This window comes from Scyliorhinus torazame, chromosome 12 (assembly GCF_047496885.1).
Source record: "Scyliorhinus torazame isolate Kashiwa2021f chromosome 12, sScyTor2.1, whole genome shotgun sequence".
NCBI lineage: Eukaryota > Metazoa > Chordata > Chondrichthyes > Carcharhiniformes > Scyliorhinidae > Scyliorhinus > Scyliorhinus torazame.
Window position 1 is genome coordinate 204,294,926 of NC_092718.1, and position 463,301 is coordinate 204,758,226.

At 47.2% G+C, this 463,301-nt stretch overlaps 2 protein-coding genes across 5 annotated transcripts; one reads left to right on the plus strand and one right to left on the minus strand.

Annotated features, from left to right (window-relative positions):
- Positions 1-434: 434 nt before the first annotated feature.
- akap10 (A kinase (PRKA) anchor protein 10) lies at positions 435-111,360 on the minus strand. 4 transcript variants are annotated; one of them, XM_072469740.1, is made up of 16 exons: positions 111,178-111,359; positions 85,683-85,733; positions 62,610-62,795; positions 52,577-53,146; positions 49,556-49,654; positions 47,572-47,656; positions 38,990-39,113; positions 21,508-21,644; positions 20,782-20,926; positions 19,635-19,811; positions 17,565-17,674; positions 15,506-15,588; positions 14,775-14,827; positions 9,393-9,485; positions 9,270-9,306; positions 435-1,176 (listed from the first exon to the last, which is right to left on the minus strand). In XM_072469740.1, exons 1-15 carry the CDS (start codon positions 111,197-111,199, stop codon positions 9,292-9,294), a joined length of 1,950 nt encoding a protein of 649 aa, XP_072325841.1. In that variant the 5' UTR covers positions 111,200-111,359; the 3' UTR covers positions 435-1,176; positions 9,270-9,291. The 4 variants fall into 4 exon arrangements, 3 of the variants coding, with proteins under 3 accessions (XP_072325841.1, XP_072325843.1, XP_072325842.1); XM_072469742.1 differs by lacking the exon at positions 85,683-85,733 and having other exon boundaries at positions 111,178-111,360; XM_072469741.1 differs by lacking the exon at positions 9,270-9,306.
- Positions 111,361-133,464: 22,104 nt separating this feature from the next.
- Positions 133,465-447,225, plus strand: LOC140386897 (LHFPL tetraspan subfamily member 7 protein). The gene is made up of 3 exons (XM_072469743.1): positions 133,465-134,308; positions 289,277-289,415; positions 445,226-447,225. Exons 1-3 carry the CDS (start codon positions 133,997-133,999, stop codon positions 445,450-445,452), a joined length of 678 nt encoding a protein of 225 aa, XP_072325844.1. The 5' UTR covers positions 133,465-133,996; the 3' UTR covers positions 445,453-447,225.
- The last annotated feature ends 16,076 nt before the right edge of the window (positions 447,226-463,301 follow it).

Below are 463,301 nucleotides of genomic sequence, written 5' to 3' on the forward strand. Positions count from 1 at the left end.
GAGCTGTGAAGCAATTGTGCTATCCACAATGCTACCGTGGTCTATTTGAGTCCAGTTGCTATGGATCTCCGCTAAAACTTTTGACAGGTTGATAGAAATGATTACAACAATAACACTGAAATTGAGTGTGAGCGAGAGGGCGAATGAGATTGAGTGTGCATACAAGAATACACACGTGAAACAGGAGTAGATTTTTGTAAAATAATGTAGCACAATTAAAATAAATGGTGGGAAATAAGTGGAGATCATTAGCTCTGGGTTTATAATTATTACGACCGATAAGAAAATGTGTTATTTCACTATAAGCTCTTACAATTTAGGAGTCAATTTCACACAATACGTTCACCACCAATTTCACTGAAATTGTAGTGACCACACTGATTAAAATCTCTGCCCTCCCATGTATTCAAAAATAAGAGAAAAACAAACACAAGTCACACCAGCCTCAATAATATATGTATTTTAAATCAAACACAATTAAATAGGTATGATTTTAGATTAAGTACATGAATACTTATGCATCCGAAAACATAGAAATGGTACATAGTACCAAAAACCTACACACAGCCTGTTTGCTTGTTTCTGTGATAATACTCAATCTCAATACAATTAGGTAGCATCTGAGTAAATGTCTCCATTTATCAGATATCAGCTAGAAACGAGTGATTTTCCAAAACGTTTACCCCAAAAAAAATCATAGATTTCCCCCCCTCCCCTACTTTGCCGATTTTTTGAACGAAAATCTTGAAGGTATCACCTAAGGGCTGACAATAAAACAGACTGCAATAAACCAATGGAGTGTCATTTAGAACACAGCAAAGCTCTATTATAATAGTCACTTCAAATGTTCTCAAACCATACACCCAGAACTCAGATTTAAAGGGCGCTTTGTAATCCTTTGATTTGCGCCTCGATGCAGCAACTTCATGAGAAAAAAACCTTCATAGAGTATCCTGACTGGTATTAAAGTTGTTGAAACGTGTGCGCGACTGGAGGCTGGCAATCCTGGAATGCATAGTTTTCTTCATACAAACAACGGAGTAATATCAGACTGTGTAAAGTACAGTGTGGTTTCATGGCTGTGTTAACAGAAAGGAGGAAGCCTCTGCTCGACGTGAAGTGAAGCTGCTTGGACAGGAGGGTACGGGAACCAGTTCTTCTTCCTTTTAGTCATAGCTAGAATTAGGACAAAGAAAACACACACAACAATCAACCTGAGGGTTTCAAACAGCTAAGTTGCCCTCTGAGAACAAGGAAAAATGTTTGATATCAGGTGCTTTCACAACAGCCACACATCTAGTCCACCCGAGTCTTAACCCTCTAACAGTCAGTGTAGCCAACTTTCACTGCAAGCCAATTAAACTGATAAAGGACAGATTACAACAAACCAATGGACTTAGAATCAGCAAACCTGTATTATATAGCCAATTTCAAAGTTTTCAAATACACCCAGAACAAAAGAGATTACTTTCTTAAACCATCTTCTCGCCCTTCCTCCTTTTCTTTGTCCATCAGCCTGCAAAGTGCTCCAAGACATGTCTCGCTCGGGAAGCAAGCAGTTGTTACTCTATGCACTATGTGGTGCAGGTATTATTAAATCAAAACCATTCCATATTTTGAGTCCTATCTATATCTCTAGCCCTCCCTAAATGTGATGTAATGCACTCAAGGCCCTTCACCACAATCGTTGCTGTTAGACCCACTGTTTCAGTCACCTGATACAACATACAAGCCCAACAATGTTTTGAGATGGTTGCGGTAAATAACAACTCAGCACTGCAACAAAAAAAAACAAACAAAAAAAAAATCACATTTACACCCGGTCTTAGGGCTGCATCATGAAATTTGCACTCGAGGGAACTCTCATGACTGCTCGAGCTTCACTCTTCCAGTTTAAGAAGTCACATGAAATCCTCGAGATCTAGTGCAGCCCATTGAACTCCCGCTGTTCCTGTTTGCATAGCTGTTAGAAAAGCAGGTGTTGTATTTAATAGCTGAAGTGCGGTATTAAAACAACAGCTGCATGAAGAATCTTAACTTGCTATGATCAGCAATCACTGAAAGAGAGATTAAGAATTGCCTTGCTTGCCCGTTTCTGCTTCTCTCATTTCACTCTCATTAAATGAAGCTATAACAGAAGATACATCCTTTATTTATTGACTTGTCTATGTTTAAAACAAAACCACAAGCTATACAACATAACTGAGTGTCATAATATCAAATTTAGCTGGAGTAGGTTCTTCAGCCCCTCGAACATTGCCCATCCAAAATGGAATGACTAAAAGCACAGTTTAAAATAGAGTGAGAATAAATCACACCCTTCAAAATACCTTTTTCTGTTTGTTCGCAGAAGAAACTTAATTAATATAATACATAAAAGTTACAGTCAGTATAGACACATTGTACTAGAGCAACAGCTTAATTCAGTCTGACAAAGAGTGTCACTTCTGACGTATGAAATGATTAATGCACTAAATCATGCCAAAAATTATATAGGAGTGGGAAAAATTGGTCTATTGAGATATCCGATACATATTCAACTATTCATAAACCTAAAGAAAGTATTTTCTAGGCTGCTTGAGATATTGAGATCATTGGTCTTACATATTAATCATTCACTTCTCTATAAAATGCTGGCCAATAATTCTATGAGTAGGTCCTATAAAACAAAACACCCTAGCAATAAAATACATTAAGGGGATATGGGTGACTGAAAGCAGCTGCTGTACAAATGCTTCTCTCTCAGCCTAATCTTCTATTTCCCTCTATCTGAATGGAGGTGAAATGAAAATGATGCTCTAGTCCCATTCAGATTTCCTCCCTCAACTATTTTCTTTCCAGTACAGGTATCCCTTGGATAAAGTGAATTGTATTGGCATGTTTTTGTTTTAGCGCGGCTTGTGAAGTGACCTTCTCCAAAATAGCACGGTCTGAATATTAAATGTTGCCCCTTTAAAGGACTATACTGGTGAGGTAATAATGGGGAACACAGATATGGCGGAGGCACTGAACCAATATTTTGCCTCTGTCTTCACGGTAGAAGATAATTTTAAAAATTCAAAAACCACAGATAATGCTGAGGAATCTGGTGCAATAAACATCACTAGGGAGATGGTATTAAATAAACTAATGGGATTAAAGGCAGGTAAGTCTCCAGGTCCTGATGAGCTGCACCCAAGGGGATTAAGGGAGGTAGCAGCAGAGCTAGTGGATGCACTGGTTTGATTTTTCAGAATTTCCTGGATTCTGGAAGGGTCCAGGTGAATTGGAAACATGCCCCTGTTCAAAAAGGGAGCAAGGCAAAAAGTAGGAAACTATCGACTGGTTAGCTTAACTGGTGGGGAAATTGCTGGAATCAATCATTAAGGGGGAGGCGAGTGAACATTTGGAAAGACAAGGACACAATCCATCATTGTCAGCATGGCTTTATGAAGGGTAAGTCATGCTTGACAAACTTGCTTGAGTTCTTGGAGGACATAACCAGCAAAGTGGATAATGGGGAACCTGTAGATGTGGTATATCTAGATTCCAGAAGGCATTTGACGAGGTGCCGCATAAAAGACTGATCCAGAAGGTGAGATCGCAGGGGATTGGGGGTACTAGTTGGATTGAGGATTGGCTGACTGACAGGAAGAAGGTAGTTGGGATAAATGGGTTCTTCTCTAGCTGGCGAACTGCAACTAATGGGGTGCCACGGGGTCAGCTCTCGGACCTCAACTGTTCACAATCTATATAAATGATCTGCAAGCAGGGACAGAGTGTAACATAGTAAAATTTGCAGATTATACTAAAATAGGTGGGAAAGCAGGCAGTGAAGAGGGGATAAAGATTTTACAGACAGACATCGATAGGCTAGGAGATGGGCTAAAATTTGGGAGATTGTATTTAGTGTAGATAAGTGTGAGGTTATCCATTTTTGCTGAAAAAATAGAAAGGCAAATTATCAAAATGAAAAGCAGTGTGTCTTTGGTCATGAGTCGCAGTAAGTCGGTACGCAGGTACAGCGAGTAATTAAAGAGGCAAATGGAATGTTGCCGTTTATTGCAAAACAACTGGAGTATAAAAGTAGAGGAGTGTTGTTGCAATTGTATAGGGTGTTGGGGAGACCACATCTAGAGTATTGTGTCCAGTTTTGATCTCTTTACTTGAGGAAGGATGTGATGGCATTGGAGGCAGTTCAGAGGAGATTCACCAGATTGATTCCGGGATGAATGGGTTGACGTATGAGGAGGGATTAAAAGATTTTAGTTTAGGGCAGCACGGTGGCCCAGTGGTTAGCACTGCTGCCTACGGCGCTGAGGACCCGGGTTCGATCCCGGCCCCGGGTCACTGTCTGTGTGGAGTTTGCACTTTCTCCCCGTGTCTGCGTGGGTTTCACCCCCACAACCCAAAGATGTGCAGAGTAGACGGATTGACCACACTAAATTGCCCCTTAATTGGAAAAAAAATAATTGGGTATTCTAAATTTATAAAAAATTTAAAAAAGATTTTAGTTTACACTCGCTGGAGTTTAGAAGGATGAGAGGGGATCTGATCGTTGGAACAATATACTAAAATGGGCTGATAAAGTAAACGTTATCCAAATGTTCCCCCTTGTATGGCAATCTAGTATGAGAGGTCACAGATATAGGTCGAGAGGCGGTAGATTTTAAACTGGGATGAGGAGAAACTACTTCTCGTAGAGGGTGATGAATTTGTGGAACTCGCTGCCCCATAGTCCGATGGAGTCGGAGTCATTAAATGTTTCAAGAAGATAGAATATTTCTGATTTTTAAAAACGGGTTAAAGGGATATGGGCAACAGGTAGGGAGGTGTATCTGAGACCAGGAAGAGATCAGCTATGATCTAATTGAATGGTGGAGCAGGCTAGAAGGACTGGATTGTCAACTTCTGCTCCTAATTCCTATGTTCTCATTTTTGTTTTCACGCAGCTACTGAACATGCTCAGCCTGTTTTAAAAGCAAACACTTTCTTCCTGTTCACTGCCTCTCTCCCCAACCCTCCTGCTCGCCATCTTCCCTTCCAAGACTTATCTTTCCATATCTGCGGACAGACTATCCACCAATTTCCACTGACTCCCACAGCCATCTTCACTGAACTTCATTTCACCCTGCTTCCCTGCTGGGACTCTATTCCATTCTCCCAGTTCCTCCATCTGTTCTGATGATGCCACCTTCTAAAACCACACTACCTACATGTCACAGAACTATAATATCACAGGAGGGTGGCATTTGGTCTAGTGTCCCTGCGCTTGGTCTTGAAAGAAGCAATTAACCTAGTTTCACTCCCCCACCTTCTCCCTGCAGCCCTGCACATTCTTCCTTTCCAAATAATAACATTTCCTCCTCAATGCCTTCATCACACTCTCGGGCCGTGCATTCCAGATCCTAACCACTTGCTGCGTGAAAAAGATTTTCTCATGTTGCCTTTGCTACCTTGAATTTGTGCCTCTTGGTCTTGATCCTTCCCACCAATGGGAACAGTTTTCGCCCCCCTCATCACTCTGTCCAGACATCTCATGATTTTGAATCGCTCTATCAAATCTCCTCTCAACCTTCTCTTCTTGAAAAAAAAGCAATCTCAATTTCTCCAATCTTCCACATCTCCAGCCTAACTATGAATGCTCCAGTTAAAGTCAAACTATTTTCTTTACAAATATAACATTCCTTACATGCTTTTGTAGTCTCTGTCCCTATTAAGAAAACCTAGAATGCTTTTTGTTTTATTAATTGCTCTTTCAACCTATCCCATCACCTTCAATGATTAATGCACATGTACACCCATGTCCCTCACTCCTGCGTACCCTTGAGAATTGCACTCATTATTTCCTGTTGCTTTTCTTTCAACCAAAATGAATCATTTTACAACTTCTCTACATTAAACTTTATCTACCATTTGTCTGCCCTTTGCACCAACATGTCTTTGTTCATTTGAAGTTCTACTAACCTCCTCAAAGTTCACAATACTTCCCAAGTTTTGTACCATCTGCAAATTTTGAAACTGTGCTCTGTACACCAAGGTTTGGGACATCAAAGACATTTATATCAAGAAGAGCAGGAATTCTAACACCAACCTTGATGGACTCAACTGTAAACCTTCCTCCAGTCCAAAAAACATCCATTAACCACCACTACTGTTTCCGGTCACACGGCCAATTTTGTTTTCTTCCCTTCCTCTAAACTGGGGTTTCCCCTTAAATGTGGTTGACCAGACTCTTAACTCTGTTCATTCCATTTCCCACACTTCTGCTCTCATCCCACTCACAGATACATGATAGGGTTCCTCATCTTCCATCCCACAAGTTTCCAAATTCGACAGATCTTCCTCTGCCATTTCCACCACTTTCGAATGATGCTGCCACCAGCACATTTTCCCCATGCCTCCATTTTCATCCCTGCACTAGGACTACTCCCTCTGGGACACCCTGGTCCATTCCTCAAACCACCCCCAACATCCCCTCCCCATCCCATGCAAACGCAGAAGATGCAACACCGTTTGCCTCCACCGTTTCCACAGTCCTGGGCCCCAAAGGACCCAAATGGTCTTCCCAGGTAAAGAAGCGACTTACTTGGACTACTCTCAATTTGGCGTAGTGTATCCACTGCTAACCATGCAGTCACTCCTACACTGAGGAGATTGGTTGACTGTTTTGCGGAACATCTCCATTTGGTTCACAAGCATAACACTGATTTTACAATTGCCTGTCATCAGTCTCCCGCACCGTTCCAGTGACGTTCATTGGAAGTTCTATCAAAAGCCTCTTTCAAATAGGCACTTCATAGCTTTCCAGACACAACATTGAGTTCAACAATTTCAGATCACCTCTTCCCCCATTTTTCAGATGGTAGCTGTTGATGATTCAGCCATTCTCATTTAACTCTCTTCTGGACCCATACTTTGTTTTATTTATGTCATTACCTGCCTTCCTCCTTCTGCCCATTGTCATGAGAATGTCGCTTTAGGAAATGTTTGGCTGCTCATGTTACTGCCTTGATGTCAGAGTGTGGGTGGAGCAGAGCTCTGGCTCTGCTTTTTAGTTTCACTTTGAGAAAAGCTTGGGTGTGTCGGTATCTTTTTGGTTTCGTTTTCAGTGTTGGAGCTGAAGCCAGACACAGCAGCTGTACTGCTGTTCTCTCTGCCATGAAAAGACAGTCTCTTGATCATTTGGTACATTCAGAATTATAAATGTTCTGAGTAGGGGCTGTTTAGCACAGGGCTAAATCGCTGGCTTTGAAAGCAGACCAAGGCAGGCCAGCAGCACGGTTTGATTCCCGTACCAGCCTCCCCGAACAGGCGCCGGAATGTGGCGACTAGGGGCTTTTTACAGTAACTTCATTGAAGCCTACTCGTGACAATAAGCGATTTTCATTTCATTTCATTGTGACTTTAACCTGATGTGCTTCTGTTAAAGGTTATGTTTTTTGTAAGTCTTCTGGATGTTAAAAGGACAGCGTACGCATTACTTAGTGTTGTATTCGTTTGGGGTTGTATTTGAATTAATAGTTGCTAAGATGTTCACTGTTTGTTTTAAAAAGGTTAACTTGAGTTAATAGAATAAACATTGTTTTGCTTTTTAAAAATACTTTTCCATTTCTGCTGTACCACACCTGTAGAGTGGGCCTTGTGCTCCCCATACCACAATCTATTAAATGTTGTGGGTCAGGTGAGCTCCATGATACACTTTGGGGTTCTCTAAGCCCTGGCCCATAACACCATTCATACTCTCCTGCCTTCCACCCCATCAAAGACCTTCCTTTTTGCTCTTCTGTCCTCCTCTCTCTAAACGTGTTCCAAACCTGTCATGTCATTAACTTTTCCAGTTCTGACTGAAGGTTATCGATCTGAAACATTTACTGTTTCTCTCTCAATAGACGGAGCCTCACCTGCTGAATAGTTCAAGAGTTTTCAGTTTTTATTCCAGATTTTCAGTATCTGCCGTATTTTACTTTTGTATTAGAGGATATCAAGGGTAGCGTTTGATTAAAGGAAGAGGCTTGTAAGAAGAGTAATAAACCTGAAGTGTGGGAGAGTTTCCAAAATCAGCAAAGGATGACTAAACAAGTGAAAGAGGGAGAAAATAGATAAGAGTAAACAAGCAAGAAATATAAAGCAGATTGTAGGAGCTTCTACAAGTACGTAAATATGGTAAATGCAATTCACCTCCCCCCCCCCCCCACACACACACACACACACATACTACAGGCTTCAAGATAGGATCAGAGGATTTATAAGGATTGGGCAGGAAAGTGCAGTTGAGCTTGAAGGTTAGCCATGATCCTAATGAATGGTACAGCAGGTTCGAGGGGCCATAGTATGCTCTCCTGCTCCTACTTCTTAGTTATTGAATCTCTCCTGCCTGCCACCAATTCCCCTCTTCTTTTTCCCTGCCTCGCTACTCATTTCTTTGTTTTTGTAGGAGCAGAGAAGACAGAGGTGTACACGATTATGAGGGGCATGGACAGTGTAGGTAGGGAACAGCTGTTCCCATTAGTTGAAGGATCAGTCACAAAGGGAGACATGTTCAAGGGGCGGAAGGTTTTTTTTGGGGGGGGGATGAGAGGAATTTTTGTTTTCTCAGGGGGTAGTGACGGTCTGCAGTGCACAGCCTGGGTGGGTGGTAGAGGCGGGTTGCCTCACATCCTTTAGAAAGTACCTGGATGAGCACTTGGCACATCATAACATTCAAGGCCATGGGCCAAGTGTTGGTAAATGGGATTAGGTAGTTTGGTCAGGTGTTTTCATGCGGTGGTGCAGACTTGATGGGTCGAATGGGCCTCTTCTGCGCTGTGTGAGTCTGATTTAAAACTTTGTTACATTACTAACATTTTCTAGTTCTGATGAAAGGTCAGCGAGCTGAATCGCTGGGGAGCAGGTGAACGTGCGACAGAGGGCATGTGCAATGCAGAGGGGGAGCACGAAAGCAAGAAAAAGGAATATGGGAGATACTGAGAAAGCACAAGGTGAGAGAGATAAAATCAAAATACTGCAGATGCTGGTATCAGAAGTAAAAACATAAAATGTTGGAAAAACTCAGCAGGTCTGGCAATATCTGTGGAGAGAGAAAATAGAATAAATGTTTCAAGTCCGTATGACCCTTCTTCAGAGCTAAAAGGTCGAGAGAGAAGTGACCTGCCAATGGGGAAATGTGAAGTACTTTGTTAAAGAACCAGTCCACCATTGCCAGGTAGCTTTCATTACATTAAAAATTCATCAACTATTTAATGTTTCAATTTTCTTATGCTCTTGACAGATGAAAAATAAGCACTTACCTGAGGCACACAAATGTTTCCTTTACATTCTGGTCCACTGTGAATAACACAACATGTTATTTCAGGAGTTCTTAGTAGTAATAGTGTTAAAGATGTAGTGTTTCAACAGCACCAGATCATTACCTTTGTGGATTTCACGAGTGGCTCACTTTGTGCTTGTTGTATGACGTCATTGACAATCATCTTGGCAATTTTCCATGCCATCTCTTCCTGGGCCTAAAACAGAAACAACTTCACAGTCCTGAATGGTTGTATGAATAGATGAGTAGAAAAACTCTTATTGTATAGGATAACCCAATTATTTCTCTAGTTTTTTCCCTCCTATCTAACACTCCCTGTGACATAGTCCTCGTGCTCACGGCACGGGAGCACAGTGGTTAGCACTGTTGCTTCACAGCTCCAGGGTCCCAGTTTCTATTCCCGGCTTGGGTCACTGTCTGTGCGGAGTTTGCACGTTCTCCCCGTGTCTGCGTGGGTTTCCTCCTGGTGCTACGGTTTCCTCCCACAGTCCAAAGATGTGCAGGTTAGATGGATTGGCAATGCTAAATTGCCCTTAAGTGTCCAAAAAGGTTAGGTGGGGTTGCTGGTTTGTGGGGATGGGGTGGAGATGTGGGCTTAAGTAGGGTGCTCTTTACTAGAGTCAGTGCAGACCCGATGGGTTGAATGGCCTCCTTCTGCACTGTAAATTCTATGGTTCTATGATCTGGATCTGAAACACTGGAATCAGCTGATGTTGCTGTCCCCTGTATGATCAAATTTGATTTAAAAAAAAAAAAAATCAGCATTGGACATTTATGGAAAATAGTTTTTTGGCTTTTGATCCACAGTTGGGGAGAAAAAGAAAGAAGCGACTGGACATGATTTGTAAACAGAAACTCAGAATCCAAAACAAAAATAACATTGCATTTAGGTCATGCCTTTCATTTCTAATGCCCCATAGGCACCTCAGGCATGAGAGAGGAGGGCATTGGCAAGCAGATAAAGGGAAACATTGCGGGGCGGGGGCGCAAGTACAAAACACAGAATGGAGAGGACAGAGCCCTGATATTAAATATGAACATTAGACGGAGATCAATGGTCTGTGCTGTTGTGTGTTAATCGTGGATGTAAATAAATATGGTACTAGTTATTTCGGACATGGTTCATAAAAGTACAGGAAATACCAATCACATTCGAAAACAATCTCAGTTTTCTCCAGCTGGAGACTGGGATTAATTAAATTTGTATTGCAAGAGGACACAAATGAAAAAAAAACTACGTATTTGTTGATCCCGACCGAACTCATTGAAAAACAAAGAGGTTGCAGTAAGGGCAATAGAATTTATAGAATTTCTACAGTGGAGAGGGAGCCATTCGGCCCTTTGGGTCTGTACTGATCCTCGGAAAGAGCACTCTACCCAGGTTTACTCCCCGCCCTATCCACATAAACTCACCTAACCTGTACATCCCTGCTCAGTGAGGGGCAATTTTTAACATGGCCAATGCATCTAACCTGCACAAATTTGGACTGGGAAACAGGAGCAACCGGAGGAAACTCACACAGACACAGGGAGAAAGTACAAACTCCACACAGTCACCCAAGGCCGGAATTGAACCCGGGTCCCTGACGCTGTGATCGGCAGTGCTAACCACTGTGCCACGATCATGCTGGCCTGAATTCTCAAGCTGTTGGGATTCCTTCATCCTGCCAGCATAGTGCCCCTGCCGGCCGCATGGGGTGGTTGCAATGGCGAACGCCATTGGCAAGCAGCGAGAGCATAGAATCCCGCCACCAGTGAACGCTGCGCGGCCTAGAAACACGTGGCTGAGGAACCGGAGAATCCCGCCCACTGGTTTGCTTGTCATCTTCGGTAGGTTAATGGGTTAGCTTATCTGACCACGCAGTCCAGTGCTGCAGCATGTAACATAGAAAATAGAAGCAGGAGGACGCCATTGTTGTGATCATGGCTGATCCTCAAGTTCAATACCCTGATCTCGCCTGTAGTGATATCCTGGTTATATTGTAATTCATCGAATGACCACTAAGAGGCTCATTAGTAGATAAGTGAATGTTAAAGTCAGATGACCTCAGACTGACTGGGGAGCTGGGAGAGACAAAGTGGCTTGTGCATGTTCATACTGTTATTCATCTATTGTTTTGTACATATTTGATCCGCAGTTAAGTGTTAATAAATCATAGCTTTAGCTACAAGTGTTCTTGTAATATAAATCAGGCCATCCGGCAAGAACACATCATACTAGGACTGAATGGTATTAAACATCGAGAAAAATCTGTCACATTGTTGAGTGAAGCCTGCCACAGGGTCCATAGAGATTTGAAGATTTTGCGGACTGCAAGAATGAACTATATCGAGTCGTTGAAGCCACTAATGAGTCTCGGATTTCATGGTAATGTGGACAGCAACTGGCGGTGTTTAAACAACAACTTAATCTGTTTCTTACTGCAGTAAATTTAGTGGATCAATAAGATTTGGGTACGGTAGCGATGCTCCTAACAGCAGCAGGGCCCAAAGCAATTGTTGTGTTTAATACGTTTAAATTTGCAATATGTATGGAGTTCTACAATATACTCAGTATCATTAATGGAGTTGTACTTCGTTTGAACTCTATAGTTATACTTCAATCTCTTTGCAAGGATGTACTTAAGAGGATACATGGAGGACATCTCGGGATTGAAAAGTGTAAACGGAGAGCTCGTGACTCTGTTTACTGGCCAGGTATAAACCAGGATATTGACAGGATGGTCAGTTGTTGTGACTCTTGCTAGACGCATTGTTGCAAGCAAACAAGAGAACCTATAAAAATATCTGATTTGCCTAAGCCACCATGGCAGGCACCATGGCAGGAAGTAGCTATGGATCTCTTTCACCTATAAGGGAAAGATTATTTAATTATCATAGACTATTTTTCAAACTATCTCAAAATGGCTCTACTGTAAAACATAACGGTGGGCAGTGTATTACTGTATACCACCCAAATTTTTGCTAGGCACAGAATTCCTCAAGCAGTCATCAGTGACAATGGTCCTTGTTTCAGCTGTAAAGAGTGGCAACAATTCGCAGTCACATATGATTTCAATCACGTCACGTCAAGTTTGTTGTATCCTCAAGCCAATGACAAAACCAAAAGAGGTGTGCATATTGTCAAGCAATTGTTGAAGAAGGCAATGGACAGCCAATCTGGTCCCTATCTCGCACTATTAAGTTACAGAGTGTCACCATTGTCACATGGTAGATCGCCAGCAGAGTTACTCATGAATAGAAGGTTGCGTATCACACTTGCAGGAAATGCAAAACATTAAAGCAAAGCAAAAGCAGTTCTATGAGAGTGTCTAGAACTTTACCACCTCTGAGTAGAGATGACATTGTAAGAATAGAAGATTCGGGCAATTGATTGAGAAAAGCCCGTGTACTTGAAGAAGTAGCACCTCGTTCCTACAATGTACAGACAGAGGAAGGGTTGGTTTTAAGAAGAAATCGGCGCGTGCTCTTGAAAACCAGAGAAGACTTTCACAACAACGTGATGGATGACGAATCTACGTCAGAATCAACGTCAGCTGCAGTGTCGGATAGTTAAGCAGTTCCTCAGCATGAGAATGTCATGGAGAACATTGAATCTATAAGTTCTGAGCAGCAAGGTCAAACTTTGAGAAGATGAACCAGAGTCAGAAGTAAACCTGATCGACTCAATTTGTAGATTTGGTCTATTTGTACATACTATGGTTGCTGTTCTCGTATATATTATTTGTTAACCAATTGTCATGTGAGGGTACCTTTAAGACATGGATGTTTAATTAATGTACCTTTAAGAAAACAGTGATGTCAGAGAGTGGGTGAGGCTGAGCTCAGGTCAGCCATTTTGAGGTTTCAGTTTGGTTTTGCAGTTTGAAAAGTGCCTGGCTGGTTTTGCTGAGAGCAGCTGAAAAGTGCCTGGCTGGTTTTGCTGAGAGCAGTTTAAAAGTAGAAAGCCAGTTTGAAACAGCAGCTTGAGAAGTTCTGGTTTGCTGTGATCTGCTTGAAGGGAGAAAGCCAGGTTTGAGAAAGCAGCTTGGGCGTGCCTGTGTGTGTCCAGAGAGCTGCAGGAAGAAATCAAGGTGCTGGAGCTGAAGTCAACCAAGCTAATATATCTCTGCCATTCTACAGAAAATATATATATCCTTTAACCTGATGTGATACTGTTTAAAGGTGTTAAGTCGCTTGGAAGTTTGAAGGAACAGTTTAAGGAGTTATTTACTGTTGCAATATTTTCTGAGTTATCTTTGAAGTAAGGGGTGTTAAGAGATCCAATGTTTATTTAAGATGTTAAGTTGAGTTCATGGAATAAACAGTGTTTTGTGTTTAAAATCCCACGTGTCCATAATTGTAATCCCACACCTAGGGAAAAAGCCGCGTGCTCGGAAAAGCAACAAATCCATTAAAGGGAGAGGTTGGTTGAACTCCATGATACATTTTGGGGTTCTGAATACGCCTCGCCCATAACACAATTAAAAACATTTTAAAGAAACAAATTAATACTGTTAGACTCACAGGCTAATGATATCACATGTAAATATATTGACGATAATGTATTAATTTATTCCTTCAGAGGAAAGGGGATGTAGTGATATCATGGTTGTGTTGTAATTCACCGAGTGACCACTAGGAGTCTCATTGGTATATAAGTGAATGTAGAGTCAGGTGACCTCAGACTGACGAGGGAGCTGGGGGAGAGATAATGGCTTGTGCATGTTCATACTGTTATTCATCTGTTGTTTTGTATATATTTGACCCACAATTAATGTTAATAAATAGTTTATAGATTTAGCCACACATGCCCTTGTAATATAAATCAGGCCATCTGACAAGAACACAACACTGTCTTCCCCTCATACCCCTTGATCTCTTTAGCCCCAAGAGGTATATCTAATTCTTTCTTGAAATTACACATTTTGGCCTCAACTACTGTTTAAATGAATTCCACAGATTCACCGCTCTCTGGGTGAAGAAATTTCTCCTCATCTCAGTCCTAAAAGGTTTGCCCGTTATCCTCAAACTATGACCCCTAGTTCTGGACACCCCCACCATAGGGAACATTCTTTCTGAATCTACCCTGCTATTTTTGATTCCAAATCTGCACTCATGGAGTTGGGAAATTTTTCCCTATTTTTAAAATGGACAAGATGATCAGGGAAGAGTAAAAATGTCCTGTATTAGTATAATTATCTTACTGTCAATGAAAATCATTTGGTGTTTTATCACATGCTCCGGTGAGAGGATAAGTTGTTGACTGCTGCTGGATCTGTGTATAATGATTTACACTGTGCGAGAGGTGAAGAAGAGGCTGCAAGTTTAAAATTAGCCACTGGATCTGCAGAAAGTAATAATCGCGTGGCACTTTACCATCATCATCTTAAGCAGCCCAACAGAGCTGAGAATTACTCCGCAAATTCACAAGTTACTGATGTTGCAGAGTCGTGAATGGCCCATGTAAAACAATTTTATTTTAAATAGCAGTCTCAAAATTTACCTCGTCTGTGCTCCCCTGTACCCACTTCTTCATGGCTTGTGAAAACATGGAACCTGTTTGATATAATATAAAAATAGGTTTACAAATGTAATGTTGAGTACGACTGGAGCAAAACCCTTACTTTTTATAGATTCCAGAAAGACATCACAACCCTCAGTTTGCCACCTGTTAAGTTGACAGTCGGCATTTTAAGACAATATGATGTTTTTGTTTTCCATTTAGCACAGTTGCTGCTGCTGGTGACTGTTACACAGATTGCTAATTGCAATGATCCAGTGGGTGAGCCATTAATCCCCACCAGCTCTATCAAGCGGAAGCAACAATTTGAGGGAAAGCACTGGGAGAAGGAGGAGGAAATAAAAAAAAGAGGCCATCTTGGCTGCCTTTAGGGGCTGTGATAATTAACAAAGCTCACTTCTCCACATTTTGCTGTCTCCATTTGTTCATTTCTCTCAGTTCGTCTTGCACAAACATAGAGCATGTTAGTTGTCAGGCCTTGCGGTTTGTGAATTGCTACACAGAGCATGTTGCTAGACTGCAAATATTCACAAAGATTCCTTAAATCAGATCTGAAGAATACCATAATAACTTACATTTATATGGTGCCTTTAATGTAGTGAAACGTCCCAAGGCATGTCACTGGAGTGTAATTCAGACAAAAACGGACACCGAGTCAATGACTGAAAAATAGCTCGAACATTTCTCAAATAAAAACTCGGGCGAACATTTACCTTTTGATTTTTTCACATCCGGCTCTGGTTCAGACTCTCTTATAAACTGGCCAAGCTCATTTATCTTCCCAAATGTCATTCTCCTACCAAATAAATCAAGAGGAATTCTGACACAATTGACACAAACTTGCTAATAGAATCAAAGAAACCCTACAGTGCAGGAGGCCATTTGGCCCATCAAGTCTGCACCGACCCTTCGAATTAGCTCTCTGCCCATTGACTAGTGTCCATCTGGCCCTATCCCCATAATCCCATAAACTAACCTGCACATCCCTGGACATTGAGGGGCAATTTAGCATGGCCAATCCACTTTATCTGCACATATCTGGTCGGTGGGAGGAAACCGCAGCAATAATACAATGTAAAGAGTGACCCATCCTGAAGAGGTTCAGGACCGGCCAAGGCCTCTGCTTAGCCAACCTCCATAGTTGGGGTATTAGTGGCAATCCCTTATGTGCCTGTGGGAGAGGGCAAACTATGCACAACATCATGGAAGTGTCCATAGACACACTGGAGGTCTATCCGCACTCAACACAGCAGGAGAAACTTAGGCTTAGCGACTTTGCATTCGCTAAATAAATAAACTTCATTTTTTCATTATTTAGAGAAAAGTCTGGATGACGCACAGTGCTCTACTAGAACGGGGAGTCCCTGAAAGATAATGAGTCAACCTTAGTGAAAACTAAGGACTGAATAGACAAGAGAAACACATGACCTTTGGTGTAGCCAATGGTAAAATTAAAGGTCACCCTAGTTAATAGGTGTTCCAAACCATATGATGAGCAGTTAAAATTGATTAAACTGCTTATGGTTTTTTAGGTATAAGTGTATCCATCAACATTCAGATAATAATAATATAATAATCGTTTATCGTCACAAGTAGGCTTCAATGAAGTTACTGTGTAAAGCCTCTAGTCGCCACATTCCGGCGCCTGTTCGGGGAGGGCGGCACGGGAATTGAACCCGCACTGCTGGCCTTGTTCTGTATTACAAGCTAGCTGTTTAGCCCACTGTCCTAAACCAACCCCAAGTGTTAGTTTATATTTAAAGCTATCTACTGTTTGTTACAGTTCTAAGGTGTGTCTGAAGGAGCCCAAGAACTTTACGGTTTGCAACATCCAGCACCAAGATCCACTTTATCATGAGCTTGAAGCACGAGTTACTATAAACAAATAAAATTTTAAAACATTCTGTCACGGGCTGTGGGCCTCGCTGGATAGGCCAGCATATATGCCTAATTGCCCTGGAGAATGTGGTGGTGAACTGCCGTCTAAATCACGGCGGGCCATGTGTTGTAGGAACATCCACAATGTTGTTAGGAGCAGAGTTCCAGGTTTTTTTTAACTGGCAACAGTGAAGTTCCAAGTCAGTATAATGTGCAATTTGGAGGGGAACTTAAGTGATGATGTTCTCTGCTGCTGCTCTTGGCCCTCAAGAAGCTAGGGGGCACAGGTTTGGGAGGTTCTGCCAAGGGAGCCTTGTTGAGTGGAATGACTTTGAGGATTATAGTGTTGGTTTTATCACAGTCTGAATAATTGGGCGATAAGTTGAGTTCAAAACTATTTTTTCAAATTAAGAGGAACTTTTTGAAAAAACGCAAGACTGTACAGCCAGCCTTGACATAACATTCGGAATGGTTTTAAAAAAGACCTGTCGGTTTAAGTATTCTTTTCACCCATATCTTCTTTGGTCATCTGTTACAAAGACAGCTGCTATGATAGAATAGACCAGAAAAGATCTACTGGTTCATCAAGTCTGTTCCACACAAATGGGATGCCTTGTGTATAACAATACAGACACTCCCCCTACTACCTGCTCCATGTAATCTCCTGGGAGGCGAAGGGGGGAAAAAAACAAGTCTATTAGGGAAATATGACCTGGAAAATTCCTCTGCATGATCGAAGTGATCAAAACTCGTCCATGCAACAATTCTGGCCTCACTGTACCCAACAGCTTTTTTACTATGCTCTATTTTGAACTTTACAAGTATTCAGCGACAAGAAGACGAGAGAACACAAGTTGCTTAGCTTAAGCATTTCCAGCACTTGTTGTGACTCACCCCGCAAAAGTCCTGTGATATAAAGATTCTGGTTCTAGGCTTGCAGCATCAACTACTATTGCTTCGTCAAAGTTTTTCAGGATTTTCACTGTAGCCTTTCTGATGCCATGCTATTTTTAAAAAAAAAGAGATTAACTTCAATGTTGACTCAAAAACAAAGTTAAACTGCTTGACATTTATACTCTGGTCGAGGAGACTCAAGGGAAATCATACAATTGTAGGATGATTACACAAGGGGCAATTCAGCCCATCGCGCTTGTGCTGGTTCTCTGCAAGGACAATTTAGCGAGTCCCATTCTTCTGTCCTTATCTATAACCCTTCTGGTAGTCATCCTATTCCCTTTCGAAAGCCACAATCAAATTTGCTTTCAATAGTTTTTCAGGCAGCACATTCCAGATTGCAACACCAGTGTTTCTTTATGCTGCATTTGGTTCTGTTGCTATTGGCGCCCTGTGACTCTCAACCTCTCCACCAATGGGATCAGTTTCTCTCGATCTATTCAAGATTTTGGGCACCTCTCTCAAATTTCCTCTCGCCCTTCTCCAAGAAGAACAAACCCATTAGTTCCAATCTGCCCTTGGAACTGAAGTCCCTCATCCCTAGAACCATTCTCACAATGTTTTGCTGCCCCCTCATAGATCCCTTCACATCCTGAAGTGTGGTTCCTTTAATTAAACATAATATTCCAGCTGAGGCTGAACCAGTATTTTTTAAAGGCTCGCCATAACCTCCTTGCTTTTGTACTCTTATGCTTCTATTTATAAAACTCAGGATCCTGCACGTTTTATCCCGCTTTTTCAACCTGCCTTGCCACCTTCAAACCATTGTGCACGTACACCCTGTCCCGACACCCGCTTTAGAACTATACCCTTTTATTTTTTATTGTCTCTCCTCATTCTTCCTACCAAAAGGCGTCCTTATGCACTTGTCTACATTAATCAGTCACATATCATCTAATAATAATCATTATTCTTGTCACAAGTAGGCTTACATTAACACTGCAATGAAGTTACTGTGAAAATCCCCTAGTCACCACTTTCCGGCACCTGTTTGGGTACGCAGAGAGAGAAATCAGAATGTCCAAATTACCCAACAAGCACGTCTCTCGGTACTTGTGAGAGGAAACCGGAGCCCCCGGAGGAAACCCACGCAGACACGAGGAGAATGTGCAGGCTCCGCACAGACAGTGTCCCAAGCTGGGAATCGAACCTGAGACTCTGGCGCTGTAAAGCAACAGAGCTAACCACTGTCCCATGTCTGCCTATTCCACCAGCCAATGTGTGCCTCCTTGAAGTTTAACACTATCAAGTTCACTATACTTCCAAGATTTGTGTCATCTACAATTACTTTTCAGCAGATAGTAAATGTTTAAAGTTGTACAAGGAACATAAAACTGCATGTGAGGTATAAATCCTATTTGACCAGTATCCAGTTAATTCACAATGTTTTCTGCTTTACTCCTATTTATTCATCCTCAGCTGTTCCCCAACATTTACCGGTTGGGCTTAATGCCCTGTTTCTGTGCTGTAAGTAGTATATAATCCATCCAGTTACAGTAGGATAGCTCCATGTAGAACTCCGCCATTGAGATATTAAGCCTAATTCTCAACCACTGACAATTTTCTCAGAATGATATTTCAGTTCTCAGAGCTATCGGATTGCCTCTTGCTTAATAACATTCATTTTGTTGAATTCTAGAGCACAGCTTCCCTCTTCAATCAACATCACCAATATAGATTAAACGGCCTTTAATGTCATTTGCTTGTCATGCGAGCTGGTGCACAAATTGGGCTTTGTATTTGGCTTTGCAACAGTTAGTACTTTTCAGAGGTAATTTATAAGATGCAAAGCACTTTGAGATATCCTGAAGACATGATAAAAAGCTACATAAATGAACGTTTTTTTAAAAATTTAAGATATTTAAAGTTGGTCTTTTCTTTGTGCTCACAAGCAAGCTGAAACCTTCACTCTAGTACATTCTAAAGTATGGACTGTATTGCGTTTTACCAATTGAAGTACAAAATCAAATATACATTAATAATGTTCTGAAGACGAAAGGTTTTCTGTACCTGTGCCATGCTAGCATCAGAACTGCCAATGCTGGGTTCATGTTCATGAGGGCTATTTGGTCCTTGGCCAAGAAAGGGAGAATAGGCTCCTGTAAATTCATCATTTCGCACTGAATGGATGAGATCATTCAAGTATTTGTAGTACAAATTACTAGACAAGAAACCAGGTAAATAAACCTGAAAGGTACAAAAGGACAGGCTATTCATAATTAGGATGAAGAAAATAATCTTCACATTGATCAATATTTATAATTTTCAAGCACTGTTTTACGGGTTTTCTCTGTTCTGCAAATCAGCCAGCAGGTTCATCACATTTGTGCTTTACTCCGATCTGCCCCACCATTGTGGAGCGTGCTACTTATAACTATTTTCTGCTTCTAGCTTGTTAGGTGTCCAACCGCTGTCAAACTCTGGTGCGCTGAACAGCTCAAGAGGCCAATTGTACCAGCACAAGATTAAAGTTTTTAACACATTCACTCAGAATGTGGGAATCACCAGCATTTATTGTCCATCACTAATTGCTCTCGAGAAGGTAGACAGCCAATCACCTTCTTGACATGAATGGTTTGATGGGATATTTTTGAGTCAACTGCCCTGCTGAGAGTTTTGAATCACACAAGGGTCAGGCAGGGCGAGGACAGCAGACGCTTTCTCTCTTGAAAGATTAGTCAATCAGATGGTTTTGATGACAATTTGGAAGTTTCATGGTCACCGTTACTGACATTAATCAAATAATTTACTTTAAATTCCCGGCTGCAGTGGTGGGATTGGAACTTGGGTCTCCCAGCCAATGGTCCGGATCTCTAGATTACTGATGTGGTAACATAACCGCGTTGCTACAGTATCCGATGAAGTGCAACAACCTCTGTTGCTATCTGAGAAAGACCTTGCATATAGTTGGGATCTCCATTTATCTTGCAAACACAAATTAAATATTTAACAAGGAAAACTGAAGTATGCAGGAAGCACAAACAAAATACATGTCCATGGTTTTTCCTCAGAAAATATTTTCAAAATACTCCCCATAAAGTGCAAACAGGGTCTACTACGCATGTCAAATAATATTGCAATCATGTAGGTTATCTTTCAATTTGAAATGTGGATTTAAATCAGTAAATGTTTAAGAGGGTTAACAAAGCAAACTCACTTTTTCCATTGTCGTCCAGGCTTGCCTTAATGGAGTGGCGAAACAATCAGGGAGTGGTCCTCCTTCTCTGCAGATATTTGACTCTATTTCTAATCGGACAAAATCATCAAATCCTAAAGAGTGCGTAGCTTGCAAAGAAAAGAACCTATGAATAAAAACACAGCAATTAAACAAGTGGTACTACAGGTCTGTCTTGTACTTCAACTCAATGTAACTCAATGTAATTGTTAAATTGTAACAATGTCGACGAACCAGCCAGTCCAAAATTCAACCATGTGAACACGACAGAAACACTGTAGGATGGAGGTACTGAGGAATATTTGCTCAGGTGAGATCACATTGACTTCAAAATGTTAACAAAAAGCTTAGCTACTAATTCGATGGCTAGCTCAAGTGCAGGTTTTATAATACAACAAGTTCGGCATTTATTGATATGAGACTTGAAGGCAAAAAAGGGATAGTCAAAACTGGAATTGAAACATCCTGATCATTAAAAACATTTCCCCCACCTTCACCTTGTTAATAGAATACCACAATGGCAACAGCACAATGTTTCCTTTTACTATATTAGAAGTCACACATTTCATGCATACCCATCTCTTAGCATTATATTTGAAGCTATTGCCTGAGCTCAAGGACCTCAACCTAAAAAACTAAATTATAATATACGCTTTTCAATGTCATGGCTTACACGCCAAATTTGCTTATTTGTTTTCTTACACTTACTTATCATACAAGATCATGGCATCATTCTGTGCTTCTTGACCATCGTACTGCCCGCTTTTAGCAGCCAGTTGAGTTTGGAAGTTGTCTGCAGCCAACCAAAACTGCAGGATATTTACAGCTTCTTCTTTCTCCATATACTAAAAGAAAATGAGGAATAAGTATTAAATGCACACCAAACCAAACCCTACATTAGATGTTCACAAATCAAATGATTACCTGACATGTGGTTTTTATTAAGTGGACAAAAGCAGCCATTTTTGTGCAAAGCAAAATCCACAATAGCAGATGGATCGTCCAAATCAATTTTAGTTGGTCTTGACCAAGTAACATTAGCTCGGAAAATGGTGGAACTGCCTTCAAAGAACAAAGAAAAGTACAGCACAGGAACAGGCCCTTTGGCCCTCCAAGCCTGTGCCGACCATGCTGCCCGTCTGAACTAAAATCTTCTACACTTCCGGGGTCCGTATCCCTCTATTCCCATCCTATTCATGTATTTGTCAAGATGCCCCTAAAACGTCACTATCGTCCCAGCTTCCACCACCTCCTCCGGCAGAGAGTTCCAGGCACCCACTACCCTCTGTGTAAAAAAACTTACCTCGTACATCTCCTCTAAACCTTGCACCTTAAACCTATGCCCCCTAGTAATTGACCCCTCTATCCTGGGGAAAAGCCTCTCACTATCCACTCTGTCTATGCCCCTGATAATCTTGTAGACCTCTATCAGGTCGCCCCTCAACCGCCTTCGTTCCAGTGAGAACAACCCAAGTTTATTTAACCTCTCCTCATAGCTAATGCCCTCCATACCAGGCAACTTCCTGGTAAATCTCTTCTGCACATTTTAAATAGTATCATGGGAATTTGTATGTTCACATCAATTGGCAGATTTGGTTTATCACCTCTTTCAAAGGTGGCGCTTTCAACGATTCAGAACTTCCTTGGCACTCTAATGGTTTTTTCCTAAGTGAGACGCCCAACTCCTATAATGTGGTTTGCAACCCACACACAACCTTTGGACACGTGCGTTGATACGCGACCAAGACACCACAAATAAACTTGCACAAAACGTTCAATTTATTTTCAAATCTTCACACAGATAATGGGAAATGTTAACTGGTTATTCTTCACCACCTAAAAGGTACTAGTAAAATCTGCAGAAAACCCCACACCAGCAGCAGCCTACACTTCTATCTATATGTGCTACAGAAAGTATACACAAGTTACTATTTAAACATACTGATTTATGGGGTGCAGTTTAAAAATAAACTTTTTACTCAACTTTTACACTTTTGGATCTGTTTGATTCCCTTTGGAAAACGATGCATTAAATGCGGAGAAAGTAGCACAAAATAGTCTGTGGAATCTGCGTGAAATTTTGTTCAAAACTACCATAGCACCAGTAGAGATATGGAGTTATTATCTCACCAGTGAAAGTACCATTGTTTAACCATTTAACTCAACCATCAGAATAATAATAATCTTTATTATTGTCACAAGTAGGCTTACATTAACACTGTAATGAAGTTACTGTGAAAAACCCCTAGTCGCCACATTCCGGCACCTGTTCGGGAGGGAGAATTCAGAATGTCCAATTCACCTAACAAGCACATCTTTCGGGACTTTTGGGAGGAAACCGGAACACCCGGAGGAAACCCATGCAGACACGGGGAGAACGTGCAGACTCCGCACAGACAGTGACCCAAGCCGGAATTGAACCCGGGTCCCTGGCGCTGTGAAGCAACAGTGCTACCCACTGTACTACCGTGCCGCCCTTTCATCTTAAGAATAATTAACAATAAATTTATTTTAAAAAATAAGGGATGAGGATTTCTTCTCTTTGAACATTTACTGTTCCACAATTCCCACACACTTCTCCTCCAGCCATGCTCCCATGACGTACCCCAAGTCTGTGGCCTTGCCTCAGTCCTGATGACGAGCTATTCCTAACATCCCCAAGTCAACTTAAAACACCCTTTTCTTTCCTCCCCACCTTCCAAAGCCCATGACTTTTCCGGTCAGCTTTTGCCAGATTTCCCTTCATAATATAGTCTTAAGTTTCAGTTTGTCCTCTCATTTGGGGAATGATGTGGAGATGCCAGAGTTGGACTGTGGTGAACACAGTAAGAAGTCTCACAACACCAGGTTAACCTATTGGACTTTAACCTGGTGTTGTAAGACGTCTTACTGTGCTCATTTGTGGAGGCAGACAATCGCCTATGAGAAGACCACTGCTGCAAGGTGGCCTGAGTCTTTGGGAAGATTGCTTGCCTGTCCTCTTTAAGCTATTATGTAAAAAGTTTCACAATTTTATTTTCATTTCATGGAATATTTACTGATTTTAACTAATGACTGTATGATTGATTATATGTTACATTGGAGGTGAAGCCAAAGACAAATTTCCACTTTTGCATGGACAATAAAGTTCTAGTCTACTCTACTTTTCTGTCTGGAAATTTGGAGTTAATCAAGAGTTTCAGTGATTGCTATGAAAGAGTGATTATTCGCAATAGTTGAAATGACTTTCGCTGCTAAGTTGTGACCTGCATCACACCAAGATGATACCAGGGTAAGGCTGCCAATATTCCAAATGGTCTTGGAGTCTCCAGGAATTGGAGATTAATCTGCTGGACACTGCTGCAAGCATCCCAGGAGAAACAGTACAGGTGCATTAACATAAGTAAGTGTTTATTTTAATTTCCTTTGAATACTTTCACTGATGAGTTATTTTAAAATGGAAATAGTTGGGGGAACATAGAAACAAGGACCAGGAGCAATAGGGAAAATGCTAGTCTATTATAAAAGATGTAATAACAGGCAATTTAGTAAACATCAACACGATTGGACAAAGTCAACATGGATTTATCATGTTTGACAAGCCTACTGGAGTTTTTTGAGGGTGTAACAAGTAGAACAGATAATGATGATCCAGTGGATGTGGCGTATTTGGTTTATCAGAAAGCTTTTGATAAAGTCCTACAGGACGGCACGGTGACACAGTGGTTAGCACTGCTGCCTCATAGCAGCAGGGGCCCAGGTTCGATTCCAACCTTGGGTGATTGTCTGTGTGGAGTTTGCACTTTGTCTCTGGGCCTGCATGGGTTTCCTCCAGTTTCCTCCTACAGTGCAAAGATGTGCAGGTTAGGTGGATTGGCTATGCTAAATTGCCCCTTGTCCAGGCACGGTAGCACAGTGGAGGGAGGGACAGTAGCACAGTGCAGGGAGGCACGGTAGCATAGTGGTTAGTACAGTTGCTTCACAGCTTGATCCAAGGTTTGATTCCCGGCTTGGGTCACTGTCTGAGTGGTGTCTGCATGTTCTCCCCGTGCATGCGTGGGTTTCCTCCGGGTGCTCCGGTTTCCTCCTACAGTGCAAAGATGTGCAGGTTAGGTGGATTGGCCATGCTAAATTGCCCTTAGGTTAGGTGGGGTTACGGGGATAGGGTGGAAGTGTGGGCTTAAGTGGGGTGCTCTTTCCAAGAGCTGGTGCAGACTCGATGGGCTGAGTGGCCTCCTTCTGCACTGTAAATTCTATGATTAGGTGGGGTTACAGGTTTGCGGTAAGTGGGTCTACGTTTTTCAGAGGGCAGGTGCAGACTTGATGGCCCAAATGGCCTCCTGCACTGTCGGGATTCTATGTTTAGAGATTTGTGTGCAAAATTAAAGCACATGGGATTGGGAGTAATATACTGGCATGGATTGAGAATTGGTTAACAGGCAGATAGGAATAAATGGGTCTTTTTCGAAGAGGCAGGCAGTGACTCGTGGGGTCCTGCAGGGATCATGCCTGGGCCCCAGCTATTCACAGTATGCATCAATGATTTGGATGAGGGAGCCAAAAGTAATATTTCCAAGTTTGCTGACAACACAAAACTTGATGGGAGTGTGAGTGTTGAGGAGGATGTTAAGAGGCTTCAAAGTGATTCAGACAAGTTGAGTGAGTGGAGAAATACATGGCAAACGCAATACAACGTGAATAAATATAAAGTTATCCACTTCGCAGAGAGAAACATAATGGCAGCATTATTTAAATGATGGATTGGGAAATCTTGATGTACAAAGGGACCAGGATGCCCGAGTACACCAGTAACTGAAAGCAAGCATGTAGGTCTAGCAAGCAGTTAGGAATGCAAGTGGTATGTTGGCCTTCATTGCAAGAGAATGTGAGTACAGGAGCAAGAATGGCTTACTGCAGCTGTACAGGGCCTTGGTGAGACCACACCTGGTGTATTATGTTCACTTTTAGTCTCCTCGTCAAAGAAAGAATATACTTGCCATAGAGGGAGTGCAGTGAAGCTTCACCATACTGATTCCTGGTATGGCAGGACTGTCATACGAGGGAAGATTGGGTTAAATGGGCCTGTATTCATGGGGATTTAGAAGAATGAGAGGTGATCTAATGGAAACGTATAACATTCTGACAGGACTGGGCAGGCAGGATGCAGGCATGTTGTTTTCTCGGGTCACAGTCTCAGGATACGGGATAGGCCACTTAGGACTGAGATGAAGAGAACCTTCTTCACTCAGAGGGTGGTGAACCTATGGAATTCTTTACCCATAGAAGACTGGAAACCAAGTCACTGAATATATTTAACAAGGAAATAGATAGATTTCTAGACACTAAGCTGTCAAGGGGCTTGGGAGTGCATGGGATTATGGCGTTGAGATAGAGGATCAGCCATGATCATATTGAGTGGCAGAGCAGGTTCGAAGGGCCGAATTACCTACTTCCTGCGACTAATTTGTTCCATATGTAGGCCATTCAGCCCTTCGAGCCTGTTCCACCATTTAATAAGATCCTGGCTGATCTTCTATCCGCCATACCCCCACGCTCTCTTCGAATCTGCACTCTGCTACTCCCAATAACCTATCACCCCATACTAGCAAGCATCTATTGACCTCTGCCTTAGAAATACTCAAAGGCTCTACTTCCAAAACATTTTCAGGAAGAAAGTTCCAAAACCTCCCGACCCTCTGAATGAAAACATTTTGGCTCCATCTCCATTTTAAGTATGTGATCCTTTATTTTTAAACAGTGACCTGTAGTTCTAGATTTTCTGACAAGAGAAAACACCTTCTCCATACCCACCCGTCAAGACCCCTCAGGATCTTATCAAGTCGCCTCTTACACTTCTAAACTCCAGATACAAGCCGAGTCTGTCTAATCTTTCCTCATTATGCAATCCGCCCATTCCAAGTATTAGTTTGGTAAACCTACTCCGGACTTGTTCCAACACATTTACATCCTTTCTTAAATAAGGTGAATAATACTGTACACAGTGCTTCAAATGTGGTCTCACTCGTGCCCTGCACAACAGAAGCATAATCTCACTACTTTTTGTTTCACTATTTTTATTCTCCATTTTCACATTTTCTTCAGAATTTACACCTCACCAACAAACAGTAAACGGTAACGAATACAATGTCAACCCCCTTATTAACAACGATCCCAACCTCCCACCAACCCCCAAACAACTGCCCACCAGACAATATAAGCATCAAATAAAACAAACCCTCCCAAGGTGGAAAAAGAAAGGGGAAAAAAAGGAATCAGGAATCGCCTATGGTCACCATTGACATATACAGTCCACCCCTCCCAAACCCCCCCTAATATTCAACGCCATCCAATCCCCGAAAGAGTACCATGAATGACACCCACCACCCCCCGCCCCCACCACCACCCTCCCAGACTCCTCCCCTCCACTTTCTCTTGTCAACTCCTCCCCCCAACCTCGGTTCCTTCCCCCAACTTTTCACCCCGGCTACACTCACCGAAACCTGTTCTGCCAGGCTCCGATGGCCGCAGCCCCTCCCCCCACCTCACTCCTGTTCACTGGCCGGCTTAAGCCGGCCAGTGTGGAGGACCCCGCCCGGGTCTCCTTCCCCCTTGCCCGGTCCCAGGAAAACCAAGAACCCCAGCATACACACCCAAGCCCCAAAGAACCATCATTGCAAATGAAAGTCCCAACTCTTCCCTTGTCCAAAAATATACATCGTTGACTCATTTAGTACACACACCAACACACAGTGAAAAAATAAAGTTACATGAGGCTACATCGGTACACGACCATTTCTCAATTCTGCAACAGTCCTTCAGCCTTCGCAAACTCCTCCGTCGCTTCCGCCGTCCCAAAATAAAAGTCCTTGGATTTGTAGGTCACTCTCAACTTAGCTGGATATACTATGCCGCACTGCACCTTGCTGATATACAGTGCCTTCTTCACCCAGCTGAAGGCAGCCCGCCTCTTCACCAGCTCCATTGTAAAGTTCTGGTATATGCGTATACCAGCTCCAGTCCACTGCACCACCCGCTTCTGCTTTGCCCAGCACAAGACCTTCTCCTTCACGCTGTACCTACGGAAACACACAGTTACAACACTTGGCGGCTCACTCGCCTTTGGTATAGGCCTCCACGACCGATATCAAGAGGGATCGTCCCCTTCCCCCAATAGCTTCGCCAACATCGTGGCAAAATACTCCGTCGGCCTCAGGCCTTCCACCTCTTCGGGCAGACCCACGATCCTCAGATTCTGCCGCCTGGATCTGTTTTCCAGGTCTTCCGTTTTGGCTCGCAGACCCTTGTTGGTCTCTATCACCCTCTGCAACTCCTTCCCCATCGAGGTGAGTTGGTCACTGTGCTGCGATAATGCCTCTTCCATTTCCTTCAGTGTCTCACCTTGCTGCCGCACCTCTGCCGCTGCGCTCGATACCGTCGCCCTCACCGGATCAATCGCCTCGGCCACCAGCACTTTCAATACCGCCCCCATCTCCTTCTTCATCCCTTCCATGTGTTTTGTGAACTGTTTTTCAAGTTCCACAGCCATCAGCTTGGTCATTTCTTCTGCCGTGAGCAACGCGGCCTCACCCTGGTGCTCCAGCCTCCGCTTTCCTTACAGTTCCTGCCCATAATCTAGCTTCTTTTGTATCAATTCCCCTTGCACTAAATGATATGGGGATGGAGTTGTGGACAACTTGTTTGACTGGGCAGAGTGGTTGAGGTAGGGGGCTGAATTGTTGAAATTCCCAGGAATGTAGCCACAGTTGGAATCACCATACACACACACAAACACTCAAACAGCCACTACTTCCAAAATAACATGAGAACTCCTAGGAGACGCAAAAAATAAAAACCTGTAAATACAAAAACATTTTCTCAAAACAAGGAAGAACCTTAATCACAGGGATTCAAATAAAAACTCTGCAGGTCCTCGCAGGAACTGAAAAGAATGAGGTAGTAAAGTTGCATATTGATTGCCACATGTTCTCAAATAAATCTCAACATTTGTATTAAAAAATTATTCTCAAGTAATGCAGTAGCATCAAGCAGTTCACGTACATAACAATGTCGGAATGAGAAACAGCCACTTCAATCAATTCATTCTCCAGGTCCTGAGCCAGTTTTTATATTTTCTTTCCCAAACCAAACATACTGCTTACAAATTCAAGAAATGATTCAATTCCTGATGAGTATTTTGACGCATTATTTGCTGCAATAGATTATACCACTATTCTTGACTGCTCCATTGTTAAATTATCAGACTGCTTATTGGACCGATAACTAGTACTGGAAATTTTCTCTATTTAAGTATTGAGAAGACTGAAGCCATCACTCTCAGTCCCCTCTCCAAGCTCCCGACTCCATTCCTCTCCCTGGCAACTGTCTGAGACTAAACAGTCCGTTCATGGATCTTGGTGTTATATTTGACTCCAAGATGAGCTTCCAGTCACACATCCACACCACCCTGAAAACCACCTACTTCAACCTCCTTAATATCGCTCAACTTCGCCCAACCTCAGCTCATCTACTACTCATTTATGCCTTGTTACCTCTAGACTTGACTATTCCAACGCACTCCTGGCTGACTTCCCACATTCTATCTTCTTTAAACTTGAGGGCTTCCAAACCTGTGCTGCCTGTGTCCTGACTCGCATCTAGTCCCATTCATGTATCACCCCTGTGCTCGCTGACCTATATTGATTTTTGCTTGAGTTCATTATAATCTTTATTGTCACAAGTTGGCTTACACCTCAACACCTTTATTGTAAAATTCTCATCCTTGTTTCCTATAATGATTGTAATCTTTATTATTGTCACAAGTAGGCATACATTAACACTGCAATGAAGTTACTGTGAAAAGCCCCTAGTTGCCACATTCTGGCGCCTGTTCAGGTACACTGAGGGAGAATTCAGAATGTCCAATTCACCTAACAAGCCCGTCTTTGGGACTTGAGAGAGGAAACCGGAGCACCCGGAGGAAACCCACGCAGACACGGGGAGAATGTGCAGATTCCACACACCGGGACCTGAGCAGGAATCAAACCCGGGCCTGTGGCGCTGTGAAGCAACAGTGCTAACCACTGCGCTACCGTGCCGCCCATCATCTCTATCTCTGTAATCTCCCCCAGCCCCACAAGATATCTGTTCTCATCTAACGCTGGCCTCTTGAGCATCCCAGATTTTAATCATTTCAACACTTGTAGCCGTGCCTTCAGTTGCCGAGGCCCCAAGCTCTGGAATTCCCTTTCTGTGTCTCTCTGCCTCACTTTCCTCCAAGACATTTTAAACTTAGCTCCTTGGACAAGCTTTTGGTTATTGATCTAATGTCTCCTTATTTGGCTTGGCATCATATTTTGTTTTATATTGCTCTTGCAAAGCGCACCTCGAGACGTATTGTGTTATTTAGCTGTTGTTATGAAATCCATTTCATGGAATGGCTGATGGGTTAGTTTTATTACTTCTCATACCAATCCAAAGTAGTTTCAGGCTTCAACATAAAAGTGATCTTTTAACTCAGAAGTTGGGCTACGTTCTGACAAAGGCACAAGTTACCCACTAGGAGGCCATCCCACATTGCTGAGTTTGCATCACACACAATCAAACAAGCTGGATCCAAGGCCACATTTTTTATTTAAGAAGTGGCCACATCCACCAGAAGCTTTTTAATGTTATAAGACAGCACTCTGTTTTCTTAAGAGTGCAACTCTTATGTCCGTCCAAGCAATAACACAAAGAGTTCCTTTGTAGATGTCCTTGGTGTGGCCTGGTAGGATGTGCAGCTGGCTGTGTTACTCTAGTTTGCTGAATACGCATTCAAATCTACAAATACCTGTTTGAAACTAGTATTTTCAATATAAACTACACTTAGAATAACAACATTAATTCAATGTTCATTGAGTGACAACTTCAATTATTCCAGTTTCTGAGTCAGAAAACTGTGGCTTCTAGCCAGATTCCAGGAACTCAGCACAAAACTAAGGCCAACATTTCAACGTATTCCTAAAGAGTGTTGAATTTGGACTTCCGGTGGCAGCAATGAATGAGTGAGCCGCACATTCGGGGGCTCTCACTCCGCCGGGATTTGAGGACCTGGTTCCCCGGTTTTGCGGGACTGCGGAGCACTGGAAAGACGGCCACGGAGGTGCTGAGGAACGGACAGAGCTGCATGGAACCGCAGGAGAGCAGAAGGCAACGAAAACGGGAGAGGAAAGGACAAAGGCAAGATGCAGGGGAAGCTGACCCGGGAGCAAAGATGGCGGACATACGGACCTGGCAATCCAGCAGGCGCTGGAAAACATGCTGCAGGTGATAAAGAGCAGTTTTGAGTCGTTGAAGCGGGATAACTTGGACCCACTTCAGAAGGCAGTGGATCAGCTGAACCAGAGACTGGATGCCCAGGACGAAAAAGTTAAGGAGCTGGGGGAGGCAGTGGAGGAGCAGGCGGACACGCAGACGATTGCTGCGCTAGAAGTCGACGGGTTTAAGAGAGACAGAGAAGACTGCCGGACAGAGTAGAGGAGCTGGAAAATAGAGCCCGGAGACAAAATCTGAGGATCATCGGCCTCCCGGAGGGGGCGGAGGGAGCTGATGCCACAGCGTTCGTGGCGGACCTGTTGATGCAGCTGATGGGGGCTGAAGCCTGTCCGCGACCGCCGGAGCTGGAGGGGGCACACAGAGTACAGGCGAGACAGGTGCGTCCGGGGGGGTGGGGCCCACCGTCCGATGGTGATTAGGTTCCACTGGTTTGTGGAGAAGGAGCGGGTGCTGTAGTGGGCAAAGAGCGCTAAGAGCAGCACGTGGAATAAGTGTCCTTCGCATTTACCAGACCTAAGCCAGGAGGTGGCCAGGCGGCAAGCAGCCTTAAACAAGTCAAGGAGGTGTTGTTCAAAAAGCACGTGAAGTTTGGTCTGCTCTTCCCAGCCGGTCTTTGGGTTACGCATCAGGGCCAATACCACTACTTCTCAGAGCCCGAAGAAGCGATGGACTTTGTGAGGGATCAGGGGCTGGTCTCGAAAAAAGGACCCACGGACGCAAGCTAGGGTCCGAGAGTTACTGGTTGAAGGGACGCCTACTGTGCCTGGACTGTAGGTCAACTGTTCATTGCTTTAAAGGTGCCTTGTGGTGTATTTTTTGTGGGCAGTTTTTGCCCCCTTTCAAATGGTCTTTCTCCTTTTTTCTGTTGGTTTTTTTTCTCTCCCCTTTTTTTTTATTTTCTTCTGTTGTGGTGGGTACCTTTTGTTGGGCTCTCTGAGTGCGCTGGAGCCTGTATTGTAACAAAAGGGTGGCCGGTCAGCAATGGGGATCAAAGATGCTGGTTGGGGGCTTTTATTTCATTTAGGTCTCTGGTTTTTATGTTTGTTTCGGATGGGGGATATATATATATTTTTTTGGTGCTCAGAAAGGGATGTGGGTTAACACTGATCTGTGTACACAGCTGGAACTGTATTGTGCCTGGAGCAGCCTCGCGTTGCTGTTTGATGTTTACATCTTGTTTGATCTTTCCCATCTTAGTGAGACTGCTCCAGTGGGTCGGAGTGGGGGATGGTGTGCTGGGGAGTGGGGTCGGGGAAACAATGGAAGTGAGACAAGGGGGCGCCGGAGCGATGAGTCACCGGGCTAGCAGATTGGCTAGTCAAGGGAGTCAGGTGGGGGAGGGGGAATACAACCAGTGAATAGCAGGGGTGGAGTTATCGGGGGTGATGCTGGTGGGGGGGGGTTATTTTGCTGACGTGGGGGGAGATCTGAAGTAGGTAATGGAAAGGAGGTCGGGGTTGGAGGCCGCCAAGAGGCGAGCCAGGAATGGCACGGCGCATGGGCCGGGGGCGGGCTGACCCCGGTGGAGGGGGGGGGGGGGGGGGGGGGGGGTTGGGCCCCCCCAACCAGGCTGATCACCTGGAATGTCAGGGGACTAAATGGGCCAGTTAAAAGGGCACGTGTGTTCGCGCATTTGCGGGCTCTAAAGGCGGACGTAATTATGTTGCAGGAGGCACATCTAAAAGTGTCTGACCAGACTAGGCTAAGGAAGGGCTGGATCAGCCAGGTCTTCCACTCGGACTTGGATTCTAAGTCCAGGGGGGTAGCAATAATGATCAATAAGCGGGTTCAATTTGAGGCGGAGGGCGTAGTCGCAGACGGCGGGGACAGATTCCTTATGGTAAGGGGCAAGCTGGAGGGGAGAAGAGTGGTGCTGGTGAACATATATGCGCCGAACTGGGATGACGTTGACTTTATCGAAAGAGTGCTGGGGAAGATCCCGGACCTAGACTCACGTAAGTTGATAATGGGGGGGACGGGACTTTAATACGGTCCTTGACCCGGGGCTGGACCGGTCATGTCCGAGAACGGGCAGACTCCCAGCAATGGCAAGGGAGCTGAAAGGGTTCATGGCACAAATGGGGGCTGTGGACCCATGGAGAGCCAGACAGCCGACGGGAAGGGGCTACTCACTTTATTCGCATGTTCATAAAGTATAAGAACATAAGAACTAGGAACAGGAGTAGGCCATCTGGCCCCTCGAGCCTGCTCCGCCATTCAATGAGATCATGGCTGATCTTTGTGGACTCAGCTCCACTCTCCACTCTCCGGCCCGTACACCATATCCCCGAATCCCTTTATTCTTTAGAAAGATATCTATCTTTTTCTTAAAAACGTTTAAGGAAGGAGCCTCAACTGCTTCACTGGGCAAGGAATTCCAGAGATTCACAACCCTTTGGGTGAAGAAGTTCCTCCTAAACTCGGTCCTAAATCTACTTCCCCTTATTTTGAGGCTATGCCCCCTAGTTTTGCTTTCCCCGACCAGTGGAAACAACCTGCCCGCATCTATCCTATCTATTCCCTTCATAATTTTATATGTTTCAATAAGATCCCTCCGCATCCTTCTAAACTCCAATGAGTACAGTCCCAGTCTACTCAACCTCTCGTCATAACCTAATCCCCTCAACTCTGGGATCAACCTAGTGAATCTCCTCTGCACTCCCTCCAGTGCCAATATGTCCTTTCTCAGGTAAGGAGACCAAAACTGAACACAATACTCCAGATGTGGCCTCACCAACACCTTACACAATTGCAGCATAACCTCCCTAGTCTTGAACTCCATCCCTCTAGCAATGAAAGACAAAACTCGATTAGCCTTCTTAATCACCTGTTGCACCTGCACACCAACTTTTTGCAACTCGTGCACCAGCACACCCAGGTCCCTCTGCACAGCAGCATGTTTTAACATCTTACCGTTTAAATAATAATCCATTCTGCTGTTATTCCTCCCAAAATGGATAGCCTCACACTTGGCAACATTGAATTCCATCTGCCAGACCCTAGCCCATTCACCTAACCTAACCAAATCCTTCTGCAGACTTCCGGTATCCTCTGCACTTTTTGCTTTACCACTCATCTTAGTGTCGTCTGCAAACTTTGCCACATTGCACTTGGTCCCCAACTCCAAATCATCGATGTAAATTGTGAACAACTGCGGGCCCAACACTGATCCTTGAGGGACTAGTTACAGGTTGCCAACCAGAGAAACACCCATTTATCCCCACTCGCTGCTTTCTGTTAGTTAACCAATCCTCTACCCATGCTACCACTTTACCCTCAATGCCATGCATCTTTAGTTTATGCAGCAACCTTTTGTGTGGCACCTTGTCAAAAGCTTTCTGGACATCCAGATATACCACAACCATTGGCTCCCCATTATCTACTGCACTGGTAACGTCCTCAAAAAATTCTACCAAATTAGTCAGACACGACCTCCCCTTTATGAACCCATGCTGTGTCTGCCCAATGGGACAATTTCCCTCCAGGTGCCCCGCTATTTCCTCCTCAATGATAGATTCCAGCATTTTCCCTACAACCGAATTTAAGCTTACCGGCCTATAATTACCCGCTTTCTGCCGACCTCCTTTTTTAAACAGTGGTGTCACGTTTGCTAATTTCCAATCCTCTGGGACCTCCCCGGAGTCTAGTGAATTTTGATAAATTATCACTAGTGCGTTTACAATTTCCCTAGCCATCTCTTTTAACACTCTGGGATGCATCCCATCAGGGCCAGGAGACTTGTCTACCTTTAGCCCCATTAGCTTGCCCAATACTGTCTCCTTAGTGATTACAATCATCTCAAGGTCCTGACCTATCATATCTTTATTTCCATCAGTCACTGGCATGTTATTTGTGTCTTCCACTGTGAAGACTGACCCAAAAAACCTGTTCAGCTCCTCAGCCATTTCCCCGTCTCCTATTATTAAATCTCCACTCTCATCTTCCAAAGGACCAATATTTACCTTAGCCACTCTTTTTTGTCTTATATATTTGTAGAAGCTTTTACTATCTGCTTTTATGTTCTGAGCAAGTTTACTTTCATAGTCTACCTTACTCTTCTTTATAGCTTTTTTAGTAGCTTTCTGTTGTCCCCTAAAGACTTCCCAGTCCTCTAGTCTCCCACTAATTTTTGCCACTTTGTATGTTTCTAGGATTGTATATTCTAGGATTGATTTTTTTTATCGTGAGCAGGGACTGTGTAGGGGAGGTAAAGAATACGGAATACTCGGCAATCACTATCTCGGACCATGCCCCGCACTGGGTGGACCTGTAGGTCGGGGGGGCGAATTACCAACGCCCGCAATGGAGGTTAGACGTAGAACTGTTGTCGGAGGAGGGGATATGTGAGAGACTTCGGAAGTGTATGCAAAATTACTTGCAGGTGAACGATAAGGGGGAGGTTTCAGCAGCGACCCTGTGGGAGGCGCTGAAGGCAGTAGTGAGGGGGGAGCTGATCTCAATTCGGGCTCACAGGGTCAGGACGGACAGAGCAGAAATGGACAGATTGGTTAGGGACATTCACCGGAAAAGACGAGGAGCATGCGGGGTCCCCGGGGGAGGACCTACTCAGGGAGAGACGGAGATTGCAGGCGGAACTGGGGGTGCTATCCACGAGTAGGGCCGTGGAACAACTTAGGAAGGCGAGGGGAGTGGTGTACGAAAGCCATGGGAAGAAAGCCAGTAGATTGCTAGCACAGCAACTCAGGAAGAGGGAGGCGGCCAGGGAAATAAGTAGAGTGGTTGATGGGGAGGGGAGCAGAGTGGAGGACCCGGCAGGACTGAATAAGGTATTTCGGGACTTCTATAGTAAGCTGTACACTTCAGAACCCCCGGAAGAGCTGGAGGAGATGAAAAGGTTCCTGGATGGACTAACCTTCCCAAAAGTAGGCAGGGGACGAGTGGACGGGCTGGGGCCCCAATTAGAGCGGAGGAGATATTGGGGGGCCTAAAGGCCATGCAGTCGGGGAAAGCCCCGGGGCCAGATGGATACCCAGTAGAGTTTTACAATAAGTTCTCGGAGATAGTGGGACCGGTCCTGACAAAGGTTTTTAAATGAGGCAAGGGACAGAGGGACCCTGCCACCGACGATGTCGCAAGCCACCATCTCGCTGATACTGAAGCGGGACAAGGACCCGGAATCCTGCGGGTCATACAGGCCAATCTCCCTGATCAATGTAGATGCCAAGCTCCTGGCCAAGGTCCTGGTGATTAGAATTGAAGACTGCGTACCGGAGGTGATTGGGGACGATCAGACAGGGTTTGTGAAAGGCAGGCAGCTGACAGCTAACTTGAGAAGATTGCTTAATGTGATCATGATGCCCCCGAGGGGCAAGGAAGTGGAGGTAGTGGTGGCAATGGACGCTGAGAAGGCCTTCGACCGGGTGGAGTGGGCTATTTGTGGAAGGTGCTTGGACGGTTTAGGTTCAGGGAGGGACTGATTAATTGGGTCAGACTATTGTACCAGGCCCCAAAAGCTAGCGTTAGGTCTGTATAAACACCATTCATAGGAACTGCCTACTCTACATTAGCAGTTTCTCAAAAAATTCAACTAAGTTAGTTAGACATGACTTAACCGTTGCTAATCCAAAACTGGCCCTAGTCAATTCATTTTTGTCTAAATTCTCAGTCACTCTGTCTCCATTAACTGATTCTGATACCTTCCCCACATCAGATGGTCTTGAATGAAGCAATTTCCTCTTGTTAAACCATAGGAGTGCCTTCCATCCCCTCTTCCTTGCCATGGTCACAGATTGAACCAGATTCTTCACAAGCTGGGTGTTTTATGTCTTGCTTCTGACCCAATTTCCTCTCGGCTTACTTCCACCTGTGTAAGATTGTCCACTTCTGTTCTCATTTTCCCATGAAGCTAGATTTGTGCCCTCAACTAGTCTAAAAAAGTCCTCTTACAACACCAGGTTAAAGTCCAACAGGTTTGTTTCGAATCACTAGCTTTCGGAGCTGCAAAATCACTAGCTCCGGAAGCCAGTGATTCGAAACAAACTTGTTGGACTTTAACCTGGTGTTGTAAGACTTCTTACTGTGCTCACCCCAGTCCAACGCTGATATCTTCACATTATAAAATAGTCGTGACCTGTCTTCAATTCTCCAGCACTTCAGCTCATGTGAAACTCTGTTGCTTAAGTGAGTCCTCACTTAAAAGTTGTAGTCGCGTTCCTGAAAAGTGCAACTTTAAATGAAATGACTTTAAACGAATCAGCTTTTCACATTAAAACCGAAGTAAAAACTGTAGTCAAGGTTTGTAGGATCTCTCATCAGAAAAAAATTAAAACATTATACCCTATAAGTTGAAATACTTTTATTGCTAAATTCCTATATTGGTAAATAAATAACTTTTTTAAATTAAATAAATTTAAAAATATAAAAGAAACCTGGTAACTTTCTACTTATTTCCCACTCGCTGCTGATCCTGCTTCATGAACTTCACATTCGCCATTATAATATAATAATCGCTTATTGTCACAAGTAGGCTTCAATGAAGTTACTGTGAAAAGCCGGGAAGACTGATACGGGAATTGAACCCGCACTGCTGGACTTGTTCTGCATTACAAGCCAGCTTTTTAGCCCCATCCACTTCCTGAACATGTGCTTGTGGCCTCTGCCATCCTGAAACCACCAATCACTGCCGGCCCTCAGGCTAGCGGCTTAAACAGCTTCCAGCATCCTCCACACTCGCCCATCCTCATGCTTCCTCGCTGCTTTCCTCTCCTGAACGCTCACTGTGAGAGAAGGCATTGAGCGGCGAGAGACAGACTGAGCAACTTCGACTTGCAGGGAGTTGAAGCTGCTCCTCCTACCTCTGGCCACTCATCTCCAGAGCCCCTGCTCACAGCAAGTGGTCAGAAGAGGGAAGCGGCGAGGAGGAGGAGTGGCGAGGAGGAGGACTGGCAAGAGGATGGGTTGGAGAGTGGCAGAGGCTGTGAGCCTGGGAGTTAGCAGTGAGACAAAGGATCAGGGAGCAGCAAAGGCTACTCCAAAATGGCACCAATTGGGTCATGCGGCATTTGGTCAGGGCAGCGCAAAATGACTTTAAGACAAAATTCCCAATGCTAAATGGGCGATGTTGAAGTGACACACCATTAATCTAGGATTTAAGTGTATCCCATTCCATTCACCAGTCAGAACTCCACTCGCTAACCTCAATTTCTGGTTTCCCAAACTCAAAATTTCAAATGTTCAGCCTTGTGTTAAAATCCTTCCATGACCTTGCCAGTTAGCATAACGACTGCACCCCACCCTGGCCAAACTCGAGTCCAGCATCTCCTCAACCCCATGCTCTACTACTGCTGGTAGCTGTACTTTTTTGCTTTGGACCCATGTTGTCAAATTCCCTCCATCCACCCACCCCGCTGGCCTTCCAACTCCATCCCGATACACTTCTTAAACACAACTTACATTGGATATCAGCTCTCTATATTTCACAAATTTCTGAAGTGAGTTACAATGAATTATTATACAAAATATTTGGTGGTTGTAGTGTTCAAATATTCTGCGTTTGATCGGGGAGTCTATTGACTACTGATTCTCGCTGTGCTGGAATGGTTAAGCCTGCATATATAATCAGGGAAAAGTAAACCACCTGTAGAAAGAGTTGGAAGACAGAGCTGGGACATGGAGTAGACGTCTTAAAACAATGAACATAAAATCTGTTGCACACACAGAAATTAGTGTCATCTCTACACAGATCGGAGATATAAAATATACAATAGCAGCATTACAAATATTTAGAGAGTGCCCATCACAAAATTCTTGAAGAATAACAATTTAATTTACGACAAACAAATTCTGCTTGTCTGCTGGTTCTTGAACATCCACCCAGAGATTTACATACGAGACCAGCCAATGAGTTCAAGACAGTGCTCACTAGGTTGCATCTTACCTCCGAGAAATAGAAAAGCGCAGACTCATTGAAAAGAATATCAGCCAGGTAAACAATGCCACTAGTCAACACTTCAATTTGATATTTACAAAAATGATGACTCCGTAAAAATTCTGTAAAGTGCCTGTTGGAGAATGAAAAAAAAGTCAGCACTCATCTTATACGTGGACGAAGAATAGCTGAAATCTTAAAAGCTCTTTCCTGAATAAAAATTGGACTAATGCATTTTTGTTTTTACAAAAGAAAATTGTGTGCTTTTAAAAATGTAAATTCCAAAATAAAACTATAATAAAGCTTCCATAACAGAATATATCAAAGATATCAATCTTTTAAAGTTAATCATCTTAATATTGCTTCTTTTAAAAAGTTACTCCTTTTAATAATGCAGTTTCCTTGGAGACTAAAAGGCACAAAGGCTGTATAAAATAAATTGCTCTTTTCTTCTACTATGGCTCAGTAATGGATGCCCCATTACTGTTTACAACATCCCCATTGTGACCTTATAATAAATCTGTTTGCAGTGTTACGGCTTTATCAGATGCCTTGCACTATAAACAGCCAAAAGGTTTGGTAGAGCAGTTACAGCATAATGAACTGTATCAGTATAGGCCATCTCTGGGAGAGAGAGAGAGAGAGAGAGAGAGAGAGTGAGAGAGACTGCTTCAACCTGAGCATACATTTCACAGTGAAAATTACAACAGACATTTCCAACACTAGCAAATGCTGGACTAGCACTGTGTCTTCACAGTGCCAGGTTCCCAGGTTTGATTCCCGGCTTGGGTCACTGTCTGTGAGGAGCCTGCACATTCTCCCAGTGTCTGCGTGGGTTTCCTCAGAGTGCTCCGGTTCCCTCCCAGTCCAAAGACGTGCTGTTAGGTAATTTGGACATTCTGAATTCTATTAGTGTGGCGACTAAGGGATTTTCACAGTAACTTCATTGCAGTGTTAGTGTAAGCCTACTTGTGACAATGATGAAGATTATTATAATGATAAAATAAAAATGCTGTCAATTTGAAATAAACAGAAGTGGGTTAATCTGCGCTGAATCCTCTGCAGATCAAGTGTGCCTTTCTACATCTTCAAATGTGTCATGCAAATTACAAGCCCCAAGAAATGGTCCATGAACTGCTGAAGTCACAGATGACAGCAAAGCAACTAAATTTTCCACGCCCATTGTAGCATGCACAGTGTGGGACATGCACGTTCAAGTGATATTTCAAATCAAGAAATGGTTTACAATCCCCAAACCCTTAAGAGTATTAGAGTATTTATACGACTTCCAGCAGCGTGGCCCACTCTGGTCATTTCTTCTCCCAGTCTTGCTAGGGCAAAACCTTGTAATGTCCTTAAATCGCTGCAGGGTTTCTTCTCTTTGACCCATGGACAAGCCTTTCCAGCATTCTGTCTTGTAGCTAACACAGAAAACAGCCTTTTCCTTCTGCAGGCTGCAGCAACTGCTGTTCTGTCTTTTTCTCCCTCTGCTCCTTGTTCAAAGTCTCAGAGTAAGAAAGTTCACACCAGCAAGATGATCTGCTTCTGCCTTTGTTTCCAGGTGTTAAACCCAATATGTGCTTTTCAATAACATTTTACCTGTGCCCCCAGTTCCCATGATAATCAAACTACACAGGCTCAGATCAGATCACACAGGCAGCACGGTGGCGCAGTGGTTGGCACTGCTGCCTCACAGTGCTGAGGACCCAGGTACTGTCCGTGTGGAATTTACACATTCTCCCAGTGTTTGTGTGGGTCTCAACCCCACAACTAAAGATATGCAGGCTAGGTGGATTGGCCAGGCTAAATTGCCCCTTAATTGGAAAAAAAAGAATTGGGTACTCTAAATTTATTTATTTATTTATTTATTTTTTAAAATCAGATCACAAAACTAACTTTTCATTAATCCATTTTACCTTGCACTAAAGACACAGTCCAAAACATAATTACCTTACAAAACCTCAGAGTTGTAATATTGATAAATAAACAGTGCATTTTTATTCTTTAGGTGCTTGTGTATAGATTAGTTCACCTAATGTAGGAACAATTTAGATGCAGATTGTGTATAGCTTATTTTGAGGCAGTAAAGAGAGAAACTGTATGAAAATCATGAGTGAACTGGAATAGCAGACATTGTGAGAAACAATACACAGTTTACAGAGATATAATACACATTTTGCCAAATCCTTAGGTGCAGCAGATAGGAGGAGGAAAAATGATGGATTTTTCAAAATGTCTCTTCTTAGCAATTAAGGCACTAGTTTGTACAACAAAAGGATTTATTGCACTTCTGAAAAATAAACTATGAAACAGAAAAGGAAATCAGTCCTATTGACCTTGTTCCTTTCTGACATTACCACGTGAGGGAAGGAGAATGAAGATGAAAAGTTACACAAGGACAAGGAGCAGTCAAAATAACATATAGGGCACAATTTACCGGCCGCTTCCTACCGGAATTGCCGGTAGATCAAGCGAGAGGCCCGTTCTGGAATTCCCGATAGTCGTTATGCCTTGTGAGACCTAACAGGACCTCGAAAGACGTCGTGATCTGGCTGGGATCCAGACTTGCAAAGAAGCACCCAAGATCTACCGGCCTTGCCGTGGAGACCCCAGCCAGGTGCCATTTAGCACTGGTCCCCACAAATAGTGACCAAGTGAAATGGCACTTTGGTGGTTTGGGGTGGGGGGGTGTTGGGGGGGGGGGAGAAGAGAGAAGAGGAGGAGGGAGATCTCCAAGGAGATTGGAGGACCCCATATGGTAGGCATCTGGGCAGGGTGACACCCTGACATTGATGCCACCCGGGAGCCTTGGGCCTGCCAGTGTGGCACCGTGGTTCCTTACTTGAGAAAGGACGTACTGGCACCGGAGGGTGTGCAGAGGAGATTCACTAGGTTAATCCCAGAGCTGAAGGGGTTGGATTACGAGGAGAGGTTGAGTTGACTGGGACTGTACTCGTTGGAATTTAGAAGGATGAGGGGGGATCTTATAGAAACATATAAAATTATAAAGGGAATAGATAGGACAGATGCGGGCAGGTTGTTTCCACTGCTGGGTGAAAACAGAACTAGGGGGCATAGCCTCAAAATAAGGGGAAGTAGATTTAGGTCTGAGTTTAGGAGGAAGTTCTTCACCCAAAGGGTTGTGAATCTATGGAATTCCTTGCCCAGTGAAGCAGTTGAGGCTCCTTCATTAAATGTTTTTAAGATAAAGATAGATAGTTTTTTGAAGAATAAAGGGATTAAGGGTTATGGTGTTCGGACCAGAAAATGGAGCTGAGTCCACAAAAGATCAGCCATGATCTCATTGAATGGCAGAGCAGGCTCGAGGGGCCAGATGGCCTACTCCTGCTCCTAGTTCTTATGTTCTACCATCACCCAGGTGCCAGCCTGGCACTGCCAGGATGCCCATGTGGCACTGCCAGGAAGGCAGGCTGCAGTACCAAACTGCCCAGATGGCATTTTGTCCGTGCCGGGGAGTGCCCTGCCCGTATGAGGTGGGGTGCGGGGTGCTCGAGGACCCCCCAACAGAGGAGTTGGGACGATCCGGGGGTCACATTGGGGGGCCGAGAGATCGGGACGCCATTTAAAAATGGCGCCCTGATTTCTTCCTGCAGTAGCGAGTGAAGCTCCTCAGTGAAGGAAATGTGACTGAGTGCAGTCTTGGCCGAGGGTTCCCTGTCGAAGCCCAAAAAACAGAGCCGTTAGAAAACGGGGTTGTTCCCGGCGCTAAAGACCCCTCTAATCCTGCCCAGGACAGACCCTGTTTTTGTCTTTGTTAGATCACACCCATCAGCTTTCATTAATTTTAATTCGGCAACGGCGTATAGTAACTTAGTCCTGGTCTTATACGAAGATTAACAAACATGATGCATTTTGATGACTTAACATTACTTCCACTGCATTTTTTGAATAGCCTAAATACTAGATCTTAATTCTTAAATTGTGACCCAGCAGCAGTCAGAATGCCCAAATTTTAGTTTCATGTTTAACCACAAGATGGCAATACATCATCAGTCATAATTTCCGCAAGTCTCATCAAGGAGTTCTTTTCACTTTTTATCTGTGTCTGAGCGAATAAACAGCACGTGGGCACCAGGGAGCATCAATCCAGCTGAAATTATGCTGCCACTTTAGTAATTCTACCATTACAGATGAAAATATAAACCTCCATGCACTTGGGACAACATGCTTACTGAGGCAAAGGTAGACTGAAAAGGAGTAACGTATTTTGATTTACACAAGAGTGCAAAGAAAACACTTCTGCAGATAATTGCTTTTCTCCAATTCTCTGGCAGATTTTCCCAAACATGTTGCAGAGAGCAGATTATTGATAAGCCCAATAAGGTGCATTGATGTGAAGTGTTCTGGTTGTTACATCAACTTGGAGTTATTCAGTAAGTGCACCTTGAATTTGGAATTGGGATTCCACGAAAGACTGCAGCAGTTATATTTACTCGAAGAGAGAGTTTCCATTGTTCCTTAGATTTAGCTTGGCCGCAACTTCGGATTTACATCATCATGCAAACCAAAAATCTTTTGCACTGGCATTAATGTGTCATACAGTCTAAATGATGGCTAAAGTCTCCCATTACAAAGCTAGCCCTAGCGACGGTTGTCCCCCAATTCAAGGATGGTCTCTGCTCGGTCGCAAGTTTCTGCCATGGGATTTAGACGTGACTAACAGGCTGATTCTCAACCTGCAGATCATTGAGCACACGGGACGGGATGTCCCATGAGGTAGTGGGTTCCGGAGTGCAAGATTTAACTTTCTTTTCGGTCCTTTGCTGCTGCTGCTTTCCTGCATCATTGAAATGTTGTGACTCAAAGTGTGTTGCAGCTTGATGGACAGGTTGCTGCCATTCTGAATGATTGGTAGCAAGCTCCTCCAGGTGATTAACGTCAATGCTGCCGAGTTTCAATGTGAGATTCAGAAGGTCTTTGAGGCGCTTTCTTTGTCCTTCCCGGGATGTTGGCCAATTGAGAGTTGAGAAAACAGGACCTGGCAGGGAAGATGGTATTTTCAACCAGCCACAGGGTGCAGCCCAAACAACACCTCGACCATTACTCCATAGTAGTAGCTAATACTCTCCCAGTTATGCCCAGTTTTTAAAAATATTTTATTAATTCATTGGATGTGGGCGTCGCTGGCTGGAACCTCATTTATTGCTTTTCCAGAGAGCGTTTAAGAATCAACCACAGAGTCACATATAGGTCAGACCGGGTGAGGATGGCAGATTTCCTCCCTAAAAGAGGGACCAGATGCGTTTTTACGACAATCGACAATGGTTTCATTAGACTTTTAATTCCAGCCATTTTACTGAACTCAAATTTCACTATCTGACGTGGCGGGATTCAAACCCTGGTCCCTGTAGCATAATAATAATCTTTATTGCCACAAGTAGGCTTAGATTAACACTACAATGAAGTTACTATGAAAAGCTCCTAATCGCCACATTCTGGCGCCTGTTCGGGTGCACAGAGGGAGAATTCAGATGTCCAATTCACCTAACAGTACGTCTTTCGGGACTTGTGGGAGGAAACCGGAGCACCCGGAGGAAACCCACGCAGACACGGGGAGGAGGTGCAGACTCCGGCACAGACAGTGACCAAGCCGGGAATCGAACCAGGGACCCTGGCGCTGTGAAGCAACAGTGTTAAGCGCTGTGCTACCATGCCGCTCACATTACACTGTATTCCTGGATTACTAGGCCAGTGACAATACCACTATGTCATTGTCATCGTGTTAGAATCTACAGGTGAACCAACAGTGAAAGGAGAGCTGCAGCAAGCAATCTAATGGATAAAAAAAACAGCAAAGACTGCAGCTCCGACAGTATTCGAGCTGAGGTCTTCAAAGTTGGCAGACCCTTGCTCACATTAAGACTAAGGCAGCCACATGCATCTTGATAGTTCATTAGTATTTACAATACAACCCATTATCATCTGCAGAGTTTTGTTTGACAGAAGAAAAATGCATCAGCAAACTTACTATTAAGATATTCTAGGATATAGTATGACACATTTTACTTTGTTTAACTTTAGCATCAGCTGCTGGTCACATGATAGCACTCTAGCCTAGGTCAGTAAGCTGTGGGCTCCAACGTCCCACTCCAGAGACTTTTAAAAATATATATATATTTTATTCAAATTTTTTGGCCAAACAAAACAATACAAAGGTTTTCCTTTTTACAACAGTAAAACAGTATAAATAACAGTGGCCGTTTTTAACAAATAAATAAATAATATATAAACTAAATGGCAACTGCCCTATCAAAAATAATAACTCTCCAAAAATAAAATCAAACAATCCAATATACATAGCCTAATACAAATATTTATACAAAAACACCCGAGGACCCGCCCAGGCACTCTTTCTCCCCCCCCCCCCCCCGGGTTGCTGCTGTTACCTTCCCATTTCCTTTATCGTTCTGCGAGGTAGTCAATGAACGGTTGCCACCGCCTGGTGAACCCTTGAGCCGAACCCCTTAGTGCAAACTTTATCCGTTCTAGTTTTATAAACCCTGCCATGTCATTTATCCAGGTCTCCTCGCCCGGGGGTTTGGCTTCCTTCCACATTAGCAATATCCTTCGCCGGGCTACTCGGGACGCAAAGGCCAAGACATCAGCCTCTTTCGCCTCCTGCACTCCCGGCTCTTCTGCAACCCCGAATATAGCCAACCCCCAGCTTGGCTCGACCCGGACCCCCACCACCTTCGAAAGCACCTTTGCCACCCCCACCCAGAACCCCTGTAGTGCCGGACATGACCAAAACATGTGGGTGTGGTTTGCTGGGCTTCTCGAGCATCTCCCACACCTATCCTCTACCCCGAAAAGTTTACTGAGCCGTGCTCCGGTCATATGCGCCCTGTGTAAAACCTTGAATTGTATCAGGCTTAGCCTGGCGCACGAGGACAACGAGTTTACCCTACGTAGGGCATCAGCCCACAGCCCCTCCTCAATCTCTTCGCCCAGCTCTTCTTCCCATTTCTCCTTCAGCTCCACTCCAGAGACTTGAGCACTAAATCTAGGCTGACACTCAGTGCAGTGAGGGAGTGCTGAACTGTCAACGGACTCGCCATCTTCCGGATGAGACCTTTAGGCATACATAAAAGATCCCATGGTACGATTTCAAAGAGCAGCAGAATCATTATCCCCGGTGTCCCGGCCAACATTTATCTCTCAATCAACATCACCAAAACAGATTACCTGTTCTGTGAGACTTTGCTGCGCACAAATTGGCTCCCATGTTTACTACATTGCAACAGTTAGCACACTTCAAAAGTGCTTAATTGGCTGTAAAGCATTTTGGTATGTCCGGAGATCATGAACAGTCACTTCCTAATTATTTATTGAAACATGCAGCTGTTCTAAAGTGTGTTCATTATAACCAGACAAGTAAGCCAGAGGTCTGGCGTGTAAATTAATTCAATAAGACTGCTAGTTTGTGGGCTAGCTCCAGAAATGACCATGAAAGATACTGGATTGTCAGAAAATTCTAAACAGTTCCTCCATGTCCTCAGGAAGTGCTATCCCCAGCAGGCCAGATATATTGTAAAGAAAAGTTCCTAAATTTAGCGCATTAACCACAAATCTATTATTGGAAGAAGTAGCACAAATGTTGCTGGCAGAGGGGGAAGAGATTGCAGGCTTCACGGAGAACTGAATCAGCAGAAATTCCTCTGCCTCCTTTCCCTAGTCACGACTCTCGGAAAAATAATAACTTTCTGTCATTCATGACAGTCTGTCAATTGCTTCTAACAATGAACTAGACCTCACCGTACCGTGGGGATAAAGGAACGGAGACAATATTAGATTTGAGAATACACAGCACTGTAGGTTTTAAAAATTGCGCTTATGTTTACAACGAGTTTAAACATGTTTAACTGAGGTTTGTTTAGGCTTCAATTTCAGAGTTTCCGCTCAATAAAATTGAACAAAGATTGTCATCATTGCAGTTTTTGTTTTAACACGTGTGGACCATTGTGACAAATACTGCAACCTAGTCAGTCAGCTGTTTTAGGATAAAAAAACTAACCAAATTAATTTACAGTGTGTAAACTGTGCTAGAAATGTAATTTGCCTAACTGCGTTATCAAGAACGTCTAGTGCACATTTTTGCTAAGTAGTTAGAACATAGGGTAAATGAACCTTGCAATGTTTCCTAAGGTGTCAGTGGACACTGATCTGGGTCGTAGCTCTGATTCAATTAATTATTTTTTGTTTACGGTTATTTGGTACGACAGTAGTGCACTTAGACAGGTACCACTGAGCTACCAGAGTTCTTCATTCCAGCTCGTTATCGGTACAATGGATGTTGCAGCATGATATGGTGCCCCATTACTAAATAAACAATATCTTATCCAGAAATTACCAGTGAAAACAGTGGCTTTTTGCACCTTTTCTAAAACCACCCGTTTACCATGTATCCAATTTAGACAAAATTAATCTACACCATATAGGTTCCGATATCTCAAATTAAATACAGGCTCTTCAGCCCTAACACTTGCCAAAATGCCCGCACTTCGATATTCACCTCAAATTGGATAAACCCTCAGTACTTTGAACGAATGAGTTCCCTCGTAATTACTTACTCTTTTTCCATCGTAACATATACTACAGCTTGTGCTGAGACAAAACAATTGGGATCCGCTTGTCCATCCTCTCCACATATCTTAGCTGCATAAAAAAAAAGCACTTATATTTATCCAAGGATTACAGTACTGCACAATGATACACTACACGGATACATTTTTAAAATTCTGCAACTAGAATTAGTGCATATAAACACTTTCAAGCATGGACGTTTGCTAAAGGAGAGTAATTTTAAGATTTCTTAGGCTCTGGGTCTGAATTGCAAGACAGCACAGCAAGTAAAAATGAAAGCGAAACACGCGTCATTTTAATCTCCGTTGACAGCTTCGGTGAGCTTTGTATATGAGCTTCAATTAACACTCTGCCACCCAGTATCTTTTGCAAACTCAACACATGAAATTTTGTATCGGCACTCTTTAAAAATGACAGTGCACCTTTCTGAGCTGCATCAACTAACTAGTCAGTTAACAGGTAGCAAAGTTCATAATTCAGATGTAAGCAAAAGGGGCTATTTTACCAATGTGGCAAACTGTTCAGTTTAGCAGCAAGATCAAAGTTAAAACCTTTTGAAGAATTTCAGTTCTGCATATGGGTGAGGGGAGAAGGGGAATAAGGAAATTTCGTCCAGCAAAATGGTCAATAACAGGAGGCACTGTATAGAGCAATTAGTAGAAGGGAGTTAGGGAGACATTTTTTCAGCCAGAGGGTGGTGAAGGCCTGGAACTCAGTCTGAAAGGAGAAATATACTCCATTGCAATTAAAAAAATACTTGGATATGCACTTGTAGTTCCATAACCTCCAAGACTACAGTCAAAGAACATGGGGTTAGGTTGGATGGCTCTTTTTCCAGGAGGCACAGATAACATAAACTAACTGGCCTCCTTCTGTGCCATACATTTCGGGATTATATGATTTCTATATTACACCAAAGAACCAGCAGAACTTGGAGACAGAGAGCAAGTCTACACTCGGCATAGGTGAGATTTTACGCAAGAAAAAAATACATACCTCAGTGAAAATCGTTCAATAAAGGAAGATACATATACACACAATATCCCTCACCCTAAACCTCCATCCCCATCCTTTAGATGCTGATCTTGTTAGTTGCTGATCCTTCAGCTACTGGCTTTTCGCGGTGGCATTTTCTCCCTTTGTTTGTTGCTTCTCCACCCAACCAGCCCTCCCCAAACCCATTTTCTAAAAACCCATCTCTTCAACCAAGACTGTGAGGATGTTCAAGAGTGTGCTTCTCATTCACTCCATGTTACCCCAATTCAGAGCAACTGGTTACAAGTTGCCAGAAGATGAGCATTTTGTGCAACACCCACTCTGATGAAATAAGAATGAAAGTCCATTCCTGGGGCATTTTGATGCGGAACAAACTGAAGCAGCTTGCCCCAATCATGTCACTGATTGACTTCACGAAAAGGGGGGAGTTAAACAGCAACTGCTTATTCTCACTAAAGTACCGCCAACCATAAATTCTAACGCATGCAACAGTAGTACAGGAGAACTGAATGATGCAGGTATGGTACAAGTAACTCCCCTTTTAAGATTATTGGGTAAATAGACAAAGAGAGACTGTCACCAAAATGACATCCAGCAGTTTAGTACCACCTATCCAATGAGCTATTTCTATCGAGCACCAGCATATCTCCAGGAAACACCTGGATTGGATTCACCTCATCTGTGAAGTCCTCCAGAATACCCAACACTCAATAACTATGTTCACATGCGGTATGGTCACAACGGTGAAATACTGAAAGGCTATCAATCCACATGGAATAATGGCCCAGGAAGTTCTGAATGCCATTTGAAAGAAGAATGATCATAGTAGGAAAGCTAACGGTATGTAAAATATAGTTTATTATCACACTTCTATTTGCTTAACTAGCATTATAGATTAAATCCCCTTTACATTTGAAGGCCAGCTAATCCCACACCACCTCCCCATTCGAAAGAGCAATTCAGTCTGTTACTTACCTACTATGTCATTTCTCATTGCTTCTATAATTGAAATTGGTCTGGAAGCATCTGGTGAAATGTATTTAGTAAATATATTAACTGCATCACGTTCTATACCTGCAAAAGGGAAAACAATCATGAATTTAACGGTTCATAGTAAAACCCTTGGGTGCATTACAAATGCATTGCAACATTTCCCCCCCCCCTCTCCCCAACAAGCCTGTTAATTATGGTGATTGAAATTTTATTATAATTTGAAGAAAATGGAAAACCTATTGATCAGCAAGTTCTTTTTATTAAATGCCACACCATGGAAAATTAATTTTGTACCGTGGGTCATAAGTGCGCACCAGTTGCTATGCATCTTGTGTGAACTGAATCTCATTAGTAGTACTATGCAATCGCTGCAGAAACAGCAACTTAGTACACTAGGCACAAGAGCACTTACTGCCAAATGTTCAGCATACTTCCCAAAATAAACTGCCAGAACAAATTATTTTAAAGGAAATGTTGTAAAAGCTATGATTGAAGTTTATTGCTGAGGGTGTGGAATCTGCTGTTATGGACACATTTTTCTTTCTCTATTCTCAAAGTAATTTTATATTATTTGGACCTGGCTGTCTTGTTGTAAAATCAGAAGATGTGTATTGAACATTAATTGTGGCACAGTGTTTATGTGAAAAAATGAACGTTGCTAGATTCAATAGGCTTTTTTAAAAAGTCCTTTTTCCGGGTACTCCCGTTAACCAGCAAACTGGGGGTGAAGGGAATGCAACGCATTTGTACAAATTGAGAGATTTAAAGTTTAGCTTCATGTGAGATCGGAGGTTTGCAAGTGATAACGCACAACATACCTTACACTACGGCTTAGGTAATAATTTAATATGCTTCATATATCAATGTATAAAGCAATTCCCCCATTCCTCCAAATCTGTCTCTGACAAGATCATGGTGATAGGTATCAAAATCTGTGCAGGAAATGGAAGAGTGTTTTATTGATCCTATTTTGTGTTTGGAGAATTTAAGAATATAAATATGAAGTCTCTTAACTATTGTGCTTTATTAACTGAGGGCACAGCAAACCTGCCTTGGGTCATTCCCTTAAGCAAGTCCCTCTCAGAATCCAAAACACAAATAAACGCTGTTGTAGACGAGCACATAGCATTCTATTAGCAAATACTTTTTGCAGGGGAGGGGTGAAAATTGAGGGGCAGAGGGAGGAAAAGGAGAGGATGCATAGAGTTTGAACACTCCCGGAATTCGCATAAGTTTGAAAATTGGAGAGTCCTGAAATTTGCTATAACAAAAGTCTGTGGTCTTCCAGTAAAATCTGCAGTAATTTTAAAAGACACCAAATGAAATTGAATTACTGCATGCACAAAGCTGAGCATGTATTTAAAACAGGAGCTTACATCGTTTTGAAGAATTGAAGTTAAAAATAATTACATTTTCAGAGGGATAACATTAGGAAGAAAAATTTACCTTTATTCAACAAGTACAGAAAGGGATTGAAATATTGAGTATATACTTCCAACTTGTCAAATTCTGCTTTCTCAATGGGTTCAACATTAATGATCAGGTTCCCTACATATCCAAACACTGAATTCTTCAAGTGCAGAACATGCCGACTGTCAGAATATAAGTACTTGCTCAACTTAGGGGTTTCTGCCTGAAGATTGTACTGAATTTATTGAATAATTTGAAGTTATGATCACAATATCTATGCCACGAGTTATAACTTTTGCACTGGAACTTTGACTTTTAAATTCTAATTTTACCAAATGCTTATGTTGGAGGCTGGGGGGGGGCAGGACGTTGGTCAGCAAGAGTTTACCTGGCACAACAACAAATAAAGTAGAGAACAGAACACAAAAAAAAAAAATCACAATATCTGTATTTGTAAGAGTACCATTTGATATTGCTAAATTGTCTAAATCGTATCACTGAACAAATTACTTCCAAATTAAGTGACTTATAGAAAAGGTAAATGTATCAGCTTCTCAATACCAGCAACTTAGTTATCAGCTGATCAATTTTCAGTGGTGCTGTGGTGCTGGCTGAGGAAGAAACTCTGGTAAATCATTATAAAAACTCCAAGCTCTTCCGATAGTCTTGACAGAGTGAGGAATGTTGTATTCCAGAGAACTTATTGCTCTTCTTCAAACAGCGTCGTAGGATCAACTGACCAGGGACATTGGACAATGGTTTAATTACTCATCCAAAGGACAGGACCGCCAACGGCACAGCACTCTCATTGCTGCAGGGGAGTGCCAATTCAGGATTATGGGTATGAATTCTGGCAACAAGACTGAACCCCACCTCCTGACAAAATGGTGATGCTGACAACTTGTTCATACAGCGTGATACCAGAATTATACTTCATTCTTTGTAAAGTAATCTGGATAGTTTGAACTGGAGCAAGCCATTGCATACAGATTGTTACAAAAATACATTCACCACTTTGTATTTGCTCCATAAGGAAGCTTAAATCATGGGAGCCTCAAACTCAAGCCCATTTTAAGAGTTCTTCATTCGAAATCAACAGGATCGCATCTTACTCAAATGACAAAATGGGGGGTTAATTTCAAAATATTCATTTTACTTTGCAAAGGAGAAAATTGTAGACAACGTGATGTGTGCCACTGGCACTAAATTATCAGTAGGTTCTTTCACATTGAAATGCAGATCCCTGCCCCTGTAGAAGACCAACATTTCACCCCCAAAAAGAGCATTCCTAAAAATTAAGATGGTTTTCTTTCTCATTACCAACCTAGCAGAGACCAGGAATGGAAATTGGGATGCCAGTTTTGTCTGCTCAGTTACTTGTGGATCAACTCATTAAACCATTGGGGGAGGGCATTTTACTTTGAATGTTAATCATTCTTTGTCCATATTCCAGTTAATTATATCCAGCCAGCAATGATTTAGGGAGCCCCTCAATGCCAACAACATAGTAATTTCTAATATTACAGAAAGAACACATCACAGAAGAGGAAATGGTGATTATCTTTGAAGAAAAATTATAGAAACCAGGCTTACTTTTCATCAGTTTGCCTGATAAGCCTTTCAGCCCTGTTTGGTGTTCATGTCCTTTCAATACAGGTTTTAGAGATTCTTGACTGGCGGCCTCTGTATGAATAGTTACTGTTCTTGATGGCCCGACAAGCAATGGATTTAGATCACTGCCATCCTGATTTAATGAGTGGTTCGGAGACCTTTTATTTCGCCCAACGCAGTCCAGGCCCATGGGGTCTGGGACATTAAGTTTGTCCCCGCTAGAAACCAGATTGTCCTTCGCCTCCAGGTCAGAAGACAAACTGGAGTCACACGATACCGGCGCATCAACATCACAATGTCTGTTTGCAGGGGAAGCAGGTTCCGCTAGAGAGCTGTGTTTTACTGTGTTCAGGCTGTGGGCTCTGATGCGAGACCAGCTTGTGGAGCGGAAACTTTCTGCTTCCAACCAGAATTTAACTAAATGTCCAACTCCTTGCATCTCCATGAACTGGATGATGTACGGGAGAGCAGTGCTGTCCTGCAGGACTTGTTCAAGAGTCTTTGAGAGTCTGGAGTTAGTCTCTTCAGCTTTATAATTCAGGCAGGAATGACCTGTTCAAAAACAAAAACATGAAAAATAGGATGGATTCTTTTTATTCAGTACAATGGCATATTTGCACCAAGAAACCAGAGCACACCACAGGAGGAAAATATATCTACTTCAACATGTACGTTGAGTTATAATTTTATTAATAGTCAATATTGTTCCAAACCTGTTGAAAAATAACACGCTTACCTATCTCTGAAATGGTTCTAATCAATTGTTAGCTATGGTACAGCTGACACTATCCAGGGTGGAATTAACCAATTATACATATATTAGAGGTAAAGCCAACTTTTTTTTAATGCAGTACTTATAGGATGCTCCTGTTAGCATTATGCTATTGTATCATGCACTGGTAGGATATGCTGTATACCTGCCGCATTGCAGATTACCAAACTCAGCTGAACCCTTGGGAAAAGTGCAAAAATGCAGGTTGCACATGTCCCAAAGCACCAAATGTGGCGAATCCATTTACAACCCATGATGTCATTTTTTTTAAATTGTAGGCCCAGACAGCAACTTTCATCCAGTAATTTTTCAATGTCTGACCTTCCACGGGCCTCACTGCATACTTCACTGCAAACAGCTGTCTACCTGCACCTCCCATTGTAAAAGGTACACATACATCAGCTATGCAAACAGCTGCTTGTAACGAAGCATAAAGTGTGTCTTTTAGAAATGCAGAGAATGCGACACAAATGGAGGAAAAATGCTGCCAGTTAACTCTAAATGTACTGTTACAAGGTACTTGAGCATTCACAAGTTATACACAATGTCAGATATAACTGGGTAAAGGTATGAAATGACACATTTGCTTGGCCCGCCATGAAACTCCCTCCAAATATGCAGAAATTGGAATGCCGTGAATTTCAACTGAATTGTGTCAGCTTCTGAGGAAATTAGATACACACATCAGAAATCTCCAAAATTGCTCTGGAATTCCCAAGGGCAATAAGAACAAAAAAACCTCGGAGATATCAATTTAACATTAGAATATACATTATTCAGCATGTCCATCCTGTAGTCATTTCCGTGATTCCATAAAGTTAGACCCGCCATGATCTGCGACATAATTCAAAATGTATTAAATATTATTTCGAGAAGGGAGTCATAAGAATATTTGATACTGCATTTAAGAGGTAATATAAATAAAAATCTAGCCAAAGAAATCTGCATTTTGAATTCTACTAGCTTCTTCATATATAACCCATTTGCACTTTTGGATTAAATTTTGTTCATTGTCAGTGCATAACATACCTTGCTGCTGATGCTGATGTTGTATAACTAGAGAAAATTACATGCAATTTTCCAAATATTACTGTACAAAAACTTCTTCTGGTTGTGGAGCCTTCTGCACTACTTTCGATAAATAAATTACTGGAATTACTTAAAATAATTTCTACAGCTACCTGGCAGGGAAGACAGAATATCTGCTCCCTTATTGCCTGTAATCTGTATGTTTATTATATTTTGTGCAACTGTTTGTTGGTTTTTATGTTTTTCACTTACTTTACTGGGGGATTTCGACAAAGGTTTTGGCATTTTGCTCTTGGGTGTTGGAAGATCTTCAGTGGTTATTTGTTCCGCTCGATGGGACTCCAGGACCCAACATCAGGAATTTAAAGAGGTGATGGCTGCAATCTGTCAAACCCTAAATCAGAGGGTAGGCGGAGGTGAAAGACAGTAAAGGTACACCCATTGACCCTGCCTTCTTCATTTAGAGAATCCTTCTCGATTCCCATGGATTTGAAGCTGAAGATGTCTACTGTCTGCAGGTCTTCCCCAGCACTGGATACTTGATGATGTGACCTTTAACGTACGTTGCTACCTGCATGAAATTCTAGAAGGTGTTCGAGGAGAAGAGAGATCTGCCTCAGCTGAGAATCTTCAAAGCAGAGCCCCACTTTACTGTCACAACGGGACCTTGTGGAGACTGTGCACCTCTACAACCCCCATGGTTCCAGTCATCGATACGCTTACCTACCTTGCCAGGACGTCGACGCGGTTGGGAATTGCACAGAGGTCAAAAACACCTTTGGGATCTGGACCAGCAACAGCAGGTCAAGGTGACAAGACAAATGGTGATGCAGCAATCCTCCACCCTTCTTCTCTATCGGGGAAAGTCGTGGCTACCTTATCTACACTGGGCAGCCCAAAGCTTGTCGCTCTGGCAGAAAATCTGATCATGTGGCGGCCAGCTGCAGTGTCGCCATCTGCAGAAATTGCAAGCAGAAAAGGCATCAGACAAAGGACTGCAAGCAGACTACGTATTGCAATCTGTGTGGTAGAAAAGGCCATCTCTACAAGACCTGCCCCAAATGTTTCCTCACTTATGCACAGGCAGTGAAAGCCAAGGAGGAGCAAGCAGAAGGAAAGGCCGTTGTGACTACCGCCCAAGGAGACTTGCAAACTTCCACCCATAGAAATCTCCAGGAGCCATGACGACGGCGAGAATGAGTAAGTTCTTTGGGGTGGAGGACAGGTGCGCGAGATGTGCAGGGAGTCCGGCGAACCATGCCCATATGTTTTGGGCATGCCCAGCGCTTAAAGAATTCTGGCAGGGCTTTGCGAGGGCTATGTCCAGGATTTTGGGCACACGGGTGAAGGCGAGTCCAACAATAGCGATCTTTGGGGTGTCAGAGGATCCGGGAGCGCAGGAAGCGAAAGAGGCCGAGTTGTTGGCCTTTGTTTCCCTGGTAGCCCGGAGACGGTCTTGTTAATGTGGGGGGACTTGAAACCCTCGAGTGTGGAGACCTGGGTTAGCAATATGGCGGTGTTCCTCAGCCTGGAGCGAATAAAGTTCGCCTTGAGAGGGTCCTCCTGGCGGTGGCAACCTTTCCTTGACTTTCCAGGGAAGCAGTAAAGTGTCAACAGCAGCAGCATCATGGGGGGGCGGGGGGGCACTCAGGTGGGGGAAATTGTTGATATGATGTGTATTTTTGTTTTGTATAAAGACAACACCCACCTTGTTTTTGTTCAATAATTTTCATTTATTTTTGTTATGTAAAAGCGTTGGTTGGAGAAAGCTTTAATAAAAACATCTTTAAAAAAAAGAAATCTCCATGAGCAGAATGGGACAAAGGAGGACACAGAGGGAGACAAGGAGAAGGGGAAAGAGTGAGACACTTCTTCAACAGAGAACAATCCAAGGCTTGCTCCTTGCATGCGCCTCCCCTCCCCCCACCCCCTCATGGGGGAAGCATGCCTTGCTTCAAAACAGCGAGCAGTTGGCCATCATTTAGCAGTTCTCACTGCTGCTGGCAGCGTCCAGGCCCGTCATTCTGGGCGGTGACTTCAACGGCATCATCGATGCGGCTGGGCAATCCAGCAAGGGCAACACGGTGGCACAGTGGTTAGCATGGCAACCTCACAGCGCCAGGGACCTGGGTTTGATTCCCACCTTGGGTGACTGTCTGTGTGGGATTTACACTGTGCGGAGTTTGCACTTTCTCCCTGGATCTGCTTGGGTTTCCTCCGGGTGCTCCTGTTTCCTCCCACAGTCCCAAGATGTGCAGGTTAGGTGGGTTGGACATGTTAAATTGTCCCTTCAGATGAGGTTACAGGGCAGGGGTTTGGGCCTAGGTAGGGTGGCCTTTCAAATGGTCGGTGCAGACTCGATGGGCCAAATGGCCTCTTTCGGTACTGTGGGGATTCTATGATTCTAAGGCCGACAGCAAACTGGATGCCATATCCAGAATCCTGAAGGAAAGGCAAAAGATGCCAAGCTCTACGACGTCTTCAGCAACTCTGCTGTTTAGGCGCAGCATAGGTATATCTGGTTGCGATAAGACAGATGTGTCCTTTGCAGGATTGCCTTCCTGTTTATGTCCTCAGCATTCACGGTTAGCTCCACTGATGTCAAGAACCCCGGTGCTCTTCTCTGACCACTGCCTCCCACTGGCTGACTGTCACAAGAGGACCAGAGGGTTGGTAAGGGGACATGGATGCTGAATGTGAAACTGTGGACCCCAGAGATCATGTAGGAGCTCAAAAGGGATTACAAAAATTTGGAGAACCATGAAACCGCTCGGAGACCCTGGCACACGGGTGGGAAGCAATTAGAGAGAACAGCAAGAGGTTTTTCATCCTCATAGGTGTACAGAAGACAAGAGGGAGATGAGGGAAATGTCCCAACTCCAGAAAAAATGTAAAATCTGCTCTCGCTGCAGTCGATGGAGGTCAATGTCAAGGAAAGTCTCTGGAAGGTGAAGAACGAGCAAACCTCGCGCTTCACCTCAGAGGCCACCTAGATCATCTTCCAGTCCAGAATCCACTCTGTGGAGCAGGATGATTTGTGCTTGCGTTTCTTCTTCTAAAAGGTGCACAGATGGAGCTCTGAAATCAGCAGCCTGAAGGGAGAAGATGGCTCAGTAAAGCCATCGCAATCTGACATCTTGAGGATCAGCAAATCCTTTTATGCCGGATTGTTTGACATGATGCCCATAAACAGCACAGCCTCCAGGTATAGTAACCATGTTTGTAAGATTAAACACAATTACTCTGTGTGTGTGTGTGTGTGTGTGTGTGTGTGGGGGGGGGGGTTAGTTGGATCTCTTCACCGGGCTGCCAGGATCAAATCTGAAACCAAACTGGAACCTCAGGACTCTGAAAAGCATTCCAGTGGAATAATATCCAATCACCACCTATTACCGGGCAGAGCACAGCCCTCTGGGCCCAATCATTGGCCACCAGCCAATCAATCAAACCAAGTCCCAACCCATCTCTCTGTCACTGATGCTGGCCAGTCTGCAATCTCCAGTTTAAATTAGCACAGCCTTCCGGATTCTTTCCACTTGAATTAATGATACAGGCTTCTTGCCTTAAAGTGAGATGTCCATTAATCATCCATGGATCAAAAATGTAATGGCAAAAATAAAAGAAAGGGAATATAAGGGAATAAACAGGGAACAAACAGGAAGGACCCTTACACAACATCAAAATGCAGCTTGGCTGGTGGCAAGATCCTTCCGACGTGCCCGGAGTCTCTCCCTGTCCACAAGTTGCCCTCCAGGTGATGTGGTAGGGAAGAGATCGCTGTCCACCTCCGGGTGGAATATGTCTTCACAAAGAAGGTCCAGAGAGAGATGGTGGTTTTTGTGGAGGTTCATCCCGAGCAGCTCTGTGACGCAGGACTCTGTGCTCTACGGGCTGTTCCCAGGGATGCACACCGAGACAAACATCAGCTTCTACTGGAGGATAATCAACTGGGTGAAAGACGCTCTTTGGTCTGCTCAAAATATGGTGGTTGTCCAGTGCAAAGACTTGGCCCTGACCTAGTGTTGCAAATTCCAAAGCCCAGAACTACAGGTTGAGGGATGCGCTAAAACTTGGGGTAGCTGCCACAGAAGCGCAATGGGGAAAGGTTGCTGTCTAAGACATTTCAACCACAGTGCATCAAATGGCTAGAAATTGTATAGAACCTCTCAGGCCATATGACTCACATTAATGTATACAGTGAATATTACATGCATCATGTATCAAAAATCGGCCGTAAATTGGATAGTGTACAGGATAGCTGTAATCTCCAAAATGATATAGATGGGTTGGTGGAGTGGGCAGGAAAGTGGCAGATGAGTTCATCTCTGCTAAGTGTGAGGTAAATGCATTTAGCGAGGCTCAAACAGTAAAAGGAAATACACAATAAATTGGAATATACTGAAAGAGGTAGATGAAGTGAGAGATCTTGACATACAAGAGCACAAGTCCCTTAAGGTAGCAGTACCGGTAGATAAGGTTGTAAAGAAGGCATATGGAATGCTCTCCTTCATTGGCAGAGGTATAGAATACAAAAGTCAGGATATAATGATGGAACTGTATAAGACACTAGTGAAGCCACAACTGGAGTGTTGTGTGCAGTTCTGGTCACATTACTGGAAGGATGTAATTGCTCTGGAGAGGGTGCAGAGGAGATTTACAAGAATGTTGCCAGGGCTGGAGAATTGTAGCTTCGAGCAGAGATTGGACGGGTTGGAGTTGTTTTCCTTGGAACAGAGAAGGTTGAGGGGTGACATGATTGAGGCATACAAAATTGTGAGGGGTAGAGATAGAGGAGTCAAGAGGAACCTGTTTCCCTTGGGAGAGAGTTCAAAAACTAGGGGTCACGGATTCAAGCTAGGTGGCAGAAGGATTGGAGGGGACATGAGGGGGAACCTTTTTACACAGAGGGTGGTGGGGGTCTGGAATTTGTTGCCCGAGTTGGTGGTGGGGTAAAATATTTTTAGAAGTACCTGGACCTGTACCTTAAGTGCTGTGAGCGGCAGGGCTATGGGCCATGTGCAGCACAATGGGATTAGAAAGGGAACCTGGGTGTCTTTGGGTCAACATGGACAAGATGGGCTGAATGGCCTCTTCTGTGCTGTATCATTTCTGTGGTTCATTCACAATTGTATTGAGCAGCATGATCCATGTGGACAACTGAAAAGCCATTGCACTTGGGGCAGCACGATCGCACAGTGGGTTAGCACTGCTGCCTCATGGCGCCGAGGTCTCAGGTTCGATCCCAACTCGGGGTCACTGTCCGTGTGGAGTTTGCACATTCTCCCCGTGATTGCGTGGGTTTCACCCCCACAACCCAAAAGATGTGCAGGGTAGGTGGATTGGCCACTCTAAATTGCCCCTTAATTGGAAAAAAATAACTGGGTTCCCTAAATTTAAAAAATTTTTTTTAAAACCATTGCACTTTTTGTAATGACCATTTAAAAATGCCTGCAACGTTCTTTTGATTGTACTGAAGCACCTCAGACCGCAACATGGTCTATGCAGAAAACTTGAATATTATTGCTCTCCGATGACCATTTTAAAATGTTTGTAAAGTTCTTTCAGATATTTTACAAATAAATCATTTTTTTTGCAAAATAAATCTGCTACAGCATGTTATGCCTCTGGATTTAGAGCCACAGGTCTCATCTTTCTCAAAAATGTTTCATTCAATATTAATATTTCTCACATGGCTTACACCCTACACAATTCTTGAACTAAATTTACTGCAGAATTTCCAGCAGCACACATGGAAACCAAACCAGTGATTTCTAGAAATTAACACAGCTGCAAAGTATAAAATTGTTAAATCATTTTTAAAATGGGCTGCATATGAAATTAGAAAGTCAGATAATTGTTTATCAAGCAGCTCAAATTTGCATTTTGCCACGTGACCCAAACAACTTCCATGATCTTCAAAAGACCTGCTTCAAGCTTGAATCGACTCGAGTAGCAAATCCTATTTCAGCAATTCGATTATGTGCACGCACTGTAACACACTGACCCCCCCAAAAAACGTACTTGATTCTCTATTTCTCCCCAATTCCATTTCCAAACATTCAATGTTAAGGTTATACAAAGATGGCTGCACATTTTCAAAAGCTGAAATGTCGCAGAAACCACCAACATTAACAATGAAAGTGTCTCGATCAGTTTTTCCGTAGCCTGAAATAAATTCAGCTGCGGCAGACGAAAGCCAAAAAGATGCTCAACCAATCTTTGCTCTAAATCTCATACTCTACTGCTCTGGGCTAAAACATGGTACTGGGCGAGTAGTTAGCTGAAAAAAAAGATACACAACAGGTCTGAATGGGTTACTCTCTTATTTTTAATAAGAGAAAAAATACATGATGTATCATTACAGAGGCAGGAGTGATCCTTGGACTCTGCTTGTTTATAGTCTACATTCAATAGCCTGTATGTTGAAACTAAAATGTAATATTTTCAAATATGCTGACAACATTAAATTAGAACAACTGCAAAGACAGAGATTGCAATTAAAAAAGATTCTGATTGCCTATGTAAATGCAATACTGACCACAAACAAGCTCATCCAGACCATGGTCTGCGTAGCATCACCATCACTCTGTTCTTCCATTTTCCACCCTCGATTGTCACGCCATCCTATTTTTTTCCCCTTGGTCACCCACATTTCCAGAAATATTCCACCACTTCGGCGAACCACCCCTCAACTCCCATTCACCTGGTCCTTTGAAGCAAAACCCCAAATGGGCACACAAACCATCGTTTACAAGGTCAAGCTGAAATCCTGGACTCCAATACACCAACTGCAGAACATTGGCTCTGTGAAAATTCCACAACCTACTTCAAATAATAAGCACAAGCTCTTCCCATCAAGTTACATAACATCTAAAATAAGTTCCACTATTCCAACCGAGTGCTGATCTTGTCAAATATCACAGAAAACATTGCTGCTTTCAAAGGAACTTCACGGTCACCACTGGTCTTTTGTAGGAGCTAAAATGAAGCAATAAAGGCAGTTCTGAGCTGGAGGTTACCACTGATAATAAATGAAAACTGCCCCTAACTAGGACCAAGTCGTTAGAGGGGTATTCCAGGTTCAACTCCGTAATGTTGAGAGAATATAGTAGGATCACTGGCATTGTGTGTTGACTGTAAAGTCATTGTAACCCCCAAAAATCTGCTTACTGCTGTGTATAGGTTTACAAAATCTTAATCTCGGATTCATAGGCATTAAAAAAGAACGGTTACTTAAACACCAATTGCATTACCAATCAAAATTTGAGAAGAGGCCATGGAAGGACATTTAGGACAGGCATCCAAAAACTTGGTAAAAGGAGTGTTTTAAAGGAAGAGAGGAAGGTAGGGTGGTGGTGAGGTTCACTGATACAACTCCAGAATTTCAGGCATAGGCTTCTGAAAGCACAGCCGCCAGACATCATCTTTCAGTGCACAGAACAACGGTAGCACCGCAAACTGATCCAGCCAATACTCACTGCAAACTCAGAAGTGCTACTGAAAATTTACTACAAGTTCTGAAGACAAACACAAGGAGGAAACAACTTTAACTTGAGGTCTGTGATAATAGTTTGTGGACGTTTAGACACATACCAAACTGGATATGAACGCTAACCAGACATTTATTGGAAGTCTTCCCACTTAATGTTGTACAATAGAAATCCAATAGGCTGGAAGGCAGCCGCACACAATAGTAATTTCACATTGATAAAGTCAAGGTGGCAACTTGGAAATGTGCTAAGATTATAATGGGATAGTAGCGGTGCAGTCACCCAACTCAGATCCAGAAGATCTATGAATACAAAAATGACATTAACTCTTATTTCAAAAGAGTTTGAAATGCTTTCAAACACTGATGGGATTTCGCTCATTCTACATTGTTACTTTAATATTTAATCCTCATTCCTCATCATCCTCAGTTGAACAAATATAAAAATCAAATTTATAATTTAATTCCATGGCAACAGAAGAATGTCTATCTTTCTACTATGGACTCCCAATTGCCAAACCATTTTATCGCAGGTTTTTAAACATTTACAGTGTTGGGGCTATCACTTATTACAGCTTTAGCAACTATAACACTCAATGATACAATAATAGAACAGACACTTCAGACGATCACGTGCAGCCTTTCTAGCCTTATCTAAGGATGTCCATTGTTGATTATTATTGCCCTGTACATCAAGGGTTCAAATTAACAAATTATAACTTTACCCAAGTCTCCAAAATGAGCAGCTTCCATAAGAATCGGCTGTTGGCTGAGAACTGCAGTTCTGCCACGTGCAAAGGAGTCCATGTTGGCAGAGATGGCATTGATTGCCACATTGCTCGGTCCTGCAGCTTCCAGGAGTGCATTGTTCCTGCTTGGTGATGGGGTTGCAACAGGACTTGTGGCTGGGACTGCAAAAAAAAGAGAAAACATTCAGAGAATTACCTTGGAGGAAGCCCAACCGAACAACCTGAATGATAATTGGAATTTATTATTTGTAAAATTATGGCATCCATTTAAAATATAACTACCGATGGACAGGCAGCACTGGGTCTAAACACTAGGCCTTGAAAATTTTTATACTTGATTTTTTTTTTTTAAATATAATTTTTTTAAAATAAATTTAGAGTACCCAATTATTTTTCCTCCAATTCAGAGCCAATTTAGCGTGGCCAATCCACCTAACCTGCACATCTTTGGGTTGTGGGGGTGACACCCAGGCAGACATAGGGAGAATGTGCAAATTCCACATGGACAGTGACCCAGAGCTGGGATTCAAACCCGGGTTCTCAGTGCCGCAGTCCCAGTGCAAACCACTGAGCCACATGACGTCCCAAATTCTTATACTTATTGAGCAGAGAGGGCGAAGGCTCTTTTCTAAGATAATATCAAAGATTTTAAATAGAGTGCATTTGGGAAGTCTTTGCCCAATCCCTGAGAGCTAAGTCCCCCAGCATAAGTCTTTCATTAACACATATGAATCTAAAATATTAAGCGTTCATCATATTTCCAGGAGGAAAAAACACTGAGCAAAATATCAAAGGAGGCTTGACATACTGACCAAAATCTTTAAAACCCACCATCGGTTTAATACCTCATTGCATGATCATGTACGTAATTGTCAATGAACTAAAATGAGCATTTTTAGCCTAATTGCATCTATTTTAACTTGATTGCATGGTCACATAAATATTCCTTAATTATGTATGAAGGACACTTAAACTTAAGTCAGCAACATGTACTCTCCCCATTAGGAGATGGTATCTGCACTTCACTAAGGAACAGCCACAGTGAGAGCGTAAGTTTACCAACACTTAATTATTTTGCAAGTTGTTTTTAAATTTTAAAACGTCAAAACCTATAGGCAACAATAATAAAACCCCCACTGTGCACTGCACAAAGTTGTCGAACACCACCATAATTTAATCCATATTTATTTTAGTCCAAATGAGAAAATGCAAGTTGGGAAAAATGAATCTAGTCTAATCCTCCATTACACTTTTTCCTAATAAATGCTGAAAAAAACTTAAATAATCAGTTTATTTTATACTATTAAGTTAATGAAAATATTGCACCTTGTGTACACAGGGATAAATCATTTTGCTATCTATGTTGGCCACTTCAACAACAATCCTGCTACTGAACTAAAAAGGAGATAGTCATCACCAAAAGTAACAAATTACACAAATTACACAAAAAAACACATCTATCATAAGGACACTGAAAACAAATTGTTATGGACTAGGATAATTCAGACAACGGGAGAATAGCTTCACTAATGCAAGCTCCGAGAAGAAGGGAGAACCCACGGTCACATAATACAGTTCAGTCTTCACCATCAGTACACAGGAACTGACCATTGCCAATGTGCATGTGTGAAGCCTTGTTGAATGCCAAGATCTGCGTCATTCAGTAGAACAAGTTCTTTATGTATTTTTAATGTCATCAGAGTGTTCCAGTGAACAATGCCTTCATTTTGTGTAATGTTAGTAATTACCCTTATAACTCCTACAACAGAACAAAATGCTAAAACAAATGAAAAATTATTCCATTGAGATAGAATGCTATTTTAAATGATTGTGCATAGGCTGCCTTAGACCAATTATTGAAAGAAATAGAGATATTAATACTGGAATTAAATTGCTACAGATGTACACATTTAAAGTTGTTTTTTTTTAAATTAAAAAGAGCTCAATGATAAATGAAGAAATTATTTAGGTTTTGGTATAACATAATTTTAGGTGTGGTCAGAAGTGCTAGAAATGGAGTACAGAAGTAAAGATTTCAGAGTGCTTGAATATTAGAAAACCATCGAAATCACAGAACCTCCATTTACGAAAACTTCCCGAGGCCCAAATTCAATCACCATATTAATATTAGCAGTAGTTTCCACGAGCTCTATTGTCTCATGAAGTTCACATTTACAAAAGCATAGCTGACATTAACTGAGCCTGCATGAGACCCTTACTGCTTCCCCCTTCCACTCCAAAGTCCCCAATTTTCATCTAATTTTTTCAAACTCTGCCCTGTCCTCTTTATTACGGTCCTATTTCTATGGTGGCTTTAGAATAGAAAAATGTCAACGCTGTTCACTGAGGCAAAAAGAAAGGAACATTGAAGCTGAGACGGGGAGCAATTTGGAAGAATGAGCAAAATCTTGATACAGACAATGGGCTTTATAAAGGATCTTGAAGGAGAGGGACGAAAGAGAAAATGCTGGAAAATCTCAGCGGGTCTGGAAGCATCGAACAGAGAGGCCAAAGCATGAAATTGCAGATTGTGGAGCCACGGCAGTTGAATTTCTTTGTGTTCTGATTTAGAATTCATCCAATGATGCAGCAGCCTTTCCAAACCTCTAAGCCCACAAAATCTTTTAAAAGGACAGATGTAAAAGTAATAAATACAAACAGCTTGAATGCAGGTAAACATACCAAGACACTAAAAACTTTTAATAAACCAGTAAGATTGAGATGGACTGGATTCACATCAGTTGCTAGGTTTCAAATTCCTGATGGCCTAGATTTTCCCCCAACTTCCTTCTCAGGCACCTCTGTGCTTTTCTAGTTATCGCCTATGACGCATCACCCCACAACTGGTCAGCGTGCATTCAGCAACCAAGGAGCTGAGTTCTAGAATTCCCTTACTGAACGTTGCTGCCTTTCTCTTGTTTAAGACGCTCCTTGAGTAAATTTTTGGTCACTTGACCCAGTATCTCTCGATCAGTGGTTCTGTGTCAGATTTTGTTTGGTAATCTCTCCTGTGGAGCATCTTGGGATGTACTATATTGGGTTGAATCATCATCGGATTGCCACTTCATTCATTATTACTTACCTTAAACTGAAGTTCCATATCTCTTGCCCAAAGGTCCAGCCTGGGTCTGATGTGACATGTGGAGCATACTTGCTCCCGAGTCCTTCAATGCAGTGTAGGATCACTGGGAGAAACAAAGCCATGCCCCCTTTTAACAACACTAGCTGACATATCCCAGTAGAGGATAGGAGAAGTCGGGGGTTGGGGAGGTAGTCGGGGATGTGGAGGTGGTAGTTCAGGGTTCCAGAGGGGGTTTGGGAGTCAGTACTACAGTTACCCAGGAGTTAGAACTAGTTTTAACCCTTCTAAGTTTTCATGGGTATCTATTCTGCTAAGTGAGTCAGAATCATCTGAAGTCTCCAACTTCAACTCAGTTTTGAAGAGTTCATAGAATTATTTTACAGTGCAGGAGGCCATTCAGCCTATCGAGTTTGCACCGGCCCTTTGAAAGAGCACCCTACTTAAGCCCTCGCCTCCACCCTATCCCCGTGACCCAGTAACCCCCACCTGACCTTTTGGACACTAAGTGGCAATTTAGCATGGCCAATCCACTTAACCTGCACATCTTAAAGGCAATTGTCCTATGGAAATGGAAACTTTGTGGCAATTGACATGCAGTCCTTCCATGGGGTCCCGAGGACATCTTCATGGATACCTTCGGGGTACAAATCTCCAGAGAATGGAAGATCATCAAAGGCACTATATAAACATAGTGGGATACAGGTTGAAATCCATTCGACAAAAGCAGATCAGAATCACAGAAAATATAGTGTGGAAGTGGCAATTCGGCCCATCGAGTTTGCACCGACACCTGACCTACCTACCTAATCCCATTTGCCAGCAATTGGCGTGCCAAGTGCTCATCCAGGTACTTTTTAAAGGATATGATCCAACCCATCTCTATCACCCTCCCAGGCAGTGCATTCCAGACCGTCTCCACCCTCGGCTAAAAAGGTTTTTCCTCACATACCCTTCTAAACCTGCTGTCCCTTAACCTTGAACTCGTGCCACCTCGTGACTGATCCTTCAACTAAGGGGAACAGCTGCTCCCAATCCACCCTGTACATGCCCCTCATAATCTCATGCACCTCTATCAGGTCACCCCTTAGTCTAAAACAACCCAAGTCTATCCAACCTCTCTTCATAACTTAAAATGTTCCATCCCAGGCAACATCTGCTAAATCTCCTCTGCACCCCCTCTAGTGCAATCATATCCTTCCTGTAATGTGACGACTAGAATTGCATACAGTATTCCATCTGTGCCCTCACCAAAGTTGTTTGCAACTCCAACATGGCCTCCCTGCTTTTGTAATCCATGCCTCGATTGATAAAGGCTAGTGTCCCATATGCCTTTTTCACCACCCTATTAACCTGTCCTCCTGTCTTCAGTGATCTATGGACAAACACTCCAAGGTCCCTTTGTTCCTTGGAACTTCCGAATGTCATGTCGTTCATTGAACACTTCCTTGTCAAGTTTCTCCTTCCAAAGAGCATCACCTCACACTTTTCAAGGTTAAATTCCATCTGCCACTTTTCTGCCCATTTGACCTATCCATCTATAATCTTCCTCTAATCAAAGGTAGGCAACCTCACTGTTAACCACCCGGTCAATCTTTGTGTCACCTGCAAACTTACTGATCCTCCCCTCATAGTCATCTATGTTGTTTATATCAATGACAAATAATAGGGGACCCAGCACAGATCCCTGTGGTATACCACTGGGCACTGGCTTCCAGTCACTAAAGCAGCCGTCTGTCATCACCCTCTGTCTCCTGCAGCTAAACCAGTTTTGAATCCACCTAATCAAATTACTGTAAGCATCCTCATGTTTAAACCTTCCTTTCCCTGCTTAAATCTTGCTTTCCTATGTAATCCCTTTTATGTTCTATTATGCTGGCTGCTACAATGCTGCAGAGTGTACTTTTAAACTGAACTAACCCAGTCTAATGTGTTATTTGGACTGGTCCAAGGACTCCCCCTGGTACAGTGCACTATTTGGCATGGTCCAGTGATGTCACATTTTGATGGACTTGGCCAATCAACTCGTTTGGAATCCCTGGACTTGTGTGGCTTTCGATTTTGATTAGTAGAGTGCTTCAGAAGTTTCTGGAAGAAGAAGGCAGACTCAATTTTGAGTTCATACCCGTTTTGACTCAGGAGAGCGGGGGACACAGGTTTGGTGAGGTCTGATGATTAAAACTCTCACCAGTCAGCCTATGAAAGTTTAATTTCTGATTAAAAGTCTGCAAGCAGTCTCTCTCTCTGTAGGTCGCCTGTGAAAGCATAACCCCTGTTCGAAAGGCTGAGGAAAGCCCAGGTTGATATCTCTCCTGAGATCTCTAAAGGTCTTGAAGAAAAGACCCTTTTTCTCCATCTCTCCACTACAGTTAGTTCTGACTTGCTGAAAGAGCAGGCCAGCAGTCGAGAGGCGGCGTGAACGGAAAATTATCTTTTAAATTCTCAGGCAGAGAATTCTAATATTATCTCAGTGAGACTGAGACCAGTCTGGTGAAGGTCAGTCAAGCAAAAGTGACATCCCAGAGGAAATTCTGCAGCCTGAGGGTTCTCGTTGAAGGCACAAACCAGAAGGTCCGATCCAACCGGTGGGTTTCAAGACATCGTGTCCTGAGAAGATAGCCGACTACAGAGACTACAACATCAGCAGCGAAGATACTCATCTCTCATTCCCATTTAAATCCGTTATTTTTATCCTTCCCTTCCCCACTGTGCGTCTGTCTTGCGCGTGTGCTTGTGGGTAGAGGGTAGGGCAGTAAAGGAGGGAATAATTAGATTAGCAGACTGTTGTTCTATTATCGCTTTTATATATTTATCCCTTTTCTGGTTATAAATAAAGTTATAAAGTTTTACTTACAAATCTGCTGCCTGTAAGTCATTGAAGCAGTCAAGGGTGAAAGATCTCAGAAAATATATGAATTATTGGTTATTGCACTTAGGTTGGGACTCCAGGGCCTGTGGAGCTGGAATTGACCACACACAGCCCAGGGTGTCGTAACATTACCATGTATCCCATGTGCATTTGCCTTTTTTATAAGTCTCCCATGTGGTACCTTGTCAAAGGCTTTGCTGAAATCCATGTAAACTACATCAACTGCATTTCCCTCCTAATGTAAGCCTACTTGTGACAATAATAAAGATTATCTACACACCGAGTCACCTTCTCAAAAACAAATCCAATTTGTTCGGCATGACCTCCCTCTGACAAAGCCATGCTGACTATCCCTGATCAAACCTTGCCTCTCCAAGTGGAGATAGATTCTCTCTTTCAAAATTTTATCCAATAATTTCCCCATCTCTGTCGTCTTCTTAATCTCCCAAGATATCTGTCTTCCTCTAATTCATGCTTCTTCAGGAGCCTAGATTTGATAGCTTCACCAGTGGCAGTCATAACTTTCCCTGCCAAAACTCTAAACTCGGAAATTCCCTCTCTTAAAACCTGTCCATCTCACTACCTCTTTTTCTTCCTTTATTATAGAATGGTTGAGTCCAGGAGGTGACTATTCTGCCCACCTGGTCAATACTGGCTCTCTGCAAGAGCCACTCACTAGTGCCACTCCCCTACCTTTCCCCCATAGCCCTGAAAATGTTTCTTTTTCAGATAACAATTACGATGCACTTTATTTGAGCAAACATCTTAGGCTGTTTTACTATGTTTTTACAATTTGTTAAGTAAATATGTGTTCTTGCTGTTGTGTGGTTGTGGGCCAACATACTGGGAGAAATTGGGGGCCTCAATAAGGGACCAATGTTCAAAATGGAAGTGTCACATTGATGCATTAGACAGTGAATAAATGGGCTGAAAATGTTCTTATGCTATATGTGACACCTCCTGATGCTGGGTGTATTCTCCAATTACTAAGCATATCTTTAAAGCAGCACACCTGCTATTTTAGTTGCTACATCTTGTCATGACACATTTTGTTTTGCTTTATAGAATCACAGGATTGTTGAGGCGCAGAAGGCAGCCATTTGGTCCACTGCGTCTGCACCAGCTCTCTGAATGAACAACACACCTAGTACCATTCTCCCGCCTTCTCCTCATAACCTGCACATTCTTCCTTTTCAGACAATTTAATTCCCTTCTGAACGCTTGAATTATATTTGCCTCCACCGCATTCTCGGGCAGTGCATTCAACATGGAAAGTATCTTCTCATATCACTTTTGCTTCTTTTTTAACAAACATTTTATGGTGACATTTATGGTTTTATAACAACATAAGATGCAAATACAAATGTAAATATAATTTGGTACGTAACCCGTCCCAACCATACCCCGCCAACATATCTTATACACACAATTCCCCAGTCCCTCCATCTCGTCTCGCTGATCCCGCCTAAACTAAACTAAACAAACTCCTGCTAACAGTTTTGTTTTCCCGAAGAAGTCGATTAACGGCTGCCACCTCCAAACGAACACTAACATTGATCTCCTTAGGGGGAAACTTAATTTACTCAAGCCTGAGAAACCCAGCCATGTCGCTAACCCATACCCCCAATTTCGGGGGCTCAGAGTCCCTCCACGCTAATAAGATCCATCGCCGGGCTTCCAAGGAGGCAAAGGCCAAAACATCAGCCTCTCTCGCCCCCTGGACTCCAGGTTCTTCCGACACTCCAAAAATCACCACCTCTGGACTCGGCGCCACCCTCGTTTTTAGCACCGTGGACATGACTCTGGCAATCCCAGCGCTTGACATCAGCTGTACGTGCAGGGACTTGGCCTGCTCACTGCTACACTGCACACAGCCTCATTTCCTTCTCATTTAAGGCAGTAGCTGCCGACATCATCAATATAAATGCTGGTAGACCCATTACGAACACTAATAACACTTACTGCTAATAAACCCCATCAATGCCTACTATATCTTACTGGTACCTAATAAACCTTACCAAGATGAATAAACATTACTAATACTCATCATTCGCTCGGACTGAGCTTTCGCCTTCCCTCTACATTCTTTGTAGCCTGGCTGGTCTCGCTGTTTCGCTAGCTCGGACTGAGCTCTTGCCTTCCCTCTCCACACATTTTGCAGCCTAGCTGTTCGCACTGTTTCTTGACACTCGGACTGACCTCTTGCCTTCTCGCTCTATGGGCAACATGGTGCACAGTGGTTAGCACTGCTGTCTCACAGCGCCAGAGACCCGGGTTCCATTCTCACTCCAGGTGACTGTGTGGAGTTTGCATGCTCTCAGTGTCTGCATGGGTTTCCTCCAGGTGCACTGGTTTCCTCCCACAGTCCAGTCCAAAGACATGGCAGGTTAAGTGGATTGGCCATGCTACATTACCCGTTAGCGTCCAATGGTTAAGTGGGGCTATGGGGATAGGGCAGGGGAGTGGGCCTAGGTAGGGTGCACTCGATGGGCTGATTGGCCTCCTTCTGCACTGCACATGCTCGTTACAGTCCAATTGTTCTCGCTGTTTCTCGCCACTCGGACTGAACTCTTGCATTCCCTCTCCACCCTCTTTGTAGCCCAGCTGCTCAGGTTGTTCCTCGCTTTAGGAGGGAGCACAGAATGGGAGTGTATGGAGTTTGCACATTCTCCTCGCGTCTACTTGGGTTTCCTCCAGGTGCTCCGGTTTTCTCCCCAGTCCAAAGATGTGCAGGTTAGGTTAACTGACCATGCTAAATTTCCCCTTAAAGTGTTCAAAGATGTGGTTAGGTTGGGTTTCAGAGTTGCGGGGATAGGACGGGGGAGTTGGCCTCGGTGGGGTGCTCTTTCGGAGGGTTGTTGCAGACTCGATGGGTTGAATGGCCTCCTTCTGCACTGTAGGGATTCTACAAAGAGGCATTGTTATTCCAAACGTAAAATATTGAATGCTGGAAATTTAAAGTAAAAATATAAAATGTTGGAAATACTCAGCAGGTCAGCCAGCATTTGTGGAGGGAAGGGTTAGCGTTCCAGCACTGTGACCTTAATTCCACCTCATCACCAGACTAAGTGTGCAGATGCTTTGTTCACAGGTCATCAGTAATGATGTCTTGAACCTAGCTAGAAAGTGTTGAGTGATGGATGCAAATTTTTATTCCTCTCCTCAATTCTCTTCTCCCACCTGCAAGGAAGCACTTCACCTTCATTCAGTAATTACCAGAGTACCTGAAAAACTGCATTAGGATCCTGGTGCACTGCAAATCTAAGAAAACGAAAAAGCCCGCGCAAGGAAGGCAAGGACAGAAACAGGGAAATAGCCAGCAAAGTAATTGCCAGGTGCAAGGACATAGATGTGCAGGTTAGGTGGATTGGCCATGCAAAATTGTCCCTTAGTGTCCAAAAAGTTAGGTACGGTAACTGGGTTAGGGTGGAGGCGGGGGCTTAAGTAGGATGCTCTTTCCAAGGGCCGGTGCAGACTTGATGGGCCGAATGACCTCTTTGTGCACTGTAAGGATTCTATGATTCTAAAGGCTCTGAGCAAACTCACTTATATAAAGCTGACGGCTGCTGATCCTTCGTAATATATTCAAAATGAGCTCCATACCTTCAACGATTACAAATAGCAACAATCTTTCCAAATTCCCACATAACAGGATCCATTTAACCACATTATCAAAACATATGGTTACCAACAAATCTAGAATGTTCCAGGTAGAATGTTTAATTCCCATTCAATCCAACACAGTTGGAAAGGTACAGATTTAGAGAAAAGCCTGCTGTTTAAACAGGTATTGTAATTGCTTAATTAAAGGGAGCAGATTATGTTTTATCATGCTCACAGCACCTACAGATTATGTCTGCCACAGACAGGAAATGTTGACAGCGTTTGACTGCAATTGACTCGGTTTAAATTTATCCTGCTGCAGCCAGGTTAGTGAAGAATGGGCCCAACATCACATCTTGTTGAAATGTTTTATCTATGTGTTTAAATCCAACTGTTCCTTGTAAAACAATGCGAGCTTCTGAAATTTACAGCAGGGAATACTGCAATATGGGTTCTATTCTGCAGTTTGGAAAAGCAACACCATTTCACCAACTTGGACAAAGTGCCTAATTTTCTTCTGAATAGAAATTTACACCAATAATCCCATCTTCATTGTTCAATTTAATAGTTATCAGAATAAATGCTGCAAGATGCAATAATGGCATAAGCTGAAAGTCACTAAACAGCAAGGTGGACCGGCATTTTAAATTGACAGTTTTATATCATTCCATGTTTTCCAAATGCACTGAGTCAAAATAATTTCCCTTGAAATCATAAAATTGACCAACATGACTAACCCCATCAACAACCGAGGTTTAAATCCATTTGGTTTGAACCATTAAACTGAAAGGTTTGCACTATACCATCTAAAGCAATTTATTTTCATGATGTGCCAATTCCAGTCTGTCAAACATCACTTCATCGCATTGAATGATGGGTCAAACCAAATCATTTTTTAAAAAACACTTGCATCTAGGTGTCCCCAAAACACTTTACAGTCAACAAAATACTTCTGAAATGTAGTCACTGTTGTAATTTGGGCAACACGACATTCAATTTACACACATCAAGGCCCTTCTGCCTTATGTATTGATTGAAATAGAACTGCGGACGTTGATACAGAGATCTCTCGTTCTCCTCTTCGAATTGTATAATACGTACCTCTCAGAGGACAGAGCCCCCTTTTAATATCTCAGCCTAAGAACGGCAACTCCAACTGTGCAGCATCCCCACAGTATTCTGCTGAAGAGCTAGTCCACATTACATACTCGAGTCTTTACAGTGGAACTTGAACTTTATGACCTTCTGATTTAAAAGCAAGAGTGCTATCATGAGCTAAGACTGCCACTTCTGAAAGGAACAGGAATCAACATTTATGGGGAAATAACTTTGGCTTCAGATAAAACAAGACATTAAAATACATTTTCAACATTTTTGAAAATAAATTTAGAGTACCCAATTCTTTTTTCCAATTAAGGGGCAATTTAACACGGCCAATCCACCTACGCTGCACATCTTTGGGTTGTGGGGGCGAGACCCACACAAACACGGGGAGAATGTGAAAACTCCACACGGATTTTCAACATTTTAAATATTTTTGAGGAATATTGAGAACATTTTGATCATTTGTATCTTTAGCAGTGTGGGGTGTTGAAGTTCTCACTAACTAAATATATCTCTTCTGCTACCTTATTTATTACTTCATCATCTCACATTGACATAGAGCAGTTTCACTTCATCAATACAAATGGTGCTGTATTGTTGAAGCGCCTGAAGTGAATTTGAAAGCAAGAGGCAGGAGTCAACCACAAAAGCGTGTTGCACCATTTCTGCTTCGCCCCTGCTAAACTACAATTCAGATCAGTGCGAAGCAAGTTTTTTAAATTACCAGCGGTAAATTTTCTTGTTTTCAAACCACTCTAATGGGGCCAGAGAACTGCTAATATTGCACCACTGTTTAAAAAGGGAGGAAGACAAACTAACCTCGATGGTAGGAAAAGTATTGGAAAAAATTCTGAGACCTAGTATAAATTGTCACTTCGAGACGCATGGAATAGTCAAGAAAAGCCAGCATGGAATTAAGGGCAAGTCACCTCTGACTAACTTGATTACATTTTTACAGGAAGCAAAAAGGAGGGCCAATGAGGGCAACACATTTGATGCAGTCTACATGGCTTTTAGCAAGGCTTTTGACAAAGTTCACATGGTAGTCTGGTCAGTAAATTGACAGCTCACGGAATCCAAAGGGAAATGGCATGACAAAATTAGTTCAGTGACAAGAATCAAAGGTTTATGATCAACAGATGTTTTTCTAACCGGAAAGTGAGCCCCAGATACTTATAGTCAATGATTTAGACTTAAAACATGAGGCACAATTTAAAAGTTTGCAGACGATAGGAAAATTGGCTATTTGGCTGATAGTGGGGAAGACAGCTGTAGACTGAAGGAAGGTAATAATAGATTAGTCAGGTGGGCAGAAAAATGGTGAATGAAATTCAATCTAGAGAAGTATGAGGTTATGTACTTGGGAAAGACAAACAAGGCAAGGAAATTCATGGTAAGCAATAGGATTCCATAAAGTGTGGAGGAATAGAGGGATCCTGTAGTATATGTCTATAGATCCCTGGTTGTACCAGGGCAAGTAGATAAAGTGGTTAAGAAGGCAGCTTTATTGACCGAGACCTAGAGGGAATGTGCAGGAATCACCAGAATACAGAGTTTAAGCGTGGTCACATTACAGGAAGGATGTGATTCCACTGGAGAAGATACAGAATAGATTCAGAAGGGCGTTGGTGGAAATTGAGAATTTTAGCCATGAGGAAAGATAGGGAAGGCCAGGTTTGTTTCTTTTGGAATAGAGGAAATTAAGGGGTGATTTAATTGAGGTGTATAAGATTTTTAGTGGTCTAGATAGAGTGGATAGAAAGGACTCAGTCCCATTACCAGAGAGGTCAACAATCAGGAGGCAGATTTAAAGTACTCTGTGGAAGAAATATCAGAAAATTATAGACTCCCTGGAATCCCTACAGTACTGGAGGAGGCCATTCGGCCCATCAAGTGTGCACCGACACTCCTTAAGAGCATCCCACATAGGCCCAAGCACCCACCTATCCCCATAACCCCACCTAATATTTTAGACGCCAAGGGATAATTTAGTATGGCCAATCCACATAACCTCAACATCTTTGGACTGTGGGAAGAAACCGGAGCTCCCGAAGGAAACCCATGCAGACACAGGAAGAACGCGCAAACTCCACACAGACAGTCGCCTAATTGAACTCAGGTCTCTGGTGCTGTGAGCTAGCGGGGAGCAGAGGATGATTACTTTCATCCAGAGATGGTGGAATGGCTGATCAGGAGAGAAACCCTCATCTGTTGACACTTGGGGGCATTTTTTAAAATATTCTTTCAGGGGATGTAGGAGTTGCTGGCAAGGCCAGCATTTTTTACCAGCTCCCAATTGCCCTTGAACCGAGTGGCTTGCTCGGTCATTTCAGAGGGCAGTTACGAGACAATCACATTGCTGTGGGTCTGGAGTCACGTGTAGGCCAGGTGAGGATGACAAATCTCCTTCTCTAAAGGACATTAGTAAAGCAGATGGATTTTCTGCAACAATCAAGGTTATGGTCACCAAATGAGAATAGCTTCCAATTCCAGATTTTTTTATTATTAATTAAACTTAAATTCCATCAGCTGCCATGGTAGCAAGCATTAGCATGGGCCTCTGGATTACTCATCCAATGACATTACCACCATGCCACTGTATCTCCGACAATATCAAAGTCTGAAATGAAGCATCCACCTGCTGAAGCAGACATAAAAGATCTCTTCTGGTGTCCCAGCCACCATTTAACCCTTAACTCACACAATCCAGATATAATAGCTCATTGTTGCTTGTGGGATCTAATTGTATGCAAATTGGCTTTGCATATGTCACAATACTGTAGGATTATTCAATGTGGAGAAGCTAGAGGAAAGTTTCACTGAACTCAATATGCTTTCACTTCACATGTGCTTTTTGCCTGTGTCAGAAAGTTACAAATTTCAAAAACCTGGATATAGATGAAGTTCTAAGAAAAAAAATCATCAACCGCAACTCACTTTTCTTTCTTCACAGATGCTGCCTGGCCTGCTTTTGTAGCGTTTTCGGTTTCTATTTCATTTATCTCATAATAATAATATTTATCGTCACAAGTAGGCTTACATTAACACTGCAATGAAGTTACTGTGAAAAGTCCCTATTCGCCACATTCCAGCACCTGTTTGGGTGCACGGAGGGGGAATTCAGAATGTCTAAATTACCTCACAACGCGTCTTTTGGGACTTGTGAGAGGAAACTGGCACATCCGGAGGAAACCGGCGAAGAAGAGCGTGCGGACTCCGCACAGACAGTGACCCTAGCCGGGAATCGAACCTGCGACCCTAGCGCTGTGCTATCGTGCCACCCCCTCATTGCCATTTATGGGACTTAACTAAGTGGAAATTGTCTGATCTTCAAAAGTAATGTATTAGCTGTGCTTCAAGGTTCCCTGGTTATATGGTAGTTGCTGTAGAAATGGAAGATCTTTCTTTAAATTTATCGCTTCAAACTGTTTCATCAGTATCACCACCAGTGTAGGAACTGTAATCAGAAGCACATCAGCCCTATGTTATGCATCTGAAAATACCCTCTTCCTGATCCAACAAGCTCCGAGGACAAAACCTTTATATGTCGTGCTCAGCCCAGGTGACTTTCGCAGTGCAAGTAGACAAGTCTAATAGTTTCACCTGTCCTTAGCATAGTGGAAGGAGATGGCTACAATACGGCTGCATAAAAATGCCCCTCTTCATCACTGCACTTCACTGAAATTCCTAGTGATAACACTGCATAAATGATACCGCTCAGTGACTGGCAGTCGTACAACAGAAGGGCGAGAACAATTTATCAAGCCAACAACACCTGAGAATCTAGTTCAGAGTGTCCGGGATTCTATTTTAAGACCGCTAATGTGAGAGAAAATGCTCTTGCTCTACATTTTCAAAAATCTTTTGATGTTAAGATAAAATCTTTTCTCTCAAAGCAATGAATCATAAATGTCACCAAAGCAATAAAATTAAGTCAAATCAAATTTGGAATGAAGAATCATGCTCCAAAGAGTTCCATTATTGCCTTTTCATTCACTTTGTCAAACTGCATTGAAAGCTTTGAAGACACTGAATAATTTGTCAAACAATAGAATCATTGTTTCAAATATTTATAAAAGGTTCCATTTCAAGTCACACACGTGTAATTATGTCAAGATGTTTAGATAGTCAAATGCATGTGCTAAGTATGGACTATTTTAGATCGGATGAGGTTACCCATGAAGATCCCGCCTTCTCAACCTTGCCCCTTACCCGAGGTGTGGTGATCCTCAGGTTAAATCACCACCAGTCAGCTCTCCCCCTCAAAGGGGAAAAGTAACCTTTGGCCATTTGGGGCTATGGCGACTTCACTTACTTACTTATTTTAGACATTTGAACAACTAAAGAATTTAGAACTCCTACCCTATAAAATGTTGATAGGAGTTGGTTGGGGAAATTGTTAAAAAAATAAGCACCATGAGAACAGATGCGAACACTAGCAAATCTCAATGCAAACAGAACTTATTTATTTGTGGATTGCAGACTACACTCGGTTCAAACATTTTAAGCATTAGTCTCTGTGCTATGACTAAAACTGTGAATGTAAATTTTAGAACCGCTTTCAGAGGCTAAAGCTGAAGCAGGTCAATGAATTAGGACAACGCCATGGAAACATTTGAAGGATAAGAATGTTGAATTGATTCATGGAGGCACAGGAAGCCAACTGGTTTGGACCATGGTAATGAAAGTGCAGGTAAGCAATGCCATTCCGCACAATTTACAATTTATGAAGGCTGGACATAGCGGAACCAGTTCAGAAAGCATTTCAAATATAAAAGGCTTATAATAAAGTCCTAAAATTGAGTTTCTGCAAGAGAGTACAGTCTGAAATGAACAATGTTGGGGCAGCAAGTTGGCACAGTGGTTAGCACTGCTGCCTCACGGCGCCGAGGTCCCAGTTCTGGGTCACTGTCCGTGTGGAGTTTGCACATTCTCCCAGTGTTTGCGTGGATTTCACCCCCACAACCCAAAAAGATGCGCAGGGTGGATTGGCCATGCTAAATTGCCCCTTAATTGGAAAAAGAATAATTGGGTACTCTAAATTTAAAAAAAAAAATGAGCAATGTTACAAAGCATAGAAGTTAGGAATCTTAGTGATCAGAACAGATTTAGAGAAACCAAGCTCAATATCGAATATAATGCAGAGGTGCTTTACTACTGGAAGGAAACAGGGATAGCAGGCAGGAATGGCTGATGCACTGAAGGGTAGAAAAACCAAGAAAATATAAAAATCAACCATAGATATTGTTTCTTATCCCATGTCTAGATTCTGTCACTGAGCAGATGCACATGGAAAATAACAAGGAGAGGACTAAGAACGTCGGGGACATCAGATATGACTGTACAGTCTGAGGATATATGGCTATCTATTGGGACAGCTATGATTGGAATCAGGAGAGAAAGCAGAATTGCAAAGGTCAGGCAATGAAAAAGGTTCCAACAGGCTACAATGACCAGTGGAATTCAAGACCCAGTTCAAGGACAACAAAATCACAGTCAAATAGAAGATGGCATTTATAACTTTGAGAAGAGTAGATTCAAAGAATGGTGGGAGAGTTGTTTGTGACATAAGAATAGCTGAAAAAGAGAGAGAAAGAAGACAAAGTATATCAGGACATAGTCACTGGGTGACACAAACTTGTTTTTTTAAAATCTTGTACATCACAGGAGGACTTTAGTAAGTTGGTGCTTCTTGTATAATAAGAACAGAAATACTAATGTTGGAAATGCACTTGCACTTTTGCTAATATAGAATAATCACTGCAATAAAAAATTGAATTGTGACGCTTATGATAGTGTCATGCAACTTTTAAAAAAATCTTTTCTTTAACTTTTTTCTAATTAAGGGGTAATTTTAGCGTGGCCAATCCACCTACCCTGCACAACTTTGGGTTGTGGGGATGAGACCCACGCAGACACGGGGAGAATGTGCAAACTCCACACGGACAGTGATCCAGGGCCGGGATCGAACCCAGGTCCTCAGCACTGTGAGGCAGCAGTGCTAACCACTGCGCCACCGTGCCGCCCAATAGTGCCATGCGAATTAAAAGTATTTTTTTCTGTTATTGGCCTCGAATAATGCTAAGTTACAATTCAAATAATAATATCACAGAACAAACGCCTATGCTAATTATGTTTTTACAAATCCTCCAGATGCACATGCAGCAAATTAGTGGATCCTTTTTCGCTACGCTTTTAAGAAATCAATTGAAAGAAGTAAAATGGAAGACAGAAATAGGTAGTAAAGCCTAAAAACTTCTTGGTAATGTTGAATTTAAAAATGCTAAACCTGCCAAGGTTGCAGTTGATTGCCTCTTCGCCTTCCCTCCCCAGCCCCCTCATCAACTCCACAGCTACGGAACAACATCTGTTCTTCTTCGGAATGGACTGAACTACACTCCAATGGGTTTGGTTTTTGTTGTAGGCTTGTCAATCCAGACACCTGTCATCAAGTTCTGAAGCATTTCCGAAGCCAGAAGAGGCTCAAGGGGCTGAGTGGTCACCTGTCTCCCTCAGCTCATATCCCGTCACAAAGAGCTAAATATTATTTAGCTGACAGAACATTACATAGAATTCTAAATTATAAAATAAAAATCAAATATTTGTAAACAATTTAGTCATGAATTTCCAAGATAGAGGATGTTCAATCATGAAGACGTAGACCGTAATAAAAAAACTGGGACTTTCATGCGTATAAGGAATTTAAGGAAAACAACTTAAAAGTGGCAGTGGCTTAAATTCTCACCTCCTGGCAGTTCCAATACACAATAATTTTCTACTGCTGTCTGGATCAAGCACAATCTGTACATTTCACTGAGCTTCATTGACTTGTATCTAGAGAATCAAATATCTTCACCCTTACCTTTATGTTCCTCTATTGCCTTGACAATCTTCAACTACATGTCCTTGGTTACACCGTATGCTCCTCCAAAACTGACCTACTTCTCCTAACCTATTCTGTCATAGTGTTAAGATCCCTCATAAATTATCTACTCTCCAGGGAATCTCCAGTATTGATAGCAATGTTCCATTAAGTATCGTTCAGTAAACAAGTAAATGGTTAAAATTAATAATTACCTAATTTTTTATGACCTCTTAATTGCTGCTTTAGCAGACACACAATTTGGATAATTTAACCCAAGTTCTTTAATAATATTACTGCAACAAATATATAACTCAAGCTTTTAAAATCCTTTCTGTAACGGATCTAAAATACAGTATATATACATATATCAATTTCTTGCATTCATCACAATTGGCATCCAACCATTCAGCTACTATGCTCCAGCCTGGAAAAAAATAAACTCCTAGCTCTCTTTTTTGACAGTTGTTTGCTTTTTCCTCTTTCAGTCTGCTGCTTGGTCGCCACTAGATACCCATTCGGGAAGTGAAATTATCCACTTTGAAGAAAGCAAATTATTTTTAAAAGGCGAGTAACTTGTAAATGTTGATAGTTAGAGGGATGGGGGGGGGGGGGGGGCTTTGTATACAAATTACAAAGTTAACGTTGAGGCAACAAAGAAGGCAAATGGTACGTTAGCCTTTATTGTAACCGGAGGTTAGAGTACAGTAGGAAGAAAGTCTTTCTGCAACTGGCTTTGGCAAGACCACAACTGGAATACGGCGTACAGTTTTAGTCTCCTTAACCATGGAAGGTTATCAGCAAACAACAACAGCCTCCCTTACCGCTCCAACGGTCCAGCCAGCACTGTCCACTCATACAGTCCCCAGTATCTGGGTTTTTTTTCACCCTGCGAGCTGGTCACCCTGCTAGTCAACATTTGATGTAGCCCTCTAAAGCGAGGACACAAAGACAATCAGAGATACGAGGCTAAGGCAGCAGGTGGAGCTGATGTAGAAGTTTAGCTATGACATTAGCAGAATGGGGCTGATGGGATGCACTGCCTACTCCTGCTCTGTATCTTCAATGCTAGTGAATAATGCAAACAAATATTTTCCCTGTTCTCCATTAATTCTCGATCCCCTTTATCTCTCACCCCTCTATCCCCAAATTTTAGTGCCACTGATTCAAACAATGTTGCACATTGACAGTCCAAAGCTAAAGATAATTTATATAAAAGACATCCATAACCTACACAAGAAGCAGGAAGGTAAGATATTACATTCTACACAGAAAAAATAATTTTTCTAAACAATCTTAACAATCCCCACACAAGCTTCTCCTGCATCAGATGGGCCATCTAATTGAAATCTGGATGTCCCTGGGAGCAATTATACTCCAGTTGACTCCAAAGAAATCTCCATCATGTTTGCATCCAAAATATATTCAAAAAATAACAAATTACGGCCGAAGAATTTTAACTTGCATCAGCAACGATTAGACTAGTTGACATTAGGATGCACCTATTTATGTTACGTCTGCATAGGGAGTACACTTGATGGTCTTAAAAATAAAGGCCCAAGTAAAAAAACTCCACTGCCAATCCTCAAACTGCAATGAAAAGACCAGTTCCTACAACGCAACATTTTAACTACAAGACTCCTGCCAAATATCCCCAGTATTTTGGTTTTATATGTAGAAGTGGCATGAACACCAAATACACATTTACAAGAGTTTACTTAAAACTAGGGTGCCACATATCTTTATATTTGATAATGTTAGTCCCATCTAAATTCCAGTTAAGACACAAACAGTTATCATTCAACACCATTGGTACATGCATGAAGTATCTGCTAGAACAGGATGTCACATGCTGGAAGATAAGGATTTAAGCAGGTTAGAGGTCCGGCTTTCATTAAATTCCCTCCCACAGAGTTTATCCAACGTCCTGACTATCCTAGTTGCAACTACGTAGTTTGTTCACCTTGTGTTACAAGCACTTGGTTTATGGCTCAATTTACTGCAGGTGCCTGTACTCTCGCCCACCCACTTCAATCCTGGCTGTCACGTAGGATGACAGCTCTCTTAATTCAGTCTCAGACTGGATGTTGCAGAATTCAAGGTTGGTGGGTTCGAATTCGGAGCAACTAGGTTGATTCTTATCAAAGACCACCCAGAGGGATGCCACTGTTGTCTGTCACATTCAGACACTGCGATCGGTTTATTATTCAAATGTTTTACCCAGATGTCCTTATTTGCAGGATGAATAAAGTGAAAGCAGATACCACAGCAATGTTTAAGAGGCATCTTGACAAATACATGAATATGATGGGAATGGAGATACGGACCCTGGAAGTGCAGGTTTTATTTTAGACAGACATCATGATCGGCGCAGGCTTGGAGGACCTGTTCCTGTGCTGTATTCTTCTTTGTTCTTCTTCTACTTTGAGCATGAGGTTGAGCAGATGGTAATTCTCCAAGTCTTCCAGTCAGGCATATTCCTATCCTCCTGATACACAGGACCCTACCCGGTGACAAGATATTCCTATCCTCCTGATACACAGGACCCTACCAGGTGATAGATAAAGCAAACCCATCCTTTTACCGGGTGCTGATAGATTCCAGGAAAGCTGGATGGTACCATGTGAATGAAATGGAAGCATTTGGTTGGCAAAACAACTATCATCAGTACCATATAAAACCAGAGGGAATTGAGACAGTGGCCCCTGACCCCCAACCCCGGAGTCCAGGCCCTAACCCCTTGCTGCCAGTTACACCCTCACAGACCTCAAGACGCAAAACTCCGTCTAATGTCACGGAGAAAAAGGAAACGAGTCGTGATCAAGCCACGTAAACCCGAGGGCACCTGCCGCAGACACAGGGATCCACAGAAGCACCAGGTACGGCGCTCAGATAGGGAGGCAGTGGAAAAGCAGGTCCCAGGTAACCAGAACCCGCCCACTTAAAATCATCACCCCAGAAAGAATGCAGGGACTTTGCTGACCCCAATTGCAAATAAAAGAATTGTTTTGTATTTAACTTTAGGTCCTGTGACATCTCCTTCTTTCTTTAATTTCATGGAAGATGGCCTCCACTGCCTCTTCTGCTCAAAACTCATGCCGGTAAAAACAGCAGCAGACTCTAGTTCTGCTCAATAATTAAACTGTACTGGGGAGCGTCAAGGTCCGATAAGATTGGTATCAATTATCAGCACGTTATTACAGTACAGTATGATGTAGAGGTGCCAGCGTTGGACTTAGGGTGGGCACAATAAGAAGCCTTACAACATCAGGTTAAAGTCCAACAGGTTTATTTGGAGCGCAGCTCCTTCATCAGGTGATGAAGGAGATGCGCTCCGAAAGCAGGTGATTCCAAATAAATCTGTTGAACTTTAACCTGGTGTTCCAGTACGGTATGGTGGTCACAGTCATCATCGTACCACCTCCCCTTGGACCCCCTTACCTTGATCATACAAAACGTAGTTTCCTCTACGCTCTTCCAAACCTTCGCTTCGCCACTTCTTCTCGTCATGATCTTTTGTCATCTCTTCCTGTCTACATCTTCAGTTTGTGTAACTCTGCCCTGTGGCAAAAGCCACAACTCATCACGCCAGGAAAGCCACCAATTAAGCATGGATTCCTAAACCACCCCAATTTGGAGCAGACCACTACCACAACTCCTAGGCACACCTCCATCCTGATCATTTAAGAACTAGTCTCCCACTAAGTTGGCAAGTCTTGGCTATGATTTTCGCCATCTCGGACGAATCTTCGATTCACCATATCTTCCCGTCCATATCATCGTATCTTCTCATCTGCACGTCTTCCGCTTTTGCAACTCTGCCTTGTGGCGAAGGCCGCGACTCATCAATACAGGAAAGCAACCCACTTAAACACAGATGTCTAGACATCCCTGCCTTGTGGTGTTAGCTGCAAAACCCATTGTCCTCTTGACACAGATACCTGGCCACCTCAAATTTGGGGGCAAAAATGTAATAAAAGGGGTCAGTAAGAGCGTGAGCCAGCATCTGGCGGGAGGAAAAATGGAAGGAATCAGATATTGGGGAATAGTAACAAATGCTACCCTGATCTCTTTTCAGAACGCATAATGCACCCATGGTATGCTGCTTGGGATTCTTCGCCCTGGAATGGACACGAGGACACAGATCCACAGAAGGACCCGCAACAGGAAGATCAAATTAACATACCCTGGAGAAGGAACTAATGTGGCACCTGGATGTGGAAACAGTGATCCAGCGCCACGACCAAACAACATATTAAGGACTCTCGCCTCCAAAAGTTTTTTTTTGTATTTATCTGTATTTTCTGCAGTTTATTTTGTACATAAGCAGTTTAATCTTGTATTTTATTTATGATGTCTATGAAATGTATATTTGTTAGGTTAGGGATTAGGATTTGTTTTGTAAGATTCTGAAACTTGTCTGTCCAGGAACTTGCCTAGAGTTGTGATGCGAGTCAGTGGCACTCACTGGATCAAGAGAAGGGACTGTGATAAAATGGCCAACGGCCTGAATTTTAGGCCCGGCATACAATTGGACACTTTAAATTAAGAATTGGACATTTTAAATTAAAACCACAGTCAGAACCACAGACTGAAAGAAAAAAATGAAAATCGCTTATTGTCACAAGTAGGCTTCAATGAAGTTACTGTGAAAAGCCCCTAGTCGCCACATTCCGGCGCCTGTTCGGGGAGGCTGCTACGGGAATTAAACCGTGCTGCTGGCTTGCCTTGCTCTGCTTTAAAAGCCAGCGATTTAGCCCAGTGAGCTAAACCAGCCCCTTAACTGATGTGAATACACTGGACAGAGACAGACAGCAGGGGCAAGCCTGGGCTTGTCCTGTACACAGGATATTGGAAGATAATCGACCCCATTCAAATGGATCAATTGTTGTGGATTTCCCAGATGAAGCCAGGCTTTCTGGCACCTATCACCTTACAAGGGATAAGGTTAAATGCAGACAATGTACCAGAGGATGGACCTCTGGAAGGAGTTCCCGGTATCCTGCAGAGTTGCAATCGGCTACTCCATTGTGTGTTGCGACTCCTGCCTAGTGACCTCATTGGCTGATGGCCAGAAGAAATTTCTAGAAGGGCGAGAAGGAGGGGGATAAGGAGGAGGCAGCCAGAGTCCCTCACCAGTGAAGACTCTACACAGAGGCAGCGGAGAAGACTCAACGGCGGGCGGATCAAAGGACAGAAGGAAGCAGCATGTAAGACCAACCTTCACAGATGAATGCCCTGAGATGACCGGGACTCAAAGATTGGACCATAGCTCGATCCAGTTCATCGGCATGGGTAGTATTAAGAATCTTAGGCATACTCTAGTCAGGATAATTTGGGGGATAACTGTTTTATTCTGATTGTGTCTGTCCTTTGTTCACCTCGCAAATAAGGGCAGCTGGGTAAAACCTTTGAATAATAAAACTGGTTTTACAGACAACTTTACAGTAAACTTAGCATTGCTTGAGTTCTCATCAATGTCTGTGCGTTCCAACATGCGTTGGATTTAATTTAATCTTTTTTTGAAATTACCTTTATTGTTTTGTGGCTCTGGGAGTTTCTCTTTTTCTCCTTTGGCTTTACCTGTACAAAACACAAACATACTAATTAATTGAGTACTCTAGTCAGTAGTTTTAGTGTATCTTCAGTTATTGGCATCTACAGTTATCGTCACAGAAGTTTACATGTGTATGCATGCATTCCTCGATTAAATTAACAATCTGGGATTTAACAACTATTCTTCAAATAATCGTACATTTGGTACCTTAGGGAATGATCCTACAATAATCTACTGCACCAGTGAAGGAAAAGATCTTTTAAAATTTGAGAACCCAATCTAATATTGGCTTATTTGCACTGGGCAAAATGTTACCTGTTGTTTTAATATGAGAAAAGGTTAATAATTTCCACATCTGACAGATGTTTTTCCCTGAGGCACACATGCAAATGGAGAACGCTCACTCAAATTTGCTAACGTGACTGAAACAGGTCCAATGGTGCGGATAGAAGTTAACCTACATTAAAGGAGAATGACCAAAAAGACTTGCATGCAGCATATTTCTGGCATCGATATCAATTCATAGACCCACTACAGTGCAGGAGGCGGCCATTCAGCTTATCGAGTTTGCACCAACCCTCCGAAAGAATACTCTACCTAGGCCAACTCCCCAGCCCACCCCGCACTATCCCCATACCTTAACCTGCACACCCCTGGACACTATGGGGAAATTTAGCATGCCAATCTACCGAACCTGCTCATCCTTGGAATTTTTTGTTTTTAGTCTGCGCATTTAAATCAGAATGTCATAGCTGGGCACAAAGTTGCTTCCTCTAATGGTGGGTGATGGACAGCACAGAAAGATTTCAAGGGAGAAAATACAAGGAAAATAAAGTTGCAGGAATGGCAATGGAAACGAGCATTCTATAGAAAGGAAAGTGGACAAACAGTCCACTGCTGAGCAACAATATCCATTTTCAATATCTATGATGATCGGAATAGGTTCTATGCTTAACAGATGGAAGTGAGTTAGCCAGTTGAACCACACCAGTTGCTGAATGCATTATGCCAAATATTTGAACTCAGTCATGCAGCTTTGAATCTTGAACAACAGGAAACTAGAACGTTGGGGTGCTGAAGAGGGGTGGAGATAGAAAGATGGGAAAATATTAACATGTCTCTTCATGGGCAGCAAGAGAACAGATAGTTGCTTTACAAAGAGCTCCTTACCCACATATATAGTAGATGCATGACACAGAATGGTAGCAAGAAAACAAATGGAGGTGTCAAAAAAAATGCAATCTTAATGTTAGGGTTCAAATCACTCTCAAGACAACTGTATTTGGATTTTTTTTCCTGCTTAGGATGTTTTATGAGTCCATCATTTAGATGATAGCAGGGGCCATTACTTTTTCGTACTGTACAGCTGGTTTCCTAGTAAATTGCTGGTGGGCAGAAAAAACAAATTCAATATTGATCACTGAATGCAATCAGTCATGTTTATTACTTTTGTTACCACTTCACCAACAGCATCCAAGTCCAGCACATTGACCCACCATGCTCAGGTACAACTCTAAAACAAGTGCTAAAAGACAAATGCACTATAATTTACAACAGCTCCAGTAATGTTCCTTTAAAAAAAAAAAAGCTTCAAGGTTTCATCAAACCTGAATTGCACATTCGTAATTAATTAATCGTTTTGCTGCATGTAACTAGAAATTCACACTGGTTACGCAACTCAACAAATCAGTCAGCATGTGCGCAGAGTATAAAATTCAGGGAGTTGAAAAAGAGCAAAGCTACACACCAGCTGTTTGCAGATTTAAATGAGAAAATAGAGTGATGGAATGGCAGAGTTGAAGATGATAGTTGGGTGTGACTCGTTGTGTGCGTCATGCCTCCCACATAAGAGGTATTTCAAAAGAAATACATGCTGTACTAATCTTACTGGCCCTGATTTTGCCGTAAGAATTGCAGTGAGGTTATCAACGCTCATTGCTATTGAAGTGTAAATCGGACAGCAATTTCCAGTGACCATACATACAGGGTTAAATGTGGACATTGAAAATTCTGAAGTCATGTTTGATTCAAAATGTTCTGTTCACTCTCCACAAAGGCTGCCAGACCTACTGAGTGTTTCCAGCAAGCACTGTTTTTATTTCAGATTTTCACCACCCACAGTATTTTGCTTTCATTTTATATCTGAAAGAAGTTCCTGTTTCCATTTTGCTAGGCTAGAGCACTTTTTTTTTTTTTTAAACTGAGCACGTGCATTTGTTATAAACTTGGCGTTTCTGCATCTAGTTACTATCTCAAGTCCAAGCTCTGCACGTTTGAGAAAGGGAAAGAAACCAATTTGTTGTAAAAATCACGGCTTTTACATAATTGTAATGTTCTGTCCACATAATCATCTGCACATAATTACACAATTCCACATCTGTAACATTCATAATCATACAATCATAATATGTTACATCTTGTGGTGAATGTCAAAACCATAAAATACGATCTGACTGGTAATCCGAAGCTTAAACTTGAGCTGTCAGACCAGTTTCACAGATGAGGCAGATTCAGTCATTTGATGGATTATATAAAAAAATGTCAACAATGTAACAATTTTTTCAAGTCAACATAAATATTCAAAGTTAAGTGGTGTTTTTCGTGGGGCGCAAAAAATTCTATTTACCTTTACATCCGTCAAAATCAAAACAAAAGACTTCCGGGTGCGGCGGTGACCAGCTGAGTCGCACGTTTCAGCACCTCCCGTTGGAACGGACTTTTGGGCTCTTTTTCGGAGCCCCAACGGCAATTTTTGACGGCTAAAACCATTGTGCGGTGAAATAGAAGGGAATCCCCCCGGATATATATGGAGAAAGAAGAGAGTAGTGGCTGGATTGCAGAGGATCCTCAGGAGCAGCGGCAAGGAAGGGAAGCACGAAGCAAGATGGCGGCGGAAGGAGACCGTTCGGTGTGGGGCCCGGAACAGCAAGAGTTCCTGCGGCGCTGTGTGGAGGAGCTGAAGAAGGAGGTGTTGGCCCCGATGCTACAGGCGATTGAAGGGCTAAAGGAGGCACAGAAGACCCAGGAGTTGGAGCTTCGTGATGTGAAGGCAAAGGCTGCTGAGAATGAGGATGAAATACAGGGCCTGGTGGTGAAGACAGAGACGCACGAGGCACTGCATAAAAGGTGTAGAGAGAGGCTTGAAGCCCTGGAGAATAACTCGAGGAGGAAGAACTTAAGAGTTTTGGGTCTTCCTGAAGGTGCAGAGGGGGCGGACGTCGGGGCATATGTGAGCACATTGCTTCACTCGTTAATGGGACCGGAGGCCCCGACGGGCCCCTTGGAAGTGGAGGGAGCATATAGAGTCCTTGCGCGAAGACCAAAGGCAGGAGAAATACCTCGAGCCATAGTGGTGAGGTTTCACCGCTATAAGGACAGGGAGATGGTCCTGAGATGGGCGAAAAAGACACGGAGCTGCAGCTGGGAGAATGCGGTGATCCGCGTGTACCAGGATTGGAGTGCGGAGGTGGCGAGAAGGAGGGCGAGTTTCAATCGGGCCAAGGCGGTGCTACATAGAAAGAAAGTTAAATTTGAAATGCTGCAGCCAGCGAGACTGTGGGTTACACACCAAGGGAAACATCACTACTTCGAGACGGCAGAAGAGGCGTGGACATTTATTGTAGAGGAGAAGTTGGACTAGATTGGAGAGAGAAAGAGATTCTGTAATAAAGTAGTGGGGGGATTGTATGGGACGGGGAAGGGGGGGGGGAAATTTTATCTATTCCCCTCGTTGGGGGAGGGTATGGTGAACTGTGGGCGCCGGTGGGGAAGGAGAGGGGGAAGGAGAGAGGGAGCTGCGCCATTAGGGGAGGGGCCAAGTGGGAAACGCGGGCTTGGTTCCCGCATTATGGTAATTGCGGCGGGAAAGGGAGCGCAGGAAGGAGGGGGCCTTACACAATGGGGGGGCCAAGGATAAACGGGGGAAGCCGAGGTCAGCCAGAGTTTGCTGACTTCTGGGAGTAACATGGGGGGAGCAATTACGCTAGAAAGGATCTAGCGGGGGGGGGGGGGGGGGGTGTTTAACTGGGTTGCTGCTGCTAAGGGAAAGGGGGAGCTGTTATGGGGTGGGGTGGTCGGGACGGGAGGACACCGTCGGGGGGACAAACGGGAGTGTGGGAACTGGGTGAGGAGCTGGTCTAAAAAAGGGGATGGCTAGTCGACATGGGGGGGGGGGGGAAGAGAGGGGGGGGGGGGGGCCGGTTGATCACGTGGAATGTGAGCGGGCTGAATGGGCCGATTAAGAGGGCAAGGATACTCGCGCACCTAAACAAATTAAAGGCAGATGTGGTCATGCTACAGGAGACGCATCTGAAACTGGCGGATCAGGTCAGATTACGTAAAGGATGGGTGGGACAGGTATTTCATTCGGGCTTGGATGCGAAAAATAGAGGGGTGGCTATATTAGTGGGGAAACGGGTAGTGTTTGAGGCGAGGACCATAGTAGCCACAGTGGGGGTAGATACGTGATGGTGAGTGGCAGATTACAAGGGGAAGCGGTGGTTCTGGTGAACATATATGCCCCAAACTGGGATGATGCAAACTTCATGAAGCGTATGCTGGGGCGTATCCCGGACCTGGAGGCGGGTAAGTTGGTAATGGGGGGAGATTTCAACATGGTGCAGGATCCAGGGCTGGACCGGTCCACGTCTAGGACCGGGAGGAGGCCGGCAGCGGCCAAGGTGCTTAAGGACTTCATGGAGCAGATGGGAGGAGTAGACCCCTGGAGATTCACTAGGCCCAAGAGTAGGGAGTTTTCCTTCTTCTCCCATGTCCACAAGGTGTATTCTCGGATAGACTTCTTTGTCCTGGGAAGGGCACTGATCCCGAAGGTGACAGGGACGGAGTATTCGGCCATAGCCATCTCGGACCATGCCCCAGATTGGGTAGATCTGGTAGTAGGAGAGGAAAAGGAACGGCACCCACTCTGGAGATTAGATACGGGACTGTTGGCGGATGAGGGGGTATGTGTAAGGGTGAGGGGATGTATCGAAAGGTACCTGGAGATTAACGATGATGGAGAGGTTCAGGTGGGAGTGGTCTGGGAGGCACTGAAGGCGGTGGTCAGAGGGGAACTGATTTCCATAAAGGCCCATATGGGGAAACAAGAGAGTAAAGAGAGGGAGCGATTGTTGAGAGAAATTTTGAGGGTGGATAGGCAATATGCAGAGGCTCCGGATGAGGGACTGTACAGGGAAAGACGAAGGTTGCATACGGAATTTGACTTGCTGACCACGGGCAGGGCAGAGGCACAATGGAGGAAGGCACAGGGAGTACAGTATGAGTACGGAGAGAAGGCGAGCCGGTTACTGACCCAACAATTGAGGAAGAGAGGGGCGGCGAGGGAGATAGGTGGGGTGAGGGACGAGGAGGGTGAGATGGAACGGGGAGCAGAGAGGGTGAACGGGGTGTTTAAGGCATTTTATGAGAGGCTGTATAAGGCTCAACCCCCGGAAGGGAAGGAGGGAATGATGCACTTCCTGGATCAGCTGGAATTCCCGAAGGTGGAGGAGCAGGAGAGGACAGGATTGGGAGCACAGATTGAGGTGGAGGAGGTGGTAAAAGGGATTGGGAGCATGCAGGCAGGGAAGGCCCTGGGACCAGATGGGTTCCCGGTGGAATTTTATAGGAAATACATGGACATACTAGCCCCGCTTCTGACGAGAACCTTTAACGAGGCCAGGGAAGGGGGGACGGTGCTCCCGACGATGTCGGAGGCGACGATATTGTTGCTCCTGAAGAGGGACAAAGACCCGCTGCAGTGCGGCCTATCTCCCTTCTGAATGTGGATGCCAAGCTCTTGGCCAAGGTGATGGTGACGAGGATTATGTTCCAGGGGTGGTTCACGAGGATCAAACCGGGTTTGTTAAGGGGAGACAGTTGAACACTAATATACGGAGGCTGTTAGGTGTGATGATGATGTCCCCGCCGGAGGGAGAGGCGGAGATAGTGGTGGCGATGGACGCTGAGAAAGTATTTGATAGAGTGGAGTGGGATTACCTGTGGGAAGTGTTGAGGAGATTTGGATTTGGAGAGGGGTTTATTGGGTGGGTTCAGCTTTTATATAGGGTCCCGGTGGCAAGTGTGATCACAAACAGGCAGAGATCTGACTACTTCCGTCTATATAGAGGGACAAGACGGGTGTCCCCTGTCCCCGATACTGTTTGCATTGGCAATTGAGCCACTGGCCATAGCGCTGAGGGGCTCTAGGAAGTGGAGGGGAGTACTTAGGGGAGGAGAAGAGCACTGGGTGTCACTATACGCGGATGACTTGTTGTTGTATGTCGCGGACCCAGTGGAGGGGATGCCCGAGATAATGCAGACACTCAGGGAGTTTGGGGAATTTTCGGGATATAAACTGAATATGGGGAAGAGTGAGCTGTTTGTGATGCACCCTGGGGAACAAAGCAGGGGAATAGATGATTTGCCGCTGAGGAGAGTAACAAGGGATTTTCGGTACCTAGGGATCCAGATAGCCAGGAACTGGGGAACCTTGCATAAGCTTAATTTAGGAAGATTGGTGGAGCAGATGGAAGAGGATTTTAAGAGATGGGACATGGTGCCCCTGTCACTGGCGGGCAGGGTGCAGGCGGTCAAAATGGAGGTCCTTCCGCGATTTATTTTTGTGTTCCAGTGCCTTCCTGTGATGATTACCAAGGCTTTTTTCAAAAAAGTGGATAAGAGTGTTATGAGCTTTGTGTGGGCTGGGACGACCCCAAGAGTGAAGAGGGGGTTTCTGCGGCGTAGCAAGGATAGGGGGGGGACTGGCACTGCCGAGCTTAAGTGACAATTATTGGGCCGCCAATATGTCAATGGTATGCAAGTGGATGGGGGAAGGGGAGGGAGCGGCGTGGAAAAGACTAGAGATGGCGTCCTGTAGGGGAACCTGCCTGCAAGCATTAGCGACGGCGCCTTTACCGTTCTCCCCGAAAATGTACACCACAAGTTCAGTGGTGGTGGCAACACTGAAAATTTGGGGGCAGTGGAGACAACATAAGGGAGTGATGGGTGCCTCAGTGTGGTCCCCAATAAGGAACAACCATAGGTTCGTCCCAGGAAGGATAGATGGGGGATTTAAATCTTGGCAGCGAGCAGGAATTGCGAAATTGAAGGACTTGTTCTTAGACGGGACGTTCGCGAGTCTGGGAGCACTGACAGAAAAATATGGGTTGCCACCTGGGAATGCATTTCGCTATATGCAAGTGAGGGCATTTGTGAGGCAACAGGTGAGGGAATTTCCGCAGCTCCCTGCGCAAGAGATCCAGGACAGAGTGATTTCGGGGGCATGGGTGGGTGATGGTAGGGTGTCAGATATATATAGGGAAATGAGAGATATGGGGGAGACGATGGTAGAGGAGCTGAAGGGAAAATGGGAGGAGGAGCTGGGGGAAGAGATTGAGGAGGGGCTGTGGGCAGATGCCCTAAGTAGGGTAAACTCTTTGTCCTCGTGTGCCAGGCTCAGCCTGATACAATTCAAGGTTCTACACAGGGTGCATAGATTTTTTGGAGTGGAGGATAGGTGCGGGAGATGCGCGGGAAGCCCGGCGAACCACACCCACATGTTTTGGTCATGTCCGGTATTGCATGGGTTCTGGGTGGGTGTGGCTAAAGTGATTTCAAAGGTGGTGGGGGTCCGGGTCGAACCAGGCTGGGGGTTGGCTGTATTTGGGGTTGCAGGTGAGCCGGGAGTGCAGGAGGCGAGAGAGGCCGATGTTTTGGCCTTTGCGTCCCTAGTAGCCCGGCGAAGGATTCTACTTATGTGGAAAGAAGCTAAACCCCCGGGCGTGGAGGCCTGGATAAACGACATGGCAGGGTTCATAAAATTGGAGCGGATAAAGTACGCACTAAGGGGTTCGGCTCAAGGGTTCACCAGGCGGTGGCAACCGTTCCTTGGCTACCTCGCAGAACGATAAGGGAAATGGAGAAGGTAGCAGCAGCAACCCCGGGGGGGGGGGGGGGGGGGAGCCCATGCGGGGTTTCCTATAGTTGTTTGTATATTAGTTATTTATACTGGCGTGTGGGACTTTATCGTCTTGGAGAGTTATTATTTTGTTGATGGCAGTTGCCGTTTAGTTAATATATTATTTATTTGTTTAAAAAAAACGGTCATTATTATTTATATTGTTTTAAAGTTGTAAAAAGGGGAAAATCCTGTACTGTTCTTGTTTGACCGAAAAAAAAATTTGAATAAAATATATTTTTTTTTTAAAAATCGAAACAAAAATATTCCCCCAAAAAATTACCAGTACATTGCTTTCCAAAATGAAATTCAGGAATTTATTTTCTGGTCTAGTAACTCGTAGCTGTAGGGCTCATGGATCTCCTCCTTATGCTCACCAGACATTGCCTACAGTCAAAGTACGATATTACCACAGGAAGAAAAGAAAGCAAAGAAGCAAGAGAATATTTAAATGCATTCAGTTTTCCCCAACCATCACTTCAAGAGCATCAGTAGCAGATTGGTTGGACGGTTGGTTGGTGATGCGGGACGATGCCAACAGCGCGGGTTCAATTCCCGCACTGGCTGTGGTTATTCACGAACCAACCTTTGCCTGAGGTGTGGTGATCCTCAGGTTAAATCACCACAGGTCAGCTCTCCAAGGGGAGAGCAGCCTCTGATCCTCTGGGACTGTGGTGACACTTACATCTATTTATTTTTAAAATACCAGCACAGACCATTTGGGCCAAATGGCATGTTTCTGTAGTGTAGATTACGTGTAATTCGGTGAGAAAAACGGTTTCAGTATGTACTGCAAAACACTGCTGTAACTTTAATTTCGCCCTTTCCATCATACATGCTAAATCGCTGTTAAATTTCCAGTTGAGAAACATCACTGCCTGTTTGTTTTGGTTCTTTATCCAGGTGCTATCAGGGGAACTGACTGACTGGCTCAGTGGATTTGAATAGTTCTTTTTTATGTGTCATTATTTGGCACAAACCACCAGTCTTATTAAAACCCATTTGCTTTATTGCCCTGTGCTAATCGCAGCCCTGATTTTGGTGGCAGTACAATAAACAAATGCAGCATTGCTGTCGCCAAAACACCAAGCTCTACCTAAAGAAATGGGTTTCACTGGTTTCTTCGGAGTCAACGGCATGAATCGCAAAAGGTCTGACACAATCAAGCAGATGCACATAATTGGCTCAGTACCTCCCGTTTCTGCCTCATTAAACACAAATCAATCCAATGGAAAAAAAAAAACACCAGATGAACAAATATCTGGGTTGTGATGCCATCGGATTAATGGTTGTCAGATCATCAACGGGTGCTGTCAATGGCGAGGAGATCATGCATCTGCTGTGAATGCACTCCTTAAAAGTTAAAAGCACCTCTACATTTATTCAGGGGGCGTAGCTGAAAACACCCATTACACGGCAACATCTCCTGTTGCAATGAGCAGATAAACTCGCTGCTCAAAAGACACTGTTCTTAAAGGGGGCAATGTCACCACATGGATAGGTTGTGGCTGGCAGTGTTCCTGGAACAAGGAGAAAGAATGTGTTCCAAATAGTGCTGGTCTCTGCCAAAAATGTTCCACTGCAGATGGAGATAAATGTTGCATCATAAATTTTGTGAGGCTCCCGTGCCCCCAACCACCTCAGTCTAAAATTATTTTATCAAGTTTCACAATTAGCAACACGGTGGTGGTCATGTCATCAAAGGGGAGGTGGTGGCACAGTGGTATTATCGCTAGACGAGTAATCCAGTGACCCAGGATTATCCCCTGAGGGCCTGGGTTCAAATCCCACCATGGTGGAATTTAAATTCAATAAAAAATCCAAAAAGTCACTCACCATCCTGATTTGGAAATATGTAACCATTATTTCACTGTTGCTGGGTCAGAAACCTGGAACTCCCTCCCTAATAGCACTGTGGGTGTACTTACACCACATGGACTGCAGCGGTTCAAGAAGGCGGCTCACCGCCACCTTAGCAAGGGCAACTAGGGATGGGCAATAAATGCTGGCCCAGTCAGGGAGGCCCACATCCCGTAAATGAATTTTTAAAATCCCATTATCACCAAGTCCCCATGCTACAAAGCATGCTACTTTAGCCACCATTAAATAATGCTGCATTTCACTTGAGGCAGAATGTTCACAACTACTTCCTCTTACTTTCACTACAGTGCGATGCAAAGCAGTCAGTCAACAAGTAAACGGAAGTTAGTGTCGGGAGGGAGTGAAAGGAATGGTGTTTTTGTTTCACATTTTGTCCATTTGATGATGAAAGTCAAGGGTTAGACATTAACTGCCAAATGAAGGGCAATCATTGCAATTTGATGAACAAGGAGCAGGAAGGAGTAGGCCATTCAGCCCCTCAAGCCTGCACTGCCATTTAATAAGATCATGGCTGATTGGATTGTAACCTCAAATTTTCATCCCCCCCCCCCGATAACCTCTCGTCCCCTTGCTTACCAAGAATCTATCCACCTCTGTCTTAAAAATATTCAGGACTCTGCTTCCACCTTTCTGGGAGAAACGTTCAAAGACTCACGACTCTCAGAGAAAATATTTCACCTAACCTCCGTTTTTAAATAGGTGACCCCTTATTTTTAAACAGTGACCCCTAGTTCTAAATTCCCCCACGAAAGGAAAAACCTTTCCACATCCACCCTCTCAAGATCTCTCAGGGTCTTCCAAGGTTTCAATCAAGTCAACTCTCACTCTTCTAAACGCCAGCAGATACAAGCCCAGCCCGTCCAGCCGTTCCTCACAAGACAACCCGCCCATTCCAGGTAATAATCTGGTAAACCTTCTCTGAATTGCTTCCAACGCATTCCAGCTCATTTACATCCATCCTTAAATAAGGTGACCAAAACTCCAGATATGGTCTCACTCGTGTTCTGTAAAACTGAAGCATAACCTCCTTCAGAGCACCCAGGACATTTTTTCCAATTAAGGGCCAATTTAACGTGGCTAATCCACCTAGCCTGCACATTTTTGGGTTGTGGGGGTGAAACCCACGCAAACACGGGGAGAATGTGCAAACTCCACACGGACAGTGACCCAGAGCCGGGTTGAAACCTGGGACCTCGGTGCCAAGAGGCAGCAATGCTAACCATTGTTAACCACTGTGCCACCGTGCTGCCCTATAATCTCCTTCATTCCCCTCACAGTAAACGATAACATTCTATTACCGTTCCTAATTACTAGCTCTACGTGTATACTATCCTTTTGCGGTTCACGCACGAGAGCACCAAGGTCCCTCTGCAATGCAAGCCTCAATTTTACTTCTTAACGGTTCCAAAGGTTGAGAGGGTGGATGTGGAAAGGTTTTTCTTTTTGTGGGAGAATCTAGAACTAGGGAATCACTGTTTAATAATAAGGGGTCACCTTTTTAAAAACGGAGGTGGTGGCGTAATGCTATTGTCACTGGACGAGTAAACCAGAGACCCAAAGTAATGCTCTGGGACCCAGGTTCAAATCACGCCACTGCAGATGGTGAAATTTGAATTAATTACAAATGGAATTAAAAGTCTAATGATGACCGTAAAACCAGTGTTGGTTGTCGTAAAAACCCATCTGGCTCACTAATATCTTTTTGGGAAGGAAATCAGCCATCCTTATGGTCTGGCCTACATGTGACTCCAGCCCCACAGCAATGTGGTTGACTCTTAAAGAAAATTGCTCATCAGAAGTAGGCTTCAATGAAGTTACTGTGAAAAGCCCCGAGTCGCCACATTCTGGCGCCTGTTCGGGGAGGCTGGTACGGGAATCGAACCGTGCTGCTGGCCTGCCTTGGATGCTTTAGAAGCCAGCTATTTAGCCCAGTGTGCTAAACCAGCCCCAGTGTGCTAACTGCCCCCTCAAGGGCAATTAGGGATGGACAATAAATGCTGGCACAGTCCGCGACGCCCACGCCCCACAAACAAAAAAAAACTTAACATCTCCAAACTCTAACACAATATATTTGAGGAACTTATAAAGGAAATTTACAAGCCAGGCTGAGCAGCGCACAATATCGGTTCTGAAGCATACAGCAACCACACGATAGTCCCAAAGACAATATACATGTGCCTAACCAACAAGATTCAAAAAGGAAGCTGTTATTGTTGCCTTTTTGCACTTCCGTTGGGTTATTGTAGTGTTTTGCACAATCATGACTAATCCAGTGGTCGAGAATCTCAACTCTGCACTATATTAAGACTGCACCTTTTCCACAAAATAACTCCACCCAACCTTGGATGTCTCAACCGGGATCGTCCTGCTGAAACTGCAAACAAACCTGGTGAGAAAGTCACAAGAGGCAAACCAAATCCTTGATGCCCATGGTGGAATATACCCCCATTCTACCTCACTGCCACTTTTCACTGCTGAATTTTCTTTTTACTTCCTGCCATTGTCTCACTTCCTTTTTTAAAAAAAACCTTGCAACAATAGGTTTGCAACAGCCACACTGAGCATTATCTATGCAGATTATCAATGTAAATTCTGCCACCCTCCACAACTGTGTGCAATGGGGTTCAATTTACAACCGATGCGTGCATATTCAAATTGTTGTAAATACACCAACTCAAACACATCAAAATCACATTTTAGCAAACTATGAAGGCATGAATACAAGAGGTTCATCAGTAGTACTTCTATTTTCTTGTAAACACCACAGCACAAACTGATGTGTTGATTCAACAATGGCCTGCCACAACCTTTTACATACAAATACTGCATTCTTTCAAAAATAGGCCTGTTGGGAAAAATTCCAAATGGATCACCGCAATAAATTTGAACTCATTTGTTCGTACGGAAACTTTATACCATTAAGTACACTGCGCTCAAAATATCTATTTTTTATTCACTCGTGGGTGGCAGGCATCATTGGCAAGGACAGCATTTATTGTCCATCCCCAAATGACCTTGAACCATTGCAGTCTGTGAGATGAGGGGACGCCTACAGTGCTGTTAGATGGAGAGCTCATAGAATCGTTATAGCAGTGGTTGGCACTGCTGCTCACGGCACAGAGGACCCGGGTTTGATCCCGTATGGAGTTTACATATTTTCCCTGTGTCTGCGTGGGTCTCACCTCCACAACCCAAAGATGTGCAGGGTAGGCGAATCGGCCATGCGAAATTGCCCCTTAATTGGAAAAAAGTTATTTTAAATAAGAATAGCTGTAGCACAGGAGACCATTTGGTCCATTGTGCCCCGCGCCAGCTCTCTGCAAGAGCATCTCAGCTGGTGCCATTTCCTTGCCTTTTCCCTGCAAACATTTCCTCTTCAGATCATTACCAATTCTCTTCATGAGGCCTCGATTAAATCTGCCTACACTACATTCCCCGACGGAGCATTCCAGATCCTAAATGCTGTGTAAAAAAGGTTTTCTTCAAGTCACCATTGCTTCTTTTTCCAATCATTTTAAATTGGTGTCCTTTGGTCTCAATCCTTCCGCCAACGCAACAATTTCTTACTGTCCACGCCACTCATGATTTTGTACACCTCCATCAAATCGCCTCTTAATCTTTTCCTCTCCAAGGAGAGCAGTCGCGGCTTCTCCACTTTATCCAGTTCCAGGATTTTAGCTCAGCAGTGATAGGAAATAGCAATACATTTCCAAGTCAGGATGATGTGGAACACGGGAGAGTAATTTGATGATGGTGGTGTTCTCGTGTACTTTCTGCCCCTGTCCTTCTAGAGGGTAGAGAGTTTGGGAGGCCTTGTCAAAAAAGCCTTGGGAATTGCTGCAGTGCATCTCGTAAATTTCTCTACAAGACACGACAGGCACAGTGCACCAGTAGTGGATGGAATGGGTGTTTAAGCTGGTGGGTGGGGTGCCAAATTAGGCAAACTGAAGTGGAGTATTCCATCACAATCCTGATCTATGGCCTGATGATAGACAGATTTTTGAGGTTCCTCACTGCAGAATTCCCAGTGTCAACTGCTTCTGCAGCCCACAGTATGTGTAAGGTTGGTCCGGTTAAGCCTCTGATTACTTGCAGCTTACAAAATCAAAAGATTCAGACTGCTACCCTACAGCTTTGCGTACTCTTTGAGAACAGGAAGCTAAATTCTAACCCATGCTGAACCTCATTTCATTGCCCCACATTAACGTTTTTATGAGAGCAAAAATCACTCATTATTTTTAAATGTTGCATATAAAGCTATCTCTATGAAAGAGTAATGCCATATATTATCATAAAGGGAAAAAATTCAGATGATAAAAAGAGATATGAAGGAAGAAACGTTATTCTGATGAAACACATTAAGAAATTATTTGTATTTTATAAGCTAAGTCAGTTTTATCGTACAAAATGCGGATTCTGGGGAAAAAAATATTTGGGTTCAAGTGGAAGGTCATGAACCTGAAAGGTTAACTCTGTATCTCTCCATAGATGCTGCCTAGTCTGAGTGTTGTCCAGCTTTTTTGTTCAGTATTGATGCGTGCATAGATCATTCTATTCAAATCATGCTCTGTTCTTTTCTTTTCCATTGCTACTGTTATTAAGTTTGTTCTAATACCTCATTTGTCTCAGCTATTCCAACTCCTCCTCAAGTCTCTGAATACAAAGGTTTATTACCTTCCAAACTCTGCAACAGTCTGTTCGACCTCTCCCAAGATGTTTCTATGGGAATTTAGATGAGCCATAGAATAATAGAATCAAGAATCATGAATCAATACAGTGCACAAGGAGGCCATTTTGCCCACCGAGTCTGCACCGATCCGCTGAATGAGTGCCCTACCTCGGCCTATTCCTCCTACCCTTACCTCACAACCCCACATCACCTGCACATCTCTGGACACAAAGGGACAATCCACCCAAGAGTCCACATCTTTGGACTCTGCTCAATAATTTCTCTATCTGACCTTACAAATGGCTCGTCTACTTGAGCATCATTTGAACATTTCAGTCAATTCTCTCATAGCATTTGACCTCAAGTGTTTCTGAGGTACATTCAGATGCAGCTCTCTCCACCTTATCTTCCCAGTGACATTTGTTTAAGTAGCCTTTAATGCCCCTCGTCTTATTTCCGTTCATATTTGATGACAACAATTACTTCTGGTGTAAATTGAAGCTACAAATGTAACTACCTCCTATAATGCAGCACCCTATGCGCCCCCCCCCCCCCCCCCCCACCCGCCCCCACCACCACCACCACCCTGTATCTTCTGTATTTAAGATGATCTGCACGGGAGCTTTGGGTTTATTCCAAATTTTGTTCACCTGAGGAAGTAGGGAAAACATTTTCCACAGGTTTTCTTCTCTTTTCTCTGGTTTCTTGCCTCTTTCAGGAGATTGCATGGCTAGGGAGAGAGGAGGGTGTGGTGGGAGGGGGGTAGGTAGTGATCTTTATTCTTTCATGGAATGTGGGCATCGCTAGCAAGGCTATCCCTTGAACTGAGTGGCAGTTAAGAATGAACCACATTGCTGGGGGTCTGGAGTCACCTGGCCAGACCAGGTAAGGACTTCCTTCCCTAAAGGACATTAGTGAACTAGATGGGCTTTTGCAACAATCAACAGTGGTCTCACGGTCATCATTTGACTCTTAATTCCAGCTTTTTAAAAAATTGAACTTCACTATTTGCCGCGCTGGGAACCAACCTGGGTGTCTGGAGCAGTACTCTGGATTGTTCGTCCAGAATGCCACTACACCATTACCTATCCCGTCTAGTTATAGAGTAATTAGAATATAGAGTATGAAGCAGGTTTGATAAACCAGCTAGTATTTCCCTATAATTTCTGGATATTTATACTGATTAAAGAATACTCTCGGCATTATTCAGTTTATCCACAGATTCTCCATTTCCTTACTTTTATTTCCACTCACATTATGGTTACTTTCCTTCAAGCATCCTCGTGCAACAGACTCAACAATTTATGTCATTAATAGTACTCCTGACTCAACCAATCGGGGAGCATATCAAGTAATATACAAAATGGAATAAATCAGGTTCCGCTGCTTTCTTGGAATACTCTGCAGCACAGTTGGATATGTGGCTGTCTGAATCAAAAATTACTCGGTGGGATTCTCCCTGCCCCGCGCCGGGCCGGAGAAAACCCGCGAATGGGCCACGCCGCCCCGAGATTCTCCGCAGTGCGGAGAATCGGCGCCATTGGCGCCAGCGTGGTTAGCGCGGCGCCGGTCGCTCTACGCGGCCAGCCTGCCGATTCTCCGGCCCGGATGGGTCAAGTGGCCGTAGGAAAAGAGCAGAGTCCCACCAGCTCCGTTCTAACCTGCTCTGGGCCAGCGGGACCTCGTCGTGTAAGGTTCGAGTGGCGGCCTGTGGGGTGGATGGGGTCCTGGCCCCGTGGGGGGGGGGGGGGCCTCCGATATGGCCTGGCCCGCGAACGGGACCCACCAATCGGCGGGCCGGCCTCTGTGGCTGGGGGCCTCCTTTCCTACGCGCTGGCCACTGTAACCCTGCGCCATGTTGCGTCAGGGCCAGTGGGTTGAAGGAGGCCACTCATGTTGGCGCCGGCGCCACTGCGCATGTCCTTGTTGGCGCCGGCGCAACTGCGCATGCGCGGCACCCAGTTCGCGCCGGGATCTGCAGCTGGAGCGGCGCGAACCGCTCCAACGCCGTGCTAGCCCCCTGTAGGGACCAAAATTAGACGTGGGAGCGGCCCATTCACGCTGTCATAAAACGCGACAGCGTTTGCGACGGTGTGGACACTCTGCCGCGCGATTGGAGAATCCCACCCACTGTATCTGGAGCTTGAAGATTCAATTGCAAAGTACGCAGTATTCATGCTTGGTTTCCCATGAAAGGGAGAGGGTCTACCTCACTAATAACTACAGCAACATGGCCCCTTCTGCACTGACACCTTACTTATCAAACACTTCAGCATAAATCTAGGGTCTGGATTCTTCAGCATTACAATTGAGGTTGAAAGAGAACCTTATTAAAGAAGTTATTCATTATAATAGGAAATGTACTTTTAGGAACACTATTACAATAATAGGACAAGGGAACAGAGGTCGAAAACCGATCAGTTATGTTGGGAAGCCGTTCTTCAAAGAGTGATAACACCTGGAATGGTCTTATAGGTCAGCTGGCAGAGACCAAAATTCTGGAATTATTCACAGGACAGTTATATGCTGTGAGGGGATCAGTAACAGCAGGTTGTAACACAATCTGTGGTCCCCAAACCAGATGCTGCACCAATTGATTTGTCCTTATTTGCACTATGGCAGATGTAAAAATATTTGCAAATGACAGTGTAATGGCATTCATGTTATGAAGCCATGGAACCTTAAAAACAAAGGTTTTCTGTTAATTTTAATAGTAACTTCATTATGACACATTTGGGGTTTCTGGTCTATTTATTTACATTAATCCGAGTAGGTATTGTTCAGCTCTTCACTACCACGCAAACTCCCAACACCCTCCCGCCCCCCAAAAACTTTTCCCTCAAAGCAGTAGAACTCTAACTAGGTCAATCAGATTTTCCATGTAAACAGCTTAATCCCCACGCAGTGTTGCAATTCATCAAATCGAATATATTATGACACAATGCTAAGATGCAGCTTTGTGCCCACGATTGTACACAAAGCAAATCCCAGGTTTGTCTTCAAGTATGAACGGGAGACCGACAACTTTTCCCAAAAGGATGAAACTCAAGAGAGGAAAGAAAAAAAGAACTGTAAGCCAATCACATGGCACTTTCCAAACCTCATGACAGCAAGATCGAAAGCATACTGGTGAAGACTTGAGAGTGGGTAGTTCATGTACCTCAGAGGTAAACCGAGGGGGGAAATTTGGAAATGAGAAAATAGCTCAAGGTAACCGCTCCAAGATCCGGCATCATTGAAGATAGGCACAAAAATTGTGCTTTTCTACTCAGATTATCCACTTGTCACAGCATTGATGTGATAGACTTAGCTCCAAGGTCATTGTGTATTAAATTTGTGAAGCAACTGCCTTGAGCGGTTTAACTTCATACTTTTATGCATCAGATGTAAAAATATGCTGCAGTCTGTGATGATGATGTCAATGTCCTTAGTTCCAAGAGCAAAAGAGACGTCAAGAACACAAAAAGACCTACTGCTACTGAAGATGAATTTCCCCAAAGTATCTTCCTCAATTGGCCGAAGATTTTGTCTAACTTCCCTCAAGAGGTTCTATGACAGAGGGACGGGTGGATGGTGCAAGCAGCCTGCATTATGACCGGATGGGATGGACCATTTGGTCTTTCTCCACTTCATACATTCTTATGCAGGAGAGATCCACAGATTTTTATAACACAAATTAAAATTATGCAAACATACTCGCTGTCTACCGAGCTATCCAGTAAGTCCTATTCCTTAATCCTTGACTCATACCCTGTTAAAATATTAATCTACTTTTTTCAAAGCTGCTGTGGATCCTGCTTCCAGCACAATTTCTGGCAGGGCATGGCAAAACCTGAAACCTTCTTGTGCTAAAAATAATCAGTACATGCCTCTTTAAAGATACTAAATTGTTGTCCACAAGTTACCAATTCATTGACCAATGGAAATCGTTTTTCCCAATTTTATCTCCTCGCCCATTAACAATTTCCTTCCAATGAAACGAGCCTCAGTTTCTCTAGCCTTTCCTCAGAACTAACGCTTCTCATCCTGTATCATCTTTGGGAATCACTGCTGCACCTCTATTGCACGGACATTATTCTCAGTACACTGCTCAACACAAACCCCTAATTCAGATATTAGTTTCCACGGGAACTCTCAATTTCTAATTTTACTTTCAAAGCCAATTTTTACCTGGTCCCATTCTCCACCCTGGATTCCTGGGTTTCACTAGGAAGTCTTTCACCTGGGAATTTTCCAACAGTTCCAAAAAACTACAGAACATAGAATCCTATTTATATGTCAAAGTCTTCAAAAACGTTGAAGGAGCTTATCTAGCAGGTTCTTCCCCTTCAGGTTATGTTATTGCTGTACAAGCACTATTCCAGCCTACTCCTTGGATTAGCCTTTGTGACGTGGTGATAAGGTAAATGGGCTTGTTGTGGCCTTTTGTCATCTTTTTATTTTACAACACACGTCCAACTTCACTTGTGCCCGAAAGGTGCCTCTGTGTCAATAACCCGAACTCTCAAAATGTCCAGATATCACCCATGGGATTTGTTAGTCAAGTCCACTAAATCGCTCTCTTCACACAGACCTCCAAGACCTCATGGGTATCGAATATACAGTTGTACGAAATTTGAATAGCAAGTTAGTGTAATTCTGTACGTCAAATGCTTCTAGGAAGCATTCACTAAATATTTAACAATTTTACCGCCAGCCTCTGCAATTCTACTTCAGAATTCTAATTTTCTTACTCACTACTCCTTTAGAATCATAGAATTTACAGTGCAGAAGGAGGCCGTTCGGCCCATCGAGTCTGCACCAGCCCTTACAAAGAGCACCCTACTGAAGCCCATGTATCTACCCTATCCCCATAACCCAGTAGCCCCCACTTAACATTTTTCGGACACGAAGGGCAATTTAGCATGGCCAATCCACCTAACCCGCACATCTTTGGACTATGGGAGGAAACCGGAGCACCCGGAGGAAACCCACGCAGACACAGGGAGAATGTGCAGACTCCGCACAGACAGTGACCCAGCCGGGAATCGAACCTGGGACCCTGGAGCTGTGAAGCAACTGTGCTAACCACTATGCTACCGTGCTGCCCTCTTAGACAATAGGAAATAGCAGGCATAAGCCATTCAGCCCCTCGAGTCTTCTGCATCACTGAAATACAATCACGGCTGATTGACCTCAACTTTACCTCCCACACTTTCCCTTAATATACAAATCTCTGACTTGAACACATTCAAATGTCTAAGCATCCACAGCCTTCTGGTTTAGAGAATGCCAAAGATCCACACCCTTTTTGTGAAGAAATTTCTCTTCATTCAGTGCTAAATGGACAACACTTTATTCTGAAGTTGTGACCCCCTCGGTGTAGAGTCCCCAGCCATGTGAAACAACCTCCCAGCGTCTACCCTATCAGGCATTCCAAGATTCTTATGATTCTAGGAGATTCCCCCACTCATTCTTCAAAATTATAGAGAATATAGTGCTTAGTCGACTCAATCTCTCATCAAAATTCCCTTAACTCAAGAATCAGACAATGTGAATAAAAATATAGACTAAATACAGATGGCTCATTTTTATTTTAATAGTTACTGAGGTGATGGTGGAGGGATGCATATCACTGTTTAAGTAGAAACTTGTAAAAGACCTGTTCAGCAACAGCAAAGGTGTTTTTTATTTTTACTACCTTCTGGTAAGAAATAGCACGTACCCTACAAATTGCTTGTGTACAATTTTGTTTTCTCACATTTCACCCTTGATAAATATTCCAAGTAATACGAGTTTTCAGCTCTTTCTAACTTACTTGGTGACTTTTATACTGGGGGTCCAGAAATGTCCATAAAGAAAGTATTACTGCAGAAGTAGTTGGTGTTATTGAAAGATTATGCTTAAATATTTATAACTATTCATTAGATCTTTCCCTCTGAACCCAGGGCATGCCAGTCTCCATCCTCAGTTTTCCTGGGCACTTTGGAATTCTGAAGTAAAACTGAGAAAATGCAGCCAGTGTAGCCATTTAGAATACATCCTGTTTTTAGTTTTATTTATTAGCATAACGTGGAGGTCTGAAAGTCTAAAATGAACAATTTGAATTGCCAAGTGAAGCATCCAGGAGCAGTGGAGTCACACTGGAAGGACACTTTCGCTTCAACATCTTTCATTTGCAATTGTTTCGGCAATTCCAACAGCCCTCCCACTCTCTTTTCCTTGTAATCCTTGCACCATTTCTTTACCTCTTTTATTCTTACTTAATTGCCATCCATCTTGAAGACTGCTCATTTAATTTACATGTCAAATCATTCAAGATAAATACACTTTCCTTGTACCAATTATGGCAGACAACCAGTAAAAAAACTAAATATACACACCTAGCATTCACATCAAACATGAAGCAGTCACAGAATTTGATGAATAACATTCCTTCTCACCAGAAATGTATGCAGTCACAAAAGTAATTCAAAAGAGGTTAGGTAAACATGTTTGCTGGCCAGGATATTACAAGCGTTCACAAATTAACTCTTTGTTCTCCCACCTCTGCTCCATCCCCAAAAGGTACCCATCATACTCCACAGTTTAATCAACTATACAGAAGTTAACATAATGCAGCAATTTTCTGGAAAAGTGAGGATTACATTTGCAGCTGTGAGAATGGGTCAGTAAGCAACAGACTTCAACATCCTTCAAGGTTCAGCTGACAGGAGGTGCAACTTGGGCAGGGAGAGACTATTTTTACATGCTTTTGACAGTGCTGATGTTACTGTGAAGCTGACCAGACATCTCCAGCAATAAAAATATTCACAAACCTTTATTTCTGGCGACTACAATGTTGCTTGCTTAAACAGACCTTCAAAATTATTAATGAAAATCGCTTATTGTCACAAGTAGGCTTCAAATGAAGTTACTGTGAAAAGCCCCTAGTCACCACATTCTGGAGCATGTTCGGGGAGGCTGGTATGGGAATGTGCATAGATGCAGAACATATCGTATCTAAAGCACGAGGTGGAGGCACTAAAGTTACAAAATACAACTTGTGTGGTTTTTTTTTTTTAAGAGAATACAGGTATGTACACTGAACCATTACAAACTTTTAAATAGATTGTTTTTGTGTATGAATATACAGTAAATCTTCTACCCAAGGTGTGTATGCTGCTTCAAGAAAATTGCAATGGGCAGTCCATATGAATGCCAAGAGTCAGATCCCAGTTTGGAAAGATGTTGTGGGAAGCTTAGATGGCAAGCAACAATTACTTGCATATGTATAGCAATTTTAATGTGGTAGAATATCTTCAGCAGATTGTCAGCAAACAAAATCTGACATTGAGCCACTAAAAAAAATTTGAACAGGTGACCAAATGCTGGGTCAAAGGGCTAGGTTATTAGGAGCACCTTAAAGGAGGAAAGAAAGAGGGAGAGGTTCTGTGTGGGTGGCAGTGGAAGAATTCCAGAGCCTAGGGATTAAGCAGCTGACTGCCAGTGGTGGTGCGATCAAATCAGAAGTGCACAGCGATCTTGGAGGGTTGTACCACTGGAAGTGAAAGAGATAGGGACGGGTAAGGCCACTGAGGGAATTGAAAACAAAGTTGAGAATTTTAAAATTGAGCCTCTGTCCGACCAGGAGCAAACCTAACTCAGGGAGCACAAGGGTAACGGGTGAATGGGACTCTGTGAGTTAGGATACGGACAGCAAAACTTTAGATGAGCTCAAATTTGCATCGGGTGAAAGATGAAAGGTTGGCTTGGAGAACAATGGGATATCCAAGTCTAGAGGCAACAAAGGCATGGATGATGGTTTTCAGCAGTGGGAGCAATGCAAGATAGGGAAGTAAGCACTCAAGGTGAAGGAGCAGACATGTGGTCAGAAGCTCATCTTAGGGTTACGTACATGGTTGTGAACAAAGAACTTGTATTAATTAAATGTTCTCCGGTTGCAGTACTTTTCATGTCTGGTTGTCTGGCATTGTAATGTAAGGACGTTTGGTAGTCTAGTTGTGTACAGCAAGATCCCATAACAAGAATGGTAAAAGATGTTAGATGTGTTTTAAATAGAGTTGGGTTGGCCAGAACATTGAAAGAAAGCTCCTGTTACAACATCTAAATTAGCAATCGGCCCCTCGGGCCTGCTCTGCCATTTAACAAGATCACAGCTGATTTGATTGTGGCCTCAACTTCACATTCTGCCAACCCCCGATAACCTGTGACTCCCTTGTTGGTGAAGAATCTATTTACCTCTGCCTTCAAAATATTCAATGACACTGCGTCCGCTGCTCTCCAGGAAAGAGTGTTCCAAAACTTCATGACCCTTTGGGAGAAGAAAAATGCCTACTCATCGCCATCTTTAATGGGAGACCCCTTATTTTTAAACGGTGTCCCCTGGTTCCAGTCTCTCCCACAAGTGGGTTAGCACGGTGTCACAATGGTTAGCAATACTGCCTCACAGTGCCAGGGATCCGGGTTTGATTCCATACTTGGGTGACGGTCGATGTGGAGTTTGCACGTTCTCCTCGTATCTGTGTGGGTTTCCTCTGGGTGCTCCAGTTTCCTCCCACAGTCCAAAGATGTGCAGGTTAGGTGAGGATAGGGTGGGGAGTGGGCCTAGGTAGGGTCCTCTTTCAGAGGGCGGGTGCAGATTTGATGGGCCAAATGGCTTCCTTCTGCACTGTAGGGATTCTATGGTAACATCCTTTTAGTATGCACCCTGTCAAGTCCTCTCAGGATCTTGTATGTTTCAATAAGATCACCTCTCTAAACTCCAATAGATACAGGCCAGCCTGTCCCTCTTAATTTAACCCCCGCAGCTGATGCATCAGTCGAGTGAATCTTCTGTGAACCGCTTCTAACATATTAATATCCTTTCTTAAATAAGGAGACAAAAACTGCACACTATTCAATTTTAAGGATGGATATAAACGTGTAAATACTCTTCCTGGAGTCATGTACAGGATTGTTTACACCTGCCTGAGGAAGCAGCCAGAGCATTGGTTAAATATCTAATCCAAAGGTTGGAGCACCTGCTCGCTCTGTCACTGATGTGTTAACTTCAATTGTGTATTCAAGTCAGTGGAGTGGCTTGAACCATGATCTTCTGAAATACCATGATGTGGAGATGCCGGCGTTGGACTGGGGTGAGCACAGTATGAAGTCTTACAACACCAGGTTAAAGTCCAACAGGTTTGTTTCGATGTCACTAGCTTTCGGAGCGCTGCTCCTTCCTCAGGTGAATGAAGAGGTATGTTCCAGAAACACATATATAGACAAATTCAAAGATGCCAAACAATGCTCGGAATGCGACCATATATGTGTTTCTGGAACATACCTCTTCATTCACCTGAGGAAGGAGCAGCGCTCCGAAAGCAAGTGACATCGAAACAAACCTGTTGGACTTTAACCTGGTGTTGTAAGACTTCGTACTCTTCTGAAATACGGTTGAGAAAGCTCCCACTGAGCCAAGACTGATCCTTTAGGTAGGAAAATAAACAAGATGATAGTGTAAACTTGCATTTATTTCATCTTTCATAAATAGGCCAAAAGGCCTCTCATAAAATTAAGTAATTCTGAAGTCCATGGACTCATCTGAATGAAAGAGTGGTATGTGACAGCTGCAGGAATTGGCAGAGGACAGAATTGTACTCACAAAGTCTTGGGGCACCTAGGGCTTTCCCAAGTGGCTATCCAAAATAGGGTATATTAGCATTTATTGTTGCAATGTAGCTGTCCCTGGAGCAAAATTATAATAAAGGATTAAGGTTGACTGAAGTATGAGTTATATCAGTTCATTTGACCAAGCTCTACCAAGCAACCTGACAAGGAGCGAACAGATACTGTTAATCACTCAAAAACACAAAAAGCCACAAATTTTACATCTCATTTATATGTTGTACAGGCCAGGCGGTAAATATGCTGCAGCAGTCAACTCATGCTAAATGTTTGTACATTTCAATATTAAAGTTGGATAGAAATGCATTAGAGAGGGTGCAACAACACAAAAGAGGCATGAGAATCGCTCCAGGAATGAGGGACTTCATTTCCATGGATAAATTGAAGAAGCTGGGACTGATAGAGGTATTCAAAATCATGAGGAGTCTGGACAGAGTAGATAAGGAAAAATTGTTCCCATTGGTCAAAGCAATTTACGGCAATTGGCAAAAGAAGCAATGGCCACAGGAAGAAAAACTTTTTCACGCCGTGATTGGGATTTGGAATACACTGCCCAAGAATGTGTCGGGGGCAGGCAGGTTCAATCAAGCCATTCAGCAGAGAATTGGACTATCATCTGTCAAGGAAGAGCGTGCAGGGGAGAAGGCAGGAGGAGAGTGGCGCTAGGCGAATTTCTCCCTCACAGGGCCAGCACAGACGACAGTGGCGAAATGGCCTCCTTCTGTGCTGTAACCATTCTGGCGATGCCGAATTGGCTCAACAGAATTTGAATCAGTCAGTCAGCTCCACGCATTTTGCCTCCCTCCCTCCCTCATTTTAGAAGCAACACAACGTCAAGGTGACACAGTCCCACAACAACATTCGTGCAGTTGTGATTTTGGCTGCAAATAAACCAGCCGCCTGCAGTTCACAACAACACTGCCGCTTTTCAAAACACAGCAGAGAGGCTGAAAGTTTTTTTTTTGCTGTACCCCTGTGCTGTGGCTTCCTTCCAAAACTCGCGTCGAATTTAAAATGCCTCTGCCTAAACTGCTGGATTCGTTGCATTAAAATGGGAGCAAGGACATTTGTTGTTGTCTCTGTAAGAAACCACTCGAGTGCACAGAACACCAACAAGGAGCAATAACTGGAATGAGTGTGGAAAACAGTCCATGAAGCTGCAGGTTGTTGCCCACACTGCTAGGGAGGGAGGGAAGGAAGGAGGGAGTCGCCTCCAAGGCAGCAGTCAGCTCTGGGAGGCCTACCCCCAGCAGCAGGGCCTGATCTTGCCGCCTCCCTCACGCCAAGCCCGCTTCCCCTCCCTCCTCCTCCTTACCTTTACGCTTAAAAAATGACATGTTCGGGGACTGTGCGGGAATCGTGACGCTGCTCGCTCAGTGCATGGCCGGCGGCTCGGAGCTCGCTTCATTCATTACACCAGAGGGGAAAAGGGAGCTGTCAAACCGGCACTTCCTCCTCCTCATCGTCCCCCGTCCGCGGCCATCCCCCCTCACCGAGAGCCGCCGAACGCGAGCGGAGGGAGCCGAGCGCCGCCGAACGCAGCCCGATGGGAGCGGAGGGAGCCGAGCGCCGCCGAACGCAGCCCGATGGGAGCCGAGCGCCGCCGAACGCAGCCCGATGGAAGCGGAGGGAGCCGAGCGCCGCCGAACGGAGCAAACGGCGCAGCCTCGGAACACGGGCCGTGGAGAACCCAGAAGGACAAGGGGCCCTGGACCCTGCATAACCGCAATCGCACACTCCAGCAACCTTTTCACAAGTCAACTATATAAAACCTGAAATCAATATTTCACAACTTACATTTCTTTAAGCCACTTAAGAAACATTTACCGTTCAACGTGGAAGGAATTGGATGGGGGATGGGATGGGGGGGGGCTTGGAGAGCGAAGTTGATATACATTATCCATGGTCCGGGGTGCCCGTCACTAACTTTACCAACATTTTATGCCAGAGGTTTTATGCTTTTAATATAGGTGGTCATAAATGGAAATATGTGTGAATATTATCAAAGCATACTGAAATCATTAATTTAAATAAAATATGTATTTATATTACAGTATTTAATTTTAGGACTGGTTGCATTCCCCTGCCTGGAGGGAAAAACATTATTAAGAAGTCAGGGTTTGGTGTCCCACCACAAGCAGTCACTTCATATATTGATGTTTTAAAGTCTCAGGAATTGCAAGAATTACAGTTACTTGAGGAAGTTATAATTTGAGGTGAAATTTAAATAGACTGAACCAAATCCTGGAGGCATTAATGTAGTGATAATCACAGTTTATTAAAGTTACTGGAGTGGGACTTAAACCATCTCCATCTCCTTCCCAGTGTGTTTATATACTAGTACTTTCAGTTAATCTGAATAAACATCTATTTAGCCCTACTCTTTAATCTTGAACCATCACCATTGAAGAACAAATAATGCAATGTTATTGTCATGCCCAGTAAAGGCATGTCATAATCTCATAATCATCATTTATGGACACATGTATGGAAATTTTTGAAACTCTATTTTTTTAATGTACACTGGTGAACTGTTAAGATGGCTGCCAAGAGGGGGGGTCAGGTGATCTTTGCCTATTCAACACAGACGATCAAGCTTTTGGAAAGTTCTGAATTGATTAACCATGTGGGGGACATCCCCCTGAAATGTAGAATTCACACTTGCCATTGTTGAGAGCTTATCCAAACACAGAGTTAATGGACTCCTTGAAATTCCAGGTTGCCGTTCAACAAGGATCAGCTGACAAGACGAGTTCTCCACCAGCTAAGTGTGAAAGTCATTCCGGGTTGACAGTTGTTACTGATCATGTGACTGAAACTGTCTTCTAATATTATTATTCCAATATTCAGAAGGGACTCGGCAGACTGCAGAATAACACTGACAATGGTTGCAAAGACAGGCTGTCATCTTTACCTTTTAAGAATCAGTCTGAAACCACACTCTGAAACTAGCTGCAGTTTATCAAGCAAAGCATTTAACCTGTCCCAGTTTCAAAGTTCACGTGAGAACCATCTCCTAGATATTCGATGACAAAAACTTCACAACCTTCACTTTAACTGTAAATCATTGAATACTTTAAAGAAACAACAGGACTTTCAAGTGGAAGGCCATGAATTGTAAATTAGAGACTGAGTTAATTAATACCCGAGGAGCCACCTCTCCTCCAATGCCAACTTTGATGTGGAGATCAAACTTTGTATGCAACCACGAGCGCTTCCTTTGGACAAGAGTCTTTGATGACCATGACATCTCATGTATAAGGCAGTCACCCTCCCAACTCTTCTGCATGACTCAGAAACCTGAACGACATACAGACACCACCTCAAGGCTCTGGAAAGGTAGCATTAATGCTGTCTGAGATGGATTCTCTGCATCAGCTGGAAACTGATGTTTGTATGCCTGGCCCTGAAGGAGCCAAGAGCACTAGCATTGTGGCCATGATCATCTGACACCAACTATGCTGGGCTGGCTCTGTGCTTAGGATGTCAGATTCCTGACTGCTAAAGCAAATCTTCTTCGCCCAGCTCAAGGAAGGCTTCTGAACAAGAGGAGGACAAAGGATGGGCGTCAAAGACATCCTGAAGGTCGACCTCAAGAAATGCCACATGGATGTTAATGCCTGGGAGACCTTTGCTCAGAAGAGACCTAGCTGGAGGAACCTCCTGATGAAAAGGACACAATTGTTCAAATACACCTGATGGCAAGAGGCCCAGTAAAGGAATACCAGTGATCTAGGATCCAAGGACTGATCCCACCACCCAGAAATACCTGCCAAGAGTGCGGTCGAAGATGTAGCTCATCAGCCATGCAAGGACCCATAGAACCCATGACGAGTAACAGTTTCTTAGGTGGACGATCATACTCATTCGCGAGTGATCGCTGAAAACGAAGAAGTCAAAGACTTTTATCAAATCTTTATATATGTGTGTGTGCATGTGTGAGATGATGTTTGTCATGGTGCATTAATTCAGAATAAGAGTATGAGAATAAATAATCTTTATTTTATTTTAAGGTTCACAGGTTTAGCTGGGCTGGTTTAGCACAAGGCTAAATCGCTGGCTTTGAAAGCAGACCAAAGCAAGCCAGCAGCACAATTCAATTCCCGTACCAGCCTCCCCGAAAAGGCGCCGGAATGTGGTGACTAGGGGCTTTTCACAGTAACTTCATTTGGAGCCTACTTGTGACAATAAGTGATTTTCATTTTTTCGATTTTCATTTCTCAAAAGTTTTCTTTTAATTATTTAATTGGAGATTTCCGGTTGCGGAGGACTTTAGGGCTCTTTTTAGGGCCCCCAGCGGCATTTGTTTGACGGTTCCCAGTGAGGGAAGGTGATAGTAACATTTCCCCGGCACTGTATGGATTGGACCAGGAGTGGAGCGGTGAAAAAAGTAGTTTTGGAGCAGCGAAAAGTGCGAGGGAGGAAAATCAAGATGGCGGCGGGTGGAGACCAGGCAGCATGGGCGCAGTGGTCGCAGGAACAGCAGGAGTTTCTCCAGCGCTGCTTCACGGAATTGAAGGCAGAACTGTTGGAGCCGATGAAGGCTTCGATAGTCAAGCTGCTCGAGACCCAGAAAGCCCAAGGGGCGGCGATCCGGGAGGTGCGGCAAAATGCCTCGGAGAACGAGGTCAAGATCTTGGGCCTGGCGGTGAAGGTAGAGGCGCACGAGGCGATGCATAAGAAATGGCAGGAAAAGTTTGAGGACATGGAGAACTGGTCGAGGAGGAAGAACCTGCGGATTCTGGGTCTCCCGGAGGGAGTGGAGGGGTCGGATGTTGAAGCATACGTGGTCACGATGTTGAACACGTTGATGGGCACAGGGGCCTTTCCGGGGCCCCTGGAGCTGGAGGGGGCCCACCGAGTCCTGGCGAGGAGGCCCAAGCCCAACGAGCCGCCGCGGGTGGTGCTGGTGCGGTTGCACCACGTCATGGACAGGGAGTGTGTCCTAAGGTGGGCAAAGAAGGAGTGGAGCAGCAGGTGGGAGATTGCAGAGGTCCGAATATACCAGGACTGGAACGCGGAGGTGGCCAAGAAGAGGGCAGGGTACAATCGGGCTAAGCCGGCTCTGCATCGGAAGGGGGTGAAAGTTGGAATGTTGTAGCCGGCACGACTGTGGATCACTTTCAATGACCGCCACCACTACTTCGAGATGCCGGAGGAGGCGTGGACCTTTATCCAGGCCGAAAAGTTGGACTTGGATTGAGGGTCGGTTGCGAGGGGATTGATGTGATTGTTGTGTTTTGGGGGGGGGGGGGGGGGGGGATGTTCTATTCTGTTTGGTACCGTTTGCATTTTGGGTGCTGGGTGGGGTAGGGTGAAATGGTTCGTAGTGGGGGTTTGGTGAGAGTGTGGGCGTCGGTGGTTGGAGGAGGGGGCCCCATTGGGGGAGAGGGGAGAGGAGAAGAGAGGAGAGGAGAGGAGAGGCCCGAGGTGGGGGAGCTGGGATCAGGCCGCGAAAGGGAGCTGCGCCTGAGGGGGCTGGGCTGGCTTGGTGGAAAGCACAGGTTTTTCCTCCCGCGCTAGGGAAGGAAGGAAGGGGGCGGGGTCAGGGGGGAGGGGTGGTGCTGGAGAGGAGCGCCCGTTGATGTACAGGGAGGGGGGGGGGAGATTCTCACACTCGGGGGGTCGATGGAGTGGCGGGAGCGGCCAGGGTCAGCAGGAGTCAGCTGACTTACAGGAGTGCTATGGGGGAGCAACGCAGCTAGAGGGGGACCTAGCTGGGGGGGGGGGGGGGGGGGGGGGGGGGTGGAGCCCCCTGATCCGGCTGATAACTTGGAATGTGAGATGGCTTTGAGGGAGTCCAGGAACTGGAGGGGGCTGGTGCGGGAGGGGGAGGAACACCGCGTATCGCTGTATGCAGACGACCTGTTACTGTATGTGGCGGACCCGGTGGGGGGGATACCGGAGGTGATGCGGATCCTTAGGGAGTTTGGAGACTTTCCCGGGTATAAGCTCAACATGGGGAAGAGTGAGCTATTCGTGATACACCCAGGGGACCAGGAAAGGGGGATAGACGAGCTTCCACCGAGGGCGGAAGGGAGTTTTCGGTACCTAGGGATCCAGGTGGCCAGGAGCTGGGGAGCGCTACACAAGCTCAACTTGACGAGGCTGGTGGAGCAGATGGAGGAGGAGTTTAAAAGGTGGGATATGCTGCCACTCTCCCTGGCGGGTAGGGTACAGTCGGTGAAGATAACGGTGCTCCCAAGGTTCCTTTTTATATTCCAGTGCCTCCCCATCCTGATCCCTAAGGCCTTTTTTAAGCGGGTCAGCAGGAGCTTCATAGGGTTTGTATGGGCGAAAAAGACCCCAAGGGTGAGAAGGGTGTTTCTGGAACGGAGTAGGGACAGAGGAGGGATAGCGTTGCCTAATCTGTGTGGGTACTACTGGGCTGCCAATGTGGCGATGATACGCAAGTGGAGGGGGAGGGGGCGGCGTGGAAGAGGCTGGAGATGGCGTCCTGTGTGGGCACGAGCCTGAGAGCGCTGGTGACGGCATCACTGCCGCTCCCGCCGACAAGGTACACCATGAGTCCAGTGGTGGTAGCGACCCTCAAATTTTGGGGGCAGTGGAGACGCAACAGGGGGGAGGCAGAGGCTTCGGTGTGGTCCCCGATCCGAGAGAACCATCGGTTTGTCCCGGGGAGAATGGATGGGGGGGTTCCTGAGCTGGCACAGGACAGGTATTAGAAGGATAGGGGACCTGTTTATAGATGGGATGTTTGTGAGGAAAAATTCCGGCTCCCCCCTGGAAATGCCTTCAAGTACATGCAGGTAAGGGCGTTTGTAAGACGGCAGGTGAGGGAATTTCCGCTGCTGCCAGCACGTAGGATCCAGGATAGAGTGCTCTCGGGGGTGTGGGTTGGAGAAGGCAAGGTCTCGGCGATAGAACATAGAACATAGAAAAATACAGCACAGAACAGGCCTTTCGGCCCACGATGTTGTGCCGAACCTTTGTCCTACTTTAATCATAGATTATCATAGAATTTACAGTGCAGAAGGAGGCCATTCGGCCCATTGAGTCCGCACCAGCTCTTGGAAAGAGCACCCTACCCAAGGTCAACACCTCCACCCAACACTAAGGGCAATTTTGGACACTAAGGGCAATTTATCATGGTCAATCCACCTAACCCGCACATCTTTGGACTGTGGGAGGAAAACGGAGCACCCGGAGGAAACCCACGCACACACGGGGAGCATGTGCAGACTCATCACAGACAGTGACCCAAGCCGGAATCGAACCTGGGACCCTGGAGCTGTGAAGCAATTGTGCTATCCACAATGCTACCATGCTGCCCTTAAGAACAAATTAATCTACACTATATCATTCTACCGTAATCCATGTACCTATCCAATAGCTGCTTGAAGGTCCCTAATGTTTCCGACTCAACTACTTCCACAGGCAGTGCATTCCATGCCCCCACTACTCTCTGGGTAAAGAACCTACCTCTGACATCCCCCCTATATCTTCCACCATTCACCGGAAAATTTATGTCCCCTTGTAATGGTTTGTTCCATCCGGGGAAAAGGTCTCTGACTGTCTACTCTATCTATTCCCCTGATCACCTTATAAATCTCTATCAAGTCTCCCCTCATCCTTCTCCATTCTAATGAGAAAAGGCCTAGCACCCTCAACCTACGTAAGACCTACTCTCCATTCCAGGCAACATCCTGGTAAATCTCCTTTGCACCTTTTCCAAAGCTTCCACATCCTTCCTAAAATGAGGCGACCAGAACTGTACACAGTACTCCAAATGTGGCCTTACCAAAGTTTTGTACAGCTGCATCATCACCTCACGGCTCTTAAATGCAATTCCTCTGTTAATGAACGCGAGCACACCATAGGCCTTCTTCACAGCTCTATCCACTTGAGTGGCAACTTTCAAAGATGTATGAACATAGACCCCAAGATCTCTCTGGTCCTCCACATTGCCAAGAACTCTACCGTTAACCCTGTATTCCGCATTCATATTTGTCCTTCCAAAATGGACTACCTCACACTTTTCAGGGTTAAACACCATCTGCCACTTCTCAGCCCAGCTCTGCATCCTATCTATGTCTCTTTGCAGCCGACAACAGCCCTCCTCACTATCCACAACTCCACCAATCTTCGTATCGTCTGCAAATATACTAACCCATCCTTAAACTCCCTCATCCAAGTCATTAATGAAAATCACAAACAGCAGAGGACCCAGAACTGATCCCTGCGGTATGCCACTGGTAACTGGGATCCAGGCTGAATATTTGCCATCCACCAGCACTCTCTGACTTCTATCGGTTAGCCAGTTCGTTATCCAACTGGCCAAATTTCCCACTGTCCTCTGCCTCCTTACTTTCTGCATAAGCCTACCATGGGGAATCTTATCAAACGCCTTACTAAAATCCATGTACACTACATCTACTGCTTTACCTTCATCCACATGCTTGGTCACCTCCTCAAAGAATTCAATGAGACTTGTAAGGCAAGACCTACCCCTCACAAATCCGTGCTGACTATTCCTAATCAAGCAGTGTCTTTCCAGATGCTCAGAAATCGTATCCTTCAGTACCCTTTCCATTACTTTGCCTACCACCGAAGTAAGACTAACTGGCCTGTAATTCCCAGGGTTATCCCTAGTCCATTTTTTGAACAGGGGCACAACATTCGCCACTCTCCAATCCCCTGGTACCATCCCTGTTGACAGTGAGGACAAAAAGATCATTGCCAACAGCTCTGCAATTTCATCTCTTGCTTCCCATAGAATCCTTGGATATATCCCGTCAGGCCCGGGGGATTTGTCTATCCTCAAGTTTTTCAAAATGCCCAACACATCTTCCTTCCTAGCAAGTATTTCCTCAAGCTTACCAATCTGTTTCACACTGTCCTCTCCAACGATATGGCCCCTCTCATTTGTAAATACAGAAGAAAAGTACTCATTCAAGACCTCTCCTATCTCTTCAGACTCAATACACAATCTCCCGCTACTGTCCTTGATCGGACCTACCCTCGCTCTAGTCATTGTCATATTTCTCACATATGTGTAAAAGGCCTTGGGGTTTTCCTTGATCCTACCCGCCAAAGATTGTTCATGCCCTCTCTTCGCTCTCCTAATCCCTTTCTTCAGTTCCCTCCTGGCTATCTTGTATCCCTCCAGCACCCTGTCTGAACCTTGTTTCCTCAGCCTTACATAAGTCTCCTTTTTCCTCTTAACAAGACATTCAACCTCTCTTGTCAACCATGGTTCCCTCACTCGACCATCTCTTCCCTGCCTGACAGGGACATACATATCAAGGACACGTAGTACCTGTTCCTTGAACAAGTTCCACATTTCACTTGTGTCCTTCCCTGACAGCCTATGTTCCCAACATATGCACTTCAATTCTTGTCTGACAACATCGTATTTACCCTTCCCCCAATTGTAAAACTTGCCCTGTTGCACGCACCTATCCCTCTCCATTACGAAAGTGAAAGTCACAGAATTGTGGTCACTATCTCCAAAATGCTCCCCCACTAACAAATCTATCACTTGCCCTGGTTCATTACCAAGTACCAAATCCAATATTGCCTCCCCTCTGGTCGGACAATCTACATACTGTGTTAGAAAAGCTTCCTGGACACACTGCACAAACACCACCCCATCCAAACTATTTGATCGAAAGAGTTTCCACTCAATGTTTGGGAAGTTAAAGTCACCCATGGCTACTACCCTGTGACTTCTGCACCTTTCCAAAATCTGTTTCCCAATCTGTTCCTCCACATCTCTGCTACTATTGGGGGGCCTATAGAAAACTCCTAACAAGGTGACTGCTCCTTTCCTATTTCTGACTTCAACCCATACTACCTCAGTAGGCAGATACTCCTCGAACTGCCTTTCTGCAGCTGTTATACTATCTCTAATTAACAATGCCACCCCCCCCCCCCACCTCTTTTACCACCCTCCCTGATCTTATTGAAACATCTATAACCAGGGACCTCCAACAACCATTTCTGCCCCGCTTCTATCCACGTTTCCATGATGGCCACCACATCGTAGTCCCAAGTACCGATCCATGCCTTAAGTTCACCCACCTTATTCCTGATGCTTCTTGTGTTGAAGTATACACACTTCAACCCATCTCCGTGCCTGCAAGTACTCTCCTTTGTCAGTGTTCCCTTCCCCACTGCCTCACGACACGCTTTGGCGTCCTGAATATCGGCTAGCTTAGTTGCTGGACTACAAATCCGGTTCCCATTCCCCTGCCAAATTCGTTTAAACCCTCCCGAAGAGTACTAGAAAACCTCCCTCCCAGGATATTGGTGCCCCTCTGGTTCAGATGCAACCTGTCCTGCTTGTACAGGTCCCACCTTCCCCAGAATGCGCTCCAATTATCCAAATAACTGAAGCCCTCCCTCCTACACCATTCCTGCAGCCACGTGTTCAGCTGCACTCTCTCCCTATTCCTAGCCTCGCTATCACGTGGCACCGGCAACAAACCAGAGATGACAACTCTGTCTGTCCTGTCTATGTTCTATGTTCTATGTCTTTTAACTTCCAGCCTAACTCCCTAAACTCGTTTATTACCTCCACACCCCTTTTCCTACCTATGTCATTGGTACCAATGTGCACCACGACTTCTGACTGCTCACCCTCCCTCTTAAGGATCCTGAAGATACGATCCGAGACATCCCTGGCCCTGGCACCCGGGAGGCAACATACATTCCGGGAGTCTCGCTCGCGACCACAGAATCTCCTATCTATTCCCCTAACCATTGAATCTCCTATTACCATTACTTTTCTGTTCTCCCCCCTTCCCTTCTGAGCCCCAGAGCCAGACTCAGTGCCAGAGACCTGGCCGCTAGGGCCTTGCCCTAGTAGGTCATCCCCCCCAACAGCATCCAAAACGATATACTTGTTTTGAAGGGGAACAGCCACGAGGGATCCCTGCACTGTCTGCCTGTTTGTTTTCTTTCCCCTGACTGTAACCCAGCTACTCTTGTCCTGTACCCTGGGTGTGGTTACCTCCCTGTAACTCTTCTCTTCTGCCTCCCGGATGATCCGGAGTTCATCCAGCTTCAGCTCCAGTTCCCTAACATGGTCTTTGAGGAGCTGGAGTTGGGTGCACTTCCCGCAGGTATTTACTACTGTTTATTATCGTTTAATGGGGGGCTTGTATATTGGGGAAATACGTGACATAGCTATAAGATGTTTATTTATGTGTTCTTTGTTTTTTCTTATTTCTGTAAGGGGGGGGTTGTTGAAAATATGTAAAAAATTTGAATAAAATTAAATTAAAAAAAATATTTAATTGGAATATGCACTCCAAGGCTAAGAAAACAAAATATAGAAAACATACGGATTACAGGTAGTAAGGGAGCAGATATGCAGTCTAGAACATTGCCTATAAAGTAGTTAATACATTTAATGTTTTTGTGGCTTTTAACATACCAATTAATCAGATATTTCAATTAGGGGACTTCCGGGTGCGGCGATGACCAGCTGAGTCGCACGTTTCGGCAGCTCCCGGTGAAACGGACTTTTGGGCTCTTGATAGGAGCCCCAACGGCAATTTTGACGGCTAAAAACACTGTGCGGTAAACCAGAAGGGAATCCCCCCTGGACACGGATGAAAAAAGGAGGAGAAAGTGGCCGGATTGCAGTGGATCCTTTAGAACAGCGGCAAGGAAGGCAAGCAAAAACCAAGATGGCGTCGGAAGGTGGCAGTTTAACATGGGGCCCTGAACAACAAGAGTTCTTGAAATGCTGTGTGGAAGAGCTCAAAAAGGAAATGAAGAAAGAGCTGTTGGCCCCGATATTACAGGCGATTGAAGGGCTAAAGGAGGAACAAAAAACCCAGGAGCGGGAGCTTCGGGTCGTGAAGGCAAAGGCAGCCGAGAATGAGGACGACATACAGGGCCTGGTGGTGAAGACGGAGACGCATGAGGCACATCAGAAACGATGTGTGGAAAGGTTGGAGGCACTGGAGAACAACGTAAGGAGGAACAACCTGAGGATTCTTGGTCTTCCTGAAGGTGTGAAGGGAGCGGACGTCGGGGCATATGTGAGCACGATGCTGCACTCGTTAATGGGAGCGGAGGCCCCAGCGGGTCCGTTGGAGGTGGAGGGAGCATACCGAGTGATGGCGCGAGGGCCGAGAGCAGGAGAAATTCCCAGAGCCATAGTGGTGAGATTCCTCCGTTTTAAGGATAGAGAAATGGTCCTTAGATGGGCAAAGAAAACTCGGAGCAGTAAATGGGAGAACGCGGTGATCCGCGTTTATCAAGACTGGAGTGCGGAGGTGGCGAGAAGGAGGGCGAGCTTTAATCGGGCCAAGGCGGTGCTTCATAAAAAGAAGATAAAATTTGGAATGCTGTAACCGGCAAGACTGTGGGTCACATATCGAGGGAGGCACCACTACTTTGAGACGGCGGATGAAGCGTGGACTTTTATTGTGGAGGAAAAACTGGAATGAGTGGGTTATTAAAAAGAACGTTTGAACAAAGTGGTGGGGCGAATGTGGGGGGCAAAGAGGGGGGTTAAAAAGGGGGGAAAGTGGAGTTTTATGTACTAATCCTGCGATGTGGTAACTTTTCTCTCTCCCACAGGTGGTGATGGGGGGAGGAGGGGAGGTGGAGGAGATGGGGCGTTGGCCATTGGGGGCGGGGCCAAGGGAGAAGCGCGGGCTTGGTTCCCGCGCTATGATAATCATGGCAGGAATAGAGAAGCAGGAAGGAGGGGGCGTTGCACGGTGCGAGCCGAGGTCACGGGGGGAAGCCAAGGTCGGCCAGAGTTTGCTGACTTCTGGGAGCAACATGGGGGGAGTAATTACGCTAGCGGGGGATCTAGCGGGGCGGGTGGGAGGGGGGAATTACTGGGTTGCTGCTGCTGGGGAGAGGGGGGAGCTGATATGGGAGGGGATGGGCGGGGGGGCACCGCCTGGGGGAGATACAGCTGCGTGGGAACCGGGTGAGGAGCTGGAAAAAGGTGATGGCTAATCGACAAGGGGGGGGGTAGGAAGCCCCCCAACCCGGCTGATCACGTGGAACGTGAGAGGGCTGAACGGGCCGATAAAGAGGGCACGGGTACTCGCACACCTTAAGAAACTTAAGGCAGATGTGGTTATGTTACAGGAAACGCACCTGAAACTGATAGACCAGGTTAGGCTACGCAAAGGATGGGTGGGGCAGGTGTTCCATTCGGGGCTAGATGCGAAAAACAGGGGGGTGGCTATATTAGTGGGGAAGCGGGTAATGTTCGAGGCAAAGACTTTAGTGGCGGATAACGGGGGCAGATACGTGATGGTGAGTGGCAAACTACAGGGGGAGACGGTGGTTTTGGTAAACGTATATGCCCCGAACTGGGATGATGCCAATTTTATGAGGCGGATGCTAGGACGCATTCCGGACCTAGAGATGGGAAAGCTGATAATGGGGGGAGATTTTAATACGGTGTTGGAACCAGGGCTGGATAGGTCGAAGTCCAGGACTGGAAGGAGGCCGGCAGCAGCCAAGGTACTTAAAGATTTTATGGAGCAGATGGGAGGTGTAGACCCGTGGAGAGTTAGCAGACCTAGGAGTAAGGAGTTCTCGTTTTTCTCCTATGTCCATAAAGTCTACTCGCGAATAGACTTTTTTGTGCTGGGAAGGGCGTTGATCCCGAAGGTGAGGGGAACGGAGTATACGGCTATAGCCATTTCGGATCACGCTCCACACTGGGTAGACTTGGAGATAGGGGAGGAAACAGGAGGGCGCCCACCCTGGAGAATGGACATGGGACTAATGGCAGATGAGGGGGTGTGTCTAAGGGTGAGGGGGTGCATTGAAAAGTATTTGGAACTCAATGATAATGGGGAGGTCCAGGTGGGAGTGGTCTGGGAGGCGTTGAAGGCGGTGGTTAGAGGGGAGCTGATATCAATAAGGGCACATAAAGGGAAGCAGGAGAGTAAGGAACGGGAGCGGTTGCTGCAAGAACTTTTGAGGGTGGACAGACAATATGCGGAAGTACCGGAGGAGGGACTGTACAGGGGCCCTTGACTTGCTGACTACGGGCACTGCAGAGGCACAATGGAGGAAGGCACAGGGTGTACAGTACGAATATGGGGAGAAGGCGAGCAGGTTGCTGGCACACCAATTGAGGAAAAGGGGAGCAGCGAGGGAAATAGGGGGAGTGAGGGATGAGGAAGGAGAGATGGAGCGGGGAGCGGAGAGAGTGAATGGAGTGTTCAAGACATTTTATAAAAAATTATATGAAGCTCAACCCCCGGATGGGAGGGAGAGAATGATGGGCTTCTTGGATCGGCTGGAATTTCCCAAGGTGGAAGAGCAGGAAAGGGTGGGACTGGGAGCACAGATCGAGGTAGAAGAAGTGGTGAAAGGAATTAGGAGCATGCAGGTGGGAAAGGCCCCGGGACCGGATGGATTCCCAGTCGAATTCTATAGAAAATATGTGGACTTGCTCGCCCCGGTATTGACGAGGACCTTTAATGAGGCAAAGGAAAGGGGACAACTGCCCCCGACTATGTCTGAAGCAACGATATCGCTTCTCTTAAAGAAGGAAAAGGACCCGCTACAATGCGGGTCCTATAGACCTATTTCCCTCCTAAATGTAGATGCCAAGATCCTGGCCAAGGTAATGGCAATGAGAATAGAGGAATGTGTCCCGGGGGTGGTCCACGAGGACCAAACTGGGTTTGTGAAGGGGAGACAGCTGAACACGAATATACGGAGGTTGTTAGGGGTAATGATGATGGCCCCACCAGAGGGGGAAACGGAGATAGTAGTGGCAATGGATGCCGAGAAAGCATTTGATAGAGTGGAGTGGGATTATTTGTGGGAGGTGTTGAGGAGATTTGGTTTTGGAGAGGGGTATGTTAGATGGGTGCAGCTGTTGTATAGGGCCCCAATGGCGAGCGTGGTCACGAATGGACGGGGATCTGCATATTTTCGGCTCCATAGAGGGACAAGGCAGGGATGCCCTCTGTCCCCATTATTGTTTGCACTGGCGATTGAGCCCCTGGCGATAGCGTTGAGGGGTTCCAAGAAGTGGAGGGGAGTACTTAGAGGAGGAGAAGAACACCGGGTATCTTTGTATGCGGACGATTTGCTACTGTACGTGGCAGACCCGGCGGAGGGGATGCCAGAAATAATGCGGATACTTGGGGAGTTTGGGGATTTTTCAGGGTATAAATTGAACATGGGGAAAAGTGAGTTGTTTGTGGTGCATCCAGGGGAGCAGAGTAGAGAAATAGAGGACCTACCGTTGAGGAAGGTAACAAGGGACTTTCGTTACCTGGGGATCCAGATAGCCAAGAATTGGGGCACATTGCATAGGTTAAATTTAACGCGGTTGGTGGAACAAATGGAGGAGGATTTCAAGAGATGGGATATGGTATCCCTGTCACTGGCAGGGAGGGTGCAGGCGGTTAAGATGGTGGTCCTCCCGAGATTCCTCTTTGTGTTTCAGTGCCTCCCGGTGGTGATCACGAAGGCTTTTTTTAAAAGGACTGAAAAGAGCATCATGGGTTTTGTGTGGGCCGGGAAGACCCCGAGAGTGAGGAAGGGATTCTTACAGCGTAGCAGGGATAGGGGGGGCTGGCACTACCGAGCCTAAGTGAGTATTATTGGGCCGCTAATATTTCAATGGTGAGTAAGTGGATGGGAGAGGAGGAGGGAGCGGCGTGGAAGAGATTAGAGAGGGTGTCCTGTAGGGGGACTAGCCTACAGGCTATGGTGACAGCCCCATTGCCGTTCTCACCGAGGAACTACACCACAAGCCCGGTGGTGGTGGCTACACTGAAGATTTGGGGACAGTGGAGACGGCATAGGGGAAAGACTGGAGCCTTGGGGGGGTCCCCGATAAGAAACAACCATAGGTTTGCCCCGGGGGGAATGGATGGGGGATATGGAATGTGGCAAAGAGCAGGAATAACGCAACTGAAAGATCTGTTTGTGGATGGGAAGTTCGCGAGTCTGGGAGCGCTGACCGAGAAATATGGGTTGCCCCAAGGGAATGCATTCAGGTATATGCAACTGAGGGCTTTTGCGAGGCAACAGGTGAGGGAATTCCCGCAGCTCCCGACACAAGAGGTGCAGGACAGAGTGATCTCAAAGACATGGGTGGGGGATGGTAAGGTGTCAGATATATATAGGGAAATGAGGGACGAAGGGGAGACTATGGTAGATGAACTAAAAGGGAAATGGGAAGAAGAGCTGGGGGAGGAGATCGAGGAGGGGCTGTGGGCAGATGCCCTAAGCAGGGTAAACTCGTCGTCCTCGTGTGCCAGGCTAAGCCTGATTCAGTTTAAGGTATTACACAGGGCGCATATGACTGGAGCACGGCTCAGTAAATTTTTTGGGGTGGAGGATAGGTGTGCGAGGTGCTCGAGAAGCCCAGCGAATCATACCCATATGTTTTGGTCATGCCCGGCACTACAGGGGTTTTGGATGGGGGTGACAAAGGTGCTTTCAAAAGTAGTGGGGGTCCGGGTCGAACCAAGCTGGGGGTTGGCTATATTTGGGGTTGCACAAGAGCCGGGAGTGCAGGAGGCGAGAGAGGCCGATGTTTTGGCCTTTGCGTCCCTAGTAGCCCGGTGCAGGATATTGCTAATGTGGAAAGAAGCCAAGCCCCCGGGGGTGGAGACCTGGATAAATGACATGGCGGGGTTTATAAAGCTAGAGCGGATTAAGTTCGTCCTAAGGGGGTCGGCTCAAGGGTTCACCAGGCGGTGGCAACCGTTCGTCGAATACCTTGCAGAAAGATAGATGGAATGGAAAAAAGAAGGCAGCAGCAGCAGACCAGGATCTGGGGGGGACGGGGGGGGGGGGGGGGGGGGGGAACCAGAAGGACTCTCAGGGTTGTTAATATATACTGTATAATATGTATAGGTCGTTGCTACAGATAATTATATATTGGACTGTTAATTTATATTTTTGGAGAGTGTTACTTGTGATAAGGCAGTTGCCAATTAGGGTTAGTTTTCATTTTTGTTATTTATTATTTATTCATTTTTTGTTTATAAAATAGGTCATTGCTATTTGTGTTGTTATAATATTGTGTAAAGGATGCACAATGTACTGTGTTGGTTGACCAAAAATTTTCAATAAAGTATTTATATTAAAAAAAAGATATTTCAATTAGGACTCCTTAAATTGTCTTCCAGATATTTTGAAGCATTTTGTATTTACCAATAAGTTTTAGCTTCATTGATTGTGAAAGTTATATTCTTTCTGAAATACAATTATCTTGTAAAATTATATGATTATATATTGTCATCTTTGCTTTAAAGATGCATTCAAAAATGAATTCCGAATAAAAATGTGTAAATTTCAAAATCACTAATGCCATAAAACAAATCTTCTGAAACCCACACTTCTGGATGCCACAACTCCGGATTCCTCACATTTCTTGTACTCGTTTCAGACTATTCCCAAATTTAAAGTAAAAGAAACGGAGAAAATTCTGGAAAGACTAGCGGGCATTATATATTTAATGACTTTTTGCATAAGAATGTTTTAAAGTGTACAGTTTCAGCACTTTACCAAGTAAGTACACTTCTGCCACCCTTACCTGTCTAGCATTCGTGCTATAGCCAAGTCTCGAACAGTTTTAGATGATCGTGTCTGTGTGAAAATGGTGCAGGATTACTTTAATATCAGTAGCACTGTGGATAGCACAATTGCTTCACAGCTCCAGGGTGCCAGGTTCAATTCCGGCTTGGGTCACTGTCTGTGCGGAGTCTGCACATCCTCCCCGTGTGTGCGTGGGTTTCCTCCGGGTGCTCCGGTTTCCTCCCACAGTCCAAAGATGTGCAGGTAGGTGGATTGGCCATGATAAATTGCCCTTAGTGTCCAAAATTGCCCTTAGTGTTGGGTGGGGTTACTGGGTTATGGGGATAGGATAGAGGTGTTGACCTTGGGTAGGGTGCTCTTTCCAAGAGCCGGTGCAGACTCGATGGGCTGAATGGCCTCCTTCTGCACTGTAAGTTCTATGATAATCTATGATGTCTTTTTAAAAGGTGGCATTTCTGCTGACAAACAATTGTTGATAAAACTTAATTCCTGACACATGGAGATTTTATACCCCGAAGAGCATTGAATAGGATGGGAATAGAGGGATAAGGACCCCGGAAATGTAGAAGATTTTAGTTTAGACGGGCAGCATGGTCGGCGCAGACTTGGAGGGCCGAAGGGCCTGTTCCTTTGCTACTTTTCTTTGTTCTTGAATGATTATTAAACTGCAGCACCAACACTTATCAGCATAAAACACATTTCTGGTTTTGGTGACATGCCTCCTTGTTGTCATCTCTGCTCAGCGCTGCCCTCTATTGGAGTAGCAGAAATCACTGGAGGAGATTCTCACATTATTAGTTAGGGCTGGATCCAACTTAGATAGATCCCTGTCACTATCCTGCAATCGCTTCAGCCTATCTCTAATCTCTTATATGGTGTAAATGCACTGATTTATCATGCTTTAATATCATGTTTTTACTTAAAATATTAAATAAGGGAATAAACTGTCGTAGAGTCTGCTACAGTTGGAGGTATTTTGACAAATTCAAGAAGTTACTATTAACTATTCACTTTTCTGCAAATTAAATTGCCTATGACATGTTAAATCACCCAAATGGAATCCCAATTTCTATTATTCTTACTAACCAGACACTAGGCTCTTGGCATCATTAGTTACCATGTTGTAGTACCGCTATTAGAACAGCACTAAGCAAAATGAAACTGTTGCAAAACAGGACACAGCCCCTCTATCCTTGAAAAATATTGTTCCTTGCAGTTGGTTCATAGAATGGACACTACCCTTTGGGAAATCCAAACATTCCTTCAATAAGTGAGTGTGTGGCTTTGTGAACCTCCCTGTTTCAGCAGGAGATTGCGGATGACCCCAGTGGCATATGCAGAGACCATCCATGTATCTCCCTGAAACAGTAGGAGTAAAACAGATTGATGAGGACTGAATAAGGTATGCAAAGCTCCTGAAGAGTTAGCACATGATCGGGTGCTGATCTCTTCATATTCAATGCAAAAAAACATTTCCCGTTCATGGAGAAAAAATGCTTTAACTTTGTGGGAAAACCTAATGTGTGTCATGATAAACACCAAGAACCCTTAGACACCGGGGGAAACAGTAGAGTTTCTTAAATGATCACTTAATATTCCTAACATTTAGAGGGATAAAATTGTAAACCTATTAGGATGGATCTGGGTGGAGTTGAAAGTACTTGACTGTGAGATACTTGCTTTGTTATCTCTTGGAGATGGGAAGAGGCCTTGTGGCTTAGAAATTCCGGTTGAATGATCATCACAGCCAGAAAATCCAGAGGGGGTGCCTGAGATTATTTCAATGGACATATCTTTGCTGAATCAGAGACAATATGGACAGTGATATTCAACTAATACTTTAAAAATGGGTTCTTTACTGGTCAGATTTATTAACATAGACAATGCTTATTCTTTTAGGCTTCACTTTCAATCTTATGCACCCCTTTACAGCTGCTGCCAGTAAACGCTCCACTGATACAAGGAACGCCATATGCAGATGCAGCAATAAGCCCCTGCTTAGCCTCTTTTATGTTGCAAGTGCTGAGCATTTTTTGTTAAGTTCTACAGAGTGGCCAAATCAGTTCATTTTAGCCCATCTGTCTCTTAATTAACATTTCAGGCATTAGTTAGTAAATGGTACCATGATTAATTAACTGTGGAAAAAGTGAGTCCATTCTAAAAATTAATGTCAAAAAGCATCATTCCACTATAAGCTGCGGTCCATATTTTAATTGGAGGATGTTACTGCAACAGCATGGGTGATACGCTATTTGTAGTTGATTCATCATTTTAAAAAATAATAGATACTTGGGGGATGATGGAAGATGTTCAAAGGGGTTGAGTTCATAACATAACTCCAATAGCAAAACTTTTTGCGTTTTATAATAATCAACTAAATCGAAAATGGATCTTACAGCTTTTACTATGGAGCTTATTACGTATGTACTCTGGAGTGATTGTAAAGTTACCATCTCAATGCTGATACATCATCTTTGAGACATGAAAGAATAATAAATGCAACCGCACTATTGTGTTTATCAAGTGATAATGGATAGTTGACTAATTACAAAAGATACAAACCAGTCGATATGTTATAGCTGTGAAGAGCAGATTGTTGGCTTTGGAAGGCAATCACAAATCGAGGCATGCTGCCTTCTTAAATTGACCTTCATTTTGACAAAGTGAAAGATAGCTCATCATCATCATTATCATGTATTGTTAACACTGCAAGTAATCGGATGAGCAAACTGGCGACATGGAGCCATTCTGGCTCTAAGTCAAACTTCTGTTACTTCTAGAAGCTAAACATAGGATTGTTGCTTTGGGTTTGAGCCAGAAAATATTAAACCTGGATCAACATCCCCCTTTGGGCGGGAGCTGATGCCTACTAAACATCCTTGTGCCAACAATCTTGACAACCCCACCAGACCTCCTCACACCGCCTCCTTGTTTCTTTCCGAGTCGAACAAGCAGCACAGCTACCGAACATCAATCAAATTTTCCATTCGGATGCAGACAGGCTGAGCGAATATCGAGAGGCGTCCTTAAGTTCTGAAGATGGAAGAAAAAGATAAAAGAAAACGGAACTGAAGGATTTTGAAGATGAGGCTCACAATGTTGCCTCTGCTCCACCCCAGCTCCATTAAAAGAAATGGTGACTGAGGAAGTCATCAATTGCCGGAGAGGAGCAGGGAGAAGAGAGTCTTCCTGACGATGCCGTGGAGTCTCCCGGTGAGAATGGTGGCTTTAAGCGGAGGTACAACGTTCACTTCAGACGAAAGGCTGCCTCTGTCTTTATCAGGTGTCCTTTCCTGGAAATCCATCTCTGAGTTATCACATTGTCAGCAATGCAAACAATCTCACCCAAGTGCCCCTTCCCCTTACTCGAAGAGGGGATACACTTGGACAGGATTGAATTGAAGGAGTTTGGTACTCGATCGGACAGCTCTCTTAATGACCCAGTACAGACCTGATTGGCCGAACGGCCTCCTTCTGTTTCTGTCCGATTCTATGAATTTCGAAACCTAGGCAGATGCTGAGTCAGTCTCACCATTAATATCGCCAGTTTGGTGCGGACAGCGCCTGTAACAAATCGTCTTTTCTGTATCTTGCCAAACGGGGCATTCATGGGAAGTCTTCCCTCTTATGTTTAAACTGAGGAAATGTAGACTTTTTTTCCACAGTCGAACAATGTAAATATGGATACTGGCTCTAAACGTTGGTCTTATTTTGTTATCGTGAATAGAGGCTTCAGTGCTAAACGTGCATGGTGGCTTGCCAGTTTTTGCTTTCAAAGACATACAGTCCTTCGAACCCATGCTTGAGTTTTGTATGACTGGCCATCTCAGTCGGATGGTTGTGGGCTCAAGTCCCATTCCAGAGACTTGAGCACAAATATATAGGCTAACACTTCAGTTCAGTATGAAGCCACTGCATTGTCTTGGGTGCTGTCTTTTGGATGACATCAGAGATCCCATCTGACCCTCCAGGCGGATGTAAAAGATTCAATGGCACTTTTCTGAAGGGGAGTTCTCCTTCTTCCAACATCACTGATAACAGATTATCTGATTGTTATCACATTGCTATTTTGTGGGATTCTGCTGTTTGCAAATAGGTCATTGCATTTTCTACTCTACAACAGTGACTGCAGTTCAAAATGTTTCATTCATTGTAAAGTGTTTTGGATGTCTTAAGATTGTGAAAGGTGCTAAGAAATGCAAGTCTTTTCCTTATGCTACTGCTCTAACTCATCTCAGATTACGAAGTCTTACAACACCAGGTTAAAGTCCAACAGGTTTGTTTCGATGTCACTAGCTTTCGGAGCGCTGCTCCTTCCTCAGGTGAATGAAGAGGTATGTTCCAGAAACACATATCGTCTCCATCAAGGACGGTCACCTCAGCACTTCGCTTTACCGCAAACCCACGGATAACCTCACGATGCTCCACTTCTCCAGCTTCCACCCTAAACACATTAAAGAAGCCATCCCCTATGGACAAGCGCTCCGTATACACAGGATTTGCTCAGACGAGGAGGAGCGTAACAGACATCTACAGACGTTGAAAGATGCCCTCGTACGAACGGGATATGGCACTCGACTCATCGATTGACAGTTCCAATGCGCCACAGCGAAAAACCGGACCGACCTCCTCAGAAGACAAACATGGGACACAACCGACAGAATACCCTTCGTCGTCCAGTACTTCCCCGGAGCAGAGAAACTACGTCTTCTTCTTCACAGCCTTCAACACGTCATTGATGACGATGAACATCTTGCCAAGGTCATCCCCACACCCCCACTACTTGCCTTCAAACAACCGCGCAACCTCAAACGAACCATTGTTTGCAGCAAACTACCCAGTCTTCAGAACAGTGACCACGACACCACACAACCCTGCCATGGCAATCTCTGCAAGACGTGCCCGATCATCGACATGGATACCACTATTACACGTGAGAACACCACCCACCAGGTACGCGGTACATACTCGTGCGACTCGGCCAACGTTGTCTACCTAATACGCTGCAGGAAGGGATGTCCCGAAGCGTGGTACATTGGCGAGACCATGCAGACGCTGCGACAACGAATGAACGGACATCGCGCAACAATCACCAGGCAGGAATGTTCCCTTCCAGTCGGGGAACACTTCAGCAGTCAAGGGCATTCAGCCTCTGATCTCCGGGTAAGCGTTCTCCAAGGCGGCCTTCAGGACCCGCGACAACGCAGAATCGCCGAGCAGAAACTTATAGCCAAGTTCTGCACACATGAGTGCGGCCTCAACCGGGACCTGGGATTCATGTCGCATTACATTCATCCCCCACCATCTGGCCTGCAAAATCCTACCAACTGTCCTGGCTTGGTACAATTCACACCTCTTTAACCTGGGGTTACCCCATCTCTGGATCTGTAAAGATTTAATCACCTGCTAATGCTCGCATTCCTAGCATTGTTTGGCATCTTTGAATTTGTCTATATATGTGTTTCTGGAACAGACCTCTTCATTCACCTGAGGAAGGAGCAGTGCTCCGAAAGCTAGTGACATCGAAACAAACCTGTTGGACTTTAACCTGGTGTTGTAAGACTTCGTACCATTGTCATAAACACCTATCTGGTTCAGTGATCCCCTTTAGGGAAGGAAACCTGTCCGCCTTACCTCCTTGTGACTCCAGGGATGAGCAATAAATGCTGGCCTAGCACATCCCACAAACAAATTTAAAAAAATAATCACAGGCCATTCAGCCCATCATCTCGGTGCCAGCTGTTTAGCAAATCTCTTTTTTTTAAAAAGATAATGATCCTGTTTTTTTAACGTCTTATTCATCTCAGCTGTCCCTCGCAGTGGCGGGTCCCACATTCTAACCGCTCTGGGTGAAGACAAGTCTTTATTGGATTTTGTGTTTTGTTTCAGTGGCACCGGCGCGATGGGCCGAAGGGCCTCTCTTTTCTTGCGCTTGATCCAGTTTCGGTCCCACAAACGGAACCATCTGTAACCTGGCAAACTGCTACATGCGTGTTGAAGATGTCAGTCCACCCCCCCCCCCCCCCCCCCCGCAGCCTTCAATGTACTTATCTTGTGGAGACAATTTGCTGTCTCCTCCGCTGGCGTCCTTCCCTTTTTCCCTCCAGCAGCGCGTCTCCACCCATCCCACTCCCATTCCTGGAGTCGTTCTCACCGAGCAGGCACCTGTCTGCGCCTAGCGGCATTGAGCAAGCAATGCACACACAAAACACAGAGAGCGAGAGAGAGAGGAGGAAGCGCCAACCAATCTGTGACAAGTGAAAATCTCCCTTCCTCTGGAAAGAGACTGGAGAGAGAGCGAGAGAGGGAGGCAGAGGCAACACGCTGTTAACTGCCAGTAATCCCCCTTTCCAGACTCTATTCGGGGTGTGCGAGTCCGGATTTAACCCACAGGGGCTGAACAAAACGAGAATTGTTTCTATTTAAACACTATCTGTAGGTGGTGAGAGATCCAAGTGGCTGATGTCAGATTCTTGGATGAACTGATCTCACTCCGGACTTTTTTTTGTTGGATGTGAAGATTTTATAAAGGAACGGAGGGGGAGGGTTTTTAGGAAAAAATATATAAAGGAGCCCCCCCCCCTCCCCCCTCCCACATCTCAGTTGTCTTCCAGATGCATTCGTTGTTGGATCGGAAGAAGAAAGAAGCGGGTGCGGAGCTGGGCTTCGTGGACATGCCAGCGGACAGTCTCCTGCCCCAAGCCCAGAGGATGTGGACGTGTGTGGGCTGCCTGTGGGTGCTGCTCTCCTCCTGCCTGGTAGCTGTCTGCAGCTTCAGCTTCATCTCGCCCGCCTGGATCGTCAAGGAGAAGAGCAAAGACTCGGTCAGCTTCGGGCTCCTCTGGCACTGCTCCGAAACCGTCTACAACTGTTACACTTTCGGCGGCCTGGGCAGCTTCGCTGACATCCCCTCCGGCTCCTGGCAGGTAACTCACTCACTCAGCTCTTTATTTATCCGCTTGATCTCTCTTGTTTATTTATTTATTGTTATTGTTGCGCTCTCTTGTTTTTTTGTGTGTTATTGTTGCTCTCTCTCCGCTTTTAAATGTTTTGACTGAGACAGCGGAAAGGAGGGAAGGGAGAGGACAAAGTTGCATTGTACAAGTTGTAACAAATGTGTCCCTTGGTTTGGGGGAGAATCTTTGCCGCCTTGTGGCAAATGTAAACCTTGAAAAAGAGAGACAAATATATGCATGGCTTTAAGATTTAAACGGGTAACCTAGATGCTTAGTTCAATCATTTCTAATAGAAACCAAGAGTAAATAATTAAACGGAGGGGAGGTAAAAACCCCGAATGGTTTGATTCGTTTGAATCTAGTTTTCCCATTTTGTTTCCTCTCTTTAAGAAATGACAATTCAGTGTCGGGTTTATGAATGATTGATGTCAACTCTGTGATCGGGAGAGCATAAAGGAGGGCAAAATTAGCTCCAGCGGTTAATCAAAAAGTCCAGTTCCTCTCGACAATATGCAATGCTAGTCCTCACTCCCCTATCTCCGTGTATCTTCCAGCTGTGGATTCGCAAGATTAAAAAGTGGCGGTGGGATTCCTGTTATTATTATTTGGATTGAGACTCTGCTGCCCAATATCTTCCCCCGGCGATTAATCTGCGCCGACTGTAAAGTTACCCGCTGTTTGTTTTTTTTGTTCAGAGAGCCTTGAAGTTATCAGACGGTTTGCAGCAGCCAATGTATCAGTGACATCATGTATCAGTTTATGTATCAGTAATGTGCAGCAGTTTCACCCTGTGCTTGGATTTATAAATCTGGAAGGTGTCTCTGTGTTTACAGGTCAACGCCTTGAATGAGAATTGTCACTGTTCCGGCAGGTGGTTTTTTGGGGGTGGGGACTACCTTGCAAAGACAGTAGAGCAGTTTAGGTTGAACTCTTTCTTATATGCGCCAGATTTCCCGGACAACCTTTAGACAATTAGAATTAAATGGGCCTCATCAGCTTGACAGCTCTTTTGCATTGAATGTACCCGCGCTGTAGCTCAATCTCCACCAGCAGGAGACGCAGTCTTTCACTCTGATCTATTCACCAACCACACGACCGTCTGCAGCTTTCCTGTTTACTGTTTACATCTCCAGCTCAATTGAATAGCCAGTTTGAACAGTCGACGAATAACTTTATTTTTTAAAATCGAATTTACCCTAACCATCCAGGAATATTTCTATCAGGCATTGTTTCGCAAGAGCATTTGCATGAAATAGGGGCTGGTTTAGCACAGTGGGCTAAATAGCTGGCTTGTAATGCAGAACAATGCCAGCAGCGCAGGTTCAATTCCTGTACTGGCCTCCCCGAACAGGCGCTGGAATGTGGCAACTAGGGGCTTTTCACAGTACCTTCATTGAAGCCTACTTGTGACAATAAGTGATTGTTATTATAATTGAATCTTGACTGTAAGTCTTGGAGGGGAGGGGGGTGGTTTAAGAAATTTTGCCCAGTGGTTAAAATTATATCCCATCACAATTTCGATAAATCGGAGGAGAAAAATAGTTAATATATTCAATGCCACAAGACCTACAGGGCATTCATTTCCAAATCCCTTATGAACCAAATAAGAAGGCAGACAACACTTAAAGGAGGAACCGTCTTCATCGAGAAAACACTGGGCAAACTTTACAGGACAATTATTGTGTGGAAACGCACATCACACCGCGTGTAGGTTTGAAAATGATGCCCAGTTCTTCTGGGTCATCGGTCAACATTTTTTTCAGGAAGATTACAGTTCCTTCAACCCCCCCTCCCCTCCCAAAATAAAAAAACGTGACTAGACTTCTAACGTCTGCTGCCTATGCTAAATCAACGTTGGCAGGAGATTAATCACAGCTTGTAGGCTGACTATTAGAAATGGGGTGATTTAGAAGAATTTTGCACAGGTTCGTGTATTTAAAGGTGACACGTGGATCAGGAGTGATATAGAGTGGATTTGAATGAGATTTTGTTTTAGTGCATTGGATTTTCTGCATTTTGATCAGTTTGATTCTTATCAGGGAATGACAGAGTTTGTTAGAATGGCAGGTATAAATTATCCATATAATCTGGTTATATGTTCAGCCATTAAACTAACCCTTTGGAGGATTCTTTGGACTTAAATGCAACTGAAATACAGTAAATACCACATGAGGTGGTGCAATAGGGTGGCTTTGGGATAATTATCATGCTCTCTTCACTTCGACATAGACTATAGAGACTATAGAGTAAATAAGAAAATATAGTATGCTGGCAGCGCTAGATGTCACAGTCAGCCTAAATATCATTGGAATAGAAAACAAATTGGCCTTGGCTTTCAGCTTCTGGTCACAGTGACTTATTCTGGAAGTATAGAGGTGTCAATGTCAGATGGGTACAAGAATGGGCTTGGCCGTGATAGTCTCCATTGTGGATTAGCTAGCCAACCATCTGCATCTAGGCTGGCATCTGGCAAATGTAACCCAGTGGGTGGCACAATGGCACCGTGTTTAGCACTGCTGCCTCACAGTGCCAGGGACCCGGGTTCAATTCCGGATTTGGGTGACTGTGGAGTTAGCACGTTCTCCCAGTGTCTGTGTAGGTTTCCTCCGGGTGCTCCGGTTTCCTCCCACAGTCCAAAGATGTGCAAGTTAGGTGGATTGGCCATGCTAAATTGCCCCTTAGTGACCAGGGATGTACAAGTTACGTTACGGGGATAGGGCAGGGGAGTGGGCCTAGGTGGGGAGCTCTTTCTGCGGGTCGGTGCAGACTCGATGAGCTGAATGACCTCCTTCTGTACTGTAGGAATTCTACGGTTGTTAAGTGTCAAGGAAGTGATATCCATAAAGTGACTTAAGGAAAAAAAGAGATAAGGAGGGGGGTGGGGGGGGGGGAGATATCTGCATTTTAAAGATTTCTGATGCAATATTCCTTTGTACTGCATAAACAGTAGCACATGATATTTAGTTATTTGGTCGCGCAGATCGGGAGTATTGCTGAAAAAAGAATTTGTCGAAGCTTTTCATCTTGCACTCATCAGATCAATAACAAGAATACCAATGTCAGGGGAATCAAAATCCTTTTACTGAATAAGAGGGTGCTGATTGGTTGGCAAGTGGACTCTCGTATTTGCAGGACAAAAAGCTTTAACAAAATGTCTTATTTCAGTGGTAAACAAGACATTTTCTAACATAGAAAGGAGGCCATTCGGCCCATCGAGTCTGCACCGGCTCTTGGAAAGAGCACCCTACCCAAGGTCAACACCTCCACCCTATCCCCATAACCCAGTAACCCCACCCAACACTAAGGGCAATTTTGGACACCAAGGGCAATTTTATCATGGCCAATCCACCTAACCTGCACATCTTTGGACTGTGGGAGGAAACCGGAGCACCCGGAGGAAACCCACGCACACACAGGGAGAATGTGCAGACTCCGCACAGACAGTGACCCAAGCCGGAATCGAACCTGGGACCCTGGAGCTGTGAAGCAATTGTGCTATCCACAATGCTACCGTGCTGCCCTCATGCAGTACACAACTGGCATTTTACATTAAATGATTCAACTTCAAACATGATAGAAGATTAATTGTTTGAAGTAAGCTTTGTTGGGTTTGATATAATGGTGTGGAGATGCCGGCGTTGGACTGGGGTGGGCACAGTAAGAAGTCTTACAACACCAGTTTAAAGTCCAACAGGTTTATTTGGGATCACTAGATTTTGGAGAATAGCTCCTTCATCAGGTGAGTGAAGAGGTAGGTTACACAAACACAGAGACAAAACCAATGATGCAAGATGATAATTATCTGCAAAGACTTGCATTCAAAGTAAGTCTTCACAGGTTCAGATGGTGAAGAGGCGTGAATTGTATCAAGCCAGGACAGTTGGTAGGATTTCGCAAGCCCAGGCCAGACAGTGGGGGGTCAAATGTCGTGAGACATGAATCCAAGGTCCCTGTTGAGGCTGTGCCCATGCATGTGTGCGTGCATTGATATAATGGTGCATGGCTCATTCACATTTGCTTTGTTATTTTTAAATATCGTCCATTCTTGCTCCCCTTTCCTCTGATGCTGAATACCACAAGTGTTTTCATAAGTGAACATGCTAAATTGAAAGTTAATCATCTGCTGTGTAACCCTATCCCTCTGGCAGTGGAGCTGAACACTTTCACTTTCCAAATAGATAGGGAGGAATCAAATGGGAGTGTTGCCACGATGGAAATTTCAGAATTACCTGACTCCTCCTTTAGATTTCCAACTGTCCTATTGTTATAACCCCCATGAGGGCCATGGGGAAATAATTATTGATATCACTATGGGACTCATGGAATATGAGCTCCCTAGGTGGGAGGTGGGGGGAGGCCAACCACCTGGGGCTCATTAAGGCAGGAGATAAAAGCAGGCCCAACTCAGGGCCTGATCAGATCTTTCCTCCCAGTGAGGTTTGCACTGGGAGTGAGATGCTGTGCCAAGCATGTAATTGTAAATATGTAAATTAACCTTTGTCACCAAAATCTTCCTTATGAATTATTATACCTATGTTTTATTTCCAAGTGCATTGTCCAATGGGCCTTTAGCATGGCATATTATACATTAGCCCATGTGTTAGCGCATTGAGGTTTATTTTTTGTTTTCCTAATAGGAGGCCTCACACACACAAGTGCAGAGAACTCTAGCTTCTAATAAGGAATTGTGTGTACTTGAAGCACCTTTTCAAATTCTCAGGGAGCGGAATCTTCCCAGCACCCTGGAGTCAGGCTTGAAGGCAGGACCTAGAGCAAAATGAGGAAATAGTGTGGCGTTTCAGTTCCTGCCACGAGGCGATTTTTCTGAAGGTGGGTCAACAATGGCAGTGATTACCCCACCAGCAGCATCAGGGAGGCAACACGACTCTTTGAGACTGAAAGTTCGCAGTTACGACCCAAACCAGTTCTGTACGGAGTGGGTCCCCCTCCATATCAATGGTTTTCTCTCTCTCCCCCGCAGTGGATCCTGTGCAGCAGGAGGTCAGATTGGATCTCTTAACACTGGAATCCCTCTGCCATCCCAAGTTAAACAGGGCCCCTGGAGATGGGCTACTTAATTGGCCATTGTGTCTGTTGTTCAGTCCTTTTAGACAGTCGCAGACGACTTGCTTCCACGCTAAAAATGAGTTCCCAGTGACTGAATAGCTCAATGGGCGACCTACAGACTCTGCCGCAGGTGGAGCAGACGGTGGTTAGAGGAGAGGGTGGATGGGGTTCCGGGTTGCCGCGCGCTCTTTTAGCTGTCGACGCTTGGCTTCAGCGATGAAAGCCTGGAGTTCAGCTCCTTCCCGGCTGCTTTTCCTCCACTTTGAGCGGTCTGAGGCCAGGGATGCATGTGGGGATGGTTCACTTTATTAAGGAAGCGTTGAGGATGTCCTTGAAGAGTTTCCTTTGCCCTCGTAGAGCTCACTTGCCATGCCAAAGCTCCGAATAGAGCACTTGTTTCAGGAAACTTGTGTCAGGCCTGTGCTAGATGTTTCCAGTCCAACAGAGCTGATCGAACGTGGTTAATACTTTGATGTCGGGGATGTTGGCCTGAGTGAGAACACTGACACGTGCGCCTATCCTGGCAATGGATTTGCAGGATCTTGCAGAGGCAGCGCTGGTGGTATTTCTCCAGGATATTGAGGTTCCTACTGCACATAGTCCATGTCCCTGAGCCATATAGAAGGGCAGGTACCACTACTGCTCTGTGGGTCATGAGCTTGGTGCAGAGTGTGAGGTCCTGGTCTTCAAACACTCTCTTCCTCAGGCAACTGAAGACTGCGTTAACACACTAAAGGCAGTGTTGAACCTTGTTGTCGATGTTTGCCCTTGTTGACAGAAGGCTCCCAAGGTATGGAATGTGGCCTAGACTGTCCAAGGCCTTATCGTGGATGGGGGGGGGGGGGGGGGGGGGGGGCAGTGCTGTGGTGGAGACTGGCTGGTGGAGAATCTTTGCCTTACAGATTATCATAGAATTTACAGTGCAGAAGGAGGCCATTCGGCCCAGCGAGTCTGCACCGGCTCTTGGTAAGAGCACCCTACCCAAGGTCAACACCGCCACCCTATCCCCATAACCCAGTAACCCCACCCAACACGAAGGGCAATTCTGGACACTAAGGGCAATTCATCATGGCCAATCCACCTAACCTGCACATCTTTGGACTGTGGGAGGAAACCGGAGCACCCGGAGGAAACCCACGCACACACGGGGAGGATGTGCAGACTCCGCACAGACAGTGACCCAAGCCGGAATCGTGTTTTGTGTAAGGCTGATGCTCTTGTACGCCCCAGTGAAGGTATTGATGATGACTTGGAGCTTGGCGCAGACACAAGCATCACGTGCATCCTGTAGTTCAATGACAGAGGATGTTTGTTCTGTAGTTTAGCTCCACTCCAGCGGGGAAACTTGTTGAGGGGGAGATGGACCATTGCAGCAAGAGAATCGAGAAGAGTGTTAGTGCTATGACGCAGCCTTGCATACCCCCAGTCCGAACGTGAATTGGGTTTGTGGTAGATCCGTTGGTCAGGTTCATGACTTGTATGTCACCATGGAGCAGGTGGAGGATGATGACAAACCTTTGGAGGCAGCCAGACGGTTGACAGTGTCAAATGTCTTTGTGAGGTCAAAGCAGGCCATGTACAAGAGTTGGTGCTTTTCCCTGTTTCTCATGTAGATGCCGCACGGTGAAGATCATGTTCGTCGTTCCCCTTAGTGAGCGGGATCTGTATTGTGACTCTGAGACGGACTCTTCAGTGACAGGGAGAAGACAATTAAGACAGATTCTTGGAGTGACCTTCCCTGTGGCTGACAGCAAGGAAATTCCTCTGGAGTTACTGCAGTCGAACGTGTCACCGTTTTTGTCGATGGTCAGTTATGACACCTCTAACATTTCCTGGCACGTTACCCTCCTTCCAGATAAGGGAAATTTGGTCACGTATTTGCGTCATGCACAGGTGGAAAGAGGACCTAGAGGTGGTAACCACCACCTCAAAAGAATGAGAGAGAAGCAACAGGATCATCAACAGTGAGTGAGAAGCAATGGGACTATTCATAGCGAGAGGGCAGCAATGAGGCCATTAACAGTGAAAGGCCAGTGGCAGTCTCATGAGGGCGGCACTGCACTTTATGAAGTGCAGGGAGTGAGGTCCTGTGGGGAGGGAAGAAGGACAATAGGAGCATCTATGCTTGTAAGCATTAGGCCCATACAGCCTGACCTCCAGTCACTGGACCAAGGCCTCGCTCTGCCAGCCGGTGTGGTATCTGGTGTGCAACCGCAACCCCACATTGAAAGAACTCAGGCACAGGCATCTTCCACCTCTTAAAATGAAGCTCGGGACCTGGAACGTCATGACCTTCACGGACATCCCCAACTGTGACAGGCTGAATCTGCAGTGCTATCTTTGTCCAGGAGGTCAGACATTTCAACAGTGACATGACCGCCCTAAACGAGACCCAGTGGGCAGGGGAAGGCCAGCTGAAGGAACAAATGGCGGTTACACCTTCTCCTGGAAAAATAAAACAGAAGAGAATCACCACCAGGGTTGGCTTCACCATTAAAATGAACTCGTTGGTCATCTCAGAGACTCCCCTTCTGAGATAAGTGAACACCTCTTCGGTCCCTCCAGCCCAGAACCAGTGCGCTACAGTCCCAGCTCGTACGCCCCAACACTGGAAGCTACAGATGATTCCAAAGAGAAACTTTACTCCAGCCTCAAATAATCTTTGGCTCAGTTTACAATGGGTGACAAGCTGATCCTCCGAGGCAATTTCAGTGTCAGAGTGGGAAAGGGCACAGACCTCTTTGGTGGCAGAGAGGGGGCGGGAAATCCAACACCAACAGTACCCTGCTCCTGACAAAATGCTTAGAGCACGGCCTTGTCATAACAACCAACACCTTGTTCCGTCAGAGAGACAAGTACAAAGCCTCATGACAACACCCTCGCTCCAAGCATTGGCATCTGCCTGACTTCGCCAGCATCCAAGCGAGGGACCGCTAAGACGCGTGTATCACCCATGCCATGACAAGAGCCGATGGCTGCTGGACGGGCCACCGTCCAATCCGCTCGATGATCAACATCAATGTAGCCCCAAGGCAGCGATGGCAACAGAAACAATGCCGCAGGAAATCAATTAGAGGCACTCAAAGATCCTGAAAAGGGAGCCTTACTCAGCCAGCATCTCACTGCCAACGTGGCGACTCCCAGTGACCCGGAGACAGTGTCCACAGTGCCTGGTCTGCTCTCAAGGTCTCCATAATCAACACCAGTGCAGATTGTGCTTGGTCACTCAACAGGGAAATTCCAGGACTGGTTAGATGTGAACGACCAGGAGATCCAGGAGCTGACAAGCCACAAACGCAAGGCTTTTCTGAATCCGAACTGGAGAGCAAGAAAGCAGCTCTACAGACGGCTGAAAGGCGAGGTCCAGCAAAAAGAACCCTGATTTGAAAATGGTGGGGTGGAGGAAGCACAGGAGATCCAGTAGTCAACCGATAACCATGATGCACAAGGTTTCTTTAGCACAGCCAATACCACCTACAGCCCCAGCCCACTGGAGAGGTGATCATCAAGAACAGAGAGAGGCAGTCAGCGCCCACTGGAAGGAGCACTTCGAAAGACCTCCTTAACAGAGACTGGGCCGTGCGGCATGCTAACCGCCACCATCTCAGCACAACCCCAACCTGGCACGAGGTCAGAAAGGCCATCAGACAGCTAAAGAACAACAAGGCATCAGAAGCAATGGAATCCCCGCCAAAGCTCCAACCCATGGCGGGGAAGCACTATTGTCGCGAACACATGGCCTCATTTTCCTTATCTGTGCAACTGACCAGGGAAAATTCTGCCCAAAATGAGCCACAATGAATTTGATATGTCACATGGACAAACGTAGTGGATAATTTGCATATAGCAGTGCCAATAATCAGTAATGACCAATTATATAGCTTTGCTATCATGGTGGAGTGTTGGATAGGACACTAGCAGAGCTGCTGTTCTCTTTAAAATATTACCGTGAGACATGCTACCGATGGATCTTTTAAAATCCACAGGCAAATGGGCCCTTACTTCCGGTTTCTCATTTGAAAGATGGCACTGAATTGCCAGACTAGATTCTGGGCTCACATTGTGGAGCCTGAATCTTTGATCCCTCGACTTAACGGTGAGAGTGCTTCCATTAAGACGAGCTGACAAATGGAATCCATCCAGAAGGGTGAGTTGACACCTTTATTTTGAAGTAGTTGATCTCGTGTACAGGCAGTCGCTAAGAACTAAGATGTCACGGAAAGAGATGAGAGGCTTACCTCCCCGGCAGGAATATTCTTGGATGCCCTTTTCTAATCCTCTGGATACTTACATGTGGGCTGGTCTCAAGGCAGTATGAGAAGAGTGCCTTAACAGCAGGGATTTCACAGCTTGATTGGTTCATTTAGTAACTGAGAGGCATCTCAGTCAGCAACTTCCTGATTTCCATGTCTAATTGTGCATGTGCAAATGTTGGAAGTTACAGTCCGATTACTCCTCAATAATAGTGAGTTCTGGCAGCTTCATTGTTATGCTTAATGCAAAACTAGGGCCTTTGTTTTTACTGAATTGAATTGCTGTCCAAGATCTCGGAGCTATAGTTTATTGAAACAAAATTGCCACCAGGAAATTTGCCTTTCATTGTTCTCCGCGCCAGATGCTGGGAGATTTGTCAGAACATGAGAATAACCTTTTGTGCATTCAATACAAAAACAGCATACAACAGGATAAGTGTGTACTGGTAAACTGTCACCAGGCAAGGACCTAACCACACTGCAGTTTGTAAATATTGTTGTAGCATCTAAAGAGCACCAGTGATACTTGTTCAAATAGAAATTCAGTCTTGAAGAGGTGGATTTGATTAATTAATTGCTGGAAAGACCCAGCTAAACAAAGAAAGTGCTGACAACATTGAAAGCACATCCAAAATGGCAAAGGTACATGCCTGTCAGCTGCTATGCTTTGCAGTAAATTCTTAATTGTAATGATGTGCACTGTCTTTTAATCCATATGTCAAACCATCCATCAAGGAAACCATTGCCTGAGTAGTTGATTGACCTTGTAAGATCTCTCAAACCACAAGTTCTGTCCAAAGTACCACTGCTCCTTATAAATTAAGAACTTACACAGTTATGCCTTAGAACCAGTGAAATGTATGTGCACACTTCAAATGGACCTACACCAGTCCCCATTATCATTTTAACCAAAATAACTATTCTGAAAAAAAAAAAAGTTGGGTATTAGGGGCAGCACGGTAGCATAGCGGTTAGCGCAATTGCTTCACAGCTCCAGGGTCCCAGGTTCGATTCCCGGCTGGGTCACTGTCTGTGCGGAGTCTGCACATTCTCCCCGTGTGTGCGTGGGTTTCCTCCGGGTGCTCCGGTTTCCTCCCACAGTCCAAAGATGTGCAGGTTAGGTGGATTGGCCATGCTAAATTGCCCTTAGTGTCCAAAATTGCCCTTAGCGTTGGTTGAGTGGGGTTACTGGGTTATGGGGATAGGGTGGTGTGGGATTGGGTAGGGTGCTCTTTCCAAGAGCCGGTGCAGACTCAATGGGCCGAATGGCCTCCTTCTGCACTGTAAATTCTATGAAATTTATGTGAATGAGGTATTTTTCATTGTTAAACAATATTCCCAAACGTTTTATTAACAAAACTGGTTTCATTGAGCTGGTACTACCAGTTCGATAATGCTTTCTTGTGTCTGATGTCAGTGCTCCTGCCTGACGCTACCAGTGATATTTTGTTCTGTCTTTCACTGGCACTGTCAGATGACTTACTTAAATCTAATACTGCCGGTCCTGGGATACTTCCATCTGACAGATGCTAGATTATTTGTTCATTGACCCAAATCTTCTGGTCTCACTATGACAGGGGTTTCCAGCTTGGAAAAACCACAAGAACCGAGGTTTCTGCTTGGAGGATTTTGCTCTGATAGAATTTAAGACAAGATTCTGGCTGGATTACCGCATAATGGAGGGTCCATTATAGCATATTCCTGGAGAGTGATGGGGTAGGAGTGGAAAACTGCAGTTGCCCATTACACTGTACCGGATTAATGTCTACTACCAGTCAGTAATTGGCCTCTCAACCGGAAGAAGATGCATGATGGGAAGGGGTTATTGAAGGTCAGTGGATGATTTTAAAAAATAGAGACAGGATTGTAAGACCTGAGCCTACATCAATACATTTCTGATGTGGAACATCCAATGTTTTTCGACAGGGGCGACGGTGGTGTCATTGCTGGACTAGTAATCCAGAGGCTCAGGCAAATGCTCTGTGGACATGGATTCAAATCTCACCACGGCTCCTGGTGTAATTTAAATTTGATTAATAAATCTGGAATTGACAACTAATCTCAGTAATGGTGAAAATGAAACTAACACGGATTGTCCTAAAAACCCATCTGGTTCACCAAACGCCTTCCTTTAGGGAAGGAAACCCTTATCGGGCCTGGCCTACACGCGACTCCAGACGCGCAGCAATGTGGTTGACTCTTAACTGCTCTCTGAGATGACCCAGCAAGACACTCAAAGGGCAATTAGGGATGGGCAACAACTGCTGGACTAAGACACTCACATCCCACAAAAGAATAAAAATAACACGAGGGAAGAGAGAGAAGATTGTAGACATTATATTGGTCAAAATATAATACTGGCCTTGACAGATCCTAAATGTCTTTAATCTTGTCACAAAGAACAATAAACATACTTGAATTTTTAAAAGTGTGATAAGAGAATTAAGATGCACGCAGAAAACCAGAACTCTACAGCTTAACATAAAAGGCGCTGCCATTTTACCACACAGACAAAGGATAATATATAGTAAAGAATATTGTCTTACTGTACAAGTGGCTCTGTAACACAGACACAGAAGATATTGGCTCAGTCTACTTCTCACTTGAATTGAGACAGAAGTTGCGCAGTTTATGCAACTTATTTCCATCCATTAAGGATCAAGATAAATCCAAGGTGGATGTTAGGGGTGGGGTTTGGGGAACACATTGATGACAGGACAGCAGCGTTAGTCACACAGGTGCTGCGAACCCGTTGTACAATTTAGAAGTGTGTGATGTTTTTAATACATACAGTGAATAGATCAGTTGCTATTCATTGATCGCCACCACAAGATGCAACTCATTGGTATGCTCTTGAATGGAAGTCTTGCGGCGCAGTGGGTAGTGTCCCTGCCTCGGAGACAGAAAATCTGGGTTCAGGTCCCAGGCCAGGACTGGAGTTGTGTTCATAACACAGCCAAACAGGTGGAGTAGCGACCTGCAAACCCTTCCACAATGGCAGGTAGTAAAAGTGGGACAGTTTCCCTATCAGTCAGAACCATGTGGTAACTGCAGTGCAACAACCTCCCCACATTAAAAGACTCAACATGGAAGCTCTTGATCAAAATGGCTGTTGGTCCAGTGGAGGGTACCCATGCCCTTCTCTGGGAAGGAGAAATCAGGCACAATTCTCCTTTTCATTCACTGTGTAATGACTCATGCCAATACACATGCTACAGATGGATAATGTCCCAGAAACCAACAGCCTCGCCTAGGAGACCTCGCCATGGCACTGTTCAGCACTGGCCCAGATAAACATAGACCAGACGTAACAGCACCTGGGGAGGTATCCCAGACCATTGGAAACCCCTGGGCGGTCAGGCTCTGGGCAAGGTGATACCCTCACATTCACACTGACACCCGGGAACCTTGGAACTGCCAGCCTAGCACATTGGCAGTCCCAGCCAGGCACCCTGGCAATGCTACTCTGGCACTTCCAGGCTACCTTGGTGGAACTGCCAGGCTGATGGGCACTGCTAAGGGGTCAATATGGCAGTGCCTGGGTGCCAGGTTGCCCATGCCAGGGGTCAGGCCTGGGGATGCCTGTCCCTTAAGAGGCGGGGTGAGGGGTGCTCAAGGACCCTAAAGAGGTAAGTCGGGTGCAATGGGGAGAGGGGGGGGGTTGGGAGGCTGCGATGGAATGGCTGAGGGGGGTTGAAAGATCGGGGCGGTATTTAGACATGGCATCCCGATCCGCGAATACTCTTCCTGCACTGGCGAGTTGAGCTCATTAGAGCAGAAAATGAAGGTAAGTGTGTGGCCTCGCGGGGCAAAAGCAGCAAATTACCGTTAAATAGTGGTCAATCAGCAGCGAGAAACACCCTGCTAAACACGGCCAAAATGAGACTCTATTTTTGTCCCGTTAAATCGCACCCAATGTTGATTAGGTGCGGAATTTGTACAAGAGAAAGTGTGATGACGCTGCTCTTTTCTTAGTAGGAGTACATAGTGCAGAAGGAGGCCATTCGGCCCAACGAGTCTGCACCAACCCACGTAAGACCTCACTTCCACCCTATCCCCGTAACCCAATAACCCCTTCTATCCTTTTTTTGGTCACTAAGGGCAATTTATCATGGCCAATCCACCCAACCTGCACGTCTTTGGACTGTGGGAGGAAACCGGAGGAAACCCACGCAGACACGGGGAGAAGGTGCAGACTCCGCACAAACAGTGACCCAGCGGGGAATCGAACCTGGGACCCTGGCGCTGTAAAGCCACAGTGCTATCCACGCAGGTTAGAAGGGAAACCCTGAAGTCATGTCTGTCACTCAGTGCTCGATCACAGGCTGCACAGTGGACTATTTCATATTCTATATTTTGGATCTATGCAGAGATGACACTAGTTTCTATGTATGTAATAGGTTTAGTTTACAGTGCTTTCAAATGTCTACTCCATGCTTCAGCTCCAGTTTCCAGCTCTTTTGACAGTGGACTGGATTCTCCGGTCCCCCAGCTGCATATCTCTGGACTGCGCGCCGTTTGCTGGTGATGGGATCCTATCTGCCCGCCGCTTGTCAGTGGGCTTTCCCCATTGAAGCCACCCCACGCCACCAGGAAACCCGCAATCAGGGGTGCGCTGCCAGTGGGTAAAGAGATTCCCAACACTTTTCCCTGACTCCACACCCAGGTTTAAACAATTTATGCACGGTGAGCACCAATAGCAAACAGACTCATAATCAAACACAGAACTGAACGCTGTATGGAGCCTGAAAAAATAATTTTATAAAACGTTGAGTACTGTGATCAATAAGGAGATTTTTAAAAATAAAATTTTTAAAAATAATTTTTAAACAAGGGGTGGCACACTGGTTAGCACCGCTGCCTCACAGTTCCAGGGTCCCGGGTTCAATTCCAGCCTCGGGTGACTATGTGGATTTCTCCCCTTGTCTGCGTAGATTTCCTCCGGGTGCTCCGGTTTCCCCCCATAGTCCAAAGATGTGCAGGTTAGGTGGATTGGCTATGCTAAAATTTCCCCTTAAGTGTCCAAAAAGGTTAGGCAGGATTTCTGTGTTATTGGGATAGGGTGGAGGCATGGGCTTAAGTAGGATGCTCTTTCCAAGGGCCGGTGCAGACTCGATGGGCCGAATGTCCTTCTGAACTGTAAATTCTATGATTCTAATTCTTTTTGAATTCTGTTAACTTCTATCTTCACCCAGTGTGCATGTTCCAATCTTTAATATGCTCAATGCAAATTTTTTTAAAGGTTATTTTATTTTAGTGTTTTTCCTTTCCTGATTGTGCGTCTGTGAAAATCCTTTAATAGGATTGGTTGCTTGGGTATCCCGATGACATTACTGCAACTCCAGCCTGGGAACACCAGTAAAAAAAAGCTGCAATAACTGGATGGTGAGAGGTGTAATCTGGTGGCATTGATGGATGTTAGAGAACCCTGGGCATTATTTGAAGGGCAGGGAGGTGCCATGATCAACATTCCTCTCTCAAACCACAACTACAAAAAACAGAGAAGAAAAGGAAAACTTGCATTTTTAGCCACACTTTAAGACCCCAGGATGTCGCAAAGCACTTACAGCCATTGCTTACTTTTAGGAGTATGATAAAGCCAGGGGAGTCCAACGAGCTTCTTAAAAGTCCTTTATTTCAACAACAGCATCATACATACACAGGGCCCGGTTCCCTTTCACCGGGTCCTCATTCCTGTTTAGCTGGCTCTACAGCTGCCTGCCTTTTATGCTAGTGCTAGGTTAACTCAGTCCAATTGAACACAGGGAACAATCATCCCCAGGTGGATGATCCTGTGCAGGTTATTACACCCCTCCCCCCCCCAAAGCCCCAAACCCCTCACAAGGACGGCCATTTAGGAGGAGTGGATAGGAGAGGACCAAATGGGTACAAACCCCACAGTGACCAGACAACAAACCTAAAAATTAAAAAAAAATTGGTTCGGATAAGGCTCCACCGAAAGGGGAAGCAGGACGAGCAGGCGTGTATTCCACCAAGCATTACGTCCGGCCCAACACCCTCACCAGTTACACAGGGGGCGAAGCTGCCAACAGCCAAACCCGGGGACAGCGCATGCCACAGCATCGGACCGATCAACCCAAGGCCCAATCGGCATGGCATGCCTTCCAGCCACAGAGGGAACAGGGGTGGGGGGGAACATCAGACAACGTCCACCTCAACATCCCTTTAATTTTTAATATTGGGCACTCTAAATTCTACCCCCAAAAAATAAAACACCTACCAAAATGCCCAGAGAGCTGTCGCCCCAACATTCTTACAGTACAGGCAAATAAACACACAGCGCAAATAAAAAAAAAAGCAGGGTTCCGTGCCAGCTTCCACAGGACCAGAAGTCACATATGAAATGTCCAGTCAACTCCACACCAGAGTCTTCAGGCACAAAGTCATACAATGACTGTCAGGTCGCAGGCAAAACATCACTGTTGCAAATCCCACAGTCCAAGCTGCCGCAGAACAATCTTCCAAACACAACGCTGCACTCACGACCAGAATGACGTTCCAAAACGGCGGCGGCAACTCGAGAACGGACCCCCCCGGTGGACCACTCTGCCAGCATCAGGAAACAACAGCAGACTGAGATGGACGAAACGCTACGCGACCCACACCAGAATGATACCGCATCTGGTACTGCCGGACACGTCAGACTCCAGATCACTCCCAGCGGACACACTTCACAAGCCGGCAGCACAAGCCGGCAGAAAAAAAAACTCAACCCGGCTCTCACCTTCCATAACGTTAGAGGCTCTAAAAAAAAAAACCACAGAAACAAACGCGGTACCGTAGTCCACTCTTTTAAAAAAATAATTCCCAGGAGGTAGCTCAGCCAAACAAGCAGCACGCCGACAGCTCCAATTCATCATTGACGCCAATGTGATAAAGCCAGGGGAGTCCAACGAGCTTCTTAAAAGTCCTTTATTTCAACAACAACAACAGCATCATCATCATACATACACAGGGCCCAGTTCCCTTTCACCAGGTCCTCATTCCTGCTTAGCTGGCTCTACAGCTGCCTGCCTTTTATGCTAGTGCTGGGTTAACTCAGTCCAATTGAACACAGGGAACAATCATCCCCAGGTGGATGAGTCCTGTGCAGGTTATTACAATGAGCATAGAATTGTACAAATTAGGAGCAAGAGTAGGCCAGTCAGCCTCTTGAGACTGCTCTGCCGTTTGATAAGATCATGTCTGATCTGACTGTGGCCTCTCCCTTCCTGTCTACCCAATACACGCTTTGACTCCTTTGACAATGAAAGATGTAGGCACCTCAGCCTTAGAAATATTCAATAACCCTTCTTGCAAGCTCTCTGGGGATGCGAATTCCGCACAATATTTATTTTCCTAATTTCCATCTTAGATGGGAGCCACTTATTTTTAAAACGTGTGCTGTCGTTCTGATCTTTCCCACAAAGGGAAGCATTCCTTTCAGCATCCACCCTGTCACCTCCCCTCAGGATCATATATGTTTCAGTAAGATCAACCCTCATTCTTCTGAACTCCAAAGGATACAGGCCCAACCTGTCCAACCTTTGCTCATAAAATAGCCCTTTAATCCCAGGAACCACTCGAACGAACCTGCTCTGCACTGCTTCCAGTGCAGTTATATTCTTTCTTAAAGGAGGATGCCAAAACTGTACACAGTACTCTGGATGTCGTTGCATCAACGCCCAATACGACTGTAGCAGAACTTCCCTACTTGTATGTTCAATTCCCCTTGCAATAAACAACAACAGTCCATTTGCCTTCCTAATCACTTGCTGTACCTGCATACTAACGTTTTGTGGGATGTGGACATTGCTGGCTGAGCAACCGGAGGAGGTGGTGGAAGCTGGGACGATAGTGACATTTAAGGGGCATCTTGACAAATACATGAATAGGATGGGAATAGAGCGATACGGACCCAGGAAGTGTAGAAGATTGTAGTTTAGTCGGGCAGCATGGTCGGCACGGGTTTGGAGGGCCGAAGGGCCTGTTCCTGTGCTGTACTTTTCTTTGTTCTTTGTTATTGCCCATTCCTTAATTGCTCTCGAACTGAGTGGCTTGCTCGGGCTGTTTCCGAGGGCATTTAAGGGTCAACCACATTGCTGTGGGTGTGGAGTCATATGTAGTCCGGACCAGGTGAGGATGGTAGATTTCCTAAGGGACATTAGTGAACTGACAATGGTTTCATGAGCATCATTAGACTTTTATTTCCAGATTTTTACTAAATCCCGGATTTCACCATCTGCCATGGTAGGATTTGAACCTAGGTGCCAAGAACATTAGACTGGGTCTCTGGATGAGTAGTCCAGTGACAATACCACTATGCCACTGCATCGCCGATTTGTGGGCAAACAAAAGCTGACCAGAAACCTGCTGAATTTTGGTCAATAAAAAAAACATCTCGCTCACTGAAGTCCTTTGGCATAGGAAATGTGCCCCTTCACCCAGGCTGACCTTCATGGGACTCCAAACCTACCTTTCAACATTGACTCTTAATGCCCTTGGGATAGCTGGGAATGGGAAAGAAATTGTGCACTGTAAGTGTTGTCCGTCTTCAAAGCATTTTTAAAATGTGACCTTTAGTTTTGCATTTTGTACATGTGTGAATTGTACCACTGTTTTTTAACTAAAACATTACTGTGATTCTTTCCCCCTCCCTAGAGCACTGGTTCCCTTAGATGCTGCCACATGTATACCTTAATATCATGTAATATCAACAGAGCTTTTAAAGGTCGACATACACGGTTTTCCATTAACTGAGAATATGTTCCCAGCTGGGCTTTGCTTTCTTTCAGAGTAGATATATCAATTTATTGTCAGTTAAATGCTGAATTATGCACACTTTGTACAATGGCCTTGAATCTATGAGGAACTAGGTTGAGATTTTAAAAGATACATTTTGCTTAAGACCGTCTTCACAGAGAGGAGCCAATCTTCCCCATTGGTCTGACCTGCATTGAAAGGCACACCTGAGAGATGGCAGGAGATGTTTCAAGTCATTGCAGCACTCCCCCTACGCCCAGATAAAGCAGTTCACCCTCAATTAAAGAAAAACCTCTCTGCATTCAACATTTTCTTCTTGATGGCGGGATTGTGTGTGTGTGTGTTAGGGCGGGGTGGGGGTGGGGGTTGCTGGGGCGCAGATTTCCAGTGTAATTGCTTCACATTGAGGAACTAAGACCTGACTCAGCAAAGACATTTACGAAACAACCAAAGCTTGTGGATGACACAGGGAAACTACAGAGGGATATAGACAGGTTAGGTGAGTGGGCAAAAACTTGGCAGATAGATTATAATGTAGGAAAATGTGAAGTTAGGCACTTTGGTAGGAAGAATAAAGGAGCTGAATATTATTTAAATGGAGAAAGACTGCAGCACAGAGTGGATTTGGGGGTCCTCATGCATACATCACAAAAAGCTAGCATGCGAGTTCAGCAGGTGATTGGGAAAGCAAATGGAATCTTCGCCTTTATTTCAAACAGAATGGAATATAAAAATAGGAAAGTCTTGCCAAAACAATTCAAGGCACTAGTTATACCACACCTGCAGTACTGTGAACAGTTTTGGTTCCCATATCTAAGGAACGATATACTGGCATTGGAGGAAGTACAGACAGCGAAGGTTCACTAGGTCGATCCCGGATATGGAGGGATTTTCTTATGAGGAGAGGTTGCGTTTTTTGGGTCTGTGCTCATTGGAGTTTAGAAGAATGAGAGGTGACCTTATTGAGACATATAAGGTTCTCAGGGGGCTTGACAGGAGAGTCTAGGATCAGAGGGCATAATCTCAGAGTAAAGAGGTCACCCATTTAAGATCGAGATAAGGGCAAATTTCTTCTCCCAGTGGGTAGTGAATCTGTGGAATTCCATCACAAAGAACTGTAGAGACTGGGTCGTTATGTATGATCAAGGCTGACATAGATAGATAATTAATCAGTAAGGGAATCAAGGGTAATGGGGATGAGGTCGGAACGTGAATTATATCAGATCAGCCATAATCTCATTGAATGGTGGAGCAGACTCGATGGGCCGAATGGCCTATTTCTGCTCCTATGTCTTATGGTCTTATTAAAAGAAAGAACTTGTATCTCTATGCCACTTTTCATGACCTCAGGACATCTCAGAGGAGCTCAAAGCCAATCAAGTACTTTGAAGAAATTTTAGTTGTAACGTAGGGAAATGCAGCAGTAATGTTCTGCTCTGCAAGGTCCCGCAAACAACAATGCCATATATCACCAGATAATCGGTGCTAATGATGTTGATGAAGGACTAAATATTGGCCTGACCACGGGGAGAAAACTCTCGTGCAATAGTTTCATGAGATGTTTTTTTCTACATCAGTTTCTCTAAATATGAACTGACCAACATTTAGAGAGTAAAACTGAAAATTAGGAAAGCAAAGTGACTTTTCCAAAACTGAATGATCTCTGAAACAGCACAGTAGACGATATTAGGCCTCAGGCTTCATTTGCCCCAGGCACCAAGCAGGTGCCGGTAGCTACCCAGAAAAGCATGTTTGAATTTGGGGTTTGTGCGGTGGCTGTCATCGGCCCGTAGTTTGAAAGGGGAGCTGGGTTGATGACTGCCCCAAAGTCAGTACAGTATTTTTTAAAAACTTACTTTTTGGCAAAGGCCTGCACCTTTAATCCTTGTCGGCGAGGCTGTATATAGGCCCTGAACTGGCTGCTTTCTGATCAGAGTTGACTTGCTAACCAATCAGTATCCTTTCCTCCTGCATTACAAATTGTTGTAATCATTTGAAATTTGGCATTCTTGCATTTATCCTGATGAGGGCTGGGCAAAAGGCTTCGGCAGCATGTCTCTCCTATTGCAGCAACATAACATAAAACATTCCTTGCATGGGCAACTGCACTGCCTGGAGTCATGAAAGTATCCAAAAAGGATTACAGCGGTCCTGAGGGCACCAATGTTTGAAAATCATGGTCAGAGAGGCAACATTATACAAAGGGAAGAAGTCTGGGGTTTGGAGTGCTTCATGATGGGTGAGGTGGGGGCACATAGTTCTTGCTAATATAGTTACAGAGAAATGTTCCACTCATACCCCACTCCCAGCACCTCATCCCAAACAATTCTTCTGATACAGATACATTTTTTAAAACAACAACGGCTTGCGTTTATATAGCAGCCAAGGCGCTTCATGGTCGTGATTATCAAACCAGACACTGAGGCTCACGTGGAGATATTGGTGACTAAAAGGTGTGTTTTCAGGAGCAATTTGAAGCGAGGTAGAGAGATTTGGGAGTGGGAATTCTAGAGGTTAGTAGATGCCGGCACAATGCTGCAGCAATTAAAATGGTCCATGGTACCAGGCAGAAATGGGCATAGCTAAAATTCTTCGGCCGTTGGGATTCCCTGTTCCCGGTGGCCGCGCAGCCCCGCCTCTGGGTTTCCCGGCGGGCATGGGGTGGCTTCAATGGGAAATCCCAATGACAAGCGACGGGGAGTGGAGAAGTCTGTGTGGCTGGGAGACCGGAGAATCCAGCCCGGGAGGTCCGTTTTGGTTGACAAAGAACAAAGAAAAGTACACCACAGGAACAGGCCCTTCGGCCCGCCAAGCTTGTGCCGATCATGATGCCCTAACCACAAATAAACCTTCTGCCCTTCCTCGTTGCGTACCCCTCTATTTCCTCCCTATTCATGTACCCATCCAGACGCCTCTTAAATGTTGCTAATGTGCCGGCTTCCTCCACATCGTCTGGCAACGAATTCCAGGCACCCACCACTCTGTGTGAAAAACGTACCCCGCACATCTCTCTTAAACCTTTCCCCTCTCACCTTAAATCTGTGCCCCCTTGGAATTGACACTTCCACCCTTGGAAACGCCTCTGACTATCCACCCTGTCTGTGCCTCTCATAATTTTGTAGACCTCTTTCAGGTCTCCCCTCAGCCTCTGTCTTTCCAGTGAAAACAATCCTAGTATAATTCAATCTCTCCTCATAGCCAACACCCTCGAGATCAGGCAACATCCTGCTGAACTTTCTTTGCACGCTCTCCAAAGCTTCCACGTGCTTCTGATAATGTGGTGACCAGAATTGCATGCAATACTCCAAATGCGGCCTAACCAAGGTTTTATACAACTGCAACAATTTCCCAACTCTTGTGCTTAATTACCCCCAGCTGATGAAGGCAAGCATGCCACATGTCTTCTTAATCACGAGGGAACTGTGGACTTGTGCGCCCAGATCCCTCTGTATGTTAATGTTCCTAAGGGTTGTGATAATCACCACTGTTGTACACATTAGAAGATGTGTGGTAAGACCCTGTACTACAGGTACGGGGGTAGTCTCTGCCTGCTGGCTCCGCCCAGTAGGCGGAGTATAAATATGTGTGCTCCCTATACAGCAACCATTTCGCCAGCTGCTGTAGGAGGCCACACATCTTAGGGTAATAAAGCCTCAGTTGTGACTTCCGGGGATGGCGGGCGGGAGGCGGCCGCACAATGGAGAGCCCCCGCTCGGGAACGGCAATTTCGGGGCTTTATGCCCAGTCCCAGGGTCCGCGGAGGCGGCAGAAGAAGGGAGAAGGCACGGAGGAGGCACTGAGAAGACACAGGAGGAAAAAAAGAACAAAGAAAAATGTCGAGGGTGAGCAGAAAAATGGCCGAAAAAAAACCAGCTGGAGGCCCGTCGGGGAGTGGAAAGGTCACCAGGAAAAATGGAGGCTGGAGCACCAGGGAAGGCCGCACTGCTTACGGCTGAAGAAATAACCAAGGCGATGGCTGCGGAATTTGAAAAGCAGTTGGCGCAGATTGCGAAATGCATGGAGACGGTGAGGAAGGAGATGAGGGAGGCTTTGAGTGTGCTGGTGGAGGAGGCGGTTTCCCCGGTGAGGACTGAGGTGGCGAGCGCAGTGGCGGAGGTGCGAGAGCAAGGGGAGGCGCTGAATTCCGCAGGGATTTAGATGTTTCAGGCGGGATAGAGGGGGATGTAAAAGGGGAGGCGGACTTGCGCTACTGGTTCGGGAGAATATCACAGCTGTACTGCGGGAGGACACCTCAGAGGGCAGTGAAGCTATATGGGTAGAGATCAGGAATAAGAAGGGTGCAGTCACAATGTTGGGGGTTTACTACAGGCCTCCCAACAGCCAGCGGTAGATAGAGGAGCAGATAGGTAGACAGATTTTGGAAAAGAGTAAAAACAACAGGGTTGTGGTGATGGGAGACTTCAACTTCCCCAATATTGACTGGGACTCACTTAGTGCCAGGGGCTTAGACGGGGCGGAGTTTGTAAGGAGCATCCAGGAGGGCTTCTTAAAACAATATGTAGACAGTCCAACTAGGGAAGGGGCGGTACTGGACCTGGTATTGGGGAATGAGCCCGGCCAGGTGGTAGATGTTTCAGTAGGGGAGCATTTCGGTAACAGTGACCACAATTCAGTAAGTTTTAAAGTACTGGTGGACAAGGACAAGAGTGGTCCTAGGATGAATGTGCTAAATTGGGGGAAGGCTAATTATAACAATATTAGGCGGGAACTGAAGAACATAGATTGGGGGCGGATGTTTGAGGGCAAATCAACATCTGACATGTGGGAGGCATTCAATTGTCAGTTGAAAGGAATTCAGGACAGGCATGTTCCTGTGAGGAAGAAGGATAAATACGGCAATTTTCGGGAACCTTGGATAACGAGAGATATTGTAGGCCTCGTCAAAAAGAAAAAGGAGGCATTTGTCAGGGCTAAAAGGCTGGGAACAGACGAAGCCTGCGTGGAATATAAGGAAAGTAGGAAGGAACTTAAGCAAGGAGTCAGGAGGGCTAGAAGGGGTCACGAAAAGTCATTGGCAAATAGGGTTAAGGAAAATCCCAAGGCTTTTTACACGTACATAAAAAGCAAGAGGGTAGCCAGGGAAAGGGTTGGCCCACTGAAGGATAGGCAAGGGAATCTATGTGTGGAACCAGAGGAAATGGGCGAGGTACTAAATGAATACTTTGCATCAGTATTCACCAAAGAGAAGAAATTGGTAGATGTTGAGTCTGGAGAAGGGTGTGTAGATAGCCTGGGTCACATTGAGATCCAAAAAGACAAGGTGTTGGGTGTCTTAAAAAATATTAAGGTAGATAAGTCCCCAGGGCCTGATGACATAGAACATAGAACAATACAGCGCAGTACAGGCCCTTCGGCCCACGATGTTGCACCGAAACAAAAGCCATCTAACCTACACTATGCCATTATCATCCATATGTTTATCTAATAAACTTTTAAATGCCCTCAATGTTGGCGAGTTCACTACTGTAGCAGGTAGGGCATTCCACGGCCTCACTACTCTTTGCGTAAAGAACCTACCTCTGACCTCTGTCCTATATCTATTACCCCTCAGTTTAAAGTTATGTCCCCTCGTGCCAGCCATATCCATCCGCGGGAGAAGGCTCTCACTGTCCACCCTATCCAACCCCCTGATCATTTTGTATGCCTCTATTAAGTCTCCTCTTAACCTTCTTCTCTCCAACGAAAACAACCTCAAGTCCATCAGCCTTTCCTCATAAGATTTTCCCTCCATACCAGGCAACATCCTGGTAAATCTCCTCTGCACCCGCTCCAAAGCCTCCACGTCCTTCCTATAATGCGGTGACCAGAACTGTACGCAATACTCCAAATGCGGCCGTACCAGAGTTCTGTACAGCTGCAACATGACCTCCCGACTCCGGAACTCAATCCCTCTACCAATAAAGGCCAACACTCCATAGGCCTTCTTCACAACCCTATCAACCTGGGTGGCAACTTTCAGGGATCTATGTACATGGACACCTAGATCCCTCTGCTCATCCACACTTTCAAGAACTTTACCATTAGCCAAATATTCCGCATTCCTGTTATTCCTTCCAAAGTGAATCACCTCACACTTCTCTACATTAAACTCCATTTGCCACCTCTCAGCCCAGCTCTGCAGCTTATCTATATCCCTCTGTAACCTGCTACATCCTTCCACACTATCGACAACACCACCGACTTTAATATCGTCTGCAAATTTACTCACCCACCCTTCTGCGCCTTCCTCTAGGTCATTGATAAAAATGACAAACAGCAACGGCCCCAGAACAGATCCTTGTGGTACTCCACTTGTGACTGTACTCCATTCTGAACATTTCCCATCAACCACCACCCTCTGTCTTCTTTCAGCTAGCCAATTTCTGATCCACATCTCTAAATCACCCTCAATCCCCAGCCTCCGTATTTTTTGCAATAGCCTACCGTGGGGAAACTTATCAAATGCTTTGCTGAAATCCATATACACCACATCAACTGCTCTACCCTCGTCTACCTGTTCAGTCACCTTCTCAAAGAACTCAATAAGGTTTGTGAGGCATGACCTACCCTTCACAAAGCCATGCTGACTATCCCTGATCATATTATTCCTATCTAGATGATTATAAATCTTGTCTCTTATAATCCCCTCCAAGACTTTACCCACTACAGACGTGAGGCTCACCGGTCTATAGTTGCCGGGGTTGTCTCTGCTCCCCTTTTTGAACAAAGGGACCACATTTGCTGTCCTCCAGTCCTCTGGCACTATTCCTGCAGCCAATGATGACATAAAAATCAAAGCCAAAGGTCCAGCAATCTCTTCCCTGGCCTCCCAGAGAATCCTAGGATAAATCCCATCAGGTCCCGGGGACTTATCTATTTTCAGCCTGTCCAGAATTGCCAACACCTCTTCCCTACGTACCTCAATGCCATCTATTCTGTTAGCCTGGGGCTCAGCATTCTCCTCCACAACATTCTCTTTTTCCTGAGTGAATACTGACGAAAAATATTCATTTAGTATCTCGCCTATCTCTTCAGACTCCACACACAATTTCCCATCCTTGTCCTTGACTGGTCCTACTCTTTCCCTAGTCATTCGCTTATTCCTGACATACCTATAGAAAGCTTTTGGGTTTTCCTTGATCCTTCCTGCCAAATACTTCTCATGTCCCCTCCTTGCTCGTCTTAGCTCTCTCTTTAGATCCTTCCTCGCTACCTTGTAACTATCCATCGCCCCAACCGAAACTTCACACTTCATCTTCACATAGGCCTCCTTCTTCCTCTTAACAAGAGATTCCACTTCCTTGGTAAACCACGGTTCCCTCGCTCGACGCCTTCCTCCCTGTCTGACCGGTACATACTTATCAAGAACACGCAGTAGCTGATCCTTGAACAAGCCCCACTTATCCAGTGTGCCCAACACTTGCAGCCTACTTCTCCACCTTATCCCCCCCAAGTCACGTCTAATGGCATCATAATTGCCCTTCCCCCAGCTATAACTCTTGCCCTGCGGTGTATACTTATCCCTTTCCATCATTAACGTAAATGTCACCGAATTGTGGTCACTGTCCCCAAAGTGCTCTTCTACCTCCAAATCCAACACCTGGCCTGGTTCATTACCCAAAACCAAATCCAACGTGGCCTCGCCTCTTGTTGGCCTGTCAACATATTGTTTCAGGAAACCCTCCTGCACACACTGTACAAAAAAAACGACCCATCTATTGTACTCGAACTATATATTTTCCAGTCAATATTTGGAAAGTTAAAGTCTCCCATAATAACTACCCTGTTACTTTCGCTCATATCCAGAATCATCTTCGCCATCCTTTCCTCTACATCCCTAGAACTATTAGGAGGCCTATAAAAAACTCCCAACAGGGTGACCTCTCCTTTCCTGTTTCTAACTTCAGCCCATACTACCTCGGAAGAAGAGTCCCCATCTAGCATCCTCTCCGCCACCGTAATACTGCTCTTGACTAGCAGCGCCACACCTCCCCCTCTTTTGCCTCCTTCTCTGAGCTTACTAAAACACCTAAACCCCGGAACCTGCAACATCCATTCCTGTCCCTGCTCTATCCATGTCTCCGAAATGGCCACAACATCGAAGTCCCAGGTATCAACCCATGCTGCCAGTTCCCCTACCTTGTTTCGTATACTCCTGGCATTGAAGTAGACACACTTCAAACCACCTACCTGAACACTGGCCCCCTCCTGCGACGTCAAATCTGTGCTCCTGACCTCTATACTCTCATTCTCACTTACCCTAAAACTACAATCCAGGTTCCCATGCCCCTGCTGCATTAGTTTAAACCCCCCCCAAAGAGCACTAACAAATCTCCCCCCCAGGATATTTGTGCCCCTCAGGTTCAGATGTAGACCATCCTGTCTGTAGAGGTCCCACCTTCCCCAGAAAGAGCCCCAGTTATCCAAAAATCTGAATCCCTCCCGCCTGCACCATCCCTGTAGCCACGTGTCTACCCCAGATCTACCCCAGAATACTGAAGGAGGCTGGAGAGGAAATTGCTGAGGCCTTGACAGAAATCTTTGGATCCTCACTGTCTTCAGGGGATGTCCCGGAGGACTGGAGAATAGCCAATGTTGTTCCTCTGTTTAAGAAGGGTAGCAAGGATAATCCAGGGAACTACAGGCCGGTGAGCCTTACTTCAGTGGTAGGGAAATTACTGGAGAGAATTCTTCGAGACAGGATCTACTCCCATTTGGAAGCAAATGGACGTATTAGTGAGAGGCACCATGGTTTTGTGAAGGGGAGGTCGTGTCTCACTAACTTGATAGAGTTTTTCGAGGAGGTCACTAAGATGATTGATGCAGGTAGGGCAGTGGATGTTGTCTCTTTGGACTTCAGTAAGGCCTTTGACAAGGTCCCTCATGGTAGACTAGTACAAAAGGTGAAGTCACACGGGATCAGGGGTGAGCTGGCAAGGTGGATACCACCTTGGTATCCGGCCCGGCTCCACCCCCCCTCCCCCGTCGCACCCAGCAGCAACCCCCCCAGGACCACCGTCCTCCCCCTGCCCATGCCCGAGGATTAAGAGGATTTTGGCACGCTTCCGGAGTCACCGAGGACCAGACCAACACCGGAATCGCCACCACCACTGCGTTGCTCCCAACGCCACATCAAGGCCCCGGACCGGCTAAATCTATAACTGGTTCGGGATTATCAAACCACCTTGTACTGGACTTCAGAAAGAAATTTTTTTTTCTCGCTTCTGTATATAGTTCTCCACCACCCCTGCCGGACTCAATTTTAACAGGGGGTGAATGTGGTAATCACCACTGTTGTACATATTAGAAGATGTGTGGTAAGACCCTGTACTACAGGTACGGGGGTAGTCCCTGCCTGCTGGCTCCGCCCAGTAGCCGGAGTATCAATATGTGTGCTCCCTCTACAGCAGCCATTTCGCCAGCTGCTGTAGGAGGCCACACATCTTAGAGTAATAAAGCCTCAGTTGTATTCAACTCTTGTCTCTGTGCAATTGATCGTGCGTCAAGGGTTCTGCTAATTACAGTATAATTCACACCTAGATATGATCCTCCATGGACACAATGGCATCCATGAAGTGACCGGCTGAATGGCTGGCACTGTGCTTCCTTGCAGGAGACAACAGAACAGAAGACAAATTGGGTGCTATTGGGCATTATTTCTGTTTTCTAAGTGCTATAAAAATGTCATAATTTTCAAGAGTAGGACAGGATCTCCATTTTAAGTGTGAAATTTTTATGACTCTGAATGTCGGAGAGGCACTGTCTGGCTACGAAATCCAGTGATTAGAAAGTGTCTGCTATGACTTGACTGGGAGCAAGTGTCTTGTCTGCTGTTAAATTTTCATGAGACCCGTTAAATTCCATCACTGGCCGCATTGATGTGCTAATTCTTTATTCTTTTCAAAGACTTTCTGGCCCGTTTCCACAAGCCCCTTTGATAAAACGAAGTCATTAGCAACCATGTTTTCTTGGCTTGAGATGGTGCAGCCGGCAAAACGCACTTGACAGCTCTGATTGATGGTACGTTGTGTCATTTTCTGTACTAATGAAGTCTTTTGTATTTGGTTGATTTCATCGCCTTTATTTGTTTTATTTAGTCGTCAGTTTTGTAATTTGAAAGAGCAAAATAGATTTGCCAGTCGAAAAGAAGGGATAATGAGAGGTTTATAAATGTAACGCACACATTTTTGCCATTCCAGGCCCTCTATTTCGTTTTGCTCCGCACTTGCTCATTCTCCCCCTCCACATCTTTTGCCCCATTCACGTCAGGCCCTTTTCCTCTAAGTAGCAATGTGAGTCACTTTTAATATCTCTCCAACTGCATTAATCAGCCCAATCATAGAAGGAGGCCATTCGGCCCATTGAGTCTGCACCGACCCTCTGAAAGAGCACCCTGAGGCCCACTCCCCCGCCCTATCCCTGTAACCTCACCTAACCTTTTGGACACTAAATGACAATTTTAGCTTGGCCAATCCACTTAACCTGCACATCTTTGGACTGTGGGAGGAAACTGGAGCACCCGGAGGAAACCCACGCAGCCGCGGGGAGAATGTAGAAACTCCGGATTTGAACTCGGGTCCCTGGGGCTGTGAGGCAGCAGTGCTAACGACTGTGCCGCCCAACAGCAGCATGTGCTTCCCCAAAGCCGTATTTTCATTCCCTGCTGCAGGGCAGAGTGTAAGCTTTTGCAATAGCTTCCACTGTAATCAGGAAAGCAGTTACTGTAAATGCGCAATACATTTGCTGAGGACAAGGAAACTGCCTCCATTGTTCGCCTCCACTTGTCACCACTCCTGTTGTGAAAGTGCAGGCTCTTGCTAAGATACACTGCCCTCAACGTTTCACATGGCAGACAGTAAGCATCAGCTAGCTGGTCGACCACAAGAGGCAGCACAACAATGTATTTTCCCCCAATGGCCAGCTGGACGAAGCAGTCAGGAGCAGGGGTCTTGCAAAGCGTTTTCCCCCATCCTGTCTCAGGGGCAACTGGAACTATGTTCAGCTCACTTATCAAAGAACAAGTATCGAACTTGGGGTCTTAAGGGTCGGTAGGGCTCGATCGCCTGTACCACATTTCAAGAAGTGGGTGACTGGGAGGGATTCCTTTCCAAATTATATTATAGATACATAACAGGGCCAACCATTCTATGTGTCAGTGTGAGTTAGGCTTATTTATTCCTTACAAATCTGGGGGAAAAAAGCTTATTTGGTTTTTGTAAAATAAGGCACTGCGGCAGACATCCTACCTTGTATTATGATCATTTAGAAAATGGATACTGTGGTGATGTGCATATGCACAGTAATGTATATAGTAATCTATACGACCTCCGACCAGAAGATGGCGATAGAGATCGACCATGTGACTCCAGTTATCCGGCAGTTGGTAGTAAGTCATACTGGAGGACAGTCGGATTAGAAGTAGCTCCAGGAGAATTCAATTTTCCGTTACCGTTTGTATTATAGTTCATTAGCTATCTTTCCACGTGTTCATCTAGTAAATAAACTATCTTACTAGTCAAAGAACTAGATGTTGTGTGCATCTTCACCACGGCCACATCACAGAACATAACAGATACTGTAGCAGCATTAAAGTGCAGGTGGCAGCCAACCAGGACTGAGGATATCACTCCTACCCTTGATACAGTAGTCAACTCAAGTCCAACTCTAGAGACCCCTGCACAGAAGCAACAGTGACCCTCCAGTGCCATATTGAGGGAATGCTGCACAGTGAGAGATACTGGTCTTTCAGATGAGGTGCTAAACCCGCTTAGGGTTATGCCTCCTCAGGGGTTAACATAGGAACATAAGAAATGGGAGCAGGACAAAACCACTTACCCATCCAGCCTGCTTCACCATTCAGTATGGTCTTGGCTGATCTTGTATTTCAACTCCACTAACCCATCAACTTTTGGTTCCCCTAGAGGCCAAAAATCTGTCATCTCAGCTTTAAATGTTCTGAATGCTGAAGCATCCACTACCCACTTGGGGTAGAGAATTCCAGAGATTCACAATCCTTTGAGTGAATCTCAGTCCTAAACGATCAGCCCCTTATCCAGAAACTGTGCCCCTTTGTTCTAAATTCTCCAGACAGGAGAAAAAATGGGCAGGAGTCTCCAACCCCTCCACCGGGTCGGAGAATTGCCGGGGGGGGGGGGGGGGGGGGGGGGTGAATCCCGTCCCGCCGGCTGCCGATTTCTCTGGCGTCGGGGTTATGGCGGGGGTGGGAATTGCGCCTCGGCAGTTGGCGGCCGCTAGCAGCGGCCCCCCCCCCGGCGATTCTCTGGCCCGCGATGGGCTGAGTGGCCGCCTGCTTTCGGCGGGTCCCGCCGGCGTAAATCACAACAGGTCCTTACCGGAGGGACCTGGCTCCACGGACGGCCTGCAGAGTCCTCGGGTGGGTGTGGAGGGATCTGGCCCCGGGGGGTGCCCCCACGATGGCCTGGCCCGCGATTGGGGCCCACCGATCTGTGGGTGGGCCTGTGCCGTGGGGGCACTCTTTCCCTCCGCACTGGCCGCTGTCAACCTCCGCCATGGCCGATGCGGAGAAGAACTCAAAGAGGGTGGAGAATGTTAACAGGTGCTTCCTGGCAGTAAAAGACCTTGGTGATGTGTTGGGTGTTCTGGATCACATACAGGTCACCAACACTTGAAATAGTGCAACACTATTTTATTGAATCATTAACTGTTTAAACATACTTAGACTGTGGGTTAGTACGATACTAGATTTAACTAAAGACCTCTGCCTTGTCCTAACCAGTCGATGCACTCAGCACATGGTGAATGTCTGTGCTGCAGGCTGTGAGCTCTGTCCTCCTAGCTAGCTGCAACTCGAATGAGCGGGAACTCTGATGCTCCCTGTCTTTATAGTGCGTGTGCTCTCACTGGTGATTGGCTGCGGTGTTGTATATATTGATTGGTCCCACTGTGTGCGTCTGCACCATGATATACTGGTGTATATTATGACACTTGATACTTCCAGAAAGATATTCTTCAGCGGAGCAAGGGGATGAAGAATGTAATACAGCCATTGCTAAACCGCATTGGTCAAAGAAAACATGTGTGGGGCTCTGGGGAAAGAGCAGGGGTGGGGACTAATCAGATAGCCCTTTCAAAGAGATGGTACAGGTGTGATGGACTGAATGGGCTTCTGTCCTCTTCGATCCTATGATTTACTATTATTCTAAGTTGTCTTGTCTGATGGAGGAGTTCATGAGACAGCACTGGTTATGCCAGCCATAAAAGTAACAAGTGGAGAGGAGTAGCTTGCGTTATATTGATGATGAAGTCAGTATTCAATCTTCCACCACATGAGAAAGCTACAACAGGCATACATTTCCTGTATAAATGGCTGTGGGCTGCTGTATGATACATGTGGCGCTGTCAGCTTTTACACAGTGTTCACTATAATCGGAGGAGAAGTAGAGCAAAAATAAATTGTATCGCATTTATATAACATGTCCCGATCGGACTGGTTTACAAAACATTTTGTGCGTGAGATGGTGATAATGGTAACCTGGAAAGACTGCAGGCAAATGAGTACAAATTATGTGCAGGGAAGAACCCATCTAATGATGTGAATTCGGTGACATTACAGAAGAAAGTAGTCGCAACTGGCTTAAAGCCTCCCCCCCCCCTTGCTGTGCAGAGCCAGTGGCAGTGCAAGAGAATATCGAATCCGAGAGATTTATTCGAAATCAATATAACTATAGTTCTGGTTGATTACATAAAGTAATCCCTGGAAACAGGAGACACTCTCGGCTCTGCCATTGTTGAATGAAATAAGATAGAGTTGCCTTCATATTGCCAATTCCGCTATTCTCCAGGGGGGCTTTATGTCTAATGTCTCATTTGTTTTGTAAAAAAGAGAAAAGTATCAGAGAGCCTTTTGTTAGAATGATGTTGTGACAGGATTCTTTCGCCATTACAGTTCAGCATGCGCCATTAAAATAAAAACGCTTCTTGGGGGTTTGGGTGACACTGACAGTGCCACATTTTATCGCCCACCCTCGTTGCGACGAGAAGATTGTGGTGGCCTTTGAACTGCTGCAGCCCTTGTGGGAATAGCGACGGTGTTACAATTGAGTGGCTTGCTAGGCCACTGCAAGGGCATTAATAGTCGGCTAGTGGTTCACTTCCCTGAGGGATAATCATGAACTGGATGGGTTTTTCCGACGATCCAACAGCTTCCATAGTCATTTTCTCAGGTGATAATTTGTAAATTACCTGATTTATTCAATTCAATTCACAGCTTGCTATTGAATTTGAACTCTGGGCCAGTGGGCTATTACCGTGGTACCTTGCAACACTGTCACTAAGAGGTAAGTGTGATCAGATCAGCTTCGGTCTCCACTCTGATAAACGTATCCCTGGGGATAGGGGGGGCAGTTAGATTAAATAGCTGGGCCAACACGGTGGCGCAGTGGTTAGCATTGCTGCCTCACGGTGCCGAGGTCCCAGGTTCGATTCTGGGTCACAGTCCGTGTGGAGTTTGCACATTCTCCCCTTGTTTGCGTGGGTTTCGCCACCACAACCCAAAGATGTGCAGGATAGGTGGATTGGCCACGCTAAATTGCCACTTAATTGGAAAAAATGTATTGGGTACTCTAAATCTTTTAAAAAAACTTTTTAAAAATAGGTTAGATAGCTAGCATGCGATTCAGAATAACGCCAAAAGCGCAGATTCAATTCCTCTTTTGGACGAGGCAAACATGGGACCTACCAAAGAGTGGAAAGAATGGCAAACCATCACTGCCAAAAACTGTCAAGAAAGAGACTCAGGGTGAGGCATCAGTTGACACTGAGCAAAGGACGAGTCTTTGGGCAGAGCACATTTAAAAAAAATGTTTTTATTGAAGTTTTTGCATTTTATACACCGCACAGACAGTGACCCATAGAACATAGAACATTACAGCGCAGTACAGGCCCTTCAGCCCTCGATGTTGCGCCGACCTGTGAAACCACTCTAAAGCCCATCTACACTATTCCCTTATCGTCCATATGTCTATCCAATGACCATTTGAATGCCCTTAGTGTTGGCGAGTCCACTACTGTTGCAGGCAGGGCATTCCATACCCTTACTACTATCTGAGTAAAGAACCTACCTCTGACATCTGTCCTTTATCTATCTCCCCTCAATTTAAAGCTATGTCCCCTCGTGCTAGACATCACCATCCGAGGAAAAAGGCTCTCACTGTCCACCCTATCCAATCCTCTGATCACCTTGTATGCCCCAATTAAGTCACCTCTTAACCTTCTTCTCTCTAATGAAAACAACCTCAAGTCCCTCAGCCTTTCCTCATAAGATCTTCCCTCCATACCAGGCAACATTCTGGTAAATCTCCTCTGCATCCTTTCCAATGCTTCCACATCCTTCCTATAATGCGGCCACCAGAATTGCACGCAATACTCCAAATGCGGCCGCACCAGAATTTTGTACAGCTGCAACATGACCTCATGGCTCCGAAACTCAATCCCTCTACCAATAAAAGCTAACACACGTACGCCTTCTTAACAACCCTCTCAACCTGGGTGGCAACGTTCAGGGATCTATGTACATGGACACCAAGATCTCTCTGCTCATCCACACTGCCAAGAATCTTACCATTAGCCCAGTACGCTGTCTTCCTGTTATTCCTTCCAAAATGAATCACCTCACACTTTTCTTTTTTTTTTTAAAATAATATTTTATTGAAAATTTTTGGTCAACCAACACAGTACATTGTGCATCCTTTACACAACATTATAACAATACAGATAATAATGACCTTTTTTATTTAAACAAGAACAAAAGAAAACAACTACAAATAAATAAATATTAAATAACAAAAATAAAAACTAGCCCTAATTGGCAACTGCCTTGTCTCAGGCCACCCCCCCCCCCCACCCCAAGTCCTGGGCTGCTGCTGCTGCCTTCTTTTTTCCCCCATCTATCTTTCCGCAAGATATTCGACGAACGGTTGCCACCGCCTGGTAAACCCTTGAGCCGACCCCCTTAGGACGAACTTAATCCGCTCTAACTTTATGAACCCCGCCATATCATTTATCCAGGTCTCCACCCCCGGGGGCTTGGCTTCTTTCCACATTAGCAATATCCTGCGCCGGGCTACTAGGGACGCAAAGGCCAAAACATCGGCCTCTCTCGCCTCCTGCACTCCCGGCTCTTGTGCAACCCCAAATATAGCCAACCCCCAGCTTGGTTCGACCCGGACTCCTACTACTTTCGAAAGCACCTTTGTCACCCCCATCCAAAACCCCTGTAGTGCCGGGCATGACCAAAACATATGGGTATGATTCGCTGGGCTTCTCGAGCACCTCGCACACCTATCCTCCACCCCGAAAAATTTACTGAGCCGTGTTCCAGTCATATGTGCCCTGTGTAATACCTTAAACTGAATCAGGCTTAGCCTGGCGCACGAGGACGACGAGTTTACCCTGTTTAGGGCATCTGCCCACATCCCCTCCTCGATCTCCTCCCCTAGCTCTTCTTCCCATTTCCCTTTTAGTTCGTCCACCATAGTCTCCCCTTCATCCCTCATTTCCCTATATATATCCGACACCTTACCGTCCCCCACCCATTTCTTCGAGATGACTCTGTCCTGCACCTCTTGTGTCGGGAGCTGCGGGAATTCCCTCACCTGTTGCCTCGCAAAAGCCCTCAATTGCATGTACCTGAATGCATTCCCTTGGGGCAACCCATATTTCTCAGTCAGCGCTCCCAGACTCGCGAACTTCCCATCCACAAATAGATCTTTCAATTGCGTTATACCTGCTCTTTGCCACATTCCATATCCCCCATCCATTCCCCCCAGGGCAAACCTATGGTTGTTTCTTATCGGGGACCCCCCCAATGCTCCGGTCTTTCCCCTATGTCGTCTCCACTGTCCCCAAATCTTCAGTGTAGCTACCACCACCGGACTCGTGGTATAGTTCCTTGGTGAGAACGGCAATGGGGCTGTCACCATAGCCTGCAGGCTGGTCCCCCTACAGGACGCCCTCTCTAATCTCTTCCACGCCGCTCCTTCCTCCTCTCCCATCCACTTACTCACCATTGAAATATTAGCGGCCCAATAATACTCACTTAGGCTCGGTAGTGCCAGCCCCCCCCTATCCCTACTACGCTGTAAGAATCCCTTCCTCACTCTCGGAGTCTTCCCGGCCCAAACAAAACCCATGATACTCTTTTCTATCCTTTTGAAAAAAGCCTTCGTGATCACCACCGGGAGGCACTGAAACACAAAGAAGAATCTCGGGAGGACCACCATCTTAACCGCCTGCACCCTCCCTGCCATTGACAATGCTACCATATCCCATCTCTTGGAATCTTCCTCCATCTGTTCCACCAACCGCGTCAAATTTAGCCTGTGCAATGTGCCCCAATTCTTAGCTATCTGGATCCCCAGGTAACGAAAGTCTCTTGTTACCTTCCTCAACGGTAGGTCTTCTATTTCTCTACTCTGCTCCCCTGGATGCACCACAAACAGCTCACTCTTCCCCATGTTCAATTTATACCCTGAAAAATCCCCAAACTCCCCAAGTATCCGCATTATTCCTGGCATCCCCTCCGCTGGATCCGCCACATATAGTAGCAGATCATCCGCATATAAAGATACCCGGTGTTCTTCTCCTCCCCTAAGTATTCCCCTCCATCTCTTGGAACCTCTCAGCGCTATCGCCAGAGGCTCAATCGCCAGTGCAAACAGTAATGGGGACAGAGGACATCCCTGCCTTGTCCCTCTATGGAGCCGAAAATATGCCGATCCCCGTCCATTCGTGACCACACTCGCCACTGGGGCCCTATACAACAGCTGCACCCATCTAACATACCCCTCTCCAAACCCAAATCTCCTCAACACCTCCCACAGATAATCCCATTCCACTCTATCAAATGCTTTCTCGGCATCCATCGCCACTACTATCTCCGTTTCACCCTCTGGTGGGGCCATCATCATTACCCCTAACAGCCTCCGTATATTCGTGTTCAGCTGTCTCCCCTTCACAAACCCAGTTTGGTCCTCATGAACCACCCCCGGGACACATTCCTCTATTCTCATTGCCATTACCTTGGCCAGGACCTTGGCATCCACATTGAGGAGGGAAATTGGTCTGTAGGACCCGCATTGTAGCGGATCCTTTTCCTTCTTTAAGAGAAGCGATATCGTTGCTTCTGACATAGTCGGGGGCAGTTGTCCCCTTTCCTTTGCCTCGTTAAAGGTCCTCGTCAGTAGCGGGGCGAGCAAGTCCAAATATTTTCTGTAAAATTCAACTGGGAATCCGTCCGGTCCCGGGGCCTTTCCCGTCTGCATGTTCCTAATTCCTTTCACCACTTCTTCTACCATGATCTGTGCTCCCAGTCCCACCCTTTCCTGCTCTTCCACCTTGGGAATTTCCAGCCGATCCAAAAAATCCATCATTCTCTCCCTCCCATCCGGGGGTTGAGCTTCATACAATTTTTTATAAAATGTCTTGAACACTTTGTTCACTCTCTCTGCTCCCCGCTCCGTCTCTCCTTCCTCGTCCCTCACCCCCCCTATTTCCCTCGCTGCTCCCCTTTTCCTCAATTGGTGTGCCAGCAATCTGCTCGCCTTCTCTCCATATTCATACTGTACACCCTGCGCCTTCCTCCATTGTGCCTCTGCAGTGCCTGTAGTCAGCAAGTCAAATTCCACATGCAGCCTTTGCCTTTCCCTGTACAGTCCCTCCTCCGGTGCTTCCGCATATTGTCTATCCACCCTCAAAAGTTCTTGCAGCAACCGCTCCCGTTCCTTACTCTCCTGCTTCCCTTTATGTGTCCTTATTGATATCAGCTCCCCCCTAACCACCGCCTTCAACGCCTCCCAGACCACTCCCACCTGAACCTCCCCATTGTCATTGAGTTCCAAGTACTTTTCAATGCATCCCCTCACCCTTAGGCACACCCCCTCATCCGCCATTAGTCCCATGTCCATTCTCCAGGGTGGGCGCCCTCTTGTTTCCTCCCCTATCTCCAAGTCTACCCAGTGTGGGGCATGATCCGAAATGGCTATAGCCGTATATTCCGTTCCCCTCACCCTCGGGATCAATGCCCTACCCAACACAAAAAAGTCTATGCGTGAATAGACTTTATGGACATAGGAGAAAAACGAGAACTCCTTACTCCTAGGTCTACTGAATCTCCACGGGTCCACCCCTCCCATCTGCTCCATAAAATCCTTAAGCACCTTGGCTGCTGCCGGCCTCCTACCAGTCCTGGACTTCGACCTATCCAGCCTTGGTTCCAACACCGTGTTAAAGTCTCCCCCCATTATCAGCTTTCCGGTCTCTAGGTCTGGGATGCGTCCTAGCATTCGCCTCATAAAGTTGGCATCGTCCCAGTTCGGGGCATACACGTTTACCAAAACCACCATCTCTCCCTGTAATTTGCCACTCACCATCACGTATCTGCCCCCGTTATCCGCCACTATAGTCTTCACCTCGAACATTACCCGCTTCCCCACTAATATAGCCACCCCCCTGTTTTTCGCATCCAGCCCCGAATGGAACACCTGCCCCACCCATCCTTTGCGCAACCTAACCTGGTCTATCAGTTTCAGGTGCGTTTCCTGTAGCATAACCACATCTGCTTTAAGTTTCTTAAGGTGTGCGAGTACTCGTGCCCTCTTTATCGGCCCGTTAAGCCCCCTCACGTTCCACGTGATCAGCCGAGTTGGGGGGCTTCCCACCCACCCCCCCCTTGCCGGTTAGCCATCATCTTTTTCCAGCTTCTCACCCAGTTCCCACGCAGCTGTATCTCTCCCAGACAGTGCCCATCCTTTCCCGTACCCACTCCCCCCTTTCCCCAGCAGCAGCAACCCAGTAATTCCCCCCTCCCCCCCCCCCCCCCTGATAGACCCCCCGCTAGCGTAATTACTCCCCCCATGTTGCTCCCAGAAGTCAGCAAACTCTGGCTGACCTCGGCTTCCCCCCGTGATCACGGCTCGCACCGTGCGACGCCACCTCCTTCCTGCTTCTCTATTCCCGCCATAATTATCATAGCGCGGGAACCAAGCCCGCGCCTCTCCCTCGGCCCCGCCTCCCATGGCCAACGCCCCATCTCCTCTCCCTCCCCACCTCCCCCCATCACCACCTGTGGGAGAAAGAAAAATTACCATACCGCAGGATTAAAACATAAAACCCCTCTTCGCCCCCCCCATTCGCCCCACCACTTTGTCCAAACGTTCATTTTCATAATCCAATCATTCCAATTTTTCTTCTACAATAAAAGTCCACGCTTCATCCGCCGTTTCAAAGTAGTGGTGCCTCCCTCGATATGTGACCCACAGTCTTGCCGGTTGCAGCATTCCAAATTTTATCTTCTTTTTGTGAAGTACCGCTTTGGCCCGATTAAAGCTCGCCCTCCTTCTCGCCACCTCCGCACTCCAATCTTGATAAACGCGGATCACCGCGTTCTCCCATTTACTACACCGAGTTTTCTTCGCCCATCTAAGGACCATTTCTCTATCCTTAAAACGGAGGAATCTCACCACTATGGCTCTGGGAGTTTCTCCTGTTCTCGGTCCTCGCACCATAACTCGGTATGCTCCCTCCACCTCCAACGGACCCGTCGGGGCCTCCGCTCCCATTAACGAGTGCAGCATCGTGCTCACATATGCCCCGACGTCCGCCCCCTCCACACCTTCAGGAAGGCCAAGAATCCTCAAGTTGTTCCTCCTTGCGTTGTTTTCCAGTGCCTCCAACCTCTCCACAGATCGTTTCTGGTGTGCCTCCTGTATCTCCGACTTCACCACCAGGCCCTGTATATCGTTCTCATTCTCTGCTGCTTTCGCCTTCACGACCCGAAGCTCCTGCTCCTGGGTCTTTTGTTCCTCTTTCAGCCCTTCAATCGCCTGTAATATCGGGGCCAACAACTCTTTCTTCATTTCCTTTTTTATCTCCTCCACGCAGCGTTTCAAGAACTCTTGTTGTTCAGGGCCCCATATGAAACTGCCACCTTCCGACGCCATCTTGGTTTCTGCTTGCCTTCCTTGCCGTTGTTCCAAAGGATCCGCTGCAATCCGGCCACTTTCCTCTCCTTTTTCCATCCGTGTCCAGGGGGAACACCCTTCTGGTTTACCGCACGGTGTTTTTAGCCGTTAAAATTGCCGTTGGGGCTCCTATCAAGAGCCCAAAAGTCCGTTCCACCGGGAGCTGCCGAAACGTGCGACTCAGCTGGTCATCGCCGCACCCGGAAGTCCCACCTCACACTTTTCTGCATTAAACTCCATTTGCCACCTCTCAGCCCAGCGCTGCAGCTTATCTATGTCCCTCTGTAACTTGTAACATCCTTCCGCACTGTCCACAACTCCACCGACTTTAGTGTCATCTGCAAATCCATCCTTCTACGCCCTCCTCCAGGTCATTTATAAAAATGACAAACAGCAGTGGCCCCAAAACAGATCCTTCTGGTACACCACTAGTAACAGGACTCCAGTCTGAACATTTCCCATCAACCACCACCCTTTGTCTTCTTCCAGCTAGCCAATTTCTGATCCAAACTGCTAAATCACCCTGAATCCCATGCCTCCGTATTTTCTGCAGTAGCCTACCGTGGGGAACCTTATCAAACGCTTTACTGAAATTCATATACACCACATCAACTGCTTTACCCTCATCCACCTGTTTGGTCACCTTCTCAAAGAACTCAATAAGGTTTGTGAGGCACGACCTACCCTTCACAAAACCGTGTTGACTATCGCTAATCAAATTATTCCTTTCCAGATGATTATACATCCTATCTCTTATAAACCTTTCCAAGATTTTGCCTACAACATAAGTAAGGCTCCGTGGTCTATAGTTACCGGGGTTGTCTCTACTCCCCTTCTAGAACAAGGGGACAACATTTGCTATCCTCCAGTCTTCTGACACTATTCCTGTAGACAAAGATGACTTAAAAATCAAAGCCAAAGGCTCAGCAATCTCCTCCCTAGCTTCCCAGAGAATCCTAGGATAAATCCCACCCGGCCCAGGGGACTTATCTATTTTCACACTTTCCAGAATTGCTAACATCTCCTCCTTACGAACCTCAAGCCCTTCTAGTCTAGTAGTCTGAATCTCAGTATTCTCCTCAACAACATTGTCTTTTTCCTGTGTGAATACTGACAAAAAATATTCATTTAGCACCTCTCCTATCTCCTCGGACTCCACGCACAACTTCCCACTACTGGCCTTGACTGGCCCTACTCTTACCCGAGTCATTCGTTTATTCCTGACATATCTATAGAAAGCTTTAGGGTTATCCTTGATCCTACCTGCCAAAGACTTCTCATGTGCCCTCCTGGCTCTTCTTAGCTCTCTCTTTAGGTTCTTCCTAGCTAACTTGTAACTCTCGAGCGCCCTAACTGAACCTTCATGTCTCATCTTTACATAAGCCTCCTTCTTCCTCTTGACAAGTGTTTCGACTGCTTTAGTAAACCACAGTTCCTTTGCTCGACCACTTTGTCCCTGCCTGACAGGTACATACTTATCAAGGACACGCAGTAGCTGTTCCTTGAACAAGCCCCACATTTCCATTGTGCCTATCCCCTGCAGTTTTCCTCTCCATTCGATGCATCCTAAGTCTTGCCTCATTGCATCATAATTGCCTTTCCCCCAGATATATCTCTTGCCCTGCGGTATATACCTATCCCTTTCCATCACAAAAGTAAACTTAATCGAATTGTGGTCACTATCACCAAAGTGTTCACTTACCTCCAAATCTAACACTTGTCCTGGTTCATTACCCAGTACCAAATCCAATATGGCCTCGCCTCTCATTGGCCTATCTACATACTGTGTCAGGAAACCCTCCTGCACACATTGGACTAAAACAGACCCATCTAAAGTACTCGAACTATAGCGTTTCCAGTCAATATTTGGAAAGTTAAAGTCCCCCATGACAACTACCCTGTTGCTTTCGCTCCTATCCAGAATCATCTTTGCAATCCTTTCCTCTACATCTCTGGAACTTTTCGGAGGCCTATAGAAAACCCCTAACAGGGTGACCTCTCCTTTCCTGTTTCTAACCTCAGCCCATACTACCTCAGTAGACGAGTCCTCATCAAACGTCCTTTCTGCCACCGTAATACTGTCCTTGACTAACAATGCCACCTCTCCCCCTCTTTTAGCACCTTCCCTGAGCTTACTGAAATATCTAAACCCCGGCACCTGCAACAACCATTCCTGTTCCTGCTCTATCCATGTCTCCGAAATGCCCACAACATCGAAGTCCCAGGTACCAACCCATGCCGCAAGTTCACCCACCTTATTCCGGATGCTCCTGGCATTGAAGAAGACACACTTTAAACCACATTCCTGCCTGCCGGTACACTCCTGCAACTTTGAAACCTTACTCATGACCTCACTACTCTCAACCTCCAGTATACTGGAGCTCAATTCAGGTTCCCAAGCCCCTGCTGAACTAGTTTAAACCCTCCTGAAGAGCATTAGCAAATTTCCCCCCCAGGATATTGGTACCCCTCTGGTCCAGGTGTAGACCATCCCGTTTGTAGAGGTCCCACCGACCCCAGAATGAACCCCAATTATCCAGAAATCTCGAACCCTCCCTCCTGCACCATCCCTGTAGCCACGTGTTCAACTCCTCTCTCTCCCTATTCCTCGTCTCGCTATCACGTGGCATGGGTAACAACCCAGAGATAATAACTCTGTTTGTCCTAGATCTAAGTTTCCACCCTAGCTCCCTGAATTCCTGCCTTAATTCCCTATCCCTTTTCCTACCTATGTCATTGGTACCTATGTGGACCATGACTTGGGGCTGCTCCCCCTCCCCCTTAAGGATCCCAAAAACATGATCCGAGACATCATGCACCCTTGCACCTGGGAGGCAACACACCAACCGTGAGTCTCTCTCGTTCTCACAGAATCTCCTATCTATCCCCCTAACTATGGAGTCTCCAATGACAAATGCTCTACTCCTCTCCCCCCTTCCCTTCTGAGCAACAGGGACAGACTTTGTGCCAGAGACCTGTACCCCATGGCTTACCCCTGGTAAGTCCCGCCCCCCCCAACAGTATCCAAAGAGGTATACTTGTTACTAAGGGGTACGACCACAGGGGATCCCTGTACTGACTGCTTCCTCCCAGCCCCTCTCACCGTCACCCATCTATCTTTATTCTTCGGAGTAACTACATCCCTGAAGCTTCTATCTATGACTACCTCTGCCTCCCGAATGATCCGAAGTTCATCCAGCTCCAGCTCCCTAACGCGGTTTCTGAGGAGCTGGAGATGGGTGCACTTCCCACAGGTGAAATCAGCAGGGACACTGACGGCGTCCCTCACCTCAAACATTCTGCAGGAGGAACAAGCCAGGAATAGAACCTGGGACCCTGGCGCTGTGAAGCAACAGTGCTAAACACTGTGCTACCGCGCCGCCCTAAGAGCAAGAGACATAAATCATGTGCAGCAAAGTATCCAGTGTCATCTTTCCATCCTTATCATTCCCTTCCAGAGCGCATTGAGCCTGGTGTTCAGATTCAGAATTGGTCAGAGTAACAGCTGACTCGGCCCGTGCACACACTGCTGGGTGGGCCAGGAACCAGAGGACACAGATTATAGGCAAAGGATGGAAAATGAAATGAGAAGGTACACTTTTATGCAACTAGTAGTTATCATCTGAAATGCAATATTTAGAAGGGCAATGGGAGCAGATTCAGCAGCAGCTTTCCTCCGGGTGCTCCGGTTTTCCTCCCACGATCCAAAGATGTGCAGGTTAGTGGATTGGCCATGCTAAATTGACCCTTAGTGTCCAAAGGTTAGGTGGGTTTACGGGGTTAGGATGGGGAAGTGGACCCCGATAGGGTGCTCTTTCAGAGGGCCGGTGTAGACTCGATGGGCCGAATGGCCTCCTCCTGCACTGTAGGGATTCTATGATTGTTGCAGAGCTAAAGGGGAAGGACACAGAGCGAGATAAATTTCTCAAAGAGGTTGTACAGACATGATAGGCTGAATGTGCTGAAACTTTCTATGGCTTACAAAGAAAGGGGTATTACAAAGCTACTCTACATAACACTGCTCCCCCAATCATTCCTTCAATTATTTTCTATCCCTGACACTGTTCCTGTTCTGAGGGCGTTAAACCAGCCACTAAGAAGTAACAGTGATCAGAATAGCTATTGATTGATATTTTCTCTCAGACACTGAACTCTCAGCTCCTACACCATTGCCATTATTACTGAACAGCTGTAACTCAGGGTTGCCAACATTGATTGGATAGATTGTGGACAGAATGGTCTGCAAACTGCAATATAGAAGGGAAGGAAGAAGGAAAACCTGGTGAGAATCAACATCACGCGGTTGCTTTACTCTGGTTTTCAGCAAAGTGCTTTCACACTGCTGCCTGTTTGCCTCTCATTCAGGAGAACCTTCATGTGTTGTTCTCTCCCTTCTACTTTTGGCACCTGGAGCCAAGCCTGTGTTGCCACACGGGCTCCGCTGTACTGAGTGCATTGATTTTGCAGAATGAGGATTGACAGCACCTTGTCAGCCAATGCGATGTATGTGGAACAGGACTCATTGCAAACTGAGTCAATGTAACCTGAGCCTCTATGCACGACAGCAAACAGAACTACTTCCTAAAACTACAGCAAAGCTTCCCAATAAAGTTGGGGTAATTTCTCCAGAAACATGTAGCGCGTGCAGGATAGTTACCTACTACAAATTAATGATAATAATAATATTTATTGTTGTCACAAGTAGGCTTACATTAACACTGCAATGAAGTTACTGTGAAAAGCCCCTAGTCGTCACATTCCGGCGCCTGTTCAGGTGCACGGAGGGAGAATTCAGAGGGCACGATTTTCCCAGCCCCGCGCTGGGCCGGAGAATCGCCGCAACCGTGCCACGCCGCTCCAACGCCGGCGCGCGGTTCTCCGAGGTGCGGAGAATCGGCGCCGCCGCGTTTGGCGTGGTGCTGGTCGCGGGCCGCTGATTCTCCGGCCCGGATGGGCCTAGTGGCCGCGCAAAAAACGGCAGAGTCCAGCCGGCGCCATTCACCCCTGGTCGCTGCCGGTGGGAACTCTGCGCGAAGGGTCGGGGGGCAGCCTGTGGGGCGGGGAAAGCGCTCCTTCACCGGGGGGCGGGGGGCTCCGATGGGATCTGGCCTGCGATCGGGGCCCACCGATCGGCGGGCCGGCCTCTCCCCGCCCCGCGCCTACTTTGTTGCGTGGTCGGCCCCTGAATCCCTACGCCATGTTGCGTTGGGTCTGGCACGCTGAAGAAGTCCCCCGCGCATGCGCGGGTTGGCGCGGCGCCCATTTGGCAGAGGGAAGGGAGGCTGGAGCGGCGTGAACCGCTCCAGTGCCGTGCTGGCCCCCTGTGGGGGTCAGAATCGCTACTGTACGACGGCGCGAACACTTAGTCTCCATTTCAGAGAATCGCACCCGGAATGTCCAATTCACCTGACAAGCACGACTTTCGAGAGGAAACCGGAGGACCCGGAGGAAACCCACGCAGACATGGGGAAAACGTGCAGACTCCACACAGACAGTGATCCAAGTGGAACTCGGACCTGGGACCCTAGCACTGTGAAGCAACAGTGTTAACCACTGTGCTACTGTAAAATCAATCCCAGTCAGTTACACAGATCTGGTCTGGAGGTCTGATTGCCAGGGAACATTACCCAATCAGCTCCTCTCTGGTCGGGACTATTGGTGTCACTTTATGCAGCTATCATGTTAAACGGTTTTATATTGGGTGCCAGCTGTGCTACTCAGCAGAATTTTCCGCTCTGGGACTAAGGCCGTGATTTTCGCTGTGAGTGCAACGACGGCACGGGCACAAAATATCTTTTTTCACAATAAATTTAGAGCATCCAATTGTTTTTTTCCAATTGAAGGGCAATGTAGCGTGGCCAAATCACCTACCCTGCGCATCTTTGGGTTGTGGGGGTGAGACCCGAGCAGACACTGGGAGAATGTGCAAACTCCACACGGACCGTGACCCGGGGCCGGGTTCGATCCCGGGTCCTCGGCACCGTGCGGCAGCACTGTGTTAGTCTAGGGGACACAAAATAGCTTGAGAGTCAGAAAGCAAGAATCTTGCTGGTGTAATCTCGTTTTCTGATTTTCCCCGCTCCTTGCCGACGATGTAATGAGGTACCCACGCAGAAAGATTGGGAACATCATTTTAATAAAGTAACATCTCATCAAAGGGCTTTCCAGCGATGTTGTCCCCACACATTAGAAATTACTCATTACAGCAGATTTTCCAAAATGTGGACCATGAAAAGGGAACCCACGGGGGCATGCAGTTAAATCTAGCACCCGCCCCCCCGCCGGTAAGAGCGACACAGCTGGACAGTACCATAGTACTGCCGTCTGGAGAGGCAGTGCCAATGTGGGGGCCCCTCTGAGGAGCCCCATTTATGGGGAGGTTCCCCTTATCTGTGGTAGTTGGGGCAGGGTCCCTTTTATCTGTGGGGGGATTCCTCTTGTGCGTGATGGGGGAGGGGTCTCTGTGTGCCTCAGCTGGTACAAAAACACCTGAACAATTCTGCCCTAATTCCCTTGCCGGGGGCGAGAAATCGGAGGGTTTCCCGACACAAGAGTGTAATGGGTGAACCCACTGAATCGTGCGATGTTCACCTAATTAGTTATACAGCCGCGAGGTTCACATTGAATCTCGTTCGAGGTTGGGCAGCAAGTCGGCCAACCGACCGTCATGCCTGGGCGTTACATTTAAAACTTTGTGTGTTCCAACCTGCTCTCTTCCTTTGTGTGTGTGTGCGTTTTGCTGCCAGCGCCCGGCCAGTGTGGACAGCAAAGGGAGTGCCTAGTGGCAGGGAAGCGGAAACAATCTCTTGCACCCGTTGCACACCACGTTTACAGATGGAGAAGCAGAACGAGCAAGGCTGTGGGAGCAGGAGGAGGTGCGTGTACCAGAGCAGCTCCAGCAGGAGAAGATCATGGTGCGTCTGCACAAGTACATACTGCCCAACTGCTAAATTTACTGACGCAGAACATGGGCCAAAGAACGTCTCAGATAGAGACACGACGTATGGCATAATTACAGGTTATCCTGTACATTACAGGCGGTTGGTCACCATGAGCTGTACATTACCATGGCTGTGTATCTGTCCCACAACGGCTTCTGCTGTTATTATTGTAACCTACATGTCTTTCCCATGTGACCTGCTGCAAATTCAAAGTCCTTTTCCAAATAAGGTGGTGCGTTAGAGCAGTAAACGTCCTGAGAGTTTCAGACAGCCAAGGTCCATCTGTTCGGGATGATGAGCCATCACAGCACAATGGAAGGTGGATGTGAGCCATTTCATATTCATATAAAACCCATTGAGGTTTGATGTCTCTATTGCCCATGGTGAAGCAGAAAGACAAGTCGACTGATACGTTATGCTCCTTTCTGTTGACAGTCCATCCTTGACAAAGAGATGTGTGATTGTCCATGTTTTAACTAAGCATTTGCTTGGGTTTCGGGGACGGCCTGGAGCCGAATTCCACCAGGGCACGCGTTCTGCTACAGCCATCGAGTCCAGATGACTCTTTGTCAAAGCCAAGGTCTATCTGTTCGGACTCAAAACGTTAGCTCTTTTATCACCCTACAGATGCTGCCAGACCTGCTGAGATTTTCCAGCATTTTCGTTTTGGTTTCAGATTCCAGCATCCGCAGTAATTTGCTTTTATTTAAGGAGTACACCTTTCATTGAAGGATAAGCAAGTGTTTTAATAAGAGTGGAAAAACAGAAAGAAAAGGCGTTGGGAGAAAGAACAAATAATCTGAGCACAGTAAGGTGCAAATGGATATATAAAAAAGTAAACAAAAGGGAAGATGGAAGGCAAGTAATGTTAGAATCAGGCTAGATGATTGAATGTGATTGTGCTGGAATGCAAAAATCGAAATGGACAGAAAAATAAACAGAAGCTTTTTCTAATAATGTATAGTTACAGGGGTTAATGATCAGTTTGTATGTGGAGAGGCAAGAAAATGTGGACATTTTAGGTTAATTTTGATTTTTTTGCAACCTGCATTGAAGAGTGAAGCTGTCGAATTGTACAAGGCAGACTACAGTCTGGTTCAGCGATCTTCAGGAATCTTCTTCATGGCACATAAATATTAAACGCCAATCGACAGCCCTCTGGGGAGGGGAGCAATTATTGCAACACCTTGGAACTGCTCACGTTGTTGCCAATGGCAATGGCTCCTTTCGGATTTGTGTCAATCAATCAATACCCCCACAGTATTCTGCAAGAGCCCAGTCCTCCCATAGAAACTCGTGTATGAATAGACTAACAATCGAGCTCAGCTAATGGCTTAATGACTTTATCCAGACTGCCATACAATCCTGGAAAGCTCCAGGCTCAATTCCTGATCTGTACTCATTTAGTTAACCTCGTGCGTGCTAATACCAAGGGATGTAATTATTCTCAGTGCCTGTGGAAACAGAGAGGGCAAAATCAGCCCAGGTTTGTCTGAAGGGTACCCAGCAACCCACTGTGGAAGTGCGCATGTGTTGGAGGGTCAGATTTGTCCACAATGTCTTTCATTGTTGAATAGTGTTGACCATTGCAAATGATAAATGCTCATTTTGGGGGGAACTCGTGAAACTGCATTTCAGCAAGGCGAAAATTGGCAAGAGGAGTTTTTATGTTGGGGGAATGAATTATAGAAATAATAACAATATTACTGTTGAAAATGTCTTCAGGAATCGGTATCAAATGCATTGCCTCCTTTTCTCAGGAGGTGCGCGGTAGACCTGCCATAGAATCCATATGGTACAGAAGGAGGCCATTTGGCCCATTGAATCTGCTCCAACTCTCCAAAAAGCACCCTAGCTAGGCCCACTCCCCACCCTATCCCGTAACCGGGTAACCCCACCTAACATGCAAATCTTTGGACACTAAGGGGCAATTTATTGCGCATTCCGCCTAACCTGCACATCTTTGGTCTGTGGGAAGAAACTGGAGCACCCGGAAACCTACAACTAGGGGACGAAAGCCACAAATAGTAGTTGACAGTGTCCCTTTAAGGTCCATTCTCATCAGTGTCACATTTGTTTGATAACGCTCATGTGAAGAATATTGGCATGTTTTACTACACAAACACAAGTTGTTGAAATGGGGGCTGAATTATATGTGGCCCCCTGTTCCAATAATCCCTTCAGTCCTATTTCGCCTGAAGGGCTACACTTGTGGCAGGATCTGCGGGTCCTGCCTGTCCAGCGGGATTTACCGGCTCCGGAGAAGTCATTGGACTTTTGGCTGGCTCACCATGACTGGGTCAGGAAATCCTGACCTTGGGCCTGATTTTAGACAACTCCACAAATGATCGGTTGGTGTAAATTAGAAATTGTTCCACTCTCTTCCATCATGTTTCTTTCATCAGACTCTGCACTTTAATCTTCAAAGTATAAAGACGTAGGGAAAAAAAAGAGAAAGATTGTTGATCATTTTCTACTGTTTTTCCTGGTCATCAAACAACCTCATCCCCTACCATTCCCAAGGCCAGGAATGATGGATTTACAAGCAACTGCCAATCTACATAAACTTCCTTCAAATGAAATGAAAATCGCTTATTGTCACAAGTAGGCTTCAAATGAAGTTACTGTGAAAAGCCCCTAGTCGCCACATTCCGGCGCCTGTTCGGGGAGGCTGTTACGGGACAATTAGTGTCTCATACCTTAGTCGCTGCCAAATTTGACCATCCCTTTGAGAGTACCCGAGTATTAGCCTTCGAAGGATAGGGAATGTTAATGACAGCTACATTATACCAATTAAACATTATCACCATACTCGAGACACCTTTAGGCATTACCTAATCTTGAGCAGTAACATAAGAGATCAGCTAGTTTTAATTTAAAAGATGGTTGTTGTTCACCATCTCCCTTCTCCCAATTTCCCTCCCTATTTTAAAATCATTTTAACTTTACTTTGCCTTCCCCTAACATGAATGTTCTGTAGTATGTGGCAGTAATTTTAAATACATACAGGCAGTGTGCCGACTAAAGCTGCAACGAAGAAGTCATAAAAGGTGAGGTAATGATTGATTTTAACCATTTTCTTGTTTACAGAGAGATGGCTAAGTACATAGAACATAGAACATACAGTGCAGAAGGAGGCCATTCGGCCCATCGAGTCTGCACCAACTCACTTAAGCCCTCACTTCCACCCTATCCCCGTAACCCAAAAACCCCTCCTCACCTTTTTGGTCACTACAGGCAATTTAGCATGGCCAATCCACCTAACCTGCACGTCTTTGGACTGTGGGAGGAAACCGGAGCACCCGGAGGAAACCCACGCAGACACGGGGAGAACGTGCAGACTCCGCACAGACAGTGACCCAGCGGGGAATCGAACCTGGGACCCTGGCGCTGTGACGCCACAGTGCTATCCACTTGTGTGACCGTGCTGCCCTAAGGGAACATTGGTTTGATTGCTGGAGATTCCCTGGAGAGTAGGGGTGCAATTCAACGGACTCAATGCAGCGCTGAGAAACACCTCGCTATCCAAAGGCACTCTGGCATTCTTTTGGCCTTGGGGAGTTCCCTCCCGCCGAGGCCGCACTTAGAGGGCTCCTCACAGAACGGGGTGCCATTTTGTCTTTTCCCTCCCCCCTTTCAGACCCCAAAGCTCTTTTGTCCCCCATGTCCCCCCAACCTTCGGGATGACCCCCGGAATCCCTGCTCACCCCTCCTCTACCTGGCAATGCCCCATTGAGCCAGACCACTGGTAATGCCAACCAGGATAGCACTTCTAGGGCCCTGGGCTGGCATGGGTAGGGTGCCAGGCTGGAAATGCCAAGGTGCCCAGGTGCACTGCCCTGTTCCCAACCATCCAGGGGTCTCCAATGGCCTGGGAAACACCCCCAAGTGGCATCACAACAGGTTCATATTTGTGTGGACCAGTTAAACGGCACGTGGCAAGGTCCCCCAGCTGCGACCGGTAAGCCACGGGTGCCGGGTGCAGCGAGATTCAAATTGCGCCAGCCAGAGCGGGTCGAGTGACTCGCATGCGGTTTTGCATCTGACGTGAAGCACGGTTTGTACACGATACACCCAGTGCACCAGGATCAGCGTTGGGTGCAACGGGGTCACTGAATCGCGCCCTAGATAACTTTTTTAAAAATAAATTTAAAGTACCCAATTATTTTTTTCCAATTAAGGGGCAATTTAGCATCCAATTAAGGGGCAATCCACCACCCTGCACATCTTTGGGTCCTGAGGGTGAGACCCAGGCAAACACGGGGAGAATGTGCAAACTCCACAAAGATTTAGATAACTAATTAGGGATTATATTTAGTCCTAACTAAGCAGGGCATGTGACATTTTAGTGGGATACAGATCATGTAATTAATGGGAGGAGCCAGGTCTGTCTGTAGTTGGCAGTTTGGCCAAATGTTAGTAAGTTGAGCAGAAGAGTCTGACAAGACAGAAGGATTTTCAGGTAGTTCCTGAAAGGGTCTCGCTCATCCAAGATCTACACTGATAAGCAGGTAATCCTAGTTTCTAACTTTATTTATGGGTGGATATTGAACTATATTGGGTTGCTTTGTTGGAATAGATGTAGTGATAGGTGTAGATAGTGGGTTAAAGCTTTTCCTTTTATTTGAGAATCGTTCAACTATTAGTTGTACAACTATTTCTTTGATGTTAACATTGTTAATTCTGTGTTTAATTTAAAGCTGGTTTTAGGTGATGTCAGAGTCACCATTCCTGAGGTGAAGTATCCTTTCTCACTGTCTTACAAATTGAATGAGTTGTTTGGTGTTCTTGCCCGGTACTCTAACAAACATTGGGGTCTGGTCCGGTATCCTAACAGCATGTCCTTTTCTGGTCTTTTTCTTTCTTTCTTGAAACGATTTAAAAGATTTTTGCTTCGCTTATTTTTGGTGCATCCCAAATCCCGCCATCCATTTTGAAGATGGGAAGAACTTTGGAGGAATTACCCGGTGATCGGATGAGGCCATTGTTTCTGCCGAGCAAGTGTCAGGCTCTAAAGATTGATTTAGTCGCATTACTGATCATGTCAATCCTTAATCTGTTCCGAGGCACCAAACAGGAAAGCACATACTGCTGTAACGTAGAAATATCTCATTTGCACTGTGACCGCAAGGCGATAGCTCTTCCATAGCATGCCGTAGGTTAAAGATTATCTTCTTGACTCTGAAGTATCATTGTCATCCATATAACCTGCACCATTATTCAGTGTTAGGCTGTAGCCACTGGTGATGTCTTCATATTACCTATCTATCTCTGAACTGTTTTATTGTGCAGTCTAGTTTATGAGCCTCACTTGCCATTCTTAATCGCATCAGGTTAATTTTTCCTGGTGAACGTGAGCTCATCACTGCAGCAAAAGAACTTTACATGCATAGCATCAAACATTTCTAGATCAGATATCTGTATTCATTTACGGGATGTGGGCGTCGCTGGTTAGGCCAGCATTTATTGGCCAACCCTAGTTGTCCTTCAGAAGGTGGTGATGAGCTGCTTTCTTGAACTGCTACACTCCTTGAGGTGTAGGTACACCCACAGTGCTATTAGGATGCCAGGATTTTAACCCAGTGACAGTGAAGGAACAGCGATATCTTTCCAAGTCAGGGTGGTGACTGACTTGGAGGGGGACCTCCAGCTGGTGGGATTCCCATGTATCTGATGCCCTTGTCTTTCTAGATGGTAGTGGTCATGGGTTTGGAAGGTGCTGCCTAAGGAACCTTGGTGAGGTCCTGCAATGCATCTTGTAAATGGTACACACGGCTGCCATTGATCATCGGTGGTGGAGGGAGTGAATGTTAGTGGAAGGAGTAGCAATCAAGCGGGCTGCTTTGTCCTGGATGGTGTCGAGATCTGTGAGTGTTGTTGGAGCTGCACCAATCCAGGCAAGTGGAGAGATTCCATTCCACTCCTGACTTGTGCCTTGTAGATGGTGGACAGGCTTTGAGGAGTCAGGAGGTGAGCTACTTGCTGCAGAATCCCTAGTCTTTGACCAGCTCTGGTAGCCACAGTATTTATAAGGCTAGACCAGTTCAGTTTCTGGTCAATGCTAACCCCCAAGATGTTGATAGCATGAACTGGATGCAGATCCGGATGCCCTAAAGTCAGTTGTGTCCGGATTGAAGTTCAGGGGACCGGCCCCCTCCCCCCAAACCCCCACCTGAAGTTCAGGCAATGCAAGTCCTATTTCTCTCTGCTTGTACTGTTTGCTCATTGCTTTTTCCTGTTTCAATTTGTGGGTCAGGATAGGCCTGTTAGCTATTACTTCATCAGCAGACATATCCTAAATTAGCACACCGAGATCTATTAACTTCACTAACTTGAGATGTATGCAAATATACTGTGGCCCCAAAAGCACTGGGTACTTACGCAGCTTACAAGGGCAAATAACTTGGACATCCTGCCCCGCATTAGCTTCATAAAATTGTTCCAACACCACAGTCAGAATATCCCTGCTGACATTTCTCTCTTCCAATATTTAATATCCTCATTTGCCTTCCGAGCACATTTGATGAATTAATGCCAATTAGTACATAATTCATAGGACACCTGCTGTGGGCTCATGTCTGCTGAGTGCTGGATTAGAGATGCTCGAACCCCTTTCACTTGAGATTCTTTGCCTGTGACACTCCGAGGTGACCTTTATCTTGTCTATCTGGACTGGATGCATGCACAGTACCCGGAGGTGAAAGGACAGTGTTCCAACACAGCACACTGGGTCACACTTTCCCCAGAGCTACGATTTCAATTTGGTCTGTGATTGGAACTGTCGCGCAGAGGGCCATTTCCTGCTTTGTTATTAATGATTCCAGGCACATGTTTTACGGCCATTGTTCTTTTACATATACCAAAGGAAGCACATATCCAGATACTGATGAGACAGACTAAGCACCACACTACTGCACAGAAAGGCGGAAAGTGCCACATTTAGCATCGGAGAGTTCTTCGAACAAGAATAAAAATAAAACAATGGCTCTTACGGCCACGGTTGTGATACAATTCTGTCTTAAGTTGGCTTGTAAGATTATAATCTAAAATTTAATAAATGTTAAAGTACTGCCCGACAAAGATCTCATTGCCCTATAATTGCTTGTATGAAAACTGGCATTAATCCCTCTAGGATTGTGACACCATTTTTCATGCAGAATAATAATAAAGCATGTGCTATTAGCAAGCTTTGCTTATTCAGTGTGTATTTATTCAGTGTGTGTTAAATGTGTAGTGGCTCTGTGAGCTTTGCTTTTAAGATTTAAGTCATTTGGCCAAGTATAAAGAAAACCCATCAAAAGGATTATTCAAATAATTAAAGGACTATATGGATGGAGAGGAATCACTTAGGCTAAATCATTCTTTCCCAGAATCTTAGAACTGGGGAACTTTAACTCCATTCTTCCCAAAGTCTCATGCTGTTCAATACCAAACTTGGCATCATGCACCCACTTTCCATTTACTTTGCCTTCTCTCCTACCTTATTAGTCATAGTAGTGTCCTGTATTATAGCTCTTGGTACTCAAACAGGGTTTCCATAATAAAAATACAAAGGATTAATAACAGGAATGCCTATGACCATTTCAATCCCTATGTGTGGAAAATATCGTAGCCTGTGACACCCTTTGTGCAATTTATCTGCAGCAACTTATCCACCTGCCCCTAGAATTTGGTCACTGCCTGTGCAGAGTCTGCATGCTCTCCCCGTGTCTGTGTGGGTTTCCTCCGGGTGCTCCGGTTTCCTCCCACAGTCCAAAGATGTGCGGGTTAGGTGGATTGGTCACGCTAAATCGCCCCTTCGTGTCCAAAAGGTTAGATGGGGTTGCTGGGTTACGGGTCTAGGGTGGGGGTGTGGGTTTAGGTAGGATGCTCTTTTCAAGGGCTGGTGCAGACTCGATGGCCCGAATGGCCTCTTTCTGCACTGTAAATTCTATGAAGTCTATGAAATAACCCTCCTTCACTGTAACCTGTGCCGGTTCATACCATGTGTTCAGCACCCCTTGGGGAGCTAATTCTAAACCACCAGTGCAGACACAATGGGCCGAATGGCCTCCTTCTGCACTGTAAATTCTATGTTCTATGTTCTAACCTTTCCAAACATCTGGGGCGAAATTCTCCAGTATCGGCGCGATGTCCGCCGACCGGCGCCAAAAACGGCGCAAATCAGTCGGGCATCGCGCCGCCCCAAAGGTGCGGAATCCTCCGCATCTTGGGGGGCCGAGCCCCAACCTTGAGGGGCTAGGCCCGCGCCGGACTAATTTCCGCCCCGCCAGCTGGTGGAAGTGCCCCACCAGCTGGCGCGGAAATTACATTGCTGGGCGGCGCATGCGCGGGAGCGTTAGCGGCCGCTCACGGCATCTCCGCGCATGCGCTGTGGAGGGAGTCTCTTCCGCCTCCGCCATGGTGGAGACCGTGGCGAAGGCGGAAGGAAAAGAGTGCCCCCACGGCACAGGCCCGCCCGCAGATCGGTGGGCCCCGATCGTGGGCCAGGCCACCGTGGGGGCACCCCCCGGGGCCAGATCGCCCCGCGCCCCCCCCAGGACCCCGGAGCCCGCCCGCGCCGCCTTGTCCCGCCGGTAAGGTAGGCGGTTTAATCCATGCCGGCGGGACAGGCATTCTAGCAGCGGGACTTCGGCCCATCCGGGCCGGAAAATCGCGTGGGGGGGCCCCGCCAACCAGCACGGCGCGATTCCCACCCCCGCCGAATATCCGGTGCCGGAGAATTCGGCAACCGGCGGGGGCGGGATTCACGCCAGCCCCCGGCGATTCTCCGACCCGGCGGGAGTTCGGTGAATCTCGCCCCTTTTTCTAAATTTGATGGCGCGTTCTCTTGTTGTCGAAATTGTGCACATGTTAAACATACTGGGCCAATCTTAATGTTTGCCCGCGATATCAGATCACCTGCCTATTATAAGCCTGTTCGACAGTTATGTATAATAGGGCAGTTTGTCCAATATCACAATTCTACTACCACCACTGAGTGTTTAAATTGCCCCGATCAAAATTTATTTCACCAATACCCTGTACAATCGTAAATACTTGAATAAGACCAGACTTGTGCCTTCACCTCCCCATTGTTAATATTCCTAACCCCTGCAGCCTGATGGCTGGGATTGAGTTATGAGGTAATATTTAACTGAAGCAGGAGTGTGAGGTTGAACGGTAGCCTTCCACACACTGCCAAGGGACTGTTCACTTTGTCATGCTGTCCGGGGTGTGTTGAGAAAATAAATGAATAAATAAATGAAGAGCATTCATTTCTGCTTTATTCTTGCTGGGAATATGGCGCTGAACAAAAGCGGTGGAGGGAGAGGGTCATTGGAAAAAGTAGTAAGATGATAGTGAGGGAGGATATAAAAGCAGGGAGCTTTTTAATATCGTAGTTTGGCCACAACTTGAGTATTGATTGCAGTTCTGGTCAACTAATTACGGAAAGGATGCAAGTACACCAGAGAGGGTGTAGAGGAGATTTATGAGGATGTTGCCAGGATTGAAAAATCACAGCTCTGAGGAAAGATTGGATGGACTGGGGCCGTTCTCCTTGGAACGGAGGAGGCTGAGGGTAGATTTGGTTCAGATGTGCGAGGACGTGAGCGTCCTGGGAAAAAAATGAACGGGAGGGACCAAATTCCCTGAGCAGCGAGGTGTGGTAGTCTGTGCAGAGGTATTACGGTACCTGGTAATGCTGGAACACCATTGGTAGATATTGTATGCTTCCTATTGGTCAAGCTGTATGGTAGCTCCGCCCTGCTAGGTGGGGTATAAGAGCCTGTGCCGCCCCAGCAGCCTTCATTCTGTACCTGAGCTGCTGGGGGAAACTTCTAGCTTATTAAAGCCTTCAGTGGACTACAACCTCGCTTTAGTGGTCATTGATCGTGCATCAAGAGGTCAGTAACTCGGAAGCATAGTTTTAAAGCGACTTAGAGGATTTGGAGAAGAGATGAGGGAAGGTCTTTTCAAACAGTCTGGCGTCACTGCCTGAAAAGGTCATAGAGACAGAAACCCTCAGTTCATTTAAAAGGTGTCTGGGTGACTGTTGCGGGGGTGGGGGGTTGATTGGGGGGGGGGGGGGGAGTGGGATTTTGTACTGGGTTTATTTTATTTTTTGTTGTAATGTTTTGTAAATGTTAAAACTTGAATAAAAATATTTTTGAAAGAGAAAGGTGTCTGGGTATGTACCTGAAGTGCCGTCACCTGCAGGGCCTGTGGACCACATGCTGGAAAATAGGATCAGGCTGGGTGGTGCATTTCTTCAACCAATGGACAGGGTGGCTCCATTCTGTTAATTTCTCTACATTTTCTAAGCGTCTGAAAATGATGAAAGTGCAGGGATATTGGGAGAGGGCAGGGGAGAGGCAGTACATGAGTTGCTCCTTGGCAGAGCCAACATGGACACGATGGGATGAATGGCCTTCTCCCGTGCTGTAACGATTCCACGATTTTAAATGTGCATGGGAGCTCTTACGTCAAAGTTATAGAATTACCAGCAGTATTAAGGAGTGACAGCGGTACATGACTTTCAGAAGGGGAGATGAGGAGGGAAAATCTGGAGGAAAAGTGGAAGAATTTGAAACCTTATCAAATTAAAACACAATTATTACTGAGTGACACGCAGATTCACAGCAGAAAGAGGCATTCACTCGATCAAGCTCACTCCTCTCAAGCTTATTTTATCAATGACCTCCCCACCTCCATTAATCTGATCTATTCTCCTATTCCTGATCTCACTAGCATGTGGCTCTGAGGGTAATCCTGAGATTGCTACCTTTGAGATCCTGCCTTTTAATTTATTACCCAGCTCCCTATATGTCTTTCAGGGCTTCATCCCGCTTCTAACCCACATTGTTGGTACCAATTTGAACCACAATCTCTGGTTGTTTATCCTCCCCCTTCAAAATGTCCTGTAGCCGCTCAGTGCCATCCTTAATCCTGGCACCAGGGAGGCAACATACCGTCCTGTTGTCACGTGGCCGTCTGTCTGTTCCTCTTACAGTAGAACCCCCTGTCACTATTGCTCTCCCGCTCTTTCTCTCCCCACCAGCCATGTAGCTGAGCTACTCATGGTGCCGTGGACCCGGATCTTGCTGCATTCCCCCAGGAAACCACCTCCGCCATCAGTATCCAAAACAGGAAACCTGTGGAGAGGGAGATGAACCCAAGGGACTCCTGCACTTCCTGCCTAGTGCTTTTCCCTTGTCAGTCGCTGACCCATTCTCTTTCTACCTGCACCTGTTCCCTATGGAGAACTCAGCAACTTATCTCTGGGGAGCTAGGGCCTTTCCTGAATGCCAGCCAAGCGAGTGGGGCTCTGATAGTGCACGGCAATGCCTTTCAGTATAAACGTCACAGAATCACAGAATTGTTAAAACGCAGGAGGAGGCCATTCGGCCCATCGTGTCTACACCGGCTCTCCGAATGAGCTTTATAACTTAGTGCCATTCTCCTGCGTTTTCCCCATAACCCCACACCTTGCCTCTATTCAATTAATCATCTCCACCCTCTTAAATGCCTCGACTGAACCTGCCTCCACCACACTACCAGGCAGTGCGTTCCAGACCCCAATCACTTGCTGTGTGAGGTTTCTTCTCACATCACATTGGTTTGGCAAATCACTTTCAATCTGTGTGTGTGTGCCCTCTTGTTCCTGATCCTTTTACAAGCAGAAACAGTTGCTCTCTATCTACTCTGCCCAGCCCCCTGATGATTTTCAACACCTCTATCAAATCGCCTCTTCACATTCCCCTCTCCAAGGCCCTATTTGTTGGTGGCCCTCGTCTTCTCTGCCTCCCACTTTTGATTGATTCTTTTCCTCGCTTTCATTTCCGCCTTCCCCAATGTATTCCCAGGAGAACGCTCCCAACTTCTCTGATCAGACTTCATTCAGTCTGCCGTCAATGACAATAAGCGATTTTCATTTCATTTCATTTCCTTCAATGAAAACGCAGCGTGTTAATATTTTGTGCTGAACTGCAGCCTGTTACGCCATTCAACTCCCCTCCGTCTGTCACACTATTTCAAGTTCTGATTGTTCTTTCTGTAAAAAAATACCATCTGTTGACAATTTCTAAAACCCCACCCTCCTTTCAAAATAAAATCTTCCGCGCAAGTGTTGACTTTGCCAGTCTCGAACTCTCCCACGGGATTTCATGAGGTTCGAATCACAGTGATTCGCATAATCTGCACTGTGCTCAGCTGACTGGAAAATAGTTGCACCTACACCCGTTGTATTGGGAATTCAAACATTGGGTAATACGAACACTGTTGCATACCATCATTTTTGACTCAAACGTGTTATCTTCCAGTAATCCACCCACCCGGTTTTCATATGGACGCCGATATTTCTGTAGTATGCCCGAAGTTTCTACTGGGTTCATAGAATAAGATGGCATTGAAGAAGGCCATGTGGCCCATCCTGACTGTGCTAGCTCTTCCAGTGACCTATCCAGTTAGTCCCATCGACTAGCTCCCTCCCCATAACCCGGCGGATTTTACTGATTTAAGTGATTATCTAATTCTCTGTGGGAAGTTATTATTGAATCTGCTTCCACTATACCACTTCAGGAAGTACATTCCAGAGTTAAGCGTGTTGATGCCAATGCTGTAAAATGGAACGTGTTCTTACGAATATGAACTGATGGAGCACGAGGAGGACACAGCGCAAAGTTGCTTTGATAATAAAATGCTCAGGATACTGTCTCCTAACAACTGAAGGCAATTTTCTGGTGGCCTAAAAGTCTCAGTAAGTGAAGACATTGAGTGTGTGCAGGAGAACTGTGCTACTTGTCCTTTCCATCTTGGTATCCGAATAATGTTCGAACTCAAACAATATACGGACGAGATTGACTTAAGTTTGCCAAATCAATTAATTTCCAGAATGCTAGTTGATCAGCTAAGAACTCAGTTGATCTATTTACCTTACCACCCCACCCTCACCCACCCCCGCCAATGCCAACCCTTCCCCCCAAAGAATCCATAGAATGCTTACAGTGCAGAAGGAGGCCAATCAGCCCGTCAAGTCTGCACCGACCCTCTGAAAGAGCACCCTACCACGGCCCATTCCTCCGCTCTACCCCGTATCCGCACCTAACCACATCTCTGGACCCCTCAGGCGAATGATAAAAACCAGCATCAAAGGAGCACAGGTAAATTTAATTCAGCAAACCTCTGTAGCACCATCCATGGGAGCCATAAAATAAAAACCCATCAGTGAGGGACGTGCCATTGGGAAGCTTATATTTCTTGTCCGTTAATGAAAGAGGTGATAAACAATGACTAGCATTGTATCCTTGGTATATCAAAGACAGTTACAGTGAGGTATATACCATGAGAGGAGAGTTAATGTTTCCATTAAAAAAGGAGCCATAAAGAATGGCTTGTCTTGCATCCTTGGTCCATTTGAAATTGCTATTGTGAGGAGATTGCCATGCAGAGGGAGTTTTATATGGTTTCTCTATTAATTAAAAAGCAATAAATTATGTATTAATAAGCCTGGTGTATCAGAGACCGCTACAGCGGGGGGTGATGCAAATACGTTTTACACCATTTCACTGTTAATTAAGGATTTGTAAATAATTTGTTCTTATATTCTTGGCATATAAGAAGCTGATACTGTGATTGACAATGCTGCAGCAAAGGGGTTTATACGATCTCTCTATTAATTAAAGAGTAATCATTGATAACTGGTGTTTGAATGGTGGGCCTCAATATTTCATAGAATCATAGAATTTACAGTGCAGAAGGAGGCCATTCGGCCCATCGAGTCTGCACCGGCCCTTGGAAAGAGCCCCCTACTTAAGCCCACGCCTCCACCCTATCTCTGTAACCCAATAACCCCACCTAACCTTTTTGGTCACTCAGAGCAATTTAGCACGGCCAGTCCACCTAAACCGCACATCTTTGGACTGTGGGAGGAAACCGGAGCACCCGGAGGAAACCCACACTCAGACACGGGGAGAACATGCAAACTCCACACAGTCACCCGAGGCCAGAATTGATTTGAAGAGGGAGAAAAAGGGAGAACTGTGTCGAACTACGTTTTGCATGCATTAACTTTCTTTTCTCATCCTTCTGCTGACGATGTTGTCTGGCCGAAACAATAACACGGTGAGTTCAACTGCAACTATAAAAACCTTCGCTTGAATAGTGATTGAATGACTTAAACACAAAAGGCGGGATTTACCCAGCAACCCGTTTCGGGGTTGCAGGATGTTGTGGTCCTGCCGTTGTCAACGGGGTTTCCTGTTGAATGCACCCCCTTCCGTTGGGAAACCCCATGGCGGGGGAGTGGGGTGCTGTCGGAGGGACGAGTAGTTCCCACCGGCGTGTACGACCGGGAGATCTAGCCTAAAAATCTAGGCTGACGCCCCCGGCGCAGTACCGAGGGAGTACTCCTCTGTTGGAGGTGGGACCTTTGGGCTGCGTTGTTAAACCGAGGCCCCATTTGCTTTCTCAGGTGGACATAAAAGATCATAAGGCAGCGGAGAACCCGAGCGAGGGAGTTCCCCCTAGTCACCTGACCAATATTTATCTCTCAATAAACATCGCCTAAAAATAAAAACTGGCTGGTGATGGTCACATTTCTGTTTGTGGGAGCTTGCTGTGTACATGTTGATGTTTCCTACATTACAACAGTGACTGCATTTCAGAAGGACTTCCTCGGCCGTAGATTATCGGGCTGTCCTGAGCACATGCGATACAACTGCAAGTTTTTTGCACTTCCTTTCTTGGTTGTCACCGCCTGTTTGTATCTCTCCTCTGTTCTCTCTATCCCACTTCATTCCCCCTTCCTCCTCACACTAGTTCCTCTTCTAAATACCCATGTATTACTATTGGTATAATATATGGTATAATATATTTGGGGCAGCACGGTAGCACAAGTGGCTAGCACTGTGGCTTCACAGCGCCAGGGTCCCAGGTTTGATTCCCCACTGGGTCACTGTCTGTGTGGAGTCTGCACATTCTCCCCCCGTGTCTGCGTGGGTTTCCTCCGGGTGCTCCAGTTTCCTCCCACAGTCCAAAGATGTGCAGGTTAGGTCGATTGGCCACCCTAAATTGCCCTTAGTGTCCAAAAAAGGTTAGGAGGGGTAATTGGGTTACGGGGATAGAGTGGAAGTGAGGGCTTAAGTGGGTCAATGCAGCCTCGATGGGCTGAATGGCCTCCTAGTGCACTGTATGTTCTATGTTCTGGTCACAAGCAGAAGCTGCACTTTTATTGCTGACTTAATTGCTTTCTGGGTTGCACATCAACAGCAAGCATTTTTGTAGCACCTTTAATGTAAAGAGATATCCCAGGGCTGTTCACAGAGTGATGTCACAAAATGGATGCCATTGCTGAAAGGGAATGGTTGTGACGATGTCAAAAATTGATTCAAGAGATAGGTTGTGAGGGAGTATTTAAAGAATGAGACAGAAGTGGAGAGGTAGAAAAGTTTTTGGAGGGTTGTTCAGGCAGTAGGGTTTAGCCAGGATTGGGATAATTGTGTCACGCAAACGTGGAGCTGGGTGCCAGAGGTGAGGTGCTGCAGGCGGATTTCATTCATGACTGCCCAGGGTTGTTCTGTTGCTGTGAGAAGATCAGAAGCTGGATGGATTTAATGAGGAAATTCAGCACACGATAGACACAGAGCTGGGGGAGAATATTGGGCGCGATTCTCCACTCCCGCGCCGGTTGGGAGAATCGCCTGGGCCGCCAAAATTTCCACGGTCGCCGGTCCGACGCCCTCCCGCGATTCTCCCAAGCGGCGGGAACGGCGCGGTCACGTTTTGCGGGCCGGAGAATTTCCGGAGACACCGAAAATGGCGATTCTCCGGCACCCCCGCTATTCTGAGGCCCGGATGGGCCGAGCGGCCAGACCAAAACGGCGGGTTCCCCTCGGCGGCGTCCACACCTGGTCGCTGCAGTCGTGAGCGGTGCATGAACGCTGGGGGGGGGGACGGCCTGCGGGGGGGCGAGGGGGGATCCTGCACCGGGCTTTACCTGAAATGTGGGGTGGCTCGCGCGATCGGTGCCCACCGATCGTCGGGCCGTCCTCTCTGAAGAAGGACCTCCTTCCTTCCGCGGCCCGGCAAGATCCGTCCCCCATCTTCTTGCGGGGCGGACTTAGAGAGGACGGCAACCACGCATGCGCAGGTTGGTGCCCGTTATCCGGCGCCGGCTGCATCATCTAGGCGGCGCCGCTTTTACGCGGGCGACAAGGCCTGGCGCGTGTAGATGACGCGGCCTCGATCCTGGCCCATTGTCAGGGCCTGAATCGGTCGGGATCGGGGCCATTCCGTGCCGTCATGAACCTCGATGGCTTTCACGACGGCGCGGCCACTTCGGCGTGGGAGTGGAGAATCGCGCCCGTTATCTTTGACAACCTTAAATAGGTGAGGCACATCAATTGTACAAAGACTCAGGTTGGACACAACTGTGGCTTTATTGCAGTAAGATGTGTGGCCTCCCACAGCAGCTGGTGAAATGGCTGCTGAATGGAGGACACGCATATTTATACTCCCCCTACTGGGCGGTGCCAGCAGGCAGGGGCTACCGGCGAACCTGTAGTACAGGTCCTACCTTACATCACCTAATACAGGTGCAACAGTTGTTTACCACAATAGGAAAGGGGAGGTCGGAGATCGATGAGTCAAATAGGATAGATGAACTAACGGTGATTATTTTGAGTAGTGAGGAGAGAGAGAAAGGAAGCAAGTTAGTGGGTAAGGAAAGAGTGCCATTAACTATATCAGCTCACACAGAGATCAGAAAAGGGAGTTCAGTGGTCAGGGATTGACTGGGAAGCGAAGGAGCACAAGACAGGCCTCGTGGATAGGATGGGTTTGAGAGGGTGGGGGTCAGGGTGCAAGTGGGTGATGATTGAGGACGGAGGGTAGGAGAAAGGAGAAGAAACAGTGAAGGCAGCTGCAAAGATGGCCTTAATGGTTCGAACTGAAGAAATTCATGAACGCATGTTGTTGTCATGGACAGTGGGAGCATCGTGCTGTCCTCGCCCTTGCCGATGATCACGGGCTGGTGAGAAATTTTAGTTTAAGAGAGCAAAGCATGGAAATGCTTGCCATCATGCCAGATCTGACAATTGATACAGCCAGTTGTGTGGCAGGTACTCTAGAGTTTGTGCCCCTCTAACCGCAGGTAACAAAGACACAGAATCTACTGGGTGGGCGCGTGCCCGACCCGGAAGTCCATTAAATAGCGCACAATGACGTTGGATGTGCGTCCCGACATCGCTGCATACTCCCACGATATTTCACCTAGGCAGCCGCAGGCGCGGATCGGGTGGTAACAATTAAAGATGTGGCGACGGAGATTTCAACCCCAATTGACCCATATTTTACGTTACCCGTACGGTTTCACGGGCGGGCGGCCCAACTGGAATTGATCTTTGTAAGTTGAAGTATGGGATAAACAGCCGCTGCTGGCAACAATGGCTGAGGCGTTAAGAGGGCTGAGGTGAGGTGAGGTGGTGTTCTGCAGTGTGGAAAGAGTGGTTTATGCATCAGAGTGCGGAGCTCCAGTGAGGTTTCCGTTGGCTGGCTCTGGAGGTCTGGGTCCCTCTGCCACGCCTTGTGCACGGGTGATGGGTATTATATACTCGCCAGGAAGCACCTCCGCTTCTGAGGATGAGAGGGAACAAAGGTTGAGGAGGCGAGGTGGTCGCAGGCACCCCCCTCGGGCAGAGGTCCACGACACAGGATGATCAGCGCCACCAAAGAGGGTATGAAGACTACCCCGAAGAGGGCGCCATTACCCAGCTGCCATGGTGTACAGGCAGCGGTCCAACTACCATGACATGGCCGAGGCCCAATGCTACAGAAGGCTCCTTCTATCAAGGGACGTGGTCACGATCATCTGCCAGGTGATTGGGCCGGAAATAGCCTCCAATTCTGTGGGGGACACACCCAATGCTCTGAAGGTCACGGTGGCACCAAGTATTTATGCCTCCAGATCCTTCCAGGGTGCTGTGGGAGATCTATGCGGAGCGTCACCAACAGCGCACAGCTGTTTCAAGCTGGTCACTGACGTACTGTTGAGGGCTGTGAGCAGATTCACCCATTTCAGGACAGACCAGGTCAGCCAGGCTGTATGCACGAGAGTCATGGTGGAAAAGACCGTTGGTCTGCTGAAGGTAAGGAGATAGTGTGGAGGCGTGGGCTTAAGTAAGGTGCTCTTTCCAAGGGCCGGTGCAGACTCGATGGGTCGAATGGCCTCCTTCTGCACTGTAAATTCTATGATTCTATGAAATATTGAGGCCCACCATCCTAACACCAGATTTCACTGATTACTCTTTAATTAATAGAGGGATCGTATAAACCCCTTTGCCTGCCTCACTCCCATCGGGCCTAGCCCGCCAGTTCGGCTGCGATTCGTGCTGGCTGCAGCCAGCTTAATATCACGAGTTTCAATTGGGTTTGGGCGGGAACGGGATTCGCGGCCGCTTCCTGTTCCAAGGGTGAAATTCCACCCATAAAACTGGAAAGAAGAATGACATGGGAAGGGGAGTGAGACTGAAAAAGAACAGAAGGGGCTAAAGTTATATGGGAGAGGTGCTAGGGGAGCTGACATGTCCATTGAAATCAGCAGGAATGAGGAATTATTCATTGCAAAGAATGAGAGAAGAGAGAAGGGCGGATTCCTGGCTTCGATCTGTGCTGAGTCTGCACATTCTCCCCATGTTTGCGTGGGTTTCCTCCGGGTGCTCCGGTTTCCTCCCACAGTCCACAGATGTGCAGTTCAGATGGATTTGCCATGGTAAATTGCCCTTCAGTGTCCAAAAAGGTCAGGTGGGGTTACGGGGATAGGGTGAATGTGTGGGCTTAGGTGGTGCTCTTTCCAAGACTTGAGGGGCTGAATGGCCTCCTTCTGCACTGTAAATTCTATGTAAAGATACTTGGAAGAGTAAATACCACTCACCAAAGAGATGGATACTGGCAGCCTTTCACTCCATGATGGATACCCACGTTGTGGCATTACTCAACCACTCCAAGAGCACAGGACTGGGAAAATCCACAAATACAAATAATCATCACAAACATCTTTATTAGTGTCACAAGTCGGCTTACATTAACACTGCAATGAGGTTACTGTGAAAATCCCCTAGTCGCCACATTCCAACGCCTGTTCGGGTACACTGAGGGAGAATGCAGAATGTCCAATTCACCTAACAAGCTCGTCTTTCGGGACTTGTGGGAGGAAACCGGAGCGCCCGGAGGAAGCCCATGCAGGCACGGGGAGAACGTGCAGACTCCGCACAGACAGTGACCCAAGCCGGGAATCGTACCCGAGTCCCTCGCACTGTGAAGCAACAGTGCTAACCACTGTGCTACCGTGCCGTACCGGGTACAAATGTACATTAGCAGACCTATCATCCGGCACCACACCTGTATCCAGTGAGGATTGGAAAATGATAGCCAGACCCTCTGTTATTTCCTCCCTGGCTTCTGAACAGCCTGGGGTACATTTCATCCGAAAGTTGCTTGTACAGCACCAGAAGCGAGAGGGATGGACAATTATTTTACAACTGTGCTCCATTTTATGGAGCAAAGTAAAATGGTTGATAATCTGGCATAAATAATTTATCAATAATTTAAAACTTGAAATAAATTATTCATTTTGTGCTAAAATGCCACCATCAATTCCCAAAAGATTAACATTGCAAGCATAATTTGAGAGTCTTGGTAACCGCAGATGGAAAGTCCAGTGTTGTACACTGATACTGTTCCAGAGGCTCAGAGTGTAAGACCGATGCGCATATTGGTTGCAAACAGCAAAGGGATGGAATCTGTTCAAAAAGTTTAATCATTTTCTCCTGCAATTTCTTGTTTACTCCACCTGTACATTCACGCACATACATAACGCGGCTTTTAAAATATTTCTCAAAGTCACACCCTGAAAGGTGAAAATGGGATGTCGGTGTGTTGAACGGTGCACCGACGTAATTGTGTGAGAGCTGAGCTGCTAATTTAAAGGCTGTAACAGGATTGTTCGTGTAAGAAAATATTATGAATGAGAGCATCAGGAGAGATTGCGGGGATGATTTTGAGCCTCCGCTCTCCGTCCATGGGAAACTCGGCGCAGGCTCAATATCCGGAGAGAATCAATAAACGTGATTCCCTCTGGCAAGATTTGCTTTTGGATTGCGATAGAGCAGCAGCAGAGACAGAGTAGTACCGCTGCAGGCGGCCGGGACCAACGCCACGTTGAGGAGGGGGATCCTGGGCTGTCAGCTGTACAGGGAGCCACACCACAGAGGGAACAGCCCCATTTGAGACCGTATTGGCCAAGGTCTTTCCGACGGGGTCTTCCTATCTACAGATGTCAGAGCCACAGTGCCAGGAGAAGACAGTGCCTTTCCTAGGGGATGGTGGACAACCTTTGCCATGTCCTGCGAGAGCTGGCACCACATGGGATGGGATGATACCCACTACCTGTGGCCCATAAAGTATCGCCACTGTAAACTCCTGTGCAAGTAGCTCGTTTCAGGGCAGCACGGGTGATCTGTGCGGCATCGCCCAGTCACACAAAAGCATTAGGGAGGTGACAAATGCCCTTTATGTGAGGGCCCACATGTATGTTAACTTGGACCGAGACCAGGAGAGCCAAGACGCCAGGGCCATGGGCTTCGGCCCAAGTGCAGGGTTTGATCGACTGTACACATGCAGCCCTGCGGTCGCCATGGCATCATGCGGTGCCATTTATGTATCACAAGGGATTCCATTCCATCAACCTGCACATTGTGACCACACGATGCAAGTGTGCGCCCGTTTCCCGGGGATCGTCCATGATGGTTACATCTAGGTCGCTCGCTGATCCCAGATGTCTTTGAGGGAGAACAGCGCCTGGAGGGATGTCTCCTCGGGGACAGAGGGGTACCCACTCTGGGGGTGGCTGATGACATTAGTGCGGAGGCCACAAATTGAGGTGGAGACATGCTACAACGAGGCCTATGCGCCAACACAGGTGCTGGTCGAGCTGGTGATAGGTCAGCTGAAGATGCGGTTTCGGGGCATGGACCGGACGGGGGTTGCCCTCCAATACAGCCCCCAGAGGGGTCCCCGTATAACTGTGGCCTGCTGCACTCTCCACAACCTGGTGCTGCAAAGGGGAGAACAGCTGGACCAGGAGGAGATGGAGGAGTGCCACATCTCCTCAGATGGCGAGGAAGTCAAGGAGGGCGGCGAGGAGCAACCCGAAGAGGTGGAGGAAGGATCTCGGGCCATGGCCAGGGCTCAATTAGGTCATCAGGCTGGGGATGACCTAGGTTTGGGTATGAGCAGGACTAGGGGTGAGAATATCTCCAACCTTGGGGGCTGCTATATTAGCATTAGTGTAGTGCCAGATACCATGGGCAGGGCTCTAAAGCCATTCGCCGGACTCTGCAGGAGAGTGATTATGAATTGCATTGAGCACAGAGCGATGCTCCTTTCAATCTCAGCAACATGCCTGAACCCTGCCTGACAGAGAGATGAACACGTCCTGCTTATCATAGGGTTCAGAGACACAGGACTCTCGCCTGCTATGGCCCCCCTTGAGGTCAGGGGTCCTAGTCATACCGAGTGCCGGATCCCGGGGACATCCCTGTCTCCACCTGCTGTGGATCATTAACTGTGAGGTACTCACCAGTGAGTGACCCAGAAACCTGCCGACTAGGTAATCCCAGCAAGGTGAGAGTATCTGCGCTCGTGAAGGGTGAGGATGACAGATAGTTATGTCCAAGAAATCTTCCTCAGAGCTGCTGGGGTGCAAGGATGGTCTGGACTGCTTGCCTGATTTTCCTACAAGGGAAGAGAGATGCCATTAGTACATCGCGGGGGATAAATGATGCGACATGTTTACTCACATGAGGCTTGAGGAATGACTATATGTCCTTAGGGTCATCACTTTGGCTCACTGCCCCCCTTTGCCATTCACACAGATGCGGTCCTGCCCCTCCTCGGCCTGCTCAAGGGATCTTTTCTCATGTGGGGTCAGGTTCCGGAGGTGAAGAATGCTGGAGATTCCCTGAAGAGTAGATAATTTATGTGGGGTTGTATTTATTCCTAGCTAAGCAGGTCATGTGACATCTTAGTGGGATACAGATGATGTAATTAATGGGAGGAACCAGGTCTGTCTGTAGTTTTGTAGTTTGCCATAGGACTGGAGTCTGACAAGGCAGAATGATTTTTAAGTTGAACAGCAGTTTTGCCAAGTGCTGCTTGGTTGAGCAGACGTTTACTGGTTTTGCTCCTGAAAGGGTCTCTCTCTCCAAAGGTTTCTACACAGCTGAGCAAGTAATCTGTTTGTTAACTTTATTTCTGAGCAACATTCAAACTGTATTGGGTTGCTTAATTGGAGTTAGTAGCAGGTATAGATAGTACGTTCAAGTTTTGTGTTTAAGAACTGTTTAACTGATAATTGTAAAGCGATTTCTTTGTTGTTAATGCAATTAATTCTGTGTTTAAATGAACGTTTGTTTGAACATAAAGGATGCCTATTGGTCAGAGTCATCACTCCTGGGGTGAAGTATCCTTTCCTCACAGTTTTATAAATTAGAAAAAAATGTTTGTGGGTTTCGTCCACTTTCCTAACAAATGCTGGTGTCTGGTCCGATATCCAAACAAAATGAAGAAACTTTTCCCCTTAGTAGAGGGGGTCAATAACCAGGGGGCATAGACTTAATATTGGGGCAGGAGATTGAGAGGGGGTTCGAGGAAAAACGTTTTCACCCAGAGGGTGGTGGGAACCTGGGGCGGGGTTCACCGCAATCGGCGCGATGTCCGCCGACCGGCGCCAAAAACGGCGCGAATCAGTCCGGCATTGCGCCGCCCCAAAGGTTCTCCGCATCTTGAGGGGCCGAGCCCTCACCTTGAGGGGCTAGGCCCGCACCGGACTGATTTCCGCCCCGCCAGCTGGCAGGAAAGGCCTTTGGTGCCCCGCCAGATGGCGCGGAAATGACTTTGCCATGCGGCGCATGCGCGGGAGCGTCAGCGGCCGCTCACAGCATCCCCGCGCATGCGCAGTGGAGGTGGTCTCTTCCACCTCCGCCATAGTGGAGACCATGGCGAAGGCGGAAGGAAAAGAGTGCCCCCACGGCACAGGCCCGCCCGCGGATCGGTGGGCCCCAATCGCGGGCCAGGCCACCGTGGCGGCATCCCCCGGGACCAGATCGCCCCGCGCCCCCGCCAGGACCCCGGAGCCAGCCCGCGCCGCCTTGTCCCGCCGGTAAGAGAGGTGGTTTGATTTTCGCCGGCGGGACAGGCATTCCAGCAGCGGGACTTCGGCCCATTGCGGGCCGGAGAATCGCCGGGGGGGGGGGGCCCGCCAACCGGCGCGGCGCGATTCCCACCCCCGCCGAATATCCGGTGCCAGAGAATTCGGCAACCGGCAGGGGCGGGATTCACGCCAGCCCCCAGCGATTCTCCGACCCGTCGGGGGGTCGGAGAATCCCGCCCCTGGAACTCGCTGCCTGAAAGTTTGGTAGAGACCCTCACAACATTTAAGAAGCATTTATAGATGAGCACCCAGCTATACAAGGCTACAGACCACGTGCTGGAAAAAGGGATTAGAATAGATAGGTGCTTGAGGCCAGTCCGGGCATGGTGGCTGAAGAGCCTCTTTCTATGCTGTTAAGCTCTATGACTCTCAGAGAAGGCATTGGCAAACCACTGCAGTACTTTGCCAAGCAGAACCATGGAATGGAAATACAGTGCAATGCAAATACAGGGTTGCCAACTCCCTCTTAGGTCTTGGAACCTGAAGGAGGAGGAAATACTACTCAATATGATAGAAAGAAGCATGAAGATTCATTTCAAACAGATATGTGGTTCATATGCACCAACTAGTTTTTTATTTAGTTGGAAACCAAATGCATATCTGATTATGAAAAATATTGGACACGATAGTGATGAAATTGAGCTAGATAATGAAATACTCAACACAATGTTGCAGTTCTATAGAAATACTATCTGCGGAATAAAACATGCCAGGAATGAATAAACCGATGTGTCATTCAGAATCTGGAGTACTTGGTTGATAAGCTTTTGGAGTGATGGAGAAGCAGCATTTCAGACTGATTATTGGTCTCCTGTGACAGATTCAATAAATTAGAATCCATAACAGTAGAAATCGTATTTGGCCTGTTCTGAACAATAGATTCTATGGACCAAAAAGCTTGTTTTATTCTGTGCTTTCTTACATGGTTAGCATGCACATTTAATTTTGGCAATAATATGAAACATGCATGTTTTTGCTCTTCCTTTCCAATTAAAACACTTTTAAAAAATAAATTTAGAGTACCCAATTCATTTTTTCCAATTAAGGGGCAATTTAGCCTGGCCAATCCACCTACCCTGCCCATCTTTGGGTTGTGGGGGTGAACCCCATGCAAACACGGGGAGAATGTGCAAACTCCATATGGACAGAGGGTTGTGGGTTGAAACCCATGCAAACATGGGGAGAATGTGCAAACTCCACACGGACAGTGACCCGGGGCCGGGATTTGAACCCAGGTCCTTGGCGCCGTGTGGCAGCAATGCTAACCATTGCGCCACTGTGCTGTCCTACCAATTCAAACACTTTTAAACACCTTTGTTTTGTCACCATCTCTGGATCTTTGATTTCTCTTTTGTGGCTCAGATGCTGAATAAAGCGCCCTGTTTTAAATTGACTTATAGCCAATCAAGGTTCCTTTATGGATTGCCTGGCATTGACCAAGCTTTGCTTGGAGATCAAGGACAGCCTTTTTAAAGGAGTTGGAGTTAATTTGTCCCATCTCTACTGTTGGGTAAACGTTGGCTCCACAATTTCCTCATTAATGTCTCCAAGGGTTTTCAATGATTGCAATGAAGCTTATTTACAATTCCCGGTTCAATCGGCAATGTTACCCTGGCCAGAAGTTTGGACTATGTCAACTGCAAGAAGGAAGAATTCTTCTGTGCGAGAACAAAGAACAAAGAAAAGTACAGCACAGGAACAGGCCCTTCGGCCCTCCAAGCCCGTGCCGACCATGCTGCCCGTCTAAACTACAATCTTCTACACTTCCTGGATCCGTATCCCTCTATTCCCATCCTATTCAGGTATTTGTCAAGATGCCCCTTAAATTGCTGTTGCTCTGATTTTATTTTTACACAAAACTCTTTGGGGGAAATGTCACATTTTAAGCTGTTTTCTTTCTAACACCTGCCCTCTGTGGCACCATGGTCACACTTCGCAGGATAGGCTCAGGTGAAGAAGGCCCTTCAATCCTATTGAAGTCGTCCTTTGAGAATGCCTATCTTCCCATTCCAAAATCCAGCCGTCCATTTAAAAAAAATGTATTTTCATCCAAACTGAAACCAATCATACTCTCAGAGAACATCCACATATACCATGTTTGTATATTACCCCCTACACCTCTGGCCCGGTGGCAAACAATTCCGTAAACATGGATAAGAACGGATACCACCTTTGCGCAGAAATTCATCCTCCGACACCCTTAGGGCAAACTTAATCTTCTCCAAGCTCAGAAATTCCTGTACGTCCTCCATCCATGACGCCGCCCTTGGTGGTGCTGCCGATTGGCAATTCAACAGCATCCCACGTCGGGCAATAAAGAAGGCGAAGGCCACCACATCGGCCCCTTTTTCCCACTGCGGCTCCGGCATTTCCGACGCCCCAAATATTGCTGCCCGGGGTACAATGTTATCCCAAACCCCAGTATCTCCTATAAAACCTTAACCCCCCCCCCTGAAAACCCCTCCAATTTAACAAACCCCCAGAACATATGGGCGTGGCAAAATCCAAAAGTCCTGAGTGCCTTTTAGTTGTAGAAATGTAAGGATCAAAGGGGCCCGAGAGCAATTAGGTTTGAGCAGAAGTCAATTTGAAGCTTCTTTAAGAAACGGGGAATGACATCACCTGTGACACAAAGAATAAAGTTTTGCAAGTATATTTAAAACTCAACATCGCCCGAACAAAGAACAATTGAAGTTCTTGCTGCGGCAGAATATTTCCAATACTGGTGGCAATGATTTCTGTATTGCTGAAAAAAGAGACGCGTCGAAGCTTTTGTCATCCACTCAACAGAGCACTGTGGAAGAAAACCAATGAAATGGGGGAACAACAGTTTATACTGTATGAGAAGAGAGTGCTGATTGGTTGCCAGGTGGCAATCAGCCATGATTGAATGGTGGAGTGGACTCGATGGGCCGAATGGCCTTACTTCCACTCCTATGTCTTATGGTCTTATGGACTTTGATTGATAGAGGCATTCTGACTGTTTCAGAAATCAAGCATGTCTCAAAACGCTCTGTGAAGAACAATGATTTGTAATTAGTGGGAGGAACCAGGGAGGCGGCGACGTAGTGGCATTGTCTCTGGACTCGGAAACCAGAGACCCAGGTTCAAATGCAGATGGCGAAATTTGAATTCAATGAAAAATCTGGAATTTAAAACATCTCGTGATGACCATGAAATCGTTGTTGATTGTCGGAAAAATCCATTTAGTTCACTGGTGGGAAGGAAATCTGCCATCCTTACCTGGTCTGGCCTCTATGTGACTCCAGACCCACAGCACTGTGATTGACTCTTAACTACCCCTCAAGGGCAATTAGGGATGGGCAATAAATGCTGGCACAGCCTGCGGCGCCCCATTAACAAATTTTAAAAAAATCCAATTTGTAAATATCTAAGATGAAATTCAGGACGTGCAATGAATTTTCTGTAACTGTAGAAAATGGAGCTTGACCCTAATATTAACCACTTAATGCTACATAGGTCTCTCACACTTTAAATTTAGTAAAGGAAGGTATTTATAATATGGCTTATGGCCCCTCTCAGAAACAACCAGAAACACTTGCTTTAGCTGTACATAACATTAAACCACAGGCATAAATTGGATGATGGGCAGTTTCTCTGTTTTTGATATTTACGGGTGAAGATTATTCCCTTGTCTTCCAGTAATGCAGTGGGCTCTTCCGCAGCTATCTAAGCCATGAGGCAAATAGGTGATACCATGGTTTGTCATCTCATTTGAAGAATGGAACCTCCAACAGTGCAGGACACCACCCCCCCCCCCCCCCCCCCCCCCCAGGTCTGAGGGTTAGCTTCGATTACACTATATGGGATTGTACAGCTCAGAAACAAGCCATTCAGCCCATCTGACGTGTGCCTGTGTTACGGTTCAACATGAGACATCCTACTTCATCTAACCCTATCTGTACTTCCCCTAAAAGGCAATTATGCGGTCAGTATTGGAATGGAATCTGAATTCACAATCATTTAAGTTAATATCACAGAGTCCCAACCTTGACCATTGAGATAAATATGGAATTCAACAAAAATAGAAACAGATCTATTCATTTATGATTTTAAGAAAAATAATAGGATCTTATTATTCCCATTATGATTGTAGTGTCAATAATTGGGCATGGTCTTCAAACTGTTAATGTTAGTATCTGATTCACAGAGGTAGAGTTTTGTACGTGCAGACTTGGGACAAGCCGGCTGGATGTAGGGTATAAAAACAAATAAACAATCTTAATTTTAATTGTTTGTATGGGTTGTGACTCTTATCAGCTCTAAACTTCAAATAAAAATCACTTGGTTTATTTTAAACCTGAGCAATTCCAGAACTGTTTCAGTATATTTTTGGTGCTTTTCTATTTCCTCCCTGCTTCTGAGATAACTTCAGGATTTTAATCTGTGAGGTTTTCATAGAATCCCTCCTGTGCAGAAGGAGGCCATTCGGCCCATTGAGTCTGCACCGGCCCTCTGAAAGAGTACCCTACCTCGGCCCACTCTGCCATCCTATCCCCGCAACCCCACCCAGCCTGCGTATCTTTGGACACTAAGGGGCAGTTTATCATGGCCAATCCACCTAACCTGCTCCTCTGTGGACTGTGGGAAGTAACTGGAGCACCCAGAGGAAACTCACGTCGACAAGGGGAGAACATGCAGACTCCGCACAGACAGTCACCATGGCTGGAATTGAACCCGGGCGCTGTGAAGTAGTGTAGAAGTCAACTATTTCCTAACACACCTAATAGGTAAAAGATAGCTATTTAGGATAAATATTAATCCCCAGTTTTACCCATTTTAAATTAAGGATTCAACACTCTCATAACCTCAGGTCATCTCAAAACATACAGCTTACAAAACAGCATAACACGGCATAATTCACTTTACTACACAAAAGAACCTGATACATGCAAAGGCAGTAGAGATTAAAACAAACACTTTAACTGAACTAATGAATACATTTTTCAAGACAGTGTCCAAGGACAGGGCAGGATCTATAGCAACAGCATGGCAACGACAAAGTAACATGAAGGCTCTATTGTTATAACAGCAAAGTCAGCAAAAGGCCAGCTTGAACTGGTCTTGATAACAGCACAATATCGCATTCTTTAACATACACAAGTATGCAGACACGAAACAATTAGAACTAATGTTGCATATTAAAGATGGACGGCTTGCCGTCAAATCAGATGTGTTTGAGTCTAACCCAAACCAATTAGTGCTGACCACTGTGCCACCTTGCTGCCCATAGTGTAGCTCATGTGTGTATTATTCACTGCCTTAAACTTTCAACAGTCGTTCATTCAGCCAGGAGACACTAGCTCTTTGAGAGCAAGCAAGCTGAAAGCCATCCTCAGACTGATATCATATACATCTGGAAACAGGGGTTTGGGAGAGGCAGTGTCATAGCGATATTGTCACTGGGCTAATGATCCAGAGACCCAGGCTGGTGGACTGGGGGCCTGGTTCTAATCCGGATGGAACAAAGACGGAATTTGTTGACCATGACAACTATTATCGATTGTCGTAAAAATACACCAAGTTCACTAATGCCCCTTTAGGGAAAGAAATCTGCCATCCTTACCTGGTCTGGCCGACATGTAACTCCAGATCCAGTCTATCAAGCCATTCAGGTGTATCAAAAAGAAAACACTACAAAGTTAATAAAGGCTGCCCTAGCCAGTGAGGCCCAATAATTTAAAAAAACAGCTCAAGCAGCATTGGCAGAGAGTGAAACAGGGTTAATATTTGTTGAAATGTTAACCTTATATTCTACCTCCGCAGACCATCAGCTATGGCTCAGTTGTCAGCCATGGCTCAGTTAGTAGCACTCTTGCCTCTGTGCTGTTAGGTTCCAGGTTCAAGTCCCAGGCCAGGGATGAAATGCAAAAAAAATCAAGGCTGGCGTGCCAGTACCACAGTGAGGGAGTGCTACACAGTCAGCCGTGCTGCCTTCTAGATGAGATGTTTAACCGAGGCCCCATCTGTCTGCATGGGTGAATATTAAAGACTCGGTAGCACTGTTTCAAAGAAAAATAGGAGAGGTATCTCCCGTGTCCTGATCAATATTTACCTCTCAATCAACATCACACTACTGTTTGTGGGGTCTTGCTGTGTGCAATTTTATTGCCCTGTTTCGTACCTTACAACAGTGACCACTCTTAAAGCTACTTAATTGAATGTAATGAGATCTCTGTTGGTTGTGAAAAGCAAATGTGAGCCTTCCGTTCACAGATACTGCCTGACCTCGAGGGTTTCTGACATTTTATGTTTTATTTCAGATTTCTGGCATGCACAGTAATTTTCTTTTGTCATGTGTACATGTATACTTGTTCCGTTTGTGGAATATATTCACAACAAACCAGCAGGAGCATAAAGATCTAAATCCTCCGAAGAATATGTTCAAACAGCACAAATTAGGGTTTGACTGCAATTGCCAATCTAATTCCAATTAGTGTCAATCTGTGGGTGTTTTGAACGGCAGATTTGGAACCGGGTTAGAATCCTGCAACTGATTTTTAATTACGATCTCCAGTCACAGGGGGGAAGGCAATGGTTCCAGTTATTTTCAGTCAGGCCCCCAAGAGGTCAAAGGACCATGTTCTGATCTACTGCATATCCAGGACTTCGCGCCGCCCTTATTTATCTGCTGCCACTACTCATTTCAGTCTACAAGGCTTATGGGGTCTCGGTCTAGTGGTAGTGACAGGAGTCCTCTGAGATTATGGTGCATGTATGTAATTATTGCAGAGCAGAAATATACACCGACTCCCCCACTCGATTACTGATCAACATGACTACTCTTAAGGTAAAACCTTACGGATGTCAGTCAGCTCTGCTTCTCCCCTTCTGTTCTGAATCGATTTCCCACTCCAGAGAGACTGTCTAAACAGGAAAAGGTAGGAAACTGCGCCCTCTGCTCCCTTTTTAAAACAGGACAGGTTGGAAGTGCAAGGAATGGCAGCTCAAGTGCTGGCAGCACTTGCCATGTATGGTGAACAAGGAGGCACCAAAGTTGAAACATATTTGCATCTAATTCTTTTAATTTGAGGACTGATGTTAAAATGCAGAGGTATAAGTGCTGGGACATGGGGCGAGAAGAATCGCCGGGGGCTGGCGTGAATCCCGCCCCCGCCGGTTGCCGAATTCTCCAGCACCAGATATTCGGTGGGGGCGGGAATCGCGGCAGTGCCGGTTGGCGGCCTCCCCCCCGCGATTCTCCGGTCCGGATGGGCCGAAGTCCCGCTGCTAAAATGCCTGTCCCGCTGGCGTAGATTAAACCACCTACCTTACCGGCGGGACAAGGCGGCGCAGGCGGGCTCTGGGGTCCTGGGGGGGGCGCGGGGCAATCTGGCCCCAGGGGCTGCCCCCACGGTGGCCTGGCCCGCGATCGGGGTCCACCGATCCGTGGGCGGGCCTGTGCCGTGGGGGCACTCTTTTCCTTCCGCCTTCGCCACGGTCTCCACCATGGCGGAGGCGGAAGAGACTCCCTCCACTGCGCATGCGCGGGAATGCCGTCAGCGGCTGCTAACGCCCCCGCGCATGCGCCGCCCGGAGATGTCATTTCCGCGCCAGCTGGCGGGGCACCAAAGGCCGTTTCCGCCAGCTGGCGGGGTGGAAATTCGTCCGGCGCGGGCCTAGCCCCTCAAGGTTGGGGCTCGGCCCCCCAAGATGCGGAGCATTCCGCACCTTTGGGGCGGCGCGATGCCCGACTGATTTGCACCGTTTTGGGCGCCAGTCGGCGGACATCGCGCCGATACCGGAGAATTTTGCCCATGATCCTCGTTCCTGAGACTAAGGGCGGGATTCTCCCATGCTGCGCCTTGCGGGAGAATCGACGTCCGCGCCATTTATTCCTGCGGTGCCGGTCCGATGCCGGCAGGCGATTCTCCGAGGAGCGGAGAATCGGCGCCATTTGCGCTGGCGCATTTGGCGCGGCGCCGGTCGTGGGCCGCCGATTCTCCGGCATTGATGAGCCGAGCGACTGCGCGGAAACGGCAGAGTCCCGCTGCCGCCGTTCACACCCGCTCGCAGCTGGCGGGAACTCTGCGAGTAGGGTCGGGAGGCGGCCTGTGGGGCGGGGAAAAGCGCTCCTTCGCCGGGGGGGGGGGGCCTCCAATGGGGTCTGGCCCGCGAGCGGGGCTCTCCGATGGGCAGGCCGGCCTCTCCAGCCCCAGCCCTATTTTAATACGCGACCGGCCCCTGAACCCCCTACGCCATGTTGCGTCGGGGCTGGTGCGTTGAGGAGGTCCCCCACGCATTCGCGGGTTTGTGCGGCGCCACTGCGCATGCGCGGGTTGTCGCGGTGCCCAGTTGACGCCTAGAAGGGAGGCTGGAGCGGCATGATCCGCTCCAACGCCGCGCTGGTCCCCTGTGGGGGCCAGAATCGGTCGTGCCCGCGCCCGTTTCGCGCCGTCGAAGGGCCTCCGCCGGCCGGCGCGAGTTGGCGCATGCGCAGGGGGTTTCTTCTCCGCGCTGGCCATCGCGGATCTTTACAGAGGCCGGCGCAGCGGGAAAGAGTGCCCCCACGGCACAGGCCCGCCCGCAGATCGGTGGGCCCTGATCGCGGGCCAGGCCACCGTGGGGCCACCCCCCCCTCCCCCTCCCCCCGGGGCCAGATCCCCCCGCGTTCCCCCGATGACTCTGCAGGCCGCCCGTAGAGCCAGGTCACGCCGGTACGGACCTGATTTGATTTACACCGGCGGGACTAACCGCAAACGGGCGGCCGCTCGGCCCATCGCGGGCCGGAGAATCGCCGGTGGGGGTCACTGCCAGCGGCCACCGACCGGCGCGGCGCAATTCACACCCCCGCCAAAACCCTGGTGCCAGAGAATTCAGCAGCCAGCGGCGGGGCAGGATTCATGCCGCCACCGGCCGATTCTCCGACCCGGGCCAATAGTTTTTTTAATACATAGATGATTAAGCATTTTCTAGAACTCATTATGAAACATTTGGCGCGTGTTAAATGTATTTAATCTTATTCATGGGGTCATGGTTAGTGGATAAGCCCGATTTCAATCTTGCGGCCCACTGACATAATAACCTTTATTATTGTCACAAGTAAGCTTACATTAACATTGCAATGAAGTTACTGTGAAAATCCTCTATTCGCCACTCTACGGTGCTTATTCGGATACACAGAGGGAGAATTCAGAATGTCCAAATTATCAAACATCAGGGGCGGGATTCTCCCTTCTGGGGACTAAGTCCCACGACTGCCGCAAAATGGGCGAGAATCACTCTGGACTTTTTCCTAGAAAGTCCGGGGTAATTCTCCGTTTTCAAGGGGTCTAGCAGGGCCCCGGCGTGCGTCCCGCAGCTCCTGCTGCCGGCGGGGTCCTGCAGTTAGGCCCGTGCGGCCGCGCATGCGCACGGCAGCCGGCTGCGGGTCCGCTCACTCGCGTGGGAGTCGACCGTGGGTCTGCGCATGCGCTGGCCCCCGCGCAACATAGCAGAACCGTCCAGGGGCCTGGCGCGGAGGAACATAGGCCCACACCAGATCGCGGGCCTGGCCACTGTGGAGGCCCCTCCCCAGAATCGGATACACCCCCGCCCTCCAACCAGGACAGCCCCCGCAGCCAGAATGCCAGGGTCCCACCAGGTGGGACCACATGTGAACTACGCTGGCGGGACTCAGCGGAACTGGACGGACACTTGGCCCATTGAGCACGGAGAATCGCCACGGGCGGTGCTTTCAACGGCCACCGACCGGCGCCGCATCGGGCGTGCGCGCCTTGCGGGTCTGCGGAGAATCACGGAAACTCCGTCGCGCCGGATTTCCGGCGTGAACGGCTATTCTCCGCCCCGCACCGGGCACGATTGCGACGCGGAGGTTCAGAGAATCCTGCTCCACGTCTTTCGGGAATAGTGGGAGGAAACCGGAGCACCCGGAGGAAACCCACGCAGACACGCGGAGAACGTGCAGACGCCGCACAGACAGTGATCCAAGCTGGGGATGGAACCTGGGACCCTGGTGCTGTGAAGCAACAGTGCTAACCACTGTGCTACCTGTTTGCCATCACTGATCTATCCTGCCTCTGTCTCAGCTGTTCCATGTGACAAAGTATTCCATGCATCAAAAAATCCCCTCTGAGTGAAGAAATCTGTCCTCACTCGCTTGCTCACCCTTAGTGGCAACTTTAACTTGATGACCACTTGTCACTGACTCTCCAAGCAGAGAATTATTTCCCTCCTATTTCCAAACCTCTTGTAATTTTAGAACATCTGTTCTCGTGTTCGAGTATATCCAAGCTGTAAATGATTTAAATCATCTTGTGTAGATCCTCTTATGACTCAAGAGTCCGATGAGGGGTCAGTACGGATGGCCACAGAACTGGCAGTTCATAGTGCCACTTTTGGGGCTTGGGCAGACTTCTCTTGTTCCCTCTGCGCTGACGGAAATAGTCCCAGTATCACGATCGTAATACTTTGACTATTTCCATTACAGCAGAGGGCAAGAGGACAGAACAGTTCTGTGGGTATTTGTAATGTGGATGCATGCAATGTTTAACTTGCAATAGATGTTTAAATACATGTTAAATTCATCCTTGGCATACAGAAGACTTGTTTTTATATAGCATCTTTCACAACCTGCTCCTGAGTGCATTACAGCCAATGGAGTTCTTCTGTAGCGTAGCCACGAATGGAGGAAATGTGGGCAGAGGAAGATCCCAAAATAGCAACATTGGATAACCAGGTTATCTATTTTGTGTGATGTTGATTAAAATATAAATAGTGGCCATGACGCCGGGACTAACTCCCCTGCTCTTCTTCAAAAAGTAGGGGCAGGGGATTTTTACATCCACCTTAAAGAGAAAACAGGGCCTCGATTTAACATCCCATCCAAAAAGCAGCACATCCAAACGTGCAGTACACCCTCCGTTTTGCAATGTTTCGTCAGCCTTGATTCAGGTGCTCAACGTTCTGGAGTGGGACTTGAACCCACAATCTTCCGACTCTGAGGCAAGTATGCTTACCCACTGAGCCACATTTGACAGGACTGTAGTCTGTTGTCTACATAATCAGAAAATCCAAGCTGCTGATACTGGCGCCAGTCTTGATGAATCTACACACTTTCTGGCTTTAATAATAATATAATAGTAATCTTTATTGTCACAAACAGGCTCACATTAACACTGCAACGAAGTTACTGTGAAAAGCCCCTAGTCGCCACATTCCGCTTCATGTCCTTTCTTCATGAAACATCCAGGAGTGTGTATCACACTCACCCTGGCCGAGCCAGTGCTGCGCATAATTTTATTACTGCATTTTTACTGTTGGTCACTGTCTTCTCTTTATAAAACCAAGGCTACAAAGAGATGAATTCAGGCCATCCCTGTACAGTAGCTCAATATTGGAGTCACTGCTGCTCCCATAATATTCCTGCCTGCTGCTAGGATAAAATAGTGCTAGCTTTTTAATACATTGTTGGGGCCAGGATAACGCGGAAATGTTGACAGCACGATGAGCACAACAGCGCATACATTTAGCGCAAAGAGCACTTTGCAAGGTCGCGATGCACAAACCCTAATCCAAACCAAACCTGAATTTGGCCGACTGGAGGGGGATATATATTATTTAACTTGAGGTGACGAGCAAATTCTTGAACTTTCTTGTAAATAATGCATTGCCCCTAATGGTCCCTGAAGGGACCTGGAAGCATGTTTTACATTATTTCTGTCCTGGCTCATGGCTACAAACATCCCTTGCCGTCTCGAGTGATTGTTTTTGAAGGACGTTGCCTCAGGTTGCTGTGTGTGAGTGCTTTTACAGCTCAGAGATTGACTGTTTTCGAGCAGAGTGGAGGCTAACTATAATCAGGTCAATTGGCAAGTGGGAGCTGAAGAGTTCTCTTTTCTGGAGTGCTCCCATTACCTCATAATGGAGACCAAATGTTTATGCCAGGCACGAGCTCATCTGTACACTGTCGCAGCGACAAGGCTAAGATGATCTAATGGTCCTGTGGATAAACCAACTGTTTCAGGTGGAGCTGCAATCATTTGCTGTATGAGCAAACCCTAAGAATCTGAATATAAGATGGAAGGAACTCGCGCCTCAAGGACAATTAAAAAAATAATTCATTCACGGGATGTGGGCGTCGCTGTGCAGGCACATCCGTGATGCCCATCCGTCATTACCCTTAAGCTGAGTGGCTTGCTCGGCCAGTTCAGAAGGCATTTAAGAGGAACCACATTTCATAGAATTTACAATGCAGAAGGAGGCCATTCGGCCCATCGAGTCTCTACTTAAGCCCATACCTCCAGCCCAACCCTGTAACCCAGTAACCCCACCTAACCTTTCTTTTGGATACTACGGACAATTTATCATGGCCAATCCACCTAACCTGCACATCTTTGGACTGTGGCAGGAAACCGGAGTGCCCGGAGGAAACCCACGCAGACACGGGGAGAACGTGCAGACTCCGCACAGACAGTGACCCAAGACAGGAATCGAACCTGGGACCCTGGAGCAACCATGCTACATTGCTGTGGATCTGGAGTCACATGTAGGCCAGGCGAGATTGACAGGTTTCCCTAAAGGACATTATTAGTGAACCAGGTGGGTTTTTATGACAATCACCAATGGTTCCATCACTAGACTTTTAATTCCAGATTTGTATTGATTTCAGATTTCACCATCTGCTGTGGTGCTATTTGAGCATTACTCTGGGTCGCTGGATTACCAGCTGAGTGACAATACCACTACGCTACCACCTCCCCTGATGAGAATGGTTATTTCTTTTCCTCTCACATTGATCAGTGAGAACCATAAACAACCCACAAGCAGGTTGATTCCAAGGGTAACTGCAATTAGCTGAGATGTAGAGTGACCCCTCTCTCTCCTTCCTCCCTACCACTACAGAGAGTCATGGACACAGCCCAGTCCATCACACCAATCCGCCTCGCATCCATTGAATCTATCTACACCTCCCGCTGCCTTGGGAATGCAGGCAGCATAATCAAAGACCCCTCCCACCCGGGTTATTCTCTCTTCCAACATCTCCCATCGGGCGGAAGATACAAAGTCTGAAAACGCACACTGACAGATTCAAAAACTGTTACCAGACTCCTGAATGACCTTTTCACGGACCTGAACTGATCTTTCCAAGCATCTTCTCTACTGTGTAGCACTACACTCTGTCTGCTTCACCCGATGTCAGTGCATTTATATTGTGTATTTATCGGATGTCCTAAGTTTTTCATGTATGGAACGATCTGCCTGGACTGTGCACAGAACAACACTTTTCACTGTAACTCGGTACACGTGACAAGTCTAAATCTAAAAAGATCTATTTGCTTCGCTATTTAAAAAGTCTCTGTTTGCCCTGTCTGTGACAAATAATTCCCTCTTTCTCAGGTGGCAGGGCAAAGTCTGCTGGAGAACTGTCCTGTCACCAGGCAACCTGACTTACAACAATTCACATGACACTGAGCCACCCCCAAGGAATACTGGTGATTGGCTCGGTTTTCCTCTGAGTTGTCATTCTCGATGACAAGACAATTGAGCAGAGGTCAGTCACATCTCTTGTAGTCCAAGGCCATGAGAGCAGGTCAGAGGCTGGGGATTCTATGGAGAGTGCCTCGCCGGCTGACTCCCCAAAGCCTGCCCACTACCTTTAAGGCCACAAGTCAGGAGTGGGACAGAATGATCATCTCTAGCCTGGATGAGTGCAAACCAATCATACGCAAGAAGCTTAACAACATATACCCATACCGTATATGTTGTGTTGCCCTATTATGTATTTTCTTTTATTCCCTTTTCTTCCCATGTACTTAATGATCTGTTGAGCTGCTCGCAGAAAAATACTTTTCACTGTACCTCGGTACACGTGACAATAAACAAATCCAATCCAATCCAACATCGCAGCCACAGCAGCCCGCTTGATTGGCACATCGTCCAGCACCTTAAACATTTACTCCCTCCACCACCGATGGCAGCAGTGTGTACCATCTACAGGATGCACTGTCGCAACTTATCAAGCCCCCTTCGACAACATCTTTCAAACCCAAGACCTCTATCACTTAGGGCAAGGGCAGCAGATGGATGAGAACATCACCACCTGCCAGTTCCCCTCCAGGTAACACCATCCCGACTTGGAACCCTTTCTTCCTTCACTGCTACTGGGTCGAAATCCTGGAATTGGCTTCCTAACAGAACAGTGGGTATATTTACAGCACATGGATAGCAGCGGTTCGTCACCACTTTCCCAGGGAAAGTAAGGGATGGGCATTAAATGCTGGCCACCCAGTCAATGATGCTCCACAATCCAAGAATGATTTTTAAAAAAAAAGCCATGACCGACCCTGCACCAGACGCCGAAAGACTAATCTCGGGAGCAATTTGTTTGCCCCCTTAACCTGAACAACCTGCGTAGCTTGAGGAAGGAAAGGGTCCTGGGAATGCCACAGAAGGAATCGGCAGCGCAGAGTCAAGCTGGGCAATGGGGTGAATGTGAATCTTCCCTGGGGATTTATCCGGTCTTCACTAAAAGGTCACGTTCAATACACAAAGCTTAGTTTGGAAATAGCCATTGTGTGTTATGCCAGGACTCAGGCAAGTCCAACTAGTGTGTTTCCTACTTCATTGTTTCGGCACTTTGGTGGAAACACAGGAAGAACAAAGAAAATCCATTAAGGAAGTACAGGAAAACCGGTGTGAAGCCACAGGAAATGCCTGCCTGATATGTGTGAACACTCACATCTTATTGTATTGAGATATAAGCCTCCAATAGCAGCAGCAGGCTGTGTTGTCTGTGCCTATCAGTAACATTAGTGGTTATTCAGTAAGTTTATAGGGGAATAAACAGTGAGGTTTTTGGATTATATTTTATGGATTAATAGGGATGACCATTTTAGCCAATGGAATGATGTTTTCAATGCATTTTTCACTGTTGCAAACCTTAATGCTTCCAACATTAATAAAAGCACAGTAAACTTATTAAATAAGGGAGGTCAGCTCTCCGGTTTGTTTGTGCGTAAAGACACTTCCCAATATAAACAATACAAGCCAGAGGTCACAGCCTCAAATTCCTATCCATGCTAATCCAATTTGGGACAACAGTTGACAGGAGGACGTTGTCACGATGATGGATCAACATCCGGAATTACGTACAGATGTACTAAACTTTTAAATAAGACATGGGTTTTTAAAAATGAACAAAAATGCCAACGATGGCTGAGAATCCAGTGACTATTAATTAGCTCAGTGTGGCTTATACAAAGACCTGAGGGGACAATAGAGTGGTACGCCCTTTTCTAGACAAAGACATATCAAAGGAAGAAGCAACTGAGTGTAATCTCCTTTGGAGATAATGGATTATTATCATGACAGAAATTGTATCCTGTAATTATGTCCCAGGCCTAGTTGTGGATTCTCCCCTTCCAGGAATACACAGGAGCTGGGATAAAAAGCCAGCTACAAATGTAGTCAGGGTGAGGTAATGCTGGGTGTGTAGTGTATGACACAGAAATGAGGAAAGACTGACCCCTGCTCCCCACCATATTTGGCAGATATATTAAGAGTCTCACCTTCTCTCTCTGATCTCTGTAAGTGGGTCAAGTCAGCAAAGCCACAATCAAAAAGAAAGAGGAACAACTCCTCTCAGCTAAACTGCAGAACACTGGAATCTTGAAAGCAGCTATTCAACTGCCGAAATCAGTGCTACTGGAATCACTAATCCAAAACGGTCACATTGTTTCATCACCTACTCCTCATGGACAAGTCAAAGACTGATGCGTATATATTTTTAAAACTTTGATTTTTGACTCCGCCCTCATTTCTAATCTGTGTGAACGTATTGTGTGTTTTATTATATTTTTCTCACATTTTACTAAGTAATAGACTCATTCTTTCCTCAAGCAAAGAAAGTCTGGTTAAATTGGCTCCTTTTAAAATATAAATACATTTGGACTGTGTATAGGTACCCGCGAGGGAGGAGATCCTTTTTAGGTTACTCTTGTTGCGACCAAATGAGGAGATGGAATAAAGAAAGGGAGCCAGTTCATCCCTCCTCACCCGGTGTCGTAACAAAAATTGGGGATATCGCCCGGGGACCGGTTGTAACGGGTGTGTAAAATCTGCCAAGTTGGCAGCACGGTTCCGCAGTGGGTTAGCCCTGTTGCCTCACGGCGCCGAGGTCCCAGGTTCGATCCCGGCTCTGGGTCGCTGGCCGTGTGGAGTTTGCACATTCTCCCCGTGTTTGCGTGGGTTTCGCCCCCACAACCCAAAGATGTGCAGGGTATGTGAATTGGCCACGCTAAATTGGCCCTTAATTGGACAAAATGAATTGGGTACTCTAAAAATTTTTTTAAAAATAATGCTTTTTTAAAAAAATCTGCCCAGTTTCCCACTGCCTGTCACTGTTCCAGTAACCTTTGGAATGTCTGGCTGTCAGGTGGAATTCTGCTATGACACACTCCATTAAATAACTACTGGAGCCTATTGCCCACACTCACACATTGGCCACGTGGGTACAGTACTGGAGAGTTCCTATTCCCCGGGGTTCAGAGGCCAGACCTCCAGGAGACGATTGAGGAGGAAAGCAGCACAATTTTGCATGATTATGGAGATTGAATCTGCATTTCGGTGCGACATAAAAAGATTTAGGACTCAAAGGAATTGAACTCGGTGCCAGGCACAACCAATGTTATAACTGCTAGTGAGCTAACGGCTGCAGAAACAGCATGGTCTGATGCCTTTCAATACCGTACTTTAAGGAACCCTCCCAGGGACTGTGTAACTGGCTTCCTGCTGCTCAGGATTGATAAGGAGCCTTTCCTTGTGTCGTTTGCACTGTCTGTTTGACGGGACAGAATCTAAGCTCAGGCTAAAAAGAAAAATAGTATTCACTTTTCCAGCTTAAAGCGCCCAATTAATACGAATCAGCACAACGAGTTGTAAAGGGGATAGGAATTGTTTGTTTTTTCTGTATCTGAATGCTTCTAGACAACCTTTTTTATCCTTATATTAGACTGTAAAATATGAAACTACAGTAGTGGATTTATGTGTTGCTGTTTATACGCTGATGGCACAAATGTTTAACAAAAGAATTGTATAATAATCTCCGGCTTGGGTCACTGTCTGTGCGGAGTCTGCACATCCTCCCCGTGTGTGCGTGGGTTTCCTCCGGGTGCTCCAAAATTGCCCTTAGTGGTGGGTGGGGTTACTGGGTTATGGGGATAGGGTGGAGGTGTTGACCTTGGGTAGCGTGCTCTTTCCAAGAGCCGGTGCAGACTCGATGGGCCGAATGGCCTCCTTCTGCACTGTAAATTCTATGATAATCTCTTTCTGTGGATTAGTCTCATATGTTTAAACTTGCCCATCCCATTTTATAAGCATATTATACAAAACAGAATCTATTAGTAACACTAGCTTGTTACAGAGATATTTGTTGAAGAAAATATGTAAATCAGGTTAACCTTTCTCGTAAGTTTACATTTCTGCATTTTCTTTTTTTTAAAGGATTTTTTTTTTCATCCTCGCTGTGAAAGCCCACTCAAACCTAATGGGGCATTCGTTTAAACAGCATTGGAGCTGGAATTCCTGCGTATCCCCTCTGAAAACATCCTGAGTAAAAATAGTTGTTTGAGCCACACCCTGTGCCTATATAAGCGTAAGAGAAAGAGAGCCTCGGTGTTAAAAATAACAGTAAGCAAGTAATGAAACAGCTGCAGAAAGACGAAGCGGAATATCAGTGCAGCCAGTTTGATAGCAGAGTGGAGAAGTGATTTCCCCTGATCACCTCCCACACAATTTCCGCAGTGGGATTTAAGAGCAGCAGGGAAGAAAGCTGCTTTAGGCAGGAGCTGCGTCTTTTGGGAACGGCACATCTCAGGGAAGTGCTCCAAAAAAAAAAGAAACTGGGTAGTAAAAGTGTGTTTTCTTTTACTCGGCAAACCTTGTGGGAACTTGGGTATGTGAGGAATCTCATTTGCTTTGGAACGCCCTCAGTTCAGCAGTTGTTGCTCTGGGAGCCCGGTGGCTGGGGTGTCGTGAGTGCAAATACAGCTGTTGTTCTGCGATTGTGCAGTGGAAATCTCCAGGAGGGAAAGCTCGCACATCCCTTCAGCTGGCTTCCTGTGCTGTTTGGTGTTTGCAGTAACTGCACTGCTCAACTGATAGCTCACTCGCCGTCAACCTCACCCCCACCCACCCACTCGGAAAATATCAATGAGATTAGATAAAGTCAACAAGGATTTACGAAAGGGAAATCATGTTTGACAAACCTGCGGGATTTGTTTTGAGGATGTAACTGGTAAAATAGATCAGGTTGAACCAGTGCATGTGGTGTTTCTGCGTTTTCCGAAATCTTTTGCTGAAGCGCCACATGAGAGGTCGGTGTGCAAAATTACAGCACACAGGATTGAGGGTAATATATTGGCATGGATTGGGAATTGGTTAGCAGACAAGAAACAGAGTGGCAGGCAGGGATACCGCAGGGACCAGTGATTGAACACCAGCTTTTCACAATGTACATCAATGATTTGGATGAGGGAATCAAATGTAATATTTCCAAGTTTGTTGATGACATTAAACTTGGTAGAAACGTCAGTGTGAGGAGGATGTTAAGAGGCTTCAAGGTTGATTTAGACAGGTTGAGAGAGTGGGCAAATACATGGCAGATGCAGTATTACGTGGATACGGGGTTGGTTTAGCACAGAGGGCTAAACAGCTGGTTTATAATGCAGAACAAGGCCAGCAGCTTGGGTTCAATTCCCGCACCGGCCTCCCCGAACAGGTGCCACAATGTGGCAACTAGCGGCTTTTCACAGTAACTTCATTGAAGCCTGCTTGTGACAATAAGCGATTATTGTTATTATTATTAAAGTGAAGTTATCCACTTCGGACGGAGAAACAGAATGGCAGTGTTATTTAAATGGAGTTTAATTTGGATAAATGTGAAGTGATACATTTTAATATAGATGCATTTTGGTAGATCAAATCAGGGCATGACCTACTCAGTTAATGGTAGGGAGTTGGGAAGAGTTACAGAACAGAGAGATCTAGGGGTACAGGATCATAGCTCCTTCAGAACAGGCTGGATCCCATCTCTCAATTTTAGAAGCTATCATTTAAAATAAGCAGCTCCATGCCAGTCTTGAAATTGCGGATGACGAAATGTCACATGGAGGCCTAAAAAGGTAACAAACCACAGGCGTGGGGGCCATTGAGTGACCAGCCGAGAACAGATTGATTTCCCTTTTGGATGCGGGGCTGATGAAAGAGCCCCTGTAAATTTAAACCTGTGGTTGCCTCTTTAGGGAACTACTTTTCACCATTCTCCGTTACTATAACATGAAAGATGGTGTTGCCACTCTTACAGGATCAAATGCAATAAATACAATGCTGCGCTTTCTTTCTGAATCAAAATAGTTGCGCCTTTAAGAAGTGAATCTCCCAGTTTCTGAGAGGGGGTGGCACTCGGTACTTTACCCTCTGCCTAGCATTCATTGTGTCACAAATTGTGACTCAGGGAGGCTCACATGCCCATGTTTTGGTCCTGCAGTAAGTTTCCACTCACATCGACAGATAGGCTAGTTAAGGGGCTGGTTTAGCACAGTGGGCTAAATAGCTGGCTTGCAACGCAGAACAATGCCAGCAGCACGGGTTCAATTCCCACACCGGCTTCCCCGAACAGGCACCGGAATGTGGCGACTAGGGGCTTTTCACAGTAGCTTCATTGAAGCCTACTTGTGACGATAAGCGATTGTTATTATTAAGTCTGGAAAAGGCTGAAATAAAACAGAGGCACATCAGAAAAGGGTTTCTAAAGTATGGGATCACTGTGCAGCTGACATAAAACTGCATTTGAGCTGATCGCTTCTTTTGCCATCACAGACCGCATTCCGTTTGAGATTTACTTAAGGTCGGTCTCTTCTGAATGCCAGTTCCCCTTCCCCCTGGACTTTACACAGAGGGCTACCCTGAGGCAGATCATGCACCAGGATTTATTTGAATTGCTTTGATGCCAGCATTCAGCGTTCGCTATCTGATGAAGCGAACAGAAGATAAACGCCAGGGCTTCAAGCAGCTCGCTGCGCATCCCCAGCTTTGCATAATACCACCTAAAGGATAAAAAGGTTCCTTAAAAAAGAAAATGTTCAAACAAATGAAAACGGGAGAGGCAAAACAAGACGATAACTTGAACCTGGCTTGTGATCTGGCATGCACAGCCTGAGAGAGGGTGGCGGAAGAATATTCATCAGCAAAAAGATACAGAGGCACTGGAGAGAGAAACAGAAGATTCGCAAGCATGGTTCCAGAAATGTGAGGGTATTGATATCAGGACAGGGTTGACAGGCTGGGTCCCTGCTGGGGCGGAGGGGCTGCCATAACAGAGGTATTTAAAATTGTGAAAGGTTTTGATTGAGTGGATGTTTACTCTTGTGGGGAAGAGCGAAACTCAAGGCCACCCAGATACAATAGTCACCAAGGAATCCAGTAGGCAATTCTGAAGAAACCTCTAGTGGCTTTGATGTGTAGTGTTCAACAAAGAACATCAAGCTATGTTGATTAACAAAGCTAATTAATTAACACTACTTATAACTAGATTCGAACATCTTCCTAAGTACAAAGGTTGCTAAATAAACTATGCTATAACTCTATCTACAGATCTCCTGAACACACACCTACTCTCTATCACGCCTAAACACCTAGATTCGAACATCTTCCTAAGTACAAAGGTTGCTAAATAAACTATGCTATAACTCTATCTACAGATCTCCTGAACACACACCTACTCTCTATCACGCCTAAACACCTTCTCCCAGAATCAAGGGTGTCACATGATCTACGTGACTGCTCTTGATCACCAATCTAGTGGTTAGATGCATTTACATAAAATTGTTAACCCTTCATTGACTATACAATATCCATATTGTCACACCAGAGAGTGGTGAGAATGTAGAAACTGTTTACCAAGTGGGGTGGTTACAGCGGAGAGCAAGGATGCACTTGAGGCGAGCGTGGGGAAAGCGCAAAGAGTGCGGTGAATTGGATAACTCCACCAAAGAGCCAGCACAGGCAATGATGGGCTGAATGGCCTTGTTTTGTACTGTTTGATGCCGTGATTATATGCGATTGCAACCCCAACCAGTCCTGCCTCCCATTTAAGCCTCATTGCAACACGCCGTCCTCTGCCAGCCCTGCTGCCTTTCCAAGTCTCTGTGCTCGACCAGTTCTGGTCTCTCGGGCATCTGCTCCATCTCTGCGGTGCCGGTGGCCGTGCCTTCAGTAGCTGAGGCTCTTAGCTCTGGAATTCTCTCCTTATACCCTTCCATCTCTCTGGTGCTCCTCTCCCCTTAAGGATGCACCTTAAAACCTACCCTTTTGACAAGATGTTGGCCATCTGCCTTACTGTCTCTTTATGTGTGAACGGCATCAGTTCTGTTTAATAACGCTCACACCTTGGTGTATTTTACAACATTCCCGGTGCTTTATAAATACAGGCTGTTGTTGATGATGGCTGATGGCACTAGAGGCAATTTTACCTTCTTGGCCAAGACGATTATGTTTCTATTTTGGATGGAATCCTGTTCTGGTCCGGCAGGAATTCTGCCTTCTTGTTGTTGCAGTGACTTTTGAAGGCATCTGCTCAGCACTGCTGTGTCACTCGAGGTTGCATGATTAGAGCAGACTCGATTCAATTTAGCTGTTGCTGAGTGCACGATGAATAATGCAGCATTCAAAGTGCTCTTCTCTATCTTACTTCCACGAGGCCAACAACCTATCCTCTCTACCTTTCCAGGTTATTGCTTTTGTGATATGAAAAGACTTTGAGTGTAGGACTTTGTGAGGTGGCACAAACCGTCTGCAGAAACATTGGCCAAATAGTCAAGGGCTGGGGCTGTTCACACACGCAACACGAACACACACACACACACACACTATACTAGCCTTGTGGAGTCCATGGACCACATATATGTAAGTTATCTCAGGCTACACTCCATTTAGCTTTCTGAAAAATCTGTTACTTTCTTTTTGGTTGTTCTTCAGCCCCACACTCCAGGGCTGGATTCTCCGACCATGTGGCTAAGTCCTCAGGATCCATCTGGTCTTATGACCAGAAAGTTGGCGCCGATCCACCGATGCCCCGCCCGGTGGGGGGCTAGCAGCCGCGCCACGTAAAGCCCCAGGCTATACCTGCGGACCCAGCCTGACAAAATCTGCCACCCCCCACCAGTCCCCCCAGCCCCCACCGAAGCACGCCCTGCCAACGAACGCCCCCCCCCCCGCCCCCGACTGTGGCGACGCTGGACACAGTCCGCAGCCACCATGCGAGGTCCCCGAAGGTTGTGAGGATACATGTCCCTCATTGTTGGGGACTAGGCCCATCGGGGGCGGAGTATCGGGGGAGGGCCTCAGGTGAGGTCCTGAGGCCCTGCCGAGGGCGTGCGGCGTACTCCTCGACAATGCTGGTTTTGAGGGGGCGGAGCATCGGAATAACGGCGCCGCCCCCGATTCCAGCGTAAAAGTGGATTCTCCAGCCGATCACCGAACGCGATTTCAGCGTCGGCAGCGGAGAATCCAGCCACTGATCTTTGAGCACCTGGTGTGGAGTGGTGTCGGGAGGGATATGGACGTCCTCATGGGCCTGCTCCAGGGCCTAGCCACATTGGCTGTTAATAGGTCCAGGCAGCAGGTGGATGAGGGTGTCTGCCCCCCTTCCGCCGCTATGTTCGCTGTCGGGTGTTCCTGCAAAGTCTGGCGGCACCATCGAGGCCTTCCATGCCCAGTTGGCATCACAATGACTGGGGTGCATTATCGACCCTTTCAATGACATTCTGCTTTGATGTTTTAACTTCCTTTGAGATCCTGTTTACTTTGATACTGCATCCCTTCAAACAACAGGATTTTTACTTCATCCCACAGTTCGTTGATTTAGTTTATTTGGTTAACGAAAAGTAGTGCACACTATACTACTGCCCAATCACGATACCAGCATCCACACAAAGTAACAGTGCCATGATATCTCTCAGGTTGGTGGGGGAGTTGGGGGGGGTGGGCAGTGGGAGAGATCGGGAGAGGCTTATCTAGCTTATAATAATAATAATCTTTAGTGTCACAAGTAGGCTTACACTGCAGTGAAGTTACTATCTAGCTTTGTAAGAGGCATACGGATCGTTGGTCCCTGCAGTTGCACATTTGGTCTTTCTCTGGCTGCAGGAGGGCTGTACTTCGGAAGCTCAGCATTATTAGTACAGTATTGTCTGATAGAATTACTAACTTGTGACAGCTGTAGCTACGGGGATGGCATTTTAGCTACATGCATTAATTTTAGTGGGGAATGCCGGACGCATAGTACAGGTAAATAAACCTCACGTGCGTACGCTTACATAACAAACATCCAGCACCAATCAGTAGCCAAGGAAGTAAATCGCTCACAAGAACCAATAAATGCTTCCACACTCTGCTTTTCATCTCACCATTTTACCAACAAACACACAAAAAAGGTGATAGCATGCACGCATAAATCGTGTGAGTAGGAGTACTTAAGAACTCAAGCCCAGCTTTTATTCGCTAATACATGACCCTGGTGAGACCACATTTGGAATATTGTGTGCAGTTCTGGTCACCTCATTATAGGAAGGATGTGGAAGCATTGGAAAGGGTGCAAAGGAGATGTACCAGGATGCTGCCTGGTTTGCAGGATAGGTCTTATGAGGAAAGGTTGAGGGAGCTTGGGCTTTTCTCTTTGGAGCGGAGGAGGATGAGAGGCGACTTAATAGAGGTTTAGAAGGTAATGAGGGGATAGATAGAGTGGACGTTCAGAGACTATTTCCTCGGGTGGATGTAGCTGTTACAAGGGGGCATAACTATAAGATTCAGGGTGGGAGATATAGAAGGGATATCCGAGGTAGGTTCTTTACTCAGAGAGTGGTTAGGGTGTGGAATGGGCTGCCTGCTGTGATAGTGGAGTCGGACACTTTAGGAACTTTCAAGCGGTTATTCATAGGCTTCATATTATCATAGAATTTACAGTGCAGAAGGAGGCCATTCGGCCCATCGAGTCTGCACCGGCTCCTGGAAAGAGCACCCTACCCAAGGTCAACACCTCCACCCTATCCCCATAACCCAGTAACCCCACTCAACACTAAGGGCAATTTTGGACACTAAGGGCAATTTATCATGGCCAATCCACCTAACCTGCACATCTTTGGACTGTGGGAGGAAACCGGAGCACCCGGAGGAAACCCACGCACACACGGGGAGGATGTGCAGACTCCGCACAGACAGTGACCCAAGCCAAAATCGAACCTGGGACCCTGGAGCTGTGAAGCAATTGTGCTATCCACAATGCTACTGTGCTGCCCCTGTTATTGGATAGGCACATGGAGCACACCAGAATGACAGGGAGTGGGATAGCTTGATCTTGGTTTCGGACAAAGCTCGGCACAACATCGAGGGCCGAAAGGCCTGTTCTGTGCTGTACTGTTCTATGTTCTAATCAAAAATCCAATGAGCCTTATCTGTATTTCCAATTAGCCACTTGCAACTTGTGACTAAAGTTTGGGACAGTGCTGTACTTGTACAATATAAAAGACAGCTATGAATTGCTGAGGGCTAGCTCATGAATGTTGAAATCCCTTTAAAAACGCTCGACTTAAAAATCCCAAGATAGAAAGCCCTTAAGAGTTGCACAATTAACATAATTATAATGGATAGAACTTTTATCATCAACCGCATATTTTAAATGGGCATGATCCTTAATACTGCGGGATCAAAGAGACCTCCGCATACTCATTTACCGCGGAATATTAAGTTTTTAAATTGACAGAGCTTTAGTTGGGATTCTGAGATTAAGGTCTATCAAGTCACTTTCAGCTACCTTATCAAAAAATCATACACCACAGAAGGAGATCATTTGGCCCACATCGTCTGTGCTGGATTTTTCAAAGAACTATCTGATTAGTCCCACTCCCCTGTCCTTACCATTGTCCTGCATTAACAAAATGGTTATTTATCTACTTAATTATCTATCTGTTCTTCCTGCGACCTCACTGAGCTTGGTGCGACTCAAACTCCCTTTTAAAAGTTACTGTCGAGTTTGCATCTGCCAACCTTTAAGGCAATGCACTCCCAGGTCACCATGAAAAAAATCTCCCCCTCCAGCTCCCTCCGGTTATGGCCAAGCCAAACCAACAACTGACGCCTCTGATGAACAGTCACAAGCTAAAACGTTAACTCTGTTGCTCTCTCCACAGATGCTGCCGGACCTGCTGAGTATTCCCAGCATTTATCATTTTCTTTTCTGGATTTCCAGCATCTGCACGGTCGCACAGTGGTTAGCACTGTTGCTTCACAGCGCCTGAGATCCGGGTTCGAATCCCGGCTTGGGTCACTGTCTGTGCGGAGTCTGCACGTTCTCCCCGTGTCTGCGTGGGTTTCCTCCGGGTGCTCCCGTTTCCTCCCACAAGTCCCGAAAGACGTGTTTCTTCGGTGAATTGGACATTCTGAATTCTCCCTCAGTGTACCCGAACAGGCACCGGAATGTGGTGACTAGGGGCTTTTCACAGTAACTTCATTGCAGTGTTAATGTAAGACTACTTTTGACACTACTAATAAAGATTATTATTTTGCTTTTGAACCAAAATTTACATTTGAATCGCACCTCTGATCTAATAAAACCCTAAGCAGTTTCGCAGGAGCATTATAAAACAAAATGTCACACGCATGCATGGGCTAGGTTCTCCGTTCCCCCAGCTGCGTGATTCCTGGCGGCACACCGTTCGCTGGGATATCCCGTCGAAGCCACCTGTTATGGGTCCGGGTTTACAGAACCCCAAAGTGTTTCATGGAGTTCAACCGACCCACAACTTTTAATAGATTGTAGTGTGGGAAGCACATGGCGTACTCTCCAGGTGTGATACAGCAATTATGGACAAATGGTTTTTAAAACAAAGCAATGTTTATTCTATGAACTCAAGTTAACCTTTTAAAACAAACATTGAATATCTTAACACCTATTACTTCAAAGAGAACCCCAAAAGACTACAACCCAAAATAATCCTTCAAACGGTTCCTTTAAACATCCAAAAGACTTCAAACCTTCAAAAATAATAACACATTAGGTTACATTCAATATATTTATACTCTTTGGATTGCAGACATCAACAGACCAGCTCTGAGTTTCTTCCTGCAGCTCTCAGCAAGCAAAACGCACAGACACTCCCAGCTGCCTTCTCAGACTGAAACCAAAAAGCAGAAGTGAGCTCATCTCCCCCCACCCTCCGACATCACTTCAGTAATATGATCAGCTCCATTTCTTAAAGGTACATTGCTTAAATATCCATTTCTTAAAGGTACTCTCACATGACACACCCCACGCCACCGGGAAACCCGGAGGGAGGGTGCGCTGCTCTCGGGAAACAGGGAATCCCAACGGCCAGAGAATTACGGCCCACAACTTAAAAAGCAGCTACGATGAGGGATATCTCCCAGAGTACAGAGTAAATTTTTGAATCCAGTATGGAGCTTTGCCCAACGGGAGTGCATGCTGGGCGTTTGTGCCTTGAGGCTCCTCAACGCGTACAACTGTTCATCCATAAGACCGGAGGTCGTGCACGCTGCCCTCCATCTTGAATTCCATCTTCCATTTTGGATTTCATCACCCAAGTTCTATGCTAATAACATCAGATTGTAAGAGTGGATTCCAAGAAAAACACTGCGTACTTGTGGGGAGAAAAGCTCTCATTTGAATCTGACCTGCTGGAAGACGTGATTGACAAAGTACACGGCCCAAATTTCAGGGTAAAAACCCATTGCCACTGTAACAAGAGGCCACACCAAATTCAGCCCAGCAGGTAAAGCTAAATTGTCTCCTGACATTTTAACAAATATTGGTTTGACATTTTAATGAAGGTACTCATTAGCAGCGATTAAGATGCAAACGTTTCACAGCTGATGCATCACTGCTGCCACTGGCATTGCTGCGGAAATGAGGAAAGTTTAAATAATTTGATGCTTCCGACCTGAAAAAGAAAACAGTGAGCTAGGCTCCGGTGGATTTTGGAAAGACGTGTCTGAGGGTGGGCTGCCTGTTCTTTCTGCCGCAGGCAGAAGCTGAGACAACAAGATGGTTTTTCAGCCTTGTATGATGGTTTGGACTTGGCGGGTTGAAACCACTGCCTAGAAGAGGCCGGATTTGGGCAGGCATGCAGCAGACAATAAATGTGGATCCTTTTACTAAACTGCATCTACAGAACAATGGTGTCCACACTTACAAGGAAAGCAATTTGTTGGATGTAAAGGGCTTTGAGATACCTTGTGGTTGCAATAAAGCGCTGTCTACATAAAGTACTTGATGTGGAGTGGGTAAAAATGTGAAGTGGAAACATTTGTGGAGCTATGGGAAAAGAGCCGGGAGGGGGGGTCTAATTGGATAGCTCTTTGAAAAGAGAACACAAGTATGGTGGGCCGAATGGCCTCCGGTGCTATATCATTCAAAGATTCTATCATTACATTTTTTCTTTGTTTGCCACATGTTTAGCATCTGAGGCAGGGGCAGTTGTCTGAAATACTCGCGGCCTTTACCAATACAAGAACACAAGGGACGGGATTCTGCAATAATGGGGCTATGACTCCCACGCCGGCGTGAAAACCGGCACCAACCACTCCGGCGTCAACGGCCCCCGAAAGTGAGGGATTCTCCACTTCCCCCCGCACACCTACCTGCCAGGTCCCACCGTGTGTGAGATGAGTAATTCACGCCGGCAGGACTGGGCAAAACTTTACGGCCACTCGGCCCATTGGGGCCCGGAGGATTGCCGGGGGCGGCGGGGGGCTGTCAACATCCCCCAACCGGCGTGGCGGGAATCCCGCCGGTCCCCGAAAAACGAGGCCGGAGAATAGGGAAGCCGGCGGCGGGGTGGGATTCGCGCCTCCCCCCGGGGATTCTCCGACCCAACACAGAGTCGGAGAATCCCGGCCAAGAAGTAGGAGCATCTGGCCCAATGAGCCTACTCCGCTATTCAACACCATTATGGCTGACCTTGACGTTCAATCCCACTTCCCTGCCCATTCCAAATCTTTAGACAAACAATCTGTCTGTCCCAGTCTCAAAGCGACGATGGAACATCCACAAACCTCTGGGGTAGAGAGTTCCAAAGATTCACAACCCTTTTAGGGCATCGATTTCAGCAGATGGTAAAGAAGGCAAATGTATGCTGGCCTTCATAGCGAGGATTCGAGTACAGGAGCAGGGATGTCTTGCTGCAATTATACAGGGCCTTGGTGAGGCCACACCCAGAATATTGTGTGCAGTTTTGGTCTCCTTATCTGAGGAAGGATGCTCTTGTTCTATAGGGCGTTCAACGCAGGTTTACCAGCCTGATTCCTGGGATGGCGGGACTGACATTTGAGGGGCGATTGAGTTGATTAGGATTGTATTCGCTGGAGTTCAGAAGAATGAGGGGGGAATCTCATAGAAACTTGTAAAACTCTAACAGGACTAGAACAGGGTGGATGTCGGAAGGATGTTCCTGGTAGTGGGTGTGTCCAGAACAAGGGGTCGCAGTCTGAGGATACAGGGTAGACCATTTAGGACAGAGATGAGGAGACATTTCTTCACCCAGAGAATGGTGAGCCTGTGGAATCCGTTACCACAGGAAGATGTTGCGGCCAAAACATGTTTTCAAGAAGCAGTTAGATATAACACTTGGTGTGAAGAGGATCGAAGGATATTGGGGGGAAGGCGGGATCAGGCTATTGAATTGGATGATCAGTCATGATCATAATGAAAGGTGGAGCAGCCTGGAAGGGCTGAATGGTCTCCCCTGCTCCTATTTTGTATGTCTCTATATTACCCACCGAGGAGTCTGTGCGTCCAGGAAAAGATTTGGAGTAGGGGGGCAATGCTGGGGCAGTGTTTGGAGACAGGAAATGATTCCCAGATAAAACAATGAAAAGGCAATCGGATTAAATCGTGCAGATGCTGAAGAGCAAGACACAGGGGCTGGGGACGCAGATGCACATTGTTTCCCTGTTTTTTTAACTTTAATTCTCTGTAGCTTTGTTTTAATGAAACAAAACAGATTGTCTCGGTTTTCATAAACTGCGACCAAAGGGGCTGGAAATAAATCCGGTAATTAAATCAAAGCTAATCAGTTTTCCCTTTCCAGGAGCTGCCGTGTAGGATTTGGATTCTCCCGCGACCCGGCAGGCTTTCTCCTGTCAGCCTGTCTAACTCCAAATCGCATTGCTGGGTAACTGGGACTCTAATTAGCTGCCAACACTGACACCTTGCCACGGGCGGCCATTATCTATCAAATCACCATGTCAGATTTTATCAAGTCGCAGGTCAGATGCCTCAGAAACTGGTTTGCGCCCAGGGCAAACAAGATATGGCTTAATAAGCCGGAGCTGGAATCCTCCTCAGGAAACCTTGCTCCCTCAGCTGCCTTAATGTTGCACTCCGTGTTCATGTGGAGGGCGTCAGTGGCCGCAGTTACCGGCCTGGTATTAAGTGCAATTTGGAGGCTGCTCATGAACGCACAAGTCTCCCCTTTTCTTGCTCAGTCCCCAACCGATATCTAACATCATCTTAGTAAGAAGTCTTACAACACCAGGTTAAAGTCCAACAGGTTTGTTTCAAATCACTAGCTTTCGGAGCACTGCTCCTTTCTCAGGTGAATGAAGAGGTAGGTTCCAGAAACATATATATAGACAAAGTCAAAGATGCACGACAGTACTTTGAATGCGAGCATTTGCAGGTAATTAAGTCTTTACAGATCCAGAGAGAGGATCCCCTTAATTCCCTTTAATGTAGAGTTACAGGAATAGGGCGGGGGTGGGGGGTGGGGGGGGGGGGGGGGGGGGCCTAGTTTGAGTGCTCTTTCAGGGGGTCGGTGCAGACTTGAAGGGCTGAATGGCCTCCCTCTCTCTGGATCGAATTACCTGCAAATGTTCGCATTCAAAGTATCGTCTTGCATCTTTGACTGTGTCCATATATATGACGCAAATAGGTTTTACTGTGTTAAAGGGACTATATAAGTGTAACTTGTTCTATCCCCTCCCTCCATCCACCGTTCCAAGTAATGAGCCAGGCTGACTCCTCTTCCAACTGCCCGCCCTTTTCCTTATGATGTCATAAACTAACCTCCAACACATGCCCATCGCCCTCCCACATTCCTTCACACCGCCCAAAGATGTGCGGGTTAGGCGGATTGGTCATGCCCTTAGTGGTTAGATGGGATTACTGGGTTACAGGGATAGGGTGGAGGTGTGGGCTTAGGTAGCCCTTTCCAAGGGCCGGTGCAGATTCGATGGGCCAAATAGCCTCCTTCTGCACTGTAAATTCTATAATTCTTCACAGGACTAACGATTGAACAGAATTTGAGACAAGGAGAAATTAGGACAGGTGAGCCAAAGACTTGGTCGAAGAGGTAGGCTTTAAGGATTGTCTTAAAATGAGGAGCGGGAGGCCGAGAGTACAAGAGGTTCTTTGAGGTAATTCCAGAGCTTACAGACTGGGCAGGCCCCAGCAAAGGGTTGGCGTTGATCAGGCAGGTTTGCAGGTGATCAGACCACTTCCACGCCCTCCTCTCTGCCAACATTTGCTGCCAACGATCACGTCTGACGACGGTAACTTATATTTGTCCGTGTGTGCTCAGAGCTTGCCTCTGCAAACACAAGCAGATGCTCACTTCCAGCGCACACATGCCGCTGTGGAGCAGCTCATTTGTTTGTTTTATGCATGAAGGGTTTTATCAGCTTCATTTTAAAATGATTAATTATCTTCTACGGGAAATGACAATCGCTTTTACTACTCAGGACAGAAGATCAAGGTTATAGCCGTGAGCACCACAGCCAGCACATTGGTAAACTTATTTCCCAATCTCTCAGGGCCCAATCTGAGATCGTTTCGATGATGTGAGTTCAGACCTAATGGGATTGCAGTTTGAGGATCTTTAACAGCTGGTGATTATCAACTCATCAGAATGTTTTGAATTGAAATTTGGTGTACGGGCGGAGTTCGGGCACCCACTATTATGTCTCTGTCGTTCTTGTATTCTGGAAGCTGCACTGGAATCTGCCCTTCGCTACTTAAAGCTATTTTTTTCCCCAAGTGTCAACTCAACTTGCTTGATATGTGCGGCACGGTGGTTAGCACTGCTGCTTCACACCGGCAGGGGTAGGTTTTTTTTAGAATTTACTGCGCAGAAGGAGGGCATTCGGCCCATCGAGCTTGCACCGGCCCTTGGAAAGAGCACCCCACCCAATCCCACACCTCCCCCCTATCCCCAAAACCCAGTGACCCCACCCAACCTTTTTGGACACTTAGGGCAATTTAGCATGGCCAATCCACCTAAGCTGCACGTCTTTGGACTGTGGGAGGAAACCGGAGCACCCGGAGGAAACCCACGCAGACACGGGGAGGACGTGCAGACTCCGCACACACAGTGACCCAAGCCGGGAATCGAACCTGGGACCCTAGTGCTGTGAAGCAACAGTGCTAACCACTCTGTTACCGCGCCGCCCACCCACTCTGTTACTGTACCGCCCAAGGTTCAATTCTGGCCTTGGGTAACTGCCTGTGTGGTGTTTGCACGTTCTCCCCGTGTCTGCGTGGGTTTCCTCCGGGTGCTCCGGTTTCCTCCCACAGTCCAAAGATGTGTGAGTTGGGTGGATTGGCCGTGCAAAATTCCCTTTAATGTAGGGTTACAGGAATAGGGCGGGGGGGTGGGCCTAGGTTGAGTGCTCTTTCAGAGGGTGGGTGCAGGCTCGATGGGCTGAATGGCCTCCTTCTGCACTGTATGATCTCTCTGGATCGCACTCTCACCCCCCTGTCCTATATTGAAGCCCCACGACAGAACTTGAGTGCATAACCCAGGCTGGCACCTCAAAACAGCACAGAGGGAGCGCCGTTTTATTGGAAGAGCAATCTGTTGTGTGAGATGTTGAGTCAAAGATTTGCCTGCCAGTTCAGGTGGCACTACTAGCAGAAGAAGTGCTTTCTCCTGGTATCCTGGCCAACATTCAGCCATCGACCAATACCGTCAAATTAACAGCCCATTCACTTTTGCTGCTGTTTGTGGAACCTTACCCTCCTCAAATGGTTTATTGTCCACATCCTAGTGACCACTATATGTCAAACGCAGTTACTTTATTGTGAAGCACGTTAAGGAGCCCTGAGGATTTTAAGAAAATGCTGAAGTTATGACCCAGTAAAGATCTTTAAAATTCTGAAGAGTGTCAATGGGGTAGACATAGGCCTGAATTTTACACCCTCTCTCCCCCACCAGCGGATTTTTAGGCTGGCGAAGGGGCTTGAAATTGCAGGGATAGTATTCTCCGCAGGTTTTCTCCAACCCTGACCGCACAGCGATTTTACACCCGGACGGGCAGGGCTCCAATTGAGGCCCGTAAGTGGCCAATTAATGGTCACCTAAAGGCCACTTCCCTGCCAGCCTCAATTTGTAAGCTTGCAGAAACATTAAACCTTCTTGGGGAAAGGCTGGAAAGAATCAAAGCTGGATCACGGGCGGGAAGGGGTGGTGGCAGTGGGGAAGCGGCAGTAGGGGCTCTTCCATCAAAAGCCCTCCGGCTCTGGCACTTGGCTCAGGCAAGTTGGTGTAGTTCCTTTTCTGTCCATTGTAGCACCACAGTGCCCCCCCCCCCCCCCCCCCCCCACCCACCCATCCCCGCCCCCCCGTCACCATCTGCAAAATTCAAGCCAGAGAATGTTTCCGTTTGCAGGGGAATCCAAAACTAGGGGTCATAGAGAAGGAAGTCGCTAATAATTCCAGGGAGGATATTCAGGAGGAAGTTCTTTACGCGGAGAGTGGAACTCGCTACCAGAAGGAAAGGTTGGAGTGAGGAGCACAAATGCATTTAAGAGGAAGCTGGATGAGCATATAACAGACAAAAGAATAGGTTCCGCTGGAAAAAGATAAATTTCTGTCCCTGTACACACTAAACTTGTGCATTTCCTTCTAGCAAGTAAAAATTGATGTGAAGTATCTTCCATTGGTGATTGAGTCAAGGCATTGCATGAATCCTTGCATTTATACAGCACCTTCTCACTTCAAAACTCTCAAAGTGCTTCATGTATTGAATCAAGCCTGAAGTGCAGTGATTGATAGATTAACAAATGTGGCAGCCAAACTGGAGTTGCTTCTGTGCTTGTGTTCTTGGCATTTTAAAGGTTCTGACAGAAATTTGACTTTGCCCATGACATGTGTGAAACCGATGAATGGATCTCTCAATCCGTGCAGCCTGAGGCCTGAACCACATTCGGCTGGGGCCTTTGTTTGAAATGGTGTGGACGGCCAAGGGGCTGCAGCCCACTGGTTGGTTAGGTTGGGAGATCGGCCGACTGTGGGGAGGGGGTGTTCCTGATTTATTTGAGGAGGGGGGGGGGATGTCACAGATTTGGGGGTGGGCCAGCTTGAACTGGATGTCAGCAGGCCGAAGTGGGCCCGAGCAGCATTGCCCTCTGAGCAAAGGAGTGCTTCTGTCCCACCAAACACATGCCAACGGGAAAAATCTGTGAGGCGTTCCTGTGTGGAGTTTTGGTCCCCTTACCTCAGAAAGGACATTATTGCCGTAGAGGGAGCGCATCAAAGGTTCAGCAGACTTGTTCCGGAGATGGCGGGACTATCTCATGAAGAGAGATTGGACAAACTGGGTCTATATTCTCCAGAGTTTGGAAGAATGAGAGGTTGAAACCCACAAAATACTGAAAGGGATAGACAAGGTAGTTGCTGGTAAGGGGCGGGATTCTCCCGCAATCGGCGGGGCGGGCTGTACCGGCGCCAAAGAGTGGCGTGAACCACTCCGGCGTTGGGCCACCCGGGAGGTGCGGAATCCTCCGCACGTCCGGGGGCTAAGCCGGCGCTGGAGTGGTTGCCGCCGCACCAACCGGCACCGAAGGGCCTCCGCCGGCCGGCGCGAGTTGGCGCATGCGCAGGAGCGCCAGCATGTTTCATGCGCATGCGCAGGGGGTTTCTTCTCCGCGCCGGCCATCGCGGAGCTTTACAGAGGCCGGCGCGGCAGGAAAGAGTGCCCCCACGGCACAGGCCCGCCCGCAGATCGGCGGGCCCCGATCGCGGGCCAGGTCACCGTGGGGGCCCCCCCGGGGCCGGATCCTCCCGCAGGGCGCCCTCCAAGCCAGGTCCCGCAGGTATGGACCATGTCTAATCCATGCTGGCGGGACTGGCCGAAAACGGACAGCCGCTCGGCCCATCGGGGCCCGGAGAATGGCCGGGATGGGGGGCACCGCCTCCGACCGGCGCCCGCAATCCCCGCCCCCGCCCAAAAACCGGCGCCGGAGAATCTGGCAGTCGGAGCGGCGGGGTGGGATTCACCCCGCCCCCTGGCGATTCTCCGACCCGGCGGGGGCTCAGAGAAGCCCGCCCAAGATGTTTCCCTTGGTTGAGGAGTCTAGAACCGGGGTGGGGGGGGCACAATGTCAAAATAAGGGGGAAGCCACTTCGGACCGAGATGAGGAGAAATTTATTTCCACAGAGGGTTGCGTATCTTTGAAATTCTCTACCCAGAGGGCTGTGGAAACTCAGTCACTGAGTATGTTTGAAGCAGAGATTGAGACATTTCTGATTAACAATAACAAAAGTGTTATGAGGATAGTGTGGGTAAAAGGCTTCACAGTGTCCGATTCACCACAATGGCACTGAATGACGGAGCAGGCTCGAAGGGCTGAATGGCTTACTCTGTTCCTATGTTCCTAGATCCAAAAATAATGGACAGGAAAAGACTACCTGATCAATCAAACCAGCTGCACACAGTCAGAAATGTAAATGATTTGCACCAAGCTGAGAACAGATCCTCGCTCAGGGGAAGAAATGAAACGAAACATATTTTTGTTACATATTTGCGGGGAAAATCACCATGAGATAGCGTCACTCACTTAGTAGATCATTATACAACAGCAATGCAAAGATTTGGGTCTATGTTGTCATCTCCACATTCACAATCCGGAGGTTGACAGATGCCATGTGAGAGACACAGAAAGCTGAAGAAATAGTAAACGTTGACAATTTATTGCAGAAAGCACCCAATTCCCCCCGAGAGTCAGTTCCTTACAAACACAAGAAACTTTATGCTCTTGAGTCAAGGTTGGTCTTGGCTCAGGGTCTTATAAAGTGTCGACATAAATAGCCAGTATGTAAACTTTTACAGGGCGCTCTATTCAATCATTGTTCAGCAGCCGAAGAAGATTAACAGAAACACGTAGAAACAAGTTTTTACGCCAAAGCGATTAGTTTTGCAAAGTGTGTTGCTGACTGAAAGTGACATTAACCAGTGAAGAATTTAATTATATTTGCTAAACTGAGCACTTGAATTGGAGTAATGAGGGCAATGGGTAAGTCCTGGATCAGGATTTTGTTTCAGACAATTAAACACCACCATTTATATCAAAACTATAATATAGAGGAACGTGTCAAATCAGAAAGAAATCAAAGGAGCTGAACTAAAAGAGGAAATCTTAAATAGGATGATGCAAAATATTGCTCAAAGAGATGGCGTTGGATGTGAATCGCAAAGGAGGAGATGGAGGTTGAGGGAGGCAATTCCAGAGGTTGGAGTTCAGGAAACTGAAAGCAACTACCAAGGGCGGTGCAAAAGGAAGGGGGTCTGTGGCACAGAGGTTGGAATCAAAGTGGAAATGTTCCTTGGGAAGGGTGTGGAAAAGAGGAGAGGATGTGCAGGGCTGGAAGAGATTACAGAGATAAGTAAGGGACCAGAGCAAGACAATGGAGGCATTGAAACTCAAGGATGAGAATCAAGGCAGAAGGGAAATAGAGAGGCCTTTTGCAAAGTTTACCCAGGAACTTCCAGGTTTTTCCAGGTATCTGCTGCTCTTGTCCTTCTAGATGGTAGCGGTTGTTTGATAGGTGTTTGGTGTTTGGCGGGCTGCTTAGTCCTGGATGGTGTTGAACGTCTTGAGTTTTATTGGGGCTGCACTCATCCAGGCAAGTGGAGAGTATTCCATTACACTCCTGACTTGTGCCTTGTCGATGGCTGTGGGGAGTCAGGAAGTGAGTTACTGTCCACAAGACTCTTAGCCTCAGATCCGCTCTTGTAGCCACAGTATTACTATGGCTAGTCCCGTTCAATTTCAGGTCAATGGTAACCCCCAGGATGTTGATAGTGGGGTTTCGGTGATGATAATGCCATTGAATGTCAAGGGGTGATGGTTAGATTCTCTCTTGTTGGAGATGGGTCATTGCCTGGCACTTGTGTGGCATGAATGTTAGTTGCCACTTGTCAGCCCAAGCCTAGATATTGTCCAGGTCTTGCTACATTTGGACATGGACTGCTTCAGTGTCTGAGTGACGAATGTTGTTGAACATTGTGCAATCTGATTCCCATTGACTCCAGTTTTGTTAGGGTTCCTTGATGTCACCCTCAGTAAAATGCTGATTTGAAGATCTTATACCATTTACTACACCATTGTAAACTACACCATTACACACTACAAAGTTACACTATTCTATACTACACCACATTGCACCATATATACTTCACCGCTATATACTGTGCCATTTATATTCTACACAGTTTTATATTGCACCATTATATACTACACCAGTACATATACAATGTACTATACAACATTAAATGATTTTCTACACTATTATATGACATCAGTCCACCTCCTTCCTGCATTTTCACCATGCTGAAATCACAATTCATTGCATGGTCAGCGATCTCAAACCCAGTTTAGAACCGGGCTTCAGCAGTAGAGCAGCTAACTTCTCATAGAATCATAGAATCCCGACAGAACAGAAAGAGGCCATTCGGCCCATTAAGTTGCACCGACCCTTTGAAACACCACCCTACCCAGGCCCTATCCCCCGCCCTGTAACCTCATTCTAAGGGGCAATTTAGCATGTCCAATTCACCTAACCTGCACATCTTTGGACTGTGTGAGGAAACCGGAGCACCCGGAGGAAACCCACGCAGACACGGGGAGAACGTGCAGACTTCACACAGTCACCCGAGGTGGGAATCGAACCCAGGTCCCTGGCGCTGTGAGGCAGCAGTGCTAACCACTGTGCCGCTTCAGTCTTCTCTTCCTCCAACAATCTACAGACTTCTGAAGCAGTTTGCTGCCCTCTTATAAAAGCCAAATACTGCGGATGCTGGAAATCTGAAATCAAAACAGAAAATGATGGGAAAACTCAACAGGCCTGTGGGCGTCTGTGGAGAGAGAAACAGAGCTAACGTTTCGAGTCCTTATGAATCTTCCACAGAACTGGTATTGTAGGATACCATTACCAGTTACTGGTCCCGCAGTTCTCGATAAGAGCCTCTCTCCACAGATACTGCCAGAGCGACTGAGTTTATCCAGCATTTTCTGTTTTTTTATCGCTGTGCTCTTCTTTCTACTCATGCATCCAGTTGGCCTCATCTGCTGCTCTTTAGGGGCAGCACGGTCGCATAGTGGTTAGCACATGGCGTCACAGTGCCAGGGTCCCAGGTTCGATTCCCTGCTGGGTCACTGTCTCTGCGGAGTCTGCACATTCTCCCCGTGTCTGCATGTGTTTCCTCCGGGTGTTCCGGTTTCCTCCCACAGTCCAAAGAAGTTCAGGTGAGGTGGATTGGCTATGCTAAATTGCCCTTAGTGTCCAAGAATGTTAGGAGGGGTTATTGGTTTAGGGGGATAGGTGGAAGTGAGGGCTTAAGTCAGGTCAGTGCCGAATGGCCTCCTTCTGCACTGTACGTTCTATGTTTCCAACTTTTGTGAAATCCTGCACTGTGGTGAGCCTTGGTATGTTTATCTAGGTTTATGATGTTACCATCTGAAGCCCTGCTGCATTACAACCTTTTCACATCCCCAGCCATCTGGTCTGCTGTGTGAAAACAATGATACTGTTGTACATATTCATCTTATTCTCAGCGTTAGTATTATGACTCCTCCAGAACCTGTCAATCTTTTTTTTTTTTACAAAATCCTGCTGCTTGCTGTTGAATTTTGCAGCAAATTTTGTTTAAAGCTGTCAAGGAATCACCTGAATACATGAACGTATCTGTCTCTGCGATCTACCCAGCACCAGGATTTATGCGTAGGCCTTTGACGGACAGATCAACGATTAAGTGAATAATGTAGATGTCAATGCTCTTTCAGTGAAACCCTCACTTTTTTGGTCCACATTTCCCATTTCTGCTACATTGACACTCGTGGTAACAACTAGTCAAGTTTTGCATTACACTCTGCATGTATTCATCAGGAGGTGGCACTTCTGGTAACAAAGTCTTTTCAAGACAGGCTGTGATTATCTGAATGTTTTTTTTAAATGTTTTTATTCTCCATTTTCACATTTTCCTTCAAATTTTACACCCCACCCACAAACAGTAAACGGTAACAAATACAAAATCAATCCCCTTAACAATACCAACGGTCCCATCCTCCCACCAGCCCAAACAACGGCCCACCTGTCAATATATGCATCCAATAAAACAAACCCTCCCACGGTGGCAACAAAAAAACAAAGGAGAAAAAGAAAAAGGAGTCCATGGTCACCATTGACCTAAAGAATCCACTCCCCCTACCCCCCCCCCCCTTCACTCAACGCCCTCCAACCTCTTAGAGAGTACCGTACATGATACCCAAGAGTTGTACCCCCCCCAGTCTCCAACTCCTCCCGTCCACTGCCTCTTGTAAAACTCCTCCTCCCAACCTCGGTTCCTTCCCCCCAACTTTCCACCCCGGCTAGACCACTCGGACCCTGTTCTGCCAGGCTCCGATGGGCGCAGCCCCTCCCCCACCTCACTCCCGTTCACTGGCCGGCTTAAACCGGCCAGCGTGGAGGCCCCCACCCGGGTCCCTTTCTCCCTTGCCCGCCGCTGGGAAAGCCCAGAAATCCCCTTTTAGCACACAAATCCCGCATATCCACCTACACCCCAAAGAGCCCTCATTTCGAGTGAAAGTCCCATCAGTTCCCTTGTCCAAGTATATACAACATTGGCTCCTTTAGCCCATACACCCGCACGCAGTGAAACAAAAGAGAAGAAAATACAGTCATGAGGTTACATCGGCACATGGCCATTTCTCAATTTCTCAGTTCTGCCACAGTCCTTCTGCCTTCGCAAACTTCTCCGCTGCTTCCGCCGTTCCAAAATAAAAGTCCCTGAGCTTGTAAGTCACCCTCAGCTTCGCTGGATATACAATGCCGCACTGCACCTTGCTAATGTACAGTGCCCTCTTCACCCGGTTGAAGGCAGCCCGCCTCCTCGCCAGCTCCACCGTAAAGTCCTGGTATACACGTATACCAGCTCCAGCCCACTGCACCACCCGCTTCTGGTTGGCCCAGCTCAGGACCTTCTCCTTCACACTGTACCTACGGAAGCACAGAGTCACTACCTTTGGCGGCTCACTCGCCATTGGTACAGGCCTCCACGACCGATGAGCCCGATCCAGTCATTATCGGGAGGGATCCTCCTCCTCCCCCAATAGTTTTGCCAGCATTGCGGCAAAATACTCAGTCGGCTTCGGTCCTTCAACTCCTTCGGGCAGCCCCACAATCCTTAAATTCTGTCACGTGGATCTGTTTTCCAGGTCTTCCATTTTTCCTCCCAGATCCTTGTTAATGTCCATCACCTTCCGCATCTCCTTCCCCATCGAGGCAAGTTGATCACCGTGCTGCAATAACGTCTCCTCCACTTCCTTCAGCGCCTCCCCTTGCTCTCGCACCTCCGCCACTGCGCTCGCCACCGCCTTCGTCACCGGGGAAATCGCCTCCTCCACCAGCACACTCAAAACCTCTCTCATCTCCTTCCTCACCGTCTCCATGTATCTTGTAAACTGCCTTTCGAATTCCGCAGCCATCACCTTAGTTATTTCTTCAGCCGTAAGCAATGCGGCCTCTCCTGGTGCTCCAGCCTCCATTTTCCTTGGTGACCCCACGGTGACCTTTCCACTCCCCGACGGACCTTCAGCTGTTTTCCTTACGGACGTTCTTTTGCTCACCCTCGACATTTTTCTTCACTGTGCCTTCACTCTGCCACCTCTGTGCCTTCTCACTGCTTTTGCCGCCTCTGTGGACCCTGGGACCGGGCTCAAAGCCCCGAAAATGCCGTTCCCGAACGGGAGCCCTCCATTGTGCGGCCGCCTCCCGCCCGCCGTCACCACTGATTATCTGAATGTTGATGGCACAACACTAAACCTTGCCGTGCTGTGGAGGGATCCAGAATAACTATTCCTGGAAATGTCCATTTATTATTTCAACTTTTCCAAGCAGTTTCTTGTGGAGTGATAGCCAGGTATTGAAACAAATTTGGTCATCCTTGTTTTCAAATCCATAATGGCCCTCCTTATATATTTGTTTCCTTTTGTTCGCGGGATGTGAGCATTGTTGATAATTATCGCCCTTCCCTAATTGGCAACGGGGCAATGAGCCTCCTTCTTGAACAGCTGCCGTCCGTGTGGTGTAGGAACACCCACAATGATTTTGGGAAGGGAGTTCCTGAATTTTGACCAGCGACAGTGAAGGAACGGTAATATAGGGTGCAATGCAGCGGTCTCGTCACGCCCGACTTGGTGTTGGGACAAGACCATTGAATCTCGCGAGAGGCTCGAAATTCACGATGCTCGAAATGTTGAATCTCTCAAGGTGTCACAATCTGGATCTCATCCAGTTCAGCAGACAAACATGGACCAGTCACAACAGCAACTGGGGAGTCCGGAGACCGCCTTTAAAAATGGTGCCCCGATCTGTAAGTAGACTGGGAGCAAAGACTTCATGGTGAAGCAGTTGAGGAACAGTGGAGAACCTTCCGAGCGATCTTTCACAGTGTTCAGAAAAGGTTCATACCGACAAAAAAGAAAGATGGTAGAAAAGGGAAAAATCGACCGTGGATATCTAAGGAGGTGAGGGAGAGTATCAAATTGAAGGAAAAAACATACAAAGTGGCAAATATTAGTGGGAGACTAGAGGACTGAGAAGTCTTTAGGGGACAACAGAAAGCTACTAAAAAAGCTATAAAGAAGAGTGAGGTAGACTATGAAAGTAAACTGGCTCAGAACATAAAAGCAGATAGTAAAAGCTTCTACAAATATATAAGACAAAAAAGAGTGGCTAAGGTAAATATTGGTCCTTTGGAAGATGAGAAGGGAGATTTAATAATAGGAGACGGGGAAATGGCTGAGGAGCTGAACAGGTTTTTTGGGTCAGTCTTCACAGTGGAAGACACAAATAACATGCCAGTGACTGATGGAAATAAAGATATGATAGGTGAGGACCTTGAGATGATTGTAATCACTAAGGAGGCAGTATTGGGCAAAATAATGGGGCTAAAGGTAGACAAGCCTCCTGGCCCTGATGGGATGCATCCCAGAGTGTTTAAAGAGATGGCTAGGGAAATTGTAAACGCACTAGTGATAATTTAGCAAAATTCACTAGACTCTGGGGTGGTCCCAGAGGATTGGAAAGTAGCAAACGTGACACCACTGTTTAAAAAAGGAGGTCGGCAGAAAGCGGGTAATTATAGGCCGGTAAGCTTAACTTCGGTTGTAGGGAAAATGCTGGAATCTATCTTTAAGGAGGAAATAGTGGGGCACCTGGAGGGAAATTGTCCCATTGGGCAGACGCAGCATGGGTTCATAAAGGGTAGGTCGTGTCTGACTAATTTGGTAGAATTTTTTGAGGACGTTACCAGTGCAGTAGATAACGGGGAGCCAATGGATGTGGTATATCTGGATTTCCAGAAAGCTTTTGACAAGGTGCCACACAAAAGGTTGCTGCATAAACTAAAGATGCATGGCATTGAGGGTAAAGTGGTAGCATGGGTAGAGGATTGGTTAACTAACAGAAAGCAGAGAGTGGGGATAAATGGGTGTTTCTCTGGTTGGCAACCTGTAACTAGTGGGGTCCCTCAAGGATCAGTGTTGGGCCCGCAGTTGTTCACAATTTACATAGATGATTTGGAGTTGGGGACCAAGTGCAATGTGTCAAAGTTTGCAGACGACACTAAGATGAGTGGTAAAGCTAAAAGTGCAGAGGATACCGGAAGTCTGCAGAAGGATTTGGATAGGTTAGGTGAATGGGCTAGGGTCTGGCAGATGGAGTTCAATGTTGCCAAGTGTGAGGCTATCCATTTTGGGAGGAATAACAGCAGAATGGATTATTATTTAAACGGTAAGATGTTAAAACATGCTGCTGTGCAGAGGGACCTGGGTGTGCCAGTGCATGAGTCGCAAAAAGTTGGTGTTCAGGTGCAACAGGTGATTAAGAAGGCTAATCGAGTTTTGTCTTTCATTGCTAGAGGGATGGAGTTCAAGACTAGGGAGGTTATGCTGCAATTGTATAGGGTGTTGGTGAGGCCACATCTGGAGTATTGTGTTCAGTTTTGGTCTCCTTACCTGAGAAAGGACATATTGGCACTAGAGAGAGTGCAGAGGAAATTCACTAGGTTGATCCCAGAGTTGAGGGGATTAGATTATGACGAGAGGTTGAGTAGACTGGGACTGTACTCATTGGAGTTTAGAAGGATGCGGGGGGATCTTATTGAAACATATAAAATTATGAAGGGAATAGATAGGATAGATGCGGGCAGGTTGTTTCCACTGGTCGGGGAAAGCAAAACTAGGGGGCATTGCCTCAAAATAAGGGGAAGTAGATTTAGGACCGAGTTTAGGAGGAACTTCTTCACCCAAAGGGTTGTGAATCTCTGGAATTCCTTGCCCAATGAAGCAGTTGAGGCTCCTTCTTTAAACGTTTTTAAGAAAAAGATAGATACCTTTCTAAAGAATAAAGGGATTCGGGGATATGGTGTACGGGCCGCAGAGTGGAGCTGAGTCAACAAAGATCAGCCATGATCTCATTAAATGGCGGAGCAGGCTCGAGGGGCCAGGTGGCCTACTCCTGTTCCTAGTTCTTATGTTCCTGCATTGGTGAGCTGAGCTCGTCAGTGCAGGAAAATGACTTAAAGAGTGGCCTCAGGAGGGCCTTTCCCGGCGAGCGGACGTTAACTCAAGTCCGCTAAATCGAGGCCATGGTGCCAAGTCGGGAGTGTGAGTAGCTCGGAGGGGAAGCTTGCAGTTGGTGCTATTCCCTTGCACTTGCTGTCTTTTTAGATGTCTTGAGAAAACCGTATCTTCAAGAATTGTATTTTCTTTAAAAATTCGGAAGGACATTGCATTGGTTGGACATTTGGATTTTTTTTAAAATTAAGGGTCCTAAGTCCACCTTTAGACTGGGAGCAAACATGCCTTACTGGAAATCACCTGATGGAAATGAGCTTCAAGTTTTAAACTTGTTCCTTTTTGAATTCATTTGAGACAGAACTGATAAAGTACAAAAAGCTGCCTAGGTCGCATACTCTTTGCCTTGCCTGAAATAGAATAGTTATCAGTATCCAGCTGAGAATCCTCATCTGAGTGAAACTTGTCTGTCTTTGGAAAGACAAGCAGCTGAAAAGAGAAGGATTGACCTGGCGATAATCTCCGCCACGCCGATCCCCCAATGGGGAGAACCTCCAGGCCTCTTCTGGGGCTAGCGATGTGTCTGCAAACTCCAGATTAACAACGTCAAATCCCGGCAAACCTTATCCATTTTTATCAATTTTTTTTCTTCAACCACCCCTCTCGACAGTGACCCAATCTTTTTGTCATTTGTGTGTGCCCGGGTCTTTGAAGAGGAATAAGTGGTTACGCTTCCAGATTACAATGTTGCATTAACCAGCTCTCGCAGCTTGTTTTAAAAAACAAGTTTTGTTTTATAATAAATGAATCATTCTGAATTTATTGAAAGAAACCTGGTTTAAGGCTCTTTTATTCTGGGTCTAACAGTAGTGAAGGTAAACGAGTGGCCAATTTGGTGAGTAAATTAAACATTTACACTAATGTTGTGACCTATTGGAGTAGTGGGGCTAGATCAACTGCCCTCCCATCCTGGTGGTAAAGGTTGCAGGTTCTGGAGGTGCTGTGGAAGAGGCCTTGGTGAGTTGCTACAGTACATCTTGTAAATGATACAGCCTATAGCCACAGCAGCCCCAGTGTGCTTATTAGAGCAGTGAATGGGGAGGTAATCAAATGGCTTGCTTCGTCCAGGATGGTATCGAGCTTCTTGTATGTCGTTGAGTGTGAAAGGGAAGTAGTTAGATTCTCTTTTACTGGAGATGATCATTGCCTGCCATTTGTATAGCAAGAATATTCCTCGCCATTTATCAACCTGAATTATGTCCAGCTTTTGTGTGCAGCCATGGAACGCTTCATCGTGTGAGGAGACATGATGGAAACGAAAACTGTGCAAATATCAGTGAACATCCCCACTGTTGACCTTATGATGGTGGAAGGGCCTTGCAGTGATGTCCTGGGACTGAGACGATTGACCTCACAACAACCACACCGTTCTACACTCCCCAATGAACTAGGGTTGATTCCCCGACATGATGGTTGAGTGAGGGATCCTCCAAGTCCATGGGGTTACAGATGGTGGCGAACTACCATTTCTGTTGCTGCCGACGGCCCACAGTGTCTCATGGATGCCCGGCTTTGAGCCAATTTTGTAACTTCCTCCTTAAAGCCCTCCCTGATATCTGCACACCTCCAACTCTAGCGTTTTGTACTTCCCAGATTTGCTCCACTCCTTCATTGATGGCCGTGCTCTGTAATTCCGTCCCTAATCCTTCTTTTCTCTCAATGCCTCTCTGTCCGCCTTAAAACCAACCTCTGTGATCAGGTTTTGGTCACCTACCCGAATATGTTGTTAGATTTTGCTCGATAGCATTCCTTGGCTATATTAAGAATGTTATAATAACTCGAGTTACTTTATGCACATGTCTCTTCCGGACCGACCCCCCCCCCCCCCCCCCCGCACCACAGTGCATGCCAAGAGCTGCTGTGGATGTTGTTTTTGGAAATATAAACTCACTTTTCAGTGCACAGCATAAATATATATTTTGTAATTCAACTGAGTGGATGACACAGCTGGTCAACAGGATGTGTTTGTGGCTCGCTGCTCCCCCCGCTCCCCCCCCCCCCCCCCCCCCCCCCCCCCGCAGCCTGCTGCCACATTTGGCATTTGTGATCTGAGCACGTCAATGGGAGAGAACGAGGATTGACTCTGTGGAGATCAGAATGTAGGGTTTGTGCAGGTGAGAGGGACAAGCGGGGCAAGGCATTCCATCGTAGAGAAAAATTCAATCCTCTCAGGTAATCAAAAAAGATTGCCAGGAACTCATAAAGAGCTGTCGTCAACATTTGAGGTTTCAGGGCTCCCATATGTCCTGTAAAGTGACATCTTTAATTTATCTGCCGGCCCGGTTTGCTACCTCACTGTGAAGCAAAACTGGCGTTGTGCTATAAACTATAATCCCTCACGCCATCTGGTGCCACATCATGCAGCGAGAGATAATTGGATAAAACAGTATTTACGACAGTCTAAATAAATAACCTTGGAACATCTTGTGATCAGTCATGTTCCTCAGAATGTCTTTAAGAGAGTAGGCCACATCGTACAGTCTCTTGCGTTACCGTTGCATATTTTGGCAGGGGTTTGGACATGTCTGGGAATCTCAATTTACACCAATAAAATCCATGGATGGGCCATAGAGTCATAGTCATACAGTACAGACGAGGCCATTCGGCCCATTGAGTCTGCACCAACAAAACTACACTATTCTTACTTTACAGCACTTGGCCCATAGCCTCGAATATTATGACATTTTGAGTGCTCATCCAGGTACTTTTAAAAGCTTGTGAGGTTTCCTGCCCCTACTACGCTCCCAGGCAGGGCATTCCCACCTCCACACCCTCCCAGGCAGCGCATTCCATACTCCCACCACCAAATATTTCTCAAATCCCCTCGAAACCTCCTGCCCCTCACCTCAAAATGGTGCCCCCTCGTTATTGACCCTTAAGCTAAGGGGAACATCTGCTTCCTATCCACCCTGTCCATCTCCTCACAATCTTATACACCTCCATCAGATCCCCACCCAGCCTTATAAAACAACCCGAGACCATCCAGCCTCTCTTCATAGCTCAACTGCTCCACCCCAGTGAATCGCCTCTGCACCCTCCTTCCTATAATGAGGTGATCGGAACTCCAGCTGTGACCTAAACAAAGCTTTGTACAGCTCCAACATAACCTCCCTGCTCTTTTAATCTATGCCACGACTGATAAAGGCAAATGTCCTGGATGCTTCATAACTACCTGATTAACCTGTCTTCAGGGATCTGTGGACAAGCACACCAAGATCCTTCTGTTTCTCTGAGCTTCCTAGTGTCCTGCCATTCATTGAGTGCTCCCTGGTCTTGTTACTCCTGCCAAAGTGCATCACCTCACTATTTTCAGGGTTAAGTTCTGCCACTGATCTGCCCATCTGACCAGCCTATCTATAATCTCTCTGCACCTTAAGACCTCCTTCATCACTATTTTTTTTTTTTAAATATGTTTTATTGAAATTTTTTCCCCAAACAACAATTTTTCCCCTCTTACAAAGCAAACGCAACAATAACAATACAGAAATTTTTAACAATACACAAGTAACAAAACCCCTTTATCTTTGACCTAAACTAAACTAACCCCCCCCCCCCTGGGTTGCTGCTGCTGGTCATCTGTCTTCCCTCTAACGTTCCCCTAGGTAGTCAAGAAATGGCTGCCACCGCCTGGTGAACCCTTGAGCCGATCCTCTCAGGGCAAACTTTATCTGCTCCAGTTTAATGAACCCCGCCATATCATTTACCCAGGCCTCCAGTCCGGGGGGTTTCGCCTCCTTCCACATGAGTAGGATCCTGCGCCGGGCTACTAGGGACGCAAAGGCCACAACGTCGGCCTCTTTCGCCTCCTGCACTCCCGGCTCTTCCGCAACTCCAAATAGAGCTAACCCCCAGCCTGGTTTGACCCGGGCCTTCACCACCCGCGAAATCACTCCCGTCACTCCCTTCCAATACCCTTCCAGTGCCGGGCACGCCCAAAACATATGTGCGTGGTTTGCCGGGCTCCCGCCACACCTCCCACATTTGCCCTCCACTCCAAAGAACCTGCTCAATCTTGCTCCCGTTATGTGTGCTCTATGTAGCACCTTAAATTGAATCAGGCTAAGCCTGGCGCATGAGGAAGAGGAATTTACCCTGCTTAGGGCATCAGCCCACATACCCTCCTCTATCTCCTCCCCTAGTTCTTCTTCCCACTTTCCTTTTAGTTCGCCCACCGACTCCTCCCCCTCTTCCCTCATCTCTCGGTAAATCTCTGACACCTTGCCCTCTCCGACCCACACCCCTGAAAGCACCCTGTCCTGTATCCCCTGTGTCGGGAGCAACGGAAATTCCCTCACCTGTTGTCTAGTAAACGCCCTCACCTGCATATATCTCAAGAAATTTCCCCGGGGCAACTTATACTTTTCCTCCAATGCTCCCAAGCTCGCAAAAGTCCCATCTATAAATAAATCTCCCACCCTCCTAATTCCCAACTGGTACCAGCTCTGAAATCCTCCATCCATTCTTCCTGGGGCGAACCTATGGTTGTTCCTGATTGGGGACCCCACCAGGGCTCCCCGCACCCCTCTCTGTCGCCTCCACTGTCCCCAGATATTCAATGTTGCCGCCACCACCGGGTTTGTGGTAAACTTTTTAGGTGAGATCGGTAGCGGCGCCGTCACCAGCGCCTCTAAACTCGTCCCTTTACAGGACTTTCTCTCCAGTCTTTCCCACGCCGCTCCCTCACCCTCCATCATCCATTTACGTATCATTGCCACATTGGCGGCCCAATAGTAATCGCCCAAGTTCGGTAGTGCCAATCCTCCTCTGTCCCTACTACGCTGAAGGAACCCCCTCCTTACTCTCGGAACCCTCCCTGCCCACACGAAGCTCTCCTTCATCACTATTAACCACCCTGCCAATCTTTGTGTCATCCGCGAATTTATCAGCCCCACCAACATTCTCATCAATATTGTTTATGTATATCACGAGCATTAAGAGACCTTGCAGTGATCCCTGTAGTACGCCAATGGACACCGGCCTCCAGTCACACCAAGTGCCTCCTACCACCACCCCCTGTCTCCTACCATTAAGCCAGCATGTTTCAGATTTCCCCGGATAGTGTGCAGACTTCCGCAGGGGCAAAAGAAAATCTGAGAACAATGTTCCGGGAAGAACTCTGGAAATTTAACAGTGTCAACCCACTTAATGTATTCATTAAAATACCAGCATAATCATCTCATGCAGATGTAATAGGCCTGCCCTCCCCTGGAATATTGGCCACTTGAGAGTTGAGAAAACAGGACCAGGCAGAGGAGGAGATGGTATTCAGCTGACCAGACACAGTGTCCAATCCATCACAGTTGATTTTGCAGAAGCTTTTGCCTGAATGCTTGTGGAGCTTGGTGTTTGTTCGACTATCGTCCCATTGAGTCTGGAGACATTGCTGATGGGATTTCTCTGGTGCTCTGATGTGTCGCTGATACAGGAGTGTGATGGCAGCAACCGCTCTGTACACTGGGACCTTTGTTGCCTGGCGGAGGTCTTTGTTGTCAAACGCTCATTGCCATACTTTGTAAAAGGGAGGTAGAGAAGCCGCAGCTGACCCGGAGTTGCACCGCCTCTTCAAAGATGGCCTCTTGAGAGAGGTGGCTGTCTGCCAAGGAATGGGAAGTGTTCAAAATATTCCAGATGTAATAATTTATTTTAAACTGAAAATGAAGCCGCTAAATCCGCACACTAAACAAACGTCCCAGCCCAGGCCAATCGGGAACTGTCGGTCCGGGTCTGGGAGCGGCATTTAAAGGTCCCACCAATGAGCCGCAGCAGGGCGGGCCTTCTCCCACTCATCACAGGAACTGGTATTCCATGAAGCCCATGGGGCTTCCCCCCCTCACCCCCGTGGTCCTGCTGAGGGTTATAATGCCAGAGTCTTCCTTCAACACATATGGGATATTTGCTGACCAGGCGTGGGGTTACAATATGAATCTTAGAGTCATTGCATCACGTGGGGCGGGACTCTCCAGTCACCGACGTCGAAATCGCGGTCAGCCGGAGAATCTTTGTTTGCGCCAAAATTGGGAGCGGCGCTGCCTTTGCAATGCTCCGCCCCCTCGAAAGCGGCATACCCACAGAGGATGTCGCACGCCGTGGGGACGGCCTCACGACGTCACCTGAGGCCCTCCCCTGATGCTCCACCTCCCATGGGCTGAGTTACCGACGGCGTCAACGCTTATCCTTGTTATTCTCGTGAACCCGGCCCGGCGGCTGCGGACTTAGTCCGGCGCCACCACAGTTGGGGTTGGGGGAGTGGAGCCGTTCCTTGGGCAGGCTTTGGCGGGGGCTGGGGGCACCGGTGGGGGGTGTTCTGGGGGGGGAGAGGCTGATTACTGGGGGCAGTTTTTGGCAGGCTGGGTCCGCCCGCTGCCGGCGCCACGTTACACGGCGTGGCCGCTACAGGTCGCCACTGTGTGCATGCGCAGCCACAGACCCGGCAATTCTCCGGCCGCATCGGCAGCTGGGCAATTCTCCAGCCGTATCGGGCTTTACGTTGCATGTCTGCTAGCCCCCCACCAGGCAGAGGATCGGGGCAGCTTTTGCGCCATTTCTTCAGGCGTAAAACGCCACTGTTCCCACGCGGGCGTCAGCACTTGGTCGTCAAATCGGAGAACCCAGCCCAGAGATTTTACAACACGGAAAGAGGCCCTTCGGCCCATCGTGTTCACATCGGCCATCAGGCACCTACTTATTCTAGTTCCATTTGCCAGCAATTCGCCTGTAGTCTTGTATGCTATGGCATTTCAAGTCTTCATCCAAATACTTAAATGTTGTGGGGGTTCCAGAGTCCCACCACCCTCTGCGTGGAAACGTTTTTCCTCACTTCTCCTATATAGCTGAAACTCCAGCCCAGACAATCTCCTCTGCATCCTCAGTAGTGCAATCACATCCTTTCTATAGTGTGGTGACCAGAACTTCACACAGTACTCCAGCGTTTTATACAGCTCCATCGTAACCTCCCTGCTCATAACCTCGATGCCTTAGTTAATGAAGACAAGTATCCCATATGTCTTCTTAACTACCTACCTACCTGTCCTGCTGTCTTCAGGGATCTATAGACATGAACATGAAGGTGCCTCTGGTCCCCTGTACTTCCTCGGGCCCTACCATTCATTGTATGTTCCCTTGCCTTGTTAGTCCTCTGAAAATGCATTACCTCAGGCTTTTCAGGTTTAAATTCCATTTGCCACTGTTCTGCCCATCTAACCAGTCTGCTCTATCATCCTGCAATCTAATGCTTTCCTTCTAAATTACCACACCACCAATTTTTGTGTCGTCTGCAAACTTACTGATCGTACCTCCTGCATTCACGTCCAGATCATTAATGTACACTGCAGACCTTTGGCAACATTCAAGGACAGGCTGATTTCTTGTCTGCAGAATCGAAGGGATCGAGAGTGGCTTGCAACAGGGTGGGCAACGGCAATCACCCCCAAGCGGGCAATCATCCTCAAACGGTATAACATAGGAACATAGGACCTGGGGCAGGATGAGGCCATTCAGCTCTTAGAACCTGCTGCGCCACTCAATAAGGTCATGACTAATCTGATTGTGGTCGCAACTCCTCTTTCCTGTCTGTTCCCCCATAACCCTAACTCCCTTGTCCATTAAAAACCTGCCTAACGCGGCCTCAAATATATTCAAGGACTCAGCCTTCACTGCTCTCGGGATAAGAGAATTCCACAGACTAACAACCGATCCATCATCTTTCAGAAATGGTGCCAACTCAGAATACATGTTGACACTGGGGAGAATTCCTCTGTTGTTCTCTAAAACAAGGCCTGTAGGTAATGCATGAAATAAAGTGAAAACATTGTAATAACTGCAACAACGTTTTTGTTTTATTTATTCGTTATTTCTATGTCTGTTTGTTGGGGTCAGTTTAATTTTGGCACCAAGGCGACTGTATCGCGCTACCACATCTGAGGAACATCTCAAAGTGTGTCAGGCACAATAAATTACAGTGCAATGTCTGTTGCCATGGCGGCAAGGGAGACAGTCATTTTGGACACAAGACCCCATAAGTCGCAATGAGATGAATGAGGGAAGTATTTTGGGATTACTCTTTAAATAGGTTACATAAGACATTTAACGTACGGTAGAACGGTATGGTCACCACCAGCGAGGGACGGGAGCATGGCGCCCGAATCGGCGCCGGGCGCGGACCTCGATTTTTGGTCGAACGCCCGATTCTCTGCCCGATCACGGTTCACGGTTGCGGGTCACGGGGTGGAGAATTTTGCCCACTGTGTTTGATGAGTTGTTTTGCATCTCTTACCACCTCTGTGTCTGGTTGTTATTGAGGAGAACAAGGAGTTAAGCAGGCAGAATGCAAGCATGGGGAATGTAACTGTTTGGAGCTGGGGTCACTGTGTTTGGTTATGTAAGACAGCAAAGCCCAAACAACAAATGCAAAAAATAATCCGCAGACTTACAAAAGAGACCTCTCATATACCAAATAGGGCAAGACACGACAATCCATTCCCCAACTCCTTCTCTCCCACACCATCCTCCTTCTCCTCCCACACTCCCTGAGTGTCTTCCTAGTATAAAAACTGTAATTAAATCTCATGAACCCTGTAGTGGCTCGAGACATAGACTGGAGGCTTCCAGTAGTCAATATTGGGATTTTTTAAAATAAATGTTTTTTTATGTTTATTTACCGTTATGTACACAGGATAAGAAACATATATATATATATATATACACATATATAGAAGAGAAGGGCACACCCAAGCATACTAAAGAAAAGAAAATAATAAATAGTTAAAAAAAAGAAATACAATAAAAAATAAAATAGGATAACTGGTGCGGTATTGTGCACCAGCTCAACAGGAGCAACTCTGTACAACTGGCAAAATTATTTACAACACATAAGTAGGCGACTGTTTGCGGGAGGGAGGGAGGCGAGGGTGGGGGGTGGGGGAGTGGTGGTGGAGACCGGGGAGGTAAATATACATTCGGGTGCCGGAGAGACAATTACAGTGGGCAATACTCGAATGGGTTTGGTGTTTTTGTCGCTTCTCCCGGATGGATCTCGCTGCCGTCTCGCGCTCACCGCCGCTTCTGCCGTTCCTCCCGTCTTTCGTCTTCATTCTCCTCGTTCCCTACTCCTGCAGATGCCATGTTCGTTATTGTATCCCGTGCCTTCCTTCCGGCTCTCATTTCCCTGCCTCCCCCCCCCCCCCCCCGCCACCTCCCTGGTTCTCCTCTCTTGTTGCCTGTCTCTTCCCTCTCCCCTCCCCTCCCCTCCTCCCCTGGTTCGCCTTTCTTTCCTCGTAGGTTTAGTGGTCCCCCCCCCCTTCCCGGTCTATCGCTCCCTTTCATGCTTTGGCTACTTTCCCCTGATTCTTGGCTACCTGGCTATTTTTCCTCTTGTTCGTTGGCCACAAACAGGTCCCGGAACAATTGGGTGAATGGCTCCCACGTTCTGTGGAAGCCGTTGTCTGATCCTCGGATGGCGAATTTGATTTTCTCCATTTGGAGAGATTCTGAGAGGTCGGACAGCCAGTCTGCAGCTTTGGGTGGTGCTGCTGACCACCAGCCGAACAGGATTCTACGGCGGGCGATCAGGGAGGCAAAGGCAAGGGCGTCCGCCCTCCTACCCAGGAATAGATCTGGCTGGTCCGACACCCCGAAGACCGCCACTTTCGGGCATGGCTCCACCCTCATCCCCACCACTTTGGACATTGCCTCGAAGAAGGCTGTCCAGTACCCCGCAAGTCTGGGGCAAGACCAGAACATGTGGGCGTGGTTGTCCGGGTCTCCTTGGCACCGCTCACATCTATCCTCCGCCTCCAGGAAGAACCTACTCATACGGGTTCTTGTTAAGTGGGCTCTATGTACCACTTTTAGTTGCGTCAGGCTGAGCCTTGCGTACATGGAGTTGACCCTATGCAGTGCTTCACTCCAGAGACCCCACCCTATTTCGATCCCCAGGTCCTCCTCCCATTTCTTTCTTGTTGCGTCCAGTACAGTGTCGGCCCTTTCTACCAGTCGGTCATACATGTCACTACAGTTTCCTTTGTCTAGTATGCTTGCGTCCAGTAGTTCTTCCAGTAGTGTCTGTCGGGGCGGTTGTGGGTACGTCCTTGTCTCCTTTCGTAGGAAGTTTTTGAGCTGCAGATACCTTAGCTTGTTCCCCCTGGCTAACTGGAATTTCTGTCAGTTCGTCCAGTGTTGCGATCCTGCCGTCCGTGTCTAGGTCCCTGACTGTCAGTGTCCCTCCGTCCTGCCCCCACCTTTTGAAGGTGGCATCAGTCAGCGCTGGTGTGAACCTATGGTTGTTGCAGATGGGAGCTTTGTCCGACATTTTGTTCAGGCCAAATTGCTGCCGTAGTTGGTTCCAGGATTGGAGGGTGGCTATCACCACCGGGCTGCTGGAGTGTTTTTTGGGTGGGGATGGGAGTGCTGCCGTGGTGGGGGCCCTATGCAGGAGGCCTCTTCCGCGCGCACCCACTCGGCTTCTAATATTGGGGTTTATTGACGAAAGGCTGTTAAGTAACAGGCGCAGAGTACAATGGGTGCGATTTAGTGGCCTTGTCGCGCCCGACTTGGTGACGCGACGAGGGCGTTGAACATCGCGAAAGACCTCGCGTGAGATTCGTGATGCTGAAAACACCTTGTGAGTTTTAATACGATCTCGCAAGACATCGCGATCTGGGTCTTGCCCACATTGGGCGAGATACAAATTAACATATTTAAGTGAGCCATTGGACTTATTTAAATATGTCTGTACCGTATTCTGCCAGGGCCCGGGAACTAACGGCAACGCCTGGGGGACCTCGCCACGGTGCCATTTAGCACTGGTTTCCACAAATGTGGACCAGGCGTAATGGCACCTGGGGGGGTGTTAGGAGGGGGGTCTCCCAGGCCATCAGAGACCCCTGGATGGTCAGGTTCTGGGCATGGTTGAACCCTGGCACTTCTGATGGCACCTGGGCTCTTCATCACTGCCAGTCTGGCATCTTGGGACTGCCACCCAGGCACCTGGGCAAGTAAAATTTTGCCCAGTGCATTCATTCCCAATTCCTAACACCAGCAAGAAAAAGGCCTAACTGCTTTCGCCTGAGCTGAAGTCCCCAACAGCAACATCCTGGGAGTCAGCCTTGACCAAAAGGTTAACAGGATCGGTTACATCAACAATGTGACCATGGCGAAGGTCAGAGAATCGCTACTTTCCATCAGTGGCTCATCATCTAACCCCTGAATACCTATCCGTTGTCTATTAGTCACAAGTCAGATGACAGGATGAAATAGTCACCACTTGCTTGAATGGGAGTCGCCATAAAAATGCTCAAGAACCTTCACACCATCCAGGACAGAGCAACCTACTTGCGTGCCATTCCTGTCACTGGTCTCAGTATCCAACCATGCACCGTCAGCGCATTTCGGCCGCATGTGCGCTTCAGCCAAGTGAAATGGCGACTTACATCAACACCGCCTCCGAGCTCTATGAACTCTACAACTGAGAAAGAGCCGGAATAGCAAGACCTTGGGGACACCAGCAGCTCCGAGTAACTCTCTAAACATTGTCCTGACCTAGACAAATATCGCTACCGTCGTTGGGTCCGAACTTTGCAATTTGCTACCTGACAACAATCTTGGCCACAGAATCACCGAAAGAACTGAAGCCGCACAAGGAGAGTCTCAAACACCTTCTAAAGGCAACTCCAGACTGACAACCTGGGAGCAAATAACAAATTCTATTGACTTTGTGACACAAAGAGAGTGACAGGCATCCTGCGTTGCCCAATTGGCAACAAGATTATTTGTGTGTGTTCAGACAGTATGACTTCATAATAATAATAATAATAATCTTTATTAGTGTCACAGGTAGGCTTACATGAGCACTGCAATGAAGTTACTGTGAAAATCTGGCAAGGTTGTTGAAGTTGAGTTGATTAGATTCTCATAAAAATGAAGCCATGGCCACTCTTAACGACTCGTTTCCACGCAATACAGTTAGTTAGCTTTTTCAAACTGATGATCATTCTCAGAGTTCTTTCCATTCTCGGTCCCCTCCATACCCACTGTTTTGTCTTCATCTCATTTCCACCGACATGGCAGCACAATGGTTAGCACTGTTGCTTCACAGCGCCAGGGTCCCGGCTTCGATTCCTGCTTGGGTCACTGTCTGTGCGGAACCTGCACGTTCTCCCCGTGTCTGCGTGGGTTTCCTCCGGGTGCTCCGGTTTCCTCCCACAAGTCCCGAAAGACGTGCTTGTTAGGTGAATTGGAATTTCTGAATTCTCCCTCTGTGTACCTGAACAGGCACCGGAATGTGGCGACTAGGGTATTTTCACAGTAACTTCATTGCAGTGTTCATGTAAGCCTACTTGTGACAATAAAGATGATTATTATTATAAAAAGATAATAATCAAAGGTTATCCACCCAGGAATAGATCTGGCTGGTCCGATACCCTGAAGACCGCCACTTTCGGGCATGGCTCCACCCTCATCCCCACCACTTTGGACTTTGCTTCGAAGAAGGCTGTCCAGTACCCCGCAAGTCTGGGGCAAGACCAGAACATGTGGGCGTGGTTGTCCGGGTCTCCTTGGCACCGCTCACATCTATCCTCCACCTCCAGGAAGAACCTACTCATACAGGTTCTTGTTAAGTGGGCTCTATGTACCACTTTTAGTTGCGTCAAGCTGAGCCTTGCGTACATGGAGTTGACCCTATGCAGTGCTTCACTCCAGAGACCCCACCCTATTTCGATCCCCAGGTCCTCCTCCCATTTCTTTCTTGTTGCGTCCAGTACAGTGTCGGCCCTTTCTACCAGTCGGTCATACATGTCACTACAGTTTCCTTTGTCTAGTATGCTTGCGTCCAGTAGTTCTTCCAGTAGTGTCTGTCGTGGCGGTTGTGGGTACGTCCTTGTCTCCTTTCGTAGGAAGTTTTTGAGCTGCAGATACCTTAGCTTGTTCCCCCTGGCTAACTGGAATTTCTGTCAGTTCGTCCAGTGTTGCGATCCTGCCGTCCGTGTCTAGGTCCCTGACTGTCAGTGTCCCTCCGTCCTGCCCCCACCTTTTGAAGGTGGCATCAGTCAGCGCTGGTGTGAACCTATGGTTGTTGCAGATGGGAGCTTTGTCCGACATTTTGTTCAGGCCAAATTGCTGCCGTAGTTGGTTCCAGGATTGGAGGGTGGCTATCACCACCGGGCTGCTGGAGTGTTTTTTGGGTGGGGATGGGAGTGCTGCCGTGGTGGGGGCCCTATGCAGGAGGCCTCTTCCGCGCGCACCCACTCGGCTTCTAATATTGGGGTTTATTGACGAAAGGCTGTTAAGTAACAGGCGCAGAGTACAATGGGTGCGATTTAGTGGCCTTGTCGCGCCCGACTTGGTGACGCGACGAGGGCGTTGAACATCGCGAAAGACCTCGCGTGAGATTCGTGATGCTGAAAACACCTTGTGAGTTTTAATACGATCTCGCAAGACATCGCGATCTGGGTCTTGCCCACATTGGGCGAGATACAAATTAACATATTTAAGTGAGCCATTGGACTTATTTAAATATGTCTGTACCGTATTCTGCCAGGGCCCGGGAACTAACGGCAACGCCTGGGGGACCTCGCCACGGTGCCATTTAGCACTGGTTTCCACAAATGTGGACCAGGCGTAATGGCACCTGGGGGGGTGTTAGGAGGGGGGTCTCCCAGGCCATCAGAGACCCCTGGATGGTCAGGTTCTGGGCATGGTTGAACCCTGGCACTTCCGATGGCACCTGGGCTCTTCGTCACTGCCAGTCTGGCATCTTGGGACTGCCACCCAGGCACCTGGGCAAGTAAAATTTTGCCCAGTGCATTCATTCCCAATTCCTAACACCAGCAAGAAAAAGGCCTAACTGCTTTCGCCTGAGCTGAAGTCCCCAACAGCAACATCCTGGGAGTCAGCCTTGACCAAAAGGTTAACAGGATCGGTTACATCAACAATGTGACCATGGCGAAGGTCAGAGAATCGCTACTTTCCATCAGTGGCTCATCATCTAACCCCTGAATACCTATCCGTTGTCTATTAGTCACAAGTCAGATGACAGGATGAAATAGTCACCACTTGCTTGAATGGGAGTCGCCATAAAAATGCTCAAGAACCTTCACACCATCCAGGACAGAGCAACCTACTTGCGTGCCATTCCTGTCACTGGTCTCAGTATCCAACCATGCACCGTCAGCGCATTTCGGCCGCATGTGCGCTTCAGCCAAGTGAAATGGCGACTTACATCAACACCGCCTCCGAGCTCTATGAACTCTACAACTGAGAAAGAGCCGGAATAGCAAGACCTTGGGGACACCAGCAGCTCCGAGTAACTCTCTAAACATTGTCCTGACCTAGACAAATATCGCTACCGTCGTTGGGTCCGAACTTTGCAATTTGCTACCTGACAACAATCTTGGCCACAGAATCACCGAAAGAACTGAAGCTGCACAAGGAGAGTCTCAAACACCTTCTAAAGGCAACTCCAGACTGACAACCTGGGAGCAAATAACAAATTCTATTGACTTTGTGACACAAAGAGAGTGACAGGCATCCTGCGTTGCCCAATTGGCAACAAGATTATTTGTGTGTGTTCAGACAGTATGACTTCATAATAATAATAATAATCTTTATTAGTGTCACAGGTAGGCTTACATGAGCACTGCAATGAAGTTACTGTGAAAATCTGGCAAGGTTGTTGAAGTTGAGTTGATTAGATTCTCATAAAAATGAAGCCATGGCCACTCTTAACGACTCGTTTCCACGCAATACAGTTAGTTAGCTTTTTCAAACTGATGATCATTCTCAGAGTTCTTTCCATTCTCGGTCCCCTCCATACCCACTGTTTTGTCTTCATCTCATTTCCACCGACATGGCAGCACAATGGTTAGCACTGTTGCTTCACAGCGCCAGGGTCCCGGCTTCGATTCCTGCTTGGGTCACTGTCTGTGCGGAATCTGCACGTTCTCCCCGTGTCTGCGTGGGTTTCCTCCGGGTGCTCCGGTTTCCTCCCACAAGTCCCGAAAGACGTGCTTGTTAGGTGAATTGGAATTTCTGAATTCTCCCTCTGTGTACCTGAACAGGCACCGGAATGTGGCGACTAGGGTATTTTCACAGTAACTTCATTGCAGTGTTCATGTAAGCCTACTTGTGACAATAAAGATGATTATTATTATAAAAAGATAATAAACAAAGGTTATCCACCTAGAAACAGCCTCCAGGCCCCACACTGCGATAGTGACCAAGTCAAACTCCTGTGCAGTGAAAAAGAAAATGTACAAAATAAGATTCAACAGTGCTGAAATATTCATTCAGAAAGTTATTTCACCTTTAGGTAATTCGTGAAAGTCTCAATTAAACATTGATGGGGGGAAAAAAACTACAATTTTCCACCACTTTACTCGAGCTTGGTCATTTACAATGTGGCACTTGAAATAAATTAACCCCAAATGTGTCCACTAATTTACAAAAAATGTAATATTGCTCAGCTTGCCGAAGCTATCGCTCAAAACAACCGCCATGCTGACAGGCGTAATGTTATTAATCACCTTTGTCTGTACTTTGGAACATTTCAAATGATAATTTCATCTCTGATCTGCCATTTTGATGTATTATTTACTCGAAAGGCGTGAGGAAATTATTCTTCCCTTCAAGCCATCTCCTGATTGAGCAGTTTCCCAAGGGACACCAAGTTCTATTTAATTGAAGGTTGGTGGTCACAGTATTAAAGTCGTCACTGTCTTCGATCCAGCTCCTACTACTAAACGTGTCTTTCAGACACTGGCATGAGACCCTTTAAAACACCAGGAGGTACAACAGCTTCCTACGTTATTCAAATACAGCCTCTGGTGTGATATTTAAAACGGCGCTATTTGGAGACTTCTCTCATTGAATCTCTCATTTTTTTCTCCCCTGCTCATTCACTTAGCCCCAATTAATCTTGTGTATAACATGTTATTGGACCTTGCATCTCGAGTGCATGACAATGAGTGCTGCCAGTGGGGAATGTGGCTGCAGCTCTGTGCATTTTAATATCAGTCATTCGCCTCCTGCCATCGATCTTCACACAGGCCCAAGCAGCGGCTGCAAACTGAGAACTGGGAGCCAGCTGGTGGTTAAGTGTCTCTGCGGAATTATTAACCAGTATTTCATCTATTTATCCCTTAACGATAAACGACGGAACAACGCCAATTGTATCCCTCTTTCACTGGGCTAAATCGCTGGCTTTTAAAGCAGACCAAGCAGGCCAGCAGCACGGTTCAATTCCCGTACCAGCCTCCCCGAACAGGTGCCGGAATGTGGCGACTAGGGGCTTTTCACAGTAACTTCATTGAAGCCTACTTGTGACAATAAGCGATTTTCATTTCATTTCATTTCTCCGCTCACAAGTGCGTTGAGCCCCTCAGATCCAACGGCCCACCCTGATCGTTCTCGGTGCCACCCAGTGCAGGAGGAGACCATTCAGCCTCTCATGCTTGTGCAAGCTCTTTGAACGAGGTATCCAAGGCCACTGCTCTTTCCCCAGAGACGGAAATGCCTCCTATTTAAAAATATATATTTTTATTGAAGCACTTGCAAACTTTTTATAACAATAACATAAACATCAACATGGTAAACTAGACATTTCCCACCCAACCCCTTCTGTACATCCCATAACCATATTGCACCTACCCGCACCCCCCTCCTCCTTTCAGAATGCTGCTTCTGCTGACATTTTAATTTTCCCCGAGAAAGTCGACGAACGGCTATAAATGCCTCAATTTTTAAGTGTATATCTAATCCCCATTTCAAAGTTCCTATTAAGTCGGCTTTCACTCCCTGGAAAAGCGGGATAGATCACAACAACTCGCTGCCTTGTAACTGATTGTCATACCCCCGCCCTGTTTCTTTTTCTAATTCTCTAAAAGCAGCTTGGGTAGAGTTTCGACAAAGCTACAGGATGATTGGAGTTTCCACTCAAGCCCGTTCGCAGAATGACAATCGTATAGTCCAAGAACGGTACAGATGGTCAGTGCAATCAAACGTTATTTCTTCCCCCCCCCGCCCCCTTGAATTACGAAGCACTGCTTGGTGTATGTTAGGGATGGTGAGAGGTTTTACTGATACAACTGAAAAAAAGAAGCATTTTCAATAAATGTCTTGTCCAACACCTGGTGACTAACCTGATTTTTCTTCAACTGAAAATGGTTTTTGAAAATGCAATTCTGAGCCATTTATGACCTTTATGTATGTACATCAAACCAATGTCTCCCTAAATAAAAGAAAATGAAGGCTTGCATTTATAGAGCCCTTTTCACAACGACTGGTCGTCTCAAAATGCTTTATAGTGAATGAAGTACTTTTGAGATGTACTCACTGTTGAAACGCAGCAGCCAATTTGTGCACAGCAAGCTCCCACAATATGACAATGATTAGATAGCAGACACAGGGGAACACCATGGGTTCCCCTCCAAGCCACTCACCATCCTGACTTGGAAATATATCGTCGTTCCTTCACTGTTGCTGGGTCATTATCCTGGAACTCTCTTCCCAACAGCACAGTGGGTGTACCTACACCACATGGAATGTGAGCAGTTCGAGAAGGCGCCTCACCACCACAATAGTCAAGTAATTAAAGATGCGCAATTAAGGTTGGCCGAGCCAGCAACCCCCACATCCCTTAAATTCATTTTTCTTTTGAATCTGCTTTTTAATGATGGTGATCGATGGCTAAATGTTGACCAGGGCACGAGGGATAATCATAGAATAGAATCATAGAATTCCTACAGAGGAACCCCACGCAGACACGGGGAGAACGTGCAAACTCCACACAGACAGTCAGCCCAGGTCGGAATGGAACCCGGGACCCTGGATCTGTGAGGCAGCAGTGCTAACCACTGCTCCACCATGCTGCCCCTAATTGACAATGGTTTCATGATCATCATTAGACAGGGCAGCACGGTGGCGCAGTGGTTAGCACTGCTGCCTCACGGTGCCGATGTTCCAGGTTCGATCGCGGCTCTGGGTCACTGCCCGTGTGGAGTTTGCACATTCTCCTCGTGTTTGCGTGGGTTTCACCCTCACAACCCAAAGATGTGCAGGGTAGGTGGATTGGCCACACTAAATTGCCCCTTCATTGGAAAAAATGAATTGGGTACTCTAAATTTGTAAAAAATAATAATAAAATGATCATCATTAGACTTTTAATTCCAGATTTCCGGCGGGAAAACACGCCAGCGTGAAACGCGTTCGGAACAACATGGCGTGCAGATGTTGGAACTCGCCCGGGACTGCTTCCGGAGTTCACGATGGAGGCCGCCGGCAACCCTGGACCCTGTAACACCATAGCAGTGGGTGGAGGGAGCATCTGCAGGTGGAGCTTCCAGATTCGGTGTCTTGGCCGTGGTCCATCTTCCAGCCTCAGAATCAACCTTTGTTCTCAGGCGGTCAAACCTTTTCCTTCCATCGTGATGTAGGGCGCCTTTTCAAAATGGCACCCGAACACAAAGTCCAAAGATGTGCAGATTAGGTGGAATGACCATGCTAAATTGCCCCTTAGTGTCCAGAGATGTGCAGGTTAGATGGGGTTGCGGGGATAGGGCAGGTGAGTGGGGACTGGGTGAAGTGCTTTTTCAGAGGGTCAGTGCAGACTTTATGGGCCGAAAGGCCTCCTTCAGCATTGTAGGATGTTATGATTCTATTCTATGAATACGTGCCGGCACGTCCAGGCCTGACCCCGTCAGAGTACAGCGTGAAACACCCAGGTGCATAATCAATGAAGTCAGTGCCGGATGATGTGACATGTTTTCTTGCCAGCCTCGGCAGTGGGAAACATTCCACGTTCCCGCCTCTCCTCTGCCTCGGCGCTTAGTCTCAAAATGGGAGAATTCCACCCATCAAGGTTATCGAAAGAAGCAAAAATCGGCCCAGCTGCTGGTTGAACAATTGCACACCTTGGTTGCTGTGTGGGCAGAGTTCTAAATCCTTGAAGGAAAAGAGCTGGAATTCTAGCCGAGGAAAACCAGAAACAGAAGATCAGAACCAGGAAGGACACATAAACATATTACTTTCAGGAAAGTGCCATTAATAAATAATTTTTCCCCTCCAGCAAATGCCTATGATAATTATCATAGAATTTACAGCGCAGAAGGAGGACATTCGGCCCATCGAGTCTGCACCGGCTCTTGGAAAGAGCACCCTACCCAAGGTCAACACCTCCACCCTATCCCCCAACCCAGTAACCCCACCCAATACTAAGGGCAATTTTGGACACTAAGGGCAATTTATCATGGCTAATCCACCTAACCTGCACATCTTTGGACTGTGGGAGGAAACCAGAGCACCCGGAGGAAACCCACGCACACACGAGGAGGATGTGCAGACTCCGCACAGACAGTGACCCAAGCCGGGAATCGAACCTGGGACCCTGGAGCTGTGAAGCAATCGTGCTATCCACAATGCTACCGTGCTGCCCATTAATTGCAGTTTGTAATCTTCCCCATCATGCGGCCAAGTAAGCCCAGGTCTCAAATAAAATATTATTTGATTTGTCTGTGCAATAGTAACAAAGATGCACATTTCTTGATTCTTGACTTTAAATGCCTTAGGAAGCAAAAAAAAAGAATCCCCGTGTGCATTAACCCATTTTCTGAGAGGTGAACACACATTCCAAAAAATGAGTAAGTAGGTATGTTCCTCGTTTGTCCACACTTTCCACAAACCTGGTTAAAATGAGAAAAAGGCATGAATTTCAGGATCAAATTTCTTGAAAGTGAATGAGAGTCGTAGAGTTTTGCAGCATGGAACGAGGCCGTTTGGCCCACCATTCCATGCCAGCTATCAAGCACCAATTTGCTCAAATTCAATGTTCCAGCACTTGGCCCGTTGCCTTGTATATAATGCCAAGTGCTCATCCAAATACTTCTTAAATATTGTCCAGCTGGGTGGGGGGGGGGGGGGGGAAAGGAAGGGTAATAATAATAATAAGGTGGGGTATTATTTGTTTTAAACATATTTCTCCAGGCGGAAGATTGAACAGGAGTAGGATTGCTTTTAATGATATGTCCCCAGGGTGGCATTTTTAATCATTTATATTTCTTGAGGCTTAGCTGCCTTTGTTCTCACTATCTCTGAAAGCCTGGGTCTGCATGGTCCTTAGATAACATCCCACAGTGCCTCACCATGCGCACCCTCAATGTACTATCATTTTAAAATTAATATTTAGAACATAGAATTCTTAGAGTGCAGAAGTACGGCAATTGGCCCATCGGGTTTGCACCGACCCTCTGAAAGAGCACCCTATCAAGGCCCACTCCCCCACCCTATCCCCAGGACCCCACCTAACGTGCATAACTTTGCACTCTAAGTGGCAACTTAGCGTGGCCAATCCACCTAACTTGCACTTCTTTGGACTGTGGAAGGAAACCAGAGAACCCGGAGGAAGCCCACGCAGATACAGGGAGACCATGCAAACTCCAGACAGACACCCAGTGCCGGAATTGAACCCGGCTCCCTGGGGCTGTGAGGCATCAGCGCTAACCACTGCCAACGTGCCGCCCACATGCTAGCTGTGTAAGTAGTAGCGCAGCTCATAGCTATTGTGGGCCTGCATGCGTTTCTGACGCTTACTGTGGTGGATTAGAATCCAAATTGATCCCAATGAACAATAATAATAATAATAATAATGCGGGCAGCACGGTGGCGCAGTGGTTAGCACTGCTGCCTCACGGCGCCGAGGTTCCAGGTTCGATCCCGGCTCTGGGTCACTGTCCGTGTGGAGTTTGCACATTCTCCCCGTGTTTGCGTGGGTTTCGTCCCCACAACCCAAAGATGTGCAGGGTAGGTGGATTGGCCACACTAAATTGCCCCGTAATTGGAAAAAATGAATTGGGTACACTAAATTTATTTTTTTTAAATAGAAGAAAAAAAGTAATAACAGGAAATGCTGGAAAAACTCAGCAAGTCTGGCAGCATCTGTAGAGAAAGAAATAGAGATAATGGGTGGAATTTTAAAAAATAAATAGAAATAATAATAATGGGCAGCACGGTAGGACAGTGGTTAGCACTGTGTCTTCACGGCGCCAGGGTCCCAGGATCGATTCCCGGCTGGGTCACTGTCTGTGCGGAGTCTGCACGTTCTCCAATCTTTGTGGGTTTCCTCCGGGTGCTCCGGTTTCCTCCCACAAGTCCCGAAAGACGTGCTGTTAGGTAATTTGGACATTCTGAATTCTCCCTCTGTGTACCCGAACAGGCGCCGGAATGTGGCGACTAGGGATTTTCACAGTAACTTCATTGCAATATAAGCCTACTTGTGACAATAAAGATTATTATTATATAAACAGAATCATTTCAGCCGCTGAAGCAATCCGCCTGTGCACGTACACCTGGGCAGAGGTAAGAGGGGAGGTCATTTGGATGAACCCAAAGTTAGAAAGAACGGGCAAGGCGTTTCGTTACTTGAAAGCTGCCACCCACATTCAGTTTGGTTCCCTGTTGGCAGGGGCCTGGCATCGAGCTTCATAATAAGCTTTTAAAACAAAACGTTAGACTTTATTACCAGGTGACAGCTGTAGCGAGCTAAGCAATTAGAAATGTCAGTGGGTATTCCCTTACTTTGATTTACATCCTATCCATTTCTGTCTCTTGTACTGTGTCAAGTCTGTAATCTGCCCTCCGGCTCAATCCCATTGTAAACAATTACCAGTTTAGCTGGGATACTTCACACCAATATAGCTGATAAATAGTGCCACCCTTCACGCAGGGGTGAGCCATAATAGGTTATGGATTGACGAGATTCTTCAAGGGATGATTACTGGCTGCATCTGTTTTGTTTCCTGCTCATTGCTGTGGACCTCGGAGTATAGTTTCAAACTAACTTAACAGTCAGCAGTTGAGTGCATTCGGCACTTCAATTCATTCAACTCGTGGGAGTGTGACAAAATGGACAGATCTAAGTATGGAGCTGGTGAAGGATCTGCAGGGTGAGATCAAACTAAACTGTTCGGATGTAAAAGTTGAAAGTTGACTGAGGTTTTCATAAGAAGGTGTGGAAACAGGAGAAAGTCTTGTCAAACAAGCCCATTCTCCCCTCTCTCCGCACCACCAACACCCCCCCCCCCCCCAACCACCCCCCCCCCCCCCCCCCAACCCAACCACTGTATCCCTCAATATTTCCTCTCTGTGAGCATGTGTCCCTTCAACCCATTTGTATTATCTCTTTCGACGGACTTGACTGGTAACTTCTACCTGTGGGTAAGAAGCCTCTTTGTCCTAACCTCCTTACTGTTAAACAGGAGGGCGAACGATTCTCCTGTACTTGATGTCGTCACTTACCTGCATGTTCATGACAAAATTCACCATCCCATTTTCCGTCATTTCTTGCTATGATCCTGATTTCAGGCACGATTATGGAGGATATTCACCCCACCCAAAATGTTCCATACCAGGGCAGTACTTCCATCAACAAGGCACAATGTATTATCGCAATATACTACAGTGTCTATCATGAGAATTAAACTGCGACGTTACTTTTATTTGCAAGTGTTATGTTCCTTCTCCAGCCAATGGTGTAAATAAAGCTCATTGCATTCTTCATTCATGTGACAAGCCTGATATTATTGTAACTGCCACCTCGCCCCCATGTGCTGGAACGAGACACTCAAGGTGCTCAGGGGAGATACAATGCCTTACTGTGCGCACTATTTAAAACTTTATCCAATTATCTTTAACCAAGCACATATTTTGGAGACCTCGTTGGAAAAAGGGATAGAAAACTAAATTAAAATAAGACCATAAGACCATCAGACATAGGAGCAGAATTAGGCCACTCGGCCCATCGAGTCTGCCCCGTCATTCAATCATGGCTGATATTTTTCTCATCCCCATTCTCCTGCCTTCTCCCCATAACCCCTGATCCCCTTATTAATCAAGAACCTATCTATCTCTGTTTGAAAGACACTCAGTGATTTGGCCTCCACAGCCTCCTGCGGCAAAGAGTTCCACAGATTCATCGCCCTCTGGCTGAAGAAATTCCTCCTCATCTCTGTTTTAAAGGACCGTCCCTTTAGTCTGAGATTGGGTACTCTGGTTCTAGTTTTTTTCTACAAGTGGAAACATCCTCTCCATGTCCACTCTATCCAGGCCTCGTAGAATCCTGTAAGTTTCAATAAGATCCCCCCTTATCCTTCTAAACTCCAATGCGTACAGAACCAGAGTCCTCAACAGTTCCTCATACGACAAGCTCTTCATTCCAGGGATCATTCTTGTGAACCTCCTCTGGACCCTTTCCAAGGCCAGCACATCCTTCCTTAGATACGGGGCCCAAAACTGCTCACAATACTCCAAATGGGGTCTGACCAGAGCCTTATACAGCCTCAGAAGTACAGCCTGCTCTTGTATTCTAGCCCTCTCGACATGAATGCTAACCTTGCATTTGCTTTCCTAACTGCTGACTGAACCTGCACGTTAACCTTAAGAGAATCGTGAACAAGGACTCCCAAGTCCCTTTGTGCTTCTGATTTCCTAAGCATCTTCCCATTTAGAAAATAGTCTATGCCTCCATTTCTCCTTCCAAAGTGCATACCTCACACATTTCCACACTATTCCATCTACCACTTCTTTATCCATTCTCCAATCTGTCCAAGTCCTTCTGAAGCCCACCTGCTTCCTCAATACTACCTGCCCCTCCATAGATCTTTGTATCATCTGCAAACTTCGCAACCGTGCCTTCAGTTCCTTCTTCCAGATCATTAATGTATATTGTGAAAAGTTGTGGTTCCAGCACCGACCCCTGAGGTACACCACTAGTCACCGGCTGCCATCCTGAAAAAGACCCCTTTATCCCCACTCTGCCTTCTGCCAGTCAGCCAATCCTCTATCCATGCCAGGATCTTACCCTGAACACCATGGGCTCTTAACTTATTTAACAGTCTCCTATGCAGCACCTTGTCAAAGGCCTTCCGGAAATCTAAATAAATCACGTCCACTGGTTCTCCTTTGTCTAACTTCCTTGTTACTTCCTCAAAGAACTCAAACAGATTTGTCAGACATAACCTCCCCTTGACGAAGCCGCAGTGACTCAACCCTGTTTTATCATGCACTTCCAAGTACTCCGCGATCTCATCTTTAATAATGGACTCTAAAATCTTACCAATGACCGAAGTCAGGCTAACCGGCCTATAATTTCCCATCTTCTGCCTTCCCCCTTCTTAAACAGTGGCGTGACATTAGCCACTTTCCAGTGCTCTGGGACCTTTCCTGCCTCCAGTGATTCCTGAAAGATCATCACCAATGCGTCCACAATCTCCTCAGCTATCTCTTTTAGAACCCTGGGGTCTAGTCCGTCTGGTCCAGGTGATTTACCTGTCCCTCTCCCTCCTCACTGTTCAACGTTCCAAACACTCTTTCCAAGTGAAGCAGCAATTTATTTGTGCTTCTTTTCATAGAATTTACAGTGCAGAAGGAGGGCATTTGGCCCATCGAGTCTGCACCAGCTCTTTGAAAGAGCACCCTACCCAAGACAGTCAGCTCTCTCCCTCAAAGGGGAAAGCAGACTATGGTGACTTTATTTTTCTAGCGGCAGTGACCACTTCAAAAGTGCGTCATTAGCTGTTAAAGTGCTTTGGTACTCCTGGGGTTGCACATGGTGCTATATAAATTGAAGTTATTTCTTCATGGTGTCATGGTATGAGGTATGGAAATCTCATGCTTGCATACTGGGGGATATTCACCTGTGTCTGGACTTGAAGGAGTTGCTTGTGAAAACGAGACCAGTCAGGTCATGGTCTGGAGGCTGAAATTAAACTGGGAATTCAAGGGTGTTAGTGAATGCAAGGAAAACTTTAGGATTTTCTGGTATTTAATCTGTGTGGTTGCACATCCCCCTTAAGGGGCACGCCCTCATGGTCCACGTGACCGGCTGGGGGTCCTATCGTGTGGGAGGTGTGGTGATATGCCTGTGCATAGTTCTGTACATAGTTAGCAATGCAACCTCCAACCAGCTGGTGGCGTCAGACATCTATCACGTGACTTGAGATACCCGCCGGTTGGTAGTAAGACGTATTAGAGGATGGTTGCACTTTGAGTAGCTCCAGGAGAATTCACTGAATTTATTTAGTAGCCATTGTCTGTATCATAGTCTGTTAGTTATCCTTCCACTTGTTTGTTCATAAATCATCTTTCTAGTGAAACAACAAGATGTTCTGTGTACATTATTACAACGGTTACATCACAGGACACAACAGGAGAGAGTGAACCCTGACCGATGGGGGGAAAACACGGGGCCCTGGGAGCAGCGTCTGGGGCAGAGTGGAGCCTAGAGCCAGAGAGTGAAGACCCATTACGCAGACTTGTGTGTACTGTTTACCACCGCTTGTTACCAATAAATCCTTGTTCCGTCATATTGGAAGCCTCCCTGGTATTGCCCACAGCCACCACTACTACCTGGTATGCCGATGATTCGTGTCAATGTCTGGCGATCGAGGGGGCGCGAAAATATGGTTCATTTGCGGAGCACAGATCTGGATATTATTCAACAGAGAGCTGATTAAACCAGCAAGATCAGCCTGCGATCAGAGAATGTAAACATTGATTCCCCTGCAGAGCTAGCAGTCCAATGTGAATCCCCTGCCTGAATGAAGCAGGTTAACTTCACACAGACTGCTGCCTAAAATTGATCCTTCCACCTGTGAACAGAACCCAGTTACAATCTAAAGCTGAGCCACAGTATCAGAAGATCTCAAGTTCAATCCCTGGTCTATGCTGATATTATTGTTTCCAGCCAATGTCGCTGTTGAATATTGCAATTGGCTGCCGGGCTGGGAGAGGGGAAATCAGGCAGCTTCCCCGCGACATTGTCCACTCAGTGACTCCTATTTGGGAGGTCGGGGTTGGGGATGAGTGGCGGGGTGGTGGGAGGACCGACTATAGCTTGGGTTTGATACTCACTCTTTAGTGTTCCGGTGCTTTCCTTTTCCAACTCACAAATGGTGACTTAACACAAGGACTAGAGGGGACACGCAGAAGAGTCAGCAGCTGCAGGAGCGGGGGTGGGCCGGGGGGGGTTGGTTGGAATCTGCCGCCTACTGCCTAAAAGTGTGGTGGGCGTAGATTGAATCACGGCTTTCAAAGAGGAATCATAATTGGCGAAAATACTTGCAGGGTGACAGGGGAAAGGCAGTGGGATGAGCTGAGTTGCTCTTGTTGAGAGCTTGCACAGACATGAAGGACTGAATGGCCTCTTTCTGTGCTAGGAACAGAGAAATGTAAGACTTAGCATAGAATTTACAGTGCAGGAGGAGGCCATTCAGCCCATCGAGTCTGCACCGGCCCTTGGAAAGAGCACTCTACCTAAGCCCACGCTTCCACCCTCTCCCCGTAATCCAGTAACCCCACCTAACCTTTTGAATACTAAGGGGAAATTTAGCATGGCCTATCCACCTAACCTGCACATCTTTGGACTGTGGGAGGAAACCGGAGCACCCGGAGGAAACTCACGCAGACACGGGGAGAAAGTGCAAACTCCGCACAGACAGTGACCCGAGGCCGGAATCGAACCCGGGACCCTAGAGTAGGAGCAGGAGTTGACCGTTTGGCATTTCGGGCCTGCTCTGCCATTTGGTAAGATCGTGGCTGATCTGGCTGTGGTCTCGAGGCCACTTTCCTGCCTGCCCTTCCCCCATAACCCTTGACCCCCTTCGTCTGTCAAAAATCTGTCTAACTCGGCCTTGAATAAATTCAACGACCCAGCCTCCACCTCTTTCTGGGAAAGAGAATTCTGCAGATTAACGACCCTCTGAGAGAAAGCAATTCGACCCACCTTCGTCTTAAAAGGGAACCCTCGTATTTTTAAATTGAGGCCCCTGGTTCTCGTCTCCCCACAAGAGGAAATATTCTCCCTGTATCCACCCTATCAGGATCTTCCATGTTTCAATAAGATCTCCTTTCAATCTTCTGACCTCCAGTGGGTATAGGCCTAACCTATTCAACCTTCCTTCTTAATCCCAGGAAGAAGTTGAGTGAATCTTCTCTGAACTACTTCTATTGCAACTATACCCCTTTTCAAATAGGAGACCAAAACTGCACACAGTACTCCAGATGTGGTCTCACCACAGCTGTACAGCTGCAGTAAAACATCCCTAATTTTATATTCTATTCCCCTTGTAATAAATGATAAAATTCCACTTGCCTTCCTAATCACTCACTGTACCTGCAGACTAAGCTTTTGTCACTCATGAACCAGGCCACCCAGATCCCTCTGTACCTCCGAGTTCAGAAATCTCTCTCCATTTAAAGAGTAGACTGCTTTTCTAATCTTCCTGCCAAAGTGGGCAAGTTATTGTAACCATTCTATGAAATTGGGCGACCCTTGAAATAAAAGCACTCACTGTGAAGTCAGGGCTGAGGTGTGTATCGCACAATATGGCACTGCAATTGTTACTGGCTCAGCTCACGTTCCAATATTGTATCCACACTGCTCACGAGCTGGTTAGAAAACATCGCTCTGGTCATAACATATAAATAGATCTGCACAGATTCATTATAATCTGTACAGGGATTCCACAAGACATTGGCAATTGTTGTTTCACAGCCTGCTCAGGCTGTCAAAATCTATTGGAAATTTAATTTGGACAAGACATAAATGTTGCTGTTGATACAGTGCACTCTATCCCACAGACTGTTTCTGCTTTATGTCAAATTATAATCAGCGGCAGACTCCTTCTTAGGAACAGAAGACTGAAGGGAGTGGAGTTGGAGGTGCTGTACTCACAAGGCACGGGGTTACGTCTATACAGAATTATGGAAACATAAAGGACAAAAATAAGACCATCCAGCCCCTCACGTGGCTCTTTGAGGGAACTATTCAATTAGTCTCACTCCCCCACTCTTTATTCGTAGACCTGTGCTTTTGTTTTTGTTTTATCCAACTCTATTGAATCTCCTTCCACCACCCTTTCCGGCAGTGTGTAAAATCAATACTCAATTTCCCTTACCCAGCATGTGTCAGCCTTGGCTGGGTTTGGTAGCATTGTTGCTCCTGAGTCACAAGTTTCAGGGTTCAAGTCCCACTCCAGGGCATGAGCACAAAAAGAAATCGAGGCTGGCGTCCCAGGGCAGAGCTGAGGGAGTGCTGTATTGTCGAAGGGCCCATTTTTCAGATACCATGGTAGATAGAGGCCCTTGTGCTCTTGGGTTGGGACAAAAGATCCAAAGACACAAATCTTTTTTAAATAAAAAATAAATAAATTTAGAGTACCCAATTCATTTTTTATTTCCAATTAAGGGGCAATTAAGGTGGCCAATCCACCTACCCTGCACATCTTTGGGTTGTGGGGGCAAAACCCACGCAAACACGGGGAGAATGTGCAAACTCCACACGGACAGTGACCCAGAGCCGGGGTCGAACCTGTGACCTCGGCGCCGTGAGGCATCAGGGCTAACCCACTCCGCCACCGTGCTGCCCCACAAAGACACAAAGACGACCAGGGGAGTTATTGTTGGTGCCCTGGCCAATATTTATCCCTCAGTCCACATCACAAAAAACAAGATTTCTGAGCGTTATCAAGCTCTGTGGGAGCTTGCTGTGTGCAAATTGGCTGCCACACTTCGCAAGATTGCAGCAGTGTCTACACTTCAAAAATACTTGATTGATTGTAAAGTGCTTTGAGATGTCCAGTAGCCACGAGAAGCGCTATTTGAACGCAAGTCCTTCTTTCTATTCCATGGTTCTTCTGCCAGTAATCTTAAACCTGTCTCCTCTGGTGACTGATTCCCCAGCCAGGTGCCAGAGATCCCCTTAAGCTGATACTGGAATTAATGACATGACGGGACAGGAGATATTTAAAACACAGAGACTGCTACGTATGTGTGGGCAGCTCCTTCGAGATCAGCGGCAAGTGCTGTCATTTAGCTGTAGACCGGCATAACCTGGGAGGGTTGATTTAATATCTTTGGATTCCTCTACCAGGTCCCTAAAGAGGCACTATTGAACCAGATGTTTTTTTAAACAGTTGTTAAGAGTGGTCATGGTCACCTTTACCGAGGCTAGCTTTCTCTCCAACGGTAGGATTTGAACCCATGTCCCCAATCGCCCTGGATTATTAATCCAGTGACACTGCCACAAGACCACCATCTCCCTCACAATGTGAGCCTATTTTAAAATGTGCTGGTTCCACGTGGATAAAGAAAGCACCTTGCATCAGAGTGGGAAAAACATATGTATATTCCCAAGCACTTTTGAACCAATGGATTTTTGAACCAATGGCTGGTTTAGCACAGTGGGCTGAACAGCTGGCTTGTAATGCAGAACAATGCCAGCAGCGCAGGTTCAATTCCCGTACCGGCCTCCCAGAACAGGCGTCGGAATGTGGCGACTAGGGGCTTTTCACAGTAACTTCATTGAAGCCTACTTGTGACAATAAATGATTATTATTTCTTTTGGAGGTGCAGTTACTGGTGTTATATTGCACTCAGGAAGGTTCCATGCATAGCAAGGTCCCACAAACAATAAATGAATGATAATCTGTTGGTGGTTTTGGCTGTTGGCCAGGGCACTAGCTGATCTTCATCAAATCTTCATATGAAAGGCCTTAATTTAACCTGTCATTCAAAAGACAGCAGATCGAACATTGAGGCTCTCCCTCAGCACTGCAATGGAGTGTTAGTCCGCAGACCATGGGCTCATGTCCAAATTGGGATCTGAACCCTCAGCAACAACTTGCATGATAGCACTTTAGCGTGGTAAAACATGGCAAGGCAATGTAATCAGACAGAAATCCACACTGAGTCACAGAACGAGACATCGGGACAGGCAAACAAATGTTTGGTCAAAGATGGGCGGGAATCTCCATGCAGCCAGACTCTGTTTTCTGGCGCAGCACGCCCCCGCCGGCAGCGGGATTCTCCGTCCCAGCCGCCGACCAATGGGGTTTCCCATTGTGGCCCCACCCATGCCGTCGGGAAATCCGCGGGCGTGAGTGCGCTGCCGGCGAAGCGGAGGATCCTGCTGATGGAGAATCCCACCCGTGGGTTTTAAGCAAGATCTTAAAGGAGGAGTGAACATTTTGACTCAGAGTTAAATGCGTTCACAACCGAGCTAAAATCTCACTTTCCTCCTTCACATCTGGTATTGTCTGTTTTTATTCCGGATTACCAACACTGCCAGTTGTTCTTCCTTATCTCAATTGAATTACTGCCTTCTACCTCACTGCCAACTATCCATTAAGCTGCATGTAATTAACCGTGTGCTGAGGTAACTCATTCCTTCACGAACTAGCCTGACAGCTTCATTAGGAACAATAGTGTTTGAACAAGGCACCTTCTTTTCAATGGCTGTATGTTTAGCCACACTTTGATTACAACAGATCTGAGCAGCAGAGTTGAATCAAAGCCAAAACCACAGCCTCCGTTTGTGTTCAGGTGTATCCCCTTTCGCCTCGCTTCAGACCTTGAGCCTAATTGACTGAAGTTTCGTGCTGCCATCCTGTCCGGGATTGTCTTGGGTTTGAGCAGCTGGAACCGAAGGTGAATCTCTGGAAGCCGCCTGCGAGCAAACCCAGGGGGAAGGCACAGTGGACATTCAACAAAATTGTTTTTCAAACTTTCTTTGAACACTTTGGATTTATTAGTCATAAAAATAATGAATATGGAGGGGGAAAAAACTGTTTTGTTAACAGTTCAAATTGGGTAACAATTAAGGTAGTTTGCCAGGAGAGTGGACCAATTGTGGGAATCTTTGGATAGGATGGTTTGAGGGGGGGGGGGGGGGAGTCATGTGATGTAACCTTCAAGCAAGCATCCAACCCAAAATAGCTGAGATACCGTGGATAGCAGGGTAGCATTGTGGTTAGCACAATTGCTTCACAGCTCCAGGGTCCCAGGTTCGATTCCGGCTTGGATCACTGTCTGTGCGGAGTCTGCACATTCTCCCCGTTTGTGCGTGGGTTTCCTCCGGGTGCTCCGCTTTCCTCCCACAGTCCAAAGATGTGCAGATTAGGTGGATTGGCCATGCTAATAGTGTGGGACTTGGAGCTGAACTTATAGTTGGCGGTATACCTACTGTCCTTGACCATCTGAGCTGCAGAGGTCAAAGGTTTAGAAGGCGCTGATGAAGAAGGTTAATCAAGTTGCTGCAGTGCATCTTGTGCAGATGTTGAAGCCACGGCAAGTTTGTGGTGCAGAGAGCAAGCGTTTAACGTGGTGAGTGGGGTGCCAGTGGCACAGCCTGCTTTGTCCTAGACCTAGATGGTGATAAGCAGAGGTTCAGATGAGTTCAGCTGTGCAGAGGAGGTATGGAGAGCCACCAGCCGGAAGAGCATTAGAGTGGTCTCGTCTAGAGCTAACCAAGGAATGGATAAGGGTTTCTCCTCAGTGTCCCAGTTTGCTTAGTGTGATCTCAATTTGCAGTTCATGTTTACCTTTGGATCAGAGGCAAAATCCAGATGAGTCCTGAATGGCTTGCGTATTGTGCCTGCACAGACTAACTTTATCTCATCTGTTAGTCCTGATCGATACCTTACTAATTGCCCTTGAATTCTACATTGATAAATGGGCCAATTCTACACTTAGGCAGCATTTGTCACACACACATGGCGGACTTTATATTGAATAAAAGATTAATCTGTGTAAAGCTGCATGAAGGTTCCATAAAGATGCCAATTACCAGCATAGATCTCCTTTGAGAATGAGACATTTTCAGCGAATGTGCTGGGTCCACATTTGTGCTGGAAATATCTGCAGTGAGCAGTAAGTACCAGGTAAATGAGGAGGGCAAATGTCTTCCTTGAACCAGCAACAAGGGACATTGCCCTTTCAACCCAAAGGTACATAGGAACAGGAGGAGGCCATTCAGCCCTTAAGCCTGTTCCTCCACTACTCAATTAGATCATGGTTGATATTCAGTTTAACCTCTTATACTAGTCCTACATCCCTTGATACCTTTGGATAACAAAAGTCTATTCAGTATAGCATGAGTGACCCACGCCATCGGGACTTCAGGCCATCGGGACTTCAGCCCATCGGGGGTGAAGCGTTGGGGGTGAAGCGTTGGGGGAGGGCCTCAGGTGACATCCTGAGGCCGTCCATACGGCATGCGCCGTACTCTGCGAGTATGCCGTTTTGGAAGGATCGGAGCTTCGCTAAAGTGGCGCCGCTCCCGATTTCACCGCCAACGGGGATTCTCCAGCCAATCGCCGAACGCGATTTCAGTATCGGAGACCAGAGAATCCGGCCCTATGTGTCCTCGTTCTACACTCTCCAAAGAACAGAAATTCTCCCAATCAACTGTTCCTCTTAATACCTTGAAAACCTCATTCAAATCAGCCTTCCAAATTCCAGGGGCTTGTTTAATCTCTCCTTGTAGCTTCACCCTTGGAGCCCAATTGTCATTCTAGTAAATCTATGCTGCCTTCCTTCGAAAACCATAGACACCATAGAATGCCCACAGTGCAGAAGGAGGCCATTCAGCCCATCGTGTCTGCACCGATCATCTGAAAGAGTACCCTACCTAGGCCCACTCCACCGCCCTATCACCATAACCCCACCTAACCTGCACATCTTGGGACTGTGGAAGGAAACCAGAGCACCCGGAGGAAACCCACGGAGACATGGGGAGAATGTGCAAACTCTGCACGGTGATCCAAGGCTAGAATCAATCCCGGGTCTCATGCGCTGTGAGGTAGCAGTGCTATTCCATACCCTTCCTAGGTTACGGTGCCCAGAAATGCTTATGGTATTCCAGGTGGGATTTAACTTGGGCTTTATATAGCCGAAGCACCCACTGCACCATCAACAAGAATACATTATTCCCAATGCACCATTATTATACAGCGACTCGCAATGTAAACATACAGTGGATTACAACAGAGGCCGATACATGTCCCCATTCTCTCTTACGGCCAGGCAGACAATGAATGGACGTCGTGAGGCACGTGGAGCCTGATTAAAATCACAAGCATTATGTGGTGAATGTATTCACCATAATGCATGCATGATACCATAACCTATGACCTATGACCTGGAAGTGGTGATATAAAGTGCTTCCAGGTGCTGTCATGTAACCCTGGTATGGCTCCGCCTCTGGCTCCGCCCACACCAGGGCATATATAGGCCGGCCTCTTGTGGGCAGCAATCATCTGTACTACTGACTCTGGCTAGGCAAGTTCATGACTAATAAAGCCTTATGTTCACTCGCTCTTGCTGCCTCTCTGTGGATTGAAGGTACATCACATTAATGGCCAGTGATCCTAATTTGATTGGCAAGAATCAGACACACACCCATCATTGAATTGCACAAACCCATACTAGATCGGCAGGGATCAGAAAGAATTATGGGCAGCACGGTAGCATTGTGGATAACACAATTGCTTCACAGCTCCAGGGTCCCAGGTTCGATTCCGGCATTGGGTCACTGTCTGTGCGGAGTCTGCACATCCTCCCCGTGTGTGCGTGGGTTTCCTCTGGGTTCTCCGGTTTCCTCCATCAGTCCAAAGATGTGCAGGTTAGGTGGATTGGCTATGCTAAAATTGCCCTTGTGTCCAAAATTGCCCTTAAGTGTTGGGTGGGGTTACTGAGTTATGGGGATAGGGTGGAGGTGTGGACCTTGGGTAGGGTGCTCTTTCCAAGAGCCGGTGCAGACTTGATGGGCCGAATGGCCTTCTTCTGCACTGTAAATTCTATGATAAATTCTATGAGTACAACACACTGGGGGTTCCTATATCTCCTGGACTGCAGCAGTTCAAGATGGTGTGTGGTGAATGTAAGAATATATTGTATCATGTGTCTGTGGAAGTAATGTTATTAGAAGAACTTAAGTTAAGGTATCCATGTCTGCAAAAGCTGTGATTAAGGGTTTAACAGCTCGACAGGCTGTGATGTCACTCATGGGCGGGACTGGGTCAGTTTTTAATTTTGTTTCTCATTTTGCCCTCTGCCTGTTTTTAGTTTAATTTTTAGAGATCTGCCCTGGTTTTGGAACAAAAACGAGGTGTGTATCTCAGACTGACTTCTGAAAGCATCTCTCCCAAGGACTTTGTGAATAAATCTGCAGGCCGTTGATTGCTAACTGTATTAATAAGCGGCATTTGACCTGTGTGTGTGGATTTTGCTTGGTTGAAATGTTAGGAGTAGATGGGAAAGTCTCACAGACCTTTCTTTTTTTTCATTAAAACTGTTTAACTGTTAATTGAATAGCTATTTTTCCTGAGATGTTAATGGGGCTAATGCTGTGTTAAAATAAAGGGCGTGAGCTTATTACACTCCCGGGATTCCCGGCAGCCATTACACCTAGTGAGTTGTCACAATCTGGGTCCTGCCCATTGTGTCTTGCAAGGCTAGGTGTGTTTAAGAATCTACTTAGCCGTACTCGCACCGGATCTAACGGCCATCCGGCATCTATCGACCTGGCTGAGGCGACCCCAGCAGGGCCATTCAGTACTGGTTCCCACACACAGGGACCAGGCGGTACGGTACCTGGATCTCCCAGGTGATCAGAGGCCGCAGGTGGTCAGCCCCTATGTAGGGTGGCATCCTAGCACAGCTGGTGCCACCAAGCACCTTGGCACTGCCAGCCTGGCACCCTGGCCTGGCATTGCCTGGGTTCCCAGATGGCATTATCAAGCTGGAATGGGCATTGCCAGGGTGCCAGGCTGGCATTTTGCCCACACCAGTATCGGGCCCGAGGGTGCCCTGCCCTTGTGAGGTCGGGTGCTCAGCTGCTATCACCCTCTTCTCCAGGTCTGGTGGCTGCGTATTTAAATCCTATAACAGGCTTGAAGATCATAATCACGGTTGGTTGTCCAGTGCGATCTGACCGATGTTTGCCCGTCCTGAAGAGAGGATGGCACCGTCAGAGTTGCTGTCCTGCAGACGAATTGCTGAATCAAGGCCCTATCCGCCCGTAAGATGGATTTGAAGTTCAAGCAGGAAGCGCACCTTGTTTCCTAGCCAACTAATGACATGAAACAAAAATGATTTAATGTTTTCAACTGTTGGTTCAATATCACTAGTTAGTGCAGAACACAAGAAAGTAATAAGAGCAGGAATAGCCATTGCAATCTCTCAAGCCTACTTTTCCACTCAATAAAAACACAACTGATCTTCCACACAACTCTACTTTCCCGCCCAAAACCCATCCCTTGATTCCTTGATCCTCGTAAGTCAGTCCACATGATTTTGAATCCTCAACCACTGAGATCCATAGATCTTTAGGTAGAAAACTTCATAGATTCATAATCCTCTGGAGTGAAGAAACTTCTCTTCGTCTCAGTATTGCATAGCCGATGTCTTATCCCAGTACAATGATCCCTGGTTCTAGGCCCTCCAGCCGGAGGAAACAGCCTCTTCGCATTTGTCCTGTCAAGGAATTTCCATGAGTCCATTTTTCATTCTTCGAAACTCCACAGGGCACAGGCCCATTCTTCTGAACCTGTCCTCAGCATTTTTATTCCAAGATGGCTACCGCATTTTGCCCACATGACATCAGTCACTGCCGTTCTCAAGTAATTTATTGCGCTATTGAGTGTTCCATTTCCATGTAAGTGCACATCATTTTGTAAAACAAGGGAGGCAGGTATTATGATAGATTTGGCCCTTTTTATTTGCTCTGAGGAGCTGGGTGGGACTGGCGAAGTCTTATTTTTGTGAGGGCCACGAAGAACCCAGCACGAGATTGTAAAATCAAACAGAGAGTAACTTTATTTACAACAATATGTACACAGGGCCAGTAGCTCACTGCTGGTTCCCTCTCCAGCCGGTACCATACTGGCCAGCTCTATTCAGCTGCACTGCTAATGATTGCCCCCCCACCATTGGGGGAGCTCATATTCCTCAAGTAACATGGGGTAACCAATTGTCCCCAGCCAATAGGATCCGGTCAGACTGTACGAACAGCCAGTTATCATGCAAACGTAATGTGGCGCCAACAGAAGTCTTCTCGACCTGGGAGGCTGGGCAGGATGCCGCGGATTTGTACACGGCTCCCTTGGCTTCGGGCAGCACCTGCCGTGTGATTCTGCTCTGACCTGAACATTCCAGTGAAGTGGCTGCCCACCAAACTATCTATCGTTCTCCATCCCTGCTGCTTCTTGTTCGGGCAAACACAAAATATGAACAGGCAATGGAATAGCTCTTACCTCTCGCGAATAATTAACTCGCGCTGCTTTCTGTGGACAAGGTGAGGGGAAAGTTCCCCTCTTTCCGTGGTGCAGTGTTTTCTTTTTTTTGGAGGAGTCAACTTTGCAGCTGATATCCTCTCCGTCCCTGCCCAGTCCCTGGAGCTATTAGTATTCAAGTAACATTGATAATAACAAACGTATTACATGCATGAGGAGGTTGCACCATTGATGCACGTGTCATTAAGCTACTTTTGACGAGTTTCAGTGGCTGGCTTATGAGCAAAACTCACCTTCTGCTGAAATATGCCTGACAGCTGCTTAATTAAAATGTACTCGGGTGGAAAAGCTGTTTGGCACAGACTAGGGAGCAGGGCCCGTGACCAGGCTTGGCAGTGCCAATCTTCTATTGGAAAGCCTAACTTTAAAAGAATTGTGAAATAAAAGAAGGGCTGGTGAATTAGCGATAGACAGGCTGTGCACTTGCACACTGCCTCACCTCGAGATGAGTCAGGTACCATGGGTGAGCTGAAGGTGTGTGGCTGTCCGTGGACAGAGCTCTTCCTCAGATTCTCTGGTCAGCAGAGAAGATTTGATTATTTTTTTCCTGGCTCAGCAGGCTTGCTGCGGCCCCACGTTCTAATCAGCAAACTAGGTAATCATACTCCCCAGTTGGATAGCGGTCAGCAGAGGGAACCCTGGGTGATTATTGCTTTGCCAACCCATTGGGTACCGATGGTGTCTCAGCAGCTGTGCTGGCTTAGACCAGCTGGACACTGGAGGGTGAAGCTGGGACATTTGGTTTGTACACCTGAACTTTCCATGCATCTGCTGGCAGGAACTCCTATCAGTCATACAGGTGTGGCCCAGTCTCTGACTGGTTTTCTATTCTATTTCAGCCTATCCCTGGATTCTGCCAACATAGGGGCAGGTGCAACTTGTGGCAATTGGAATATGGTAGCAGCAATCGTTTTCTATTTTGTCACCAATTTTCTGCCATCCCCTCCTGATAGGGAAGGGTGAGGGGCAGGTGCAGTGGAATAGCGGAATGGTGACCCCCTGGTACTGTCGAATTGCATTATGTGAAAGCCCAGGTAGAGAGTGCCGTTGCCTATTTGGTTAATGCCCACATTAGCACAACACACGCCCAGGAAATAATAAGAATCTTTATTGTCACAAGTTGGCTTACATTAATACTGCAATGAAGTTACTGTGAAAAGCCCCTAGTCACCACATTCCGACACATGTTCGGGTACACTGAGGGAGATTTCAGAATGTCCAAACAAACGAACAGCACGTCTTTCGTGGGAGGAAATTGGAGCACCCGGAGGAAACCCACGCAGACACAGGGAGAAGTGCAGACTCCACACAGACAGTGACACAAGCCAGGAATCGAACCTGGGACCATGGAGCTGTGAAGTAATAATGCTACCCACTGTGCTACCGTGTATTGTACACAGGTGCACTGTCCTCACAAGATATTGTACACAGGTGCACTATCCTCACCAGGAATTGTACACAGACGCACTATTCTCATCAGGTATGGTACACAGACGCACTATCCTCACCAGGTATTGTACACAGGTGCGCAATCCTCACCAGGTACTGTACACAGACGCACTATCCTCACCTGGTATTGTACACAGATGCAATATCCTCACCAGGTATTGTACACAGGCACACTATCCTCGCCAGATATTATACACAGATGCACTATCCTCACCAGGTATTGTACACAAACGCACTATCCCCACCAGGTATTATACACAGGCGCTCTATCCTCGCCAGATATTATACACAGGCACAATATCCTCACCAGCTATTGTACACTGGCACACTATCCTCACCAGGTATTATACACAGGCGCAATATCCTCACCAGCTATTGTACACAGGCACACTATCCTCACCAGGTATTGTACACAAACGCACTATCCTTGTCAGATATTATACACACGCGCAATATCCTCTTCGGGTGCTTTACACAGGTGCGCTATCCTCACCTGGTATTGTACACAGGCACACTATCCTCACCAGGTATTGTACACAAACGCACTATCCTTGTCAGATATTATACACACGCGCAATATCCTCATCGGGTGCTTTACACAGGTGCGCTATCCTCACCTGGTATTGTACACAGACGCACTATCCTCACCAGGTGCTGTATACAGATGCACTATCCTCATCAGGTATTGTACACAGGCGCAATATCCTCACCAGCTATTGTACACTGGCACACTATCCTCATCAGGTATTATACACAGGCGCAATATCCTCACCAGCTATTGTACACAGGCACACTATCCTCACCAGGTATTGTACACAGGCGCAATATCCTCACCAGCTATTGTACACAGGCACAATATCCTCACCAGGTATTGTACGCAGCGCTCTATCCTCTCCAGGTATTGTACACAGGCGCACTATCCTCATCTGGCATTGTGCACAGGCACACTGTCCTCGCCAGATATTATACACAGACGCACTATCCTCATCAGGTATTGTACACAAACGCACTATCCTTGTCAGATATTATACACATGCGCAATATCCTCATTAGGTGCTTTACACAGGCACATTATCCTCACCAGGTATTGTACACAGGTGCGCTATCCTCACCAGTGTTGTACACAGACACACTATCTTCATCAGATATTGTACACAGACGCACTATCCTCATCAGGTGTTGTACACAGGTGCGCTATCTTCACCAGGTATTGTACACAGATGCACTATCCTCACCAGATATTATACACAGGCACACGATCCTTATCAGGTGTTGTACCAGACGCACTATCCTCACCAGGTATTATACACAGGCACACTATCCACATCAGGTATTGTACACAGGCACAGTATCCTCACCAGGTATTGTACGCAGCGCTCTATCCTCTCCAGGTATTGTACACAGGCGCACTATCCTCATCTGGCATTGTGCACCGTCACACTGTCCTCGCCAGAAATTATACACAGACGCACTATCCTCATCAGGTATTGTACACAAACGCACTATCCTTGTCAGATATTATACACACGCGCAATATCCTCATTAGGTGCTTTATACAGGTGCGCTATCCTCACCTGGTATTGTACACAGATGCACTATCCTCACCAGATATTGTACACAAATGCACTATCCTCACCAGGTATTATACACAGGCACACTATCCACAACAGGTATTGTACACAGGCACAATATCCTCACCAGATATTGTACGCAGCGCTCTATCCTCGGCAGATATTATACACAGGTGCAATATCCTAACCAGGTATTGTACACAGGTGCGCTGTCCTCACCAGGTATTTTACACGGGCACACTATCCTCACCAGGTATTTTACACAGACGCACTATCCTCACCAGGTATTGTACACAGATGCTCTATCTTCACCAGGTATTTACACAGACGCACTATCTGCAGCAGGTATTTACACAGACGCAGTATCCTCATCAGGTATTGTACACAGGCGCACTATCCTCACCAGTGTTGTACACAGATGCTCTATCTTCACCAGGTATTTACACAGACGCACTATCTGCAGCAGGTATTTACACAGACGCAGTATCCTCATCAGGTATTGTACACAGGCGCACTATCCTCACCAGTGTTGTACACAGATGCACTATCTTCACCAAGTATTGTACACAGACGCACTATCTTCACCAGGTATTGTACACAGACGCAGTATCCTCATCAGGTATTGTACACAGACGCAGTATCCTCATCAGGTATTGTACACAGGCGCACTATCCTCACCAGGTGTTGTACACAGACGCACTATCTTCACCAGGTGTTGTACACAGATGCACTATCCTCATCAGGTATTGTACACTGGCACACTATCCTCATCAGGTATTGTACACAGGTGCACTACTCTCACCAGGTATTGTACACAGGGAAGTACAGACCAGTGAGTCTCACGCCAGTGGCAGAGAAACTATTGGCGATAATTCTGAAGGAGAGAATCTATCTCCACTTGGAAAGGCAAGGTTTGATCAGGGATAGTCAGCATGGCTTTGCCAGATGGAGGTCATGCCTAACAAATTTGATTGCATTTTCTGAGCATGTGTAGATGAGGGTAGTGCAGTTGATATAGTTTACATGGATTTCTGCAAAGCCTTTGTCAAAGTCCCATATGGGAGACTTATAAAGAAGGCAAATACACGTGGGATACAGGATAACTTGATAAGGTGGATTCAAAACTGGCTTAGCTGCAGGAGACAGAGGGTGATGACAGACGGCTGCTTTAGTGACTGGAAGCCAGTGCCCAGTGGTATACCACAGGGATCTGTGCTGGGTCCCCTATTATTTGTCTTGATATAAATGACTTGGATAACCATGTGTGGGGCAGAATCAGTCGGTTTGTGTAAGACACAAAGATTGGCTGGGTGGCTGACAGTGAGGTCGAGTATCTTGGGTTACAGGAAGATGTAGACGGGATGGTCAAATAGGCAGAAAAGTGGCAAATGGTATTTAACCCTGAAAAGTGTGAAGTGAAACACTGGAGTGAGTAATGTGACAAGGCAGTGTTCAGTGAATGGCCTGACACTGGGAAGTTCCGAGGGACAAAGGGACCTTGACATATTTGTCCGTAGATCTCTGAAGGGCAGGTTAATAGGTTGGTGAAAAAGGCATATGGGACACTTGCATTTATCAATCGAGGCATAGATTACAAAAGTAGGGAGGTCATGATGGAGCTGTATCGACCAATGATGAGGCCACAGCTGGATGGAGTATTGTACGCAATTCTGGTCTCCAGGATAACCGAGATCAGGATATAAGGCTGCCTGTAATGTAAATCAGACTGTTTCGTAATATACGTGAGAACATCCTGTGATATGAGACACGGCTGTAATGTAAACGAGACAACATAATACACACAAGTCCATCCTGTAACACAGATAAGAATAGATTGCAATGCAAACTATTCTGGCCTGTAACATAACCAAAGTTGGATTGTGATATAGATAAGTTAGGGCTGCAGTATGAGTGAGGTTGGCCTAGAAGCTAATTGCACTTGGGCTGTAATATTAATGCGACAGTGCCGCTGTTGTCAGCAGAGAATTATCCATGGAGGTGGTTTTCCGGGGCTCCGACAAGAGATAAAACAGTCCATTAAAGATAGGTTACCGCTAACAACGTGTTGGTCACCATCTTTTACCATTGACAGCGTGTAGGCCACATATGCAGGCCAGTGATCCAGGGTTCACCTAGTTTCCCTTTGCAGACCTTCTTCCAACATTGGGGAGCCTTTGTAGCCAAACACCTGTGATCCTGCCTTCATTTCAGCTTGAAGCACATACGGTTTCCAGTCAACAGTCATGAGATAGCATCCTAAGGGCGGAATCCATTGGCCTCTCTATGGCAGTGTGTGGAGGCAGGGAGGGTATTATCAGGCAGGAGGGCAGCAAGTAAGCATTCTGCCCACTGTCCCACCACCAACCTGAAAAACCTGAGGCAGGAGAAGGCCCGTGGTCAACCTTCCCGTTCCACCACCAATCGATGCGCTTAAGTGGACAATTGATAACCACTTAAGGCCTCATGCCACCCAGTGGCGGGTGGGCCTGTTGCCACTCGGGCAGTACAAGTAAACCTGTGCGGGCTACTTTTCATCTCTCAGAAAAGACCCTCCTCCATCAAAGGCACTCAATGCCTGATCGAGGGGCCTTGCCAACTAAGAACCATCACCATGTCCTTGTTGTCCACTGTCCATGAAACCTCTTAAACCCCTACCCCATGACCCTAATTCCCCCTTCCACCATTACTTACCTGGGTCCGGGGACCTCCAGTTAGAGTCTTTCCTTGTGTAGCCAGTGTCTCCCCTGACCCCGCCCCACCCCACCCCACCGGCATCCCCATCCCAGGGAAAGACCCGCTGCTGACCTCTCCACTCCCTGATTGGCTCATGCTTTGGCAGGCCTTCCCTTAACGAGATAACACAGATCTCCGTACAGCTGGCAAGTGAAGCTCCCATTGCCTCTACAAGGTTCCACCCCTGGATTGGGGACACAGGCTCAATTCACCTCTGGTGCAGTGAAAATATGATCAGGTTTGGTACATCACCTGAGACCAGTAGTGACCATGTACATGCTGCCCTGTGTCATTTGTACATTAATTGTGCATTTAACTGGGTGCACAAACTGGAGATTTACTTGTGCTTGGGAACAGACTGAAACTATCGTGGTCGCATTAGGAGATCTAAGCTTGTAATATGTATCTCTGCAAATAAATGATCTTATGGGAGTGGGTAGAGATTAGGCTCCTATTTCTCCTTCATTGTTAGAGAATAGAATAAACTCTACGTGAGGTATATTAAGCCCTGCGTAATAGGGGATCTATCCTTTTGTGTGCACACATTGTTTAAATACAACGCAGCATCTAAATTTGCTTGATCTGTTAACTATTCCAGTCACAAAAGAGACCGGTACAATTCAATGCAATTATGAATTCCATGCTCTTCTTCACATGTGGGCTATATGTCTGTTTAAGACTGCAGAGGAAGTAGGACAGGAATAAGCCCATTAATCACGCCTGCTGAAAGAGTTGTATCTCCAAATGTGTGCGCGTGGTGAGAACCAGGACCTAGCAGCAAGAGGTCCGCTGGCTAATTGAAAGTTTGAGCTGAGAAGTGGGAATGAAACCTTTGTCCATCTGTTGATGTTTCAGACGAGTGCTGTTCTGTGCTCCGGAGGCTGCGTTCTGCTGGCTGCCAGCGCCCTGTTGGCTATTGTTACTGTCTTCCTGCCAAGTGGACTGTGTGAGAAGAGGATCTGCACACTGGCTGGCTACATGCAAACAACTGCGGGTGAGTGATCCGACTCCTGCACCTCTCTCTCTCCCCCCCCTCTCTCTCTCTGTTACAAAGTCCAGCAGTCTGTCACAGTGATGTCGATACCAGGGAAGCACTGTGTGGGACTTACAAATTGGTAATTGAACAGACAGGGGTATGGAATAGGATATGTGAGGTTAATTGCAAATTGTGCGATGTCCCACCTGCAGTTTGCATTAAGATTCAGGTGAAATAAACCAATCCATGTGATATTAATTGACATCCCGTGTAGATTTGTCAGAAAGATCTGTAAGCACAGTGGATAAAAACACACAGACGGCACACATTTCCTGATAGGCATACCAGGCAGGAAAGGTTCCTCACTGGCAATCACATTCAAAATTGACCCTATTGTGTTCGAAGTTAGTAGATTGGTTTTTCATCAATTATCTGCCTCCTTCTCCCCCATCCTCTGAGCATTCATTTTTTTTTGCTGGAATATAATTCCATGGGAGCTCAACTAAGGGGTAGACCTTAGATTTTACAATTACAAGGGGGCACAAGTTCAAGGTGAGGGGGGGATAGGTTCAGTGGAGATGTGCGGGGGAAGTTTTTTACACAGAGGGTGGTGCTGGCCTGGAATGCACTGGCAAGTGAGGTGGTTGAGGCAGATACGTTAGCGACCTTTAAGACTTATCTGGATAGGCACATGAACGGATGGGGTATAGGAGGATACAGGCGGTTGGTCTAGATAGGCCACGTGATCGGTGCAGGCTTGGAGGGCCGAAGGGCCTGTTCCTGTGCTGTATCGTTCGTTGTTTGACCCATGTTTCAATAATAATGCCAGGAAGCTGCTTGAGTCTGAGACTGATTGTAACCTCCTTGCTACTGCCAAGCCAGCACACATTGTAGATTAAACCTGGGATCCTCCTTGTCAATATTACTCAATTATAAAAATGAACAACAACAACTTACACTTATATATAGCGCCTTTTGTGTTGCAAAGTGCCCCAAGGGGGCTTAACATGAGCATTATCAATAAAAACCTTCTTAAAGACCGAGTCACAGAATGAGACATCACGACAGCTGACTAAAGGGTTGGTTAAAGAGGTAGAGGTTTCAGGAGCAACTGAAAGGAGTGGATACGTTTAGGGAGGGAATTCTGTTGTGCGCAGCCTTGGCTAAAAGCGTGGGCACCAATGGCGGACTGATTGGAATCACAGGTCAGGGAGAGGCCAAAGTTGGAGATGCGTAGATATCTTGGTGGGTTGTAGGAGACTGCAGACAAGAGCGAGCGAGCGAGCGATGAGGCCCATGGAAGGATTTGAAAAACAAGAATGAGGATTTTAAATTTGAGGCATTGTCAGACCAGGAGCTGAGCTAAGTCAGCGAGCACAGATGTGATAGGTGAAGGGGACGCACTGGGTAAACAGCAAAACCTTGAACAATAATATGATTGGGTGGGTGGGGGAAGGTTGTGCCATGATGGTTGGAGACAAGTTTCCATTTGTAACACCGCTACGTGGTCACAGTTTCAACCCCATAATCCAGATCAAAGAACAAAGAAAAGTACAGCACAGGAACAGGCCCTTCGGCCCTCCAAGCCTGCGCTGACCATGCTGTCCGTCTAAACTAAAATCGTCTACACTTCCAGGGTCCGTATCCCTCTATTCCCATCCTATTCATGTATTTGTCAAGATGCCCCTTAAATATTACTATTGTCCCTGCTTCCACCACCTCCTCCGGCAGCAAGCGCCAGGCACCCACTACCCTCTGTGTAAAAAACTTGCCTCGTACATCTCCTCTAAACCTTGCCCCTCGCACCTTAAACGTATGCCCCCGAGTAATTGACCCCTCTAACCTGGGAAAAAGTCTCTGGGTATCCACCCTGCCTATGCCCCTCATACATTTGTAGACCTCTGTCAGGTCGCCCCTCAACCTCCTTCGTTCCAGTGAGAACAAACCAAGTTTGTTCATCTCAGCCCAATGCTCTTCCTAACTGCGCTAAAAAGTGACTGTGGTGGAGGCCAGAATCTTCCGTCAGTTGATCAGAGAGGTGATGAATGATGTACGGAAGGCAATGGAAAGAAAGAGCGTTAAAATAATATCATTGCAAAGGTTTGGGCTGTCGGTGAAGTTCTCAGTGGATATTTATGGAAGGGATATGGGCAAAAATGAGCAAGTTCCAAATTGAGTGTGAATGACAAAGTAGGGTTGATAGAACCCAGAAAGATTTTCTAATTTAATGCTTCATGTTTTGATCAACAAGCTTAGCAGGCAGATGGGGGTGCGTAACAATCAGTGCCTCACAGGGAGGGTAAGCTCTTTAGTCTCACTCTGCTAAACTCCTACCTCGGGTGCATCAAACAGGAGGCTGCGGTCTTTGATCAGTGAAGCAGAAGAGCCAGAATGGATCAGTTTCTGGCAGCTGGCTTCAAGGGACAATTGGGGATTATCAGGCAGAATTCTCCCAACTGGGACTAAGTTCCCATGGGCGTGGCATGAATGTGGACTGTTTGCCACTGTGGATGCCAGTGGGGAACCACGCCGTATCTTCTGGCCCCAAACGCATTAATTATGGACCCGGGGGTTTTGCGCCATATTCCATTGCAGGGCGGGCTTGATGGCATGCGTTCCCCCATTATACCTGGGTGCCATATTGAAAAGGCATTCAACATCACTGGCCCACCATTGTAGGAAGAAGGTGGACCTCTTGAAAAAGATGGATCTCCAGGAACACTCTTAAGGCTGGAATATGGACCTGCTCGTGCCACTGTTTCTGGAAGATCCACACCTGCAGATGAACCTCCCCACCCACTGCTGTGGTATTCCAGTGTCTGCGGTTGCTGGCGGCCTCCATCCTGAACTCTGGGGCAGCGCCAGAAATTGTTCAAGTAAGTTCCGACCTCTGTAAGCCACGTCGGACCCGCACGTTTTCCCGCTGGCCCCGTGAAGAATCGGGAATGTGGGTGGGGAAGATTCCGTGCAGCCCGACATCTACATCCCTTTAGTGGGATACAAACAGTTTTACACCAGCCTCCAGTGGGTCTCCAGATCCGTCATGGTGGGCACCAGTGGAAGATCCCATGGGAAATTCACACAGGCATGAAACCAATTTTTGGGTTCCCACTGAATTCGTCGCCCCCTCCCCCCTCACCTGCCATTCTTTGTTATGGGTAGGCACATCAACAACAGATTAAAAAGCTTACATCTACAACACTTTGGACCTGTAAGATCCTTCTACTTTCTTCACAAATTCCATATCCAGTTTTTCGATTAGAAATTTTTCCACGTTCCCATTTATCATGGAAATTGCCTATGTAAACCTGTCACGTGGTAATGACAGTAGTGACACTATAACATCAAGGTTTTGCATCACTCGGTGTCTCATCAGTACTACAGAATAACTCCAGTGCTCTGGCCAGCTCTACTTCTCTACTCCCCAAAGTGACATAAATGTTGCTCTTTAACCATAAATAATATTGCAGAAGGACATGATGTAAAAATAAGGACAGAATGTGCGACTTCAAAGTGGAGACTAAATTATATCTGTAAGATTCAGTTTCATTGTTCCCTCCTCTTTGAACCTATTCCATGTAAGGACTACACCTGAATCTTGTCTCCTTATTTGCAATGCCACATGGAGGTGATTTAGTTCTTACAGATGTTGTCCGTTTGCTATTTACAGTTTCACGACAGCAATCAGCAGGGGAAATCTTCACAGATGTATTTGCGATAGATTAAATTGTGACTGTACTTTCTTCAGGCTCTGTGTGGGTCTGATCACACTTGCGAGTTAAGCCAGCTGGCCCATCTCTTACTTGGAAGGATCTGCTCAGCCCACACAACTGCTTCAGGACGGGAGAAAATCTCCCCCTCAAGACTGCCACCCACTGCGGAATCAAAATCCACATGTTCCAATGGTAGCAAGAAAATACAACCGCTCAAAGTCCTGCTGTTTTTTGAACAATATTTTCCCGTTCACTAAGGGGTTGTGGGGCTAACGAAATCGTCCAGAGATTGTCGTGGGTGCAAGTTTATTTTTTCACAACCCCTGGAACTCCGTGACCGCCTTGCGTTGGTCGGGTGGTGGCGACACGGTTGGAGATCTGTTGCTCTTCGTCCTTTGTCGACCTCACCACCTGCAAATTAGCCGAATGGACAACCTGGGGGTGGCGACCTGGTATCCTGACACATGCCACCCTGCTCGGCAGACTTCACTTTCAAGAAGGAGAGCTGACTGCAAGTGGACCTTTACATCATCCATCAAAGAACCACTCCCAGATCTTTCTTTCCCTCACACTTGGCAGGGAGGAGCAGTGCGGGAAAGTCAGGGTCGGATGTTTATCATGATAAGCGTCCCTGTGTATGCGCAGTGCGCCGAGACTGAGAAAATCACTTAGTGGATTTGATCTGCTTAATGGCCAGTTGGGGGTTTAACTGCAATGTGGCCAAATCTGATTGGGGCCCATACGCTTTTTAATTCAGTCTCTAAGCTAAGCTTTGAATTCCATTCTTACAAACCCTGCACAAAGTTAGCTAATTTATATTGAATTTAAATTAGAAAGCAGTTTCCTAAAGCACTTGTGTGGGCTGAAAATCAAGAATCCTTGACACAGCTGTGCTCAAATCGCAAATTCAAAGAGTGGGGAGACCTTTCGGTGATAAAACTTGCTGTGTGTTCCGCACAAACTTAGTTTCAAAAGAAAGATAGCCATGTCTTACAGGGGTATGCAATCCCCACTGACATCTAAGTGGCTAAAGTATGGTCACTGACCCTTCTAGAATAGGCAGGTCTGAAGCCCCACTCTTGGCCTGGGTTGAGTTAAGGGTGAGGCGCGAAGATCAAGGCCATAGACTGTTGAATGAAAGGACTAGCTGATCTAACCTCTACCGCTGTTGCCCTCACTTTCCACCAACCCACGGTAGTGGCTAAGGTGGGGAAAACACTGGGCCCTGAATTTTTCGGAAGTGCAGGCATAAGAACATTAAAAACTCAGAGCAGGATTAGGTAATTCAGCCCCCGAGCCCGCTCCACCGTTCAAAACGATTATGGCCTCTCGCCTCTCAGCCTCAACTCCAGTGTCCTGCCCATTCTCCATAACCCTTCAACCCATTACTAACTAAAAAACTGTCAATCTCCTCTTTAAATTTACTCAACCACCTTACTCTTGGGGTAGTGAATTCCACAGATTCACGACCCTTTGAGAGAAGTAATTTCTCCTCATCTCTGCTTTAAATCTGCCACCCCATATCCTAAAACTATGCCCTCTCATTCTAGATTGCCCCACAAGAGGAAACATCCGTTCTACGGCTACTTTGTCAATGCCTTTTATCTTATATACCTCAATTAGATCTCCTCTCATTCTTCTAAACCCGAGAGTATAGGCCTAAACTGGCCAGTCTCTCTTCATAGAACAAAACCCTCGGGGGCGATTCTCCCAAATGGAGCCCAAGTGTTCGCGCCGTCGTGAACGCCGTCGTGTTTCACGATGGCGCGAACCGGGCCCGACTATGACCTATTCTGTCCCCCACAGGGGGCCAGCACGGCGCTGGAGCGGTTCACGCCGCTCCAGCCTCCTTTCCCGGCGCCAAATGGGCGCCACGCCAACCCGCGCATGCACAGTTGGGTCATGCCAACCTGCGCATGCGCGGGGGACTTCTTCAGCACGCCGGCCCCGACTCAACGTGGCGTTGGTGTTCAGGGGCCGGCTGCGCAGGGAGGTAGGCCCGGGGGGGGGGGGGGGGGGGGGGGGAGAGGCCGGCCCACCGATCGGTGGGCCCCGATCACGGGCCAGACCCCATCGGAGGCCCCACCCCCCACCCGCCCCCCCGGTGAAGGAGCCCCCCCTCACAGCCCGCCCCCCTGATTGTTCGCGCAGAGTTCCTGCTGGCAGTGACCAGGGGTGAACGGCGCCGGCGGGACTCTTGTCGTATCCGCACCGGCGCCGCACCAAACCCGCCGGCGCAAATGGCGCCGATTCTCCGCACCTCGGAAAATCGCGCGCCGGCGTCGGGGACCGGTTGCGGCGACTTGCGGCCCGGCGCGGGGCTCGGAGAATCGCCCCCCTCATCTCTGGGATCAATCCAGTGACCCACCTCTGAAATGCCTGGAGGTGGATGCGAAACGCGTTCCCGGTTGCGGTCGACCCTGGAGAGTAATTTCACGCTCGCTGGCCAATTAACCACCGCCCAGCGTGGAACAGGCTCTGTGAAAGGCTGAGTGCTGCCAGGGAAGGGCAGGGAGAGTGCAGACTGGAGTTTCCACTGTGCTCCCTCAGGGGTTCAGCCTCAGTGGTGTTGTCACAGGGAGTGGCTGACCCGTGAAAAATAAATACCGATGTCAGAACTATGCCGCCAGTATCTGGGCAGCAGCTTCATACACAGACCCCAGTCTCCCCAGACACATTTGTTCATTTTATTTCAGCCCTGACAATTCATCCTGCTCTGGATCCAGGCTGCAGCTAAACCGTAAAGGCCACCTGACCAATCAGCTCGCCCGCCACTCGTGAAAGTAGACGGGCCTCTCACTGGGTTAAGGTGCCTGTTTGATTGTCGGCGGGCATGCTCCCCACTGTAATCTGCGCCTGTTGACTGAAATAATGGCTGTAACTCTCCGTTGCGAGTCCGTCCCGTTACCTCTGCGAGCGGGATCGGGGGGGGGGGGGGGGGGGGGGATTCGGGGCTCAGCCAAATCTTCCATTCACTGCAGCGGGTCTGGAGAAACCGGCTGCTGTGAACGGACAGAGAATTCCGCCCCCGGGAGTGTGGAGGACACACTCCCGATGTCTGCTCCTGTGGTTCCACACGCTTCAGGGTTGGGGGCATGCCCGCCTGATCAACGTAAAATTCTGGCCTGGGTACAAATCATATTGATGCCAACACAGTGCTCCGCGACTGTCACTCAGAAACGTGGTACAGACAGGGGCTGGTTCAGCACACTGGGCTAAATCGCTGGCTTTTAAAGCAGACCAAGGCAGGCCAGCAGCACGGTTCAATTCCCGTACCAGCCTCCCTGAACAGGCGCCGGAATGTGGTGACTAGGGGCTTTTCACAGTAACTTCATTTGAAGCCTACTGGTGACAACAAGCAATTTTCATTTCATTTTCATTTCATTTCATTCGGTGTTCTGAGACCAGGGAAAGGGAGGGGGGGGGGAGTTTCAGCCAGGGCCCATGTTCCCGATTGCCCTCCGGTGTGCCCTGCTGGTCTATGAGATGTGCTGTGGTCAACAATCTCTGACAGGCTAACACACGAGAAAGGAACTGTGTCGGGGATGTGATCAACAAATAGGCATACTGTATCTCAGCATACTCTTGGCCCGTAGTCCCTTGTATTCAGTGCCGCATTTTAAATGATTAAATGATAGGGGAGACAAATTTGACCGGGGAAGGAAATTCAGAACAAATCCGAGCTGGACCGTTTTTAAGAATTAAATCAGGAAGAATTTTTCCGCACAGAGGGTAAGTGAACATCTGGAATTCTCCCCGCCACGGTGGCACAGTAGTTAGCATTGCTACCTCACAGCACAAGGGACCCGCCTTCAGTTCCAGTCTTGGTAGACTGTCTGTGTGGAACTTATGGCCACAATCCTACAGCCAAGCTGCACTGGAAAAGCAGCTCGCCGCGGCACACAGGGGCCGTTGAAAGCCGGAAGACCCCGCTCCCGGGGGCACCCTGGCTCGCAATGCCTCCCGAGATTCAATGCAACCTTCCCCACAAATCAGGACCAGACGGAACAGCACTTGTGGGGGTCTCCAAGGGGATCCGAGGCCCCTAGCTGCCCTTTGGGGTGCCACCTGGGTACCCTGGCAGGGCTAGCCTGGCACCTTGGCAGTGCCAATTGGGTGTCACCCTGCCTCCTCCCACTTTAAGCAACCTGAGCAACTTATTAAGGAATGACCACTCAGTAACTCCACCCAATTATGAAGAACTGTAAATAAACCCTCAACACCTGCACTAAATGGCCAACTTGCAACACAGCGTGTATTCTGTAATTCTATATCACCTATCAGTATCTGAGTGTGCGCTTGTCGATGTCGCTGCATCTGAATAATAATTACAGTGAAATTCATCAGCAGATGAAAAAAGGTCTGTTTTCTGCTCTGTTCCTGTGGGCAGTTCAGGGGGTGCACCAATAGCTTCCATACCCTGTCCTAATCTTGCTCTGACCTAGATCTCTCTGCTCATCGACCCCCTATATTAGGGTGGCCGAGATTAGGAATTCAACCCAGGGCAGGGGGGAAACTTGCATCAACACTCTGTGCCAGTGCGTGCTGACTCACTGCTACCGCTTGATCTTTTTTCATCATTAAAGATTAGTTCTCAAAATAGGCATTGCCACTTATGCTCTGGCAAGACTTGAGAAAATTCCCCCTCACTGGGCTGACTAACTGTTTGTTTTCAGCTCACAGTCTGAACAATAGCCGCACGATAAAATAAAACAAATCTAATAACAGGAGTCACTTTAATAGTGAAACATTTATATAACCTGTGTTGGAATGCATTCTTTTTTCCCCTTATCCTTTTAACTTCTGTTATAACCCGCGCGAGACCTAATGCGGTTGGAGCAATCAGTCTCCCATGAGTCTTGCTGAATACGAGCTCCCCTATGAGGGGGCGGGGAGCCCGAGTTCATTCATGGTTAAGGTCAGTATAAAGTTGGCTGCATCTCCGGGGAGAGGGTGCCTCAATGGCCAGGCAGTCCCACAGAGCCAGTAACTGAGGTTAAGGGAAAGCTAGAGGCCAGCAAGCAGGCCCCAGCGGTTGTGGATGTGGAGCACCGCCATGCTGTTGTCACAAGGATGACTGTTCCTGCCGGGGGTGGGGCCCTTTATGAGCTATGGACTCCATAACAGTGGAGCACCCCTCCTGGAAGCCGCTATGAGGGTGCTACGTTTCACCCAGCCGGTTTCTCCTTGCAGTGGCAGGCCCTCCTAATGCGGGAAAAGTGCCTGTAGAGGCAGGCAATGCCCCTTCATTGCCCACTGAAGCGCCACAGTAGTTAGCTCTGCTGCCTCACCGTGCCAGGGACTCGGGTTCAATTCCAGCCTTGGGTCACTATCTGTGTGGACTTTGCACGTTCTCTCCGTGTCTGCGTGAGTTTCCTCCGGGTGCTCCGGTTTCCTCCCATAGTCCAAAGATGTGCAGGTTAGATGGATTGGCCATGCTAAATTGCCCCTTAGTATTCAAAAAGGTTAGGTGGGGTTGCTGAGTAACAAGGATAGAGTGGGGCCTGACCCTAGGTAGAGTGTTCTTTTAGAGGGTCGGTGCAGATTCGATGGGCTGAATGGCCTCCTTCTGCACTGTACATAGAACATAGAATTTACAGTGCAGAAGGAGGCCATTTGGCCCATTGAGTCTGCACCGACCCTTGGAAAGAGCACCCCACTTAAGCCCACACTTCCACCCTATCCCGTAACCCAGTAACCTCTCCTAACCTTTATAGACACTAAGGGCAATTTAGCATGGCCAATCCACCTAACCTGCACATCTTTGGACTGTGGGAGGAAACTGGAGCACCCGGAGGAAACCCACGCACACACGGGGAGAACGTGCAGACTCCACACAAACAGTGACACAAGCCGGGAATCGAACCTGCGACCCTGGAGCTGTGAAGCAACAGTGCTAACCACTGTGCTACCGTGCCGCCCTAGGGATTCTACGATTAATTGGCTGTCGGGAAGTGGCCAACCTGCCACTCGTCCCGCCACCCACAATGCAGCATGGCAGCCGGAAGACATTAGGTACCCCTCCCAATGCCCCAACACCCCAACATGTTGCCCGCCTTCCCTCCTCTCAGCCTATCACCAATGGGCCAAGAAAACTCAGCTCAGAGAGCTGAATGAATGAGTTTTTCGGTTAGCTTTGGGTTTGGCCAAAGCTGTGTTTCATATAATGAATACGTAAGAGGCATGGTAGCACAGTTACTGAGTTCCGGTGATGGGGTGGGGGGGGGTGGGTTTAGGTAGGGTGCTCTTTCCAAGGGCCAGTGCAGACTCGATGGACCAAATTCCCTCCTTCTGCACTGGAAATTCTATGATCTATGAATAAGGGAGTTCACTCAAACACTTGATCATCTGGACCCAAAGGAACAGATTATAACCTTAACTTCGTCTGGCAAGGGTTTCATTTAGACAGAAAATTACATTTATTTTGATAATCTCAAGCTCCGTCCCCTGATATTTATGGTAGTGCTAATCAGACACAAAACTGGCATTGCAGAATGGCCGATCATTACAGAAATTTCCCGATCTAGAAAACTCGGCAGTGTCAATCTTATTGGGCGGGCAATCTTATTTTTTATTCATGTGTCGGATGCGGGCATCGCTGGCTGGGCCAGCACAGACTGCCCATCCCTAATTGCCCTTCAACAGGATGTCTGGCTGGGCCATTTCAGAGGCCATTCAAGAGTCAATCACATTGTTGGAGTCACATGAGGGCCAGACCAAGCAAGGGTGGCAGATTTCCTTACCAAAAAGGGCATTCATGAACCAGATGGGCCTTCATGGCATTTAGACATTTTAATTTCAGGCTTTTTATTGAATTCAAATTCCACCATCTGCAGTGGTGTATTGAATATAAAAATTGGCAAGTCATGTTGTAGCTGTATAGAACCTCAGTTAGGCCACACTTGGAGTATAGTGTTCAATTCTGGTCGCCACACTACCAGAAGGATGTGGAGGCTTTAGAGAGGGTGCAGAAGAGATTTATCAGAATGTTGCCTGGTTTTGGAGGCCATTAGCTATGAGGAGCGGTTGAATAAACTCGGTTTGTTCTCACTGGAACGAAGGAGGTTGAGGGGCGACCTGATAGAGGTCTACAAAATTATGAGGGGCGTAGACAGGGTGGATAGTCAGAGGCTTTTCCCCAGAGTAGAGAGGTCAATTACTAGGGGGCATAGGTTTAAGGAGCGAGGGGCAAGGTTTAGAGGAGATGTACGAGCAAGTTGTTTACACAGAGGATAGTGGGTGCCTGGAACTCGCTGCCGGAGGAGGTGGTGGAAGCAGGGACGATAGTGACATTTAAGGGGCATCTTGACAAATACATGAATAGGATGGGAATAGAGGGATACGGACCCAGGAAGTGTAGAAGATTTTAGTTTAGACGGGCAGCATGGTCAGCGTAGGCTTGGACGGCCGAAGGGCCTGTTCCTGTGCTGTACTTTTCTTTGTTCTTTGTTTGATGGGTGGGAGGTGAACCCGGGTCCCCATCACTGGGTTACTAGCCCAGTGACAACATTATTGTTACGCCTTGGCGACATGTTACAAATCTGCCGCACTTACTTTGACAGCTTGCAGTGAATTGTACGAGCTGTGGCATCGCGAGTACACCATTAGGTTCTTGAAAGCTCCTAAACTCACGGTGAACTTAGTAACAGGACAATCTTATTGTCGTGCTGATTATTGGGACATTCCGCAGATGGCGTGCAACACGGGCCCATTGTGACATGAAAATGTATCTTGATTGCCTCATTATTGAAGGAATTTCCATCAGACAAGATCATAAATTCTGCCCCAAATGTGCAGGATTCATTTGGGCACTGCCACTTCAGAATTTCTGGTTTAGGTGAATGAAATTTCCGTTGACTGCGCAGAAGCTTTCATTCCGAAATCTTGTGCAGTGTCGGCTGAAGGGGTGAATGACTCCTCTCTCAACTGCGAGAATGGTAAGTAAAGATTCATCAACGGTTCTCAATGGGATATGTTCACAACGCACCAACTGCCTATAATTTAGCATTGACTAGGACTTGATTAGCAATCTCAGTTAAAGAAGCCGGGCGGTGTCAGGAAAGATAATCTCACACTGGTGCAGAAGTGGCTGGTCTCCGGAAGGTGAGCTTCAGGTGGATTTAGATGGGCAGAGTTTTCTGACCGTTCCCGCTGGAGGGATCTTGCAATCCCGCCAACTGAGACCACCCCCCACCCCTCCCCACCCCCGGCAGCGGAGGATGCGAACAACAGGAAGCCACATTGACAGGGGCGGGACTGGAAACTCCTCCCGCTGTCCAGTTCCGGGCTACCTCTGTCACCGCAAAACACGCCGGTGGGGGGGGGAGGGGGTTTGGGGGATGTTGGAAAATCCCACCGTGCCATGTAGAACAACTGTTCCTTGTACAAAGCCTGACTGGGAAGTATTTAGTGGTGACCCCAGGTGATGGAAATAAGAAGTACCCCGGGCAGGATTCTCCTTTAGCCGGCACTGAAATCAGGAACAGCGATCAGGCAGAGAATAGCTCCCGATGCCGAAATCGCGTCAGGAGCCGGATTGACGGTGAATCGCGATGCTCCGCCTCTTCAAAAACGGCGGCAATGCAGCGCACGCCGCGCGTAGTTGCAACACTGTTTGCATTAGTGGGACGACCCGCAATTCTCCGCCTCCGATGGGCCGAGTTCCCGACGGCGCGGTCCACGTGTGTCCTCACCAATTGTGAGCCTGGCGTGGTGGTTGCTGAGAGAGGGTATAAGCACGGTGCCCAGCACCGCCATACTCCGCCGACAGCTGTGCCGCTGGCCGGGGGTCTTCTGCCAGAGCCAGGGGGGGGGTAGTGTGGGGCGGCCAGGAGGTGGGCTGTGGGATCGGGGTGGACGGGTACGCAACACCATCACCGCAGCCCTGGGTGCCCTCTGGCCCCAGCCGACCCATGAGCTGTATGGGCTCTCCAGCACAACCTGTCCCATCTTTGCGGCCCGATCAGTGTGTGTGTGTGTGGGGGTGTGGGGGGGGGGGGGGGTGTATTTAAGCGCGGTTGCAGCTTGTCAGCCCTCTGAGTGTCCATCACAGACCGGGCGATTCCCGCCCCCCTTTTTCATGTGTTCCGATAGTGTTCCAACCTGCGCCGTGCTAGCCCCTCACCGAACATCAGATCGTTTTTAGAACATCCACGTCTTTCGGTAGTTCTTCAGCATTTCAAATCCAGCTTCCGCTCGGCCTGCGAGAGCAGTCAGGTGGTCAGGAACGATTCAAACGCAATGTAATTGTCAGCACAGAAGGTGTTCAACTCAACACTTAGTTTTTTGCGCAGTCACATTCCTGACCCCACGCCTTTTGAAACCACTGCTCCGTGTCTCAGGGTAAGATTCCTGGCGGGAATGGTGCCACATCAAAGACCCACCTCAGCTCAATAAAAACAGGCGACGGGTCGGGCTCGCTGTGTGGGCGGCCGCCCTGCCGCTTTGTCACAACACCAGGTGGTGCAAGGATTTCACCGGCTCCGTGTTTCCTCGGGGTGTTTGGAATTCCAGTTTCTCAGCAGGGGCGGGGGGGGAACTGACCTGTTAGGAGTGGAGTGCGAACGTGTCGTCTGCCAACCTCTGGCTTGGGAATACTCCACGCCAACCAAAATTACTCAAACAAGGAGTAATCCGGTCAGAAAGAAAGGGACAATGCTTTTCATCCAGGAAGCTTGAAGTCACTTACAGCCAATTAATTATTTCTGAAGTGTAGTCTCTGTTGCAAAGGTTGGGAAAATCAGGAGCTAATTTGCACACAGGGAGCTCCCACGGGAAACAGGATAATGACCAAGTGATCTGTTTCTAGTGATCTTGATTGAGAAATAAATGTTGATACCAGGACAAACACCTCTGCCCTTTTTCAAAATCAGGGCTGTGGGACTTATTTATGCCTCCCTGAGATGCAAAACAGGGCTTTCACAATCTCTTATCCGAAGGACGGCATCTGCAAATACAGCAGTGCTCTCTCAGTACTTGTACTGGAGTGTTGGCTCAGATTTTGTGCTCTATCCTGTGGATTATCTATCATAGTAATTCAGTGGGGGTGAGCAAGGCTAATAGGTGTGCATATTAAGAAGAGGCAGGAGCGAGGACTCTAGACTTCAATTTCCCCTTCCAGCAGTGTCCTCACATAAGGATGCATTAATTTAGCTTGAGGAGAGCTGAGCGCATTGTCATCACCGGTCCAACAGAATTCGACACAAGGCCACTCTGAGACTGTGCCAACATCAGTGCCTTGTCCTAGGCTCTCATCTATAACGGGGCCTACTTACAGCAGCCCCCAAACCAATCAGACTAATCCTCCCTCCATCTGCCGCTCCCCTCCTGGAAATTGTGTGCAGGCGATCATATATAATATGAATTCCCACTGGCGGTTCAGTTTGAGATAGGAGAAGGCTTTGAACTGAATATTTCATGTGAATTTAAGTCTGCCTGTGCCGTGGGCAGTCACCAGCTTGGCTTGTCAGAGAGAAAACGACGATAAATCTTTGGTTTGGCTATAATTCCTCAAAATCTCAACTGTTCTTTTGATCTGCCTTTAGCTGCTGGGGGGGAAATTTGAGCTGCCTTTTTCAAAATCTCCGAAGGGAACTCCATTGGTGATAGTAACGTGGAGGTCAGGTTTCCAGGTCAGGTAACTTGTAACAACACACAGTATCCTTGCTGTTAAAATAAAATAGACAGGAACAAATAAACAAACATAGAGAGAGAGAGATTCACACAAAGCAAGACAGACAAAACCCAAGGAACTGGAGTGTGTGGTATGTTTAAGCATCAGGGCCCACACAAATGCTTAGCATATCACCATTAAATCTAGGATCATAGGAACAGGAGCAGGCCATTTGGCCCGTCAAACCTGATCCGCCATGTAAAAGGATCATAGAATCATAGAATTTACAGTGCAGAAGGAGGCCATTCGGCCCATCGAGTCTGCACCGGCCCTTGGAAAGAGCACCCGACCTAAACCCACACCTCCACCCCATCCCCGTAACCCAGCAACCCCACCCAACCTTTTTGGGCACAAAGGACAATTTAGAATGGCCAATCCATCTAACCTGCACATTTTTGGACTGTGGGGGGAAAACGGAGCACCCGGTGGAAACCCACGCAGACACGGGGAGAAAGTGCAAACTCCGCACAGACAGTGACCCAAGGCAGGAATCGAACCTGGGACCCTGGAGCTGTGAAGCAACTGGTAGTTCTAGACCTGAATCTATAAACCCACCTTTACCTCATATCCCTCGCTTGATTTAGATGACATAGATTTATCAACCACAGTTTTGAAATAAAATCAATTGTCTTTGTGATTTCCTAAACACTCCTGAAGGATTTGGCTCCAGCCTTTATCTGTGCCCCTTCTTCTTAAACTCCCGGCCAGCAGAAATAGGTTTTCTCTACCTATCCTATGTAGTCAAACCAAGTTTACAAAGTGAGCAGTTGATAAAACTGACTCAAAATGCTGTGTGGGTCGGCTAGATTTCGGATAAACAGTTGCCGGGTTCCAGGGGTTGTGTCGAACATACCCGGATCAGGCTTCCTTATCACAACCAAGCATGACAAAAATCAGTATACTTCAGGCCACAGAAAGGATATGGGGCGGAATTCTCCAACCCCCCCCCGCCGGGTCGGAGAATCGCCGGCGGGCCGTGCGAATCGCGCGGCGCCGCCTCGATGCCGGAACGCGATTCTCCGCAGAGTGGAGAATCGGTGCCACTGGGGCCGGCGCGGTGCCGGTCGGGGTATGCGCCGACTCTCCGGCACAGGCCGGCGAACCAATTCTCCGGGCCGAGCGGCCGTCAACAAAAAGCCGAGTCCCGCCAGCGCCGTCCTAACATCCTCTGAGCCGGCGGGACCTCGCCGTTGAAGGGGCTGGGGGCGGCTTGTGGGGGGGGGTGGTTCCGACCCCGGGGGGGGTGGGGGGGGGGGGGCCTCCATAGTGGCCCGGCCCGCGATCGGGGCCCACCGATCAGCGGGCCGGCCTCTCTGCCCCCCCGGCCTCCTTTCCTCCACGCCGACCCCTGTAGCCCTGCGCCATTTGGCGTCGGGGCCGGCGCGGGGAAGAAGGCCACTGCGCATGCGCTAGTTGGCGCCGGCCCAGCTGCGCATGCGCAGACCCCGCGGCGCCGGGTTCAGGCCGGGATCGGCAGCTGGAGCAGCGTGGGCCTCTCCAACGCCGTGCTACCCCACTGTGGGCCGCAGAATGGGGTCCCGGAATGGGCACCGACGCCGGAGTAAAACACTCCCGTTTTTACACCGGCGGCGGCACTTAACTGCCCAATGGGAGAATCCTGCCCATGGTTCGTCTTAAAGTCTTGAGAAGTTCAACCCCATAACCCTTCTAGATTCCAGGGATTGTGTAATTTCTCCTCATAATTTAACCCTGAGTCCAGGCATCAACCTGGTAAGTAAGTCTATGCTGCTCTCCCTCCAAGGGCAGTATATCCTTCCTAAAGTGCACTGCCTGGAACTGCTCACAGGGCTCCAGGTGTAGACTAACCAAGGCTTTCTATAACTGAAACGTGACTTCTAATCCCTTGCATTCAAAATCCTGCCACGCAAAAGTGTTATTTTGTTTCGAGTTGTGGTTAAAACCCCGAGTAGTAAAAACAAGTGAACAGAGGGATTTTGCATAGGTGGTAAGGAATATGGGACAGAGGAGTATTCATGTGGCACTTTGAATCTTTTCCGCCATTCGATAGGATCATGGCTGGTCTGATTGTGATTTCAACTCCACTTTCTGGTCTGCTCCTCGTAACACTTGACTCCCTTGTCTGTCAAAAATCTGTCTAACTTCAGCCGTGGATACATTCAAGGGGAAGAGAACTCCGCGGACTAATGACCCTTGGAGTGATAAAAAATTTCCTCAACTCCATCTTATTCTTAAATGGTGTCCCCTAGTTCTAGTCTCCCCCACAAGAGGAAACATCCTCCCGTATCCACCCTGTGAAGCCACGTCAGGATCTTAAATGTTTCATTAAGATCATCAGTAATTCTTCAAAGCTCCAATGGGCTTGGCCCAACCCGGTCAACCTTTCTTCATAAATAAGCCCTTCACCCCAGCACGGGGCTGCACAGTAGCACAGTGGTTAGCATAGTTGCTTCATAGCTCCAGGGTCCCAGGTTCGATTCCCGGCTTGGGTCACTGTCTGTGCGGAGTCTGCACGTTCTCCCCGTGTCTGCGTGGGTTTCCTCCGGGCGCTCCGGTTTCCCCCACAGTCCAAAGATGTGCAGGTTAGCTGGATTGGCCATGTTAAATTGCCCTTAGTGTCCGAAAAGGTTGGGTGGGGCTACTGGGTTACGGGGATAGGTTGGAAATGTGGGCTTCAAGTAGGGTGCTCTTTCCAAGGGCCGATGCAGACTCGATGGGCCCAATGGCACCTTCTGCACTGTAAATTCTATGATCCCAGGAATCATAGAATTTACAGTGCAGAAGGAGGCCATTCTGCCCATCGAGTCTGCACCGGCTCTTGGAAAGAGCACCCTACCCAAGGTCAACACCTCCACCCCATCCCCATAACCCAATAACCCCACCCAACACTAAGGGCAATTTTGGACACTAAGGGCAATTTACCATGGCCAATCCACCTAACCTGCACATCTTTGGACTGTGGGAGGAAACCGGAGCACCCGGAGAAAACCCACGCACACACGGGGAGGATGTGCAGACTCCGCACAGACAGTGATCCAAGCCAGAATTGAACCTGGGACCCTGGAGCTGTGAAGCAATTGTGCTATCCACAATGCTACCGTGCTGCCCCAAAATAAATTTAGAGTACCCAATTCATTTTTTCTAATTAAGGGCAATTTAGTGTGGCCAATCCACCTACCCTGCACATCTTTGGGTTGTCAGGGTGAAACCCACGCAAACATGGGGAGAATGTGCAAACTCCACACGGAGAGGGTCCCAGAGCTGGAATCGAACCTGGGACCTCGGCGCCGTGAGGCAGCAATGATACCACTGTGCCACCGTGCTGCCCGAATGATCGATGAAGGAAAAAATTTGAAGGAATAGTTTCTGCAACTCAAATTGCATCTTTGGAGCATGAATGACTGTCATTGTGAGACAAACTATGTAAATGCGATGATTGCATGACCTTTAATAAAACACAGAATTAGATTAATCTGACAGACGTGATGGAGGAGCTATTTGCTTTAAAGACATGTTGAAGAAATTTCAAAAAAATATTTAATTATTCTTTCTTTAAAAGAAACTTACGCTCTCAAGGAATGTTCATTTGACAGGCTTCACCTTGTTGATATAATATGGCAACATTTTAAGATTCAGGCAAAGAAAATTAGAGAACAGATTAAGTCATTGGTGAGTTAATCATTTTCTGTCATCTTCATATAAATAGGACTAATGAAGCACTTCCATCACTCACGACAGCCATTCCTGGGCAGTCTCCGAGTGAGAGCAGTGACTGATTGCCGCGTGTGATTTGTTGGGATGAGGCATTCTAGAACCTTCTTGGACTTAACAACGGAAAGAAAAAGAAAGCGAGAAAGGGAAAGCCAGATAAATAGAAAGAGAAAAATGAAGAGAGAGAAAGACAAGCAACAGAAAGAGAAAGACAAAGAGAGAGAAATAGAAAGAGGAACAGAGACAAAAGGAAAAAAACAATAAGAGAGAGATAGGAAGTAAATTCAAGAGACAAAAAGGTGAAAGACAGAAAGAGAAAAAGAGAGAGAAACAAAAAGAGAGAAAGAAAGTAAGGCCTGAATTTTTGCTGGTCGCAAAGGGTCTCTGGCTTAGCCAAAATGGCACTGGAGCCCCGATTCAGGAAGTCCCAACCCCAATCCTGGCATCCACCATTTTCTCCAGCGGGGAACGTGGTGGACTGTAGTTTGTACATCAATGGTTTACAGAGACAGACAGCTGCATATTGAAAAGATACAATTTTCATTAGTGGGATGTCCAAAACATGACTCGTGGACTTTAGACATTTAAGGAAGAGGCCCAAAGCTGCAGAGTTATTTGGAGAGGCATCCTTTTGGATAGGTCCAGGTACCCCCTTGGGTAAGCTACGGTGACATTTTGGAAAGGCAGGATGCCCGTTGAGATTTTTAAGAGTAGACATGAATGAGAAAGATAGATAGGTTCTGTGCAACTATCAAGCTTTTGAGGAATTAAAACCTGCTGCCCGTTAAAAACAGCCTGCAGTTACCAAAACAAATCAGTTATTGCAATTTCACTCTCTCGGCTAATATAAGTCTGAAGGTTATCATTATAGAGTTAGTGCTACACGACTGATTCCACAGCGTATCTATCAAGGTGGGATGACTTTCAATTTACAGTTTGATTGACAGATCTGTAACTAAAGTCTTTGATGAGGGTCGATGAAATACAAATGTTTATTTTTTAAGAAGGGATTAAGTATTTGAATGAAATGTTTGCTATTATAGTGGATTAAGTAATTGAAGGAATTTAAATGTATTGAATGGGTTTTTACCAATGAGACTATTTATTTTGAATAGTGAAGCCATCAATAGATATTTAGAACTTTATTGGGACCCCACCCTAGGCCCACACCCCTGCAACCTGTAACCCCACCTAACTCTTGGACACAAAGGGATAATTTAACGTGGCCAATCCACCCAACCCGCATATCCTCGGACTGTGGGAGGAAACCGGAGCACCCGGAGAAAACCCACGCTGGCACAGGGAGAACATGCAAACTCCACACAGACAGTCACGCAAGGCCAGATTCGAACCCGGGTCCCTGGCGCAGTGAGGCAGCAGTGCTAACCACTGATATACTGTGCCATCTACCAATTAAACGCAGTATTCTAACCAAATGGTGTCACAAAGGTATAGGTTATTGATCCCAGAAACCAAAAGAAACATTTAAATCTCTGTTCTTATTAATTCATTCTGAATTCTCCCTCTGTGTACCCGAACAGACGCCGGAATGTGGCGCCTAGGGGCTTTTCACAGTAATTTCAATGCAGTGTTAATGTAAGCCAACTTGTGACAATAAAGATTATTATTATTACATATGTTTAACATAGTTAATAGTAAAAGATCGTGGTGCTTTGATTTAAGAATTATGCAGCAATAAGGTAGTTACCCTGGAAGCAGTTCTGACTGAAGACACACAGAATCAAAACCAAACTAGCACATGAGAAATACAGGCACTAATGGGCCTGAGGTGCCTGAGCTTTGAGCACCAGATTACCAGGGTTTGGTGGCTGCAGGTTGTACTCCTCGTTCTAACCCACTGTAACACTCACTGCCCTATAACAATAACCATCAGCCTAGGGAGAGAAAGTAATCCTGCCATTAATTTCCATGAAAAATACACAGTGAGTGTGAAAATAAAATGAATATCCCAGTTTTCATTAATCTTATGACCAGGAGGAATTTTAGCCCTGGACAGGGGCTCATCTCTGCGATCATACTCAAATAAGGGCGGCAGAGTGATTAGCACTATTGCCTCACAGCGCCAGGGACCCGGGTTCGATTCTGGCCTTGTCCGTGTTGAATTTGCGTGTTCTCCTCGTGTCTGTGTGGGTTTCCTCCGGGTGCTCCGCTTTCCCCCCACAGTCAAAGATGTGCAGGTTAGGTGGATTGGCCATGATAAAATTGCCCCTTAGTTTCTAAAGAGGTGCAGATTAGGTGGGGTTGCGGGGATAGGGTGAGGGAGTGGACCTAGTGGGGGTGCTCTTTCAGAGGGTCGGTGCAGACCCGATGGGCTGAATGGCTTCCTGCGGCACTGTAGGGATTCTATGAAATGGCAGCGGATAATGAGGTGACATCAGGTGGTGCTCCTTTATTTCCCCCTGCTTTCTTTTCTGGTGCTGTAAGTATGGTCTGGGGCTTTGCAGTGAGTACTGGTAGGCTCCTGCCTTGGTAGCAAGAATCACAGCATCAACCTTGATCCTCGACCCAGGAAAATAGATTGGTTTTGAGGGGCCCTCCAACCCTTCCAATTCCAGCCTTTTCCCACATTTTCATTTAGCGTTCAGCTGCCTAGCTCTTCGGCTCTAGCATTTACTCTGTAGTGCTCTCCCCCTCTTTACCTGTCTCTCCTCCTTCAGGATGACTTTTAAAACCTACCACTTTGACCAAATAATCCTAATATATCCTTAAATGGCCCAGTGTCAAATTTTGTTGGGTCATACTCCTGTGAAATGTCTTGAAATGTTCCACTGCATTAATGTTGTCGTATAAATGCAATTTGTTGTTGCTTTCCAGCCCCTGACAGTAAACTGTCGAGCATTCCAACAAACCCCAGGAAGTGCATTTTCATCTAATTGCATTTATTGCAGCGACGCTGCCCGGATCTATCCATGTGTATGATTCATAAATATATTTTAATTAAATGGCTTTTAATGGTAGGCAGCTCAAAGTAAGCAGGTTAATTTGATTCTCCTGCTAAATGGATCCTTATGCAATGAGAGTTTTCAAAACAGTTCACCTTAATCTTGGGTAGTGCTCAGCTGAATGTGCCTCAGCTATTCTCGTTGAGGCATTTCTACTCGAGCCAAGAACCAGATATTACGATGAACGTACATCCCATAAACAGGTCATTCAACCCAATGGGTCTATGCCAGTGTTTATGGTTCACACAACCCTCCTCTCACTCCTCTTTGCTAACCCCTATCAGCATATCCTTCTATTTCTTTCTCCATCATGTGTTTATCTAACTTCCCGTTAAATGCATTGATGCTATTCCCCTCAACTACTTAAGGTAGAAAATTCCACATTCTATCCACTCTCTGGGAGCTTCTCCTGAATTTCCAATTGGATTTATTAGTGGCCATTTTCTTTTTATCGTTCTTAGTTTTGTTCTCCCCTTTTCATAATATATAGAACCTCTAATCAGGACAACTCTCATAGACTAGAGAAAGCCAGTTTCAATCAATATAGTTGATTTAGTCCATCCACTTCCTTTCTCTAGGCATTGACTGGCTCTGTTCTATATTTCCACAGGCATCAAAGTCCCTTAATTACCTCAATCAAGTGGCTAAGGTGTGAGGCTGGTGGCTGTCACTGGACTTATGGTCCATGAGGGAGGCCCACAGCCAAGCCTGATCTTGTACTCATGACGGGTCATTGCCGCTGTGACGGAACACAAACATTAGGCGGGATTCTCCAAAAATGGGGCTATGTCCCCCACGCCGAAGGGAAAACCGGCGCCAACCACTCCGGTGTCAACAGCCCCCGAAAGTGAGGAATTCTCCAATTTCTCGGGGGCTAGGTTGACGCCGGAGTGGTTGGCGCCCCTCCATCCGGCGGCAAAAGGCCGGCGCGAGTTTGCGCATGCGCGGAACGGCCGGCATGATCTCGCACATGCGCGGACCGGCCGGCGTATTTCCGCGCTTGCTGCGGGGGTTCCCTTCTCCGTGCTGGCCCCCGGGCAATATGGCAGAGCCCTACAGGGGCCCGGCGCGGAGGAAAGAAGGCCTCCCACAGAACCAGCCCGCAGATTGGTAGGCCCCAATCGCGGGCCAGGCCACCGTGCCCCCCCCCCTCCCCAGGATTGCCCCCGCACATTTACCTGCCAGATCCCGCCGTGCATGAGGTGAGTAATTCACGCCGGCGGGACTGGGGAAAACTTTACGGCCACTCGGCCCATTGGGGCCCGGAGAATCGCCGGTGATGCCGCTGTCAATGGCCCCCGACCGGCATGGCGGGAATCCCGCCGGCCCCTGAAAAACGCGCCAGAGAATAGGGCAGCCGGCAGCGGGGCGGGATTCGCGTCTCCCCCTAGGGATACTCCGACCCGGTGCAGGGTTGGAGACTCCCGGCCCATGGATCGAATCCTGATCAGATGGCTCAGCCCCACCGGGGCAGCAGCAAATCAACCAGCTGATGCGCTCAAATCTTCCACAAGAGTTTGTTTTCAAAACCTAATTCAGAAGGAAGAATGCAGATTCTCTTTTTTAGGAGATACTGGGCAGATTCTCCATTCCCCAATGTATTGTATCACAAACATGTATCAAAGCAGGTTACAGCAAATAAACACCCCGGGAAACATACTTCCCAACAATCAACTATACAGTCTGCACAGATTTTTCCCCTTTTCCGCTCTCCCCCATCCGCCCCCCCCCCCCCCCCCCACCCCCCCCCCCCCCCCCCACGACGAACTGCTTCTCAAACAGGGACACGGACTTCCCCCACCTTTTCTGAAACCGCTCTGTTGAGCCCCTTAACTCATATCTTATCTTCTCCAACCGCAGAATGTCGTACAGGTCACCCAACCAAGCTGCTACCCCCGTTGGCGATGCCGACTACCAGTCCAGTAAAATTTGCCACTGTGCAATCAGAGAGGCGAAGGCCACGTCATCGGCCTTCCTCCTCTCCATGAGCTCCGGTTTCTCTGAAACCCCAAATATCTCCACCTCGGGTCCACCTCATCCCCCACTATCCTGGCTAAGACACTCCCACCCAGAATCTTTCCAATTTTCACAACCCCAGAACATGTGCACGTGATTCGCTGGCCCCCGCCCACACCTCTCACACTCATCTGCTACCCCCTGAAAGAACCCACTCATTCCCGCCCGGGTCATATGCACCCTGTGCACCACCTTAAACTGTATCAGGCTCATCCTTGCACGAGAGGAGGTCCCGTTTACCCTACGTAGTGCCTCATTCCATACTCCCCAATTGATCTCCATTCCCAACTCCGCTTCCTATTTCTCCTTGATCTTCACCACCTGCCCGCCTGCCTGCTCCCCCAGCCACTTATATATATCCCCAATTCTTCCCTCCCCTTCCACATCCGGAAGCAGCAGTCATTTCAACAGAGTGTATCCTGGCAACCTAGGGAACCCCTTGCCAATGGAATTTCCCATTGAAACCACTCCGCACCACCCGGGAAACCCTTGGACGGGGATGCGCTGCCAGAGGGAAAAGTGAATCCCGACGAATTGACAATTCCGGCTACTATCTCAAATCCTGACAAGAAGGAGATACCTTAATGGAAGCTGAATCTCAAGCAATATTGGGGGACACAGGCTGGTGCTTTTCTCAGGAACACCTTGGGCATTTTCCCTTTCTGACAAAGCGAGCTCCTGATCAGTAAGTAAGTGCCGAACGGATGTTTTCAATTCTTTCATGGGATGTGAGTTTTGCTGGCAGGGTCCGTCAGACACATCATCAGCTGACTCTGAGGGAGAGGGTGAGGGTAAGGGATCGGAAAATTATAAAATAGCAAACCGCACCATAACTGAACGTTAACAATTCTGGGAAGTAAATGAAAACCTTACAGGAAACTCCGAGTCACTCATTCATAGAATTTACAATGCAGTAGGAGGCCATTCGGTCCATCAAGTTTGCGCCGGCCCTTGGAAAGAGCACGCTACTGAAGCCCACGCTATTCCCGTAATCCAGTAACCCCGCCTAACCATTTGGACACTAAGGGACAATTTAGCATGGCCAATTCACCTAACCTGCACCTCTTTGGACTGTGGGAGGAAACCGGAGCACCCGGAGGAAACCCACGCAGACACGGGGAGAACGTGTCCACACAGACAGTGACCCAAGGCCGGAATTGAACCGTGCCTCTAGTGCCATGAGGCAGAGTGTGCTGCTCGGGACTTCCATTGAGGCTTCCTGAAGAGGACATTTTTGCCACAATATCCATTCACTGCACTGAGTAACCAAACCTTGGATAAAAACACCACAAGACTACAATAGGATTATGAATGGCTATGGTTGTCCGTCACCATTAATAAACCTTTCTTGCTGGTTGATTTGCCTGTAATGACAGTGAACAAATTTGACATAATCACAAAAGATTCCAGGAGAGGTCAGGCTCTTGCACCAAACAGAGCATGGTTATGTCTGTAAATTCTTCCAGAAGTGGATTAGGTATTTGCTTGAGTAATAAAAAAGCATAGGGCTGAATCTTCTCCGAAATTGGCAAAGGCCAATAGAGGACCGGGAAAGCGGCATTGAAAGGCTTTCTCCAACATAAACTTAGGGAAAAAAAGCAAAGGTTGGGCCCCACGATGTATCGCTGGTGGGACGGCCTCTCTTTCGCCTGCGCTGCCAGCAACCTAGCCCCATCAGGAACAGGGCGCCATTTCTACAAGCTGCCCCAGCACTACGGAGTTCACCCTGGAAACTCCCCCATCCCCCAAGACACACCACCTACACTGCCCCCAGGTACTGGGCATTGCTTTGAGCAATGCGCTCACGTGACCTCTGGGAAGAGTGGCGTCACGTATTTACATCAACATGAAACGCGATTTGGCTGTTCTCACAAGATATTCCGCTGCCGTTATCGAACCCACCCGACATGATGGGGGGGGGGGGGTGGAAATCCTGGCTATAGGGTGCAGGCAGGACAATAGTATGAGGTGAGATGTTGCTTAAATCATAAAACTCAATGGGTCAAAATATACTCATTATACTATTGTGATCCCAGGTGAAATTCCAAGCTCACAAAGTAGGACACCAGTTCCTGGTGCATTGAGTAAAAGGCTGAGGTGAGTTGTAGAATGTGGCACTTGAGGCGGCACGGTAGCACAGTGGTTAGCACTGTTGCTTCACAGCACCAGGGACCCGGGCACCTGCCAGCGGAGAGCTGCCTCTCCTGCTGGGAAACACGTCACGGCAGGGGGGTGACCAGAAAACCCCTCCCCTTATTTCTATGTTCCTTCAATATCGTGGCATCTAAAACTCAAGCATTACACATGAGTCACTCAATAATAGGCAGGATAGTGGTAATGTTACTTAACTAGTAATTCAGAGATCTGGACGAATGATGCCAAGGCATGAGGTCAAATCCCACAAATTTAAATGCAACTACAGAAACGGAAGTTGGAATTAAAATGCTGCTATCGGTAACGGTGTCCATGAAACTTCCGGATTCTCCGAAGTAATTCGCTAATGTACTTTAGGGAAGGAAATGTGCCGCCCTTACCCAGTCTGGCCACAGAAATGTGGTTGATTCTTAACTGCTCTTTGAGATGTCCTGGAAAGCCATTAACTTGTAATTGGCTCACCGCCCCACCTTCTCAAGGCCAATTATGGATGGGCAACAAATGCTGACTTTACCAGACTCGCCCGCACCCTGCCAGTGAAGACTGCGATGACTTCCCAATGTAGCTCCTTATTCTCCCAGTTTGAGAGCGGGCTGTGGTGATATGCGTCACTGTAAATACACACGGGGTTAATGTAAATACACTACGACTAAGTAAACACTAGAGGGAGCACCAGAGGCGTCATGTCATGCAGACATACAGCTAATGAACACATAGAATAGGACACGACCAATGGGCAGTCAAGACATCCAGAGGTGACATTACCACAAGGGGGCATTACACAACCCATATATGAGGACAGGGCACACATGCTCTGTCTCTTTCCACAGGCGACACTTAGAGAGTAGGACAGGGGCATATCAGAAGCATCACACCCACCACGTGGCTTAGAGCAGACTGGTTAGTTAGACTGAGTTACTGTAGCAAGATTAGCAGGAGAGTCGAACTCATAGAGAACTGTGCTGATGGTTCAATAAATCACATTGAACTGACTTCAAAGTCTGGAGTATCGTTTGGTCAAAGCTGCATCGAGTTGCAGCCTGTGTTATCCCAGAGTACATAACACAACAGGGGCTCCGCCCAATCCACCTTGGCTTTTCACCTGGCTTTCCTCACCGTAAGTATGAACGCTAACAATGGCAGCGAACCAGCACCAGTGCATTGCGCACTGGAATTTGCGATTCATGCCACGCCCCATTCGTGCTGCGCTTGGAAAGAACTCGAACTCCTCAGCATCGGGGATGTTGCAGATGCAAATCCCACCGTATATTTGAAAATGCAGCAAATGTATCCATTCTAACTCCAATTTGTGCCAGCGTCGAGGAGCCAGCAGGCAATCAGGACGAAGTGAGGCAGGCAACTGTCAAACATTGCCTGTTTAGCAACAAGAGGGAATAACTACTGCACGTACAGTTAAGTGGACTCAAGCCCCCAGCTGCTCCCGATCCCTCGGACCATTCCAGCAGCTGGCAGCATTTGTGTGTTGTGTGGTTAAAAGGCAGGTGTGGGAAATGGAAATCCGAGCCATTCATAGAATTCCCTGCAGCTACAGGAGCTTACATCTGATTAAAACATGCTCACAAAGACATTGGGGCGAAAACTGTCAGCAACGGGTGTAATTCAGGACCTGTGGCTCTTTTTAAAGATCTGGAAACTCCATTTTTCTCTGGTGCCCAGAGCATCACATCAGAGCAGGAGCTGGTTTAGCTCAGTGGGTTAAACAGCTGGCTTGTAATGCAGTTCAATTCCCGTACCAGGTGCCGGAATGTGGCGACGAGGGGCTTTTCACAGTAACTTCATTGAAGCCTACTTGTGACAATAAGCTATTATTAATTTTATTTTCAACCGTCTCCCCTCTTGCCTGTGCAGAGACACCATGATCAACTATTAACCAGCTAATGAAAATACGTAAGATGACTACCATGGTGCCTTGTGTACTGCCCTAGATAGCTGCTGATGAAGGAAAAGTGTTGGGCATGGAAAGATGTTCTATTTTTCACCCAGTGTTACAATCAAGTGGTCCCTGGATTGCATAATATTAGATCCATGGTAAAGCTGAGTCTAGCAATGACCTTTAGCCCCACCATTGTGGCCTGGTGGCAAATGATCAGTTTGTTACCAATTTTATTTCGATAATAATAATAATCTTTATTAGTGTCGCAAGTAGGCTTACATTAACACTGCAATGAAGTTACTGTGAAAATCCCCTAGTCACCACATTCCGGCGCCTGTTCGGGTACACGGAGGGAGAATTCAGAATGTCCAATTCACCTAACAAGCACCTCTTTTGGGACTGGTGGGAAGAAACGTGAGCACCCGGAGGAAACCCACGCAGACACGGGGAGAACATGCAGACAGTGACCCAGCCGGGAAGCGAACCCGGGTCCCTGGCGCTGTGAAACAACAGTGCTAACTACTGTGTTACCACGTCGACCTCCTTGAACCTGGAGTAATTGACCTCAAAAAGATGGTGTCCTGAAATTGCCTTGAGTGGCAAATAGCTTTGAAAGTTGTTTTTTCAACTGAATGTCTGACTGGACCACTTCAGGAGTCAGTAAGAGTCAGTCGTATATTTAGGCTAGACCAGCCAGGTGTGGCAATTTTCTTTCTTGAACCAAGATTCTCCACCATGGCGGAGGCGGAAGAGACTCTCCCCACTGCGCATGCGCGGGAAACTGTCGGCGGTCGCTGACGCTCACGCCCATGCGCCGCATTTCCGCGCCAGCTGGCGGGGCAACAAACGCCATTTCCGCCAGCTGGCGGGGCGGAAATCCCTCCGGCGTCGGCCTAGCCCCTCAATGTTGGGGCTAGGCCGCCAAAGATGCGGAGCATTCCGCACCTTTGGGCCAGCGCGATGCCCGTCTGATTGGCGCCGTTTTTGGCGCCAGTCGGCGGACATCGCGCCGTTGGTGGAGAATTTCGCCCCTAATTCCAGATTTATTTTGAATTCAAATTTCACCAACTTCTGTGGGTGGGTTTGAACCTGGGTCCTCGGGGCGTTACTCTGGCTGTCTGGATTACTATACCAGTGACAATACCACTGCACCACCACCTCCCCTGATGTGTGTACCTCTTATTCTCTAATAGAGACGAAAACAAGCGACCCGTTCATAAATCTTTTACAATGGCTGCAATACCAGCAGTGACATAGTGCGCAGGAGAGCAGTGTCATGGTCCACTCCAGATTTTGCATCTATCACTGGCACTGACCCATCCAAGAGTTCCAATAAAGGGCTGAAGCATCAGGGAAGGCAATGCCTGCCAGAGGGCACGCAGTTAGACTTCTTCAGGAATAAACATGAACAGTTCTGAACTAATATTCACTTGGAATATTCCTGAAAAAAAAAGAGACGTGCTGTCAAAGCTTTTCATCTTGCACTCATCAAGCCAGATGCACGAATTCCAAGTTTCAAAGGGAGAACAATTTAGACTGCATAAGAAAGGGGCAGGCGGACTCTGCTTAGTTGAAGCATTGCTATGGAGAATCCACAAGAAAACCATTGTTCCCCGCACTTTAATTTAATTTTAAATTCCTGGACATATTCCTTTTGCCTGTGGAGGACAGATCCCTGAATATGAATGTACAGAGCTTCCAGCATAGTGTAAGTGAACCACATTGCAAGCCTGAGCTGATAACCTTAAATCGGTTGTTGGTGTTAGCACACTTGGGATTAGACAGCAAGTGCTGCCCAATCACGAATCACATCTAATGTTAAACAGGTTTTTTCTGGCCCCTCTTGCCACCAGGATCTTCCGGTCCCACCGAAGGCCACCCCTCGCGGCGGGTTCCCCAGCAGCGGGAAAACACTCGAGGGGACCGGGCAATCCCAGCTCACGTGTCTTTTTTCAGCAATTTCTAAACAATGTGTGTCCTGAATTTTCCTTTACTGAGGAGCAGGGATAAACTCACTGATACACTCAGCTTCTCCATGAGATTATCCAGACTGGAACCCGAAATGTCTGGTGTGTGAGTCATGGACCAATATTCACATCGCAATATTCAAAATGTTTAATGGCCACATCCCTTCTTCGCCCATTGAACATTAGCAACACTCTTGTTTATGTTCAGTCCAAATGTTACACAGTCTCAATTGTCGGTTTGAAGTTTGTGGATCAGAAGGAATGGAATCGAAACTCCGGAAGTATCGATCATCATGCTGGCAGGTCCTTACTCCAATGTGTGTGACGGTTATCTACAGACAGGAGTCCATAATCCAAATATCTGGCGTGCATCAGAAATAATTTGGCAAATCCGACGCATAAAAGCAAAATTACTAATTTGGTATGCATGCTCAGGAAAACTATTGTGATGAGAGAGTCTGGGAAACCTGAATCACCGTAATTAAGTTCAAGAGATATAGGGACGAAAGGTTGAGGGATATTTGGCATGGAGTTTCACCTTGTATACTATTCGCCCTAAACCTGGTGCCAACGTAATGCTTGGTGCTATTTACCCAAGGTAGCAAAGTCCCCCAATTACCACCACCAATATTATTCTGTCCTCTCGATAAATGTAAAGCGTTGAATGAAGAGATGGCACACCCCCATCTCTTGTCAGTTGAACAGCCCAGATCCAGTTGCTCCTTGATGTTTGCGAAGAAGGCACTAATGGATTTGCTATCTTAGTTAAAGGATAATTTAGCTCCAATATTAATGATTAGTACTTCAGAATCACTGTCACAGATTTTAGCTTCGCAAAGGCTCGGAGATTGAAAAATCATTAAGTAATTTTCTTTTTTGTCTATGAATAGAAGATTTTTTTATAGGTTCTCTGAAGGGCTGTAATTTATTACATTCCACAGTCTGACTTTCACAAATGACTTGCTTCAACCCATTAAATGGCTGGCAATTAAATACTGCCGGTACAATTGAATTTTTTGCACATTTAAGTGAATTACCACCGTGCACTAACCTATGAGGGATTAATAATGGTGGGAAAAAAGCCTTGTTTGACCTGTAAACATCTAATTGAGAAAAATGACAAATGCGAGCCCCTCATTAATCTACAAATGTTACAAATAAAGCAATAAATGTCACCTCCGTCACTTCAGCTTTTCACTTAGCTTCCAGTTTTACTGAAGTAAAAATTCCATTACACAGCTTCAAAGAAATCAATCAACGTGATAGATTTTACACACACTGATTTTAGTTTTGAAAATGAAGTCAGCAAAAAAAGAAACGTAATTACAATGATTAATAAATCCTCTCTTGACTATTTAAAGTAATTGTCAGAGTGATGAACCATTTTGATGGGATTATCAAATGCATCAGCTGAGTGAAAATTGACTTGAGTGTCAAAAATAGTCTTTGGAATGTCATTCTCGTGATTACAGCCAAGGTTGATCTCATGGTCGGTGGCTATATAAACTCAGCACGTATTTATTTCAAGCTGTTTACTCTATTATTGCCATAGCGATGGCTCTCTCCAGTCGCAACTTATCTTTGGTTTATGTCCACCATCTCCTTGAGTGCCATGTGTCAGCCTATCGGGTAAGGTACCGTATAAGAGGAACCTGCATTCATTGATGTTTCAAAGCTCGTCGCTGGAAGACGCAGGCACGCAACTTCACTTAGCCCTCCCTGTAATGTTTAGGACATAAACGCTGGCACAAATTCAAACTCAATGGGAACCTGCAGAAAAATAATTAGATCTTGACGGGTAAGTCGCACTGAGATTTTTTTTTTTTTTTAATATTTCTTTATTCTCCTCCTTTTTCACATTTTCTCCCAAATTTACACCCACCAACAATAAACAATAATCAGTAACAAATATGTCAATCTCCATATCAATAACAACGATCCCATCCTCCCACCAAACCCCAAACATTCGCCCACATGTTCACACAAACAATTGACAAAAAGGAATCAGGAATCACCCATAGTCACCATTAACACCCATCGCCCCCCTCCCCCCAACCCTCCCACCCACCCCCCCCAACTAATGTTCGATGTTATCCAGTTCTTGAAAGTGCTTAATGAATAATGCCCATGAATTGCAGAACCCTTCTATCCTTCCCCTCAGTTCAAAGTTAACCTTGTCAAGAGTCAAGAATTCCAGCAGGTCCCCCCACCACGCCAGGGCACAGGGTGGAGAGGTTGCTCTCCAACCCATCAGGATCCACCTTCGGGCGATCAACGAGACGAAGGCTACAACATCTGTCTCCGCACCCGTTTCCAACCCTGGCTGGTCCGACACCCCGAATATGGCCTCCCGGGGTCCCGGGTCCAGTTTCATGTGCACCACTTTAGAAATTACCCTAAAAACCTCTATCCAGTAATCCTTTAGCTTTGGACAGGACCAAAACATATGAACTTGATTAGCGGGGGCCCCCCCTTCAACGTTCACACACATCTTCTACTCCTTCAAAGAATCGGCCCATCATCGCCCTCGTGAGTTGTGCTCTGTATACCACCTTCAGCTGTATCAGCCCCAACCTCGCGCAGGAGGTGGAGGCATTCACTCTCCGGAGTACCTCATACCAGAACCCCTCCTCCATATCCTATCCCAACTCTTCATCCAACTTTGCTTTGATCCCTTCCAGTGGTGCCTTCTCCTCTTCCAAAATAGCTCTGTAAACCGCTGACATTACCCCCTTCTCCAGTCCCCCTGTCGTCAGCACCTCCTCCAGCAATGTGGAGGCCGGCTCCACTGGGAAGCTCTGTATCTCCTTTCTGGCAAAATCTCGAACCTGCATGTGTCTAAACATTTCCCCCTGCTCCAGCCCATACTTCGCTTCCAGCTCCTTCAATCCTGCAAACCGACCCCTAAGAAACAAATCTTTCAGTGTCTTAATCCCCTTCTCCTCCCATTTCCGAAAATTTCCATCCCACCTCCCTGGATCAAATCTGTGGTTCCCCCGAATCGGCATTTCCCTTGATCCTGCCCCCAACCCGAAATGTTGGCGAAACTGCCTCCAAATTCTCAATGAAGCTATTATTACCGGACTCCCTGAGTACTTCCCCGGGGCTATCGGGAGCGGCGCTGTTGCTAGTGCTTTCAATCCCGACCCTCTGCACAAACTCTCCTCCATTCTGACCCAACACCTCTTACCCAGCTCCGCACCTTCTCACACTCGCCATCCAGTAGTAATACATCAGGTTCAGAAGACCCAAACCCCCTGTCTGCCTTCCCCTCTGTAGTAGCACCTTTCTAATTCTGGCCACCTTCCCTCCCCATATGAACGACGTAATCCTTCCCTCAATCTCTCTGAAAAAAGCCTTTGGCAGGAAAATCGGCAGGCATCGAAAAATAAATAGAAATCGTGGCAACACGTTCATTTTAACCGCCTATACCCGACCCGCCAGTGACAGAGGGAGACCATCCTACCTTGCCAGATCGGCTTTCACTCTCCCCACCAAACTAGAGATGTTGTACCTGCGAAGCCTTTCCCACTCCCGGGCAACCTGTACCCCCAGTTACCTAAAGTGAGTCCCTGCCCTACGGAATGGCAGCCCCCCCACACCTGCCCCCACACCCGGCCAAGACACCACAAAATACTCACTCTTGTCTAGATTCAGCTTGTACCCCGAGAAAAATAGCTACTTCTGGACTCATCACCACCCCTGTTTTCAGTACCCGGGACATAACATCTGCCAACCCCTGCCAGTAGGCATGCCCAAAACATGTGGACATGGTTCGCCGGCTCTCCCGAACATCTGGCGCACCTGTCCTCCGATCTGAAAAATTTGTTCATCCGGGCCACTGCCTTGTGGGCCCGGTGGACGACCTTGAATTGAATCAGGCTGAGCCTGGCGCATGTTGCGGTCGCGTTTACCCGACTCAACGCCTCCGCCCATAAGCCCTCTTCCATCTCACCCCCGAGACCCCCTATCCATTATTAACATCGAACCCCAACCCTCCTCCCAAAAACCGTCCCTACATTTCCTCTCGAAAAAACATCTCCCAGCACCACACCCACCCCCCCCCCCCCCCCCCCCCCCCACCTCGCTTGCCTCGTAGGCTCATCGAAACCTGCTAACCAGGCTCCAATGTCCACAGCCCTCCTCTCACCTCACCTCTGTTCACTAGCCGACTTTAGTTAGCTTGCGCGGGTGGCTCCCCCCACCAAGTTATACTGACCCCTCCCACCCAGTCCCAGAGAAAGAAAAAAACAAAACAACAATCCAACGCTTACAATTCACTCAACTAAGATATAACCGTCGCAACACAGAATGCCAATCAACCCAACCACGCACCGAGATTTTAACTGCCCAGCCTCCCAGCTTCCTTCAGGTGGATAGAGTTCAAATTGTCCCTTGTATGACTGCCCTAAGTACTAAATTAAGTGGCACTGCCCCTTATTCTGTACCATCTTGCTATTTGGTATTGCAATTACCTATTTCCCTCGGATTGGATTTTCCAGTGTTATAAGAATTGCCGGCACTGCTACTACATTTTATTCTGTCTCAACTTAACTTGTTATGGAACTTAACTTGTGACCCAATTAAAAGGTTGAAGACCTCTATCTTATGTATTCAATCTTAGCACCTTTTTTATTTATTCCTGGAATGTTCTCCTCTTGCCTATGCTCTTTTGGGGGCAGTGGCTTATGCTGTGGTCAGCTCCTGCAATGTTTTCTGCCTATCAGTATCCTTCCCTTTATTGCTCATTCTCCTTGTCAGCGGATCATTCATAACAGCCAAGCTTAATCCCACCCCCACCCATTGCTCACTCATGGGTTACTCTCTGCAAGGATTCTCTCTGTAAATACAAGGATGTGGATGGCAGGGCAAGGTGGGCTCAGCTGCCATGCCACCAAACTTTAAAATAGCCTCATGCTGCTCATAGTCTAGATCGGTACGTGAAGAATGGCAAAATTGTTTGCCATTGTGGAATATCGCTGCATTGAAGACCATGTGCGTTCAGGAACAGGGGGCCGTATTTAATGTAGGGGCCTCCGCCGCTGACTGAAAGGCCAGCCAGCTGCATCACCTCCTTTGGGAAAGGCCTGTCAAATTTAATGCCAATCAGGCATTTAAGTGGCCAGCTTTTGGCCTTTCCCCAGGTCAAGGTACCCCAGGAGCGGAAACCCCAACCACCCTGGAGTGCTGCCAGCCAATCAGAGGCTGCCAACTGTCTTGCAGGCAGCGCCAACAGGAGAGGTGGCAGGTTCCGGCAATGCATCCATCGGAGGCCAAGGATTGATGAGGGTCCTCAGGCCAAAGGTCAGGGAGGGTGGGAATAGGGGTTGCAGCTTGGGGGTTAGTGGGGCGAATCTGGGGGTTCGGAGCAAGGGCAGTGGTTTGGTTCTCAATGGGCTTTTCCTTCCCCATGGTGAATCCCTCACTCACCACTGGTTGAACACCAGGGATTGTGGGATGAGGCACTTAGAATCATAGAAGTTTACAGCATGGAAACAGGCCCTTCGGCCCAACCAGTCCATGCCGCCCAGTTTTTACCATTAAGCTAGTCCCAGTTGCCCGCACTTGGCCCATAACCCTCTATACCCATCTTACCCATGTAACTATCTAAATGCTTTTTAAAAGACACAATTGTACCTGCCTCTACTACTACCTCTGGCAGCCCATTCCAGACACTCACTACCCTCTGAGTGAAGAAATTGCCCCTCTGGGCCCTTCTGAATCTCTCTCCCTCTCACCTTAAACCTATGCCCTCTAGTTTTAGACTCCCCTACCTTTGGGAAAAGATGTTGACTTTTGCATTATTTGCCAAAGCAATTTCATGTCCCCTTTTTGCCCTCCTGATTTCCCTCTTAACTCTATTTCGACAATCTCTATACTCTTCAAGGGATCCACTTGATCCCAGTTGTTTATGTACGTCATATGCCTCCTTCTTCTTTTTGACCAGTCTCAATATCTCGAGTCATCCAGGGTTCCCTACTTCTACCAGCCTTGCCCTTCACTCTAAAGGGAATGTGCTTACCCTGCATCCTGGTTAACACATTTTTAAAAGCCTCCCATTTACCAGCCGTCCCTTTGCCTGTCAACAGTCTCCCCCAATCTACCCTGAAAGTTCCTGTCTGATACCATCAAAATTTGCCTTGCCCCAATTAAGAATTTTAACTCTTGGGCCAGACCTATCATTCTCCGTAGCTATCTTAAAACTAATGGAGTTATGGTCACCTTATCTATGCCCCTCATTATTTTATAGACCTCTATAAGATCACCCCAAGCCTCCTACGCTCCAGTGAAAAAAGTCCCAGTCTATCCAGCCTCTCCTTATAACTCAAACCATCAAGTCCCGGCAACATCCTAGTAAATCTTTTCTGCACTCTTTCTAGTTTAATAATATCCTTTCTATAATAGGGTGACCAGAACTGCACACAGTATTCTAAGTGTGGCCGTACCAATGTCTTGTACAACTTCAACAAGACATCCCAACTCCTGTATTCAATGTTCTGACCAATGAAACCAAGCATGCCAAATGCCTTCTTCACCACCCTGTCCACCTGCGACTCCACCTTCAAGGAGCTATGAACCTGTACTCCTAGATCTCTTTGTTCTATAACTCTCCCCAACGCCATACCATCAACTGAGTAGGTCCTGGCCTGATTCGATCTGCCAAAATGCATCACCTCACATTTATCTAAATTAAATTCCATCTGCCATTCGTCGGCCCACTGGCGTAATTGATCAAGATCCCATTGCAATCCTAGATAACCTTCACTATCCACTGTGCCACCAATCTTGGTGTCATCTGCAAACTTACTAACCATGCCTCCTAAATTGTCATCCAAATCATTAATATAAATCACAAATAACAGTGGACCCAGCACCGATCCCTGAGGCACACCACTGGTCACAGGCCTCCAGTTTGAAAAACAACCCTCTACAACTACCCTCTGTCTTCTGTCGTCCAGCCAATTTTGAATCCAATTGACAACCTCACCCTGGATCCCGTGCGCTTTACCCTTCTGCAACAACCTACCGTGCGGTACCTTGTCAAAGGCTTTGCTAAAGTCCATGTAGACAACGTCTACTGCACTGCCCTCATCTACCTTCTTGGTCACCCCCTCAAAAAACTCAATCAAATTTGTGAGACATGATTTTCCACGCACAAAGCCATGCTGACTGCCCCGAATCAGTCCTTGCCTCTCTAAATGCTTGTAGATCCTGTCTCTCAGAATACCTTCTAGCAACTTACCTACTACAGACGTTAGGCTCACCAGTCTGTAGTTCCCAGGCTTTTCCCTGCTGCCCTTCTTAAACAAGGGCACAACATTCGCCACTCTCCAATCTTCAGGCACCTCACCTGTGGCTGCCGATGATTCAAATATCTCTGTTAGGGGACCCGCAATTTCCTCCCTAGCCTCCCACAACATCCTGGGATACATTTCATCAGGTCCCGGGGATTTATCTACCTTGATGCGCTTTAAGACTTCCAGCACCTCCTCCTCTGTAATATGCACACTTATCAAGACATCACTATTTATTTCCCTTAGTTTCCTAACATCAATGCCTTTCTCCACCGTGAATACCGATGAGAAATATTCATTCAGGATCTCACCCAACTCTTGTGGCACTGCACATAGATGTCCTTGTTGATCCTTAAGAGGCCCTACTCTGTCCCTAGTTACTCTTTTCCCCTTTATGTATCTGTAGAATCTCTTTGGATTCTCCTTTGCATTATTTGCCAAAGCAATTTCATGTCCCCTTTTTGCCCTCCTGATTTCCCTCTTAACTCTATTTCGACAATCTCTATACTCTTCAAGGGATCCACTTGATCCCAGTTGTTTATGTATGTCATATGCCTCCTTCTTCTTTTTGACCAGAGTCTCAATATCTCGAGTCATCCAGGGTTCCCTACTTCTACCAGCCTTGCCCTTCACTCTAAAGGGAATGTGCTTACCCTGCACCCTGGTTAACACATTTTTAAAAGCCTCCCATTTACCAGCCGTCCCTTTGCCTGCCAACAGTCTCCCCCAATCTACCTCTGAAAGTTCCTGTCTGATACCATCAAAATTTGCCTTGCCCCAATTAAGAATTTTAACTCTTGGGCCAGACCTACCATTCTCCGTAGCTATCTTAAAACTAATGGAGTTATGGTCACTTGTCCCAAAGTGATCCCTCACTAACACTTCTGTCACTTGCCCTTCCTTATTTCCCAAGACGAGGTCAAGTTTTGCCCCCTCTCTAGTCGGTCCATCCACATACTGAATGAGAAATTCCTCCTGAATACACTCAACAAATTTCCCTCCATCCAAGCCCCTAATGCTATGGCTGTCCCAGTCAATGTTGGGAAAGTTAAAGTCCCCTACTATTACCAACCTATTTTTCTTGCAGCTATCTGTAATCTCCTTACATATTTGCTCCTCAATTTCCCGCTGACTATTTGGGGGCCTGTAGTACAGTCCTATCAAGGTGATCTCTCCCTTCTTATTTTTCAGTTCCACCCATATAGACTCAGTGGGCGAACCCTCGGATATATCCCCTCTAAGTACTGCCGTAATGTTCTCCCTAATCAAAAACGCCACTCCCCCTCCTCTCTTACCTCCTGTTCTATCCTTTCTATAGCATCTGTACCCCGGAACATTGAGCTGCCAGTCCTGCCCCTCCCTTAGCCATGTTTCAGTCATAGCTATAATATCCCAGTCCCATGTGCCCATCCATGCCCTGAGTTCATCCGCTTTGCCCGTCAGGCCCCTTGCATTGAAATAAATGCAGTTTAATGTAGACTTTCCCTGCTCTCTGCCCTGCTTTCTCTGGTCATGCTTTACACACTCTCCCTTCCTGCCTTTTGTTTCCGTCCCACTGACTTCCTACATCGGTTCCCATCCCCCTGCCACATTAGTTTAAACCCTCCCCCACTGCACTAGCAAACACACCCCCAAGAACATTGGTTCCGGTCCCACCCAGATGCAGACCGTCCAATTTGTACAGGTCCCACCTCCCCCAGAACCGGTCCCAATGTCCCAGGAATTTGAAACCCTCCCTCTTGCACCATCTCTCAAGCCACGTATTCATCCTAGCTATCCTATCATTCCTACTCTATCACGTGGCACTGGTAGCAATCCTGAGATTACTACCTTTGAGGTCCTACTTTTTAGTTTAACTCCTAACTCCCTAAATTCAGCTTGTAGGACCTCATCCCGTTTGTTACCTATATCGTTGGTGCCTATATGCACCACGACAGCTGGCTGTTCACCCTCCCCCTCCAGAATGCCCTGCAGCCGCTCCGAGACATCCTTGACCCTTGCACCAGGGAGGCAACATACCAACCTGGATTCTCGTTTGCGTCCGCAGAAACGCCTGTCTATTCCCCTTACAATTGAATCCCCTATCACTATAGCTCTGCCACTCTTTTTCCCGCCCTTCTGTGCAGCAGAGCCAGCCACGGTGCCATGAACCTGGCTGCTGCCACCTTCCCCTGGTGAGCCATCTCCAAAACGGTAAATCTGTTTTGGAGGGAGATGACTGCAGGGGATCCCTGCACTGCCTTCCTACTCTTCCTCTGTCTGTTGGTCACCCATTCCCTATCTGCCTCAGTAATTTTAATCTGCGGTGTGACCAACTCACTGCATGTGCTATCCACAACTTCCTCAGCATCGCGGATGCTCCAAAGTGAATCCATCCGCAGCTCCAGAGCCGTCAAGCGGTCTAACAGGAGCTGCAGTTGGACACACTTCTTGCAGATGAAGGAGTCAGGGACACCAGAAGGGTCCCTGACTTGCTACATCTCACAAGAGGAGCATGACACGGGTCTGAGCTCTCCTGCCATGACTTAAACCTGAAGTTAAATTTGAACTACACTACACAGCTAAGAGAAAGTCAAAGAGAGAAAAATCACTTACCAGTCACAAGCCAATCACTTACCTGCTGGCTGTGATGTAATTGCTCCCGAGACTCCCTCACAGGTCTGCTTCTCTGTACCTCCTTAAGATGAGCACCAAATTCCCTTAAGCAGGCATAATTGCCCATTTAATGGCTTTAACTGGCAGCAGGGAGGGAAGGCTGCCCTTGAGATTTCCTGCCACGTGGAAAGGCAGGAAAACCCGTACTCCACTCCCTCCTGCCCAATTAAATGTCCTCACTTCCAAATTTACCTCGCGGGAGGGTCTGTCTTAATTCTGCCCAGTGTGTCTATTGACACCACTGACAGCTAATCAACTGAACTCGGTCACCCAATGGGTTAGTGGTGGGATGGGACTTATGGTAGGATTCACAGTAAACAGTCCATTTCATGGCAACATCTACTTGACTCAATTAAAATAATCAGCCTATTTAAACAGTGAACTTCAGCAAACAGTCTACAGAGTCTATTTAAAAAGACGCTGTACAAACTACGTCAAACAGAACTCACGGCCAAAGCTACAGGAGCAACTGACAAAAGCGAGGTGATTTCTTCAGCAAAACGCAGTGAGTGGAGGGAGGATGGTTACATAGAACATAGAACAATACAGCGCAGTACAGGCCCTTCGGCCCACGATGTTGCACCGAAACAAAAGCCATCTAACCTACACTATGCCATTATCATCCATATGTTCATCCAATAAACTTTAAAATGCCCTCAATGTTGGCGAGTTCACTACTGTAGCAGGTAGGGCATTCCACGGCCTCACTACTCTTTGCGTAAAGAACCTACCTCTGACCTCTGTCCTATATCTATTACCCCTCAGTTTAAAGTTATGTCCCCTCGTGCCAGCCATATCCATCCGCGGGAGAAGGCTCTCACTGTCCACCCTATCCAACCCCCTGATCATTTTGTATGCCTCTATTAAGTCTCCTCTTAACCTTCTCTCCAACGAAAACAACCTCAAGTCCATCAGCCTTTTCTCATAAGATTTTCCCTCCATACCAGGCAACATCCTGGTAAATCTCGGTTCCCTCGCTCGACGCCTTCCTCCCTGTCTGACCGGTACATACTTATCAAGAACACGCAGTAGCTGATCCTTGAACAAGCCCCACTTATCCAGTGTGCCCAACACTTGCAGCCTACTTCTCCACCTTATCCCCCCCAAGTCACGTCTAATGGCATCATAATTGCCCTTCCCCCAGCTATAACTCTTGCCCTGCGGTGTATACTTATCCCTTTCCATCATTAACGTAAACGTCACCGAATTGTGGTCACTGTCCCCAAAGTGCTCTCCTACCTCCAAATCCAACACCTGGCCTGGTTCATTACCCAAAACCAAATCCAACGTGGCCTCGCCTCGTGTTGGCCTGTCAACATATTGTTTCAGGAAACCCTCCTGCACACACTGTACAAAAAACGACCCATCTATTGTACTCGAACTATATCTTTTCCAGTCAATATTTGGAAAGTTAAAGTCTCCCATAATAACTACCCTGTTACTTTCGCTCATATCCAGAATCATCTTCGCCATCCTTTCCTCTACATCCCTAGAACTATTAGGAGGCCTATAAAAAACTCCCAACAGGGTGACCTCTCCTTTCCTGTTTCTAAGTTCAGCCCATACTACCTCGGAAGAAGAGTCCCCATCTAGCATCCTCTCCGCCACCGTAATACTGCTCTTGACTAGCAGCGCCACACCTCCCCCTCTTTTGCCTCCTTCCCTGAGCTTACTAAAACACCTAAACCCCGGAACCTGCAACATCCATTCCTGTCCCTGCTCTATCCATGTCTCCGAAATGGCCACAACATCGAAGTCCCAGGTACCAACCCATGCTGCCAGTTCCCCTACCTTGTTTTGTATACTCCTGGCATTGAAGTAGACACACTTCAAACCACCTACCTGAACACTGGCCCCCTCCTGCAACGTCAAATCTGTGCTCCTGACCTCTATACTCTCATTCTCCCTTACCCTAAAACTACAATCCAGGTTCCCATGCCCCTGCTGCATTAGTTTAAACCCCCCCAAAGAGCACTAACAAATCTCCCCCCCAGGATATTTGTGCCCCTCAGGTTCAGATGTAGACCATCCTGTCTGTAGAGGTCCCACCTTCCCCAGAAAGAGCCCCAGTTATCCAGAAATCTGAATCCCTCCCGCCTGCACCATCCCTGTAGCCACGTGTTTAAATGCTCTCTCTCCCTATTCCTCATCTCACTATCACGTGGCACGGGCAACAACCCAGAGATAACAACTCTGTTTGTTCTAGTTCTGAGCTTCCATCCTAGCTCCCTGAAATCCTGCCTGACATCCTTGTCCCCTTTCCTACCTATGTCGTTAGTGCCAATGTGGACCACGACTTGTGGCTGCTCCCCCTCCCCCCTAAGGACCCGGAAAACACGATCCGAGACATCACGTACCCTTGCACCTGGGAGGCAACAAACCAAACGTGAGTCTCTCACGCTCCCACAAAATCTCGTATCTGTGCCCCTGACTATAGAGTCCCCAATTACTAATGCTCTGCTCCTCTCCCCCCTTCCCTTCTGAGCAACAGGGACAGACTCCGTGCCGGATGCCCGTACCCCATGGCTTACCCCTGGTAAGTCCCCCCCCCCACAGGTATCCAAAGCGGTATACTTGTTTCTCAGGGGAACGACCGCAGGGGATCCCTGCACTGACTGCTTTTTCCCAGTCCCTCTTACAGTTACCCACCTATCTCCAATCTTTGGTGTAACTAATTCCCTGAAGCTGCTATCTATGACCCCTTCTGCCTCCCGAATGATCCGAAGTTCTTCCAACTCCAGCTCCAGTTCCCTAACTCGGTCTTGGAGGAGCTGGAGATGGCAGCACTTCCTGCAGGTAAAATCAGCAGGGACACTAACTGCATCCCTCACCTCAAACATCCTGCAGGAGGAGCATTGCACTCCCTTCCCTGCCATTCCTCTTACTTTCTACCAAGATCTGGCTAACAACTAAATTAAATTTTTATAAAAAATAATAATAATATAATAAAATATGGTACTTAGCTCAGACCACTGGGTTTTATTATTAGGTTAGAGGAGGAGGGCGGGTGGGAGACACTACACGTGTAATGTCTCGGGTTTCCTCTCCACCAGAATTTATTGGTGAGGGCCTTCCCAGACGTCCGCGGGTCGACTTCCTGTTCCCGCCTAAAAAACTAATTTTAAAAAAAAGAAAAATTCTCAGCTCCTGCTGAAATTGACTAACCAGCCAGCTCCACTCCCGCCGAAATCGACTGGCCTGCCCCTGCAAAGACAAGTGCTTTTAAAGGTTGACTTACCTCCCAGCAGCCACTTCCGCAATGCTCCCGCTGAAACTGACTCACCAGCTGATTCTCCCGCCGAAATCGACTGGCCTGCCCCTGCAAAGACAAGTGCTTTTAAAGGACACTTACCTCCCAGCAGCCACTTCCGCACTGCTCCCGCTGAAACTGACTCACCAGCTGATTCTCCCGCCGAAATCGACTGGCCTGCCCCTGCAAAGACAAGTGCTTTTAAAGGACACTTACCTCCCAGCAACCACTCCCGCAATGCTCCCGCTGAAACTGACTCACCAGCTGATTCTCCCGCCGAAATCGACTGGCCTGCCCCTGCAAAGACAAGTGCTTTTAAAGGTTGACTTACCTCCCAGCAACCACTTCCGCAATGCTCCCGCTGAAACTGACTCACCAGCTGTTCTCACGCCGAAATCGACTGGCCTGCCCCTGCAAAGACAAGTGCTTTTAAAGGACACTTACCTCCCAGCAACCACTCCCGCAATGCTCCCGCTGAAACTGACTCACCAGCTGATTCTCCCGCCGAAATCGACTGGCCTGCCCCTGCAAAGACAAGTGCTTTTGAAGGTTGACTTACCTCCCAGCAACCTCCTTCCGCAATGCTCCCGCTGAAACTGACTCACCAGCTGATTCTCCCGCCGAAATCGACTGGCCTGCCCCTGCAAAGACAAGTGCTTTTAAAGGTTGACTTACCTCCCAGCAGCCACTTCCGCAATGCTCCCGCTGAAACTGGCTCACCAGCTGATTCTCCCGCCGAAATCGACTGGCCTGCCCCTGCAAAGACAAGTGCTTTTAAAGGACACTTACCTCCCAGCAACCACTCCCGCAATGCTCCCGCTGAAACTGACTCACCAGCTGATTCTCCCGCCGAAATCGACTGGCCTGCCCCTGCAAAGACAAGTGCTTTTAAAGGACACTTACCTCCCAGCAACCACTCCCGCAATGCTCCCGCTGAAACTGACTCACCAGCTGATTCTCCCGCCGAAATCGACTGGCCTGCCCCTGCAAAGACAAGTGCTTTTAAAGGTTGACTTACCTCCCAGCAGCCACTTCCGCAATGCTCCCGCTGAAACTGACTCACCAGCTGATTCTCCCGCCGAAATCGACTGGCCTGCCCCTGCAAAGACAAGTGCTTTTAAAGGTTGACTTACCTCCCAGCAACCACTCCCGCAATGCTCCCGCTGAAACTGACTCACCAGCTGTTCTCACGCCGAAATCGACTGGCCTGCCCCTGCAAAGACAAGTGCTTTTAAAGGTTGACTTACCTCCCAGCAACCACTTCCGCAATGCTCCCGCTGAAACTGACTCACCAGCTGTTCTCACGCCGTTACATAACACAAATTCTGTGTGTAAGATCAAGAAGGAGGTGTAGCCTACAAGCATGCTTTCTGGAGGAATTTTCCCAATCATCTTCATTCTGGCTGAGATAGGCAGGGTCACTCTGTGCAGCTGCCCAAGGAAAGGAGCAAGGAGAGGAAAAGGCTCTTCGGAAGAAGAAAAGCTGGCAGATGTGGCAGCACGGTAGTCTTGTGGATAGCACAATTGCTTCACAGCTCCAGGGTCCCAGGTTCGATTCCGGCTTGGGTCACTGTCTGTGTGGAGTCTGCACATCCTCCCCGTGTGTGCGTGGGTTTCCTCCGGGTGCTCCGGTTTCCTCCCACAGTCCAAAGATGTGCAGGTTAGGTGGATTGGCCACGATAAATTGCCCTTAGTGTCCAAAATTGCCCTTAGTGTTGGGTGGGGTTACTGGGTTATGGGGATAGGGTAGAGGTGTGGACCTCGGATAGGGTGCTCTTTCCAAGAGCCGGTGCAGACTCGATGGGCCGAATGGCCTCCTTCTGCACAGTAAATTCTGTGAAATCTATGTGTCTGGATATTTAGATGCATTCACTTGGCTTGTCAATTTTGTCGGAACTGTGCCTGTTGGGACAGTTGCAACCAGGGGCAGGATTCTTTGACCCCCCCCCCCCCTGCCGGGTCGGAGAATCGCCGGGGGGGGCAGCGTGAATCCCGCCCCCGCCGAATTCTCCGGCACCGAAAATTCGGCGGGGGCAGGAATCGCACTGCGCCAGTCGGCGGCCTCCCCCCCCCCCGGCGATTCTCCGGCCCACGATGGGCCGAAGTCCCGCTGCTGTCATGCCAGTCCCGCCAGTGTGAATCAAACCACCTACCTTCCCGGCGGGACTGGTGGCGCGGGGGGGCTCTAGGGTCCTGGGGGGGGGGGTGCGGGGCGATCTGGCCCGGGGCGTGCCCCCACGGTGGCCTGGCCCTGCGATCGGGGCCCACTGATCCACGGGTGGGCCTGTGCCGTGGGGGCACTCTTTTCCTTCCGCCTTGGCCACAGCCTCCGCGATGGCCAATGCGGAAGTGACACCCCACCCTGCGCATGGCGGGGATGGCATCAACAGCCGCTGACGCTCCCGTGCATGTGTGGACTTCCGCGGCCCGGCGCAGTCCCTTCGGCCCCGGCTGCCGTGGCGCCAAAGGCCTTTCCCGCCGTCCAGCGGTGCGCCAACCACTCCGGCGTGGGCTTAGCCCCTCAAGGTGAAGGCATGGCCCCTAAAGGTGCGGAGAAATCCACACCTTTGGGGTGGCCCGACGGCAGAGTGGTTCCCACCACTCCATCCCGCCGCAACCCCCGGCCCTGCCGGGTAGGGTAGAATCCCGGCCAAGGGATTCTACAATAATTCATAATCTGCTTGAATTTGGTCACGGTGCGAGCCCTCAAAGTACCGAAAGCTCAACTTTCAGTAACAAACCTGTAGCATCGACCCAGCAGTTGTCAAGGGAAACCTCTGGGGACACAGATAAGTTGGTAACCACTTTGTTTGCATATTGCTGCTAATATGATAGTCACAAAGTGAAAAAAAAACACAACGTTTTGCTCCCCTGGGCAAATATTGCAAGCAGCACAACACTGATTAAACTTAGAGAGGGCAAGAGCGCCTTCATTGGAAAGTGATTGGAAATCTCTTCACTGTCTGCGTACAAGCACACATGAGTTGGAAGTGCGCTGTGCAATTTTGGCTGTAATTTCACAAATTTAATCTTTGTCCATTGTTTATTTTAAAGGCTTCTGGGGAGCAGGCAGAATGATTTGTTGGAAAGATTTAAATGAATGTCGCGTGATACATTTACACCCCAACCTGTGATAACGTAAAACTTGGCATCGCTCATGAATGGCATCCGTCTCTCTGATCTGCTTTCTGCCCTGACCCCAGTAAAATATAGCATGGCTGGTACTCGGACAAGGGTGGTGAAAATCACCAAATTGCTTGGAATGATTTTGGAACATAGGAATTAGGAGCAGAATTCAGCCCTTCAAGTATTCAATCGGATCATGACTGATCTCTTCCTGGTCTCAAATCCACCTCCCGACCTGCTCCCCATATCCGTTTAACTTGTTTTTATCAGAAATTTATCTATCTCCTTCTTGAAACCATTTAATGATTCCGACTCCCCGCACTATGGGGCAGCGAGTTAATTTGTCCCTGGGATGTGGGTAACACAATGCAAGTTGGACATTCTTGAACCTCTGCAGTCCCTGTGGTAATGGTTCTCCCATTATGGTGGTAAACAGGGATTTTCGGAATACGCAGGCTGCCACCCATGTCTTGCATTCAGTATCGGGCTGGGTGATTTCCTGCCTTCCCCAACTCCAGGAGCTGCCGCGAAGCGATCATCCAGCAGTTGTGACTGGGCAGTTGCCTGATATTGAGGCACGATCACCGATAATGCCTTTAGCCTCGTCAAACCCCCTGAGGTGTGTCACCGGGGCAATACCAAACAAAATTTGACATTGAGCCACAAAAAGGTAGAAGGGCAGGTGATCCAGAGCTGGATCAAAGAGGCAGGATTTAGGGAGTGTCTTATAGGAGGAAAGGAGGTAGAGGCCTTTCAGGAGGAATCCCGGAGCTTCGGACCCAAGCAACTGAAGGAATGGCTGTCAATGGGGGAGTGATTAAAACCAGAAATGGACAGGGGGCCAGAATTGTAGGAGTGCGGAAATCTTTGAGGGTTATAGGGTTATAGAGAAGCATGGTTCAGGTCTCCTGCTGGTGCAATCACCCAGGTGGCATGACCATAACACTTGGCACCAACTGGGTGAAATTTTACCAAAACCTTTCGGGGCGTCAGGTTCTGACTGAAAACCCATGTGTATCTCTCCGGAAGGTTTCAGACCAGATTTTCTGGCACTCTGCACACAGAACATCTGTGGGCGTGGTTTAACCCGTTATTCTGGTGGGGAGGGGCCTAATAGAGCTGCCAAGGGCGTCCCAACAGAGATCGGGGCGCCATCTTTAAAGGGCCGCAAATAAACTCGCCTCCCCACCCTCGTACATACACCGAGGATCCCTTCACAAGCATCGGGGTGACCCCCACCCAAACAACGGAAGTACTGGGGGCTCTCCTCCACCATCCTTACCCCACAACCACCATCATCACGGATGTATCAGGGCAGCCCCCCCCCCCCCCAACTCTCCTCACAGGCACCAGCCCGCCACCCACAACACACATAAGGGGTTCCCCAGAGGAGCCATCCCTGGCACCGGCAAATGTCACCGACGAGGGGCAGGAAAAATCGGGAAACGACATCTCGCCGGTGAGAAGCTCGTTTCCCGACCCTTGTAGGTTTTGGGCCCGCGTTGCCATTTCTACCGCCGGCGAATATGGGCGCTACATTGCCCCATTCTTCCAATTAGCACATCAAGCTTTCCCCTTGACGTCTGAGGCATTACAGACATGCACACAAAGGACACAGCAGCATCACAGATGTCAGTCTTCAGCAAATTCCATTCACACCACGTGATGTCAAGCAATAGCTGAAGGCAATGGATACTGCCATGGCAAAGGGCAGAGAACATTCCAGCAACGGCACTGAAGACCTGTGCACCAGAACTTTCTGTGCCCCTAGCCAAGCTGTTCTAGCACATCCAAAATCTTGGCACCTACCCGCCAATGTGGAGAATTGCCCAGGTATGTCATGTCCACAAAAGGCAGGACAAATCCAATCTGGCCAATCACCACCCATCCGCCTGCTCTCAATCACCAGTAAAGCTTTGGAGGGTATTGTTGACAGTGCTGTCAAGTGGCGCCCACTCAATAATAACCTGCTCACTGACGCTCAGTTTGCATTCTGCCAGGACCACTCAACTCTTGATCTAATTACAGCCCAGAAGGGAACAAACAGTAAAATGGGGAAATAAGAATACTGGTCCAAACTGTTTTCTCTTTCTGGGAGCCTTAGTTCAAACATGGACAAAAGAGCTGAACTCAAGAAGTGAGGTGAGAGTAACTGCCCTAAACATCGAGGCAGCATTTGACTGAATGTGGCATCAAGGAGCCTGGGCAAAACTGGATTCAATAGCAAACAAGGGGGAAACTCTCCACTAGCACAAAGGAAGATGGTTGTGGTGGTCAATAATCTCAGTCCCAGAACATCGCTGCAGGAGCTTCTCAGGGTAGTGTCCTCGGCCCAACCATCTTCAGCTGCTTCATCAATGGCCTTCCCTCCATCATAAGGCCAGAAGTCAGGATGTTCACTGATGACTGCACAATCAGCACCGTTTGTGACTTCTCAGATACTGAAGCAGTCCATATCTGAATGCAACAAGACCTAGGCAATATGCAGGCTTGGGCTGACAAGTGGCAAGTACCATTCGTGCCACACAAGTGCCAGGCAATGACCATGTCCAACAACAGAGAATCAAACCATCTCCCCTTCAATTGCATTACCATTGCTGAATTCACCATTGTCAACATTCAGGAGGCAACATTTGACCAGAAACTGAACTGTACGAGCCATATAAATATTGTGGCTCCAAGAGCAGGTTAGAGGCTGGGGGTTCTGTGGCAAGTAAAGTCAGGAGTGCAATGGACTACTCTCCCCACTTACCTGGGAGAGTGCAACTCCAACAACACTCAAGAAGCTCAACACCATCCAGGACAAAGCAGCCCGCTTGATTGGTGACAGTGCTCCCTTCCACAAACATTCACTCCCTCCACCATCAATAGTAGCCGTGGTGTATGTCACCTGCATGATGCATAGCAGCAACGCATTAAGGTCCCTTCGACAGCACTTTCCAAAGCTGCGACCATTACCACCTAAAAGGACAAGGGCAGCAGACACATGGGAACACCACCATCTTCAAGTTCCCCTCCAAGCCACTCACCATCCTGACTTGGAAATATATCGCCGTTCCTTCACTGACACTGGGTCAAAATCCTGGAACTCCCTTCCTAATAGCATTGTGGGTGCACCTACACCAAAGGGACTGTAGAGATTCAAGAAGGCAGCTCACCACCACCTTCCCGAGGGCAATTAGGGGATGGGCAATAAATGCTGGCCGAGCCAGCAATGCCCACACCCGGTAAATTAGGTTTTAAAAAGCCTTCTATATTTTTCATCCTTGATCAAACAATTCTTTTCTCCTCTCCTGAGGTATATGGCTGGTTGCCAAGTTACAGATGCCTGACTCTCTCTAGCTGCCACGCCTGTCTTTATCGCCTCTGAACATTTTGAATCCCCCCCCCCCACCTCCTTGGACAACATCATTCAGCTACGGTTGCCACGGCAACCGCTTAAGCCGTTGCCAATATTGCGCAGCCACTGCCACCTTGCAAGGCGTGTAACCCCAGCAATATTTTCTTCCCAGTTCCCAAACATTGCCTCAGGAGCTGAAATTGGTTTTTCAATGTCAAGTAGACTCGAATGGGCACAACCAACTTGGGGGCCGTTTGTGTAAGTGTTGTCAGGCTGGGAAGAATGTAGAAACTAATATTTGCACCGCCACGGATACAGCATTCATCCCTTGGCTGTCCAGCACTGACATGTAAATAAAGAGGCCCTGATACTGTATGTGGTCATCCGCTTAAACTGAAGTTATAGTGAGAGGAAAACATGGACGGTATTGCACTAAAACTGCAGAGCTAGTTGACTTAAAAACTCAGTTATTAAGTTGGACTGTCAAGATTTTTTTTTAAAAAGGTCATGAATGTTTAAAATTAGAAATTCAAAGCAGTAAGTGATAAAATGCAGAAACACCCATCATCTCGCCCCCCCCCCCCCACCGCCCCCCCCCCCCCCCTCCACCCCAACAAACCCAGGCCTTTTACCTTTTAAACTTTGCATTTCCAATTATAAGGGGGAATTAGCTAGGAGAAAAGATAACGAACAAGGTCAACATTCGAGACAGAGAGATGGTGAAGGCAGGATCATATTGAAGGAAATAAATTTAAATGGTTTGCAAATATCGGTTTAGGACAAGTTACGATTGCGAGATCAGAATTTGTGAATTTGGAACATGTCTCCAACTTTCATTCTCTCGTTCCTCCTCCAGACCGCTGCATTGAATGGAGATTTTGCTGAGCGCCAAATTCTCCGTCCTCGCTAGCAGCAGTGGCAAGTCGGACGCGCAGTGGAAAACCCCGCCCTCTATGTTTCAGAGGTTGCTTGGCCTGCTGTGCAATTCAGCATTTTCAATTTTGAGTTCAACCAGAAGGGGCACGAGGGTGATCATGCGGCTGGATTGTCCGTTGCCCGGTGCTGGCAGAGAGATTCACGAACGGACGGAGAATCATTAAAAATATGGGCGTTGATCCGTTTCCAATGCTCCGGTCCCCCGCTAGTGGCAGCATCGAGGTTCATGCCCCACGCCAGCGGGGATTGCAAATAGGTGAAATTGACCCATTTGCATCCTATTAATGGGTTGGACACTGGATTCTCCCTTCTGTGATTCTCCAGTCCCATGGGCCGGTGTTCACCTGGGCGTGGATTGGTGCAGGTAACTCGCGGTGGGCCAAGGGGGTACATCTTTAAGGTAGGTGCCCCCAAAGTCCATCGGAGGTCCCCCCTCACCCCACAATGCAAATCCTGCCCACAGCTGGGTTAATACCAAAAACAGTAGAATGGCATCATGAAGTGGTCATTAATTGTCCATTTGAGAGCATCAATTGACGACAAGATGGGAAGGCCAACCATGGGACATCCCACTCCGCACTTAACCTGGGTGCAGGTGGGAAGGCAGCAGGCTGCTCACCCACCATTCCCCCATCCAAATAGATGCCCTCCCGCAACAAGAGAGCGCAGAATATTCTACCCTCGGTGTCTGCGACCCTGCCTGTTAGATAGCTGCACATACTTGTCGTGTGATGTACTCTGGGATAACACAGTCTGCAACTGGGTGCAGCTTTAACCAAAAGATACTCCAGACCTTGAAGTTAGTTCAATCTGATTTGTTGAACCAGTAGCACAGTTAGCACAGTTCTCTATGAGTTCGACTCTCTGCTAACCTAAGTGTGGTTACTCTGTCTGACTGGACCAGACTAGCTCTTAGCCACGTGCTGGAGGTGTGATACTGTACATACACCCTGACTCACTCTGTAGATGTTCATCAGTGGAAAGAGGCAGAGTGTGAGTGCCTCGTGCCTTTTATAATGAGATACCATCCCTGAGTGTCCTCCCTCATTGGTCATGTCCTGTTCTCTGTGTTCATTAGCTGCCTGCCTGTGACTTTCTGTATATCATTATCTGCATGGCTGTGGCAGGAGACTTTTCTGATCTCATAACGGTTCCTTATTTTAAAATGATATTGGAAATTTACCTCACTTCAACCGTTTACACTAATCTTCTTTCAACATGATCCTGCCTTAACCATCCCTCTCTTTCAACATTGTACTTGAAATGAAAATCGCTTATTGTCACAAGGAGGCTTCAAATGAAGTTACTGTGAAAAGCCCCTAGTCGCCACATTCCGGCGCCTGTTCGGGGAGGCTGTTACGGGAATTGAACCGTGCTGCTGGCCTGCCTTGGTCTGCTTTCAAAGCCAGCAATTTAGCCCAGTGTGCTAAACCCCAGCCCCACTTTATCCTTTTCCCAGAGCCCCTTCCTCCTTACAGCCGGGAATTGAATATTTGAAGAAGTTTTTCCTTTGGCAGTGACGGAGGGGGACATCTTTTCTCTTTTTGGACCGAGATGTGCACCGTCAGCAGAAGTTTACACGTGCAAATAGGATTTCTGCTGAACTTGTGTCCAAGGTTACGACAACACTGCTTTGAGTTGCCGGCCCCACCCTCCTTCACCTCACTTAGTAGATAGATCTTTGCTGTTTTCGTGGCAAAAACATTGGCCACTCAAAATCAAAACTGTTTACCACGACAGTGATGTATCTTTACAGAAGGGTTCGATGGGGTTTTGCATTGTATTCCTATCGTTATTGGTGTCAATCCCTTCAACGGAATACCAATCACTGTAAATACCTCAAACTCCAGAGTGAAAGTAAGAGAATATTTATGCTCACGGTACCCTCCACTCCAAAGAAGATTGGACTCAATACATTAGCTCTGTTTCTCAAAGGTCAGACAGGCTAGGACTGTATCCATTGGAGCTTAGGAGATTGAGAGGTGACCTTATTGAAACATATAAGATTCCGAGGGGACTTGATAGGGTGGATGCTAAAGGGATGTGTCCCCTTGTGGGAGAGACTGGAAACAGGGGACACACTTACGACGGAGATGAGAAGAAATCTTTTCTCCCACCGGGTTTGGAACTCTCCTCCCCAGAGAGTGGTGGAAGCAGGGTCAATGAGTACTTTTGAGGCAGAAGTAGAAATATTCTTATCTAACAAGAGAGTCAAAGGTTATCAGGAGTAGGCAGCACGGTAGCATTGTGGTTAGCACAATTGCTTCACAGCTCCAGGGTCCCAGGTTCGATTCCGGCTTGGGTCACTGTCTGCGCGGAGTCTGCACATCCTCCCCGTGTGTGCGTGGGTTTCCTCCGGGTGCTCCGGTTTCCTCCCACAGTCCAAAGATGTGCAGGTTAGGTGGATTGGCCATGATAAATTGCCCTTCGTGTCCAAAATTGCCCTGCGTGTTGGGTGGGGTTACTGGGTTATGGGGATAGGGTGGAGGTGTTGACCTTGGGTAGGGTGCTCTTTCCAAGAGCCGGTGCAGACTCGATGGGCCGAATGGCCTCCTTCTCTGTAAATTCTATGGAAATGTGATGTGAGGCCACAGACAGATCAGCCATGATCTCATTGAATGGCGGAACAGGCTCGAGGGGCCGAATGGCCCACTCCTGCTCCCAATCCATATGTCTGTATTTTCTCTCCACAGATGCTGCCAACCCTTCTGGGTGGAATTTTCCCAAAATCTGGTTAAGTTCAAACTGAAAAGCGATGTGCATCTGGCCAGATGCCCAGCTGGGTTTTCTGGAATTCCATTCACAGAGAATCTGGAGGGGAGGGGGGCTTTCCCTGACATTCTGGTGGAGCGGGGCCTGATGCCTGATACAGCCGTCTCCACAAAGATCGGGGCGCTGTTATTAAAGGGCGCGCCGATCTGCGCTGAAGTCAAACCTCGCCTCCCCTCCCCCCGTGGACACAGATGTCCCCCACAAACATTGGGGCAACCCCCCCTTCCCCAACGCAAGTATCGGGTATGCCCCCAGCACCACACAAGTATCGGGGCATCTCCCTCCCCCCACGCAATTATGGGAGCACTTCACTCACAGGCATCGCCTTTCCCCCTTCACAGGTATCGGGGCACAACTTCCCACCCCGCACACCACCACTGCCCCTTTTATGGCTCCCCAGAAGGCCCGCCCCTGTCGGTGCCAACCTGGCGAGCCTGGCTGCTAGATTGCGGACTCTGAGACTTTCCAGCACTTTTTGTTTTTATTTCAGGATGCCTGCATTCGCTGTATTTTGTTTTTCCCTCCACTTTTTTAATACTTATATCTATTCCTTTGAGTCATTTTGAACAAGTATATTTGCGAACAAATGTCAGCCTTAAAAAAAATATTCGAGCTGAGATTCCCTGCATGCTCGCCCACTCCAGTGGCACCAGCTGTAAGGAGCAGTCCTGGGTGACTCCAGGATGGAGAGGTGCAACTCCAAACCAGACACAAGGCCGATGTGAAGCCAGGCAATCCCAGAATTCCACCCTCACCACTGGGACTGGATATTTCCCAGGTGGGATTCAGTGAAGCTGTCCCTATCAACAGACCACACAACAAGGAACCATCTCCACATCTGTAGATATCTCTCAGTTGGTTCTGAGGTCGTTATGTTAAAGCAGTGTTCAGAAATAAGTGGCAAGTGTAGGGACTTCTTCACTTGAACTTTTCTTCCACATGAATTTAATGTGATGTTGCCTGGATTGCATGTTTAATCTGATTGACAATCTGCGTGATCCCTACCATACCATTTCCATGATGATAAAATGTTACAAAATCTACAGGGTTATTCAGGAACAGGGTGCGTTCACTTTACAGTCAGCAGCGCACAAGCAAAGCTGAGCTAATATTTTAAATTAGTCTTTGACTGCAGCTCTACGATGAGCAGACAAATCTGACGGGAAGTGAGCAATCCTGCTGCTCCCTTTTCCAGTCCATCCCCATGACTCAATGAATAAAGACATCACGTGGTCTGATACTGAGTCAGGCCTATTTGGGAGACATTTGAGCTTCTGAGTTAACTAGTCGCACCAGGGCAGCAGCAATCAAGAGATGCTACATTTTCCCTCGGTACAGCTGGGATAGGGATAGGGAGAAGTAAAAGGATCCTCCTCCTCATCACTGACCAGTGCGGATGTCAAGTGAAGTTAGGACTGCGTTTGACAGTAATGCCTACCACACCACCCAGCAGCCCCAACATGCATGGTGAGGTTCATACATGAAGGGGCATCCATGAGTGTGCATAGCACATGTAAAATTATTCCTTTCAATGAGGCAGTCACTGCCTTTAAGAGAATAAGGGGTTGGAAAAAATTGTTCAGGCTCCAGAAAGCGGATGTCAGTATCCCATTTCTGCACATTAACACAGGGTAAATAATTTCAGTTTGGCCTTTTTTAGAGGGCATTTTGAAAACTGCAGGGTCTCCAGCCTCGCTGTGAATCGTTTTTTGTGACTCGCCTTGTTTTACAGAATGTCAATTTGGCAGACAGCAGCCAATGAATAAACATGCGTTTGTATTGAAGTGCTGAGAAAATTTATTCCTTGAAAGGTTAATGCATTAGCGGGTATCCCATAAATCAATTACATGAGTTCAGTAACGTTACATCCCACACAAAGCATGTCCTGACCATCATCACTACTCAGGTCTCCAGTTGTGGCCTAGCAGAAGATTAATTATAGTGCAGCCTTCCTGTTGCCAGGCAACCCTATAGGATGCCCAATACATTGCATAGAATCCCATTAGTTTTTGTAATCCCATAGGATTTTGCATCGCATTGTCCCAGTGAACCAATTAACATCTAAAATGCATGTTAAAGAAAAGGCCGGTGTACTGTAAATCAAAAGGAAACGTGTGTTTGCGAAAATAGTAAATTAACAATGTCTCTTTTCAGATCTAATTGAAAAGAACAAATGGGAATAGGGACAATTTTTTTAAAGACAGTGAATCTATTTTTAGATCAATATTTAAGGGGTCAAGGATTTTATGTTTGTGCAATGCATTGTACAATGTTATTAGTCAGACCTAATTAAGGTAACTTCACATTGACGATAATATTCCTTAAATCAAATCATGTTAAATCTAGTTTCGATTTTGATTTGCCTGCTCTTGTAACAATCAGAATAATTCAGCCAAACCTCAATCAGTTCACTGGGCGCAGATAAAATTTGGATGAACGAATGCAGACATTCTGTGTGGACGTTTGGGGTGAATATGGAAGAGATTCCTGGGAGTCCTGGCAGTGCGTGGCTCACCTTCAGACACTTCACCGTCGCTGATCTTGGCTAGGTGCCAGTATAATAAAAGAATGGCTCCACTGTATTTTGTTCCCCACTTTGTTGGCGAAATTAAACACAGCAATCCAAACCCTATAGATGTTTTCTAAAGATAAGGGGCGAAATTCTCCGGTATCGGCGCGATGTCCACCGACTGGCGCCCAAAACGGCGCAAATCAGTCGGGCATCGCGCCGCCCCAAAGGTGCGGAATGCTCCGCATCTTGGGGGGCCGAGCCCCAACCTTAAGGGGCTAGGCCCGCGCCGGACGAATTTCCGCCCCGCCAGCTGGCGGAAAAGGCCTTTGGTGCCCCGCCAGCTGACGCGGAAATGACATCTCCGGGTGGCGCACGCGTGGGAGCGTTAGCGGCTGCTCACGGCATTCCCGCGCATGCGCAGTGGAGGGCGTCTCTTCCGCCTCCGCCATGGTGGAGACCGTGGCGAAGGCGGAAGGGAAAGAGTGCCCCGATCGCGGGCCAGGCCACCGTGGGGGCACCCCCCAGGGCCAGGTCGCCCCGCGCCCCCCCCCCCCAGGACCCCGGAGCCCGCCCGCGCCACATTTTCCCGCCGGTAAGGTAGGTGGTTTAATCTACGCCGGCAGGACAGCCATTTTAGCAGCGGGACTTCGGCCCATTCGGGCCGGAGAATCGAGCGGGGGGGCCCGCCAACCGGCGATGCGCGATTCCCGCCCCCACCGAATCTCCGGTGCCGGAGAATTCGGCAACCGGCGGGGGCGGGATTCACGCCAGCCCCCGGCGATTCTCCGACCCGGCGGGGGGTCGGAGAATCTCGCCCAAGGTCCTTGTTCTGTAGAGGAAGGTTTCTGCTGAGTGCAGGCAGGTTTCATATCAGCGCATCTCAATTCGTTTTTGCAATAACTGGAATGAGTGAACCTTTCCAATCAGGACAGTTTGTGATTACCGAGCGGTATGGTGCAGCTCACGCTAAACCTAACCACTGAACCTCTTGTAATGAGTCCAAGCACTCAAGCCTCTCGGAGAATTGCGTTTCCTTAAAGGACATGGGTGTCGCTGGCTGCGCCAGCATCTCCTGGCTGCCCCAAATTGCCATGAGAATTGAATGGGTTGCTAGGCCATTTCGGAGGGTGGTCAAGAGTCAACCACATGGCTGCGTGGACCTGGAGTCACATGTCACATATAAGCCAGACCGGGTGAGGACGGCAGATTTCCTTCCCTAAAGGACATTAGTGAACCAGGTGGGTTTTTATTGATGATCGTTTCATGGCCACCATTACTAAGACTTTCTAATTTCAGATTCTGTTGACTGAATTTAAATTCCACCAGCTGTAGCTCAAATTGATTGAATTAACAAAGATTATGATCCACATTCCACATAAGAATCACCTCCATCTAGAGTTAAATTAAGGGTTAATTTGCCTTTGGATATTTATTCAAACTAATCGCAGAACAGTACTTTTCAATGTGTTTTCATTTGCTCTGCCCAAGGTGTGTGATTAATCAGAAGGCTTTGGAGTTTTTTCAGCCACTTTAAAGTTGTTCAGCCATTGCATGCCATGCTAAACATGATATTACATTCTTAATTCAGTGCTCCACATTGTTCATCCGTATATAATCCTTGCAGATTAATTACATTTGAACAAATACTATAATGCTCCTGGTTCTCCAGAGGCGAGCAGTAATCTTTTTTGTAAGATTAAAATAGATTAACTTCTCCAGTGAGGGTGAAGAGTGTGAAGTTGTGAAGAATGTCTGAATGGAAACACAGAGAGGTCAATAGTCACAATAGATAGCATCAAACCAGATCTATACAGCAAAATATGAGAGTCGGTTACACATGTACGTGTGTGTGTGAGATTTATAATCTGCATTTCATGTCATCATTATCCTTTCAAGGGCAGGACATAAGGCAATGAGAAGTACAAGGTGCATCAGCTACATGATCACTCAAGGTACAAATCACTTCCCAAGGAATTCAGTATTTAGCCTTTTCACTGGGCCACCGTGTTCTTTACAAAAAGGCCATATTTAATCTGGAAACATCTCACTGGGGAATGCCCGCAATACTGGGCCTGAAATCCAGGCTTATCATGGGCTCAAGACAGCTGAGTAGCATTGAACTGCAACAACGTTCCACAAGCTTTAGTGGGGGTCTCCTTTCTTCGTGGAGCGAGAACACAGAAACTTAATTGGAGGCTTGGATTTGAGGGGAGCCCCTTCATTGCTGCCTGCTTTCTATTGAGTTAAATTCAGTGTGTCTCACAAAACCTGTCGAATCAGCAGAGGTGGACCAGTTGGCGATGCCAAGTGGAAGGGCCGAATGGAGAATAGGCATCAATGCGACCCTCAAATCCCATCTGGTTCGAAAGTGCAGTCAACAGTGACCAGATATCTAATTGACTGTCTCCTTCCTATCTAGAAATAATCAAACAAATTGTTTTCAGAAATGAATGATAAAGCGTACATTGTCTCCCATTTTTGCTACTTACTGATCACGGAGGCCCAACATCCACAGCCCAAGAGTCTTCTGCCCAAATTACTCTGCAGCAGGTTAGTTGCTGGTAGCCTCAGGGGACTGTCCCAACACATTCAGTAGATAAGGTCCTCCATTTCTATTTTAAAAATTATTTAGTGAATGCAAATCCCCAAAGCCAAGCGATAGCTTTCACATTTGCAGAGTGGAAGTCCGGCATTTGGTCTGTAGTGGGGACAACCTCAATAATGTGCTGCACTGTTTGTGCCTTTCCACAAGTGCAGAGGGGGTTTGTATTGAAGCCCCAGCGGTGGAGGTTGGCTGCACAGAGACCCTGAACCACTCTCACTGCGGTGGTTAAAAGCCAGCTATTCGGCAGGTGGGGTTAGTCACCAAAAACTTGACTTCCCGTGTTCCCCATTCCTCGACCCAGAGGATCTCTGCTGGTAGATCTTAGCTCAGGAAGGGTTGCGGAGATGGGTAGTAGGTGGGTTGAACAGATAACCATGGAGTGGTAAGTGAGGTGCAGCACGGGTGGTTTGAACTATCAGTCGGTGGGATGTGAGGGGGTGTGACGTTTAAGAGGACAGGAGGCCAGGGGGGGCATGTTGAGCAGAGAGTTCCAGTTATGATACACATTGTTGCATTCAATTGAGTGACAACAAGATGTGTGTTTGTGTGTGTGTGTGTGTGTGATGACCTTTTCCAGACAGATGCACAACACTCTGCAGTGGAGTCTGATAGGTCAAATGCCTGGAGTGCGTGACAGCAGAACCTCTGTTCTAACCAGCAACTCCCCAAACTGAGCAGCCGAGTCCAGCAACTCAGACGACTGGGTCCTATTATTCCACCACTTCATGAATTAATGTCTCATTGAGTCTCATTGAATTCCATTCATAAGGTAGCAAGCCACTACAAATTTCCATGAATTACTAAAAGGGCAGAGCTACTGAAGATAACGAAGGTAATTGATCTGAGGTTAAAGCGGTTTTAGCAGATGTGATTGTGGGGCCAATGGTACAAGAGAGGAATACTTTCCAAACCTTCTCCAAAACACAGTTAACACACTTAACATGCTTCCAACTGCTAAACACTCACAAAATAGTGGTATTCATTTTGAACTGACACTATCTGCTACCTGTGTTTTAAGACCGAGGGTTCTAGTCAGAAGGTCAGGCCTCAATACGGCAAATCCCTTCTGGGAACTGCCACTAGTCCCAAACCACTTTGCAGTACAGTAATAGGAACATTTTTCATCCCTGTATTAAATTTGTGTCGAACAAAACAAGCGCTTTCCTTCTGTGAGATGATTTGACACTGGACTGGAAGCTGCTATCACGACCTGCCACTGACAAAACACTGGGGGCGGGATTCTACAATCCCGCGGCAGATTGTCCACGCCATCGTGAACGCCATCGCGTTTTACGACGGCGTGAATGGGCCACTCCTACGTCTAAATCTGGTCCCTACAGGGGGCCAGCACGGCGCTGGAGAGGATCTGCCGCTCCAGCTGCAGATCCCGTCGCGAACTGGGCGTGGCGGGATCCGCGCATGCGCAGTTGTGCCGGTGCCAGCGAGATCATGCGCAGTGGCGCCAGCACACACGCGCGCATGCGCAGTGGCCTCCTTCCAACGCGCTGGCCCCGACGCAACATGGCGCAGGGCTACAGGGGCTGGCATGAAGGAAAGGAGGCCCCCAGCCACAGAGGCGGGTCCGCCGATCGGTGGGTCCCGATCGCGGGCCAGGCCACATCGGAGCCCCCCCAGGGTTGGACCCCCCCCCACAGGCCGCCACCCGACCCTTACACGCCAAGGTCCCGCCGGCCCAGAGCAGGTTAGAACGGCGCCGGCGGGAATCGGCTCTTTTCCTATGGCCAATAGAATCGGCGGGCCAGCCACGTAGAGCAGCCCGCGACCGGCGTTGTGCCAACCATGCTGGCGCCGATTCTCCGCACTGCGGAGAATCGCGTCCCGGCGTCGGGGCGGCGTGGCATGATTCACGTGGTCTGCCAGCGATTCTCCGACCCGGCGCGGGGTTGGAGTATCCCGCCCTGGGCCTTTGCCTCTGTCGGGAAAACCCATTCCACCTGAGCCAAGTTAGATTTTTATCACTCTCTCACGTGCTCAGTGTTTGTTGATGTAATCTGGTGACATGGCTCTGGCACTCCGATACATTCAGAATGCTTTTCATGTCAAGCTCGTTTTAATGGCGGCTATTCCTTTATTCTTTCACGGGGATGTAAGCAACGCTGGCCAGGCCAGCCTTTACTGCCCACCCCTAATAGCCCTTGAACTGAGTGGCTCGCTACCTGGAGTCACGTGTGTTATGGGTGAGGCTTTTCAGAACCCCAAAATGTATCATGGAGTTCAACCAGCCTCTCCCTTTAATGGATTTGTTGCTTTTCCGAGCACACGGCTTTTTCCCCTAGGTGTGGGATTACAATTATGGACACGTGCGTTTTTAAACACAAAACACTGTTTATTCCATGAACTCAACTTAACATCTTAAATAAACATTGGATCTCTTAACACCCCTTACTTCAAAGATAACTCAGAAAATATTGCAACAGTAAATAACTCCTTAAAATGTTCCTTCAAACTTCCAAGAGACTTAACATCTTTAAACAGTATCACATCAGGTTAAAGGATACATATATTTTCTGTAGAATGGCAGAGACTGTCGCAAGCTGGCTTTCTACTTTTAAATGGTCTCTGCAAAACCAGCCAGGCACTTTTTAGCTGCTCTCAGCAAAACCAAACTGCAAAACCTGCAGCTCTCTGGAAACACACAGACACTGCTTTTAAACTGAAACTAAAAACCTGCAAAATGGCCGAACTCTGCTGAGCTCCACCCACTCTATGACATCACTGTTTTCTTAACGGTACATTGCCTAAACATCCAGTTCTTAAAGGCACTCTCGCATGACACGTGTAGTTCAAATCATGCAAGGACAGCAGATAATAAACTGGATGGGTTTTAATGACAATCATTCCATGGTCACCATTAGAGAGATGAGCTTTCAATTCCAAATTTATTCATTGAATTTGAATTCCGCCAGCTGCTATGACGGAGTTTGAACCCAGGTACTCGGAGCATTAACCTGGGCCTTTGGATTACTAGCCCAGTGGCATTACCACTGCACCACCGACTCCCTTGATGGTGGCCGTTGGAGGGGTTTGGGAAGGAAAAGCAGCAGGGGTTCTCCCAGGTTGGCTTTTGCACAAACGTCCTTTCAAGAAAGATGGCCAGTGAAGAAAGAGAACTGGAAATCCGCTCTTCCTGCATTATCCTACTTACCTTCTCTCCTATAACTGCTGTTGACTTGTACACAAATTCTCCGCTGGAAGGTCAGGCTTCTTCCTGGCGAAGTTCACCAGGCAACCACAATGGCGTTCACACAGGCAGTGAGAATGGAGTTGATTCTTACACCAGTTTCTCCTTCCTGAGATCAGTTAGCGCCTTTGCTCGGCTCACCACCCACAGTGCTCGGGTCACCACCAACAGTGCTTGGGTCACCTCACACAGCAGCTTGCTCGGTAGCAACACCAGGAATGTCTGGGTTCTTCCCCCTCACTCGGGTGTAAGTGCCTTCAAAAAGAAAGAAAAAACAAGCACAGTTTTTTTTTAATCTACAAAAAAATCTTGCTTGAAAATTGGTTAAAGAATGTTTCCCAGGATGAGGGACGTCAGTTACGAGGTAAAGGTATAGTCGTCACAGTCCCAGATGACCATAGGCTGCTTTTCCCCTTTGAGGGGGAGAGGTGACTGGTGATTTAACCTGAGGATCACCACACGTCAGGTAAGGCGAGGCCTTCATGAATAACCTTAGCCGGTACGGGGATTGAACCCACGCTGTTGGCCTTTTCTTCCTCAAGAACCAGCATGGATATGACAGGCAGAATGGTCCCCTTCTGGGCTGCAACTATTCTATGACCTTAACAAGATTTCTTTATTAGATAGTCCCTATAGAGCAATTCCAGCTATTTAAAAAAAAGAAAACTCTGCAATTCAACCTTAATCCACCAATTTTTAATCCATGCCAAAAACCTCAGCTCATCCAAAAATACTTCTGCCTATATCCCTCTCCCAGTCACACCCCCCCCCTGGTGTTCGCTGATCTACATTGGCTCCCCGGTTACAGCACAGAAGGAGGCCATTCGCCCGCCATGCCCGTGTTGACTCTGTCGGAGCCAGTCTCACTCGCCCGTCTTTCCGCCGTACTCTTGCGAGATCTTTTTTTCCCCGTTAGATTATTATTGGCGACACCTCGATTTTAAAATTCTCATTTTCATTTTCAAATCCTCCAGTTTGGGAAGGAAAAGCAACCTTCCCAAGGTTGCTTGGGACCTTACCTACCTCTCCAATCTCCTCGAGATCTACAGCCCTGCGAGATCCTTGCGCTGCTCCCATTCTGGTCTTTTGCTCTTTCCTGATTTTAATCGCTCCACTATCGCTGTTCGTGCCTTCTGGGGATGAGACACTAAGCTCTGGAATTCCTTCCTAAATTTCTCTATCTCCCTTTCCTCATTGAAGACGTTCCTTAAAACCGACCTCCAAAGCTGTCGATCATCTGTCCTATCTCCTGATGTTGCTCAGGGTCAATTGTTTGGAGAACGGCCCAGTGAAATTCTGTAGGATGTTTTACTGCATTAAAGACACGAGGACATAAGAATTAAGAGCAAGTAGTGGGCCATTCGGCCCTGTTATTGAGTACAATCACAGCTGATCATCTACCTCAACTCCGCCTTCCTGCGCTATCCTCTTGTCCCTTCATTCTCTAATTTTCTAAAAGTCTGTTCACCTTTGAGTTGAATATTCTCGACAGCCAAGCCTCCATAGCACTCTGTGATAGAGACTCCCAAACATTCACAGCCCTTTGAGTGCTGATATGTCTCCTCATGCTAGTCATAAATGGCCAATTCCTTGTGCTAAGTTGATGCCCCTTAGATCTAGACTCACCAGGCAGGAGAAACACATTCCTGCATATTCCTACCCTGAAGAAAAGTTATACTTTTCAATGGGACTGTGTCTCATTATCATTATCTCTGGAGATTTCAGACCCAGGCTGGGATTTTCCAGCCCTCATGGGGTTTCCCTTGGTGGATGCCCGAGCAATTGGCTGCCCGAGGGAACTTCCGAAATCTATGGGCTTTTGCATGGCTCATCCATCCCACCGCCATGGAACCCACCATGGTGGGTGGGGGGGGGGGGGGTTGACTTCGGCAGAACTGGAAGATCCCATTGGCAGGAAAGGCCGGAAAATCCCATCCTTACTCTTCAATCTTTCACAAGACAATCGCCACATCTCAGCCTTCAGACTGGCGAACCTCTATCGTCACCCCCCCTCGAAGGCGAGGTAAGTGGACTAGGGCGCTATAAAAATGCCAATCCTTGTTGTTGTCAAGAATTGGGAAAACGTAGTCGAAAGCGAAAGACCAAAGTGAAGACAGTTCAGGAGTAAAAATAAAGTAAGAGGTCGTGGTTCAGTGCTCCTTCCAGTTTCTTACCAGCCCAGGGCACCTTCAAGGATACCCACCCTGTCAAAACAAAAAAGCAAAAGGAGAGCAGTTTTCACCTGTGTAATGGCGGAGTAAAAACAAACCAGCTGTGAGGCAATAATAAACAACAACAAAGATACGCCCACTGCCTGAAACACATCCAGCAGGAGTTGAACATGTTTCTCATTCTCTACAAAGCCGCAGCAGCCCAACCCCTGGCATTTGTACCTCTCTGAAGCTTTGCCAATGGCAGCAGTGATGCTCCTGTTACAATCTCTCAGGTGGAAAGTATTTACTTTGCATCTGTCTCTGCTGCAGTGCGTTTCCATTCGCCAGTCCCCAGACACCCCTGCCCTTCCCCCTCGCCCGTCACAGCTTTTCCAACCTTGTGGAACGCACTGATCTCGACAGGGGACATTAAAGATCTCCGCACACTTTGGCTAATTTCTGCGCGCGGGTGAGCCCGGGATCCATACAGGAGCATTTCACCTCCCTCACCGAAGAAATCAGTGATTGTGCGACACGTTGCTGTTTCCTTTTATACAATGGATATTCAAGGCAGTTATTTGGATGCAATATTCCACAGGTCCCAGTTCCACTTGATCGAATTTGCCTTTAAATTTCTAATTTTTTTTTTTTGAAGAGATAAGAATTTTTTTAAAGCTCAAAATGCTGGGGTGCTGACAATTGTCCAAATGTTGGTCTCCACTGTCAGCGTACAGCCAATCCTAGGACAGGTTCAGCAAATACCACATTAAATTATCTTTAATTCTCTAATAATATCTTTCAGCAGCATCCTTTCCTTTTAATATTCCAACCCAGCTGTCTGTCTATCCCCTCTTCACAAAATGGCACATTTGATGCCAATTAACTCCAGATAATAGGCCTTTTCCATGTTCAGGCCTCAGGCCCACTGGGAACTCGGTTGAAGCTACTGATATTCAATTCACTTATGCCTCTCAGAATGCACTGGGAGAAGAGACTTTCAGTCTTAGAAACATAGGACGCGATCTACTAGCTGCCTACCGCTGGAATTGGAGCGCGACACGGCGGGTAGATGCTGCGAGAGGCCTCCCCAGGGGCGCAAGAGGTGTCGCGCTCAGGATCCCGTCCACAATGAGTGGGTCCCAGTCTTGCATGGCTAATTGGGCTTAAGAACCTACTTAACCATGCTGACGGACCTAACCAGCACCCGGCATCTACCGGCCTCCCCAGTGAGACCCCAGCCGGGCACCGATTAGTACTGGTCCACCTTTGGGAGGAATGGTACTTGGGGGGGTCTCCCAAGCCATTGGAGGCACCTGGGTGGTCAGGGACAGGGCAGGGTGGCACCCTGGCTCTCCTCTGGCACCCAGGCACTGCCAGGCTGGCACCTTGGCATTGCCACCCTGGCACTTCCAAGGTGTCCATTTGACACTGCCAGGCTGGCAGGAGCACTGCCTAGGTGCTAGGGTGGCACTATCAAGAAGCAGGGCCTGAGAGAAGTCATGGCCATGAAAGGAAGGATGAGGAAGGGGTGGTGAAGGGTGGGGGGGGAGCTGAAGGGCAGATATGAAGAGGCCTCCGGGAGGTTGGGGTTGTTGAAGGATGGTTGTCTTGGAAGGTGGGGCGAGAAACAGGGCTTGGGAAGGCCTGAAAACGGAGGGGGGGGGGGGGGGGGGGGGAGCCCTCAGTGACCCCATAGCGGAGTGTCCTCACTTGGGGTGGGAATGGGGTAGTGCCCATGTGTGTGGAGGGTGATATTGCCCTTGGGTGGGGAGTGTGGGGTACCCTCAAGGTCACATGGGATCAGGGCACCCTTTCAAAATGGTGGCCCAATCTCTGAGGAGTCGGTCTGGCCAACGTGTTCAGCCCCCCAATGATGGAAAAAAATTCTAAGTGTGCGCTAGCCCGGAGAGAAACTCCCAGGGCCCGAAAAACTGACTAAGATAGCGAAGGAGAACTTGCCGACAGAAACGGGAGAAACTCCCAGCCAAACCCGCTTGAAATGACACTGAGAAACTTGATCGTGCCCATAGACATCAGGAGCAGGCCATTCAGCCCTTCGAGCCAGCTCTGTCATTCCATAGAACCATAGAATGCCTACAGTACAGAAAGAGGCCATTCGGCCCATCGAGTCTGCACTGACCCTCCGACCCATTTCAATATAATCATGGCTGATCCGCTTTCCCAACACCATAATCCCGGGCTCTCCCCATACCCCTCGACACCTTTAGAGATTAGAAATATTTCCTTCTCAATTATATTCAGTGACTTGGCCTCCGCAGTCTTCCGTGGTAAAGCATTCTGCAGGTTCGCACCCTCTAAGTGAAGAGGTTTCTCCTCATCTCAGTCCTCAAGGGCCTACCCCCATAGACTGGCCATCTAGCGAACATAGTATAAAATGTGTATAAAAATCGCAAAGAATTTTAAAGAGTAAGAATCCATAATGGAACTAAACTCAGCGACAGTGGGAGAGTCGAGGCAAGAATTGAAATTGGAGAAAATAAGCTAAATAGTAAACTTGAATTTCCTTCAGGTGAAATTCTCCAGTTGACACAAAGATGAATTGCAACCAAAGTACAGAGAGATTTTATATTTATTCCCGGAGGTGCCACTGAGAGCATTAACTGTTATACCGAAAGATGCTGTTTCCTCCGGATGCTCCGGTTTCCTCCCGCAGTCCAAAGATGTGCAGATTAGGTTGATTGGCCATGCTAAATTGCCCATCGGTGTCCAAGGATGTGTAGGTTAGGTGGGGTTACAGGGATAGGGCAGGGGAGTGGGCCTAGGTAGAGTGCCGTTTCAGAGGGTCGGTGCAGACTCGATGGGCCCAATGGCCTCATTCTGCATTGTAGGAATGCTATGGTTCGATTAGAAAATTTTCAGGTTGGAGAAATTTCCAGTTTGTAAACTTCAGGTCAAAAGAACTGAGCATTAAACAAGTGACTTCCTTTCACTTTTACCCAGGGGTTGGTTTAGCACAGGGCTAAATCGCTGGCTTTTAAAGCAGACCAAGGCAGGCCAGCAGCACGGTTCAATTCCCAAACCAGCCTCCCCGAACAGGCGCCGGAATGTGGCGACTAGGGGCTTTTCACAGTAACTTCATTTTTTAGGGGCTGGTTTAGCACAGGGCTAAATTGCTGGCTTTGAAAGCAGACCACGGCAGGCCAGCAGCACGGTTCAATTCCCAAACCAGCCTCCCCGAACAGGCGCCGGAATGTAGCGACTAGGGACTTTTCACAGTAACTTCATTTGAAGCCTACTTGTGACAATAAGCGATTTCCATTTTCATTTCATTTTCATTAATGGTTGCTTTGCGTTTGTAACATGATGTGGCAGTTTACCCAGAATGTGGCGACTAGGGGCTTTTCACAGTAACTTCATTTGAAGCCTACTTGTGACAATAAGCGATTTTCATTTTCATTTCATTTTCATTAATGGTTGCTTTGCGTTTGTAACATGATGTGGCACTTGGAACTGCCACATGTGTGACAGTGCATACTGGATACAGTACTAGCTATTATAAACCAGGGAATCTCCCGTAGCCTTGCTCATGGTCAGTCAGTTATTTAGTTTGTGCTCTTTGTACCATCGGTGGAAGAAGGAAAAATAAATAAGAGGCCTTGCAATTACAATGCTACCCAATGATTTCAAAGTACTGGGGACATGACCACATTATTACCTGCAGGATTGTGAATTTACTGGTGCTTTACCGGTGAGCGCAACTTGTAAATCACAGATGCAAAAATGGTTCATTTATAAATGTGGAAAACAAGTCTAGTGACTGATTCTCAACCATCCCACCTGGGAACGATGATCAGCACAAAATGCCTCGATGGTGGAAGGGGAGGAGATGAAAAGGAAAACAAAGGTCTGAAATAAAAACAGAAATGGGAAGAGATACTCCTAAAGGAGAAGAAAGTCTCTGAAAGGTGCCTTGCTCTATTATGTGTTAAGCAGGTGTTGTGAAACTTGAGGAAGCCTACAGCCACATTCCAATCAAACTGATGAAAAACAGTAAAAGCAGATTCAGTTACCTCACCTGCTCAGCCAGAATATTGCATGAAATAGCTCCTTAGGTTTGTGCCAGCTCTTTACTCCACAGGAGCCACGTGACCCAAACTCAGACCTCGGATCACCCCCCCCCCCCCCCCCCCCCAAACCTTTCATCCTTACACTTCGGAAGCACATCATCAGCTGCAAAAGTGCTTTGGAACATCCCAAACAAATGAAAGATGCCGAGTTCTCTCTCTCGATTACTTGAAAGAAGTTATGGATTCTTCTTCGACATCACACCACTCTTACCTGGAACTGTGGTACAAGGAGGATACAGAAATATAAGCGATTGGGATCGTTAGTGCATTAACGGAAAATTCGAGAGACAACAAGCACCTTGGGCGGGATTCACCGTTCTCTGACGCCGATATCGTAATCGGCGATCGGGCGGAGAATCCCTTCTGACGTCGAAATCAGGGGTGGCGCCTGTTTGACACTGGTTTTCTATCCTCCACCCCCTCCGAAATGGCATCATCGCGTTGCGTGGCGCACGGCGTTGTATCGCCGTCGGCGCGTCACCTGAAGGCCTTGCCCCCGATGCTATGCTCCCGATGGGCCAAGTTCCCGACCGCGTGGGGGACGTGTGGTCTCAGCGGTCGGGAACCCGGCGTGGCGGCTGCGGACTGTGCCCAGCGCCGCCACAGTCGGCCGGGAGCCATACTGCTGGCTGGGTTGGGCTTCCGCGAGGGCTGGGGGGAGGGGGGGGGTGGCGGCACTATTTGGCAGTTCAGGTCCGCGCACGGCCGGTGCCATGTTGTACGGCGCAACCGCTGCAGGTCATCGCCATGCGCATGCACGCCATGGACCTGCCCATTCTCCAGCCGTTTATATCGTGGGAGCCGGGAGGTTTACTTGGGGGGAGAAAGGCATTTCGCTGGATGTCGGGGCTTGTTTTTCAATTGCGGGGGTGGGGGGGGGTGGGGGGGGGGTGAGGTGTTGAGCACCAGTGCTGGCGCACATTGAACAATTGCATTCCCAAAGGATGTCACTGTCCCTGATACCTCTGGAATGGGGCCCAGTTTTCAAAGGGAGGGTGGGAGTGGGTGTTGCAACACCCTGGGCCAGTGAACCATCAATTCCAGCCCCACTTGACCTGGAGTCACAACTCGGTTGAAATTAACTCGTATTTTAAAATACACAAGTCACCAGGTTTGTAAATTTAAACACAACTAAGTTTTTATTATTAACAGCAACCGTAATTAAGTGGGCAACAAATACAACTGGTTGACTATCTAATCTCTAACCACCCTCCCTTTTAACTCGCCCCACCCTCTACACACACACACACACACACACACACACACACACAGACAAACAAACACAGAGGGGAAAGAGGGGTGTAAAATAATGATGCAAATAAAAGGATAAGAATCTTTGGACGAGATTCTCCGGCCGCGCCCGCCTGGCGATCGGAGAGTCCCGGCCGAGGCCAATGGACTTTTCCATTGTCCGCGCCCTGCCCGTGGCGATCTTGCGGCGGGCGGGGCGGAAGAATCCAGCCCTTTGTTCCAGTTAATTTCTTTCTTCCGTCCAGGCTTTCAGATGGCTGTTATCTTTCCCTACAGCTTGTAATGGTTTTGACTGTAGCCTCACAGCAGCGAGCATTCGCGAGAGACAGAGAGAGGGAGAGAGCTTCTTCTTTCAGGGTCTAGACGATGCTACCTTCACGCAGTAGGTAGCAGAGCAGAGAGAGATGTTTCCACATTGAGGGTCCAGTGGCGTCTCCTGGGTTCTCTTCTAAAAACCCCAACCGACAGGAACCAATCGCTATCAGTTGCCGGGCAGAACACTGCCCTGGCCAATCCATTGACCACCAGCCAACCAGTTGAAACAAACCCCTCCAATCTCTTGGGTGCCATAAAGTCTGGGTTCTTCTGCCCAAAATACAAAACTTTATAACAGCGTACTATTTTGACACTTTGAGTACCTTACTTCCTCTGTTCGACTTAAAGATATGCCTCTGTTAACAATCCATGGACCAAAAACAATAAAGGCAAAATAAAAGAAATAGGAACTAAGGGAATTAACTGGTAGGGCCCTCACAGGGGTACGAAATGAGGAGTCTGCTTCCCTCCAATTGCCAACCCATTTAGCTCCTTGAGGAGACTTAACCCAATTCTCAAAGGGCTTCTAACCTTCAAAATTCCTTTCTCCTTCCCTGTGTGAAAAGGTGCCAGGCCCTGCCATGGTCTGCTCCAAAAGGCCTCTCGCACCTCCTCTCAGTGCTCAGCATCCAGGCTCACCTTCGGCCCAATCAGGAACAGTAACATTTGAAGATTGCATCGCCCGGTCAAAGCAGGAAGTGGTGCGGAGTCGGGAGCCGGAACTTATCCAGGCATCAGGTTCCCGACTCCTAATTTGAAAACCGAACCCCTGGTGTTCGGCCGTTCAACAGGCAGTGTCGGAGCAGCCCGATTTAAAACTACAGGGCGATCAAACGATTCAGCTCCATAGCTCCCCCATTTGAAACTTTCTCCCCTCTTCAGTTGCCCTCGAGGCTGCGAGACATTTTCATAGAATTTACAGTGCAGAATTTTGTGGAGGCAACTGCCTTCGCGTTGCCAATATCCAGCCTGGGAGGCCTGACCAGGTCAGTAGAGTGACCTCAGAAGCTTGGCTGGAGTTAAGAGCACGTTCTTGTGGCTGGGCGGACCCATCCTGTCCCACTGTCCTTCCACTGGGATTATGCCTAAGTGGAAATTCTAAGTTGTCAATTTTTTGAATACGCAATGAAAATTACATTTTATTCTCAGGTTTCAAGGATTTCTCCAGCGAGGTCAAATTGTGACTTTGGACAACAGATTAAAGTGAACAAAAAAATAAGGAGCAAATTTCCATCTTCCTCCACATAAGTATTCCTAATGATCTCAGAGGCAGCCAGCCAGCTGTCTTCTTACAGATATTGAATGTTGTAATACCCAGAGCAGCACAAAGCGATTTTTAATGATTGCTGTGGATAAGGCCTACTAACACAGCAACCACACTAATCCAACACAGGAGCAATGCATCTACAAGAAATGTCTATGCATTTATAATAAGCTTTCGGAGAAACAGATTTATTCATCTGTACTGGTCACTGTACTCGGCAAAAGTATTTTTATCCTCAGTTCAGCCTGCAGTGATACAGATTGCAGCCTGTGTTCTGTTTAACCATTGTGATGTCAAAGGAACCATTTTTCAAATGAGATTCAACACCGGAGTGAATGTGAAGGATGGCACAGCACGATCCTCGCCAACATACCTCCCTCCACCCAACGCCACCAAAACCAATTAACTGATCATTTTTCCATTGGCAATTTGTGCTCCAATTGTCTGCTGCATTAGCCCACATAACGGTTACTGCACTTCAAAAAGTAACCGGCCGACTCTGAAGCACTTTGTCACAATGGGTGCTACATGAATGCAAGGAGCGTCAACGGGGAACATTTCCCCCCGAATGTTGTGGGATAAGTTCCAGGGAATGAATGTTGAAAGAGACGGTAAAAAGGGGTTCCCGAGACAATCGGGTGCAGCTCTGGACAGGGAACGAATTGGGACAAACATGGAGAAATCTCCTGCTCGCTTGTGCTGGAAGGTTGGGGGTTGACGTGGGGCGGGGGGGGGGGGGGTTGCAGCCGATGCTTCAACTTTGTGTTTGGGCGTCAAACTGGCACTGTGATTTAGGAAATATAAATCGGCCACTTTCTACATGGGGCTGGATGCAATGCATGATGCATGCGCAGGCGGAAAGTTGATAACGTGACAAGTTGGGTGCAGCGTTTGATTCTGAAAAAGGGCGTGGAGGCTGAAATGGGTTTCTCCCCGTCTCTAAACATGCTCATCTCCTGAGGCCGCTAAATAACAGGCTCAATAATAAACAAGGTTACGGGTGACCATGAACCTATTTTCCAGCAAGTAGATTATTTCTGTCTCTCTCTCTCCTTTTTCCATTCACTCCCCCCCCCCCCCACCCCCAGGACTTGAATTTCTTGCGATCGTTCTGTAGGCACCAAGAATCTTCCAGGACTTCACACAGCTGCTATTCTTCACGTGTGAATCCAGCCCCTTTTCTCTTCTAACCACTTTGTCAGAGTCTGTCACAAAAAGTATCCAAATTAGCTTCACACCATTGACAATGAGCTGTTTCATTCTCCGTCCCATTCAAACTGTGCTTCCCAATTCAGCTCTCCCCAAACCTGTCGGGCACAGTGACTCCGTCACGCTTGCTTCTCCAGCCTGTGTTGTCAACATCAGCCACTTTAATAAAGAAAACAGCATTGAGTGTAAATTAGGAGAAGTTTGGTCAGAATTCTCAACAAGGATCCTAAACCCTCCTCCTTTAAGGTTCCATTTCTTTCAAATGCAGTACTACAGAGTTGGAGTACGTTTTCCTCTTTCAGAAAAAGAAATGCCTTCAAAGCTCCCGAGGTGACTGTCTTTGCCATGCGATGACTAAGAGCTTGTTTTAGTTGTTAATCTCTGGCTCTGATCGCAGTGATTACCTGGCCTGCGCAGCCTTATCCCCATCAATCCCTGGCCTTAGCTGCGGCGACCCCAAGTGCAATTCACTCACTGTAGTTAGATCACACTGATCTCTGGGCTGGCCCATTAAAAACCGACCCAAGACAATGTCATTGACAAATTATCCATTCATCCTACCAGTCTCCAGAGACAGAATACCCTGTCCTTTCAATCTTATTGGGTTCACCAAGGTCACCGAGTTCCATTTCCATTTGGGCAGTTCAATTGATCAATAGTTTATGAGGAACACAAATACAGTATATGTTACTCAATTAGCCTTGAGAAAGTAGAGGCCCATCGTCATGCATAATGCGACAAGACTGGGATTAAATGAACAGTTACACTTCAGGGGCTGTTTAGCACAGGGCTAAATTGCTGGCTTTGAAAGCAGACCAAGGCAGGCCAGCAGCATGGTTCAATTCCCGTAACAGCCTCCCCGAACAGGCGCTGGAATGTGGCGACTAGGGGCTTTTCACAGTAACTTCATTGAAGCCTACTTGTGACAATAAGCGATTTTCATTCATTTCATTTTCACTTCGTCCACACATTATTGAATGTTGCTGTGGACAAGACTTCCATCATTGTTTTGTTTCCTCTCAGGTACCCTGATTATCGTTTACCTCAATCCTCAAGTCAGAAGTCACCTTGTCTCGAGCGGAACGGTGGCGCAGTGGTTAGCACTTCTGCCTCATGGCGTCGAGGGCCCGGGTTGGAGCCCAGCCCCGGGTCAGTTTCCGTGTGGAGTTTGCACATTCTCCCCGTGTCTGCGCGGGTCTCAACCCCACAACCCAAAGGTGTGCAGGGCAGGTGAATTGGCTACGCTAAATCACCCCTTAATTGGGGGAGGGGAAAGAATTGGGTGCTGTAAACTTATTTTTTTTAAATAAGTTACCGTGTCTCTTTTTTTTAATGACCGCTGCCCCCCTCACCCCACCCCCGCCAACCCCCCAATCTCCCACCACAAGCGAACAGGCGAGTTCTCCACATTTAAAATGGTGAGGGATGTCGGTGTCGAGAAATTGAACATTTTTTCATTTCAGATACCTAGCACCAAGCTTTCCTGGATTAGATACAGCACAGTTAGCTGCAGAATGAAGTTCCCAACTCGCTGCTTCACCAATGTACACCTCAGAATCGTCAATCAGAGAGCTCCTTCCATCCACCCACTGCACCATCATCCTGAGAAATTGCCACATCCTGAGCCAGTTTAAGGGCAGCTTTGTATAATGAACACAATCACTGGGAACTAGATTGAGGCTGCGCAAGCTCATTTCACACAGCATCCTTCCAACTCATGGGCAACAGATGTCACTCACGGCAGCAGAATGAAGTCCCGGAGGTGACTGCACCATCCAATCCTTTGTCCCATCGCCTGGTCTTCCTTCTGCCATGTCTGTGTCTGCAGTAGCAGGGCCAGGCAGTGCAAAGTTCGGTAAGTGCTCAGAGCTGAACAGGAGAGGGACAGAGAGAAGTGTAGTTTGATTCTCTCTAATGTGCCTTCTTCTGGATTGGCACCGTGACCTTCCTTTGTGAGGCAACACTCGGCAGGCATGAATCTCCGCACGGCAGTGTATTTAGGTGTGGTGCAGAATTCTAGATTGTCACACAGAGAATCCTCAAATTTTCCACTGGTGATTTTACACTACAGTGATGCGAGACTCTGTAGCTCAGTGTGTAGTTATTTGGGCCTCACTGCTCTGCCCCACCGCCCCATCCCCACCCCCACCCCATCTTTGAAAGTGGACACCACAATTTTCAGTATTTAGGTGCCTCCCCAGTGCTCCATACTCACCTCAGCAACTCCCTCATAATCACCAGCAACGCCTCATAAATCTTATACATCTTCCTAGTCAGAGGCAAATAACATCCATCCCTGTTTTAGAATGCCTAGCACCTTCATTTCATTTATATCTGAGTCACAAATTCTCTCTGAGTTATTCCTATATTTCCCAGTAAGTACTCGGAGGGAAACAATCAGTCATTGATTGTCTTGCGTTCGCGCAAAGTTTGAGCTGCGATTGCATCTTTAGTTCTCAAAATCCTATCTCTTCGAACAAGCTTCGTCTCCCAAAACCTTCCCCGGCTCAGTCTCAGATTCCTCCTTGTTCTGTTTTGACACATCTTGACCATGGTCTTCCTGCTTGCAAGTTGTTTTCTTGTTTTCTCACATTGGGCATGAGCACTGTGGGCCGAAAGGCCTCCTACTGTTCTCTCTGATTCTACGGCTACTACCCTTTGTGGGCCTCGGTAGGATGCTCTTTTAGAGGGCCGGTGCAGACTCAGTGTGCCAACTGGCCTCCTTCTGCACTGTAGGCATTCTGCGTTAGTCTATGATACTGCTGCTTTTTGCTGGTCGGGCCTGGTAGAATATCTTTCCTTTAATTAACATCACAGATACACGCACTTCATAGACATCTATATTGCTTTGAGTACTTTGCACAGAACACACTGTAATACGCATCATAATCAGAATGGCAGGTTCTGGGAACGCTGAGTGAAGCTTGTGGCTGAGTTAAGCAATTCATTTCCCAAAGTTATTATGAGAAGTGGCGCCCCTGTACATTTTTACAGATATTGCTCCTTAAAAAAAAATTGCTGAGAACCCATTATCACAATCAAACTGAGTAGCACATTGCATTACAAAAGCACTTTGCTGGGAACAGTTGATGTAAAAGCTTTATTACAGGTCTCTTTATCATTCAGCATGCTTTTCGATGCTGACTCCAGGATAAAGGCCTTGAATCAGTAAAACACTGTTGGTGGTTACATGAAAATCAGTCTCATTTTACACAGATTTTGTTCCGTAATCAAGCTCTGACTAAGTCTGAAAATTGTGCAGTAATTGACTAGTTAGAAAGGGTTGAGAGTAAATTCAATTTAAATAGCAACATTGTGGCTTCACTTGAAACCCAGGGCTTGTTTCGAGTTGCTTGCTGTTAAAGAGGCAGTGTCATGCTCATACTTGAGCACCTGCTGGGAAAACGGGAGTTTTTAACACCTGGGGTTTCAGGCTGTCAGGGAAATGCCTGGGACTCAGTGTGATATGTGTCACACCGTGAGCTATTGTCCAGCAGCCGTTACCACTCAAAAGCAGCTCCGCTGGGGCAGGACATGCCGTTTGTGGACCTGACACCAGACTCCCGAAGCAGCTGCTCGACTCAGAATTTGGCCGCGGCAGGGGACTCCCGGGAGGACCAGCAGACACACGTTTGGGATGTTCTCGAAGCATCCCCAACAACTGGTGGGAGTCCCTGGCTTGTGAACAATCTAAAATGGAGAAGGCCAGTCCCAAGAAGGACACCGAACCCATGAGGAGACCTTGTCAGCAATGTGCAGACAACCCAACTGCCCGACCCTTCACGCACCCGCTGCCCCGCATGTGACAAAGTCTATTGGTCGTGCATTGGACTTATCAGCCATCTCGGAAAAACATGGAACTGGAACAGAAAAAAGTCATCCTCGATCCCGAGGGGTTGTCAGCGCTGTCTTTTTAGTGTCCAACTTCCAACTGTTTTGCTTATCAAGGTGAGAAACATTAGTGCTGAAAGTGGGGACGATTCCATCCTGGACACTCATTCCCAACATCAGGCATTCCCAGTTCAGGTACCACCAGGATAGGTGTTTACTGAAGCACCAACAATGTCCCTCATAAAAACACCCTCAACTGTACCAGAGTTTTATCTTATCCAAGTTACCCCCCCCCCCCCCCCCCCACACACACACACTCACCCCGCACCCTCTCTTTTGTAAGGGCCACGAAGAATCCAGCACGAGGGACTTCCGGGTGCGGCGATGACCAGCTGAGTCGCACGTTTCGGCAGCTCCCTGTGAAACGGACTTTTCGGCTCTTGATAGGAGCCCCAACGGCAATTTTAACGGCTGAAAACACCGTGCGGTAAACCAGAAGGGTGTTCCCCCTGGACACGGATGGAAAAAGGAGAGGAAAGTGGCCGGATTGCAGCGGATCCTTTGGAACAACGGCAAGGAAGGCAAGCAGAAACCAAGATGGCGTCGGAAGGTGGCAGTTTCATATGGGGCCCTGAACAACAAGAGTTTTTGAAACGCTGCGTGGAGGAGATAAAAAAGGAAATGAAGAAAGAGTTGTTGGCCCCGATACTACAGGCGATTGAAGGGCTGAAAGAGGAACAAAAGACCCAGGAGCAGGAGCTTCGGGTCGTGAAGGCGAAAGCAGCAGAGAATGAAAACGACATACAGGGCCTGGTGGTGAAGTCGGAGATACAGGAGGCACACCAGAAACGATCTGTGGAGAGGTTGGAGGCACTGGAAAATAACGCAAGGAGGAACAACTTGAGGATTCTTGGCCTTCCTGAAGGTGTGGAGGGGGCGGACGTCGGGGCATATGTGAGCACGATGCTGCACTCGTTAATGGGAGTGGAGGCCCCGACGGGTCCGTTGGAGGTGGAGGGAGCATACCGAGTTATGGTGCGAGGACCGAGAGCAGGAGAAGCTCCCAGAGCCATAGTGGTGAGATTTCTCCGTTTTAAGGATAGAGAAATGGTCCTTAGATGGGCGAAGAAAACTCGGTGTAGTAAATGGGAGAACGCGGTGATCCGCGTCTATCAAGATTGGAGTGCGGAGGTGGCGAGAAGGAGGGCGAGCTTTAATCGGGCCAAAGCGGTACTTCACAAAAAAAAGATAAAGTTTGGAATGCTGCAACCGGCAAGACTGTGGGTCACATATCAAGGGAGGCACCACTACTTTGAGACGGCGGATGAAGCGTGGACTTTTATTGTAGAAGAAAAATTGGAATGATTGGACTACGAAAATGAACGTTTGGACAAAGTGGTGGGACGAGTGGGGGGGGGGGGGCGAAGAGGGATTGTATGATTAATCCTGCGGTATGGTAACTTTTCTTTCTCCCACAGGTGGTGATGGGGGGAGGTGGGGAGGGAGAGGAGATGGGGCGTTGGCCATGGGAGGCGGGGCCGAGGGAGAGGCGCGGGCTTGGTTCCCGCGCTATGATAATTATGGCGGGAATAGAGAAGCAGGAAGGAGGGGGCGCCGCACGGGGCGAGCCGTGATCACGGGGGGAAGCCGAGGTCAGCCAGAGTTTGCTGACTTCTGGGAGCAACATGGGGGGAGTAATTACGCTAGCGGGGGGTCTAGCGGGGGGGGGGGAGGGGGGAATTACTGGGTTGCTGCTGCTGGGGAAAGGGGGGAGTGGGTGCGGGAAAGGATGGGCGGGGGGGCACCGTCTGGGAGAAATACAGCCGCGTGGGAACTGGGCGAGAAGCTGGAAAAAGATGATGGCTAACCGGCAAGGGGGGGGGGGGGTGGGAAGCCCCCCAACTCGGCTGATCACGTGGAACGTGAGGGGGCTTAACGGGCCGATAAAGAGGGCACGAGTACTCGCACACCTTAAGAAACTTAAAGCAGATGTGGTCATGTTACAGGAAACGCACCTGAAACTGATAGATCAGGTTAGGTTGCGCAAAGGATGGGTAGGGCAGGTGTTCCATTCGGGGCTGGATGCGAAAAACAGGGGGGTGGCTATATTAGTGGGGAAGCGGGTAATGTTCGAGGCAAAGACTATAGTGGCGGATAACGGGGGCAGATACGTGATGGTGAGTGGCAAATTACAGGGAGAGATGGTGGTGTTGGTAAACGTGTATGCCCCGAATTGGGACGATGCCAATTTTATGAGGCGAATGCTAGGACGCATCCCAGACCTAGAGACCGGAAAGCTGATAATGGGAGGAGACTTTAACACGGTGTTGGAACCAAGGCTGGATAGGTCGAAGTCCAGGACTGGTAGGAGGCCGGCAGCAGCCAAGGTGCTTAAGGATTTTATGGAGCAGATGGGAGGGGTGGACCCGTGGAGATTCAGTAGACCTAGGAGTAAGGAGTTCTCGTTTTTCTCCTATGTCCATAAAGTCTATTCACGCATAGACTTTTTTGTGTTGGGTAGGGCATTGATCCCGAGGGTGAGGGGAACGGAATATACGGCTATAGCCATTTCGGATCATGCCCCACACTGGGTAGACTTGGAGATAGGGGAGGAAACAAGAGGGCGTCCACCCTGGAGAATGGATATGGGACTAATGGCGGATGAGGGGGTGTGCTTAAGGGTGAGGGGATGCATTGAAAAGTACTTGGAACTCAATGACAATGGGGAGGTTCAGGTGGGAGTGGTCTGGGAGGCGTTGAAGGCGGTGGTTAGGGGGGAGCTGATATCAATAAGGACACATAAAGGGAAGCAGGAGAGTAAGGAACGGGAGCGGTTGTTGCAAGAACTTTTGAGGGTGGACAGACAGTATGCGGAAGCACCGGAGGAGGGACTGTATAGGGAAAGGCAAAGGCTGCATGTGGAATTTGACTTGCTGACCACAGGCACTGCAGAGGCACAATGGAGGAAGGCGCAGGGTGTACAGTATGAATATGGAGAGAAGGCGAGCAGATTGCTGGCACACCAATTGAGGAAAAGGGGAGCAGCGAGGGAAATAGGGGGGGTGAGAGACGAAGATGGAGAGACGGAGCGGGGAGCGGAGAGAGTGAATGAAGTGTTTAAGACATTTTATAAAAAATTGTATGAAGCTCAACCCCCGGATGGGAGGGAGAGAATGATGGAGTTTTTGGATCGGCTGGAAATTCCCAAGGTGGAAGAGCAGGAAAGGATGGGATTGGGAGCACAGATCACGGTAGAAGAAGTGGTGAAAGGAATTAGGAACATGCAGACGGGAAAGGCCCCGGGACCGGACGGATTCCCAGTTGAATTTTACAGAAAATATTTGGACTTGCTCGCCCCGCTACTGACGAGGACCTTCAACGAGGCAAAGGAAAGGGGACAACTGCCCCCGACTATGTCAGAAGCAACGATATCGCTTCTTTTAAAGAAGGAAAAGGATCCGCTACAATGCGGGTCCTACAGACCAATCTCCCTCCTCAATGTAGATGCCAAGGTCTTGGCCAAGGTAATGGCAATGAGAATAGAGGAATGTGTCCCGGGGGTGGTTCATGAGGACCAAACTGGGTTTGTGAAGGGGAGACAGCTGAACACGAACATACGGAGGTTGTTAGGGGTAATGATGATGGCCCCACCAGAGGGTGAAACGGAGATAGTAGTGGCGATGGATGCCGAGAAAGCATTTGATAGAGTGGAGTGGGATTATCTGTGGGAGGTGTTGAGGAGATTTGGGTTCGGAGAGGGGTATGTTAGATGGGTGCAGCTGTTGTATAGGGCCCCAGTGGCGAGTGTGGTCACGAATGGACGGGGATCGGCATATTTTCGGCTCCATAGAGGGACAAGGCAGGGATGTCCTCTGTCCCCATTACTGTTTGCACTGGCGATTGAGCCCCTGGCGATAGCGCTGAGAGGTTCCAAGGGATGGAGGGGAATACTTAGGGGAGGAGAAGAACACCGGGTATCTTTATATGCGGATGATCTGCTACTATATGTGGCGGATCCAGCGGAGGGGATGCCAGAAATAATGCCGATACTTGGGGAGTTTGGGGATTTTTCAGGGTATAAATTGAATATGGGAAAGAGTGAGCTGTTTGTGGTGCATCCAGGGGAGCAGAGTAGAGAAATAGAAGACCTACCGTTGAGGAAGGTAACAAGAGACTTTCGTTACCTGGGGATCCAGATAGCTAAGAATTGGGGCACATTGCACAGGCTAAATTTGACGCGGTTGGTGGAACAGATGGAGGAAGATTTCAAGAGATGGGACATGGTAGCATTGTCAATGGCAGGGAGGGTGCAGGCAGTTAAGATGGTGGTCCTCCCGAGATTCCTTTTTGTGTTTCAGTGTCTCCCGGTGGTGATCACGAAGGCTTTTTTCAAAAGGATAGAAAAGAGTATTATGGGTTTTGTTTGGGCCGGGTAGACTCCGAGAGTGAGGAAGGGATTCTTACAGCGTAGTAGGGATAGGGGGGGGCTGGCACTACCGAGCCTAAGTGAGTATTATTGGGCCGCTAATATTTCAATGGTGAGTAAGTGGATGGGAGAGGAGGAAGGAGCGGCGTGGAAGAGATTAGAGAGGGCGTCCTGTAGGGGGACCAGCCTGCAGGCTATGGTGACAGCCCCATTGCCGTTCTCACCAAGGAACTATACCACGAGTCCGGTGGTGGTAGCTACACTGAAGATTTGGGGACAGTGGAGACGACATAGGGGAAAGACCGGAGCACTGGGGGGGTCCCCGATAAGAAACAACCATAGGTTTGCCCCGGGGGGAATGGATGGGGGATATGGAATGTGGCAAAGAGCAGGTATAACGCAATTGAAAGATCTATTTGTGGATGGGAAGTTTGCGAGTCTGGGAGCGCTGACCAAGAAATATGGGTTGCCCCAAGGGAATGCATTCAGGTACATGCAATTGAGGGCTTTTGCGAGGCAGCAGGTGAGGGAATTCCCGCAGCTCCCGACACAAGAGGTGCAGGACAGAGTCATCTCAAAGAAATGGGTGGGGGACGGTAAGGTGTCGGATATATATAGGGAAATGAGAGACGAAGGGGAGACTATGATGGACGAACTAAAAGGGAAATGGGAAGAAGAGCTAGGGGAGGAGATTGAGGAGGGGATGTGGGCAGATGCCCTAAACAGGGTAAACTCGTCGTCCTCGTGCGCCAGGCTAAGCCTGATTCAGTTTAAGGTATTACAGGACACATATGACTGGAACACGGCTCAGTAAATTTTTTGGGGTGGAGGATAGGTGTGCGAGGTGCTCGAGAAGCCCAGCGAATCATACCCATATGTTTTGGTCATGCCCGGCACTACAGGGGTTTTGGATGGGGGTGACAAAGGTGCTTTCGAAAGTAGTAGGAGTCCGGGTCGAACCAAGCTGGGGGTTGGCTATATTTGGGGTTGCACAAGAGCCGGGAGTGCAGGAGGCGAAAGAGGCCGATGTTTTGGCCTTTGCGTCCCTAGTAGCCCGGCGCAGAATATTGCTAATGTGGAAAGAAGCCAAGCCCCCGGGGGTGGAGACCTGGATAAATGATATGGCGGGGTTCATAAAGTTAGAGCGGATTAAGTTCGTCCTAAGGGGGTCGGCTCAAGGGTTTACTAGGCGGTGGCAACCGTTCGTCGAATATCTTGCGGAAAGATAGATAGGGGAGAACAAAGAAGGCAGCAGCAGCGGCCCAGGACTTGGGGGGGGGGGGGGGGGGGGGGGGAGGGATGGGGGGGGGGGGTGTGGCCTGAGACAAGGCAGTTGCCAATTAGGGCTAGTTTTTATTTTTTGTTATTTAATATTTATTTATTTGTTGTTGTTTTTGTTTAAATTTAAAAAAGGTCATTATTATCTGTATTGTTACAATGTTGTGTAAAGGATGCACAATGTACTGTGTTGGTTGACCAAAAATTTTCAATAAAATATTATTTAAAAAAAAAAAGAATCCAGCACGAGTTTTAAAGATACAAAGTAAGAACATTTATTTACTATAACAATATATACATAACAGTAGCAGTAACTTCCCTTGCTACCTTCTCCTTCCTGCTGGTTCCCGAACTGGCCAGCTTATTTATACTAGGAGTTTCTCCGCCCCCCTCATTCGGGAAGTTCATACTCCCACAGGATTGTGGGATAGTCATTAGACCCCAGGCAATCGTAAGTAGGCAGGTTATAACATCCCTCCCCCCCCAAAGTCCAAGGAATCCACCGAAGACCCTGGCGAAGGAAGGCGTCGGACTCGTTTGGCCGCAGGCCGGACGCCATTTGCACGCGGCGCTGGATCAGGCGGCGTGTAACGAGACGGAGACCGGCGCTTCCGTGATGAACGGCGCGGTTGTGCATCCACGGCCCGTGGATCCGAGGATTCCCCCTCTGATGCATCCTGTGTCTCCATCTCGGAGTCAGAGTCTGCTGCCTCCGTCATGTCAGCGTCTCTATCTCCATTTGGTCCCGTAACGACCTGCGCAGGCTTCGAGTGAGGCACCAGTGGAAGATTTTGAGGACTACCTTCCCTTGTCTCTGGTCTTTGCGGCTGTTGAAATGAGCTCCGGGGGTGGGGAATCTTTTGAGGGTATGATCTTCTGGACCGGACGTGGTCTACATGTTTTCGCTGGAGACGACCCTGGGCTTGCACTTGGTAAGATATAGGGCCCGTCTGGCGAAAGATTACACCAGGAACCCATTGGGCACCACCAGCAAAATTCCGCACGAATACTGGGTCACCGGGCGCAAACTGCCGAATCGGACGATGCCGAGAAAATCCCTGTCCCTGCCGTTCTTGTGTGCGGCGTACTTTTGCGCCAATGTCCGGGAAAACCATACTAAGGCGGGTGCGGAGTCTCCGGCCCATTAGGAGTTCTGCGGGAGCTACCCCAGTCACTGCATGGGGGGTGGTCCTCTACGTAAACAAAAAGCGAGCCAGTCTCGTGTCCATTGATCCGGAAGACTGCTTCTTTAGGCCTCGTTTGAATGTCTGCACTGCACGCTCTGCCAACCCATTTGAAGCCGGGTGGTAAGGGGCAGTGCGGATATGGCGGATGCCGTTCATCTTTGTAAACCTAGCAAACTCCTCACTCGTGAATGGAGTGCCATTATCCGTGACCAGCACCTCGGGGACGCCATGCGTACTAAACGATAAACGCATCTTTTCAATTGTTGCACAGGACGTTGTCCCCTGCATCTTATGCACCTCCAGCCATTTGGACTGGGCGTCAATTAGTAGAAGGAACATGGATCCCTGAAAAGGGCCTGCGAAATCTGCATGCAAGCGTGCCCAAGGCCGCCCTGGCCATTCCCAGTGATGTAGGGGCGCGGCCGGTGGAAGCTTCTGATGCTCCTGGCAAATGGAGCAGTTTTGGGCCACCTTCTCAATGTCGGTGTCGAGGCCTGGCCACCAGACATAACTCCGGGCCAACATTTTCATCTTGGTCACGCCCGGATGCCCATTGTGCAAGTCTGATAATATCAGCTCCTGGCCTTTTTCCGGGACAATCTCACGCGTCCCCCACAAGAGGATGCCGTCTTCCACGCTGAACTCTGACAGCTTGGAGGAAAATGCCCGCAACTCGCCTGGGAGCTGTCTATGCTGCCCACCATACAGGACTATGTGCCGAACCTTTGACAGGACTGGCTCCGTCTGGGTCCACTCACGGATCTGTGATGCCGTGACAGGCAAGGTGTCCATAAAATTTAGGGTTGCAACCACCTCACCGGTCGTGGGGGTCGACATGGGGCCGGTCGATAAAGGCAATCGGCTCAGTGCGTCGGCATTTGCTATCTGCAGCAAGCAACAAAGCCCAGCGCTGGATCCGTGCAGAAGCAATGGGCGGTATTGGCTTATCCTCTCTGAAGAGTCCCAGCAGGGGCTTATGATCAGTCACGATAGTGAAATGGCGGCCGTACACATACTGGTGGAAGCGTTTCACCGCGAAAACCACTGCCAGGCCCTCCTTCTCGATCTGCGCGTACTTTTTCTCCGCTGCAGTCAATGTGCGGGAGGCGAAAGCTATCGGTCGCTCGGCCCCGTTCTCCATCTTGTGGGACAGGACGGCCCCAATACCATACGGGGATGCATCACATGTGACGAGCAAAGGCTTTCCCGGATCATAGTGGGTTAGTAACCCAGACAACGACAATTGTTGCTTTACCCGCCGGAAAGCGGTTTCTTGCGGCTGACCCCAAACCCAGGTGTGATTTTTCTTTAGCAGCAGGTGTAAGGGGGCCAGCGTAGTTGCCAGATTGGGGAGGAACTTCCCGTAATAGTTTACGAGACCGAGAAAAGAACGAAGATGCGAAGTGTCAGTCGGGATGGGGGCATGTTGAATTGCACGCACCTTCTCTGCGACGGGGTGCAGACCCTCGCGGTCCACCCGATAACCTAGGTAGACTACTTCTTTTGCCTGAAATACGCACTTTGTGCGACGTAAATGGACTCCAGCCTCCGAAAGGCGTCTAAGGACAGCCTCCATATTTTCCAAATGCTCTTGCTCCGATGTCCCTGTAATCAACACGTCATCTAGGTGGACTGCCACACGTGGTAAACCTCTCAAAATGCCCTCCATAACACGTTGAAAAATTGCGCAGGCAGAGGATACTCCAAAGGGCAACCGTGTATATTCATACAGGCCCCGGTGTGTGTTAATTGTTACATATGGTCGGGAGGCAGGGTCCAGCTCCAACTGCAGGTAGGCGTGACTCATATCTAATTTTGTGAATGAGAGTCCACCTGCAAGTTTCGCGTAGAGATCCTCTATGCGAGGCATTGGATATCGGTCGAGTCGGGAAACTGTATTCACTGTAAGTTTATAGTTGCCATACAAGCGAACTGTGGCATCTGGCTTCATTACTGGTACAATTGGTGCTGCCCAGTCAGCAAAACGGACGGGCCTGATAATACCCAAACTCTCCAAACGAGTGAGCTCCCCTTCTACCTTCTCGAGCAAGGCGTAAGGCACTGGGCGCGCCCGGAAATAGCGCGGCGTGACTCCTGGTTCAACTTGGATACGGGCTACGGCCCCTTTTATTTTCCCCAAACCAGGCTGGAATACCTCTGGGTATCGTCCTAGCACCTCAGTCAACCCTCCAGAAACTGTTTGGAGGATGTGCTGCCATTGCAACCGCAAATGGCGCAACCAGTCCCGACCCAACAGGCTGGGCCCATGGCCACGCACTACGATCAGTGGGAAACGCCCCTCCTGGCGTCCATAGACAACAGGGGTCATTGTAGTTCCTGCAATGTCCAGTGGTTCCCCTGTGTAGGTGGCCAACCTGGCCTGTGAGTCAGTTAATGTAAGGGTCTGTATACCCTGCTTGATGCGGTCGAATGTCCTCTGGGCGATCACGGAGACCGCTGCGCCAGTATCCAACTCCATCTCCAGCGGGTGGCCATTGACCCGTACTGTCACCTTAATGGGGGCCACACGGGGAGCTGCCACACAATGCAGCTTCAGGCAGTCGTCCTCCGTCTCCACGTCCTCAGGAGTGGTCGCCGCAGGTTCATCCACATGGAAGGTACGGCCTCTGGGCTGGTCCCAGTTACGGCCCCTGGGCTGGTCCCAGTTTCGGTCGGAACGACGGCGCCTCTGGCGTCCCCAGGACCGCCGTCCGCGACGGGGTCGGCGCCTACAAGTCTGACACGGACATGGCTCCTCATCCATTGGCTCTGGAGAAGGCTCCCTTCGGGGAGGAATGTCCGATGGCCACTGGCGTCGGTCCGGACGTTGCCTCACCCAAGGTACCGCAGGAGTGCGGGGGGACGTTTTTGGGCGGAAAGGGTTGCGCCCCAAGGCATGCACTTCCATTCCCTGTAGCTCCTGTACTCCTCGCTCTGCGCTCTCTCGGGACAAGACTATTTGTATTGCCTGTTGAAAAGTCAATGTTGGCTCCGCTAACAACTTTCTCTGGGTTGCTGCATTGTTAATACCGCAAACCAAACGGTCGCGTAACATTTCTGACAAGGTTTCACCATAGTCACAGTATTCCGCAATCCCGCGTAGCCTGGATAAAAAATCGGCAAGGGATTCTCCAGGGGTCCTCTCAGTGGCATTAAACCGGTAACGCTGGACTATCGTGGACGGGGTTGGGTTAAAGTGTTGCCCCACTATATTCACAAGTTCGTCAAACGTTTTGGTGTCCGGCGCAGCTGGGTACGTAAGGCTCCTAATCACCTCAAACGTATGCGGGCCGCAGGCGGTGAGCAATATGACCACCTGGCGCTCGTTTTCAGTGATATTGTTTGCCCGGAAATAGTAACGCGTCCGTTGTGTGTACTGGTTCCAGCTTTCCAGCGCAGCCTCAAAAACATCCAAACGTCCGTACAGAGGCATGGTGTAATAGAAAACAACTTCCAACCTGTATCCAACAAAAATCCAGGGAGGTGGCTTCAGCAGTGTAGACAGCTATTCACTTTTACCTTCGTCGCCAGTTTTGTAAGGGCCACGAAGAATCCAGCACGAGTTTTAAGGATACAAAGTAATAACATTTATTTACTATAACAATATATACATAACAGTAGCAGTAACTTCCCTTGCTACCTTCTCCTTCCTGCTGGTTCCTGAACTGGCCAGCTTATTTATACTAGGAGTTTCTCCGCCCCCCTCATTGGGGAAGTTCATACTCCCACAGGATTGTGGGATAGTCATTAGTCCCCAGCCAATCGTAAGTAGGCAGGTTATAACACTCTCCCAGTTGTCTTTTTGATTTTTCGACATAAGAATTAAATTTCATGCTATATTACGGCATTTTCATTGAGACAGGAGGCCATTCAGCCCATCATGTTTCTAACAGCCGACAAGTACTCACCCAGCATAATCCCACTTTCCAGCTCTTGCTCCGCCGAGTTGTTAATTTCAGTGCTTCAAGGGCACATCCAAGCGTTTTTTAAATGTTTGAGGGTTCCTGCCTCTGCCGTCTTTTCAGGCAGTGAGTTCTAGATCTCTAGCAGCCTCTGGGTGAAAAGATTTCCCCTCAAACCCCTGCTCAGCATCCGGGACGGGATTCTCCAATAATGGGACTATGTCTCCACTCCAGCGTGAAAACGCGGGCGAATCCTGAAGAAAGTCCAGAGTGATTCCCCTACCTGGAGGGGGCTAGCAGGGCCCTGGAGTAGACCTCGCAGCTCCGGCTGCCGATACGGGGCCCTGCACCTCCGGTCGGGGGTCCGTGCATGCACACAGCGGCGGCCTGTGTCGGCCGTCCCACACGACGTGGCAGACCCACACCGCGGATTGGCACCAAAAAGATAGGCCCCCCCCCAAAGATCACGCGCACCCGCGGACTGGTGGTCCCCGATCGATACCCTGGCTATCTGTGAGGCCCCCCCGGTGTAGGATCCGCCCGTCCCCCACCAGGGCGGCCGCGGACTGAGTCCGCAGCAGCCACGCCGAGTTCTCGACGGGTGGGACCATGAGAGACCCACGCCGTCGGGAACTCGGCCAGATGTCAGCAGAGAATCGCCGCGGGGGCCTCTGTCAATGGCCCCCTGCGCGACACCCATTTTCCGCCCCTGCTCCGATCGCGATTTCGGCTCGGAGATTCCCGCCCCCTACCTTTCACCCTAAATCTATACAGCTCTTTGTAGACCCCTCAACAAATGGGGATAGGGTCTCCTTATCTACTCTGCCTGGACCCCTTATAACTTTATACACTTCGATTGGATCTCCCCATTGCCTCCTCTGTTCCAAGAAAATAATCCAAGCCTATTCCATCTTTCCTCACATAATTAAAACACTCCGTCCTGGCAACATCCTCGTAAATCTCCTTTGTATCCTCTCTAGTGCAATCACATCTCTCTTATAGTATGGTGACAGAACTGCACTCAATACTCCAGCTATGACCTTATGTAGTCTCAACATTACCTCCCAACCTTCGTGTTCTATGCCTCGGTTGATAAAGGCAAGTATCTCCTGTACCTTCTTGGTGGTTTGTTTTGAACAGTTAGATATACACAAGAAACACTTTTTAAAAATAAATTTAGAGTATTCAATTTTTTTTTTTTGCCAATTAAGGGGCAATTTAGCGTGGCCAATCCACCTACCCTGCGCATCTTTGGGTTGTGGGGGTGAAACCCACGCGGACACGGAGAGAATATGCAAACTCCACACGGGCAGTGACCCGGGGCCGGGATTCGAACCTGGGACCTAGGCGCAGATATACATAACGATCTGAAGTTAGCAGTACAGCCCCTCAAGCCTGTTCTGTCAATCCATTAGTTCATGGAACTTCTACATTATACCTGCCAGGAATTCAATTGAGTCTGCCCAAATTCATTTTGTGTAGGATGATCACATTCTGTAGACATTTGGATGTTAGCGCATCTGTTTTGTCAATCCATGGCAGTGACATCCCAATCACTTCAACCCGGGGGGGGGGGGGGGGGGGGGGGCGCCATCACAGTCCCTTTGAAAGGATTTTGAAATAATCATCTTTCAGTCTCTTTAAAAAGGCTACCAATCTCACCGTTTCCTATTGAAATCACATGTTAGAAAAAAGCATCCTGCACTCAGATACAGTTTGCGCTAACATTATAGTTTCTTTAATATGATTTCAGTATATACTTGACACAGTCATTCTGCAGGGATGACAGGGTTGTGACCGAATAGGGGAAGGAAAGAAAGAGAAAAGAAGATGTTACATACAGACTACTTAATCTCATAGCAAGGATGCATCCTCTGAGTCATTAAGGAGCCTCGGGTCTACCCATTCCAATGGGAGGGAGGCCACAAAGTTAATGGAAAATAAAACAAAACCAATGTCAATAAGAGACATACATTGCTGGATCCCCTCTCTTAGAAATTAACAGCACGTGGACTGATTTAGTAAGTTACACACTGAATCGTTCTTTAATTAAAGATTACCCTGCAATAGAAACTTGCTGATCCATACAGATCCGTAACGTGCAAATGTTGAATCTATTAGAAAAAAGGAGCACCTCAGTGTTTAATGTCCATTTCAGTTGTTGAAATTTCATTAACTGTGACACACAATACAGTTTTAAATTACCTAGAGTAAGTATAAGTAGTGGGATAGATGGCGTTGGCATTGATTAGGACAAGAAATAGATGCTTACGCACCTACATAATTATTATATCTGTTTTGAGGCTTCAACTACACAGACCCATTCAACTAAGACCACAATGCCTTTTTTTGAAATGCTGGTAAATCGCCGGTGGTGTTGCCCACAGTCTATTGAGGAATATAGTTTATTTTCTTTTACTCACAAGTTGGCAAGGGTCGGGAGAGACACTCACTCCACCTTTCAAGCAGAGCCTGGAACTACGCTCTGAACCCAAGTCAGTGTCTCCTTGAAATCCCTCCAGATGATGATCACTCAAGAGTTTCCACACTCCACTGCCAAAAGCACAAATATATCCTGATTCTCCGCTGGTGCCAACACTTGGAATGTGGAACGGAGAATCGTGCCCAGAGGCAGTATGCATCTGTGGTGGGACGGTGTCATTATGGTGTGACAAGTTCATGTTGCCATTCTAAATGTTTACAGGAATTTATAATGGAAAGGGCTGACAAGGAAGCACAGAGTATGGCAACGAGAAATAAAGTTTTGCAGATAAGAGGTGCATGGAGACGTAAGATTTTTTTAAATTATGGTTGAAATGCTTGTTAGTTGTGTAATGGGACAACCCTGGTTTAGGACCTGGGCATTAGAATGGGATGTTTCAGCATTTCAAAAGCATATGAGATACCAAAAGTCTGACATCCAAAGTCACTTAAATATTCGGGAGTCTGGGTTTGTGTGAGGCTCTCAGTGGATCTTTACATCAGTTGCAAAGCCAATTCTGAGCTCACCACTCAGCCCCGCTCTGTGTTTGGACTGGATCAAAGGTCAGGCATCACTTTAAACTCGAGGCCTACAATTGTTTAGTGGTGGGCTGCTTTGGATTGGATATATAAAACAGAGCAAGGTGACCATTAAAATCAAAAAGAAAATGTTACAAATCTATGGGAAAGATAAAGTGAACTGGCAAAAGAAACCGGCCTTGGAAAAGAAAATGGAAGAATAAGGCTTTTGATACCGCCAAGGGACACCGCAGTCAGGTCAGCTTGTAGTCGAAGGCACAGTGCCTGTAGTGATATTCAGACATCAATGTACATAATCAATGTATGTAAATGTAGTACAGGCATTTCAACACTAGATGGCTCACAGTCAGATACTATAAGAACTGATTTCCCGCCTTTTCTAATTCATATGATGATGTGATTCAGAACAGTGAACAAGCAAGACATAGAATAGCTGGAGTGAGAGAAGTTAGAACTAGTTTGTTATAATAGTGTATAGTTATATCGTTATCTGTATTGTACTTTAATTCTTTATTGTTAGTTTAGTATTAAGTAAAAGGATTCACAGTTTATTATTTTATTACTCATTAAATAGTTCATCTTTCAACAAGAAGACTATTGGTCATTTTATCATCCTGGTGTATTCAAGAGTAATATATAGATTTCAGATAAGTCATTATTTAAAATATAACAGTGCCAATTTCCCACAAGCTGCTGTGTGCAGTGTCATGGCCCCAAGAGTTCCTGTCACTCCGCTTCTGCTAAATCTTCTCTGCAGTCCCAATGCATTTAGCAACCTTTCCAGTGATCATCCTGGAACATCCAGAAATTTCTTTCGGCCATCCTTGATGTCGTGTTGTTCACCCTGGGGTAACACGGATTGCACACGATGCAATTAACTGATCAAGTATACACCAAACAAAGGCGTTGGTTCAATGTAAGATTTATTGAACCGTTAACTATTCTACTACTTGAGTTCGACTCTATTGCTAATCTAACTATAGGAACTCAACTAACTAACCAGTCTGCTCTAATCCATGCGGTGGGTGTGATGCTTCCCTGATCTGCTCCTGTCTCTCTGAGTGTCGCCTATGGAAAGAGAAAGAGCATGTGTGCCCTGTCCTTTTATATGGGTAGCCCCCTTGTGGTAGTGTCACCTCTGTGTGTGTCTTGACTGCCCATTAGTCGTGTCCTATCTTACTGACCTATTGGTTGAATGTCTGTGTGTCATGATGTCTCTGGTGCTCCCTCTAGTGTTTATCTAGTCTAAGTGTATTTACATTAGCCCCTTGTGTATTTACAGTGTCCTAGTGTATATACATTAACCCCTTGTGTATTTAAAGTGATGTATATCACCACACTGGAAAAATATTATTAGGGGGTTTAAAAAAAAACCTGATTTATTAGCTCTAAAAACATCTGGAAAAATGTTGACTGTCAGACTATCAATGAATGCTGCAGAACGCAGCTGAGGTCAAGACAATGTGGGCCGGATTCTCCGTTTCCAATGCTACGTTTTGACACCAGGGCAGGATTAATGGAGTTCCACTGCAGCAAAACTGGCACCGCCCCTCTGGACCAATTCACCCCTGTAATATTCTTTTATTGGGCTGATGTGAACAAAGAACATTAGACTTTGTTTTATAAACAAAGTTATTTATTACTAACACTGCATTAACGAATAACTAAAATGTCTAAGATGAATACAGTTGGAAATAAACATCTATCACTACCCTGCACTAAGATACTACAGAGCTACTTTAAACTGCGACCGCTATCGACTCCTGACAAACACCTTCCGATGGAGTACATGGTGCACCTGGCTCCTGGGACTCCGTACTCGCCCCACCTACTAGTCGGATGGTAGAACTACAACTATAAAACATATAACTTATAATACACATGCAGACCATAGAATTTACAGGGATGAAGAACTACTCATATTATATACAGATGATAGTCTACCTATCATCACAACCCCAACCATCAAGGGACTAGCACCGGCGCCACATGGAACACAATCGATTTCAATGAGAAAAGGTGTCGGATTCGCCAGGTTGAGGAGTGGCTCTCGAGAGACTTGACAAGTTGCAGCCGCATATACACACTCCACTCCCCATACACACCATCCCAGCCAACATGATGGCACTGGTTACTCTGGAACATGCCCATCCCATTGATGGGTCGGCTGGAGCCAGAGGGTACCTGGGGGATGGCCCGGAGGGACACCCATATGACCCATAGCACTAAGTTCACAGTGGGCAGTCAGCAGCATATGCAGCTGCATAGCTGCCCTACAGTCTGCAGCCGCTGTTGAGGTGCCGGAGAATTGCGATTTGGCATGAACCCAGCGCCAGCCACGATTTCAGCATCAATTCTGGAATCCGCTGGCGGAGAATCCCGCCCTGTATATTTTCAAGAAGGAGTTAGGTATAGCACTTGGGGCGAAGGGGATCAAAGGATATGGGAGGACTGCGGGATCAGGCTAGTGAGTTGCATGATCAACCATGATCATAATGAATGGCGGAGTAGGCTCTGAAGGGCCGAATGGTCTCCTCCTGCACCTAGTTTCTATGAACGAATTGTTTGTTTTCCTGTTGTCATGGGAAGCTTGTTTGCCGTGAAGGTGATCGGCGGTGGGAGGGTCACGTGACGATACCTCCGGGAGTGCATCCAGTCAGAGTTGGAAACCCTGGGAGATGGGTGTTGCCAAATCACCAATCTGGCTTCCGAACGAAAGTTTTCACCGTACTGCGAGCAGCCCCCGCCTGCACCATGGTGAAAAGCACATTCTATAAGTTGTTGTGAAATGAAAGGCATTAAAGATTTAATGTTCTTGAGCTGGGAAAAGCCTTCACCAGCGCAAACCTTCAACTAAAGAATCTGCTGACCGCTGTGGACACAGCTGCCCCTGCCCCTCGCCCGACCTGTTGCCCCCATTTTCATTGTTTTCCTTTCATTTCCGTTTGTTGCCTATTCCCCAGATTAGTATCAGAAATAGGGATGGCGATATTCCCAAGAGCCTTTCCCACTTGTCTCTAATGAGATGGATGCTGCATATTAAGTTGCCTTCCCTTTTCAATGTGATGCCATCAATATTTGAATTCATGTCTACCCTCCGATTTCTGAACAGCAGTGTTCCCATTCCACGCACGGCATTGTGACTGTAGCGCAAATAAAGAAGATACAATTAAACAGGAACTGCAATTAAATTATAAAGCAATTATAATTCTGAAGTGGTGAGTAATACCGGGAACAGATTAAGGCTACATTTAAATTGCATCAACAGCCAGCACTTGGGAGCGGAGCCTCAATTATATGCCTTGGTGGGCAAAGCTCTCGTGGGCACGGTGAATAATCAAGAGTGCAAACTCAACTTGATCTGATCATGGGGGGTTGTTAAGCTTCTGACCGGATTAAAATCAAATTTTTATTGGATGCAGATAAGGGTCGGAATTCTCCAGCATTTGGGATTCCCTGGGTTGGATTCTCTGATCCTGAGGCTAAGTGTTGACGCCGTCGTAAACGCCGTTGCATTTTAACGACGGCTTCAGCAGATCCCCGGAGCAGCGATCCTGAGCCCTGCAGGGGGCCAGCACGGCACTGGAGCGGCTCGCGCAGCTCCAGCTGCCGATACCGGTGTCAAACGGGCGCCGCGGGTCCGCGCATGCGCTCTGCGACCAGCGCGATTTCGCACCTGCGCGCTAGTTTCCTAAAAAGAGTAACAGAGGCCCCCACCAGGAGAAGTCGGCCCGCCGATCGGTAGGCCCCGATCGCCGGCCAGGCCACGGTGGAGGCCCCCCCCGGGGTCGGATTTCCCCGCACCAGGCCGCCCCCCACAGGATGGACGCTGAGGTAAGACCACATGTGAACAGCGCTGGCGGGACTCAGCCTATCTCAGCGGCCACTCGGCCCATCCCGCACAGTGAATCGCCGGGGGGGGGGCTCTTCCAGCGCCACACTGACCGCGCCGCGCCAATGGCGCGATTATCCGGTCACCGGAGAATCGGCGGACCAGCGTCAGGGCGGCGGCGCGTGAATCGCGCCTATCCCGCCGATTCTCCGACCCAGCCCAGGGTCAGAGAATCCCGCCCCCTGTTCCTGCTGGCAGCAAGTCAACGCTCACGGGTTTCCCGGTGGCGTGTGGTGGCTTCAATGGGAAATCCCATTGATAAGCAGTGGGAGTAGTGAATCCTGCTGCCAGCGAATGGTGAGAGAACAGGCGGCTAGGGGGCCGGAGAATCCAGCCCAAGACCATGCTTTACTGTTCTTCTAAATACCAGGCGCGATTCAATGGAAAATAAATCTATATCCAGTTTAGGGCACGGGGAACGGGGTGATTCTCGATGGCTACAGTGCTGAGAAACACACCACTATTCAAAGACACTTTGCTGATTCTTTTGATCTCGGGGCGTTTCTCTCCCCCGAGGCCACCCTTGCGTAATTTCCTGCTGGCGGGCCCCTCATAGATCGGGGGGCCATTTTCTCTGCCTTCCCCGATCTAGGCAGCACGGTAGCACAAGTGGGTAGCACTGCGGCTTCACAGCGCCAGGGTCCCAGGTTCGATTCCCCACTGGGTCACTGTCTGTGCGGAGTCTGCACGCTCTCCCCGTGGGTTTCCTCCGGGTGCTCCGGTTTCCTCCCACAGTCCAAAGACGTGCAGGTTAGGTGGATTGGCTATGCTAAATTGCCCTTAGTGTCCAAAAGGTTAGGAGGGGTTATTGGGTTACGGGGATAGGGTGGAAGTGAGGGCTTAATGTGGGTCGGTGCAGACTCGATGGCCCAATGGCCTCCTTCTGCACTGTATGTTCTATGTACACCCCTCTTTCAGATCCCCACATTTTCAACGCCCCCCCCCCCCCCAACCTCGGGGAGGCTCCTGGGAACGCGCCATTACCGTCCCCTGCGCCTGGTAAGGGCACCCCCGGGCCTGTCTCTGGCACTGCCACTTTGGCAGCGCTCCGGCAACCAATGCAGCACCACCCGGGCACCCCGGCAGGGCAAGATCCAGATCGCGACGTCTCGCGAGACTCCTTTAAATCTCATGAGGCATTTCGAGCATTGCAAATCTCACCAGAGGCTCTTGCGAGATTCAACGGCCTCGCCCTGACACCAAATTGGCCTCGAGAAGGCCGTTAAATTGCGTCCATCATCATTTGTCACAGTTTGAAACTCTACCTGGACATCCAGGTAATAAGCTACTTTGCTGGTTGAGCAAGGACCCAAAGCCTGACACTTATTTTCACCTTAGCCAGTCAATAGGGAGGCTGTGGTGTAGTGATATTGTTATTGGACTAGTCATCCAGAGACCCAGGGTGGACCTTGGTTCGAATCCCACCAGAGAATTCCAGAGGGTGGAATTTGAATCCAATAAAAATCTGGGATAATTTAAACCCATTTTGGTTCACTAACAACCTTTAGGGAATTACCTGGTCTGGCTTACATGAGACTCCAGACCCACATTCTTAACTGCCCTCTAACCACTCTGCTCAACAAATGGGACAGTATCACAGTGAGAATGTAAACTTTCTCTGCCCTGAGTTCTTGATCTTGGCCCGAGCTGAGTACGATAGAGGGGTTAAGCACAGCCCAGCGGGGTGGAGGTCAGGTAATTTCATTGGCATTGACTAAGATTTGGGATTGCCCCAACAATTGGCAATGACGTGTGGCGTAGAGATGGCATTTTTTAATCATTAGTGTGCAAGCAGCAGACGGCCCACAGCGGCACCCCTGCCAACATGTTTTGATATAAAAAGGGGACGACTCCTTATCTCAGACACTGCCAAGATCCAACTTATCTTGTGTCTCGCCCATGGAACTGGAAGAGATGGAAAGCTGCAGGCTCATTCTGTTCAACATCCGACATGCTTCCTTATGAGCTCAAGCGCCAACAAATAAAAGAACAGAAAGAGAGACGTGGAAGAGCAAGACAATTACAAAATCGTTCAACCAGGAGCAATCAGATTGTTTGATTAGTTTGCACACAGCGCATTTCGCAAAACTATTAAATATTGTCAGTTTGGTAGGTGTAACTTATTCTGTGATTGTAACTGTTCACTGCATCTGTTGAACAAAGGATCAACAAGTCGGATTTATTGAAGTGATATTCAGATTAAATGAAACATCAACAACAACTTGAATTTCCACAATACTTCTGACATGAAAAAGCATCACAGGGGGCTCCACAGGAACATCGTAAAGCAAAATATGACATTGAGCCACAAAAAGAGATATTAGGGGAGATGCTGAAAAGCTTGATTGGAAAGGTAGCTTTTGTGAGGGCCACGAAGAATCCAGCACAAGTTGAAGGGCAGAAAGAAATAACATTTATTTACAATAACATATATATATACAACAGCAGCAGCAACTCCTTTGCTGCTCACTCTCCTCTAGCCGGTTCCAAACTGGCCAGCTTTATTTATGCAGGGAATCTGCTAATGATTTCTCCGCCCCCCCCCCCCCCCCATTGGGGAAGCTCATACTCCCAAAGAATTGTGGGATTGCTATTAGTCCCCAGCCAGTGGTAAGCAGGCAGGTTACGAAAGTAGCTTAATGGGACATCTTAATGGAAGGGAGCGAGAGCTGGAGAGGTTTCGAGAGGGAATTCCAGAGCTTACGCAAGGTCACCTACGGTGGGGTAATTAAAATTGGGGATACTCATAAGCCAGGGTTAGAGGGACGTGGATATTGTGGGGCTGGAGGAGATGGGGATAAGTGACGCCGTGGCACTAATTGAAAACAGGGACGAGAATTTTGAAATCACAGCACTGCTTACTCAGGAGCCAATATCACTGAGCGTCCGGGTGATGGGTTAATGGGATTTTCTGAAAGTTGGAACAGTGCAGATGAGATTTCTACACAGTAATTTTGAGGAAGGAATTTAATCGGTGATCCAGTGTGAGCAAGATATTTGAACAATGACTTCAGTATTAAATACAGTGTAAATGAGGTATTTAAACTTCTGGTAAGGTCAATGAAGAAATATTTTCTCTATTTTGTCCCTCCTATGCTGAAGGTTCAGACTAAGACAGTGCTGCCCGTGAGACAGGCCCCAGCAGCACCCTGGTTCCTCGTCCAAATGGGCTACTGACTGTTAGCCCAGACAGAAACCACAGAATTGGCAGGCCATTAAGAGCTTAGACTTTGAAAGCACACTTAATATTCATGGTATTTTCCATTCTGAAAGAACATTTCCTTTTCCGCGACCTCAAATAATGACTATGTCTTTACACAATTCCATTAACTGGTTAATAACACGCAGCAGATTAATGATCATGGCTGTGCCAGAGAACAGATTTGAATGACCATTCTAACCGTGATTGAAAAAAGAATCAGATTGATAGGAAATGGGTTTTCACAGCTCTACGTGAAACAGTTTCCAATTTGATGATTATACACACACACACTCACATATGTATTTTATATTCATTACACACACACATATATAAAAATCTATCATACCTAAATTTGTGCGGCTCACATCAATGAAAACGGCCAGGAAACAAAAAGATCTGGGAATATGAAATACTGGAACTACCATGGTTTTAGGCCTTTAAATCGACCTCTACATGAACTCACGCTGCTTATAGCATCTGTTGAACAAAGGCTCATCAGGTCAGATTGGCTGAAGCAATATCCGCATTAAATGCAACAACAACTTGCATTTAAAAATACCTTTAAAATAATGAAGCGTCTCAAGGCACTTCACAGAGACGTTACAAAACAGAAGGTGACACCCAGTGACAAGGGAGACATTAGGGAAGTTGACCAAAGGCAGTGATAAGCTTTAAGGAGTGTCTTAAAGGAAGAAAGCATGGCATGTGTGTGTGTGTGGGGGGGGGGGGGGGGGAGTTCCAGAGCCTTGGGTAAAGGCTACATTTGTACTTTAAAGAAACACAAGCATTTCAGTTGAATATTAATACATTGGGCTTCATTTTACAGTACCCCACCAGGCGTGGCGATTAGTAAAACCTTGTGGAAAGGTGAAGGGGGACACAGCGACAGCTGTTAGCTCATTGGGTGGTGACACCTTGACTCACTTTCTGAAACCTCATGTACATAATCCAGCCAGGCCATGTTCTGTTGCTCGTATCAATTTCTCGCTGCGTTACATTTATTTGCACGGAAAGCTGAAAATGTTTTTTGTGCTGTCTTATCTATCTAAACCATGAAAACAATTCAACACGAGCACGGGTAATGTTACTCTGTGGCTGTGTCGTCTAATAATGCCCTGGCCATTCCCACTTCCCCCAAACTACACTCTCCTCCTCTCCCCCATTCCAAATAAATGCCATCCCCCCGTCATGTGGTCACATGGCCAACAAGAACTTGCACTCATGTAGCACCTGTGATTTAAGAAACCCCAGAGATGTCTTTAAGTAACAGGAGCGAGGGAATCACCGAATCCGAGGCACTTCATTATTCCTGCCCGTTCCGACCGAGATTGACAAACGTTGCCTCTTCCCAAAAGGGAGAGTCATTCCGAACATCCGAATTAGAAGCAGGTGAAGGCCACTCGGCCCCTCGAGCCTGCTCCACCATTCAATAAGGTTGTGGTTGACCTGGAGGTAACTTCAACCCTTCATCCATGTCGCCTCTGACAACTTTCCGTTAATGGAAAATCCAAAGTCCAATCTGAATGGATCTGCTGGCTGGAATCTGCAGGCTGCCCTTCTCTGAAGACCCACTGTGGAAATTCCATTCAAAAAGATGCATATTAAATTTATTTATGGCAACAGTTTATTTATTCACAGATGAACTAACTTTAGACTGTGCAGTGTTGACAATGAAAGGATGAACATATTTGAACCAACCTGCTTTGCCTGCTATTTCAACCAAACATTTTTAACGCTTTAATGTTAGTGCCTTATTAAAATCGCCAAAAACCCTGTTTGCGATAAGCGGCTGATTCTCCATTCCTGAGACTAAGGGCTGGATTCTCCGACTGCCGCGCCAAAATCGCATTCGGCGATTGGCCGCAGAAACCGTTTTGAGGCCGGAAGCGGGGGAGGGGGCCTATTTTCGGATGCTCCGCCCCCTCCAAAACGGCACCATCAGTGAGCACGCCGCACGCCATTGGGACGGCTTCAGGACGTCACCTGAAGGCCCTCCCCCGATGCTCCGCCCCCGATGGGCCGACTTCCCGGCGGCGTGAATCACTTGTGGTCTGAGGTTTCGGCAGCCTCGCGTGGCTACTACCGCCTGTCGGGGAGCAGTTAAGCTGGCCGGGGGGGGGGGGGGGGGGGGGGGGGGGCTTTGGTGGTGTCTTGGGGGAGTGGTGGGGGGTGGTCTGGGGATGGCAAAGGGGGTTACGGGGGGGCACTATCTGGCAGGCCGGGGCAGCGCACGGCTGGCGCCATGTTGTATGGTCACCACCATGCGTGGCCACAGACCCTGCAATTCTCCATCTGCATCTACAGAGAAAGCCGGGGGTTTTACGTGCCGCGATAGCTAGCACCCAACCAGGTGGAGCATTGTGCAAGGGCGTCGCCGACTTTTTGGTCATAATACTAGTCACATGCTCCGGACATAGCCTCAAAATCGCAAATCCAGCCCTAGGTGTTGGCCGGGGCAGGTTGCATGGACTTCCAGGACAGCAAAACTGTCGCCGCACCCGGACTGATTGAGGGGCTCGCACCGGCACCACATGGAACACAATCGATTCCAATGAGAAACGGTGCCGGATTCGCGATTGACAGTCAGGAGGCCGACAAGCTGCAGCCGCATGTACACATTACACACCCCACACACACCATCCTAGCCAACATGGTTACGGCTGATGGGTCTGCGGGAGCCAGAAAGCATCTAGGGGGGTGGCCTGCAGTGGCACCCATACGACCCTTGGCACTAAGTTCGCAGTGAGCAGTCAGCGGCAAGCGCAGCCGCTTGGCTGCCTTGCCGGCTGTGGCAATGGTGTTCCGTGCCCGTCCACCCCGACCCCACAGCCCACCTCCTGGCCACCCCCCACTACTCCCGCTGGCCCTGGCAGAAGCCCCCCGGCCAGCAGCACAACTGTCGGTAAGCTATGGCGATGTTGGACACTTTCCGCGCCCCCTCTCTCTCTCCCTCAGCAGCCACGCCGTCTGTTTCCCGATTTTTAAAAGCACAAGTGAGCCGCGCCGTCGGGGATTCGCCCCAGTGGAGGCGGAGAATCGTGAAGGCTCCGGAGATAACCGGGCCAGGCCCGCTAATGATATGCCAACGGTGTTTACTGTACTTGCGTTCTGGAACGCATTGACGCCGCTGTCGAGGCAGCGGAGAATTGCGATTTGCCGTGAAATCGGCGTCCCCCGCGATTTCGGCGTCAAAACCAATTCTCTGCCCAATTGTGTTTCCCCATTCCGGATTCGGCCGACAGAGAATCCCGCCCAAGGGGCAAAATTCTCCTGAAATGGCGCGATGTCCGCCGACTGGCGCCCAAAACTGCGCAAATCAGACGGGCATCGCGCTCCGCATCTTTGGGGGCCGAGCCCCAACATTGAGGGGCTAGACCCGCGCTGGACGAATTTCCGCCCCGCCAGCTGGCAGAAAAGGCCTTTGGTGCCCCGCCAGCTGGCGCGGAAATGACATGTCGGGGCGGCGCATGCGCGGGAGCGTCAGCGGCCGCTGACAGCTTCCCACGCATGCGCAGTGGAGGGAGTCTCTTCCGCCTCCGCCATGGTGGAGACTGTGGCGGAGGCGCAAGGGAAAGAGTGCCCCCACGGCACAGGCCCGCCAGCGGATCGGTGGGCCCCGATCGCGGGCCAGGCCACTGTGGGGGCACCCCCCGGGGCCAGATCACCCCGCGCCCCCCCACAGGACCCCGGAGCCCGCCCGCGCCGCCTTGTCCCGCCGGTAAGGTAGGTGATTTAATTTACACCGGCGGGACAGGCATTTTAGCGGCGGGACTTCGACCCATCCGGGCCGGAGAATCGAGCGGGGGCGCCCGCCGACCGGCGCGATTCCCGCCCCCGCCGAATCTCCGGTGCCGGAGACTTCGGCAACCGGCGGGGGCGGGATTCATGCCAGCCCCCGGCGATTCTCCGACCCGGCGGGGGGTCGGAGAATTTCGCCCAAGAGCTTTAGTTACGAATGTCACAGAGCGCAATTTAAATGCCTCCTCTCACCAACAGATAGATGCAACAGGCTTTACCAGACTAAACTTTAAAGTTTTTAAATGATACAGTTTTGTTGTAAAGTCAGGAAACTGGCAGGCCGCAGACATGTTGGGGCGTTGCCTTTGAGTTCTAGCATGTACACGTAGGTCTGCAAAAGTGGATGATTAGTCAAGCCACCTTCAAACCAGCATTTGTGTTAAATTTCCTTCAAGCTGCATTCGAATTTTTCAAGACTAGCGTGAGAGAGAAATCTCCACGAGTCAATTCTACTGGGATGAAAAGAGCCTGCAACCCATCAGTTAATATAAAAATGATGGTGTAGCAGTGTTCAACAAAATGAATCTTATCACAAATCCAATTAACTGTCAACTTCCCAGCCTGGTAAAATAATGGACAGCATTGCATTTCAAATCCATTTGCATGATTTATACAAGTACGACTGTCCATGTGTGGCAGCTACTATGTTTTATTTATGAAGACGCTGGCAGAGACAAGAGCTTCAGATGCAGAAGCGGCTGGAGATATTAAGCTGCCAAGCTGGCCTTCAAGTGCTCTTGAAGAATGAATAGCTCAAGTCTCACTAGTCTCGGCCTTTAAAGAAATTAAGTAGCATGATATGATCAGAAACGTCTTGATGTGTTGAGCTCCATGCAAATGTCTTCTTTTCTCCCGCTTGTGTAGTTGGATATCCCTGTTAGTTTATCTCTTCTTCCCATGTCTGTCCTGGTTCTTCTGTCAGCTGGGGAGCAGGCGAAAGTGTATATCGCAGGTTTCACTGGGACTGTCAGTCATGTTGTTGCACCACTGCCTAACATCTTGGCATTGTGACTTCTGGTGACGGCGGGCGGGAGGCGGCCTCACAATGGAGAGCTCCCGCTCGGGAACGGCATTTTCGGGGCTTTAAGCCCGGTCCCAGGGTCCACGGAGGCGGCAGAAGCAGGGAGAAGGCACGGAGGAGGCACTGTGAAGACACAGGAGGGAAAAAAAAAACCAAAGAAAAATGTCGAGGATGAGCAAAAAAACGGCCGAAAAAAACCCAGCTGGAGGTCCGTCGGGGAGTGGAAAGGTCACCGCGGGGTCACCAGGTAAAATGGAGGCTGGAGCACTAGGGAAGGCCGCACTGCTTACGGCTGAAGAAATAACCAAGGTGATGGCTGCGGAATTTGAAAAGCAGTTGGCGCAGATTGCGAAATGCATGGAGACGGTGAGGAAGGAGATGAGGGAGGTTTTGAGTGTGCTGGTGGAGGAGGCGGTTTCCCCGGTGAGGACGGAGGTGGCGAGCACAGTGGCGGAGGTGCAAGAGCAAGGGGAGGCGCTGAAGGAAGTGGAGGAGACGTTATTGCAGCACGGTGATCAAGTTGCCTCGATGGGGAAAGAGATGCGGAAGGTGATGGATACCAACAAGGATCTGCGAGGAAAAATGGAAGACCTGGAAAATAGATCCAGGCGACAGAATCTGAGGATTGTGGGGCTGCCCGAAGGAGTTGAAGGACCGAAGCCGACTGAGTATTTTGCCGTGATGCTGGCAAAACTACTGGGGGAGGGGGAGGACCCCTCCCGATATGAACTGGATCGGGCTCATCGGTCGTGGAGGCCTGTACCAAAGGCGAGTGAGCCGCCAAGGGTAGTGACTCTGTGCTTCCATAGGTACAGGGTGAAGGAGAAGGTCCTGAGCTGGGCCAAGCAGAAGCGAGTGGTGCAGTGGGCTGGGGCTGGTATATGTGTACACCAGGACTTTACGGTGGAGCTGGCGAGGAGGTGGGCTGCCTTCAACCGGGTGAAGAGGGCACTGTACATTAGCAAGGTGCAGTGTGGCATTGTATATCCAGCGAAGCTGAGGGTGACTTACAAGCTCAGGGACTTTTATTTTGGAACGGCGGAAGCAGCGGAGGAGTTTGCGAAAGCAGAAGGACTGTGGCAGAACTGACAAACTGAGGAATGGCCATGTGCCGATGTAACCTCATGACTGTATTTTCTTCTTTTTTGTATCACTGCGCGCGGGTGTAGAGACTAAAGGAGCCAATGTTGTATATATTTGGACAAGGGAAGGGATGGGACTTTCACTCGAAATGAGAGTTCTTTGGGGTGTAGGTGGATATGCGGGGTTTGTGTGCTAAAAGGGGATCTTTGGGCTTTCCTGGGGCCGGCAAGTGGGAAAGGGACCCAGGCGGGGGCCTCCACGCTGGCCGGTTTGTGCCGGCCAGTGAACGGGAGTGAGGTGGGGGAGGGGCTGCGGCCATCAGAGCCTGGCAGAACAGGGTCCGAGTGGTCTAGCCGGGGTGGAAAGTTGGGGGGGAAGGAACCGAGGGTGGGGGGAGGAGTTTTACAAGAGGCAGTGGACGGGAGGAGCTGGAGACCTGGGGTGGGGGGTGGGGGGGGGGGTGGGGGTGGGGGGGGGGGAGCTGTGTAAGATTCAGGGTGACTACGGGTAATCCCTGATTCCTTTTTGTCATTTGTTTATGTAAACATGCGGGTTGAGGTTTGGGGGTTGGTGGGTAGATGGGATCGTTGTTATTATGGGGACTGACATATCTTGCTGATTATTGTTTATTGTTGATGGATGAAAATGTGAAAATGGAGGAGAATAAAAAATTTTTTTTAAAAAAACATCTCGGCATTGTGCAGGAAAATGGACTTGAGCAGCGGTTATGAAACAGAGGCCCATGGACAACCGGAGGTAGATAGAGACTCTCTGAGGGCCTGTACAATTAGTGAAAGTGCTTACTCAGCAGGGACAGCCTTATGGATGGGTGATATAACATAGAACATACAGTGCAGAAGGAGGCCATTTGGCCCATCGAGTCTGCACCGACCAACTTAAGCCCTCACTTCCACCCTATCCCCGTAACCCAATAACCTTTTTGGTCACTAAGGGTTATTTATCATGGCCAATCCGCCTAACCTGCACGTCTTTGGACTGTGGGAGGAAACCGGAGCACGTGGAGGAAACCCACGCAGACACGGGGAGAATGTGCAGACTCCGCACAGACAGTGACCCAGCGGGGAATCGAACCTGGGACCCTGGCGCTGTGAAGCCACAGTGCTGTCCACTTGTGCTACCGTGCTGCCCAATAAAAACTTTTCCTCAAATCCCCTGTAAATCTCCTGCCCCTAACCTTAAATCTTTGTCCCTCCTGGTTATTGACTCCTCTACTAAGGGGGAAAAGTTCCTTTCTATCCACCCTAACTATGCCCCTCATAAATTCAAATTCCACCAGAGCCATGGGGGGGGTTTGAACCTGCGTCCCCAGAGCACTGACATTGGTCTCCTGAATGCCAGTCCAGAGACATAGCCATCATAACACCAACACCTCCCTGGGCAACCATCAGGTGGCACCATTGTTGGAGGTGGGGGGTGTATGTGGTGAAGCCAGGGTTAACCGTATGGGAATGAGCAGTGGAATTGGTGTGATCTGGGAGGTGGGAGTGGAGTGCGGTCGCTGCTGGGTTGGCTGTCTTGCCTAGAAGGGGAGTACATGAGAACAGATAGACTCTACAACGAGAATCAGGCAACCCCATCTCACTGATACCTATTTTCTGAAAAGCATTAAGACATCCTCTACTTGCAGGACATTCACATTATGAATATTACGGAGTATAAATTTGAAGGGGAGTCAAATCCATTTGAAAAGGGGTCCTTCAACCAATCAAGTTTGAGAACCACTGGTCTAGTGGTCTTGCTTGCAGTCCGTTTTTTCTTCCCCTCCCCCAAGAGTGAGTATTTAATGGAACAAAACACTTCTGGACATTGCAGTCAACATTGACAAACCGGCAGAGAGTCTACCTTTTCTTGTCAACCTTCTATCCCATGAGGGGAGGTGGTGGCATTGTGGAATTGTAACTGGACTGGTAATCCCGAGACCCAGGGTAATGCTCTGGGGACCCCGGTTCGAATCCCACCATGGCAGATGGTGAAATTTAATTTCAATAAAAATCTGGAATTAAAAATCTAATGACGACCATGAAACCTGTGTCAATTGTTGTAAAAACCCATATAGTTCACTAGTGTCCTTCAGGGGAGGAAATCTGCTGTCCTCGCCTGGTCTGGCCTACCTGTGACTCACAGCAATGTGGCTGATTCTTAAATACCCCCTGAAATGGCCATGAAATCCACTCAGTTCAAGGCCAATTAGGGATGGGCGTCACATGAAAGAGTAAAACAAACATGTCTGCCTATTCGTATCCCATCCACCTCAGCTTTTATCCTGGTTTCTTGAATCAGCCAGGCACTGTGCCATCCCCTTCCAAGAAAGAAAGAGTTTGGATTCATTTTGCATCTTCCATGACCGTACGATGTTCAGGAACATTTCTCAACCAATTATGCACATTTTATTTTGTGTGGTCAGGGTGGTAATGTGGATGAACACAGCTGCCAATTTGTACACAGCAAGTTGCCATGAGCAGCAAGGAGATAAATGGCCAAATAGCTAACCTTAGTAGTGTTGGTTAATAAATAACTGTTGGCCAGCCCACTGGGAAAATCTTCCCGCTCTTTATCAAATAGTACAATCCAATCTTTTTCATACCCCTGAGAGGGCAGCTGGGAAATTTGGTTCAACATCGCATCTGTAGACTAATGCATTGCTCTCTCACTGTGGGATGTCAGCCTGGATTATGTCTCTCTGAAGTGAATCTTGAACCCACGACCTTCTGAGGCAGAGATGGGAGTGCTGCCGCTGAGCTGAGGCTGACATTGATCTTCAATCTTATCCGGGTCTATCCTGCCCTTTGTAATGATCTTGCTGTAACATGCTATGTGTCAGCTCAGATAACGTGTTCATGCTGAAGACCGTTCTTTCTGTATGAAAATGCACGGAACAGAACTAGCTCGAGGCAGTGTTTGTCGAACCTTGATTGCTTTTGATGTGTGTTTTGTTGCTTGGGTTATGTTAAGAGCCGTCAATCCTAAAATGTTTCCCCAACTTTCTTACTAAGCTTTGTCTGGGAAGTCTGAGCGGTGAATCAAGGTCAATCTACTCTACCCATTAACCAGGTGCCACATTGTGTGGTCAGGCTAAATCTCCCTGATTGACATAATTTCCGTACTTCTCTCCACACCCACCCCCCTCCCCAAGTGTCTCCTCTCCACCTACCAAAAGCTCCCAATCTTCCTCACCTGCTATTCCACTGACAAGGATTTGTTCTCCATGTGTGATTTCCATTTGTTTATCAGGAGGTTATTTGAACACACGAACACGCAAATTAGCAACAGGAGTAGGCCACTCGGCGCTTCGAGCCTGCTGCACCATTCAATAAGATCATGAATGATTTGATTGTAACCTCAACCCCACATTCTTGTTACCCCCCGATACCCTTTCAGCCCCTTGTTAATCAAGAATCTATCGACCTCTGCCTTAAAAATAGTCAAGCACTCCGCTTCCCACCGCCTTTTGAGGAAGAGAAGATCAAGAGACTCAAAAACGTCGAAGAGAAAGAAATTCTCCTCACCTCAGCCTTAAATGAACGACCTTCATTTTTAAACAGTGACCCCTAGTTCTAGATTCACTCACAAAGGGAAACATCCTCTCCACATCCCCCCTATCAAGGCCCCTCAGGAGCTTATATTTTATCAATCAAGTAGCCTCTTAACTCTTCTAAACTCCAACCAGTGTGTACCAGCCTATCCTGTCAAACCTTTCCTCAGAAGACAGCCCAGACAACCTGTCCTGTCCAGGTACCCCTTAGCCTTGTAAACCTTCCCTAAACCGTCTCCAAGGCATTTGCATTATTCCTTAAATAAGGAGACTAATACAGTACACAGTACTCAAGATGACGTCCCATTAATGCCCTGTACAATTGAAGCATGGCCTCCTACTTTTGTATTCAATTCCCCTCGCAATGTGGGTAATGTAGAGGAATTCAACTCTATCTTTACTTCCTTTCCACATACATTCTCGCTGGATGGTCAGCAGGAGTAGGGACCTTCTCAGATTCCTGCCTCCTTCATGACTTGAGTGACAATAGAATGGCACAGCTGAACATTGCAGAAACCCACAAAGCCCAGGTATGAATGTTGGCCAGGCATATGAGATACTGAAAGATGACAGTCAGCACGGTTTTGTGAAGGGGAGGTCTGACCCACTTGATTGAATTTTTCGGCGACCAGGTGTGTAGATGAGGGCAGTGCATTTGATGTAGTCTACTTGGAGTTCAGCAAGCCTTTTCTTAAGGTCCCACATGGGAGATTGATAGCGAAGGTAAGAATCCGCGGTAGCCAAGGACATTTGGCAAATTGGATCCAGAATTGGCAGAGTGACAGGAAGCAGAGGGTGATGGTCGAGGGGTGTTTTTCTGACTGGAAGCCTGTGTCCAATGGGGTCTCATAGGGATCGGTGTTGGGGACCTTGCTGTTTGTGATTTATATAAATGATTTAGACTTGAAAGTAGGAGGGTTGATCAGTAAGTTAGGGGATGATTAGAAAATGGGTGAATAGTGAGGAGGATTGCTTTCGATTACAGGAGGATATAGGCGGACTGGTCAGATGGGCTAATCAGTGCCAGATGGAATTCAATCCGGATAATTTTGAGGTGATGCAGTTGGGCAAGACAAACAAGGCAAGGGAATACATGATGAAGCACCAAGGTTCAGAGGGACCTTGGTGTGCATATACACTGGTCCCTTAAGGTTGCAGAGCAGGTGGATACAGTGGATGCAGTGGTTAAGAAGACTTATGGTGCACTTGCTTTATTAGTTGAGGCACAGAGTTTAAGAGCAAATTAGTTGAGTCATAGAGTTTAAGAGCAAGAAGGTTATGCTGTATAAAATGTTGGTGAGGCCACAACTAGAGTACTGTGTGCAGTTCTGAATCCACGTTATAGGAGGGATGTGACAGCACTGGAAAGGGTGTAGAGGAGATTTTCCAGGATGTTGCCTGGGCTGGAGAGTGTTAGTTATGAAGAGAAATTGGATAGACTGGGGTTGTTTTCCTTGGTGCAGAGGAGACTGAGGGGGACATGATTGGGATGAATAAAATCATGAGGGCATAAATAGACAGGAAACTTTCCCCTTGGTGGAAGGATCAATGGCCAGGGGGCATAGTTTTAAGGTAAGGGGCAGGATGTTAGAGGGGATGTGAGGAACCTTTTCACCCAGAGGGTGGTGGGAGTTTGGAATTCGCTGTCTGAAAGGGGGGTGGAGGCAGAGACCCTCAAAACATTTAAGAAGTATTTAGATGTGCACTTGCGATGCCAGGGCAGTCAAGGCTATGGGCCAAGTGCTGGAAAATGGGATTAGAATAGTTAGGTTCTAGGACGCAATGGGCTGAAGGATGTTTTCTGTGCTGTAGACCTCTATAACTCTAAGACTTCTGTCTGTAGATCCTCACTCCATTCAGTGAAAGAGGGGAAAACCAGTTAGCGAAAGAAAAGTTGCAGAAAGAGCAACAAAACAAATTCTCAATATATACCAGGGGAGGGTTTCTTTGCTCCCCCAGCCCCGTATCCCGTATTTCTCAGCCGCGCGCTGTTCACTGGCAGTGGGATTCTATCCTCCCGTCGCTTGTCAATGGGATTTCCCATTGAAACCATCCCACAATATTGCAAAACCCACTGGAGAGGGTGCGCTGTCAGTGGGAAAAGTGAATCCCGATGACCAGAGAATTCCAGCCCAGGACTTTTTCCAGAGAGGGGGGGGGGGAATTAATTTCATGTCAATTTAAGGAAAACATACTTACCCAATGAATGACAGATGCCTGGATTATCTAGCTAGTAAATATTGGGGTTGTTCAAATATAATTAGATGCTGTGATGGGAGAGTTAACAGCAGAGTGAGCTTCCAAGGGATAAATGGTCTAGTTTCTCATTTTAATTGCAATGCCCTGGCTACTGCCCTGGCTGAGCAGAAATGAGAGATCTATGGTGCAGACTAGGGAATGTTAGGCTCTTCAGTCAGGAGAGAGGTTTAAGACGGTGGGGGGAACCTCTGTGAGGATGCAAGGTATTATTTGACATTGATGAGACAATCCCATAATTTCCGCTCATAAATGATGTCAGGCAAGTTGGGCATAAATTTACCAAAGTGAAAATTACATTCTTTAATGGATTCAGCTCAAAAGGTGAGTGACCCAACATGTAAACTGGCAGATCCTACACAGGGGTGACCATAGTTTTATTCTAGGCCGGGCGAGTTGAGGTATTAGTACTACAGGCTTACTGAGACAAATGCTCTGATTTAGTCTTTGGCTTTATCTTATTTTTGTTTTATTTTCCTGTTTAGCCATCAGGCAGCAGGTGCACAGGATGCTCTAATCTCCCACCTTTCCCAAGAGAGAATGTTGGTTTCCATGCAATGTGCCACTTAGTGAAGCAGATTAAGAACTGAGGCCCAACTCACCCCAAAACGCCACCTGAGAGCGATCACAATTCAACTGTAAGCTTTCCGCCTCATTCCAGGCATCCATCACTAAAGTTACAAGCGCATCTCTGATGGAATCTAGCTTTCAGTTCATGACTGATTTGTAATGGAAGATTTTTCACACTTGCAAAATCAGATACAAGTTCTACGGCCAAACACCCATTCAATCTTTAGATTTCCCCGGTGAGAATTCTACGTGAAATGAAGAATTAGGTGCACTACACAACTGGAAATTGAAGTCCAAGCAATGTATGATGATGTGTGGCTAGAAACCTTCTCTTGATTACAGTGTGAAGACCATAATGCATAAAATGCCAGATGGAGCACGAAAGATAGATCAAACGGAAAGGGAAGGGTGCAGAAAGGCAATTATCTACCTTCTGCTGTATTACAAAGGCCATGGCCCGGTGATGCTGTGACAAATCTACCAATGTTTCCTGTTCAGGAGCCACACACCAAAGAAAACCATTTCTTTACAAATCCATTACTCGATGAAGAACAAAAGGGGTTTGAAATGCAAAGTGTCTCTCTAATCAGAGAGCAAACGGACTGGGATCAGAAGAGAGTTTTCAGTGCGACGGAATGGAGGAGGCCAATTGCCACGCCCCTAGCCAAGCTTTTCCAGTACAGCTATCACATTGGCATCCACCCGGCAATGTGGAAAATTGCCCAGGTATGCCCTGTACACAAAAAGCAAGACTAATCCAACCCGGGCGATTACTGCCCTGTCAGCCTATTCTCACTCATCAGTAAAGTGATGGAAGGGGTCATCAACAGTGCTATCAAGCGGCACTTACTCAGCAATAACCTGCTTACTGATGCTCAGTTTGGGTTCCGCCAGGGTCACTCAGCTCCTTATCTCATCACAGCCTTGGTTCAAACATGGACAAAAGAGCTAAACTCCAGAGGTGAGGTAAGATTGACTGCCCTTGACATCAAGGCAACATTTGACCGAGTGTGACATCAAGGAGCCCGAGCAAAACTGGAGTCAGTGGGAATCATGTGGAAAACTTCACTGGTTGGAGTTATACTTAGCACAAAGGAAGATGATTGTGTTTGTTGGAGGTCAGTCATCTCAGTCTCGGGACATCACTGCAGGAGTTCCTCAGGGGAGTGTCCTAGTCCCAACCATCTTCAGCTGCTTCATCGATGACCTTCTTTCCAACATAAAGTCAGATTTGGGGAAGTACGCTGATGATTGCATAATGTTCAACATCATTCGTGACTCCTCAAACACTGAAGCAGTCCACATGCAAACCTAGCAAGACTTGGACAATATCCAGACTTAGGCTGACAAATGGCTCGTAACATTCGCGCCACTGAAGTGCCAGGCAATGACCATCTCCAATAAGAGAGAATCTAACCACTGTCCCTTGACACTCAATGGCATTACCATCACTGAATCACCAATTATCAACATCCTTGGGGTTGTCATTGACCAGAAACTGAACTGGACTAACCATATAAATACTGTGGTACAAGAGCAGGTCAAAGGCTAGGAATCCTGCAGTGAGTAGCTCACCTCCTCACTCCCTAAAGGCTGTCCACGACCTACAAGGCACAAGGCAGGAGTGTGAGGAAATACTCCCCACTTGCCTGGATGAGTGCAGCTCCAACAGCACTCAAGAAGCTAACACCATCCAGGGCAAAGCAGGCCACTTGACTGGCACCCATTTCACAAACATTCTCTCCCACCGCCACTGATGCACAGTAGCAGCCGTGTGTACCGTCTACAAGATGTACTGCAGGAACTCAACAAATCTCCTTAGACAGCACCTGCCAGACCCACAACCACTACCATCCAGAAGGACAAGGGCAGCAGATACCTGGGAACACCACCACCTGGGGGTTGCCCTCCAAGTCATTCATCACCCTGACATGGAAATATATTGCCGTTCCTTCACTGTCGCTGAGTCAAAGTCCTGGCACTCCCTCCCTAACAGCACATTTTGTCTGTCGTTTTGATCACCAAACATCCTCATTTCCCACATGACCCCCCCCCCCCCCCCCACCTCCAACCCAACCTTCTAAATTTTCTGACGAAGGAGTCTTCACCAATCAATCTTCATATGAAAGCGAATATATCTGTCTGGATGAGATTGTTGGTCACAGCTGATGAAGGATTCATATTTCAAAACCATCCAAGTGGCACAGTGCCCCTTCCCCGAATACTTTCTCATCTTCTAAGATGAAGACACTAATTGGCAGCAAATGCTTTTAAAAATCACCCTACAGATTCCAAAATGCATAGTTGTTGCACAGTTACTGGTTTCAAGACGCACACTTGTGATACTTTTGAATGTTTACTTGGCAAATGTTTCTAAGATCCTGCCCAGATTTCTCTCACAAAGATCCCTCAATCATGCTGCAGTACAGCTCCTTGAGCACCAGGGTTACTCCCCCATGCCTCACTTAAGTGGCTTTTCCTCACATGCAAACAGACAGTGAATTAGATCCATCTGTCCCAGCCTGATCCTACCCTCCACCTGCCCACATGTACTTCCAGCCAAGGTCACTCAATAAGCGATCACAAGAGGCATATATCCCCCTCCCCTCGAGATGGAGTGCAGAGCCATCATTCAATAGCTCCAGCTCAGCACAGACCAGGCAGAAAACCTCTGACCATTTCTGATCGTAATGTGACAGCTCCGGACTTCGCAGTATGCTTGCCTCATGTCATGAAGTGAAGTGGTCCCTTCAAACAACCGCGCAACCTCAAACAAACCATTGTTTGCAGCAAACTACCCAGCCTTCAGAACTGCGACCATGACACCACACAACCCTGCCATGGCAATCTCTGCAGGACGTGCCAGATCATCGACATGGGTACCACCATTACACATGAGAACACCACCCACCAGGTACGCGGTACATACACGTGCGACTCGACCAACGTTGTCTACCTCGTACGCTGCAGGAAAGGATGTCCCGAAGCGTGGTACATTGGTGAGACCACACAGACGCTGCAACAACGGATTAACGGACATCGCGCGACAATCGCCAGGCAGGAATGTTCCCTTCCAGTCGGGGAACACATCAGCAGTCAAGGGCATTCAGCCTCTGATCTCCGGGTGAGCGTTCTCCAAGGCGGCCTTCAGGACGCGCGACAACGCAGAATCGCCGAGCAGAAACTTATAGCCAAGTTCCGCACACATGACTACGGCCTCAACCGGGACCTTGGATTCATGTCGCATTACATTCCACCCCCACCATCTGACCTGGTCTTGCGAAATCCTACCAACTGTCCTGGCTTGAGACAATTCACACCTTTTTAACCTGGGGTTACCCCTATCTCTGGAGCTGTAAAGACTTAATTACCTGTAAATGCTCACATTCAAAGTATCGTCGTGCATCTTTGACTTTGTCTATATCTATGTTTCTGGAACATACCTCTTCATTCACCTGAGGAAGGAGCAGCGCTCCGAAAGCTAGTGATTCGAAACAAACCTGTTGGACTTTAACCTGGTGTTGTAAGGCTTCTTACACACGTCATGAAGGGAGAGGAGTGGCTTGGGAATTTTTTGAGGTTCCGACTCTCGGGGCGGGATTCTCCTGTTCCCCCGGACACGTGTTTCTCGGCCGCGCGCCGTTCACTGGCGGCGGGATTCTAAGTTCCCGCCGCTGGTCAGTGGGATTTCCCATTGTAACCACCCCACGCCGCCGGGAAACGTGCTGGCGGGGATGCGTTGCCAGCGTGAAAAGTGAATCGGAATGGCCGGAGAATTCCGGGCCTAAGTTTCTTTAAGCTGTTACGAGCACATGCTGTTACACACTGGAACTGACAGAACAAAAATAGAATCCGAGGTTCTCCTAATGACTGGTTTTCAAAAGGGCAATGCACTTTGGTGTGCCTTGTGAGGAAAGAAAATCACGTACTCAGGTTGTTCCTACAGTTTGGAGATTTGTACAAATATACATGGGCGGCACGGTAGCATAGTGGTTAGCACTGTTGCTTCACAGATCCAGGGTCCCAGGTTCGATTCCCGGCTTGGGTCACTTTCTGTGCAGAGTCTGCACGTTCTCCCCATGTCTGCGCGGGTTTCCTCCGGGTGCTCCGATTTCCTCCCACAGTCCAAAGATGTGCAGGGTAGGTGGATTGGCCATGCTAAATTGCCCTTAGTGTCCAAAATTGCCCTTAGTGTTGGGTGGGGTTACTGGGTTATGGGGATAGGGTGGAGGTGTGGACCTTGGGTAGGGTGCTCTTTCCAAGAGCCGGTGCAGACTCGATGGGCTGAATGGCCTCCTTCTGCACTGTAAATTCTATGAAAGATCATTTATCTAAACCCACTCATTAACATCGGGTGCTTCCAGGAAAAACGGTGCTTGATTCGTACAATATTACTGTTAACGATTTTAGTTATGTTTAAACTCTGCGGGGAAAAGCCCCATTATCTGGGCTTGAGGACTGCTCACCTTGACAGCAATAGTCACTGCTTTTATTGTCATGATCCTGGGTTTCTTCAGCAGGCGAAGAGTTAATTCCAGTCTGTGCCTGGGGGGGCAGACCTGCGATTTGCACATAATAAAACCATTAGTCTCAGCCCCATATTGCGGTAGCACTGATGCACTCAGACTTCTCCTGCATCAAACCACTGAACCCTCATTAGCAACAAATAAGTTCATAATGAGCTGACCTATCATAGCTGGTCATGCTCAGGGGGTCCATTGAAGTAAATTGATCACGGACAAAGCTGGGCCACTTAATGTGGAAAACCTGGGGTCTGATTGTGTTTGTAACAGGAGAGGAAAACTGTGGAATCAACGCCTTTGGCACTGAAAGGTCAGAGTGATTGACACTGTGAGCCCCTCTGTACGATTCTCCCCTATCATCTCACACACATTATGAGTGTCGAGCGTATTGGCTTCTTTGTTTACTCATTCTGACACAAACCCTCCTCGGCCTGACATGCCAGAGAGGTTTGGAAATCCTGTTCCTTCTGTCTCAACGCCACCGTAAATGCGATCGGTTACACAGTTTTCACGTCGCTCGGGGTATTATGACAGGAGGAGGAAGGGTGAATTCAGCCTCACACAATATGCTTATGCTTGCAGTTTGTCAAGCAATTGAATTAATATTTTTCCCATTTTAGTCTTCTGAATTTGTCTATTCAAATTTAATTCAAATCATTCATCACCTTTCCCCCTCTGTTAAATGTCACTTTTGCCATTCAGGCTTCTGGCTTCCATTGGTGCTGAGGTTAAGAGGTGAGGTGGGAGTGGGGGAGGGGGAAGGGGGAGGGGAGTGCTCGCTAAATGCATCGTTTCTGGAGTAAAGACAGTCTTGAAAGACATTATTAAATCTCCATGGGGCGCCATCTCCCACACAGGAACAATACGTGTTTCCATAGTAGCAGCAGACAAATGGATGTCAGGGCTTATTTTAATCACTGTTCAAAATCATAAGCTTTGCTTTAAGATTTAAAATGATGGATCTAATGTATTTGTATTGAGCTTGATATTAAATGACAGCACTTCCTTCTCTGTCCCTTCCCCCAATTCAGGTCTCTCACAGCTTGAATAATATTAAGCGTTTTTATACTTGCCAGTAACACATCATTGAGGCTCGGGAGAGTGATGTCTTCCTGCGTCTCTCTGACTGGCAAGCCATCCCCATTGCTGCATTGGGGTCTACTGTCGGATGTAACCCTACAAAAGGGCATTGACTCCCTGCGTGGACATTCGTAGAACCAGTACTCTTATTCTGAAGGCACATGCATATTTTCACAGCTATCTAACACATCTTAAGACAAAGGAACTGGGCTTCTATGCATAAAAGAGTGTGTCCATTCATCACTCCATTCATATTGTATAACAGCAGGGCGACACAGTGGCCCAGTGGTTAGCACTGCTGCCTCACGGCGCCAAGGACCCGGGTTCAATCACGGCCCAGGGTCACTGTCCGTGTGGAGTTTGCACATTCTCCCCGTGTTTGCATGGGTCTCGCCCCCCAAAACCCAAAGATGTACAGGGTAGGTGAATTGGCCACGCTAAATTGCCCCTTAATTGGAAAAGAAAATAATTGGGTACTCTAAATTTAAAAAAAATATATTGTGCAAAAGCTAAGTATTTAACCCTATATTTGCTAAGATATTAATTTGCATCAATAAGAAAATGAGAAATGAACTTCAGACCAATAATGTGTGTCCGTGTTAAATTGCCCCCTAGTGTCCAAAAGATTGGGTAGGGTTGCTGGGTTACGGGGATAGGGTGGAGGCGTGGCTTATGTGGGGCACTGTTTCCAAAGGCCAGTGCAGACTCAATGGGCTGAATGGCATTCTTCTGCACTGTAGATGCTATGATTCTATGAATATTTTGTTACCAGTTGACAATTTGACTGGGCAGCTTTGTCCCAGATCCTATTCAGAGACCGATCTAGTTGTATTTATAGTGTGGTATTTGATTAATCCTTATTTCAGAGTGAACCTTGTGCTTTCTGATAACACATCCTTCTTAAGATTAAATTTTGCCACATACAAAGCAGTTTTTGTTCATTACAGCATAGTTTATCTTCTATAAAATCAATGATGTCAAATTAGATCATGTTTAAGATGGCATTTGTCAATCAAGATTCCATCCCACAATTATTGAAGACCAATTTTCCTCCTCCTTTCTGTTCCAGTGAAAATGTATTTTATGACCCTTGGTCCCCACCCCTCATCAATTGTTTACATAGATGGAAAATTTTGGATCAAAAATATAATGGAAAATAAGTCTAGAAAAGTTAAATTCCACTGAAACTAGGTGAGATGGATATTTTCTTATTCCTACCGTCCTAATTTTTAATTTCTAATACCTCCACCCACCTAAACAGGAAAAAGATGAGTTAATTTTTTAAAACTGCGCCTTTCCTAATGTTTATGAAACAGACAGCATCTAAACTTCTTATTGCAAGTAACAAAACACACAGACACACATAGACATTCACACTCACACGCTAACACGGACACATGAAATAAAATGAAATGAAAATCGCGTATTGTCACAAGAAGGCTTCAAATGAAGTTACTGTGAAAAGCCCCTAGTCGCCACATTCCGGCGCCTGTTCGGGGAGGCTGGTACATACATGGACATGTACACTCCTGCACCCACAGACATTCACTCACACTCACATGGGCATGGATATACACACACATATACTCACGCACACACACACAGACACATACACTCATGCACACACACAACACACACACTCACATGGACACGGACACACATTTGCGCACGCACACACACACAAGGACACACACGCAAACTCACATGCACACCCAGACGTACTCTCACACACACATGGACAAACGCACTCATGGACATACACACACAGGCACACACACACTTGCATGGATGGATATACTCACACGGCCATACACACACAAACGGACATGCACACACTCACACACACGGGGAGGCACATACACACACACACAAATAGAGTCATTGCAAATTGGCTCACATGTCAATTAAGGGGCGTCATTCTCCGACGCCCCAGAGGGTCGGAGAATGGCCGTTGGCCGCCGTGAATCCCGCCCCCGCCGGTTGCCGAAGTCTCCAAAGGGAGAAAAGTCGGCGGGGCGTTAATGTCGCCGCTGCCGCGGAGAATGTCACGGGTCTGCGCAAGGCAGCCGATTTTCGGCCTGCCGATATTCTCCCTTCCGGATGGGCCGCAGTCCCGTCGCTGTGATGACCGTTCACGTCGACGTAAATTAAACCTCCTTTTCATCGGCGTGACCCGGTGCTCCAGGCTCACGCCGACCAGCGTGGAGGTGAGTGATGGCCGGGGGGGTTGGCTCTGGGCAGGCAATGGCGTGGCCGCAGTCTGAATGCGTGAGGAGAGGTGTGTCTCGGGTTGTGTGTGTGTGTGTGCGGCGGGGGGGGGGGGTGGTTAGAGTAGGCTGGGCTCCGGGGGAGTGCTGGGAGGGGGTCCGTGCCGGGGTGGAAGTTTGGGGGGGGGGGGGTCCGTGCCGGGGTGGAGGTTGGGGGGGGGTCCGTGCCGGGGTGGAGGTTGGGGGGGGGTCCGTGCCGGGGTGGAGGTTGGGGGGGGTCCGTGCTGGGGTGGAGGTTGGGAGGGGGTCCGTGCCGTGCCGGGGTGGAGGTTGGGGGGGGGGTCCGTGCTGGGGTGGAGGTTGGGGGGGGGGTCCGTGCCGTGCCAGGTTGGGGGTTGGGGGGGTCCGTGCTGGGGTGGAGGTTGGGGGGGGGTCCGTGCTGGGGTGGAGGTTGGGGGGGGGGGGGGGGGTCCGTGCCGAGGAGGGGGATGGGAGGGCAAGTGAGTTGGTCCACCTGGCCAGGTGCCAGCCTCCAACAGTTGGACCCATGCGGTCCATGCCACCTGGCTGGGGGGAGGAGGGGATATGGGCAATGATGACATGTCGTCGTTCCCCTCCCCCCCCACCAGGCCGTCATGTTTTCAGATCATCCAGCGATGTTGGCCGCCGTGGTGGCAGCCACTCATGTCTATGTTGCCCTGGATGAGGAGGAGGAGGAGGAGGAGGAGCGTGCCAGAGAGGCGGCGCAGGCTGCCGCAGAGGGGCAGGCGGCAGCCGCCCAGGCTGGAGGGACACCTGACCGACAGGACGAGGAGGGGGAGGAGGACGTTGCGGCCCCACGGCAACGGAGGCACCCGAGGGCGCCCCGTGTGTACCGGCCCCGGCAGTCATACCAGGACCTCACAGACCGGGAATGCAGGAGGAGACTCCGGATGAGCCGGGAAACCGTGGCACACATCTGCCACCTGCTGGCACACCTGTCACCGCGTGGCACTGGCGGGGGACACCCTCTCCCCGTGTCCGTCAAGGTTACGGTGGCCCTGAACATTTATGCAACGGGGTCATTCCAGGCACCGAGTGGGGACCTGTCCGGCATATCGCAGACATCGGTGCACCGGTGCATCCGGGCAGTGACAGATGCCCTATATGCCATGGCGCACCGCTACATCCGCTTCCCTGTGGACCGGGCCAGCCAAGATGCCTGGGCCGTGGGCTTCTCTGCCGTGGCCGGGTTCCCCATTGTCCAGGGCGCGATTGATGGGATGCACGTCGCCGTGCGGCCACCTGCAGATAACAGGGCCGTGTTCACCAATAGGAAGGGGACCTATTCGATGAACGTACAGGTGGTCTGCGACCACCGCATGATGATCCTGCACGTCTGCGCCCGTCACCCAGGCAGTGTACACGACTCATTCGTGTTGTCGCGGTCATCCATCCCCGGCATGTACGAGGGACGCCATCCCCGGCTGAGGGGCTGGTTGCTGGGCGACAGGGGCTACCCATTGCGATCGTGGCTGATGACGCCTATACGGAGGCCACGCAATGAGGCGGAGAACCGCTACAATGATGCCCATGTAGCGACAAGGGGAGTGATCGAGAGATGCTTTGGCGTGCTGAAGATGCGTTTCAGGTGCCTGGACCTCTCTGGGGGTGCCCTCCAGTATCGGTCAGATAGGGTCGGCCGCATCATTGTGGTGTGCTGCGTCCTGCACAACATAGCCCAGCAGAGGGACGATGTGCCGCAGGCTGAGGAGGGCGGAGTGGAGGAGCAGCAGGAAGAGGCCCAGTCCTCCCCAGATGAGGGGGATGGGGGCAATGGTCAGGGCAGACGGGGTAGACACAGGCGGGTGGCTGTCCACCGTTACCGGCTGGCCCAGCGGGCACGGGATAGACTGATAGACGCCCGCTTCACTGACTAGATGGGCTTGGGAATCGGGTAGTATGGCCACAGATCGCACACCATGGCAACTGCCGACCACCCACACCCCCCACCCATCCACCCACCCAGCACCCTCACCCCCCTCCCCAACCCCACCCACCCCACCCGCATGCACACCACCCCCCCCCCCCATTTCCGATCCACCGGCTGCACAACGGGCCGGGCTCACACAGTTGCGGGTGGACGCGTGTCTATCGCAGGCCATGAAGGATGATGACAACCCGCCCTGCGGTGAGCTCCTGGCTCTACATCGTTGGACTATGTCTGACCCATGGCCACAGTACCACCATCCACCCGGACCATCCCTGCATGCGGCTGTGACACTGCAGCGCACGGTCCCGTCCTCTGCCCGGGGGATGTTGATGGCGGCCCAGGGGGAAGGGGGCAGACTCACCTGGGGCTGAGGTAAGACCACCCCTCACACACACACTTGCGCTCAACGTACATGACACCCCCGCACACTTTGGACAGAGCACAAAGGCAGCTTCGGTAGGTGTAACATTGACTTTAATAACCAAAGGAGTTCATGCACGTGCCCTAGCCCCTAAAACTCATCTGTGCCCTGCACCCGTGCCAACTTACTCAGTGTCTAATTGTTTGGCCTTACGGGCCCTTTGACTACGTCTACGTGGTTCCCCAGACGGTACAGCAGAACTGGAGGTGGACTCCTGTGATTCCTGCCCTCTGACACTGGATCCCTTTGGCGGCCGTTTCCTGGGGCGTCCTGGCCTAGATGGGCCAGGCTGCGGCCCGGGCGACTGGGATGGCGAGCTGCCAGCCTGTCCTGCCCGTTGCCCACCCGATGCACCTGGGACGGAAGGGGGGGAGTCCGAGGTGTCGCGGTGTACCGGGACCTCCCCTACAGAGGGAGCCGGGACGGACCACACCACCTCCTCCTCCCTCGGGGTGCCCGATGGCCCCCAGGCCTCTACATGGGTGGGGGATGCGAACGGACTGGCCATCCGACGCCCCCCCGACATCTGGCGCTGCTAGTCCTGGAGGCCCGTGCTGGTATCGACAGGGGTCTGCAGGTTTGCAGCCATGGAGCCCAGGGGGTTGGCAAACCCTGTCTGTGACAGTGCGACGCCGGCTCGCACATGGCCACTGGCGCCGATGCCCTCAGCGATGGCCTGCAGAGACTGGGCCATGGCCTGCTGAGACTGGGCCATGGCCTGCTGAGACTGAGCCATGGCCTGCTGAGACTGGGCTATGGCGTTGAGCGCCTCTGCCATCTGGCGCTGGCACTGGCTCATGGCCTCCTGTGAGAGGGCAGCCATTTCCTGGGCCACAGACGCCGCCTGCACGGAAGGCCCCAGGCCTCGCAAACCGTTCCCCATGTCTGACACCGTCGCACCCATTGCCTCCACCGCGGACGCCACCCGTGCGGTGTCGGCCTGGGTGGCACGCATGACCGGCACCACTCCCAGCTCCTGGACGCGGGTGGACTCCTCCACCTGCGACCGCAGCCGCCGCAAGCCGCCCGTCACCCTCTTCGCTCGTCTCCGGGTCGGTGGTTGCATCGGATCTATGTGTGGGTGTGGTAACTGCAGGAACCCGGGATCCATCTGGGCGGCAGATGTTCGCTTGGGCTGGGCTGCCCTCCGACCGCCCGGTCCCTCTGCTGCTCCTACCTCCACCTGCTGTACCGGGACGGCTGTGTTGTGCACACGAGTGAGTGTACCAGACGCCTCATCACTAAAGTGCCCAACCGTGGTGAGTGTTTCTGCGATGGTGGAGGGTGTTGGTGACAGCAGTGGCGTTGTGTCGTGCTCTTCGTCCCACTCTGAGTCCATGGCACTTTGGGGTGGGGGTTCGTCTCCACCCATCCACTCTGAGTCACTGTCCGGTATTTCGTCTTCCTGGGTAGTGCTGTCCCGGGTAGGGGTGTCCTGGGTACTGGTGTCCTGGGTAGTGGTGTCCTGGGTAGGGGTGTCCTGGGTAGTGGTGTCCTGGCTCGGATGTGACGGGGGCCTGTGGCTGCCCCCCTCGTCGCTGGGTGGTCGCTTCCGCACGTGACGGGGGTGTCGTCTCCCTGTTGCTCCAGGTCTCTCCGTCTCCCGTGGTGTGCGAGGGGCATCCTGCGGGCGTCGCATGCTGGAGGGTCCGGGTCTCTCCGTCTCCCGTGGTCTCCGAGGGGCATCCTGCGGGCGTCGCATGCTGGAGGGTCCGGGTCTCCGTCTCCTGTGGTCTCCGAGGGGCATCCTGCGGGCGTCGCATGCTGGAGGGTGCGGGTCTCTCCGTCTCCTGTGGTCTCCGAGGGGCATCCTGCGGGCGTCGCATGCTGGAGGGTGCGGGTCTCTCCGTCTCCTGTGGTCTCCGAGGGGCATCCTGCGGGCGTCGCATGCTGGAGGGTGCGGGTCTCTCCGTCTCCTGTGGTCTCCGAGGGGCATCCTGCGGGCGGTCTGCATCTGCGGGGATGGGTGCCTGGACGTTTGGTCCTGCGATACACAATGAAGCATGCATGGTTAGACATCAGGCAGTGATCAGGTGATATGGGGGAGGGGGATATAGGGGAGGGGGGATATGGGGACGGGCTGTCGGTGGCTCACTCGCTAGTACGCCCCCGACCTCTGCATCAGCAACCTCCCGGTCCTCAGGTCCGCCAGCCAGTTCCAGGGCCCTTTCCTCGTGTACGGTCAGTGGCCTCTCATCAGCGGGCCCTCCTCCAGTCCTCACATGCTCCCTATTGTTGTGTGCGCGCTTCTCCTGTGGGGGGGGGCAGGGGTAAAAGGCAACAGTGTTAGGCAGGTATATGAATGCACGCCATCGGTTGCGCGTGCATTGCAGAGGTTAAGGTTAGGGCTGGATTCACTTGGGGATATGGGGGAGGGGGGGATATGGGGGAGGGGGGATATGGGGGAGGGGGGATATGGGGGAGGGGGAATATATGGGGAGGGGGATATGGGGGAGGGGGGATATGGGGGAGGGGGGATATGGGGGATATGGGGGAGGGGGATATGGGGATATGGGGAGGGGGGATATGGGGGAGGGGGGATATGGGGGAGGGGGGATATGGGGAGGGGGGATATGGGGGAGGCTCACCCTGTCTGCTCTGACGAGGTCGTTCACCTTCTTGTGGCACTGGGTGCCTGTCCGTGGTGTCAGGGCCACAGCTGTGACGGCCTCTGCCACTTCCCTCCACAGACGCCGGCTGTGGCGTGGGGCAACTCTGCGGCCGTGCCCGGGATACAGGACGTTCCTCCTCTGCTCCACCGCGTCCAGGAGCGCCTCCACATCGCGTGACTCGAACCTCGGGGCTGAGCGACGGCCAGCCATCCAGTCGGGTGTTGCGGTCGGGTGTTCCGGTCGGGTGGGGGGGAGCAGCGCGGCCTTATGAGCCGTCACGCCGTGCAGCGCGTATGACGCTGCACGGCGTGAACCACTGCGCAAGCGCGGATCCCGTTACGTCGCTGCTCGCCCATTTCAGGCCGGAGACTATCGACCCATTTTTCCGACGTGACGCAAGTCGGATTTGCGCCGTTTTTTGCGCCGATCGGCGGACTTTCCGCCGATAACAGAGAATTTCGCCCAAGGAATCTACGCGAGCAGCTATTCTTTCAAACACAGGTATTAATGGAAAATAGCCAAGGGTAGTGCAGTGTGTGTCAATCAGCAAGAGGGAAGACCTAATGATTATTGCTTTAGATGACTTATGGTTTCTCCCTGCCTCCCCTAAGATTTAGAATAATGGGTAATCATGGATATGAAGGTCAACAATACTATTCCCCAGGATCAGTAGTCAGTTGTTGTTACTGAACTTAGACACAACTTGCACTTTTCCCGCCCTGAGAATGAAGCGTTTTCATGTCAATCACTTTGTGACTGTGTAGTGATTTGAAGTTGCCGAACCCATCCAATGAGAGTAGGTGGATTAAAATGTTAATTAAAACTCTGATCATCCGGTTTAAAAGTTTGAATTCCATTGTTTGGGCTGTGGAACCAAAGACTCTGGGTGCAATTCTAAGCAGATCGAGCCTGCCCCCATTTTGCCAGCATGCCTGCAACTATTTAAAGGCCCTCGGGCTGTTTATGGGCTTGAGGCGAGACTTCTGCCCCCATCGAGGAGGAAGTCCTGCCTCCAAGAACTGCAACTCAATCAAATGGCTGACAGCTCTCCGTTCTTAACAGTGTCCCTGGGAGCAGTGGCCACTCCTGGGACTGCAGCCCAGTCCCAGATGGAAACACGGTGTGACGGAACCAGGCATTAAGGTAAAGTCCAGGGTTGCACCAGGGTCAGGGTGATGGGCCCCAGCACGCAAGGTGGGGAGACAGAGTGGAGGGGGCTGGGGTTGGTGGGGGCAAACCCAGGGGTGGGAAGACCTTAGGGGTGGCATCCGATGGGCATGATGGACCCTAAAGGAGGCACCCTCCGCCTTTACCAGCAGTCAGCCCACCCAGTAAAACATGACTGGCGTGTACCGCTGGTAAAATTGCCATGGGAGAGGAGTTGGTGGCTGGGTAGGTGCTGGAATGGAACCCATGACATAGTGCCTCATTTCATGGCCCCACTCTGCCTGCCAGGCTGTCCACAGGGCCCCGTAGAATTCAATCCTCAGTGTTTGCTGCTGGATCTATGGGTGAAATATTACAATCTTCACAGGTTTCCGGAAAGGTAAATTTCCACATATCCTCCATTGTTTCTCGAACAGAGTGTGGTCTATACAATATTGCTTCTTCACGGCTGCGTAGAAAGAACCCATTTTTTCCATGGTGCTGTTACCGGGGACAGTTACCGTGGAATATTTTTTAAAAATTGTCCTGGATATTGTCTAAGAAATAGTGGAGGAACCAACCCAGGGAAAAGAATCAGAAGGCTTGAAACAGCTGACATTTAGATAATAAAGTAACAATGTCATATGGTTCTTTGTAGGATCAGGTGTTTGCACTCACACTTGTGAAATATTAATCAGCTGCCTGCTCCACAAGTCCTGCACCAGGGACAAGGGTTTGGAAATACTGCAGATTGGAAGACAACCAAAACAACATGTTGGTTACAGCGAGCATGCCCTGAGCATCTCGTATTACCAGGCCTGAAGGAAGAACTGTAACAACACAGCTACACAACCAGTAATTAAATAGGCACAGGTTAGGAGGGGGAAGCAATGGTAAACTTTAAAATGAAAGCAGGAGAGAGAAATAGCAAGATCGCGCCAACTCAAAACGCAGTACGTGCTGCATTGCCTCTGTTCAGAATCACTTTGATATTGAGTGCTGTGATACGGCCATTTTCACATCAAGACAATTTGGATGTGCACCCATGTAATACTGTCAGAACAAATCAAGAGGTTATTGAGCTACTAAAACTGTTGGTGTGAGACCTCTCGAGGAATAAACTTTGCAGGTCTTTCTGGTTTCACAGAGCCAGTGCAAAACCATCATTCAAACAAATTGCTCGATAAATCGAAACGCATCCTTTCAAACGTACGGCATTCGTTTTAAATAATAATCTTTATTGTTGTCACAAGTAAGCTTACATTAACACTGCAATGAAGTTACTGTGAAAATCCCCTAGTCGCCACACTCCGGCGCCTATTTGGGCGCACTGAGGGAGAATTCAGAATGTCCAATTCACCCAACATCATGTCTTTCGGGACTTGTGGGAGAAAACCGGAGCACCCGGAGGAAACCCACGCAGACACGGGGAGAACGTGCAGGCTCCGCACAGACAGTGATCCAGCGGGAATCGAACCTGGGACCCTGCCGCTGTGAAGCAACGGTGCTAACCACTGTGCTACCGTGCCGCAAGTCCACAGACCATAGGGTGCTCATTCAGTAGAATAAACAATGGCCCGAACTGATCCGCTGTTACACGAGATAAGATATCATTTCACTGCAGTCCGATCTATAAAATAAAACTTTCTGAATGACACAGAATTGTCACTAAAGGGTGAAGAAAAGACAAAGGACAATGCCCAGACAAAAAAGCAAATACAGCGACAGTTACTTCATTGACCTTCTGAGAAAGAAGATTCCGTGGTGATAATCTCATTAAATGCAATATATTCAGTGAGCAACCGTGACTCAGAGATAAAACGTATCACTCTACCATTCAGACACCGACTGTTGGTAATTGTTAAAGCAACGGGATTACAATATTATTAAATGTTGTGCAATCAGACAAAGCAAAACAAGTAAATTTAATGAGAACTCCCTTTCCTTAAAATAAAGCTTGCTGTTTAAGCCTAAATTCTATGAACTAATTTCCGGTCTCCAGGCTGATCAATCTGTCTTTTTTTCACTTAGATTCATCCCCATCTCAAATTGCCTTTGATCTGAATCCATTGTAGTCTTGAGTCTATTTGGTTCCACCCTATTATTCCCATTTTCTGTAGCTCATAGGTGGAATTTCCCCCCCAAAATGGCAAAGGGTCAGGTTCCGACAAATGCCGGCATGCTTCTCTCCAGAAACACAGCCACGTTTTCTGACCAGATTTATTGCCACTACGCCAAAAAAGGATCTGGGGTGTAGTCTGCGTCGTCATTCTGGTGGGGCGGGGCCTGATAGGGCCAGCATGGCCAGCTCCACAGAGATCGGGGCGGCATCTCGAAAGGGCACCCCGATTTGCAACAAAAATAAACTCCCACCCCCTAGCCCCACATACAAGGAGGTCCCCTCCCCTCAACAGGTTTCAGGGCGATCTCCACCACCACGGAAGTATCTGGAACACGCACCCCGTGCTGTTGTTGGCACGCACCCCCCTTCCCCAACCACATATAACGGGAACCCATCCCAAAGGAGGTGGGTTATCCACCTCGCAGTGCCCACTTCAGTGGCCCTGGGCAATGCCTGCTGACACTGCTGGGGGCACTACAAGGGCCGGTGCCAGGGGGTAATGCCCAGCCTCGGCTATGAACCCCGGGGCCTCCGGGCACAACCGCAGCCCTGGTGTGGTCATTATGACTGATTTTCGTGGGCAGCTCGGTGGCGCAGTGGTTAACACTACTGCCTCACGGCGCCGAAGTCCCAGTTTCGATCCCAGCTCTGGGTCACTGTCCGTGTGGAGTTTGCACATTCTCCCCGTGTCGGCGTGGGTTTTGCCCCCACTACCCAAAGAGGTGCAGGGTAGGTGGATTGGCCACGCTAAATTGCCACTTAATTTGTGCCAGGGCTAACAGGCCGATGAAATCCCGCTTCATATGCTTGCTATTAAATTTTAAAATAGTTATTGCTTGTATGCGTTAACACTTATTTTGATTTTTGGGTGAATCATGATGATGGGTCGTCCGAGCATTTCCTCATATTCCTCATCGAGAGTACGACTGGAGCTGGCACAACACAAGAGGGATAATCTGGCCCAGCCTCAGATGACTGCCTCCCGACTACATCAGGGAAGCACTCTTCAACACAATTGGTCTCATGTGCCTAGAGAGTAGCGAATGCCTGATGGGTTTCATTACAAGTAAACCATTGAATGACACCCATTAATCACTCAGTGCTCCTTCATTTCTTTTTAAATCACAGAATCAGTTAATACTAGGTGTCGCTTTATTTTTGAATGAAGCCTCACAATATAAAATGTGGTGACTACAATCTGGTTTTATCTGATTGAACACACAAATTGGCTATGCTATTTTAATTTCCCGGAGTTACAGAAGTATGTGTGCTTCCCAAAAACCTGGTCTACTTCGAAGTATTCTTGGTGCTCCACGTTGATTTGCTACTATGCTCCCTGGGCGAGTTTTTCCCCAAAGTTGGCAAAGTGTCAGGTTCTTCCTGAGAACCCGTGCGGACAGCCAGATTTTCTCTCCGGCTGTTCCGAAACGTCGGCCGGGATTCTCCGGTTCCCCAGCCACGTTTCTTCATCGGCGGGATTCTCCAAACTCACCGCTTGTCAATGGGATTCCTCATTGAAATCACCACACGCCGCCGCGTAATCCATTGACAGGGGTGCGCTGCCAGCGGGAAAAGTGAATCCCGACGACCGGAGAATTCTGGCCTTAGTCCAACAGAGGGAGGGGGGGCGGGGGGCTTGTTTTGCACCGTCATTCTTGAGGGGCGGGGTCTAAAGACGGCAGCAAGCCCTGCTCCACAGAGATTGGGGTGCCCTTTTTAACGACCGCCCCAACCTCAAAGTTAAGAGACAGGCCCCCTCCCCACCCCACGGACATTAGACATTCTCGGCAGATACAGCATTATGCCATTTGGGCTTATTTAAATCCATTCAAATTGATGGCTGTCACGTTCATGCCCTCACCAGGCGTGAACCTAATTAGGTCACCGGCGTTGAGCGGGGGGGGGGGGGGGCGGTGCAAGGAACATCTATCTCCGAGATCGCCCCAGCACAAATCCTGCTACGGCCATCTCGCCAGAGTTAGCGCCCATAACGGGATTCGCGCCCGCTGCAAACGGGCCTCTAAGATGGCAGTCCCTTTATCTATGCCCTGCACATATTGGTGCAAAACTAACATTCTGCTCAGGGGTTTGCCAACCTTTAGGTTTTAACTGGCTCTTAGTGATGTCGGTCGGTTGAGGGGTAGTATTGACCAGGAAGAATTTCCCAGCTCTTCTTCAAAATAGTGACAGATCTTTTGCACCCACCTGAGATGGCGAATGGGGCCTTGGTTTAACGTAATGTTGAAGACAGCGATACCTCCGACTGTGCACGACTGGAATGTCAGTCAAAGGTAGCTTAATTCCCGGACACGAAGCGTTCTTGAATTTCTGAAGGAGTAGCTCTGTCAAATTTGACAGCTTTTATTTGTTGGTGTTTTGTGGTTTCGTGTAGCAGAGGAACAGCGAGAAAGTCTATGTTGGGAATTGCGGGCATGTTTGGCACACAAGGGGGTACAGCAGACTGACTAGATTTTCTCCCGTGGTATTTGAATTCAGTTGAATGGTCGGCACAAGCAACCCTCTTTCCGTCCAATGAAAATAAAAATTTACATTTAGTGTTTTGAACCCACCCTGTGAAGCTAGTAATAGTCACCTCCATAAATAGACGTCTCCTCCATAAATAGACACCACCTTCCTATAAACAGGGCATTAAACTGTTCCCATTCTCTTTCGAAGAACTGACCATGGTCCTGATAGCCTGTTGCAACTGGATTCTGAGTCCTTATTCTGAGTCCAGTTGCAGCGTCACAAGGAAGCACCATTACATGATGCAATTCCCACGTGTGTTCTTCAAAGCAGGGATCCACGGCAGCACGGCGGCGCAGTGGTTAGCATTGCTGCCTCACGGAGCTGAGGACACGGATTTGATCCCGGCCCCGGGTCACTATCCGTGTGGAGTTTGCACATTCTTCCCGTTGCTGTGTGGGTCTCACCCCCACAACCCAAAGACGTGCAGGGTAGGTGGACTGGCCACGCTAAATTGTTCCTTAATTGGAAAAAATGAATCGGATACTCTAAATTTAAAAAAAAAAGCAGGGATCCAATTACTAATCCTTGGATGTGGTAGACAGTTGATCCGGTCTATTACCCAGGAACATATCAAATGAGCACTTCTGCATTCTTTCACCTCCATATTTGTCATTAATTATTATAATTGGCTGTGATTAATTGTGGAGAGCGAGGTTTCTGAAATGAGAGTTTGATCACACGCTCCCAACAAAGAAACCAAACGAAAGAGGATTGAGAGGGATAGCAATCAAAGAAATATAATACACGGACATCTCTCTAGCTGTAAAGTTTAGTCTGAGAGCTGGAAGTTGGAGGAAATAAATCTCTTGTTTTAAAAAGGTGTAAAAACACGATGGTTACTGGAAATCAGAAACAGAATCAGAAAAAGCTGGAAATACGAAGTCAACCAGACTCTGAAAGAAGAAAGCTTGCTTTCTATTCAACAGGTAATCCAGAGACACAGGTTATTGGGGTCATGAGGCTATTGGTTCAAATCCCGCCACGGCAACTGTTGGAGTTTCAATTAAATTAAGTTAATAAAATCATCTAGAATTGAAAGCTAGCCTCTAATGGTGACCATGAAATTATCACTGTCATTCCTTAAAATCCCATCTGATTCACTAATGTCCTTCAGGGAAGGAAATCTGCCATCCTTAACTGGTCTGGCCTACATGTGATCCCAGATCCTCAGCAATGTGGTCAGCTCTTAACTGTCCTCTGAAATGGCCTAACAAGCCAAACGGTTCAAGAGCAATTGTACCGTACACACCCCTGTCTGTATCGTACATTCCCCTGTCTGCATCACTGGTGCCGAGGTGGAGATGGTTGACAGCTTCAAATTCCTAGGTGTGCACATCACCAACAATCTGTCCTGGTCCACCCACGTCGACACTACGACCAAGAAAGCACAACAGCGCATGTTCTTCCTCGGAAAATAAGGAAATTCGGCATGTCCACGTTGACTCTTGCCGACTTTTACAGATGCACCATAGAAAGCATCCTATCTGGCAGCATCACAGCCTGGTATGGCAACTGCTCTGCCTAAGACCGTTAGAAACTACAGAGAGTCATGAACACCGCCCAGTCCCTCACATGAACCCGCCTCCCATCCATTGACTCTGTCTACACCTTCCGCGAAAGCGGACAGCATAATCAAAGACCCCCTCCCACCCAGCTTATTCACTCTTCCAACTTCTTCCATCGGGCAGGAGGTACAAAAGTCTGAGAACACGCACCAACAGACTCAAAAAACAGCTTCTTTTCCGCTGTTACCAGACTCCTAAACGACCCTCTTATGGACTGATCTGACATCTTCACGCATCTTCTCTACTGAGCAGTACTGCATTCCTGTATGCTTCACCCGATGCCTGGGTCTATGTATTTACGTTGTGTATTGGAACAAAGGACAAAGAAAAGTACAGCACAGAAACAGGCCCTTCGGCCCTCCAAGCCTGCGCCGACCATGCTGCCCATCTAAATTAAAATCTTCTATATTCTATTATGCATGTCCTATGTTTTTTGATGTATAGAATGATCTGTCCGGACTGCATGCAGAACAATACTTTTCACTGTACCTCGGTACACGTGACAAAAAACAAATCCGATTGGGGATGGCAGCAAAGCCTGGCCTTGCCCCACCGACACCCACATCCCAGGAGAGAAAAAAATAAATGCCCTCAAAGCCTTGATGAGACAAGCGATCCATACACAGAATCAATCTCATCTTTTCTCCATAGCTGCTGGTGGCAAGTCAGTATTTTCTGTTCATATTTCTCTTACCCGCCACCTGCGACTTTAAAAGGAAAATCTTACGGGAGAATAATTGCAGGTGAGGTTCAATTAACTGGTCTTTTCGGATGCTATGTATATTTAGCAATCTTCTGAAAGCATTGTTAAAACTGCCGTGGAGCAGTAATGGGTTATTGCTCCACCCTCAAAGTGCGGCAAGAAATGTTAAATTGGCCACTTGCCGAACGATTAGCCACCGCTATTAAATTGAGGATTAATGCCACTTACGTGTGGACACTTGATATCACCCTTCATGCTCAGCAGAACCTTTTTATTCAGTGATTATTTCTGCACAATAATCGATATGCCCAAAGTTGCGAATCCGCCTCTCAATCTGCACTAGGTTCTTTGTGCAGTGGCGAGAGAAAGCAGAGCTTTGTACTTTTCTAACTTTAATGTCAGGTTCTCAAGAATTCCCTTCTCCACATGGGTGAGCAAGCTTAATAAATGAGCGGTGGCGCACTTGTTGAATTTTGATTGCATTTGGCACCTTCTACACTTTATATTGTGCGGTCACAATTGAAGTATGGTCACAGTAGGAAGGCTTCCAATTTCCTCTGTGGTTTTGTTCCATCCCCCCCCCTCCCCCGCCCTCCCACCCCCCACCCACCCAACCCTTCTTGCCCAAGCCACCAATAACTTAATCAATGCCATCGTAGAATCGTGCGATCGGTACTGAATTATTTTCGGCAATCCAGCACCTTTCCAGAGTGCATTGTATTGTCCTGACTTGTCTGCCTGATTAATGATACAGGGAGCCATTCATCTCTTCCCCATGAGTGGTAGAAGCATGACCACGTTCTTCATGCAAACATTTACAATGCTGCAACGAGTTGGGAAAATGAAATCCCCCACGGCCTCACCAACATCAAAATCACTGATCCGGAAACGATCCCAACACACATTTTAATTTACAAAACACTTCTTTTTCAAATTCCTTAATTACAACACTGAACCGGTTGTGCTTGTTGCACCATCCAACAGCAGAGCTGGGAACAGATGAGGCTCACGTACTGTAGCTGATGGGGTTCAAGTGACAGGCAGTCCTGCGGTCGTGAAGAGGCAGCACATTTCTTTTATTCACAAGACTATTTTTAATCTAACTTACCAAGCAGCATCAGCCGCTGGAGCAGAGGGCACAATACGTGACATCTAGCAAAGAGACAGGCAGGAGATGTAAAAAATGTGTGTGTGTGTGTGTGTTTTAAAGGGACACTCCCATGACAGGGGTGACCCATTGTCACCTGGAGTTCTGATACTGAGAAAGCGAGTCTCGCAGTGCAGGACGGGGTGGTGAGGAGAGGATTCGCCCCAGCGCCTATCATGACGGGAAAATCTCATTAGCGCCGCTGCCCTGAGTTCAAACAAATCCTGGCCGACAGCCGACTCACTCGCCTCCTTATTCAGGTGTGAGCCACGGCGACCCTGACTCGCTGTGAACCCCGCGCTATGAACTTTGGTCATCTACCTGACATAAATATATGAAGAAAACTAGGTGGGTCCAGGAAAAAAAAAGCTAACTGCAAAGGGGACCTCCCGAAACCTTTGCTGCTCTTTTCTCTCAGAAGTCATTTGTTTGTTTCTTCACTGCAATCGTCAATTTGGTGAGTGGTTTCAATCAGCACAATGATTAAAAATAGTAATAACCGCAAAGAATGTCTGAGCTGTCAGCTTCGGGTTTTTATTGCTTTTGGAGGACTTCAAAGTATCCAGGTAACTTTTCAGCATTTTAAACACAATGGGCGGGATTTTCCAGCCACCCCGCGGGATATTTCCCGCCATTGGCCAGGGCTGGAAAATTTCGGCCAATGTTTCAAATGTAACTTACAATTTGGAACTTCAGGAGAGATTCATATTTCCTGTTTACATTGCTGTCAAATTGTCATTTTGAGAAGGTGGTTCTGCTCGGGATGTGTTTATAGTGTCAAACAGGTTTACACTCGGGTCCCAATTTCAGTTCCCATTACAGAGCCCAGACTGTTTTCAACATCCCCCTGGTTATAATTTTCCACCATGAAATAATCTGAAATAATCTGGGGCAGCACGGTAGCACAAGTGGATAGCACTGTGGCTTCACAGCGCCAGGGTCCCAGGTTCGATTCCCCGCTGGGTCACTGTCTGTGCGGAGTCTGCACGTTCTCCCCGTGTCTGCGTGGGTTTCCTCCGGGTGCTCCGGTTTCCTCCCACAGTCCAAAGACGTGCAGGTTAGGTGGATTGGCCATGCTAAAAATTGCCCGTAGTGTCCATAAGGGTTGGGAGGGGTTATTGGGTTGCGGGGATAGGGTGGAAGTGAGGGATTAATGTGGGTCGGTGCAGACTCGATGGGCCGAATGGCCTCCTTCTGCACTGTATGTTCTATGTAATCTATGTAATCTATGATCATTTATTCTGGGACACGCTTTATTTCCGCTGTTGACACCGGCAGAAGTGGATACTAAGCAAATGGCAACTATTAACCCTAATATTCTTTTCAGAGATCCATGTAAGTGAGGAATTACCGATAGGCTGATGTGTCGCTATGGTAATACACTTTGCAATGTTGAACCAGGTATGTTCCAGCTTAGATCTCATGTCCACATTGATCTGGCTGGTCTCAGAATGACAAAAATGTGTCAATTGGTTTTGGTGTCCTAGGTAGTGGCAGGTGGAATCAGCAAGTTAAGGCCATTCCTGACCTCTGTGTCTGGGCAAATCATGGAATCCCTACAGTGCAGAAGGAGGCCATTTAGAGCATTGAGTCTGCACAGACCCTACCCAGGCTCCTGCCCTATCCCCATAACCCCAGCTAACCTGCACATCTCTGGACCAAAAGGGACAATTTAGCCAGGCCAATCCACCTAACCTGCACATCTTGTGGCTGGTATAGCACAGGGCTAAATCGCTGGCTTTGAAAGCAGACCAAGGCAGACCAGCAGCACGGTTCAATTCCCGTACCAGCCTCCCCGAACAGGCGCTGGAATGTGGACAAGCCTACTTGTGACAATAAGCGATTTTCATTCATTCATTTCATTTCATTTCTTTGGACTGTGGGAGGAAACTGGAGCACCCAGAGGAAACACACACAGACACGGGGCGAACATGCAAACTCCACACAGACAATCACCCAAGCCCGGAATTGAACCCAGGTCCCTGGCGCTGTGAGGCTAACCATTGTGTCACCGTGCCGACTATCCGAATGCCCCTCAATGTTTCGGGGGACTAGTGAAAAATTACTTATTGGCCAAAGTTTTAGAGGACTGTTTGTCCCCAGGGGATGATGATATAACAACAAGAGAAAAGGGAAAATGATCCTTGGAGAACAAAATTCCGTTTCAAAGCAAAATACTGAGGAGAAAACAAGGAAACCAATTCAATGGACATCTGTAAACTTTGTATATACATTCCTATCGCTAATTCAGCTTTTGATTCGAGTGGTTTATGTTTTGAAAGGTGCCACAAACGATGTGCTTGATTTGAGAGAATTCATTGATTGATACAGAAAATGTAATGTTACTTTCTTCGTTACACCGTCTGTTCAAATTCTACTCGCCCACCGATCTGCCCTCAAGTTCTCATCCTGCTTATCATCGCCTCTTTGTGCTGCTTTTGGAGAGAGGAAAAGAGTATGTGCATTGCTGAGTAGTAAAGATTATTATTACTAGAACTAGACTACCTTAACCTCGGGTGCGTTGTCAAATCAGTTATTCTTACAAAAGCACAAGTGGAAATGCATAGTTTGTTTCATAATGTGGAGTGAAGTAAGATAGATGTACCTTGAGTAATATTTTCTAACCCTGGGACAACGGTTCAAGAAGCTGTGAGGGTTTATACTATCCAAATGGGAGGGTTAGATTGTAGTGTTTTCAGTTGTTTTGACGTGAAAAGTACCACAAGTTACAGAGAAAACAATTAATTTTGAAGTTAACCCCAAAAGTCCCCCCTGAACAGACCAGAACTGTTTAGTTGTTAGTGTGGCTATTTAATGACTCTAGCAGAACTGAATTGAACGGCGATACCTTCAGTCCTTCCTTGGCAATAAACGCAATAATGAATTAGAGAGTTCCATTTTGACAGAAGGTTTGGTCAATGTGAATATAATGAACGGGCGGACATTTGAAAGATGACACTGAGGAGAAAGAATGTCAACCTGTTGATAAAAAAGAAAATTTCTGAGAGGAAATCCTCTCCAATCCCGCTGCACTTACCTGACACCACAACGAGGAGAGAAGAGGTTCAATTGTCATCAAATGTACTGGAAACCAAAACTTAGTTTCAGTGGGATACTATTCCGTGAAGGTTGGCTCCAGTAGTCAAATCAGGATATTGGTAAAAATTGGAGATGTGTCTTTAACTGGAGTATTTTGAGCAGTTTTGGTCTCCCTACCTAAGAAAGGATATACTTGGCATAGAGGGAGTGCAGCGGAGGTTCACTAGGCTGATACCTGGGTTGATGGGACTGTCCTACGAGGAGAAATTGGTTCGACTGGGGCCTGCACTCACTGGAATTTGGAAGGCTGAGAGGAGATCTGATTGAAACGCATAAAATCCCAACAGGCTGGACAGATTAGATACAGGGAGGATGTTTCCCCGGGTTGGGGAGTGTAGAACCAGGGGACACAGTCTCAGGATTTAGGACTGAGATGAGGAAAGATTTACAGTGCTGAAGGAGGCCATTCGGCCCATCGAGACTGCACCGGCCCCTGGAAAGAGCACCCTATTTAAGCCCACACCTCCACCCTATCCCTGTAACACTCAAAGGGTAGACGGGTGGAATTCTCCAACACAGGAAGCTGTGGAGGCCAAGTCACCTATTGTATTCAAGAAAGAGAGAGGTAATTTTTTACATTTTAATGGCAACAAGGGGTGTGGGTTAAAAAAGTGGGAATATGGCATTGAGATAGAGGATCAGCCAAGGTGATATTGCATGGCGGTGCAGACTCGAAGGGCCGAATGGCCTACTCCTACTCCTAGTATCTGTGTATCCTAGTTTTTTTATGCCGCCAGATTATGAAAAGACAGAATTTCTATGTGGACAGCCAGATGGTAAATGTTGGGGAAATGAAATATAAAGCATGTGACTTAGAACATAAGAACATAAGAACTAGGAGCAGGAGTAGCCATCTGGCCCCTCGAGCCTGCTCCACCATTCAATGAGATCATGGCTGATCTTTTGTGGACTCAGCTCCACTTTCCGGCCCGAACACTATAACCCTTAATCCCTTTATTCTTCAAAAAACTATCTATCTTTATCTTAAAAACATTTAATCAAGGAGCCTCTACTGCTTCACTGCGCAAGGAATTCCATAGATTCACAACCCTTTGGGTGAAGAAGTTCCTCCTAAACTCAGTCCTAAATCTACTTCCCCTTATTTTGAGGCTATGCCCCCTAGTTCTGCTTTCACCCGCCAGTGGAAACAACCTGCCCGCATCTATCCTATCTATTCCCTTCATAATCTTATATGTTTCTATAAGATCCCCCCTCATCCTTCTAAATTCCAACGAGTACAGTCCCAGTCTACTCAACCTCTCCTCGTAATCCAACCCCTTCAGCTCTGGGATTAACCTAGTGAATCTCCTCTGCACACCCTCCAGTGCCAGTACGTCCTTTCTCAAGTAAGGAGACCAAAACTGAACACAATACTCCAGGTGTGGCCTCACTAACACCTTATACAATTGCAGCATAACCTCCCTAGCCTTAAACTCCATCCCTCTAACAATGAAGGACAAAATTCCATTTGCCTTCTTAATCACCTGTTGCACCTGTAAACCAACTTTTTGTGACTCATGCACTAGCACACCCAGGTCTCTCTGCACAGCAGCATGTTTTAATATTTTATCATTTAAATAATAATCCCTTTTGCTGTTATTCCTACCAAAATGGTTAATCTCACATTTGTCAACATTGTATTCCATCTGCCAGACCCTAGCCCATTCACAGCCTATCCAAATCCCTCTGCAGACTTCCAGTATCCTCTGCACTTTTTGCTTTACCACTTATCTTAGTGTCGTCTGCAAACTTGGACACATTGCCCTTGGTCCCCAACTCCAAATCATCTATGTAAATTGTGAACAGTTGTGGGCCTAACACTGATCCCTGAGGGACACCACTAGCTACTGATTGCCAACCAGAGAAACACCCATTAATCCCCACTCTTTGCTTTCTATTAATTAACCAATCCTCTATCCATGCTACTACTTTCCCCTTAATGCCATGCATCTTTATCTTATGCAGTAACCTTTTGTGTGGCACCTTGTCAAAGGCTTTCTGGAAATCCAGATATACCACATCCATTGGCTCCCCGTTATCTACCGCACTGTTAATGTCCTCAAATAATTCCACTAAATTAGTTAGGCACGACCTGCCCTTTATGAACCCATGCTGCGTCTGCCCAATGGGACAATTTCCATCCAGATGCCTCGCTATTTCTTCCTTGATGATAGATTCCAGCATCTTCCCTACTACCGAAGTTAAGCTCACTGGCCTATAATTACCCGGTTTCTGCCTACCTCCTTTTTTAAACAGTGGTGTCACGTTTGCTAATTTCCAATCCGCCGGGACCACCCCAGAGTCTAGTGAATTTTGGTAAATTATCACTAGTGCATTTGCAATTTCCCTAGCCATCTCTTTTAGCACTCTGGGGTGCATTCCATCAGGTCCAGGAGACTTGTCTACCTTTAGCCCCATTAGCTTGCCCATCAGTACCTCCTTGGTGATAACAATCCTCTCAAAGTCTTCACCTGTCATAGCCTCATTTCCATCAGTCACTGGCATGTTATTTGTGTCTTCCACTGTGAAGACCGACCCAAAAAACCTGTTCTAACTGAATCGTGAGGAACAAAGCCATTCAGAATAAACATTCAGTTTAATTTTGTGTACTTGAAAGTAGAACACTTGCCAGGATATGTGACACAGTTTGCGAGGTGAATAAGTAAAAATAACTTGTGTGGAAAGGCTGGCGTTATTTCACTGATTACTGTGAGGAAGCATGTGGGAGGCTGATCTAGGCATTGGAGGGGGGGGGGGGGGGGGGGGGTGGGGGGGTGAGGGGGGGGGGGTGGCAAGGCCACCTGGATCTCCTGAACTCTACAGAGGAAGTGGTTCTCCGTATTATGGGGCCATCGTCGCAAATGTGATAATCCATTGTATAAAATCATTTCATGTGTATTTTCTGTTTGTCGGCCTTCTGGCCCCAGCGGGAGGGTGGGTTGGGGGGGGGGGGGGGGGGGCGGGGTGGAAGCGGAATGAAGCTGGGTACAGGACCCCACTAACTGTAAATTCGCCACTGAAAATGGGTCTAACCAACTGCAAAGGCCAAAGAAGCTGGGGGCCGTGTTTTCCCAGGAAAAAAACGGTTTGGAGGCGGGGAGGCTGGCAAGATGGTGCAGGAAGGCAGTGCCTATCATCTTCCTGCCATCATGCCAACGTTGGGAGAACCCCGAGATGGCCCACACTCCTGGAGCCCAATTGAACCAGTTAAGTGGCCAAGTAAGAACCAGTGGTCCTCTGTCACATGTGGGGAGATCATCTGGCGGCCTATGTGGGTGGCCTGTCCTGTTCAGGCCATCCATGGCCCATCGAGGGTCGAACCCCCCCAACCCCCCGCACCTCCCAGCAATGGCCACCTTGCCGCAACAGCGCTTGCATGACCTCAGTGCCCCATAACCCATCACCCCTCACAGGGTCCCGCCCGAAGCCCATTTACATGATTTTGAGGGCACACAGCAATCACGCACCCTCATCCTCAAGGTGCAACCCCTTGTAATGGCCACTGCTCCTGGTGGTGCTGCTGAGCTGCCAACCCTCTGATTGGACCGGCAGCTCTTGGGGGCGGGCCACCTGACAAGCTGTGGCCCTATGTCCTACTGACAACCAAAGTGGATTCACCTTCCCAAGGCCCCATCCCTGCCCATGTCATTCAGTCCCAATTGCGGGATTCCTGTCGACATGATTAAATCCGACCCTATATTTCCATTTTCAATATTGGCCTGCAGCATACATTTGTAGTCTACATAGCTTGATGCTCTCTTTGTTATAATGCTTTCCATTAACCTATCACGCTTCAATGGCACTGAATCCCTCTTTAAAAGTACTCTTGTTCAATGCGACTATTCCTGGACTTGTCGTGTAAACAATGGGGCACTCAGTCTATTATCTCCACTTTGTATTCTTCAAATGGAAACTTTTCTTTCATGTTGAAAGTAGGGAGGAGCCGAGTTCATGAACCACAGCATTGCTTCAAACAGAACCTGGCAGTGTGCCTACCACTGAGGGGTTGATGCAGAAGATCACCTTTAGTTTGTCAGCAACCAGCATGTCACCTGGGAAAATGGGCAGAATTGATCTGTTTTTATTGAGTTACATCTAACCCAAATACTCCAGTCACTTAACGAAGTCTGAATGATGCTTTCTTAAAAGAGATGATGTGGAGATGCCGGCGTTGGACTGGGGTGAGCACAGTACCTGGTACCTTAACCTGGTTTTACAACACCAGGTTAAAGTCCAACAGGTTTGTTTCGATGTCACTAGCTTTCGGAGCGCTGCTCCTTCCTCAGGTGAATGAAGAGGTATGTTCCAGAAACATATATATAGACAAAGTCAAAGATGCCAGACAATGCTTGGAATGCGAGCATTAGCAGGTGATTAAATCTTTACAGATCCGGAGATGGGGTAACCCCAGGTTAAAGAGGTGTGAATTGTGTCGAGCCAGGACAGTTAGTAGGATTTCGCAGGCCAGATGGTGGGGTATGAATGTAATGCGACATGAATCCCAGGTCCCGGTTGAGGCCGCACTCATGTGTGCGGAACTTGGCTGTAAGTTTCTGCTCGGCAATTCTGCATTGTCGCGCGTCCTGAAGGCCGCCTTGGAGAACGCTTACCCGGAGATCAGAGGCTGAATGCGCTTGACTGCTGAAGTGTTCCCCGACTGGGAACAGTCTTCACTTAAAAGAGAAGCATCTCTCTGTGTACAATGACCCAGGTGCTTTAATATGGCAACTGGAAGTAAATTACCAGTACGGCTTAGCAGTGTGGGAAATGGGGGGTGGGGGTGATGTGTTTAGTAAGTTGGTTCAACGTTGACTGCAACTGGATACAGTGAAACTAGAAACAGGCTTCTGACACAGGAGATGGTCCAACACTGTTTTATTGAACTTCCTGATTGCTGTACATAGTCTGCTGTGAGTTGACACTCTATCAATCTAACTGATAACCTCCTACTGGCTTGACCAGACTAACTCTCTACCTCATGGTGATAGTGCTCACTGGCTTGTGCACTCTTACTATCTCAGTAGCTGTGTCTTGTAGAGAGAGGGAGAGTCTTAATGCCCTGTGTGCTTTATAGTGGTGGTGTCCTGTCTGGTGATTGGTTGTTATGTGTCGTGTGTGTTCATTGGTTATCCTGTGTGTCAATCAATGCCTGTCTGCATCTCATTATATACATGAGTGGATATTATGACAGGGGGGAAGAGAGAGAAGAGGACAGCTAATATGATGTTATGTCTGGGATTCTTTCAAAACAGTACATGCCAAGGATCACATTTTCTGCCCTGTATTGAGGGTGAATTAAAACTGTCGCACTGGACGCAACCTGTCACTATCAGTGCAATGTGGCTTATTGTGGCAGATTTATGACACCAAAAGGAACGGGTTTACTAGTCCTGATGCTGGGAGTGCAGTGAAATTGGTTCACAGCCATCATACATCGCATAATGTGGCTGGGTGTAAGTGTCCAAGGTGAGGCCCACGGCCTCCACAAACTGTTGTCCTCTCATTTGCATTTCATCTCTGCCACTTTGTCTTCACACTTTTTAGTTTTAACCTGGAAGCCATTTGGCAACTCAGAGGACGCACAAAACCCTGTGCAAGAGAATGGGGTTTGCCCCGGGTCTCTGACACCATCTTGCCTCTGGCATCTTTTCTATCAAACGGTGTTGTCACCTTAAAAAAAATGGAACGCAGCAAGCATCAACATCCCAATAGCGTCATACCACCACTTGTCTCAACACTGATGACTCATGATTTTTAATAGAAGGTCACCGAATCATCCTAATCAGGTTGCCCATATATGCCGCAGCACGTCACCGTCTGCCCTCCCACGTTACCCCTACAGCTCCTGCAGCTGCTCACCCATAGTCACTCTTCATTCAGTCCTTGCTAAATCCAATTCCGCAACCTCAGCTTTGCCACATTTCATCACCTTCTGGGAGCATTGATCTCCTGCCGTACTGTGTATGTGGGCTGTCGTGTGTGTCCAAAATCAATTAATGCATCAGCTGTGGCAATATAAAATTAACCACCGGTCACTTCATTGATACGTGCAGGTGAAGAAGGAATTTGCATTTATATGGCGACTTTCAATTCTCAGAACTACTTTTGTTTTACTGCCTCTATTATATGGAGAGGGGCAACATCGCTGTCAATTTGCTGTGACGGAAGGCAGGGATTTCCACAAAACCCAGTCCAAAAGCTCCATTATGAGTCACTAATTTAGTTAACCTGAGGCTACTTTTAGCTGGACAATGAGGGATCCACACGACTTTCAATTAGGTCTCATCAAAAAATCATACTCCGTGTTGGCTGGTGGTTTTCAGTACAATGGAGGAACAGGGTGAAGAGTGGAATAAACCAAGGAATGATTTGAAAAATAAAAAATGCAGGGGGGCAGAGAGAGAGGGAAACAATCAGACTACACGCCAGAGGGGCTGTGAAATCCTGCCTGAGTGTTGCACTGTGTTAGCGTCTCTGACACTGAAGAGGAATAGTCACATTTTGAACACAAGCATTTTTTGGAAAAAGAAAAAAAAATTCAAATCTAGCCCACCGTATTGTCTCCAACCATACCTCTCTCTATTATCTCAAAACATTTCCAATTGCCCCAGGAACCACGGGGGGGGGGGATTCTCCGATATGGAGCCCAGGTGTTCGCGCCGTCGTGAACCGGGCCCTGGTACGACCGATTCTGGCCCCCACAGGGGTGCCGGAAAGTAGGCCCGGGGGGGGGGGGGGGGAGAGGCCGGCCCGCCGATCGGTGGGCCCCGATCGCGGGCCAGACCCCATCGGAGCCCCCCCCCAACAGGCCGACCCCCCGACCGTTCCCGCAGAGTTCCCGCCGGCAGTGACCAGTGGTGAACGGCGCCGGCGGGACTCTGTCGTATCGGCGCGGCCGCTCGGCCCATCCGGGCCGGAGAATCGGCGGTCCTGCGGATTCCAGCGGCCCGCGGCCGGCGCCGCACCAAATGCGCCAGTGCAAATGGCGCCGATTCTCCGCACCTTGGAGAATCCCTGTGATCCCAGTGCGGGGCTCGGAGAATCGCTCCCCCCCTCTTTACAGTGCTATTTGGACCAGAGAAGGGTTGAAGGTATCAGTCCTGGGTTCATTTGTATTGGATTTTAGGGAGCATAAGAGACAGCTGGATATAGCACTTGCGGCGAATGGGATCAAAGGTTATGGGGAGAAAGCAGGATTAGCCTATTGAGTTGGATGATCAGCCATGATCGGGATGAATGGCGGAGCAGGCTCGAAGGGCCAAAAGGCCTCCTCCTGCTCCTATCTTCCAAGTATCTATGTTTAATCTCAAAATCTGTTGATGGCATGACAATAGATGGTTTACTAAACAGTGAGGAGGTGTAAACAAACGCAGGAATACTTCCATCAGCAGAGTGCACAGATGGAATTCAACATGGTTAAATGTTAGGGAGAAAAGCAAGGGATAGGAAGACGAGGCATTAAAAAAAAGTTGCATTAAGATCACGCCTTTCACAACCTCAGGACATCCAAAGCACTTTACAGCCTCTGGCTGTTTCTTTGCTGGGTAGTTGCCAGTGTTTTTGTAGCTGTACTGGAACCTATTTTGTGGGCACTGTTGTGGGAAACGCGACAGCCCATTTGTGCACTGCAAATTAGCACAAACATCAATGTGATAATGATCAGCTAACCTGTTTTCAGTAATGTTTATTGAGGGGTAAATAGCTTCCAGGCCACTGGGGATAACCCTCCTGCTCGTCCTTGAAATGGTGTGGTGAGATTTCTCCTGTCCATCTGAGAAAGTTAATTTAAGGTCTCATCTGAAAGGTAGCACCCCCAAAAGAGCAGCAGCCCCCCCCAGGACTCCACTGGACTGTTAGATAGGCTATGGGGTTGGGTCTTGAACCCAGAACCTTCTCATTCACAAGCGAGAGGACTACTCACTGAGCCACGATTGACAGACAAAGCAAGACCTATCCTACAGTCTTACACTAGGACCTTCAAGTAGGGATTTTTTCTTTGTTCCTTCACCCCCTCTCTTTGTAACCCATAATGAACGGCCAACACTGCCCTAGCTAACAGTGCAGTTGAGTGTAGGGTTTTCTTGGACTCTGCATCACATTACCACATAATAGCTTTACCAAATAAGGCACCGAGGGAAGAACCCAGCACTGTTCAATGCTTCAGAAAAGCTGCACAGACATCCAATGTGATTTGTTTTCATTCCAAAAACTGTAAACAGGCTTAATGATTCGGTATAATTCATCCAGTTTATAACCTGCTCCAGCGAGGCACACTTCACCAATGCTGCACAGCATCAAGCCCCTAAGTAGAAAATGTAAATAAAACCATTTCACTTTTAATACACTTTATTGAATGAAACCATTAAGAATACAAATGTACTTTGAGAGTAGGCGCTGCAGCTGTGATCCTTTTTTAACCGCATAATTCATCTTTTTAAATGGAGAATATTTCCACTGTAAACAGGCGGTGCTGTGACAATAAAGGCATTCTGCCAGAAAATGTCATTAATTCAGTTTCAGGGACACATTAGAGAAATGATCACCGGCACCACTGACTGGAGAAGGGCGATAATGTGCATACCAAACAAGTACGGCTGTAGTCTCGCTGAAAACTGGCTTTCTGTGTCATAGCTGTGAGTAAACAAACGGATTTGATTTCAGCTCGCCCAGTCTCACCATTGGTAAACCACGCCTGGTGTGGCACAGGTTCCAATTCGACCCCCTCCCCCCCCCCGGCGGCCGCTTAAAAAAATCCCACTCCTAAAGGTTACATTGCTCATGGTGTCATTTAGCATACTGCCAAAATGCTAATGATTATGATTGCAAACTGGATGTGTTTTGCCGAGGATTGAAAGCTGCAGCAGAAAATGCAGGTCAGAGTTCTGCCTATTCGCAAAACAATGCACCCTACCTCTCAGCAATTCACATCTAATTAAGCCGTCTTAAAAGGCTCCACAGAATATTGGCAGGAAATGTACCTATTGCCTCGGCGGTTCAACGACGCAGCTGATGTCAGGAATGACGGTTTCACAATAGCCAAACAACATACGCATCGGTTCCACCACTCAGTGTCGAGGTCCAAGTCCTTTAGGCTCGACAATTACTCAGTAAAGTGACAGCCAGCGTGCAAACATGTAGGCTGCAACCCTGTGAAATGAGACTTCATAAACAAGTGACAGTGCAAGTGGAGAGTGCCTCCCGAATGGTGGTACTCACACCCTGCATGTTTAATGAATGCAGACCCTGGCTATGACCCTGTCAGGAAATTTTTTCATCAACTGGGATACATGCCATCTGCCTACTCCTGTTCATTACCCCCCCCCCCCCCCCAGAAGCCAACGCACCTCCAGCCAACCAACACTTCTAGTTATTCTACTACAGTTGATGAAAACTAGTGATGCGTATAGCCAAACACACATGTCTGCCACAACATACAAACATGGTCTACATGTATGTGCCTGTTGATGGGAATAAATATGCTATTTGAGTTATTATGCTTAAAGAGGCCATCTGTTGAGTAAGAATAAACCCTAAATCGCTACATTTCATTGTAAAGTTTGATTGCTACCTGCTCTATTCTCGTGGTTTTTCTCCCCCACACCAGCCACCCCCATACCCCTTCCATCTACAGTCAGTTCTAAAAGAAGCGAAAGAAGAACAACTTTCATCAAAATAGCGCTTAATCAAAAACAGATCTCAAATTGCTTCACAGGCTGAATTTTGGGAGTATACGATACTGTCCCTGCAAAGTTCACAAACAGAAATCAAGTGAAGACCTAGTTAATTGACATTTTTACCCTCACGTGCCGTGATAAATGATGATTGCCAGATCAGACACTAAGAGAACTCCATGCTCCTTTTTTAAAAATTCATTTACGGTTTGTGGGCATTGCTGGTTAGGCCCATCCCAAGCTGCCCATCTGAGGGTGGTGGTTGTTGTGTTGGGCGCTCTGGATCCGTGGAACACATACAGGCCACCAACACTTAAAATAGTGCAACACTATTTTATTAAGTCAGAAACTGTTTAACATACTTTCACTGTGGGTTAACACGATATTAGATCGAACTAAAGGCCTATGCCTTGTCCTAACCAGTCTATGCACTCAGCACATGGTGAAGATCTGTGCTGCAGGCTGTGAGCTCTGTCCTACTAGAAAGCTGCAGCTCGAATGAGCGGGAACTCTGATGCCCCCTGTCTTTATAGTGCGTGTGCTCTAACTGGTGATTGGCTGCGGTGTGTGTGTTGATTGGTCCCGCTGTGTGTCCATCAGTGTGTGTGTATCTGCACCATGATATACTGGGGTATATAATGACAGTGGTGAGTTGCCTTCTTGGACCGCTGCAGTCCCTGAGGTGTAGGTACAGCCACAGTGCTGTTAGGGATAGCGTGATGAGATTTCTAAGGTCCATCTGAATGGACAGATGGGTTGGACATTCATCTGCAGAACGGCACTTTGACAATCCTGCACTCCCCTTAGAGCGTCTGGAATGTTAGCCTGCTGCTAGGAGGAAATAGGACTCAAAAAACCATAACATCTAACTAAGGAGGTGGGAGTGCTGAATACCTAGTTTCATGAAAGGTCACTTGACCTTCTTCACAGCTTTGAAAGTTTCTGTCAGAATCCACCCAATAGACAGTGAATATCCTGTCTTGGGGTGAAACACATTCATACACCCTCACACACTGATTCTTTGCAGCCTATGGCAATCTGTACTTGCATTTTTTATATGAATATCAAACAATAACCTACTTCAGAGAAATTGTGTACGGCAATGTCGGAGGTTTTAAAAGCTGAAAGCCAACCAAAGATGCTCTCAAACTATAGTGCCTTAATCTCCTAAATTCAGATTCCACTAAGTATACTGAGAGTAACTGTGGGAAATGGATAGACCCCTCTAAGGCTGGGGCTCGGCCATGTTGCCAAGGCATGATAGGAGCTGTTTTTAAAGCATTTTACCAGTGCTATGCATAACTCAGGGGATACTGACATCCAATACATGATTCAGATTGCGAATGAAAAACACAAAGCAAAAGCCACTGCAATTTTCTTAGATTCCAAAAGACTGGTTAAAATCCCTGGAGTCCCATGTAATAAAAATTAAAGTTTTATTCAATCACCAAAAGTCATTCGCCCTGTATATTTTGCAGGTTTAAGTGTGACGTGTTTTGTTGTATTACTATTATAGCTGTCATGTAATATACCTTCAGTTTTGTGATGTTATAAGGCAAACTCCATTCAATCACTGTTCTTGCTAAAAACCACCAAAGCAACACTTCATATGATTATTAATATCTGGGGAGGCAGTGCCGTAGTGGTATTGTCACTGGACTAATAAATCAGAGACCCAGAGTACTGCTCTGGGGACCCACGTTCAAATCCCACCACAGCAGATGGTGAAATTTGAATTCAATAAAAATATGTAATTTTTAGAAAAGTCTAATGATGACCATGAAACCATTGTCGATTGCCAGAAAAACCCATCTGGTTCACTAATGTCCTTTAGGGAAGGAAATTTGCCATCCTTACCTGGTCTAGCCTACATGTAACCCCAGCCCCTTCGCATAACCGAGGAGTGAGAGTGCCAAATATTTAGTTTCATAAAAGATCACTTGATCTTCTTCACAGCTTTTTTTTTAAATTTAGAGTACCCAATTATCTTTTTTCCAATTGAGGGGCGATTTCGTGTGGCCAATCCATCTAATATGCACATCTTTGGGTTGTGGGGGGAGAATGTGCAAACTCCACACAGACTGTGACCCAGAGCCACGATCGAACCGGGGTCCTCAGCGCTGTAAGCAGTAGTGCTAACCACTGTGCCACCGTGCCGCCCTCTTTTTCACAGCTTTGAAAGTTTCGTTCAAAGAAGGAACTCTGCCGTTCTTACCTGGTCTGGCCTACATGTGACTCCAGACCCACAGCAATGTGGCTGACTCTTAACTGCCCCCTCAAGGGCAATTAGGGATGGGCAATAAATGCTGGCACAGCCTGCGACGCCCACATTCCCTGAACGAATAAAAAAATATAAAACAGCTCGTTCTGCTGTATATGCACCAAAATTAAATAAACCTTATATTCTATTCCCAACCAACCTTGGAGTATTAGCCCTACTTTCCTCTCTCCACAGTTGCTGTGTGAGCTGCTGAATGTTTCTGGAATTTTCTGGCTTTCTTTCAAAATTCCCAGCAACATTTTGCTCAATTAATTCCTTCCTTTCAATCTAATCTTTCAAGAGCTCTGTGGGAAAAGTTCAGGGCTATTTCAGTCACATGTCTCAACGTTGTCTCAGCTTTGCGTTGGGTCGTGTCTTTATTTAAAACATTTTTAAAATTTTAAAATATAAATTGAGAGTGCCCAATTAATTTTTTCCAATTATGGGACAATTAAGCATGGCCAAACCACCTACCCTGCACATCTAGGGGCTTTTCACAGTAACTTCATTGAAGCCTACTTGTGACAATAAGCGATTATTATTATTATCTTTGGGTTGTGGGGGCGAAACCCACGGAAACACGGGGAGAATGTGCAAACTTCACACGGACAGTGACCCAGAGTCGGGATCGAACCTGGGACCTCGGCGTCATGAGGCAGCAATGCTAACCACTGCGCCACCGTGCTGCCCCGTGCATCGCCATTTTAACATCATGGATTAGCATTGCTGAGTTACAAGCTGCTAATTTCCCGTGCTTCATCGTGTACATGAAGCAGAGCCCCGATGCTGGTGTAGGTAATGGGAGTTGATTTTTCTTTTATGTAACGTCTCTTGGGATTGATGCCTACAATTCTGAAATAGGCATTGAATTAAATATTGATTATTCTTCTGTACCACATGCTCATAAACATCGCAGACAGGAATAAGACAGAAACTCAGTTAATCATGTGTTGCACAGAGCACATTGAGAATCTCATTTAATGCACACACACACCAATGCCCACCATTGTCTCGCTTCATCTTGTGTGGAATGTGTAAACAAAGGAAATATATTTTTGGCAGGGTATAAAGTACTCCTATGGCATTTAGTTCACAAATACACCATGCCTCTTTTTTTTTAATAAACATTTTATTGAGGTATTTTCGGTATAGTGACAACAACAAAATAAACAATATACATGAAACCATAAACATAGTGCAACAGCCATTTACCTCTCATGCAGGTCCCACCCTTATTGCCCCCCTACTCTAATCTAAACTACCGTGTCTCTTCAACCATGCAAACAAAGCAATGCTGCCCTCTCCCTTCCGACTGAATTGTCTGTATTGTGATGGATTACAGCAGCGCACCTCAGTAAATATGTACATGATCTGCTTTGTGGTGTTCTTTATTAGAATCCAATAAGTTGTTCAGGATCAACTACTTTCATGAACAAGTGAACACGCCATCTCATGTAGGTTTCTGACCGACCAGCAGTTCTGTCTCGGAAATGAGGGCGATCTTTCTTGATAACCCGATATTACAAAATAACGACAAATTACAAATCAGAGCAGCATTGAACATCTGGGATAATGGAAAGCTGGCAACGCTTGGCGGGGCCTAAACACTACTCACTGACTTAGCTCATCTTTTCTCCTGCTGTTTCTAACCTTGATGGCATGGCTGCACAGACGCATCTAGATTTGTTATTTTAAAAGGTGGCTATTTGACTGAGAGCCGGTAATGAAATCAGACGCAGCAAGCCACTTCAGTGGTTACTGAGCATTAAGGTTGAACAGTTTCTTTAAACTGCAAGACGTGCCAGATCATTGACATGGGTACCACCATTACACGTGTGAACACCACCACCTGGTGTACGCAGTACATACTCGTGCGACTCGGCCAACGTTGTCTACCTCACACGCTGCAGGAAAGGATGTTCCGAAGCGTGATACATTGGCGAGACCATGCAGACGCTGCGGCAACGGATGAACGGACATCGCACGACAATCGCCAGGCAGGAATGTTCCCTTCCAGTCAGGGAACACTTCAGCAGTCAAGGGCATTCAGCCTCTGATCTCCGGGTAAGCGTTCTCCAAGGCAGCCTTCAGGATGCGCGACAACGCAGAATCGCTGAGCAGAAACTTATAGCCAGGTTCCGCATACATGAGTACGGCCTCAACCGGGACCTTGGATTCATGTTGCATTACATTCATCCCCCACCATCTGGCCTGGGCTTGCGAAATCCTACCAACTGTCTTGGCTTGAGACAATTCATACCTCTTTAACCTGGGGTTGCCCCTATCTCTGGATCTGTAAAGACTTAATTACCTGCAAATGCTCACATTCAAAGCATTGTCTTGCATCTTTGACTTTGTCTATATATACGTTTCTGGAACATACCTCTTCATTCACCTGAGGAAGGAGCAGTGCTCCGAAAGCTAATGATTTGAAACAAACCTTTAAAAAAAAAAATTGAGAGTACCCAATTAATTTTTTCCAATTAAGGGGCAATTTAGCTTGGCCAATCCACTTGGCCTGCACATTTTTGGATTGTGGGGGCAAAACCCGATTTGAAACAAACCTGTTGGACATTAACCTGGTGTTGTAATATTTCTTCCAGTTTCTTTAAACTCCCTGAAATCCAATCTCTACTCAGCTCAATTGTCAGCAGGCTAATCAACTTTGTGTCTTCTGTTGCCTTTACTAATCCCCTCAGAGCCTTGCTTCACCCGAGTGCACAACCTTCTCCACTTTGAACACCTCCACATAGACCCTCCACTTGTCTGACCTAAGAACATTACACCTGAAAGCAAAATCAAAGGCCATTTGACCCATCATTCGTGCTCCACTGGAGTCCGTTATTCCCGCACCTGGTGGTGCACCGAGGCAGACTTTCATCTGTTTCCATAGTTAGTAATTCCCGGAACAGGTCGCTAGTCCATCGCCGGGGGGTTATAGGAGCCTCACCCACTGTTACCACCAACCATTGGCGTGACGGAAGGATTTGCAGGTTGACACTCAATCTGTTTTACCGCATTATGGATGTACGTTCCTTGGGCATCAAGTCCTGGGGTGGAACTCGAATCCGGTGCTTCGGACTCAGAGATAGGGACACTACTCACTGCGCCACAGAGTCTTGTTATTTGTGTGCGATTATTAAATTACAGTATCCCCCCTCCCCAATGCCCTATTGATCCCTTATTTTTAGTAGAGCCAAACCCATCCCCAATCCCTCCGATCAAACAGTTTTGTTAATAACTAATCCTCCGTTAACAGATATTTGACGAACTCTATTTAAAGTATAAATTAATTAATCCTGAATCATTTACCTGCTCTGGATGTCTGTTCCTCATTCCATGCTATCAACAAAATTTATTTCAGTCTTGATGTCCCTGCCCTCTGGAACATTCCTCCAAAGCCACATTAGTTTGCCACTCCCTTCCTTCATTTCAAACCCTCCTCCTTCACTGCGATCAAAGCCTCTTTGCCATTAGGTTTCTAAACTACCGTTCCATTGGGTGTCAACTCCTTAAATGCTCCAAGATATACAGACCAGTTTTGCTCTGCAGTTTACAGCAGCCCCTTGGCCCAACTCCAACCAACAGGAACAAAACAAAACAAACGAGGAGGGGAGAGGGGTACGTTTCCACTGGCCCCGTCAAACCTGCTGCTACACATTCAATAGATCCACCGAAATATTGCCAAGCATTTTATAATGACAAAACAAAAAAAGGAATACGTGATATGAAATTCATTCGTGTCTTGGGCATTGGGAATGCCATGTATTACTGACAGAGCACTGTTATGATATGTGGAGTTCCTGGTGAGACTATAATTGGGCTGTGATGAAGTGTCGGGGTAATTAATCTGACTGCCATAGATGCAGCTAATAAGGCTATCCTGTTGTCCTAAGGCCTACAGTAATAACTTCCCAATTCATGACAGGTAGGCTCCATTCTTCCACTCTCCGCAAGGCGGGATTTGTGAATTCCCACTGGCGGTGTAGAACAATACTAAAATTACCCTGATCCTCACCAGGGTCAGGGACACAGAAAAGGGGCAGACAGAATCCCACTGCCTGGATATTCCACTGATATTATGACCAGGGGAGTAAAAGCCCCCCCCCCCCCACTTCTAGTTACAGGAATATGAGAACTAACAAGGGTAAGTTATTTCCGGCCCCTCACACTCGTTCTGTCATTCAGTTGGATCATCACGGAGTCTAATCCGCAGATTAACTCCATTTACCTGTGTTTAATCCAGGGCCCTTACTGAAAATATCAATATCAGGTTCGGTGGTTTAACTCACTTAGCCTCAATAGTTTTTTGAGGGAACAAGATCCGGTACAGGGGGAGGATTATATATAATACAGACTGATGTCTTATATTTGGAATTTGTTCACATTTCAATGTATGGCTGATTCATTTGTACTGAGGAGTGATATTTGCCCAGATCTTTGGTAAATAAATTAGCAATATAAATTCACTGCAGCATAATACCTTTAATCAACTGATTACCAGGGGATGCGCTGTGCATGGTGGCTTTCAATTAGGTACAATTTTCTCAAAATCATCAGGAGGCTGGACAGAGTAGACGTGGAGAAACTGTTCCCACTCGTAAAAAGGATGGAGAACGAGAGGGGCACAGATATAAAGTGATTCACAAAAGAAGCAAAAAAGATATTCGGAAAATGACTTCTTCACATAGCTTATGCTTCGGGTCTGGAATGCACAGCCTGAAAGTGTAATGGACTCAGGTTCAATTGAGACATTCAAGAGGGGGTTTGATGATCATTTCAATAGAAACAATGTGCAGGGGTACAGGGAAAAGGCAGGAGAGTGGCATCAAGTCAAAGCGCTCATTTGGAGAGCTGGTGCAGACACAATGGGCCGAATGGCCTCCTTCTGCACCGTAATAATATTGTGATTGGGATACAGGGCACATGGAACGCAGGGTAATTTGATAAAGTGGATTCAAAATTGTCAAGGTCTAATCACTTCTACCCAGCTCTCAGAAGCATTCTGTGGGAACCAATCACTGACTGTTGTCAGCCAGAACACTGTCCCTGGCCAACCCACAGGTTGCCAGCCAGCCAATTGGACCGACTTCCCTTAAAGCTTGGGCAACATCGTCTCCTTCCAACATAAGGAAATGTTGCAATCTCTCCTCTGGAACTATCAATGTCTGCCGACCATGAGGTGTGACAAATACATTTGCCCCTTTATTAAGCTAGTCGCAACAAATAACAACGATGCACACATGAATAAAATGAAGCCAATCTAACGGGTCATATTTTACAAGTGAAATTTAAACTTGGGAAAACTCCCCATGCTGCCAACGTGCTCTCAAGAAGTCTTATGTTCATGGCGATGGAGTCGGGCAGGAAAGTCGTGCCCATGATGCAGTCACCCTGTTTGTCCAAGAAGCTCTTTTATAACCTGCCTGTACCAGCTGTCCTGTCAGCTGATGGCGGGTTTCACCACTAAAAAGTTTCTTCCGTTACGTGATCGCATCTATGTCCCACGCATGCCGTCGCCATTATTGGAAACAGCCTGCCATGATTAAAGTTCGCTCTGTAGTGTCTGGGGCACTGCCATCAGCTTGAAGCCTCAGTAACTCTGTCCCATGTTAATTTATTAAAAGGGAACTCTGCAGTAAGTACTTTCTGCTCAAAGTATCCCCTCCTTTTTAAAGGAGAATATAGAGATTAGAAATGTATTTGACATCTTAGTAAATTTATCAATTTCATTACAAGCATAGAGTCAGGCTGCTCCAGAGATATGACTCAAAAGCAGAAAATGCTGGGCAATCTCAGCAGGTCTGAAAGCATTTGTGGAGAGAAAAAGGAGCCAACGTTTTGAGTCTGGAAGCTAGAGAGAACTGGAAATGAGGTCAGATTTATACTGTAGTGGAGCGGTAGGGCTGGATGGGGCCAGCGATAGGTGGAGATAGACAAAGATATTGAGGACAGAAGATAAAAGGGAATGTATAAAAGTAAATTACTGCGGATGCTGCAATCTGAAACCAATGGCAAAATGCTGGAAAACCTCAGCAGGTCTGGCAGCATCTGGAGGGAGAGAAAAGAGCTAACGTTTTGAGTACAGATGACCCTTTGTCAAAGCTCTGACAAAGAGCATCCTACAGATGCTGCCAGACCTGCTGAGATTTTCCAGCATTCTCTTTGATAAAAGGAATGTAAATGGAGGTGATTAAGGCTGAGTAGGGTGCTGATAGTGGCACATAAAGAGATTAGAATGTGTGAATGGCAGAACAAAGGTGAGCAGTGTGTAAAGGGCAACTAGGAACAGATGGCCCTAGTGGAGTGGGGAGAGAGGAGCAATGGTGAGGGAAAAACAGATCAATGGAAGAAGTGAAAATAAAACTAAATTGATAGAAATGAAAATGGGGTGAAGGTTGAGGGGAGAGTTCACAGTCTGAAGTTGTTGACTACAAAGGGCTGCATTTTCCATCCCGTCGTGCCACATTTCTGTTTCACCCTCCGGCGGGATACTCTGTCACGGCAGCGGGTCAACGGGGTTTCCCATTGTGGGGCAGCCCCACGCCGTCTGTCGGCAAAACGGAGCATCCCGCCGGCGGAGAATCCAGCCCAATGTTAAAACCGGAAGGCTGTAACATGCCTAATCGGAAGATGAGGTGCTGTTCCTCCAGTTTGCTCTGGGCTTCACTGGAACATTGCAGCAGGCCAAGGACGGACACGTGGACGTGAGAGCAGGTGGGGAGTTGAAATGGCACCGACAGGAAGGTCTGGGTCCTGTTTGCGGATAGACTGGAGGTGTTCTGCAAAGCGGCCACCCAGTCTGTGTTTAGTCTCTCCATTGTGCATCTTGGAGTAGCTCCGTGGAAAAAATTCCAATTTTGGACTAACATGAGAGACAGTAAGACAACAGAAAATCCACACTCTTAACGGGCGAAACTCTCTGGAAACGGGGCGATGTCCGTCGACTGGCGCCCAAAACGGCGCAAATCAGACGGGCATCACGCCGCCCCAAAGGTGCGGAATGCTCCGCATCTTTGGGGGCCGAGCCCCAACATTGAGGGGCTAGGCCGGCGCCGGACGGATTTCCGCCCCGCCAGCTGGCAGAAAAGGCCTTTTGTGCCCCGCCAGCTGGCGCGAAAATGACATCTCGGGGCGGCGCATGCGCGGGAGCGTTAACGGCCGCTGACAGCTTCCCACACATGCGCAGTGGAGGGAGTCTCTTCCGCCTCCGCCATGGTGGAGACCGTGGCGGAGGCGGAAGGGAAAGAGTGCCCCCACGGCACAGGCCCGCCCGCGGATCGGTGGGCCCCGATCGCGGGCCAGGCCAGCGTGGGGGCACCCCCCGGGGCCAGATCGCCCCGTGCCCCCCCCAGGACCCCGGAGCCCGCCCGCGCCGCCTTGTCCCACCGGTAAGGTAGGTGATTTAATTTACGCCGGCGGGACAGGCATTTTAGCGGCGGGACTTCGGCCCATCCGGGCCGGAGAATCGAGCAGGGGGGCCCACCAACCGGCGCAGCGCGATTCCCGCCCCCGCCGAATCTCCGGTGCCAGAGACTTCGGCAACCGGCGGGGGCGGGATTCACGCCTGCGGGGGGTCGGAGAATTTCGCCCCACATCTCAATGGAGTGCAATCAGCCAGGTATGGTCATTCTGTAAATATCCGTTTCCCTACTACGCTACCTTCCAAAAAAAAAACTCACTCCTGTAAAGATGCAATTGCTTGACCAAGAAATTACTTAGCTTTGATAGGAAGGTTCAGACAATTAGAAAGCACTTGGACTTGAATCCAATTAAGAGGCTTCCTTCTAATGCTTTCAAAAGTTTCTAATCTTTTCCAATTGATATCTTTGTCTGCCAACTATACACTTTGGCAAACACTGTATTCTCGGGATTAATAGGGTGTTGCCTATTTGAAGATTCTGCTGACTGGTTAGATGGTACTGAACTATTATTTAATAAAAGGTTACGATCTGCTTTCAGCCAACTGAGCAATTGCAGATTGAAACACTCCTAGATTGTTCAGCTCCATCACTGTAAGAGGTACTAAAGTGCTTTTATTGTTCATCTTTCTATGTGGCCTCCATGACATAGAGACATCCCAAACAAAAGCACAAGGTTAAGTGAATCCACTGCTATGTGCGTGGGAAGCAGAAATGTAACTATTTCCATTTTTGGGCAATTATAGTAGTTAATTATTGAAAATACTGATCAACGTACTTGACCGTTTCAGAGCAAAGTTCAGGATTACAGCATTCAGCTTGGTCCCTGATATTTGTAGGAGGGCTAAACCTTGAAATAGACGTGCAAAGGCCCTGCAGGTATTTATTATAATTTTTTTAAATTCTGATTCCTGCCTGGCAGCCGGTCAGATCGACAGATTAGCTGGCCATCAGGTGAGAATGTTGGTGATAGAAAGTTGCAGCCAATTTGGGGAAGGGCTCTGTCAACCGGGCAACAGCACAGGTTAACGGCAGGGTGTCAGACCAGCCATTGAGAGGTAGGAGAGACACAAAACAAGATGGGGTGGGCTGTGGGTGTCAAACTGGCGATCAGGGACAGAGAGGGGAAACCATGAGACTTGAAATCAGGTGATAGGTGATGGGGTGTTTGCAACAGACATCATGGATCGGGTCAACTAATGGCCGCAGAATATTTTGCTTGAGGGGTCATGGGGTGGAAGCATTCCTGCACCTATAAGCCCATAGACAGTGTTGTAAAAATCAATTAACCTGTTGGATCTGGCTGTTGCTACCTCCCTTTAGTCAACAGGTCTACTTGGGTTACATTCAAATTTGGTGCAAGAATATCATCAACAGAGCCTTTTTTGAGTATTACAATTAGAGGTCTGCCTCTCCAGTGTGAATTACTCAGGTGCCTCAAAAGCCATTGCAATTAAAGTGGAAGCAACCTGCTGGCTTTAGATTGGGGTCTGCGTTTGCAAATTTGCCGAAGTAACACCCATGGCCCACCAACAGCGCACCTCCCGCCTCAAACCTCGCACCATCAACAATCCGCTGTGTGGGATAAAAACTGCCAACATTAGGTCTGCAATCGGAGGTCAAACATAAACTGGGCTGACGGACAAACTCACTATCTCATCACTGCGGTGCTGTCATCTCCAGTCAGGCATCAAACCACAAGTGTGTGTTGAGGCAAAAGCTGTCCAATCAGTTCTGTCTCATTAAAAGCAGCCTTCCTGTCAGTTCAATACCAGCAACTGGAATGAACTCTGGATATGAAGTATTAAGTGCCACAGACCACCCTGTCCTTAAGCAGAAGGAATTGGAGTGGTGGATAAAAATTAAAATAATCACGCTTATTGTCACAAGTAGGCTTCAATGAAGTTACTGTGAAAAGCCCCAAGTCACCACATTCCGGCGCCTGTTCTGGCAGGAAATGGATTAACAATAATAAAAAGCCATACCATAGGTATTCTGTGAGTAATTGGGTCATCAAAGATGAGGCTAACTCACAAGTACTTGTTTAAATGTCCTATTTGTGCGACACTTGGATGGAAATGTGCATAATTCCCAAAGTTCAATGTATGCAAAATTAAACTGCGGAATCTGGCTTTACCCCATCTCCGAGCAACTAGAGTAAGAATTAAGGTACTCAGTTCCAAAGTTATGCGGCTGGTAAAGAGACACCACCCTCCTTTTTATCTTCTGACAGACCTCCATGCACAAAGAGCATTGGTTATTCTTTCACGAGGCAATGTTGCAGATGTTGGTACGGTAGGGAAACATAACACTGAGTAGCATTGCCCAGAGTGAATAAAATGAACCAAAGATGAGTTTTTAAAAAAATACCCTCACAGCCAAAGTACAACAATGAACAAATATATTAGCAATTAATCCACCACAACTTGGCTTTCGATAAATGAGCACTGCTTGAGATTTACTACAGGTCACTTAGGACAGTGTACACTGACTCATTTTGGTATAAGCGAACATATTGGGCTGGATTCGCCAGTCCCCAGCTGCGTGTTTCTTGGCGACACGCCATTCAGTGGCAGCATAATTCTCTCTGCCCGCCGCTTGTCAATGTGATTTCCCGTTGAAGTCACCCCATGCCGCTGGGAAACCCGCTGGCTGAGTGCGCCGCCGACGGTTAAGAGAATCCCGACGACCAGAGATTTCCAGCCATTATTTTAGAATTTATTTTAGTGGCGACTAGGGGCTTTTCACAGTAACTTCATTGCAGCGTTAATGTAAGCCTACTTGTGACAATAAAGATTGTTATTATTATTAGAAATGAACTAGGGCAGCATGGTGGCGCAGTGGGTTAGCCCTGCTGCCTCACGGCGCCGAGGTCCCAGGTTCGACCCCGGCTCTGGGTCACTGTCCGTGTGGAGCTTGCACATTCTCCCGTGTTTGCGTGGGTTTCGCCCCCACAACCCAAAGATGTGCAGGGTAGGTGGATTGGCCACGTTAAATTGCCCCTTAATTGGAAAAAATGAATTGGGTACTCTAAAATATATATTTTTAATTATTAGAAATGAACAGAGATCTGTATCTCTCATGGGGTTTGCAAATTGCACAACTCATGTGGATTTAAAATGTAATTTATTGCATTCCTCAATGTTAAGAACATACTACTTTTAGTGCATCACTCGTTACTGATATCAGTCCAGAAATGTCTGAAGAAATATTTATTTTTGGCACTGTATAGAATAATGGGGCAGAAATGCGAATCCTAAATTAACAAATTATTGTTTCTCTTTGCAGTGTTCATCATGGCATCCGGACTCCTAGTCTATCCTTTTGGATTGAACTCACCCCTTGTACAGAAATATTGTGGAAATTCCAGCATCTATCACGCGGCGGACTGTCAGATCGGATGGGGTTACATGTTAGCCATCGTTGGAGTTATGCTTTCAGTCTTTCTGCCTTTTTTCTCCAAGTATGCGCCTAAAGAATCCAGTTCACCAACTCCGATACCTACGATCTTATAGTACTTCTTACTAAAAAGGGACAAATAATACCACTGTTACAAAACAAAAATCCTGCTTTTTAGACTTTCAAAAACGAACAGAAGATATGAAAGCACTTATTTAAAAAGTGACCCAAAGTGCATTACATGAAAAGTCTTCCTGATTTCCTCAAAGTACCCAGCCAGCTGCCATTGTTAGATACTTATGCAAAATTCTATAAGGAAATCAGTGACAAAATATGTCCTGTGAGCAGTATCGCTGCAACACTAACTTAACCTGAAGCAAATACCTATTAATTCAGGCAATTTGTACCATCCCCTGGACTGGCTGTACTTTCCTGGAATCTGCAAGGTTGGGTAACAGTCAGACATATGAGGGATCAATTTGTTGAAGAATTTCAGTTATTGTGAAAAAAGTAACAGGAATGGGCCCAGCGAAGGCATCACAGTAACAGAATGGCAACATGGTGATAACTAGTTCCTAAGAAGGAAACTCAAGCTTATGTTGTTCAGTGCAGCCTTGAAACGAAGGACTGTGAACAGATTAGAAAATGAAGAGCAACTCTTTGGTTAAAGGGCGCCTTTTTCCGAAATGTTCTTCAGTTCAATGCCCACGAACATAAGAATAAGCTTTTTAACTAGTGTACAGGATTGCCAGGAAACACATTTGGAAATGTACTTTTTTGAGATCAAAACGAGGAATGGATCAGCAGACAACATGCTGGAGATTGCAGATAACTCCAGTTTTAAGAGCAAAGCATAGCTTGTCAAATAACTGGAGATCTTGTCTTATTTTATTACATATGTTCAAAATTTTAGTGATGGACCTCACACTGAGACTTTCATTAAACGTTAGCAGATGGGCATAAAAAGGATCAAAGTATGGATCAAGGATTGCACATACAGGTACTTCAAACCAATGCTGGAAGATCAAAACAGTGCTTAAGTTCTCAAAGGGCTTGCACCACTAAAATCTTTGAAAGCATTTCATGCAGTCCTCTCCACTAATGGCTTTTACGGTCAATCAGTATGTTTAACCTTTGAATAGCGAACCTCAAAATCAACCACCTGACCTTCATGTCAGTATAAAACAGATCAGAACATGCAGTACAACCATGACAATACAAATTCAGAATGAGCATATGAATAAACACTTCTTCAGTTATTACCTAGTGCAGTGGTACCTGTTTCACATGCAATGAAATTCCTTCTTATTAACTCATTCACTGCACACACTGCCACTTGCTGGGAATATGTGCATTCTGCAGAGCTCCAGGAAGCATTGCATCCATATTGATGGAGTATTGGAACTGCACTGGTAACGTTGCCAAATGGAATTAGTCAACAAACTAAGATTTCTTCCCTCCCCAGATGCCTCTATCTATTACTAGTGCAAGATTTTAAGATAATGAAGGAATGACAATTTTTTAAGGAGTTAAATTGATTTTACACATAGCATTTTCTCAAAGAGAGCAGCTCGAAATCTCACTGCTAGTTTTAGATTTGCCAGATTCCTTGGTGCATCATTGACTTTCAATTACTTGTAGTGAAGCAATTTGCTTTATTATTTTTCATTTAAAATGATTTTGTCTTACCTACCTAGATGGCGAACATGGATCATTATCAGATTTGTAACATACTATAATCAATTTGTTGTACGATATTCAACAGTGTTGTGATTCTATTCACTACAGTACTAAATAGTTGTGCTATTCTAAAGCCAAACGGTCTGAATGTTAATGCCACATAACGCTGGCCCAACCTTGAACCAAATAAAGCATTAAACTATCCATTACATCTGTATTGATCAGACACTAATTAAATTGTAATCTTAAGTTTGGAACAGGCACCCCTTTATCTCATAGTTTCTTTATTGTACGTCTAACCTGATCTATGAAAACCTACAGCCTTTAATAACGCCAACTTTCAGCATTGTTATAACAGGACACAAACTTATCAATAATAATAATAATCTTTATTATCGTCACAAGTAGACTTACATTAACACTGCAATGAAGTTACTGTGAAAATCCCCTAGTCGCCACACTCCGGCGCCTGTTCGGGTACACGGAGGGACATTTCAGAATGTCCAATTCACCTAACAAGCACGTCTTGAGAGAGGAAACTGGATCACCCGGAGGAAACCCACGCAGACACGAGGAGAACGTGCAGACTCCGCACAGACAGTGACCCAAGCCGAGAATCGAACCTGGGACCCTGGCGCTGTGAAGCAACAGTGCTAACCACCATGCTACCGTGCAGTTACATAAAAATGGCTAATTTTCATCACCACTCCCAATTTCCCTTACTTCCAAACGCTAATTGATTACATTGGACTTTTCATACCAGAAAATGATTTAGCCGGTTTGGTTAACAAATTATGAAAACAGTCAACCTAAGGAGATTCACCAAGGAATCTTTCTGTGTCTTTCACCAGGATGGTTCCACTAATTTGCAAGAAAATATCAAAAGACATACAGTCCTCATTTACCCCTTAATGAGATAAATTTGATCCTTTAGATTTTATGTTCCGAGTTAGGCCAGGCGGGATTCTCCGCCGTCGGGATTCTCTGTTTTGCCGACGCCCGGGGGTTTCCCCGACGGCGTGGGGCTGCCCCACAATGGGAAACCCCATTGACCGGCCGGCATAACGGAGAATCCCATCGGCGGGTCGGGGCAGAAATGTGGCGCGGCGGGTCGGAGAATCCCGCCCCCGATTTGGATTAAGTCAGATTAAAAGAATAACTGGAAGCTTCTTGTCTGATGATAAAATATATTCAAATAAGGTTATGTAAGTGCAGGTAACATCATTAAAAGCTGAGGATGTCTTGTTTGATTTCAGAGCTGTGCCCATTCAGAATGTGCATTTAAAATTGGCACGATCAATGGATATCAGGCACAAACACATATTGGTGAAAGAATGTGCGACTAAGATTCCGCTGTCCATCTGATTAGGTATTGCATCTGCAAAGGTGATCTATAGCAGCCAAAACGCACCCCACACCCCCCACCACCCCAACCGCATTACAAGATTATATGTAGCTTTAGATCAATATAAAGAATGGTTGGATCAGAATCCATTTTCAAAGCAGGGTCAATAACCCGACAAGGGGATCTGATTCCTTCTTTTTTTTAAATTTCGGTCCATTTGTTTTTAGAGCAGCAGGCAAACAAATTCTGAAGTGAAGCTATGATTACTTAATTTCCTTGACAAATATGAAATGAAATTAGTGTCACAAGTAGGCTTACATTAACACTGCAATGAAGTTACTATGAAAAAGTTACTGTCGCCACATTCCGGCGCCTGTTCGGGTACACTGAGGGAGAATTCAGAATGTCCAATTCACCTAACAAGCACGTCTTTCGGGACTTGTGGGAGGAAACTGGAGCACCCGGAGGAAACCCACGCAGACCCAAGGAGAACGTGCAGACTCCGCACAGTGACCCAAGCCGGGAATTGAACCGGGTCCCTGGTGCTGTGAAGCAACAGTGCTAACCACTGTGCTACAGTGCCGCCCTCAACTTAAACACGAAGAGGACGATTTCCATTTTGTGCAGTAAAATTGCCAACACATTCTTTCTAAACGTATCTGCATAACACACATAGAAAATCTTCTCCTATCTCCAAAACATGTAGCTTCATTGGCGTGGTCTGCATTCAGACCTCAGTGCTGTCTGGCATTAGAGAAGCTTGTTTTTATAGTAGTATACATGTGTCCCTTCACATTTCAACGTTTAATCCTGCCCACTTTTGTCTGATTCTTTAACTAAAACACTGGGGCATAAGTTCCTAGTAGCTGATCCCGCAGTTATCAGCTTTATCTTCAATTGCTTGGAGGCAACCATACAACACTAGCTCTTTATTCTCTACCCACAGTCCATTCCCATATGACCAAACTGAGGTGAGATGTTTAACATCCTGCCAGAAGTTGACAAAATCACATGCACGATTAACAGATCAGTGTTAAGGCTACGCTGCGACTCACTGTCACAACCACAGGGAGTGGTTAATTAAACTGCCAAGTTGTTTAAAGCAAATATTTTGAGGTTTAATGGAAGAATCCAACTTTTTCTTTCACAGCTGAAATACGTTTTCTGTGAATGGAATGCAAAATGGAACTACTTTCTTACTGCCAATCTCTTCCAGTTAAAGTGCAAAATGGTGTTCCGAACCTTAAGGAATAACAGCGTTTTCACCTGTATGTACTTAATGAGGATGAAATAACCACAACATAATTCTATTCCTCTGTCTTACACCATGTTCTGACCAAACCAAGTTGTGCCTTTTATTATCTAACAGCAAGAAAAGTCAATAAACGAGATAACCAGGTTTTCGACTTAACGGTTCGTACAAAAGAAGGTTTTGTACATTCTGTACAAAAACTGTTGTGTTCTATGTTTGGAATTCTGTTTTAATATTTTTTCATCGTTTGTGTGAACTGATTTCTAAATGTTTGGTGTAAAAAGTGGCTGTCCATTTTTCACAGAAAGTTGTGCAAGGTGAGCAATAGAGTGGTGGTCAAAACCAGTGTTTGTACTTTGGGTCATGGTGAACATTGCAACGTATCACTGACTACTCTGCTGATGAAATTCCAAAGTGAGAACAGTCAACTTTGAGAATGAACCAGGTTGACTGCTGAAGGCAAAAAGCCTTGCTCTACAACAAACTCAGTTGGCAATTTGCACAACAAGCAAATTAACTTAATTAATTGTTTAAATATCTTAATGAGCCATTATTTAGTGGCTCAGAGGCAAAGATCATAGAATTTACAATGCTGAAGAAGGCCATTTGGCCCATCAAGTCTGCACCGGCCCTTACAAAGAGCACCCTACTCAAGCCCATGCATCTACCCTATCCCTGTAACCCCCAGTTAACCTGTTTGGACACTAAGAGCAATTTAGCATGGCCAATCCACCTAACCTGCACATCCTTGGACTGTGGGAAGAAACCGGAGCACCCGGAGAAAACCCATGCAGACACGGGGAGAATGTGCAGTCTCCGCACAGACAGTGATCCAGCCAGGAAACGAACCTGGGACCCTGGAGCTGTGAAGCAACTGTGCTAACCACTATGCTACCGTGTTGCCCAATAGATGTAGATCTATTGTCACCAATTTTAAAAATCATCTTGAAACTAAACTGTGCATGTGCATAGAATTCCTTTTCCATTGCTTTACCAGAGTTGCACACTGACATTTGTTCATTTTAATACCAAAGCCCAAGAAACTTGCTGATCGTGAGGACAACTGTTGAAGAAGGCCAACAGTTCCATAAGGCCAAGAAGAAAGGTTTTCACTGTGTACTTGTGTGAAAAAAGCTTCACACGTCAATCATAAAATGCTCCAAGTATTTCATTTTGACTATTAGAAAAAGTGATGATTTCCAGATTATTGTAATAACTAAAGTAAGAGCAGCTTCTATAATATAACTGGCTGAACATAGGACGGCACGATGGCGCAGTGGTTAGAACTGCTGTCTCACGGCGCTGAGGTCCCAGGTTCGATCCCGGGTCACTGTCCGTGTGGAGTTTGCACATTCTCCCCGTGTCTGCATGGGTCTCACCCCCACAACCCAAAGATGTGCAAGGTAGCTGAATCGGCCGTGCTAAATAGCCCCTTGATTGGAAAAAAGAATTGGGTACTCTAAATTTATTTTTAAAACTAGCTGGTTGAACATCAGCTATCTAGTTTAAACCATTTCAAATTTGAAAAAATGTTTTGGTTTTGCTGCAATGCAGCTCAGTTAGCATATTAGAATATACTTTTGCCATTTGCTTTTTATTTTACTGAGAGTGATAAAGCCTCTCAGTTCTTCTGTTGACTTCCCTTCTCATGAGTTTCATCAAAACCACATAACTTTCTCAACTAAGCGGGTCATGAGTGACTTGTTCCAGGGCCCTTGCTAATTCCAATTACAAAACGGGCATTTGTATACTGGGGATGGTGGTTAAATTAAATGAAAATGAAAATCGCTTATTGTCACAAATAGGCTCCAAATGAAGTTACTGTGAAATGCCCCTAGTCACCACATTCCGGCGCCTGTTCGGTGAGGCTGGTACGGGAATTGAACCGTGCTGCTGGCCTGCCTGGGTCTGCTTTAAAAGCCAGCTACTTAGCCCAGTGTGCTAAACCAGCCCCAGAGCAGCACAAGAATGATCTGAAATGTAAAATAGGCTGAGCTATGAAGAAAGGTAATGTAAACTTGAACTATACAGTCTAGAGAAGAGAATCTTAGATAAAAATAACCCAGAATATTACTCCCAATTAGGATGACCTGGCAAAATAAAAAATACATCAAATTAAAGTTGCGAAAGAGATATCAGGAGCAACTTTTTTTGCATCAGCGGTGATGCATGTTTGGAATAATCACCATGCAGGATAGTAAAGGCGAGGAAATTGGAGATTGTCAAAATGTAATTTGACGCCTGGAGGGACAAGTCTTCATGGGCAAATAACTTTATTATGATGTCAGTCTTTTGTTGTGCTCTCAATGGCATTCTGATGCCCAGTGTAACATGCTAATATTGCTGGGCATAATGCATCATTTTTAACATAATCTCCCAACATCTTTAATGTAAATAATATTAAAGATTGCCATCAGAAAGCATGATGCTTGCTACCCCAATGATTCACTGAGTAATACACTGCCCAATTTAACATGCTGAAGGTATTTCATTATATATTTTTATATTCATTTTTAAGTCATTTAAAAAATAAAGTATTGTTTGAACTGTCACTTTAAATCCAGGCTGTCTGCCAGTACTCACGCCCAGTTAGAATACTGATGAGGTTTTTTTAAAATCTGGTGTTATTCAGCTCAGTCGTCTGATGTGAGATTTATGCATAGAAATGTTGATAAAATTTGCGATAGGTGAGCATTTGGGGGCTGCTGCATCAACAAACACGCACCCTTGCTTGATTCCAGGTAATACATGCTGAGCTAAATGCCTGCATAAAATAGTGGCAATAATATTACATTTGACTAGTTGGGTGTAATATTTGGAGAGTCATATGCCAATTGGTCTTCGGCGCATTGCATATTTCCAACCTTCCTGCAGAGTGCAGGTAAACTCTGACATTAAGATGTTTAGCCTAAAACAAGTTGACTGCAGCTCAGGAAATCATCTGGGATGTGCAATTCTGAGTCATTCAGAAAATAAGTATTAGCTGGAGTTTTACCTGCAAGAGTCAAATCCCGCCGCCATGATGAAATGGGTGACCCGAATCCCATCAGTGGGCAGCGGGACCACAATGACTATTTTACAGGCTGCAGCCAATTAAGAGACTGCCACCAAAACCTTCATCCAATTACGATAGTGGCTGGCCTCCCTGAGCTGCCTGCCCAATCAGAGGTCTGGTGACCTGGGAGCGCCTCCTTCAGAGAAGGATGCTCCTACGGCTCAGGGAGAAGGAGAGAGCACTTCTATATTGAGGTGTCCTCAAAGGTTGGATATGACTTTCTTTTTACAGTTCTCGAGCCTGGGTGATTAGAGAGATAAGCCCCCTCCATCCCCCATACACAGCTGGAGAATATGTCTATGTCAACATTTGAAGAGGACGGAATTGAGCTCGCTGTAATTCATAAAATCATAGAATGGTTGACATCACAAAAGAAGGGCATTGAGTCTGTGGTAGTTCACTGCAAGAACCATTGGTCTATCCCACTCCCCCAGTGCCCTGCAAGTCTTTTCCCTTCAAGTGCTTCTCCAATTCCTTTCACAAATGCACAATCTACCTGCACCATCCTCGCAGGCAGCGCAATTCACTCACTCACCTGTGAACTTTGTCCTCTGCTTCTTCATTCTACCGTCAGTGGGAACAGTTTCTCCCTGCACTCTAAGTAAACCACTCAAGATTTTGAAATTGCCATCCCATGGTCAAGTAGACTGGCAACACACACTGTCAAAGCTAACAAAAACGTGGCTAAGGCAGGGAGGATGATGGCTGAGCGATTGAAGAACGCAGAGGAAAGAAAAGGGATGCAAATTGACCAGGTTATAAATTCTGAGATTGCTTTTCAGTCAATAGTAGAGAACTAGGGTTACATTTTATTCTTACACAAGATAAGTTGGAGGTCATGCGGCAAAACTAAAAATACTGCTAAACAATGTTCGTAACAATAGGTATTCATTTTAAAACAGTCACTTTTTTGCTTTAACCGTTACTTAATCTTGTGCTTGAGCTTATGAAAATAAAACTGAAAATTATATATAGGTTTCATTTTCAAATTGGGAATCAGGATCCTGACGCTTAGATCGTTTTGGGGTATCGATCCTGCATTGCCCGTGTAACAAAGCCGTCAAATATTAATCCACTAATTGGACCAGAGGCACGTTCGGTGCCCGATCAGTGGTGCTGAGCTCCATGAGGAGAGGCCTGTTGGAGAAGGAGCAGCATCAACGGTTGATGGCAGCCATGACAGGGCCTGCTGCTACCTTGCACAAGAAAGGATGCAGGAGTCGGTGGGCTAATGGTTAGGCGCCCAATCTCATAGCGAAACCCCTTGTTGCAAAAATCTTTCTAGTTTTCAAAAAATATATTTTTATTCAGACATTTTCCATTTTATATATAACACCAAAACAAAACATCACCCTCTTTAAAAAAAAGCAACCCCCTTATCCCCTATCAGCGCCTCCCCCCCCCCCCCCCCCCAGCAACTAACAGTGACCAGTTATTTGAAATACAGAATAAACGGCTGCCATCTTCGGTAAACCCCCCCCCCCCCCCGCCCCTATTGCTCCCCTCGCGGTGTACTTGACTTTCTCAAGGTATAGGAACTCCGTCAGATTCCCCAGCCGCACTGAGGCACTGAGTGGAGAATCCGCAAATCTTTCTAGTTTTAAAAATAACCTTGCAGCTTTTCACATTGAACTTGGCGGCTGTGCACGAGCGATTTGGAAACGTGATTCGCCTGTTCACCCCGGCCTGCAGTCGAGAATTCAGCCAATGCTTTCCAAACAACATGAAAACTCCATTTCCACCTCACTGAATAATCGGAATGTCTCCCCGCTTTCCTGCGCTGATATAGATCTGGTCAATCAAACTTTACAAGATTTGTCTCAATCCTAAAATAAAGACATCGTTAACAACCTATTACATCACAGCAAGCACTCGCAACTGATAAACAAACATACATATGTTTGCACGGGGGCAGCACGGTTGCACAGTGGTTAGCACTATGGCTTCACAGCGCCAGGGTCCCTGGTTTGATTCCCAGCTTGGGTCACTATCTGTGCGGAGTCTGCACGTTCTCCCCGTGTCTGCGTGGGTTTCCTCCGGGTGCTCCGGTTTCCTCCCACAAGTCCCGAAAGACGTGCTGTTAGGTGAATTGGACATTCTGAATTCTCCCTGTCTACCCGAACAGGCGCCAGTGTGGCGACTAGGGGATTTTCACAGTAACTTCATTGCCGTATTAATGTAAGCCTACTTGTGACAAGAAAGATTATAAAGATTATTAAAATAAAAGTGCACCCCTATTGTAATAAAAGTGCAATTCACATGTAAATTCTTCTCCCACTATTTGAACACAAAGATTACCTAAATGAGCCTCTTCAGAAATGTAATTGCCTATAAAATGAAACATTTCTGTGCAAAATTATTAAAATAATGGGCAGGATTCTCCATTGCCCGAATGGGCGGAGAATGGCTCCTCACACTGAAATTGCGGCAAGCGCCAGTTTGACGCTGGGTCGCGATTTCCACCTCACTGAATTCCCCTCCAAATCAGGGTCACCGAGACACTCGCCACGCGCAGTCGCAAATGTTCATTATCGCATATTATTATCGGGCCCACCCACGATGCTCCGCCTCTGTTGGGCCGAGTTCCCAATGGCTCAGGCCACATCTGGAGCGAAATTCTCCGCAATCGGCGCGATGTCCGCCGACCAGCGCCAACAACGGCGCAAATCAGTCCAGCATCGCGCCGCCCCAAAGGTGCGGAATCCTCCGCATCTTGAGCGGCCGAGCCCTAACCTTGAGGGGCTAGGCCCGCGCCGGACTGATTTCCGCCCCGCCAGCTGGCGGAAAAGGCCTTTGGTGCCCTGCCAGCCGGCGCGGAAATGACATTGCCGGGCGGCGCCTGCGCGGGGGCGTCAGCGGCCGCTCACGGCATCCCCGCGCATGCGCAGTGGAGGGGGTCTCTTCCACCTCCGCCATGGTGGAGACCATGGCGAAGGCGGAAGGAAAAGAGTGCCCCCACGGCACAGGCCTGCCCGCGGATCGGTGGGCCCCGATCGCGGGCCAGGCCACCGTGGGGGCACCCCCCGGGGCCAGATCGCCCCACGCCCCCCCCAGGACCCCGGAGCGCCGACTTGTCCCGCTGGTAAGAGAGGTGGTTTAATCCACGCCAGCGGGACAGGCATTCCAGCAGCGGGACTTTGGGCCAGAGAATTGCCGGGGGGGGGGGGGGGGGGGGGCGCCAACCAGTGCGGCGCGATTCCCGCCCCCCGCCGAATCTCCGGTGCCGGAGAATTCGGCAACCGGCAGGGGCGGGATTCACGCCAGCCCCCGGCGATTCTCCGACCCGGCGGGGGGTCGGAGAATCCCGCCCCTGGTCTCAGTGGTCGTGAGCCTGGCATGACAGCTGCGGAGAGAGAGAGCACGCAGACAGTGTCCAGAACCGCCATACTCCACCGACAGCCATGCTGCTGGCTGGGGGGCTTCTGCCAGGGCTGGGGGGAGTAGTGCAGGGTGGCCAGAAGGTGGGCTGTGGAGCCAAGGTGGACGGGTACAAGGTCCAGCACAACCGGCACCATCTTTTCGGGTGCGATCGGTGAGTGTGTGAGGCTCAGCTTGTCAGCCCTGCACGTATGCAGCACGGACTCGGCAATTCTCCACCGTTGCCCGTGCGTTCCACGGGTGTTTCACATGGTGCCGTGCTAGCCCCTCACTGGTAGTGGAATCGGTGCGGGTGTGGTGCTGATTTTTCCGTCATGGGACACACCACAGATCCTCTGTTGGTGTCAGCACTTAGACGCAGGAACAGAGAATCCAGCCCAAACTTTTAGTACCTCAACCTGAAAACTTCCTAAACCTTAGAAGAACTAGTTAGCGTCCCCTTCCAGTTGTAAGGCTGCATTAAATTCATGGGGATAAGTGAGTAACAAACTTGACTAGTTATAATCTAAAACTGTTTACAGTAGACTTACGCTATTAGGTTGCTTTACAGTGCTCAAGACATTTTGGATCATCCCCAAGATGATAATGGTGCCAGAACAATGCTGTGATAAATTATCCCCTAATCTATCCCTGTAAAGGGAAAACAAGCTAAGTGCTTCAAAGTGTAATTACTGTACATTCAAAACATATCCAGAACTCTACATACAGACACTGGTAAACCACTCTATTATGGGCCGCTTTCTGATGTGAACTCAGTTTTGTACAGTGACTTTGTTGTAAATAAATAAGCAAGCTAATTGTTAGGGTCTATTCAACGTTCTAAATGTATAATTTTTATGTTGATGAGTACACCATGAACTTTAAAGTACTTTACCAGATCTGTTTATGTGTTTTAAGTTGACTTGTCCACACCTTCCACGATGTGAATAAATTTATGTACCTTACTCGTTATTGAATAAAATTGTGTTTAACAAACCCCCCAAAATTTCACTCATTTTATTAAAAGTCAATAATCTGCTTCAAATGTAAACCCAGATAATTAATTTAAATCCAGGTTGTTCGATAGGTCAACCACCTGTGGATAAATGGTAATCCAAATGTTGCTATACATTTCTCATTAGTAAATAAGAAATGGGTAATAGACACCATCACTGAGCATGTGATCTCAATGATCATATTCACAAGGCCGTTTCCCCGTGTACTTATCGGTAAATTGAAAAACGAAAGGAGCACTCTTTGATCAGTGTACTTCCTTGATAACTGAATTGTGGTTTATGTTTATTAAGTAAATAGGTACATGTGAAGTGCACTTAACGCTTTTGTGTGTAAGATTTAGGGCTGCATTCTTCCGCCCCACCTGCCGCAAGATCGCCACTGGCGGGATGCGGACCACGTAAAGGTCCATTTACATGGCAGGCATTTCCGGCCATCGGGCGTGGCTGGAGAATCCCACCCAGTCTCTGCTAAAATTAGTGTCCCATACTGTGTGGCTGGTTCTTAATTCCCTGTACAATGGCAGAGCAAGCCAGTTGCAAAATAGGACCTTATGAAGCTCAACCAGCTTCCCCTTCAAGCGGTGTAAACAACACTTACAGGTTTAAGTCCATTTGCCATTCTAAGAGCTCAGCCAAGCATTCATAATGAAGCCATCTGGAAAAGCAAGCTTTGCTGATATAATTGCCAAATGTTCTCATAATGAATGCTTAGCTGAGCATCCAGAATGGAAAATGATCACAGCCCCACAGGCAGTGTTGACACATCTTGAAAGGGAGTAGTAACTTTGTTTTATTAACATCTTTGTTACATCGTAATAACCTGGACCGGAATTCTCCGTTTCGGAGGCTATGTTCTCCTGCCGAAGATGAATCGCCTGTGATTTGTGCTCATGCTGGGAGCAAGAATCCAGAGGCGATTCACATTCATGCACAAAGGGGATTGCGAGGGATTCCCTCGCGAATCTTGATATCGGGGTGCCATTCTGAGCGAGCAGCCCAAAATCGAGATCTGGCGTATGGGCGCCCAACCACCCCCGCAACGCAATTCTGTCCCTCCCCACCACTGGTATTTCTGAGTACACCGGGGGGAGTCCCCACAGTACAAGGGTGACCCTGCCCCCACAACCCCTCACCAGAGACTCCCACCAGGAAACCCAAAATAAGAGAGACCCCCACCAGAACCCACACCCCCATAAGAGAGACCATGCCAGAAACACCCCCCGAAATGGAGACACCTTCCTGGAAGCCCCCATTACAGAGAATCCGTCCTGGAAGCCCCTCCCCGTGACACAGACCCCTGTCTGGAAGCTGGAGAGCAGTCCAGACAGACAGTGAAAAGAATACTGCTTTAAAACGCACCTGTACAATACACCTGCAGGCTCAGGCAGAGGAAGCGGCACCTGTAAATTCCTAGAAAGGAAAAACCGCATCAGCTGGGTTTAAACCCCCTCAGATCTTTGATCTACAAGGCTTTCATTCACATCAATGGGAATTGGTTTTACCGGCCTGTGATTGACTAGTTGCACACACCCAGCTGTCTGCAATGGGATACAGATAGATTGGAGTTTAATGTGGGGAAGTGTGAGGTCATGTGCTTCGGTAGGAGGAATCAAAAGGCGGATTATTATCTAACTGGAGAGAGACTGGAGGTGAATGATGTTCAGAGGGATCCAGATGTTCTAGTGCATGAGTCACAAAAAGCGAGCAGACAGGTGCAGCAAGTAGTTAAGAAGGCAAATGGCATTTTGGCCTTAATTGCAATGGGGTTGGAGTTTAAAAATAGGTTTTTTTTTGCAATTGTACAGGATGTTGGTGAGGCCTCACCAGGAATACTGCGTACAGTTTTGGTCCCCTTACCAAAAAAAGGATTTTGGAGGCAGTCCAAAGGAGATTCAACAGACTGATTCCTGGGATGAGAGGGTTGTCCTATAGAGAGAGACTAAATAGTCTGGGTCTGTGTTCCTTGGAGTTTAGAAGAGTGAAAGGTGACCTTATTCAAACATAGTAGAACTTAAAAACCAAAAAGGAGCAATCACATTTCTGGGAGTGTTCTGTAGGCCTCCTAACAGTCCGAGAGAAATACAGTGACAGATATGTAGATAAATTTCAGAGAAGTGTAAAAGTAATAGGCTAGTAATAGTGGGGGAATTCAACTTCCCCAATATTAACTGGGATACCATCGTGTAAAAGTTTTAGAGGGAGCGGAATTCTTAAAATGCCTCCAGGGGAATATTTTAAGCCAGTACGTAGAAGACCTAGAAGAGAGGGAGTGGTCCTGGACTTAATTTTCGGTAACAAAGCTGGGCAAGTGGTTGAAGTATCAGTGGGGGAGCGTTTTGCAGACAGTGATCATAACTCAGTTAGATTCAAGATTGTTCTCGAAAAGGACAAGAATGGTCCTGAGATCAAACTTCTAATCTGGGGAAAGGCCGATTTTAATAAGATCAGGGGCAAAATTCTCCGACCCAATCGCCGAGGGCTGGCGTGAATCCCGCCCCCACTGGTTGCCGAAGTCTCCGGCACCGGAGATTCGGCGGGGGTGGGAATCGTGCCGCGCCGGTTGGCGGGCCCCCCCCGCTCGATTCTCCGGCCCGAATGGGCCGAAGTCCCGCCGATAAATTGCCTGTCCCGCTGGCGTAAATTGAACCACCTACCTTACCGGCAGGACAAGGCGGCGCGGGCGGGCTCCGGGGTCCTGGGGGGGGGGGGCGCGGGGCAATCTGGCCCCGGGGGGTGCCTCCACGGTGGCCTGGCCCGCGATCGGGGCCCACCGATCTGCGGGCGGGCCTGTGCCGTGGGCGCACTCTTTCCCTTCCGCCTCCGCCACGGTCTCTACCATGGCGGAGGCGGAAGAGACTCCCTCCACTGCGCATGCGTGGGATGCTGTCAGCGGCCGCTGACGCTCCCGCACATGCGCCATCCGGAGATGTCATTTCCGCGCCAGCTGGCGGGGCACCAAAGGCCTTTTCCGCCAGCTGGCGGGGCGGAAATTCCTCCGGCGTCAGCCTAGCCCCTCAATGTCTGTTTTGCGCCGTTTTGGGCGCCAGTCGGCGGACATGGCTCCGTTTCCGGAGAATTTCGCCCCAGATATCATTTAGCCAAAGTCGGCTGGGAGCAGACACTTTTAGGTAATTCTGTGACATAACAGTGGGATGCATTCAAGAAGGAAATAGGGAGAGTACAGGGCCAGCATGTTACAATCAAGAAAAAGGGTAGGACCAACGAATCCAGTGAACCCTGGATATCGAGGGATTTACAGCATTGGATAAAGAGAAAAGGGGAGGCTTATGGCAGATATCGAGGGCTCAAAACAGCAGAAGTCTTAGAGATGTATAAAATGCACAAGAGGGAACTTAAAAATGAAATTTGGAGAGCAAAAAAGGGGACATGAAAGGGTACTGGCAGGCAAAATAAAGGAAAATCCTAAGTTGTTTTACAACTATATTAAGGCTAAAATGGGAACTAGGGAAAGAGTAGGGCCCATTAAGGCCCACAGTGGTAATTTGTGGGTGGAATTGGAGGATATACATTGGGTTCTAAATGAATACTTTTTGTCAGTGTTCACACGTGATAGGGACAGTGTGAGTAGAGAAATCAGGGAGAAGGAACCACCACCTAGAGGTTCCCCTCCAAGTTACTCACCACCCTGAATTGAAATATATCATCGTTCCTTCACTGTCGTTGGGGCAACATCCTGGAAATCTCTGCCTAACAGCACAGTAGGTGTACCTAAATCACAAGGACTGCAGCAGTCCAAGAAGGCAACTCACCACAACCTTCTGAAACGCAACTAGGGATGGGCAATAAATACTAACCTAACCAGCGACAACCACATCCTATGAACAAATAAAAACTAAACAAATAAAATGAAAGAGATTAACATATTCAGAGAGGAGGTTCTGAGTGGTCTGGCAGACTTAAAGGTAGACAAATTTCCAGGGCCAGATGAAATGTGTCCCAGGCTGTTGAGTGAGGCAAGGGAGGAAACAGCAGTCAGCATGGTTTTGTTAAGGGGAGGCCATGAGCGGGATTCTCCCAGCCCCGCGCCAGACCGGAGAATCTCCGCAACCGTGCGATGCCGCCCCGACGTTTGGCGCGGCACCAGTCGCTGGCCGCTCTACGCGGCCGGGCCGCCGATTTTCGGGCCCTGAAGGGCCGAGCGGCCGCTCTAAAAAGGCAGAGTCCCACCGGCGGCGTCCACACCTGGTCGCAGCTGGCGGGAACTCTGCGCGCAGAGTCGGGGCAGCCTGTGGGGGGAGGAGGGGGCTCCGACCCTGGGGGGGGGGGGGGTGGCCTCCGATGGGGCCTGGCCCGCGATCGGGGCCCACCGAAAGGAGGGTCAGCCTCTTGCCCCCAGGCCTATTTCCTTACACGCCGGACCCTGAACTCCCGCGCCATGTTGCGTCGGGGCCGGCGGGTTGAGGGAGGCCACCGTGGATGCGCGAGTTGGCGCTGGTGCCACTGCGCATGTCCTCATTGACGGCGACGCCACTGCGCATGTGCGGATCCCGCGGCACACAGTTCACGCCGGGATGGGAGGCTGGAGCGACCGCGTTTTCGATGGCATAGACACTCTGCCGCTGAATGGGAGAATTCCGCCCCATATCTGACCAACTTGATAAAATCTTTGCGAAGAGGTGATGAGGTGTGTAGCTGAGGGAAATGCATTTGACGTAGTTTACTTGGACTTCAGCAGGCTTTCGATATGGTCCCACATGGGAGACTGAGAGCTGAAGCTAAGAGCCCATCAGATTCAAGGAAATTTAGCAAATTAGATCCAAAATTGGTTGAATGGTAGGAGCAGAGGATGAAGTTTGAGGGGAGTTTTTCTGACTGGAAGCCTGTGTCCAATGAGGTCCCACAGGTATCAGTGTTAGGGACCTTGCTGTTTGTGGTTTATATAAATGATTTAGATATGAATGTAGGAGGGTTGATCAATAAGTTTGTGGATGGTGGTGAATCACAGAGGGTGGTGAATCTATGGAATTCTCTGCCCTGGAGGGTGGTGGGGGCTGGATCATTAGAAATATTTAAAGTGGAGGTGGATAAATGTTTGATAGATCGAGGAATGGAGGGCTATGGGGAAATGCCACAGAAAAGGAGTTGAAGCTGGCATAGATGAGCCATGCTCATATTGAATGGTGGGGCAGGCTTGAAAGGCCTGGTGGCCTACTCCTGCACCTAATTCTTGTGTTCTTGTGTATCTGGATTGTTTAATATCATTTCCCTTCACGCTTGAGCGGATTTCTTTTTTTGAGAAATTTAGAGTACCCAATCACTTTTTTACAAATAAGGGGCAATTTAGTGTGGCCAATCCACCTAACCTGCACATCTTTGGGTTGTGGAGATGAAACCCACGCAGTCACGGGGAGAATGTGCAAACTCCAGACAGACAGTGACCCGGGGCCAGGATCGAACCTGGATCCTCAGTGCCGTAGGCAGCAATGCTAACCACTGCGCACTGTGCCGCCCATCTTGAGAGGATTTCAAGTAGCCTGCTGTGAAACTAAACATCTAGCTGTGATTGATAGCTCTTGGACCACATCAAAGCCAATTAAGTGCTCTCACTTCCTCTTTTCTCTGCAGAAAGCACTTAATTGATTAAGAGGGGCAAAGTATTTCAGTGGAAATGTTGGGCGTGATTCAACCAAAGGATTTCTAAGACGCAATTCTCTGGCCTCGTTACACTCTCACTCAAGCGAAACGAGGCCGAGGAATAGCGAGAGAGGCCAAAACCGAGAACCGCGCCAAGCGCCAAACAGTTTGCGATCCAACCGGCCCGCTCCCAGAGACAAAATTGGGATCTCGCCATAGCGAGGCAAGAAACCAATCATCACCACTTAATCCCTATTTCCATACAATTAACGGGTGTCACCCCATATCCAATAGTCTCCCGTCATTCAGTGGCCTCCCCAGCAAGTTCTCACGCGGGTGCCGATTAGTACTCCTTTTGAAAAACGTGAACCTGGCGGAAGGGCTTCTGTGGCCGGGCCATGTAACATGTGGAATCATTGCCTAGGACCCCAATCACATTTTGATGCATGGCCACTGTGCCTGAACACTGCGGGAGGCAACACCACACACGCAGCAGCCAACATCCGAACACCCAGAGGATGGGACACAGCTCCAGGGACATGTCCACGGCCGGAGGGTGGGTGGGTGCCACGGGGAGGGGGGGTGCCTGGAGAGGTGGGCAAAGGGTTCAGTGGTCAGCCTGAATTGCAGAAGAAAGTGATAGTCATCATAATGGTTGTGCACAA

Bases quoted from the DNA above. Each gene is read 5' to 3' on its own strand.
- akap10 (XM_072469740.1), bottom strand. From the start codon at position 111,199: ATGTCATTTTTTAAGCGTAAAG. The intron at 62,796-85,682 runs GTAATTTCAAAA...TTTTTTTTGCAG, and splicing joins AGAGCCACAAAACAATAAAG to TCCCAGCCACAAGTCCTGTT. The intron at 19,812-20,781 runs GTGAGTTTGCTT...TGTACCTTTCAG, and splicing joins CCTGGACGACAATGGAAAAA to GTTTATTTACCTGGTTTCTT.
- LOC140386897 (XM_072469743.1), top strand. From the start codon at position 133,997: ATGCATTCGTTGTTGGATCGGAAGAAGAAAGAAGCGGGTGCGGAGCTG. The intron at 134,309-289,276 runs GTAACTCACTCA...TTGATGTTTCAG, and splicing joins TCCCCTCCGGCTCCTGGCAG to ACGAGTGCTGTTCTGTGCTC. The intron at 289,416-445,225 runs GTGAGTGATCCG...TTCTCTTTGCAG, and splicing joins CTACATGCAAACAACTGCGG to TGTTCATCATGGCATCCGGA.